Raw genomic sequence first — 404,686 nt, 5'->3', positions numbered from 1 at the left:
GTCCCACTATGTTCCCTAGGCTGGTCTTGAACTCCTGGGCTTAAGTAATTCTCCCACCTCAGCCTCTGAAAGTGTTGTGATTACAGGGATGAGCCACCTACCCTAGCCAGGAAAAGATTTTCTTAGTTTTTGGTTGTACACATGCTGACTGGTACATTGTGGGAACTCAGTCAATTTTGAATCAGAGTAGTTGTTCCTGAAAAGTGAGTTTCTTGGCTTCTTGATATCTAGCTTTCTCATAAGACATCCAGAATTGAGTTTACAGAAACTAATGTCACCTACTTACATAATTATAGCAGGCACTAAATATCAATGAATTGGGGGAAATGGCCTTTAAGTGAATGCTTATTCTTATCATTATTAGTGAATCTAAAAACTTGATCTCTTAACACTGTAATAGGAGGCTATGTATGAAGAAATAATTTGAAGTTGTGTGTCGGGGGGAAACAAGATCTTGTGACAAAATCACAGTTCACTGCAGTCCTGACCTCACAGGCCCAAGTGATCCTCCCACTGCAGCCTCCCAAGTAGCTAGGACCGCAGGTGCACACCATAATGCCTGGCTAATTTTTTATTTTTTGTAGAGACAGGGTCTCCCTATGTTGCCCAATCTGGTCTCAAACCCCTAGACTCAAGCGATCTTCCTGCCTTGGCCTCCCAAAGTGCTGGGATTACACAGGTATGACCCACCACACCCAACTGAGTTTCTTCTTAAACAATTTATGAATCAACTACACTTAAGTGCTTTAGAAGAACCTCAGAATAATTAATCCACAAAGTAACCATCTATCAAGGAAGATATATCTCTGGGAAAAATATTGCCAGTAAACAATTTATAATATAATTTGAATGTAGGAAGCAACATAAATAGTAACTATAGTGGCTGCTCATTAACTAGTAAAGAAACATTATAGTAAGAATACCTCATTTTCTTTTTTTTAAATATTTATTTATTATTTATTATTTTTATGGATGGAGTTTTGATTTTGTTGCCCAGGCTGGAGTGCAATTGGGCAAGCTCAGCTCACTGCAACCTCCACCTCCTGGGTTCAAGCGATTCTCCTGCCTCAGCCTCCCAAGTAGCTGAGATTTCAGATGCCCATCACCACCCGTGGCTAATTTTTTGTACTGTTAGTGGAGCTGGGGTTTCACCATGTTGGTCAGTCTCGAACTCCTGACCTCAGGTGATCCACCTGCCTTGGCCTCCCAAAGTGCTGGAATTACATGCATGAGCCACTGCACCCAGCCCGTCATTTTCTTTATTATCTATATCAATAGGGGATAAAAGAAGGATAATTCAATAAGTTAGCTTCTGTTACTACTAAGGTCAGGTGAAAGACTATAGTAGGATAGATGTATGTTTCATATCCCAAGATGGACCTATCTATGTAAGTTGCCAGCCCCAGTGCAAAATGAAAACGCGGGTCTGCTTGCTCAAGAAATAGGAAGAATTTCAAGACAGTGACAGCAAAGCATTAGGCCAAGCAAGGGGTCCTTCTAGGCACAGGATCATATTTCACTGCAGGGATCAACAGGCCATGAAGCCAGTCTCACCTCCAAAATGTGCTGAAATAATGATTCAATGCTGAATGTAGCTATTCAGAAACTGGGCTTTGTGGCTGGGCGCAGTGGCTCACTCCTGTAACCCCAGCACTTTGGGAGGCCGAAGCAGGCAGATCATGAAGTCAAGAGTTAGAGATCAGCCTGACCAATATGGCGAAACCCTGTCTCTACTAAAAATACAAAAATCAGCTGGGCATGGTGGCATGTGCCTGTAATCCCAGCTACTCAGGAGGCTGAAGCAGGAGAATCGCTTGAACCCAGGAGGCAGAGGTTGCAGTGAGCTGAGGCCACTGCCCTCCAGCCTGGTTGACAGAGCCAGACTCCTTCTCAAAAAAAAAAAGAAAGAAAAGAAGCTGGGAAACTGGCCCGGCGTGGTGGTTCACGCCTGTAATCCAAGCACTTTGGAGGCCAAGGCGGGTGGATCACCTGAGGTCAGGAGTTCAAGGCCTGACCAACATGGTGAAACCCTGTCTTTAAAAAAAGTAAAAAAAGAAAGAAAGAAACTGGGAAACTTTTTTTTTTTAACAAAATAGATTTCCTAATTTCTGTGCTTGGAAGGAAAAATAATGTGTTTATGTCCTGGGGAAAAACATTTAACGCTAATATATCAAAGAATTCTAAAGTTGAATCTTGCAGTACTTCCACATTCCAATGCAGCCATAACATGTCAACTCAAAATTTCTAAACTCTGACATGTGTATCAGGACATACTAAGATTATAAAAACTTCAAGTCTTCAAAAAAGCAGTGGTAGACGTTTTAATTAGTGTCTATTAAACAAAACTAATTTAAGAACCCTACTGATACTTTTATAGTTTGATGTCCTTGGAAACTGTAAAATATTAACAATATCAGTCAAATGTCACAGGAAGATTTGCCTAACTGAAAAGAGCTGTTAGTTCAAGATTAATCAGTGATTCATGTCAACCTTTATTCCAAATAAATTCAAAAAGAAAGAAATTATATACCTCACTGAAATTCATTGATTTTGAGTATATGGGTGTTCATGTATAATAAAAATATATATTAAGATTTTCTTGTTTTGGATAAAGTAAGAGCAGAAACCAATAGAAATGGTTATCCGTAAAAGAGCAAAGTGTATGATACAAGGGTGGCAGCTAGACTCTGCCAGTGCATGAATGCTTTTTTTTATATTGTTTTCAACATGTCAATGCATCATCTATCCAAAAAAAATTAATAAAATATGGGCTCTCAAAAAGTTCACAATGAAGCCAGAAATAAAAGTACAAAATCTAGATAAATATTTGTTCCAGGCTGGGGGCAGTGGCTCAGGCATGCTGTAATCCCAGCACTTTGGGAGGCCAAGTGGGGATCACGAGGTCAAGAAATCGACCGTCCTGGCCCACATGATGAAACCCCGTCTCTACTACAAATACAAAAATTAGGTGGGTGTGGTGGCAGGCGCCTGTAGTCCCAGCTACTTGGGAGGCTGAGGCAGGAGAATCCCTTGAACCTGGGAGCCGGAGGTTGCAGTGAGCTGAGATCACACCACTGTACTCCAGCCGGTGACAGAGTGAGACTGCCTCTCAAAAACAACAACAACAACAAAATTTGTTCCATGGCAGACTATGTCAGCAGAATTATTTTTAAAAACATAAAATTTTGTTTAAATTCTAGCCCTGGCGCTTACCAGCTCTGTCACTTTAGAAAGGTTCCTAGCCTCTCCAAGCTTAAATGGTCTCATTTTTAAAATGAGAATTTAAAAATGAATCACTTGAGGTCAGGAGTTTGAGACCTGCCTGGCCAACATGGTGAAATCCTAGCTCTACTAAATACAAAAATCAGCCGGGTATAGTTGCATGTGTTTGTAATTCCAGCTACCCCATAGGCTGAGAACGCAGAATTGCTTGAACCTGGGAGGGGGAGGTTGCAGTGAGTGGAGATAGTGCCACTGCACTCCAGCCTAGGCAACGGAGTGAGACTCCACCTCAAAAAATAAATAAATAAAGCCAAAAAGCCTACTTGGCAAGGTTATTGCAAAGATTAAATGAAATACCATGTATAACATCTTTCAAACAGTGTTTAGTCTTTAGTAGCTGTTATTATTATTAGACGGTGTTTTGTTCTTCTAACCCAGGCTGGGGTGCAATGCCATGTCAGCTCACCACAACCTCCGCCTCTTGGGTTCAAGTGATTCTCCTGCATCAGCCTCCTGAGTAGCTGGGATTACAAGGATGCACCACCAGCTCAGCTAATTTTTCGTACTTTTAATAGAGACGGGTTTCACCATGTTGACCAGGCTGGTCTCAAACTCTTGACCCCAAGTGATTCGCCTGCCTGGACCTTCCAAAGTGCTGGGATTACAGACGTGAGCCACCGCGCCCCACCAATACTACTGTTTTTTGCATGTCTTCTCCATCCATGGTACATAGAAACTTGCAAAAGGTATGAACTTTTGTTTTGTTCTCTAATGTATCTTAAGCCCCTAGAGTGGAATCTCGCACAAAATAAGTTCTCAGTATAATATTTGCTGAATTAATCCATGTATAAATGAATGAAAGAATTTCATGCCTGTCAATATATACGACTCCAATTATCTAGGTACGGTGTTATTAAAAATAATATTAGCGGCTGGGCGCGGTAGCTGAAGCCTGTAATCTCAGCATTTAGGGAGGCCGAGGCGGGCGGGTCACCTGAGATAGGGAGAGAAAAAATGGCTTAACTTGGTGGTGTGCGCTTGTAGTCCCAGCTACTCCGGAAGCTGAGGCAGGAGAATCGCTTGAACCCGGGAGGTGGAGGTTGCGGTGAGCTGAGATTTCGCCACTGCACTCCAGCCTGAGCGATTGAGTGGGACTGCGTCTCAAAAAAAAAAAAGACAAGAAAAAAGAAAGATTTTAACGGCATTATTATTTATATATATTTTTCTTTTTTTGCCCTGAGGGAAAGGGGGGAAGTGGCTTATCATTATTTACAACAGTAAAAATCTTGAAGCAACTTTTAGCTAATATAGGAGAGTATTTTGAAGGTGTCAACCTTCAAAATATTGTAATTAGAAACTTTTAATAATGTACAAAAAATATTCACCATAAATGTTAAAAGGAGAAAAACAGGATTTAAAATTGTATATTCAACATGATTCAAGGAAAGGCACCAAAATGTTAACAGCAGTTTTCATCGAGAGAGATTATGAGTGAATTGTATTGCTCCTTTCTACTTTTCCATATTTTTCAAACTGGCTACAATAAATATATATTGCTTCATTACTAGAAAAAGAGAAACATTTGAGAAATAAATGAATGGGATTAGCAGACCTTTATCTGTGGCCAATCTGAAGAAAAATAATCTAATTTATTCTAGATGAAATTAAAGTTTTTATCCTGAACTGAGCAGATGTCTCCCAAACTTCCTGTCTGTGAGGCAGAGATGCAAATCCTGTCCAAGGGTACAGAGAAATGCCAGTGACAAGTATAATAATAAGGCTCGGCTGTTAATAGGATCTTGAACTTAAAAGTCTGACCCTGCCCCCGCAGGCTAGCTGGTGTGATCTTCACTTCGCCAATTATCACCCTGTGTATTTGCTGATCTATGGGATCTTTAAGAACACAATCAGTTCTTGAATAATTTGTTCAATACCTTAGCCACAGTTTTTCCATCTGAAAATAGAAGCTGTCACAGGCTCTCTAAGTCTGTTTTCAAACTTTATCAGATGCATTCTAGAACATATTTGAACTATGTTATATTGAATTTATATATCCTAAATTAATGGAACTGCTTCAGAAGTATGGGTATATTTCAGTATAGGGTTGCAAGTGCCAGGAGAATGCCATTACTTCAGCACATTTTCCAGTGTTTTTTGTTTGATAGATGTTATAATTTTGCTCCGTTGATCATAAAGGAATTTTTTAGATTCCACTGATGCAAAAAGAAAACAAGAACTCTTCACAGGAAATAACTGAATAGGGCCAGGCACAGTGGCTCACGCCTATAATCCCAGCACTTTGGGAGGCCGAGGCGGGTGGATCACAAGGTCAAGAGATTGAGACCATCCTGGTCAACAAGGTGAAACCCCGTCTCTACTTAAAAAAAAAAAGTACAAAAATTAGCTGGGCATGGTGGTGCGCACCTGTAGTCTCAGCTACTCTGGAGGCTGAGGCAGGAGAATTGCTTGAACCCAGAAGGCGGAGGTTGTGGTGAGCCGAGATCGTGCCATTGCACTCCAGTCTGGGTAACAAGAGCAAAAACTCTGTGTCAAAAAAAAAAAAAGAAAAGAAAAAAAGAAATAATTGAATAGACTTAATAGGTAAGATTTTCACCAATTAGATTTTATTCTCATCCTTGATATTAACTTTGTTTTTTGTTTATTTTTGTTTTTTGAGATGGAGTCTTACTCTATTGCCCAGTCTGGAGTGCAGTGGCATGATCTCAACTCACTGTAACCTCTGCCTCCTAGGTTCAAGCAATTCTCCCTGACTCAGCCTCCGGAGTAGCTGAGATTACAGGTGCCTGCCATCATGCCTGGTTAATTTTTGTATTTTTAGTAGAGATGGGGTTTCACCATCTTGGCCAAACTGGGTTTGAACTTCTGACCTCAGTTGATCCACCCACCTCACCCTCCCTAAGAGCTGGGATTACAGGTGTGAGCCACCGTGCCCAGCTGTTTGATATTTGTTAAGTACTCCTAGTACTTACTTAGATATGGAATGTGATAATGCCTTTTACATATTACATAAATATATTTAGTAACATGGACTTTATTTTCTAATAAAGTAACCCAGAATTAGGACAATTATTCATGTGAATAAAGCAAAGGCTGACTTTTAAATATATACTAATTGTTGTTAATTCTACTGAAATAGCCAGGTTTGAAGTTTGAATATATAAACCTAAGAAAAATGATAACACTTGACAAAAAACTTATGCAAGGCTTAGCAATGTAATAATACTTTATTTATTTATTTATTTATTTTGAGACAGAGTTTTGGTCTTGTTGCCCAGGCTGGAGTGCAATAGCGCAATCTCAGCTCACTACAACCTCCGCCTCCCAGGTTCAAGCAATTCTCCTGCCTCAGCCTCATGAGTATCTGCGATTACAGGTGCCCACCACCTCAACCAGCTATTTTTTTTTTGTATTTTTAGTGGAGACAGGCATGTTGGCCAGGCTGATCTCAAACTCCTGACCTCAGGTGATCCACCCACCTCGGCCTCCCAAACTGCTGGGATTACAAGTGTAAGCCATTATGTTCAGCCTAAAATCTTTCTTTTTTTCTTTCCTCTGTAAAGAGGAGGACTCATCTTCTCACCTGGGCTCGTCTCAAACTCATGGACTCAAGAAATCCTCTCACCTGAGCTTCCCAAACCATTGGGATTACAGTCATAAGCCACTGTGCTCAGCCTGGTTTTATTTTGTTTTTGTTTTAAGGCTAGTTATGGAAAGCAGTGGGAGCAGAGGAGAAGCAAAGAAATCTGTAACTCGTGTGGTCAGTTTATTGTAAACACCACTGCATTCAGACCAACCTCATGGGCAAAGTTTTTGATTTGCAATTTGGAGACTCCAAAATGAGAAGAAGACTGTTTTCTCTCAATAAATTGAAAACTATTACTGTGAAAATATTTATATATTGCTTTTTAAAAAATATTTTTTATTCCCAATATTCTCACTAAAATGTTTATCAGATACCTATTTGTGTATTCTTTGGAAAAAAAAACCTATTTGAAAGCTACATAAATAATATTACTGACTTTAGATTTATAGTTTGTCTCTTTTTTATGGAGAATTTCAGAGTATTCTGTTGAAGTCTTTTTTCAATTTATTTATTTGAGACACAGTCTCACTCTTTTGCCCAGGCTGGAGTGCAGTAGTACAATCATGGCTCTCTGCATTCTCAACCTCTGGGGCTCAAGTGGTTTTCCTACCTCAGTCTCCCAAGTAGTTGAGGCTACATGTGCATGCCACCATGCCCAGCTAATTAAAAAATTAAAAAGAAATTTTTTTTGGTAGAGACAGAATTTCACTATGTTGCCTAGGCTGGTCTTGAACTCCTGGGCTCAGGTGATCCTCGTGCTTCAGCTGCCCAAAGTGCTGGGGTTGCAGTTATGAGCCACTGTGTCCAGCCTCTGTTGAATCTAATTATGCAGAGCTGTGTGGGCTACTGCAAATGCCTATTGGATGTGTGAGCCTTGTATAAAGCAATAGTGTCATTGTAGAAAGAGGTAAATTTAGAATTATAGATTGACACAATAGTCTTATAGCTTCCGTGTGTCACCTTCTGTTGACATTATCATGGAATGTACGAAAGTATAATATGACAGAGCTTAGGCTGGGTGCAATGGCTCATGCCTATAATCCCAGGACATTGGGAGGCTGAGGCAGGAGGATCATGAGGTCAGGTGATCAAGACCATCCTGGCCAACATGGTAAAACTCTGTTTCTACTAAAAATACAAAAATTAGCTGGGTGTGCTGGCACATGCCTGTAGTTCCAGCTACTGGGGAGGCTGAAGCAGGAAAATCACTTGCACCCAGGAGGGATGGAGGTTGCAGTGAGCCAAGATCGCTCCATGGCACTCCAGCCTGGTGACAGAGTGAGACTCCAAGTCAAAAAAAAAAAAAAAATCTCTGAAATAAGGTTGCATCTTATAATCAATGGCATTATATAATTGTTGAAAACGACATATATCATTTTCTGCATGAATAAACTTGGTCATTGAGGTATTTTTTTGTGTATGTGGTAAAAAAACACAACATGAAATTTACCATCTTAACCATTTTAAGTGTATAGTATTGTAGTGTTAACTGTATCTTTAGGACTTTTTCATCTTGTAAAACTGAATTTTATATTCATTGAACAATTATCCTTTTCTCCCTCCCACAGTCCCCAACAAACACCTGACATCACCCCTTGCTTAAAACTCTTTAAAATTGTACTGTTGTTGTCAGAATGAAGTCCTGTTTGCCTGACTTACAAAGTCCTTAATGATCCAGCCCTCCATTTTTTCCAGCTTCATTTCTCTCTTGCCATGCTCTATGAGTGCACATCTCTTTCTCTGTCTCTTCCCCTCTGCCCCCCACACTCTCTTGTATATCCTGTGTTCCTTGCACTGGGGTAACTCTTCTTTTTTTTTTGAGGTGGAGTTTCACTCTTCTTGCCCAGCCTGGAGTGCAATGACATGATCTTGGCTCACCACAACATCCGCCTCCCAGGTTCAGGTGATTCTCCTGCCTCAGCCTCCCTAGTAGCTGGGATTACAGGTGCTTGCCACCATGCCTGGCTAATTTTTGTATTTTTAGTAGAGACGAGGTTTCATCATATTGGTCAGGCTGGTCTAGAACTCTTGACCTCAGGTGATCCACCTCCTTCAGCCTCCCTAGGATTACAGGCATGCACCACCACACCGGCTAATTTTGTATTTTTAGTAGATACGGGGTTTCTCCATGTTGGTCAGCCTGGTCCTGAACTCCTGACCTCAGGTGATCTGCCTGCCTCAGCTTCCCAAAGTGCTGGGATTACAGGCATGAGCCACTGCATCCGGCACACTGGGGTAACTCTTTATCCCCTCCACTAGGCCAACTCCTCATCTTTCAGGTCACCATTTTGACTTCCTCTAACAGCGTCCTCTAGGCTGGGCTTGGTGGCTCACGCCTGTAATTCTAGCACTTTGGGAGGCCATGGTGGGTGGATCACCTGAGGTTAGGGGTTCGAGACCAGCCTGGCCAACATGGTAAAACCCCGTCTCTACTACAAATACAAAGAAAATTAGCTGGTTGTGGTGACGCATACCTGTCATCCCACCTACTTGGGAGGCTGAGGCAGGAGAATCGCTAGAACCCTGGGGGTGGAGGGTGCAGTGAGCCGAGATCGCACCATTGCACTCCAGCCCGGGTGACAGAGGGAGATTCTGTCTCAAAAAAAAAAAAAAAAAAAGGACTACATGCTTGTAGTCCCAGCTACTCGGGAGGCTGAGGTGGGAGGATTGCTTGAGCCCAGGAGTTCTGGGTTGTAGTGTGCTATGCCAATCGGGTGTACGCACTAAGTTCGGCATCAACATGGTGACCTCCCAGGAGAGGGGAACCACCAGTTGCCTAAGGAGGGGTGAACTGGCCCAGGTCAGAAACAGAGCGGGTCAAAACTCCCATGCTCATTAGTACTGGGATGGCCCTGTGAATAGTCACTGCACTCCAGCCTGGGCAACATAGCAAGACCCCATCTCTAAAAAAAAATAAAATTAAATTAAAAAAAAGTTTCTCCCAATAGACTGGGTTTGGTTTGGGTCTCTCTCCTAATTTCATGAATTATACACACCATGATGCCAGGGACTGTGTGCTTTAGAAAATAACTGTTTCATTTCCATTTTCTATATGATTTTTAAGACATTGACCACTTCTTTTTGAAGAGCAATAGTAGTCAATATAAGTACAAGGCTAAACTCATATAGTTACGTTTCAGTGGCACCTCAAATTTGTACAAACCTTCTAAGAGGTGTATTTATATATTCATGGTCAAATATAGACATGGACATTAACATGTCAGAAATTTTATAATCATATATGTAATTATGTATAAGGTTATGCATATATATATACAAAACTTTATTGAAATCTCAACTTGTACCAACTCAAAATGTCATACTATTTATTTATTTAGAGACGGAGTCTTGCTCTCTCACCAGGTTGGAGTGCAGTGGCATGATCTCAGCTCACTGCAACCTTCACCTCCTGGGTTTGAATGATTCTCCTGCCTCGGCCTCCCAAGTAGCTGGACTACTCAGGAGGTTCCACGCACCACCATGTCCAGCTAATTTTTGTATTTTTAGTATAGACGGGGTTTCACCACGTTGGCCAGGATGGTCTTGATCTCTTAACCTCATCATCCACTCACCTCAGTCTTCCAAAGTGCTAGAATTACAGGTGTGAGCCACCATGCCCAGCCCATATTGTTTATTAAGATCCTATTAAATAAATGTATCATCTTCTTCAATTCGGTCCTCATGAGATTACCTTCTGTATGTCAGCCCCGTAATGCTACTACATAAAGTTAGCATGATTCTGCTGGGCATGTTGGCTCATGCCTGTAATCCCAGCACTTTGGGAGGCCGAGGCGGGTGGATCATGAGGTCAAGAGATCGAGACCATCTTGGCCAACATGGTGAAACCCCATCTCTACTAAAAATACAAAAGTTAGCTGGACGTGGTTGTGCAGGCCGGTAGTCCCAGCTACTCGGGAGGCTTTGGCAGGAGAATCACTTGAACCGGGGAGGTACAGTAAACTTAGATCGTGTCACTGCACTCCAGCCTGAGTGACACAGTGGGACTGTCTCAAAAAAAAAGAAGTTAGCTATGATGCATACCTTATAGTGACCTTTATTACTTTAATAAAGATAAAGTTAAATTCCTACCCAGTGACAGCATCAAAGTGAATAACTAATAGATTTATCATTCACTTTACTGAGGAAATAATTTATTATCACAATCAAATAAGTTTTATCTTTCTCCAGTAAGATTACCATAAGAGTGAATCTGTGGCCGGGCACGGTGGCTCAAGCCTGTAATCCCAGCACTTTGGGAGGCCGAGGTGGGTGGATCACAAGGTCAAGAGATTGAGACCATCCTGGTTAACATGGTGAAACCCCGTCTCTACTAAAAATACAAAAAAACTTAGCTGGGCATGGTGGCACGTGCCTGTAATCCCAGCTACTCAGGAGGCTGAGGCAGGAGAATTGCCTGAACCCAGGAGGTGGAGGTTGCGGTGAGCCGAGATCGCGCCATTGCACTCCAGCCTGGGTAACAAGAGCGAAACTCCGTCTCAAAAAAAAAAAAAAAAGAGTGAATCTGCTGTAAAGTTTTGACTTCTATTAAACGCTAGTTTTGGAAGTGATGGATCAGTAGTTGAATCAGTTGTTCAATTAATAGTTTTCCTCTTGAGTATTCCTTTTTGGTTTCATACTGCTTAGTAAAGACTAATCTGAGACTGATTATTTGTTAAGTTGAATATTTGCTTAAAATACTTTAATCAGAATATAAAGATATTTGTCAATATACCTATGTTTTGCTCCATTGGGAAATACAAAGATAAAATGTAAGGAACATGAATCAGTCCATTATCTTCCTGTATCTGATTTGATATGTCAGTTCCTGGGGAAATGAGTTATTCTGGGTTCCCAGCTCCTCTCCATGGAGCAGCTCTACCATGAGCTCCAGGCCCTCCATGGGCTCTTCTGCATTCCAGCTGGACTTTGAGAAGAAGCATAGAAAGTTTCATGGTGAGGTTTCAGAAATCAGGCCTGTAGGTGGCACATATCTCTTCTGCCCATAGACGTTTGACTAGAAGCCAGTTACATGCCTCCACCTAACTACAAGGGAAGGTTTAAGTGCAGTCTCCGTGTGTGCTAAGAAGGAAAATAAAGGGTTTTCTGAGCATTCAGCATTGTTTCAACCACAGAGACATGGAGCATAAACATCTACTGTTCTCATTACTGTATTCAGGGACCCAACACGTGTTGTTCTCATTCGACACGTTTTGATGAATTAGGGGTAAATATCCTATTAGCTATATAAATAAATAAATATAGGCCAGGCATGGTGGCTCACACCTGTAATCCCAGCACTTTGGGAGGGTGAGGCAGGTGGATCACTGGAGGTCAGTGGTTTGAGATCATCCTGGCCAACATGGTGAAACCCCATCTGTACTTAAAACACAAAAATTAGCCAGGTGTGGTGGCAGGTGCCTGTAATCTCAGCTACTCGGGAGGCTGAGGCAGGAGAATTGCTTGAACCCAGGAGGCAGAGATTGCAATGAGCCAAGATTGTGCCACTGTACTCCAGCCTGGGCAACAAAGTAAGACTCTGTCTTTTAAAAAAACAAGATAAAGAAATGTTATATTAAGCCTATATGGGCTGGGCATGGTGGCTCATGCCTGTAATCCCAGCACTTTCAGAGGCCGAGGTGGGCTGATCACCTGAGGTTGGGAGTTTGAGAGCAGCCTGACCAACATGGAGAAACCCCATCTCTACTAAAAATACAAGATTAGTCGGGTGTGGTGGTGCATGCCTGTAATCCCACTTACTTGGGAGGCTGAGGCAGGAGAATTGCTTGAACCTGGGAGGCAGAGGTTGTGGTGAGCTGGGATCGTGCAATTACACTCTAGCCTGGTAGCCTGGGCAACAAAAGTGAAACTCTGTCTCAAAAAAAAAAAAAAAAGCTATCTGTCCAGAAATATATTCAATATCTTGACGTAGAATAACTTGAAAACAAATAAAGTACATTTGACCCCATTATTTCAGTGCTGCAAAACCTAGTCATAAAATGCAAGGTCCCTTAGAAATTGTTTCTATCAGAAAATAATAAGCAGCAGCAATATTGATAGAGGGGATGTCAGATGATATTTGTTACAAAATATTCCATCAGAAAATACCGACATCCACTAATGTGAACAAATATCATTAGGAAATGTAAACAAGTTGAACCAAGAAAGATAAATATATATAACATAGGCCAGGCGCAGTGGCTCACACCTGTAATCCCAGGCACTTTGGGGCGCTGAGGCAGGTGGATCACCTAAGGTTTGGAGTTTGAGACCAGCCTGACCAATATGGAGAAACTCCGTCGCTACTAAAAATACAAAATTAGCCAGGCATGGTGGCACATACCTGTAATCCCAGCTACTTGGGAGGCCGAGGCAGGAGAACTGCTTGAACCCAGGAGGTGGAGGTTGTGGTGAGCCAAGATTGCACCATTGTACTCCAGCCTGGGCAACGAGAGCAAAACTCCATCTAAAAAAAAAGTTGCTCTAAGCCAAATTGCTACCATAGTATTGTTGATTTCAACACCATCTTTTTATTGAGGCAAATAAACTAAGTTAGAAATTTGTATTTAGAGTTAATTTATGTATATAGAGGCCAAACTTTCTTCTTTAATTTATATTTGAAACTACTTGTTTAAATTAATTTTGATACTATATGGCACAGTAGATAATAGTGCAGCTACTCAGAATAAATAGGTGCAATGCATTGATATAGGAATAATAAATCCTAAGGGAGTAAAAGCTCCTTTTAATAAAGATCTGAATGGCTGCATACATTAGGGGGCTAGTTCCTTCTTTTTGGGAGTATGTATGTGTACTGGGGTAGCAGTTAGGGAGACTGAAATAGTTGAACTACCCTCTACAAAGGCTGAGAAAGATTGAATTACCCTCACACTTCAGAGGGCTGGAGATGGTACCTGGATAAAGGACCTTTTGAAGAAAGGTGAAAGTGACGGTTGGGGAACTCGGCTTGAGCTGAAGTACTTACTTAGAATGCTGCCTTTTTGCTTCCTATCTGTCTGATTTTGGGACACAGCCTCTTTGTTATTAGAGTAGTGAATTTTCAAATGTAGAGAAGCAAGTCAATTTAAAATATATTTTTTGGCAGGCACTGTGGCTCACAGCTGTAGTTCCAGCACTTTGCGAGGCCAAGGTGGGAGGAATCCTTGAGTCCAGGAGTTGGAGACCAATTTGGTCAAAATAGGAAAACCTCATCTCCACTAAAAATACATATATTAATAAATAAAACTACTACTAATAATTAGCTGAGTGTGGTGGCGTGGGCCTGTAGTTCCAGCAAGTGGTGGGGTTGAGGCAGTGGGATCCCTTGATCCCAGGAGGTCGAGGCTGCAGTTGAGTCATGATCAGGCCACTGTACTCCAGCGTGGGTCAGAGTGTGACTCCGTACCTAAAAAACAAACAAAAAAGCGTTTCTTCAAGTTAGTATTTAGCTGATGGTAAAAACGAAAACACGACTTGATAATTTAAAAGGACTCCAGGCTGGGCGCAGTGACTCCAGCCTGTATCCCAGCGCTTTGGGAGGCTAAGGCAGTAGGATTGCTTGAGCCCTGGAGTTAGAGACCAGCCTGGACAACATAGGGAGACTTCCTCTCTACAAAAACTGCAAAAATTAGGCAATGGTAGTGGTGAACGCCTGTAGTCCCAGCTACTCAGGAGGCTGAGGCAGGAGAATCGCTTGAGCCCAGGAAGTCGAGGCTGCAGTGAGCTGTGATCACACCACTGCACTCCAGCCTTGGTGACAGAGCAAGACCCTGTCTCAAAACAAACACACAAAGTAAAAGGACTGTAAAGTGCACTCCTAATTAAGTCCTGAATGATGGAGGGTCTGCTGTTCCTCTGGAAACCTGTGGATTGTTAGTTCTACCCCTCTTCTTTGTTTCTTTCTTTTTTTTTTTTAAATGAATGAGAGGTGCTTATGTTGCCCAGGCTGGCCTCGAACGCGTAGCCTTGCCTTCTCAAGCGCCAAAACGACTAGCCTGAGCCACCGCAACTCCCTTATCTTCCTCTTTTACTTCCACACTCCTTATTCCATTTTCTGTGCCGAACTCTTGGCAAGATGTTTGGTTCAGTGGAGTAAGGACACACTTCGGTGCGGAGACGCCAGCTCTGCAGTCCTATGTGACCCCACTCTAGGTTCAGCACCTTGATTTCCTTATCTGGTGCTACTTATTCGGTAGTTTTAGGACATAAGATTATTATCAACGGTTCAGCACAACGGCTTGAGACACATAAGCGACCCTCAGAATGTGGGTCTGCGAGAATGCAAGCACCCTGGACAGGGTTCAGAGTAGCTGGGCTTCTCGAATGCACTGCGTGGCCCGCAGGTGAGCGCGGCCCCGCCTCAGCACCCCAGGTGTGCGGCCGCAGGTGCGCGTCCCCGAGGCTTCCCTCGGCCGACGGGCGGGGCGGTGGTGCGGCGGGGCGGGGCCGGCCCGAGCGAACCGGCTCCGGCTCCCGGGCCTCGCCCAGGGCGATCAGCTGGGCACAGCAAGTACTTGGCGGCTTCCCCGGCCGGAGGAGGCGGCGGCGGCGGCGGCGCCGCAAACGGGCTGAACCATCTGCGCTCTCCTTCTCCCGCCCTTGGGGGCCTGCCGGCGATTGGCTCCAGAGAGGAAGGGGTGGAGGCAGTCCCGGGCCGGCCGCTGCGGTGGCGGCTTTGGGTGAGTGTGGGAGCAGCCGAGACCGAGGCGCCGCCCCGGCTGCAGCAGGAAGAGTTGCCACCGACTTGTCGCGACGCCCGCAGGGAGCGTCCCAAATCCGAGAGGGAGAGAAGGCTGAGGAGACGCCGCAGTAGAAGTCGCCCTCTGAGTCGCGCCCAACCCCGGCATGCAGGCGACGCCCCCCTGGGTCGGCTCGCGGCTGGACGGGGGCGGTAGGGGTCGCGGAGCGGCGGCGGAGCCCGGCACGATGAGCGGCGATGGCGGCTCCAACTTCAGGCGGGTGGCTATCCGGAGGAAGTCCAACCCCTCCTACCTGACGCCCGGAGTCCCCCGGCCCTGGAGCAGGTCCGTGTCGCACCCGGGACGTGCAGGGGCGGCTGCCTTCAAGGGCCAGGTGCCCGCAGGCGCCACAGGTAAGCGCCTCGGGGCTCGGGGGAAGGGTGGCCCGGCGCGAGAGTGCGGGTGAGGGAGCGCCCAGCGCCCTGCAGGTGCGCCCTCTCCGCCCGCTGCGGAACTGGTTCGGGAGACTTGTCGTGGAAGGCTGCGCTCGGCCACTCACTCCCTTATCTATGCTGTCTCTTCGCCCAGAGGACGTTGGCTGGGAACCCGCCTAGCCCTAGAGATCACTTCTCAGAGAATTCCGAAAGTAAAGGTATAATCCTTTTTTTCCTCTCTCTTTTTTTTAGGAATAGGTAAGACCAGTTTTCTAGCTACTGAAACTTAAGCTGCTTCACTAAATTCCTGCTTTGGGGAGCCGGGGCGAAGGCCTAGTACGCTGAAGGGGAGGCTGGTGTCCGCCCAGGTCTGATAGCCTAGGTGTGGTGAGCAGCCTCCTTAGTGCCCAGGTTTCCTTAAAGGGACGCTTGACTCCCAAGCTGAGTGTGAAAAGCGGCGAGTCCCTCCTAAGAAACCTGTTCCTAACATCAGAAAACGAAATCATTATTGCTGTTTTTGTGTTAATAAGTTCAGTTATCAGTGATGCGGTATGTTGATTTCTGAATTCTCATCGAATCTTGAAGAAGTTCTCAAGGTTATCTATTCAAGGCCACATAATCTCCCCTGTGTTGTAAATGTGTTCTTCCCAGGCGAGTTTGAAACTAGGGATTTCTTTTTTCTTTGATTTGCAAAACTTCTTTAAAATCCCCTCCTCTCCTTTATGCGGTAGCCAGAGATGTCTGTTATGTAGGCCAGCTTAGGAGGCAAACCCTCATTTGAGCAGCAGAAATACAAACAATTCTAATTACTTTCACGCATTTCACTATAATTAAGCAAATACTGTTAGGACCATTTAAATATGATAAACGTTAGAGCTTTCAAATGTTCTCTTTTAGTCCTGGTCCAAAAGTTGGCAGTAGGCATACAGCAGAAAAACATGAATTAAAAATATATAACTACACTAAATAAGAGCAGACGTTGTGAGGTGAGAAAATATGTAAACAAGTAACTGAATTACAGTGCTTTCGATCTTCATTTCCTCATCTTCAAAATGAGGACACTAGTGAAACAGTTTCTGAATTATCTTCCAGTCTTAAGTGTGATTCACCCAAATTAATGGGAGAGCGTTTTCTTCCTTATCAAATGAAAATGATTTGCTTTGCATTGAAGGTATTTATTTAATGATTTTTCAAGTTATTTAATATACAGACTTTGTTAATCATCAGCTGTTTTCAACAGGAGGATAGTGGGCACCAAATTCTTTTTTTTTTTTGAGACAGAGTTTCGCTCTTTACCCCGACTGGAGTGCAAGCGGCCCACTGCTACCTCTGCCTTCTGGGTTTAAGCAGTTCTCCTGCCTCAGCCTCCCGAGTAGCTGGGACTACAGGCGTGCACCACCATGCCCAGCTAATTTTTGTATTTTTAGTAGAGACGGGGTTTCACCTTGTTGACCAGGATGGTCTCGATCTTTTGACCTTGTGATCCTCCCGCCTCCTCGGCCTCCCAAAGTGCTGGGATTATAGTCGTGAGCCACCACGCCCGGCCCCAAATTCTTTATTTCATTTTTTTGAGATGGAGTCTCACTCTTGCCCAGGCTCGAGTGCATAGGCATGATCTGGGCATACTGCAACCTCTACCTCCCCGGTCCAAGCGATTCTCCTGCCTCAGCTTTTCCCGAGTAGCTGGGATTACAGGCATGCGCCACCACACCCAACTAATTTTTGTGTTTTTAGTAGAGATGGAGTTTCACCATGTTGCCCAGGCTGGCCTCGAACTCCTGACTTCAAGTGATCTGCCTGCCTTGGCCTCCCAAAGTGCTGGGATTACAGATGTGAGCCACTGCACCCGGCCTCAAATTCCTTATATTATCATTTTACTTAAAATCACCTGCCTTCGTTTCAAACTCAGTGAGTAGGTGAAAGAGGAAGTGCCCTCTTAGCAGTATGGAATTGCGGCAGTCTACAAATCATTTTTACACGGTGGCTGTGCTTATAGAAGATTTTTTTCTTTTCCATTCTCTCTCTTTTTTTTTTTTTGGAGACGTAGTTTCGCTCTTGTCCTGCAGGCTTGATCCTTAGCTCACTGCAACCTCCCCCTCCTGGGTTCAAGTGATTCTCCTGCCTCAGCCTCCTGAGTAGCTGGGGTTATAGGTGCCTGCCACCATGCCGGGCTAATTTTTGTGCTTTTACTAGAGATGGGATTTCACCATGTTGGCGTTTGCTTGGCAGTTGCTTGGCATGGTGGCTTATGCCTGTAATCTCAGCACTTTGGAAGGCTGAGGGGGAGGATCGCTTGAGCCCAGGAGTTTGAAACCAGCCTGGCAAAATTTTGAAACCCTGTCTGTACAAAAAATGACCTGGATATGGTGACACACACTGGCTGAAGTGGGAGGAACGCTTGAGCTCAGGAGGTGGAGGCTGTGGTGACCCATGATGGTTTCATTGTATTTTAGCCTGGGCAACAGAGTGAGACCCTGTCTCAAAAAGAAAAAGAGAAGAAAGATAAAAAGAGCAAGAAAGAGGAGGGGAGTCAGAGAGAGATGGGGTCTCGCTGTGTTGTCCAGGCTAAGGCTAGAGTGCTGTTCATAGGTACAGCCTCGAACTCATGGGCTCAAAGCTATCCTTCTGCCTCAGTCTCCTAAGTAGATGGGGGGACTACAGGCACACACCTTTTTTTTTTTTTCTTTTATTCAAAGCAGTTTTGAAAAATGGAGAACCTAGCAATACCTTTTCTAGGTGTGTTACATTGTCTCGATATTGTAAGCTGGCTGAAACTCAAAGTTCTTGTTGCTATTTTCAGGGTCAAAAGTAATTACCTTAATAGGTACAGCCATTTCCCTTCCCATAATAAAGTCTATAATATTTGTAGAAGGATGATCTAGTGTTTTGAGAAGTAGTCTCAAACTACTGGATGACCACACCGTGTTCAATTTTGGAAGGGTAAAAAATAATTTAGAAAGTGCTTCCTTTTTTATTTTTTTCCTCCCACCCCCATTTTTAATTTTATTTATTTATTTACATATTTATTTATTTTCAGTTCCTTTTTTTTACTCAAATCTGCCTCCCTCTTAGTTCAATAGTCTTATTGAACTATTTATCATTAGATAACTAGTTTCTTCCGCCTTCATCAAAAGGTAAACGAAATTTAAGTTACTGAAAAGTGCCAGTTCATTCTACAGCACCTAGAAAAATATTCACATATGAAAACCACAAGATTTAAACACATTGCAAAGTAGATATTACTCAATTAAAATGTTATTTTCCCTCTTAAGAAGGTACAAAAACGGAAAACTCAAGAACTTGGCAGATAATTCCATTTAGCATTGCTGTGTCATGTTCTATGGTTATAAACCCTGCTGTTTTTAGAGTTCTATACTTTTTGGCCAGAAATAATGAAAATAAAGTGTACCAACTGCACCCTTTGTATATTCCTGAATGTGAAGCTCCCCATTTAGGTGAAGCAGAGAGGTGAAGTAATTAAGACACAGACTTTGGGGTTATATAGCACTCATGTTCCAGTCCCTCTTCCATAGCTAGCTGTGTGAATTGGACTGTCTCTTAATTTATAAGTTTCCTCATCTGGACAATAGAGCTAACAGTCCTTATAATCGATGTAGTGATGGATGCCTGTAGTCTCAGCTACTTGGGAGGCTGAGGCAGAAGAATCGTTACAAGCCAGGAGGCGAGGATGTAGTATGCTAGGATTGCACCTATGAATAGCTGCTGTACTCTAGCCTGAGCAATGGAGCAAGACTCCATCTCTTAAACACCGCCCACCCCCCCCAAAAAAAACAGTACTTCGTAAGATTGCTGGCAGGATTAAGTAAAATTGTATAGGTAAATGTCTGGCACAAAGCAAGCAGTATCATAACAAGGATACTTTTACTCATCTGTGTCTCCTGAAGTCTAGCACTAGTACTGGCATATAGGAGATATTCTATAGATAGTTAAATAAATTAATGTATTAATGCTGTCCCCCTGTGATGTTCACAATAGCTACTATTTATTTAATGCATTTTCTTTTCTTTTCTTTTTTTTTTTTTTTTGAGACAGAGTTTTGTTCTTGTCGCCTAGGCTGGAGTGCAATGACACAATCTTGGCTCACTGCAACCTCCGCCTCCCAGGTTCAGGTGATTCTCCTGCCTAAGCCTCTTGAGTAGCTGGGATTACAGGCACTTGCCACCATGCCCAGCTAATTTTTGTACCTTTTTTTTTTTTGAGACAGAGTTTCGTTCTTGTTGCCCAGGCTGCAGTGCAATGGCACGATATTGGTTAACCGCAATCTCCACCTCCCAGGCTCAAGCAATTCTCCTGCCTCAGCCTCCCCAGTAGCTGGGATTACAGGTGCGTGCCACCATGCCCGGCTAATTTTTTTGTATTTTTAGTAGAGACTTGAACTCCCGACCTCAGGTGATCTGCCTGCCTCGGCCTCCCAAAGTGCTGGGATTACAGCTGTGAGCCACTGGGCCTGGCCTTTTTGCTTTTCTTCTTTTTTTTTTGAGACAAAGTCTTGCTCTGTTGCCCAGGCTGCAGTGCAGTGGCATGATATTTTTGTACTTTTAATAGAGACGGGGTTTCACTATGTTGGCCAGGCTGGTCTCAAACTTCTGACATCAGGTGATCCACCCACCTCCGCCTCCCAAAGCGCTGGGATTACAGGCTTGAGCCGCTGCGCCTGGCTATTGAATTTATTTTTTATATTGAGAACTGTATTGTGGTACACACAAATATGCGTGTGTGTGAATTTTGTTTACAGTAATCCTACTAAGTAGCTAACATTATGCTCATTTTACAACTGAAAAGTTGAGACACATGGAGTTTTACTAACTTGCTTGGCATTATTAACTGGTAATTTGTTAGCCGGGATTCAAACATGAGTGTGTCGGCATCAGAGGCAGTGCTCTTACCACATATTCATAAAGTAGCCTCTTTGGAAAATGAAGTGGCTTCTTTAGTCCTATCCTAAGCAAGTGGCTAAGAAGTGCTAAGAGAGTGAAGTGGGTAAAAGACACCAGGTTGTGTTTAGGCGTGGAGTGGGGGAAATATTTTGACTATTGTGGCTCATAAATTAAAGTTTAAAGATCCAGAAGTCGTTTGGTTACCCTCTCTCAAAATGGCCTTTTCCATTATAAAAAATTCATATATTCAAAGAATATAAATACATACACACACAAAGTAAGTATAAAAATTCTTTGTTAAATCTACTGTATCAGTTTAGTCCATTTGTAAGTACTGAAGCCCTTTGGGGTAGAGGAGAGTCTTTTTTTTTTTTTTTTTTCTTTTAAGACAGTCTCACTCTGTCACCCGGGCTGGAGTGCAGTGGCACAGTCTCGGCATCTCAACTCACTGCAACTTCTGCCTCCCGGGTTCAAGTGATTCTACTGTCTCAGCCTCCTGAGTAACTGGGATTATAGGTGTGCAACACCATGCCAAGCTAATGTTTGTATTTTTAGTAGAGATGGGGTTTCACCAGTTGATCGGGCTGGTCTCAAACTTCTGACCAAGTGATCTGCCCACCTCAGCCTCCCAAAGTGCTGGGATTACAGGCGTGAGCCACCACACCCAGCTAAATTAATTTATCTTTGAGACAGGATCTTGCTCTGTCACCCAGGCTGGAGTACAGTGGCATGATTATAGCTCATGCAGCCTCAAACTCCAGGGCTCAAGTGATCCTCCTGCTTCAGCCTCCCGAAGTGCTGGGATTATAGGTGTGAGCCACCATGCCTGGCCAGAGTCTGTCTATTGAATGTTCCTGCCGACTCATTCAAGGTGGCTTATTGCCTTATTATTCCTTAGTTTTTATGGGAATTCTTAAGGGTATGTGTTGAAGATGCCTTTCTGTAGCAAATACTTGTTTTTACTTTCAACCCAGCTTTAATTTATTAGCCAGCATTTCCCTAACTTTAGGGTAGTGTAGGCTTGCTTAGGGGATGCTTATTTTCCCACCTAGGCTTGGTGTAGGTCTACAGATTTTCGCAGTTTGCTTTGATGGAAGGCAGGGGTTTTTTTGTTTGTTTTTGAGACAGAATCTTGCTTTGTCATCAGGCTAGAGTGCAGTGGCACGACCTCAGCTCACTGTAGCCTTCATGTCCCGGGTTTAAGTGATTCTCCTGCCTCAGCCTCCCTAGAAACTGGGACTACCAGCATGTGCCACCACACCCAGTAGATTTTTGTATTTCCAGTAGAGACGGGGTTTTACCACATTGGCCAGGATGGTTTCGATCTCTTGACTTTGTGATGTACTGGCCTCGGGCTCCCAAAGTGCTAGGATTACAGGTGTTAGCTACTGCGCCCGCCGGCAGTTTTTTTTTTAATAGAAGGTGACCTGAGAAAATCTGCCTTCCAGTGCTTTGCCTTCCACCCTGGCCCCCACCCCCCACCACCACCCGGCTTTTCTTTTTTGAGACTGAGTTTTGTTCTGTCACCCAGGCTAGAGTGCAGTGGCATGATATCGACTCACTGCAACCTCCGCCTACCAGGTTCAGTCGATTCTCCTGCCTCAGCCTCCAGAGTAGCTAGGATTACAGGTGCCTGCCACCACACCTAGCTAATTTTTGCATTTTCATAGAGACAGGTTTCACCATGGTGGCCAGGCTGGTCTCAAACATCTGACCTCAAGTGATCCACCCACCCTGGCCTCCCAAAATGCTGGGATGACAGGCATGAGCCACCATGCCCGGCCCAGTCCTCCCCTTTATGGAACCTTAGTCCCAGATCTCAGGTTCAGCTTTTTCCTATTGTGAAAACCCAAGGCCAAAACTTTGGGTCCCCTGCGAGGCTCTTAGTCCCCTAGGCTTTCAGGTTCCTGGCAATGGCTTTGCCCCTTGGGCAGCATGGTCTTACAAGTTAGTTACTTGTAGTTAGATTTAGGGTTCTTTTTTTTTTTTTTTTTTGCCCTTGGGCACCTCCTTTATTTTGTTATGAGCTCAGCAATGCATTTGTTGTATCTGAGTATCTGTTGTAGTTTATTGAGCATCTGGATGCTTTGTGGTGAGGGACTTTTCACATTATTTACTTGGTAAACTTTCTATGTGAATACAGTTCCTTTTCTGGTACTCACCATGCTGGAATGCTCACATTTTCAGCATATACTCCAGTATCCTGAGAACTTCAGGATTAATTAGAGGACTAATTTTGTCTTTGTTTGAGGAAGATGGATAGAAATTTTGGTAAGAGCAATACGAAAAAGTACTATTTATTGAATTCTGGCACTGAACCATGACTATGTGTATGTTACATTCAGTTCCTATAACAACCCTACAAAAATAGGTGGTATTATTACAATTTTAGAGACAGAAAAAACAAAATCCTATTGCAGTACCCTGTACCTCGGACATTTCAGAGGCAGGATGCAGGCTTGTGTCACTGGCCTCAGTACTTTCATGCTTGTTAACACCTGTTCTTAAGGTTTTCCAGGACTTTGAATGGCCAAATGTAAAGCAATAACGATAAGTCATTTGTATTCATATGTTAGAGTTAATATTATTTGCAACATTAGCAAGTCTATATTATGTTTTTAAATAAACCTATCTTTAGTATTAGGATCATACAATGTTTTAAACAAGAAAAGATTTACAATAAAATGATGGATGGTGTATATGAATATCATTAATGCATCTTTTCTTTCTGTTTTTTGAGAGAGAATTTTGCTCTATCACCTAGGCTGGAGTGCAATGGTGTGATCTTGGCTTACTGTATCCTCCATCTCCCGAGTTTAATCAATTCCCCACCTCAGCCTCCTGAGTAGCTAGGAATACAGGTGTGTGCCAGCACATCTGGCTAAGTTTTGTATTTTTAGTAAAGATGGGATTTAGTAGAGCGAAAAGACTGGCATACTTTTTGCTCATTTCGATTTGACTTCTAATTGCACTTTTTGTATCTGTACAGGTCTTTCCTACTTTGTCCTTTTGTCTCAACTCCACTCTCTCCCTCTTGAAGTAGACCTGAATTTGTGCCCATATACAATTTTTGTCAGACTAGGGTATCTGAAGTGAGCTCAACTGATCTGTCACTTCAGACTTGGTTTCTAGTTTCCTTTGTTGCAGCTCCTCCTTTTCCTAATCTGGCAGATAAGCCCAGTCCTCAGAGACATTTCTCCTCTGTTACCGTCCATGATTTGCCTCTTTACTCTCATTTATAGGCTACTTTTACCTTCTTCTCCCCCAGTGAGGTCATCCTAGACTTCACTTATTTACTTTTTGAGACGGAGTCTCACTCTCACCCAGGCTGGAGTGCAACAGCATGATCTTGTCTCACGGCAACCTCCACCTCCTGGGTTCAAGTGATTCTCCTGGCTTAGCCTCCTGAATGGTTGGGATTACTGGTACCCATCACCGTGCCTAGCTAATTTTTGTATTTTTAGTATTTTTTAAACATATGGGCCAGGTGCTGTGGCTCATGCCTGTAATCCCAGCACTTTGGGAGGCCGAGGTGGGCCAGTCACCTGAGGTCAGGAGTTTGAGACCAGTCTGGCCAACTTGATGAAACCCCGTCTCTACTAAAAATACAAAAATTAGCTGGGTATAGTGGCACGCACCTGTAATTCCAGCTACTCAGGAGGCTGAGGCAGGAGAATCACATAAACCTGGGGGGAGGAGGTTGAAGTGAGCCAAGATTGCACCACTGCACTCCAGCCTGGGTGACAGAGTGAGACTCTATCTCAAAAAAAAAAGAAAATGCTAGGAGGTGAAAAGTCAGCATGTAGAACCATATAAATTATAAGATACCCCAAACTGAAGAATACCGAGGGATCATTGCTTATCATTTTAAGTGCAATGCAGTACAAAAATCAAGTCAAAAAGGCATACTAGCTGGGCGCAGTAGCTCACTCCTGTAATCCCAGCACTTTGGGAGGCCAACGTGGGCGGATCACCTGAGGTCAGGAGTTCTAGACTAGCCTGGCCAACATGGTGAAACTTTTAGTCTCTACTAAAAGGACAGAAATTCCCAGGGCTTGATGGTGGGTATCTGTAGTTAGTCCCAGCTACTTGGGAGGCTGAGGAATCACTTGAACTTAGGAGGTGGAGGTTGCAGTGAACTGAGATTGTGCCACTGAACTCTAGCGTGAGTGATAGAGCGAGACTCCATCTTAAAAGAAAAAAGAATAAGGCACATAGAGAAAAAAACATACAAATTTATTAACATGCACACATGAGAACCACAGAATGATTACCCAGTATCCCAGTGGGGCCCAAATACTTACATAACCTTATTTTAGAGGGGAGGAGGAGATAGGGAATATTGGTGATTCTGCTGAGTCATAATTGATTACCATGGAGAATGAGTGGATGAGGGAAGAGAGATTAACATGTAAATAATTTGCTTTGGAAATGGAATGATTCTAAGAGACAGACGGTATTTTGTAGAAAGATCTGATCAGGTCTGGTTACATTCTTGGTCATCTTTTCTTCAGTAGATAGTGAGATAAGCCAGGGAAGGAAAAGCCATTGTTTTTGTTGGGTCTATCTGGTGTTTATGTAGCTAGAGGAAAAGTCTCTTCCTAGTAGCTTTTGATTTCTAAGGGCTTTTAATTCAAAATACTCATTTCAGGAGGTCATGTTTTGGAGTGGAAAGTTCTTGTGTTCCTTCAGTTGGAAATTATTAAATTTTGTGATAACCTGTGTTCCAGCACTTTGTGAGGCCTAGGTGGAAGGATTGCTTGAGCCCAGAAGTTCAGGCCAGGCTGGGCAATAGGGAGACCCCTTTTCTAGGAAAAAAAAAAAAAATTGGCCAGCCATGGTGGTGCATGCCTGTGGTCCCAACTACTCAGGAGTCTGAGGTGGGAGGATTGCTTGAGGTTGTGAGGTCAAGGCTACGTTGGAGCCGTCATTGTGCCACTGCACTCAGGCCTGGGCGACAGAGTAAGACTCTGTGTCCAAAAAAGAATTACAGCCAAATTTGGTTAAAAATAATTACCAGGTGGTTGGTGAACTAGAGGAGGGATGGTGTTAGAGAAATACCTAATGTAGATGTTGCGTTGATGGGGGCAGCAAACCACTATGACACATGTATACCTATGTAACAAACATGTTCTGCCCATGTATCCCAGAACTTTATATATATATACAAATTACCAAAAACCCCTCTATAGAAAAATAAAGGTTTTAAACAAAATGATCTTCGTTTACTCTGCAGAAAGTTGTCCAACATGTAAATGTAACATTTACGTGCTGTGTAAATTATGCTGTCATATTAGTGACTTACCAGTATGTTAGCAGTATTGGTAATTTTTATCCCAGAAGGGGGAATATGATGCATAATTTTAATACCACTTTTGTGTCTAAGAGAAACCTTCAGAGGTAGGTACACTTGGGACTGTGCTGCATCCATCTTTGGGGAACTAAACATCTCATTTGTGCCCTCAAGGTCATCCAGGAGCTTGTGCGTGCTGGCTTATGCATCTGGTTGGAGCAACAACTTGCTGACACAATCTGGAAGTCTCCCTAAAATCTATAAAACCAAGTTATAACCCAACCAACTTGGGCATGCTTTCTCAGGACCTCTGGAGACTGTGTTTGGCTCAGAATAAACCTTAAAAATTTTACAGAATTTGGCTTTTTCTGTCAATAAGATTGAAGGCAATTGTGTTCTTCTTTGGGGGTCCATTTCTAGGTAGATAAAGGAACTACAGAGAACAGCCTCATGCTGTATTTTGGGAGAGAAAGATAACTGAGAGATAGGGGAGGGAAGGTCAGAGAGACCTTGAAGCTACTTTTTTTTTTTTTTTTTTGAGATGGAGTTTTGCTCTTGTCACCAGGCTGGAGTGCAATGGCATGATCTTGGCTCACTGCAACCTCCGCCTCCCAGTTTCAATCTGTTCTCCTCCCTCAGCCTCCCAAGTAGCTGGGATTCCAGGCACCCAACACCACACCCAGCTAATTTTTATAATTTTAGTAGAGACGGTGTTTTACCATGTTGGCCAGGCTGGTCTTGAACTCCAGACCTCAGGTGATCACCTGCCTCTGCCTCCCAGTGCTGCTGGGATTACAGGCATGAGCCACCACACCCGGCCTACTTTTTTTTTTTGAGACAGAGTCTTACTCTGTCACCAGGCAGTGACGCGATCTTAGCTCACTGCAATCTCTGCCCCCCTGGTTCAAGCAATTCTTCTTCCTCAGCCTCCTGAGTAGCTGGGACTACAGGCATGCACCACCACGCGCAGCTAATTTTTGTATTTTTTAGTAGAGACGGGGTTTCACCATGTTGGCCAGAATCGTCTTGATCTCTTGACCTCATGATCCGCTTGCCTCGGTCCCCCAAAGTGCTGGGATTACAGGTGTGAGTTGCTATGCCTGGCCTTTTTTTTTTTTTAAACCAGTCAAATTTAGTGGGGTGGAAGCGGGTGTTGTATACCAACTTTAGTGACACTAATGTTAGTAAGTTCTGATATCCCACTACCACTGGACTAGCCCCGGCCTACTTCTTTTTAAAAAATTTATTTATTGGCCGGGGACTTTGGCTTATGCCTATAATCCCAGCACTCTGGGAGGCCAAGGCGGGCATATCATGAGGTCAAGAGATCTAGACCATCCTGGCCAACATAATGAAATCTCGTCTCTACTAAAATCAAGCTGGGCATGGTGGCGCTTGCCTGTAGTCCCAGCTACTTAGGAGGCTGAGGCAGAAGAATTTCTTGAACCCAGGAGGCAGAGGTTGCAGTGAGCCGAGGTCAGGCCACTGCACTCCAGCTTGATAACAGAGTGAGACTCCATCCCCCCCAAAAACCAAAAAACAGAAACAAAAAAATTATTTTTGTGGGTATAGAGTTGGTATATATATTTATGGGGTATTGATACAGGCATGCAATAAGTAATAATTACATCATAGAAAATGGAGTGACTATTCTGTTAAGCATTCATCCTTGTGTTACAAATAATCCAGTTATACTCTTTTAGTTATAAAATGTCCAATTAAATTATTATTGACTATAGTCACCCTGTTGCACTATCAAATACTAAGTCTTATTTATTTATTTTGGAGATGGAGTCTTGCTCTTTCACCAGGCTGGAGTTCAGTGGTACGATCTCAGCTCACTGCAACCTCTGTATCCTGGGTTCAAGTGATTCTCCTGCCTCAGCCTCCTGAGTAACTGGGATTACAGGCACCTCCCACCATGCCCAGCTAATTTTTCTGTTTTTAGTAGAGACAGGGTTTCACTATGTTGGCCAGGATGGTCTCCATCTCTTGACCTGGTGATCTATCCGCCTTGGCCTCCCAAAGTGCTGGGATTACAGGTGTGAGCCATGGCACTCGGCACTTATTTATTCTTTCTATCTTTTTCTTTGTACTCATTAATCATCTCCATTTCCCCTTTTCCACCACTACACTTCCCAGCATCTGGTAACCATTCTTCTTTTCTTCTATCTCCCTGAGTTCAGTTGTTTTGATTTTTGGCACCCACAAATAAGTGAGAACATGCAAAGTTTGTCTTTCTTGACTGACCTATTTCACTTAGCATATTGGCCTCCAGTTCCATCCATGTTGCGAATAATATTTATTGATATTTTATATTTTATTCATTTCAAATGTATTTATTTCTGCTCTGATCTTTATTGTTTGTTCTAATTTTGAGTTTGGTTTGCTCTTCTAGTTCTAGATGTATTATTAGGTTATTTATTTGAAGTTTTTCTTCTTTTTTGATGTAAGCACTTAAAGGTATCAATTTCCTTCTTAGTACTACTTTCACTGTATCTCATATATTTTAGTTAGTTGTGTTTCCATTATTATTTGTTTCAAGAAATTTCTCAGTTTCCTTTGTAATGTTTTCATTGACTCATTGTTCAATCAGGAGCATATTATTTAATTGTCATGTGTTTGTATAGGTTTCAAAATTCCTCTTTTAGTGATTTGTACAGCTTTATTCCATTGCGGTCAGAGAAGATGCTTGATATAGTTTCAGTTTTTCTGAATTTTTTATTTAGTTTGTTATTTTTAGATGGAGTCTCGCTCTGTCACCCAGGCTGGAGTGCAGTGGCATGATCTCGGTTCACTGCAACCTCCACCTCCCAGGTTCAAGAGATTCTCCTGCCTCAGCCTCCTGAGTAGCTGGGATTACAGGCACCTCTCACCACGCCCAACTAATTTTTTTGTATTTTTTGTAGAGACAGGGTTTCCCTGTGTTGCCCAGGCTGGTCTTCTTTTAAAATCATTTTAAATTTTTATATATTTATTTATTTTAGTTGGTTCTAGTCCAAGCCTAGGCTGGTCTTGAACTTCTGGGCTCAAGCAGTCTGCTCACCTTGTCCTCCCAAAGTGCTGGGACTACAGGTGTGAGCCAGTGTACCTGGCCAACTGTATGTCTTTTGATTAGAGAGTTTAGCTGATTTACAATCAATGTCATTATTGGTAGGTAAGCACTACTACCATTTTATTTGTTTTCTGGTTGTGTTTTGGTTTTCTCTTCCTTCTTTCCTTCCTTCCTGTCTTTGTTTTAGTAAAGATGATTTTCTCTGATGATATGCTTTAATTTCTTTTTACTTTTTATGTATCCATTGTATGTTGGACATGCACACAGCGGACACACATAAAACAGAACAATTAGTATTTAGCTTGCAAATAGTATCTCGTAACCCATTATTTTAAATGGGTGACAACAGAAATAAGCAAAAAAGAAAATGAATAAAATGCTATACACTTTAGCTTTGTCCTCCCCTTTTTTGTTTCTTTTTATGTCTTTTTTTTTTTTTTTGAGTTGGAGTTTCACTCTGCCTCCAGGCTGGAGTGTAGTGGTGTGATCTCACCTCACTGCAGCCTCCAGCTCCCGGGTTCAAGTGATTCTTCTGCCTCTGCCACCTGAGTAGCTGGGACTACAGGCACATGCCACCTTGCCTGGCTGATTTTTTTGCATTGTCAGTAGAGATGGGGTTTCACTGTGTTAGTCAGGTTAGTCTCCATCTCCTGACCTTGTGATGTGCCGGACTAGTCTCCCAAAGTGCCGGGATTACAGGTGTGAGCCACCACACCCGGCCTCTTTTATGCCTTATTGTACTGTCTGTGTCTTGAAAAGTTGTAGTTATTATTTTTGATTAGTTCATGGTTTAGTCTTTCTACTTAAGAGTAGTTCATACACCAGAAATTGCCACATTATATTTTGTGTTTTTCTTTGTGCCATTACCAGTGAGTTTTGTACCTTCAGATGATTTCTTATTGCTAATTAACGTTTGTTTTTTTCTTTTTGGTTGAAGTACCCTTTAACATTTTTTGTAGGACAGGTCTGGTATTGATAAAATCTCTTAGCTTTTGTTTGTCTGGGAAAGTATTTCTCCTTCATGCTTAAAGGATATTTTTGCTGATACACTATTCTAGGGTAAATTTTTTTTTTCTTCAGCACTGTAAATATGTCATGCTACTCTCTCCTAGCCTGTAAGGATTCCACTGAAAAGTGCTAGATGTATTGGCGCTCCATTGTATGAGCCTATGTTATATTACCCAGATATTGCTGTTGATAATTCAGGGCCCTGGGGCTCTTTAGTCAGCAGGTAATAAATTCTGCTAGGTTTCTGCTGTGACAGGGCAGCACTGAGTTAAATGTAAAGTCCTCCAGTCACTGCGATCTCCCTCTCCTAAATGCACAGATTTCTCTCCACCACGCAGCCATTACTGGGGATGGGAGAGGCATGGCAGAAGCACTCCCTTCCTCCCCCTGGCTGGTGTCTTAGTAGGTCCTGTGCCCCCTACCCCAGTCCACTGGCTGTGGGCCCATCTCAGCACTAGGACTTGCCTAGGAATTGCAGTCCTTGTGGCCTAAATTGCCCCTCAGGTCCACTTAAGGCCCCAGAGCACTCTGACTTGCAGTGGTGAGGCTTGTGGGAACTCAAGCTCTGACTGCTGTGGTGGGTGATTTTCCTCTGGCTAAGGCCAGTCCAAATGCTCCCTTTGTGGTTAGATGTCATCTTTTTTTTTTCTTTCTTTTGAGACAGAGTCTAGCTCTATTGCCAGGCGCCAGGCTGGAGTGCAATGGTGCAATCTCGGCTCACTGCATCCTCTGCCTCCCAGGTTAAAGCGAGTCTCTGCCTCAGCCTCCCAAGTATCTGGGACTACAGGCACATACCACCATGCCCAGTTAATTTTTGTATTTTTTAGTAGAGACGGGGTTTCACCGTGTTGGCCAGGATGGTCTTGATCTCTTGACCTCGTGATCCGCCCACCTTGGCCTCCCAAAGTGCTGGGATTTACAGGCGTGAGCCACCGCTCCTGGCCAGTTAGATGTCATCTGAGTGCAGCCTGGTTCTGCTTTTCACTGACAGGGCAGCACTTTGATGGGCCCAGAGCCAGTTCAAAGCACTGAGTTCAAAGCAAAGCCTCACAACTGCTGTGCTCGCCCTCTCCCAAAAGCACAAAATCTGACCACTGCTGGGAGATGGGGGAGTGCTGGAACTGGCACTTCAAGACGTTGTTTCCTATTCTCTTCAGCGGCTCTTTCAGTAACATGAAGTTAAAACCAGCTACTGTCAACGCTCAACTGATTTTTCGTTCTTTATGATGGGTGTCTTTTGTATGTAGTTAGTTGTTAAAATTTGGTGTTCCTCCTGGGGTGGGTGACAGTATAGGCTCCTATTCCACCATCTTGCTCTGCCCCTGTGGCTGCTGCTTTAGTTCAGCGTGCCAAAGTGCCATATTTTGGTGTATTGTTTTTCATGCCCCAACAGTTCCTTGTGGCAGCTTTTGTGTATGTCTAATCTAATGTTTGTCTCATTGGTTCATGTTTGTTTACAAGGACCAAGCACCTAGTGCGAGTTGCTGCCCTGAGTGCAAGCTCTTCAGGAATGTCTTCCCATTCCCTTTCAATCCCTCTGGCTAAGCCCTCACCTCCCTAGCCCCTTCCAAAGCTGCCTTTTGTTGCTGACTTCTTTGCTCAGCCTTTCCTTCTGTTTAGAAAGTTCCCTAAAACCTGAATTTCAACACAGACCCACACAGTTTTCTGCATGAAGCCTGGCTTTCTCCCACATCCCTGATGCCCTGGTGACTCACATGACAGTTGTTCATCTTTCGTGACCCGCATATCTCCTGGTTAGGACCTGAGGTCAGCCCTGTTATAGCTTTTCCTGACTAGAAAAAATTTCTCCTGCTTTCACTCTGGTCAGTCACCTCAATTTCTTCACCAAGTTTCTCCTTGTTTTTCCTCTGTGTCTGCCCTATGGTCCCTAATTCTGTAGTCATCCATTGCTCCTCAAGGGCCTCTCAAAATCCATTCAGGAGATCAACAGATATTGAATAAACAGAAGAACCCCAAACTAGTTGGTACATTTTGGTTCAATGTAATAATTATTTTTTACTTTTTGTTTTTTAAAGAGACAGTGTCTCCACTCTGTTACCTGGACTGGAATATGGTGGCATGATCATAGTTCACTGAAACCCTGAGCTCCTGGGCTCAAGTGATCCTCCTGCAGTGGCCTCCCAAAGTGCTGGGATTACCAGCATTAGCGACCAAGCCCAACCAAACATAAGAATTTTCTACCAATACCGTCAGAAAGTGGAGTTTGGGTCCTGCAGTGATCATGAGTTTCTTAATAATGAGGATACTCAAGGAGAGGCTAGATGACTTAGTGGCTTGGTATAGAGGAGACAGAACATGAGATGTAACTCTTTCTGACCTGTAATCCCAGCTTGTGAACTAAATAACATCAGTGGTACTCAGCTTTCCTTGTGTGTCTACACAATTCATATACTCCCATCAGCAATGTGTAGCAATTTTGTGCTGGGTGTCTTAGGGAATAGTATACTTTTTATTCTCTCTGAGTATTCAGGGACTGTACTTTCTTTATGTCCCTTTTAGTTTAACAGTTCTAATTTTCTTGGCATCCTTTCTGATGTTGTAGTAGGGCCTGATTTCAGGAGCATGTTGGTCTGCAGGACCTGTCTGCTCTTCCACTGAAAGCCACTAGAATGTTTTGTTACATTGTCAAGAATTTCTGTTTATCTTGTAGCTTTCTCTATCATATCCCATTTCCACTGACCTCTCTTCTGTCTTTCCCAACCCTTTTCTTCCTCTTTCTTTGTTCATTATTTTTTCACTATTAGGACTTGGCTTTTTAGATCAAGAATTCTAATAAAAGTACTCCTTTCTTCTGCTGTTGACTTGCCAGTCACATACACGGTGCTGTCTCTAGTGGGCTTTGCTTTAGAAACAAACAAAAACAACAAAAGCAAAACAAAACCAGCTATGCATGTTTAGAAGCTAGATTTTAGTTCACAGCTTATATAGGAAAAGATGAAACTATAAAATATCTGATGCTTGGAATATTGCTGTATTCTGTTCCATCTCTTTTACTACTTCATTAAATCTGAAATGTGCATTTTTTTTCACATTTTAATATCTCTGAAATTGGGAGCTTCTTACAATTGATGGTATTTTTAAAATTATATGACGTTGAAATGTAGATTGGCCTAAATTTTAAAATGTAATTGTACAGTATTTACTGCAGCTAGATAATAGTTTATTAAATACTCTCCCAGATTATATAACTGAGAAAATACACTAACAAATTCCCTCCCCTGCTTCTAAATTAAAAACATACTGTATATGACTATCATTTTCATATGTCTTGCTATTTCTTTAGACTTCTTATTTATGAACTTGAGTCAAACAGCTATCATTTACTGACTACTTACATATATAGATGCTGTTCTAAGTGTTTCACATGTATCAACTTACTTAGTAACCACACGTGGGAACTATTACCTTCATTGTTCAGAAGAGGAAGTGGAAGCCCATACAGGTTAAATAATTTGTCCAAGCTCACATGGCTAGTAGATGGGGGAATGGAGATTTAAATCCATGCTCTTAATCTCTTTATTTCTATCTCATTTAAATTTCTTATTGCCCATTTGTAATATCATTGAACATGATGATATTGTTTATTTTAGTAATGGAAAAATCATTTCCTCCTGATACTCTTTATCGAATTTATCTAAAATCTAAAAAAAACAAGACAACTTTGATTTGTCACAGGGTGAGCCCCCAAACTGGGATTCAGCCAGAGAGGCCACATGGAGTGGCTGGTACTGGTTTTTCCTTTCCTTTTTTAGTGCTTCCTTCAGGAGCTCTTGTAAGACATGCCTGGTGGTGACAAAATCTCTCAGCATTTGCTTGTCTGTAAAGGATTATACAGACAAGGATTTTATTTTTTCTCCTTCACTTATGAAGCTTAGTTGGCTGGTTATGAAATTTTGGGTTGAAAATTCTTTTCTTTAAAAATGTTGAATGTTGGCCCCCACTCTTTTCTGACTTGTAGGGTTTCTGCAGAGAGATCTGCTGTTAGTTGATGGGCTTCCCTTTGTGGATAACCTGACCTTTCTCTCTGGCTGCCCTTAACATTTTTCATTATTTCATTTGTTAGTTTTCCTTCTAACAGGCCCCTCTGCTTCAGGTCTGCTGGAGTTTGCTGGAGGTCCACTTAAGACCCTGTTTGCCTGGGTTTCACCATTGGAGGGTGCAGAACAGCAAAGATTGCTGCCTGTTCCTTCCTCTGGAAGTTTTGTCCCAGCGAGGCACCCACCAGATGCCAGCTAGAGCTCTCCTGTATGAGGTGTCTATTGATCCCCTGTGGGAGATATTGCCCAGTCAGGCACATGGGTCAGGGACTTATTTGAGGAGGCAGTTTGTCACTTAGCAGAGCTCGAGTGCTGTGCTGGGAGATCCACTGCTCTCTTCAGAGCCAGCAGGCAGGAACGTTTAGGTCTGCTGAAGCTGCGCCCACAGCCACCCTTTCCCCTAAGTGCTCTGTCCCAGGGAGATGGGAGTTTTATCTATAACCCTTGATTGGGGCTGCTGCCTTTCTTTCAGAAGATGCCCTGCCCAGGGAGGAGGAATCTAAAGAGGCATTCTGGCTACAAGGAGTGTCTTTTAGCATGTTAATTAGTATATATAATTATCATTAGATAAAATTAGCAGTGAGGACAACCAGAGGTCTCCTGTATCGCCATCTTGGTTTTGGTGCATTTTGGCCCGCTTCTTATCCTGTTTTATCAGCAGGGTCTTTGTGACCTGCATCTTGTTGAAGCAAATCCTGCCAAATTCCTTTCTCAGGTTTACTGTAGTTAATGAGGAACAAAAAAAAAAAAAGATGTTTTCAAGGAGAAACAGAAACATTATTAGAAAAGATTCTGGGCTGGGTGCGGTGGTTTACGTTTGTAATCCCAGCACTTTGGGAGGCTGAGATGGGCAGATCACCTGAGGTCAGGAGTTTGAGACTAGTCTGGCCAACATGATGAAACTCCAACTCTACTAAAAATACAAAAATTACCCAGGTGTGGTGGCAGGTGCCTGTAATCCCAGCTACTCAGGAGGCTGAGGCAGGAGAATTGCTTGAACCTGGGAGGCAGAGGTTGCAGTGAGCTGAGATTTCATCACTGCACTCCAGCCTGGGTGACAAAGTGAGACTCTGTTCCTGCCCCCCTTGCCCCCCCACCAACAAAATAAAATATTCTGCAGGTGGAAACAAACAGTTTCCTGATCTTTCCTGGGCAGCCATACTTTTGGTAATACTTGATTAACTCAAGTCCTCTATTGCTTTCTAGGAACTTGACTAGATTATATCATATCTCATTAGCAGGATGACAGTTACCTACTAAATTTTGAAGTTAAATAATCTTTATTTCCAAGAATCCTTGATATTTTACATGTTCTGCAAAAACAGGTAAAACTTCATTCCTCTTTTACCCTATGAAAACTAATAGATGGATATATATATAATTGTGTGTGTGTAAAAGTAATATTAATATATCAATATCATGATCTTACTGGTATATGTTGGCAAACTACTTTAATTTTTCTAAGAGAATTAGGTAAGTCTTTCCCACTCTTTTAACATCTTGGTATAGTAACAATTGAGTGAGAGTATTCCATTTGGACAGAGATACTGTCCAAAGTAGAAGAATTAGCTGCAGGACTGGGAACTGACTAGGGTGCTAATTAGAGCTCCTCTGTCGTCCTTTTATAAAAAGTGGTAAACTGAGGCCATTGCCTATGAAAACATTGAAAAGAAGGGAAGAGAAGGGTTCTGGGGGAAGCAAGGAGGAAACTGCCAATGGTGGCAGTCAATGTTCTGAAGTCAGTGTGGTGCCCAGTCTAAGCTGCTTTTCAGTGAGAGCTAATGTCCAATTCCAAGTTTTGGAACTGACTGAACAGTTGGTATGTTCTTGTTAACCTGGGAAACTTGACGTAGCCACATCATGGGGATTGGGGAGGTTGAAAAAAGGAATAGGAAATTACTGGTTTTCTTGTTTCTTTTCTTTTTTTGAGACCGAGTCTCGCTCTGTCACCCAGGCTGGAGTGCAGTGGTGTGATCTCGGCTCACTGCAACCTCCACCTCCTGGGTTCAAGCAATTCTTCTGCCTCAGCCTCCTGAGTAGCTGGGAATACAGGCGTATGCCACCATGCCCAGCTAATTTTTGTATTTTTAGTAGAGACAGGGTTTCACCATATCGGCCAGGCTGATCTCAAACTCCCGACCTTGTGATCCACCCACCTTGGCCTCTCAAAGTGCTGGGATTACAGGCGTGGGCCACTGCGCCCAGCCTAGGAATAGGAAATTAAAAGTCGTGTAACCTCCACCTGCAGGGAGCAGCTCTCATTGTTTTATGTCGTGAAAGCTCTGATTAGCTGGCAGCAGGTGTGTCAGGTGCTCCTCTGCCTCTTGATTATAGCCCCTTTCTGTAAACTTCCAGGAAAATTATATTGGCAATTGCATGTATCACTGATTCATGCAAAAGCCCTTATTTCAGTGTATCCACTTTTTCAGATCTTTTGTCAGTTGTCCATTTCTGGCATAGATCCTGGGTCCCAGTGTAATTTATACTTTTTTTCATCTGGAAAACGGCTTTTTTATTCTCACTCCTCGTTTTGAGTCTCAAAGCTAGTTCCTTCCACTCAGTTCCTGCAAATGCTGTAGTGGCATATTTAGAAGATAGGCTTTATATGAACATTTGGAAAATTTTAATAGTTTATGTTTACATGTTTTTCTTTATCCAGGCTCCCCCCAACCAGTCCCCAACAAATAGATTAAGAAAATAATTTCTTAGCTGGGCACAATGGCTCACAGCTGTAATCCCAGCACTTGGGAGGCTGAGGTGGGCAGATCACTTAAGGACAGGAGTTTGAGACTAGCCTGGGCAACATGGTGAAATCCTGTCTCTACTAAAAATACAAATAATTAGCTGGATGTGGTGGCATGTGCCTGTAGTCCCAGCTACAGGGAGGCTGAGGCAGGGTAATCAATCACTTGAGCCTGGGAAGTGAAGGTTGCAGTGGGCTGAGATCGCACCACTGTACTCCAGTCTGGGTGACAGAGCGAGACTCTGTCTTAAAAAAAAAAAAAAAAAAAAAAAGAATATGATTTTCTAATATTTTCTCCTTACTCATGTGTTCATACTATTACACTAATACAGTTTTATGGTAAACCTGAAAGGCATGACTAATATGAAATTTCAGGTATTTGAAACCTTTCAATTTTAAAAAAGTATTAAGTTTATCTCCTTTGGGTCTTTACTTAAATGGACCTGGCCTTCTCTGAGCACCTTATTTAAAATTGGAAGCCCTGACTGGGCATAGTGGCTCATGCCTATAATCCTAGCAATTTGGGAGGCTGAGGAGGGTGGATCAGTTGAGGTTGGAGTTCAAGACCAGCCTGGCCAACATGGTGAAACCCTGTTTCTACTAAAAATACAAAAATTAGCCGGGTGCGGTGGTGTGCGCCTGTAATCCCAGCTACTAGGGAAGCTGAGGCACAAGAATTGCTTTACCCAATGAGCTGAGATTTTGCCATTGCACTTTAGCCTGAGCAACAGAGTGATACTTTGTCTCCAAAAAAAAAAAAAGAAGGTAATAATAGGTGTTGGCCCTTCATTTTATAAAGTTGAGAGCATTGTATACAGAGAAGGGTTCTTCAACACTTTCTTTAGTCATTTGGTGAATCCCTTTCACATGAACATGAACCATTATGTTCACATCGTAAGAGCAGTGACTACACCTGTCTTGTTCTTTACTGTCTCTGCAACACCTAGACGAGTTCCTGGCTGATGCTACTTGTTAAATTAATTGAATGAGTGAGTGAATGAAATCCTGTTAAGTGCTGATATTCAAAGTACATATTTTAATACCACCTCAATATATAAAAACCTAGTTTACATGGAAGCTTTATCACCTTCTTGCCCCTTTAATATTTTCTTTGCCTGGTTTCCTTATTTTTCTGGAATAAGATTCTTTTTTGTTTGTTTTTTTGAGACAAGGTCTCACTCTGTCACCCAGGCTGGAGTACAGTGGCACAATCTTGCCTCACTGCAAGCTCTGCCTCCCGGGTTCAAATGATTCTCATGCCTCAGACTCCCGAATAGCTGGGACTATAGGTGTGCGCCACCCCACCTGGCTAATTTTTATATTTTTAGTAAAGATGGGGTTTCCCCATGTTGGCTGAGCTGGGCTTGAACTCCTGGCCTCAAGTGACCCACCTGCCTTGGCCTCCTAAAGTGCTGGGATGGAGCCACTGTGCCCGGCCGGGAATAAGATACTTTAACATAAATTTCCTTGTGAGCTGATTCACTTTACAAGTGCATTTTTTTATGTAGCTTTCAAAAGAACACATTTTATGTAACAAAGCATGCTCTAATTCTAATTATCGAAGTTAGTCATACCACTGTTAATTGTCAATTTGAGACAAAGTTGCATCTTAAAAATTTTGTGTCATGGGATGCAATGAAACATCCTTCTGCAGAACAAAGAGATTGGCTACCTGATAATATATTTAAACCTGAATTGCACAACAAGCTGGGCCTTTCCCTTGATTTTCTAAGTTCCTCACACACCCTGTCTCTTCCTAGCTCTTTTATGATGTTCTAAAACTTTGTCGATGCTTATAAAATGGGGGAGAGCCTTAATGTGAGTTTGCATTAGATGCTTCTAATTCATAGAAAAGTTGATTATCCTGTAATCAGAGAATGAAGACTCAGATGAGCAGTAATAGTTTTAAATACACATAGTTTTTTACAGCTAGAATATTGAAAATAGTTTCTGTCCTCCTTTCCAGTTGTATAAATTTTGTACACATGAAAAGTAAGTTTAAATTTGTAGGCTAAATTCATTTAACTCCTTAGAAATATTTGACCTTTTCAAAGAAGAAAGCATTAATTACACTGTATTCTTCAGGAAGGTTATTTCCTCCAGGTAAATTAGGACTTTTGTGCTTCTGGTAGCTCTGTGATTTCTTCATGAATGTAATTAACTTAATTGCCTTCTCAGTGCTTTAGGCCAGGAAAATGGGAATGTACTTTAAACTTTTGTAGATATTGACATTGAGAACATAATTAACTTGTTAACAAGGTATACATTTATTCTGATGCAAAAATCTACAGAATGTATTGAGGCACCATATGATGTTTTGACCAGATTTTGTCAGTGTATGAGTCAGAGGATTGAAGAACAAGATGAAAAAAAATCAAATATAATGGTGAATGATACAAATTTCTGTTCTGAGAGAAGTAGCTTTATTTCTTTGAAGGGATAAAACTGGTTGAGAGCTGTAGCTCAGGAGTTAGACAGGCCTGGGTTCCATGCTGCCTCTGCTAATTCACAGAGTTGGGTGAGTCAGTTTCTCTCAGGCTGCTTATTTTGTAAAATCAGGATGATGAAAGTTCTCATTGCAGAAGGTTATGAAGAATTAAACAGAGAAATGCTTATAAAATGATATTTTACATATTCAGTACTCAGTAAATGCTAGCTGTAGTTTAAAAATGTGTGTGTGCATGTTTTTCCTTTTTTAAATTTTTTTTATTTTTTAGTTATAGATCCTGGTTGGAATGTGTGTGTGTTGTAAATGACTAAGTTGGAATTGGCCTTTTTTGTGTGTGTTTTTCATCATTTGAACTTATTTTATTGATGCTCGTTACAGAATAAAATTTTGTTGATTTTTTTGATGCATTATAATACCTTTTGGTAATGGTTATACAATGTTAATCATTTATTTATTTACTGTACTAAATACCACAAACTCCAAATTGCCAGGTTTTACGTGGTATTTCTGGCAGTGACAGGTGGCCCCTCTTTCTGAATACATAAAATGGTCCATTCAGTCCATGGTTTTCATATTCCTATGTTATTCTATCTAGTTCTTTAAAATACATTCAAATAAAAAGATATGGCTGGGCGCAGTGGCTCACGCCTATATTCTCAGCACTTTGGGAGGCCGAGGTGGGTGGATCACCTGCCTGTTCAAGACCAGCCTGACCAATATGGTGAAACCTCATGTCTACTAAAATACAAAAATTAGCCAGGCGCGGTGGTGTGCGCCTGTACTCCCAGCTACTCGGGAGGCTGAGACAGGAGAATTGCTTGAACCTGGGAGGTGGAGGTTACAGTGAGCTGAGATCATGCCACCACACTCACTCCAGACTGGGTAATAGAGCAAGACTCCCATCTCAAAAAAAAGAGATATGTTACATGCAGTGAGTGAGTGCCCACATTGCAACAGCAAGGGGAGCTGAGAACATTATTAACCAATACTCTTATGTTCAGAGAATAGTCTGAAACTGTGGGACTGAAGCTTACTCCTTAGGAACTTTCTCAAAGTATCCTTGGTGGACATAAGGTTATTCTCACTCAACAGAAGGACACATCTGCTGCAGGGGGAGGACACACAATGATGATTTCATTTACATAGGATGTTTTTCTTTCGTAAATGTCTGGAACAAGTTATCACGGGACACTGTGATGTGCAGTACAGCCCTTCTATTAGAATAAATAAGTTATGTGGTTGGACTGGAATGCTACAGACACACCATGACTGGAAGTGGAAGGAGAGAGAGTTTATTTAAAATACAGCACACATAAATAATAAATAAAAGGTTAAAACTTAATCGGCAACAGCAACAGGACCAGCCTCCTCTGTTCTATTCATGGTTCATTTCACAAGCACCTGTATTTTCCTAAGGATAAAAAGTGGCACAAGGAGACAAAAGGCTTTGGAGGGAAAGAAAATACCTTGTTGTGACCTTGTGCTGTTCTGAAACAAGAAGGCAAAACATGTCAGCATTGAATGGCTGCAATAAAAGACTGCACAGTGACTGTACACTGGCGAACCTCAGGTTTCAGAGGAAGCACTGGAACCACCAGAATACCAAAGCCTTGTTTCTCCCTGGAAATAGTTTGGTATCATGCCTGGTTGTGGTTCTCCCGCTTTACTTTTACTGTTAACAAACCTCTTTAATAAGCTTTGTCCCTATCCTTTTTTCTTTTAATCCTATTGTTAAAGATGTCTTAGGTCTGGTCTTAAATCAATTTGATTATGACAGTGGGTTCTACAAAAAAGCTGCTATGTCATTAACAGTTTGGTGTATTTGAAATTTGTATTTGAACCACACAGAGAACATACACTACCAGTACCATTACTTTCCTGCATATAAAAAACAAAAAAAGGGGCTGGGTGTGGTGGCTGACACCTGTAATCCCAGCACTCTGGGAGGCCGAGGCAGGTGGATCACAAGGTCAGGAGATCAAGACCATCCTGGCCATGGTGAAACCCTGTCTCTACTGAAAATACAAAACATTAGCTAGGCATGGTGGTGCGCGCCTATAGTCCCAGCTACTTGGGAGGCTGAGGCAGGAGAATTGCTTGAACCCAGGAGGCAGTGATTGCAGTGAGCCGAGATTGTGCCACTGCACTACAGCCTGGGTGACGGTGCGAAACTCCATCTCAAAAAAAAAAAAAGGGAGGGCAGGCATGATGGCTCACGCCTGTAATCCCAATAATTTGAGAGGTCGAGGCAGGTGGGTAGCTTGAGATCAGGAGTTTAAGACCAGCCTGGCCAACATGGTGAAATCTTGTCTCTGCTAAAATTAGCCAGGTGTGGTGGTGGGCATCTGTAGTCCCAGCTACTCAGGAGGCTAAGGCAGGAGAATCGCTTGAACCTGGGAGGTAGAGATTACAGTGAACTGAGATCACACCACTGCATTCCAGCCTGGGTGACAGAGTGAGACTCCATCTCAAAATCAAGCAAACAAAAACAAATCACACAGAACACAAAGGGGCTGCTGAACAATGCAGCAGGAGTGGAAATGCATTCTTTTTGGGGTCAGACATTTGGCCTGACAGCTGATTACAAAACTCAGGATGACTTCAAGGTGAAGGCATGAAAACAAACGGTTACACCTCAAAAAAGAAACAACTGTCCATTGAGGCAGAGTAGTGAAGGTCTTAAAGAAGCTGGGCCACCCATAAAGGAAAGAAAAGCCCTCTGCTCAGGAAAACCTTGTTAGCTACAGGTGACTAAGGATGGAGGCTCCTTATGCTCCCTACATGATGAGCAGGTGAGGTGTCCAACAATACCCAGATGTGTCATCAAACAACATGGTCCAGGCCTTTTTAAAGATGTTTGATAAAGCTCATGTAGCAACTACCAGAGCTTCACTACACAGATATCCATGATATTAGTTGAGTAAAACCAGCAGATTTCACATAAGCAGATGTTTTTATTTGTTCCTAAAATCTTAGAAAGTGATGTTATATTAACATAATATGAATTCCCTGTTACTCTTTGGATGTTTTGCATTTGACCAGTGTCTCTTCATTTTTAGTAAAAGTAAAGTTTTTTCTAGACATAATCCTGTCGATGTTGCATACTATTTCATCTCATCTACATACCACGCATACCACTGATACACTGTATATGCCACGGATAACATTCTTAGCCACTGTGAAAATTATTTTTTACACTGTTATTGGTCTCTAGGACTGTGCAGGAATGTTTTGTTTGTTTGTTTGTTTGTTTTCAAGACAGAGTCTTGCTCTGTCACCCAGGCTGGAGTGCAGTGGCGCAATCTCAGCTCACTGCAGTTTCTACTCCTGGGTTCAAGCGAGTCTCCTATCTCAGCCTCTCGAGTAGCTGGGATTACAGGCATATGCCACCAAGCCCGGCTAATTTCTATAATTTTTGTAGAGACTGGGTTTCGCTGTGTTGGCCAGGATGGTCTCAAACCCCTGACTTCAAGTAATCCATCTACCTGGGCCTCCTAAAGTGCTGGGATTACAGACATGAGCTACCACGTCTGGCCAGGAATGGTTCTTGAACCATTTCTTCCCATCTTAGAAAACACTAAATTCTCGCCTGCCTAATAGAAATGGTTTGGAGATGTATAGCATCTAACAATACCGCACTTCCATAGAGCAGACTTGGGATAACAGTAACTCCTAAGACATCAGCTGAAGTTGACAAAGGTAGAAATATCTGCTGTTGAGATAAAGTTGAAAGCTCTGTACTTCCTGTACTTTATTCAAAATATTATCCTTCTTTTAGAAAATTCTTCAATAAGCTTGCTTTTAGTTTTCAACTGCTAAAGGCAGATGAAAAACTACAAATTAGGAGGGGTATGTGAGTGTATCTGTAGGGAAGTGGACACAGGAGATGCTTTTATTTGTTTTTTTAATTGACAGATTTTATATACTAGTCACCTACAACATGTTTTAAAATATGAATACATTGTGGAATGACTCGATTGATTTGACCTGTGTCTTCATTTTTCCATCGAGCTAATTAACATACGTATTACTTCACTTATAATTTACTAGTAATTATTATAGATACCATGTTGTACGATAGATCTCTTGAACTTATTCTTCCTATCCAACTGAAATTTTGTATCCTTTGACCAAAAATCTCCCTAAACCTGCACTCCCAACTCCCAGTCCCTAGTAACTACTCATCTACTCTCAACTTCTATGACTTTAACTTTTTTAGATTCCACATGTAATTAAGATCATGCAGTATTTGTCATTCTGTGTCTGGCTTATAACATAATGCTCTCTGGATTCATCCATCTTGTTGGAAATGACACAATTTCTTCATTTTTAAAGGCTGAATAGCATTCCCTTGTGTATCTGTGCCACATTTTCTATTCGTCTGTTGCTGAACCCTTAGGTTGATTCCTATCTTGGCTATTGTGAAGAATGCTGCAGTGAACATGGGGATGCAGATAACTCTGATGTACTGATTTCATTTCCTTTGGATACATATCCAGTAGTGGGATTGCTGGATCATACGGCCATTCTATTTATAATTTTTCGAAGAATCTCCATACTGTTTTCCATAATGGTTATACTATTTACACTTCTACCAACAGTGTACAAGATTTCCTTTTTCTCTATGTCCTTGACGTTTGGGAGTTTGTTGCATGCCTTGAAGGAGTCGTATTTGGGTTGAATCTGCTTGGTGTTCCGTCACCTTCGTTTACTTAGATATTGTTATCTTTCTCCAGGTTTGACGTGTTCTTTGTTGTTATCCCTTTGAATAAACTTTCTGCTCCCATCTCTATGTCTGCTTCCTTTTTAAGGCCAACAACTCGTAGATTTGCCCTCTTGAGGCTAGTTTCTACATCCTGTAGCTGTGCTTTGTTGTGTTTCTTATTTTTTTTCTTTAGTCTCATCTGTGTCTTTTAAATAGCCTATCTTCAGGCTCACGAATTCTTTCTTCTGCTTGATCCATTTTGCTAATAAAGGACCCTGATGCCAGTTACATTTTTTAGTTCCAGAATTTCTCCATGATGCTTTTTAATTATTTCAATCTCTGTTAAATGTATCAGATAGAATTATCAATTCCTTCTCTGTGTTATCTTGAATTTCTTTGAGTTTCCTCAACACAGCTATTTTGAATTCACTCTCTGAAAGGTCATGTATCTCTGTTTTTCCAGGCTTGTTCCCTGGTGCTTTATTTAGTTCAGTTGGTGAGGTCATATTTTCCTGGATGCCGTTGATGCTCGTAGATGTTCTTCAGTGTCTGGGCATTGAAGAGTTAGGTATTTATTGTAGTCTTCACTGTCTGGGCTTGTTTGTGCCCATCCTTTTTGGGAAGGCTTTTCAAATATATGAAAGAATTTGGGTGTTGTGATCTAAGCTGTTTCTGCTTTAGGGGACACCCCAAGCTCAGTGATGCTATGATTCTTACAGACTCATAAAGGGATAATACCACCTTGATGACCTTGGACAAGATTTCATAAAATTCTCTGGATCACCACGCAGAAAATCCTGTTCTCTTCCCTTACTTTCTCCCAAACATACAGAGTCCCTGTCTCTGTCTTGGGCCACATAAAGCTGGGGGTGGAGTGACCCCTGTGGCCATGACCACTGTGACTGCACTGGGTCAGTCTTGAAGCCAGCAGAGCACTGGGTCTCACCCAAGGCTTGCTGTAACTACTTCCTGGATGTGGCCTGTGTTCACTTGAGGCCCTAGGGCTCTACAGTCTGCATGTGGCAAAACCAGCCAGGTCTGTGCCCTTCCCTTCAGGGTGCCAAGGTTCCCCACACCCTGGGCGGGGTCAGAAGTCAGGGACTAGAGTCAAAAACCTTAGAAGTCTACCTGGTAATCTATTGTATTGCAGCTGAGCTGGCGCTCAAGCCACAAGGTGCAGTTCCTTCCTACTCTTCCCTCACTTTCCAAAGGCAGAAGAGCCTTATCTCGTAGCCACTGCCACTCCTTGCCACAAAGAGTACTGCCGACTACTGCTGATGTTCCCTTAAGGCCCAAGGTCTCTTAAGTCAGCTTGTGTTGAATGCTGCCTGGCCTGGGACTCACCCTTCAGGGAAATGGGCCCAGGGCAGGTCCAGAAATGCCATTTAAGAGTCAGTGTCTGGAACCAGGGACCCCCAAGAGCTCGCTTGGTGTTCGACCTCCCTGTGGCAGTATTGGTACCTAAGGTACAGGACAAAGTCCCCTTTACTTTTCCTTCTGCTTTTCTCAAGCAGCAGTTTTGCTCTGTCGCCATCACAGCTGGTAATGTGCTGAGCCTTCCCTGAAGTCAGCAAGTCTCAGTGGCTCACCCAAGGCCCTCGATGTAGCACCTGGGTATCTGCTGGTTATTCAGGGTCTAAAGTCTCTTCACTTAGCAAGTGATAAATGCTGCCAGGACTGGTTCCTTTTCTTTAAGGCAACAGGTTCCCTTGTGGCCCAGGATGTGTCTAGAAATGTAATCTGGAAGCTAGGGCCTGGAACAGGGGCCTCTTGACTCTGACTGGTGCCCTTTCCTGCTGTGGCTTAGCTGGTATCCAGGATGTAAGATCACATCCTCCCCACTTCTTCCTCTCCTCAAGCGGAAGAAAGGGGTCTCTTTTGTAGCTGTAAGCTGTGCAATGTGGGGTTAGGGGAGGGGTGATGCTAGCACTCCCTTGGCTGCCCCAGTTTTTTATGTCTTAGTATGTTGCTTGTCCCCCTAGTCCACTGTCTCTGGGCCTAGTTCAGCCCTAGGACATACCTAGAAGTTGCAGTCCTTGTGACCTAAACTGCCTTTCAAGTTTTCTTAGAGACCAAAAGCACTTTGACCCTAGGTTCGTGAGCACTCAAGTTTGGAACACTGGTATTGGCAGTTCCCCTCTGGCTAGGGCTGGTTTAAATGCTCCCTCTGTGGGCAGGCGTCATCTGGGTTAGGTCTGGTTTTCCTTTCTGCTTTAACAGGACAGCACTGAATTCAATGCCTCACAATTACTGTGTTCTCCCCCAGTGCCCAGAGATGCTCCCCACACTATGCCACTGCTGCCAGCGTGGAGGAAGGGTGGTGCTGGCAATTCAGGACTGTTTTTTTGCTGTTATTGTTGTTGTTGAGTTTTGCAGGAGGGCAATGGCATGATCTAGGCTCACTGCAACCTCTGCCTCCCAGGTTCAAGCGATTCTCCTGCCTCAGCCTCCTTAGTAGCTGGGATTACAGGTGCGTGCCACCATGCCTGGCTAATTTTTGTATTTTTAGTAGAGATAAGGTTTCATCATATTGGTCAGGCTGGTCTCAAACTCTTGCCCTCAGGTGATCCACCCCCTTCAGCCTCCCAAAATGCTGGGATTACAGGTATGAGCCACCCTGCCTGGCCGTTTTTTTGTGTGTGGTGTTTATTTATTTATTTTTTGACAGAGTCTCATTCTGTTGCCCAGGCTGGAGTGCAGTGGCATGATGTTGGCTCACTACAACCTCTGCCACCTGGGTTTAAGTGATTCTCCTGCCTCAGCCTCCCGAGTAGCTGGGACTACAGGTATGTGTCACCGCTCTCGGCTAATTTTTTGTATTTTTAGTTGAGATGTGGTTTCACCGTGTTACCCAGGATAGTCTCGATCTCCTGACCTCATGATCCACTTGCCTCAGCCTCCTAAAGTGCTGGGATTATAGGCAAGAGGCACCGCACCTGGCCGATTTGCCAACCTTTAAGTAGATATGCTGTTCCAAATTTGTAATAAAGTAAATGCGTTCTACCAAATTGTGTAACAAATATATTTGAAATGGTGATTGATATTATTAATAGGTATGTTTGACTTACTAGAATATCATTCAGGAACACTTAGCAAATTGAGATAGAGGAGCAAGGGTCATTGATGAGTAAGTTCCATGCAGATATGTACCTACCTGTAACATTTACCAGAAGACTTTTGGGTGTGTGCCTAAAGTGATCAATTAGCTATGAAAGAATGTGAGACAGGCCGGGTGCGGTGGCTCAGGCCTGTAATCCCAGCACTTTGGAAGGCTGAGGCGGGTGGATCATGAGGTCAAGAGATCGAGACCATCCTGGTGAACATGGTGAAACGCTGTCTCTACTAAAAATACAAAAAAAAAAAAAAAAAATTAGCTGGGCATGGTGGTGCATGCTTGTAATCCCAGCTACTTCAGGAGGCTGAGACAGGAGAATTGCCTGAAACCCAGGAGGCGGATGTTGCAGTGAGCCGATCGCGCCATTGCATTCCAGCCTGGGTAACAAGAGCGAAACTCCGTCTCAAAAAAAAAAAAAAATGTGAGACAAATAAAATGTGAAGGTAGGTCAAAGGCCCTTAAAGAGACAGTAAAGCACCGGGCGCAGTGACTCACGCCTGTAATCCCAGCACTTTGGGAGGCTTAGGTGGACAGATCACCTGAGGTCGCAAGTTGGAGACCAGCCTGACCAACATAGAGAAACCCCGTCTCTACTAAATATACAAAATTAGCTGGGCATAGTTGTGCATGCCTGTAATCCCAGCTATTTGGGAGACTGAGGCAGGAAAATCGCTTGAACCCAGCAAGCAGAGGTTGCAGTGAGCTGAGATCTTGCCTTTGCATTCTAGCCTGGGCAACAGAGCGAGACTTCATCTCAAAAAAAAAGAAAAAGAAAAAAAAAAAAAAGGCAATGAAGCCTGCTCTAGCCTTCATATGATTTGCTAGAAAAAGAAGTAGGTGCCTAGTAAAGTAGGCCCCTGGTATTTAGGGAAATCCCAGTCTGGCAGTCCTTATAAGAAAGAAATCCTTTGAAAGCAAGATGATATTCATAATGTGACTGTTTTAAAGTAAATTTTTATATGTTTAATATTTGTGAAAAGTCCTTATTGAGATTTTCTTCTTTTCATCTCATTTTGCCATTTCTGTGCTATAAAATAGGTTTTTAGGAAATTCGACTTTGATTTACTCTTGGACCATTGCTTAGGAATGATTAGGTTGCAAATTTGGTATTGTCTGTAAGACAATGGCTTTTTATTTGGGTGAGGACTGAAGAACACATCTCATGATAGGATTATTGAATAAAATCTGTTGTTTCTGTGAATGCTGAAAATGGCAGTTGGAAAACATATTTATCGCATTTCATCAATGGGCCTCTGTGCATTGGCTATTTTGGAACTGAATTTACACATTTCAAATGGTCATGTAAGCAGTCATTTTGCGGAATAAAGCATTGTTCAAGACTCGCTATACTGCAAATTATGAATAAGATACACACTATTTCCAAGGGCCTAAAATTTGTTTGTTAAACACAGATTCAAAATAACTGTAAGGACCTTCTACCTATGGAAAAATTTTACAAGAAAAGTCCAAAGAATGGAATTTTATTTAAAATTCCTTTATTTGCAGCTAATTTAAAAATGTTACTTTGGATTGGGTGTTGTCACTCACACTTGTAATCCCAGTACTTTGTGACGCCAAGGTGGATGGATTTAAGTCCAGGAGTTTGAGACCAGCCTGGGCAACATGGAGAAACCCTGTCTCTACTAAAAATACAAAAAGTTGACGGGGCATGTAGTCCCAGCTACTCGGGAGGCTGAGGTGGGAGAATCACCTGAGCCCAGGAGGTCAGGGCTGCAGTGAGCCGGAGATCAGGACACGGCACTCCAGCCTGGGCAACTGCAGTGAGACCTTGTCTCAAAAAATCAAAATAAAAAGTTACGTTGTTTTGTGGCCCAAGGGAAACATGCCTGTGGGCTAGGTCGACTGTGTATTCTCTGGCCTAGATAAGATAGGGCAGCAAAGGTAATGTCTTTTTTTCCCACCTATTGCAAGGTTCATGGCTGGTGTACTGTTAGGGTCTGAATGCTTGTGTCTGCCCACCCCACCCTCGGCCCCAACATTTGTGTGTCGAAACCTGAAGCCCAATGTAATAGTACTAAGAGGTGGAAGCGTCAGTATGATGAATACAGGGGTTATGTCTAATGGTAATAAACAGGATGGGGGGTACTTAGCAAAGCCTGTTTGTTGAGATTCTTTTCTGTGTCCCTGTGTCTACAGAGATAAAGACATTCCTTTCCTCCAGGTTCCTGGAATCAGGCTATTAAGACCTACTTCAGGGAAAGGTCAGTTACGTTTTATGGCCTGCTTCAGGGGAGAAGAGGAAGGAGACAGGGAGTGAACCTGCTCTGCTGTTTCCTCAAGTTCTAACGTGCCATCTTTTGGAGTAGCATGTATTTTGTTTGAGTCTCTATATATACACAAAACCCCCACAATAAATCATATGGGTTAAAGGAGACTATGAAAATATAAAGCTGGCCGGGCACAGTGGCTCATGCCTGTAATCCCATCACTTTTGGTGGCCGAGGCTAGCGAATCAGGAGGTCAAGAGATTCAGACCATCCAGGCCAACATAGTGAAACCCCATCTGTACTAAAAAAAAAAATTAGCTGAGTGTGGTGGCACATGCCTGTAGTCCCAGCTATTTGGGAGGCTGAGGCAGAATTGCTTGAACCCAGGAGGTGGAGATTGCAGTGAGCCAAAATCACGCCACTGCACTCTAGCCTGGTGACAGAGCGAGACTCTGTCTCAAAAAAAAAAAAAAAAGAAAATATAAAGCTGCAAGGAAGCTGCTTTAAGGCGTGTCTCCTAGCTCATCCAGACAGTTGACCCCTTTGAGAAAACTTTTCTGTGTAGTGGAGCTGCCACTGTTCTGTAGGTAGTCACCCATTTTTATCTGGGGAGTCACTGGGCTGAAAATAAAGCCCTTTCTTATACCCCTTACATTAAAAAGGATATTGGCTTAGGATTGGACAAATTTAAATCTTTGGTCTGTTAAATTTTTTTTTTTCTTCACTGGACTTCTATGTTTTAGAACCACTTTTACATTTTTCAGTGAGTAGTTTATGGGGTGTGGTTGGTTGACTCAAATAGAGGCTATTAAAGTTATTCTTTTACCTTTCCAGAGTTAAAATTTACTGTCATTCTCTTTGAATGTAAGATTCCTGACTTAAGGTGACACAGTTTTAGTATTTACAGTATCATGTTGTATTAAATGAGATGGTCCATTTGTAATATATGAGATAACCGGTTACAACTTGGAATTAAATGTACAGCTGAGAGGTCTAGCATTCTAGTCCTAAGCCATTCAAATTTTCTCAGTGACACAGGGCAGATCACTTAGGCTGAATGATCTTGCTTTGTTTTTTGCCTAAATAGAGAAGTGTTAAGTTGGTTAAATACTTCAAAGGGCAAGGTTTGAAACATACAAGCAGAAATGCTGTCTCTCCCTCCGGTACACTGTCTGATTTATTCACTTGGGTCCTTACCACCCAGTGCAGTGCTTCACACATAGCAGGCACTCACATGTTTGTTGGTTGAAATCTATGCAGAAGAGAATTGCACCAGTTTTTTCTGTGGTCGTATTAGAGGTGGAAGGTGTCTATTTTCACTGTTTGTTTTTGTGTCTGTGTTGGGAAAGGAACAAACCCCCAAACCTTTACTCATCACAGAGGGAAAGAACATTGGTACAAGACAAGGAACTGTTCTGCAAAAATAGATTTGAATGTCTGCTCTGCCCCAAATCTTCAGATGCTGCACACATTAACCGTGACCTCTTGGATGCCCTCCCTTGTTCATTCATTCACTTTGATTGATTCATTCCTTCAGAACTCAAAGCCCTGGTCTAGGTCTGATAGTGGCTAAGGTGGGCTTGAGTCCGTGCCAGCAAGTAAGCCATGATCTTAAGAGGGAAAATGACTGGAAGCAGATCACAGTGCTATATGGTGTTAGTAATAGGATAGATGTATGTAGGAAGTACAGTGGCAGTACAAAGAAGGGAAGGGAGCCATCATTATTGTCTGAGCGAATGGAGCAGAGTCATATGGACTCATAGAAAAACGGGTGCGTGGCTGGGCTTGGTGGATCATGCCTGTAATCGTAGTGGGAGGCCAAGGCGGGTGATCACCTGAGGGCAGGCATTCGAGACGGGCCTAATAAGGCAAAACCCCATCTCTTCTAAAAATACAAAATCAGTTGCCTGTCATCCCAGCTACTCAGGAGGCTGAGGCAGGAGAATTGCTTCAACCCAGGAAGTGGAGATTGCAGTGACCTGAGCGTGCCACTGCACTCCAGCCTGGGCAACAAATAGTGGAACTCCATCTCAAAAAAAAAAAAATAAGAAAGAAAAACAGGTAGAGGTAGGAATGTGTGTTCAACAGGGGGAAGGAAAGAAGATAGAAAGGAAGCACTCCAGTAACAGGGAGCAGCCTCATCACTTCCTGTAGGCTGCAGTATAGAAGAGGATGTGTGGGAGGGAGTACAGGGTAAAACTGGGGAAAACCGGAAACCTAAGACAGCTCCCGAGACAGATCAGACTGCTTCTCAAGTGTGGTTAGAACATGAATACTCCGAATAATGTATTAAATAGTTCCACTAAATGAAGTAGATGTTATATTTTTATGTAACTTAATCATCTTCATAATGCTCTTGGATAGATAGTATTATCATTTGTAGACTGAGAAACTGAGAGAAATCAAAGTCACATAATTACACTAGCTGTGCTTCCTATATATTATTTTTTAATTTCAAAAACTCTCTCAAATGTACAGAAATTTTTTTCCTTACTGACTTGATAGTTACCCACTTGAAGCTTCATCATTTCTGTATATTTAGTGCCTTTTTTTTTTTTAAAACAACAAGGACATATACCTACAAAGCTGTAATGTAGCCATCAACATCAGGAAGTTAACACTGATCCATTATTACCACGTAATCCTCAGATCCCATTTAAGTTTGACTAGTTGCACTAATAATGCCCTTCATGGCAAAAGGATAAATTTCAGGATTATCCATTGCTTTTAGTTTCCTGTCTATTTAGGTTCCTACAGCCTGGGACAGATCCTAATCCTTCCTTGACTTTTATGATCTAGAGACTAAAGGCCAAATGGTTTGTAGAATGTCCTTAAACTTGGGTTTACCTGAGGTTTCCTCGTGCTCGAATTCACAGTAGACGTTTTTGATAGGACTGTCATAGAACTGATGCTGTGTTCTAATTACATCTTATCAGGTGACTTAGGATTTCTGTTTGTCCCAGTATTGATGCTGTTTACTCTGATCACTTAAGACACTGTCTGCCTTGCTTCTCCATTGCGAAATTTCTTTTTTCCTTTGTAATATTTTGTGGAGAGGGACTTCAAAACTATGATGTAACTATTTCATTTCTTTTCTTTTCTTTTGAGACAGGGTCTGGCTCTGCTGCCCAGCCTAGAGTGCAGTGGTGCAATCATGCCTTGAACACCCAGGTTCAAGGGATCCTCCCACTTTAGTTTCCCAAGTAGCTGGCTCCACAGGCGTGCACCACTATGCCCAGCTAATTTCTTTTTATTTATTTATTTACTTTTGTTTTTTTAAGGTGGAGTCTCGCTCTGCCACCCAGGCTGGAGTGCAGTGGTATGATCTCAGCCCACTGCAACCTCCGCCTCCCCGGTTCAAGCAATTCTTCTGCCTCAGCCTCCCAAGTAGCTGGGCCCACAGGCACACGCCGCCACACCCAGCTAATTTGTGTATTTTTAGTAGAGATGGGGTTTTACCACTTTGGCCAGGCTGGTTTTGAACTCCAGACCTCGTGATCTGCCCACCTTGGTCTTCCAAAGTGCTGGGATAGCAGGCATACGCCCACCGTGCTTGGCCTATTTTTATTTTTTAAGTTTTCTTAGGGACAGTGTCTTTCCATGTTGCCTATGCTGTTCTTGAATTCTTGGACTTAGGAGATCCTCCTGCCTCAGCCTTCCAAAGTGCTGGGATTACAGGCATGAGCCAGCACGCCAGGCCAACTATTTTTCTCATCACATCTTAACTTTATTCATTGATATCAGTGTGTACTCATAATTTCCTAATAAATTATCATCTTTTACTCCCCTTTCAACTGGCTTCTGTTCTCTTTTGACAAGTTCTTATAATTCTTTGAGCATGTGTAGCTGACACAAGATGCTGTAGGCTCATCTTGTTCTTCCCTACCCTGGTACTAGAATCAGCCATTTCTCCAAGAGCCCTCGTTTCTTAGTGGAAAAGGATGTATACAAACCAAGATCTGGCTGCTAAGTATGATCAAAGGGTGTTTCTCCTTTCAGGCTTTCTTGGTGAACAGAGGTAGGGATTGTATTCATCGCACGTACACATTTACATGTTGTCTATCTCTCTAAAAGTCATGAATTGTTTATACTAACATATTTACTTCTAATCTTACCATAGAATTCATTCCAATTTTCTCGCCTGCCCCATTTGTAACTTCCTTTCCTGAAAATGAGCAATCTGGTTCCTTTATCCCTAACATACTTATTTAGTCAGTCCTGCTTTATTTAACCAGTCTTCCATTGCTGCTGCTCCCTTCCCCTGTGCAGATGTCCTATAACACTTGGGCCCTGCCTGACATCCTGTGCTGCAGTGGTCCCCACATGGACACATCCTCCTCACTTGGCTTGCACTGGCTTCTCATTTTAAGAGTGACACATCTATGCAACAATCCTGCATGTTCTTCATATGTACCCCCAAACCTAAAACACAATAACACACACACACACACACACACACACACACACACACAGAGTGACACATCTACAAGGCTTAGACTTCTCCTATAATTAGGGTGAAGCTTTGCGAAGAGCCAACGTTCTCATTGAGGTCTTGCCTATCTCCTTTAAGCTTAAATTGCAGTTTTTTGGTCAGTCCTTCTATCTAATTAACTTTCTTTTTGTTTGTTGTATCCTTAACTACAATAGTGATGACTATATTTACCTGTGGGTGTTGATTCTCATATCAGTAGTTATACACATTGTTATTAGACAGCTCATGATACCTTACATGTTATATATAATACTTTTTAAAGTATAAGTAGTAAAGCCATATGTTTGTACATCACCATAAACTGCAAAGATGTTAGACCAGACCCTGCTTAGAAGTCCCATGTGTCTGCCTGTGATTCTCATGATGATGGACTGCATAGTCTATAATTATATCAGAGTATCCAGTAGAAACTAGACTGTCACAAAACTTATGATTCTCTGATTTTAAAATTATATCAAAGATATCCCCATTAGTATATTAGTTTCTTTTGTGTTTGTTATTCCTTAGAAAGATCTTTTTTTTCTTTAAAAAGTGCATGAGGTTTGAAAGTTACTAATTAAGACTGGGAGTGATGACTCATGCCTGTAATCCCAGCAGGGATTTGGAAGACTGAGGTGGGTGGATCACCTGAGGTCAGGAGTTCTAGACTAGCCTGGCCAACATGGCAAAATCCCATGTCTACTAAAAATATAAAAAATTAGCTGGATGTGGTGGCAGTGCCGAGATCACTCCATTGCACTCTAGCCTGGGCAACAAAAACAAAACTCTGTCTTGAAAAAAGGAGAAAGTTGCTACATAAGATTGTGCTATATTCTAAAGATAACAGTAAGAGTTTCTTACCGGCCCAAACTTTGTCCCATGGAGATCCTTCTTCAAAAACAAGTCAACTTGTTGGAAAATAGAACTTCCCGAATGTTTTTTCTTCTGTGTTTACCCTATTTTATAGGAAGCTATGTAAATGTGGGCACTCTGTGAACAATTGTTTAATTACTCCCAAAGTTCTGACTGATTAAAAAGCATACTGACTTCAGAGTTCTTTTTTTTCTTTACATTTCCTTTTGTTAAGTCTGTTTTACTGAAGTAACTCTTCTGGGAAGCCATCCTGTTTCACTGTTATTTGGGGAATGGTTGTATAGGAAAAAGATTTATGTCTTTGCCTGTGGTACATAGAAATTTTTGTGGAATTCTCATTGCCAGTAAGTACCAGACAGAATTCAGATATCATCTTTCATTCAGAGTGAATCTAGAGGTCAGTGTTGCAGCCATCAGTGGGCAGATAACTGTTTCTCCAAAAGCAAGTTAATGCATTCATTTGTCTATAAATGAATTATTGACAGGCAATATTTAAATATTAATAGGCAAGTAGGAAGCTGCGATAGAAGTTATTAATCTGAGTATAGGTTTATCAATTTGTAAATGCAGTTACACTAGTAATACAACTGGTTCAGTTGGTTAGATTTACGTAAAAACGAAGCTTCAGTGATCACATCGTAGGTGAATGATTTTATTTGAGCATTCTCCTTGCTTTGAATTCTAGTCTGCTATTGTCCTTTGAACCATATGATTCTTAATAGCCAAAAGTATATTATGATAAAGAATGACTCAGGCGCAGTGGTTTATGTTTGTAATCCCAGCAGTTTGGGAGTCCGAAGCAGGAGGATTTTGGGCGTGAGCCCGGGAGTTCAATACCAGCCTGGGCAACATAGGGATACCCTCTCTCTTCAAGAAATTTAAAAAAATTAGCTGGCCATGGTGATGCATGCCTGTAGTCCCAGTTACTCATCAGGCTGAGGTGAGAGGATCACTGGAGCCCAGCAAGTCGAGGCTGCAGTGAGCAGTGATCACGCCACTGCACTCTAGCCTGGGCAACAGAGTGAGAGCCTGTCTCAAAAAAATAAGACTGCACTAGATACACAATTTTATTTAACTGCGTATTATGGAAAATTTCAAACTTATACAAAGTAAAGACTAGTATGACCCCTATTTACCCATTATCCATCTTTGATAATTATTAACACATATCCAAATAATTTTATGTTATAAAGATTTATGGCCGGGTGAGGTGGCTCATGCCTGTAATCCCAGTGCTTTGGGAGGCTGAGGTGGGCGTATCATGAGGTCAGGGACCATCCTGGCTATGGTGAAACCCCGTCTCTACTAAAATATAAAAAATTAGCCGGGTGTGGTTGTGCACATCTGTAGTCCCAGCTGCTCTGGAGGCTGAGGCAGGAGAATCGCTTGAATCTGGGAGACGAAGGTTGCAGTGAGCCGAGATCATGCCGCTGCACTCCAGCCTGGTGAAAGAGCAAGACTCTGTCTCAAAAAAAGAAGATTTATAAAACTTTAAATAATTTTTTTTTAATGTAGTGTTTTACTCTGTTGTCCAGCCTGGAATACAGTGGCTTAGTCTCAGCTCACTGCAAGCTCCACCTCCCAGGTTGAAACAATTCTTGTGTCTCAGCCTCCCCAGTAGCTGGGATTACAGGCGTGCACCACCACACCTGGCTAATTTTTGTATTTTTAGTAGAAATGTGGTTTTGCCATTTTGGCCAGACTGATGTCAAACTCCTGGCCTCAAGTGATCCACCTGTCTTGGTATCCCATAGTGTTGGGATTACAGGTGTGAGCCACTGCACCTGGCCTAGGATCTCTTATTTATCATTAGTCCTGGATAAGTACTCCAGTTTGACTGATGGTTGTATGCTCATCCTACAGAGAAGCAAAATGGTGTTCAGACAGATAATCAACTTGCCCAACTTGTTTAGAAGAAGCTTAACTAGGGCTCATTGTTTCAGGCTTTCAAAAGCTTTTTTCTAAGTTGCTATCATACTTTATTTTCTAGATATTTATTTGTCTCATTCTTTAGACTGAGAAGGGCAGGCTCACACCTGTTACGAATCCACACTCAGTACCTAGCTGAACAACTGATGTATAGAGTTCAGTCAATATTTGTTGAATGAATGGATCAAGACTGTCTTTATATTAGGAGTCTGATTTGCATCTAAAAATATTTTCGGTAGCATTATTTATTTCCTTCCCATCAAGAATAATTCCATGGTTTTCTTTAAGTGGACTCTTGCCACCAGGGAAATATTGTGGACTGGATTTCTGTGATTGTTAAGCTGTTAATAAAAAGCCCAACTGAAGATAAAATATGAAATGATTAAAAAAATGGTTTATCTCCTAACCTGGTAGCCAGTTACTAAATTCCTGGCAGAATTGAGGAGACACAGGCATATTGATAATGAGACATGAGAGACAAGCTCTCTGTGTTCCGGGAGCAGAGCAGTGTTCTTTTCTCTAACGTTCACGCTGAATGAGCAATATGGGAGTGACTTGAAGAAATGAGCATTTGTATCTCATGCAAGGGTTTTTGCTTTTTCTAGTACCTTCATTAAGGCATTAGCTTTGTGTAATTTGAAATGCAAAATCTCAGTTGCCGAAAAAGCAGAGTGGAAATGAGCAGCATCCTCTCTTCCTTAAGAGAAGCTATCTTTCTTCTGTCACTTGAGACGTTTTCCTATAGTTGAGGATTTTATAGCCAAGAGAATTTTTAAAACCGCGTTACTGGTTAAAAAAATTTCTTTTGTTGGTCTTAATTTCATAGGCATGTAAGGTTAGGGTCTCATTTATCTTTGAACTTTATTGTTAAATTTAACCCAGTACCTTATATATAACACAGAATCAATGTGGTCATTAGGGTTTTTGTGGTTTATTTTCTGAATTAAATCACCAAGGATTTTTAGTCATTCAGTTTCAGAACAAAAAAGCATATTCTCAACTTAAGGTGTACAAACAAACAAAAAAGAAAACCTGATCTTTATTTTTTAATCAAGTGAATTTATCTGAGCAGTAACATTCAGCATTTCTGAAAATGTTGGAAAATGCCAAAATTCTTACACTAGTCGAGTGTAGAGTGCTGGCAAAAACAGAGTGAACTCTAAAACTATCTAACGTGGAAGTTTCCTGTCAAAGGTAGCTTTGTGATGACATTTTGAGACCTGGTCTTGGGGTGGTGGGGTTGGAGGAAGAAAAAATAAGTGTTGGGAGATCATAAAAAAAAAAAAAAAGACCCAAATAGAACTAGAAATAGAAACAGCTATCTCTGAGCTAAAAATACACTAGACTGCACTAATGGTAGATTAGACATGATAGAAGAAAAGAGTACTGAATTTGAAGTCATAATAGAAATGATCTAAAATGAAACACAGGAGGAAAAATAAAAATAGAGGATCAGTGAGCTATGGACAATTTCAAGTAGCCTGATAATAGTGTACATGGAATCTCTGAAGAACAGAAGAAAGGGATAGTCTACAGAAAAAAATATTTGAAAAAATAATAGCCAAAATTTTTCCAAATTTGATGAAAACTAAACTTACATATCCAGGAATCTCAGTAAACCACAAGCACAAGGAACATTAAGAAAGTTACACCGAAGTACATCATAATTTGATTGCTTAGGACCAGTAGTGAAGAGAAAATCTTAAAAGCAGCTGGAAGAAAAAGATTTATTATATTAGAAAAATAAAGATCAGGATCCTTGAAGGCAGATTTCACATCTGAACAGCACAAGTGAGAAAACAAAGCAACGTTTTAAAAGTACTAAAAGAAGGCCAGGTGCAGTGACTCACATCTGTAATCCCAGCACTTTGGGAGGCTGAGGCAGGGGATCACCTGAGGTCAAGAGTTCAAGATCAGCCTGGTCAACGTGGTGAAACCCCATCTCCACTAAAAATACAAAAATTAGCTAGGTGTGGTGGTGCATGCCAGTAACCCCAGCTACTCGGGAGGCTGAGGCAGGAGAATTGCTTGAACCTGGGAGGTGGAGGCTGTACCAGGAGAATCGCTTGAACCTGAGAGGTAGAGGCTGCAGCAGTGGAGATTGTACCACTGCACTCCAGCCTGGGTGACAGAGCAAGACTCCATCTTTAAAAAAAAAAGGTACTAAAAGAAAAAACCCAATAAACCTTCGATTCTAGGATTCTATGCTCACTGAAAATCTTTCAAAAGCAAAGGTGAGATAAAGATGTTTTCAATGTATATGAAAGCTGAAAGAATTCATTACCAATTGGGTGGGCACTCAGGTATCCTATTTGATATTTGTTTGGGCCTAGATGATTTAGTTATAGATGGATGTACCTTAGTGAACCAGTGAGAATCTCTGAGGAATGTGGAATTTGGACCAAGAGAATCATATTAATATGTGACATCTGGGCCTGCATAGGCCATGGGTATCGAACAGTGGAGAAGGCTGTGAGCAGAGAAAGCAGAATGAACTGAGACAGAAAGGTGAGAAATAGACACTCAAACCAATTGCCTTTGGTTTCTGTGGTCTTCCATTTGCCAGTTTTAGTTTTTCCTGAAACTAACTTGCAGCCCTGCATTTGGGCTTTGCAAGAAATCATTTCATCTTTATAATATTTTTTATTTTAATTTTAATTTAATTTTATTTTTTTATTCTTCACAACATTAATGGAAGCACTGGTTTGTATATATTTACTTCTTTTTAAGCTAACTCTAGATGCATTTGAATACTTGTCACACACAAAAAAGGGATCTGTTCCAAATTGTCTTATAGTCTTGTCTTTTTTTTTTTTTTAAGTGTAAATTATTATCCTGAGGTGGTCCTATCTAGATATAGGAACAGACAAAACAGTTAATTTTGAGAATTTAGCCTTTCTAGGCCTATCATCTTTGGTGTATCCAAAATGCTTTCTATGTGAACTTTAACGCCTTTCATTTCTGTTCATTCATGAGGCAAAAAACTGCTGTAGCTTTTAAAGTAGAGTGCTCAGGCAGCCTGAAATTGTTGAAAAAATGAGGAAAATGTAACTGCCTGAACGGTTCTTCTTGCTCGCCGCACAAATAAATACCATGGGACTGTAGTAAAAAAAGAGTGTAGGCTGGGTGAGGTGGCTTACACCTGTAATCCCAGCACTTTGGGAGGCCAAGGCAAGTGGGTCACTTTAGGCCAGGAGTTCGAGACTGCCCTGGGCAAAATGGTGAAACCCTGTCTCTTAAAAATACAAAAATTAGCTGGGCATGGTGGCATGCCACTGTAGTCCCAGCTACTTGGGAGGCTGAGGCAGAAGAATTGCTTGAACCCAGGAGGCAGAGGTTGCAGTGAGCCGAGATTATACCCCTGCACTCCACCTTGGGCAATAGAGCTAGAGACTGTCTGGAAAAGGAGAGAAAGAGAAGAAAAGAAAGGAAAAAGAGTTTAATGGACATGAGGGTTGGGCACAGAGTTAGTACTCCATGTCTCCTCCAGAACTTGGAGGTTAGGAGTTTTTCAAAGGCAATTTGGGGGAACTGGTGGGGTGTAGGCTTGTTGCTGATTGCTTGGGCTGCAGATGAAATCATAGGGAGTCAAAGGTGCCCTGCGCACTGAATAGCTTCTGGGTGGGGCCACAGGAGCAAAGTTGACATGTCCAGATGGAGCCATGGATATCAGACACGCAAAAAAAAAAAGGCCTAAAAAAGATATCTCAAAAGGCCTATCTACAGTAGTGATGTTACTTGCTGGAATGGTTGGCAAACCATGTCTAGATCTTAGCAGAATCAGGCTCCTCTCCTCCCCTGCTTGATGGCCTACCTCTCTTCCCCTCCCCTCTCCTCCCCATCCCAGGTCTCCCTTTGTCACCCAGGCTGGAGTGCAGCTACAGGGGCGTGATCTCACTGCAGCCTCCCTCCACCTTCTGGGTTCACCTGATTCTTGTTTCTCAGCCTCAGCAGGGATTACAGGTGTGTGCCACCATGCCTGCCTATTTTTTTTTTGTATTATTATTAGAGACAGGGTTTTGCCATGTTTGCCAGGCTGGTCTTGAACTCCTGGCCTCAAACAATCCCCTGCCTCAGCCTCCCAGAGTGCTGGGATTACAGATGTGAGCCACCACACCCAGCCAAGCACCCCTTTTTCTGAGTCCATGTGATTCTGCTCCAGTTGCTCAGACAAAAATGATGGCCCCCTTCCCTTCTTTGTACTCTCACTGTACTTTCTATCTGTCTATCCTAATACCTCTTAGGCCTTTCGTGACCTTTAAAAAAGCAGATGAATTTTGGACTAGGCCTATTATCATTTAAACTATAGCCTAAATGTCTTTCAAAGTTAGCTCAGCCCAGTAGCCCAGGAATAATTAAATTAAGAGGAAGGTGCAGGATGAGGGTAGGGGTGGGTTGGCATAGATCGCTTTCACTGTCATACTTTTCTCACTGATAGAATTTTTGCAAAGGCAATTTTGGAAATAGTGACAGGTATCTCCCATTCTGGTCTGAGTCCAGCTACATTAGGGGTTTATAGATGTACTAATTGCTTTTCCAGCAAGGATGTTGGTTTTGCTCTTTCATTAATCACTTTTTTTTGGGTTTTTTTTTGCGGTGGGGGGATCTTTTTTTTGAGTTCTGTCACCCAGGCTGGTGTGCTATGGTGTGGTCTTGGCTCACTGCAACCTTCACCTCCCTGGTTCAATTGATTCTCTGCCTCAGCCTCCCAAGTAGCTGGGATTACAGGCACCCACCACCACAGGCAGCTATTTTTTTTTTTTTTTTTGTATTTTTAATAGAGACCAGCCAACACTAGTCTTTTCTAAGTTTGTATTTTAAAAAATCACAAATGCTTTAAAATATTGTCAATGTAATAGATCCCAGCTGCTGATTCCTTTATGCCAAATGATTGTTTTAAGTAAATTTTGATTCCTACTTGTCTTTGGCTGTAGTAGGTTTGCTTTAATTTTAAAAATTAAATTCGACAGGATCATAAGCATGGTTTTGACCAAATATTTTGCTGGTAAATCTTAAAATGACTGCAGTATAATTTAGAGTCTCAGAAAATTTCCTTTTAAATAGTTGCCTTTCTTTATCCTCATTGTTCTTGTTCTGATAGTGTATCTTGTGATTCTAAAATTTTTCTTCCTTTCTGGGTGAAGTGACAGAATTTTAAAGTCTTTTTTGAAAGATCTGGTGATATAAATAGTTTGGGGGAGCTTTGACCTACTTAGAATGGTTCTTTGTGCCAGAGAGCGTGTTTATTCCCAAGGTAATTGTGCTACGGAATTGCCCATGTGAATGCATTGAAACTTGCAACTTTTGCCAGACCTTTTATTATACAAACACAATGAAGCAGCAGGCAGCCAAAGAGAAACGAGGAACATTGCATTGTTCTTGTACTTCCTTGAATTAATAAGTTTATTCGTCTCAGTATTTTCTACAGATTCTTTGACAATAATATTGTGAACGAGGATTTATCAGCAACAGTTGATTGCATGTGTGTTTATTGTCAGTGTGTTTGTTGTGTTAAAACACCTTTATGCATTTTGTTCAGTAGGAGATTATACTTACACATAAAATTTTTTGTTTATATTTAGTGCTTTTTTAGATGTATGACTATCATGAAGTATAGTAATATATTCCTTTTAGTTTATTTTAAAATATCAGGATAATAATATTTAAATGTATGTATTTGGAAGTATTTACATTTATTAATATTCTGTTTTTGTGATAGCAGAATATCTATGCCATTTCTTCTATCTCTTCATGGTTGAATTATTTGCAGTAGATTTTCCCTAATCAGTTCAGTATTTTAACATACGAAGGTATCTACCCAAAAACTAGAAAATAGAGTCCCTTAACATAATAAGCAGGACGTGTTCTATGCAGTTTCTATGAAGACTCAAATTTGAGGATATGTGATTTTTGTTAAAATTAGACTTTTTGTGAAATAGAGGTGTTTTTATGTACCTTTGGCCTCTAGGAGGCAGCATGGTCTAATCTAAGATTTCTGTATCCTTAATAAGGAAACTTAGTCCTCCCTCATTTTGAGAACTTCCGTTTATTATGAAAATACTTGCTTCTGAATCATAGTTATGCTGTGAATGAGTAAAATAACAGCAGATAGTCACAGAGTCCTAGACTAGATTTTGTTATCCTGTTATTATTTTTATGAATCCTTAAAAAGCAAAAGGAATTACTGTGATTGCTGTAGCAGTAGCGTAACAACAGAAAAAGTAATCATTTCAGTGGATGAGTGCATTTTCAGTTTGGAGACCACTAGTCTCCATCCAGCCTTCTCAGCTGTTGTGTAAAACCCATAAGAGGGCTGGGCGCGGTGGCTCACGCCTGTAATCCCAGCACTTTGGAAGGCTGAGGCTGGCAGATCATGAGGTCAGGAGATCAAGACCATCCTGGCCAACATGGTGAAACCCCATCTACTAAAATACAAAAAATTAGCTGGGTGTGGTGGCTCATGTCTGTAGTCCCAAATACTTGGGAGGCTGAGGCAGGGAGGGGAGTCTCTTGAACTTGGAAGGCAGGTAGTGAGTCGAGACCACGCCACTGCACTCCAGCCTGGTGACAGTGAGACTCTGTCTCAAAACAAAACAAAACAAAATACCCTGCAAGGCATCACTGTCATTAACAGCTGAGGATGTCTTTTTCTAGCTGATGTTTTTGCTTAAATGATGTGTTAAGTGTTTATTTAAATATAACTTGAATAAAATATAGCTCTCCTATAGTTATTACTAAAAGCTATCCAAATTGCTTGAAATTCAGGAGATACATTGTGCCAGTTTTTTCACTGTAATAGTGTATACTTTTGCTATTTGATCAGAATGTATTAATGTGACTATTGCCATAATTTGTGGCTTCAGGAGAACAGAGACTAGGCATGTATTGTAAGGGGACAGTGGATAAACAGTTATCCTTTAGTTGATCTATTTTTCTTTACTTCTATTTTATTTTTTTTGGAGATGGAGTCTCGCTCTGTTGCCCAGGCTGGAGTGCAGTGGCATGATCTTGGCTCACTGCAAACTCTTCCTCCCAGTTTCAAGTGATTCTCCTCTCTCAGCTTCCTGAGTAGCTGGGACTACAGGCATGTGCCACCATGCCCAGCTAATTTTTGTATTTTTAGTAGAGTTGGAGTTTCACTGTATTGGCCAGGCTGGTCTTGAACTCCTAACCTCGTGATCTGCCTGCCTCGGTCTCCCAAAGTGCTGGGATTCAGGCATGAGCCACAGAGCCCAGCCCTTTTTGTTTTCATAGCACCTGAATAACTTCCATTTAGTGGCTCACATGAGACTACTGTAGTGAAAGGATAGTGCCCCTTGGTTTTTGGAATTGCCAGCTTTGGGAAAATTTATTCTGCCCAAAACTCAAAGATAGGTTCAGAAGGCAAAGTAACTGTCAGGAGGATTTATTTGTAATCTTATTAATGAGATTGATACTGACAAGTATTATTATTAATTTAATTTTGGATCTGTTTTGATCAAAATGTTATAAAGTTCAGGTCATGTCCTCATGCCCTAGAATGTACATCATCTAGAAAGATTTGACCCCAGTAGTCAAAAGCTATACTGAAAGAATTGATAAATGTTTAGAAAAATTAGAGCTGCTGTATATTTCTAAATAATTCCAGTAGATCCTCTTCCACAAAAAGATGCAGTTCTTTTTAAAGGAAGAAATAACCTGCTGTTTTCTTGTTTGTAGTGGTCTGAGACTTCCAGCTCCCCTTTTGTATGTAAGACCTGAAGGTCTTCAGTTAGCTAATGAGCTGGAGTTCTTTTGCTTTTTCTGTAAAAGGTTTTTTGAGTGTGCATTGTTTCTGCAGTGACAGGATTATATTTGGGACAAAATGAAAATGGGAGAACAGGAACTGGTATGTCCTGTTCTGAGCTCTGTAATGAGCAGAAGTGGACTTAATGAAGGAATTGAATTATTTGTAAACCTTTAGATTTTAAAAAGCAAAATAAGGCCTCTATCCTCAATTTTTTATTTATTTCTACATTATGTCATTAGAAAGTTTCTTTTTTTTTTGAGACAGAGTTTTGCTCTTGTTACCTAGGCTGGAGTGCAATGGTGCGATCTCGGCTCACTGCAACCTCCGCCTCCTGGGTTCAGGCAATTCTCCTGCCTCAGCCTCCTGAATAGCTGGGATTACAGGCACGCGCCACTGTGCCCAACTAATTTTTTGTATTTTTAGTAAAGATAGGGTTTCACCATGTTGACCAGGATGGTCTCGATCTCTTGACCTCATGATCCACCTGCCTCAGCCTCCCAAAGTGCTGGGATTACAGGCGTGAGCCACCGCGCCCGGCAGAAAGTTTCTTATAAGTAAATATATAATTTCTGCCAAGAAAAGCAGCAAAGTTTTAAGTATTCCATTTTAACATTGTTTATAGTTATTTTTCTTTTTTAATTAGACATCAGAGATACATATGTGAGACATTTTCTATTTTAGGCGAAGTGTGCTTTGGCTTGTTTTTGTCCATTAACTTAGTTGAGGGCTGTTACTCTTGAAATAATAATTCCCTAAAGATGTCATGATTGTAAGACAAGGAACTGTAGTAACTAGATTTTTCTTACTAATTACCACTGTAACTAGCCTATTTTATGCTTGCTACAAGTATATGTCACAAATACAATACAGTGTGGAAGGAAAATTTTAATATCTAATTGCTAGGGTATTTTGCAAGAAAAGACAGTTTATGCTTGGTTTATTAAATTAGTATGAAATAATATGTACTGTTACAGTGTTTATTGAGCTTCCAGGTGTCTTCAGTGGACTGACTCAGCATACAAGGATTGCTTTTTGTGGCTATGTGTTTTATGTGTAATTGTGTACATAAATGTTTACTGGACTCTATTATTAAAATGATCAGTTTATCAGTACGGCTAAAAATGTTACATTGTTGTTTGTGCCTGGAACAGCATGTAACATATACAAATAGAATGCAAATTGCAGTGGAAACCAGAAGAGTCCCTAGGGCTGAAAGGGATCTTGGAGAGTATCTGGTGCCTTGATCTTCTAGCTCTGTTCTAAGGAGCTTGGATGTGGAGTTCCGCTACTGAAATTAAATAATGACAGGATTGTTTTCTTTTAATTAGATAATGAATATAATTTCCTCACTTACGATTTTTTCACCTACTTAAAAACATTTTTTTTAAATCATTTTCTACCATTTGTCTGCTTGGGAGTACTAACCTGAATTCAAAGTGAAATAACAGGTACAAATGAATACAGATGAAACAGCCAATTGTTTTTGTAGCCTTGTATTCACGTAGCTGTGATTTTTTTTTCTTTTTTTAATTTTTTTTATTTGAGACAGAGTCTCATTCTGTTGCCTAGGCTGGAGTACAGTACTTTGATCACTGCTCACTGCAGTCTTGACATCTGTGGGCTCAGGTAATCCTTCCACCTCAGCCTCCTGAGTAGTTAGGATACGGGTGTGTGCCACCATGCTCATTTTGTGTTTTTTGTAGAGACAGGATTTTGTCATATTGTCCAGGCTGTTCTTGAACTGGGCTGAAGCTATCCTCCTGCCTTGGCCTCCCAAAGTGCTGGGATTACAGGCCTGAGCTAACATGTCTGGCCTGATTTTTAAAATTTCTAATATATATAAAATGATTGAATTTTCCATACATAAGATATCTCCTAACACACTGAACTTAGCTGGTAAATCAATATTTTATCCCACTGGAACATGTTATGCATAGAGCATCATTAATTTTAAATGCTCCATCACCCATAATAATTATTGGAACTAGTGATTTGGTCCAGTAATCTTTTTTACCAATGAGTCCCAAAGAGATTGAATGACTTTCTTAAGGTTACTTGACAAATTAATGATAGGGTCCAGGTTGTATTCTGTGACTTAATAGTTTACGTTCATTGTTCTAGATTGAACAGCAATACTTCTCAGGTATCACTGAATTTGGAGGGAGTTTTGTTGTTTAGGAAGCATTTACCATTCTTTAGGGATACAATCCTCATTTTTACAGAAGAGGAAACAGGCTCATAGAGTTTAAAGGATTTAACTAAAGTTTTTCTAAAGTTTCTTCACTAGTTAGAGAAGAATCCAGGTCTTTTCATTGGAATTGTCAATCCTTTCCTTATGTAACTAGCTACTGGTAGAAGGAAAATTATAGCAGGAGTGATGACACCTTCAGAAATCTTTTGAGTCAACAACTTATTAGAATTAATAATACTCAAGTATTTAGGAAGTAGGAAGAATTGAGCCAGCAAAGATTATTATTTTGGTCAGTAAATTGTGTTTTTTTGGGATGCTTGACGCTGCTTTTTTTTTTTTTCTTGAGACAGAGTCTGTCGCTCTGTTGCCCAGACTGGAGTGCATTGGTACAATCTCTGCTCACTGCAACCTCCACGTTTCAGGTTCAAGTGATTCTTATGCCTCAGCTTCCCGACTAGCTGGGGTTACATACAGGTGTGTGCCACCAAGCCTGGCTAATTTTTGTATTTTTAGTAGAGATGGGGTCTCACCATATTGGCTAGGCTGGTCTCTAACTCCTGGCCTCTAGCGATCCACTACCTTCGCCTCCCAAAGTGCTGGGATTACAGGCATGAGCTACTATGCCTGGCCAGACACTGCTATTTATAAGGATCATAAAATGTAAATTTAAAGCACTTAAAGATGTTTCTGCATTTGGATTTATCTCCTTCAAAAATAAAGATTTGATTCTCTTGTGCTACTCCTGAAATAAAAAATACAAATAAAATAAAACTTAAAAAATATTTGGGCCGGGCGTGGTGGCTCACGCCTATAATCCCAGCACATTGGGAGGCCGAGGCGGGGGTATCACAAGGTCAAGAGATCGAGACCATCCTGGTCAACATGGTGAAACCCCGTCTCTACTAAAAATACAAAAATTAGCTGGGCGTGGTGGCACGCGCCTGTAGTCCCAGCTACTCGGGAGGCTGAGGCAGGAGAATTGCTTGAACCCAGGAGGCGGAGGTTGCGGTGAGCCAAGATCACGCCATTGCACTCCAGCCTGGGTAACAAGAGCGAAACTCTGTCTCAAAAAAAAAAAAAATTTTTTTTTGAGAAAGAAATGTATTTAAATATCTAAAAATTTTTATTTTATGTGTATTTTTATAGATTTTTTTTTTAACTTTTTTATTTTGAGACAGGGCCTCACTCTGTTGTCCAGTCTGGAGTGCATGTCATGATGACAGCTCACTGCAGCCTCCATTTCCTGGGTTCAAGCAATCCTCTGGCCTCAGCCTCTTCATTATCTGGGACTACAGGCACATGGCACCATGGCTACCTGTTTTTTGTTTTTGCAGAGATGTGGTCTCATGTTGCCCAGACTGATCTCTAACTGTTAGGCTCAAGTGATCCTCCCACCTTAGCCTCCCAGTGCTGGGATTACAGGTGTGAGCCACCATGCTTAGCCTACTTGCTGATTATGGTTTAGGGAGACTTGGCCTTTATAGGCACAAGTAAAATCAGAATTATCACAGAGATTCTTTGAAGTCTGAATTTGTATCCACTGTTATTATGTATGAACTTTGCCTTATATTTTATCATGCCTTGAGATGTTAACTAGTATTATGAAGCCAATAATTAAAACTACTTTTTATTTTATCTTTGCATCATCTTATTAAAAGTCCTGTTTTTGGCCAGATATGGTGGCTCACGCCTATAATTTCAGGAATTTGAGAAGCCGAAGTGGGAGGTTTGCTTGAGCCCAGGAGTTCGAGACCAGCCTGGTGAGACCTCGGTTCTACTAACAAAAATAAAATAATTAGCCACTCATGGTGGTGCATGCCTGTAGTCCCAGTGACTTGGGAGGCTAATGCTTGAGTCTGGGAGATACAAGGCTGCAGTGAGCTATGATTGCGCCACTGTATTGCAGCCTGCGTGACAGAGTGAGACCCTGTCTCCAAAAAACCCCCAAAAACCATGACACCTATTTTTGGGTGTTTTGTAATCTAATAGTAGAGTAGTACATGTGCAGAATTTATAAGTGGACATATCCTGGAGTGGAGGGTCAAAAAGTCTTAATGGATTGCATGATAAAAAAAACTTGAGACAACTTGGAGAAAGAAGCTGGAAAATAAGGCAAAGAAAGACTGGTTGTTTGAGGATCTGTTTAGATTGTAGTAGGTACCAGTGATTATATGATTTCCTTTGCATATGTTATGTGACATGATGTTGACAATAATCTTCCGAAATAAATACTGACTTTTTTTTTTTTTTGAGAGACAGTCTCCCTCTATTGCCAGGCTGGAGTATAGTGGCGTGATCTCAGCTCACTTCAACCTCCGTCCCCTGAATTCAAGCGATTCTCCTGCCTCAGCCTTCGGAGTAGCTCCCACTATAGGTGCCCGTCACCACACCTGGCTAATTTTTGTATTTTGTTTTATTTTATTTTTTAGTAGAGACGAGGTTTCACCATGTTGGCCAGGATGGTCTTTAACTCCTGACCTCATGTGATCGGCCCACTTCGGCCTCCCAAAGTGCTGGGATTACAGGTGTGAGTGACCGTGCCCGGCCAAATATTGACATTTTATAATCAGCAAGACTGAGGCTCAGAGAAATGTAATAACCCGCCTGTGAGCACAATCACTGTATTGCAGATTCTGTATTTCACCCTCATCTCCTACCTAAGCTCTTTCTACATACCGTTTCTATTAAATTAGCTGGGCATTTGAATATGCCATTAGCTGAGATAAAGAATACAAGTAACTGATATTCTCCAGATTACTATTTTTAAGGATGTATTTATACTAACCCTACTTGAGACATCTAATACATATATGATGTGTGTTAGTTGTACCTGTGGTCCATAACTTATTCATGTTGAAAGTTTATCATGTTCAACTTTATCATGTTGAAAGTTAATATTGATTCTTTTGAGTTTGTGTTTTATAACAAAATATTCAGTTATGACAAAATATTTTTCCTTTAGGAAAATAACACATTTTGAAGTAAGATGATGTACAAAAACCATAATAATTATTTAAGCAATTAAAACTGTTATAAATACAAAATTTTCTGATTTTTCTTTTTTACCCTTTTCAGATGAGGGTTTTCACGGTCCTCTGTGATTCATGATATCACCAAGCTCTGGTAACGAAGTGTTGAAATGATTTCTTCAGTCTTAGGAGCTCACAAATTAAAAAACAATGCCGTATGCTTATGAGGCTTTCACCTAAAGAGATTAGTAGTAACATTTCCATTTATTCATCTGTTTTTCTACTTATTTTGACATGTTTTTGCAAGATAGTTTATTTAATGTGAATTTAGCATAAGTGGAATTTGAATCCACATATTTGCACAGAGCACTGAAAGCTCCTATAAAGCAAACAGAAGAAGGCTTCCAGGGGAATTTCAAGAATGTTGTGCATTTTTAAAATAGAAGTCTCTGCTGTGCTCTGTTCCCACAGTTTATGCCCTTTGCCTTGTGACTATTATCCTTTCTTTTCATCTTTGTAACAGTTTTTTTTGAGATGGAGTCTTGCTCTGTCACCCAGGCTGGAGTGCAGTGGTGAGATCTCGGCTTACGGCTACCTCCACCTCCCAGGTTCAAGCAGTTCTCCTGCCTCAGCCTCCCGAGTAGCTGGAATTACAGGCATTGCCATCATACCTGGTAATTTTTGTATTTTGAGTAGAGATGGGGTTTCACCATCTTGGCCAGGCTGGTCTTGAACTCCTGACCTTGTGATCCACCCCGCTCAGCCTCATAAAGTGCTGGGATTATAGGCGTCAGCCACCTTGATTTTAACTGTGACTTTTTTTTTTTTTTTTTGAGACGGAGTTTTGCTCTTGTTGCCCAGGCTGGAGTGCAATGGCGTGATTTCGGCTTACCACAGCCTCTGCCTCCCAGGTTTTAAACGATTAGTAGAATCAGCCTCCTGAATAGCTGGGATTACAGGCATGCACTACCATGCTTGGATAATTTTTGTATTTTTAGAAGAGAAGGGATTTCTCCATGTTGGTCAGGCTAGTCTCGAACTCCTGACCTCAAGTGATCTGCCCCCCTCTTGGCTTCCCAAAGTGCTGGGATTACAGGCGTGAGCCACCACGCCTGGCCAACTGTGACCTTTTAAGTTATGGATTTAGTTTGGTTTCTGCATCTGGCAAGTAAACACTGCATATCTGTGATTGGAAAGTTGGTGGCAAGGTTACCTTTCCATTCTTGATGTTGCAGCCTGAAGTGCCTTCACAACTTGTTCTGTGGTTTGCCTTTTTTTGGTGGATGTTAGATACAATGATGCATGCAAAACATTTTTTTTTTTTTTTTTTTGCCTGAGTCTCACTCTCTTACCAAGGCTGGAGTGCAGTGGTGCAATCTCTGCTCACTGCAACCGCTGCCTCCCAGGTTCAAATGATTCTCCTGTCTCAGCATCCTGAGTAGCTGGGATTATAGGTAGCCACCACCACACATGGATAATTTTTGTGGTTTTGGTAGAGATGGGGTTTCACCATGTTGGCCAGGCTGGTCTCGAACTACTGACCTCCAGTGATCCACCTGCCTCACACTCCCAAAGGGCTGGGATTACAGGCATGAGCCACCCTGCCCAGTCTCTGCATGCAAAAATTTTAACCCAACGTCCAGTGCAGAGGTAAATGCTCAATAATTAATTGCTATTATTCCATTATCTCCTGTATTTGACTAGCTCCCTTTTCTGGTTCAAGGCAATTAGCTTGTATTATTATTCATTCATGTATTCTCTCCAGGGTTCACTTATCTTTTACATCATTGCCATTTAGACCGTGCATTTGTTTTTACTTCTTTTTTATCTGTGAGGAAGCCACTATATACTTTTATTTAAAACTAAGGTTAAATTTTGTCCAAGTAGAATTGCAAATATTTCTAAAAATAGACAAAAGACTGGAGGCAATTTACATGTGCAAAAATGCTTGGGACCCTACTCTGCTGCTCCCTTGACCCTGATTGTTGCAAGAAAGTAGAAGCAGGGTGACAGTAGAGGGAATGCAACCAACACTAGCCAGGTACAGGGCTTGGCTGTTTAAGTATACATTATGGAATGTGTTATTCGCATTTTACATTGGAGGAAACTGGGCTTCAGAGAATTTAAGTAACAGGCTCGCCAAGGTTGTACCACTAGTAACTGGCAAAATAGGGATTCCAGGCCTGATTTCTGAGTCTGGCACCGTTGCTTACATAGTAGGTTCTTTAGAACAGTGACTTTCAAATGTTTTAACCACAGCCCAATATAACATTGTGTGTACGTGTGTGAGTGTGCTTTTATGTGTGTTTGAAATAAAACTTTTTCATGCGCTTACACACTCTGATTTTCTTTTTTAAACAGAACCACAAATGGAATGAGACCATAGTTTGTAAAACCTCATGCCTTAGAAAAAAAGATAAGAAGAAGACATTTTCTCTTTAAGTTTATTATTCTGTCTTAACTGAAGACCTTCCACACTGGCAATATCCAAGGGCCAGATTCAAAGTGAGAAGGTTATATACCTCTTGAAATATGTAAGGTTGGATAATTAGACCTTGGTGCTTAAAATAGTGCTTTCAGGGCAGTGAAATTTTCATCGGCTCACCCCACATTGACTTGTGCCTTTGCTGTAATATAAAAGCAATGAGAACAGAAAGAAAATGCAGTGTAAGTGTGTGCAGCATGGCAAATATTCTTGCTAAGACTTGCACTCACCCTGTGTTTCTTTTGCAGGGAGATTTTAACCTAATTTCTTGCAACTTTTAGATCGGTGGGCTTGTGTTAACTCACATCACTTAGAGAATACAATTGAGACGACTTTAGAAATTCAAGTGAGAGCTCTTGAATGAAAACGGCTGTCTGCGAAGCTGACTGAACTGGGTAACTAGTGTTGAACAGGTGCCTCTTGTTCCCAACGTGGTGTGTATGATCTCACTTGCCTCCTCAGAGGCAGCTCTGAGACAAGATGGAATTTTCTTCTTTATTCAAAATAGCAGCCATCGCCAAAAAACAAGCAAACAAAACCCAGGAGCTGAGATAGCTTGTTCTAAGTCATATGTGACTAGTAGAAAAGACTAAGACTTCAACCCAGGTGTGGATTTCATACTGAAGATCTTAAAACAAAAACCCCTTCACTGTGTAATTAAGAATGTCAAGAGTCACCTTTGTTGTAGATGAAAATACCAACTTTTGGGGCAACAGATTAGAGTATAATGCAAGAATATCATTCAGTTTTCATTGTTTAAAGGTTAATAAACAATGAAAGGTAAATAACATATTCTTCTTGACTTTGAACTTCAGATGTCTAAAATGCCTTCATTTGGAGGAACATTGATACAGTCCCCACAAATATTTTTCCTCTGTGCAGTAAAACTAGAAGCCTGGGTCAGGGTCCCTGTTTTATGATGTGTCTTCATTGTTTTTGTTGGCAGCACTGAGGTGTGAAAGGTTGTGTGAGAGTTGAAATGAGAACTCAGGCTTTCTGACCACTCCCCACTTCTTTGCAGAAACATTAGTTCACGTGGGCAGAAATAAAATGTGTGGTTAAAGATGAGATAAAAAATGGTAGAGGAAGAGGGCCACATTATTTATTTGCTACTTGGATTTAGAATGTAGCCTTGTGAAGACTTTGTGTTCTATAAAGTGATCCCAGGAAGGAAGAATTCAGTCAAGTTCTGTACTTAAAACACACTGATTTCACAAAGCCGCTAAGTAGCCAACGCAGTAGGTAGAAATATTCTTTAAAGTTCTGATTTCCTTTAGGCCCCAAGTTTCTTTCCATTTTTGCTAAGCACTTATTTGCATATATTGTAGTGAAGCATGTTATGTATGTACATACTGGATTAGTCATGATGTGTAAGTGTTTTTGGCCCCAGCCACCTGAAGTTTGATTCTACAAGGGATTAAAGAAAAAGAACAAATATGCATACGGTATTTATACTATATGCTCATTGAAAGGCTGATTGAATAATAATAGAAGAATAAGAATGGATAAAATTTACTGAGAGCTTTATGTAATAGGTAGTATTCAAGGTGTTTTCTCTCAAAATAATCTTGTCTGAAGATAGATGCTATTAATACTCCATATTTTTACAGATGAGGAAACCAAAGCACAAAGAATATAAGTTAATATTGGCCGGGCGCGGTGACTCACGCCTATAATCCCAGCACTTTGGGAGGCTGAGGCGGGTGGATCATGAGGTCAAGAGATCGAGACCATCCTGGTCAACAAGGTGAAACCCCGTCTCTACTAAAAATACAAAAATTAGCTGGGCATGGTGGTGCGTGCCTGTAGTCCCAGCTACTCGGGAGGCTGAGGCAGGAGAATTTCTTGAACCCAGAAGGCGGAGGTTGTGGTGAGCTGAGATCATGCCATTGCACATCAGTCTGGGTAACAACAGCGAAACTCCGTCTCAAAAAAAAAAAAAAAGAAGAATATAAGTTAATATTAAGGGTCATAGTTTCATAAAATGACAGAGCAAGTGTAATGTGACTTGACATCCTGTGCTTTTTTTTTTTTTTTGTAATAGAGTCTTGCTCTGTCGCCTAGGCTGGAGAGCAGTGGCGTGATCTTTGCTCACTGCCACCTCCGCCTCCCTCGTTTAAGCAATTCTCAGCCTTGCCTCAGCCTCCCGAGTAGCTGGGATTGCAGGCGCACACCACCACACCTGGCTAATTTTTGTATTTTTGGTAGAGATGGGGTTTCACCCTCTTGGCCAGGCCGATCTTGAAGTCCTGACCTTTTGATCCACTGCTTTGGCCTCCCAAAGTGCTGGGATTACAGGTGTGAGCCACTGTGCTCGGACCCATTCTGTGCTTTTAATAACTATGTTATGCTGATCCCTGTGTAATAGATATTAAACTAAGAGTTACGAGAAAACGGGTCCTAATCATAATTTTATCAGTAAAGTTCAAGCTTGTTTGTACAACTCATTTTTGTTTGTTTCGTTGTCCTAAATTATGAATAATGTCTGTTCTACCTACAACTCTAATTTGTAATTAAATTGTTATTTAATAGGGATTAAAGCCAGAGAAGAGTAGTGACTGTGGGCTAGGGTACATTATGGAAATTAGAGGAACAAAGGAGTAAAAACAATGGGAAGTGTTAAAAAGCGCAGTTGACTTTTGAACAACTTGGGGGTAAAGGGCCGTGATCCCTCTTCAGCTAAAAATTCACGGATGACTTTTGATTCCCCCAAAACTTAATTTAGGAATAGCCTACTATTGATCAGAAGCCTTACTGATAACATAAACAGTCGACTGATACATCTTTTATATGTTATAGGTATTATATACTGTTTTCTTCCTTGTCTTAAGAAATTGCCATAGCCCCCAGCCCTCACCTTTAGCAGCCACCACCCTCATCAGTCAGCAGCCATTAACAGCAAACACTCTCCACTAGCAGAAGATTATGACTTATCAAAGGCTTAGATGATCATTAGCATTTTTTAGCAACAAAGTGTGTGTGTGTGTGTGTGTATGTGTATGTGTGTACTTATGTGTATGTGTTTGTCTTTTGAGACAGGATCTTACAGTGTTACCCAAACTGTAGTGCAGTGGTACAATCACTGGTCACTGCAGTGTTGGCCTCCTGGTCTTGAGTGATCCTTCTGCCTCAGCCTCCCAACTAGCTGGGGCCACAGTCATACACCATGGTGCCTGGCTACTTTTAAATTTTTTGTAGAGATGGTGTCTTGCTATGTTGCTTAGGCTGGTTGTGAACTCTTGGCCTCAAGCAATCCTCCCACCTTGGCCTCCCAAAGTGTTAGGATTTTAGGCATGAGCCACTGTGTCCAGCCTAAAGTATGTTTTAATTAAGGATGTCCATTGTTTATTAAAACATAATGGTAGGGCACATGTGACATACTGCAGTATATTGTAAACATAATTTTAACTTTTATATGTACTAGGAAATAAAAAAAAGTTTACAACTAGCTTTGAGTTATTCACTTTGTTGTGGTGGTCTAGAACTGAACCTGCAACATCTGCTTGTATCTGTACATATAAAGAAATGTATTGTAAGGAGTTGATTCATAAGATCATGGAGGCTGACAAGTCCAAATCTGCAGTGGAGTTGGAGGGCTCAAGACCCAGGAGAGCCAATGGTACAGAACAAATCCAAAGGCCATTTGCTGGAGAATTCACTCTTGTTTGGGAGGCTGGTCTCTGTTCTGTTCAGGCCTTTAACTGATTGGATGAGGCCCACTCACATTATGGAGGGCAGTCTGCTTTGCTCAATACTTACTGATTTAATACTATCCAAAATACCTTCCAACTTGATGTATAAAATGAGCAGTCACAGCCGAACACAGTGGCTCATGGCTGTAATCCTAGCACTTTGGGCAGCTGAGGTGAGTGTATTGCTTGAGGCCAGGAGTTCAAAACCAGCCTGGCTGATATGGCATAACCCTGTCTCTACTAAAAATATAAAAATCAGCCAGGTGTGGTGGTGTGTGCTGGTACTCAGGAGGCTGAAACAGACTTGAACCTGGGAGTGGAAGGTTGCTGTGAGCTGAGATGGCACCACTGCGCCCCAGCCTGGGCTACAGAGCCAGATTCTGTCTCAAAAAACTTAGCAATCACAGCCCCTATGGAATGTGGTACAGGCAAGGCCTTTTTAGAGGACATCAGCCCTCTCTACCCTACACCCAGAGCTTCTCTCCAAGCCAACATTTTAGCTACATTTTTATTGCAGATGTATTTTATTAGGTAGAAATATATTTTATTTGGTAGAAATCCTAAGACCTATTTGAATCAAATAAAAATAGATGGGAAAGCATTTTATTGTGAAACAGTTAACGAATGTAAGGAATTTTGGGGAGTGGTGAATTAAGAGGGTGTGGGTAGAGTTTATTATAATTGTGTGGATTGTCACCTGTCATGAGGATTACAGTTTGGCAAAAGAAAGATAAACTCTTTTCTCATTTTGAGCCTGGAATGTATGTTACTATCCACAGTGCAATAGGGGCCTTATTAGACAGATCTACAGGAAATTTCTGTCTTCATTCTAAGGGAGAGTGGCTTGTAGGACCTTAGGAACGCTGGCTCTACTACCCAGCCATTGGAGAAGTGTCACCTCTTTTGGATGCTGCTGACTCTTCAAGGGAATTCCTTGTGGTGATATACAACTTGTTGGCTGAAGAATGAATAAGTAAAACATATAAGTCTATATAGCTGCTACTGTTTAGCCGTATTATCTCATGTGAGCCTTGGAAGGAGCTAATAAAGTGGTGGGCATAGTTATATTGCTGCTTTTACAGAAACAGCAACCACAATTTAAGTCTTCTAGTCAGTGTAGGACAGTGTTTCGCACATAGGTGCTTAATAGAATTATTTGTTTTAAAACCAATCTTGTTCTGTTTTTGTAATTGTTTTCTTTTTTCTCTTCCATTGGTCTTTAATTTTAATTTTTGGCTGGGCCTGGTGGCTCACGCCTGTAATCTCAGCACTTTGGGAGGCAGGCAGATCACCTGAGGTCAGGAGTTCAAGACCAGCCTGGCCAACATGGTGAAACTGGTCTCTACTAAAAATACAAAAACAAGTTGGGCATGGTGGTGGGCACCAGTAATCCCAGCTACTTGGGGGGCTGAGGCAGAATTGCTTCAACATGGGAGATGGAGGTTGCAGTGAGCTGAGATCATGCCATTACACTACAGGCTGGGCAACAGAGTGATACTCCTCTCAAAAAAAATTTTTTTTTTTAATTTTTAGTTAATTATGACGCTTTTTCCGAGTTGGAGTCTCGCCCTGTCATGCAGGCTGGAGTGCAGTAGCACCATTTTGGCTCGCTGCAACCTCAAATTCTTGGACTCAAGCAATCCTCCCACCTCAGCCTCCCAAGTAGCTGGGATTACATGGTCCCACCATGCCCAGCCAATGCTTACCTCTAATTTTTTTCCTCAATCATTGTTTACTGTATGATGAATGCTGTATTTTTTTTTTAAGAAAAATTCAATCGAATATAGATTTGTACTTTGAGGAACTTTTAACAGATTAATTTATCCTATTATTAGAGTGGAAATAAGTACTTAATACAAAATACCATCTAACACCTTTTTAAGTAGAATACTGGCTGGCTGGGCACGGTGGTTCATGTTTGTAATCCCAGCGTTTTGGGAGGCTTGCCTGAGCCTAGCTGTGGAGATCAACATCTCTTAAAATAAATTAGCTGAGCATGGTGGCACGTGCCTGTAGTCTTAGCTACTCCTGAGGCTACTTGAGCCCAGGAGTTGGAGGCTGCAGTGACCTATGACTATGCCATTGCACTCTGCCTGGGTGGCAGAGTGAGACCCTGTCTCAAAATAAAAATGAAATCGGGTACTTTTTTGTAGCTTAGATTTTTTTTTTTTATTCTAGAGAGGAAATCTTTCTTAGTGTGATTTGCAAAAGAGGTGTTTTTCTTTCTCACTGATCTCTTACAGCAAATGTTCATTAATTAAAAATAGCTGACCAATACAGGAAACAGCTCATGTAGCAGCTTATGATGCTTGTCTAAAAACAGACTTGAGCTCTTGAGTGCTAGAGTAGCATGAGTATTGAAAACATTGCGAACAAATTCAGGTAAAATATGCTATGTTCTAAGAAGGATCCATGTGCCTTTGCCTTAATATTTTTCTGATTATAAAAGTCAAATGCTTACTGTTAAAAAGATATTACAGGGCTGGGTGCAGTGGCTCATGCCTGTAAACCCAGCATTTTGGGAGGCTGAGGCAGGCAGATGGCTTGGGTCCAGGAGGTTGAGGCTGCAGTGAGCTGTGATTGTGCCACTGCACTGCAGCCTGAGCAACGAAATTAAGACCATGTCTCAAAGGAGAAAAAGGATATTGTAGCCATATATTTTGTAGAAAGTGAAATTCTCACCCAAGTTATAGAATTTGTTTATTCTGGTGTTTTTTTTTTTTTTTTTTTAGACAGAGTCTTGGTCTGTCACCCAGGCTGAAGTGCAATGGCATGATCTCAGCTCACTGCAAGCTCTGCCTCCTGGGTTCACATGATTCTCCTGCCTTAGCCTCCTGAGTAGCTGGGATTACAGGCGCCCGCCACCATGCCCAGCTATTTATATATTTTTAGTAGAGGCAGGGTTTCACATGTTGGCCAGGCTGGTCTCAAACTCCTGACCTCAGATGATCTGCCTGCCTCAGCCTCCTGAAGTGCCTGGATTATAGGCACGAGTTACCACGGCTGGCCTATTCTGGTGGTTTCTATTAGATTTTTAAAATACATATACAAACAGTATATATTTATTCTTTAAATGGAATTATACTGTTTTTTCAACTTGTTTTTTTATTTATATATATTAGAAAGTTTCCACAGAAATCTTTTAAAATTCCCTAATTTGCCATCTTTTAATTTTAATTTAATTAAATTAATTTATTTAATTTTTGAGATGGAGTCTTGCTCTGTCACCCAGGTTGGAGTGCAGAGGTGCAATCTTGGCTCACTGCAACCTCCGCCTCCTGGGTTCAAGCAATTCTTCTGCCTGAGCCTCCTGAGTAGCTGGGACTACAGGCATGCGCCACCACATCTTGCTAATTTTTTTATACTTTTAGTAGAGTTGGGGTTTCACTGTGTTAGCCAGGCTGGTCTCGAACTCCTAACTTCAGGCAGTCCACCCGCCTCATCCTTCCAAAGTGCTGGGATTACAGGCGTGAACCACCATGCCTGACTATTTGCTGTCTTTTTAAAGACAGCATAGTATTTCACCCTATACCTAGACTACAATTTGTTTAAACCAATTTTCTATTAATAGACTTGTGGGTTGATAATATTTTATTTAAAAACTTTTTTTTCTTGAAAGTCACCATTTTTAGAGCAGATACATACTTGTCATTGAACAAATAAGTAATAATTTAATAGTGTAATATATTCACATTTTACTACATGTCTGGAAGTTTTCTAAGAATTATCCTATGTGAATTAGAATAATTCTACAACCTTTTGAGGGAGTTACTATAACTCTTCTAGAGTTGCAGAAAGCCTCCAAGTTCCCTGTATGCCATCTTGACCCTCCCTAAGATGGACCAAAAGACAGGGGTGATTGGATCAGACATGTGAGGGCTCCCTAACCCAAAGTAGCAGGTAGAAGGAAGCAGCTGCCTAAGTGCAAAAAAAGCAGAGCTTACAAGTTTTTGCTGGAGGTATTGATGCTAAAGTATTTGCTGGTTGCCATGACAGGTTTCAGAAGAACTGCTTTCTTTTTCTGGTTTTTTTTTTTTTTTTTTTTTAGACAGTCTTACGCTGTCACCCAGGCTGGAGTGCAATGGCACAATCTTGGCTAACTGCAACCTCTGCTTCCCAGGTTCAAGCTATTCTCCTGCTTCAGCCTCCCTAGTAGCTGTGACTACAGGTGTTTACCATCACACCCGGGTAATTTTTCTATTTTTGGTAGAGACATGGTTTTACCATGTTGGCCAGGATGATTTAGAACTACTGACTTCAGGTAATCCGCTCTCCTCGGCCTCCCAAAGTGCTGGGATTATAGGCATGAGCCACCGCACCCAGCCTACTTCGAAGGTTTCCTTGGCTCTTCCCACCAATTGTTTCGTGTCTGTGTAGTCCTTGCTGACTTCCACATTCTCATGTGAATTTACTTGATACACAGGGCCTTGCCTTCTATTGGTCTGTATTCCCTGTCTGCCATCAAGAGATTTCAGCTAATGTTGACATGTCCCATCCTTGGCCATTCTTCCCTGATTACCCTTGTATCTGCTTGTTGTTTTCTGTTGAAAAGGGAAACTTTAAATATTTGTTATTAGGTGCCTAGACCTGTGGTGGTTAATTTTAGATGTTTGTCCCTCTGTTTTTCCATTCTTCTCCTGCCCGTGGACATCAGAACCTGGACTCTTTGGCCTTTGGACTGATTAGAGGCCTGCCAACCTTACCCCTAACCCCCATACCAAGTTCTCAGGTCTATGGCCTCAGACTGAGAATTACATCATTGCCTTCCTTGGTTCTGAGACTTTTCGGCTTTTGCTGAGCTGTGCACTGGCATCCCTGGGCCTCCAGCTTGCAGATGGTCAGTTGTGGAACTTCTGAGCCTCCATAATCACATGAGCCAAGTTCCCTAATGAATCCCCTCTCATCTATTCATCTCTCTCTCTTTCTATCTGATCTATATCCTATTCTTTATTTCCCTCTGGAGAACTCTGACTAATATGGACTCTAGACAAGTCTCCTGAAACTTAGAAGGTATGTTTCCTTTGTTTAAATGTTGTTGAATCGATCATAGATATAATGCATTTGACTTTTCAGAAGAAAGAAAAGGTTCATTCCACATTACATCTCTTCAGAAGCCTATCCAAAGGGGATCTCTGTTTTGGCTGTTTATTGCAGTGTAATAAACCACTCTAAAGCTTAGTAGCTTCAACTAGTGATTTATTACATCTCGTGATTCAGTGGGCTGACCAAACTGTTCTTCTGGTTCACATGGTATTGGCTAGCTGCTGGAATGGCTGCGTTCCCCCAAGACTTGGGTGGGTGCTCAGCTGCGACCCAGTGGCTGCTTGGGTCACTTGTGGAGTGGTATCTGGATTCCAACAGGGAGGCAGTGGTTGCTGCCCTCGCAGGTAAGGGCTAGGCCCAGAACTGGCACATCATGATTTCTGCCTGTGTTAATGGTCAAGGCAGTAATAGGCCCAGCCCATATCAGTGTGGGAAGTGACTTAACAAAGATGAAAACACCCAGAAGTGTGGTTCACTGGGGATGATAACCAAAATAACCACTGACCAGAGTGTGCTCTCTGGCCCCTGTGTTAATGGTCAAGGTAGTAATAGGCCCAGCCCATATCAGTGTGGGAAGTGACTTAACAAAGATGAAAACACCCAGAAGTGTGGTTCACTGGGGATGATAACCAAAATAACCACTGACCAGAGTGTGCTCTCTGGCCCTTCACACGTGCACGGTAGAGCAGCCCATGCAAGTCTCACTTACTCCATTGCTATATCAGCTTGACAGGTCCAGGATCTCATCCTGTAAATCAAGTCCAGGTGCAGGTGAGGCTTCTTGGGTGCATCCCATCTCAAACTGAAGACCTATGAACTAAAGGGACATGTTATTTTCCCTTCTTCCCCTTTCCACGCCAACATATAATATAAGGCAGGGACAGGAAAATTGTATCAGATATTCCTCTTCAAAAAGATATTAGGGGTAGTGGAGAAATCAGAGCCCTGACACACTGCCGGTAGAAATGTAAAATGGTACAGTTGCTTTGGAAAACAGTCTGGGTAGTTCTTCAAAGATAGTTCTCTATGTTTAATTCTAAACATAGAGTTGCCTTATGATTCAGCAATTCTGTATCTAGGTATATACTCAAAAGCAATGAAACCATAGTTCCACAGAAAAACTTGTACATGAGTGTTTATAGTTGCAATATAATAGGCAAAATGTAGAAACACCCAAATGTCCAACTGTTGAATGGATAAATCAAAAGCGATATGCTTGTATAATGGAATTCTTTTGACCATACAAAAGAATAAAGTACTCCTACCTACAACATGGGTGAATCTTAAAAATGTGCTAAGTGAAATAATCCAGTTGCAAAAGACCGCATATTGTATGCTTCCATTTATATGAAATGTCCCAAACAGCCAAATCTATTGACAGAAAGATCAGTGTTGCTGAGGCTGGGAGGGCTGGAATGGGGAAAGGTGGCAGCTAAAGGGTATAAAGTTCTTTTTGGGATGGAAGTGGTGGCTCATGCCTGTAATCCAGGCACTTTTGGGAGGCCAAGGTGGGTGCATTGCTTGAATCCAGGAGTTTAAGAATAGCCTGGACCACATGGAAAAACCCCATTTCTACAAAAAATACAAAAATTTTCTGGGCGTCTTTGTGTGTGCCTGTAGTCCCAGCTACTTCGGAGGCTGAGGCAGGAGGATCGCTTGAGCCCAGGAGGTTGAGGCTGCAGGGAGCCATGATTGTGTCACTGTACTCTAGCCTGGGTGACAAAGCCAGACCCTATCTTAAAAAAAAAAAACTTTTTGGTATGATTAAAAGGTCTAAAATTGATGGTGGGTGTATGTATCTGTGAATATAGTAAAAACCTTGGCATTATAAACTGTTATTTAAACAGAAAAAAAGCAGCAGATGTGACTGGGAGGCACATGGCCATCTCTGGTGCATAGCAGTTCTGACATCTGGCTCAGTATATATCCTTGTTGAGGAACCAGTTCACTGCCTGGATGCTTCTCTTTGGCTCTCATCTCTATCCCCTAGGCTCTTGGCTGTCTTCTGATTCTTACTTTTCCATGAGAAATGGCCCATGTTTTGGGGCTCTTTCTGTCTGGTAAGGGTGCTAATATTTTTCATTTTTAACTGACTCTGTTAGTCCAAGCTGATGGTGCTTCCACTGGTATATTTCTCTGAAAAGAACCTTTTGCTACCATAGATCTCTTAGGGGTTTACAACTTTAGATTAAAAAATACTCCTACAAATCTTTTTAAGATAGGGCTTTCTTTACCTTAGACTGCCTTTATGTCAGACTGTGGTGTGAAAATACCTTTTATTGTCAAAAGCTCTACTGTCTGGTTTAGTTGGTACTCAAAGCACCCACTTAAGAGTCTTGAAAGCCTTTTGTTCTAGCTATGTGATTCCAAAAGCATAGGTGTCTGTACCAGCCGCATTTGTATCACCTGGGAACTTAGAGTTGAAGTCTCCATCCCAGACTTACTAGATGAAAAACTGTGATGATCCAGCCTAGCAATCTAGGTTTTAATAAGATCTCCAGCTGAGTCTGATTATACAAAGTTTTAGAACCACTGGTCTAACTGAAAGTCTATGAGCAACCACCTAAAATCTTTTTGATGAGGTCTCAAAAAAGAGTTTTATCACCAGATCGTAGAGGCTCCACTTCAGTGGTAGCACTAGATTTGATCTTTGCCCTAAGGCCATTTTTTATTTTGAGTGGTTTTAAGGTTGGCTACTGAAAAGAGGAATTGTGGTGTTGTTTTTTTTAATTTTTTAACCTATGAAGTCCAACTTACTTATATTTCCTCTAAATTTTGCTTAAGAAGGAACCAAACAGTTCCTTTTTTGATTCATCTCACTACTCCTGTATTTTATTATAGGCAGCTAAAAACAAGCCAGTTGGTGCTTTCAGCATTTTTCTTGGAATTCTCCTTCGTTGGGTCCATGAGTTCATTAAGTACCCTTTCTCTCTTCCACGTTACTGTATGAAATGTGTCTGCTGCTTTTTCTTAGGTCTCCATTTCTTCAGCTACCAGTAACATTTCTGTACTGTTTTTCAAATCTTGACTCACAGTCTTCCAGCTGTTGTCTACCACCTGGACCCCAAAACCAGTACGTATTTTGAGTTTTTGCTACAGCAGAGCCCCATTTTTGATATCAAATTTTGTTTTGGTTATCTGTGGTTGCTACAAAAAGTAACTAATAATGTCACGGTTTAATGTCCTAAAACAAGTATTTTCTTATGCGTGGCCTCGCACTTTGGCCAGAGCTCGGTAGGAATGGCTCGTCTCTGACCTGCGTGTTGTCAGTTTGAGTGGCTCGATTAGATTTATTTCCAAGATACCTCAATTACATGACTGTCAAGTTGGTCCTACCACCTAAGATTTCAGTTGGGGTTGTCAACTGTGGCCTTAATTCTCCTCCACACAGCCCTTTCTGATGCATGTTTCTGCTTGGACTTTCACACAACTTGGCAGCTACACTCCAAAAAGCAGGAAGCAGAAGTTGCCACGCCTCTAGCTAGGTGCAGGGGTATATGCCTGTAATCCCTGCTACTCAGGAGGCTGAAGTGGATGGATCACTTGAGGCCAGCCCAGGTAACATAGTGAGACCCTTCTTCTAATTAAAAAAACAAAAAAGAAATTGCCTGGTCTCTTAAAGATTAAGCTCACAATTGGCACGCAATGGAATTTCTGGTCTTTTCTGCTGCATAAAGCAGTCATATACCTAGCTCAGATTCAAGGAGGTGGAGAAAGAGACTCCATATCTTAGTGGGGGTAGTGACAGGACATGTGGCTGTCATTAATCCACTGTAATCTGTTAGCTGTTTTTCTTTAACAGTACTGAAATGACACTCTTAAGGTTATGAGTTGGTGAAAAGTAATCGTTTACTACTTGAGAAACTTGAAGATCTGGCCAGGCATAGTGGCTCACGCCTGTAATCCCAGCACTTTGGAAGGTCCAAGCAGGTGGATCACCTGAGGTGAGGAGTTCGAGACCAGGCTGGCCAACGTGACAAAACCCCATCTCTACTAAAAGTACAAAAATTAGCTGGGTGTGTTGGCGCGGGGCCTGTAATCCCAGCTACTCAGGAGGCTGAGGTAGGAGAATCACTTGAACCCAGGAGGTGAAGGTTGTGGTGAGCCAAGATCACACCACTGCACTCCAGCCTCAGCAACAAGAGCAAGACTCAGAGACTTCGACTCAAACAAAAAAAAGCAAACAAGAAAACCTTTCTATATAAAGAGGCTCTCTTGTTATCAGTTTGTTGAAATTTTATTTTAATATGGAACGCTTCACGAATTTGCATGTCATCCTTGTATTCTTCTCTATGTCATTCCAATTTTAGTATATGTGCTGCCAAATAAGCACTATTGAAAGCAATTTTAAATGGTTTATTTCACAGATGGACAGAAGTCATTTTAAGTTTTTGCCAACAGAATAACGCTCTCCAGCACCATCAGTTGTGTCAAGGTTTGTGTGTGACAGGAAAGTGTGAATGCATTTATACATCTTACTTGATCTTAATAGTGAACTGTGCAATTTTTAAAAAATAATAAAGCTTGCCTTATATACTGCTAAGTGTAGAGAAATAGTCCCCTTCCACACACTCCTCTCCTCAAAATAGCAACGAGATGCTCTTTAAGAGTTGTGAACAATGGAAGGCATAATCTGGATGCATTGTAGAAATGATTGTGGTAAACCAAAGAGTGAAAAATGGGATGACAGAAGTCCGGGGCTTTCTATCACTTGGAACTTTTGTGTGCAGCTGTTTGCAGATTGGTAGGAGATGACAAAACAGATGGTAGAAGAGGTCGCCTCTGCCTTTGCTCATTCACCCTGTCATCTGTTAGGTTTGCCCATACAGGATAGTAAATGGCTTCCTGAATTTGTTAAGCACTTAGGCTGGTAAATTTCTCTCTATCTAATATGGAGTTCTGTTTAGGGAAAAAAATATCAAATGAATGCTCTGTGACAATAGTGATTCAACAGAGTTTGTATCTATCTTTCAGCTTTAAAATTCATAGAATCTGATTAGTATTAAGTCTTTGACCTTTATTTTTTATCTTATTGTACTTTCGATTTAATGCTTTTGTTTCTGTTATACATTTTGTTGATAGCATTAGTAAGTTGTTGGTAAGTACTGACATAACTTGAATATTTTTCTTCAATGTGATTCTGTTTTTTAATGAGACAGAGTCTCACTCTGTTGCCCAGGCTGGGGAGTAGTTGCATGATCTTGGCTTTCACTGTGGCCTCCTTCTCTTAGGTTCAAGCAATTCTCATGCCTCAGCATCCTGAATAGCTGAAATTGGTATATGCCACCACGCCTGGCTAATTTTTTGTAGACATGGGGTTTCACCATGTTGGCCAAGCTAGTCTCGAACTCCTGACCTCAGATGATCTGCCCACCTTGGCCTTGCAAAGTGCTGGGCTTACAGATGTGAGCCATTGTGCCTGGCCTTTTGTTAAGTATTGAAATAACTTGAATATTTTTTCTTCAGTATGATTGTTTGTGAAAGTGTTTGGGACGGCACAAGCTTCCCTTACTTTCTTATAGTTTTACTCTCACTCATCTGAGTAGTTTGCCAGTGTAACTGTGTGCTTCCTCCTTTTTCTCTCTTCTTTGTTATTCCATTTATGTTTTAATCTTCCATCCTCCTCATACCTTACCAAGTCTGGTAAAATGACTTATTTAGGAATGATCTAATGGGTAGTGTGGTTGAAGCATGGTCCGTGACATATGAATCTGCATGAGGAATCCTTCCAGCTATTTCTTGATATTCTCCATCTCAGTGTCAAACTTACCTGGCATGATATCATTACCAACCGTTTCAACAATGATGCCCACACTCTTGGTTTCCAGAGATTATTTCCTTCAGTATCTGGCCAAATTATAATTGTTTGCTTTGGGACAGGCTAGATACTTATTAATCCATCAGGCAATTATTGTATGTGAACTAGTCAAATGTTAACTAGGAGACACAGAGGTGAACAGGAAATGTTCCCTGTAGCTGGCACCTTGGTCTTCAGATTTTTTTTCACTGTCAGATTTGAAAAGTAGATGTGGTTTTCTGAAGGCTTGGAGTGTATACTTGTGCCATTTGAGGTCTCTGAGGTTTTTTGGTGCTCTTGCCTCACAAGTATACTTTAGTCATATTTAATAGGATCTTGTTTTATTTCCTACTAAATATGACTATAGTCTTATGACTAAACTTTTGTAAAACTTACTACATTCTATTTTATTTTTAGTAAAGATAGGGTCTCTCTGTGTTGCTCACGCTGGTCTCAAACTTCCAGCCTTAAGCAGTCCTACCTCTGCCTCCCATGAGGTCTTACTATTTTAAACTCCTGTTGTTAAGAATATGTTCTTGCATATAATTTTTAAATCATCCTTTATTTCTCCTGGGTAAGTAAGTAACTTTCTGATTATATTCCTTAATTAGCTTACAGACCTCTCATTGCTGGCCTAATTAATTTTAATCCCCTAAAGATTTTTCCACACATTTCACTTTTTCCTGTAGTTTTAGTAAATTGTCCAAATAGTTATATTCGTTTACTATTTAGCAGATTTTTTTTTCCATTTGACCTTCTCTGCAGAAATCTAAGCAGAAAAATTTATAAAGCATTATTATTTTTTCTTTTCAAGACCGGGTCTCACTCTGTCGCCCAGGCTGGAGTGCAGTGGTGCAATCTCAGCTCACTGCAACCTCTGCCTTCCGAGTTTAAGTGATTCTCCTGCTTCAACCTCCCAAGTAACTGGGACCACAGATGCGTTGCTCCACAACCAGCTAATTTTTTGTATTTTTTATAAACACAGAGTCCTGCCGTGTTGCTCAGCCTGGTCTCAAACTCCCAGGCTCAAGTGATCTGCCTGCCTTGGCCTCTCAAAGTGCTGAGATTACAGGTGTGAACCACCACGCCCTGCCTGTAAAGTCTATTTTTCAGCATATTCTGCTTATTTGCCCCAAATGAATATATCTGTTTGTGTTTTTTTTTCTCCTTGAGACAGGGTCTTACTCTATTGCCCAGGCTGGAGTGTAGTGGCACCATTTTGGCTCACTACAGCCTTGATGTCCTGGCGTCAAGTGATGCCCTCACCTTACACTCCCAAGTAGTTGGGACTGTAGGTGTGCACAGCCACACCCAGCCAATTAAAAAAATTGTGTGTGTGTGTGTGTATGTGTGTGTGTGTGTGTAGATGGCATCTCCCTATGTTGCTCAGGCTGGTTTTGAACTCCTGAGCTCACGCAGTCCTCCTGCCTCAGCCTCCCAAATTGCTGGAATTACAGGTATAAGCCATGTGCCCAGCTTGTGTTTGTGTTTTTCTTGATTTTTCTTCACTTTAGTTAACCAGGATCATTTTGACTTCTAACATCTGTTTGCACTATCACTTTTTATTTTGGTAGCATTTAGAAGCTATTTCTAGTTTATCACTCAGGTTGTTTTTTAAAAAAGATATACCCATGAAAAGTATAAAATCCTGATGAAAGGTCTAAATAAACTGAGGGGAAGGAGATGGAGCAGAGTAGGACTCTCTAGAAATTTCCCCACATAGAAACTTCCATTTGAACAACTATTCACATGGAAATATATTTTCCACAAGAGCTAAGGAAATCAAATGAGTGATCGCAGTACTTGGACACATTCTTGTATTACCTGCATCACTGCTTCTCCATCCCCAGGCAGTACAGTGTGAACAGAGACATAGTTCGCTTAGGGGAAAGGGAGGAAGTGAGCATGGAATGTTACTTGGATCCCAACACTGGGCCTGCCACAGTAAAACCCACCACCAGCCAGACCCCCACAGGCCCATTATCCAGGCTGTACCTGTAGACCTGCCCTGGCAGCAGTTGAGACCACACAGCCCCAGGATTTAGGCGTATGATAAACTCAGTCCTCAGCCCACACCACTGCTAGGCTGACATCAGTGGCTCCAGGTTGCAGACAGGCCTCACTGACCCTGGTCTTCTATCCTGCCCCTAACCCTAATCCTGCTATAGCAGGCCCCAGGCTTCTGGCACTGTCTTGCTGGCCATAGCTACACTGGGGTTCTGGAATGCCTCAGTGCTGTACCAGCCACATCTTCCCTGGGCTCTGGCAGTCCTGTGCCAGCTGCAACTATCCCAGGATTTTGGTGCCCACCAGCACTGTGCCTGCTGCAGGGCTTTCCCAGACAAAGCAAGTTTGTGAAGACTATGGTAAGTGCCTATTTCTCCAAATGCACAGACATTGACCACAAGAATCAGGGAAACATGGCATCACCAAATGGACAAAATAAGGTGCCAGTGAATGACACTAAAGAAACAGAGATGTATCTATTACCTTGTAAAGAATTCAGAATGCCTGTTTTAAGGAAGCTTAGCGAACTTCCATAAAATACACAGAAACAAGTTAATGTAATGAAGAAAATAGTAGGTGACCAGACAGAAATTTAATAGAGAGATTGAAATAATAATTTTAAAGCAGCTATTCTAGAGGTAAAAAATAACAGTGAATGAAATGAAAAATATAATAGAGAGTATCAACAACAGAATCTATCAGTCAGGAGAATCTGTAAACTCAACAGCAGGTTATTTGAAAACGTGGTCAGAGGAGAAAAAAAGAATGAAAAGTAATGAAGAAAGCATATAGAATCCATGGCATTACATCAAAAGAACAAATGGTTGAGTCAGAAGTTCATGAAGGAGAAGATAAATATAAAGGAGTAGAAAGTTTATTTAAACAAATAATAGTATAAAACTTTCTAAACCTGGAGAAAGATAGAAATATTCAGGTTTAGGAAAAGTCAGAAGTCTGCAATCAGATTCAATCCAAGTAAGATTATCCCAATTTATATTATAATCAAACTGTTGAAGATCAAAGATAAAGAGAGGACACCCTGAAAGTAGCAAGGAGAAGAAGCAAATAACATATAAAGAAGTCTCAGCATCGCTAGCAGCAGGCTTCTCAGCTGAAACACGGTAAGGGTGATATATTCAAAGTGCTAAGGGGGAAAAATCATGGCAACCATAAATACTGTACCCAGCAGATCTATCCTTCACAAATGAAGAGATAGACTTTTCCAGACAAGCAGAAGCTTGGGGAGTTCACCACCACTGGACCTTTTTTTTTTAAAAACAAATACACACACACACACACGAAGTACTAAAGGGTGCTTTTCAAGCTCAAAGAAAAGTATGCTAATGAGTAACATGAAAATATCATGAAACATGAAAGTATAAAACTCACTGGTTAAAGGAAATACACAGTCAAATTTAGAATACTCAAATATTCCAGGTGTGGTGACTCTCTCCTGTAGTCTCAGCACAGCACTTTTGGAGGCCAGGCAGCCTTTGAGGTCAGGAGTTCAAGACCAACTTTGCCAACATGGTGAAACTCCGTCTCTACTAAAAATACAAAAATTAGCTGAGAGCAGTGGCACATACCTGTAATCCCAGCTACTTGGGAGGCAAAGGCATGAGAATCACTTCAACTTGGGAGGCAGAGGTTGCAGTGAGCTGAGATAGTGCCACTGTACTCCAGCCTAGGTGACAGAGTGAGACTCTGTCTCAAAAAAAAGAGAGAATACTCAAATATTGTGCTGGTATGTAAGTTATTATATCTTTAGTATGAAAGTTAAAACATAAAAGGCAAAACTCCATCTCTCAAAAAAAAATTTAAATAGGAGAGAGGGCAGTGACTGGAGTAAATAAATGAAGTGACATACTGTATTCATGATTGGAAGGCTCAATATAGTAAAGATCTGTTATTCCAAATGTATATAAAGGTTTAAGAAAATTCCTATAAAATTTCTAGCAAGATTTTTGTAGCTCTACACAAGATGATTCTAAAGGTTTACATACAAAGACAAAGTAGTAGACTAGGCATGCTGGCTCACCCTGTAATCCCAGCACTTTGGGAGGCCAAGGCAGGCAGATAGCTTGAGTCCAGGAGTTTGAGGTCAGCCTGGGGAGACTTTGTTTCTACAAAAATGCATAAGTTAGCCAGGTGTGGTGGCTGTAGTCCCAGCTGCTCAGCAGGCTGAAGTGGAAACATTGCTTGACACCAGGAGATTGAGGCTGCAGTGAGCCAAGATTGTGTCACTGTTCTTCAGCTTGGGTGGTAGAATGAGACCCGCTCTGGAGGGAGAGAAAGGCAAAGTAACTAGAATAGTTAACAGTTTTGAAAAAGAATAATGTGGCTGGGCACGGTGGCTCACGCCTGTAATCCCAGCACTTTGGAAGGCCAAGATAGGCGGATCATCTGAGGTTGGGAGTTCAAGACCAGCCTGACTGACATGGAGAAACCCCGTTTCTACTAAAAATACAAAATCAGCCTTGCATGGTGGCGCATGCCTGTAATCCCAGCTACTTGGGAGGCTGAGGCAGGAGAATCACTTGAACCTAGGAGGCGGAGGTTGTGGTGACCCAAGACCATGCCATCACACTCCAGCCTGGGCAAAAGAGCGAAATTTCATCTCAAAAAAAAATAAAAATAAAAAAAAAAATAATGTATGTGGTATCCCCCTACTCACTTTTAGAATTTATTATGTCACTACAATCTTCAAGAGTGTGATATTAGAAGAGAGACAAGAAAGCAAACAGAATATAGAACCCAGAAATAGGCATGTGCAAGTGCAGTCAGCTGATCTTTGACAAAGGTGCAAAAATATTATAGTTGAGGAAGGGTGATCTGTGTAACAAATGGTTATAGAGCAGTTGGATGCCCATGGACAAAAAAAATAAAAACCCTTACATAAAAATGAGCTGAAATAGACCATTTATTAAAATGTTAAACATAAAACTGTAGTACTTTTTAAAGAAAACATAGGAGAAAATCTGATAAAGTGTTCTTAGCCATGACATCAAAAGCATAATCCATAAAAATAATTGATCACTCGAATTTCATTGAGAGTAAAAGCTTTTGCTTTGTAAAAGTCTATGTTAAAAGGTAGAAAAGACAGCATATGAATTGGGGGAAAAAACCACTTGGAAACTCTATATTTGACAAACATTCTATCTAGAGTATATAAACAGATCTCAAAACTCAGTGGTAAAAAACTCAGTTAGAAAATGGCAAACATAATGACATGTTTCACCACTAAGGATGTACAGAAGACAAATGAGATAACCACATGTGAACGCTTATCATAGGACCTGGCAGTTATACTTCTGGGCATTTATTCCAGGGAAATGAAATGTTAGAGCCACACAAAAAGTTGTACGTGAATGCTCATACCAGTTTTATTTCTAATAGCCAAAACCTATGAACAATGAAATGTTTTTGTTTTTTGAGAAAAAGTCTCGATCTGTTACCCAGACTGGAGTGTAGTGGCACGATTTCGTCTCACTGCAACCTCTGCCTCCCAGGTTCAATTTATTCTTCTGCCTCAGCCTCCCAAGTAGCTGTGATTACAGGTGTGCACCACCACGCATGGCTAATTTTTGTATTTTCAATATTTCATCTCAAAAAAGATGACAGGGTTTCATCATATTGGCCAGGCTGGCCTCAAACTCTTGACCTCAGGTGATCCACCCGTCTTGGCCTCCCAAAGTGCTGAGATTACAGACGTGAGCCACCTTTCCCTGCCAAAATGTTCTGTAATTTATAAATAGCTAAACTACCTGTGGTACATTCACATAATGGAATTCTGTGCAGCAAGAAAAAGGAATGTGTGATTGGTACCTGCAAGAACTTGAATGACTGTCAAGGGCATTATGTGGAATGTAAAAAGGTAATCTCAGAAAGTCACATACTGTGTGATTCCATTTATATAACAAACATTCTATAAATGACAAAATGATAGAGATGGAGAACAGGTTAGTAGTTGCCAAGTGTTAAGGATACTGGGGAGAAGGGCATTGGGCGCCACTAAAGGGGTAGTCCCAGGGAACTCTTTGGGAATGATTGTCTGTCTTCTAATTGTGGTAATGAATACACAAGTTTATACAAGTAATAAAGTGATATAAAATCCAACACATTGTACCAATGCAAGTGTTCTAGTTTCGATATTGTATTATATAGTCTTACAAGATGTAATGATCAAAGGAAACTGGGTGAATGGTACACTGGACCTGTCTGTAATATTTTTGCAATTTCCTATGAGTCTATAAGTATTTCAGAATAAAAAGTTAAAAGATATACTCAGCAAAAAAAAAAAAAAAAAAAAAAAGATATATTCAGACTTTACGCTGTCTGCTAGCCACAGATTGCTTTAAAAATGAATATCAGGCCAGCTGTAGTGGCTCCTGCCTGTATTCACAGCACTTCAGGAGGCTGAGGTGGGCAGATCACTGAGGTGGGCTGAGGTCAGGAGTTCAAGACCAGCCTGACCAACACGGTGAAACCCTATCTCTCTAAAAATACAAAAATTAGCTTGGTGTGGTCACATGCACTTGTATTGCCAGCTACTTGGGAGGCTGGGGTGGGAGGGTCACTTGAACCTGGGAGGCAGAGGTTGCAGTGAGCTGAGATTGTGCACTCTAGCCTGGGTGACAGAGTGTGAGACTCTGTCTCAAAAAAAAAAAACCAACAAAAAACAGAATATCTGAAATAAAGTTAATTTCAGTTCCTTGATCACATGAACCATGTTGCAAGTGTTCATGTGACCACCTTATTATATAGCACAACTATAGAACGTTTCCATTATTGCATAAAGTTCAATTGGGCAGTGTGCTCTAGATAAACTCCTCTACTGTAGTGCCAGTTGTCATCTACAAATTTCTTAGAGAACAGACTCAAACTTATAAATCAAAACAGTAGTCTATATCAGTAAAATTAAATAGAATAAATAAATTAACATGTATTTTTTAAAAAGTGCCATGAATTTCGAGGCCACGTTCTATATTTTAACAAGAAAAGGAAATGAAATATTTGCTTCATGTTTGAAGTAGGAATAAGGTGTTTTTCCTTATCTGCCAAAGTAGTTGCTGTCTTTTTCCATAATCACAATATAGCATGTTTAGGAGACAGGCAAAATAGAGAAGGATGATTAGTGAGAAATTGCTATGAAAAGTACTTTGAATATCCCATACTTCTTGTTTTCTATTTCTTAGTGACCAGCTTACCAATGGTAGCTTACCATTGCAGAGGAAGTGTGATTTAGCAACCATATCTTAAGCCAAAATTCTATTTCTGGCTCAAAGTGAGCTTGAGGAAGTTACAAATGTATTCTTCTCATTTGTACACCAAATAAGCAAATTAAGATAAAAGCAACTATTGCTGGGTGGACTGTAGGACTGCAAGATATGTTACTCTAAAATGATCCCACTATTCCAGATTATGTATAAAATGGTTTGCTTACAAGTAGATTAAATAGAGTTTTCAGGAATTATGCAAAGAATCACATGAGGTAGAAAGAGCAACTTTGTCAGACATAAAAAATTTTAAGGCTTGAATTTGGGGAGGAAACACAAGAAAACAAAGACATAGGGTAAAATTTTTATTTCATCCCAGGTTAATTAATAATTTTGACAAACTTTGGGAGGATAAGCAGACATTCTGCACTTTAGAGACCAGATTTTGAAGTTAAATAGGTCAGGATTTGCATTCCAGACCTGCCATTTACTATCTGGAAAGTTACTTTCTCAGTTACAGGTGATGTATAGATGGTCTCAATTTTAACACCTAATAATGACTTTTTGTTGAGGTCGTTCTAAGGAGAGCACATACCAAGTTAAGTATACAGCTATAATTACTGATAACAATCTTAATTTTATCAAGATACGGAATATAATGGTAGTGTTAGGAAAATATAAATAGCTTCGTGTATTATCCTTTTATGAAGCTTTATTTTTAGACACATGATAATTTTTTTTTGTGGGTGGGACACTAATTTTAGCTTGTAACAAATTGGTTAAAATCAGAGTTCCTATAGCCATTCTGAAATTTAAGCTCGTGTGAGTAAATTGATCAAGATCACTTGATTTAAAGCCAGTAGGGACAAATCTGTATTTTGTAAAATCTAGAAGACAGAGAGAATCTGTGCAGACAGCACAATCACACATCCATGAGCGTAATTTTATTTCAGTGTAATCCCTGCAAGATTTTTCTATGGCTAGATCCATATAATCTCTGAATGAATAGTGAAAAAGTTTAGTTGATTATAAAGATATATAAAAACCTGTAATGTACAGTGTCAAATCATCAGAAAAGATTCCATATAACTTTTCTTTTTCTTTGCCTTCCAAACTGCCAAAACATTGAAAAAGAGGTCAAGAACAAAGGCCAGAATACTCATGAGTATCCTTCTGGCCCTGGTTCACAGTAACAGTGCAGGAGAGTTCCAGTTTTAGCCTATAACTCATTGGCATATGGTCAGTTTGAAGTTTTCTGTAGTACTTTTCTGAGGTAGAGAGAGGGAACCAAAAATGCTGACATCCTCATTTGACATCGTCACTCCAGCCTGTGTACATACCAGCACTTCCTGTGTAAAGCCAATCCTAACTCTAGAGGACACCCCCAGCCCTCAGCTGACCTGCATGAGGACAATGGCAGGAATTGGTGAAGTTTCGACAGCATTAGCCCTCGGATGCCACAACATGTATGAACATACCATGTCTTATTATTATACCTTTCACTTCATAAAGATCAACTTTTAAAGTTTATGAAAATTGTATTTATTCACAGCAAGTGGTTGTTGCAGGTAGGTTACTAGCTCTCAAAATCACCACTCCATTACAGTATTACACTAGATGATGGTGTGTTCAGGAAAGAGCTAATTATTTAGATTTATAATGCCTTGGAAATTACATCAAAAAAATCTATTGGAAGCTCTGAAGTATACATTTCGTGTGTTCCTCATGTAGTATGGCTTTATCTTGACTGCCTTATCAGTCTTGGCCCCAATTTTCTTATCCACACACTGGGAGGATTTCTAAATGTCTTAAGACTTTATGATGTTACTGTGTATTTCCGCAGGTAGTTTCCTCCATGCTTTCACTTGTTGGTTCATAAGCTACATCAGGTGTCTGTTTTACTATACCCATCAAAATTTTTTCACATACTTTCAAAGTGCTTTAAGGTAATACACAATTTTTAGTTTGTTATTCTTGTAGAAACATAATTTTAAGAAGTGATGTTACAAAGTTGAGCTGAATCTAAGTATTATGGTTTGATTCTGACTATAACATATAAATATCACAGGAAAAGGAACGTGTGTTATGTAAATGTTGAATTTACATGGTGATTGATGTTTAGGTATTTTAAAAAATCTGTTAATGTGATCTGTTAACTAAAATATACCTTTTTAGGCTGTGCATGGTGGCTCACTCCTGTAATCACAGCACTTTTGGAGGCTGAGGCAGGTGGATTACCTGAGGTCAGGAGTTCAAGACCGGCCTGGCTAACATGGTGAAACCCTGCCCTTACTAAAAAGACAAAAACTAGTCAGGTGTGGTGGCGGGCACCTGTAATCCCAGCTACTTGGGAGGCTGAGGCATGAGAATCACTTGAACACAGGAGGTGGAGGTTGCAGTGAGCTGAGATCATACCAGTGTAGTCCAGACTGGGTGACAGAGAGAGACTCTATCTCAAAAAAAATAAAAATCCTGTTTTATTTTTTTAGAAATGGTGCCTCACTCTGTCGCCCAGACCAAGGTACAGTGATATGATCATAGCTCACTATGTAACCTCAATCTTCTGGACTCAAGTGATCGTCCTGCCTCAGCCTCTTGAGTAGCTGGGGCTATAGGCACATGCCATAACACCCAGCTAAGTTTTTGAAATTTATTTTTGTAGAGATGGGGTCTCACCATGTTGCCTAGGTTGGTCTCAGACTTCTGGGCTCAAACATAATACATTCATTTTGATTTATAGGCATAATGAGGATGAGAAATTTACCTAATCGGTACCTTCCTTTTTAAAAACCTGATATGTTTTTGTAAAGAAATTACTCGGGATTGCTAGGTAACCTGCATATCCATTCCTGGAAAAAAAATGGAAGGCCCTTGTTTGCTTTTAGGAATATCGAGAGCTACACACAGTTTCACTATTCAGCATTGCTTGCACTATTTCTTACAATTTTTTGATGTCTGTCAAAAAGAATCCTGAGATACTTTTAAGATCTGTATTTAAAGGGAAGTTTGTTATAAGCCTAAATGCCATAAATGCAATAAAGCCATGTGCATTTGGCATCATACTTCCTAGTCCACCCAGTATTCTAGAGCTCTCTCAGTACATTTTGAAACACCTTCATGGAATTTTGAAATGCATTACTTGCGTAGTTCCTTGAGGCTGCATCACTGCTAAAAGAAGAGTTATGAAACAGATCTCTGTACTTCCCACCAGTTAGTTCTTTGTCATGTTGAACACTAGGTGCATATGTGTCTAGTGTCTAAGTACAGAATGCCTATAGTTTCTACCAGCAAATTATGGATCCACATCCTTGCTCCAGAGGCAGGAAATAGGTTAATCAGAAGATTGCTGGATGTTATGAAAGGAATCTTTTATGGGGGGCTGTGAGTATTGTTTTGCAATTGCCATTTCTGAAATATCTCAGGTTAAAACATTTGGATTTTTTCAGCATGCAACATATAAAATAGATGAAGTCACTGGTATTTCTCTTTGTTTACTATTAAATGATAATAATTTGTACCATTACAGAAAAATGATTGTGGATTTTCTTTAGAATAGTTCAGTGCTGTCGTTTTAGCACAGAGGTGTGTTTTTTTCTTGCTTTCATGATCCGGGAACAGTTGCTTGAGGGAATGGCATTTCTCCCTGTGAGTTCCTAGCACAGCAATGTTTCCTGAGAGGAGTGGAAGTGAGCTGTGCTTTAAGTGCAACCACTGTTGACCCTTGTCACCCCAGTCTTTTTTATTATAACCTCTTTCCTTCTACTTTTGTCACTTCTTTCTATTTCTAATATTTAAGATTTATGCTTTACCCAGTTTCTTAAAACTTATTTGTACACCTAATATTCTCTTGGTCATCTGTTATTTGGGGATAACATCCAGGTCAGCTGAGGGCTGGGGGTGTCCCCTACTTCTAAAACATTGGCAAAGTACATTGGTGATTCTCAGGTTTAAGGATTTCTTGAAATAACATTATCTGATTTATTGGTATCTGAAGTATAGTTGGCTTGACTAGATACTTCAATCATTGTGGCTTAAGAGATCTTGTAGTCTTTCATTTTTAACTGAAAAATCATTTTAGGTGAATGTTTTATTTCAGTAAAACATTTTAAATTTTAAACCAATATTTTTGTTGAGTAGGAAGGAGAAAAAAAATAAACATCCAGGTATAAGCTACTGTAACATTTTGAGGTGTTTTTTCCTCTTTGTATCTATTATTTTGTGCAACTGAGGCTGTACCGTATGTGAATTTGAATTATGCTTCTCCCCCTGACCTCCACTGTGTGTCATCAAATTATTTCAGGTTACTAAAAATTCTCAGGAAATTTCCATTTCAGTTGCTGTGCACTGTTCAGTTACAGGGTAGTGTCTTAAGTAACACATCTACTATTATTAGATATTTAAAATTTTGTTTTATAAATAGCCATGAGAAAAGCATGAATTGGTAAGACTATCTTACAAGGTGCCTTTGGTGTGTGTGTGGGGGGGGGTCTCATTGTAGTTGTATTCTTGATTTTAAGATATCAATAATAGTTCAACCTTAGATTTTTTTTTTTTTTTTTTTTGAGACGGAGTTTCGCTCTTGTTACCCAGGCTAGAGTGCAATGGCGCCATCTCGGCTCACCGCAACCTCCCCCTCCTGGGTTCAGGCAATTCTCCTAGCCTCCTGAGTAGCTGGGATTACAGGCACGCGCCACTGTGCCCAGCTAATTTTTTGTATTTTTAGTAGAGATGGGGTTTCACCATGTTGACCAGGATGGCCTCGATCTCTTGACCTCGTGATCCACCCGCCTCGGCCTTCCAAAGTGCTGGGATTATAGGCGTGAGCCACCTTGCCCGGCCTCAACCTTAGATTTTTAAGCACAAACATTGAATTTGGATTTTAAACACATGTGTTGGGCATATGTTTGTTTAACCTTATGAATATTACCCTTTTTAAACTTTTACTTCCATGTGACAGGTAGTGATGTGCTTGCCATTTTAAAATTTATATTATTATTGTTGTTATTATTTTTTAAGAAACAGTCTTACTCTGTTGTCCAAGCTGGAGCACAGTGGCATGATCTCAGCTCACTGCAACCTCTGCCTCCTGAGTTTAAGTGATTCTCATGCGTTAGCCTCCCAAGAATTACAGGTGCATGCTACCATGCCCAGCTAATTTTTGTGTTTTTTGTAGAGATGGGGTTTCACCTTGTTGGCCAGGCTGGTCTTGAACTCCTGACCTCAAGTGATCTGCCTGCCTTGCCCTCTCAAGGTTCTGAGATTACAGGAGTGAGCTACCATGCCTGGCCAATTTATATTATTTTTATAGAAACAAAGTTTTGTCATTAGGTTGCCCAGGCTTGACTTAAACTCCTGGGCTCAAGCAGTTCTTCCACCTCAGCCTCCTGAGAGCTGGGACTATGGGCAAATACCACCACACCTGGCTTAGCCATTTTAAAAATGTGGATTCATTGCTTTTTTCAGAGAGAGAAAGTGGAACGGAAGCCATTATTCAAATAACTGGACCATTGAGAAAACTAATAGAGGACTTCAACTAAGGCAGGCCCTTCTATGTTCCAAGTCTCATATGAATGAAAACTAGATCCATGTATAGGAGATAAATCAAGCATGGGCTGTGAAAATGTTGGTAACTGGAAAAACACTAATTCACAAAGCTTTTGGCCAGTTTTTCTTTGTTTTATCAGGTTATCAATGGCCTGAGATTTTCCCAAATAATTCAGCCACAGGAAAGAGAGAGAGAGAGAGAGAGAAAGTTTTTTGTTTTTGTGACATTGTAAAACGTTTCTGTGTCACAGACTTGGACCAAGATGGTGTACTGACCTTTCTTGTGGAATGAATATAACTGAGTTTAGAGTACTTTGAGTTACTTATAAATTCTTAAGTGTGCCTTCTATTTAAAACTTACAGTCATAAAGATAATAATAGAAGAGAAATCACTAGCGTAATACGATTGTATGGTCAGAATTTGTAAGTTTGAAGTCTTCAAGTACTTTTATATCAGAAAATTTGAGGATTTTTTTTTTTTAATTTGACTTCAAGATCTCAGGGAATTCCTTTTTTTATTTGCCCATTCTTTTTGTTCCCCTTGTTAGCGTAGATGGTGTAATATAGGCAACATGATTTTTTTGTTTAAAAATACATTATCTGATATTTATTAAATCCCAGATACATGTTAATATTAAAAAATAAGTTGGCCATGGGCAGTGGCTCATGCCTGTAATTCCAGCACTTTGGGAGGCCAAGGCAGGCAGATCACAAGGTCAGAAGTTTGAGACCAGCCTGGCAAACCTCATCTCTACTAAAGATACAAATAATTAGCTGGGTGTGGTGGTACACACCTGTAATCTCAGCTACTGGGGAGGCTGAGGCAGGAGAATTGTGCCATTGCACTCCAGCCTGGGTGACAGGGCGAGACTCCATCTCAAAAAAAAAAAAAAGTAAAAGTGGAATTTATTACAAAACCTATGTTTTATTCTCTATGATAAGCAATGAATATATTTATTTGTAAGATTAAAAGTAGACTCACAATTTGAAAACCACAGTAGTAGTAATTTTTTCCTGTTGTATTTGCTGTCATTTTCTTTATTTTAATTTTTGTATTTCTTGCATCTCAGCCTGTCATATGCTTCCCTTCAGAGTGTGCCTGTAGTGCACAGACGTGTTCTAAAGATCAACTTTGTAACTGAACCAACTGGACTCCTGTCCAGTAGTTTATACCCTTCTTGGCATCTCTCCTGGCCATTTGTTTAATCTTTCCAACTCATTTAATCCTCTGGCATTAGAGCTGACAGCTGCAGTTGCATATGGAGTTCATAGAGTAGCTGAATAAAAAAATGTCATGACCCAGTTCTTGTATTGAAACTGATAACTAAATCGGCAGCTCTTAATGTTGAAGTGGGAATGATCAAGCTGTGTAATTTTCTTTGGAAGTTCACGTATATTCAGTGAATAGTTTTACTTCCTATGTCTTTCTGTAGCAGAAATGCTACAGACTTATTTGGCAGGTCAGGTGGAGCAATTTCTTGATTTTACAAGAAGAAAGTTTATGTATAAAAGGGGTAGATGATTGATTGAGTGATATTGTGTCTGAGAACTTCTTGTCTTATTGCTTATTGAACATCTATTAGACACAGTGCTTTGTGTTATGTACACTTTATTCCTGATCCTGAGAAGAATCTTGTAAGATAGGTGATATGACCCTATTTTTCATGGAGAAAGCAAGCTCAATTAGATTATTTATATAAAAAACAATCAAAACTTTGGCCCATTAAAAACATTTTTTTTTTTGTCTTGTTGAGTTGTCTGAGTTCTTTGTATATTCTGTATTGTCAGAATTATGAGCTAAAAGTGTTTTTCTCCTCTAAGGCTTTCTTTTTTTATACTTGGTATCCTTTGAACAGTGATGTCCAGTTTCAGTCTCTTCCTGTACGGTTAGGCCTCTGTATCCTGTTTAATAAACTTTGCCTACCTGAAGGTCATAAAGGTATTTTCCTATAGTATTTCCAGAAGCTTTACTATTTTACCTTTCACATTTAGGTCTGTGATTCATCTGGAATTGATTTGAATGAATAATAAGCGACAGGAGTCAAGATTCATCTTTTCGTCCCATTTGCCCACTATATTTCAGTGGCAGCTTTGTAATCTCTACAGTTTTGACTATAAATTCTGACATTTGATATTTCTAGAATCTAAACTATCTCAGATTCTTTTTGTAGTTTTTCTTAAATTGTCTCAAGCACAGACTATGTTTTCTATTTTATCCCAGCTAGTACAGTGAGATAAAATAGAAAATATATGTTGTGGGAAAAGAAATTTTATCAGTCTTTTCTTTTTGAGATGGAGTCTCGCTCTGATGCCCAGGCTGGAGTACAGTGGCACAATCTTGGCTCACTGCAACCTTCGCCTCCTGGATTCAAGCAATTCGCCTGCCTCAGCCTCAAGTAGCTGGTACTACAGGTGCCTGCCACCACAGCCGGCTAATTTTTGTATTTTTAGTAGAAGATGGGGTTTCACAATGTTGTCCAGGCTGGTCTCGAATTCCTCACCTTGTGGTCCACCCACCTCAGCCTCCCAAAGTGCTGGGGTTACAGGCATGAGCTACCATGCCCAGCATTATCAGTCTTTTTTAATGGATGACAGCAGCTGGGTTGTATACATTCCTGCAGGAAAAGAAAATGAAATGGCTTCACATTGCTGGATGGGAACAATATGTGTGTTGTTTCTGGGTAAAATCTTCCTAGCTGCACTTTTCTCATAAATTTCTTTCTACTAAAAATCATGTTTGGATTATAGTTCCTCTCACAGGATTGAAAGCAAGTATCAGAGGAGCCATCTATTCAAAACAGAGTTCTTCAACTGCAGTAACCATTGTGTTCTGTATGTGCACTAAGGTGTCTTTTCAGTTAGTCTACATCAGTTCACCAGTGGGGACCTTTCACCCCGCCTCATTTGTTTTGTTTCACTTACTCTTTTCAATGGCCTATTTAATTTAATTTATTTATTTTGAGCCAGAGTCTTGCTCTGTCACCCAGGCTGGAAGTGCAGTAGCACGATCTCGGCTCACTGCAACCTAGGCCTCCTGGGTTTAAGCAATTCTTCTACCTCAGCCTCCCGAGTAACTGAGACTACAGGTGCACACCACCAAACCCGGCTAATTTTCGTATCTTTAGTAGAGATGGTATTTTACCATGCTGGCCAGGCTGGTCTCAAACTCCTGACCTTGTGATCCACCTGCCTTAGCCTCCCAAAGTGCTGGGATTACTAGTGTGAGCCACTGCACCGGCTAATTTTATTTTTAAGTAAGCACTGAGATAAAGAATTCCATTGAAGACTTGGTTTTGGCCATTACAAAGAGTAATAGATGTTGGAATACCTTCTGCCAGTTAAAAAGCTATGAAACCGGCTGGGTGCGGTGGCTCACACCTTTAATCCTAGCTCTTTGGGAGGCCGAGGTGAGTGGATCACAAGGTCAGGAGTTCAAGACCAGCCTCACCAACATGGTGAAACTCTGTCTCTACTAAAAATACAAAAATTAGCAGGGCATGGTGGCGTGTGCCTGTAATCCCAGCTACACAGAAGGCTGAGGCAGAAGAACTTCTTGAACAGGGACCCAGGAGGTGGAGGTTGCAGTGAGCCGAGATTGCACCACTGCACTCCAGCCTGGGCTACAGAGCAAGACTCCATCTCAAAAAAAAAATACTATAAAATGGGAAAAATATTTAAGCATTACAGGAATATATTAAAAATAAGTTATAAAGATGTAAGTCCACCTTAAGGAAAAAATTAAACTCTAAGTAGAGAGAGAAATGTCAAATAGCTCTACATGTACTAACGAAGGTGAATTTGCAATTTAAGATCTTCTAGTAAATAATGCTATGGTGCTGTCAGCCCAGGAACTACACTTTGAGAATCATTGTCATAGGCTTGGGAGGTCTACAAGCCTCTTTTAATTATCCGTGTGTGGTATAACATTCTTGGTAAATGTTTGTTGAATAGAATTGATTACGTGACATGGTACCAGGTACAGAAAGTCCCTTCCCTTGAAACACCTAATTCCTTTTAACCTTTTTTCCTTGGTAAGGAACTTTTGTCCTTCTCTCTAATGCATTTCAGAAAAATGTATATACCTGCTGATATGGGAAAGAGTTCATTTCTTGTGTTTGTGAAACTATAGCTCAATAAGAATACCTCAGGGTTTCCTTGGTACATATACATCATGTTGAGTGTAATTGTGGGCTATAATGTTCCTAGGCATGCTACTTTAACTGAAAATCATAAATCCTGTAGTCTTTTATAAGTTAAACCAAAAGTAACACTGATCCTGTTTCTAGCAATGGCGATTTATTATTTGGTCTGGGGGCAGTGGAAGGGTAGACTGGATTATTTCTGTGCATGCCTTTGCCTTTTCCCTGGCATCACAGTCCTTCAAATACTCTGTTGTCCATTTTTTAAAAGAAAAGAACCAAGTTATAGCATCCCAATTGCTTGTTAACATTCATGAGTTTTTATCCAGCATGAATCATGATTCAGCTGATGGTTGAAAATTTTTTAAAGTGAACAGCATTTTGGAGACTATTAAAAGCCTTTTTAGAAAGTCACATAGCGACTCTGGACAATGAATTAGCTTAACCTGCAGGAGGTAACTGTACATCAGCTGAGAGGTCTTCTTTGAATCAGGTGGCAAGCCTTCTTGGGCAGAGTGTTTATTTAAAGAAACTTGAAATGAATGTATTGACATTTATTGGGCTGTTACAGAAATTAAGTTAATGAATAATGCCAACCTCTATGAAATAAAAGTTGGTTAAGTGGCTTAATTACACATCAAAGTCCCCTTTAAAACCCAACTATCTGCCTTGAGAAAATAAGAAGCAGACCCTTTTTTTTTTTTTTTTTTTGAATTTTGCTATATCAAGAGATACGGTGTTAGGTATAAGAAGCAGACTCCTCTGTTGAAATCATTTCATAAAATTTGTTACAGAGCACAATATTCAGAAAAACCCTAATTGTGATATGTGTCACACAATAACTTTTAGAAATGTACCAAATGCTGGTTGTGATTATGTCTACATAGTGGTTTTGTAGTTTAATTTTCTTCTTTATATCAAAACAATTGAAGTTAGTTGGAACTCATTTTAAATATACTTACAAATATGTTCAACAGAATGTATATTTGAAATTGCTGTAGTTTATGATAAAAGTATTAGAGCAGAATGTAAAATAATATATTTGCGATATAGTCATGTGTAGAGGTATATGCATGTATACCAAAATGATAGACGGAAGAAGTTATCAACAGGGGTTATCTCTAGGTGATGGGAAAGAAACTACATCGGTTACATTTTTGCTTATTTCTCTTATAATTTTTTTTTTAATAAAATCTTAATTCCAGAGTTTTTTAAAAAAGCAATTGCAGGAAGTATGGGAATCAGTATTTCTTCTAGCTTTAGCAAAGGTGAAAAGCTGGTGCTGCCCCCATCTTTGGCAGCCTTGCTTTCCAAGAACAGACAATGAAGGTGGAACAGACTCTAAGAGAATGTAGTTAGATGTTTATGGACTTGAGAGCTATTATGGACACCCAGGCCTGCTGACTCTATTTCAGTTTCAAGGTAAAAACTCTGGTCTGAGCTCATTGCAGAGGTTTGGGATTTAGATGACTGCCAGATTTAGGTCACAAGGTAAAGTCTGGGTCACAGCCGGGAAGGTAGAAATCTAGCGTCAGAGTCACTGGGCAGTCAGTCAGTCACTGTCCGGCTACCAGGCAATATAGCAAAGAAATAGGACGATACGGAAAGAAGATTTTTATTTTGTTTTCCTTAGTTTTTTTAATGTTTCACCTGATTTCCAGTTTTGCTAAGGGTAGACTTCTCTTTCAGGTTTCCTCAGAAAGCACAGAGAAAGTTGTGACTTCTGCAGGGCCTTCAGGGTCTCCCAGGATGTCAAGCCACTTCCCTTTGAGCCCTTCTCTGTTGTCCTGGAGAAAATGTGGTAATCTGATGAGCCAGGGTCATTAGTCCTGGGACATAGGCTTCCTGCCTACCAGCTCATCAGGACTAGAAAACACTCTTGCTGCTTGACCTGCTTCAGAACTTGTCACCCACCTCCACTCCATTAGCTCAGATGTGTCCGTGACCCAGCTCCATGGGTACTTCCTGAATAACCAAGAGTGGTATAGCCCAGGCTTAATGTTATCTTCATTCACAGCCATTTTTTATTTGTCTTTTCAACAAAGATTTAATGAGCACCCCCTGCGTGCCTGACACAAGATTTCTTGGTAAACAAGACAAAGCCCCCTGTCCTTATGGATTTTCCTTCTAGGAGAGGAGCCAGAAAGTAAAGTGAGTGAAAAACATTCAGTATAATATTAGGCAGTGATAGCTTAAACAACAAACAAGGATTGGAGTAGATAGAAAATGACAGAGATAAGAGTAGTGCTCCTATTTTTAATGGGGTGGTGGGAAAGGAAACACTCACCTGAGGAAGTAGCATTCAACAGATTTGAATGAGTACATTATAGAAAGAAGAGGAAGATCTGGATGAAAATGTCTTAGGCAGAGGGAGCTGCAAATATAAAGGGTCTGAAGCAGGAATGAACTTTGGTCATCTAACTTTGTCAGGGGAGTGTTTTTTAAGAGTTGGTCTAGCTATGTTGCCCAGGCTGGAGTGCAGTGGTGTAATCAATGCAGCTTCAAATTCCTGTGCTCAAGCAATCCTCCCACCTCAACCTTGCGAGTAGCTAGGACCATAGGTGCGTGCCACCACGCCTGGCTTATTTTATTTTTGTAGAGATGAGATCTCACTATGTTGTCCAGGCTAGTCTTGAACTCCTGGGCTCACAATCCTCCCTCCTTGGCCTCCCAAAGTGCTGGGATTTCTCAAAGAAGTGTTAAAATACCTACGCAACTGTTCATCGGATCAATTTATGAGGGATGGTGAGGTCTTTTACACACTTCCAGCCATATAATCAGTAAAATATTATTTAGTTTGCTTTCTTTTTTTTTTTTTAGACAGAGTCTCGCTCTGTCACCCATACTGGAATGTAGAGGTGCAATTGTGGTTCACTGCATTCTCTACCTCCTGGGTTCAAGCAGTTTTCTGCTTCAGCCTCCCAAGTAACTGGGATTACAGGCACCCGCCACCACTCCCGGCTAATTTTTTTGTAATTTTAGTAGAGACGGGGTTTCACCATCTTGGCCAGGCTGGTCTTGAACTCCTGACCTTGTGATCCACCTGCTTCGGCCTCCTAAAGTACTGGGATTACAGGCATGAGCCACCACACTGGACTGCTTTCTTATTTACAGAGATTAAGAGCTTCTAGCCATTCAGTAGGATTCCGTGTCTGAACTGATAACTTTATATTTTTCCAATGAATTGCTGTGCAGTAATATCTAAACACATTTACTGGTGATATCTGTTTTTATGAACGTTTATTGATCTTACCCAGTTGATTGGATGTAATGGAGGAGAGAGCAGGAGAAAGAGTTGCTGATGAAAGAAGTGTTCAGAGTCCTGGAGAACCAGGAGAGTTGGTTGTGAGAAGGCCAGGGAGGAAAGGTCAGGGAAGAGGCACCCAGCGAGATTGGCACCCAGTGAGGGCTCAGGATGCAAGAACTGAACCCGACCTATGGGTTTGGAGCTGCGATGTCACTGCTGGCCTTACTGGAAGCTGTGTCAGTTGAGTGCTAGGTCAGACAGATGTGGCTGAGGAGTAACTAAGAGGTGAGAAGTGACTAGACCGCCCACCCTTTTGAGAAGCATGGAAGAGCAAGAAAGGAATGAGCTTAGACAGCTTGACAGGAATATGAATGGAGCCAAGAGGTTTTTTTGTAAGAGGCTTCTGTGTTGTTTTTTCATGACAGGAAGTCAATTGTTTGTCATTCTGTCTTTACAGAATAAGCAGTTCCCTCAGCTCCCACTTTTAAACATGCTTAATACTTCTTACAGCTGCATAGTTTTCCAGATATTCAAAGAGGTTTCACCTACATTATCTCACTGATTTTCCTGAGAGGATAGTGCCAAATATTATGCCTGTTTATTTCTTAGATGAAGGTCTCACAGCTCAGAGATGGTAGCTTAGAAATCACCCTGTTAACAAGTTGTGTTTTGCCACATACTCTACCTAGCCCAGAGTTCGTGAGCCTATATTCACAGCGTTAACTGATCATGATTTGCCCTATATTTAACTGGTTGTTCTTTGGCTATCTTCAAAAAGAACCCTCAGCAGCCGGGCGTGGTGGCTCATGCCTATAATCCTAGCACTTTGGAAGGCTGAGGCGAGCAGATCATGAGGTGAAGAGATAGAGACCATCCTGGTCAACATGGTGAAACCCTGTCACTACTAAAAAATACAAAAATTAGCTGGGCGTGGTGGCGTGCACCTATAGTTCCAGCTACTCGGGAGCCTGAGGCAGGAGAATTGCTTGAACCCGGAGGCCAAGTTTGCAGTGAGCCGAGATAGTGCCACTGCACTCCAGCCTGGCGCCTGGCAACTGAGCAAGACTCTGTCTTAAAAAAAAAAAAAAAAAAAAAAAAAGAAGAAGAAGAAAAAAGGAAAGAAAAGAACTCAGAGCATTTATGACATAAAACTTGGAGGGCAGATTGAGAAGCTTTTCAGAAGCCCCTCCACCACCTCCTCCCATATCCTCCAGCACACACACACTGGTCTCAGCCGCCTTGCATTATCAAACAGATACTATACATCTATTTGTGTACATGCATGTGCTCACATACACGCTCCACCTACCCTACACACACATCCCTGCTGCACACAAAACCTCAAATTCAGATACCATCAAATGTTCATAATTACATACACCTCAGTCCTAGTCTGAAGGGACAAACTCGGCTACCCTCTCTTTTCGATGCTTTATTCTTTCTGGGGTTTAGACTCGGGGTAGAAAAGTAAAGTTAGAATTGATTTTAAAAGATGAAATAAGAGGTCATAAATAACTTCCTGGTATCAACAATAAACATTCAACAGATGATTACATTTTTGCTGAATTTGCTTTCTCTCTTCAAAAATGCAACCCTGTAGAACTTGAGTGAAACTGATTTTAAGTTTAACCTAAAGCTGTAGTTGTTTACGTGCTTTGGTCCTTTAGGGTATTTTTGGAGCAGCAAGGAGTAACCATTCAGCATCAGGTTTTATCATCACAAAACTTGAATTGTCATAGTTTTTGTTCTGGCCTGATCTCAGCCCTAAAATACGAAAGAGAAGGTTTGTGATGTTGATAATTTGTTAGCTTTTGCAGAATGATGTGTCTTTGCTGTTTACCTGATGCTATACATCTGTTTTATCTTGTTAGCTTCTCTCCCCAACCCCCTACAAGAGGTAAACATCTTTATTTCTCAAACATATCAAAAACTCATCAGGAAAAAGGCCTAGCGTATGCTTGTTCTTTCTGTGTTTAGAACTTTGCGTATTATACAAGCCTCATTTATAGAATGTTCTTTATTATTAGACCCTTTTCTGCTTTACACTCCACACATATTTTAGATTTATTAATGTAATTAATGCATAAACATAAATATACATGTTATACATATGTCCTACATATGTCCTGGTAGAGTCTTCATTTCATATATTTTAGAAATTTTCTTAAGGAAAGAAGAATTAAAATATCTAGATTCCAATTATTTATTAATCACTTTTTGAAAAAAATATGGATACTAAGTGTGGAAGGCAAGGCCTAGGTGCTAGTGTAATTTCTTTCCACCTTTATTTTAGAATGATATTAAGGATTTGGAAGGATAGCGAATATTACTCTAATGAAGAGAGTAATAAACAATCCAATGATGTGAAGAACTAAATCTCATTATTCTTGTTTGACTAAGATACCATCTTTCCAATTTTAATTAAAAATATCCCTGGAGCATTCATAGTTCTGGGTGAGTTTTTTAATGGTTGGACTTGAATGGAAAAGGGCTAGAAATATAAGACCTCCTCACATAGACGTTCTTCGTCAGTATTTGTTGTATTTTTGGCAGTGTATACTTGGGCAAGTCCGGAAACAACAAGCACTTCTCTGAAATGCCAACCATATCAGAGGAATGGTGGGCCACTAAAAAAAAATTGCTTCCGCCGAATCAGGCTAGACTCTTAACCTTAACCCCTTGCAAACTCGGCAGGGGGTTAATAAATTGAACTTTATTAATATTTCAAGTGGTTTATCTTCCTTATAAAGTACTCTGTAGCCTGCAAATACATTTTTGCTCTAAATCACTTTTATGAAACAAATCATTAAAAAACCCATTAAATTAAAACAAAAAATTCGTAGACTATTAACCAAAAATGCAGAAATTCTTGGTAATATATAGAAAATATCTAAGGAGATACCACCTGTTTATAGATATTGTATTTTATGGTTTCGGTGTCTGTGACTCATTAGCTCTGCTGTTTAGGCTTTTTGGGTTCACTGATATGTGTGATCCCCAATTAGGATTGGTAATTTGAATCTGTTTCATAGTCACAGACAACACTAACAATGTCTGGTCAATTCATAATATAAACCATTTGTCAAGAAGGAATTTCAGCAAAAATGGAAAGAGAACATGGAAAGACAAGTGAAACCAGTAGCAGAGCTTGTGGCATTTTTACTAAAAGCACATCCTAAATTGGGGACTGTTGTGCAAGTGCAATTGCCATTTCAGCTGGCATTTGAGCAATACCTCCTGCTCAGGCCTTTCATTCCTACCACACATGAGGATAGTGTGCAGATGTATGTTATTCTAAATTTTAGTACGCTATTTCCTTCTGGAAAATAAATATTTCTTGTCTTTGTTACTTCAGCCTTTTTTCCACTTCTTGACTCAGTAAGACTCTCCTCTGATGTTTATTCTCATTATTTTAGAGCTGAGGAGAACTTTGGAGATGTGTAAGCCAGTGTCCTCCTTTTGTGACTGAAGAGCCCAGGACGACAGAATAATGACTTGCCTGTGTCTTAGAGCTTGTTAAGCAGGAACTAGAGTCTAGGTTTCTGAATTTATAATTAGGGAGCTGTATGTATAATTAGGGAGCCTATTTTGGCACATATTTTGGGAGTTATGTGTTTAAGCCCTTAGTCTCTAAGGTGCTTTGGGTATCATTGCCAACTCACAGGGTTGCTGTCTGCAGGGTATTTAAAAATTTCAACGGAAAAACAGCAACATCTATCAAATATTGTATAAACTCCTACCTCTAGACAGTTCCTTTTAAAAAATATTTGGTTGCACTGTATTTCTTTCAATAGTGGCATATTTTTGCAAAGTCGAGGGTTTGGTGGGTACTGTGATAACAAGCTGGTGAAAATCATTGTGGGAGAGGAAATGAGGTTTGTATTGTTTAATAGATTTGTAATGTTTAACCTCTGTGGTTTGAGAGGTGGGTAGGGTCCACCCACATCCCATTAGTAAATAGTAAGAGTGATTTAAGAATAGAATAAAAATATTATTTTTTCTTGAAATTATTATTTGTTATATATTGTCAGATGGTGCTAAATTGCTGAGTCAAAGGTAGTTATTAGGTTTTTTTTGTACCAAACCACTTAATCAATGGAACTCTAAGGAATTTCTCCTGCCCTGGGGCACTGTGCAGAAATTACTGAGATGCTCTGATTTGAAAAGTTTGGGAACTTTTGTGACTTCCTGGGTAAAGCCTCATACAAAAGGAAAGAGAAGGGAGGAGTAAAGGCAAATAGAATTAGGCATATTCAGCCATGAATGGAAATGGAGCAACACTCCCAAGATTATTCCATCTCTGCCTAGCTGGCATAATAGCTGCAACAGCAGATTGAGAAGTTGCCGCCTGCCCAGTATTTGAGGAAGATAAATTATCAGGCTCCTGCTTCCAACACCGTTTTATCTTAAGAACTTTTATGGGGATTGTTGGCTGTTGGTCACATGCTCTACTACTTAGGTTTCAGGCCCTATGATTAGATTCTGGGCAGTGTGGTTTGAGGGGATGGTTACTATGTGAAGACACTATCAGGGCACTCAGAGGTGAACTTGGAGCTGCAGGGGACACTACTACTCTTTACTCACCTTTCTTAGATCTGCGTTTATTTTTTCTTTCTGAGTAATTTTTTCCCATGGAATCAATTCTCTAAAAACTGTGAGCCAATTCTTTTTAGGATTTTTATTGTCTCACTAGTTTTTAGATCCTCCCAAGAACGTGGTGGCGTGAACATTAAAAAATATGTATAAGAGGAGTAAATATATTTTTGGTATGTTATAATTTGATATTAAAAATTTTAGAAACTGGAGAAGGAAAATAAGTTCAACATTTCTTCCTCACAAGTATTCTGAAAATTTTGAGGCCTAGGTAAGCCTGGCCTTTGTCCCTAAGAATCTCTTCTCTGCCAGGCAAGGTGGTGGCTCATGCCTGTAATCCCAACATTTTGGGAGACCGAGGCAGGTGGCTTGCTTGAGCTCAGGAGTTCGAAACCAGCCAGGCCAGCATGGTAAAATTCCATTTGTACTAAAAATGCAAAAAACATTAGCTGAATATGGTGGCACATGCCTTTAGTCCCAGCTACTTGAGGGGCTGAGGCAGGAGGATTGCTTGAGTCTGGAAGGTTGAGGCTGCAGTGAGCCAAGATCTTGCCGTTGTACTTGAGCATGAGTGACAAAGTGAGACCCTGTCTCAAAAAAAAGAAAATTTTTATATCATTGCAAATGCATAGTGTTTATTTGTAGTGGGTTTTCAGTTTGTATTTTGTTTTTTCTCCCACTTCTGGGAGATGGTGCAGTGTAATGACTTAGATGACTTAGATCCAAGCTTTCAGACAAATGAGGTTCTTGTTGCAACAGTGAGACCAAGGGCAAAGAGCTTAAATTCTGAATCTCAGTTCTATACCTAAAAAATAAAGATAAGAATACCTACTTCATAGGCCCAGTGAGGTTGATATAAAATATTTGTGAAGTGTTCATTGTAGTGTCTAGCACATACTAGGGACCAGTAAACAGTAGTTGTTAATATAAACATTTCCCCTTTGACACATAGTCTTTGTGACCATATTTTAATAACTGCATGATAGTGTGTCAGTTGTATATTTGCATCACCATTCTTCTAATTCTGGACTCTTAGGTACCTCTAAATTTGCACTAGAATTTAAAACAATCTTTAATGAGTCATCAGATTTACTAAATTCACACTGTGCAAGGACCTTGGCTTGCTGTTGACACAGGGTTCACAATGACACTGTCCCTGGCCCTGAGGTGCTCACAGTCTGAAGAAGAGATGTGTACAAATAACTGTCCTGTGATAAACACCATCAGTGTCTAACTTATTGAGAAAGTGCAGAGGAGAGAACAAAATTGTCAGACTCTTCCTAGTGAGCTCAGGGAAGTCGGAGGGTGTTATAGGAGATGAGTGAATTAGTGTGGGTGGGGTCAGGTTATCAAGGGCTTTTTAAGGCATCATACAGATTGGGACTTTTATTCCCATTAAAATGAGAAAGCCAATTTTATGAAGAGAATTGACCTTATCTGTGTGGCATTTCAGCCTGTAGGGTACAAGATGGAGGCAGGGAGTCTAATTAGAAAGTTAAGGCATCCAGGTGAGAGATGGCGTGGCCTACACCAAGGGGGAATGGTGAAGGTGTAAGAAGTGGTTGGATTTGAAGAAATACCCAGGGCAAGAGGAGACAGTTGGATATAAAATGTCAGAGAGGAGTCAAGGATGGCCTCCCAGGCTGAGGGATTGGAAGGATGGAGTTGCCATTTCCAAAAACAAGGAAGGATACAGGAGGACCAGATTTGAAGATTAAATGGAGAATTGGGTTTTGGAATGTTGTATCTGAGATACTTATTAAACATCCAAGTCGAGGATGTTCAATAGGTAGTCAGATGTAAGAGTGTGGAATTCATGGGGAAAGAGGTTTGTCCTGGAGTCATATATTTGGGAAGTATTAATGTATTCTTGGTATTTATATGATGTTTTACAAACATGGTACAGTTACTTCACCCATCATTATTACTATTACTCCTCATGTAGAATTTTCTTTCATCTTTTCTTTTTTTGTTAATGAGAGCTTGTGATGTTGTCTTTCATCTTTTCATCTATTTTTAAAAAATTTAAATAAACTGTAGAGTCACTTTGTTAAACTGACTTTTTTAAAGTATGTTGGAAATTTTACTAGGAGACTATTTGGTAAACTCCGATGGCTTGGCATCTATAAAATGTATCGTCTTATTCTTCAACACATTATATCTCTGTTTAGCTTTCCTTTATTTCTCTCACAGTTCATTTTCCCCCTCCAAATAGTTCACATACATTTCTATATAATATTCTATACTTTTTGTTGCCATTATAAATCCAATCTTACTGGTATTCTGATATTTTGCTCTTATAAAGGCATTACATGGCTATATTTATATATGGTTACCTCACTAAACTTTTAGTACTACAAATAATATCCTACTTGATTCTTTAAATTTTTTTTTTGAGGGTAGGGAGGCATCTATAAAATGGGTCTTTTTATTTAGGAGGAATAGAATCGTATCATCTGCTAGTAATAATTTTTGTCTTTTTTCTTTTGGTATTTGTGTCTCATTTCTGCTTTGTGCCAAGAAAAGAACTTTGAAATTAAGATACGGAGTTACTATAAAGTGAGGAGGTAATTAATACCTTAAAGTCTAGTCACAATATACACTTTTTGTTTCATTTTCTTTTTTGGCTTATCCTAATTAATTTTCTTGCCTTTTATGTTTTATTCTTTATTTTTTTTATTTTTTGGAGACAGGGTTTCTCTGTCACCAAGGCTGAAATACGGTGATGCAGTCATGGCTCACCAGAGCCTTGACCTCCTGGGCCCAAGCTATCCTCCCACTTCAGCCTTCTGAGTAGCTGGGACTAGAGGTGCACACCACCACACCTGGCTAATTAAAAAAAAATGTCTGTGGAGACAGGGTCTCACTGTGTTGCTCGGGCTGGTTCTGATGATGGACATTTTGAGAGCCTATAGTTTATATGTTCTAGATTTATAGTTTACCTCTAATAGTTGGTTTGGTGTGGTATATTTGGTTTTCAGTCATTTTGATCTACCAGTGACTTAATCTCTGATTCCTTCATGAGGACAGGCATGGGCAATTGTTCCTGCAGAATCAGTATTTAACCTTCATATGCTGAAACAGATTCAACACAGGAGATAGTATAAAACTAAGATATTTTAATCCTATAACTAGGTAAAGCTCTAGATGAAAATTTTATTTTTTTCTTTATTTTTTAGATGATAATTTTATATCCAGCACCACCTCTCCCCGCAAAGTTCAATTAACACACTAAAAATGAATGTATGTTTGCCCAGAAATTAACTTATAACACAGTTGATTTTTGAAAACTTTATTTTTAAACTAAGATTTTTTTTTCAAATTTGAATATTATATTTGTTTTAAAAAATCCCCATAAAAGCAGTTTCAGTTCTGATGTGGACTGAAAATCATAAAACAACTTGCTGATGAAGCTTAGATTTCTGGAATGCTTTATCTTTAAAGTTAACTTTGAAGTTTTATTTTCTGTTTGTCACGTCCAGCCTCTTGTGACCTTTCTCCCTGAATGAACAGAGTTAGCTATCTGAAATGTCAGGAGTTTGTAACACCAGGGATAAATTTGCTGGAAAGCTTTTGGTTGGGCTGCATTGCTTGTTTAAATAGCCGAACACCTGCTAGGCAAGCCCTGCACATGTGAGTGGCTATATATGTTCCTTCCTTTAGGATTTGCAAGGCTGGAGCACAAAGACAGCGATTGTTACCCAATAAGCAGTAGTCACACACTTCTACCAATCGCCTTAGGAGGGCTGGTTACCATGGAATCCACCATCTGTTCACTCCCCACCGGAATGTGATTATCATTGCTGGGCTTGGAACTGGGGAAAGCAGGGGAGCCTGTGCTGGGTGAGATTATCTGCAATGGACTGGGTTAATGGGAAGCTTGCTTTGGCTCGCTGGAAGAATAAATGAAGGGAGTTTTACTTCAACCATTTGCGAATTCTGGTCAAGAGGAATAAATTCAGCTTTTATAAGGTAAGTAACTGGCAATATGTATCCAGTTTGTAGTCCGTTTGTGTGGGGGCATTATCTCCATGTGGTCCAAGGAAAGGGAGCTCTAAGCTCTTTTGAAAGAAATCTCCAGCGTTACACACTTTTCTTGTCTTGATTTATGCAGTTCAATAATGCCTGTATAATTATATGTTGGTTTTGGAAAATGAAAAAACAAATTTAATCTTTTAAAGTGTTTTCTGCTTGTGAAATTGTTTTATGACTCCTGAAAGTGGCAAAGGACAGTCATTTTTAATGGTTTTTCAGAATGAATTACACTGGTATTCTTTCTGAAATACGCCCATGGCCCCAACGTGTTCAATGCCTGTTCTTTTTATTTGAAAAAAAAAAAAAAAATGCCTCTGATCAGGGACGTTTGTAGGTTATGATTTAATTAATGATTATTCTGACCTACATGATTGACCCATCATTACTAGCTGATGTTTTGAAATGTGATGTTTATGCAGTTTTATTTCGCAATGCTTAGGCACAAGTTTCAAGGGCCTGAGCATGTGGAAACAATGTGGCAGTGCTTTAAGGCATGCATGCAGACACCGTGGTAAAGGAAGGGCAAGATGAGGAAGATCAGCTTCTATTTCAAGGGCTTCCTTTGTTTTTCTATTTCCACAGCCCCTTAAAATGTGTGTTGCATATTGTGAGCAGTAGAAGGAGATTTGGGTCCTAACAAACGGATGACTGACATTTTTCTGTGTGGCTAAGAGGTTGGTAGCTCAAACAAGGGACTTCTATGTCCTTTGTAAGGCAGCATTGTATCCCCTTCCCCAAAACTGTGCCCCAAAATATAAATGCGAAAAACAAAAAGAGTGCTGTCTATACTCTGGATACTTCTTTTGTGTAAGTTTTTCTTTTTATCATTGAAACCATAGGGCCAGTGCTCTGTGAGTTTAACTGGGTCTGCCATTTTTATTTGATAGAGGAAAGGTTGCAAGGAAAGGCTTGGCTTCTGCAGGTTTAGTCCTTGTAATTGTGCTGTGCTGCTGTCATCTTGGACAGTCATGCCAGTGGCTGCCCAGAGAGTTGGAAAACATTATTGCTAATAGGCCTTAATTGTTTCATTTTCTTTTTTAAATGACAGTACAAAATTAGATAACCTCATGTTAGCCAAGGACTCATGTTCTTACTTCAAGAACAGTTTTTTAGGTCTGACTGTTAGTTATGAGTTCTTGGAATTAATTGTAGTTGACTTTAAAATTCCTACCCTCTTTTGTGCTTACTGGTCTTTATACATCATTATTATTACTTTTTAAAAGTTTTCTTCTTAATGTACAAAATTAGTTTAGCTACATACTAGTTCTAAGAAGGATCTTTTAGTAATAGTGGATACATGTCTGCCTTAAAATTTCCTCAGCATAATCTAAAAAAATTTAAGCCAATGTAGATAATTTTTTTCACTCATAAATGTCAGTCTTTCATAAGCAATATAAGGTTTGGGAGGGAAGTAGGTAATTTAAAAGCATTATGTATGATTAGGTGTTCATGTTGCTTTAATTACCATTATCTTAGAATCCAGAAAAAGGCTGTGAGTGAATGGGTGTGAAGTGTGTGGCATCCATGTGCTTGGGTTGTAGTTACTTAGAGCAATTGAGGTGGGCAAGATAAATCCGTACACTTCTTAAGTTTCTAGTGTTGGTGAATTTACTTACTCTTTTCTTTTTGTTGTTGAGGCAAAGTTTTAAGATTGTATTTTTAATTGGTTGTTAATGTTAAAATATATCCCAGCACTTGAGTGTTAGCATGCACATATGTATTTTCATGTGTAAGTATATTAGTAACCTTCTTCACCAAGTTTCTGGAGTAATAAGTAATAAAACCACAAGTTTTTCAAAATGTTTTTAAAAAGCTTTGTCAATCCCCCACTAACAAGAAACTTAGTGGTTCTTGAGGGTAACCCTTTACAGAAATAGGTGAAGAGTGGGTAGCAGGGACAGTCCCTGGAGCACCTGTGATCCCAACCAGGGTACCTGCGGGACAGGAGTACACGGTCACACAACTGTCCTGTACTTGAAGGACCTGATGAGATGTCCACCTCCACTCACAACACTGTCAGCAGTGAGCCTTGCCACCGTGCACATGGCTTCATATAGTAAGGAATTTAGAATTTAGAATGCATTAAATTCTCGGGTCTACTGTGAACCACTGTTTTCTGATTTTCTCTGTCCTTATTTGTGAGAGTGAAGAGAGTTGCTAGATTTCCGAGAAGCCTGTGTCTTCTTCCAGTTTTTCCAACTGTCTGAGGTCTTGATGCTTTTCAATTCTTTAATACGACTTAAGACTTTACTACATGAGGAGATTACATTTATGTTTATAAATATGTAAAACTAACCTTATTTGGTTATTTCATGTGAAAGCGTTATGTAGATGACAATATGAAACTTTGACCAAAGTGTTAGAGTGATTCAAATCCATGAACAGTGAGTAGACAGCACATCAGCCACGATTAGTTCAGCACAGTCAAGTCTTTCTGCCCCTTCCTTTAACACATTATGCTGGAGTGTTGCCGGACCTAACACATTGAGACATGTAGACTGTAAACCTAATTAATGGAGATAAATTTCTTAGTTTTTCTTACTATGTTTTCTGGACACATTCATTCTGCCCAGCCTAAATTGAGTCCCTCAGTTTCTTTGCTTTCGAGGTACAGATTTATAATGCATTTAAGTATGTTTGGCCCTTGTGGTCCATTTGGCCCTTGAGCTGTCTGAGATGATGGAACACTAGGGATCTGAAGTGAAGGGGCACCTGCAGATGCTGTCATTGCTAATGCTGCTATGCTCACATGTCCTTGGGGTTGAATCTGTTTGCATTTTTCATAATTTTAAGAAATAGATGTACTGAAAATTGCCCTCTTGCTTTCTTCTACAATTCCATATTACCATGGGTGCAAGAAATGCTTGCAATGAGTTAATTGTATGCATCAGCACAATTTTGCATGTTTTGCAATTTTGCTGTGTTAGATGTACATTTACAGGATGGGGAGCCTATAAAGCATGCATGTGAATGATGTGAACTTACACAAAAGCTATAGCTCAAAGCTGGTTTCATTTGGCAGGATTTTTCTCTCAATGTGTGCCAATTGATTTGCGTATCGGCAGCTGTTTCTTCTGAGTTGTCGTCATCTTCTGATTTTATAACTGCTCTTGAGCGTCTGTAAAATGAAAAGGCAAACTTCCTATAAATTGGCAATGAGTGCGTCTATGCAGGTTGATGTAGATTCTTTGAACAGCTTCGGTATGGCACTTAACCTTCTCTTGCTCAGTTGCTGGCAGTTTAACCCCAGAAATAGCTTGATGGAGTGACATGAGGGTGACTAGCATACCTTATTCTTAGAACTGAGTTCCGTGTTTTACAAATAACTGCCACTCTGTAGGGCTAATTGTTCTTTTGTAACAAACCTGTTGAATTACTGACTCCCAGTGTAAGTAGTAGTTCCTTCCTTTATTTCCTTCCTTGTCTGGCTAAATCCTCTGTTCTTTTTTTATTTTTACCAATTTATTTGTCCTGAACTCAGATAAATGAAATTATAGACACAATATGTTCCCATAAGGCAAACAGACTGAATCTCTTGGATATTTTTAGATCCCTGTTATACATCACTAGATGTTTATTTTCACATAATTTAAGGGTCCCAATCTAAACAGGATTGTCTGCTTTTTAATGCCCTCATTGTAGAGAAGAATCTGAGGCCCATAAAGATTTAAGCAACTTTTTCAAGGTAAGGAAACCTGTGAGTTACAGAAACCAGCTAATGTTGGGTATTGCATGTTGAATGCAAAGACACAGGGCAAGGTCAGCTTAACATCCTACATTGTTGTCCTTAAGAGGAGCAGAACATTGAGATGTTACCCTAAAATTCCACAGATGAAATTTTCAGTATGCCTAGATGGAATACACCTTTGAAAGATGATTTCTCTATAGTCAAAGTCATAAAAACAGTTTGTTATTATAAATACCACCCTTTTAAAAAACATAACTGCCAAGACAATTGGATACTTATGTTTTTTAGCTTACAAGCTTTCCTACCTTCTATCCCTAACTATACGTGAAGTAAAATGATCAGAGTGCTGCCTAGTCATTGCGGAGCCCAGAGCAGTCGGGGAGGGAAGAGCCTGAGGGACGACTGTGGTCCACTTTAGGACATATCTGTCACTTGGGCAGCATACAGCATTCCTGTTGTGGGTTAGTACAACTTTCTGTGGACCTTTCCGCAGGTATACAACAGGCACTTGCGTAATCTCCCTTTCCTCTGCTCCCTGCACCAACCCACAGGCACCTCCTTTCCCAGGACCACCCTGCCCCCTAAGGAGGCATTCAGTATCTTAGTGTTAACTTTTCATTCATTCATCAAATATTTCTTGCACATTTACTCTACACCACTACTGCTGCAGGTGTGGAGGATATGGCATTGAGCACCATGGACAAGGTGTTAGTGAAATTTACCTAGTAGTGGAAAGAGATAATACAAAAGTAAAGAGATAAGTAAACAACACAGTTTCAAATAGTGGCAAGTTTGTGATGACAAAATGAGCTATATTAAAGGAGGGAGTTGAGGGTGGTGAACTTTAGATTGTGTAACCAGAAGATGTTTATCTGGGGCAGTTCCGCATAAGCTGAGACATAAATGATAAGGAGCCAGCCACGGGTAATCTGATAGAGTGAAAGTGTGTTGCTGTTATCCCCAATTTTGGAAGTAGAAACAGAGGAAAGCTAATCATCAGGATCATATAAAAATCATGTTAAGTGAGTGCTACAAAGCCACACTGCATATTATCTTTACTTTTATTTCAGGCCTTAGTCCCGAAGTCAGAGTTTACTGGGAGAGCATGGGAAAGCATTTACCAGTGGTTAAGAGCAGCAGTTTCAAAGCTGAGCAGACCTGGGGCTAGTCTAGTCTCTCATACTAGCTAGCTGGATGTCTCTAGGCCAGTCACTAAACCTCACCTTCCCCATTTGTTAGAACTTGGGGCTTATCCTGGGTATGAAGGAGGTTACGTTCAAAAATTCCAGTTGTGCTAACAATGAGTATGGATGAGATGTTCTCTTATGAGCATCAGTAATAATGCCTGAATGTTCTCAAAAGCAAAAAAGAAAGAAAGAATCCCTCAATGTTGAAATATTTTACTCTTGGCAGTGAAAGCCTGGTAGAACTATTAGCTCTCAAATTCATGTATTCACCAAATTCTTTCTTGGTGTCCACTCTGCCCTTGCTAGATTCTGGGTGAAGAGCAGAACCAGGACATGCTCTGCACTCACACAGTGCTCAGCTAAGAGAGTATTAATCATTTGCATTCAGTGTGATTGACAAAGAGGAGGAGGAATGAAGGGTACAGAGCGGAGGGAATCCTTGGCTGTGTACATGAGGTGCCGCTGGGAATTGTGGTCTGAGGAGGCTAAAGCAAGGAGATACGACGGGCCAGAAGTGTAGTCTTTGGGCTAAGGCAGGGCAGGATATGTGAGTGGAGATATTGCCTCGCACAGAAGTTTTTACTGAATCCTGTAAAGAATGAGAAATGTTTGAACAGTTTTAAAACTTTTGGGAATAGATCTTCACTTTTATAGTCTGAAAAGATAACTGGCAGTTTAAATGGTAGAAACATGGGAGGGAACAATCTCCAAGGCAGCCGGAATTCTATTCTTGATCTTTTTCATCCACAGCAGGTAGACCTTTTATTTTATTATCACCACCACAATATAGTTGCCAGGTCTTATTCTTGATATTTGGATTCTAAAGTCAGCACAGAAAGCCAAACTCGCATGAAGTCAAAAAAGCTCTCGAAAAATCCCTTAGGAAGGCATAGCTTTGCAGATCAACTCTCTTCTCATTAAGTCAACACTGTATGTGTGGTTTTTTTTTTTTTAATGTTAGAAGAGATTGCTGCTTCTTGGGTTGAGCATGAAATATAATAATTGCTTTGCTTACATTTAGAGGTCATGCTGTATGAAATAGAGTCCTAGAATTCAGCTCAGTGTGGTGAGACCTCACACCTGGAGAGTCACCAAGTGACTCATGTGAACCAAGAGGAATTACAGGAGCTGCTAACAGGTTCATGATTACTCCCACTGCAGAGCACATGAGCATTGGGTCAGATTGCCCGAAGAGCTTAAACTACTGCACCTGTGTTTGTTATGTACCTCCTATCACATACAACTGTTTTCTCTATCTGAAAAGTGTATAGAGTTCAATTTGAGCAAGTTAAGATGCAACTACTCTAAGTGCAATATATACCAACTTTTGGTGTCTTCTCTATGTCAGAGGCTGCAAAGTATAGTCAACACCCATCTAATCTTTAACAAATATTTGAGATAAGTGATTTATCCTCATTGAAAAAATACAAATGTTAGGAGGTATAGTACATAGTATTTCCAAGTTTGCCAACATTAAGTGATGAACTAGGAAAAATACCTTGATCTGTTCTGGCTTCAATTCTATGTTCTTAACTTTTGTCCTTTTTTTTTTTTTTCTTTTTTTAAGTTAGCCATTGCATTAACCCAGGCAAAATAATAATAATTATTATTATTATAGGAAACGTAACTATCACAGTAGCAGTGAGGGTATAGAAATAAGGCTCTAAAGAGATGATAAGAGAATTAATGAGTTACCATCTTTAAGAAGTCCTCAGGTGGTTAGTTACTGTCAAAGAACATAAATGGTTCAAAAAGGAAGAAAACTGCATTGACTAATACATGAAAAAAAAGTATACAACTAGCAATCAAAGAAATACACAAAATATTCATGCTTATATTGGCAGAAATTTTCCAAATGCTTATATTTTGGATTGGCACCCTTGTGTACTTCAGATGACACTGTAAACTGATGAAGCTCTTTGGAAAACAGTTTGGTAAATACATTTTATCGTAATCAGAGAGCACATGGCTGCAAGAAATAGAATCCCCCTGTAATTGAAGAGAAAACAGGATGGATAAAAACAACACAGAAATGTTTCATGGGAACCAGGGACAGTAAATTTATCCAGGCCTCTCAAGAAGCTGGACCCTGGACAGCTATATCTCTGTCCCTCTGGATGTGTAACCTCTCATCCTTACTATTCTGCCTCTCTGCTTCATGCTGTTTGCAGTGGCCTCTTAGGATCCCTCTGTGAATGGCAGAAAACGTGGCCACCTCTAATCTCAGTGCCCAGCAGAAACACACAGTTCTAACTATGGATGCCCTGGAGAGACTCTGATGGGCTAAGCTTTGGTCATAGATTACCTTTGCTAGTCCGCTGTGGCCATGGAACGTAGGAGAAACTTGACTTGTAATAAGCAGATAGAATACAACTGCTACATTATTGATAACTTTAAAAATATTTTCACTCCTATAATTCCAATTTGAGAAATCTACCACTAGAAAGTTGCTGAGTGACTCGGTGAATGATTTATCACATCACATCACATCAGGTGTTTTAGTGGGAATGGAAAGAAGTGGGAAGCTAGTAACATGTTCAACAACAGAAAAATTAGCTAAATAAATTACTATACATTCATGGGATTGTAAGTTATACAACTATTAAAAACATCTTCACAAAATGTGGGGGGGAAATGCTCACAATGAAATGTTAAATGTATATAGTGTTGTGTATGCTGTATTATGCTTTTTATATAATACATAAAAATACTAGAGGGAATTACTAGAGAGATAACACTGGTTATTTCAAATTTTAGGATCACTTTGGTTTTGTTCTTTACAATTTTTTGGAGATTTTAAATAATGAACGGTGACCTTATAGGAATTTTACTATACTAAAAAGTGAACTAATAAAATACTCAAAAAAGACATTATAATCTAGTAGGGAAAATAAACCTGTTGTAAGTAATAGTAACCAATGCCGGCTAGTATCTGTTTGTGTTACAGATTATATAATGGAACTCAAGGATGAATTTCCTAGTAATTAGACTGTTTTAAATATGGAATGTCCTGTTCAAAAACTATTTTCTTATCACTCGTGGTATTCAAATAGAAATTAGATAGATACTTGTAAGAGATATTGTAGAGAAGATTCATCTATCAGGTATGTGGAACTAAATAACTTTGAAATTAATCAACCCCAATGTTCTGTTGGGAATACAGAATTTACCCTGGAAAGATTCTTTTTAAAGTGCTTTGTGTTTGGGAAGATACTGTAATAATACAAGCTGAGTACTGTTTATGAAAGAGATGTGAAATTATATAGAAGTCATCAAGAGTCTGTGAGATTAGGCAGGAGGATTAATTTGAGCCAGATCTTGAAGTGGGTGATAGGCAGAGACTACATTATAAGAGGGAAGATATATATATATATATTTGCATTTTAGGTTTTGGGGTACATGTGAAGAACATGCAAGATAGTTGCATAGGTACACACGTGGCAGTGTGAGTTGCTGCCTTTCTCCCCTCCACCTATATCTGGCATCTCCCCATGCTATCCCCAACTCCCCACCCCGCTGTCCCTCCCCTATTCCCCCCAGCAGACCCCAGTGTGTAGTGCTCCCCTCCCTGTGTCCATGTGTTCTCATTGTTCAACACTCGCCTATGAGTGAGGACATGCGGTATTTCATTTTCTGTTCTTGTGTCAGTTTGCTGAGAATGATGTTCTCCAGGTTCATCCATGTCCCTACAAAGGACACGAACTCATTGTTTTTGATTGCTGCATAATATTCCATGGTGTATATGTGCCACATTTTCCCTGTCCAGTCTATCATCGATGGGCATTTGGGTTGATTCCAGGCCTTTGCTATTGTAAACAGTGCTGCAGTGAACATTCGTGTGCATGTGTCCATCCACTAGACTTCTTAGTCTAGTACTTGTGGCCAGGCTTGGTGGCTCACCCCTATGATCCCAGCACTTTGGGATTCCAAGGCTGGCAGATCATCTGAGGTTACGAGTTTGAGACTAGCCTGGCTAACATGGTGAAACCCAGTCTCTACTAAAAATTAAAAAATCAGCTGGGCAAGGTGGTACATGCCTGTAATCTCAGCTCCTCAGGAGGCTGAGGCAGGAGAATTGCTTAAAACTGGGAAGTAGAGGTTGTAGTGAGCTGAGATCACACCATTGCACTCCAGCCTGGGGGACAAGCGAGACTCTGTCTGAAAAAAATAAAAAGTAGAGTGCTTGTTCATGACTCTGAGCTCATTTAGTTTCAGCCTTCAGCTTCTGGTGCTACAGTACTTGGGACTCGCACGCCAACTCCCTATCAGGTTTTGTCACTGCCACCTTGTCACAGAAAATTGTGGGGGTAGTGGTTTCATCTCTTGGAAGGACCCAGGTAGGCGGGCAGCCAGTAAATCTAATAGCTTGCCTGCCTGAAATGTACAGTTGATTGGAGACAGGCTGATCAGGGCCCACTTGTTTCTCTCCTAGGGAGCATATGTGTTTTAGCATTAGGAAACATTGAGTTATTTTGGCCTCATGGAAGTGAAGAGCCTGTATTCTCAGCCATCCAGAGCTTTTTCTCTTAATTACTTGAGGCATCATACCTTTCCAGAGGCTTTTATTGTTTGTAAACCTTGGCAGAAAGAGTGAAGGGCATGGTATCTGCATAAAATTTCTAGTGGAGAACAGATTAAATGGAGTCTCCTCACGTCTAGATAGATTTATTTACTTATCCAGGCAACCTGGACATTCATTTAAACATTTAAGGGTTTATGTCTAAAGCTTTGCTGGGCCAATAAAGATAGTCTTGCTTTCAATAAGCTCACTTTAGAAACTACGATGTATGATGCAAGGTCATGATATTGTGCAGAGGTACATGCAAAGTGCTGCGATTGCACAGAGAGAGGGGGGACTCATGGCCAGGCCGGAGAATCAGAAATATATCACCTTGGAGATAGCTCTGCATGGTATTTTAGGAGCAAGTGAGATCTCCTATATGATATTTCATATCACACACAAAAGCTTGAAAAGTAAAAGAATCATACTTATTTGGAATATAAGAAATTGGTTTAACTAGAGTATTGGGATTAGGTGTAGGAGTGGAATGGTTGGAATTTGTAAGATAAATGGCACCAGATTATGTTAGTCTAAGCTGTAAATTAGGTGTGGGACATGTCCAGTAAGCAGTGGAGGGAGGTCTCTGAGATTTTTAAGCTTCCAGGCAACATGATTCTTTATATATTTTGGGAAGATAACTCTGATGGAACTTTGCAGGAGGGGTGAAGGTTGCAAGGTGTGGGAACCTTGGCATTTTGATGAGTAGCAGATGAGTCCTCTGAGTTAAGACTGGCACAAGGATGTAGAAGAGAGAAGGAACTGATAAATTTATAGGAGTAAAATTGCCAGGACTTATTGATTAATTGGATGTATAGATTGGGTAAAGCAGTAGAAAGTGTCAAGAACAGCTTGGAGGTTTCCAGCTTGGATAGCTGGCTAGGTGATGCATCTTTGGCTAATATAAGGATTACTATGGGGGAAGCAGACTTGGATCCTATGTTTGACGCAGGAACTATCAAATTTCTCGGCCGGGCGCGGTGGCTCAAGCCTGTAATGCCAGCACTTTGGGAGGCTGAGGCGGGTGGATCATGAGGTCAAGAGATCAAGACCATCCTGGTCAACATGGTGAAACCCTGTCTCTACTAAAAATACAAAAAATTAGCTGGGCACGGTGGCGCGTGCCTGTAATCCCAGCTACTCAGGAGGCTGAGGCAGGAGAATTGCCTGAACCCAGGAGGTGGAGGTTGCGGTGAGCTGAGATCGCGCCATTGCACTCCAGCCTGGGTAACAAGAGAGAAACTCTGTCTCAAAAAAAATAAAAATAATTTCTCATCACCTATTGGTAATAACTGGTTTAAATGTATGTATGAAATTTATATTCTTTACAATTTTGCAAATTAATGGCATAGAAATTCAATATATTAATAGTCTGATAAACTATATTAGCTTCCCTTTTGTGGAAAAGTAAAGTGTAACAATAAAAATAAAATCAAGTATTTCAAAACAAACTTCCAGTTTCTCTTCATACATCACACTTCAAATTCTACAACTCTCTACCGCTTCAAATTAATTGTTGCCTATCAACAAGTGACTGTACCCTTGCCGTGCGGTGAAAGCAGAAGAAAAAACAGGGATCTTCTGCATTCACAATATAACTTGGAAAAACTAATGGATATATATTCACGTTACCCAGTCAGTCAATTAGTTTGTTTAGTGATAGACATTTCAGTTATAAAATACAGAAGCAGTGTGAATGCTGAGGTAAGAAATGGCCATAAGATTTTTTTTTTTTAACGGAAGAAGAAAATATTTCAGTATTAATTGGGCTTCTCAACTATAATACCACTTTTTCAATAAACCTTTTCTCCCAGCCACGTTAGTCTTCTCTTAGCTCTAGAAGCCCTCTGTGATTTTTATCTATCATTAACGTATTTTCATTTGGCTCTTGTCTCTCTCCCCAACTAGATTGAGTTCCTGAGGCCAGGAAGCTTTTTGTTTTTGTTTTGAGACAGGGTCCCACTCTGTCTCCCAGGCTGAAGTGCAGTGGTGCAATTGTGGCTCACTGTAGCCATGAACTCCTGGGCTCAAGCAATCCTCCTGCCTCAGCCTCCTGAGTAGCTGGGACTACAGGTGCACACCATCACGCCTGGCTAATTTTTTGTGGATATAGGGTTTTTGCCATGTTGCCCAGGCTGGTCTTGATATCCTGAACTTAAGCTGTCTGCTCACTTCAGCCTCCTAAAGTGTTGGGATTAAAGGCTTGAGCCACTACTCCCAGCCCCAAGGAACTATTTTACTCCCTTTATGTCCCCAGCTTTTGGCTCAGCACAGAACCCATACTAACATTTAGATTGAACAGAACTAAGGCTAAAGGAAAACTTTAAAGGGATTTACTAAAATTACCAATCCCATTTTAACAATGGAAAGATAAGGAATGGCACCACATTGTGGGATTAGAACAGGGACTACACCACCTTGCTCCAGCTCTACTGTCTCTGCTTCTGGAAAAGGCCCCACTCTGATAAGGAGAATTCCACAGCTCCTGCTTAAATCTCATATGGTACTTGCTCCATTCTTGTCCAGATTTCTCTCATTAGATTAGGTACCGTTGAAGGCCATGGGTTTTTGTCCTCGTCATCTTCATGCTCTCAGATGGTTGCACAAAGCCCAGCACATAGAATGTGCTAGATAAAGCACCTAATGGAAGAAGTAAGGAGAAGAATGAGTCTTAAGCAGACTTCTTAAAGTGTTTCAGAATCACTAGGGAATTTGAAAGGTATAATAGACAGTAGGACTGGGTTACAATCAACAATAATCTTTTGAAATGAAACTAAATTCTTATTTAAAAATACATATTTGTTTTCGTTTGAAAATCTGCTTTCCGCGTGGTGGCTCACACCTGTAATCCCAGCACTTTGGGAGGCCGAGGCGGGTGAATCACGAGGTCAAAAGATGGAGACCATCCTGATCAACATGGTGAAACCCTGTCTCTACTAAAAATATAAAAAATTAGCTAGGCATGGTGGCGCGTGCCTGTAATCCCAGCTACTCAGGAGGCTGAGGCAGGAGAATTGCCTGAACCCAGGAGGTGGAGGTTGCGGTGAGCCGAGATCACGCCATTGCACTCCAGCCTGGGTAACAAGAGTGAAACTCCGTCTCAAAAAAAAAAAAAAAAAAGAAAGAAAATCTGCTTTCCTGCCTGTCCTTCCTATTCTTTTCAGAGATTTGTACTGACATTGAGCATTGCACATGCTGTGCCTCTTCAAACAACTTCATTTCCTTGTTTCTTCTTCAATTAATTATGAACTGCCTATACCTCCTTTTAACGTAAGTGATAAAAGAGACATGGGCAGATGGAAACTGTATTTTTTCAGGTATATGTAGGTACTTGTGTCTTTTGAATATAAAAATGATCAGGAATGGATAAGAGCCGAAATCTCATGGAGGAAGATAGGATAAATTGAAAACTGTGGTTTCAAATGCAATACACCTTTTAAAAGGGCAGGCAAATAAGCTTTAAACAAATGTGGCAATCATATTAAAGAAGTTGAACACATTCTTCAACCAGTAACTTGATTTTAATAAATAACAGGCTGTCAATCCCAAATTAGTGCATGATATAATAACTAAAATTGCCAAAAGCAAAACCATTTTCAGAAACCAGGAGAAAAATGGGGTGGGGGTGATTATAATTAGGCAGCAAACTGGAACTAATTTCCCTTTTGCCTTTTAGACAGGATCTCACTGTTGTCCAGGCTGGTGTGGAGTGGTGCGATCACAGTTTACTGCAGCCTTCACCTGCTCAGCCTCCTGAGCAGCTGAGGAAGGAGGATTGCTCCAGGTTTGCAGTACCATGCCTGGCCAATGTTTTAATTTTTTTTGTAGAGAGGGAGTTTCCCCTCTTTTGGCCAGGCTGGTCTTGAACTCCTGGGCTCAAGCAATTCTCTTATCTTAGCCTCCCAAAGTTCTGGGATTATAGGCATGAGCCACCATGCCTGGCCTGATTTCCCTTTTTAAGTTGTGGTTAATATCATCAGTATTTCCTATTTACTTTTAATATCTCTGGACTTTTAGACAGCATCTCAGTTGATAGGAATAATGGTGATACTGACAGAAGTTATGTGTTATAAACATATATGCTTACACTGATGCATATGTAAGCTGTAAAACATGCAAATGATGAAGCAGTCTCTTTGCACCTTTGACATAAACTCTCACGTTTAACATAGATTAAACTTTTATTTTAATAGAATAAAAATCTCAGTCATGCATGGTGGCTTATGTAGTAAAATCTAACATAGTTTTACGTGAGTTATACGTCAATGATAAGAATAAAGGTTATTTTCTAGTGAAATGCCACTGATCTATGAAGGCACCAAAACTTTAATTCATTATTTGAATGAGGAAAAGAATGGGAAACTTGGTACTTTGATTTAAGATGGTAATTTTATCTAATAAATACATATCTAAGACATCATACTGGGAATATCCCTGCATAATACTGTAGTAGATCTGGAAATTACCTTAACTTAAATTGGGCAATTTCAGGTCTAGTGTAGTTAGTGGGTACTCAAAAAGTTCCTAGATGCTTAGCTAGGCTTCTTTATTAACACAATCAAAGCACCAAATATTTCTATAGACAAAGTATTGTGTCTTAAAGGCTATATAGGTATTTTATAATAGTTAGCATAGTGCCAAAGACCTGTTTGTTTCAACATGATTGCTAAAGTTGACAATATGTAGATGCCAGAATAGTAATTAGAAAATTCCAAGCAAGTAAATTTATAATTTATTTTGTACCCATTCAAAAGTACATGTAATCGAAATGAGCCTTTTTAAAAAATTAGTTCCCTTTTTATCTTTGACCTTCTTTCCTACCACAAATTCAGTAACTTACGAAGATATTTAAAAGCTGAGTAAATCTGGAGCTACTAATATTCTTTTTTCTTTGGAATTTTATGACTGTAATATACTTCTGAGATGATATTAAAAAGGGAACAGCATGTGTAAGATTATCATTATCTGTGGTGGGTGGGGTGGATGCATAGAGTGAATGATTTGCAAAAGACAGGAAGATCCTCGTTCTATTTAGGATATGCTTTCTTTCCACATTCTGAATTTGGCCAACACAAAAGGCCCACATTCTGTGCTTTCTTTCCACATTGTGAATATTTGGGCCAACACAAAAGGCCCAAGTCGCTGCTGTTACCCCAGCAAGCTGTGCATTAGGGTCTTGGGGGAAGAAAGACGATAATTAGAAGAAATTTGGATCAGGCAGATCATCAAAAGATAGAGAAATGAAAGCCTTCCTTCTCTCTCAAGTTAGTAGCAAGTCACTGGCTGTACTTTATCCTTTGTCTGACCTGGCAGGGGCAGAACCAACGTTTTATTTTCTTTAAGTCTCAGAGGAGCCTTTTCTGGAAGCTGCATGGTTATTTCAAAGTTGGAAAAAATAATGGGTTCCTGTGGAAATTTATGAAAACATTTTTCTTGACTTCCTTCTCAAAACCAGGGTGATTGATAGAGGGAGCATAGCTTAGGAACATATTTTGAAAACAAAGTGGCAAGAGATGAGGGGTAGAACCTTCAGGCCGTCTGTGAAATTTAGATTGCATTCTAAGTGTAGTACGAAGCCACTGAGGCTTTTGGCAAGTGCTGATGAACACTTTTATAAGCCACAGTGAAGTTTGCAAGTCTGCCACCAATTTTCTTGTTACAAAGCCTGAAATAATATCCTTTCCCTCCTTTTGATGCCTAATGAAATCCTACTTATCCTTCAAGATAAAGTTCAGTCTTCCCTTCTTCAGTGAAGGAGGTAGTTATCTAGACATTTAGGAAGGAGAGCATGAACTGAAAAGGGGACTTGGTACTGGAATCTTCTGCATAGTGGAGGAGCTGCGAACCCCCTCCTGGATCAGTTCCCCAGAGCAGGTAGTGAAGAAAGAGAATACAGAGGTATATAGTACAAGCAGTGGAGTGTCTGTCATAGAGTTGACTAAGCATGAGAATACAACTTGGGGAAAAGCAAGGAGATGCTGCTGAAGTTGGGGAGCATAAATTTATGGTAGAAAATGTTTGAGTTACAATTTTTAAAAGTGTGGTAAAATATATATGACATTTACTATTTTGAAAATTTTTAAGTATGTGGTTCTGTGGCATGAAATTCATTTGTATTGTAGTACAGACACCACCACAATTCATCTTTAGAACTTTTCATCCTTCCCAGCAGTTTGGGAGGCCAAGGCAGGTGGATCACCAGGTCGAGAGATTGAGACCATCCTGGCCAACATGGTGCAACACTATCTCTACTAAAATACAAAAATTAGCTGGGCATGGTGGTACACACCTGTAGTCCCCCCGCTACTTGGGAGGCTGAGGCAAGAGAATCACTTGAACCCAGGAAGTGGAGATTCCAGTAAGCCGAGATCATGCCACTGCACTCCAGCCTGGGCAAAAAGCAAAACTTTGTCTCAAAAAAAAAAAAAAGAAAACAAAAGAAAAATTAGCTGGTCATGGTGACATGGGCCTGTAGTCTCAGCTACATAAGAGGCTGAAGTGGGAGGATTGCTTGAGCATGGGAGGTCGAGGCTACAGTGAGCCATGGTCATACCACTGCGATCCACCTGGATCCACCCTCCTTTTGTCACCTGGGTGACAGAGTGAGACTCTGTTTCAAAAAAAAAAAAAAATGCAGAAAGATTACAGAAGTTTTTTTTTTTTTTAATGAACTTCGGCCCAACTGAAACTCTGGACTCGTTAAATTAATGTAGTAGTTTCTAGCTAGCAATACATGGCCCCAGAACTAGAACTGTGTATAGGTGGACAGTGGACTGTGTCATGGTAGGTATGAAAGAGATGGGGTTAAAGGACTTTAAAGTGCTACGCAAAGCATTTACTCTGTTTGCAGGTGGATGAAGCTGAGGCACTGATAAGGAGGGATGGAGCAGAGAAGAGAAATAAACTTTTATCTGCTTGCATTTAAGTGAATGATTTACATTCAGGAAATACATAGCTCTTCCAGTTTGAATAGCCACTTGGCACTGATCTACTGGAATCCGAAGAAATTAATAGTAAAAATTATAATGGTTATAATTAAACACCATGTTTGTGCTTAGAAGTAAATTACTTGGAATTGGTATAAAAGCAAAATTTGATAAGAGACATAACAGATTTGGAATAAATATTTGTGATACGAAGAACTCCTTCAAAGACAGCTATAATTCAATTTAAAAAAACAGTAGAAAAAAAACACATGGCCAGGCACGGTGGCTCACGCCTGCAATCCCAGCACTTTGGGAGGTGGGAGGCCAAGACAGTAGGATTGCTTGAGCCTAGGAGTTTGAGACCACCCTGGACAACATAGGGAGACTCTGTTTTCATATACCATTGAGTTGTATTTAAAAAAATGAAAAATTGGGCCAGGCACGGTGGCTCACACCTGTAATCCCAGCACTTTGGAAGGCCAAGGCACATGGATCACCAGGTCGAGAGATTGAGACCATCCTGGCCAACATGGTGCAACCCCGTCTCTACTAAAATACAAAAATTAGCTGGGCATGGTGGTGCACACCTGTAGTTCCAGCTACTCGGGAGGCTGAGGCAGGAGAATCACTTGAACCCAGGAGGCGGAGGTTCTAGTAAGCTGAGATCATGCCACTGCACTCCAGCCTGGGCAAAAAGAGCGAAACTTTGTCCCCTCTCCTCCCCCCTAAAAAAGAAAAGAAAAATTAGCTGGGCATTGTGACATGGGCCTGTAGTCTCAGCTACTTAAGAGGCTGAAGTGGGAGGATTGTTTGAGCATGGGAGGTTGAGGCTGCAGTGAGCCATGATCATACTACTGCAATCCACCTGGGTAACAGAGTGAGACTCTTTCAAATAATAATAATAATAATAAGCAGAAAGTTACTGAAGTTTTTTTTTTAATGGCTAATAAACATTTATAAACATAGAAATTGTTGATTAGGAAAATACAAAATTTATACAATAAGATGTTGTTGTTTAGTATGAACTATCTTATGCATACTAAGTTGTATGAGTATGTATATGCCTCTAAAGATTGTTTAAGGAACAAGAGCGAGCCAGACATGGTGGCTCGTGCCTGTGATCGCAGCATTTTGGGAGGACAGGCGGGTGGATCATGAGGTCAGGAGTTTGAGACAAGTCCTGCCAACACAGTGAAACCCCGTCTCTACTAAAAATACAAAAATTAGTCGGGTGTGGTGGTGGGCACCTGTAATTCCAGCTATTCGGAGGCTGAGGCAGGAGAATCACTTGAATCCAAGAGGCGGAGGTTGCAGTGAGCTGAGATCCCGCCAATCAATGCACTCCCTGTGGCAATAGAGGGAGAGTTAGTCTCAAAAAAAAAAAAAAAGAAAAAAGAAAAAAGAAAAACAGTCTTTAAGAATTAGTATGTTGTGGGGAGGGATAGCCTGGGGAGAAATGCCAAACGTGGGTGAAGGGGAAAAGGAAAGCAAAGCACACTGCCATGTGTGTACCTACGCAACTGTCTTGCATGCTCTGCTCATGTACCCCAAAACCTAAAATCCAATAAAAAATTAGTATGTTACCAATACATTTGAAGCCCCTGTGTTTGTTTGTTTTTTTCTTTTTCTACTCCCTATGCCTCCTCACCAGAGGTATCTGCCATCCTGAAATTGTTGTCCTGGTGTACTTTTGCTTTTCTCCCTCTCCAGAATGAGGGGTTTATGACCCAATTATCAGTTTAGAGTCCTGTCTTGGGCAGGTGCAAGGAGGGGAGTGAGAGATTATTTTCTGAGGTGTAAAGTACCCCAGCCTCATAACAAGGCGGTGAGAGTTATGAACCAGAACTGTGGACAGAAAACACAAATATCACACCACACATGGCTATGTGTCCGTAACATTTTGGAATGTTTTCAAACTATATACTATGTATAACTGGAATTGTACTTTATTATGTGACTTTCATTTCACATTGTTTGTGAGAATGACCTATGTTGATGTGTAGTTCATTGTTCTAACTCAGATATAGTATTACGTCATGTGAATATACTATAAATTTACTTTCCATATTCCATCAACTAAGAATAAAGATCTAAAAAATTAATAATCTAGTGTAGATTAATGGCAAAGGACAGAGAGAAAATATATTGATATCATCCCTTGGAAGGTAAACTTTTCAGTAAGTTTCTAAAATTTAAAGTTCATATACCATTGAGTTGTCAAGTTTGCATCTAGTAATCCATCAAAAAAAGTGCTTGTGCAAATATAGAGAAATTTACTAGGATGATCTTATTTTAAAAACTATAAAATTATGTTTATTAATTAAATGAATTGCAATAGAGTTAAACTGTGGAGTATTATGCAGTGTTTAATGTCAGGCTGATCTATACATAGACATGGAAGGGTGTCTAGCAGGGAGCGCAGCCCGTGAAACCCTGACAGCAGCAGTGAGCTAGGATGGTGAGCTCCCTTTGCAGTCCTGCTTCCGCTTGGCCAGGGGCATCACACACATCCAGAATCGATTATTTCTTCCCAGAGCCTGGCCAGACATCTCAAGTACAACAGAATAAAATCCTTAACATGGTATCTTCTTGGAGCATATCATCTGTGTCATGGTTATCTTAGTATTTTAATGTAGTAAGTTGACCACGATGAGGGGAAATGCTGAAAGAGGAATATCACCACCTGAAATCCATATAGATGAGATCAGGCAGATTGTAAATTGGGGTTTAGGGATCAATTTCTTAATTTAGGTTTGTATAATGTTTTTGTTTTCTAGTATTATATTTTTTTTTGTGGAAGAGAATCAAAGGAGGATGACATTGCAGATAAAATGTCTTTCTTTTTTGGGGGGTGTGAAAGTCTTGCTCTGTCACACAGGCTGGAGTGCAGTAGTGTGATCTCAGGTCACCGCAACCTCTGTCTCAGTCTCCCAAGTAGCTGGGATTTCAAGCATGTGCCACCACACCTGGCTAATTTTTGTATTTTTAGTAGAGACAAGGTTTCACCATGTTGTCCAGCCTGGTCCCAAACTCCTGGACTTAAGTGATCCTCCCATTTCAGCCTCCCAGAGTGCTGGGATTATAGGCATGATTACGAACTTGACCACACCGGGCTGGTAAAGTTTCTTCTTAACTATACTGAGTTGTCACTCAGTATGCGTGGGGTGGAAGTTTGGTTCCAGGACCACCACCCCCATATCAAAGTCTGTGCTTGCTCAAATCTTTTATATAAAATGGCATAGTGTTTGCATATAACCTGCACACATCCTCCTTTATACTTTTTTTTTGAGATGGAGGGCCTGTTGCCCAGGCTGGAGTGCAATGGCACAATCTCAGCTCACTGCAACCTCTGCCTCCCAGTTTAAAGCGATTCTCCTGCCTCAGCCTCCTAATATCCGGGAATACAGGTGCACAACACCATGCCTGGCTAACTTTTTGTATTTTTAGTAGAGACGAGGATACACCATGTTGGCCAGGCTGGTCTCAAACTCCTGACTTCAGGTGATCCACCTGCCTCAACCTCCTAAAGTGCTGAGATTACAGGTGTGTGCCACTGCACTGGCTCCTCCCTTATACTTTAAATCTTCTCTGGATTACTCATAATATTTAACTCTGTGCAACATCAACACTATGTAAATAGTTATATTTAAAAATTTTTTATTTTGTATTGCATTGCTTTACTTAAAATTGTATTTGAATATTTTTGATCCACAGTTGCTTGCACCTGCCAATGTGGAAACTTTGGATAGAGGCCAACTATACTGTGTGTGTGTGTGACCATAAGTGAACATATAACTAAAGAGGTCATAGAAAACATTTTTATGGCCGATTGTGGTGGCTTGTCCTGGTAATCCCAGCACTTTCAGAGGCTGAGGCAGGCGGATCATGAGGTCAGGGGATCGAGACCATCCTGGCCAACATGGTGAAATCCCATCTCTACTAAAAACAAAAAATTAGCTAGATGTTGTGGTGCCCACCTGTAGTCCCAGCTACTCGGGAGGCTGAGGCAGGAGAATTGCTTGAACCCAGGAGGCGAAGATTGCAGTGAGCTTGTGCCACTGCACTACAGCCTGGGCAACAGTATGAGACTGTCTCAAAAAAAAATTGTTATTAATTATTTTTAATACAGAAATAGATGTTCAAGGATAATAGGTTTGCTTTGAAGATTTGTACAAAAACAGCTTGGTACGAAAATATTCAAGCAACAGGATTTACTTGGCATACATTCAAGAATTTGTATGCCTCATTTTATGAAGCCTCAGAGACATGCAAAATGGAAATTATGCATCAATTGTTTATTGTTTTCTATAATATGTTTTTAAGCCATTGGAGGAATTGTTATTTGTTTTTATTAGGTTGTTATTAGAATACTAACAAGTGCAAAAATGCATTAAGATTCAGAATAGGCCGGGCACTGAGACTCACACCTTTAATCCCAGCACTTTGGGAGTAGGCGGGTGGATCACGAGGTCAATAGATCAAGACCATCCTGGCCAACATGGTGAAACCCCATCTCTACTAAAAATACAAAGATTAGCTGGGCATGGTGGTGCAGGCCTATAGTCCCAGCTACTTGGGAGGCTGAGGCAGAAGAATTGCTTGAACGCGGGAGGTGGAGGTTGCAGTGAGCCGAGATTGCGCCACTGCATTCCAGCCTGGCAATAGAACGAGACTCCATCTTAAAAAAAAAAAATAAGATTCAGATTAGATTTATTATATGAAAATGGGAATTGCCCTCAGTTAAATAACACTGGAGGTACAAGCTGAGAATTTTACTCCTTACTTGGTAACTGAGAATCTCAACTACTTCCATTATGTTTTATTTTCTTCGTTGTTGTTTTTTGTTTTTTGGGGTTTTTTTGGTTTGTTTTTGGGATGGAGTCTCCCTCTGTTGACCCATCTGGAGTGCAGCGGCATGATCTTGGCTCACTGCAGCCTCTGCCTCCCGGGTTCAAGCAATTCTCCTGCCTCAGCCTCCCAAGTAGCTGAAGTTACAGGTGCGCGCCACTGCGCCCAGCTAGTTTTTGTATTTTTAGTAGAAACAGGGTTTCACCATGTTGGCCAGGCTGGTCTTGAACTCCTGACCTCAGGTGATCCACTCATCCCAGCCTCCCAAAGTGCTGAGATTACAGGCATGAACCACTGCACCTGGCCTCCTTCCATTATGTTTTCCTACTCCATTTTCTATCTGAACTGTTAGTTAAATTCTAGCATTCACTAGGAATGATTTTCCTGTTACTTTTTTGCCAATATATGCTTATTTGTACATAATTTATTATTCCAAAGCTAACATTGCCATGGAAAATGGTAAACTATTGAAAGTAATATAGGTAGGCTTTCATTAAAAAGTTTAATATAATGAAAAAAACATTGTTATGAAATATCATATGAGCTGGGCACCGTGGCTCATGCCTGTAATCCCAGCTCTTTGGGAGGCTGAGGCGGGTAGATCACTTGAGGTCAGAAGTTCGAGACCAGTCTGGCCAACATGGTGAAACCCTGTCTCTCCTAAAAGTATGAAAATTACCCAGTGACACTTGTCTGTAATCCCAGCTACTGGGGAAGCTGAGGCATGAGAATTGCTTGAATCCAGGAGGCGGAGGTTGCAGTGAGCTGAGACCGTGCACGACTGCACTCCAGCCTAGGTGATTCCACATTAAAAAAAGAAATATCATGTGAATGTTTATCAGAACTTGGAAAGTTTCTTATTCAGTGGAATGTGTACAAAAATAACATCTCTGCAAAGAGGGAGAGGTGAAAAGGTTGGATGATAGCCACTAAGTCTTCAGAATATGAGGTATTTTGTGAATAACTGTGGGTTCACTGGCATGGATTTTAGGTGTCTTTCAAGACTGATATGTATGACAGCCTTAATAAATTAAGGTGACTAAACATATTTAATAGATCCCTTTTGATATGCTGTCATAAACTTCAGCTTTTACAAATGGGCAGTGTATGGGGAATTAAGTAGGTCATTTTTAATGAATTTGCCAAGTTTTTTTTTAAATCATGGAAAAGAGATACAATTAGGAATTATCTCTGCTGTTGACCATGAGTATAATGAATATACCAAAAATCATTTAGTTTTGAGTTCACACTATATATGACAACCAGCTTCCTAGCCTCTTGCTTTTCTCTCTCTTTTTTTTTTTTTTTTTTTTGAGACAGAGTCTCACTCTGTCGCCAGGCTGGAGTGCAGTGGCATGATCTCAGGTCACTGCAACCTCTGCCTCTGGGTTCAAGCGATTCTCCTGCCTCAGCCTCCCAAGCAGCTGGGACTACAGCCACATGCCACCATGCCCAGCTAATCTTTGTGTTTTTAGTAGAGACAGGTTTTCACCATGTTGGTCAGGATGGTCTCAATCTCCTGACCTCATGATCCACCCGCCTCAGCCTCCCAAAGTGTTGGGATTACAGGCGTGAGCCATTGCGCCCAGCCCACCTCTTGCTTTTTTAATGAATAAATTGCTTTTTTTGCTTCTAAATTTTTTTAAATTAAAAGATAATTTACATGCATTAAAATTCAACCTCCTTTTTTTTTTTTTTTTTTTTGAGACCGAGTCTTGCTTTGGTTGCCCAGGCTGGAGTGCAATGGTGCAATCTTGGCTCACCACAACCTGTCTCCCAGATTCAAGGGATTCTCTTGACTCTGCCTCCCAAGTAGCTGGGATTACAGGCACGTGGTACCATGCCCAGCTAATTTTGTATTTTTAGTAGAGATAGGGCTAATCCGTGTTGGTCTGGCTGTGTCAGGTGATCTTCCCACCTCCCAAAGTGCTGGGATTACAGGCATAAACCACTGTACCAAAATCCAATTGCTTTAGGGTATAATTTGAGTGCTGATAAATACATACAGTCCTATAACCACCACCACAATGAAGATACAGAACAGTCCCTTTAGCTTCCAAAATTCTGTCATGTCCTTTTATGAAAAGTCACTTCCCATACCACCAGCCCGGGCAACCTTGGATCTGTTTACTGTTCCTATAGGTTTGCCTTTTCTAGAATGTGTTATCTAATCATATATGTGTAGCTCTTTATATTAGCTTCTTTCTAATACATATGCAGGTATCTTTCATTCATTCCTTGTTATTGCTTTGTGGTATACCATTGTATGGATGTACCACAGTTTGTTTACCCATTCACTAGTGGAAGAACAAGTAGGTATGTCCAGTTTGGGGTGATTATGAATAAAGCTTCTGTAAACATTTCTGTCAGTGTAAATATTCATTTTACTTGGGTAAGTACGTAAGAGCTAGGATTGCTGGCTCATATGATAAGTGCATTCCAAAGTGATGAGAAACTGCTGTTGCCACTATTGGGTGGCCTAGAATGTAGTGTTAAGTTTGTGGTAGATGCTGCATATTACGGCAGATTGTCCACTTGTGGCCAATTGAGAGTCAATCATAATTGTTATATTTTATTTTAGTTATCACTTTCTCCTGTAAACTATATTTCAATTTCTGGCTTTCATCTATAAAGATTCAAAAGTGAATACAGTAGTGTCCCATTATCCACAGGGGATGTATTCTAAGATCATAGTGGATGCATGAAACAGCATATAGTACTGAACACTATATGTACTATGTTTTCTCCTTTACATCCATGCCTATGATAAAGTTTAATTTATAAATTAGTCACAGTAAGAGATAACAGTAAAAGCAATAGAACAATCATAACAATATACTGTAATAAAAATAATGTGAACGTGGTTATCTCTTTCAAAATAGAGTATGTAATATTTTCAGACTGAAGTTGATCACAGGTAAAGGGTGACTTCTATACCATTATATCTTAATTTGTTGTACAACAATGAATTTAATGTCTGTTTTTAAATTCAATGTCTTAATGGTTATCATTTTACTAGCATGAGTGGTCAAGATATTTAACCTCCTAAACCTAGTTTTCTCTTCTGCAAAATGGTGATAAATTATCACTATCTTACAGAGTGATATTCTTCTGTAAGACCATGATAAATTATTACCTTATAGTGAGGACTTAATGAAATTTTGCATGGAAAATGCTTAAACACAGCAGTGGGCACAAAGCAAATGTTAGTTTTTTTTTTTGTTTTTTTGTTTTTTTTTTGAGACAGAGTTTCGCTCTTGTTACCCAGCCTGGAGTGCAATGGCGCAATCTCGGCTCACCGCAACCTCTGCCTCCTGGGTTCAGGCAATTCTCCTGCCTCAGCCTCCCGAGTAGCTGGGATTACAGGCATGCGCCACCATGCCCAGCTAAATTTTTGTATTTTTAGTAGAGATGGGGTTTCACTATGTTGACCAGGATGGTGTCGATCTCTTGACCTCATGATTCACCTGCCTTGGCCTCCCAAAGTGCTGGGATTACAGCCGTGAGCCACTGCGCCCAGCTCAGCTTTTTTTTTTTTAAGTGTTTGTTTTAATACCAAACCTAAGATTATAATTTAAACATTGCTATCAAAGCTCAGGAAGTACAGACACATGTTGGGGAATTTTTGTGACAGGGAAATACTCTGGTTTTTACATTAGTGAAATTTGCCAAGGCTAAGTGGTCTTGGAATCAAACCTAAACAGTTTCCCTGCCACAGTGAAATTTAAACACATATGGGTGGAGTTTGCAAAGGAATTAAAAACAATTCAGGTTTCTTCTTCTCTTTGACTTACTTTCTCCGTGTACTATTACCCTATTCTGTATAAGATTAATTGTAAAACTTAATTTATTCATGCCTTATATACACATTTCTGTTATTAAAAAGTACCACCTTTATTAATATGATTGAGAACCCCTGTGTCCTGATGAGCAACTTGTGTTGAAGTGGGAGGACACACCACCCCCCACACCTCATCCTCGGCATTGTATTGTGCTTCTGCCTGACATCCATCAGCTCCTAGCAGGTGAATGATTTAGCAAGCCCTTTAATCCTCCCCAACACAGCAGTTCACTGCCCCAGTGGTTCTGAAGTGTGATTACTGAAGTGAAGGCCCAGGTCAGCAGTATCAGTGTCACCTCACCTGGGAGCTTATTAGAAATACAAATTCTGTGACCTCACCGTGCACCAGTTGATTCTGACTTTCATAGGGTACCCAGTGATGTATGTCTTGACAAGCCAATAGGTGTTTCACATGCACACCAGAGAGAGGGAACCACTGGTGTCTGGACACAGAAAATAACCCTGGAGAGGTTATTTTCCCCAGTGAGGGAGAATGTCTGCAGCCTGTTAACTCAGTGTAATTTTGTAAATATTTTAATTGGACATTTTTCTTTTGTTCATTTGTTTTTGAGACAGAGTCTCACTCTGTCGCCCAAGCTGGAGTGCAATGGCGCAATCTCAGCTCACTGCAACCTCTGCCTCCTGGGTTCAAGCGATTCTCCTGCCTTAGCCTCCCAAGTATCTGGGATTACTGGTGCATGTCACCATGCCCAGCTAACTGTATTTTTAGTAGGGCTGGGATTTCACCATGTTGGCCAGGATGGTTTCGAACTCCTGACCTCAGGTATCCATCCACCTTGACCTCCCAAAGTGCTGGGATTACAGTTGTGAGCCACTGCAGCTGGTTCTTAATTTGACATTTTCTGATTTTTCGAAGCTATGAGAAATTTTTAATGTACTGATTAAAGTATGTAAAATTATAAAGACAGACAAAAATGAGTAATAAATATTTTACCGATTAAACTATGTTCTGAAATATCATATACAACTTGTTTTCCTTAGGAAATTTGTATGTAGTATTTATAAATTCTATATCATTTTGTCACTGAAATCAATGAGCTGTGCTAGAAAGGAAAACATAAATGGGAAAATGGTATTTGAGGTCATTCAAAATGAGATTTTAACATCTTAAGCTTATGAATCCTGAATCTGTAACCATCCAGGGCAGTAGCCCTGTTAAAATAAAAACAAACTGTTTTCCCGTTAGCTTTTTAGAGCATTACTAATAGTTAAGGCATTAGTCCATTTAGAAATCGCCCTATTCCCAGCTGTACTTTGAATGCTTTTAAAGGTTCCATGTGCCTCAGTTGTTTACTTTTCTTTGATAAACAGAAGTCTCTCTGTGCTCATGTGCTCCGTCTCATGCATTGCACTGCTGCAGCAGTCCGCCCTCTGGGGAGGTGTGGCATGTTTTGAAGAGGTTGTCCTTGGGCAGTAAGTTTTAAGAATGCACTGAAGTCATAGTGCATTGGTCTGAGCTCCTGGCAGATTCTGTGTTATCTTCAGCCTCCCTGAGGCTTTACAGCCAGGAGTGAGATTTTATCACATGGACTTTAAAAGAGTAAAGCCAAATATCTTTTTGTTAAACCAGAGTAGATTAATTATCTATCAGTTTATGTGAAATCATGTCCACTGATCAAGGTAAGTGGTTTCATTTTCTAGTAGATGTATTTTTTTCTTCCCCAGTGTGGGTCACTTTATAACACGGCATGCTGAAGGATGTAAAAGTGGCATTTGGTTTTCTTTTAAAGTTAGTAAAGTTCACATTGGTTTTCAACTTCAACATTAAAATATGTGCTATTGATGGGTTTTGGCTCTTCCAAGAGGCTTCTTCTGGGCTAACCAGATGCAAATGTGTTTGGTAGTTATGTTTCTCTGGCTTATTTTTGTTAACATCAGTAAAGTTTGGAAATTTAGTCATTGAGTTTTAGGTTCTCTTTTTCCTGAAATAGCTTCTGTCCCTTCTAATTTCATCTTCAAACAGAGATGATTGGAGATAATCAGTATTCCCTCCTGGAAGGCAGCTCTTAATTAGGGAGAAATATCCTTCTAGAGCTAGAAGAGATACAGAGACATAAAGCAACAGTTTTCTCTTTTTCCTTCCATTTTTGGTGTGAACAAATGTTAAAAAATATTTACCACTAATTCTTCTTATAGTGCTACTGCATGGAGCATTGTTTTGTTAAAACAAACGACAGTTCCCACCATCCCAGTCTTGTTTTGGTGAAGTTCAGGAGAGTAAGTAGTGTTTGTTTTTCCATAAAAGACAACATTGTAGAGATAGGCATGCGTTTGTTTTTTAAAAATTGTTAGTGGTAGTATTATTAAGCCACTATGGTCTCCTTGAATGTTGTAGAGAGCATATTAATGAGAAATTGAGTCTTTGAAATAGAAAGGTAATTCTGTGGTGTGACAGAAATGTAAACATGTGATGGAAAATATCTGCTAAAAATATTTTTAATAGCTGAAATGGGTTCATTTTCTCCTTCTTTTTTGACTGGATATAAAAATGTCTACATTGCTGAACAAGATAAACTAAAACTTAGAACCAGCAGCCCTCAAAGTTATCAGTATTCTTTCTGATGGTGGTGTCACTCTTTCCTTCCGTAAGCCTCAGGGGCATACGCTGAGTGTGGAAGCCCGATGTTGGAGTTGGTGACAATGCTGCCTCTGGAGAGCTGAGGCGCCCCTCCTGCAGCTGCACAGCTGGCTCCGTTCCCAGGTTCTAATGGCTGCTCAAGGGTTGAGCTGCCCAGTCCATGCCTGCCCCTGCTCCCTCCACCATTCAGGCAGAAGCCTGAATTCTTTTGCAGGCATTCCACCACTCTTGCATAAAGTTTGGAGGTCTTGTGATCACTGCAGAATTTACCATGATACTCTAAATATGAACTTAAGAAAAAAAAGAAATACAGCAAAAGGAAAGTGTTTTCTCACCCCAGCAGTGAAGTTTTAGGTTTTCTGTTTCCTGAAATAGCTTCTGTCCCTTCCAATTTCATCTTCAAACATCTTTTACTAGGAGAGAATCAGTATTCCTTCCTGGAAGGCAGCTCTTAATTAGGGAGAAAAATACTTTTAGAACTGGAAGATGAAGCTTGAGAGGTCAATGTTGATAAACATAGAGAAATTGTTGTCTCTTGTTTTCTGCTTTAATGGACAACATCCTTTAGAGAGTGGCGGCTGTAACAATGTGGGCTTTATAAGTTCCTTTTTAGGTTTTTAAGCTGAAAAGACAGTAATGTAGCACTTCCTGCCCACAGTACTGGATAAGTTTATTAAATCATCTCAGAAGAATTATAAATATGCATATTCAGTGCATATGTTATTTGTAACAGTTTTATCTTTTTTTCCTTTCTTTTTTTTTTCTTTCTTATGTTCCAGGCAGTGCACAGGAAAGATAAGTTTTATCTTTTTTTATTGACCTGAAAAAAGCTTATGCTTGCAGGCAAACTCCCTTCACATGAAAGAAATGAAATATGATAGAGTATAATGAATGACTCAATAGGAAATATTATGCAGTTCTTTGGAAGGATGATAGCTTGGTGTTCGTTTAATAAACAGCCAAATGCACGTGAAACCCCAACTGCAAACTAGGATTACATTTAAATTCAATCAATTCCTCTTAGATACTAGAATAGACTTGAGTAGGTCAAGAGTAGATAGGAGGCTCCTGGAATAATCCAGGGAAAAGTTTTTATTCATTCAAAAAATAAAAAGGCATTTTCTTAGATGTTTTTAGACCATCCCTGCCCACTTCCTGATCTACCTTCTGATAACCTTTACTCTAGGCGCCTTGTTTTTCTTTATAAAATAACAAACTAATTTTTTATTGGCTGAAGTACATTTTTAAATGTCTTCACCCTGGTTTGGGTGTGTTCTCTGATTTATCTCCCACCACAGCACCTGTTAAGCTCTGGCTAGATCAGGTCCTTCCATTTTTATTCCCTGGCGAATTGACCCAAGTTAATTGGTTATATGTTGAAGTAGGCAGAAGGAAAATATTTATGAGAAGAAAAATAGTGTTAATCATAGAATTTGGTCATTTTACATGGTGGTTATAATAAAACTGGGCCTGGGAAAAATGGGTCTTTCACCCTCTTAGAGAATAAGTACACACAAATATATATTTATTTAATTAAAAAATGTAAATACTGTGGTCTTATCTTCTCCATGTCATTTTAAAGCAGTTATTATTTCTTTTTTTGAGAGGCAGTCTCGCGCTATCGCCCAGGCTGGAGTGCAGTAGCATGATCTCAGCTCACTGCAACCTCCACCTCCCGGTTCAAGCGATTCTCCTGCCTCACCCTACTGAGTAGCTGGGACTACAGGCACGCACCACCATGCCCAGCTAATTTTTGTGTTTTTAGTAGAGACGGGGTTTTACCATGTTGGTCAGGCTGGTCTCGAACTCCTGACCTTGTAATCTGCCTACCTTAGCCTCCAGTTACAGGTGGGAGCCACCACACCTGATCAGCAGTTATTATTTCTTATGCTCAGTCCTAAAACCCAGCCTTCCTTGAATCATTTTTCTCTATGTACAATCTGGCAACAAATCTTGCTTCAGGATCTGTAAAATTGACCATGTCTTATTGATTGCCTCTACTGCTACTTGCCCTGCTTTAGGTTAAACACAGCCTTCCCCTGGACTGGTTCTTCTAGCTTCCTTTCTACCTTGACCTCCTGGAGTCCGTTCTTTACCTCGCAGCCTGTTTGCACCTCTGAAAATGGAAGACAGATAATTGCCACTTCCTTTTTTTTTTTGAGACAGAGTTTCACTCTTGTTGTCTAAGCTGGAGTGCAATGGTGTGATCTCAGCTCACCACAACCTCTGCCTCCCAGGTTTAAGCCATTCTCCTGCCTCAGCCTCCCAAGTAGCTGTGATTATAGGCATGCACCACCATGCCCAGCTAATTTTTTATATTTTTAGTAGAGACAGGGTTTCTCCATGTTGGTCAGGCTGGTCTTGAACTCCCAACCTCAGGTGATCCGCCCACCTCGGCCTCCCAAAGTGCTGGGATTACAGGCATGAGCCACTGTGCCTGGCAATAATTGCCACTTCTTTGCTCACAGTCCTCCAGTGGGTTTCCATCTCTTCCAAAGGAAATTCCCTGTTCTTTCAGAGATGTGCAAGGCCCTACCTTTTCTAACCCCTATCTCTACCCCTAACTCTCTGACCTCAGCATCAAATATGTTCCCTAGTCTGTCCATGTTGTCTTCCTTATTGTCTTTGAAAATATCAACTGTGTTTCTGCCTTAGGATTTTTGTAGTTGTACACTTTACTTGGAATGCTAATCTTCAAAATATGCCTTATTCCCTTCACGTCTACGCAGCTAGCCCTGTATTAGTGAGACCTCTTTGTCCTCCCTGTATATAGGATATAATAATAGACTCTCACCCATTAGCATGCCTGCTCCTTCACCCAGCTTTACTTTCTTCATAATCCTTTTTTTTTTTTTGACAGGGTCTTTCTGTCATCCGGGCTAGAGTGCAGTGACACAGTCTTGGCTCACTGTAACCTCTGTCTCTCAGGCTCAAATGATCCTCCTGCTTCAGCCTCTACAGTAGCTGGGACTTACAGGCACGTGCCATCAGGCCTGGCTAATTTTTGTATTTTTAGTAGAGGCATGATGCCCAGGCAGGTCTTGAACTCCTGAGCTCAAGCAATTCACCCACCTTAGCTTCCTAAAGTGCTGGGATTACAGGTGTGAGCCACTGTGTCTGGCCCTTCATAGCACTTTTAGCATTTAGCATGTTGTACAGATTATTTTTTTTGTTGTGGTGTTCACTGCTATATCCCTAGGGTCTAGAATGGTTAAAAGTTACCTAGAAAGTTATCTAGGTCTAGAAAAGTAATAGATACTGGGTGCTTCGTTAATATTTGTTGATTGAATATGTTTCTACTATTCATTGTCTTTTTCTGTTGGGAAGTGTGAAATGAGCAGGAATATAAGAAGTTTAATAAATTATAAATATTTGTAGTGTTCGCCATTTCTTCCCTTCCATTCTCTTTTTTTTTTTTGAGACGGAGTTTCGCTCTTGTTACCCAGGCTGGAGTGCAATGGCGCAATCTCGGCTCACCGCAATCTTCGCCTCCTGGGTTCAGGCAATTCTCCTGCTTCAGCCTCCTGAGTAGCTAGGATTACAGGCACGCGCCACCATGCCCAGCTAATTTTTTGTATTTTTAGTAGAGACGGGGTTTCACCATGTTGACCAGGATGGTCTCGTTCTCTTGACCTCGTGATCCACCCGCCTCAGCCTCCCAAAGTGCTGGGATTACAGGCTTGAGCCACTGCGTCCGGACCGATTCTCTTTTAAGAGTAAATATCCTTGCTTGCTAACCTCTAATGTCCCTTATTGAGCAGAATGTCAATAATGAGTTCCAGCCACTGGAAGTCTCAGAGGCCAAGTTGATATAAAGAAAGTAAGGAAGGGTTAGTGAGACTGGACTCTGTGGCTGAGCCCATAAATGATTTTGGATGATGAATTAATTGGCTGTGTCGTAAGACAGAAAAGAAGCTCTGGGGTGTGAAACCGAGAAATCTGGAGCGATGCTGTCTATAGGAGAAAATTGTGGCAAAATTTTTGCTATTAAAGATGTACTTAATGTTTTATATTAAGGATGTACTTGCCCTCTTTTTATTTTTCCTCTTCCTACATTTAAGTCATTTCCTTCCTTGAAATACTCTTGTAGGAGGGTGATAGGCAAAGTAAAAAGATTGAGTAAAAAATTATCTACAAATGTTTCCTTAGTAGTTCCCATAAGGCTTGATGGGGAGTAGAAATCCGGTACATGAATTAAAGCATAAGAATTATTTATGTGTTAGGCGCAGTGGCTCACACCTGTAATCTCAGCACTTTGGGAGGCCGAGGTGGGCAGATCATGAGGTCACGAGTTTGAGACCAGCCTGGCCAACATGGTGAAACCCTGTCTCTACTAAAATTACAAAAATTAGCCATGCATAGTGTCACGTGCTTGTAGCCCTCACTATTTGGGAGGTTGAGGCAGGAGGATGGCTTCAATCTGGGAGGGGGAGGTGGCAGTGAGCTAATATTGTACCACTGCTCTGCCTGGGTGACAGAGTGAGATTCTGTCTCAAAAAAAAAAAAATTATTTGTGTGTTTACATTTCGTGTAATTTATTTCCAAATTTATCTAGATAATTGGAAATTGACCTACATTTAAAAATCTGTAGCCAACAGTTAAGATTAAAAAAAATTACCTCCCCCAAATGCACAGTTAAATCTATGAACTACTGTTTTCTATTTGATAATATGCTTGATCTGAATAGTAATTATGATACATTATTAGATGACATGATGTCTTAGAAATATTGAATCAATTTTGACTATAGCAAAAATAAATTACACAAAGCTTGAAAATGATTTTATTTATAAATGTAAGCCTCCTAACGACTATCAGTAGAGTTACTGATTTATTAGAAATACCATCTTTTTCTCTAATATTGTCCAGTAAATTTTTAAATTTATTTTGACCAGAGTTACTAATTTAGAGTATAAAATGGTGAAATAAGAAATATCAAGGAAAAAAGATATTTTGGTACCTCTTTATCTAAAATTGATCATTTTGGTATAGAATGGTAACAAGACATGCTTAGGGTCAGGAAGTGCAACTGTATTCACCGTACTCAATCCTAAAAATTTTGTAATACCTCTATCTTCCAGGAGGTTTAAGTTTACCTCCCTCGTAGACATCTAAAAGCAGTGACTGTGACAAATGTCATAGGAGAGGTACAAAATATGTGTTTGGAGAATAGAAAAGGAGGAGCAACTAACGTTTTATTGATTCGAGGAAATTTCCTCAAAAAAAGGTAACATACTGATGAATTTGTTTAAACAAAGACTTTCTGTTTTTTAAACTAAAAGAAGCAACATATGCAAAAGCAGAGAGAAACATATCAAAAGAGAACAGTGTTTTCCAGGAATGGAGAAGATGGGAATGTGGCTAGAGCATTAGAGGTGCATAGTTCTGAGTAGATGGATATCAGGCCATTTAGGAGATTGATGTTTTCTTCTTTTTTTTGAGACAGAGTTTAGCTCTTATTGTTCAGCCTGGAGTGCAGTAGCGTGATCTCTGTTCACCACAACTTCTCCCTCCCTGGTTCACGCAATTCTCCTGCCTCAGCCTTCCGGTAGCTGGGATTACAGGCATGTGTCATCAAACCCGGCTAATTTTGTATTTTTTAGTAGAGTTGGGGTTTCTCCATGTTGGGCAGGCTGGTCTCAAGCTCCCAACTTCAGGTGATCCACCCGCCTCAGCCTCCCAAAGTGCTGGGATTACAGGCGTGTGCCCCCACACCTTGCCGAGATTGATGTCTTAATGTGAAGGGTCCTTTATGCAAACTAGAGGTTTTGGAGTTTCCCCTGCCCATCGGGCCTTGCAGTTCCATTAAAGGATTTTAAGCAAGGGAGTAATAAAATTTGTTTTATCACTGAATGAATAAAATAGTCACACTTTTTATTTGTGGGAGCAAAATTGTATTAGACATGGCTAAATGTAGTTTAAGTAATGCAGTTTTAAAATTTGGAATTGGAAAAGTGGTTATCTTTGATTAACTGGCTTATTTTTTTGGTCCTAACTTCCTCCTTTTGTCAGCCAGAAAAAATATAGAAAATAATGGATAAGCTAACAGCAGTATTTGCTTTTTAAGTTTTGCATGCCTGAAACAATCCCCTACACTGTTAGAAGCTTAACACACGATGCTATTGTGCTCTGGGTCTAGAAAAATTGTGAGGCCTGCTAGTCTGATTCTGCAGCAGGGAGTAAGGAAAGTCAATACCTAACTTTGTAAGCTACTGAATATTAAATGTTTAGTAAAAGGTGGTTTATAGTAATGTTTTTTGGTTTTGAGATTTTTTTTGAGACAGAGTCTCACTTTGTTGCCAGGCTGGAGTGCAGTGGCACGATCTCAGTTCACTGCAACCTCCACCCCTCAGGTTCAAGCAATTCTCCTTCCTCAGCCTCCCAAGCAGCTGGGATTAAAGACGCCTGCCACCGTGTCCAACTAATTTTTGTAGTTTTAGTAGGTATGGGGTTTCACCATGTTGGCCAGGATGGTCTCAATCTCCTGTCCTCGTGATCTACCCACCTTGGCCTCCCAAAGTGCTGGGATTATAGGCGTGAGCCACCTCCTGGCCAGTAATGTTTTTCTTAAAGAGGAGTTTCAAAATAACGAGGAGAGTCAGGAGTAGAGGGTATCACCAAGGCTTTTTTAGAGAGCCACCTAATTTATTACATGTTTTTCTTAAAATTCCCAGCCATCAGAAAGGAGAATTTTGAGGTCTACATCTACACCTAAGAGATGTCAGGAGAGCAGTAAAACTGTTTCTATAATTTATAAGGAAGTTAGGTAACTTTCCCACAGTCATAAAATAATCATGTCAAAAATTTTGACCTTTCAACCTCTAGTTTCAGTAGTCACCCTGTTTTTTTGTCAAGTAAAAAAAATACACTTCCCAGATAAACATCACCTTGCATTTCACAGCAGGTCTGGGTGATCCTGACCTTGAAACAAGTGATAGTGTTGGTACATTTAAAGTAGCAGCTTTTGGGTGACTGGCCAGTCCTGAGGAGCTTTTCCTACTTAGTGTTCATTTTATCTATTACTGCCATGAAGCAAAATACAGGTTTGAAAAGTTGAATGAATGGTGTTGGTAACTGCAAAGCAAAGTGTTGCGACACAGTAGGCTGAGGTAGTTTTAAGCAGATAAAGTTCACAGAAAGTAGTGTACAGAAATAGTGTTAGGCTTGGATATTTTAGCTTCTGGATTTCAAATTTAGAGAAATCAAGTTTAGAAAAATAAACAGCAAAGTAGTACAGAATTCATAGCAACAATGTCAGGAAGAATTTGCTTATGAAAAGGATCCATTTTCCCTTTTGTGAAGAGAAACGTTTGTTCACCCTTGGTTACTTGTGATTGAGATAATTAAAAACAATTTTATTACTTGGTTTTAGCAGCATCCTTGTGAAAACTTATGAAATATTAGGCAGTTTGGTTTTCTTCCCCTCTCTGGACTTGCAGATAAATTTGTTGTGAATAAATGGAAAATAGTTTTATAGTGGGCAGAAGCAAGGGAAAAGCCAAGAATCTGGTCGATGTATAAACCAGACATTGTGAATAAATGAGTTGGCTGCAGCTCTTAGAAAAAGGCTAACTTTTGCCCTTTAAGTTCTTTTCTCACATCTGTTTTTATTTCTTTCACACTTTATGAAGTCAATAAAAATTTTAATTTCATTGTTATGGAGGTTCCTCCGTGTACAGGAGCTTTTCATACTCTCTGTTGGCCATAAATGATCTGCTTTTGAATGCTCAAGGCTCCTATTTGGTGACTTTTCATGTAAGGGGATATCTACGTTGTTTTTGGTAGTGATATTATCTCTTTCTACCCAGAGAACACTTCTGACACCAAACTGGGGGTTTTGCTCACAGCAATAACCAGCTCTTTAACTCCACCTGGAGTTAGCGTCGGATCCCGCAGGTGAAAGCTCAGTCCCATAGACTATCTCCACTTCAGATGCCAGTCACAAGTCCTGGGCATCCCATAATTCTGACTCATTCACCATAAATCAGAGGTTCCCATGAACTCTTCATCACGTTTAATAATTTGCTAGATTGGTTCACAGAACTCAGGAAAGCACTTTACTGACATTTACTGGTTTATTATAAAGGAATATAGATGAAGGGTTATTATAAAGGAATATATGAAGAATATAGATGAAAAGCCAGATGAAGAGCGATTAATACATTAAGGTGAGGTCAGAAGATTCCTGATTGTGGGACATTTTGTCCTATGGGGTTAGAGTAGGCCAGCCTCCCTCCACATGGATGTATTCACCAACACGGAAGCTCTCTCTGATCCTTGTCATTTAGAGGTTTCATCGTGTAGATGTGATCATTCGTTAACTCAGTCTCCAGGTCCTCTCCCTCTCCAGAAGTTGGGAGGAGTGGATCTGAAAGTTCTATGCTTCTAATCGTTACTTGATCTTTCTGGCAACCAGCTTCATCCTGAGCCTACTTAAGGTTGTGCAAAGAGTTATTTCATTAGAACAAAAGGGACTTCTACCACCCAGGAAGTGTCAAGAGTTTTAAGAACCCTCTGTTAGGAACAAAATATGCTCCTGTTATCCCCACCAATTAGGAAATGATGAGATTTAACTACTGTCCTTCGTCAGAAACCAGAGACAAAGATCAAATATATATATGTTGATTATGTCACAAATGGATCATAATCTTACTCTTACTTACCTGTGAAGAGGACTTCATACTTGGCATGTATGTATTGGCTGTGACTTAAACAAGAGTCACATGGTGCTATGAGCTTAAATAATTACTAGTAAAAGTTGGCCGGGGCCAATCTCGGGTGACTCATGCCTAGAATCTCAGTGCTTTGGGAGTCTGAGATGGGCGGATCACCTGAGGTCAGGAGTTCGAGACCATCCTGGCCAACATGATAAAAGCCTGTGTCTACAAAAAATGCAAAAATGAGCTGGGCCTGGTGGTGGTTGCCTGTAATCCCAGCTACTTGGGAGACTAAGGCAGGAGAATCACTTGTACATGGGAGGCAGAGGTTGCAGTGAGCTGAGATAGTGCTATTGCACTCCAGCCTGGGTGACAGAGCGAGACTCTGTCTCAAAAAAAAAAAAAAAAAATTGGCTGGGCGCAGTGACTCATGCCTATAATCTCAACAGTTTGGGAGGCCGAGGCAGGTTAATCACTCTGACTGAGCCCAGAAGTTGAGAACAGCCTGGCCAGTATGGCGAAATCCCATCTCTACAAAAAAATACAAAAATGAGCTGGGTGTGGTGGCTCATATCTGTGGTCCCAGCTACTCGGGAGGCTGAGGCTGGAGAATTACTTGAGCTGGGAAGTGGACATTGCAGTGAGTTGAGATCATGCCACTGCACTCCAGCCTGGTGACAGAGTGACACCCTGTCTCAAATAAATAAGTAAATACTATTAAAATTAGTCTTCATGGTGTCCCCATTTTATAATTTTGGTGAACTTTAGCTTATCAGCTCGAAATTATAGAATTCATTTCATACAGCTTCCATTGTAAATACTAATTTGATCCAAGCGTGTTATAACACCAAGCGTGGTGATTCTTGACCATGACTACACGTTGGGATTACCTAAGAAGTTTTAACATACACTGATACCTGGGTCCCACACCCCAGAGAATGACTTAAGTGGTTTAGGATGCAACCCAGGTATTGCAGTTTTCTTTCTTAAAGTTCCACAGGCAATTCTAATGCAGTCATGGTTGAGAACTATTGACCAAGAAACTTGATTTTTTTTAAAGAGGAGGCTAACCCCTTCTGGTCTTCTGGTTCACATGTAGTAGAGATAGTTGGGGAAGATGATTTTTGCTTAAAATAGGAAAGCAACTGACACAATCACATGCTAGGCATGCAGAGTTTAGAACAGTGAGAAGCTAAGATTACATCATATGGCCGGGCACAGTGGCTCATACCTGTAATCCCCGCACTTTGGGAGGATGAGGCGGGCAAATAACTAGGTCAGGAGTTCGAGACCAGCCTGACCAACATGGTGAAACCCCATCTCTACTAAAAATATAAAAATTAGGTGGGTCTGGTAGCGCAAGCCTGTAATCCCAGCTGCTCAGGAGGCTGAGGCAGGAGAATTGCCTGAAACTGGGAGGCGGACGTTGCAGTGAGCCAAGATCATGCCACTGCACTCCAGCCTGGGCGACAGAGTGAGACTTCGTCTCAAAAAATAAAAATAAAAAGGATTATATCATATAACACTGAATTCATTAAATACATCCCAGAGTGGGTTATAAGCCAAGATATGCTAGATCACTGTGTATGGTGCTGCTAATGAGTTCACAGAAACCTAGAGGTATTGTCTTGCCCAAGGTCACACAAGAGACACAACCAAAACTGGAAATTTGTGGCAGTAATTCAGAATTTATTGTGTTGATTATTTAGGTCAAGTTCTGTAAACGTTTCCTATAAAGGGCCAGATTGTAAATATTTTTGTCTTTGCTGGCCTTATGGTCTATGTTGTAACTACGCAACTCTACTAACATAGTAAAAAGTGTCATACACATTATGTAAGTGAATGAGTGTGTATTCTAGTAAAACTTCATTAACAGAAGCTGGATTTGGCCTATGACCTATAGGCTACAGATCCCTGATTGAGGGTTGTTTTAGTTTTCCCAATGGTAAGTTGACTCCTTGAGAGCAGGTTGAAGATGTTACTGATCCTATATGTCACAATGCCCTCGGTTGCAAGGTGTTAGATGAGTGCTTGTTGAATTCATATCTACGCAGCTCTTAACCTTTATTTCTGTTGCTTCTAACCCTTCCAGTAGGGGAAACAGTTGGCACATAATTCCAGCTTTGGAGAGGAAATGCTTGAAGTCTGTAGCAGGGTATAGTTGCTGAGTTCTTCAAGTTAATTAAAGATCTGAATTTGCTCTAGGGCATTGATAATTATCTTAATTTCCTTGAACAGATTCTAAAAATTCATTTTAAATCTTAAAGTTTTTCTTAAAATCTGTTTTCTGATACATTGGGGTGTCTTTAATAATTTTTGTGAATATTGTTAGTTTCTCACAGTGATGTTTAGTTCTTTTGGATCTAAGATCTTTGCTGTACTTATGTGTGGCCAGTAGACTCTTTAGCAAAATTAAATAAATGCTGATGGGTTCCCACAATCCCCAAATACTAGAAGTACAGCTCCAGATCATCAGCCTGTTTCTCTTTTACTTTTCTAATTATTATTATTATTTTTAAAGAGATGGAGTCTCACCGTGTTGCTCAGGCTGGTCTCAAACTCCTGGGCTGAAGCCATTCTCCTGCCTCAGCCTTCCAAATAGCTGGGACTACAGGCATGAGCCATCACCCCAGACATGAACCCATTTCTAATGCAAAACACATATTGACCAGACAACAGCGCCCTTGGTTGTAGCGGAAAGAGCGGTGACTTTGGAATTAAAAGCCCTGTTGTGACTCTTGGCCTTGCCACTCTTAACCAACCTTACTTTTTTTTACCCATAATGTGCAGATATCTGTCCCACTCTTAAGGGATGCTGAAGGTGAAATGAGGTGTGCTCTCTATGTGACAGTGCCTTGTGAGCACTTTCCTGACCTCTCCCTGAGGAAGTTTGGGTTCAGGCCTACCAGAAACTATAGCCATATAGCATGGAGTGAAGTAAGACTAGACTGGCATAGAGTGAGTCTATGGGAGTGACCCTACTGGTTCCCAGAGAGAAGGCTGAAGAGTCTACAATGGGGAGGCCTCATCAGCCATAGAACAAGAAGAAGGTTAGGAGTCTACAGAGCTGAAGAGGTGGTGAAAAGTGGTTCCAAGCTGGAAACAGGCAAGGTAATCTGGAACTCTGTCTTGATGTCTGTTGAGTTATCCTAAATCAAGACTCAGATTCCTCTTATCTTGTATTTCTTAAATTGGATTTTTCGATGCCCTGGGTATTTTTAAGCTTCTAGCTGCATAATCTTGGCTAAAATAAAGGCACAAAATTAGGGCAAATAGCTACAGTGACTTGTATACCTGCTTAGTGAAAACCAAAGAATCAATAGCTAGAATCTGTATCCACAAATTGCTTACAAACCACTCTTGACATTTAACATCAGGCAAAGGCTGGGCACAGTGGCTCATGCCTATAATTCTAGCACTTTGGGAGGCCAAGTCAGGGGGATCGCTAGAGCTCAGGAGTTTGAGACCAGCATGGGCAAGATGATGAGACCCAGTCTCTACAAAAATGAAAAGAAAAAAAAAAATAGCTGGGTGTGGTGACATGCACCTGTAGTCCCACCTACTTAGGAGGCTGAGTGGGAGGATTACTTGATCTCAGGAGTTCAAGGCTGCAGTGAGATATGGTTATGCCACTATATTCCAGCCTGTCTGCATTTAAAAGAAAAAATACACACACATATACACACACGCACGTGCACACACACACACACACACACACCAGCCTAACTGCTTACCATCTCGGTTTAATCATCTTTATAATGGACATAAAAATGCCTGCCATACTTTCTATCATAAGATTCTGGAGTAAATGAAATAATACATATAAGGTGCTTTGTACAATATGTGCTTGGTTCACAATAAACAGTATTATTAGCTATGATTTCTACCATTATTGCTAACAATAGTAAGAACAGTAGTAGTATTTAAAAGCAAGTGTGCATTAGTTTTGAAGCACTACGAAATCCCAAGTTTTTTAAGACCCAGTCTTTGTTGCCCAGGCTGGAGTGCAGTGGCTCGATCTCAGCTCACTGCAACCTCTGCCTCCCAGGTTCAAGTGATTCCTCTGCCTCAGCCTCCTGAATAGCTCTGATTACAGCTGCACACCACCACATCTGGCTAATTTTTTTTTAGTTTGCTTTTGGTTTTTAGTAGAGACGGGGTTTTACCATGTTGGCCTGGCTGGTCTCAAACTGCTGACCTCAAGTGATCTACCCGCCTCGGCCTCCCAAAGTGCTGGGATTACAGGGATGAGCCACCATGCCTGGCCTCAAGTTATGATTGTTAATATTTTTGTGATATTGAGGATAAAACTTTTGAGTGTTATGCTACTGAAGGACATGTCTCAGCATCGGTGTATCCCTGCCTGAAGCTATATGTTACTTTGCACTTACACAGAGTTGTCTTGGTGTCCAGAAAACAAATCAATTGATAAAAGGCCATTTTGAAAACGATGATTTTCCAGAGAGCATACCCTAGTACCCTGTTGGAACATACATGTGTGGGGGGGTGTTTGGGTTATAGGTCTTTAATGTGAAATCAAATGAAGTGTTTTGTCTGGTCTTAGAGTTTAAATCCACAAGGAGATAACAAAGCAAAGGGCTAATATATCTGTTCGCTACTTAGAATTACAGGTCAGACGTTTTCTTTTGTATTCTGAGGTCTTACGATACTTGTCTCAGTGAAATAAAGCTGTGTGCATTATTCTACATTTCCATATTACTGTTCTCTATATTGGTAATTATTATGCTTGCTTCCTGTACTTAAAGCAGCATGCAGATTTATTTTATAACCACTTCAAGGAAAGAACCAGTTCCTTTGGAGATTTTCTGTGGTTCCTAAGTTGCACGCCTCCAAGTCTGTTAGGTTGTGGGATTTTGCAGGTGAGAGAAATGTGGGAGGTGGAGGCAATGAAGAGAAAGTGGACTGGCAGACTTACAGAATGTGGTTTCATCTGAGTTTTTAAGCTGAGGGCTACTCCGCTTTTAGACTCCATGCATGGAACTCAGGCCTCATGGGTCCTGCCCCGGTGCTGCTTTGTGGTCAGAGCATCGTGGGATCGTGAAGCCTCAAGGCTGGGAACATGTGGGATCGGGTCCAAAAGCCATGAGCAGGTTGCAGTTTGGTTCATGATTTCAAAGTTGGGGTCATGAGGGCAGCCAAGATGATTACCAAGAAGTCAGGAGCACGTGCCAGTAATGGCAATGGGAAGGTCTGGGAAACAGCCAAAAGATAGCTATCAGGAATATGGGACAGAGTCCCTGGGGCAGCTTTTCCCAAAACATGTTCCAAGATACACTAGCTCAGATGGGATGTTGACTTACAATAATATGTGGTGGAGGGGTTTTCCGGACACTGACTTCAGAGTTAAGCAGGTTTTTTCTATTGCAGCACTTCTCAGAGCCTCTAATAGGCCCAGTAGTATTGTAAGAATACAAGATGAAGCTTTAAAATTGGGCAAATCATAGATATTTCATACAGAATCCTGGATGTGGCCAGGAGTGATGGGAGACGAGGGATCCTCTTGTCAGAGCAGCACTTCACAGAACACACTTAGGAAAACTTGTCCCAGGGCCTGTGGCATGTGCTGTGAATTCAGTGCTGTGGCCTTTTCACCTGACTCTTAACTCCATGGGGTTCAGAGGGAACTGGCAAACACCCAAAGAAGTTATCTAGGCTCTCATTGAGTGCTTCCCCCTCCTCCCTCCATCTGAATCACTTGGCTGATATTTGTTGATGCTATTAACAGAATTCAGGAAATCAGCCCTTCTTAGAGGAAGGACAAGTGATTAGCCTATAAGTGCTGAGACCACAGACAACAAAATACAATGAGTGGATCAGAGCCTGTGTATAAGAGGCCCTGAATTAGGAAAATAGGCTTTCCCCACTCCCTTAAAATGAAAATAAAATGGTAGTTTAAAGAAAGTACCGGCCAGGCGCGGTGGCTCATGCCTCTAATCCCAGCACTTTGGGAGGCCAAGGCAGGCGGATCACGAGGTCAAGAGATTGAACACATCCTGGCCAACATGGTGAAACCCCCTCTCTACTAAAAAATATAAAAATTAGCTGGGCGTGGTGGTGCACACCTGTGATCCCAGCTCCTCAGGAGGCTGAGGCAGGAGAATTGCTTGAACCCAGGAGGCGGAGGTTGCAGTGAGCCGAGATCGTGCCATTGCACTCTAGCGTGGTGCCTGGTGACAGATCAAGACTCTGTCTCAAAAAAAATTTTTTTAATGTACCAAAGGGAATATATCTAATCATGTAACAATAAGATTGAAAAATGAGGTCACATGGTGTGTTTAGGGATAGCTGAGGCGAATGAATGCCAAGCAGACTGCATCTTTGATAGTCTCACTGGCTCCTGAAATCATGACACACAAAACAGTATTCTTCTTGCACTCTTAAAGTGAAAGGCACTGTTTCCCTGTTGCATCAGCAAGGTTCCAAGGTATGTGTTGTGCTTTTCTCCTGCTTGGCCCTGCCTTCTACAGCTAGTGCCCCTGCCAGTTGTCTCCTCAGCGCGTCTCCAGCTTTCCTCCTCTTCTCCCCCTGCACGGCCTCACTTCCAGTCTCATCATCCTATGCCTGGGCTGGTGCCTTTGCTTCCTAGCTGCAGTCAGCTGGGGATGGATGCAGGGGTGAGACAGGCATTCCAGATACTTACAGAATTGTTCATGTCTCTTTTCCCATTAACTATGAATTACTCGAGAGTAAAGATTGTGTCTTATTTGTCTTTCTGTCTCTAGTAATTAGCTGAGTACCTGGCACTTCTAATTAAGGAGTTATCACTCAGTACATTTAAATAGGGAGAAAAAGAAAAAAAAAGAATGGAGTAAAGTAAAAGCTTGATAGGTTTTGTTACTCTTTTTGCAGTTGATCACTGGCTATTGTTAATGCTTATGGAGCAGTTAGTACTTTATTAGCATAAAGATATGATATATTAAAATCATATATTGAGGGTTTTTTTTTTTTAAACTTGAGCTTAGCATATGCATTGAGTTTTTTAAAAGTAGGTGGGCATGGTGGCTCATGCCTATAATCCCATCACTTTGGGAAGCTGAGGCAGAAGAATCACTTGAGCCCCAGAGTCTGAGACCAGCCTGGGCAACATAGTGAGACCCCATCTATACACATTTTTTTTTTTTTGAGATAGAGTCTCACTCTGTTGCCAGGCTGGAGTGCAATAGCACGATCTCAGCTTACTGCAATCTCCGCCTCTTGGTTTCAAACGATTCTCCTGCCTCAGCCTCCCCAGTAGCTGGGATAACAGTCACCCACCACCACACCTAGCTAAATTTGTGTTGTTTCACTATGTTGGTCAAACTGTTTTGAACTCCTGACCTCAGGTAATCTGCCCTCCTTGGCCTCCCAAAGTGCAAATAAAAAAAAAAATTAGCCGGGTGTGATGGTATACCTGCAGTCCTAGCAACTTGAGAGGATGAAGTGAGAGGATCACTTGAGCCTTTAAGGACAAAGCTGCAGTGAGCCGTGACACTGCACTCCAGCCTGGACAACAGAGCAAAAAAAAAAAAAAAAAAGTTCATAAGCACTTAAATGTGCTTTTCAGAAAATGACTAATTATCAATAACTAGCAATTGTGATAATAGCAAATGCAGAAATGTCAAATGGAGGAGAAATGAAAAAAGTTTGTAGAATCCAGGACACACATTTATAAGAAAGTGAAATATGGTAAAAATAATTTGGAGGAGAATTATGATAAATTATTTGGGACTAGAATTACCTGCAGTAAATTCAACTGCATGTCGATTATTAGGCATTTTTTTTTTTTTTTTTTGAGATGGAGTTTCACTCTTGTTACCCAGGCTGGAGTGCAATGGCGCGATCTTGGCTCACCGCAACCTCTGCCTCCTGGGTTCAGGCAATTCTCCTGCCTCAGCCTCCTGAGTAGCTGGGATTACAGGCACGCACCACCATGCCCAGCTAATGTTTTGTATTTTTAGTAGAGACGGGGTTTCACCTTGTTGACCAGGATGGTCTCGATCTCTTGACCTCGTGATCCACCCACCTCGGCCTCCCAAAGTGCTGGGATTGCAGGCGTGAGCCACCGCGCCCGGCCCGATTATTAGGCACTTTATCATTGCTAATGCTGTTACCATCTTTGTTGAATAAGAGATTCATACTTGATATACAAGGTCTGTACATTTATAAATAATTCATTATTATATTAGTTTGCAAGAGTCATGATTTTGCCAGAATTTGTCCAAAATGGTCTGTTGGTAATCCCAGAGAGAAACAGAGGCATTGGGCAGTGAAGCTAACAGCAGGTGCTAAAGCCAGCATGAGCAAGTGCTGGGTGGCAGGAAAACAGAACTTGGGCAGTAGTGAGGGCAAATATAAGCAGACAGCGCAGGCCCAGAAGGAGGCAGCTAGTAAGGGGCTTAGGAGGCTGGAGGGGCAGAGACTAAGGAACACTCCCTGGCGTCATGCAGCATTACTGTGTAAGTGTTAGTCATTTCAGATAGTTACACAGTGTTTACTATGTGCTAGCTACTGTTGTAGTATGCTCTCTAGACTTTAATACTTTAATCCTCACAGCAACCTAGGTGGATACTATTATGAATCCTATAAATTCTCATTTATAGATGACAAGATTAAAGTACAGGGAAGGTAAGTCATTCACTCAGCTGATCATCAGTAAATGGAAAAACCAAGATTTGACCACAGGAAAATGATAGTTATTTGGCTGACTTGAAGAATGTTTAAATTAATGTTTTGCTGTAGGACCCTATTTAGTGCTTAATGATATACAATAACTGATACAGTTGGTATCCAAACAGCTAAATGTCACACTTTTAGGGATCAGTGAAAGCTGCCTAAGTGTACATGTACCCAGCATTTGAGTTACTTTTGATGCAGACGATCATACCAGAAAAATCTGCCATCAGTTTTCAGGCCTGTTTGCACAGTACTATACTTGGAGTTCTTCATGATGTATTCACTGCTATCAAAGCTCAAAACTGTTATGAATCTTAGGCTCTGGTGAAAAAATGAGATTGTTTAAAAATTCGGCATTTATCTTACCCTGTGGATGGGCAACTTCTGAGGCCCATTTCTCACCACCAGCACAGCAGTAACACAGAGTGTTTTAATTAATCTATTGCCCAGTCTCTTCCATATGGTTTTACCTTAGCTGTAAAAGAAGGGACTGAGAAATGGGTGTTATGATGAATTGGAAACAATTTTCAGATAAAGCACAGCTGTCTGCAAACCTCCTCTAGCTTAGGATGGTGTCAGCTAGAATTGCCTTTTGCAAGCAGGCAGAGACACATGTACTTGATTGTGGTATCTCTTTACTCCCACCTTCCACTCTGGTCATTCCTGCAGACACATAGTAATTTGTATACTATAAATAGCTAGAGCTTTCTGCAATCTTTGCTTGTTTTTTGAGATGGAGTCTCACTCTGACACCCAGGCTGGAGCACAGTGTCTCAATCTCAGCTCACTGCAACCTCCACCTCCCGGGTTCAAGCGATTCTCCTGCCTCAGCCTCCTGAGTGGCTGTGATTACAGGTGCCTGCCACCATGCCCAGCTAACTTTTGTAATTTTCTTTTTAGTAGAGACGAGGTTTCACCATGTCAGCTGGGCTGGTCTTAAACTCTGACCTCAGGTGATCCACCTGCCTCAGCCTCCCAAAGTGCTGGGATTACAGGCGTGAGCCACCACTCCCGGTTTTAACCAACATTCTTAGCTGAACACAGCGGAAAGGGGAACCTCCATTAGCACATGGAACTCAGGCAAGGCAATAGTGAGGGCAAATATGAGTGGGAGAGCTGCCTTCCTGGTGCAGTGTTAAATTCAGTCTCTACCTAACAAAACAGTATGCCAAGCAAGGTACAGCAGAGCACACTGGCCAGCCCCAATGCAGGAATCATCATGGAATGTGCACTTTTAACACTTCCATGCAGGGGCACATGGCATCTAACAACAAATGGCCATCCCAAGAGTGGTGGAGCAGAGTGTTGGGCCGCCAGAGCCCACATTTTTATTGTAGCGATATGCAGTCTTCTTATAACAGGTACTATGGCCGTGGTCTCATCAGCTTCTATTCAAAATTGGAATTAGGATGAGCATAGCAGGTTGTGTTCTAACAGAATTCTAACTTTTAAGGTGACACAGACAGTAGTATTCTTTAGAAATGTTAGTGTTACCCTTTTCAGCCTTTTAGGGTACCAAACAAAAGACACTCAGTAAATAATTATGGAGTATAATTTGAGAAAAACAAAATATTTCTAGTCTGAAAATTAGCATTGTTTTAAAAATTATTTTTGTCTTTAGAGGGGGTACATTTATGTCAACTGCACAGACACATTGTTTATATGCTTAAGAAAGATAGCTGTCAAAACTGCCTATTTACCCTTTGTATTTGTGCTTATCCAACCATGAGACCTTTAAAAATACTGAATATTTGCAGTTACCTCCCTTCAAGTCTTATTTTTGAGGTTGTATTACTTTTGAACTCCAAAGACCTCAAGCCATTTGCTTTACCTGACAGTATAACATTCTTTAATTTTAGATAGCATTATATGATGAGTCTGAAATATTGGCAGCCTATAATCCATATAAGTTAGTGATCCTAGTAAATGTAAATAAAATAATAAGCAGAAACATGCTGGGCATGGTGGCTTATGCCTGTAATTCCATAACTTTGAGAGGCAGAGGCGGGAAGATTGCTTCAGGCCAAGAGTTGGAGACCAACTTGGGCAACAGAAACCCCATCTCTACAAAAAAAAATTTTTTTTTGAGATGGAGTCTTGCTCTGACACCTAGGATGGAGTGCAGTAGTGCAATCTCAGCTCACTGCAACCTCTGCCTCCCAGATTCAAGCGATTCTCCTGCCTCAGCCTCCTGAGTAGCTGGGATTATAGGCTCCTGCCACCACGCCTGGCTAATTTTTAGTGGAGACAGGGTTTCACCATGTTGGCCAGGCTGGTCTCAATCTCTTGACCTCGTGATCCACCTGCCTTGGCCTCCCAAAGTGTTGAGATTACAGGCATGTGCCACCACGCCCAGCCCCCTAATTTTTTTTTTTTGAGATGGAGTTTCACTCTTGTTACCCAGGCTGGAGTGCAATGGCGTGATCTCGGCTCACTGCAACCTCCGCCTCCTGAGTAGCTGGGATTATAGGCATGCGCCACCATGCCCACCTAATTTTTTGTATTTTTAGTAGAGACGGGGTTTCACCATGTTGACCAGGATGGTCTCGATCTCTTGACTTCGTGATCCACCCACCTCGGCCTCCCAAAGTGCTGGGATTACAGGCGTGAGCCACCGCGCCTGGCCCCCCAAAATTTTTTAAATCAGCTGGTCATGGTGGTGCATGCCTGTAGTCACAGCTACTCAGGAGGCTAAGGTGGAAGGATCACTTGAGCCCAGGAGGTTGAGGCTGCAGTGAGCCATGATTGCACCTCAGTCTAGGTGGCAGAGTGAGGTCTTGTCTCAAAAACAACGATCAATAAAAATAATACTAATAACAGTCAATAACCAGGATTTTTTTTTTTTTACTGTTGCTGTTTTTATCAAGATAAACATCTGGAGAGTTCCACCATTCCAGATGCTTAAAAATTTGCTTCTGGGTTGTGAAGAAATTATTTGGGGATGTATAGCTTTTAACTTTTTTTTTGTTTTAATTGAGTATTGAGGATTTGTGTAGAATAACCTTGAATGTTTTAGATTTTAGATTTAAATGGAAATGTCAAAAATTTTATACAGGTTGGGCTCTTAGCTACATATTTCCATATTGTCAGGATTTAGAAAACATCTTTTATGAAATAGAATCCAAGAATTTTGGCAAACAGAGAAAACTGCTCAAGGTCTCCAGAATTGATTTGTTTGACAAATATGTATTGAGCATCTACCCTGTGACAGGTGATATTCCTGGGATTTGTCAGGAGCACGATTGCTGCCTTCCTGGAGATAACATTTTAACCAGGGAAAACTGACAATAAACAATTAACAGAATAAATAATGTAGTTCGTTAGAAAGCAATAGGTGCTGCAGAAAAAAGAAAAAACTATAAAGTAGGGTCGGAGTAGCAATAAAACTAAATAGTGTGGTCAGGGTAAGTTGCAATTTGAGCCGAGATTTGAAGAAGATAAAGCAATTAGCCTCAAAATAATCTTGGGGAAGAACATTCTGGCACCAAGTTTGCTTGGCCTGTTGAAGGAATAGCAAGGAGCCAGTGTGCCTGGAATGGAATGTGCAAGGGGCAATAGGGGCCAGTAAGGTAAGAGTGGCAACGGGGCTAAGGCCAGATCCTGTAGAGCTTGCACACCATTGCAAGAACTTGAGATTTTACCCTCAGCAGAACGTAGATCTATTGGAGAATTCTAAGCACAGGATCTGACTTGGGTTTTAAAAGGGTCTCTCTGGTCCTGGTTTGAAAATATGGACTGCACTGGGAACAAGGGAAGGAGCAGGGAGACCAGGTGAAGGGTCTTGCTGCTGTAATTCAGTTAAAAATTATGGTAGTTTAGGCCAGAGTAGTAGCAACAGAGATGATGCTAGATAGTGAAATCTGGAAATATTTTGGAAGTAGAGCCACCAGAATTTCCTGGTGGATAGGATGTAGACTATGAGAAAAAAAGAGGATTTGGGGTGTTTTCAAGGTTTTTAGCCTATGCATAAATGGAGTTGTTGCTATTGAGTCAGAGAAAACCTCAAAGCAGTTAGTTTTAGGTGAGAGTTGGGTGATGAGAGGTTCAGATATGAGTCTGTTGATAGTGACATGGCTCTTAGACATACTGGGGAAGATGCTGGTAGGCAACTGAATGTGTAAATCTGCAGACAGGTGCGGTCTGCAGTGGAGATTTAAGTGGAGGATAATCTCAGCATGTGGAAGGCATGGAATTGTGGGTACAAGTGGGAGCGGAGGACCAAGCACTAATCCAAGTGCACTTCAGTATTTAACTTTAAACTTTTATTTATTATTTATTTTTGAGGCAGAGTTTCACTCTTGTTGACCATGCTGGAGTGCAGTGGCACAATCTCGGCTCATCGCAACCTCTGCCTCCTAGTTTCAAGTGATTCAGCTACCTCAGCCTCCCAAGTAGCTGGGATTACAGGCACCCACCACCACACCCAGCTAATTTTTTGTATTTTTAATAGAGATGGGGTTTCACTATATTGGTCAGGCTGGTCTTGAACTCCTGACCTCAGGCGATTCACGTGCCATGGCCTCCCAAAGTATTGGGAATTACAGGCATGAGCCACCGCACCCGGCCTTTTTTTGTTTTTTTGAGATGGAGTCTCATCCTATTGCCCAAGCTGGAGTGCAGTGGTGCGATCTCAGTTCACTGAAACCTCTGCTCCTGGGTTCAAACAGTTCTCCCACCTCAGCCTCCTGAGTAGCTGGGATTACAGTCACGCACCACCACACCCTGTTAATTTTTGTGTTTTGTTAGTAGAGATGGGGTTTCACCATGCTGGCCAGGCTAGTCTTGAACTCCTGACCTTGTGATCTGCCCGCCTTGGCCTCCCAAAATGCTGGGATTACAGGCATGAGCCACTGCGTCCAGCCTTTTTTTTTTTTTTTAAGTGACAAAGTCTTTCACTCTGTTAAGCTGGTGTACAAATAGCTAAGACTACAAGTGTGCACCACTGTGCCCAACTAATTTTTTTTACTTGTCGTAGAGATGGTGTCTTGCTGTGTTGCCCAAGCTAGTCTCAAACTCCGGTCTTAAGCAGTCCTCTCTCCAGGGCATCCCAGAGTGTTGGGATCACAGGTGTGAGCCATCACTGCTGACCAGGCACTTTAATTTTAAAGAACCTTTAATATGGTTTCTTGCCATGTCAGAGATAAGAACAGCTTAATATTTATTGATTTTTTTCTTGGTTAAACAAGGGATATGCTTTATTTTATTTTATTTTAATTGTGGTAAAAAGTACTTAACATTTGCCATCATAACCATTTCGAAATGTACATTTCACTGGCATTAAATACATTCACCACTGTCATCCACAGAACTCTTGTGCTTCCATCACCACTGTCATCCACAGAATTCTTCATCTTACAAAATTGAACTCTGCACACACTAAACAATAACTCCTTTTTCCCCCTTCTCCCAGCTCCTCACAACCACCATTCTGCTTTCTATTTCTATGATTTTGACTATTCTAGGTATAAGTGGAATTACACGGTATTTGTCTTTTTGTAACTGGCTTATTTCACTTAGCATTATGTGTGTCTTCAAGATTCATCCGTGTTGTAATGTGATAGAATTTCGTGCTGCATGCAGAGGCTCATGCCTGTAATCCCAGCACTTTGAGAGGTTGAGGCAGGTTGATCACCTGAAGTCAGGAGTTCTACACCAGCCTGGCCAACATGGTGAAACCCTGTCTCTACTAAAAAGAAAAAAATTAGTTGTGCGTAGTGTTGGGCACCTCAGCCTCCCAAAGTATTGGGATTACAGGCGTGAGCCACTGCACTGGGCCTGCTTCTACATATGTATTTATTTAATTTTTTTGAGATGGAGTCTTGCTCTGAAGCAAGGCTGAAGTGCAATGGCATAATCTCGGCTCCCTGCAACATCCACCTCCCAGGTTCAAGCAATTCTCCTGCCTCAGCTTCCTGAGTAGCTGGGACTACAGGCCTGTCCCACCACATCTGGCTAATTTTTTTTTTTTTTTTTTTTTTTTGGTAGAGATGGGGTTTCACTGTGTTAGCCAGGATGGTCTTGATTTCCTGACCTTGTGATCCACCCTGCTAGGCCTCCCAAAGTGCTGGGATTACAGGTGTGAGCCACCATGCCCGGCCTGCTTCTCATTTTTTACTATTGTGAATTAATGCTGCTGTGAACATGGATGTACAAATGTAAGGGATATGCTTGCTTCTTGAGATGGAGTCTGGCTCTGTCATGCAGTGACATGATCTTGGCTCACTGCAACCTCTGCCTCCAGGTTCAAGCAATTCTCCCACTTCAGCCTCTTGAGTAGCTGGGATTACAGACACCTGCCATCATGCCCAGCTACTTTTTGTATTTTTAGTAGAGATGGGGTTCCACCATGTTTCCCAGGCTGGTCTTGAACTCCTGACCTCAGGTGATCTGTCTTCCTCTGCCTCCCAAAGTGTTGGGATTACAGGTGTGAGCCACTGCATCCAGCAGGGATATGCTTTTTAAAAAGTCTGTGTTATGTATACTTGGTGACTTTCAGAGATTTTTTTAAAAGATAAGTAATATGTAAATACATATTTATTATAAAAGATTTAAATGATATAGCTGTTTAGAGACTAAAATATGAAACTGCTTATTCATTCTTTCACCTCACCCTCATCTGCAATTCTGTAAGTTACATTTGCTGTGTTATCTTCCCCCTCCTTTAGCACATTTCTATACATTTGTCTATATCTTATTCTTTTTAAAAAATGAGATATTATACATATTCTACAGTTTAATAACGTCTTGTAGATAGATCTCTGTTATTAATATTTTGGAAATCTTCCCAGTCTGTTGCATATGTTCTATAATGTTATATCGACCATCCATATACATACAGCTTTACATACACAGGACTATTGCTATAGATTAGAGTCCTAGAAGAACAGTTCCTAGGTCCAAGGAACTTTCTTTAACTCTTCATCACATTTTCTTTTTGAAGATCCATTGTGGCTTGATAATTATTTTTCTAGGAAATTTATTTTTCAAGTTTAGAAGTTCAGGGAGCTATTTGAAATAACACTCAAATAAATTTCCTGGCTATGGATTTGTTCCCCTTAGCAAGCGAGTTGTAAAGTATGGGTTTTATAACCTTAATGGCTTTTTTTTAAGGCAATTGATCTCTTAATCTAGGTATGGAGGCTAGCATATGCACGATGTAATCTGTAATCTATGTGACAAATGGGGGAGTTTTGGGAGTTAGGACAAGAGTCTTGAAAAATGTCTTATAATAATGTTTTACAGTGGAGAAACCTGGTAGATGCCACCTCACCAGTTGGCCAGGGTTGACATCACATGACAGCCGGGTGTGGGTGGATCACAGGTCAAGAGATCGAGACCATCCTGGTCAGCATGGTGAAACCCGTCTCTACTAAAAACACAAAAATTAGCTGGGCATGGTGGCGCGTGCCTGTAATCGCAGCTACTCAGGAGGCTGAGGCGGGAGAATTGCCTGAACCCAGGAGGCGGGGGTTACGGTGAGCCGAGATCGCGTCATTGCACTCCAGCCTGGGTAACAAGAGCGAAACTCCATCTCAAAAAAAAAACAAAAACACATGATAATTATGTTGCTACCATGCAATGATATTAATATAATAAAGTGAGATGGGTGCATTGCCTCTGTTATATTCTTCCCCCAAACCTTGTAACCACATTCTAATAATGAAAATATAACAGAGAAGCCCAATTTGAAGGACATTCTACAAAATACTTGACCGTGTTCTTTAAAAGTGCCAGAGTAATTCAAAACAAATCTAAGTAATTCTCACAGGTTGTAGTACACCAAGGAGACAGTGAAAACTAAATGCAAATAAAGTTTTTGGTTTTTTTAAAGTATGTTTATCCTTATGGACCATATGCTCCCAAAATGATGTACTCTAGAAAACTGCATCTTCCCTTTTTGATCCAAGAGATCCTTGTTCCAACGGGTGGACTCCATTGAGATCTCCTGGGCTAGAGACCCAGTGTATGGATGGCTGAGACAGTATAACCAGACTGTAAGCAGGATCGTATAAAGATGTGATCTGAGGTCACGGACACTGTAGCAAGGGGTCAGGCCCGACTAATCAGAGAACTGAGTGGACTTTGAAATGGATAGCCAAAGAGAGAATGCAAACTTAAAATGCAAGAGAATAAAATATAACATAACAGACTTGCAAATAGTAGCCAAAAGTCACCCTAACCGATCATAGGGCATATCTACCACTCAAAAGCGTGACTTAGTGCATGACCATTGAAATGCCAGAAAAGACAGATAAAGGAAAGTTAAGCCATAGGGGCAAGCTCTGCAGTTGGAACAAGGAAGCCATATGCAGTCAACAGTCAGGCCAGTTGAGAATATTTGAGGTTAGCATATGTCTAGAGATTCCTACAGGAGATGCAACCCAGCAAGCCTAGCTCAGCAACCCAAGGTCAGAGTACACAATGGGTTAGTATTAAAAAGTGGCTAAGGCTGGGCATGGTGGCTCACGCCTATAATCCCAGCACTTTGGTAGACCAAGGCAGGTGGATCACGAGGTCAAGAGATCGAGACCATCCTGGTCAAGGTGAAACCCCGTCTCCACTAAAAATACAAAAATTAGCTGGGCATGGTGGTGCGTGCCTGTAGTCCCAGCTACTTGGGAGGCTGAGGCAGGAGAATTGCTTGAACCCGGAAGGCGGAGGTTGCGGTGAGCCAAGATCGCGCCATTGCACTCCAGTCTGGGTAACAACAGCGAAACTCTGTCTCAAAAAGAAAAAAAAAAAGTGGCTAAACAGATGATCAGTCCTCAAGAGGGATAGTATTTAAATCAGATACCTCTCCTCCCCCATGCTAACTAACGTACTGTAATTCATAATAGCTGTGTCTACGATAACTGTTTATAGTTATAAATCAGCCCTACTATTTCTTCTTGTTATTGTAATTTCCAATCGATGAGCCTCTAGAGTTAATGAATGAGAGGACCATCTGATTACAATTTCCATTTCAATTCCCTGTTATGCAACTGGTACCCAAATAAGGACTGTTTGTCCAAATATAAGTAGGCTAAGTCAGTCAAAAACAAGCAGAAAGTTTCAGTTTTTGTTGCTATTATCCAAGATGTTAACAGATGAAGTGTTTAATGAAAAGTATTTCTTTTCGGCAAACTTCTTTTTACCGTGATTTGTTTAACTTATACCAGTGGTCTGCACAATTTTTCCTGTACAGGACCATATAATCATTAATAGTATTTTTAGCCTTGTAGCCACATATGATCTCTACATATTTGTCATTGCCTTTTTGTTTTTTTAAACAAACGTTTAAAAATGTAAATGTTCTCTGTGTCCTTCACCGTGTTTGCATGCTTTGTGATAGTGGCTAGAGACTTGTTTTAAACAATGTTCTGACACGTTGATCTGTTGCCTCTGGCAAAAGATGTGTAATCATGACTTTGATGAACTTATTTTAAAAGTAGATGCACAGTTGATCTCTTATTCCAGGCATTTTGGCACATTCATGGGAGATAGTCTCTATAAGCATGACAATTGTAAAACCTACTATACCCTAGAAGTTTGCTGTCTAGAAATTAAGTGTTTCGTTTTAGTATTTAGGTAAGACATGTTTTATTTCTAAATAGACTGTCAAACTTTTTAAATATTTAAAGTTTAATAGTGATGACCTTTTTAAAAGACTCAATGTAACTCGTTTCTCATTTAACCCATTAACTGCCCCCTTTTTGTGGTATTGTTGCTGCTTTCTCTGATAAATTGATGCTAGAGCTACATTCTTGATGTCTCAGGGTCTCAATTTATGATTACATTAGTTCTTTGCTCTAGTTAGTAGTTGAGCTGTGACTCTGCACTGTTTGGGCCTGTACAGCCATCCTTCACTGGACCCCAGCAGGTGGTCTTTAGTAGGCTCAAAGGTGGCCTTTAAGCCATTCTTAGTATCATTGTGAAAAAGCATCCAGTTTTTCCCCCTAAAAGGCCAAGTGGTTGTATGACATGCTGTGGATTTTAGGGATATACTTTGCCTATTTCACATACTTTTTCTAAGAAGGTAGATGAGCTTACACATTTAAAGGTTTGAACTGTATTTCTTCTGTTTATAATTTTATTTATTTGAGATGGTGTCTCGCTGCATCACTCAGTTTGAAGTGATCACGGCTCCCTGTGGCCTCAAACTCCCAGATTTAAGCCATCCTCCCTCATCAGCTTTCTAAAGTATTTGGGACTACAGATGTATGCCACCATGCCCAATTAATTTTTTTTGTAGAGACAGGATTTCACCATGGCTGCCTAGCTGTTCTCACATTGCTGGGCTTAAGTGATCTGCCTGCCTCAGCCTCCCAAAGTGTTGAGATTACAGGCGTGAGCCACTGCACCCAGCCTTTTTATAATTTTAATAATCTGTCAAATAATCTTTCATTACTTTTGCTTTCTAAATTCTTGTTATATTTTGCTCAACAATGCTTAATCTATCTGATAAACCATTTTAGTAGAAGGGTATCTGATAAGCACCATCCCTCCCACCCTGCTTTTCTTTTTCTTTTCTCAAAGTTACAAGGTCTCTGTTGCCCAGGCTGGAGTGCAGTCCTGTGATTATACCGCAGCCTCAGCCTCCTGGACTCAAGATACCCTCCTACCTCACCCTCTCTAGTAGTTGGGATCACAAGCATGCACCATGATGCCCAGCTAATTTTTATTTTTTAAGTAAAGACAAGGTCTCATTATGTTGCCCAGGTTGGTCTCAAACTCCTAGTGTCATTTAATTTCTGTTTTGGCATTGGCTCTGAAAGAACTGTTGAGGCAGTACTTGGAACTCTTGATATTTTCCAAAATCTGTTTTACCAAGATAAATTTTAAGAAGAGCAACGGAAAATAAAGTTTGAGTGTGGAGTTTTTTTGTTTGGTTTTTGGTTTTTTTTTTTTTTTTTTTTTAGACAGAGTTTTGCTCTTGTTGCCCAGGCCGGAGTGCAATGGTATGATCTTGGCTCATTGCAGTCTCCGCCTCCTGGGCTCATGTGATTCTCCTGTCTCAGCCTCCCAAGTAGCTGGGATTACAGGTGCCCACTAACACACCCAGCTAATTTTTGTATTTTTAGTAGAGATGAGGTTTTACCATCTTGGTCTGGCTGGTCTCAAATTCCTGACCTCAGGTGATCCATCCACCTTGGCCTCTCAAAGCCCTGGGATTACAGGCATGAGCCACTGTGTCCGGCCCAAATGTGTATTTTAATCAATATTATTTAATAATGAACTGAATTAAGAGAGGTTTTTTTTACTCAATAGAAAGTTGATTGGGTTTTTTAAAAATAGCTTCTCATGTTTTAAATAATTAAGGCTTAAAAGAATATCTAACAGTTCTCTTTCAGACATTTGGATTCTATAAAAATGAGACTCTTCATTCCTTAACCAAATGATAATTCCTTAAATTGCATCCTTTGATTCAATTATAGTGAATTTCCTGGTAGAAATTTTATTTTCTCTGAAGCAGAATCAGTTGTCTTCTTATCACCATGTCAACCGGAAGAGAAGGAAATCTAATATGCATAGTAAAGAGAGAACACCAACACAGGATGCCTTTAAAAGTCTGTGAAATTCAATATATGACTTTTTATACCAGGAAGTGAACAAAAATTTAATATTTTCCTCTTCATCTATGTCTCATGATGTGTTTGTGTGATTTTAAAGAACATTTTGGGGTTGTGAGTTCTATATAAATGTGACTATGTCATCTGTATAATCTTGCCATCCTTTCTTTGGAAAACATAGGTCACTGTTAGCTTATGTCACGGATGTTGATGTGGAGTCTGAGTAAGCTAGTGGGCGATAGGGTGTGTGTGGACGTGGGCGCGTGCATGTATTTGTTGATTTCTAATGGAGCCATTCTTCTAGAGTCTTCGGGTCAGCTGTCACGTTGGGCTTTCCTCCTTTGTACGTTTGAGTTGCTCTATGACTAGCAACAGACCCGAAACTAAAAAGGAAGGCTTTTAACGGATTACTTTGGTCCTTTCCTTCGCCTACATTGTAGCAGCTGTGTTCTGCCCTTTCTGTGGCCCTGCAAGGAAAGGAGGCCTGTACATAGCAATCTTCTGTCAACATCCATTATAAGATTCCTAAAGACCATGGAATGAGATATTTCCTAGGAAAACTCTTTGTCAAGGCCAGCCCACATGGGAAAAGTACTTTTCTGCTTAGTCTTGTAACTGTGACTGTTTCTGTTTTACTGGGTCAGGGGAAATTTAACCTACAAGACAGTGTTGTGCTATGCCTCTATACTTACCTGCCCTTTCTTTCTGAACTCTTGCAGGCAGCAGTACCTGTCCAAAGATCGCTTTAGTTCCACCTTGTTTCATAAGCAGCACAACCACACTGGTTGATGAGAATGTATCTAAAGAAGAGGCTCAGGGAATAAATGGGAACAGGCCAGCGAAACACTCAGCTGCAAGACCAAAGCCACAAGGTATGCTCCCTGGGGATTTGTGATCCGGGTGGGTACTTTTTTCATCAAACAAGGCTAACCAGAAAGATGATGGCCACAAAGAAAGCATTTTAAGCTAGAAGTAAGGAACTGGGTACATTATTTTTTAGAGAAGAGGCCATCTCTGCATTTTCTCAGGCAGAGGTTGCTATTTGCTCCTGAAACAACACACATTTCTCTATTACGGATCTTTTCATGTTGCTGAAATTATTTGCATGTCATCTTAATGGAACTGTGATCTCTTTATTATGCTTGACCTAGCACAGGGGCTTACTGTCTGTGTAATAAATGTGTTTAGAGCACTGCTACACAGAAATGATTTTCTAGAGGTCAGTGTTTGTGAAACAGATAATTCTAAAACAGCACTTCATGTACTTATCAAGAATGTGATTTGATAATATTAAGGAAGTGGGGCTTGAAAATACCTCATAGTAAGGTCATCTGCAGAAAGGAACAGTAACAGCCCTCCATTCAGGATTGAGTGACCAGTGAGGGGAAAAAAAAAAGCCATAATGGGAGAAAGCTTGAGTGATTTTTTCAGTGACCATTTCCTTTTACAAAGAAATTTCCAGTGAACTGAGTATTAACTTTGAGAAGCACAAAATTATAGTTTTGATGATAAAGAGCAAGGCCTTTTGAAATGGAATGCAAAAGCTAAGCTACACTATGGTTTAATGTGTAGTTTCTTCCTTATAGATTTTCACTGATAATGAATGCTAAACAGATATGAGAAACAATACTGGGCATTGTCAGAATTACTACACTTGGGAAAAATCAATATCTGTTTTTGTTCATTTCGTGTTTACTTAGGTCTCCTGTTCTTGCAAAGAAAAATTTATTCTAAAAAAATGTATTCTAGAGCAAGCATTATAAAATAAGTGGTGTTATTCCTTAAAGTTGTATGTTTTAAGGATTTCTGAAAGAAAATTTTAGAATGATTTTGAAATGAATCTTCTGGATTATGGGATATTTGTCTGCTTGTTCTCACAATTATATTTGTGGTGGTATGGAATATTGCTATCAAGCAAGGTCAGATAATTGACGATTCAGATGAGCAGACTGTTCACGAGCTTATAACCATTTCTTTTGACTACACTGCTCTCTTATAGCATTGACATGAATATAAACATAGGAAATTTTTTTTGGCCCCTATTTGAGCCTTTTTGTTTCCAAAATGTAAAATTCCATCTTTCCTATTAGACCCAAGTTGACAAAGACCCAGTGTGAGGTAAGAATATTAGTAATGAATACAATTCTAGTTTGTGAATTTTCCTGATCAAAGGAAGAATTTCATTATTTAAAAAGCCTTTATTTTTGGAAGATGCATTACATTACCTCATTGTTTTCCAGAGTCATTGTATTGAGAGAAATAGGGTGTCCTTCCTAAACTGCGCGTGCCAAAATAATCCCATTTTTAAGTAGACAACACTTAACCTTGCTTTTTTGTAGTTGTATTAAAGCTCCTATATTGTTATTTAAATACATACTGACTTCCTATCTTAAATATGGGCTAATTATGTTTACTTTTCTAACTAAAGGGACTATTTGCAGATATTAAATAAATCACAGAGTACTTTATACTTCTTTTTCAAAATACTTGTGAGCGGTGTTTGGCCCTTCCCTGATACCCATGGCTAACATTTTAACCCTACCTTTCATCCTGCCATTTTGTATTTCCCTATGTTATAATCTGTTCAGGTTGTTGAACAAAATACCATGAACCATGTAGCTTATAAACAACAGAAATTTATTTCTTACAGTTCTGTGGTCTGAAAGTTCAAGATCAGATTCAGGGTCTCATAAGGCCTGCTTTCTGGTCCGTAGATGGGTCCAAGATCAGATTCAGGATATAATGAGGGCCTGCTTTCTCATAGATGGCCATCTTTTCACTATAACCTCAGGGTGGAAAGGGCAAGGGGTCTCTCTGGGACCTTTTTTCAATGGCAATAATTTGATTAATGAGAGCTCAGCCCTCATGACCTAAACACCTCCCAAAGGCCCTACCTCTTCATAATGTCACCTTGGGAATGAGGATGTCAACATGAATTTTAGGATGCAAACAAACATTCAGATCATAGCACTCCATAGGAACTTTATTTTTTCTCATTCATTACAACTTGACCTGCTGTATATTTTACTCATCAACTCAGTTTTTTCTGCCTGTGTCCCCTCACACAGTACATAACCAGTCTTCAATAATACTGCTATATGGCTACATTTCTCCCCCTTTGTTTCTGCTATTCTTTAAAACTTAGAACATGTGCCATGCAGGGACCGATATCCCTAAAATGAGGCTACATCTTAGTATTGTCAGATGAGCTACCACGTAGATTGGTCAATAAGTCAATCAGTAATACCCAAGAATGAGTCTTCCCTATTCTTTAGTGGAGAGAAGCTAATTTTAATTTCTCCTAACATTTGGGTGACTGAGGCAGAGAAGAGACGTGGGTGCTAATAGGGACCTACTGCATGGAGCAAGGAATTATCACACTGACACCTTTGTTCCTGCCGTACTGCAAATCACTTATAAGTTGTGAATGGTGAGGTTGCTGGGGATTCAAGGTCACTATATGTGAAGTCCTGATAAGGGAAGGGGAGTCAGGCTGGCATGGCAGGAGCAGGGGAAAGAAGGAAAAAAAGTATATAAACTGTTAAGTCCGCCTTTCTTCCTGGTCTAGGGCCCATAGCAGATAACTGACAATATTCCTGCACTGACTTATCACCAGACACTGTGACTAATAGAAAAATGCAAGTTAGCTCACTGCAACTTTGGCATTATCAGTACTGCATGCAGCCCTCTCCAGCACAAGCACCATCCCGTAAAATCCCCAGGAAGCCTTTGTCTCTTTGTAGTCAGCTCCTCTCTTGCTGATCTGCCTGTTGCTTTCTTGCAATGTATTTTCATACTTTGTCTAATAAAGATGCCTTTCTGTGCCTACAACTGTCTTGGTAAATTCCTTTACTGCCCACACCACCAGCCCTGGATATTGCTACCCACAACGCTGTGTTGTTTTAGTTTAATTTAGGACTCTTATTCTAGATGAGTAGTTTTCAAGCGTGCACTTTTGCCCACATGTGCATATCCTCCCCCGCCAGTAGGACATTGGTGGTATCTGGGGACATTTCTGCTTGACACTGCTTGTGGGAGTTGCTACTTGCAGATAGTGAGTGGTGCATAGGGATGTTGCTCTACATTCTGCAATGCACAGGACAGTCCACAATGAATAATTCATACAAACTGTGGTATCAATTGCTGCATTTGCAAAACTCTAACCTAGATTAAAATAAGCACATATCTTTTTTTTCCTTATGTAGATTGCTAAGATTATAGTTACAATTTATTCTGTGTGTGTTTTTTTTCTGAGATGAGGTTTTAAAATGTCACCCAGGCTGCAATGCAGTGGTGTGAACTCGGCTCATTGCAGCCTCCCAGATTTAAGTGATTCTCTTGCCTCAGCCTCGGCAGTAGCAGGACTACAGGCATGTACCACCGTGCCCAACTACTTTTTGTATTTTTTTTGGTAGAGACAGGGTTTTACCATGTTGGCCAGATTGGTCTCAAACTCCTGATCTCAGGTGATCCACCTGCCTGGGCCTCCCAAAGTGCTGGGATTACACACACGAGCCACCACTGCCAGCCTATTGTGGTAATTTTAAAAGGGGAAAGTATTGCACATCTTTATTAGTGATGATTATGTAGTAATGTCTCTGGAACAATGTGTGGTTTATGTTTTGTGTTTATTAATCACCAGTAAGTAAATACTTTCGAAGACTTATTTATAGGGTTTTAAAAGGTGAATCAGCTAAGTTTTATTTTATTTTAAACCTGAAAAAGGAATGACCAGAATACTAGCCCTTTGCATAGTGTTTCAAAATCAGCAGAAAGAAAGATAAATTTTAGATTAGAGATTGGATAAACTTGGATTTGGGTATAAATTGGAACATGTAGATTTCAAAATGGATTTGTTTCCTAATTAGAGCTTGTTTTGCCTCAGCCTCAGAAAATACCCTCAGGCCTTGGAAAACAATGAGTTATTCACTTCATACCAATCCTAATAGTCAAACAAATTACTGAGCAACCTCCAGCATAAGTCTTTCTTCTTGTTCACCACTTTTAATACTGGGCCTGTTTCCTGCCATGCTAGTCAGTAACTCAAAATAGCTCCTTTAGTAATTAAAGCTAATAGTTTTCTCTTAACAGCTTTTATCCAGAACATTCTTCATAGTTTCTGATTATTTTGATAACATGCAAATTTTCACATAATGTCTCAATCATTAAATGCTTTAAAGAGCCACATTGTTGGTTTGAGTAACTTACATAAATATAGAGTACTTAAACCTATTCATTTGCTTCTAAAGTAAAAGTCTGTGTAATAATCCATTCTTTTCAAAGTGTAATGTCATAATGCATTTATACATAGTCAGCTTTTGTTGTTTCTGTTTTTAAAAAGAAGAGTCATTGAAGTCTGTTGACTTAAACCGGCAATTAGTTTCTCTTTTCATTCTAGATAATCACTTTGAATAATTAATTTTTTTCTATTTATATCTATAAATGTGGGTGTAATAAACTCATCTTACTTGTAGTTCAATAGCGATCTCAAACTTAGCATGTATAAAACTGAACTGCTCTTCTCCTTTCCAAAAATTGCTCTGTCTGCTGTGTCATTTGACCACGGATCCATCTTTCTGGTAGATGAGAGTCATCCTTGCCTCCCCTCTCTTTCTGTCATATGTTTCATTTAATCTCATCAGGAAATCTACTTTAAAAATATACCTAGAATCCAAGTATTTCTAACTACCTTTGCCTAAGCACCGTGGTCTCTTGCCAGAATTTCTACAATATCTGCTTAATTGTCCACCCTGCTTCTCCCCTGTTCTCCTCTACGTTCTCAACACAGCTGCCAGAGTGGTCCTGCTGCAACTTAAGTTATATCACATTTCAGCTCAGAGCCCTGTGGGGACTTCTCATTTCATGCAACCTCAAAATAAGTGGTCCAGAGTCTACTTTCTCAGGCCTCCCTCTGCCCTACTTTTACCCACATGCTCATTCTGCTCCAGTCCTTCTGGCCTCCAGACCCCAGCTGTCCCTGGCTCATTCCAACTGCTGGAAAGCCTTTCCACAAACAGAAAACAGTTCCTTCCACTTGAAGGCTTACTCAAATCCCAGCTTCTCACAGAGGCCTAACCTTGCACACCATATTTAAGATGGAAGTCTGCCCTCCCTTTGACTTCCCACACTCCGGATTGTGTTTGTCTTGTTCTTTTAGCCCTTACCACGTTTTCTCCTAGCACTTATCTCCTTCTGATAAATGATAAATGATTTACTTGCTTTTTTTTGTTTGTTTATTTTTACTTAGCTCATTGATAGGCTTAAGTGCCTAGAACCTAATAGGTATCCAAGGCCAGGTGTGGTGGCTCACACTTGTAAATCCCAGCACTTTGGGAGGCCAAGGCGGGTGGATCATGAGGCCAAGAGATCAAGACCATGCTAGCTAACATGGTGAAACCCCATCTCGACTAGAAATATGAAAAATTAGCTGGATGTGGTGGCGTATGCCTGTAGTCCTAGCTGCTCGGGAGGCTGAGGCAGGAGGATCACTTGAACCCGGGAGGCAGAGGTTGCAGTGAGCCAAGATCATGCCACTGCACTCCAGCCTGGCGACAGAGCAAGACACTATCTGAAGAAAAAGAAAAAGAAAAATTTTTTAAATAGCTATTCAATAAATATTCATTTAATTAATGAATAAATGAAAATAAACACTCTATATAGGTATAAGAATTGCTCAGTGGGCCGGTTGCGGTGGCTCACGCCTATAATCCCAGCATTTTGGGAGGCTGAGGCAGGTGGATCGTAAGGTTAAGAGATCAAGATCATCCTGGTCAACATGGTGAAACCTCGTCTCTACTAAAAATACAAAAATTAGCTGGTCATGGTGGCGCACACCTGTAGTCCCAGCTACTTGGGAGGCTGAGCAGGAGAATTGCTTGAACCTAGGAGGCGGAGGTTGTGCTGAGCCGAGATTGCGCCATTGCACTCCAGCCTGGGTAACGAGTAAAACTTTGTCTCAAAAAAAAAAAAAAAGAAAAGAAAAAGAAAAAAATTGCTCAATGATAAATATTTTTAAAATGCTAAATTCTTAGTGGTTTTGTAAATCTATGCTCTCATCAAAAATGCTTTGTTCAAGGCCGGGCGCGGTGGCTCATGCCTGTAATCCCAGCACTTTGGGAGGCTGAGGCGGGTGGATCATGAGGTCAAGAGATCGAGACCATCCTGGTCAACATGGTGAAACCCCGTCTCTACTAAAAATACAGAAAATTAGCTGGGCATGGTGGCGCGTGCCTGTAATCCTAGCTACTCAGGAAGCTGAGGGAATTGCCTGAACCCAGGAGGTGGAGGTTGCGGTGAGCCGATATTGTGCCATTGCACTCCAGCCTGGGTAACGTGAGCGAAACTCCATCTAAAAAAAAAATGTTTTGTTCACATTGCTTCATATCTTCACTGACAGTATTGTCAGATTTAAAATTCTAGTTCATTTGATCTGGCCAAAACAGTATCAGCTTATGTATTTAATTTGTATTTCCCTGAAATACTATTAAGTGAGGGTGAACACTATTTTTCCTGTCTATATCCTTTGGGTTGTTAGGTCTTTTAGTTAATAGTGCTTAGGAGTTTTTTGTTTTTATTTTGAGGCAGGCTGTCTGTTGCCCAGGCTGGAGTACAGTATCATGATCTCATCTCACCGCAACCTCCATCTCCCGGATTCAGGTGATTCTCCTGCCTCAGATTCCTGAGTAGCTGAGATTACAGGCATGTGCCACCACACCCAGCTAATTTTTGTATTTTTAGCAGAGACGGTTTTGCCATGCTGGCCAGGCTGGTCTCAAACTCCTGACCTCAGGTGATCCATCTCCCTTGGCCTCCCAAAGTGCTGGGATTACAAGTGTGAGCCACCATGCCAGAGTTTTTTTTAATTCTGATTATTATTCCTTTCTTCCGTTTATGTAATACAAAAGTCTTATCTGGGTCTGTAAGCTCCAGTTCTTCACAGGGCATTGTAGAAGAGCCAAAGACGGCTGAACAAGGAGAGGGGCAGATGAAGGGCATTCTTGTATTTTGAAACTTTATATCCTGAGAAAATTTCACATAGATGTTACATGGTTATCTTAAAAATAGATGTCTTATATGTGTTAATCTTGTGCGGTTACAAAGTGCTTCCTTTCATAGGTAGGGTTCTTTCATGTGCTTTTAAATCTTTTTCTGGTTATTTACTTCTCAAAGTAGCAGTGTGTTACTTTTTCAGTCTTTGACAGGAGCAGTAAGATTGTGTAATGAATTAGTTTTATGAAATAGTGGTCTTCCTTAAGACTTGAATGTGGCTGAGCACGGGGGCGGGTGGATCACCTGAAGTCAGGAGTTTGAGACCAACATGGCAAAACCCTGTCTCTACTAAAAATACAAAAATTAACTGAGCATGATTGCAGGTGCCTGTAATCCCAGCTACTCAGGAGGCTGAGGCACAGGAATCACTTGAACTCGGGAGTTAGAGGTTGCAGTGAGCTGAGATTGTGCCACTGCACTCCAGCCTGGGTAACGAGTAGACTCTGTCTCCACAACAACAAAAAGAGTTGAATGTTAACCTATAATCATGGAAACAAAGATGAGACTCATTTCCTGTTCTTCAAGGAACTGAGAGGTCTAGGGAAGCAACTCTGGTTATAAAATATTATAAAACAAAATGACAAATGTTAGTTGAGAAGATACTTAAAGATTTTTGATGCAGGGTGGGAGGACAAGAGGTGGAATAATCAGGTAAGCCTTCTGAAAAAGAGTTCATGGCTGAGGTGAGCTTTGTGGGAATTATAGGAGTTTGCCAAGTGGACCATTGTAGGTATGTGCAAACACCCGAAGCCTGAGAAAAACTTACCAAACTTACAATAGAAGATGCAATTCAATGTGTCTGGAATCTAGGCTGCATAGGAGTGGGGGAGTACAGATGAGGCAAGCACTAAGAAAGTTCCCAGGAAATCTATTTCAAGAGAAAATGAAGCCAGGAAGGTTGGCTCTCACCTATAATCCCAGCTACTCTGGAGACTGAGATGTAGTATCACTTAAGCCCAGGAGTTTGAAGTTACCATGAGATATGATTGCGTCAGTGCACTCCAGCCTGGGTGACAGAGCAAGACTGTGTGTGTGTGTGTGTGTGTGTGTACACACACACACACACATATAAGATAAATAGAAAAGAAAATGAACCTACCGTTGTGGCTTTCCAATAGACATGTTTTCATTTAGCTCTCGATATATAATAAGGTACCTACTAACATGATTCTGCAGTTGTTCATATTGTAGCCGAATTGTACTTAGCTAATCTTAGCTAAGTAAATGTTCTAGTAGGAGGCATTTGGATTCAGGGCATCTTTTACCTGAAAATATTACTGCTCTACAGAGCTTAACAATCAAGTAGGGAAAGATTGTATTTGCATACTACAGTGTTCTCAGAATGTGAAACCCAAATCTGGAAATGATTTTGCTTCTTTTAAATGTCACACTATTGATCTCTAGAATTAATATTGTATCTGAAGAAAGGGGGAAAAATCTAAATAAATAAATAATTGAAATATCAAGAAGAGGAGGAATCAGAGCTTTAGGGTCTACCATTCTCATCATCTGTAATGCCAACAGAGACTAATAATAAACTGCATCCTTAGAATATTGCGTACAATTTATCATCTTTTCCCTTCTTATAGAACTAATTTGGGAAAACTTTTTAAACACTGAATATTTGTTTGTTGGATAAAATGTAGTTTATTTAGCTTTAGATTTTTATTTTTATTTTAGTTTTATAATGTAGTCTTCATAATCTGGATGATGCAAAGGATTTACTGGTCCTTTGTAATTCATGATCTTGTATCTGTAAGGGAGGAAAAGTTTTCTGCTACCCTTTAGGTTTCCACCTGGACCTTTGAATTAAGCTGACGTAAAAACAGATTAGCAGAACAAAAACATACAAGAGATACAAAGGATGGCTGCAATTTGTTTGGTTGCCCAGAAACTAAGAAAGGTGGCCATGAAGAGAAATTTAATCTCAATAATTTACGTATCAATTCCTGGGTTGCACCTGCCATCTGTTATCATTTCTTTTGGGTACAGACTATTAAATTGAAACATGAGATCTTGGTTTTTAACTGGAATTGGATTTTTCGCATCGTAAGTACATAGCATACAAGATTTCTTTTTCTTTTAGTCCTGCATTAGATGTTCCTCAGTTAACTGCATAACTTCGGGAGTTGAAAGAATCATTTCCAACTCATTCATCAGTTAGGTCTTTTGAGCCACAGTATCTGTTATTTTTATTTATGTATTTTCTGAGACAGAGTCTTGTTCTTGTTGCCCAGACTGTAGTGCAATGCTGTGATCCTGGCTCACTGCAACCTCTGCCTCCCAGGTTCACGTTATTCTCCTGTCTCCGCCTACAGAGCAGCTGGGATTACAGGTGCATGCTACCGTGCCCAGCCAGTTTTTTGTATTGGTAAAGACGGTGTTTCTCCATGTTGGTCAGGCTGGTCTTGAACCCCTGACTGCAAGTGATCCGCCCGCCTCAGCTCCCAAAGTGTTGGGATTACAGGCGTGAGCCACCTTACCAAGCCCAGTATCTTTTTATTACATTATAAAAGATGAACAAGTAATTTTTTTTTGAGACAGAGTCTCACTCTGTCTCCCAGGCTGGAGTGCAGTGGTGTGATCTTGGCTCATTGCAGCCTCCACCTCCTGGGTTCAAGTGATTCTTTCTGCCTCAGCCTCCTGAATAACTGGGACTACACGTGTGTATCACCACGTCGGCTAATTTTTGTATTTTTATTAGAGATGAGGTGTCACCATATTGGCCAGGCATGTCTCAAATTCCTGACCTTGTGATCCACCTACCTCGGCCTCCCAAAGTGCTGGGATTATGGGTGTGAGCCACCATACCCAGCCTTTTTTCTTTTTCTTTTCTGGTTTTTTTTTTTTTTTTTTGAGACAGTGTCTCACTGTGTCACACCAGGCTGGAGTGCAGTGACATGATCTTGGCTCGCTGCAGCCTCTGCCTCCCAGGTTCAAGCGATTCTCTTGTCTCAGCCTCCCGAGTAGCTGGGACTACAGGTGCACACCATCATGCCCAATTGTTATTATTTTTTAAAATTATTATTATACTTTAAAGTTAGTAGAGACGAAGGTTCATCATGTTGGCCAGGATGGTTTCAATCTCTTGATCTTGTGGTCCACCCACCTTAACCTCCCAAAGTGCTGGGATTACAGGCATGAACCAACGTATCTGTCCAATAGAATTTTTTCTAAGCCAGTGTGTTTAACTCTAGCCATTCTTGTACCATCTTCAGATCTGATATATTCATGTACCATTTGTTCTTTTTAAAAATATATATATATTTACTGATTGACTGTACATTTGCATTTTCTCCCTTGCTGAATTTGATATCTCCTCTGTGCTTCTAAAACACCTATGTATCCAGTATTCACTTTTGTCAACAGCATTAAACTGCCTCTCTGCTAGTAGATGATCTCCTTAATGATACACTAATTATAATGTTCCAAACATTTGCCAAACATAATGCAAATAGTCACTATAAATATAACTGTAGGCCAGGCGTGGTGGCAGATGCCTGTAATCCCAGCACTTTGGGAGGCCGAGGTGGGTAGATCACAAGGTCAGGAGTTCAAGACCAGCCTGGCCATTATGGTAAAACCCATCTCGACCAAAAATATAAAAATTAGCCAGTGTGGTGGAGGGCGCACATAATCCCAGCTCCTCAGGAGGCTGAGGCAGGAGAATCACTTGAACCTGGTAGGCAGAGGTTGCAGTGAGCTGAGATTGTACCACTGCACTCCAGCCTGGGCAACAGCGTGAGACTATGTCTCAAAAAATAACAAATAAATAAATAAAGCTGTGATCAAAAGTGGTAAATTCCTTACCTTCATCAACTCCTGCCTTGTGGAGGAAAGACAAAAACTTTAAATCTGTAATAGATTTAGTATTTTACTGCAGCTTTCCTACTTGTTACTAATTATTTGATAATTATACCACAAATTGTGATAAGCAATTTGGAGAAAGTACACAGTGCTTATGAAACAGTTTAAGAGATGGACACAGTTTAGATTGGGAAAGTGGTTGGAGTTATCCCTGAGAAAGTGATAGGTATCATTGTATTTTAATTTTTCACCCATCTGGCACATAACAAATAGGGCATGTTTAGTGAGTAAACTCTAGGGAGATGGATGAGTTATTTCATAACAATTTTAGCACACAAAATTATATTCACTTCCTTCTTTTACTATTCTAGTTAAGAATGTTGAATTATTCATGACCTTAAGATATTTCCTTTTTTTTGGTGGGAGGTATTTCTGTTTTACTGCATTAGTTCATATTTATTACTCCTAATGTTAAAAGGTTTTTATGATAGGAGATTTTCCTGTTTTGCTACATTAGTACATATTTACTCTACACAGGACTTTTTTTCAGTAAACTTAACAAATATTCCACTTATATAAAAGCCCTTTTGTTCCAAAATGACACTGTATTAATCACCCCCACACACAAACATGTTGGAAGATATCATTTTTCACAAAAAGAAGCATGCCCTTTTTAAATTGAGATTTTCTTCTTGTTTATATTGAAGGGAATAAAGTGAATTAATTGCTCCACTTGTAGTTCATTGTGAGTTTTCTTCCTTCCCTATAATAAATTGATAACTGGCACTGAAATGATGAAATCTAGGCCAGTGAGCATGAGCCAACTGTCAGCTAACTGAGTTTATAAAAGAGATGAGATTACTAAAAACCAGGGAAACCAGCTGAGGGAAAATGGAGCATGTAATTAGGAGGCGACATGATTTCTCACCCTTCTTCCAGAAGGTATGAAAAGGATTTAAAGAAGAAAAAAGATGATTCTATTTGATCTGTCAACACCGCTTATTAAAAAATATGCACGTGTTATAATATTTTATCCTGAATGTTAATCTTAGAGAAGAATAATACTGGTTTTCAAAAGGGTAGTAATTTTTGTACTGATTGTGCACTTATGGCCTATTATATTTTTTCATCTACAGTGTGTTAGGGAAATTCTGTAGATTTTAGTATTTCATGAAGTAATCTGTTTTTATCCTATTAATTTATTGAAGGACTTAGGAAGTAGGCAGATTATTTGTGGAATATTGATGCAGGTCAACCATCTTACCCTGTTTAATGTTGCTACATGGAAATACCTGACACTGGGTAATTTATGAAGAGGCTTCTTTGGCTCACAGTTCTGCAGACTGTACTGGTAGCACAGTACCAGCATCTGCTTAACTTCTGGTGAGGGCCTCAGACTGCTTCCACTCATGGCAGAAGGTATAGGACAGTCAAGATATGTAAAGATCACATGGAGAGAGAGGAAGCAAGAAAGAGATGGGGAGGTGTCTGGCTCTTTAATAACCAGTCTTGCAGGAACTAATGGAGAGAGAACCTATTCACTAACAAGAATGGTACCAAGCCATTCATAAGGGATCTGCGCCCATGACTCAAATCCCTCCTGTAGTTCCCACGTCTAACACTGGGGACTATGGAGGGGACAAACAACCAAACCTGTAGCACCAACTCTGTAACATAGCAGACAGTGATAGTAAAACTTCTTTATCCCTTCACCCGCTTCTGTAGCAGCAGCTCTGTAACATAGCAGACAGTGATAGTAAAACTTCATCCCTTCACCCGCTTCTTTTTTGAGACAAGGTCTCACTCTGTCACCCAGGTTGGAGTGCAGTGGTGCAATCTTGGCTCACTGCAGCCTCTAACTCCAAGGTTCAAGTGATTCATGTTCCTCAGCCACCTGAGTAGTTGGGATTACAGGCATGCACCACCGCACCCGGCTAATTTTGTATGTTTTTTTTTTTTTTTTAGTAGAGATGGGGTGTCATCATGTTGGCCAGGCTTGAACTCCTGACCTTGTCATCCACCCATCTCAGCCTCCCAAAGTGCTAGGATTATAGGTGTGAGCCACCGCACCGGCTCCTTCACTGCTTTTGCTGCATTTATGATGAGGAGAAGTGCTAGTAATGGTAAGAGCAAAAGTCTGGATACCAGTCATAAAATTAGATTAGGCTTGTTACCCCAGGCCAGTCACTTAACCTCTCTAAGCTTTCGTAGACATAGGAGGACGATAGTGGTACCTACCTCAGAGACCTTATGAAGTATAAAATTTCATCAAACACCAAATGAGATAAAATGCTTTCCTTAAATGGGAAGGAGATGCTATGTTAATGCAACATTGTATTACCGTTGTTTGTTGCTTTGTTGGCTTTTATGTTGTTTAACTCATTAGCTGTGGTTTCTGGTATATCTATTATCACTCTATTAGAAAATCTGTTTTGTAGCAGACAATGTGTCTATAGGATTTGGTTTTAAATTTAGCACCACCTTTTCCCTATTTAGATGAATAACTGCTGTGTTATCTGTAATAGACCTTAGAATGCTTTAGCCTTATGTGTATTCTTAGTTGTTTAATATTGCCATATTTAAGATGCAATAAAATTAAAAGAACCAATTAAGTTAGGAGATGGGATTTCCAAAAGGCACAAAGCAAATGTCCAAGAGGAACAAAAGTCTTTTGGTTATGGTTTAGTTCAAAATTTGACAACCCCCGCCCCCCGCCCTTTACAGTAGTTCTGTAATGCTGAATATTTTTGTACCCAGGACACAAGACTTTTTATTGTTATTGAACAAAATATCAGTGAAATACTGAATTCTATTCTTTTTCTACAGTGCCTCCAAAGCCATTACACCTGCAGAATTCACCTTCGTCCAATATACAGCAAACCCCCAAGCATAAAGCTTTACCTAGTGCAAAACCAAGGATGGAGGAAATTAAACCTGCCTCTGCTTCTTGTGTCTCAAAAGAAAAACCCAGTAAAGTATCAGATCTCATCAGTCGCTTTGAAGGAGGCAGGTAAGAGCTAATTTACAATGGGAGAAGGCAGGGGAAGAAGAAAGCTGATTTTCAAAAAAATGATAGTTATAGGTTTTCTAAATAAAAAGCATAGAGGATCTTATTCCATTAGGTATGGTAGGCCTTTAGAAAGGGTGAGTTTTTAAAACCAATGACTTAATCTTGCCCTAATATGAACTGTCATTTACAATGTGTTACCTATGTGCAGCACTGTAGGCCACCAGCTTTTTCATGAAATCGTGTGCTTTTGTATCTGTGTGCTTTCTCTTGTTGCCTCTGTATCTCTGTGTGTCATTCTCTATGTGTTGCTCCTTGTGGGTCATTCTGTGGGACACTGGATATCTGGGTTGGAAAGGCTGAGCAGTGGCCTCTATCTCTTCGTTTCTCACTTGTATGTTCGTGAATGTGACCCTTGTGTGCTTGTCTCCTCCCTGGGCCCTCTCTTCTTTCTGACCCATTTTATTTAATGTGGGTCTTCTGTACCCATTCAGTCGCTGTTTCTCATCTCCACATACTCCATCATATTGTAGGTTTTTAAAGAGATATTACCAATAGCAAAATGTATGTTAAATTTCAGTTTTATGTATATTCTTTAGTCCTAGTGTTCTAAAAAACAAGATAGGTGAAATATTATATTTCTCATTTAAAGATAAACAGAAACCCACTTAAAATGCTTTTCTCCTTATAAAATTCTCATTTATTTATTTTTCTTAGTCTTTTGATAAAAAATTTTATTGCTGACTTAAATATAATTTTTAAAAAAATGTATCAATAGGATTTTATTATCTGCCGTCAAAAGTCTATGTATAATTAAACAGAATGTATATAACTTCACTTTTATCCTTGAAACCAAATATTTTCATTCCAGTGTAATATTTGGGACTTGTTTCCTATTAGAGTGATTTTATTATTTATTTGTGGGATTTACTGTTACTTATGTAATGAAATTATAACTTGGAAATAGTTTGAGTATCTTCTGGGAATTGTGACCAAGCACAAAACCTGCAGTGTCCCTCATTTTTAAAATGGGTCTAACAGATGGGGGTTCTTCCTGTCAATTTCCTGTAAACAACTCAGAGCCTCCCTCTATTTTACAAAGTTACAAGTTCTGGAGAAAATTAACTTAGAAGCCTCTTCAAATTGTGGGAACTTTGGTCATAAATATTTAAACTTCAGCATCTCCTCCTGTGAAGTAGGTTTTACAAGACCTTTGCTATCTTGGATTACAGTGATCTTTACTAGAATGGTTTAATTCCATTTAAAACATTTGTTTGCTGCTTGGGTTAAGTAACCTCTCATGTTTGCTAATTCCAGGGGCCATCCCTAGTGACTGTGTAATAGAAGGAGGGGCTGGAGCCCTGACTTAATAACAACATAAGCATGACAGAGCCTGCATCCCTAGGTTTCAGGGATAACTTTCTGGAGCCTTAAAAGCATCAGTATTCCAAAGGCTACGTCCTCTCGTCCTTGCCATTTTGGTTAACCCGCTCTGCATTGTTTCAGATTCCTCTACATGTGAAATGTTTGTACTTTTTCCACTTAATGTTTTTTAATCATTCAAGCTTCACAAATTCAGTCCCATTTTGATGCAAAGGTTGAAGTTTTAATTCATCTAAGGAAAAATGTGCTATGATTTAAGATTTTTTTTAAAGCAAGTTCTGTGTAAATTGGATATAGTGTGCTTTGACAGTCTGGTGAAGAAATATTATTGGTGGCAGAGTCCACTGCCAATATGAAAAACAGTGATATGTTCTCAGTGAGGTATTACCACTACAGACTGGCCCCAAAAGTGTGTGATGGGTTAATACTGCATTGGATCTATAGAACTTCAGTACAAGATTTGTATTTACTGTTGAGTGATGCCTTTGTCTTTGCAAGGGTCATTTTCAGTTTTAGCCCTCTTTGTGAGAGCTTAGACTAGCTTTGTAAATAGAGGGAGATTCTTAGTTGTCACAGGAAATTGATAGGAAGAACCAACACCTGTTAAGAGTGGATAGTCATCATGGTCATATCATACTGTTGTTAAGACCTTACATGGCTGGATATGGTGGCTCATGTCTGTAATCCCAGCACTTTAGGAGGCCATAGTGTTGGACTGCTTGAGCTCAGGAGTTTGAGATCAGCCTGGGCAACATGGCAAAACCCTGTCCCTACAAAAAATACAAAAAATTAGCCAGGCATGGTGGTGCACGTATGTGATCCCAGCTACTTGGTCCTTCCTGACGTGGAAGGATTGCTTGAGCCTAGGGGGTCAAGGCTGCAGTGAGCTGAGATTGTGGCACTGTACTCCAGGCTGGGTGATGGAGTGGGACCCTGCCTTAAAAAAAAAAAAAAATTCCAAGTTACACCATTTTATTAAGATGAGAGATTGGGAACAAGTAGATTTTCTTTAATTTTTACTGTGGTTTTCTTTCTTCTTTCTTTCTCTTGTTCCCCTTTATTTCTTTTTTCAGAGTAAGCGAGAGTACTCTTTTTAACCAAGGAAGGACTTTAAGATTTTAGAAATAAGATTATGTTTCTGTAGACCTGAACATTGGTTTTTACCATGGATACTCCAAGGTCAGCTATTTTCCCTTATGGTTTGGCATCCACAAAGCAGCAGGAATCCAAGTACTGGTTCAACTACTGGTTTTACTAACTCGTTACCCACCTAATCGTTCCCTGTCTCCTTCCCTCCCTCCCACTCATACTCTTGACGTTACTTATTATGGGACATTTGCAGCTCTCATTCAAAGCCATCCTTTAGACAAGATCTGAAAATGCTTAAATTTGTTTCAGAGGATCTGTTGAGGATCTTTCCACCAGGGAACCCAGAGACTGATGCGGGCAGGAGGAGGACAGTTTGATTAAAATCTCTAAAAACTACTTGGGAAATTAGCCAGGCCAAAGATGTCCTCTTCTAGGGGGCAAATCTCAATTCAAGAATGTATAACATTTAAGTATTGCCTGCCTCCGCGGATCACGAGGTCAGAATATCAAGACCATCCTGGCTAACATGGTGAAACCTCGTCTCTACTAAAAGTACAAAAAATTAGCTGGGCGTGGTATCACACACCTGTAGTCCCAGCTACTTGGGAGGCTAAGGCAGGAGAATTGCTTGAACCCGGCAGGCAGAGGTTGCAGTGAGCTGAGATCGCACCATTGCACTCTAGGCTGGGCGACAGAGCAAAACTCCATCTCAAAAAAAAAAAAAAAACAATTGCCCACCTCTAAGTTTTATATATATGACATTTTCCCCCCTACTCAGTTTATCCCTTTCTTTCCTCTGGTGTTGGACTTTACCTGTATCTTTTTTCCTCTCTCATCACTTTCTTGCTGTCTACTTTTATTCCGTTTCATGCTCCAGTCCAGATCAGCAGTGACTGGGAAGGGTGGAGTAAAAGCGAAGGGGACACATCTGAGCATTGTCCTTGGGACCGGGCTGCCTGCTGTTTCCTTCCCCACCTCCCTTTATTCCATTACCTGCACTGGGGAAGATAATCAGCTCTAGACTTTCTTCCCACATTTTGACTGCAGCCTATTCAACTGATGCTCATTCTGTCCTTCTGCTCCAGGACATCATAACTTGGGGCAAAGACCATGGGATTTAGAGTTGGATTCATGTTTGAGCTCTGGCTTTTCTGCTTGTTACCCTGTGACACTGGCCACATTAATTTTCGAAGCGTAGATTTCTCTGTGGGATCCCTGTCTTTGGAATTACTGTGAGGATGAAACAAGATAATTATTGTAAGGGGCTTCGTGTAGTTTGTGGTTCTTAGTAAACACTTTAGAAGTGTTTCCGGCTGTTATTATTGTCATAATCATCATCATTATCATGGTTATTCAAAGCTCATCAAATATTTATTGAGTACTTCCCCTGTGTCAGGCACCATGCTAAGAGGTAGGAATAAAGCAGAGAGCAAGCCCACCCTCACCGAGTTTCAGTTGCTTTACTTCTTCTCATTTAGGTCACAGGAATCTTTGAACTTGAAGCCCAGAGTTTTGTGTTCCATTCTCCACCCTACTCCCAGACTCCTAGATTAAAATCTTTACAGATATTTCTGTTGGAATATTGTTCTATATTGGAAGTAAGTTTCATTCTCCTATTAGGACTACTATTATGTCAAGCAGTAATAAGGACTTGAAAGAAAAATAAAATAAGATGTGGAGTTAGTGATGGAGAGTGCTGTTATAGATAGGTGAATCTAGGAAAGCCTCTTTGGAGAGGTGTTACCTGAGCAGAAATCTGAATGGTGAGAAGGAATACCAGTGTTTTGGGGGAGATTGTCCTAAGCAGAGAACAGCAGCTGCAAGGACCCCAAGATATACACTTGGTTATTAAAAATGAGGAGCATCGGCCGGGCACAGTGGTTCACGCCTATAATCCCAGCACTTTGGAAGGCCGAGGCGGGTGGATCACGAGGTCAAGAGATTGAGACCATCGTGGTCAACAAGGTGAAACCCTGTCTCTACTAAAAATACAAAAATTAGCTGGGCATAGTGGTGCGCGCCTGTAGTCCCAGCTACTCCAGAGACTGAGGCAGGAGAATTGCTTGAACCTAGGAGGCGGAGGTTGCAGTGAGCCGAGATCGCACCATTGCATTCCAGGCTGGGTAAGAAGAGCAAAACTCCGTCTCAAAAAAAAAAAAAAAAAAAGAATGGGGAGCATCAGGGAGTATGGCAAGAACACAGTTAGGGAAGAATGGAATCTAATGAGGCCAGGCGCTTCGGGAACTATAGTATGTAGAATCTCATAGGCTGTCTTTGGGACTTTAGTTTTCCCCTGAGTGTATGAGGAAGCCCTCAGAGTTTTGTGACTGACTTGTAGAGGTTCTATTGTAGGGGATCAGGGTAGAAACAGAGACCAGTTAAAAGGCTATGGCAGCATGAATAAAAAAGTTTTGAGAGTATGCATTATGCCTTCCAAATAAAAGTAACTTGTTGGTTCATAATTTGTTCATAAATGAAGGACTGGCTATACCTATTTAAAAATGTTAACAAAGATCAGTAAGTAAAAATGTTAGGAAGAAATTATTTTATTAAATGTAAGTACTATATCTAAGTCTTTACTAACTAGTCACGTTATTAAACAGTACAAGGATCAACAGAAGTTAAGTGTTGAATAAATAATAAATAACCCAAGGAAATGTTTGAGTCCCGATAGGTAGAGCTCAGGGTCATCTTCTTCATTTAAATATTTATTTAAATGTGGATAGCACCCAAAGAGACAGGGGGCTACACTGAGAATATTCAAATCTGTGTTTCTAAAACCTCGGCGATAGAAAAAAAATCAGCAAATGTTCCTTTTCAACTGGAATAAACTTGTCATAATTCTAGAACTTTTCCATGCCAATGTTTTCATGCTTCCTTTGTATTTTATCTTTTAGCTCATTATCAAATTATAGTGATTTGAAGAAAGATTCTGCTGTGAACCTAAATGTTCCTAGAACCCCGGGAAGGCATGGATTGACAACCACACCTCAACAAAAACTCCTGTCCCAGCACTTGCCACGGAGGCAGGGCAATGATACAGATCAGACTCAGGGTGCACAGACTTGTGTGGCCAACGGTGTAATGGCAGCACAAAACCAGATGGAATGTGAGGAGGAGAAAGCTGCCACTTTTAGCCCAGATACTTCTATTCAGGCTTCTGAACCCTTGCTTGATACGCACATAGTGAATGGAGAAAGAGATGAAACTGCCACAGCTTCTGCATCACCCACAACAAATGACTGCGATGGAAATGCTTCTGACAGTAGCTACAGGACTCCAGGCATAGGCCCAGTGCTCCCCCGAGAAGAAGAAGGGGCAGGAACTGAAGCCAAGGTACAAGAGAGGGAAAATGGGGAAAGCCCTCTGGACCTGGAGCAGCTGGACCAGCACCACGAGATGAAGGTACAGCATGAGACTAACTCATAAGCAGGGAACCCCCTGCCTACTTAATTGTTGTCTTAAAACCCTTTATTTATTGCACCCGTGCAATGTATCAGTCAGATCACCCACACTGGCAGTTAAATGATTTTCAGGCTCTGGCAGCTGATGAGTGTTTCCCCTATGCTCTAAGCAGACATTTCACTTTTTCTTTTTGTGTAGTTTCTGTTTCTGTCTCTGTTGTAATTTCAGGAGTCAGAACAGTGTGGAAATTTTAATATAGGAAATCCACAAATATGTTGTTTTTATATAGAAGAAATTCTAAAATCTTTGTTGTTCAGAAGTTTCTTCCTTTTTTTTTTTTTTTTTTTGAGGTGGAGTCTTGCTCGCTCTGTCGCCCAGGCTGGCGTGCATGGCAGGATCTCAGCTTACTGTAACCTCCACCTCCCGGGTTCAAGCAATTCTTCTGCCTCAGACTCCTGAGTAGCTGGGATTACAGGCGTGCACCACCATGCCCAGCTAATTTTTTTGTATTTTTAGTAGTGCCGTGGTTTCACCATATTGGCCAGGCTGGTCTCAAACTCCTGACCTCGTCATCCACCTGCCTCAGCCTCCCAAAGTGCTGGGATTGAAGGCGTGAGCCACTGCACCCAGCCCAGAATTTTCTCATAGAATAAATTGTAGACCTGTAAGATGAACCTGCCACTAGTAAATGTTACTTTTAAGGACATGAATATGGAAGTATTAAATTATTCAACAGATTATAACTGTTTCTAGGCTTTTAATTTTTTTAAGTTTTCTAATTAATACCCAATATTATAATCAATGGTATAGTCTTTGAGTTAGAAAGCCATTTAAAAATCATTTTAGAGCCGGGGGCAAGGCAGGAAGAGCTCCTCAGCCCAGTAGTTCAAGACCAGCCTGGACAACATGGCAAGGCTCTATATCTACAAAATTTGTAAAACTTAGCAGAGCATGGTAGTTCACACCTGTGATCCCAGCTACTTGGGAGGCTGAAGTGGGAGAATTGCTTGAGCCCAGGAGGTCGAGGCTGTAATGAGCCATGATCATGCCACTGCACTCCAGCCCGGCCGACAGAGCGAGACCCTGTCTCAAAAAAAAAAAAGAAAGAAAAGAAAAAACATCTTAGTTTTGCAATTAATTTATAGAAGAAGAAGTAGCCCAGAAAACTTGTGAGTTTTTTCAAGGTCGCACTGCTTTTTGAATATTAGCTCACAACCCTCATGCTGTGACTCCCAGGCCAGTGTTAAATCCCTGAAGCAACAAGAAATGTCCATCAGTGAAGCAGTCATGGGTAATAAATTGTGGAATTGTTGAGAACTGGGCATTTCTATCCTTTCTAAAGAGGAAAGTTATTTGATGAACTGCCTGGATGGTGTTTCTGCCCATGTGCACAATGTCTACTAAGAAAGAGTTGATTTGCGGGTGAAATATATACTGACTCTCAAGGAGAGAAAGTTTAAAGAAGGAAGTGGGTGGAAGAAAATGAGTTATGCTTGGTAACATGATCTGAAACAGTAAAGAAACAGGACATTGCAAAGTGAATTTCTATACCTCGATACAGCGATAGAGTTTAGTATGTTTGAACCGTGATGGAAGGAAAAGGTGGTTAGAACCAAGAAAACCTTTTACCACTGTTGGGATGATGGCACCAGCAAGTATAGATGAAATAGTAAGAGCTGTTCTTATAAAGGAAAATATAATTGGGGATGATGCCTGGGGTTGTTGGATGGTACTTTTTCTTGCCTGTCACATATTATTATGGATTCATTTTCATAGATGAATCTTCTGTGGGAGAGATTTTGTAGAATTTTCCTATGAAACTAATGAAACATAGACTAGTATTACTGGCATTTCTCCTGAATGGGCCTTTACACAGTAGATGACACGTGCTGTATGTGGGAAGAAAAAGCAAATTTTCTTTGCAGAGCTGTTGATGCAAACACCACATCTCTTCTGTTAAAATGGAATGTTAGGATTTAATATCTGTGCTGCTGTGGCAGTATGTTCACCTTTCCTGCTCTGATGTTTAATATGTTGCCTTTCCTTCTTCGTAAATGAAAACATAAATGTTAGTAGTGTTAAGATGGTAAATTTTATTAGGTGTATTTTACGACAGTTTTAAAAAAAATCTTAAAAATGTTAGTAGTCTATAGTGGACCAAACAATTAGAACAAATCACAATTCTACTTCTGGCTTGTTCATTAACTAGCAGTATGAGCTTGAACAAGTCAATAATTCTTTGTTTGTTTAGCAAAAGAATCTAAACTGCATATAATCTTAAGGCCCTATCTTCATGTTGTAAAAGCCCCACCCCCCACCAAAAAAAAAAAAATCTTGAGGCCCATTTCAGTGATTATATACTAATTCTCTGCTGTGATATGTAGGTATATTCCCTTGTTAGTATAGTCCACCAGATTATCAGCTGCTGCATAAACTGTCTAATGTGTTGAACTTCTAAGATATAATGGAATATTTTTAGTTTCAATCTGCAGACAACTGAAAAACTTTAATCTTCCTGGAAGTGGATATGGATATTGACCTCAGAATAGTCATGTTTCATTTAAGCTGGTGTTAGATTTAATAGGTATTTCCCAAATGCCCACAGGAATGGGAAAATGTGAAGGGATAGGGAATGAAAGTAGAGCAGCTAGGAACAGTGGCTCATGCCTTTGATCTCAGCACTTAGGAGACTAAAGTGGGTGGATTGCTTGAGTCCAGGACTTGGAGATCAACCTGAGCAGCATGGCGAAACCCCCATCTCTACTAAAAATACAAAAAATTAGCTGGGTATGGTGGTATGCACCACTAGCTACTTGGGAGACTGAGGTGAGAGGATTGCTTGAGCCTGGGAGACAGAGGTTGCAGTGAGCTGAGATCTCACCACAGCACTCCAGGATAGGTGACAGAGTGAGACCCGTTCTCAAAAATTGTATATATACACACACACACATATTTTGAAGGCAGCTTTTCTTTATTTACCTAGAACTGAATGGTGAACTCAGAAAGGTGTTTTTTTTTTTTGAGACAGAGTTTTGCTGTTGTTGCCCAAACTGGAGTGCAATGGCACGATCTTGGCTCACCGCAACCTCCACCTTCTGGGTTCAAGCAATTCTCCTGCCTCAGCCTCCCGAGTAGCTGGAACTACAGGCGCACACTACCATGCCCAGCTAATTTTTGTGTTTTTAGTAGAGACGGGGTTTCACCTTGTTGACCAGGATGGTCTTGATCTCTTGACCTTGTGATCCACCAGCCTCGGCCTCCCAAAGTTCTGGCATTATAGGCATGAGCCATCGTGCCCAGCCAGAAAGTTCTTTTTTGTGGCTACTCAGTTTTACTATGTTCTTAATATAAGAAGGAAAAATGTGAAAAAATTGAACTGTTCAATTAAAAAATTCAGTGTGCCAGGCTCACTCTCCTGGACACCAGAAACACAGAAATGAACTAGACAAGCCCTGTCAATAAAGCCTCAGTCTAGTGAGGGGTGAGAGACATACATAAATTGACATAGGATGGTGCAGTAAGTGCTTCGGAAATACAGATGACTGGGCCAGGTGCAGTGGCTCTCACTTGCTCTCCCAGAACTTTAGGAGGCTGTGGCCGAGGATCTCTTGAGCCCAGGAGTTCGAGACCAACCTGGGCGACAGGTAAAACTGTATCTCTACAAAAAATTTAAAAGTTCACCGGGTGCGGTAGCACTTGCTTGTGGTTCCCAGCTACTTGGGAGGCTGAGGTAGGAGGATTGCTTGAACCCAAAAGGTCGAGGCAGCAGTGAGCTGTGATCCCACTACTTCACTCTGGCCTGGGCCCACAGAGCTGAGGCCTTGTCTCAAAAGAAAAAAAAAAAGGGTGGGGGGGAATGCAGATGAAGAAACAGTTGTGCCCAGGAGTACTAGTTGAGGACCAGGCTGCTGAGAACCAGTTGAAGTAGGCTTGAGGCAAAGGTGGGAAATTGCTAGGTGATCAAAGATACACTGGGATGGGGATGAGTGAAAGTGTGAGCAATGAGCAGAGGCAAGAGAGTAGATGCTGCATTTGGGGAACTATTTCTAACCGTATAATCAGAGGTCAGAATGGCTAGCAAAATGAATATAGAAGTGGAAGGCTAGATTTAAAAGAGTAAGCTAAGAACAGACTGCAGTGGGCTTTTGAATACCTGTTAAGAATGTAAATATTTTTTTCCTGAAAACATTAGAGATTTTTTTTTAAAAAGTGTAAAAATCTTAAAAGGTTTTTAAAACCTTTTAAGTTGCTAAGAGTTTACAATTTTCATTGAAAAATAGGAAAATTGGCAAAGCATACACACAAAAAAAACTACACCCATAATTCTACTAGTGAGAATTGCTTAGATATTTAATATTCTGGCTTGTTTTTCTGAGCTGTTTGAAAAAACATACTTGATCGCATAATGTATGGTCACTCTGTATCCTGTTTTGTTGGATTATACATAGGTATTTCCTTCATATCAATTCAAACTTTCCATAAGCCTAGTATTATCTGGCGTCAGGAACACTTAATTAAAGCATGGAAGTGACATGATGACACATGTGTGGGTTTTTGAAAAATGAGTCAGATGAAAGGGAAAACAGATGGAGCAGGGCACGCAGTTAGGAAACAACTGCACTAGTCCAGGTATGAGATGTGAAGGGGGCCTGGAGGAGGCAGAGGGTGAGAGACAAGGAAGATTTTGAGGGCCTTGTGGCTAGATGAGGGGATTAAGGCAGGCTCAACTCTTAGGGTGGATGAACTGGCAGACGGTGTGCGATTGGATGAACTGCAAGAGAATGGAACGCAAAACCTATTTTATGGGCAAAAAAGTAAGTTATATTTTGACCTTACTGAATTGAGGGGCTTTTTGTAAGTCCCCAGGTGTAGATGTCTTACAAAAAATGGAACATTCTGGGGGTGTGGTGGCTCATGCCTGTAATCCTAGGACTTTGGGAGGCCAAGGCAGGCAGTTCAACTGAGGTCAGGAGTTTGAGACCAGCTTGGCCAATATGGTGAAGCCCTATCTTTACTAAAAACATAAAAATTAGCTGGGCATGGTGGCACCTGTAGTCCCAGCTACTCAGGAGTCTGAGGCAGGAGAATTGCTTGAACGCTGGAGATGGGAGGTTGCAGTGAGCCTAGATTGCGCCACTGCTCTCCAGCCTGGACGATAGAGTGAGACTCTGTCTCTAAAAAAAAAAAAAAGAATATTCTGGAAGCATTACAGTTTACTGGTTAAGCGTGAAGGCTTTGGAATGAAAAGACCTGAGTTTAAATCCCAGCCCCGTCACTTACTAACTAACTAGGTGGCCACAGACATTTGGAGATACTAATTAGGCAAGTGGAACTATGGATCCAGAGCCCAGGAAAGAGGGTGAGAATATAAGAGGATGTGCATGAGGGTGTGATTAATGTTGCCAAAGCAGAACGTGTAGGAACAGGAAATGGGCCAAGAGTTGAGCCATGAAGCACAAACAATAGAAAAGGAAGTTTAATAAATTGTCCAAGAGAAAAGAGAAGAGAGAACAGTGTTTTGGAACCACAGAGATGGAGGGGAATGGGGTGGGAGTACAGACATATTGATGAACTTTGAGGAAAAAAGCATAGTCAGCATTTAGAACATGAAACTAGGAGTTAGCCTAGACCTTTAGTAAGACTTAATAGCTAACTAGCTATATACTAGTATATAACTCAGTGACTTGGGTAATTGAACAAAGTTGAGCAAATGTATGTTTCTCATAGGTTATGGGCAAGGCACTGCAGTAAATACAAAGAAGAAACATAGTTGAGATGAAGAGTTAAGACAACAAATAACCATTACTCAAGATATCCTGAGGTCAAGGAAAAGGCCTCAGTGGGCTAAGGTTTACATCATCGCTCTGAGGGTGAATTTACTGTTGTTAGCAGAAATGGAGAATCTAGGAGAGACTAAGGGACCGCAGCCCTGTGGTAGCTTGCAGGCTTGGTGATAGAAGTGTTGATTTGGGCAGTGGCCTGGAGCTTGGGGAAAGTGGAGATTAGCTATTGTAGCGACCGTGACCATGATTCTGAGAGCCTTGGGCAAAGACTATGGGCCAAGCATTGCTGAGTGGCCAGGAATTCAAGAAAAAGAAAAAGCATACTCCGAGTAGGAATTAGCCGGTACCAGCAAGTTAGCAGTGCCAAGAGAACAAGGACGGGGTTTAACAGAATGTTGAATTGAACCAGGAGAATTGGGAAAGATCAGGTGCTTGGAGGTAACAGCATGCAGAAAGACCCAGTTTAGTGTGAGTGTAAGAGAAATGGAAAGCTAAAATCTTGTTTTATGTGGGTTTAAAAAAAAAATGAAAAAGCCAGATACCATAACCTGGTGGTCAGGAGCACAGGCTCAAGAGCCAGGTCCTCTAGATTTGAATCCCACTCAGCCATTTACTAGCTCTATGACCTTGAGCAGATTTCTTCAGCCTCCCTGTGCCTCAGTTACTTCACCTGTAAAATGGAGGTAGCATATCTACCTTGTAACATTATGAGGTATAGATCATTTAGTAGTTGTAAAATACTTTAGAACAGTGCCTTGGCACATATGAGCTATATATTTGTTAATGAAACATCCCATTTTCTCACTTGTGAATCAAGATGAATAGACTCAAGACCTGAGATGTTATTTAATTAGATCTAAATTTCAACACATTCTGACAGGTTAATACCAGCACCGCTCTTTCAGTTCTCCCTCTGTGGGATGCACAGAGATAAGTTTGCATACCGCCTCTTTTTTAACCTAGGGTTTCTGTATTTTGTTTCTCCTGCCTGAGGACCATTGGTTATTACCATGTGATATACTCTCATTAGTATATACAAGGTTCTAACTTAAGGGAATTAACATAAAGCATTTATAAATGACTGAGTTATGTTGATGGTCTACTGAGTCTTTAGATAAGTTAATTCAGTTATTTAATGTGTATATATATTCAGTTCTTGGTGCCTGTTATTTAATTTCTGTAAAACTCAAAGAACTCTTTAGTGTATTTTACACTATGTGAATTATAAGAAGAGTTGTTCTCTCTTCACCACCACTTCCTATCTGATCTTGTGCAAGTAACCAAACTCTTCTTCTTTCTGTAACCTCTGTTCCCCACACCCCCGACATATCACCAAAGAATGCAGTTGAAACCTTCAGATTAAAAGCTCTCACTTTTAACTCTCCTTGAACCCAGGAGACAGATGTTGCAGTGAGCTGAGATCATGCCGTTAACTAACGCATCTGTTCTCCCAACTCATTTCAAGTTTTGAACTGGATAGTGTGGAAGACCTAAGTTTGGGAAAATATTGGTAGGTTACAAGTGGGCTTGGAATTACCTCCCAAAGCTTCTTGGATCGTGCTGAGCTTACAGCCTGTTGATGATTATGACACTATATTATAAAGCAAGGAATAACATATGCATATCATACGTGGGTGTTTCTCTCTCTCCCTTTCTCCCTCCCTCCCCTCCCTCCCGCTATCTCTCCCTCTCATACCCACTCTCTCCCCCTGTCTCTCTCTCTCTCCCTCTCTCTCTCTCTTTAACAATGTGAGTGTGGTGATAAATTCCCTACTGTTAACAAATCTTTCCTGAGACCTCATGACCCTTTTGATGGCATTTATGACATGATCCTATATGAACATGAAACCTGTGTTTTATTCCTCTACCTTCTGGTTTTCTTATTCCTCCATTCCTTCTTGGTGTCTGTTATTTATTTCTATAAAACTCAAAGGACTCTTTAGTGTAATTTACACTACATGGATTATAAGAAGACCAAAATTGTTCCCTCTTCACCACCTACTTCCTTCCTATCTGATCTTGTATGTCTTTTGTATGAGGGATTTCTCCTTATGCAGCAGGCTGTAGCAGAGCAAGAAGTTGATTTTCTCAGACCGGGGTTTGAATCTCAGCTCAGTCACTTACTAGCTATATGACTTCGGGCAAGTTACTTAACCTCGTGATGACACGCTGCCTCATCTATAAAGTAAGAGTGATAATATTCCTGCTTCATAAAAGGATTAGGATTACATGAGATAACTCATGTGAAGCACATAGAATGGTGCACGTAGTAAGTACTCATTAAATAGTGGTGGCTGTCACCTTCTCTCGCTTGTGATAGCTTCCTTGATTTCCCAACTTCTTAGTTTTATAATAAAGAATCTGCAGAATTTTGGAATATCACAGAATGAAGATGTCTAATACAAGTGATAGGTTAGACTACTTATGTGACATTCACATGTCATTGTGATCTAATTTAATTTAACAGCCTGCAGCCCCATTGAAGACTTTTTTTTATTATTTTTTGAGACGGAGTCTTGCCCTGTCACCCAGGCTGGAATGCTGTAGCACGATCTCGGCTCACTGCAGCCTCTGCCTCCTGGGTTCCAGCGATTCTCCTGCCTCAGCCTCCCAAGTAGCTGAGATTACAGATGCACGCCACCATGCCTGGCTAATTTTTGTATTTTCAGTAGAGCTAGGGTTTCACCATGTTGGCCAGGCTTGTCTTGAACTCCTGATCTCAGGTGATCCACCCACCTCAGCCTCTCAAAGTGCTGGGATTATAGGCGTGAGCCATCAAGCCTGGCCTCCATTGAAGACTTTAATGTGTGGCAAGACATATAAAATGACATATCAAAATGTTGATGCATCAGATAAATTGTGGTACAAAATCAAATATTTATTCCCTAAGTTGACTCAACATTTTTTTTTACCAGAGAATGAGCTTTAGGGACCACAGAGATGTATGTACCTGCACAAAGCATACACCCTCTCTCTCCATAGAAAAATATAATTGACAGATTTGAATAGAAACTCCCCATGATTAAGAAATGTTCATTCATGTCCTGTAAAAACTTGATAATTTACTTAGGTTATTTACATACATATTGTTTGACTATAAAGTCTAATAAATAGATGGGGAAAGCTGTAAGACCTTTTAATGGTTTTGAATATATGTTTTTAGGAAAATTCTTCCTACCTAAAATGAAATCACATATGAGAACATGTGCTTAAGAGTCATAAAGCATAATATTGGCTGATTCATTTTAAAATAATTGAAGATTTTACCTCTGAAGCATCTCAGGAAACTATAATTGTTTTTACCATTTACAACATTCTTTCCAGAAGATCTGCTCCCCCTGCTTGGTAGTTTCGAGGCAGGATGGATGGCACCAATATTTAGAAGAATGAATCGCTGGCACCATCCAAGTGTTTGTGCCTGTCCAGTTAATGAACTCTGGGAGCTGCAGTGGGGGCCCTTTGTTCTGCCTCGAGCCATATGGGAGAGTCATGCCAAAAGGTCTGAAAAGAGCTGCAGGAGCTGGTGACATCTGCAAATGAGGAGGCAGGACTGATACTGCAATGCATTCATGAAGTAGTGGGGTATGGAGACTAACAACCAGGCTGAACCTAAGCCCAGAGAGGAAGGAGCAGATCTCTCCTAAAGGGTACTGGAGGTGTTAAGGCATACAGTAACAGCCTAGGAAGTGCATTACGCAGAAAGAGGAAAATTAATTGCGTACTCTATTATTGTAAGAGGAGTGTAACTTTTGATGCTGATAGTTTAGATATGCTCTTGTGTATATTTATTTTGAGGCAGTGCTTTGGGAGTCACCTTTCAATTTATAAGTATAGTATTGTGTATGTATTTGTAAGTTTAAAATCCCTTTATTTTTTTTATTTATTTTGAGACAGAGTCTTCTCGTGTCACCCACACTGGGGTTTAATGGCATGATCTCAGCTCACTGCAGCCTCCACCCCCTGGGTTCGAGTGAGTCTCCTGCCTCAGCCTCCTGAGTAGCGTGCACCACCATTCCCAGCTAAATTTTGTATTGTTAATAGAGATGGGATTTTAAAAGCATCTTACTTTGGATATCCCTACTTAAAATACAGGGATACTCAAAGTAAGATGCTTTTAAAATAGCATTTTTGAAAAATTATAAATTATGTTGAAAAGTCAGGCTTCTTTTCTTAGACTTCAATAGAAGAAAATGGGATTATATATTAAATTAATAGTGCATGACTACTACTGTTTCCCAAAGGATTGCACGAATAAGTGGCTTCCTGGTAAAGTGCCAAGCACAAGTAGTGGTTGTATAACTTTGAAGTGCTCAATGTTAAGAAGAAATATTTACCTATTTAGTTTTCCTATTTAAAAAACATTAGGTTACAGCCCCAATGAACCAGCAATTTTAAAACTACTTTAATTTATATGTAATTCTAATATAGTAATAAAGCCCCATGCATGCAAATAAATCATATATTTCTCTTTAATGTACTTATAGATGAGTTTCCTTAAATAAGTTTTTTAAGTTGGAAGCCACCATATTATCACTTCAAAATGACTGTATTTTTATATCTGATAATTACAAAAATGCTGAAAAGTCTGTCTTTAATAGAATTTATGTTGGAAGAAATAATATATAAATTAAAGTGTACAGTAGTAATACATTTCATTTTCAGGTGGATTTTGTAAGCAGATAGTTGGTGATTTTTCAGTCTGTCTATTACAGGCAGATATCACAGTCTTGGGTTTTGTTGCAAAGAAAGATGATAGTGACCAAGGTGTATCATGAATAGTAACTTAAAATCGTGTACTTGCCTGTGTGATACAGTTAGTTTCTAACTCTCTGACCTTGGGTAAGTAACCTGGCGTCTTTGAGCCTCAGGATTTTGTTTTGTTCTATGTGTGCTGTCTGTAAAATAGAAATAACAATGGTATTTATCATTGTAAGGATTCATCAGTTTATGTAAAATCATTGTCATGGTGTCTGGCACACAACAATTAGTGTGTGTTAGCTTTTATTATTATGGTGATATTATTATTGCTGTTTTGATTGACCTAAAGCAAGGCACCATTAGTCCAAGATTTCCTCACATCTTGAAATCCCTAGTAATTTTTCTGCAAATCCTGTATGTAAGAGCGTGATTAAACCATATATTGTGTGCAGGCTTACTTTTTGCTTATCTTTGTGTTGGCTTTGTCAGGGTTAGGGACCTAACGTGTAGAAGACCATCTGTGTGAAGAGAGCATAGCTTTTGCTAATAACTGCTGGCATCCCTCTTGGATTTTGCAAAATCTGACCAGGATATCCACAATTGCCAAGTTCAGCTAAAGCATGCCTTGCAGTCAGCAAAGATTGTTTCTGATAAGCTTCCTATTTAAGATTGTTTAGGACTGCGGAAGACCTTAGGGGTGACTTCGTTGCATAGCAGTAATACACAGTAAGAGCTGTCAGTTAATATATTCTCTGATTCATGAAAGATGTATTATTTTATCATGGCACAAGTTCTGCCAAGTTGCTGTCTTTAAAGATATAGTCAGAATTTGAATCAGAACACAGGGTATGAGTGAGTCAAAAGAATCACTGTCACCACTATCAGAATAAAACCAAGGGCTTGAAAAGAATAAACTACTGCCACTAATAACAACGTGCATGTATTTCAAATGAATTTTGCTGAATGACAGAAGCAAGACTCAAAAAGCACATGTATTTATATGACATTATAGAAAAGGAAACATCAGTAGGTACCAGGATCTGGTGCTAGGAGCAGAGAGAGGGTGGATTACAAAGGGGCACAGGAATAGTTGCGGCATGATGGAAATATTCCATATCTTGACTGTGGTAGTGGTTATGTCAGGGGTCCCCAGCCCATCGGCCACAGACTGGTACTGGCTGATACATAGCCTGTTTTGGATGGGGTCGCACAGCAGGAGGTGACCGGTGGGGCAGATGAGCAAGCAAGTTAAGCTTCATCTGTATTTACAGGTGCTCCCCATCAGTCACATTATCATCTGAGCTCTACCTCCTGTCAGATCAGCAGCAGCATTAGATTCTCATAGGAACTTGAACCCTATTGTGAACTGCACACGCGAGAGATCTAGGTTGCATGCTCCTTATGAGAATCTAATGCCTGATGATCTCTCACTGTCTCCCATCAACCCCAGATGGGACTGTTTAGTTGCAGGAGAACAAGCTCAGGTTTCCCGCTGATTCTGCATTATGTTGAGCTGTATAATTACTTCCTTATATATTACAATGTAATAATAATAGAAATAAAGTACACAATAAATGCAATGTGCTCAAATCATCCTAAAACCATTCCCCTCCCCCTGCCCCAACCGTCAATGGAAAAATTGTCTTCCATGAAACCAGTCCCTGGTACCAAAAAGGTTGGGGACCTATGGGTTACATTTTCACGTGCATTTATCAAAACTCCTGGAACTATACACCAAAAAGGGTGAATTTTACTGTTTAGAAATTATGCTTCAATCATCTGGCTTAGAAAAGCAAAATAAAACAAACAGCTTACAACATTGATGCAGGGGAGTATTTCTTCGGAATATGAAGGACAGCGTATTCCTGTATCTTCCTCTGAAATGTTAATAGGTTTCTTATGTATTTACTATACATTTATTTTTACTTATTACAGTTGGAAAGTCACATTTTTATCCCACAAGGTATTTAAGTTTTATCTCTTTCTCCTTATAAGCGGTAATTGCTTAAAAATTACTTAGGTTTTTAAATTTCATGGAGTATCCTGCATGTGTATCATATACCATTCCGGATGCTTCTGGTCACATGTAACACTTAGCCTGGCCTAAACAAGAATGAAGTTTATTGTCTTCATTCCTGTGGTTGTGGACTGGCTGCTCATAACACTTAAGCCTACATATACTGTCATTCTCTGGGAGCCCCAAAAAGAAATGTCTCCCGTTGGCTCTGCCTTAAGGGAAGGAAGCTTCCTATTGCCAAAGCCTTCAGTGTATATTTCCTCATACCTCATTGTCTCCGGAACCAATCACTATGTACTTGGATTCTTACATTATTCAGGGCCCCACCTTTTGATCTGGAAACAAAGTCTATTTCCCCAGAGGAATTGGCTGTATAGTAGTAATATATACACTAACCCAATCTGGATACTAATAAGAAATGAGGGGTGGGAAATATGCCAAGCTAGCAACCAGCAATGCCAGAACATTATCCTGAATTGTATTAAGTTAAGCCAAAACTTTGCCTAATTGTGGAATTAGGTGACTCCATCTTATTTCTGTATTTCTGAGACCACTAATTATTTAAACATTGTTATATTGCTTTACCTGAGGACTTCACATAAAAATACCTCATTTCAATGCCACTGTAAGAAACAACACATTAACTTTACATGTTAGAATGGATCTTGTGTGTAAAGTGTAAAGCATGAAGTAGCATGTGATGAACACAGTGAAGTAGTCATAGGATTTAATAGCATTTATACACAGTTTAAAATATAGTGTTTATACCAAAGTTAGACCCTGCCTTAAAATATGCTTTGGTCTCCTTTGCTTCTAGAGTTTTGCCTAAACTTTCATGATACTTTATAATCTCCTACAGAGAAAGGGTATTTCAGTGAAGTACTAGATAGAAAGTTTTCACTACAAATATTTATGTTTGAAAGATAAAATACCTTCCAGTATGATGAAGCCCAAGGGCTTTGAATAGTTGAAGAAGGCTCTATGGACAAGAATGGAAATTCAGCAGTCAAAACGAAAAGTGTCTTAGACACCTAGAGAGCTACAATCGCAAAAGCATATGCCAGGCAGAGAGGATGGAAAGAAGAAAGGTTTAGAGATGGCCAGAGGCGCTTTTGGATAATAATCAAACATGCATTTGAATGATGTGTTTGGAGAAATGGGCCTGTGATGATAGAATGAGAAGGAAGTTTGAGGAAGTGAGTAGAGGTTTGAATAACCCTGAATATGCATAGTATGGACTTTACCCTGTCAATGAGAGGAAGACTACTGAAGGCTTTTCTATGAAAGTAGAATTACATGTGCAATGTTTTTTTTTTACAAGTTTAGAATTTTCTTTTCACTTGAAGATAAATAGCCCTAGAGAAGTACATGGAAGGATATACACTTGCATATTTTTCTCAGAGCAGAAATTTTAGCATGTACATTAGAAAGAATTCCACAAAACAATTGACAAAAGACAAAAATAAAAACATTCATTAGACAATGGCTATCTGGAAATACTCTTTCTTTTTAGTATTCAAAGAATTAATTCATTCTTGACAATGCTTTATAAATATGAAACAAAGGAAAGTTTTAGAAAGATTCCTCATACAACAATATACAAGTTAAATTAGAGCCATAAAATATTGGAAGATTATTTGATAGCTATTGATTGGTGGGGGGTTGAGGAGAGATGAGCAAAACAGGGTGGCAGTGTTGAGAGCTTAAAGGATAAATGCTAAAGACATAGTATCATAAATAGGACTTGGCAGCAGTCAGGATCCCATAGAGAACTAAGTTTACACTAATTCAAGATTTCAAAGGCAGCTAACTGTACCATTACCAGGAAGAGAAAATTAGGAGTTAGTAGTAGGGTAGAGGTTTCTCAGAAAAGATGAATTTGGTCTTGGGTTGTCAGCATGTCAAAGTAGTCATACGTGTCCAGCAATAGTTGAATAGTTAGGTATGTGATTGCTACTCATTCATTCATTTGTTGAGCAATTTTGTATTGAGTACCAGTGTTTTTATTGAAGCATTGTAGTAAGCACAGGAGACATAGCAGCTAATAAGAAAAAAAAGTTCTGTCATCATGAAACTGGCAGGATTATATAAATATATTTAAGGATTAAATAAATACATATTGAAGAAATAAAGTGGGATTTAATTCAAAATAATATGGGCAGACAGGTGAGGGGGAGCATAAATGAAACAAGATTAACAGTGAGTTGATAGTTGTGGAATCTCATTGATGGGCATGTAGGGGTTCACTTTACTATTTTCTGTATTATTTGATTGAAGTTTTTCTTCTTCTTTTTTTGTTTTTTGGAGATAGGGTTTGCTCTGTTGCCCAGGCTAGAGTGCAGTGGTACAGTCATGTCTCACACAGCCTCAACCTCCTCCCAAAGTTTTGGAATTATAGGCATGAGCCACTGCAGCTGGCCTAATAAAATATTTTTTAATAAAAATTTAGTGTATAAAGCTGATAATTAGACAAGATGTCTGAGTGGTGAATTTCCAAAGTATAGCCTGAGAAAGATGGAAAAATGAAGAAAGGATAATGCTAGGAACCGAAAAAGATAAAAAAATTTCCGGGAAAAGGGTAGATACAATAGCGGTAACTGCTGTAGAGGTCAGAGGAGAAACTATAGCTTAAATCCAGCTGCTCGCTAATTTCTCCTTTTGTTCATTTCTTATCTGACATCTCTTGATGGCTGGAAGAACTGGGTAACTGAGAAGCTTGAGAAAACTGTTTTGATCAAATCATTTGAAGACGTGATTTTTTCTTTAGAAATATTGTCCAAAGTTTTTTTCCTAATGTGTGAATATCTGTTCAATTTTTAGGAGACTAATGAGCAAAAACTTCACAAAATAGCCAATGAACTTTTGCTTACTGAAAGAGCTTATGTCAGCCGGCTAGACCTCTTAGATCAGGTAAGATTTTGTTTCTCAGAATTATTTTATGTTTTTGCATTGTACATCGTTTTAACCTAGTAATTACAGTATTTTAGAAACTGCATGAAGGGCGGGCCTGCGTTTGGCTAGTGAAAGGTTCTTGCTCAAGTAAATCTCTAGCACTTTCAGCTTTGTCAGTGAATTCACTAGGTATAAGCATTTTCTAATTTGTGAAGAATAGAGGTGTCTCTCTATATGAATCACAAAATGTGTTTATCAGTGTCCTATAACTTAAACACTAGTCTATTTCTCGACCTTTCATTGTCATCCTGGGGACCATGTTACCATTATATTCTAAATAAGATACTGATGATTCTGGCTGGGCGCGGTGGCTCACACCCGGAATCCCAGCACTTAGGGACCAGCCTGGACAGCATGATGAAACCCTGTCTCTACTAAAGATACAAAAAAATTAGCTGGGCGTGGTGGTGCATGCCTGTAATTCCAGCTACTTGGGAGGCTGAGGCAGGAGAATCGCTTGGAATCAGGAGACAGAGGTTGCAGTGAGCTAAGATCACACCACTGCACTCCAGCCTGGGCAATAGGGCGAGACTCCATCTCCCAAAAAAAAAGATGCCTTAGTTTTCAAAAGTTATTCTTACATTCTTAGATTTTCCAAGTGTATATTTGAAATGCTACTCAAGGTTCCATGATAAAAGTACAAAACGTGATAAAGTAGATTCACACATTAAACAAATACTGGCTAGGCAACTTTATGCCAGGTACTGTATTAAATGTTTCATACAAGGTTGAACAAGTGAACTTTCAAAATCCTTCTGGCCCTATGACTACACCAGCTCAGATCATTTAGTTTCACCATGTTGGCCGGGCTGGTCTCAAACTCCTGACCTCATGATCTGCCTGCCTTGGCCTCCCAAAGTGCTGGGATTACAGACAGGCATGAGCCACTGCGCCTGGCCACGAAGGCATCTTAATCCTGTTTCAGCAATAAAGAATAGTACAAATGGTAGATTGCCCATACAGACTCCTTGTTAGAAGGGAAAGCTGCCATGTAGAATGTTACTTAGAAGAATTGTCCCACTTCTGCCACTGGAAACTGGAATTTCATGGAAACAGGCAATCCTGTGCATACCTCTTCATCGTCGGTTTCAGAAGTGAACTGCTTGCCTCTTAGGGTGAGCTGTGAGAAGCCATTTTAAGTCTTATGCTCTTTGAAGGAATGAGTTTATGGATCAGATCATTTTTGAAGAAATTTCACCATAAGCCAAAATCAAATCACGTCGTTTGTACCTTTGAAAGAACTTTCTTCCTTATGGGAATTACAGACCTGAAATTTTAGTATTCACGTAGTGGAGATATTTCTTTTCTCTTACCAAGTTGTGTGGTGTTTTTTTTTTTTAAGCCAAATAAGTTATCAGCTGCTGTTGCTGAACTTTTAGAATTCTAGAGTCCTAATTACTACAGTAACCTAACTATTGGAGCCTCTAAGTCTAAGGACATAATTTTGTGTTCTTTTTGCCTTTCAAGAAAATGCAGTGGAGGTGAATTTAGAAAATTGACAACCATCTGGACATTATGAAGGAATAGACCTCCTTCTGCCTACATGTAACAGAATGGCAATTAAGAGGTATAATAGCCCTAGTGAAGTATAGCTAAGACCGAAGGCTTGTGTGGGTTTTTTTTTTTTTTTTGTCTTTGAGGTATGTGTTGTGTGTAGAAAGAGACTTTTCTCCCTACATATCTATGTTTTAAGTTACTGTGCATTATTATTTACTAAAAGCAAGTAAATAGTCGAGAATTGATATATTCCTTTGTCCATTCACTGGCCAGATATTATGCACTTGTTCTGTTGTGGGAACTAAATCATGATATTCTTCTTTCCCAAGGAGCATACAGTTTTAATAGGATAAATGACATTTATGTCAGCAAACTACAATAAAGGGAAATATGTCATAAGTGCCATAGAAGTCTTTCAAAACATAAAGAGAAGTGAGAAATAACACAATTATTGTGTGTACATAAAGTATTTTCACATTTCTTAACTCTGGCTTATGGATAGGAAGGATAAATTCTATTAACCTCAGTTGGAAATTTTCTGGCACAGAAAGATAAGTTATTCGCCATAATATTCCTATTGATGGGAGCATAGCCTAGATTAGAATCAAAGCTTCCTAATTCTTATTCCTGAGTTTTCTAAATCAAAGCATATATTCACTCCTAAATTTCCAATGATGGATTTCTTGAACCGTAAACTTTTCCATTTGCTCAATAAAAGTTCCTACGAGCCCACTATGTGCCCAGCACAGTGCTGGGTGGTTAACTACTAAATGTGAAGTAATGCTTGCATTATTCTTTTATTCAGGTATTTTATTGCAAACTGTTGGAAGAAGCAAACCGAGGCTCATTTCCAGCAGAGATGGTGAATAAAATCTTTTCTAATATTTCATCAATAAATGCCTTCCATAGTAAATTCCTCTTGCCAGAGCTGGAGAAACGAATGCAAGAATGGTAAGAGGAGTAGATAGAAAATGGTATGTTTAAGGCAGTCATGTAAGATGCTGTATTTTTCAGCTTTTAAATTGAAATAAAAATGCCACACACAACTGTAGCTAGACATTTATGCTAAATGTTTGCATTGAAGACCACTGTTAGATGCTGTGGTACAAAGAACTTCATGTCTGCTCTCCAAACTATCATTTGACTAGTGAAGACAAAATATCGGGTAATGTGTAGCTTCAAGAATTCTAGAGCATCTCTCTTTGCTATGTCATTCCTATAGTCCCTTTAAAAAGGTGCTGAGTCGTTCTCTACCTGCCTCACAGTATGGTGAATGAGATAAAGCACAGGGTGTGATTACTTCCTCTCTAGTCCTGTCAATTTGCTCATTCCATAAGAAATCTTAATGTACCAGGCATGGTGGCTCATACCTGTAATCCCAGGACTTTAGGAGGCCAAGGCAGGTCACTTGAGCCCAGGAGTTCAAGACCAGCCTGGGTAACATGGTGAAACCCCATCTCTACAAAATATACAAAACACTAGCCAAGCGTGGTGGCATGCACCTGTAGTCCCAGCTACTAAGGGGGCTGAAGCTGGAGGATTGATTGACCCTGGGAGGTCGAGCTTGCAGTGACCTGTGATCATGCCACTGTACTATAGTCTGAATGACAGAATGAGACCCTGTCTCAAAAAGAAAAGAAAAAAAAAGAAATTTTAATGACTTGTTTTTCTATATTTGATACAGGGAAACTACCCCTAGAATTGGAGATATCCTTCAGAAATTGGCACCATTTCTTAAGATGTATGGAGAATATGTGAAAGGATTTGATAATGCAATGGAATTGGTTAAAAACATGACAGAACGTATTCCCCAGTTCAAATCATTGGTTGAAGAAATTCAGGTAATAGGACTGTTTCATTCAAAGCTATGAATTAATATTTCCATACAAATTATATAGTCTTCTAGATCTAAAATTGCGATCTAGAGATCTGTCCGAGATACCTAGCCAAAATGTATTCTACTCTGAATTATCGGAGATCATCTTTGCAAAACTGAAATGTATACCAGTCACATGCTGCATACTAAGCAATAACGTCTCCATTTGCTTTTGAGGCCAGCAGAGGATGATTTTTATTAGGGTCTACATAAATTTACAAAATGAGTTTTCTTTCAGGTCTGTGCCTCTTTTGCATTCTTTCTGAGGTTGAGTTATTGAAAGGAATATAAATGAATATAAAGAATGATTGCTGTAAACCCCAAGATTTTGGAAACTAACCATTCTTTTTTTTTGTCACTTGCTATCTATAGCCTCATTTTCTTCTGTTTCACCAAACCTAAATAATACACTTTAATAATACCATAATAATTTCCACTTGATTTTCTAGTCAAAATTATTAATATCATATTCTTTGATACAGTTTAAATATTGAAAAGGCATATTTTAGGTCATCTAAGATTCCTGGTGTGGGAATTCTTTTGTTCTTTGATTGTCTTCTTTTGTCTCATATGAATTTTTTTAATTGTACCATTTTAATTCCTCTAATTGTCAAATTATTTTTTGAGTTATTTTATAATGGTTGCATTTAGGATTATGGTATGCATCTTAATTTTTCAGATGTACTTCAGATTATACTCACTTTAATTCTTGTAAAATGTAGACACTTTGTTCCAGTATAGCTCTGTTCCCTCGTCTGTGCTCTGTGCTATTCGTGTCCTGTGTATTACGTTTTTGTATGTTGTGGGTCTATAATACAGTGCTATAATTGTTAAGGAAGGGTATGAGAAAAAAATATAAGTCTATTTTATGTTAACTTTTATATTTGCCCGTTTTGGAGTAACTTTCAGCATAAGTGATTGTTGTTTCTTATAAAGCAGGCCAACTAGCAATGAATTCTGTCAGTCTTTGTCTGGGACTATACTTATTTTTTCTTGACTTTTGAATGAATGAAGAATGAAATTCAGTTTTGCTAGATTCTGAATTCCTGGTATATGGGTTTTCCTTTTTTATTTTATATTTTGTTTTTATAATTTTTATTATTTTTTTAGAGACGAGGTCTTGCTCTTGTCACCCAAGCTAGAGTGCAGTGGCTCAGTCACAGCTCACTGCAGCCTTGAACATCTGGGCTCAAGCAATCCTCCCACCTCAGCCTCTCAAGTAAGCTGGGACTGCAGGCATGTGCCACCGCCCTTGGCTAAATTTTAGATTTTTTATAGAGACAGAGACTTGCTGTGTTGCCCAGGCTGGTCTTGAACACCTAGACTCAGCATCCCCAAGTGCTGAGATTGTAGGCATGAGCCACTGCACTCAGCCAGTATATGGGATTCTTCCCCAGGACTTTGAATATGTCATTCTCCTGCTTTCCATCCTCTGTGGTTTCAGACAAGAAACCAGCCATTGATTGTATTGATACTCCCATGCATGCGATGAGTCACTTTTTTCTTGATGCTTTCAAGATTTTCTGTTTTTGGCTTTCACCAGTTCGAATATGATGTATCTGGGTGTGGACCTTTTTGTATTTTTCCTAGTTAGGGTTGGTTGACCTTTTTTAAAAAAATCATTTTCAGAAGTTTTCAGCCATAATTTCTTCAAATATTTTCTGTCTTTTTCACTTTCTCTCTTTTTTTTTAATCTTTTGACTTCCATTACACAAATTTTGGTGGGTTCCTTCTGTTTGTTTTAGAGATGGTGTCTTGCTATGTTGCCTAGGCTGACCTTGAATTCCTAGATTCAAGTGATCCTCCCAATCTTTCTTCGGTTATTCAAATTCTTTAATTTCTACTAGTCTTTCTTCAAGTTCCCTGATTCTTCTGTCATCTCAAATCTGCTGTTGAATCTATAGTGAATTTTTCTTTTCAATTATTATATTTTTCACATCCACAACCACAACATCTAGCTAGTGGAGTTACTAGCTCTCACCGCCTACTCACTTCAGGGATCTTCACTTCTACTGATGTTGTTGGGTGTGTGTGGTGCCCACCACTCCAAATTGAATGAGCCCTTTTCAGCCTTAGCAGAAGAGCCACTCACCAGTCCTCATAGCCCATGCCACCCTGGAAGCCCCTTTGTAGTGACTGAGCTGGGAGAGGGACAGGAGCAGCCCCAGGCTAGAATGCCACAGATTCTCACCACTCTTACCCAAAGTTCAACAGTTTTTAAAGTGTAAACGCATTCCAGATTGTTGCATAGCTTTTAATCAATTTCTAAGATGCTTTTATTATTTTGTCAATTTTATCTAGCTTTATAGCGGCTTTTATTTTATTTTTTTCATTTTTTTGAAGGTAGAGTCTCGCTCTGTCACCCAAGCTGTAGTGCAGTGGCATGATCTTGACTCATTGCAACCTCTGCCTCCTGGGTTCAAGCAATTCTCAGGCATCAGCTTCCCAGATAGCTGGGATTACAGGTGTGTGCCACTACACCTAGCTAATTTTTGTACTTTTAGTAGAGACAAGGTTTTTCCATGTTGGCCGGGCTGGTCTCAAACTTCTGGCCTCAAATGATCCCCCCATCTCGGCCTTCCAAAGTGCTGATATTACAGGCATAGGTCACTGCACCCGGCCTATAACTGCTTTTAACAGGGAGGATTTGTCAGTCTCTTCATTCAGCTATAGCCAGAAGGCCTACCTCATACCCTTCATTCCTTTTTTTTTTTTTTTTAACATTCTTTTCTTTTGTAATTAAACACTCAACCTACCTTACTGAATACTGGGTTCCTCCTTTGATTTTTACCAGCTTCTTTTGCTAATACTGAAATGTGGGCAGAGCAAAAGAGCTTGCCTTCTACGATCTTCTTTCTTTTTCTACTTTTCATTCATGTCCTATTCCCACCTGCCTCTTTCTTGCCAGGCAGATTTCCTCTAGGGTCACTGTTCTAGTCTAGTTCTCTACTCCCAAACTCCAGGTACAAATGGCCAAGCATGTGAATGAACATCTTGTCATACAAATAAAGTCAACATTTTATTTTCCTATTTTTAGCTCCCAAGCATTTTTCCATCTGACTTTTTAGGTCTTGCACAGAGTAGATAATTATTCCGATATGTATTGGATTTAATAGGTGACACCATTATCCTATCATTCACCAGAGCTTGACAACTTGGCTTTGTCTTTGATTTGTTACATTTCTTCATTCTCTGTATGTGTTCATTTGCCTGTGAAATAAAGTATTCGAAGTGCTTAGCATAGTGCTTGTTGCATAGTAATTGCTCACTAAATGATGGTGATGATGGTAGTTACTGTCTTATCACATTCTGAATTCTGTCTCTGTAATGTCTATCTTCTCCATATTATGACGAAATGACATGGGTTGTGAGAAGAGTCATAGATTAGGAATCAACTAACCTAGTTTAGAATCCTGGTCTGCCACTTATAGTCACTTGACCTTAGAAAACTCTCCTAAATTATCGGAGCCACAGTTTCTTCATGTGAAATATTTGGGATCAGTAATACTTTCCTTGATGTACATAATAGATTAGGGGAAAATCAAATGAGATATTTAAATTTATAGAATGAATATCTTAAACCTAATGAAGGAAAGCCATTATTCTCTCAGTTTCTATGCCAATTTCAGGCCCTTATTACTTTCTTCCCGGTCTCTAATAACAACTTCCAAACTAGTTCCCCTGTCTCCCCAAAGCCACACTGCAGTAGGTTAATCTAATAGAGCTCAGATCTAATGATACAACTGTCATGCACAAAAATCTACATTAGATGAAAAAACTCTAAACTCACCTTGACATCATGACCTCATATTGCCTTTAGGTTACATCTTCCATTTCCTTCTACTTACCTTATTTGCCAAGAAAACCTCTCTGCTCCTTTCATTGAACATATTTCTTGCTTCATTACTGTGGGCCTGTTCTCAGGTTTCTCCTCCTGGGCTTGCTCCCTAGTCTGTCTTTCTCTCCAAAGCCTGCACTCATCAGAGGTTGTGTTAAATGTTCCCTTCTCTGTGAAGCCTTTATTTACTTGTTTGCTTCAAATACAAACACGTCTTAATATAGCTTTGATGCCCTGCAGTGCCCTGATCATGGTGTGAGTTCAGTATATATTTTAATGGGATTTCTGCTTTGTTTAACAGGAACAAGAACATTTCTTATTTTTTCCTCTCGTGTTAACAGCTTCTTGAGAGCAAGTGATACAGACTCAATTTTGCCCTAAGAAGTGGAGGTCTATTTACAAAATTTGGTTTCTAATGAAAAAGAATGCTTTGAACTAATGAAATAGTAAAATTTTCTGACAGATAAAAGATGCCCAGATCTTGTTCTTCTATATAGAGTCTTTTTTAAGTTCAAAGGAAATGACATTTATCATAGCCTTGTTATGAAATAGTTTCTGCTGAGTCCAAAGTCATTTAATACAGTTGTTCTTAGCAGACCTCATTAAATAGGCACATCTTTTAAAAAATCTCTATAGAATGGTTTAATAATGTGACTTCACAAACCCTTGTAGTGACTAATTGAAGTGGTTGTCAGCAATCTGGAATTTTCTTGCTCAAAATTCTGCTTGAATTTTTTCCCCTCCTTTCTGTGTGCTTTTTTTTTTTTTTTTTTTTTTTTTTCTGAGATGAACTCTCACTCTATCACCCAGGCTGGAGTGCAATGGCACGATCTCGGCTCACTACAACCTCTGCCTCCCAGGTTCAAGCAATTCTCCTTCCTCAGCCTTCCGAGTAGCTGGGATTACAGGTGCATATTACCATGCCTAGCTCATTTTCGCATTTTTAGTAAAGATGAGGTTTCACCATGTTAGCCAGGATGGTCTCGATCTCCTGACCTTGTGATCTACCAGTCTCAAACTTCCAAAGTGCTGGGATTACAGGTGTGAGCCACGGTGCCCAGCCCCCACCTTTCCTGTTCTTAAACCAGATAGTCCTCAACTTCAATGTTATAGAAATATCGGGTGTTTTTAAATGCATATTCTCTAGCTGAGCATAGTGTCACGTGCCTATAGTCCCAGCTACTTGGAAGGCTGAGGTGGGAGGACCACTTGGGTCAAGGAGGTCAAGGTTGCAGTGAGAGCATACCACTGTATGCCTGGGCAACCGAGTGAGACTGCATCTCAAAAAAAGAAGAAAAAAATGCATATTCTCCATCTCCTTCCCCAAATATTGTGATGTTGTAGATTGAGGTGGGGTTCAGCAATCTGCTTTTTTTTTTTTTTTTTTTTGAGACAGGGTCTTGCTCTGTCACCCAGGCTAAGTGGCAAAATCTCAGCTACTGAAACCTGTGCCTCCTGGGTTCAAGCAATTCTCCTGCCTCAGCCTCCTGTGTAGCTGGGACTTACAGGCACGTGCTACCATGCCTGGCTAATTTTTGTATTTTTGGTAGAGGTGGAGTTTTGCCATGTTGGCCAGGTTGGTCTCGAACTCCTGACCTCAAGTGATCCACCCGCTTCAGCCTCCTAAAGTGCTGGGATTACAGTTGTGAGACACTGCTCTCGGCCAAAAATCTGCATTCTAAACAGCAGCCCAGATACGTCTAATGCAGGTGATGGACAGTCACACTTTGTTGAAGAATACTGCCCTTGATGATAGTTCCGTTTTACAGTGAGTCTCTAGACTTGATAACCTAACCTAATTTTTAAATGTTTCTTAGAAAACCTTTCTCATTACAGAAACAAAAAATCTGTGGGAGCTTAACTTTGCAGCATCACATGCTAGAACCTGTTCAGCGGATTCCCCGGTATGAGATGCTCCTTAAGGACTATCTAAGGAAATTGCCTCCTGATTCCCTGGACTGGAATGATGCTAAAAGTAAATGCTATTTTTGTTTTCTCCCTATTATGGAATAATCAAGTGGCAAAGCAGCCTTATGGTTTCAAAGGGAAGTATATCTCACAGCTACTTTAGTCAAATGTTGCTATTAGAAGATAATTTCACTGGAAATTGTTATCAACACCTCAGTTAGGCAAGTCACTTTTGAGCCAAAATGACAAGTTTAGAGCAATCCAAATCACATTTCTTTTGCTGGTTTCATGTTAGTCACTGGCTCTGAAATATAAAATTACAGTCTTAAAGACATCTAGAATAGCAATACACAATTTCCTTCTCAGAGGAAGAATACAGCCATTCAGAATTACAAGTGCTGCTGTTTAATTAGACAGGTTGGTGCATGCCAAGAAAGCTAAGGTGACATTTACTATGTAAAAATAACCTAAGCAGAGTTGGCTCTACCTGCCCTAACATTCCTACCATAACAGGAAATGGTGATTTTTATTGTCCAATAACATTTTCTCCAAAAACTTTATTTCACTTCTGTTAGATTATCTTATTTTTTATTAGATTGTAATGAAAGGGTTTTGTTTTTGCTTTTGACGGAATCTTGCTCTGTTACCAGGCTGGAGTGCAATGGCATGATCTCTGCTCACTGCAACCTCCACCTCCCGGGTTTAAGGAATTCTCCTGCCTCAGCCTCCTGAATAGCTGGGTTTACAGGCGCACGCCACCACGCCCAGCTAATTTTTGTATTTTTAGTAGAGATGGGGCTTCACCGTGTTGGCCAGGATGGTCTCCATCTTTTGACCTCACGATCCACCAGCCTCGGCCTCCCAAAGTGCTGGGATTACAGGCGTGAGCCACTGTGCCCGGCTGAAAGGGCTTTTTTTTTTTTTTAAGGCTTATGAGTTTCAATAATACTTTGCTTTTTCATGCACTTTTGCAAATCAATCAACTGTAAAGTCATGAATGAAAATTTAAGAAATAAGAATGGCTTGATATTCAACAAACAGTAATGGTACTTGTGTATAACCTTAAAACATTGCTACTTTCCCTTATAATTTATTGTTTTCTGTCGTAAGTGAATCTTGATGAGAGATGAAGTACATAAAACGTTATTTTTTGTTGTGGATTGTTAGCCTTTTCTTTTTTGTTTTTACTTTGAGACTAAGTCTCTCTATGTTGTCCAGGCTGGAGTGCAGTGGCATGATCTCTGCACTCTGCAAAGATCATGCTCACTGCAACCTCCACCTCCCTGGCTCTCCCTAGTTCAAGCGATTCTCCTGCCTCAGCCTCCCGAGTAGCTGGCATTATAGGCACCTACCATCATGCCTGGCTAATTTTTTGTATTTTTAGTAGAGATGAGGTTTCACTGTGCTAGCCAGGACAGTCTCAATCTCCTGACCTCATGATCTGCCCACCTCATCCTCCCAAAGTGCTGGGATTACTGGCGTGAGCCACTGCGCCCAGCTAGCCTTCTCTTTTTTTAATTTTTACTTTTTTGAGAAAGAGTCTTACTTTATTGCTCAAGCTGGAGTGTAGTGGTGTGATCTTGGCTCACTGCAGCCTCCACCTTCTGTTTTCAAGCTATTCAGCTGATTTTTGTAATTTTAGTAGAAACGTGTTTTCACCATGTCACCTAGGCTTGTCTTGAACTCCTGACCTCAGATGATCCACCCACCTCAGCCTCACAAAGTGCTGGGATTACAGGCATGAGCCACCATGCGTGGCCCTGATCCTTAGCCTTTTCTTGAACACAAGCTGTTTCAGATAGGTCTCCCACCATTTGAGTGACTACCACAGAAACTTCTCTTCTCCATTCGCCCTTTCCATACTATAGAATGAACTTGACTTCCCATCTCAAACCAACTATTTCCTAGGAACTCTGCCCTAGCTCCATTTTCTACCTATCTTACCTGACTGTTTGATTTGAGTGGCAGATCTAGTGGTGGGGGTGGAAGTGGAAACAGCACTGCTCTTCCTCAAACTCATCTCTAGAGCCATGGCTTTATCCCATTTTATTTTGTCTTCCTGGATCCTGGATCTTGTATCAAGTGCCCAGCATTGCCCATTCAGAATAGTTCTTTAAAATGTAAATTAAAATTTGGTTTCTTCTGTGCTCAGACTTTGGTACCCCTTAGATGCCCATATCAAAAATGAGGTGGTTGGTGACATGGTATGGCATTTTATTACTTTTCTTATTTGTTTATTTTTCCATTGCTACTTTCACTAAAATTCTTTTTTTTTTGAGACGCAGTTTTCGTTCTTGTTACCCAGGCTGGAGTGCAATGGCGCGATCTCAGCTCACCGCAACCTCCGCCTCCTGGGTTCAGGCAATTCTCCTGCCTCAGCCTCCTGAGTAGCTGGGATTACAGGCACGCGCCACCATGCCCAGCTAATTTTTTGTATTTTTAGTAGAGACGGGGTTTCACCACGTTGACCAGGATGGTCTTGATCTCTTGACCTCGTGATCCACCCGCCTTGGCCTCCCAAAGTGCTGAGATTACAGGCCTGAGCCACCGCGCCTGGCCCTTACTTTCACTAAAATTCTAAGGAAATCACAGAAGAAGGGCCTTTGGTGACCTGAAAGTAGGAAGGAAAGCAACAAAAGTGCATTCTATCCAGCAGTGCAAGGAAGACAAAAAATGTCAGTGAAAAGTCTCAGGGTTGTTGTGGTAACAGAATTAGGCAGGCAAGTATTCACAAAACAGAAAAGAAAGGACGAAAACGGGGCATGATTTAGGATTGAGAGGTTTTCCCTGGGGTCAGTCCAGCAAGAGGCCTCTTCGCCAGCAGTCCCTGGAGCCCCTGTGATGTCCACACCAAAAAGTTCCCATTCCCACCTGCCCCAGCAACAAAACCCTCCAACACTGACCCCTTTCACCCAACCCAGGCTAGAACTGTGAATGTATTTTCCCAAAGAAAATAAGCTATGCTTAGTAGTTAATTTGCTCATACAATTAGTAAAATGCTTACTACTGCTAAAATATTTTAGAACTTTTGAGTCAGAAACCTGGGTTTAAGTACGGCCCTCCTATAGCATAGCTCTGTGACCTTACCCAAGTTGTATTACTTCCCCATTTCATTCACCTGCCAAATGGAGCTAAAATACTTAACAGTTTAAGGCTGTATAAGAATTGACACTGTAAAAAAAAAAAAAAAAAAAAAAGAATTGACACTGTAATAAAGTACCTAGTATGGAGTTAGTGTACACTGTAAGTTTCAAAAACTTTGAGCATAGAAGAAACTGAGTTTTTGTTTATGTTTTGGAAAACTATTCTGATTTGGGCAGTTCTGTGCCCTCAATACAGGATCCAGGATAGAGGGAGACAAAATAAGTTGGGCTGGGGTCACTGCTCAAGAGATGAACTAAGGAAGACCAGTGATGTTTCTCTCTCTCCTTATTATTTATGATGGTTCATTATCTATTAAACCTGTGAGCCTAACCTTCATATATAACTTTGTAAGGAAAGATGAAGTTTCAAGTAGTCTGCTTACAAATGGAACTTTAGAAAGTATCCAATTTATAAATGGAAAATGCTACTATTTTAGTTGTATCTTTGGTCTCAGACTTTTTAGTAAGTTATTCAGCTATGTAGAAGCACGGGAAGGACAAAGCATATTTATTTACTTTTCTTTTTTTCCCATGTAGAATCACTTGAAATTATATCTACAGCAGCAAGCCATTCTAATAGTGCAATAAGAAAAATGGTAAGTGGTGTTCAGAGGAGATAGGAACCTTCTGATTAGACAACTGTCAGTAATACTGCCCAGATCTCTGTAGATTTGGACCAAAGTGAATTGAAACAGATGAACCAAAAAGAATGTTTACAAAATGTTTAATGTTATCCGGAATAACTCTCTGAACTTGCTAATAACTGATGCAATTTATATCAAAATGTATGCTTACTCCCAATCCCGTCTGAATTACAAGCTCAGAGTATTATTAAAGCTACTCAGTTGAAACCTGCTTGTATGCGATCTTGCTGTTTTGTTTTCTCATTTCCTAGGAGAACCTAAAGAAACTCTTAGAGATTTATGAAATGTTGGGAGAAGAAGAAGACATTGTAAACCCTTCAAATGAACTAATAAAAGAAGGACAGATCCTCAAACTAGCTGCTCGGAACACATCAGCACAAGAACGCTACCTTTTCTTAGTGAGTATTATACTGTTGGCAAGTCATATAAGAATTATATATAAAAATGTGGCTGGGCATGGTGGCTCATGTCTGTAATCCCAGCATGGGAGGCCAAGGCAAGCGGATCACCTGAGATCAGGAGTTCGAGATCAGTCTGGCCAATATGGCAAAACCCTGTCTCTACTAAAAAATAGAAAAATCAGCTGAGTGTGGTGGTAGTTGCCTATAATCCCAGCTACTCAAGAGGCTGAGGCAGGAGAATTGCTTGAACCCGGGAGCTAGAGGTTGCAGTAAGCTGAGATCGTGCCACTGCACTGCAGTCTGAACAACAGAGTCAGACTCCATCTGAAAAAGAAGGAATTATATATAAAAATAGTTGTATACAGTTTGGAAAAGTAGAATGTTGCCTTATTCACCAAAGCAATTACATCTAACCTGGCTTAGTCAACAATGTCTAGATTCCATTTAGGGAAGTATTCTAAGTAACGTTTTTTTGTAATTTTTCTGTATACTTGGTATGGAAGGCAGGCAGCAGTGACCCATCTGGAGTGATTGCTGCAACAATGCTGGCTGCAGTGAGGGAGGCATGGCCAGGGCAGCTACCCAGCTGCAGCTGCCGACCCAGGTGTTCCTGTACTCTCAGGGTCCTGGGAAGCCCCCTGTACACCTGCAGGCTCAGAAGTGCCTGCTCCCATTGCCTGGCCTCTCCCCACTCCCAATACCTGTTTCAATTTCAGAGCAAAGTTGGGGCCTAGCCTAGGTGGTACTGCAAACTGGCAGGGTGGGCACACACTTGGGGCAGTGCTGATGCGCCAACCCCCTGGTGCCCCTCAGTCCCCTTCAGACTTTGAGTGCCAGCAAGCTCGGGAGGGAGGCCAAGGGGGTGCTGAGGGTGGCCCAGTGCAGGCCTACAGGCACCTTTCAGCACAAACAGCCTGGGCATTGAGGATGGCAGATTGATGGCAGCTGGAGGCAGACAGGCTCCTGGGTGGAAAGAGACAGGTCTGCAGTGCAGCCCGCCTTCAGCCCTGGGACAGCCTCAAGCCTGGGGTCCAGACTGCCAGTTCTGTGGACCAGAGTGAGAACTTACGGTGCAATTTCCAGGCCTGCCCATGGCTGCCCATAGACCAATCGGCATGCACTTCCTTTCTTGTGAAGCCAAAAAAACCCTGGACTCAGCCAGACTTGGGCAGACGTTGGGATGACCTGCCTGTGGAGAGGAGCTACCCACTGTAGGTCTCAGCTATCCACTTCAGGTCTCTGGAGAGTTGTGCTGTCGCTCAATAAACCACCTCTTCACCTTACCCCCCAGTTGTCCACATACCTCATTCTTCCTAGATGTGAGATGAGAACCCAGGACCCACTGAATGGCAGGACTGAAAGAGCCGTAACACAAACAGGGCTGAAATACTCCCCCACTCGCCATGTTGTAGGCAACAAGAAGGAGAGAAGAAACAAGGAGAGAAGAGAGAAGCAGAGCAGAGCTGCCACCCTTTGTGGAGCCCAGACCTAGGAACTCCCTGAGCCAGGGCTATATCACCCTATTTGGGGCTCTGTTTCCTGGTGTCTCCAAGCTTGCCAGGTGCCAGCAGTGGAAGCCACTTGCAATACACATGGTCCAACTACAGCTTTGCAGGGAGCTGGCACCTATGCTGGTGCCTGGAACTGCTCCCTTTAGCTGAGCATAATGTATGTACCTGTAGTCTCAGCTACTTGGGAGGCTGAGGCAGGGGAATTGCTTGAACCCAGGAGGCAGAGGTTGCAATGAGCCAAGATCACACCACTGCACTCCAGCCTGGTGATAGAGCAAGACTTTATCTAAAAATATAATAATAATAAATAAATAAATAAAGACATCAGTTTGAAAAGAGCCCCTGTCAAAGCTTAATAAACATTAGCTTTCATTCTGATTGTTATTAGAGAAGCAGACACATGGGTGAAAGGCTGCCTGGCGAATGGCACACAATACATTCTTAGGATGTTATTCATGTCTGACTTTTCTACTGTGAGGCAGTCATCTCACCCAATATAGCGTGAGTTGTCATGGGGGCCTAGAGGCTTCTGTGTCTGTTTTCAGCCTCCATTGAAAGGAAAACTTAAGAACTAATTGTTGAGCAGAGAGGGGTGTTCAGTACAAGGGGTCTTGAAAAGTTCATGGAAAATGCATATTATAAAAAACTATGTGTAGATTTGAAAGCTTTTTTGCAACAAAATAAACTCATACTAACTTGTTATAACATGTCTACAGTATCTGGTTTGAGGCACTAAGAAGAGTAAGACATCAGTTTGAGGCCTGGCACAGTGGCTCATACCTGTAATACCAGGACTTTGGAAGTCAAGATAGGAAGATGCCTTGAGCTTAGGAGTTCAAGACCAACCTGGGCAACATACAGAGACTACCCTGTCTCTACAAAACACTAAAAAATTAGCTGGGCATGGTAGCATGTACCTGTAATCCTAGCTGCTTGAGAGGCTGAGGCAGGAGAAGCTCTTGAGCCAAAGAGTTCCAAGGCTGCAGTGAGCTATGATCATACTACCCAGCCTGGGTGACAGAGCTAGACCCTGTCTCAGAAAAATAAATAAATAAATAAATAATAGGCTGGGCACAGTGGCTCATACCTGTAGTCTCAGCACTTTGGGAGGCCAAGGTGGGCGGGATCATAAGGTCAGGAGATCCAGACCATCCTGGCCAACATGGTGAAACCCCTTCTCTACTAAAATACAAAAAATTAGCCAGGTGTGGTGGTACGCACCTGTAGTCCCAGCTACTCAGGAGGCTGAGGCAGGGGAATCGTTTCAACCCAGGAGCCAGAGGTTGCAACGAGCCAAGATTGTGTCATTGTACTCCAGCCTGGTGACAGAGCAAGACTCCATCTGTAAATAAATAAATAAATAAATAAGTTTGAAGAGCCCCTGTCAAAGCAACATGAATTTGGTTAAAATTGAAGCAAGAACAAACATCAAACATATGGTGAAGCTTGGATGCAAAAATGGTGAAATAATTGATGCTTCTTGAAAAGTCTGTGGAGAAAATGCACAAAGAAATGAGCAGTTTACAAATGGGTAACTGATTTTAAGACGGGACAAGACACTGTTGAAGATGAAACCTGTAGCAGCAGACCATCCACATTCTTTCACTAAGAAAAAATTCATCTTGCTCCTGCCCTAATTGAAGAGGACTGACAGTTAACAGCAGAAGCAGTAGCCAATACCATAGACATCTCAATTGGGTTCATCTTGCACAATTCCGACTGAAAAATTAAAGTTGAGCAACTTTCCACTGGGTGCCAAAAATGTCGCACCCAGATCAGCTACAGGCAAGAGCAGAACTTTTGGTGGAAATTTCAAATAAGCGGCATCAAGCTTCTAAAGCATTTCTACAATTTCTTAATTGTAATAGGAGATGAAACATGGCTTTCCCAGTACAATCCTGAAGACAAAACACAATCAGATCAATGGTTACCAACAGGTACAAGTGATCCAGTCAAAACGAAAGAGGTCCAGTCAAGAGCAAAGGCCGTGGCAAGGGTTTTTTCGGATACTCAAGGCAATATACCTGTTGACTTTCTTGAGGATGAAAGAACAATAACATCTGCTTATTTTGAGAGTATTTTGAGAAAGCTAACCAAAGATTTTAGCAGAAAAACACCAAGGGGAACTTCTCCAAAGAGTCCTTCTAAACGATGACAATGTTCTTGCTCATTATTCTCATCAAACAAGGGCAATTTTTTTGAGAGTTTTGACACAGAATCGTTAGGCATACATCTTACTGTCCTGGTTTGGCTCCTTTTCTTTTTGTTTCGTGATCTTAAAGAATCTGTAAAGGACACCCATTTTTCTTCAGTTAATAGTGTAAAAACTGCATTACCATGGTAAAATTCTCAAAACCCAGGGCTGGGCACAGTGGCTCACACTTCTTTTTTTTTTTTTTGAGACGGAGTTTCGCTCTTGTTACCCAGACTGGAGTGCAATGGCGCGATCTTGGCTCACCGCAACCTCGGCCTCCTGGGTTCAGGCAATTCTCCTGCCTCAGCCTCCTGAGTAGCTGGGATTACAGGCACGCGCCACCGTGCCCAGCTAATTTTTTGTACTTTTAGTAGAGACGGCATTTCACCATGTTGACCAGGATGGTCTTGATCTCTTGACCTCGTGATCCACCTGCCTCGGCCTCCCAAAGTGCTGGGATTACAGGCTTGAGCCACCACGCCCGGCCGGCTCACACTTCTAATCCCAGCATATTTAGGGAGGCTGAGGCAGGCAGATCGCAAAGTCACGACCAGCCTGACCCAATATGGTGCAACCTTGTCTTTACTAAAAATACCAAAATTAGCCAGGTGTGATGGTATGCACCTGTAATCCCATCTACTCAGGAGGCTGAGGCAGGAGAATCGCTTGAACCCGGGAGGCAGAGAGGTTGCAGTGAGCTGAGATTGCACCACTGCACTCCAGCCTGGGCAACAGAGTGAGACTCCATTAAAAAAAAAAAAAAAAAATTCTCAGGACCCTCAGTTCTTTAGGATGGACTGAATGGCTGCTATCATTGATTACAGAATTGAACTTGGTAGAGCTTAGGTTGAAATAAAATATGTTTCTTTTAATTGCATTTCTCCACAAACTTTTTAAAGTTTTTTTGTATCAGTCATGTTTTTAAAATAACATTTGGTTGTTTTATGACCCAGCAGTTCTACTCCAAGTTTGTATAACTCAAGAAAATTGAAAACACATGTCTGCACAAAAACTTGCACGTTTGTCCAAAACAGCATTATTCATAATAGCCAAAAAGTTGAGACGACCTAAATGTCCATCAACTGAATAGGTAAACAAAACGTGGTATGTTCATGCAGTGAAATATTTTATGTCAAGAAAAAGGAATAAAAGCTTACATATGCTACATGGATTAACCTTAAAATGTTGTGTCAAGTGAAACGTGCCTGTTACAACAGATGGTGCTACTTATGCGAAGAGGCAAATGCAGAGACAGGATGTAATTAGTGGTTCCCTAAGACTAGTGGGGAATGGGAAATGGGTATGAGGTTTCCTTTCAGAGACATAAAATGTTCTGGAATTGGTGATAGTTGCCCAGTTTACAACTATCCTAAAAACCATGATTTGTACATTTTAAAAGAGTAAATTGGCCAGACGCGGTAATCCCAGCACTTTGGGAGGCCAAGGTGGGTGGATCACCTGAGGTCAGGAGTTCGAGACCAGCCTGTCCAATATGGTGAAACCCAATCTCTACTAAAAATATAAAAGGTTAGCCAGGCATGGTGGCTCAGGCCTATAATCCCAGCTACTCGGGAGGCTGAGGCGGGAGAATCGCTTGAATCCAGGAGGCGGAGGTTGCAGTGAGCTGAGATTGTGCCACGTGCCCCAGCCTGGGCAACAGAGCGAGACTGTCTCAAAAACAAAAAAAAGGTAAATTTTGTGGCCTATGAATATCTTCATAATTAAAAAATATGTATTTTTACCAGATTATAAAAATTCTCATTTGTGCTAAACAGAAGTACTTCTTTCAGAGGTAATACAGAAAGCTAAATAGAAAACAAAGAGGTGTCATGTTAGGGTTCAGAGTCCTCTTCAGAGGTCTATTATAAGAGATCAGATGATTGCCATCAGAAAGGCAAATCAGGGTGGGCGAGGGTATGGTATGTGAATTGAGAGGGCGGTGGGTAAGCACTAGCATCAGTCAGAAGGCAGAGGAGCATGCAGAAAACGTGGGTAAGAGCCTTTATTGTGGTTTCTGCAGGAAGGAATGGGCAAGACAGAGCACCCAGGTGAGGATTGACTAGTTCGAGTAATTTCTTAGGGCTTAGGGGCTGTTGTCCTGGCCATGAGGTGATTAGGGCAGGAGAATAGTGACCCAGAGAGTAAGTTCAATACAGGAGGTTACTGCGGGTGTGGGTCCTGAATTGGTTGGTTTCTACATGATAGGTGTGCTGCTCTCTCTAGGAATTGGCTAACCCTAACCCTGGGAGTAGTAGTCCTGTCAGGGTCAAAAAGGCCTTAAGATGCCCAAAACCAAAAATACATAATAAAAAGACATGCTTAATATACTGTTCTAGGTAACGTAACCAGGAGTCAATGTCTTTCCTCTGTCTTTGCCTTTTAGGTACTGGGATCAGTTTCCTTTCTCCTCTTCCTCATTAATGGACAGCCTCTGTAGTTAAACTTTGAGCTCTGGGTCTAACCAATTGCCTGGGCTTAATTCTCACATTTGGGAGTTATTTTGGAAAGAGGTTTATGTTGAATATGTTGATGCAGAGCTGAATTAAACAGCTCTTTGGAGGACGGGTGGCTAAGAACCTTGGGAAAAGTGGCAGTCAGTGGCTGAGGAAAAGACCCATCCTGTTTCAGTTACCTTTTTTTTCTTTTTTTTGAGACAAAGTCTCCCTCTTGTTCCCCAGGCTGGAGTGCAATGGCACAATCTCAGCCCACTACAACCTCCGCCTCCTGGGTTCAAGCCATTCTTCTGCCTCAGCCTCCCAAGGAGCTGGGATTACAGGCACCTGCCACCATGCTTGGCTAATTTTTGCATTTTTAGTAGAAACAGGTTTTCACCATGTTGGCCAGGCTGGTCTTGAACTCCTGACCTCAGGTGACCCACTCACCTCAGCCTCCCAAAGTGCTGGAATTACAGGCGTGAGCCACCTCGCTTGCCCGTTCCAGTTACTTTAGGCCATCAAACATAACATGCCATTGCCTCCCAAGAGAATGGGGTCACGTGGCAGGAATTTTAGGAAAGCCACATTTGTTCTTTGAAGACCATCTTAGAAACATTTCCAGTGTCACGTTGACTCTTTTCCTTCACCCTCTCCAGTGCTGTGCTTGTCACAGAATCCTATCTTGCCAGTGTACATTTATTCCCATGGAGCCTCTTGTTCTTTTACTTGTAGAAACTTCAGAAGCACCATTTTTCTTTTCTTTTCTCTCTGGAAGGGTAATGAGGGCTAGTTTTCTGTTTCCTACCCTTGGGATATTACATTTGTCTGGAAAACCAAACTATATTTAGAATCTGCTTTTAAATGATCTTCATGTGTTTGCATATTTGCTTGCCTCCACACCATACTTTTTCATTGTTAACGTTAAGTAGGATTCTGTTTAATGTAAGCCATTTCATGTTGCTATCATGGAACACCTGAGACTGGCTAATTTATAAAGAACAGGGATTTTATTTTCCGCAGTTCTGGAGGCTGGGAAGTTCAAGATTGAGGGGCTGGCATCTGGTGAGGGCCCTCTTACTGCGTCATGACATACAGAAGGCATCACATGGTGAGAGAGAGAGAGCAAGAAATCCAGCTCATGGCCTCAAGCCCTTTTTTCATCTGCATTAATCCATTCATAGATTAATTCATAGATTAGTGGAGCCCTCATGACCCAAACACTTACCATTAGGCCCCACCTCCCAACACTTCTGCATGAGGGATTAAGTTTCCAACACACACTTTTTATAGGACACATTCAAACTATAGCAGGTACTCTGTTGAAATAAACTATCTGACATCTGAAAGTTTAAAAAAAAAATAAAATCACCAAATTATCCCACAAAACAACCCAAGACTTTTTTATCCTTGGCCCTTTGGAGTTGTTGTGTTCCTTATTTCCTTGTAACTTGATAGATTCCGATTATTTTTCCCTTAACTTATTTAATCTTTGAACACAGAGCAGCAAGCACTAGAAATTTTCTCCACCAGTATCCCATTACCTTTGAAAGCAAACATGAATTGAAATTGTCACTGGTGAGAAAATGAAATTGAGTTATTTCAGTCAAATATATTTTTAGAGGCTTGAAATAAAAATACTTGAACAGTAGAGATCAAGAAAGAGGATCCTCCCTGTGTTTTTAATATTGAGGCCTGTGGTTTTTATCACAACCTAGGACTTCTAAATTGCTTTGCTAGTCCGAGATTGCTTCACTGATCACTATTTCTAAGCTATGGGCTTGAAATAAAAGGGAGTCTCCTACCCTCAAAAGGAAAGTCAATGTTCTTCATGCCATAGTTGCTGTAACTTCTTTTTCAATATCAAGGGAAACCCAGAGGGAAGTAATTATTTGTGGAAAAGTGGTTGGTGGCTTTTGCTACGAGCACAAGGTTCATGGAGGGAACAGGACTAGCTACTTGGTTTCTTCCTATATATGACCTCATAATCTTTGTAAGCAATGTTTATATTCTGCAAGAGCTCCCACCTTCACCTAAGCAAAAAGGAAAAGGATGTTCATTGACTAGCATTAGATTGTGATCAGAACTAATTAAGATGAACATAGAATTATTGGGCAGGGCATGGTGGCTCATGCCTGTAATCCCAGCACATTGGGAGCCCGAGGCAGGCAAATCATGAGGTCAGGAGTTCAAGGCCAGCCTGGCCAATATGGTGAAACCCCGACCCTACTAAAAATATAAAAAATTAGCCAGGCATTGTGGTGCACGCCTGTTGTTCCAGTTACTTAGGAGGCTGAGGCAGGAGAATCACTTGAACCTGGGAGGCAAAGGTTGCAGTGAGCCGAGGTCGTGCCACTGCACTCTAGCCTGGGTGACAAAGTAAGACTCCATCTCAAAAAAAAAAAACAAAGGTTAATATAGAATTATTGGCAGTTTAGAATGTGAAGTCCCATTTAGGGAGAATATAAAGGAGGGAATGTAGTCCTGAAAGCATGAACAGGAAGGAGAAGCATACACATTTATTAGATAATCTGTCATGTGAGCATAACTACAAATGGCAAATGCTAAGAACATCCATATTCATGGACTTGTTTCTGTAAAACAGCATGAGTGCTGAACTTTAGAAAGCCAGCTTGAGGACAAGTAGCAGATAACTCACAAATTTTATGCTATACCATTACATTTGTCACTCAGTTTGCAGGAACAATTTGGTTATTGTTGGTGGCTGGAATGTGTGATCTCTTTGCCTTGTGCTGGTGAGTCTGCAGCTCCTGCAACATTCACAGCTTCAACCAAATATCCTCTGAGAAAGCCTAGATAGAAGAGAGAAAAAAGTGTTAACCAGAACTTAGCGAGCAAGCTGTTGCCTTAATCAAACTAGGATATGGATGGTGATAAAAACCTTGTGGAACTTCTTTTCAGATCTCTAAAATCTATGTAAAATGCAGGTGTCATTGCCAGACTCAAACGACAGTAGACAGTTAATGATAAAGGCCTACGTCCCAAGAGGATATATTTGAGAGGCCGAGACGGAGGATCGCTTCAGCCTAGGAATTCAAGACCAACCTGGGCAGCATAGCAAGACCTCATATCTATTTAAGAAAAAAAGAAGGCTCTGTCTATTTTTTCCAGAATACAGGTTATATCTTGGGATATATCTATAATGTATTTAGTGATCATTTATTTCTACATTCTCCAGTGTGGAACTGAAATTTTTAACACTGGCCACAGGAAGTTACAAAATGCGAAAACAACTGGCAAGAAACAAACTTCCAGAGTGACTATTACATAACGTCACATAAACTTTTTGGAAGGTTTTACATACCCAGCGACCTTGTCTTCATAGCAATGTGGAGCTGAACAGAGGGCCTAGAAGGACAGATCTAGACTCAAGTCCCAAGGAGAATAAAATGAGAAGGCTTGTTGAATTTGAGCACTTAGTCTGTGCAAAGCACTGTTCTAAACATTTCACATTTGTTTCATTTAATCTCAGCAAACTGTGACTTTTACAGATAATGACCTTGAGGCATGAGGGTATGCACAGCTCATAAGGGGTAGAGTGGAGGCTTAGTGCTTCTAGTCTGGCTTCAGAGCCTCTGCTAATAATAGTACTGAGCTGAAAGTAAAATTTTAGAGAAAATTTGAAGAATTAGTAAATTGAGAAATCTTGATAAAGCAAGTAAAATAAAATCATGTTGAGTTTAGCCCACATGCTATTGGGAAAGTAAATTTTAAAACATAATTTTATTCTCTAATTGCTCTTGTCTTAAAATATATGTAACCCCAGAAAAAACTTGAGAAACACTAAATATGAAGAAAGAAGATAAGTATAGACCTTCTCTTAGGAATCTGCCCTCAAATTAACACAAATATTTAGGGCTTTATTTCTTTCCATGTTTTAAAATATTCAGAAATGAATTAAATGCTTTCATAAAGTCATCAAATGTGAATTTCTGTTGTATCAGCCTTCTAACATACCATTTTTCATGCAGTTAATAGCCCTTGCTTTTTGTGTGTGTGTGTGTGTGTGTGTGTGTGTGTGTGTGTGTGTTGCAGTCCACTCTGTTACCCAGTAGGAGTACAGTGGTGCGATCTTGGTTCAAGAAACCTCTGCCTCCCTGGCTCAAGGGATCCCGCCTTAGTCTCCTGAGTAGCTGGGACCATATGCACACACTACCACACCTGGCCAAGTTTTGTATTTTTTTGTAGAGATGGGGTTTCACCATTTCACCAGGCTGGTCTCAAACTCCTGGTCTCAAGTGATCCACTGTCTGGGCCTCCCAGAGTGCTGGGATTACAGGTGTGAGCCACCTCACCTGGCCAGCAAGGGGTGTTAATTGTTAACTAGAAATTAGGGACTGTACATAATTAGATTCAGTTTCAAAATGAGAGTCATTTTAAAAGTACATCTTGTAAAGAAGACGACTCTGTCTTTAAAGACCTCTAATAAAACTGATGGCTTTTCAGAAAATTCATATGTGGTAAATTCTTATGCAAGACTTAAGGATTCATGATACTGTTCAAGAGTACTGTGTGATCATACAGACCTTGGTCCTGTGGCTTGCTTTTTATGTAGGATTTAATGTCCAAACCCCGCATGTTCTAATGAGATTTGATCTAATAAATTGGCTATTTTTTAAAAGCTTAACATTAAACACTCTAGTAAAAAAAAAAAAATTGTTGACCAGGTGCTATGTCTCATACAATAATCCCAACATTTCAGGAGGCTGAGGTGGGATTATCATTTGAGGCCAGGAGTTAAAGACCAGTCTGGGCTATTGTAGTAAACAGTAGCCCAGGCTGGTCTTTAAAGCCCATCTATGATAGACTGGACAAGGAAAATATGGTACATATACACTGTGGAATACTATGCAGCCATAAAAAATGATGAGTTCATGTCCTTTGTAGGAACATGGATGAACCTGGAAACCATCATTCTCAGCAAAGTGACACAAGAACAGAAAGTCAAACACCACATGTTCTCACTCATAGGCAGGTGTTGAACAATGAGAACACATGGACACAGGGAGGGGAGCATCACACACTGGGGTCTGTTGGGGGAAGAGGGGAGGGACAGTGGGGGTGGGAAGGTTGGGGGAAGATAACATGGGGAGAAATGCCAGATATAGGTGACGGGGGGTGGAGGCAGCAAACCCCCCTGCCCTGTATGTATGTACCTATGCAACAATCCTGCATGATCTGCACATGTACCCCAGAACCTAAAGTAGAATTTTTTTTTAATTCATTTTCTTTAAATTAAAAAAAAAAGAAAAGACCAGCCTGAGCAACATAGCTAGACCCTATGTCTACAAAAAAAAATTTTTAATTCAGGCCAGGCGTGGTGGCTTACATCTGTAATTGCAGCATTTTGGGAGGCTGAGGCCGGGGGATTGCTTGAGTTCAGGAGTTCAAGACCAACCTGGGCAACACAGCAAGAGCTCATCTCAACTAAGAAAAACTAGCTGGGCATGGTTATGTGTTTCTAGAGTCCCACCTACTCAGAAGGCCGAGGTGGAAGGTTGACTTAAACGCAGATCATTGCACCACTGCATTGCAGCCTAGGTGATGGAGTGAAACCCTATCTCAAATATAATAATAATTGCTAAATATTACTTTCTTCTTCTAACACCTATTAGATTTTCCCTCTAAGATACATCAGTGAGAAATTCTTGTGTTTAAGAACTTACAAAGTTAAGAACTTAAGCTCCTGGTATATCAAACAAAGGTCCTTAGTAATTCGTTGTGAATTTATTGAACTAATTTACCTAGTGCAGTAGTATAAATTATTTATTACATAAATACCAATAAAATATGTCTGAGCCATGAGTGGGAAATACATTTTTCAAAATGTAAGAATATGATTTTTTATACATCATATAACCTCAATGTCTTAGTAAATAATTTTTCTCATGCAGGAAGTACTATGTTCTCTAGAAATTACTTGGAATTTTTATCTAGGGCTACTTTTAAAATTGGTCAGTTTCCCCTATTTATTTCCTTTACTGATATGTGTTCTCCTTCTTTGCAGTTCAATAACATGTTGCTGTACTGTGTGCCCAGATTCAGCTTGGTAGGCTCTAAATTCACAGTTCGAACCAGGGTTGGCATTGATGGAATGAAAATTGTGGAGACTCAAAATGAAGAATATCCACATACTTTCCAGGTATCTGGGAAAGAGAGAACACTGGAACTGCAGGCCAGGTGAGGCAACCATTTCTATCACACTGCTTTCCCAAAGCATCAGAATGAATCATTAGAATAGAATGGCTCTGAGGGGAGGGTTTTTCCCAAGTGAATGCTGCAGATCTCTGGGAATCTGGTTGGATGTAAACGCAGAGCTGTAAGTTCTTGAAAAGCAGGAGCCATGTCTCCTCTCTCTTGATTCCTTCCTTCATAGTGCCTAGGACAGTGGTTTGTAGACAGTAAGCATTGAGTACATTGATTAACTCTAATCCTTCCTCTAGCCCTCCTTTTGGTCCACAAATGTTTATTGATGTTTATTATTCCATGCTAAACTCTGAGTCTTTCAGAGTCTACATTTTAGGGGCTATGGGGCACTTGAATGGAAGGAAATGTTGGTAAGGGGCAAGGTGGTAAGGGTAAAACTTCTACCACTGTAGTTGCAGGATGCATGAAGGGAGCCATTAGGGGCTCAGGTGGTCTCTGGCAACCAGGACTTCTGGAGGATATGGCTCTTGTTGTATTTGTATTGATTTGCAGAGAAAGGGCTGGAGTTCTGGCTAACAGTCCGCTAACTCTAACCATTTTCTTTTTCTTTTTTTGAGACGGAGTTTTGCTCTTGTTGCCCAGACTGGAATGCAATGTCACCATCTTGGCTCACTGCAACCTCCGCCTCCTGGGTTCAAGCAATTCTCCTACTTCAGCCTCCTGAGTAGCTGGGATTACATTGCCTCCCACCACCCCCAGATAATTTTAGTATTTTTATTAGAGACGGGGTTTCACCATGTTGGCCAGGCTGGTCTCGAACTCCTGACCTTAGGTGATCTGCCTGCCTTAACCTCCCAAAGTGCTGGGATTACAGACATGAGCCGCCGTGCCTGGCCCATAAGCATTTTTTAAAGGATAAAAAAAACCCATGAGAGCCACTGCAGTTGATCATGGCTACCTCATGCATGAACCTCTGGAATATAGAGTGCTGTCAGGTTTTGAAATACCTGCTTTAGAAACAGTCATCCAGGCTGGGCACAGTGGTTAATGCTTGTAATCCCAGCACTTTAGGAGGCTGAAGTGGGAGGATCACTTGAGATCATCAGGAGTTCAAGACAGCCTGGCCAACATGGCAAAACCCCGTCTTTGCTAAAACTTCAAAAATTAGCCAGGCATGGTGGTGGATGCCTGTAATCCTGCTATTTGGGAGGCTGAGGCAGGAGAATCGTTTGAACCCAGGAGGCTGAGGTTGCAGTGAGCTGAGATCCCACCACTGCACTCCAGCCTGGGCAACAGAGCAAGACCTGTCTGAAAAAAATACGGTCATCTATTTATTCAAATGTCTAGCCTGGTAAAAATTTGGATGCTTTAGCAGGTCACAGAGCCGAGGGTTAAGAACCAGTCCTAGCTGTAGTGGTGTTAATACCCCAGAATCCATGAAGACTCAGAATGTTCTTCTGATCCTTTCCACCATTAGCTTATGTTTCTGGCTGCTCAGATGAATTTATTCTGGATATTTACATTTAGTAACTGCCAACGCTTAAATTTCAGATTTTAAAAAGAGAACAAATCATTTTAACAGGAATCTGTGCCCTCCAAGAATTGGTGAATTTATAGTTACGGAAGGTGGCAGGCTGGGAAAGTTTGAAGAAAGCCAGTTCTTTGATTTCCTACAGAGAATGTATACTGAACTTCCTTTTCCTTAGGGAGCAGGTAGCATTTCAGACTTGCCTTTGAATGTCATGGTTTTCCTATCTCCTCATGGTAGGATTGGGTCCCAGCCCCTTAAACCCAAGGGAAGAATATATGATGCTATGCTGAAGGCTCTTGACTGAGTCCTCACTCAGTGGTTGATTTACTAAGATACTGGTCCTGGCAACAGGGAACACTCATTAATAGTTTGCTTTTTGTATTTTTTGAGACACAGTCTTGCTCTGTTGCCCAGGCTGGAGTGCAGTGATGTGATCTTGGCTCACTGCAACCTCCACGCCACAGATTCAATGGATTCTCGTGCCTCAGCCTCCTGAGTAGCTGGCATCATAGGCGCCTGTCACCAAGCCCAGCTAACTTCTTTATTTTTGAGAAGAGACGGGGTTTCGCCATTTTGGCCAGGCTAGTCTCAAACTCCTGACCTCAGGCAGTCCACCCGCCTTGGCCTCCCATACTGCTGTGATTACAGGCGTGAGTCACTGCACCCAACCTCATCAATAGTTCTGATCATCACAGTTTTCATTGCAGAAGAATGAAGGCATTGCTGACTCTGAAATTTCAGCACACTTCTAATCTGCAAATCCAAGAGATGTGTCTAACCACAGGGAAGATACTTCTGAGGTTTCTTAGTTTGTCTAAATGGATACTTTCAGTCCTTCTTTAGCCGGTTGGGCTATTTTCTCATCAAGATGGGGCTAATTGGTGAGGAATTTTCTTAAGTACAGGCAGTCATCACTTTATAACATTCCAACACACAGTACTGGATACCTTCCAATTCGTGTTAGAAACATGGTTGTTCTGTCTTAAATTTCTTAGTTACCTAATCTCATTGCTCTAGTTGTATTTACTTTGGTATGGTGATTTTGAAGATCCGAATTAAGTTATTACTATCAGTATGATCTATCATGCTCTCTCTTTTATTTTATTTTATTTTTTTTTTTGAGACGAAGTTTTACTCTTGTAGTCCAGGCTGGAGTGCAATGGCACGATCTTGGCTCATTGCAACCTCTGCCTTCCGGATTCAAGCAATCCTCCTGCCTCAGCCTTCCAGAGTAGCAGGGATTACAGGCACGTGCCACCATACCTGGCTAATTTCTTATTTTTAGTAGAGACGGGGTTTCACCATGTTGGCCAGGCTGGTGTCAAACTCCCGAACTCCAGTGATCCACCCGCCTCGGCCTCTCAAAGTGCTGGGATTACAGGCATGAGCCACCGTGTTCAGCCTATCATGCTCTTTTCAGAATGGGACAAACACTGAAGTTCCAAGAAAGTCAGAGTGTCAGAGAAAGTATTAGAATCAAATATTGGGCATATATTTGGAGATATTTAAAGAGTATTTGATTCTGAAGCTAACTGGGGAAAAAAAATTTCACTTTTCTTGCTCAAGACTGAACTTATACATTTGTGTTTGTTCTTCTACTTTTAAAAAGTATTCTATTTTAGATACAGAATACTATTATAGTTTTCTATTGCTAAGTGGAAATAAAAGTATAGTAATAAGTAAACTAAAGAGGGAAGAAATCTACCTAAAACAAAAAGCAATAAGGAATTGTTGGGGTCTCTGCATTTGAAAGGCTAAAAGCAGCTGGCAAGTAACTGTGCTTCCAGGGCCATAGGGTTGTGGGGCAAGGCAGAGCAGTAGGGAGAAGTTTTTCATTTTTAATTTTGCAAAGCAAGATTGAAGCCCCAGCTGAACAATAAGCAGAAGCTTCCACTTGGCAGACACAGATTCCAGCAGCATTCCTGGCACATCATGGCGTTCAGTAATTTGCTGGAAAGATAGATTGTGACACAGAAACAGTCCTCCAGCCAGTCTCATGCATATTTCATACCTCTGGGAATCAGGCAGGTTACCTTCAGGCTGGAACTGAAACTGAGCCCCTCTACCAGGGACATGTAAACACACAGAGCACACTCTGATCCTCTTCAGAATTCTTCAATTTGGAGATTGTACCCAGTTTAGAGTCCACTAAAAAGGATCTTTCAAATGCGGTCTGTGACAGCAGCCAGCACTGTAAGCTACCTGCAAGAAAGAGGAAATGAAGTTCGGCTTATAGGAAAAGGGGAACCTGACTACAGTCAAGGAAATGTTTTTTCTGAACACTGGATCTATTAGTCTGTGAAACTTCCTTCCTCCAGGCATTTAAATTTTTTATATGCTTTTCTTTATCTAAAATGGGTTAGGTTTGATATTGCCTAAAGCCTCCTAAGAACTGGAAAATAAAATAAAATTCTTTATAAAGGAAATGTTAAATAGCTCCCTAAGGCTTTAAAGAGATACTTGAGATTGTCAAAGATAATTATTATCTGTTCTAAGATGGGCTGTGACTAGCAGCCTTTAGTCGCCTTCATGTGTTTTAGAAACTGGAAGATTAGCTGTTGTATATTCAGTATAATGCTATATATACAGTCACCTGATATATCTAACCAGATGATGGTTATTAAAATTTATGTCAGGACAGTATATTAATGGAAGCTAAACCTAACTAACCCCATCACATTTTATGTGTACCAAAGTCAGCAGATAGTCTGAATCCCTATTTAAGAAGAATTTCATTTGTTCAATTGCAAGAGATTAATTTTTACTGTAATTCCTTCCATAACATCCCTGAATTTTCCAGAAAGTTGGAATAACATGAAAGCATAGTTTCATTTACCAGATGTAAATAATCATTAATGTTCTTTGCATTCACTTTAATTTTGTTTTGTTTTAGTTCTGCACAAGACAAGGAAGAATGGATCAAGGTAAGTGTCATTTTTCTTTTCTTTTCTTTTTTTTTGAGACAGGATCTCATTCTCACCCAGTCTGGAGTGCAGTGGTGCAATCATGTCTCACTGCAGTCTCTGCCTGGGCTCAAGCAATCCTTGCATCTCAGCTTCCTGAGTATCTGGGACTGTAGACGTGCACCACCATGTCTAGTTAATGTTTTTGTGTATTTCATAGAGACGACGTTTTGCCATGTTGCCCAGGCTGGTGTTGAACTCCTGAGCTCAAGCAATCTGCCCGTCTCAAGTCTCCCAAAGTGCTGGAATTACAGGTGTGAGCCACTGCGCCCAGCTTATTTTCACTTTTGTTTTTTAATAACATCTCTGTGTACACCAATGTGCATATATTGTTGTGTATATTTTAATATATAGTCATCATTAAAGCAGGTTCACTTAATTTTCAAAGTGATTCCTATTATAGATATTTGTTTGATAAAGTATATTCATTGGTTTATATGAGACACTTGAATGTGTGCTTTGAATTTTACTTATAATTTAGGCCCTTCAAGAAACCATCGATGCTTTTCATCAAAGGCATGAAACCTTCAGAAATGCAATTGCAAAGGATAATGACATTCATTCAGAGGTTTCTGTGAGTTGAATTAAATTCTTAACTTCAAGCTCTTCTATATCTTTGCAGTTGCAGAATCATTTTGTTCTTCAACCTTTTCCCTTTACAATGTCAGATATGGCTGTTTAGACAGAATCTCATTCTTAGATGAACACAATAGTGAGTGCCCTTTCATTCTACTTGAACTTCTTTGAATTTTTCTTACTCTTTTTTTTTTTCTTAAGATGGAGGCTTGCTCTGTCGCCCAAGCTGAAGTGCAGTGGCACAATCTTGGCCCACTACAACCTCCACCTCCCAGGTTCAAGTGATTTTCCTGCCTTAGCCTCCCAAGTAGCTGGGATTACAGGTGCATGCCACCGTGCCTGGCTAATTTTTATATTTTTTGTAGAAAGAGGGTTTCACCATGTTGGCCAGGCTGGTCTTGAACTACTGACCTCAGGTGATCTGCCCGCCTCGGCCTCCCAAAGTGCTGGGATTACAGGTGTGAGCCACCGCACTGACCTTATTCTTGAGTTTCAGGACATGGTTTGAGCAATGCAGTTAAAGTTATTTCAAAAAATAATAACCATAAAAGGGAATTGTAGTTTTTTCCTATTAAAATTGAATCTTTCTTTCCTTTTTAGACTGCCGAGCTAGGGAAAAGAGCCCCAAGATGGATCCGAGATAATGAAGTGACAATGTGTATGAAATGTAAAGAACCTTTCAATGCACTGACGCGAAGGAGGCATCATTGTCGAGCATGTGGATATGTAAATGAGATTTCTTGATCATTAAGGTTGCTAGTAACTATACAAGTGATGTAAAGTCATCAACTTGGGACACACACACACACACACACACACAATAGCTTTCAATGTGTCACTGAATCAATACGTTTATTTTGGTGCCAGTTATGTGCAGAGCACTGTGCTGAGCTCTGGAGAAAAACTGTTAGACAAAATGTTCCCTGGCTTTACAGAGCTTACATTGTAATGGAGAAGACAGACAAATAAGAATTTCAGATTACTATAGATAGAATAAAAAAGCAATTGAAAAGTTAATGTTAAAAATGGACAGTATTAGTAATAGAGGAAGATTTGGAACCAATTTTAGTTGGGAAATAAAAGACCTGTCTAAGGGGTTGGTAGTTAAGTTGATGCTTAAAAGACTGAGAAAAAGGGGGCAGGCACAGGGGCTCACACCTGTAATCCTAGCACTTTGGGAGGCCGAGGTGGGCGGATCACCTGAGGTTAGGAGTTCAAGACCAGTCTGACCAAAATCCCGTCTCTACTAAAAATACGAAATTAGCCGAGCATGGTGGCTTGTGCTTGTAATCCCAGTTACTTGAGAGGCTAAGGCAGGAGGATTGCTTGAACCTGGGAGGTGGAGGGTACAGTGAGCCAAGATTGCAGCATTGCACTCCAGCCTGGGCAATAAGAATGAAACTCTTATTCAATACAAGAAAAAAAAAAGGTTGAGAAAGAGCTAATAATCAATAGAAATGGGAAAAAACTTCAGACAGTGGAAGTCTATATGCAGAGACCCGAGGTAGGAAGGAACTTGGTCTGTTAATGAGACTGCCAAAGGTCATGAGGCTGGAGCATGAAGGACGAGAAGTATTAGAGAAAAAGACGAGGAGTATTAGAGAAATAAATAATGGCCAACAATGACATTTTTCTATGAGAAACAAGAGTACAAGGAACCCACAGTACAAGTGGAAGTTCTGGCTTTGATGGGGAGAGGAAAACTTCCTCCATTATATCAGAAGGGAAAAAGAAAAGAATGGGTACAAATGTAGGTGAGTTGGCATTTTCGTTGTTTCTGATGATGAGAAATGAGGGAGTTTAGGTGCAACATCTATATGTTTACTGAAGAACAAAGCAGAATCATCAGTTGAAAGTGAAGTTGAAAAGAACAAAGTTGAATCATCAGTTAAAGGAAGGAGGAGGTGGGGAGATTCGAGAAAGAGGACTAAGTGTGAAAGTTTTCTCTGGGCAGAGAAAAGTGAGCCTGGCAGAGGAACAAAGATGGACTTGGTTACCTGTTAGAAGTTTATAGTTACAAATTTAAAGGGATGCTAGTCAGCTTAGTGGCAGTGATTTTTTTCTAATAAGATAAAGAAACTCAGGCCAGAGAAGGCAGATAGCAGGGTTTATCCAGAGTAAGTATAATGAGAAAAGCACTGGAAGAGCAGGGAAGCATTTGCATCCGAGAGTTAATAATGAATAAGAGGAGTCTCAATCAGATACAAAGAGCAGGAAAGCTAGGAGGCAGGGCTGATGGTTAATGTTCTCATTGTGGTGGGGTCGGTGGACAGAAGGATTTCGGTAAGTTCAGAAATGTATGGTAGCGGACATCTTGGGGTCAATGAATGAGAAATATGAGAGATGTTTGTGAAAAAAATGGGATATGTGAATCTGGCCTGCCAAATGTGGTTCACCCTCTGGTGACAAAGTCCTGGGGGTGACCATGAGATTGGATAGTAAGGTAGACTGCACAGCACTGGCCGCAGGGATATGAGGTGGTAGAGTTGGGCTTGTCACATGAATGCTGAAATCCATGGACATTGGGGTAGATCAGAGAACTATGTTCCATTAGTGAGAAATTCCTGAGTGAATGGGTGTGGGGCAGCTGATGAGGAGATGCTAACTCAGTAGGGGAGATGTGTAGAGCTGGACAATAACGGGCCTCAGAGGTGCTAGGGGTTTTGAAGCAAGAAAAGAGTCAGGGAATACAAGCCTCAGCTCTCAGCCCTGAGGTCTCAGAGGTGACAGAAGGTGAAATGGAGTGGGGGCGGTGGGGAACCTCCACTAGAGAAAAGAGCCTGAGGATATGGAAGAGGTTGATTCTAGAGTGAAAGTTCCAAAGGGCCCAATGGAAGGGCATGGAGGGGAAAGTAGGAGATGAACTAGGTTAAATTATGTACACAGGCCAGGCATGGTGGCCCACACCTGTAATCCCAGCACTTTGGGAGGCCGAGTGAGGTGGATCACAAGGGCAGGAGTTAGAGACCAGCCTGGCCAACATACTGGAACCCTGTCTCTACTTAAAAAAAATTAGCCGGACGTTGTGGTGGGCACCTGTAATACCAGCTCCTCAGGAGGCTGAGGTAGGAGAATCGCTTAGACCCAGGAGGCGGAGGTTGCAGTGAGCCGAGATCATGCCATTGCACTCCAGCTCAGGTGACAGTGCAAGACTCCGTCTCAAAAAAAAAAATTACGTACAGAGGAGTATGTTTGACGATGAGGCTGAGAAAATAGCCAGAGAGCTGGGCCTTTTCCTGGGACCTGAGAGACAGGAAAGTGGGCATGACATGGAGTGCATTCTGCTGGACTTTGAGATAAGGGTAGGCAGCCAGACCTATTGCTATGATCCCAAATGTTTCCCTTGGTGGCCTGGCAGCCTGAAGGATGGTGCTTCCTGAGAATCTTAGGAATAATGCTTCACACTGAAGATACACGTTAGGTATTGGTGGACACAAACTGCTTGGTATTAGAGTCAGCACTGCAAGACAGGGACTGGCAGAAAACGGGGGCTGGAATGGTGGGGGTAGGAATCAGGTCATTGAGAGCCAGAGATGCCATGGTAAGATGCTTAGATTTGATGATGCTTTAAAGGGAACTGGTTCAATGAAAAAAGAGTTGAGGAAGACAGGAAGTAAGTAGTCAGGAATGACTTTAATGTTAAGATTTGGGTGACTGGATAAATGGTAGTGTGCTATTAATTGACATAGAATAATGAAGTAAGGTGAAACGAAGGGGAGAGGAGCAGAAAGAAAAATAACAGCAGTTACCATTTATGATGTACAAGTGCCAGGGATTGTTTGAAGTGTGTTGTATACCGTTTATTTTTTTTATTTTTTATTTTTTTCAGATAGAGTCTTGCTCTGTCACCCAGGCTGGAGTGCAATGGCACAATCTCTGCTCACTGCAACCTCTGCCCCACGGGTTTAAGCAATTCTCCTGCCTCATCCTCCCGAGGAGCTGGGATTACAGGTGCACGCCACCATGCCCAGCTAATTTTTGTACTTTTAGTAGAGATGGGGTTTCACCATGTTGGCCAGGCTAGTGTCTAACTTCTGACTTTGTGATCCACCCCCCTCGGCCTCCCAAAGTGCTGGGATTATAGGCATGAGCCACCGTGTGCCCAGCCCTATACTGTTCTTACAGTTTCTCAATTCTCATGTGTGGAAGGTTCTATTTTCTCCATTATATGATTCAGAAATTAACTCTTAGAAAAGTTATAATATAGTCTTTCTGTTACGTATTTCTCTTTTTTCTTATTCTCTCCCTGTGGGATTCAGATGAGGTGTACATAAGATCACTTTGGCTGGGCACGGTGGCTCACGTGTATAATCCCAGCACTTTGGGAGGCCGAGGCTGGTGGATCACGAGGTCAAGAGATCGAGACCATCCTGGTCAACAAGGTGAAACACCGTCTCTACTAAAAATACAAAAATTAGCTGGTCATGGTGGCACGCGCCTGTAGTCCCAGCTACTCGGGAGGCTGAGACAGGAGAATTGCTTGAACCCAGGAGGCGGAGGTTGCGGTGAGCTGAGATGGCGCCATTGCACTCCAGCCTGTGTAACAAGAGTGAAACTCCGTCTCAAAAAAAAAAAAAGATCACTTCATTCCATCTTCCATTTCTCTTGTTTTTTCTATCTCTGTGTCTCTCTGGCATTTTATTCATCTCTGTCTCCTGTTTTGTTTATTTACTCTTCAGTTGTAGTGAATCTGCTATTTGGTTTTTTGTTTTGTTCGTTTTGTTCATTTTTTATTTTAATTATTTCCAAAAGTTATTTCCTTCCAAAATCTGCCTGATCATTTTTGATAGTTTTCGTTGTTTGCCACTTTGTTTTCAAACATTTCTAATGTAATTTTCACATTTGTATCTAATAATGCCAGTAGCTAAAGGCATTTTTTTTTTAAGACAGTATTTTTGCTCTTGTTGCCTGGGCTGAAGTGCAATGACGCAATCTCAGCTCACTGTAACCTCTACCTCCTGGGTTCAAGCGATTCTCCTGCCTCAGCCTCCTAAGTAGCTGGGATTACAGGCATGCACCACCACGCCCAGCTAATTTTGTATTTTTAGAAGAGACGAGGTTCCTCCATGTTGGTCAGGCTGGTTTTGAATTCCCAACCTCAGGTGATCTGCCCACCTCTACCTTCCAAAGTGCTGGGATCACAGGCATGAGCCACTGTGCCTGGCCTAGCTGAAGACATTTCAAGGGTTCCAAATCTGTTGTTTCTACTAAATTCTAGTTCCTGGAGGCTTGCTTTCTGCTATAATTAGTCTCTTCTCAGTGTGAGCTTGTATTTGGTTGATGCTTCATTATCTTCCCTTCTTTTTTAATTTTCTTTTTGAGACAGAGTTTCACTCCGTCACCAGGCGCCAGGCTGGAGTGCAGTGGCACAATCTCGGCTCACTGCAACCTCCGCCTCCCAGGTTTAAGCAATTCTCCTGCCTCAGCCTCCCGAGTAGCTGGGACTACAGGCATGCACCACCACGACCAGCTAATTTTTGTGTTTTTAGTAGAGATGAGGTTTCACCATGTTTGCCAGGATGGTCTCGATCTCTTGACCTCGTGATCTGCTTGCCTCGGCCTCCCAAAGTGCTGGGATTAGAGGCGTGAGCCACTGCGCCTGGCCACCATTATCTTCCTTTCATAAGTTTTGACATGACAGAGTCTCAGGGTCAGTTCTCCCATGGCCTTCAGGCCCCATGGACTGTCTCCTAATTCCAGCACTGCCCAGCCCAAGCCTCATTTGCTCTATTCATCCACCATTACAATTTCAGCTTACTGTATGTCTGTCTTTTTGTTGTTTTTTTGTTTGTTTGTTTTTGAGAAGGAGTTTCACTCTTGTTACCCAGACTGGAGTGCAATGGCACGATCTCAGCTCACCGCAACCTCCACCTCCTGGGTTCAAGCAATTCTCCTGCCTCAGCCTCCGAAGTAGCTGGGACTACAGGCGCACACCACCATGCCCAGCTAATTTTTGTATTTTTAGTAGAGACGGGGTTTCACCTTGTTGACCTGAAGGGTCTTGATCTCTTGACCTTGTGATCCACCCGCCTCGGCCTCCCAAAGTGCTGGGATTATAGGCGTGAGCCACTGCGCCCGGCCATGTCTGTTGTTTTTTTGTTCACTGGGTTTGGGGGCCTTGGTGAGTTCTCTTACTTTAGTGTGAAGATATAAAACATTACAATTACTTGCTGTATTTTGTCCAGGATCCAATTGTATTATAGCAAAATTCTTCTCAGAGTTATCTCTCATACCGACAGCAGCAGGAGTCAAAAACATATTTAATAATGGTTATATGTTTCATTATGACTGTTTGCATAGTCTTTCTATATCCTAAAGTTACATAAACGTCAGCTGAGCATGGTAGCTCACACCTATAATCCCAGCACTTTGAAGAGAGACTGAGGCAGGAGGATTGCTTGAGGCCAGGCATTTGAGACCAGCTAGGCAACATGGTGAAACTCTGTCTCTACAAAAAATACAAAAATTAGCCTGGATGGCGGCGTATGCCTGTAGTCCCAGCTACTCAGGAGGCTCAGGTGGGAGAATCGCTTGAGCTCAGGAGGTCAAGGCTGCAGTGAGCGAAGATCACACCTCTACACTCCAGGCTGGGTGACAGAGCAAGACGTCATCTCAAAAAAAAAGAAAAACAAAAAAACTATATGAACTTCTATAAAAACTTACAATTTTTCTGGTTTTTGTTTGTCTTTGATACTTTATAAATTCCCCTGCTGTTTATGAAGTTTCAAGTTCCTTATCCAAAAATATGTTTCTAAGTTAATAACAATATTTCCAATAATTAAATGTAATGATGCTACTTATTAACATGATTAGATCATGGTTTGGTCAGCTACTGAGCTGAGTTTCATACAGAAAAGTGAGGAACAAACTATGGAATGAAGCTGGAGAGAGGCAATTTTTGGAGGACTTTGTAAACCAAGTTAAAGATCATAGCCTTTCTCCTAAAAGGAATGGGAGACACAGAGAACAGTATCAAGTGATTCTCCTGCCTCAGACTCCCAGGTAGCTGGTATTACAGGCCTGTGCCACCATGCCCAGCTAATCGTTGTATTTTTAGTAGAGACGGGTTTTTTCTGTGTTGGCCAGGCTGGTCTCAAACTCTGGACCTGAGGTGATCTGAGGATTTTAAATAGAGGAGGAATAAGTTAAGAGTATGTGTATATATATGGACGGGGTTTCACCATCTTGGCCAGAATGGTCTCAATCTCTTGACCTCATGATCAGCCTGCATCAGCCTCCCAAAGTGCTGGGATAACAGGCATGAGCCACCGTACCTGGCAAGTAGCTTTTTTTGTTGTTTTTTGTTTTTTGAACCTGAGTCTGGCTCTGTCGCCCAGGCTGGGTGCAGTGGCTTGATCTTGGCTCACTGTAACCTCTACCTCCCAAGTTCTTGCAATTCTTCTGCCTCAGCCTCCTGAGTAGCTGGGACTATGGGTGCTCGCCGCCATGCCTGGCTAATTTTTTTTTTGTATTTTAGTAGAGACGGGGTTTCACTGTGTTGCCTGGGCTGGTCTCAAACTCCTGAGCTCAGGCAATCCGCCCACCTTGGCCTCCCAAAGTGCTGAGATTACAGGCATGAGCCACCGTGCCCGGCTGTAGCTTTTTTTTTTTTTTTTTTTTACAGTGTCATGAGCTAATATATAATTTGTGTGCTTAAGTGAAACAATTCTTATTGACAGTTTTTTTAAGCTTATTCCTATTTTCCTCCGACTTATTTTTGATTCAAGAAGGTAGTTTTGTGATCAAAATTAAATTGACAGCAAATAGTTTTTTTATCAGTATAAGACTTTTAAAAATCTATCATTAAGTTTGCTTGAAATGATTTCCGATATTGGCATACTTGCTTTCAGTAAACTAAATATGTGTTTGCATATGCATTGTCAAAATACTGTGCTATGATTTGAAAATAAATAAAATGGACGGTATGACTTTGCAGATACAAGTATGTCTAATTCAATCCCAGAGTAATTTCATTGTAATTATGAGCAAACAGTGGACCATTCTTATCTTGAATTTCAAATGCTATAAACCCACAACAAAAATTTAAATGATATATCTTCTTTAATACAATTTGTCTACTATAAATTGAGGGGGAAATGTACTTCTATAAAAGGAAGAAAATATTAAACTAGAAGATTTTAAACAAATCCTATAATAGAAAAAAGTGGCCGGAGGCAGTGGCTCACGCCTGTAATCCCAGCATTTTGGGAGGCCGAGGCGGGTGGCTCACAAGGTCAAGAGATCGAGACCATCCTGGTCAACATGGTGAAACCCTGTCTCTACTAAAATACAAAAAATTAGTTGGGCATGGTGGCGTGTGCCTGTAATCCCAGCTACTCAGGAGGCTGAGGCAGGAGAATTGCCTCAACCCGGGAGGCGGAGGTTGTGGTGAGCCGAGATCACGCCATTGCACTCCAGCCTGGGTACCAAGAGTGAAACTCCATCTCAAAAAAGAAAAAAGTGACCACTAAGAAATATACATTTGCGTTGTATTCATTCATTTGCAGTCTGTGAACGTTTATTATGTGTCTGTTGAGCAAAATAATCAAAGACAGTCTCTCTTGGAGCTTACAGCCCTGTAAGGGAAATAAACAATCAAATAATCATACAAGAATAAAATGAAAAACTGTAATCATTGCTATGAAAGAAAATGCAGGGAACACTGACAGGAGACATGCTGTCTTCCGGGATTTGGAGGAGTCCTCATTGAGGAGCTGGAATTTGAGCCAACATCTGAAGGGAAACCAAAAGTTAACTCAGTGAAGCAGAGAGGAGAAAGGCAGAGAGCATGGCCTTTGGGAACTATAAGAAGCCAGTGTCACTGAGGACACAGCCCAGAAAGACCAGAAAGAAGGCAAATTATGCAGGACTTTGTAGGCCATGATTAAAAATTGGTTCTTTAGCCAAGAGCAAAGGAAAGAGTGAAGGATTTTAAATAGAGGAGGAATAAATCAGAGTAGCTTTTTTTTTTGAGACTGGGTCTTACCCTGTCACCCAGGATAGAGTACAGTAGCACAAGCTCCACCTAGGCTGGTCTAGAACTCCTAGACTCAGGTAATCTGCCCTTCTTGGCCTCCCAAAGTGCTGGGATTACAGGAGCCACCACACTTGACCAGATTAGCATTCTTTTTTTTTTTTTTTTTATACAGAATCTTGTTCTGTCGCCCAGGCTGGACAGATGGGCCTACAGGCACATACCACCACACCTGGCTAAGTTTTGTACTTTTAGTAGAGATGGTGTTTCACCATGTTGGCCAGGATGGTCTCAATCTCCTGACCTTGTGATCCACCCACCTCCCAATGTGCTGGGATTACAGGTGTGAGCCATTGTGCCCAGCCCAGATTAGCATCTTTAAGAGGGGCATCACTCCACTGTTTAGAAGATATAGCTTGGAGGAGGTATAAGAGTGGAGGCCTGGAAATGGACTTGGGTGGTTATAAAGAAGTTGTGGAAAAATGGACTGAAGAAATATTTAGAAAGTAAAATCAGTGGGACATTGTAAAATAGAAAATCTATGGGTGAGATTGAAAGGTTTTGGAGATGACTCCTATGTGTCAGACACAGGACTAGTTGTATGACTGCCCCATTTCCTGCAATAGAAAGGACTGAGAGGAGACCGGGTTGGGAGGAGGGGGTTGGGTGGATTCAGAGCAGGGAAGGTCATGAGCAGTTTGGAGAGGATATTGACGAACATTCAGAAGTATGAAGAGTCAAAGTCTAGACTAAGCCTTTGAGGGTCTTCTACCTTTAGAGGCTAGGAAAAGAAGGATGAGTGAGCAGAGCTCCTTCCAAACACAGTTGAAACACCCTACGTCTATTGTTTATAGGGATGTTCCTTTTCTAACAAAAATCTGCCTTGGATGCTTAACACTTTCTCGTTCATTATTGCCTATAATTGATTATTGCTTAAATTGTGTCCTTTAAATATGATTACTGTTCGTTTTTCTCTTAAATTTAAGGTGGTTTGTTGGAAATGCTCGGACTACAAAGCTCAACTTGAATATGATGGTGGTAAATTGAACAAAGTTTGTAAAGACTGTTATCAAATCATAAGTGGATTCACAGACAGTGAAGAAAAGAAAAGGAAAGGAATTTTAGAGGTAAGAAATATCAAATATTGGATATTTTTTAGATTTTTTTTTTTTTGTGATGAAGTCTTGCTCTGTCACCCACGCTGGAGTGCAGTGACACGATCTCAGCTCACTGCAACCTCTGCCTCCGTGGTTCAAGCAATTCTCCTGCCTCAGCCTCCCAGGTAGCTGGGATTGCCAGCCTATGTCACCATGCCCAGCTAATTTTTGTATTTTTGGTACAGATGGCGTTTCACCATGTTGGCCAGGTTGGTCTCAAACTCCTGACCTCAGGTGATCTGCCCACCTCAGCCTCCCAAAGTGGTGGGATTATGGGCATGAGCCACCATACCCAGCCTAGATTTTTATAGAAGAAACAAAATCCTCTTAGCTATGTACAAATAGTATGTTTTGTTATTTCTTTGAGTATTTAACAATTTGTATAATGAGCAAGATTTATGCTTTTGTTGTAATATGCTGACTTTTAGGACTCCCACAGAAAAGAGGGACTGCTATTTAAACCAACATGCATTTAAGAATTAAATACATTGATTTTTGTGGCAGTAGCTGTAGCTAAATATTTCAGTATTAATTGGCATCTCTTCTAATACCCAGATTATTGTTGTATATTTTCTATAAAGGAAAGCTTTTACTCTCAGTTTCATCATATTGGCTTTATAAACCACTTTAGATAAAAGTACTATTACTGGACGGACTCTTCCAACTTATTATGGTAAAATATCTATTTATTATAGTCATTTAATAGCCAGTGACATATTCTGATAACTGCATTGAAATTTTATTGAAGTGTCTCCCAAGTTAATTTGACTCAGTTTCTAGAAAACATTCAGAAGCCTGGGAACTATAATGTAGCTTATCTGAATTAATAATATGGATCTACTAATAAAAATGGAATCCTTTGGGGGAAGATAACCTTTCACTTAATTAGAATCCGAAGTTAGTGTTCTCTATCATCAAATTGATTGTAAATTATTGTGTGTAAAAATGTTCCCTGGCTCATGGGCCATACAAAAACAAGTGGTGGGCTGGATTTGGCTTGTGGGCTATCATTTGCTAACAAGTGCTGCTTAGAAAACTGTAGCCAGGTGTGGTGGCTCATGCCTGTAATTGCAGCACCAAGGCCAAGGCGGGTGGATCACTTGGCGTCAGGAGTTAAAGACCAGCCTGACCAACATGGTGAAACCCCATTCTACTAAAAACACAAAAATTAGCCAGGCATGGTAGTGCCTACCTGTAATCCCAGCAACTGGGGAGACTGAGGCAGGAGAATTGCTTGAACCTGGGAGGCGGAGGTTGCAGTGGCCCAAGATTGTGCTGTAGCACTCCAGCCTGGGTGACGAGCTAAACTCCATCTCAAAAAAAAAAAAAAACACCTTTCTCTGATGAAGCATCAGGTTTTTTTTCCCCAGACTATCACAGATTAATGTTTTTGTAAAATACACAATAACGCACTTGGGTATCATCACAAATTCAAATTGTTATAAAAGTGTAATACTTTCTCCTACTTTGTGTGATTTCCTGAAACTGGTAAAAAAAAAAAACCATTTGCAGTCCTGGAGACCAGCATGGATAACACTGATCACACTACCTGAAGGGTTTCAGAGACAGAAAATAGATGCAAACCAGTTAGTTTCCATAAGGTATATAACAAAAACTATTATTTAGTTAAATGGTTTTGTTCCCTTTTTTAGCATTTTTTTTTTTTTTTTTTTTTTTTTTGACAGCTCGATCTGTCGCCCAGGCTGGAGTGCAGTGGTGCGATCTCGACTCACTTCAACCTGTGCCTCCGCAGTCCAAGCAATTCTCATGCCTCAGCCTCCTGAGAAGCTGGGATTACAGATGTATGCCACCACACCTGGCTAATCTTTTGTTTGTTCGTTTTTTTAAGTATAGATGGGGTTTCGCTCTGTTGCCTAGGCTAGTCTCGAACTCTTGACCTCAAGTGATCCACCTGCCTTTGCCTCCCAAAGTGCAGTGATTACATGTGTGAGCCACCGCACCTGGCCTTTTAACCAACAATTTTTATATTACGAGGCAAAGCAGAAAAATTAAATGGCTCTATGTATTAGTCTGTTCTCACACTGCTATAAAGACATAACCAAGACTGGGTAATTTATAAATAAAGGAGGTTTAATTGACTCACAGTTCCACATGGCTGGGGAGGCCTCAGGAAACTTAACAATCATGGCAAAAGGAGAAGAGGCACATCTTACAGGGTGGCAAATGAGAGTGAGCAAGTATATGAAGGAAGAACTGTCAGACACTTATAAAACCATCAGATCTCATGAGAACTCACGATCACGAGAACAACATGGAGGATACTGCCCCCCTTCCACCTCTCCCTTGACACATGGGGATTATGGGGATTACAATTCAAGATGAGATTTGGCTGGGGACACAAGGCCTAACCATACCACTCTACAAAAATTGATTGCACTGAAAAAGTTTTTAATTCAGTGTATTCAAAGATTGCTGGTTGCTGTTTTCCTTTTTGCTATTATATTCTTTCTTAGTTAAAGTAGGTATAGCATTGTTGTTACAAGTTCAGGCTCTGGTCTGGGCACAGTGACTCATACCTGTAATCCCGGCACTTTAGGAGGCCAAGGCAGGAGGATTGCTTGAGGCCAGGACTTCAAGACCAATGTGGGCAATATAGTAAGAGCCTGTCTCTACAAAAAAATGGAAAAATTATCTCGCAGCTACTTGGGAGGCTGAGGCAGAGGATCAGAGTTCAGGCTCTGGATCCAGACTCTCTAGGTTCAAATCCTAGCATGCCAGTGTGTGATCTTGGGAAAGCTATTTAAACTCTGAGCCTCAGAGAAAATGAAAGTACTAACTTCTTAGTGTTGATTGAGGATTAAATGAAATAATACATGTATTGAACTAAGAAAAGTGCTTACATAATAAGCAGTCAATAAATATATAACTCTTTAAATTCAAGATCTAGTTATACAAAGGTGCTAAAATTGGCTTAAATCTTTTCCATGCTAAAATGTTTTAACAATAATTGCACATGAATATTTTTTGGATAGTCCAGGGAGACATTTTATATAAACATGTACTTTGTGAATATTTCCCTTTAATTGAATGACTTCTTTATCTGGTTCGTTATGTGTTCATTCTCTCTCTTTCCATTATATTTATCTAGATTGAATCAGCAGAAGTATCTGGAAACAGTGTTGTATGCAGCTTTCTTCAGTATATGGAGAAGTCGAAACCTTGGCAGAAAGCTTGGTGTGTGATCCCCAAGCAAGACCCCCTTGTGCTGTACATGTATGGTGCCCCCCAGGTATCTAACCACATCTGTCTGCAGGGACAGATGCCCTTGAGGGCAGGGGGAAGCGAGTGGACAGTGGACTCAAAATCTGTAGAGCAAGAGCTTCACTGTTTCACTAAAATTGAAAAATAATGAGTAAAGTTTAAGTTTGTTTTTTAAGTTGATGGATTCATTTTATAGCCCATATTTTCTTCAGTCTGGATTGTCTCTCCCTTTCTTCAATGGGTTTGGGAAAAGATGAATTGAATTAGGAATGAGTATGAAGAGGAGGGAAAGCAAGATGGGGAAACAAGTCTTTTTAATGACAGGAAACATTAAGAAAAGACTCTTTGATTTTGTAGTTGTTTTTTTTTTGTTGTTGTGGTGGTGTGTGTGTGCGTGTGTGTTTGTGTGTGTGTGTGATGGATTTTCACTCATGTTGCCCAGGCTAGAGTGCAATGGCATCATCTCGGCTCAGCACCTTCCGTCTCCTGGGTTCAAGTGATTCTCCTGCCTCAGCCTTCTGAGTAGATGAAATTACAGGTGCTCGCCACCACATCTGCTAATTTTTATATTTTTAGTAGAGACGGGGTTTCGCCATGTTGATCAGGCTGCTCCCAAACTCCTGACGTCAGGTGATTCACCCACCTTGGCCTCCCAAAGTGCTGGGAATTCAGGCATCAGCCACCATGCTCAGCCAATTTTGTTTTTTTATTTTATTTGTTGCTTAATGGATAGATAGTTGAAAAGAAGTTCATCCAAGGACGGATAACTTAAAATCAATCTTGTATTATCATTCAGTAACAGCTTTTTTAAGAATCCCATGTATGTGGATCTGAGATAAATCTGTGGGGACAATGATATGCAGGTTTAGCTTCTAACAAGAGCAGCACCAGGTCCTATGATTGTGTTGTGCTTGAAGAATCAAATGTACAACACTTAAACCAGTTATGCATTTACTCTGAAAATATAAAAAATTTAAATATATCTGTCGTATTTTCTTCTATATATTAAGGGCTGGTAAAAATTATTTTATTTTGAAAATAGACTAAAAATGACAGTCTACATAGCTTATTCTTCTTTATTGCTTTTCCTATAAGCTTTCCATTTCCATAAGCTGATGAGGGAATGAACAAATCACCAGATAAAACTGCCTTTAGTAATGAGATTATCATTAATGTTTGCTGGTTTAATACAGTATGATGGTGATTGTTTTCTTCCCCTTTTCACTTAATGAAGAGTTGAACGGGCTCTTTCACAGAGAGGAGAGTTTAGTGTCTCTGAGTCTTAGTTGATTTGGGCGTCAGCTCTCATTCATTCAGCTAACATTATCAGTGGCCTCACATACAGTCTCTGTACTAAGCAATGGGATTATCCGCTGTGCCCGTGGAGAACTCTGTTTGAGTCTGTTTGGGACAGTGGTAGGAAGAAAGGTTTAGTAGCAACAAGGGACACACTTAGTAAGCAAATACATCTCCTGCTCTTAATGTCTGGTGTTTTTTTTTTAGGACGTCAGAGCCCAGGCCACCATTCCGCTTCTGGGCTATGTGGTAGATGACATGCCACGGAGTGCAGACCTGCCACACAGTTTCAAACTGACCCAGTCTAAGTCTGTGCACAGTTTTGCTGCAGACAGCGAGGAACTGAAGCATAAGTGGCTGAAAGTTATCCTTTTAGCTGTCACAGGTGAGACACCAGATGGTCCAAATGAGCATCCAGGCACCTTGGATGATCATCCTGAACCTAAGAAAAAATCAGAATGCTGAACTCATCCAGGACCAGCCACAGTGCGGAGGTCTCAAGACGTAAAGCTCAAGACATTCCCAGCTCTTCTTACTCATCTGCTAGCACTTTATGTTGAAGAATACAGGTTCATAAATGCATCATTTGAGGATTGTTTTTCTATGTTTATGTACTCCCAGTGAAAGCAGTGTACAGAGTCATTCTACCGATAAAGTTTTGAAATAATGTGAAAACTGGACCATTTTTGAGCTATTCCTTGAATACGTGCTTTTTTGTCTTGAAGAAAATGGTATCAATTGATTCTGTCACCGTCAGGTTAGAATGAGCACTTTGATTTAAGAAATCCTTTAATGTCTTCTTCTCTTTCATACGTAGGACCTGTAACAGTTTGAAAGATATACCTCCATGTTGCCAAAATAGATCCACGGTGAAAAATACAGGGACAGTTTAGGCTATTGTATTAACTTATTTAATTTAGTTTATAAATCTCTAGCTGCATAAATGATGTCTGTTCTTTTAAAACAAAAAGGACAATTGTTGGTGTTCAGATTTTCAATTTATGAAGAAAAGAACTTGTTTTATAGAAATACTTCTAAGAATATCTTAAGTATATAGTAATTATGTATATATAGTATTAAATATATATACACTATACATGCTTTTCTCTTTAGCTTTGGGTTCACATTCATTTCTAATTTATTTTTTAAATATAAAGCATGGTTTATCTTAGAATTGAGCAATGTTCTAAACTGAAGAAATGTTTTGGTGATTATGTTTAACTGATTGGCATTTGAGGGTATGGATATTTTTATAATAAGTGGTAATTTATGTGGCATGGGATACATTTGTGAATTCCAACAGTATGTTTAAAGCACCAGTTTTTGTTTCTGTGCCTATTTAAAACAGTGCCTCTCTTAGAAGGTGCTATTAATATAAGATGAGGGTTTAGTTATAAGCTTCAGTCTTGATTATTTTAAGATTAAAGTGCATTTCGGTCACTGGGACAGTCAGAGTCATATAGGTTGTTTTACCTTTTATGATCCTAAAATTGTTGCTGTAGTTAACATCAGCATGTACAGAAATTTTCATCAAAACCCGAACTTTAGGAGACACCCGGCCCTTTTACAGAACTAGGGTATGTGGAAACCACGTTCATTGTAATGTTTTTCTTTTACATAAGGTAGTCAAGCATGGTTAAATGAGGACTCTATATACACTGAACACTTAAGATCTGTGTGGGCCTATTCCTTTGTCAGAATGAAACAAAATCCACATGCGATAACCCATGTTTGGGACGGGCTGGTCACGTGATTCCTTGTCATGAAGGCTGCTCTACACTCTGTTGTACCTCTGATTAAAATCTCACACTAAGTTTACTATGTAACTTAATCCTTTTCTCAAATTAAACATGTTTTTTATGTTGTCAAACCCCAAACATTCTCACTTTTTAATGTACCAGTCTGCTAGAAATCTCTAAGAATGACCCCACTATCTTTAGTATGTAAGAATTACACCTTAGAGGTAGAATAGAATTTGAGACTGCCACACATTTATTCAGGCCTTGTTACTTTAAGATATTTCTTATTTTTTCCACCCCATAGGAGCAAGTGAACCAATTATTGCTGACGTAATTAGGTTCCCTTCCTCCATCAAAGGAATATCAGCCATGATCATTAACATTAAACCAAATACATGGAGCCAAAAAGAGATCAAAGTAGCTTCTTAGGCCCTATTAAATCAGAGAAAGGTTAAAGAAATTTTACATTGCTTCTTTTTTTTAATGGCCAATGGTGTGTGTGTTTGTGTGATATATACTCAGAGTGGTTTTTTAGAAAATTATAGCTATAAATGATGCTTAATCTCAAGAAAAGAGAAGCAATGGAAATACAGAATGATGAGCAGGGGAAGATGACTTTTGTAAGTGTGGATAGAACAATGGTAATGTGTGGGCCAGTGGGAAGATTTATTAGTCAAATTATTTTTGAAAACTATTTTTAAAAGCAAGAATACTAAACTTTCCCTACTGAAGTAATATAAACACACTTAAGTTTTGGCTCAATAAATATCAATGTTACTTAACTTAGATCATTGAAAGAATGAATATTCACGTAAAGATAATGTTTATTATCATGCTCTTAACAGTCATTATCTTTACTTTTGTTTTTCTTTTTGTTTTGTTTTGTTTGAGACAGAGTCTCACTTTGTCACCCAGGCTGGAGTGCAATGGCTCGATCTCGGCTCACTGCAACCGCTGCCTCCTGAGTTCAAGTGATTCTCCTGCCTCAGCCTCCTGAGTAGCTGGGACTACAGGCGTGTGCCCCCACGCCTGGCTAATTTTTTTATTATTATTATTTTTTTTTTTTTAGTAAAGATGGGGTTTCACTGTGTTAGCCAGGATGGTCTCGATCTCCTGACCTGATGATCCGCCCACCTTGGCCTTCCAAAGTGCTGGGATTAGAGGCGTGAGCAACCGCGCCCGGCTATCTTTAATTTTTTAAATGAGAATCGTTAGTACTAGAAGAGAATTTCTGGTTTTCCCATCACCATATTCAGTTTCCACCTCACATTCTTCAGCTAAACACAAAGAGAAGCAGTGAAACAGCCTTCCCCGCTTCTCTCTTATTAAAGCATCACTGATGTTTTTACTCAATGAAGGTTAAAGGAATACCCTTAGCCATTTATTAAACAATTCAACCAAAAGACCTCAAAATGTGATTGATGATGAGAATAATCAACACCTTTTCCTTTCCAAGATATTTGAGCAGCCATGACAAACTGAACCTAAACAAATCATTAGTTGCTTTCCCATTAAAACCAACATTCCCTGTGGGTCTTAATTCTTTATTTTCACTCATTCGGTGCTTGCCAAGTCATCTTTTCTTTAAAGTGCCCTTCCTCCAAACTTTAAAAAGTACTTCCTTGACAAAATTGCTGTTCATTACAAAACATTCCAATATTTTAAGCTTAAATTCTGCTTTTGTTGAAAGTCTACCATTTGGCATGTTAAGTGTGAAATATAGTGCAGACTTTTATCTCGGTTTTAAGTGGGGCTTGATAAGAAAAAACACCAGCCACTTTTGTAGTAATGGCATCCACAGTGTCATCATGTATGCAAGCAATAAAACTCTTCAGGGTATGGTTTTATACTGAAAATTTGATATGAAGGCCCCTTGCCACAAGGACATAGAGAATTACTAGCTTTCTAGTGTTACGGTAGTTCAAATTGTGGAATATAAAGAAGGGAAATGGGAAGGGGCATCATTCCTTGGATTTTAAGTAACTATCAAGAACATTTTTACTTTAACAAAGAACATGGATAGACAAAGCACATTTTGTTTTCCATGAAGTTTAATTTTCACATCAGGTTTGTGTACTTATCTTTACTAGGTGACTTCAATTTTTTAAAAAAATTATCAAACTTTTTACAGAAAGTCACCTTTTAAATGTACCCTTTCCCCATATATATATATACACACACATTTGGATTTTTTTTTAAGAGCACTTGTTCTAGTTATAAATGTATAAAGAAAACGATAGTTTGTGGTACTGCAGGGTTGTTAAAGATTCTTTGATGCCTTCTAAAAACTTTTATCAAAAATACTTTCATGAGTTCACAATTCTGTTTTACTTTTCCTTGTCCCTACTTTTTGGAAACAGGGTGGTTGCTTTTGTTTTCTGGTTATATTCAGAGCCTTAAGTTCTTAATCTGAGCATATTGTCTGTGATAAATTTCTGATGATCTTTCTGGACTAGATACATCCTGAGTAGCAAGCACCAACAGGAGCAAGTAAACTTCTAGGGAACAGACGTCTTAGTTTGTACAGGTATCTTTGCTCTGATGCAGAGTAGATTCATGAAGATTTCCTATATCACATGATGTTTATGTTTGTGGGTCTAAGATTAAGCACATATTTATAAGCTAAAATTAATTCAAAAGGCAAAAATGTCTTAATGCTTTCATTCTTAAATTGTGTATTCTCCAAGAATGTATTAGTATATGAACTGTGGCAAGCCAGTTCCTGTTCTTCGGACTGTGTTGACATCTGTAGTGGATCATGTTGCTTCCTCGTTCTTACCAATTTTATTAGAATCAAACTACTTGTTATTTTCATACTATTATGTACTATAGATTCTCAGCTTTAGAAAATGACTATGATACATAAAGACCACTAGGTCAACTTAAAAAACCCTTTCTGTGAATTTATACATATTTGTATATATGTAAAAACACTGTTGATTTGCAGTTCTGTCTTTCCATAGAAATGAATTTTTTCTTTCGAAATTGTTTAACTTAAATATTTTAACATAAATTATTTACATGGATCTTTATGTATAATTCATCCTTATCTATGCCCCTTAATCACATAGTCATGAGAAGATAACTTTGCTTTCATTACAGAGAGGGCAGAGAGGAATAAGATAAGAAACCGAAGGAAACAAGCAAGAATGAAGAGAGATGAGAAGAGAGACTGCTGGTCTCCAGACCACAGCAATGTATTTTAAGATAAGAGGAAATATTTTAACTGCAGAAGGGATATAAAATATAAATCTATGTAATTACATGCTGATGGGATCCATTGAGATAAGAGGAAATATTTTAACTGCAGAAGGGATATAAAATATAAATCTATGTGATTACATGCTGATGGGATCCATTGCACCCAGGTTTTTACCTTGGCCTGTAAATTATAGACTATGCTATCTCGTTACTCTTTTTGTCTTTTGGGCTTTTTTTATTTTTTTTACTCAACCAGAACTTTATTTTTTTTTTTAGTCTTTTGGACTTTTAAAAAGTAATTTCATTCTCAGATCATTTTCTGTACTGTTTACTAAGACAAAAAAAAAAAAAATCTGAAGTCAATCATGGTCTTCTTCCTGGACTGAGCATTTGGCAGAATGCAGTATCTTTTCGTGTGTTTTGAGATGAAATAGCACATGGCTTCTACAAGATAGTTTTTAACTTGTTGGGGTCACTGGGTATAATGGTCAACCCCTTTTCCTAAAATTCATTGTGGTAGTTTTAGTGGAAAAACGTAAGAAATCTCATATCGTATTTTAATAAGTGAATACCAAATACATAGTGAAATAGAGGTTTGGGAAGAAACTAGTCTGTGGGGACCATTATAAGAGAATCGCATTATGTGGATACTGGAATGTATCACTTGGGGGCGGGTTCTCTTCATGAGCAAAACAGTCATGTCTGTATATAAGACTTTTTTTTTTTTTTAAACCATACTAGCATTTCATTTTGTGAGTGACAATTGTCGTTTTAAAATAAGCATAGGCCAGGCATCGTGGCTCATGCCTATAATCCCAGCACTTGGGAGGCCAAGGGGGGGCAGATAGCTTGAGGTCAGGAGTTCGAGACCAGCCTGGCCAACATGGCGAAACCCTGTCTCTACTAAAAATAGAAAAACTAGCCCGGTGTGGTTGGTGGCACATGCCTGTAATCCTAGCTACTTGAGAGGCTGAGGCAGGAGAATCGCTTGAACCCGTGAGATGGAGGTTGCAGTGAGCTGAGATTGTGCCACTGCACTCCAGCCTGGGCAACAGAGCAAGACTTTGACTCAAAAAAATAAAATAAGCATATCTGGATTTTTCTTTTGAATTCTTGACTGCTAAGTTTGAGAATGTATGTTACTGGAATTTTACAGTTGACTAGTGTGAAAGTATACACAAATAGTTTTTCTTCTCTAGCTATATGAATGTAAAATACTTGCAGATAATGTATATATTGTGTAACATATGTATATTTGGTCATAAAAGCAGATAATTAGAAACATTGTAAAATTAAGCACTTTAATTCCTATTAAATATTAAACATTTGTATCTTGTAAATAAACACATCCTTAAAATAGTTCCAAAGCTTTACATGTTATTTCAGCTAGGATTATACATGTTTGATTCACAATGATTTCAGTTGTCTGCTCGGGAAAGTCACTGCAGGAGCGCACTGATGCTCCTACCTCCACCCTACCCTCTGCAAAAAAAACTATAAGCCCTTCAAGAATAAAGTTTAGGACAGACTCAAGGTTCTCCAAGTGTAGAAGTAGTGGCTTCTCTTTGTGATAACTCCAAGTGTAGATCTCTAAGAACCAACAATACAGTGCTACTCCATCTCTGGGAAACTATTGCTTTGCTCCATAGTTTATGGTATTTGCTACATTCTAAAGGCTTATACAGTTGGCCCACAGTGTCCACGGGAGATTGGTTCCAGGACCACAAGTCCCTGAGGAATTCTCTGGAACCAGCAGATACCGAGTCAAACCTCTGTATTTGTGGGTTTCGCATCCTGATGGAATACCGTGGGGTTTTTTTGTTGTTGTTTTTAAAGATGGGGTTTCACCATATTGGTCAGGCTGGTCTTGAACTCCCGACCTCAGGTGATCCACCCGCCTTGGCCTCCAAAGTGCTTTGATGACAGGTGTGAGCCACCACGCCCAGTGGAATACCGTGTTTTTATCCACATTTTGTTGTAAACGTGGAACCCATCAATGCAGAGGGCTGTTTATTGACAAAAACCCACAGGTAAGTGGATCCATGCTTCAATCCCTTGTTGTTCAAGGGTCAACTGTATAGTGAAACAAGCACGAAGGGAAGTCAAAAGAACTGTCGTAGTCCTGCTCTTACTGGTCATATGACTTTAGACAATTTACCTGAATCCCAATAATAAATTCTTGTGGTCATTACAGGAAATGTACTTGCTGACGATGAAACACTATGCAGGCCAGGCGTGGTGCCTCACGCCTGTAATCCCAGCACTTTGGGAGGCCGAGGCAGGCAGATCACCTGAGGTTGGGAGTTTGAAACCAGCCAGACCAATATGGAGAAACCCCATCTCTACTAAAAATACAAAAGTAGCTGGGTGTGTTGACATATACCTGTAATTGCAGCTACTTGGGAGGCTGAGGCAGGACAATCGCTTGAACCTGGGCGGCAGAGATTGCAGTGAGCCAAGTTGGCACGATTGCATTCTGGTCTGGGCAACAAGAGCAAAACTCTGTCTCAAAAACAACAACAAAAAAACACTATACAAATAGTATGTCATGGAACAGTTCTGAGTTTCATACAGTTACTGAATTGGCTTTAGATAAAGCCCTGAAAAGGAATCCCAATGACTTTCACATGATTTCATAACTAAAACATTTCCAGAGATGACCCTTTTTAGAAGCCTATGAGCTTTTTTAGGACAGAAAGCTAATTAGCATTTTTTAAATTGACACTTTAAAGCAATTGGCGTCAGCTGAAGGATTCTGTAAAGTAAGCCTTGCCCTTGGCTCACCAAGGGACCCAAATGTGGTTTGGGTCCACATTACATCAGAGTGGCATAATTCAAGGCTTCTCAAACTCTACTAATGAATCACCGGGGGATCTTGTTAAACTGCAGACTGACATAGTGGCCTGTGATGCAGTTCCTGAGTGCTGCTGCTGCTCCTCAAATCGTCACTAGAGTACCAAGCTTATGGCGGGAAGAACTTAGTGTCAGACCTCTGACTCTTTCCTTGGCTTGTAGAACCCCAAACCCTTGGCTTTTTTTTTCCTTTCTGTGTTTATTTTTGAGATGGGGAGTTCCCTCTATTTTGATCAGGCTGGTCTTGAACTCTGGGACTCAAGTGATCCTCCCATCTCTCAGCCTCCTAGAGTGCTGGGATTACAGGCATGCACCACCATGCCTGGCTATTTTTTGTATTTTTGGTAGAGATGGTATTTTAATATGTTGGTCAGGTTGGTCTCAAACGCCTGACCTCAAGTAATCCACCTTCCTTACTCTCCCAAAGTCCTGGGATTACAAGCATGAGCTACTGTACCCAGCGAGATTGGATAATTTATAATGAACAGATATTTCTTGGCCTAACAGTTTTGGAGGCTGGGAAGTCCAATATCAAGGTACCCACATCTGGCAAGGGCCTTCTTGCTGCACCATGGGAAAGCAGAAGGGCAAAAGCAGGGTGAGAGGGGGCCAAAGTCACCTTTTTTTTTTTTTGAGTCAGAGTTTTCACCCTTGTTGCCCAGGCTGGAGTGCAATGGTGCTATCTCGGCTCACTGCACCCTCCGTCTCCTGGGTTCAAGCAATTCTCCTGCCTCAGCCTCCCAAGTAGCTGGGATTATAGGCCATGCCACCATGCCCAGCTAATTTTGTATTTTTAGTAGAGACAGGGTTTCTCCATGTTGGTCAAGCTGGTCTGGAACCCCCAACCTTGGGTGATCTGCCCACCTTGGCTGATTATAGACGTGAACCACCATGCCCAGCCCAAAGTCACCTTTTTATGACAGCATCAACCTCACCCAGAAGGTTGGAGCTCTTTGGCTGATCACCTATTAAGGGCCCCCGTCTCTCAATACTGTTACAATGGCAAATTCCAACACGAGTTTTGGAGGGGACAAGAATTCAAACCACAGAATTCACCATTCTCAAATACACAGCTGGAGGAGTCTGTTAAAGCACAAGTCAGATCATGTCACTTCTGTACCCCCAATCCCTCCAGGTGCTCCCCATTTCATTCAGAATAAAAAAGGCCAGGTGTGCTGGTTCACGCCTATAATCCCAGCATTTTGGGAGGCTGAGGTGGTGGATCACCTGAGGTCAAGAGTTCGAGAACAGCCTGGCCAACATGGTGAAACCCCGTCTCTGCAAAAAATGCAAGAATTAGCTGGGGGGGACAGGTGGCAGGCACCCGTAATCTCACCTGCTCTGGAGGCTGAGGCAGAATTGCTTGAACCCAGGAAGCAGAGGTTGCAGTGAGCCGAGATCACACCATTGTACTCCAGCTTGGGCAACAAAAGCAAAACTCTGTCTCAAGGGAAAAAAAAAAAAAAGAACGGTCACAAGACCCTATATTGTCTCCCCACCACCCTTTGTTACCACAAGGTCCTTCTGAAAAAAAAAAAACAAAAAACAAAAAAAAAACAAGTCCGCATTCATTGGCTGTTTCCTCTTCCTGTAAAGCTGTTCCGCCAGATATCCACATAATTAACACCTTCACCAATTTAAAATCTTTGCTCAGATCTCACCTTCTCAAGAGACTGAACTTGATATGCTATTTTAAATTACAACTATCTCCACCACCAAAATAGTACCACCATTCCCCCAGTCTATTTTTCCCACTTCACTTAGCATCTTGTAACAAACTAAACAATTTAGCTACTTTTACATTTACTTTTTATTTCTCTGTACCTACTGGAACATAAATTCCACAAGGGTAATGCTTTTTTAACTCAGTTTTGATCACTAATGTCTCTATTAAAAGAAAAATGGGCAGGGCTCAGTGGTTCATGCCTGTAATCCCAGCACTTTGGGAGGCCGAGGCAGGCAGATCACTTGAGGTCAGGAGCTCAAGACCAGCCTGACCAACGTGGTGAAACTCTGTCTCTACTAAAAATATAAAACTAGCTGGGCATAGTGGCATGTGCCTGTAGTCCACGCTACTCAGGAGGTTGAGGCAGGAGAATCACTTGAACCTGGGAGGCGGAGGTTGCAGTGAGCCGAGATCATGCCTGCACTTCACGAGAGAGTGAGACTCTGTCTGTCTCAAAAAAAAAAAAAATTAGACAAATGTAAGCGTTTAACTGAGCAATAAATCAATTCATGAATCAGGCAGCCTCCAGAGCCAGAATAGTTTCCAAACAACTCTGGGGTTGCCACATGGCTGAATAACATTTATGGACAGAAAAAGGAAAGAGATGTACAGAAAACAGAAGTGAGGTAAGAAACAGCTGGATTGGTTCAGCTCAGTGTTCACCCTATTTGGGCACATTTTGTTTTGTTTTTGTTTTTTTTAATTGCATTTTAGGTTTTGGGGTACATGTGCAGAACATGCAAGGTAGTTGCATAGGTACACACATGGCAGTGTGTTCTGCTGCCTTCCTCCCCTTCACCCACATTTGGCATTTCTCCCCAGGCTATCCCTCCCCAGCTCCCCCACCCCGCACTGTCCCTCCCCTATTCCCCCCAATAGACTCCAGTGTGTAGTGCTCCCTTCCCTGTGTCCATGTGCTCTCACTGTTCATCACCCGCCTATGAGTGAGAACATGCGGTATTTCATTTTCTGCTCTTGTGTCAGTTTGCTGAGAATGATGTTCTCCAGATTCATCCATGTTCCTACAAAGGACACGAACTCATCGTTTTTGATTGCTGCATAATATTCCATGGTGTATATGTGCAACATTTTCCCAGTCCAGTCTATCATCGATGGGCATTTGGGTTGGTTCCTGGTCTTTGCTATTGTAAACAATGCTGCAATGAACATTCGTGTGCATGTGTCCTTATAGTAGAACGATTTATAGTCCTTTGGATATATACCCAGTAATGGGATTGCTGGGTCAAATGGAATTTCTATTTCTAAGGCCTTGAGGAATCGCCACACTGTCTTCCACAATGGTTGAACTAATTTACGCTCCCACCAGCAGTGTAAAAGTGTTCCTATTTCTCCACATCCTCTCCAGCATCTGTTGTCCCCAGATTTTTTAATGATCGCCATTCTAGCTGGCGTGAGATGGTATCTCAATGTGGTTTTGATTTGCATATCTCTAATGACCAGTGATGATGAGCATTTTTTCATATGTTTGTTGGCCTCATGTATGTCTTCTTTTGAAAAGTGTCTGTTCATATCCTTTGCCCACTTTTGAATGGGTTTGTTTGTTTTTTTTCCTGTAAATCTGTTTCAGTTCTTTGTAAATTCTGGATATCAGCCCTTTGTCAGATGGGTAAACTGCAACAATTTTTTCCCATTCTGTTGGTTGCCAATTCACTCTAGTGACTGTTTCTTTTGCCGTGCACAAGCTGTGGAGTTTCATTAGGTCCCATTTGTCTATTTTGGCTTTTGTTGCCAATGCTTTTGGTGCTTTGGTCATGAATTCCTTGCCTACTCCTATGTCCTGAATGGTTTTGCCTAGATTTTCTTCTAGGGTTTTTATGGTGCCGGGTCTTATGTTTAAGTCTTTAATCCATCTGGAGTTAATTTTAGTGTAAGGTGTCAGGAAGGGGTCCAGTTTCTGCTTTCTGCACATGGCTAGCCAGTTTTCCCAACGCCATTTATTAAACAGGGAATCCTTTCCCCATTGCTTTTTTGGGCACATTTTGAATAGCTGCCTGTGACTGGCTGAAACTCTGGTTGGTACAAGTGTAGGTTACAGTCTGTTTACATATCCAGTTAGGTGACAGCTCACAATGTGTGGAGAAACCTTGAGCTGACCTTATATGTTAGGAGGCATCTTTAGGTTAAACTTAATTGAACATCTCCAATCCCTAGTACAGTGCTTGGCACTTCGTAGGCATGCAATAAGTACTTATTAAATATCAAAGTTTATATAAAAGAAAAAATTGGTCAGGCGCTGTGGTTCATGCCTGAAATCTCAGCACTTCAGGAGCACGAGCTTGGTGGATCATGAGGTCAGAAGTTCGAGACCACCTTGGCCAACATGACAAAGCCCCGTCTCTACTAAAAACACAATAATGTGGCAGGTGTGTAATCCCAGATACTCGGGAGCCTGAGGCAGGAGAATCATTGGAACCCAGGAGGTGGAGGTTGCAGTGAGCCAAGATCATGCTATCACACTCCAGCCTGTGAGACAGAGCAAGACTCCGTCTCAAAAAGAAAAAAGAAAAAGAAAGAAATTAACAGAAACTTTTATCCAAAGTATCAGATGATTATGAGTGCAAACCCTTAAAATGGAGGTTGATAGGAAAGGAACTCTTTAATATTTTATTAAGCTACATTTTTTGGTTAATAACAGAGCTAGATTTCTGATTGTCTTAAACTTCAGGGCAGGTGTGGTGGCTCATGCCTGTAATCCCAACACTTTCAGAGGCAGATGCAGATGGATCACAAGGTCAGGAGATGGAGACCATCCTGGCCAACGTGGTGAAACCCCTTCTCTACTAAAAATACAAAAATTAGCTGAGCGTAGTGGCGCATGCCTGTAATCCCAGATACTCTGGAGGATAATTGCTTGAACCAGGGAGTCAGAGGTTGCACCACTGCACTCCAGCCAGCTACAGAGTGAAACTCTGCATAAAAAAAAAAAACTACAGTCAAGTTCTTCAAAATGGCAGGGCCTGGTGGCGCACACCTATAATCCGAGCACTTTGGGAGGCTGAGGCAGAAGGATCCCTTGAGCTCAGAAGATTGAGAGCAGCTTGGGCAACATAGGGATACCCCATTTCTACAAAAAAATTAAATTGTTTTAATTTTTAAAGTAAAAATTAATTTAATGGTGGCACACACCCGTGGTGAGTCTGGGAGGTTGAGGCTCTAGTAAGCTATAATCGTAGCACTGCACTCCAGCCTGAGTGACAGAGCAAGAACTTGTCTCAAAAAGAAAAGAATTAAAGAAAAAAAAAGAATAAGAAAAAAACAGTACTTCAAAATATAACAGTGAAAATCTTAGTCAACCTTTGCACAGTGGATTCTTGATTTTAAAATGTCAGTCTCAGAGCTAGGCATCATGCCTGTATTTCACTTGCGAGACTAAGGCTGGAAGATCACTTGAACCCAGAGTTGGAAACCAGCCTGGGCAACATAGCAAGACTTGTGTCTTAAAAAAAAAATTTTTTTTTAAATAAGGCCGTGTGGTGGCTCGCGCCTGTAATCTCAGCTCTTTGGGAGGCCAAGGTGGGCAGATCACCTGAGGTCGGGAGTTCAAGATCAGCCTGACCAACATGGAGAAACCCTGTCTCTACTAAAAACACAAAATTAGCCGGACGTGGTGGCACATTCCTGTAATCCCAGCTACTCAGGAGACTGAGGCAGGGGAATTGCTTGAACCTGGGAGGCGGAGGTTGTGGTGAGCTAAGATCGTGCCATTGGACTCCAGCCTGGGCAACAAGAGCAAAACTCCATCAATATATAAAAAAATATATATACACATATATAAATATATAAAATATGTGTATATATATGTATATAAATATATATGTATATAAAATATGTGTGTATATATATAGAGAGAGAGAGAGAGAAAGAGTCATATAGTCACAGCCCACTACCACCACCACCATTATCACAGCACCTGGACTGGGAGGAAATTAGGGGCAGCTGATCACTGTTCCAGAAGGAGCCAGAAGTGCGGAAAGACAGATGTCCTGAGGAAATGGGGATGGCTGAGTGGACCTGGCAAAGAGTTTGGGTAATGAGTGCCTAGGCTACAGTCGCTTACTTACAGAGGTAGTGATTCATGCTTTGTTTTGTCCTGCATGTAATTAAACCAGTTTGTTTACTCTTTCTTATTAAAGGAAACTCTGCTTTTATAGAATAAGATTGAGGCCTCATAGCCCACTGTGGCATTTTCACAAAAATTGCTATTTTTAGATGATCACTTAAATATGTCATTCTCGTACACTGAATAAAAATAATTACTGAACAAAAAATTAATTTAAAAAATCATTTCCACATAGAATCGTGTTATATTTAAACGTGAGAAAAACGTATGTCATCTGAAAGATCATCTTGTGGTTTTTCACTATCTGCTCAATGTATGTGTATGTCAGATATGTGCTTGAAGACTGGAGAACAGGCAGGCACAGAATGAACACAGGGTAAATGAACCAAGGTATCCAGGCCCACAGTTATTAAAAAAACAGGAGGAAAACCTTCAATAAAAAGAATTATTTGCCACTTTGGGAGGCCAAGGTAGAAGGATCACTTGAGGCCAGGAGTTAGAGACCAGATTGGGCAACATAGTGAGAGCCCCCCATCTCTAAAAAAAAAATAATTAGCTGGGCATGGTGGCATGTGCCTGTAGCCCCAGCTACTGAGAAGGGTGAGTCAGGTGGATTGCTTGAGCACAGGAGTTTGAGGCTCCAGTGAGCTATGATTGCGCCATTGTATTCCAGCCTGGGCGACAGAGTGAGATCCTGTCTAAAAAAAAAAAAAGAAAGAAAAAACTGAAAGGTTATTTGCTAAAAAAAAAGTCATTATGCTTTCCTGAGTGTACTTTTTGGGAGAGTTTTGACTTTTGAACCATCTCAGTGTTTTACAAACACACACACACACACACACACACACACACACAAAATGGTGAACACTCCCCTCCCATGGAAAACAAATATAAACAAAGGAAGATATTCACATATCAAAAGGTACCAAATGAAAAACATAACCACACTGAAGAGAAAAAAGAACTAACTCAAATTTTTGAATACAGTCTGAGGACTCAGAATGCAAACAAATATTGAACTCTAGTTCACTGGCTTGTTTTTCCCCGCCATAGAGCTTAGTGTTTCTAGCATGTGTTTGTTTCGCTGAGTTCTAGAACTCAGTAAATGTGGTAAGTTCATACTGAGTGTCCACTTGATTGGACCGAAGGATGCAAAGGATTGTTCCTGGATGTGTCTGTGAGAGTGTTGCCAAAGGAGTTCCCCTTTGAGTCAGTGGACGGGTAGAGGCAGATCCACCCTCAATCTGGGTGGGCACCATCTAATCAGCTGCAGCGCAGCTAGAATAAAGCAGGCAGGAGAAGATGGAATAGCAGACTTGCTGAGTCTCTGGCCTTCGTCTTTCTGCTGTGCTGGATGCTTCCTGCGCTTGAACATCAGACTCCAAGTTCTTCCGCTTTGGACTCTTGCACTTACACCAGTGGTTTGCTGGGGGCTCTCAGGCCTTTGGCGGCAGACTGAAGGCTGCACTGTTGGCTTCCCTACTTCTGAGGTTTTGGGACTCAGACTGGCTTCCTTGCTCCTCAGCTTGCAGATGGTCTATTGTGGGACTTCGCCTTGTGATCATGTGAGTCAATATTTCTTAATCAACTCCCCTTCATATACTCATCTATCCTGTCAGTTCTGTCTCTCTCGGGAACCATAACTAATCCAGTCAATAACTATGTTGGGGATAATGGGAGCCAAGTTTCCTACTGTCAGAGAAAGCAGATACAGAGGTGGAAAGGGGAACATAATAAATCCTGTGTTATTGGAATGGAAAATAGATATCAATGATTTAGACAGGTATAAATATAGATATAATACATACAATAACTATGTGGTGGATTATATATATGGATATATGCATATACATGTATTTTCTAGCTGTGTGCTGTGAGGATCTAGAAGAAATACCCCAATAGAAATGAGCACGCCTCGCACCTATACTGTATTTTGTTTTCTAAATACCATTTTCCACTAAAAAGAACCAACATTTCTTGAACAAATGGCTGATTTAAGGGCTTAGGCAGGAAAAATTCACAATAAGTTTGGAATATTATATTGTGCCAGAAAGTACGAAAGGGCCCAAAGAATGATGGAGACTTGTCAGAAGAACCAGGAGGCAGCTTAAAGAGTCTCCCTGGCAAAATTTGGGATAAACATAAAAATTAACATAAAAATTTAAAGTGATGGCAATGGATTATAAAATCCATTGAATAAAATAGGAACACAGGAATCCAAACATACGAATGAATGAATAAATAAATAATGATAAGAAAAACTGCTTATAGTAGGATGCCAATAAATAAGTGTAGAAGAAATGATGAAGTGAAAACATCAACCATTGACAAAACAAAGGAATCATTCAGAATCTTCAATGGACATTGATGGGTAAAAAATTCTTGACCAGAGGCCAGGCACAGTGGCTCACACCTGTAATTCCAGCAATTTGGGAGGCTGAGGCGTGTGGATCACAGGGTCAGGAGATCAAGACCATTCTGGCTAACATGGTGAAACCCCATCTCTACTAAAAAATACAAAAATTAGCTGAGTGTGGTGGCACACACCTGTAATCCCAGCTGCTTGGGAGGCTGAAGCAGGAGAATCTCTTGAACCTGGGAGGTGGAGGTTACAGTGAGCCAAGATCATGCCATTGCACTACAGCCTGGCAACAGAGTAAGATTCTGTCTCAAAAAAAAAAAATTATTGACCAGGATATCACATAATCTCAAAATACGTCTCCATAAAATTGTTTTGTTTTGTTTTGTTTTGAGATGGAGCCTTGCTCTGTCCCCAGGCTGGAGTACAATGGCATGATCTTGGCTCACTGCAACCTCCAGTTCCTGAGTTCAAGCAGTCCTCATGCCTCAGCCTCCTAACTAGCTGGGATTACAGGCATGACCCACCACACCCAGCTAATTTTTGTGTTTTTAGTAGAGATGGGGTTTCACCATACTGGCCAGGTTGGTCTCGCATTCCTAGCCTCAAGTGATCCACCTGCCTCAGCCTCCCAAAGTGCTGGGATTACACACTGAGCCACTGCACCTGGCCCATAACATTTTAATTAATTATGAAAATAAAAATAGTAACTTTGCAGTAGAAAAACTTGGTAGACAGCATCTTAACCAAGTGAATATTACCAGTAAGGACAAACTGCTCTCATGTATCTCTTGATATGAAGCACTGAGAAGACACATCACATCTGTTGTTTTCCTGCTAAAAGTGCATTCTATTTTTGTATTTGGTGCTACACAAAAAAATAAATGAAATTTTAAATGTAATCTAATCTTGAGGAAATAACAGACAAACCCAAAGTGAGGGAATTGTCTATAGAACACCTGGCCTATGTTCTTCAAAAATGTTAAGCTCGTGAAGATCAAAGACTAAAGAACTGTTCCAGATGAAAGGATAAAAAGACATGACAACTAAATGCAATGTGTACTTAAGCCACAATTTCTTCTTTGTTTTGTTTTGCTTTAAAGGATATTATTGAGACAACTGTTAAATGAATAACATCTGTAGATTAGATCATCATACTGTAGCTGCTAATTTTTCTGTTTTGATAATTGCACTGTGATTATGTAAGAAAATATCCATGTTTTTGAAAATACACACTGAAGTGTTTGAGGATAAAGATACGTTGTGTCTGTAACTTAGACTCAAATGGCTCAGAGCTGAGAGAGATGGAGAGAGAATGATAGAGTAAAAGCAATGTGATAAAAATGTTAAAGAATCTGGGTGAAGGGTAAACTAGAGTTCTTTTAATATATTTATAACTTTCCTGTAAGTCTGAATATATATTTTTTAAATCGAATTTTTTTGAAGAAATGTAAATTAAAATGAGATATTTCTACACACCTGTTAGAATGGTCAACATCAAAACACTGACAACAAGTGCTGATGAGGATGTGGAGCAACTGGAACTCTCACTCGTGGCTAGCAGGAAGGCAAAAGGGAATGACAGCTTTTCTTACAAAACTAAACTTACCATGGGATCCAGCAGCACACTCCTTGCTTTTTACCTAAATGAGTTGAAAACTTATGTCCACACAAAAACCTGCTGTAGAGCAGCTTTATTCACAATTGCCAGCATTTGGAAACAACCAGGACGTCCTTGGTAGGTGAACGGATTGACAAATATCCGTTCATCAGATGAGTGTACGCAGCACTAAAAAGAAAGTAGCTATCAAGCTATGAAAAGACATAAAGGGACCTTAAGGGCATTTACCAAATGATAGAAGCCAACTAAAAAGGCTACATATTGGCCGGGTGCAGTGGCTCATATGCCTGTAATCCAAACACTTTCAGAGGCTGAGGCAGGTGGATCACTTGAGGCCGGGAGTTTGACACCAACCTGGCCAACATGGTGAAACCCTGTCTCTACTAAAAACACAAAAATTAGCTGGGCATGGTGACGCACGCCTGTGATCCCAGCTACTCCAGAGGCTGAGGAACGAGAATCGCCTGAACTCGGAGGTGGTTGCAGTGAGCCGAGATCATGCCACTGCGCTCATGCCTGGGTGACAGAGCAAGACTCTGTCTCAAAAAAAAAAAAAAAAAGAGAAAGAAAAAGAAAAGACACTAAAGCTAAAGCAAAAACAAAACAAAACAAAAAATCCCGGCTATGAGATTAGAGCCCAAAGTCCAGAGAGGAGCAGTTTCTTGAACTCTTGCTTCAGACAGTCAAAGTAGAGATTAATGTCTATTAATTAAAAACAAAAACAAAAAAAGCCTAGCTGGGTTTTTTCTTAATTTTTCTTCTCTATGTTTTCTGTTTTTTTCTGTCTAAAAATTTAAAGTTTAAGAAGAAACACGTTTTTATTTGGGAACTGCCAATAACCACTTCATCCATCCAACAGAATGATGGCAGCAGCCCGCGAGAAGCGGTTGGCCACCTAGGCTAGTCTGCCAACAGTGGTAACCGAGGGGCAGGTCTACCTTCCTCTCGGCTTTGGTGTATTATCTGGCAGTGGAGCTGCTCCACACAGAAGAGAGAATCCCCAGCTCCCATGCTTCACATTACTGTTTGTCACCTGAGCCCCAGTTAGTTACACTGTGTGTGTTGCTTAGTTCTTTGGGCTCAACAGATTCCTCGGACAACATAACAACCAAACACGACACATAATTCCTTCAGCTTCTGCCAACAACTCACTGTTTATGGGGCGGTGAAGTGGGCCATGGGGCCAGCGTGAGATCAAGAACAGACGGGACATGCAGGCTCCCAGAGAAAGTGATAACTAGGCACCCTTTAAAATCAATATTCTTGGAATGGTTGCTCAGCATATATTTATTTTATTGGGTTGTTTGTTTTTGAGACAGGGTCTCTCTTGCCCAGTGGCACAAACAGCTCACTGCAGCCTCAACCTTCTGGGCTCAAGTGATCCTCCCACCTTGGCCTCCTAAAGTGCTAGGATTACAGACATGAGCCACTGCACCTGGCCTCAACGTGTATTTAGAGCATAGAAGGATGAATAAAACAGTCAGACTTCTGGGGGAGAGCTGGCAATCTTTCCATTGTATCTGGGCTCTTAAGTTTGGGGGAGAGAGTTGTGTATACTTACTACTCACCAAGTAAAAAGACATGGAATCAGCTGGAACTAGTTTCACTAGAAAGCTGTTTAGGGGTCATTTACAGTTGCTCAAGAGTGCCCTCTAAGGGTTTCAAACTATGATAAGTGACTAACCACAGTCTGTGCTCTACAGGTTTCTGGCAAATTTCCGTGTCACGATGGTTTCAGCAATGCGTAAGTGCTCATTGATATCTTAGCATCCCTTATACATGGCAACACTGACAGCAACCCGGTCAGCTCCTTATCCTGCTCTGCTGGAACAACAGCCTACAATGCGGCCACCCCATGGTCCAGTTGCCCTTGCTCCTTCTTGATTCTGTTAACTTATTCTCCTTTCCTTAGAAAAAGAGAAAAGCAAATTTCTCCAACCTTATCCACCATAAAAGTCACTATCAAATCCAAGGGATAGACTGTCACAGCTCAATCTTTGGCTGGGATCCCCCATCTATAGGTGTCTCTTTATAAAATAGATATCCAGGCTGGGCCTGGTAGCTCATGCCTGCAATCCCAGTACTTTAAGAGGCTGAGGTGGGTGGATCACCTGAGGTCAGGAGTTCGAGATCAGCCTGGCCAACATGGTGAAATTTGGTCTCTACTAAAACTATTAAAATTAGCCAGGCAGGGTGGTGGGTGCCTATAATCCCAGCTACTCCAGAGGCTGAGGCACAGGAATTGCTTGAACCTGGGAGGCAGAGGCCGCGGTGAGCTGAGATTATGCCACTGCACTCCAGCCTGGGTGACAGAGAGAGACTCTGTCTCAAAAAAATAATAACAAAATACAATAGAGATCCACTATTTGTAGTGTGAAGTCCTATTCATTTTATTTAACATTGCACCCTAAGCACTCCCCGGACTTCCAAAACAGTTTTCACAGTAATAGCCCAAATCTGAAGGTTTGGTATGTGCTGGACACTATTCTAGGAACTTTATAGAATACTTTCATGCATATTCCACCACAGTTTTTCAGAGTAAGCCTTGTAAATAATGTCTCGAGAAACATCTTTATTACTGAGAGTTCTGTCTGTGATTGAGGGTAGATGGCATAGAAAACCCCTTTGGCGGGCTGAGCGTGGTGGCTCACGCCTATAATCCCAGCACTTTGGGAGGCCGAGGCAGGTGGATCACAAGGTCAAGATATCAAGACCATCCTGGTCAACAAGGTGAAACCCTGTCTCTACTAAAAATACAAAAATTAGCTGGGCATGGTGGTGCGCGCCTGTAGTCCCAGCTACTAGGGAGGCTGAGGCAGGAGAATTGCTTGAACCCAGGAGGCGGAGGTTGAGGTGAGCCGAGATCGTGCCATTGCACTCCAGTCTGGGTAATAACAACAGCAAAACTCCGCCTCGAAAAAACAAAAGGAAAACCCCTTTGGCAGGTGATTCAACTCAAAGGAGAGGGTGGGAGGAAGCAACAGCTGAGAATAATGTGTGATGTTAAATACTCACACCTGTCCCACGTTCTGTTGCCCTGTGGATTGGATGTGCCTGAGGTGGCATGCGGGCAGGTGGGCAGGTGGGCATGGGTCTATAATTTTCTCCTAAAAGATGCTTATTCATTCCAGTCTTCCTCTGCCTATCCCTCATCCCTCCCCCCTTTTTTTTTTTTGAGACAAGTCTCACTGTGTCACACAGGCTGGAGTGCAGTGGCTTTTCAGCTCGGCAACCTCTGTCTCAGGGGTTCAAGCAATTCTCCTTTCTCAGCCTCCCAAGTAGCTGCCACTACAGGGCTGCACCACCACACCTGGCTAATTTTCGTATTTTTGCTAGAGACAGGGGTTCACCATGTTGGGCAGGTTGGTCTCGAACTCCTGACCTCAAGTGATCTACCCACCTCGACCTCCCAAAGTGCTGGGATTACAGGCATGAGCCACCGTGCCCGGCCTGGCTATTAGTCTTAAGGGTCGCATTCAGAGCCAGCACCACAGCCCTCTGCAGCCAAGACTTCAGCAGTTTGCCCGCTCCCTGTGACAGCACACCCTCCTGTGACCCACGCAGCTCCACAGGCTTCACTGAGCGGCTCTCCGGTAAGCCTCATCCTGTTGCGGGCTGTCTAGACTGAAAGCAGACATAGCTATCTGGCTGGAAAAGAGAAAGGAATTAAGGGATCCATAAAAAGCCTTTCTAAAACAGCAAAATGTTTATAACGGTGAAAGGAAATTGGGAGGTGGCCAGGGTGTATTCCTGTTCTTTGCCTTCTCACACTACAGAGCAGTGTGGTTCCCAACTTGGTTTCCTACCCTCCCTTTCTTCCCCATTTGGGGACACTTGGCCAAGTCTGGAGACATTTCTGGTTGCGGTGAATGGAGTGGTGGTGGGGAGGTGATGTTACTAGCATCTTGTGGGTAGAGGCCAGGGATGCTGCTGAACATCCCAGGAGACACAGGACAGCCCCTCAAACCATGATCTGGTCCAAAATGTCAGTGGCGCCGGGGTGGGAAGCCCCGCTCCAGAGCCTCTCTGGCTACCCATTCCCCCACTCCCGCAGCTCTTCAAACAGGGACGAAGGACAGCCAAGATTGTCAGCTGTGACTTCCTCTGCAACCCTCCTTCCTTTCTCCTGTCCCCCGTCCAGTGCTCCGCTTGCCTCGGGTCCAAGTGGAAAGATGATGGCATCTGACCAGAAAGTTTTATGGGCCCTGAGTAACTTCCTTAGATTCTTAGTGTGTAGTGGGTGAACCTTTAGCAATAAAGTCCCTTGAGCAAAGTGACGCCTTAGCTCTTGCATGAAATCTGGGAACTCAGGGAGAGATAAAAATAGCCTCAATGCCAGCGGACTGGGAACGTGGTCGGTGATCTGCAGTTTGAGAATCCCTGTCCTGAAGTGGCCTTGAACCATGATTGCTAAAGTTTTCCAGAGCCATCCATCTCTATTTCTCTAGCTTAATTTAACATCTTTTTTGGGAGGCAAGGTGGTGGTAGGGGGTGACTCGTTTATTATTATTAAATTTTTGAGCTGGAGTCTTGCTCTGTCACCCAGGCTGGAGTGCAGTGGTGCGATTTTGGCTCACTGCAACCTCTGACTCCCAGGTTCAAGCAATTGACTGCCCTTAGCCTCCTGAGGAGCTGGGGCTACAGGCACGAACCACCACACCCAGCTAATTTGTAATTTTAGTAGAGATGGGGTTTTGCCATGTTGGCCGGGCCGGTCTCAAACTCCTGACCTCAGGTGATCTGGCCACCTTGGCCTCCTAAAGCGCCGGGATTAGAGATGTGAGCCACTGTGCCCAGCCAAGTTTATTATTCTTAACTTGACCCTATCCTTCCACTTTTACTCCAACACTGTTCAGAGCTGCCACACCTACCCCCACAACAGTTGTGCCACTGGGAGGTGAAGGGGGCATATCATGGTCAGCTCTCTCATTGCCCAAGGTTGTTGGCAGGAAGGTCAGCAATGTTGTGAGCAGACTTCAATTTCTACAGGGTCGTGGGGCATCATCCACCATATGAAGGGGCTGCAGCAGGTCGGAGATGTGCAGTGCCTATCCAGATGAAGGTCCTGACATACTTGTCAGAACTCGGGTTCGGACAGTTTTGGCCTCGTCTTCCAAGCTCCTCTAGGAAACACTCCTGGAATACCAGGTAGAAAGTGTAACCATAAATAGCTAACACCAGGGCCCAACGCCTGGGCTGCTGTAGGAGTGACCTGTGCCACTGGGCAAGCTGCACCTGCCGCATCAATTGCAATTATGCAGAATCAGTTTGCCCTGAGTCAGTGAACTGAACAAACCGGGCCTTTCCTGTTAGCATCAGAAGGGACCAGCTCCTGACGCCATCACGTTGCTGCTCCTCCATTCGCTGTCTAACAACTTCTTAAGGTATTTCCTCAGCTTTGCCATTCCTCTGGGCCATGATTAAGAGCCTCCAGGCAGGGCTCAGTGGCTCACACCTGTAATCCCAGCACTTTGGGAGGCCGAAGTGGGCGGATCACGTGGCATCAGGAATTCGAGACCAACAACCTGACCGACATGGTGAAACCCCATCTCTACTAAAAGTACAAAAATTAGCCGGGCGCGGTGGTGGGCATCTGTAATCCCATCTACTCAGGAAGCTGAGGCAGGAGAATCGCTCGAACCCAGGAGGTGGAGGTTGCAGTGAGCCGAGATTGTGCCACTGCACTTCAGCCTGGGCGACAGAGCGAGACTCCATGTCAAAAAAAATTTATTTAAAGCCTCCAATAACCACTCCCCATCCTCACAACATGTCATTATCATTAGTGTTCTAATTAAACTTGTAAATAAAACTGATGTTAGTTGCTATTTGATAACTAAAGAAATTAATTTGATAAGAAAATGTGTGCCTTAAAGTAGTCCCCCGTGGGGTGTTTTGGTTTTGTTTGTTTAAATGGCTAAGTGATGAACATTCAAATCTGAATATATTTTATCACTATTTCATTACATCTCATTATATTCCTGTGAGCTGTTGGGTAAACCTGACATTGTAGAAAGGTCTTTAAAAGATTTAACAGGGCCGGGTGCGGTGGCTCAAGCCTGTAATCCCAGCACTTTGGGAGGCCGAGGCGGGTGGATCACAAGGTCAAGAGATCGAGACCATCCTGGTCAACATGGTGAAACCCTGTCTCTACTAAAAATACAAAACATTAGCTGGGCATGGTGGCACGTGCCTGTAATCCCAGCTACTCAGGAGGCTGAGGCAGGAGAATTGCCTGAACCCAGGAGGCAGAGGTTGCAGTGAGCCAAGATGGCGCCATTGCACTCCAGCCTGGGTAACAAGAGCGAAACTCCGTCTCAAAAAAAAAAAAAAAAAAGATTTAACAGTGACAAAAGGACACAAGTATCCTGATTTTAAAACCTCTCTTCAATACTCCTATACTGGAGTTTAAACACACCCCATCTGTGGCATGAAGGGTTGGGAAGGAAAGAGGGAAGTAGCTGATGTGTGCTCCATTCAAAGACCAGAACACAGTGCTAAGTGCTTGTATCTACCATGTTTTGGGAACTATGCTAAGGGTCTGGGTTTACTCCTCACAATCCAGTAAGGCTGGATGAGGAAATTTAGGCTCAGAAACTTAGAATTCTTCAGGGATGTATTCAGTAAGGGGTTGCAGAGGCAGATTTTAAGCCTAGGCATTCAAGGCCCACACTTGACAGTAACAGCCACTATTATTGAGCACATTTCATTATATTCACACTCTGTCGAGGCTTTTATTTATTTTTATTTTATTTTAAGATGGAGTCTTGCTGTGTCACCCAGGCTGGAGTACAGTGGCATGATCTCGGCTCACTGTGACCTCTGCTTTCCGGATTCAAGTGATTCTCATGCCTCAGCCTCCCAAGTAGCTGGGACTACAGGCATGCACCACCACGCCCAACTAATTTTTGTATTTTTAGTAGAGAGGGGGTTTCACCATGGTGGCCGGGCTGGTCTTGAACTCCTGGCATCATGTGATCCTCCTGCCTCAGCCTCTCAAAGTGCTGGGGTTACAGGTATGAGCCACTGTGCTTGGCCATGTCAAGCCTTTCATATTCATTATTTTGTTGCAAATCTCACAACCGTCCTTTCATGTGAGCATATATATATATATATATAATTATATATATATATATATAATTTTTTTTTTTTTTGAGACAGAGTCTTGCTCTGTTGGCCAGGCTGGTGTCCAGTGGCACAATCTTGTCTCACTGCAACCTCCATCCCTCCCCAGTTCAAGTGATTCTCCTGCCTTAGCCTCTTGAGTAGCTGGGAGTACAGGTGCACACCAGCGCACCAGCTAATTTTTTTGTATCTTTAGTAGAGATGTGGTTTCACGGTGTTGGCCAGGTCTCAATCTCTTGACCTCGTGATCCACCTGCCTTAGCCTCTCAAAGGGCTGGAATTGCAGGTGTGAGCCACCGTGCCTGGCCCATGTGAGTATTTTATAGAAGAGGAAACTGAGGCTCAAAGCGCTTACATGACTTATTTCAAGTTAAAACTGGTGAATAGTAGAACTTGGTTTCCAGCATAGTCCTGCCTGCCTGCAAAACCTGTGCTTTAAAGAACACACTGTGCTACCTGCCCCAAACACCATTTCCACCATACCAGGTTGTACTGTTACAACGGATAGTTAGTCAGACAGGAGCAGGGCAGGAGAGGTGCCCCCAACCAGGAATGTCAGGTGATCATCGGGTGATGGTCAGGTGCTTGTTAAGCTTTCTCTCTAGTAATTGGTTGCAGCCAGTGCCAGGGAAAGGCAGACTCCCAATAGACAGAAACACGTGAAACTGGCGATCAGCAGCTTCTTGATAAGATCTCCGGAGGTGGGTGAGCAGCCTCAAGAGTGAGCACTAAAAGGAGAAATGGTGGAGTTTAACAAACCCAAAAAACTATAAATTGTGTTCTACATATATACATTTATGGACATTTTAAAAAGTGGTGATTCTATATACTTTGATTTGGAAAGATGCCTACAAGATAGTAAGTGAAATGTGAAAAAACAAATTGTGAAACGACTCCACTGCTCATTTTCTGACACTGATTCTCTTGTCATGCATGTATGGGAAATTTCTGAAAGCATACCTACATTTCCCCCTTTTTTTTTCTTTGAGATGAAGTCGGAAAAAAAAAAGGCTGGAGTACAGTGGCGCGATCTCGGCTCACTGCAACCTCTGCCTCCCCTGCTCAAGCGACTCTCCTGCCTCAGCCTCCAGAGTAACTGGGACTACAGGTTCCAGTCATCACACCAGCTAATTTTTGTGTTTTTAGGAGAGACAGGGTTTCACCATGTTGGCCAGGCTGGTCTCAGTCTCTTGACCTTATGATCTGCCCGCCTCGGCCTCCCAGAGTACTAGACATGAGACACCTTACCTGGCCATAGCTAAGTTTCTTAATGGTAGTTACCTCTAGGGAAAAAGTTTGTTGAGGTGTCAGAAGAGTTCAGGTGACTTTTAGGGTTTAAAAAAATATATATATATGAAATAGGATTTTGCTCTGTTGCCCAGGCTGGAGTGCAGTGGTGTAATCACGGCTCACTGCAGCCTCAATCTCCTGGGCTCCGGTGATTCTCCCACCTCAGCCTCTTGAGTAGCTGGAATTACAAGCAGCCACCACACCCAGTTAATTTTTAAATTATTTATAGAGATGAGGTCTCATTATGTTTCCCAGACTGGTCTTGAACTCCTGAGCTCAAGCAATCCTCCCACCTTGGCCTCCCAAAGTGCTGAGATTACAGGTGTGAGCCACTGTGCCCAGCCAGGTGACTTTTATCTCCCCTTCATTTTATAATTTACCTTTATATGATTCATTTTGGTCTTTTGTTTGTTTGTTTGTTTTTGTGTGTGTGACAGAATCTCTCTCTGTCACAAAAGCTGGAGTGTAGCTGTGTGATCTTGGCTGGTCTTGAACTCCTGACCTCTGGTGATTCACCCACCTTGGCCTTCCAAAGTGCTGGGATTACAGGTGTGAGCCACCGTGGCATGCCCTACATGATTCATTTTAAATTTTAAATTCATTTCCACCACATCTATGAAGTGAAAAATTCTACAGTCAGGCTGCAGAGAAGCTTCCAGCTTGAGGACACATCCTCATTTGGGTGTGATCTAAAGGTAACTAAGTTGTCAACATGCTAATGTTTTATAATGAGACTTGGAGAGTGAGTTGTGAAATCTGTAACACACAGCTGGCAAGGTGTGTGGGTGTGAGGGCAAGAAAGTGGCTTTTGAAGAACCTGAATAGTTTAGCAGTGGTGTACGCTTCAGGCAGCTCTGAATTGCTGATGCTGGGAGCTGATGATCAGAGTAAAGGGAGGCCTGGGGAAGTCAGAATCCCTGGGCAAAACTCAGAGATGCTTCTAGGGTCTTTGGGCTGATGTCAGAGCTTGGGATGACCTACCAAAGAATGCAGGTGGGTCTCAGACATGACTGAAAATAATTGTGAAGTCCTAATTAGTAACTTACCAAATGTAAACAAATTCTGCTAAAAGTCACATTTTAAATGTATGAGTTGGGTGTTTTTTTTTTTTTTTTGAGACAGAGTCTTGCTGTCGCCCAGGCTGGAGTGCAGTGGCATGATCTCTGCTCACTGCAACCTCCACCTCCTGGGTTCAAGTGATTCTTATGCCTCAGCCCCTCTCATAGCTGGACGATAGGTGTGCGCCCCTGCACCTGGCTCATTTTTGGATGTTTGGTAGAGACGGGATTTTGCCATGTTGGCTAGGCTGATCTCAAATTCCTGGCCTCAAGTGATCCATCCACCTCAGCTTCTGAAAGTGCTGGGATTACAGTTGTGAGCCACTAAGCCCAATGGGGTTTTTTTTTTTTTTTTTTTGAGAGGGAGTTGTGCTCTGTTGCCCAGGCTGTAGTGCAGTAGCATGATCTTGGCTCACTGTGACCTCCGTCTCCTGGTTTCAAGAAATTCTCCCTGCCTCAGACTCCAGAGTAGCTGGGATTACAGGCACCCACCATCGCCTGTAATTTTTGTATCTTTTAGTAGAGATGGGGGTCTCACTATGTTGGCCAGGCTGATGTTGAACTCCTGACCTCAGGTCATCTGCCTGCGTTGGCCTCCCAAAGTGCTGGTATTACAGGTGTGAGCCACCACTATGCCTGGCCTGTTTTTGTTTTTGTTTTCATACAGAGATACAAGGAACTCCTAAATCAGGGAGGTTTTGTTCAAGTTGAGTATCAATAGAACTGAGTTCTGATTCTCTATGTGCTAGTAACTGGAGCTGTGAAGTTGAGCACGATGTGTAACCTCTCTGATGCCTGGTTTCCTCATTTGTAAAGTACTACAGTTGGACTAAAATTTAAGATGATGAAAATGACTAATATTCCTTTAGGCTCTAATACCATGCAATTCCTAGTGTTCTTAATTTCTTATTCATGGTTCCCCTGACTCGCTCTGCCTTTGAAAAGCCTATATTTGGTATTGTATGTGAGTATAATTCATTGTATGTACAAATGTACATAGTCACTTAGATTTTTCTAAATGTTCTTCAAGTGCTTACGGTTGTTGTGGCAGATCAAGTCTTCTCTTAATTCCTGTTCATGCAGAAGGTCCTGATGTCTCAGTTAAAGCTTCTGGGCATTCGTGGATCCCATGGGTACAAATAAGGTAGCTAGAGGATTCGGCACTAGTACTAATGTTACCGATGAAGGGTGTCCACGTTTTGGGGTTCTTGAACAAAGAATTGGACAAAACGCACAAAGGAAGGAAAGAATGAAGCAACAAAAGCAGAGATTTATTGAAAACGAAAGTACACTCCACAGAGTGGGAGACACCAGAACACAGGGGCTCAAGAGCCCCTTTAAAGAATTTTCTGGGGTTTAAATACCCTCTAGAGGTTTCCCATTGGTTACCTTGTATAAATGAAGTAGTGGGCCGGGTGCGGTGGCTCACATCTGTAATCCTAGTACTTTGGGAGGTGGGCAGATTGCCTGAGCTCAGGAGTTCGAGACCAGCCTGGGCAACGTGGTGAAACCCTGTCTCTACTAAAATAAAATTAAAAAAAACTTAGCCGGGCGTGGCAATGCGGGCCTGTGTTCTCAGCTACTGGGGGGCGGGAGGAGGGGCTGAGGCAGGATAATTGCTTGAACTCGGGAGGCAGAGGTTGCACTGAGCTGAGATCGCACCACTGCACTCCAGCTTGGGCGACTGTGCGAGACTCTGTCTCCAAAAAAATAAAAATAAAAAAGTAAATGAATTAGTGGCCCGCAATCAGTCTGATTGGTTGCCTTCCACAACCAATGAGAGGCTGAAGTGAAGTTACCAAGGTTACAGCCTATGCAAGAATCTGATGGGTTGTGGAAAGCAATCAATCAGAGGCTGAAGTGAAGTTACAAAGTTACACTCCTAATCTTCTGATTGGTTGCAGAAAGCAACCAGTTTGAAACCATGTTTTCAGCTGAAACCATACATTCAATTTTCCATCTGCCACGCAGAAAAAAGAGGAAGGGGAGTTGTAAAGGGAGGGCAGAAAAAAGTGGGAGGGGAGTTACAAAGGGAGTAGCCTCTTTTCCTTTTGTTATTTAGGTGTGGAAAGTTGGAGTTTTCCTTTTGGTTTAGTTCTAGGAAGTCAGCGTGAATTGACCTTAGGTCCCCTGCCTCCAGACCCTATTCTTCTGCCTCACTAATAAGTATATTAAAATGTCCTCTTCAAGATTCAAAGTTTTTATTCAGGCAAATAGGCCGGCTGATTTCAGATAAGGTGTTCTAAACATTGCACTTAGGCACTGAGAAGGCATTTGTAGAGTTTGTGTCTGCCCTAGTCCAATGTTCACTCTTGGAGTCTGATTTTTAACCCCAAATGCGCATGCATTTGGTCCTGTAACTTCACTTCCATACGGCTAGAAATACTATTATCAAAATTACAGGATAAAAGGTATATTGTGAGAAAATTTTTGCAACATATATAACAGCATATTTGCCACAGTAAATACAAGAGACTCATACAAATGAGTGTTTCAAAATATCAGTGTAGTGGAAAAAAAATGGGCAAAGAAAATAAATAAGCAATTCATAGAAAAATAAATACTGGGCCAGGTGTAGTGGCTAATGCCTATAATCCCAGCACTTTGGGAGGACAAGGTGGGTGTGGATCACATGAGGCCAGGAGTTCAAGACCAGGCAACATGGTGAAACACCATCTCTACAAAAAATAAAAAATTAGTTGAGCATGGTGTGCACGCCTGTAGTCCTAACTACTCAGGAGGCTGAGGTGGGAGGATCACCTGAGCCTCGGAAGTTGAGGCTGCAGTGAGCTGAGATCGTGCCACTGCACTTCAGCCAGGGCACAGTGAGACCTTGTCAAAAACAAAAACAAAACAAACAAACAAACAAAAAGCTCCCATCATGAAATACAAATAAGAACGATGATTCCTTTTTTTGGGAAAATAATTGCTTTTAAACAATTTCTTTAACTTTTAAAGCCATAAATTAGCAAAACTAAAAATAGTGATACTACTCTAAGGTGAGTGTGGGGAAACATATACTCCTGTGTACCTTTGCTATAATACAAACTAGCACAATTTTTTTGGAGGGCAAATTGGCAATACCTATTTAAAGATGCATACCTTTCGACTTAGCAATTTCACTTCTAGGAATCTACCCTGTTGAAATACTAACATAAGTATGAAAATATACATGTACAAGGATATTTTCTGCAACATTTTCCATAACAAAAGTTCAAAGCTACCTATAATCTACCAAGAGAAAAACTGTTAAATTATCATAATCCTTACAAAAGAATGCCAGGCAGCTCTTGCAAAGAATATTTTGGGATTTTTATGTACTGATATGGAAGCGATCTATAATATAGTGATAGTGTGTGGGGGAAGCCTATAGTAGTAGAAGGAACTTTTTTCACTAAAAATTAAAGCAAAGAGAACTATGTGTGTGTATGTTCTTATTTATATGTTTGTCTGAACCAGTAAAAAGTGTGAAGAACAGAAAGATGTTAACAGTGGTTCCCATCTGGTTCAGACAAACACACCCAGCCAGAAAGAGATTTAATACGGGAAATTAGACACTTACAAATCTGTTAGAGTGCCTAAGAAAAACAGATGTTAGCTAGACATCCAGTAACTACTTCCAGAACAATGTCACAAAATCAGTACCCCAGAAGTTACTGTGTATTTATCATAAGTGGTAGCGGCTCTCAGGATCTCTTTATCTTGGCTGTTATCTGAGAATCAGGAAAACATGATCAGAACCATTAAGTCCAGAACCATGTCATGCTTCCCATGATCTTTTGTCCCAGAATAGATGTCCCTTTTGTTTGTCACAATGTAGTAGGGAGCCTTTAGCTAACCAAAGGCTAAAAGTGAAATTTCTCTTCACCGTAAAATACGAGCAAATTCAGTTTGTATGGGGGAGACAAAAACCAGAAAAACAGAGAAGGGAGATGTGAAAAGCTTCTAAGAATGTCAAACAACATTTAAGATTGACAACCTGGAGTGTAGTTGTAAAGAAAACAGGCTAATGAGGAGGTTTGAGAAATGGGGCAGGTGAAATAGTTTAAATGCAGGGATGTCTAATATATAATTTTCAGTTGTCACTGCTGTGATTTGAAATCACTATTGCTGGGCGTGGTGGCTCACTTCTGTAATCCCAGCACTTTGAGAGGCTGAGATGGGCAGATCACCTGAGATCAGGAGTTTGGAAGCAGCCTGGCCAACTTGGCGAAACCCTGTCTCTACTAAAAATACAAAAATTAGCTGGTGTGGTGGCGCATGCCTGTAATCCCAGGTTGGGAGGCTGAGGTAGGAGAATCACTTGAACTCAGGAGGCAGAGGTTGCAGTGAGCCGCTATAGCACCACTACGCTCCAGCCTGGACCACAGAGTGAGACTATGCTTTAAAGCTATATATATAAATAAATGCAAATAAAAATAACTCTGTGATCTCAAATAATTACTAAAATATGCCATACGTTTTGATGGTGGGAGGATAAAAGGAAGAGCTATGTTCCATTGGGGTGTGGGTGTGAAGCAAAGGGAAGAAAACAGGACTGTATCTCAACTCCCAAGTTATTTTGTCATTTACTGCTCTTAATTGTGTTGTCACACTGCCCTCTCATGGGCCATCCCTATCTCACCAGATTCAATTTCTGGCTTCAGAACCATCTGGCCAGTTCCACCATCTGCAGATAATTTCCTGCACCTGCTAACAAAGTATGTATTAAGCTTGAGGCCTAGGGAGTAGCAAATTGATTAAAACTGTTTACTTTATCATCTTTGCAAAACATGGGCAGTTTCCAAAATATGACAAAGAGGCTTCCCCAACAGAGCTGTGTATTTTATATTAACTTTAGATCCCCATTAACCACTGTGATTTGACGGCACAGCTACTGGCAGCTTGGCTGTGATTGATGATCAAAATGTCATAAAATGATATTGGATAGATGCAGTAACAATAGTCCAAATGACCTTTTCCAAGGTAGATTAATTTCCAGTTATTAATGTAATTCAAAATAAACTTCCTCTCATTAGGATTTTTAAGTTAAAACAAAGCTACTCTTTAGCTAAGTTACTTGGCATCTATTCTGATGAGGAGTCCTATGCCAAGCCAGACTCATATGTGTTGGCTGGGTTTGATTGCCAGTCCTGGTTGCAATTACATCAATTCAGAGCTGCTTAAATCCTTGTTATTCCAGATTTTCCAAATAAGAAAGAAAAGAAACCCATATCCAGTACACTAATATTATGTAATGAGCTTTATATGAGCTAGTGGGGAAAACCAGCTAAATAAGGATTATGATTCTGCCCTTTGTGAGCTCACTCTTGGTGAAGGGAGAGAGGGCATGTTAGTGCCATGTCCACAGTTCCTCCCTGCTCTCCCGCAAAATATACTGCCTGGCTGAGATCCATATGCCTAACAAGTACTTCATCAGTATGTGCTGAATTAATGAAGAAAGGAATGAAGAAATGAGGCAGAATGTGTAGAGGTTAAGAGTTTGCCAAGGCTGAGTGTGGTGGCTCAGACCTATAATCCCACCACTTTGGGAGGTCAAGGTAGGTGGATCATGAGGTCAGGAGATTGAGACCATCCTGGCCAACATGGTGAAACCCCATCTCTACTAAAAATACAAAAATTAGCTGAGCGTGGTTGTGGGCACCTGTAATCCCAGTTACTCAGGAGGTTAAGGCAGGGGGATCGCTTGAACCAGGGAGGCAGAGGTTGCAGTGAGCTGAGATTGCGCCACTATATTGCATTCTGGCTTGCTGACAGTGAGATTCAGTCTAAAAAAGGCGGGGGGTTGCCAAATAGCCCCTTTTCTCCCATCTCTGCCACATACTACCTGTGTAAATTTGCTACTTCCCTTTAATCCCCGGAGCCTCAGTTTCTACATCTGTAAACCTACTTCATGAGGTATGATCAAATGCTTTGTATAGTGCCTCACATGCAATAAGCTCTTAAATAATAGTTCAATAATATTGTGTGAAAGAGCAACAAGGAAAAATGGAGAAATGAGTGTGGTTAACTATGGGGTGAGAATTCCTATATTATGTGCTGCACAGCACATATACATTTAAAAATGGGAAATTGCTGAATTTGGGGATGTTCTTAAAGGTGAATAAAGGAGTTTAATCTTGCAAACCAATTTATTCCAAGGGATAGGAAACATGATCTCTGGAGACAGTGACTCATGTGCTTACAGTTCTGTAACCAGAGAGAAAATATTTCTGTTCAAGTAAGGAAATTCTCAGAGAAAGGTTCTAAATGGTCCTGCAGGTCCATCCCTAGACCAGTCACCTTAACCAGGTGCAGTAGGCCCCTCCAACAGACCCGTGTCCTAATCCTTGGAGCCTTCGAACTCTATGTCTTGGGAGAGACTCTGTAGATGTGATTAAGGGTACAGACTTTGAAACGGGGAGATTATCCTGGGTGGTCCAGGCTGGCCAATCTAATGATGGGCTCTTAAACACAGAAAACCTTTCCTAGGGATCAGAGGCCTGATGACAGCAGAAGAGTTAAAGAGACGTGACATGGCTAGCTTTGAAGAAGTTGGAAGGAGGTCACCAGCAAGGACTGCGATGGGCCCCTATATTCTGGAAAGGGAAGGAGGTGGATTCCCCACTAGAAGTTCCAGGAGGGTTTGCAGCCCTGGTGGCACCTTGATTTTAGTCCAGTGAGACCTGTGTGGGACTATTGAACTGTAAAATAATACAGTTTTTGTTGTTTTAAGCCACTAAATCTGTGGTAATTTGTGAAGGCAGCAATGAGAAACTAATATACTAGAGAAGCAAAGCAGAAAGCAGGGTCACAGGTTTCAGTTCCTCCCTGGTTCTTGCTGTCCCACCTGCCCTGAGGCAGCTTGCTGAATGAGATCCTCTGCGTCCTCCACCACAATGCACTCACCTCATTAAACAGGAATAAACTGCGTGAGAGAATGAAATAGATGATGTGGTGGTAAGAGGTAGAGCTCTGATTCTACCTGAGCCCCTAGTTCCAGCCATTTTTTTTGAGATGCAGTGTTACTTTGTCACAGAGACTGCAGTGCGGTGACTTGATCTTGGCTCACTGCAACCTCTGCCTTCTGGTTCAAGCAATTCTCCTGCCTCAGCCTCCCGAGTAGCTGGGATTACAGGCACTTACCACTACGCCCAGTTAATTTTTGTGTTTTTAGTAGAGACAGGGTTTCACTGTGTTGGCCAGGCTGGTCTCGAACTCCTGATCTTAAGTGATCCACCCACCTCAGCCTCCCAAAATGCTTGGATTACAGACCACAGCCACCATGCCCGGCAGTTCCAGTCATTTTTGAGGCAAGTTAGTTCAGAGTTAATTTTCTGTCACTTGCAATTAAACTATCCTGCCTAAATCATAAATTACAGTGAGAGAGGGATGGTTGAAGGAGAAGAGTTGTTCTTAAAGGCCTTTTGAGACAATATCCATTAATAGTTTAATGTGATAACCACAGGAAGCCACTGAAGAACACATTATTCTTAGATGCATGAAGAATTTTGTTTGTGGGAAATCCATTTAGCCACTCATTTAGCTCACTGCAACCTCTGCCTCCGGGGTTCAAAAATCCTAAAGTGCTGGGATTACAGGCATGAGCCATCGTGCCCAGCCCCAAATTGGTTTTTCTTTTCCCTCTAGTGAAACTCACTGTGCATAGAGTATCCTGCCTTATGTTTTCTTTGTTTTTTTGTTACCGAATTAGAGTCACTTTCAAGTCTTTATCATTTTCATTTCCTGTTTCTTTTCCTGTGTACCAGATTAACTCAATGTTCTAGAGTCTAGACAGCTACTGGACAATCCGTTAAGCCTGACTAGTGGTGGTAGCGATAGAAAGACTTTTGGGCACTGGTCATGTGATCATTTTTCCTTTCCCTAGAAAAAGACGCATGTTAATAAAAGACTCTGGATGTTCCATCCCAAGAGGTAGTGTATAATTTCAATGGAAACACACAGTGGCATGCAACATTCATTACATTTTATTTTCTGGAATATATGTAAGCTTGCTCTTCTAATTTTGTCATTAGCAAATCGGAAAAGACTGTATCGTTTTTTGCCACATATAAAGGAAAAAATTGTAGTTCTGAGGTGCCCCAGGGCACCCCAACCCTTTAAAACAGTTACTGATTATGACCATGAAGCTTTACCATGAGCCTACTCCATATTTTTTTGTCTGTCTTTTCTTGTTGGATGGAGTAGAGACTACTCACAATTTTATCTTTTCTTTAGAAGAAAACAAAAGCTCCATCAACAGATGGATAAGAAGCAAAGTGAGCAATATCTGACTATTATGTAATATTATCTTTGGTAGAAAGTCAAGAGACTTGGAATAAAACTGTTTTTTGAAGTTCTGAAATGTTTGTTTTTAAAAATAATCAAAGAGAAGATGCTCACAAAACCTGTCAAGATGCCAAAACACCATCTTGGATCGTTAGGGCTTAGCTTATTTCATCCATTTGTTCACAAATATTTATTAAGAACCTGCTATTTGTCCTACTGAACAAATCAAGCATGTTCCCTGTGGCTACTGTGTACAGCTAAGCAGGTGAATGGCACCCACTGGATTTGCATAGTGCACAATTCCCACTACTGCCAGTGGTCCCTGTCCTCATGGAGATTAAATTTAGTCACCTCTTTTTTTTTTTTTTTTTTTTTTTGAGATGGAGTTTCACTCTTGTTGCCCAGGGCTGGAGTGCAATGGAACGATCTCGGCTCACTGCAATCTCCGCCTCCCGGGTGCTGGTTCAAGCAATTCTCCTACCTCAGCTTCCCAAGTAGCTGGGGTTACAGGCACGAGCCACCATGCCTAGCTAATTTTTGTATTTTTTAGTAGAGACATGGTTTCACCATGTTGGCCAGTCCGGTCTTGAACTCCTGACCTCGTGATCTGCCCGCCTCGGACCCCAAAGTGCTGGGATTATAGGCCTAAGCCATCTCTTTGTCTTTTTTAAGCCTTTCCAACCCAACCTTCCAGAGAAAGTGTCTTTATAAGGAAGTGAAACTGGATAAACAAGAGACACATCATTGTGCTTAACACATATTCACACCCGGCACTGTCGCATCCATTGTGTCTTGAGGACAGGCATAAATGTATTGTTTTCCTCCTACGCTCCTGGCCTGTTCCTAGCCTTTGACCTGAGCCTGCGCAGCATCCCCAGGCCAGGGCCCGCCGGTGCCGCGCAGCCTCCTGGAAGCTATGGGAGATAGAGTTCCTCCGCACCAGAACTACAGCTCCCAGCAGGCCTCGCTTCTCTCCACCTCCCTAGCAGCGCATGGCCTGCCGGGAGGGGGGCAGGTAGCCGGCGGCCCTGGTCCAATGGGTGCCGGCTCCCGAGGAGAGGGCGGAGGAGAGGAGGAAGGAGGCGAACTCTGGGCCCCAGCCCCATTCATTGCCGCGGCCAGCGGGCACGGGGGTCCGTGTTTTCAGCAATGGAGGCGCTAATTCCTGTCATTAACAAGCTCCAGGACGTCTTCAATACGGTGGGCGCCGACATCATCCAGCTGCCTCAAATCGTCGTAGTGGGAACGCAGGTGAGTGCCACGGGCGGCGTTCGCCCTGGGCAGACCCCTGCAGCAGGCCTGGTCGGTGCTGCGGCAGTGCCCACTCTCGCGCCATCATTTGTGGCCGTGGGAGGAGGGCCTTGCTGGGGGCCCCAGGGCTCTCCGGGCTCTGCCGCGCCCGCTGGCCCGGACCAGCGTTGCATCGAGGCGGAGAATCCGGGGCCCGGGCAGGGGCGGAGCCGGCGCGGCGGGCCTGGCTGGCCCGGCGTGTGCCCGGGGCAGGAGAGGGAAGGATCCGCCGGCGGGTGGAACTGGAGTCCGCTGGGACCCGGCGCGGCCTCGTCCGCGTGCAGCTGCCTCCAAGGGCACCTGGGGGACGCGCGGGGTACTCGGGGCAGCGCTGAGCTTGGTGGGCTGGCTGGGCCCATCGCGGTTGGCTTTCGTGCGGCGTGTGTTTTATTTCCCCCTTGCTTTGCCCAGGGACTGCGGAGTTAGTTTTGGAACCGCGCTGTTGAGGCTGAGAGGCGCTACCCTAGAGCGCCAGTGTTTTCCTATAGTGTAACTCCCCCAGGTTTCGAGAACGCCGAAGCAGCGTTTAAAAAAAACAAACAAAACGTGTTATCTGGAGTTCTGCTGGTGTTGGGAAGGAATATCCGATTTTTCTGCGTAGGCTGTGGTTTTTGTCTTCCACAGTTTTGTGATCGTGACCTAAATTGGGCATAAGTTTCTCTGGTCTTCTCATAGCTAACTCATATATATTTTTTTTTTTTGTATGCAGAAGTGTTGAGGAAATAAATGTTATTTCTAGCGTGATAGAGAAATAGAAGTTCCTTTTCTTTGCCTGCTGCTTTTATTGACCTAAGAATCATAGGACTTCGATTAGAGTTCAGAGATTTTAGAAATGACTTAGTATATTGATTTTAAGTACCTTCATTTCTTAATAGTATCTTTTCTATTGATAAGGTGACGGTTTCCCCATCAATTTCCAGGAGGTGCATGGTATAGGGTATAAATATTATGAAAAGCAACTTAATGTTCAAAATATTAGTGGCTATCCAAACACTGGAAAGCATACCAAACACTGGAAAGAATAGACATCCTGTGCTCGGTTTTTTTTTGCTTTTATATAGTTGAAGCAATAGAAATTGTTTTAGAAACACATTTCCTTGGTCTGCGATACAATTGGGAAAGATTCTGCTCAATCTTGCCTATGTATTAGAGTATTTGTAACACTTAATGTTTGTAATGTAATGTTCGGAGACTAAGAAGCATCAAACACAAATTATGAGAATTTTTTTAGACGGAGTCTCACTCTGTCACCCAGGCTGGAGTGTAGTGGTGCCATCTTGGCTCACTGCAACCTCTGCCTCCTGGGTTAAAGAGGTTCTCTTGCCTCAGCCTCCTGAGTAGCAGGGACGACAAGCATGTGCCACCATGTCCAGTGAATTTTGTATTTTTAGTAGAGACAGGGTTTCACCATATTGGTCAGGCTGGTCTCGAACTCCTGACCTCAGGCAATCCGCCTGCCTTGGCCTCCCAAAGTGCTGGCATTACAGGTATGAGCCGCCACGCCAAGCTGAATATTTTTATTGAATGTAATTTTGTTCAGTTTGGGGCATGTAGTAAGTGCTCTGTAAACATTTTGAATAAATAAATATTGCTCACTGTAACCACAAAATGTTTTAAAATACTGAGACTTTTATCATCAAAACTCACCTGTTTTTGGAAAAATAATTAGAGATAATATAAGTCTTTGATAGTAAGTAATTCAGAAGTGTCACCTAGCTGAGACTTTCCATATACTTTTAAAAGAGATTCTCAGTGTTTTTTAAACATGAGGAAGTAAAAGAATTAGGAATATAGTGTATCAGCATAAATAGTTTAAAATCAAATTAAAAATTTTTTTTTTACACAAAATAGTTTATTTCAGTCAGTAAACCTGTTGGCAAAATAGAGTGGCAGGAGAGAAAAGTAAAGATCCCATCCTTCTGAAAGCCATTAACATATGCAAAAACCATCCTAGTACTGACTGTAATATGCTACATTTGCATGTTGATGTTTGAAATTTATCGAGGTCAATTTTTCTACTTGATTTAATGAGGGTTATATCCAGCTAAGTCCTTATTAGCTGATAATCAGTCTTTTACTCAAGTACATAAGAAATATAGAATAGAAATTATCTGGGGTAGGCAGATCACCTGAGCCCAGGAGTTCAAGATCAGCCTGGGCAACGTGGGGAAACTCCATCTCTACAAAAAATACAAAAATGAGCTGGGCGTGGTGGCGCGAACCTCTAGTCCCAGCTACCCAGGAGGCTGAGGTGGGAGGATCACCTGAGCCTGGGAGGTTGAGGCTTCCGTGTTCGAGCAGGAGTGCTTGTCACTGCACTCCAGCAGAGAGAGAATAGAAACTGTTTTCTCCTTGCCCCTTCTCTGCCTTTTCTTGTAGTGTGTTGGGGAAACAAGAATCTCTTCTAAATTTGGTTTGAATACTCGTACACCATTACTTTGTGATGTCTGCCATTTTTACTCTTTGCTGTTGTGTAACATATATATACCTTACATTTATAATTAATGGAGTAGTTGTACAGTGAGTGAGTTCCAGACATATAAGTATTCTGTACTTAGTTCTGTCTAGTAAACCTATCGGCAGTAATCGTGTCTTCAGAATACAGGTATAAATTAGTCAGGTGCTATGGTGTGTGGTGTGTGTCAGTAGTCCCAGCTACTTGGGAAGATTGCCTGAGTCCAGGAGTTTGAGGCTGCAGTGAGCTATGATTCTATGATGGCACTCCAGCCTGGGCAATAGAGTGAGACACTGTCTCTTAAAAAAAAAAACAACAAAAAACTACAGGTGTAGTCTCTACATTATCCCTACCTTAAAAGTCTTCAGTTTCTATCTTGTTGAACTTTTTGGAACAGTGATTTGAGGACTTGAGTGTGTATTAAGAATCCCTTTGAAAATAAGTTTCCTGGATCCGATCCCCAGAGGTTTTGATTTTATAAGCCTGGGGTGGGTGAGGGACCATAGGTGATTCTGATACAGATGGTTCCTAGATCCTTTGAAAACTATATGCATGATACTGGGAACAGCAGGAATAATTCGGGGAAGTTGAATCTGTGGCATACCATCATTCAGTACCATGCTGACTTTGGTGGCATTCTTGCTCCAGTCTGTCACTTCCCAGGCAACCATTGCTGACCCCTAAATGTTTTAAACTTTAGTTTTATGAAATGCCTATATAACAATCATTTTGGGGCTAGGGACTTGGAGGAGTTGAGGTGAGGGAATCATGTTTACAGCTATCAATCATTCACCTGTTTTATGTGTTAGCTAAATGAATTGCTTTTCTTTTTCTCTGGTGGAGATCATCTGTGTCAAATGAACAGACAGTGGGGAGAGAGAAGGTTGATACTTTTAGACCATGGTATACTTTGCAGGTGGAGGAGATAAGACTTAAAACAGCTTTTGTGACTCAACTTGGGAAATGTAATCCTATTTCTTAAATTAAGAATTGGAAAGGGGAGCCCTCCAGGTTTGTAATGTAAACTACCATTCAATATAGGTATCCTAATGCAGATCACATTAACCTGTGACTCTGGCTTAGCGTTCCTAGTAATGTCCTTCACACTTTTCCTTTTATTTTGGTGATTTCAGCATTCAATCTTCAGTCATTCAGACACGTGTAAAAGGAAAAACAATTTGGATTTTTACTTTTTTTTTTTAGGGTTTGGCTCTTTCATCCAGGCTAGAGTGTAGTGGCATAATCCATAGCTCACTGCAAACTCGAATTTCTGGGCTCAAACAGCCCTCTTACCCCAACCTCCTGAGTAGCTGGGACTACAGGCACACACCATTATGCCTAGTTAATTTAAAAAAAAAAAATTATTTTTTTTTTTTTGAGACCGAGTTTCGCTTTTGTTACCCAGACTAGAGTGCAATGGCGCGATCTCGGCTCACCGCAACCTCTGCCTTCTGGGTTCAAGCAATTCTGCCTCAGCCTCCCAAGTAGCTGGGACTACAGGCACGCACCACCATGCCCAGCTAATTTTTTTGTATTTTTAGTAGAGACGGGGTTTCATCTCGTTGACCAGGATAGTCTCGATCTCTTGACCTCGTGATCCACCCGCCTCAGCCTCCCAAAGTGCTGGGATTACAGGCGTCAGCCACCGCATCTGGCCTTAAAAAATTTTTTTAAATCCTGTCTTACTATGTTGCTAAGGCTGGTCTCAAACTCCTGGGCTCAAATGATCCTCTTGCCTTGGCCTCCCGAAGTGCTGGGATTATAGGTGTGAGCTACTTCACCCAGCCTAAAAAGAATTTGGATATTATTTTTATTTTTATTTTATTTTATTTTTGAGATGGAGTTTCGCTCATCGCCCAGGCTGGAGTGCAATGACATAATCTCAGCTCACTGCAGCCTCTGCCTTCTGGGTTCAAGTGATTCTCCTGCCTCAGCCTCCTAAGTAGCTGGGATTACAGGTGCCCACCATCATGCCTGGCTAATTTTTGTATTTTTAGTAGAGACAGGGTTTCACCATGTTGACCAGACTGGTCTCAAACTCCTGACCTCAAGTGATCCACTCGTCTCAGCCTCCCAAAGTGCTGGGATTACAGGCATGAGCCGCTGTGCCTGGCTAATAATTTGGATTTTAATTACCGATTTACAGATCAACTTTTAAAAATTCAACATTAAAAATACTGAAATATTCATATAACACAAAATTCACCATTTTAAAGTGTACACAGCAGTGTTTAGTATATTCACAGAGTTGTACAACCATCACCATAGTGTAATTCCAAAATATTTTTATTACTTGAAAAATAAAACTTCTGCCCATAAGCTGTTACCCTCCTGCTTTGTCCTCCCCTAACTTCTGACAGGTTTTGATTTTATAAGCCCGATGTGGGTAAGGGACCATAGGTGATTCTGATACAGAGATGGTTTCTAGATCCTAATTTGAAAAATATTAGTGAATTATTGGATTTAAAAATGCATGATACTGGAAAAAGCAGGAGTCACTGGCAACCACTAATCCATTTTCTGTCTCTATGGATTTGCCTATTTTGGATATTTCACATTACTGGAATCCTATAATATGTGATTTCATCTTTTGAGTCTGGCATCTGTTGTTCAACCTAATTTTTTTTTTTATTTTTTTGAGAACAGAGTCTTGCTCTGTCGCCCAGGCTGGAGTGCAATGGATCTTGACTTACTGCAACCTCTACCTCCTGGGTTTAAGTGAATCTAAACCCAGCCTCAGCCTCCTGAGTAGCTGGGATTACAGTTGTGTGCCACCGTACCCAACTCATTTTTTTTTTGTAATTTTAATAGAGATGGGCTTTGCCATGTTGGCCAGGCTGGTCTTGAACTCCTGACCTCAGGTGATCCACCTGCCTCAGCCTGCCAAAATGCTGGGACTATAGGTGTGAGCACTCAACATAATGTTTTTTAGGTTCATCTATTATGTATCCTGGCAGAATAATAAATATTCTATTGATGGATTTTTGGATTGTTTCTGTTTTTTGGCTATTATGAATAATGCTGCTGTGAACATTCATTTTGTGTGAATATGGGTTTTAAATTTTCTTAGGTATATACCTAAGAGTAGACTTGCTGGGTCATATGATAATTCTTATGTTTAACTGTTAGAAAAACTGCCAAATTGTTTTAAATAGTGGCTGCACTGTTTTTTATTTTTTAATTAAAAAAAAATTTTTTTTTTTGAGACATGGTCTCACTCTCTCCTTCCAACTGGAATGAAGTTGTGCAGTCTTGGCTCACTGTAACCTCTGCCTCCCAGGCTCAAGTGATTCTCCTGCCTCAGCCTCCTGAGTAGCTGGGATTACAGGTGCATGCCACTACCGCCCATTTTTAGTAGAGATGGGGTTTCACCATGTTGGCCAGGCTGGTCTCGAACTCCTGACCTCAAATGATCAACCCACCTCCATCTCCTAAGTGCTGGGATTACAGGTGTGAGCCACCGAGCCCGGCTGTGGCTGCACTGTTTTACATCTCCTCCAGGGTTCTGGTTTCTGCACATCCTTATCAACACTTGTCACTGTTTTTTTTTTTTTTTTTTTTTTTAAGTGCAAAATCATTCTGGAATTCCTTATTTGAAGAAAAGCACTTTTTGACCCCTATGCCATTTCCTTTTCTGATGACCAAGTCTTTTCATAGTTTGATGTCTCTTTTTTCCCCCATGAGCACTGCTATCTGCATTTTAATATTTATTGACTATAGTTTAATTCCTTCTGATGCATTGTTTTCTTGTATTCTTAGATAAACTTATGTTTTTTTCCTTTTCTTTTATTGTCTAGATTATGAGCTGCTGCTTTTTTTTTCTGACTTAACAAAATTGAGGTGAAATTTATAGAACATAAAATTAACCCTTTTAAAGTGTACGATTCGGTGGCATTTAGTACATTCATAATAACATCTCTGTCTAGGTCCAAAACAACTGCAACACAAAAGAAAACTGTACTAATGAGCTGTCACTCCCTATTCTTTCCTTTCCATTTAATGGCTGGGTAATACTCTATTATATGTATAAACCACATTTTGTGTATTCAGTCATCCAAGGATGAGCCATTGGTTGTTTCTACCTTTTGGCTGTTGTGAATAGTGCTGCTATGAACATTTGTGTACAAGTATTTGAATACCTGTTACCAGTTATTTTGGTGTATACCTAGGACTGAAATTGTTGGGTTCTGTGATAATTTTTTTTAACTTTTAGAGCATCCACCAAACTGTTTTCCACAGCAGCTACACCATTTAAAAATTCCCACCAGCAACATATGAGGGGTACAGTTGTTCTATATCTTTGTTGACATTTGTTGCTATCCGTTTTTGATTATTGTCATCCTAATGGGTATGAAGTGGTATTTCATTGTAGTTTTGTTTTGCATTTCCCTAATGACTAATGGTTCTGAACATCTTTTCATGTGCTTGTTGGGGTTGTCTAATTGTTGAGTTGTAAGAGTTCTTTATATATATTGCATACTGGGCCCTTAACAGTATGTAATATACAAATATTTTGTCCCATTCTGTAGGTTTCCTTTTTTTTTCTTTTTGGAGACAGATTTTCGATCTTTTCCCCAGGCCGGAGTGCAAAAGCGATCTTGGCTCATTGCAACTTCTACCCCCCAGATTCAAGTGATTCTTCTGCCTCAGCCTCCCTAGTAGCTGGACTACTGGTGTGCACCACCACGACTAATTTTTGTATTTTTAGTAAAGATGGGGTTTCACCACATTGGCCAGGCTGGTCTTGAACTCCTGACTTCAGGTGATCTCTTGGCCTTGGCCTCCCTAAATGCTGGGATTACAGTCTTGAGCCACCACACCCTTGTCTTTTCACTTTCTTGTTAGTGTCCTTCAATACACAAAAGGTTTTAGTTTTGATTAAAGCCTATTTATGTTTTTTTCTTTTATTGCTTATGATTTTGGTGCCATATCTAAGGCATTGACAAATCCAAAGCCATGAAGATTTATTTATTTTCATCGTTATATGTTTTTTCCCTAATTTTATAGTTTTGGGTCTTATATTTAGCCTTTTGATACATTTTAAGTACATCTTTGTCTCATGTGAGGTGTAGGGCTTCATTTCATTTTTTTGCATACGCTTCTCCAGTTGACTCTCCTATTTATTGGAGAGACTGTTCTTTCCCCATTGAATAGTTGGTATTATTGTTGAAAATCGGTTGATGAAATTTTTTTTTTTTTTTTGAGAAGAATCTCACTCTGTTGCTCAGGCTGGAATGCAGTGGCACAATTGTGGCTTACTGCAACCTCTGCCAGGGTTTAGGCGATTCTCCTGCTTCAGCCTCCTAAGTAGCTAGGACTGCAGGTGCTGCTCGACAGCACACCTGGCTAATTTTTTTTTTGTATTAGAGAGATGGGGTTTTGCCGTGTTGGCCAGGCTGATCTTGAACTCCTGACCTCAGGTGATCCACCCACCTTGGCCTCCCAAAGTGCTGGGATTATAGGCGTGAGCCACCGTGCCCGGCCCACCAAAGATGTATTATTGTATGGGTTTATTTCTGGATTCTTAGTTCTTTTTTGCTTTGATTACTGTAGCTTTGGAATATATTTTAAATTTGAGAAGTATAACTTTCCCAGCATTGTTTTTCTTTTTCAGAATTGTTTTGGCCGGTTGAGGTCCCTTGCCATTCCATATGAATTTTATTTTATTTTGAGAGGTAGTCTTGCTCTGTCACCCAGGCTAGAGTGCAGTGTAGCAATTTTGGCTAATTGCAGCCTCTGCCTCCTCGGTTCAAGCGATCCAACTGCCTCAGCCCCCAATCCAATCCTCAGCAGCTGGGATTACAGGCACTCACCACCACACCTAGTTAATTTTTTTTTTTTTTTTTTTTGAGGTAAAGTCTTGCTCTGTCGCCAGGCGCTAGACTGGAGTGCAGTGGTGCAATTTCAGCTCACTGCAATATCCCCCTCCTAGGTTCAAGCAGTTCTCCTGCCTCAGCCTCCCAAGTAGCTGGGCCTACAGGCGCGCACCACCACGCCCAGTTAGTTTATATATTTTTTAGTAGAGACAGGGTTTCACCATGTTTGCCAGGATGGTCTCGATTTCTTGACCTCGTGATCCGCCCGCCTTGGCCTCCCGAAGTGCTGGGATTACAGGCGTGAGCCACTGTGTGGGCCCCATATGAATTTTAGATTTGGCTTCTCCATTTCTGTAAACAAGCCGAATGCAACAGCAAATCAAAAACTTATTCACCATGATCAAGTAGGATTCATCCCGGGGATGCAAGGCTGGTTCAACATACGCAAGTCTATAAACGTAATTCACCACATAAACAGAACCAAAAACAAAAACCACATCATTATCTCAATTGACGCAGAGAAGGCATTTGACAAAATTCAACAGCCCTTTATGCTAAAAACCCTCAATAAACTCGGTATCGATGGAACGTATCTCAAAGTAATAAAAGCTATTTATGACAAACCAACAGCCAATATCATACTGAATGGGCAAAAACTGGAAGCATTCCCTTTGAAATCTGGCACTAGACAAGGATGCCCTCTTTCACCACTCCTATTCAATATAGTTCTGGAAGTTCTAGCCAGAGCAATCAGGCAAGAAAAAGAAATAAAGGGTATTCAAATAGGAAAGGAGGAAGCCAAATTGTCTCTATTTGCAGACGACATGATAGTATACCTAGAAGACCCCATCACCTCAGCCCAAAAACTCCTGAAACTGATAAGCAACTTCAGCAAAGTCTCAGGTTATAAAATCAATGTGCAAAAATCACAAGCATTCATCTACACCAATAACAGACTTAAAGAAAGCCAAATCAAGAACGAACGGCCATTCACAATTGCTACAAAAAGAATAAAATACCTTGGAATACAACTCACAAGGAATGTAAGGGACCTCTTCAAGGAGAACTACAAACCACTGCTCAACGAAATCAGAGAGGACACAAACAGATGGAGAAACATTCCATGTTCATGGTTAGGAAGAATTAACATTGTGAAAATGGCTATACTGCCCAAAGTAATTTACAGAATCAACGCTATCCCCATCAAGCTACCATTGACTTTCTTCACAGAACTGGAAAAAACCACCATGAACTTCATATGGAACCAAAAGAGAGCCCGCATAGCCAAGTCAATTCTAAGCAAAAAGAACACAGCGGGGGGCATCACACTACCGGATTTCAAACTATACTACAAGGCTACAGTAATCAAAACAGCATGGTACTGGTACCAAAACAGAGATATAGACCAATGGAACAAAACAGAGGCACCGGAGGCAACACAACATATCTACAACTATACAATCTTTGATAAACCTGACAAAAACAAGCAAGGGGGAAAGGATTCCCTGTTTAACAAATGGTGTTGGGAAAACTGGCTAGCCATGTGCAGAAAGCAGAAACTGGACCCCTTCCTGACACCTTACACTAAAATTAACTCCAGATGGATTAAAGACTTAAACATAAGACCTGGCACGATAAAAACCCTAGAAGGAAATCTAGGCAAAACTATCCAGGACATAGGAGTAGGCAAGGACTTCATGAACAAAACACCAAAAGCATTGGCAACAAAAGCCAAAGTAGACAAATGGGACCTAATGAAACTCCACAGCTTCTGCACGGCAAAGGAAACAGTCACTAGAGTGGATCGGTAACCAACAGAATGGGAAAAAATCTTTGCAGTTTACCCATCTGACAAAGGGCTGATACCCAGAATTTACAAAGAACTCAAACGGATTTACAGGAAAAAAACAAGCCCATTCAAAAGTGGGCAAAGGATATGAACAGACACTTTACAAAAGAAGACATATATGAGGCCAACAATCATATGAAAAAATGCTCATCGTCACTGGTCATTAGAGAGAGGCAAATCAAAACCACATTGAGATACCATCTCACGCCAGTTAGAATGGCGATCATTAAAAAATCTGGAGACAACAGATGCTGGAGAGGATGTGGAGAAAAAGGAACACTTTTACACTGTTGGTGGGAGTGTAAATTAGTTCAACCATTGTGGAAGACAGTGTGGCGATTCCTCAAGGCCTTAGAAATAGAAATTCCATTTGACCCAGCAATCCCATTACTGGGTATATATCCAAAAGACTATAAATCGTTCTACTATAAGGACACATGTACACGAATGTTCATTGCAGCACTGTTTACAATAGCAAAGACCTGGAATCAACCCAAATGCCCATTGATAATAGACTGGATTGGAAAAATATGGCACATATACACCATGGAATATTATGCAGCAATCAGAAATGATGAGTTTGTGTCGTTTGTAGGGACATGGATGAATCTGGAGAACATCATCCTCAGCAAACTGACACAAGAACAGAAAATGAAACACCGCATATTCTCACTCATAGGTGGGTGATGAAAAATGAGAACACATGGACACAGAAAGGGGAGTACTAAACACTGGGGTCTATTGGGGGGAAAAAGGGAGGGCCAGTGGGAGGGGGAGGTGGGGAGGGATAGCCTGGGGAGAAATGCCAAATGTGGGTGAAGGGGAGAAGGAAAGAAAAGCACACTGCCATGTGTGTTCCTACGCAACTGTCTTGCATGCTCTGCTCATGTACCCCAAAACCTAAAATCCAATAAAAAATTAAAAAAAAAAATACATATAAACACACACACACACACACACACACACACACACACAAAAGACAGTTGGGATTTTGATGGGAATTGTGTTGCCTCTACAGGCTGTTTCAGGTTTTATTGGCATCTTAACTATTGTTAGAATTTTTGATTGACACGTTTTTTTTCTTTCAGCACTTATCTTAAGGCCTCTGGCTCTTGTGGTTTCTTTCTTCTTTCCTTTTTTAAAAGTGAGCAAGTTTATTAAAGTAAAAGGATTAAAAGGATGGCTACTCCATAAGCAGAGCAGCTGTGGCCCCTGTGGTTTCTGATGAGAAATCTGTTGTATCTGTTGTTATTCTTATTGAAGATCCCTTGATCATGATTCTTAGCTTCTCTCTTTCTACTTTTAACATTTGTCTTTGTCTTTCAACAGCTTGGTTATAATTTATCTCAATGCGTTTAACTCTTTGTGTTCATCTTGCTTTGAATTCATCGAGCTTCTTGGATGTGTAGATTCATATCACTTTTTCATGCTTTTATGGAAGAAGTGGGGATTTTCATGAATGATACTTTTGGTATTCAAGTTCATAGCCTTGTCAGATATCTGAATCTCTCACTCTTGAGTGATTCATAAAGCATTTGGCCTATAGTTTTATAACCAGGAAAAATTTCCTTCCTGAGGACTGTTAGGTCTGCAGTATTTTAGAAAGTTTGGATTTTGGATACTTGATGTGTTAATATTACTGAGTTATAAGTTCATATAAGAACATTTTAAGCTGAATGTGGTGGCCTGTGCCTGTAGTCCTGGTTACTTGGGAGACTGGGTGGCAGGATTGCTTGAACCCAGGAGGTTGAGCAATAGTTCTCTCTGATTGCTCTTGTGAGTAGCTGCTGCACTCCAACCTAGGCAACATAGTGAGACCTGGTCTCTCTCTCTCTTTTTTTTTTTTTTTTTTTTTAAGACAGAGTTTCACTCTTGTTGCCCAGGCTGGAGTGCAATGGCGTGATCTCAACTCACCACAACCTCTGCCTCCTGGGTTCAAGCAAGTTTCCTGCCTCAGCCTTCCAAGTAGCTGGGATTACAGGCATGTGCCACTATGCCCGGCTAATTTTTGTATTTTTAGTAGAGACGGGGTTTCTCCATGTTGGTCAGGTCTTGAACTCCCGACCTCAGGTGATTTGCCCTCCTTGGCCTCCCAAATTGCTGAGATTACAGGTGTGAGCCACCATGCCCAGCAATACCTGCCCTCTTAAAAACAAAAAACACCCCACATTTTAACTGGAAATTATGAAGTGGTTTAAACTTCATGTTTATATTTTGTCATTAGGTAGAGGGTTTGAGCTAAATGGTAGAAACAGTTTAGCTATTTTGTTTATTTTTTTGAGATAGTTTCCCTTTTATTGCCCTGGCTGGAGTGCAGTGGCTCAATCTTGACTCACCACAACCTCTGCCTTCTGGGTTCAGGCAATTCTCCTGTTTCAGCCTCCTTAGTAGCTGGGATTACAGGCATGTGTCACCCCACTGGGCTAATTTTGTAGCTTTAGTAGAGACAGGTTTTTTCCGTGTTGGTCAGGCCGACCCCAGGTGATCCACCCGCCTCAGCCTCCCAAAGTGCTGGGATTACAGGCATGAGCCACTGCATCTGGCTTAGTTTAGCTATTTTAAATACCATAAAATTAACATTTCTAAGGATACTCCTAGAAATATTTTATTTAAATAAGTGAAGCAAATATTAAGTAAACCTTCTGTCAATCTAAAATTATTTCAAAATGTATAATATTAAGAGAAGTATATCTTTATTAATATCAAAATAAAGAATTGAAAGGTTTGCCTTACACAATGAAAAATTAAAACTTAGGAATTAAATAAGAAATTAGCTTTGGTTAATGTGGTATGAATGAACATTAGTAATTCCTCAGCCCCAACTGATGCTGATTATTAGGGAAGAACTGAAAACACAACAAAACCTTTTCAGTGAAAGGCCACATCTCAAAATATATGTTCAAAACACTAAAACTCCCAATACAGTGCAACTCAGAAGAAACTAAAACCAAAAGATGACTCTGAGACCAGGCACACAAATTCTTAGCTCCTAAATATAATACAGGATATTGATTCAGCTTTGGGAGTTTGTGGAGGAAAAAATCTGAAGGCCTTGTAGTCCCAATGGACCCCTGTTTTCAAGGCAAACTAGCTGTGATTTTTGTCGCTTTAGAACTCTGGTAGCTTCTTGAGTTCCTGGGAAGAGCCCAAACATTGGATGTTTAAATCACCAGGTGGGGAAAAAAGCACTGATATAACCAGTGATTGAAGAAGCCAAAACGATTTATAATACTGAATCTAGGTGAGAGGTAAAAACCTCAGGAGCCCACAGATGTGTTTTATTTGGTCTGTGTGTGTTGACACGCAGTATTAAAAGTGAATTAGTTGCCAATGTTTAAAAATTGGTGGATTTAGTTGAAAGGTCCAGATTTCTGGTTTTGCCTTAAAAATCAGAAAATCTGACAATCCTGCACCCATATTCCCAGTGGATTTGAGTAATACCTGCTTTAGGTGGGTCAGTCACTGTCTAGTTAGCCACAGCTATTTCTTCTGGTTGCCTTCACTGGTTGCCAGTTATCATCATACATGTGCTGCTCTGTATAGTGCAAATAAGCAATGAAGTATTTCCTACTTCTACATCTGCATCAAAAGTGGGAAAGGTGAAGACTACCTGGGTTATAATTCATCCCTGTTGTTACCTAAGTATATCTGGGCAAGTTATATAATTTTTCTAAAAATCAGCAAACTCATCTGTAAATTGAGAATAAATAGTAACCATCTCATAGAGTTGTTAGACTTAAATCAGGTAAATCACTTGGAATAGCTATGCAGTATGTTCAATTAATGTTAGCCATTATTGTTAATTAAAATGGCTGTACATTTTAAGAAAAATGAGCATTTTGGGGCAGATGTTAGAAATATTCTTATTTTTCATGTACAGAATGTCAGGAGAATATAATATGATGGCATTTAAAAAATTAGTGAGGTATGATTGACATTCTGATGTCATTTTGACCAAAGTCTGATTGATTCATTGATTCATTGCATGTGTGGGCAGTTGAATTTCTAATTTCTGTATTAGTTTGCTAGGGCTGCCATAAAAAAGTATCGCAGACTGGGTGGCTTAAAAAGCAGAAGTTTATTTTCTCACAGTTCTAGAGGCTGGAAGTCCAAGATCAAAGTGTCAGCAGGTTTGGTTTCTTTTGAGGCCTTTTGTAAGATAGCTGTCTTCTTGCTGTGTCCATGGTGTCTCTGTGTCTAAATTTCCTCTTCTTACAAGAATAGTAGTCAGTATGGATTGTGGGCTCACGCCAATAGCCTTGTTTTAACTTAATCATATCTTTAAAGGCCCTGTCTCAAACATTCTGAGGTACTGGGGATTAGGGCTTCAACATAATTTTGGGAAGACACAATTAAGTCTGTAACAACCTGTCCTAAAAAGTCATATCATTAAAATGTGTTATGGAATTTATTAGAGATAAAAGATTGAAGGTGAGAGCTAAGAGAGCCAAAAGCCTGATCAGAGATGATTGGTTAAGAGCACTTGGAGCAGGTCATGAAAGAAACAACAATCAAACAGGTAACAGACAAAAGTTCCCCAGAGCTGAAGTAAGACATCTTCAGGTCTCAATTGCTGGACATAAATATTGAGAGAAGGGACATACCCTGGTTAAATTTCTGAAATTAAAAGAATACTACAAGCTTCTAAATAGAAATAGGAGGGGGGGAAAAAGCTTTCTTAAAAGGGAAAGAGAATCAGACTGGCATTAGACTTCCAATCTGCAACAGTAAATGTTATTACTGCATGGAGTTATATTTAAAATTTATAGTTCTTAGGGAAATTGTGATTATAAAATAATGTATTCATTCATACTGTGACCATTTTCTCTGTTTTTCCTTTTGGGTGGTGATATATATTTTATTTTTAAAAAATTTTGGTCATTCCATTCTATAGAAAAAGATTTACATTTAAGCAAAATTAAAATGTAAGCAGAGAGATCAAGTTAAGCACAGGCTCCAAGAAGTCCTGCTGGGATCTCAGGAATAGAGACAACATGTTAAAATTTTTGAATTTATTTTATTTTATTTTATATTTTTTGGTGCATTAGCTCATTTTTCTAGACTCTCCAAGAGTTAGTCACCATGAGTACATGTTAGATAGAAGACACTTATTTTAACAGCAACCTAACCTGGGGTAGGAGCTTTATTTTCCAAGAAGTGACTCAGTTCAGTTCTGAAATGACCAAAGCAGTTCATATAATTTTCACATTTGACATATAATTGTTTTCACCTTTGAACTCCACTGGAGTCAGGGATGAAATTTCATCTTCTATTACAAGAATGAAGTCTTCAGATAATGTCCAGGTGCTTCAGAACTAACTAGTCATCATAAGAACATAGAGTCCATAATTTCTCTAGTGTATAGTTTTTTTGTGGTTTCTAGAAGCATCAAATGAATCACAGTCCACACAGAACCAGTCACAGTGTCCTTCCCATCCGTCTTAACATGAGGCTCATTTTTACGTTTCAGGTATTTGTATATTTTCACAATGTAATAGGGACATATGTCAGGTGGAAGTTCCACTCACTATTAATCACAAAGTAGCTGTAATCTGTATATATTTTTTTACACAGTCATTATGTGAAATGTATTTATATACACACATATAATCCTAGTTTTTTCACTTATGCTGCTATATAATGGTCCATTATAGGAATATATCCTGTTGAACACTTGCATGTTCCCCAGTGTTTGTTATAGGAGTTTTAGTAAACAGTGGCACTGCGGATATTCATAGAAATGTTTTATGTTTGAGAACTTCTCTGACGTGTCAAGGAATAATTGCCACATCGCAGGGTATATTTATTTTTATTTTTATTGGATATTGCTATTGCTCTGCCGGATGGTTGTAATTTACATTCCCACCAACAGAGTGAAGTTTGTTTATTTGTATCTGTACTTTGTATAGTCACATATTAAATTTGTGGTACTTCATTGTGGTTTCTATTGCATCCCCCTGATTACAAGTGAGCGTGAGCATTTTATCGTGTTTCTTGGCCTTTCGTGGTTTTGTGTTGTGAGTTTTTGTTCATATCGCTGCACATTATTTTCTGTTAGGTTTTTTTAAAAAATTGATTTGTGGGCGTTATTTATACATTTTGGTTACCAATGATTTGTCAGTTATATGGATCACAAATGTTTTCCCTGAATTTTTTCCTATGGCTCTGTACATTTTGTATATTGTTTAAGAAAATCATTCTCCTTTATTTTGTTTAACAGCTTTATTGAGATATACTTTATATACCATAATATTCACCCATTTAAAATGTGTAATTGTGTGTGTGTGTGTTTTTTTTTAGGATGTTTGTAGAGTCACACAACCATCATCTTAAATTCTTTTTTCTTTTCTTTTTGAGACAGTGTCTCTCTTGCCCAGGCTGGAGTGCAGTGGCATGATGATGGCTCACTGTAACCTCAAACCTCTGGGCTAAAGTGATTCCTCTGTCTAAGCCTCCCGAGCAGTGGGGACAATCGGCATGTGCAACCTTGCTTGGCTAATTTTTAAATTTTTTTGTAAAGATGAGGTTTCACCATGTTGCCCAGGATGGTCTTGAACTCCCTGGTCTCAAGTGATCCGCCTACCTCAGCCTTCCAGAATACTGGGGTTACAGGCATGTGCCACCCCACCTGGCCTTTCCCTCATCTTAAACTAATTTTAGAATATATCATTCCAGAAAGAAACTCATATCGATTAGTCACTCCCCATTCTCCTTCACTCTATCCCTAAACAGCCATACTTTCTAGCTATAGATTGCCTATTTTGAACATTTTTTTTGAGAGGGAGTCTCTCCCTGTCACCCAGGCTGGAGTGCAGTGATGTGATCTTGGCTCACTGTAGCCTCCACCTCTTGGATTCAAGCAATTCTCCTGCTTCGGCTTCCTGAGTAGCTGGGACTACAGACACGTGCTACCGTGCCCAGCTAATTTTTGTGTTTTTAGTTGAGATGGTGTTTCACTGTGTTAGCCAGGCTGGTCTGGAACTCCTGACCTTGTGATCTGCCCACCTTGGCCTCCCAAAGTGCTGGGATTACACGTGTGCGCCACTGCAACCAGCTGTCTTTTGGACATTTCATATAACAGGATCAAATAATATGTGGTGTTTTGTGACTGACTTCTTTCCCTTAGCAGAATAATGTTTTTAGTTTCATCCATGTTATAGCATGCATCAGTACTTTATTCATTTTAATGATTGAAGTATAAAATAACTTTTATAAGATTAGACATTAGTCTTGGTATTTCTAGTGGATTAAATATCAATATTAGAGATCCTGGGAAGATGACAGCAGTGGTAGAGTAGTTTCCTAAATATCTATATGACTTTCCCCTAAAAACAGAACAAGTAGGATAGGAAAACCAAAAACACATAGAAAACGTGTACAAGAAAATTAGTTCACTATGTTTCTCAACAAACACTCAAATACCTGTAGATTGAGAACAAACCATTGTTATCCATACTGGAAGAAGCAGAAGGAAGCAGTGGAACATCTGATGAAGTGGAGAATTGTAAATAACCCAAAGGCAATCACTAGAAAGCTTTGGTACCCTTTGGTCAATTTCAGAGTACCAGCTGAAATGGGAAATTGACAAGGGTGTTGCACACATCAATAATGGTGAGTGAAAGCGATCAGTTGTAAAAGCTGAAGGAACTAGCACTCCTTCGTGGAACTTTAAAACTTAACGAAAGCTCCCTTCCAGGCCCAGTCCTTTCAACAAGAAGGAACCAGGGATACTATTGAGTATCCTCTGAAGAATACAGACCAAGGAAAGAGAAGGTCCAGGTAAAAGCAGGGCAGGTGAACAGAATCAAGATATCTCAGAAAGCAAGAAACTATATTTTTGAATACTATATGAAAACATCAAGAGGGGGATTTAGAGTTTAAAGGTAGAATAGCTATTCAGAGCGAAGCCTCTTTCAAAAGTCAACAGTATGAAATGATTGTTGTCAAATCTCAAGCAAATTTTTGAAGAAAACAAAAGGAGGCCGAGGTGGGCAGATCACAAGGTCATTATGTTGAAACCTTGTCTCTACTAAAAATACAAGAAGTTAGCTGGGCATGATGGCATGTGCCTGTAGTCCCAGCTGCTTGGGAGGCTAAGGCGGGAGAATTGCTTGAACTTGGAAGGCGGAGGTTGCAGTGAACTGACCTCACACCACTGCACTCCAGCCTGGGTGACAGAGGAAGACTCTGTCTCTAAAAAAAAAAAAAATTATTGGACTTTAAAGGAAAAGGAAAAATCCTTGAGACATACAGGCAGAAGTCACAAAGTCTCTTACCTTTGTAAGTAAAGGAAAATCAGGGCCAGGTATGGTAGCTCATGCCTGTAATCCCAGCACTTTGAGAGGACAATGTGAGCTGATTACTTGAGATCAGGAGTTTGAAACCAGCCTGGCTAACATGGTGAAACGCCATCTCTACTAAAAATACAAAGATTAGCCGGGTGTGGTGGCAGGCACCTGTAATCCTAACTACTCGGGAGGCTGAGGCAGGAGAATCACTTCAACCGGTTTGGTGGAGGCTGCAGTGAGCCACGATTGTGCCACTGTACTATACAGCCTGGGTGATAGAGTGAGATTAAAAAAATTAAAAAGTCACAAATAATATGCTAGAACCTGAAGAATACTGTCCCCATTAACCCTTCCTGAGGAATCTACTAGAGGATGAGTGTCAGAATCAGAATGACTAGAGACACATTAAAGACTGGTGGTTTGTATTACACGTAACTAACCAAATGAGGGTTTGAAAGAAAATGTGGTCTGTAAAGGGGTGGGAAGGAGAATGGAGGGATTATGTGCAAAACATTTAAAAAACTACTTTGAGTACAAATGTTGGTGATAATATTGGTGTTATTATTTTGAGAATCTGTGTGTAACATGAAATAAAAAGCAAATTGTGTTATTCTAGTTCTGTCACAAACTGTGTCATTGAGAATCACAGTTCTTGGTGTGGAAGAAAGAAGATAGAGATGACTGAATTCGGAGAATGTATGTTTGTGTTAGGGGTGGGTGAGGGTTACAAGTGTTGGTAGTTGAAATAGAGAAATAAGCTAATGATTCAACTCAAGGAGTTTTTAAAAGAGTTAAATCCTCCTTTCACCAGAAAAAAAAATCTGAGGAAGAAGAAATTAGCAATATAAAAAAAAAAATCAATTACAAAGCAAAATCAGCAAAATATTTGGCCAGTAAAATCAATTTAATAGTCATTTGGAAAGTCTCATAAAAAATAAGATAAAATACTGGCTAAGTGTGGTGGCTCACGCTTGTAATCCCAGCACTTTGGGAGGCCGAGGCAGGCAGATCACGAGGTCAAGAGATTAAGACCATCCTGGCCAAAATGGTGAAACCTCATCCTTACTAAAAATATGAAAAATAGCTAGGTGTGGTGGCGCGTGCCTGTAGTCCCAGCTATCCAGGAGCCTGAGGCAGGAGAATCGCTTGATCCCGGGAGGCAGAGTTGCAAGTGAGCCAAGATCTTGCCACTGTACTCCAGGCTGGTGACAGAGTGAGACTCTGTCTCAAAAAAAAAAAAAAAAAAAAAAGGAATAAGAAAAATGAACAAATTCTAAGACTATTATAAGTAGTTACACTTATAAATTTGAAAAGGAGAAATAGATTTTTTTTTTTATGAATACATTTTGTCAGACATAAAGAACAGGAAATATCTATATGTTAAAATTATTTCAGAGTACAGTATCAGAGTACAGGAATGAAATTATGGAAAGCACCCCATTTTATTTAATGAGAGGGATATCAAAACCGAGGTTTTGCAGACATGTATTTTTCAATTTAACTCTCCAGATCCATTCTGCATTTGTGTTCTCCATCATAGGGGACCTTTCTGGACAACATGAATGAGCCCCCTAAGCCCTGTGTTTTCTGATTGCATGTGGAAATGAGGAACTCTGGCAGGGAATTGGAGGAAAGAGGAGAAAAAAGTCCCGGTCTTGATTCCCACATCTCGTACATCCTGTATGTAGGAGTGTTGGGCCGGCTGGTGTTTCACTCTTAGTCGTGGTCCTTTCTTTTAGGCTTAGGGGTGATGAGAGCTTCTCTCTTGTTACTTAGCCTGGGTTACTGCAGTATCCCTTTCGATTCCTCTAAGCCTCACCCACAGCTTTGTAAATAAACCCTCTTTAATCTAATTTGAGTGGGCCATCTGCTTCCTGTAGGCCCTGTCTGATATAACAGAGGAAATTAGGATTTTTCTCTTTGTAGAAAATAAATGTTAAAAGTACAAGTTTTGACTAATAAAAAAATAAGAGTACAGAATATACTGTATAGAAAAATAACAGTTTATTGCAAACTGAAGAAAAATGGCAAATTTAGAAATATTTTTAAATGTGTAATAGAGGTTTATATACTATTTGATTATTTACTCCATTAGCTATTAGTATTGATATTTTTGATTAGTTATGTAGCTATTTGGCAAAAAAGAGAAAGATATTTTTGATTATTTTGTAATTGGTTATTGGTATCGTATGTTTGTTAAATTTCCTGAATGTAAGTGGTTTAATTTCCTGAATGTAAGTGGTATGGTGGCTGGCTGCTGGAATCTCAGCTACTGGGGAGGCTGAAGTGGCCTGAGGGTCTCTTGTGACCAGAAGTTAGAGGCTGCCGTGAACTATGATCATGCCACTGCACGCCAGCCTGGATGACAGAATGAGACCCCATCTCTTAAAAAAAAATTCCTGAATGTGATCATTGTATTGTGGTTGTACAGAAGAATGTCCTTGTTCTTAGGAGATGCATGCCACAATGTTTAAAGTGGAGTATCATGGTTTCTGTAACTAACTCTCAAATGGGACAGCAAAAGAAAAAATGTCTTTGTGTGTACATGTAAGGAGAGAGAGACATAAAGTTAAAAAGTGGTGAATTATGATGTTAAGATAGATGAGTATTCACTGTTACCATTCTTCAACTTTTTTTGTAGCATTGAAAATTTCAAAATAAAAAGTTGGAAAATATTTAAAATGAAAAATGAAATACTTATGGATAAAGAACTTTATTGCAAACTAATAAATATATAAAATGCTAGAATTTGAACAAGCAAATCACTAAAGGAGAAATACAGAAAACCTTAAACAGAAGGACACTTGACCTCAATAATAAAGGAATGCAAATTTAAATGAGCTGTCAGTATCCATCTATCAAAGTAGCAAAGATTCAAAAAGCAATGTTGTTTAATACTGATGGTGCCGCAGCAAATTGGATGAACTGGTAACTGTTGGAAATATAGCTTGGTGCCATCTTCTCTGCAGTCTGGCAGTATCTATGAATGCTTCAAATCTGCATACTACTTAATCATGGCAATTTAACTTAAATGAACTAAATTGAATGACGTAATAGAATAAGTGAGTAGGGTTATATGTATAAGCATGTTCACTGCAGCATTGTTAATAGCAAAAAACATCTAAATGCTCATCAGTTCAGATTTGGTTTTACACACAGTAGAATGCTGTTTAAAATTTTTTTTGTTTTGTTTTTTGTTTTTTTGTTTTTTGAGACAGAGCCTTGCTCTGTCGCCCAGGCTGGAGTGCATTGGCATGATCTTGGCTCACTACAACCTCTGCCTCCTGGGTTCAAGTGATTCTTCTATCTAAACCTCCTGAGTAGCTAGGATTACAGGTGCATGACATCATGCCTGGCTAATTATTGTATTTTTAGTAGAGACAGGGTTTCGCCATGTTGGCCAGGCTGATCTCAAACTCCTGACCTCAGGTGACTCACCCACCTTGGCCTCCCAGAGTTCTGGGATTACAGGTGTGAGCCACCATGCCCGGCCACTCTTTTAACTATTAAACACAGAAGGAGTTAATGTATTGATATGGAAAAATATCCCTGATTATTACATTAAAAATAAAAGCAGGTTAGGCCAGGAGCATTTCATGCCTATAATCCCAGTACTTTGGGAGACTGAAGTGGGAGGATTGATTGAGTCCAGGAGTTTGAGACAAACCTGGGCAACACGGCAAATCCCCATCTATACTCAAAAATTAGTCAGTCATAGTAGCGTGTGCCTGTAGTCCCAGCTACTGGGGAGGCTGAGGTAGGATGATCACCAGCCTGGGGAGGTTGAGGCTGATGATGGAGATTGAGCGATGAGCTGTGATCACACCACTGCACTCCAGCCTGGGTAATAGAGTGATACCTTGTAATAATAATTAAAATAGAAGATTAGAGAAAAAATGCATTACTGCCCCATTTATACATGACTGCATATTATATGCATGATTTTATATACAACAATATTATATAGGTGTTGAAACCTGGTTGGTGGAGTATCAAAAAAAGTGGGAAAATTATGGGAGGACAGGGCTTTTATTTTCTGGTTTTGGATTAAAAACAGATTATGCAATAGGAAATAAAAGTATCTTTCATTTAAAAAGTCTGCACCAATTTTTCCTTTAAAATAATTCTGTATGTTGCTTTGTTAATATAGTTTATTGAATTAACAAAAAATCTGTTAAGAAACTCATTTAGCTCATATATATTCTGTTTCAGAGCAGTGGAAAGAGCTCAGTGCTAGAAAGCCTGGTGGGGAGGGACTTGCTTCCCAGAGGTACTGGAATTGTCACCCGGAGACCTCTCATTCTGCAACTGGTCCATGTTTCACAAGAAGATAAACGAAAAACAACAGGAGAAGAAAATGGTAAATTTCAGATTTGAGATAAGAATTATTTTATAGCTCTTCATTTTTCAATCTATGCTTAAAAAGATATGAATTGATTAGACAGTTAGAAATTAGTGGCTGTAGCATAATCAGAAGTCCTGTGAGGGGAAATAGTATGCATCTTTCTTAACGTTAATAAAAAGAGTAGTTTTTGTATTGCTTTGTTTTTGAGATGGAGCCTCACTCTGGTCCAGGCTGGAGTGCGGTGGTGGGATCTTGGCTCACTGCAACCTCTACCTCCTGTGCTCAAGTGATTCTCCTGCTTCAGCCTGCTAAGTAGCTGGGATTATAGGCACCCACCACCATGCCCAGCTAATTTTTGTATTTTTAGTAGAGACAGACGGGTTTTCACCATGTTGGCAGGCTAGTCTCGAACTCAGGAGTTTTAATGATCTGCCTGCCTTGGCCTCCCACAGTGCTGGGATTACAGGCATGAGCCACCACGTCCAGCCATGTTTTGAAAGACCATGAGTAAAGTTGTTGGGAATAGTTCCATTTGAGTAACTCAGCTTAGTAAACTGATACTAATATTATATAATGGAGGATCCAGTGAGGCAGTAAACAGAAATTAATTCTTTTAAAGAAAAAAATGTTGCCAGGGCAGCATAGCAAAACCCTGTCTCTACAAAAATAGATAAAAATTAGCTGGACTTGGTGGCGTGTAGTTCCCAGCTACTTGGGAGGCTGAGGTGGGAGGATGGGTTTACCCTGGGAGGTTGAGATTGCAATGAGCTGTGGTTGTGCCACTGCACTCCAGCCTGGGTAACAGAGTGAGATCCTGTCTCAAAAAAAAAAAAAAAAAAAAAAAGGAAAAGAAAAAAAAATTTTTAGGTGTTTTTTGGAGTGTTTTAAATTTTTTTTTTAATCTAAATGACCGTTTTTTAGCTGAGCAATGTTATCTCACCTTCCCTTTTCTGCTGTTATCATGTACTCCTAATTCTGATCTTTTGTGTATTAAAAGAAGAAAATATGCATTGTGTATTAAAAGAAGAAAATATGCAGAACGGTCCTTTATAACCGTTCTGTTTGATTAAATTGAAAATACATTAGGGAATGCTGTCTGTGTCTATCAGCAGATTTCAAGTTGCTTATCAAATGTGTATCCTATATTATACTTATATTAGTGAGGTTTGAAATGTTGGATGAGAGTAATGTATTTAATCTTCCTATTTAGTTCAGTATTCGGCTCAGACTTTCTTATTTATAGAACTCTAACATAGCTGTAATTATTAACTTACTTTTGCAGCAGAGTACCAATATCTGTTACTTATCTGCAGAGATCTGTTTTCAATGCAGTTTTATTCTGCTTCTTATTCTGTTTAAGATGGGATGATAGTATTGACAGAAGTGAACTTATTTTAATTTCTGTGTCTGATTTTTTCATTTACTGTAGGAGCTGTTGGTGGTGGTGATTTTTTTTTAATGGGGAAAAACCTCATGAGCATCTGCTATGACTCTAGAATGTTAGTCACTGAAGCAAGTTAGTGTAGTTGTAGATGTTGCAAGGAATGTTTTTAGATAGACTACCGTGGATATGTGGGAGCCTTTTAATTACACTGGGTAGCTTGGGTGTGCTATTCGTCACTTTGCATTTCACTAATACTTATTGAAGTTCTGAACCTTGAATTTATCATTTTGGATTAATCTGTGGTTCACCTTCAAATGTATAGAATAAAATTTCATCCCTCCTTACTAACTGATTTCATCAAATTTACCAAACACCTGAAACTAAGACCTTAAGAAACTATATGATATTAGGTCTCTCTCTCTCTTTTTTTTTAACTTTTTATTTTCTTCTCTCACCTTGAGAGGGCCTATGATATTCTGTCTCTCAGAAACTATTTGAAATGTGGGCAGTGTTTCCTTAGATAAAATTTTGCTTGTTAGGAAAGAGTGTAGATTTCAGCTATTCAAGTGTCAGCTCCTTGGTATCTCTTTGTTTTTGTGTCCACTATGTTTTGTTGATGTCTCCTCTTGGTGGTTGGTCAGTAAATCGCCTTCCTATTGTTTTTTTTCCAAGCTTAGTGCTTATTTTGTATGTATACTTGCTTAAAATGACAACTCAGCTACCCCAAACACAATATAGATTATATAAATTTGAGTACTAGATTTCACGTGTTTTATTCTAGGGTAGACAGTTCCTTAGGTTTTCATCAAAGCTTCTTTATCCTTGGTATGAACAATTCTAGTATATAATAAATCATTCTAACCCAGAGAAAATTAGAAACCATGAAGCAGATAAACAGTATCGTTAGCTGGAAGAGTGTAAACTACCTGACAGCCTGATAATAAGAGAGGAGAAAGGGAGAAAAACATAAACGTTCAAAAAAAAAAAAAAGAAGAAATCAGTTACTAACATTTTGTGTGGGATTTTAGCCAATGAAGGCTTTGTTACATAACAGAAACCTGGTTACCAATAATAGTTCAGAGTCATGCATTCTGAGATGACATGGAGAAGTCTAATCCATTTTAGATGTAGCTCCATCAAAACTGGCTAAGAAAAATCATGTTTAATATGTGTAATTCAATTATCAGGAAATTCATTTAGTACAGGATTCTTCATTCTGCCAACTATGTGGGATAATTGAGGTGTCAATATGTAGATTTATGGTCATCTCAGCTTGTCCCCTATTCTGCCAATGTAAAGTAATTTTCTGTTAACTTCTTATTAAAAACAATACTAAACTATGTTTTAGAATGGAGTGGTGGTTCAGTTTGAACTGAACTCCACAGTTATCTTTCATATATTATAAGAAATAAATCAAGCTTTTCGGTTTTCCTTTGAGACAAAATTCAAAAGTAGCATGCTGACTAAAGGCCAAAATTGTGCTATATATGATACTTCGAACAGTGTCAGTGGAAATTTGAAAAATTATGAGAATTTATTTAGGGAGAGAAGTTGTTGAACTAAAGCAAAAGCTTTTTGTTCTCTTTAAAAAAAAAAATGCTAACAGGCTGGGCGCAGTGGCTCATGCCTATAAATCCCAGCACTTTGGGAGGCTGAGGCAGGTGGATCACCTGAGGTCAGGAGTTCAAGATCAGCCTGGCCAACATGGGGAAACATAGTCTCTACAAAAATACAAAAATGAGCTAGGCATTGTGGCAGGCACCTGAATCCCAGCTAATCGGGAGGCTGAGGCAGGAGATTTGTTTGAACCCAGGAGGTGGAGGTTGCAGTGAGCCAAGATTGTGCCATTGCACTCCAGCCTGGGTAACAGAGCAAAATTCTGTCTCAAAAAAACAAACAAACAAAAAAACAAACATACATGCTTCATAGAAGAATGCTTTAAAATCTGGGTGTAATTTGAATTTTCACCCCCATTTCATTAAGTAACCTATTTGTAAAAGCAATCAGTTGCTTGCCAAAAGGCAGTAAAATTATACATCAGAATTAAAGGAGAAAGATAGGATTAAGTTTTCTGCTTATGGTGTTGTGATACACATAGTAGTCTCCCTTTAGATTGAGTTCACGAAGGTGAAGAGTTAACTTTCTGCAGTGTTCTATTAAATCTAATATGTATTTCAAATAAAATACCCTTGTAAAGCTCAGTTTTAGCTAATGGGATAAATACTTACATATACTTACCAGCTTTTAAGGTCTTGAAAGATGTATTTAGTATATTTTGTAGATTTTTAAAAATCAGGCAATGTATCTTTTTCCATAGTAGCTTATCAGATATCTCAGGCAGTTTTCTTTTTTGAGGCAGAGGTGTGCTCTGTCTCCCAGACTGGAGTGCAGTGGCACAGTGATCTCGGCTCACTGCAACTTCCTGGATTCAAGTGATTCTTCTGCCTCAGCCTCCCGAGTAGCTGGGATTATAGGCGTTCGCCACCATGCCCAGCTAATTTTTGTATTTTTAGTAGAGTCAGGGTTTCACCCTGTTGGCCAGGTGAAACTCCTTACCTCAGGTTGAACTCCTTACCTCAGGTGATCAGTCTGCCTTGGCCTCCCAGAGTGCAAGGATTACAGGTGTAAGCCATTATGCTTTGCCCAAATTTTTGAATAGTGGATTAATTGTATTTCATTTGTGTCAGAAATAGAAACTATTATTAATTTAAAAAATTAATTTTTATTTTTTAGACTAGTCAAGTGCAGTAGTGAGAAGCGGGGAAAGAGTAGAACAAGGAGTTCCATCTGCAACTGACTGAACAATCAATTGAGATAACTATCTACAGACACGCCAGACAGAACTAATTGTAATGGAAAATTTGTTTCCTAAAAATGTTAAAAATAAGTTATGGCATGCAATATGCTTTGTTTCTATGACTGAAAAAATATACATCCCTCTAATTCTCATTGTAAATTTTGAATGATTGAATGCTATGTGCATTTTGAAATGTGATCAGGTTTCTGCACATTTGAATTTTTAATAAGGTTTAAAATTTTAGGGATAAGCACTTAACTTATTCTGTGCTGTTTCTCTTTAACTACAGACCCTGCTACATGGAAAAACTCAAGACACCTTTCTAAAGGTTTCCTTTATCCATTTGCTTTTGACCCTTTTTCTCTTATGCCTGCATGTGTGCTTATGTACTATTACAGGCTGTGTGCATTTTTTTCCTTCCATTTTTATTTGCCTATCCACATTGATTGCAGGTTTCAGTGGTTCTTGTTATTTTTTTGGCATTGCATCAAAATGCAAGCTTTTTTCGTGGTGAATGTAATTTATTTTTATTTTTGAAGATATGCTTGTGAAACCAGGCCTTTTTAATATAATAAGGTAAATTAGAAACACCTTTTTGGTATGTAGTACTTGCATTTTGTGAGTTCTGTTCACCTAGATTACTCCAGTTCTCCAATGAGACTTCTTGGAAGAAGGTACTAAGCTACAAGTAGGTGAGCATTTTATCTGCAAAAAGGATCTGGTTTTATTTACCTTTATTCCACCAAAGGACTGACACACTCTTATATTTATCGGAATATCTTATAATCATTTTTATTTAGACTTCACGTGGCTGATATGCATTATCCAATAAACTTATTAATTAAGGTAGTTTAACCTCTGAATTTGACAAAAGCAAACTAGCTGTGTTTGGAGGAGATAAAGTTAGATTATCTTTCCACAATTAAACAGTTCTGGTTTCTCTAGGAAAAACAATATATCTTGCTCTCCAAGTTTTAGACTACTTCACACAGTGCAACAGTGAATATATTTTCCTCCTTTCAGCAAGTACAAGAGGAACAGACCTATGACTGGAAACTAATGGAGAGTGGCAACTCTTTGCAGGGCATATACCACAGTTCTTGTTTTTTCTTTTCTTCTATTTTCTTTCTTTCCTGCCTCCAGTTCTAAGGGAAAACAACCTTGACCCTGGGGGAAAATCACCTTGAAAGTGTATATAAATCACACAGCAGCTAGCTCTATAATAATAAGAGCGCTCTTTAAAGGAACAGCAAGTTGTGACTCTACAGGTAACCAACAGGAAACCAAATTTTGGAAAAGAATGGAAGAATTAGCTGTTTCATTGACATATGGTAAAATTTTTCCTTGAGTCATACATATAAATCTGTTGTGTATGCTTTTTGCCCTACTCAGTGGGATTCTTAATTTTTCTTCTTAGCCACTCACTCTACTTTCATCAGAAAACACTTTTATATATAAGATGTTCAAAAATAATGAATATTCATTTTACTATAATATCACTATACAAAAAATATGAAGAGAAATCAACTGGTGGGAAGACCTGTGAGCGGCTCTACCTGAAGTTAGTCATGTTTTTGAAATACATGATACAATATTTAAAATATAATTTAGCAGAAAAGGTAATTTTAGAAAAATATAATTTAGCAGACCTTAAAATACTTGTTAACTTGTACTTAATGGCAAAATTAAATACAAGTTAACAAGTGTTTTATTATGTTGCTTTTTTGAATTCCTAACTAAAGATAAAAAGTAGTTTCTACAGTTTCCAATAAATGAGTTTTTCTTTTTTCCAGGGGTGGAAGCAGAAGAATGGGGTAAATTTCTTCACACCAAAAATAAGGTAATCACACATGCATATAATGAAGACATAATGTTGAAAATAATATTTTGTATGAGTACTTGACAATTTAGTTTCTAATCATTGGCAGTATATGTTATATTGAAGTAACTGTAACTATTCCTTATAAAATAAATTTTAGTAACTTTTCTAACCACAGTTGTTTATTGGAAAATACTTGAAATTGAGCCTGATTTCCTCTGATGTGGTGATCTTAATTGTTGTGGAGTCAGGGCTTTGAAAAGTTCATAATGGCCAGGCACAGTGTCATGCCAGTAATCCCAGTACTTACGGAGGCTAAGATGGGTGGGTTGCTTGAACCCAGGAGATTGAGACCAGCTTGGGCAACATAGAGAGACCATGTCTCTATAAAAACTTAAAAAATTAACCCTGCGTGGTGGCATGCACCTGTCGTCCTAGCTACTTGGAAGGCCAAGGCAGGCGGATGGCTTGAGCATGTGAGGTTGAAGCTGCAGTGAGCCATGATTGTGCCATTGCACTCCAGCCTGGGTGAAGAGTCAGACCCTGTCTTAAAAAACACACACAAAAATACATAAAAACGGAATCCTTAGCTCAGAAAATGATATGTATACATTAGATTTGTTTATATATTCTCTGAAGCAAATACATATCCTTTTGAAATACATGGACTCCCCCTCCAACTTAAGAACTTTTGATCTTAACTTTGAATTTTATGCTTTTTATTTCAAAAAATTTTAGCTTTACACGGATTTTGATGAAATTCGACAGGAAATTGAAAATGAAACAGAACGAATATCGGGAAATAATAAGGTAGGCATCTTTTTAGATCTAGAAGGCATAAACATCAGTAAATATATAATTGAGGTATTCTGTACATAATGTTTGAAGGGCATTGTAAATTCATACTCTTGATCTTAGCCAAAAGGCTAAGAAGCAATGGGCACTGTAAATTCATAATGGACTTTGAAACAAATGGAGTATTTTCACAAATACATAGAACTTTGCCTAAAATCCCTTTTCTTTCATATAAATCAAATATTTTATTTAGATGTTTATTCTTGTTCCTGTCATGTACATACCACTATATATATATATATATATATATATAGAGAGAGAGAGAGAGAGAGAGAGAGAGAGATCTTTTTCTTACCTGTGTAAGGCTAGATTTGCTTGTAAAGCAAAGAGAAAAATTAGGTATTTTTTAGTGAAAATGAAAAGTAATACTTTAGCAACTGATTATTTTCTTATTTTCTGAGCTTGTGAGAATGTAAAGTGAGTTAGGTATCTAAGATACTGTTAATCTTGACACTAGGCACTATCACTGCCTTGTCTGAATCCTGCTGTCTTCTCTCTTCTTTCTTCCTATTGTTTTTCTCTTTACATTTTTTATATACGTCTGTCTAAATTTTTATTTTCCTTCCTTTTTGTTCTTAGCTCCATCCTTTCATTATCCAGAGGCACATTTAATCCCACAAGTGGGCCCTAGCCTAGTACTAATATTCAACAAATATTGAACCCTTGTATCTGCCAGTTATGGGGCTGAAAGATTATTTCCTGACAAAAAGGAATTTTTAGAGCCATGTTACCTCTCTATTATTGTTCAGGATATTTGTTGCTGTTGCAATGACCGACTGAGCTTTGTTCATAATTGAACTCCAGGCTGGTAACCTTTGAGTTACTGCTACTGCTGCCATACTTCCCTAAATCTCTGGTAACCATGTGTGTAGAAGGGGTTGGAAATGTGACCAGAAACTAGATTAGCTTGTCGTTATTATATCAGGGATAATTTTGGCTTTTGGAATATGATTAATCATGACACCAGTCTGAATTCTCTCTCTTACAGAGAGAATTACTGAACTCAGCAATTGGTGGTAATTTTATACAGTACAAGAATTTAGAGTGTGTGAGACTGTGGTGATACTAAACTGTGTGTGATACTAAACTGAATGTTGTTAAAGATTGAGTCTATATACCTACAAGACGTTTAATTTATGTTGAGGATATAATTTACTTAGCAGCTTTTTATCCACAGTGTCTAAAAGATGAAAAGTCCCCCAACCCCAAATCTATGAAACCTCTCTTCTTTCCTAAATCATGTATGTAATTAAGTAAATGATACTTTGATCTTATGTAATTTTTATGTCAAAATATGTTAATTACTGCATATACCTAACATAGAGCTCTGAACGATGTAAAATGTCTATGAGATAGGAGTTGTAAAGGCATTGGGCACAGCTTTGTATTGGACATGATAGAGGAATGCCATGGCAATAAAGATCCTGAGAAATACACAACCTAAGTAGATAGGCCAGATATTGACATTTATTGGCTTTGGAAAACTGGAGTATTTAAAATGGAAAAGTAGCACAGAGTAATCTAAAATAGCAAATATAATTGTATAGGGAACATGGAGTAAAGGAGATTAAAAAAAAAACTTGCTGGGAAATTAGAATTTTCAGTGGGTTAATAAGGGAAAACGTAAGGTGGATAAACAGTGATGAGAGGATATAGTAAAGGATAAAGAATGGCATGTACAAAGATGAGGTATAAACATCTCATAAGTGTCTTTTTATGTGCAGCTGATTGAATCCTAAAACTTCTAGAGGGCCAGTGGTGAAGAGGAGGGAGCCTATTCAAACATCTTAGTCTACAGGATAGAAAATACATGTATCTTTCACTATCCAAATTCTTACTAGAGATTAAAGATTTAGATAAACTCCTTGAGGAATCTCTTACTGTACACATTCTTGCCACTTGATATTCAAAGATATCTGAACTTGGGAACCTCATAAATTTGGATAGTAAGGAATACATTATTATTCCACGCTAAATCTATTAAACAGATTTAAGGAATGGTATATGCCAGCCTGGGCAGCATTTTAATACCCTGTCTCTACTAAAAATAAAAAAGAAATTACCTGGGTATGGAGGTGCATGCCTTGTATTCGAGCTACTCAGGAGGCCAAGGAAACAGGATTGCTTGAGCCCAGGATTTTGAGGCTGCAGTGAGCCATGATTGTACCACTGCACTCCAGTTTGGGTGACAGAGTGAGACTCTGTCTCAAAAAAAAAAAAAGGGAAAGATATAAGTTTATAATCAAGAGAAAAGAATATGAAATAATACATGGTGTATAATAAATGATACAGGGATAGAGGTAGGATTATAACCTGTTAATATGGCTGGCTGACTTCCCATGTGTTTCATCAGGTTTTGATTGTTAAAAAAAAAGTTTTAGGGGCCGGGCGCGGTGGCTCATGCGTGTAATCCCAGCACTTTGGGAGGCTGAGGCGGGTGGATCACGAGGTCAAGAGATTGAGACCATCCTGGTCAACATGGTGAAACCCCGTCTCTACTAAAAATACAAAACATTAGCTGGGCATGATGGCGCGTGCCTGTAATTCCAGCTATTCAGGAGGCTGAGGCAGAAGAATTGCCTGAACCCAGGAGGTGGAGGTTGCGGTGAGTCGAAATGGCGCCATTGCACTCCAGCCTGGGTAACAAGAGTGAAACTCCGTCTCAAAAAAAAAAAAAAAAGTTTTAGGGATCATGATTCAATTCATTTTTCAAAGCATTAATGTCTATGTACTTGAAATAAAGTTTACTTTATTACTTCATAGTTCATTGAAATTTTAGTGTGATTTTAACATAATATTTAAAAATTTATTTCTAGGGAGTAAGCCCTGAACCAATTCATCTTAAGATTTTTTCACCCAATGTTGTCAATTTGACACTTGTGGATTTGCCAGGAATGACCAAGGTAAGGAGGGAATACTTACAGATTTGGTCAGGTTGTTTTCACTTCCTTGACATCCCATATGAGAATAATCAGTCGGCTTCTTTTTGCAATCACTTTGATCTGTTAGCAGCATTTGATAACGTTGAGCCCTCCTTTCTCCTTGAAACACTTTCTTTACTTGGCTTCCAGGATACCACACTCTACAGGTTTATCTCCAGTCTCACTGGCCACTCCTTTTCAGTCTCTTTTGCTGTTTCTTCTCATCTCCCCAATGTCTAAACAGTAAGTGCCCCAGAGCCCAGTTTGTGGACTTCATGTTTTCTCTAGGTACACTTTTCCCTTGATGATTTCATCAGATTGTATGGCTTTAACTACATAAGGCTCAGTATATTGATGGCATTCAAATATCTCCAGACTTGTATATCTAGCTGCTATTCAACGTATTCACTTAAATGTCTAATAGATATTTCAGAGTCTAATACCAAATTCCTGACCTGTTCCTCAACTAGATTTGGTCCTTCTGTAGTCTTTCCTCATCTAAATAAATGGCAACTCAGGCCAGGTGTGGTGGCTTATCCTGTAATCCCAGCACTTGGGAGATCAAGGTGGGAGGAATTCTTTGAGCCCAGGAATTTGAGACCAGCCTGGGCAACACAGGGAGACCATGTGTCAACAAAAAATACAAAAATTAGTTGGGCATGGTGTTGCACGCCTGTAGTCCCAGCAGAGGCAGGATTGCTTGAGCCCAGGAATTTGAGAGGCTACAGTGAGCTACGATTTCGTCATGGCACTCCAGCCTGGCCAACAGAGTGAGACTGTCTCTAAATAAATAAATGGCAACTCCATTTTACCAGTTGCTTAGCCAGAGTTTGTAGTCATCCTTGACACTAATTTTTCTGACATCCCACTTCCTGCCAGCAATTCCTCTTGACTCTTCCTACCTTTACGGTATACCCAGAACTCAGTCATGTTTTATAAATTCATAGCTACTGTCCTGATCTAGCCACGATCATGCCACCTGGATTATTGCACAGGAATAAATAATAGGTCTTCCTCATGATCTCCTCTTAGCAGACAGTGATACTGTTAAAGTGAAAATTCGATTGTATCATTCCTTGGCTCAAAACTTCTCCAGTTCCTTGTCATTCCTTGGCTTAAAACCTTTCCCCTTTCACTCAGAGTTAAAAGCCCAAGTTTTTACAGAGATCTAAAGTATCCACTTGATATGTCCCTGTTCTCCTAACTCCTCTTGCTTCAGCCTCCTGCCCTTGTTGTTCACTGTGTTTGGAATGTCCTTATCCCAGATGTCTGTATGTACCTCTCCCTTATTGGCTTAATTTCTGCTCATTCTCTCAAATGTCAGTTGTCTCATTGAAGTTTCCCTAATTACTCTATTTAAAAACATAATTTAATTTAAAACAACTTAAAATCATAATTCTAATTGCTAGGTGCAGTGGCTTATGCTTGTACTTCCAGTACTTTGGGAGGCTGAGGCAGGAGGATCATTTGAGCCCAGGAGTTCAAAGCTGCAGTGAGCTGTGATTGCACCACTGCACTCTAGCCTAGGTGATAGAGTGAGACCTTGTCTCAAAAAAAAAAAAAAAAAAAAAAAAGGGGGGCTGGGCACGGGTGGCTCAACGCCTGTAATCCCAGCACTTTGGGAGACCAAGGCAGGTGGGTCACGAGGTCAAGAGTTCAAGACCAGCCTGAGCAACACATGGTGAAACCGCATCTCTACTAAAAATACAAAAATTAGCAGGGCGTAGTGGCACACACCTGTAAGCCCAGTTACTTGGGAGGCTGAGGCAGGAGAATCGCTTCAACCCGGGAGGTGGAGATTGCAGTGAGCCGAGATCACTCCACTGCACTCCAACCTGGGCAACAGAGCAAGACACCATCTCAAAAAAAAAATCATAATCTTCTCTAATCATTCCCTAGCCTACTGTTCTGCCTTATTTTTCCACAGGCCAAATATCCACCATCTGGATACTATATATGTGTTTTTGTTTATTATCTGCTTGTTATCACTAAAACGTAAGTTCTATGAAGGCAGGAAGTTTGGTCTTTTTAATATTCACTACTGTAACATAATCTGACATGACCTGAAATCACATTCAGAAAAGTGCTTGAAATAGAGTAGGCTGCCAGTAAACACTTGATAATTGAATGAATGAATGAATTTGTATCTAGGCAATCAACACTGACCAATGCTTAACATGGGATTGCATTAAATCAACTTTTGATATTCACAAGAGTTATACTTTGAGACTTGATACAATACCAGATTCATAACTACCAATGTAGTATATTATTAATGTCTTTATTTTAACTATTTATAAATGGATAGACCTATATTCTGTGCATTAAATGTGCGTAAAAAAGCTGAGTTGATTTTTAATTATTAGTTCCTTGCTCATCTCTGTTTGGTTTAGGTGCCTGTAGGTGATCAACCTAAGGATATTGAGCTTCAGATCAGAGAGCTCATTCTTCGGTTCATCAGTAACCCAAATTCCATTATCCTGGCTGTCACTGCTGCTAACACAGATATGGCAACATCAGAGGCACTTAAAATTTCAAGAGAGGTAGATCCAGATGGTAAGGACAGATGTTAATATTTAATGAGATGCTTATTTTACAATGGTAAATCTACCCTTGAGAAAGGAAGTTTTCTCTTTAAAAACAGTATCTCTAGTTGTTAATACAAATTTAAAAGATAATGCTTTCCTATTTTTGTTTATAATTTTAAATAGAAATTCTGATGGAAAATAGGTTAAGTTGTTATACAGACGAGGCAAAAATATTTCACCTCTTTATTTGTAATGGTTACCTAATAATTTTAAAACAATACAATGGCTTTGCAAACAGGATTTCTTGTTTTGCGACTTAGGTATTTGAATGGCTGACCTTTACGAATAAATAACATAGCCAGGTGTAGTCACATGTGCCTGTGGTCCCAGCTACTCAGAAGCTACTCAGAAGGCTGAGATGGCGCAGTGGCTCACACCTGTAATCCCAGCACTTTGGGAGGCCGAGGCGGGTGGACCACAGGGTCAAGAGATCGAGACCATCCTGGTCAACATGGCGAAACCCCGTCTCTACTAAAAATGCAAAAATTAGCTGGGTGTGGTGGTGTGTGCCTGTAGTCCCAGCTACTCGGGAGGCTGAGGCAGGAGAATTGCTTGAACCCAGGAGGCGGAAGTTGCGGTGAGCTGAGATCCCACCATTGCACTTTAGCCTGGGTAACGAGCAAAACTCCATCTCAAAAAAAAAAAAAAGATAAACTCTATCAAAAAGTTTATTTATATTTTATTTTTATTATTTAAAATAGACTGTGGTTCATGCCCGTAATACCAGCACTTTGGGAGGCTAAGCTGGTGGATCGCTTGAGTTCAGGAATTTGAGACCAGCCTGGGCAGCAAAATGAGATCCCCATCTCAATAAAAAATACAAAAAAAAATTAGCTGGGCATGGTGGCATCAGCCTGTGGTCCTAGCTACTTCTGAGGCTGAGGTGGGAGGACGGCTTGAGCCTAGGAGGCAGAGGGCGCAGTGAGCTGAGATCATGCCATTGCACTCTTGCCTGGGCAACAGAACCAAACCATCATAAACAAACAAAACTTGTTAAGCCTTTTATATGTATTTACTTTTATATGTATTTGAAACTGACTCTCGAGCCATAAATATGGTCATATTTTTTTTGGAGGTAGGTCTCATTGTGTTGCCCAGGCCTGGAGTGCAGTGGCACAATCATGGCTCACTGCAGCTTCGAACTCCTGGGCTCAAGTGATCTTCCCACCTCAGTCTCCCAAAGTTTTGGGATTCTAGGACTGAGTCACTGCACCTGGCTTGATTACTAATCTTAATCTAGTAATACATTGTAAGGAAGTAATCTAAGCCAGTATTATTTATAGTATCAAAAATTAGGAACAATTTAATATGGCCAGCAGTTGGAAGGATTAATGACAATAATATAAAATAATTAAAAAGGATAATTTTGTAGATTTGGAGCAATACAGAAAAATGCTGATAGGCCAGGCATGGTGGTTCATGCTTGTAATCCTAGCACTTTGGGAGGCTGAGGTGGGTGGATCACTTGAGGCCAGGAGTTCCAGAGCAGCCTGGCCAACATGGTGAAACTCCATCTCTACTAAAAATACAAAAATTAGCTGGGCGTGGTGGTGTACGCCTGTAATCTCAGCTACTGGGGAGGCTGAGACATAAGAATTGCTTGAACTCAGGAGATGAAGGTTGCAGTGAGCTGAGATTGTGCCACTTCACTCCAGCCAGGGCGACAGAGTAAGACTCTCTCAAAAAAAAAAGGGGGGGAAAAAAAAAGAAAAATGCTTATCACTGAAAAATGTACACTATGCAGATAAAGTTGTACACTATGCAGATAAAGTTGTTGTACCCTATGCAGAACAGGTGGAACTCTCATATATTGCTGGTGGGAGTGGTATAGTCACTTTGGGAAACAGTCTGGCAGTTCCGTATAAAGTTAAATCAGCAGTCCCACTGCTAGGTGTTTAACCATGTTAAATGAGAACCAGTGTTCATATAAAAAACTATACGCAAATGTCTACAGCAGCTTTATTCATAATTTCTAAAAACTAGAAACAACTCATATTTCTCAGAAGGGGAGTGAAACTAAGGTATAGTAGTACATCCATATAATGGGACACTACTCTGCAATAAAAAGAAATGGACTGTTAATATGCAAGACCATGAATGAATCTCAAATGCGTTATGCTAAATGAAAGAAGCCAGACTCAAAAGATTATGTACTGTCTGATTTTGTTTATATAACATTCTAGAAAAGGCAAAACTAGGAATGGAAAATAGGTTTGATTGGCTAGCATAAGAAAATTTGGTGGTAGAGCAGCAGTGTCTTGAGTTGGTTGTAACACATCTCTTGGCATTTGTCAAAACTCTTAGAATTGTACACCAAAAAAAAGAGTAAATGTTTTTAGTTTTTGTTTTTTGAGACAGGGTCTCATTCCATTGCCCAGGCTGGAGTGCAGTGGCGCAATCACGGCTTACTGCAGCCTTGACCTCCTGGGCTCAGGTGATTCTCCCACCTCAGCCTCACCTTTAGCTAGGACTACCACACCCTGCTAAGTTTTGTATTTTTTGTAGAGACAGGGTTTAACCACTTTGCCCAGGCTGGTCTCGAACACTTGGGCTCAAGCAATCTGCCCGCCTTGGCCTTCCAAAGTGTTGGGATTACAGGCATGAGCCACATCACCTGGATGTAAATTTTAAACAAAATTTTAAAATGCTTATAATATAGCCATAAGAGCCAACAAAAATTATATGCGAAAGAAATATGTTTATGTATATGTATATATGTATTTTTTGAGATGAAGTCTCTGTCTCCCAGGCTGGAGTGCAGCGGCACAATCTTGGTGCAGTGCAACCTCAGCCTCTGGGGTTCAGGCGATTCTCCTGCCTCAGCCTCCCAAGTAGCTGGGATTACAGGTGCCGGCCACTATGCCTGGCTAATTTTTGTATTTTTAGTAGAGACAGAGTTTCACCATGTTATCAGGCTGGTCTCGAACTCCTGACCTCAGATGATCCACCTGCCTTGGCCTCCCAAAGTGCTGGGATTACAGGCATGAGCTACTGTGCCTGGCGGAAATATTTTTAAAATTGTACACAATGTTTAAAATTATTTTTAAAAAAGCACTGGTAAGAAAGGCATTATCAAAATGACGACAGAGTTCATATTAAGTGGGATTATAGATGAGGGTTTTCCTTATTAATAGTTTTATTTGATGGATCATTTTCTTTCTTTTCTTTGCCCTCTTCTCTTTTTCCATTTACCAGGTCGCAGAACCCTAGCTGTAATCACTAAACTTGATCTCATGGATGCGGGTACCGATGCCATGGATGTATTGATGGGAAGGGTTATTCCAGTCAAGCTTGGAATAATTGGAGTAGTTAACAGGTTAGCAGTTAAAAATGGAATAAGAATTAGTAGTAGTCTCACTTCAGAGCAAGTCTGAATTTCTAAAATCTGTTTGAAATGTGATGCTGTCCTATATTTTTTTCTCCCTTTTACTATGATTTGGTATTGCTAAAAGAATCCATTGCCCTAAAGGGAGAAAAGAGATTCATTCACTAAAGCCTCTCATAGAAATTTTTTTTTTTTTGGAAACGGGGTTTCTCTCTGTTGCCTAGGCTGGAATGCAATGGTGTGATTGTGGCTCATTGTTGTAGCCTCGACCTCCTGGGCTCAAGCGATCCTCCCATTTCAGCCTTTCAGGTAGCTGGGACTACAGGTATTTACCACCATACCTGGCTAATTTTTAAATTTTTTTGTAGTGACAAGGTCTTGCTATGTTGCCCAGGTTTGTCTTGACTTCCTGGGCTCAAGCAGTCCTCCCCACTTGGTTTCCCAGCTGTTGGGATTACAGGGATTAGGCACTATCCCTGGCCCAGTAGACATTTTCAATAGAAAATGTTTCTAAAGTAAGCAGTACCATAAAATGGAAGAAGTGTCGTAATGGCCAGGCTTTAAGAGTTCTTGCCTATCATGTTAAGCTGTGTATGAGGACGCACTGGGTAAGGGAAAAATTACCTAATGTGCACCCATTCGAGAAAGAATTTAAGGTGGCAGGATTTTAATAGATTGGTTTAATCCCTAGCATTAGTGATTCTTTGTAATTGCCAGGATGTAACTTGGAGAAATTTTACTAAAGGTATCCTAATTATAAATAGCTGGTATTAAAAATTGTGAAAAGGAAACTATTATTGAGTGTCTAATTACGTTTTAGACACTCTACTGTGAGCAGTTTGCAAATGGTATCTCTTGGAATCCTCACAGCATCCCCTGAGGTAGGTGGGTAGGTGTTGATGTCTATTTTATAATCAGAAACCTCAGGTTACACATTTAACCCAAAGTCACATGGGTAGTTAAAGAGCTGGATCTGGATGAATATCTCTTTTAGTCCAAAGCCTTCATATGGTAGGAAACACAGAAATTATCGTGAAATCTGAGTTCTAGTCTTCCATAAACTAGATACAATGTAGGTTTAAATGACACCTAATGTCTTTGGGTCTTAAGTCTTTATAAAATGATTATGTTGGCTGGGCGCGGTGGTTCACGCCTGTAATCTCAGCACTTTGGGAGGCCAAGGCGGGTGGATCACACCTGAGGTCAGGAGTTCAAGACCAGCCTGGCCAACATGGTGAAACCCCATCTCTACTAAAAACAAAAAATTAGCTGGGCATGGTGGCATGTGCCTGTAGTCCCAGCTACTTGGGAAGCTGAGGCAAGAGAATCACTTGAACCCAGGAGGCAGAGGTTGCAGTGAGCTGATTGTTCCAACTGCACTCCAGCCTGGGTGACAGAGTGAGACCTGTCTTAAAAAAAAAAAAAGAAAATGGAAATGTTTTTACTACCTGATATATAAGATCCATTCCAGTGTCCGCTTCTGTTTTATTGTGCATCCCACCCCTACTCTGATTCCTTCATCCCCACTCACATTTCCCACTGTCTCCTTTTTCAGGTAAGCAAGTGGTGTTAACACTGTTCCTTGTTTGTTGATGACTGTTCTTCAAATTAACTTAATTTTTGGTAGAAATTAGTTCCCTGTCCATGGATAAAATATACAGGTCACTGAGATATTCTTTACATTTTTATACCTGTCTGTACGTGTTACTTATTGTTTTTGTCTATAGTTAATGGTAATAATGAGGCCTACACTATTTAGTCACTAGTTATAATTCAAATAGTTCAAGTTTTGACTATGCCAGTTAGCGTATGACCTTGGATAAGTTAGTCTCTGTGAGCCTCAGTTCCTTACTAAACAATGGGATAATAATACCTGTCACATAAAATTATGAGAATTAAATAAACCAGTCCATGTCAGGTATTAAAGAACAATGCCTGGCCCTGTCATCATCTAAGGTAGGAAGAGGACAACTGTGAAGTTGAACCATTTTGTTACTGTTTCAACCTCAGGAGCCAGCTAGATATTAACAACAAGAAGAGTGTAACTGATTCAATCCGTGATGAGTATGCTTTTCTTCAAAAGAAATATCCATCTCTGGCCAATAGAAATGGAACAAAATATCTTGCTAGGACTCTAAACAGGTAATTTTTTTTACCTTTTGGAAATGAGATTTGTTTGTTTGACCAGTCGATGTCTGAGAGGGTTCCTTTTCAGTTCCTTACATTTTGATACTGTTGTCTAACAGCTTCCCTTATGGTTTCTTATATAGTAGGTTCCTGAAGAATAGATGTCTCTATTTTTATTGGGGTGGTTGACATTATGTCATCATGTAGTTTAGAATGAATGTTCAAGTGATTTTGAAATGATTTAATTATGAAAATTTGAGAGTCAGTTGAGTTTTGAGGACAGAACTGGAGATGACTTCACTTCCACTTTGCATTGCAGGAACTGCATTAAAATTTATAATTTTCATGTTATCTGTTCTTAATTTAGAATATCTTCTATTTACCAGAAAAGGGAGATGGAAAAACAAAGAAAGAAATAGAGTATCTTTTTTTCCTACTTATTGTAGAAATAAATTAAGTTGTATACATTGGATTCTGAATACCCACTCATGGTGGGGGGACTAGAAGACCTTTCTAGATGATTTATAAATGACTGAAGTAGAAGCCATTTTCTCTTACTTTTATCTTCCCTGAAGACTGATAGACCTGGATCTTAATAAGATTAATTTTCACTTTGCTGGGTACCAATTGTAAATGACAAGTCAGTGAAACCAAAATTATATAGGAAGAATTGATTGAGTGATTTACTTTCTCTATGGTAATTGCAGTAATATGAAAATAATTTGCATTTTTTTCCTTGCTTTTATGATTTAGGATAAACCAAAGTGCTTTTTTCCCATTCATATACACTTAATCAGTATGGCACAGAATGCTTCTAACATCAGATACATGGGGAGTTTTCCCCATACAGCAAGCAAGGAATTCTCTAGGGGATTCTAATGGGATGTCCTTTAATTCAGTGCTAACACTTATTTACCTGGAGATAGCATCAGCTCCCACAGGTTGAGGGGTCAGTCCCACAAGACTGCCCCGAAGTTAGATGGCAGTTTTAAGCCAGGTTTTAGCCTGTTTTTGACTGATGGGCTGTAAGTCAGGGTACCCATGACCCCCTTTTCATGTTTGATTAATTTGTTGAGTAGCTTACATAAGTCAAGGAAACAACTACTTAACGTTTACCCACTTATTATAAAGCATATTACAAAAGATATAGATAAACAGCCAGATGAAGAGATGCACAGGGTTGGGCATGTAGGAAGAAATGTGGAGGTTTCTGTGCCCTCCACATTCCAGGAATCTTCATGTGTTCAACTCTCTGAAGACTGCATGAACTGTGTCGTTTTGAGTTTTTATGGAAGCATCATTGTCCATTGGTGATCGGCTCAATCTGTGGCCTCTCTCCCCTCTTCTGAGGCTGGAGAATGGGGCCAAAAGCCCCAGCCCTCTAATCATGCCTTAGCCTTTCTGGTGACTAGGCCCTCATCCTGAAGCTGTCAAGGGACCCCCAGCCAACAGTCATCTTATTATCATGCAAAGACACTTTAAACATGCTTAGGCTCTTGGAGACTCCAAAGATTTTAGGATCCAACTGCCAGGAAATGGAGACAAAGACCAAATACATATTTCACAGTATCATACTTGCCAGTACAAATTATGTGACAGTTTTTCCCCATTACTTCCTTTTTAAAAATTTGACTTATTTGGAGCTTCAGAATATACAGTTTTACTTTTAAATCCTTCCTTTCTGACCTTTTTTAGGTTACTGATGCATCACATCAGAGATTGCTTACCAGAGTTGAAAACAAGAATAAATGTTCTAGCTGCTCAGTATCAGTCTCTTCTAAATAGCTACGGTGAACCTGTGGATGATAAAAGTGCTACTTTACTCCAGCTTATTACCAAATTTGCCACAGAATATTGTAACACTATTGAAGGAACTGCAAAATATATTGAAACTTCGGAGCTGTAAGTATGACATTTTTCTGTAGATTTGGTTACCCAGATTGCTAGGCCACTTTTCTTTTTGTTAAGATGACTTTAACTCAGATTATCTGATTGAGATTTGTTATCTATAAAACAGAAATGTAATTTTGTAGAGGTAATAGGATGATGTCTCATTGTGTGAACATGTTTTGCAAACAATGTAAAGCTAAGTAAAAATTTTCAGGTATTTTAAAAATTATTTTAATAAGTATTTAAAAATATTTCTTAATTTAGCTCTTAAAGTGTTTGTTTCTTTAATACAGTATAATTGTTTTTAAGAAATCATAAAATGCAGATAAGTAAAGATAAAACATAAAAACAAAATTATGTGGTGGTGTGCCCCTGTAGTCCCAGTTACCCAGGAGGCTGAGGTAGGAGAATCCTTTGAGCCCAGTAGTAGTTCGAATGGGACCAGCCTGGGCAACATATTGAGACACTATCTCTCTCTCTCTCTCTCCTCCCTCTCTCCCCTCCCTTTCTCTCTCTCTCCCCCCTCCCTTTCTCTCTCTCTCTCTCCCCTCCCTTTCTCTCTCTCCTCCCTCTCTCTCCTCCCTTTCTCTCTCTCTCTCTCTCTCCCCCCTCCCTTTCTCTCTCTCCCTCTCTCCCCCCCTTTCTCTCCCTCTCTCTCTCACATTGAAGATTTTAAGTTACATACTTCAAATTTCTAGAATGGAATGGAATCATTTTGGAACTGGAAAAATGGCATAAACACTGATATCCCTTGAAACTTCAATTTTATAAAGAAAATTCTTCTGCAAACCACATCCCCATTATATAACAAGACTAGGTATTATCTACACCTTCACTTTGGCAATAGCTATTTCCTAAAATAATAAAAAAAGATGGGCTGGGCTCAGTGGCTTACACCTGTAATCCCAGCACTTTGGGAGGCCCGGGTGGGCGGATCACGAGGTCAAGAGATTGAGACCATCCTGGCCAACATAGAGAAACCCTGTCTCTACTAAAATACAAAAATTAGCTGGTCATGGTGGCATGTGCCTGTAATCCGAGCTGCTTGGGAGGCTGAGGTAGGAGAATTGCTTGAACCTGGGAGGTGGAGGTTGCAGTGAGCCAAGATCACGCCACTGCACTCCAGCCTGGCAACAAAGTGAGACAGTCTCAAAAAAAAAAAAAAAGACTGTGATACTAAAAATAGGATTCTTTAAAGTTCAGAAAAAGCTGCATTAAATAAACTTTGGTTACAAAAAAAGATAAAAAGCACAAAGTGTCTAATCACAGCAAAGGAAATCATTTTAAAAATAAAGAGAAAAAAGCTGTTATAATTGGTTAAGGATTTTCAGTAGTAAGTTGAAATCTCAGGAGAGGAATGGATAGCACTACAATGTGCTCGCATTCTAAGACTTTAACACTAACTTCTCAAATAGGAAGTTTTCATCACCTCTAAAAACGAATTCAGTGTAATTTTATTAAGAGTAAGAAATCTAGACCTTTCTCTAATAACAATCCAATATCCACCCTCGTTGTCAAAAAAAAAGTTCAATCCCCAAATTAACAGTAATTAGCCTGAGGTATTGTAACTGTGGCTGTACAGTCTGAAATTTAATGGCATCTTTTGTCAGAAAGTCTTACTTCCACTTTAGTCTCATGACTACAATACTGTAGTGCAATCCCTGTAGTATTTACTACAATACAACCATCGAAAATACCTGAAAAAAATTCTTGGACCTTGTGAAATAGTGCATCCATTCCCTTCCATAAAAATAGGAGCCACACGAAGATCTGAAAGAGTGCTGCCTGCCCAGATCCAGAGCTGAGGTGCTTAATCTTTGTTTTTCAGTTTAGTTATCAAAGTGTGCTGGGAACAAAATGCTGAGTGTCACACTGCAATTAGGCCCCAAATCTTGAACTTTTAGTGAGAGTGAGAAACGTTTTATGAGATTTAACTCAATATGCCTTAACTCATCCATGAGGTAGTTAAGTAAACAGTACTACCCATTTTAATACATAGTAAACAGAAGCATGGGTAAGTGACATACTCATAATTTAAGCAATAAGAATTAGAAGAAAGGCCGGGCGCGGTGGCTCACGTCTGTAATCCCAGCACTTTGGGAGGCTGAGGTGGGCGGATCACGAGGTCAAGAGATTGAGACCATCCTGGCCATGGTGAAACCCCGTCACTACTAAAAATACAAAAAATAGCCGGGCGTGGTAGCACGCGCCTGTAGTCCCATTTACTCGGAAAGCTGAGGCGGAAGAATCTATTGAACCCAGGTGGAGGTTGCAGTGAGCCAAGATTGCGCCACTGCACTCCAGCCTGGCGACAGAGTAAGACTCCGTCTCAAAAAAAAAAAAAAAAAAAAGAATTAGAAGAAACCACAGAAGTTTGGAGCCTTCTCTCTAGCTCTAACCCAAAGAAAATGAACTTAATTTTTTTTTTTTTAAAGAATCACTTAAGATTTTCTTTTTTTTTTTTTTACACTTGCTTATTAGTATATACTTATTAGTATAGTATCTCTTTCCAAAGCTTTTTTTTTTTTTTTTTCTTCAATAATATGGTAAAAACTGAGTATGATTCTTAATTCAAGCTAGGTCTCTGCTTCTACCTGAATTGGTACAAAATTAAGACACTATATCTTGTAAGAACTAAAATTGTATTTGAAATTTTTATTTTAGGCTGCAAAACCAAAAACAAGCAAACAATGAATAACTTGAAAATAGGCTTGTCAGATGATATAAATTCTTCCTTTCCGGGAAAGCAGAAGGTAGACATTGCCACAAAGAAAAGATGCTTAGTTAATGGAGGTGAAATTTAAAAGTACAGTTTAATTCAGGCTAACTTCTGAAAATCCTGTTTCATTCACCTCACTGTGGTACCAGTAACTATACTGAGTCAGGTTACTTTACAGTTAACTATGTCACTTATAACACAGTAATCCATTAACAATCTAATACAGTTACTGGGTGTGTTCATACTGGAAATTCTTAACCATATAGTTATCTTACCAGTTCTTTTAAAACGATGAATTGTCTTATATAAGTCACTGTGTTTCTGTAACAGAGTAATGAAAGGCACAGCTAATCCAAGTGGATTTAATCGTATTCAACAACCAGCTGAAAAAATACTTTGGTTCTTCAGGGAAAAAATTATGAAGAAAAAAAAAAAAAAGGTTTCCTTTAACACTTGACATTTTCATAGCTGTACTCTAAGAGCTACATAAAAATATTCCAGAAGAACCAAATTATGCAGGGATGAATGAACATGTGTTACAGAATTTGTGCATTCAACATATTTGGCAGAAAAACTAGTTAAAATGCTAATTAGAACAAATTGGTCTTTAAAATATCAGTTTCCTGTCTTTAAAATAAAATTACCTCATCTACCAAGAAAATACAAAAGGCTGTAAGTAAATAAGAGTTGTGTTTTGGCTAGTACAGTGCAGGTTATCCTCAAGGCCGCACACTTCTTGCTTCACTGCTGTTTGCACTCTGCTGCATTTTGATCCTTCTTCGGGTCAGAGTCTGGATCATTTTCTTCATCTCCTTCTTCCCCTTTCTCATCTGCTTTTTCACCTTCATCGTCGTCGTCATCATCATCATCATCATCTTCAGTAGCTTCTCTAGTAAAGTATAACACTGATCTTGGGATTATACGCTCATGTAAAAAGTGACCAATTTCAAAGACTGCAGCAAGGATAGCTTCAGCATCATCATCCAGATCTCCACTCTCACGAACTTCAGGAGGGGCAAAAAAAAAAAAAAAATTAAAGAGTCATTGGAAACTTTAATCACAGTATGAACTGTCCCATGTCCCTTGTGTTTCTGTTGCTTCTTAATAGTTTTCAAAGTGACATTCTTTCCTTTTTTCCAATCTATCTGGAACCCTGCACAGCCCATAATTTCTGGCCCATCAAAAGAAAAGGGATCAGAATCATCTGCTCTGACCTCATACTATATGTCTTTGTCAGTACTCCATTTGTAAAATACTCATTGGGCTCAAAATGAAATTCTAAGACAAAACTCATAGGCTGGCCAGCTTCGGAGACCTTCACTTTACTATCTTTCAAGTGCTTCAGAATAGGTTTGTCATGTTCCTGAACCATATCACTGAGCAAGTCAACATTCTTAAAAACAGTTAACCAAAATTCAGGAATTCCTTTGGGATCTTCTTTTTCTTTTCTTTTCTTTTTTTTTTTTGAGGGAAAAAGAGAAAAAGAGAAAAAGAAGGGGAAAAAAAGAAAAAGAGGGAGAAAGGAATATTACTTCATTCCTAAAATGGGTTTCAATAATGGCCGATCAATATTTTGAGTGTTTAAAGGGGTTAATGCATATTTTATGTGTTTAAAATGGAGACCTCTATTGTGTTTATTTGTTCCGGCTCTGAGTTCAAGTCCTGGATATCGTTATCAATTTGTTGTCTCGTTGAATCTAAATCTCATTATGTGTCTTATGTATCTGGGTGTTAAGATCTCTTATTGTTGCATTAATCCTATTACCCTTGCATCCTTGTAGCTTTGAAATCTATTAAGTGTGAGAATTGCAACTCCTGCTTTTTATTTATTTATTTTTGCTCTCCATTTCGTTGGTACGTTTTTTTCCATCCCCTTGTTTTGAGTCTTTGTATATCTTTAGATATATCGTTAGATTTTGTGGATAATGTATATTTTGTGTGTTTAAAATGGAGAGCTCTATTGAGTTTATTTGTTCTGGATCTTAGTTCCAGTCCCGGATATCGTTATTAATTTTCTGTCTCGTTGAATCTAAATCTCATTATGGGTCTTATGTATCTGGGTGTTAAGATCTCTTATTATTACATTAATCCTTTTACCCTTGTATCCTTGTAGCTTTGAAATCTATTTTGTCAAATGTGAAAATTGCAACTCCTGCTTTTTATTTATTTATTTTTGCTCTCCATTTGGTTGGTACTTTTTTTTTTTCCAACCCTTTATTTTGAGTCTATGTATATCTTTAGATATACCGTTAGATTTTGTCTGTATCTTTTGATTGGGAGATTTGGTCGATTTAAATTTAGGGTTGCTGCCGTTTGATATTAACTGGCTATTTTGTCCTTTCGTTGATAAAAATTCTTCTTTATGTTAATGCTCTTTACTTTTTGGTGTATTTTTAGAAAGGGTCATACTGGTTGTTCCTTTCTGTGTATAATGCTTCTTTTAGAAGTTCTTGTAAAGCAGGCCTGGTGGTAATAAAATCTCTGAGTACTTGCTTGTTCCTAAAAGATTTTATTTTTCCTTCAAATGTAAAGCTTCAATTGGCAGGATATGAAATTCTGGGCTGAAAGTTCTGTTGATTAAGTATATTGAATATTGGCCCCCACTCTCTTCTAGCTTGTAGGGTTTCCGTTGAGAGATCTGCTGTAAGCCTAATAGGCTTACCTTTATGGGTAACTTGATCTTTCTCTCTGGCTGCCCTTAATATTTTCTCCTTCGTTTCGATCTTGGTGAATCTAACGATTATGTGCCTTGGGGTTGGTCTTCTTGAGGAATATCTTTGTGGTGTTCTCTGTATTGCCTAGGGTTGAATAGTGTCCTGCTTTGCTAAATTAGGAAAATTTTCCTGGATAATGTCCTGGAGAGTATTTTCCAGCTTGAATTCATTCTCTCCGTCACATTCAGGTACACCAATCAAGTGTATATTAGGTCTTTTCACATAGTCCCATATTTCTTGAAGACTTGGCTCATTCCTTTTTATCCTTTTTTCTCTATTCTTGTCTTGTCGTTTTGTTTCATTAAGTTGATCTTCTACCTCTGATACCCTTTCTTCTGCTTGATCCATTCGGCTGTTTAAGCTTGTACATATTTCACTAAGTTCTCGTGTTGTATTTTTCAACTCCATAAGTTCATTTGTATTCCTCTCTATATTGTCTATTCTTTTCAATATTTCATCTAACCTTTTTTCCAAGTTCTTAGTTTCTTTACATTGGGTTAGAACAAGTTCTTTTAACTCCCAGAAGTTTCTTATCATCCACCTTTTAAAGCCTACTTCAGATAATGGAACACAGTCCTTTACCATCAGGGCTTGTTCCGTTACTGATGAGTCCTTTTCCATCAGGGCTTGTTCGGTTGCTGATGAGTCCTTTTCCATCAGGGCTTGTTCGGTTGCTGATGAGTCCTTTTCCATCAGGGCTTGTTCTGTTGCTGATGAGTCCTTTTCCAACAGGGCTTGTTCCGTTGCTGATGGGTTCTGATTTTGAGTATACTCGGCCTTCTTAGGCTGTTTTTTTCCCTTCATTGTAGATGAACCGCTTTTCTAATTAGGTTTCTGAGTCGACGTCTGACTTACTGATTCCCAGTGCTGGGATCCGAGCAACCCACTGTGGCAGCCTAAATAGCAGCGATCAAACTGATGGTGCTCTTCTTCCCGGGAATCTCTGGTCTGGCTTCCCTCTTGAGTCCGCAACAAGCGGCTCTGACTTCCCGGAGCTCCAAACTCCAGTCAGTAGGGGTAGCAGTCCTGTTTGCTCTGCATGAAGAGCTGCTGTGCCGAGGCGCCGGCAAAACCGCTGTGGCGGCCACAAGAGTCGCACTGGCGACCTGTGGGGCTCCTCCACTTGGGAATCGGCTGATCGGTGAGTGACGAAAATTCGTCTAAAAGTGTGGCGTCGTCTCGTTCTCTGGGCTTTCACTGGGAGCTATAATCCTGAGCTGTTAGTGGTCGGCCATCTTGGATCGATCTCTGGGATCTTCTTTTTCTTCATCGTTTTTCTCATCTTTAATTTTGGCCTTTTCTTTCATCTCCTCCAAAATCTCATCATCTGATTTCTGTTCACATTCTTCCTCCATAGGTTCATAAATTGCATTAATAATCTCAAATTGCTTATTAAATAGAGGCTGATAGAGAACAGCATACTTCCTTTCAAGATCTTGAACTTCCTCCTAGAATTTGGCTTCTGTCTGTGCACATTTAACTTGCAGGTTGTTGAGAGCATTCACTTGTCTTTTAACTACCATAGGCAGGTTGTCAGTGTCTGCCATGTTGTAAGAACTCCAAATATTGGTGGCTAGTATGGGGAGCCAGGTGGCCAGAGCTGCACAGGCAGTGACTCAGGGTGGCAGTGGCGGTGGGAGGAGCAGGAGGTGGCACCACAAGCAGATGGCACTAAAAAAGGAGACTCCATCTCTTAAAACGAAAACAAACCCTTAATTTCACCAACCCGAGATACTTCCTAAAATTTGGCATTGACCTAGGCATTTCTCTGTGCATCTATAACACAGAAATGCCTGTACTATACATCTTTAAAAATCAGATGCTATACTTATTTTGAAATCATTTTTTTTTTTTGAGATGGAGTTTCCCTGTTGTTACCCAGACTGGAGTGCAATGGCACGATCTCAGCTCACCGCAACCTCCACCTCCTGGGTTCAGGCAATTCTTCTCCCTCAGCCTCCCAAGTAGCTGGGACTACAGGCGTGCACCATCATGCCCAGCTAATTTTTGTATTTTTTTTTTTTTTGGAAGAAGGCAGGAAGGGAGGGAAGGAGGAAGGGAGGGAGGAAGGAAGGGATGAAGGAAGCAAAGAAGGGAGGAAAGGGGGGGAGGGAGGGAGGGAAGGGAAGGAAGGAAATCAAGCAATGAGAGAGACATTGCCGACCTAGAGGTTTACAAGTTGATTTATTTTTTTGAGAGAAGGAAAGAAAAAAAAAATGAGTAAAGGAGAGGAAGAAAGAGGAAGAGAAAGAGGGAGGATGAACGGAACTATTGCTTTATTCTGAAAAAAATATGGGTATTAATAATGGCCAATGAATGTTTCATTTAAACCTATGAGTACGTGTGATGTGGTATTGACAAGAATGTATATTTTGTGTATTTAAAGTGGAGAGCTCTATAAATATTTATTCAGTTTACTTGTTCCGGATCTGAGTTCGAGTCCTTGATATCCTTATTAATTTTCTGTCTCATTGAATCTAAGTCTCTATGTATCTGGGTGTTAGGATCGTTAGCTCTTGTTGTTGCATTGATCCTTTTACCACTATATCTTTGTTGCTTTAAAATCTATTTTATCCGATACGAGAATTGCAACTCCTGCTTTTTATTTATTTATTTTTGCTCTCCATTTGATTGGTGAATCTTTCTCCATCCCTTTGTTTTGAGTCTTTGTGTATCCTTGCCTGTGAAACAGGTCTGGATGTAACCTGCCATTGGGTTTTGGCTGTGTCTTTTGATTGGGGGATTTAGTCGCTTTAAATTTAGGGTTACTGCCATTGGATGTTAACTGGCTGTTTTATCCTTTCGTTGATGTAAATTCTTCTTTATGTTGGTGCTCTTTACTTTTTGGTATATTTTTAGAAAGGCTAATACTGGTTGTTTCTTTCTGTGTGTAATGCTTCTTTCAGAAGCACTTGTAAAGCAGGCCTGGTGGTAATAAAATCTCTGAGTACTTGCTTGTTCATAAAAGATTTTATTTTTCCTTCAGTTGTGAAGCTTAGTTTGGCTGGATATGAAATTCTGGGCTGAAGGTTCTGTTCTTTGAGGATGTTGAATATTGGCCCCCACTCTCTTCTGGCTTGTAGGGTTTCTGCTGAGAGATCTGCTGTAAGTCTGATAGGCTTGCCTTTGTGGGTAACCTGACCTTTCTCTCTGGCTGCCCTTAGTATTTTCTCCTTTGTTTCAACCCTGGTGAATCTAACAATTATGTGCCTTGGGGTTGCTCTTCTTGAGGAATATCTTTGTGGTGTTCTCTGTATCACCTGGGGTTGAATAGTGTCCTGCTTTGCTAGTTTAGGAAAATTTTCCTGAATAATATCCTGAAGGGTATTTTCCAGCTTGGATTCATTCTCTCCATCGCATTCAGGTACACCTATCAAACGTAAATTTGGTCTTTTTACATAGTCCCACATTTCTTGGAGACTTTGCTCATTCCTTTTTATCCTTTTTTCTCTAATCTCGTCTTCTCATTTTATTTCATTGAGTTGGACTTTGACCTCTGATATCCTTTCTTCTACTTGAACAATTCGAGTGTTTAAACCTGTTCATACTTCTCGGAGTTCCTGTATTGTATTCTTCAGTTCCATTAATTCACTTATATTCCTCTCTAAGTTGTCTATTCTCAATACGATTTCGTCAAACCTTTTTTCAAAGTTCTTAGTTTCTTTACGTTGGGCTACAACGTGTTCTTTTAACTCAGAAGTTTCTTATTATCTATTCCCTGAAGCGTGATTCTGTTATTGGGATGCGCTCGTTCTCCATCAAGCCTTGTTCCATTGTTGATGTGGAACTGTGATCATCTTTAGAGGGAAAGGCGTTCTGATTTTGAGTATTCTCAGCCTTTTTACGCTGGTTTCTTCCCATTATTGTACATTTATCCTCCTGTTGTCTTTGAAATTACCTACTTTCAGATTAGGTCTCTTGAGTGGATGTCCAAGTTGTTAGTTCCCAGGGCCAGAACAGCGGCGTTAAGATTGATGGTGCTTTTCTGCCCAGGATTCTCCTGTCGGGCTTCCTTCTTGTGTCCGTAATAGGCGACTCTGCCTTCCCGGGGCTCCAAAGCTCGGTCAGAAGGGGAACCAGTCTCGTTTACTCTGCTCCGAGAGCTGCCGTGCTGAGGTGCCGACCACAGGAGTCACACTGGCGACCCCTGTGGCTCCTCCACTGGGAATCTTCTGCTCCGTGAGCGACCAGAATTTGTCTGAAAGTGTGGCGTCCTCTAGTTCTCTGCGCTTTTACTGAGAGCTGCAATCCCGAGGTGTTAGCCATTGGCCATCTTGGATCGTTCTCCTGTATTTTTTTTTAGTAGAGACAGGGTTTTACCTTGTTGACCAGGATGGTCTCAATCCATTGACCTCGTGATACACCCGCCTCGGCCTCCCAATGTGCTGGGATTATAGGTGTGAGCCACCGCGCCCGGCCTTGAAATCATTCTTAAACCTCCTAACAACTTTCTCATATATTATCAGTTGGAAGATTTGCATAGTATTTTACTTTTTAGATACAGCCTCATTTATTGGGCCACTCTCCTACTACTGGAGAGTTTGTTTTCTGTTATATACACATATAAACAGTGCCGTGATGGACTACCTGCACCTATCTTTGGGACACTTGTGTCCAGGTAGACACTGAGGATAAATTCATAGAAGCAGGTTTATTAGATTAAACGATATAACATCCTTAGAATCTTTCATGACATACTGCATACTGTTAGTATATTGTACTGTTTTACTACTAGCAAGTACATCCATTTCTCTACATTTTCATTAGAAAACCTTTTTATTTTGAAATAATTATAGACTCACAGGAAGTTGCAAGGTGATGTACAGGGGGGTCCCAGCCCTCTCCACTGTGTACACTTCCCCCACCTCCCCCACTGTTGGACATCTTGCATAACTATAGTACAATAATCGTGAGAAAATGGAGATGGGTACAATCCACAGAGCCTGTTCTGAGTTCACCAATTATACATGAAGTCATTTGTGTGTATGTTGTTCTGTATACTTTAGTGTGACCAAGATGGTCTTCATACAAGTCAACTCCATAATGAGAGTATTTATCAGAGTAATTATTCAATGCTTATATGTATGGCATATTGAGGTAAGTAAAGATTACCACAATGGGCCTTTAAAGAGTTTACTGGGTAAAGTAGGTCAGGGTAATATGGGGCTTGAATAGGCTGCAAAGTATAACTATTTTATTTAAATACTTCTTATTGTTAGATATAATTCATATTTTGAAAAGTATATACAGCTTATATGTACACTTTGTAAATAGTTAATAAATCAATTATCTGTGTCCACCTAATCAAGCATTTGAGACATTGAAGAGACACCATTTACATTTATTTCAGGGTTTGGGAAAACTCCACATTTGATAAAGCATTTGAATTGTGCTCCGAATAGAATTTAAGAAGGCAGTAATGAGAGGGCATTTTAAGCTTGGGAACAGCAAAGAATAATGCCAGAATAATGTATGTAGAGGACAGCATGTATAATGATGGGACATAATAAGAGATAAGGCAGGAAAGGTATCTAGGAACAAGACTCTAGAAAGTCTTTAATATTTTGTTCAGAATTTGGAGAATGTCTTATAGAAAAAAATTGGTCAGAGGAATAATTTATTTTATTTGATTTATTTTTATGAGCCAGAGTCTCACTCTGTCGCCCAGGCTGGTGTGCAGTGGTATGATCTTAGCTCACTGTACCTTCCACCTCCCAAGTTTAAGCAATTCTCCTGTCTCAGCCTCCCAAGTAGCTGGGATTGCAGGAAACTGCCACCATGCCCGGCTAATTTTTTTGTGTTTTTAGTTTTCACCATATCGACGAGTCTGGTTTTGAATTACTGACCTCAATTGATCTACCATCCTCAGCCTCCCAAAGTGCTAGGATTACGAGGGTGTGAGCTACTGTGCCTGGCCGAATAATTTATTTTATAAGGATCATTCTAGTCACTATGAAAAATTATTTGGCAAAGGGAAGGGTTGGAGGCAGAGAGACCAATTTAAACCACTTTAAATGCACAATTGAGTAGCATGATTTACATTTACAGTGTTGAACAACTATTGGTAACATCTATTTCTAAAGTTTCATTGCAGCAATAGAAATTCTTATCTATTAAGTAGTTACTCCTCATTCCCCTCTCCTCCAGCCCTGATAACCTCTAATTTACCTTTTTAATTTTTTTGAGGCAGAGCCTCACTCTATCATGGAGGCTGGAGTGCAGTGGCGCAGTCTGGGCTCACTGCAACCTCTGCCTCCCAGGTTCAAACGATCATCCTGCCTCAGCCTCCTGAGTAGCTGGGACTACAGGTGCCTGCCACCATACCCAGCTAATTTTTGTATTTTCTTTGTATTTTTAGTAGAGACGAGGTTTCACCATGTTGACCAGGCTGGTCTTGAATTCCTGACCTTAGGTGATCTGCCCATCTCAGCCTCCCAAAATGCTGGGATTACAAAGGTGTGAGCCACTGCACTCGGCCTAGTCTCTTTGAATTTGCCTATTTTAGATATTTCATATAAACGGAATCATTCAGTATTTGTCCTTTTGTGCTTGGCTTATTTCTGTTAGCATAATGTTAGACCAGTATCTTTTGCCTGAGTTACTATAAAAATGTACTCAATAGTGGTTGTAAAAATAGAGAGGAAGGGATGATTTGGGGAAACATTATAAAAGGTATTTGTAGAATTCAATTGGACTTGAATTTTAAAAAAAGATAATTCTAGGGTTTCTAGTTATTAAACACGATAGGAGAAACATAAGGTGCTTAGTACCTAGATAAAGAGATTTAATTTGTCTAAAGCAAGAATAAGAATAAGGCTAGGTGCGGTAGCTCACGCTTACGATCCCAGCATTTTGGGAGGTCGAGGTAGGTGGATCACTTGAGGTCACGAGTTCGAGAGAAGCCTGGCTAACATGCTATGCTTACTTGTTTACATATTGTCTATGACTGCTTATGTGCTTAATGGTAGAGTTGAGTAGTTGCAGCAGAGACTGTAGAGCCTAGAAAGCCTAAAATATTAACTCTGTGACCCTTTATGGAAAAAGTTTGCCAACCTCTACTCTTGATTGTGAATCAATGGAAATAAATATAAGGCACTATTTCCTGTCCTTAAGGAGCTTATATTCTAGTTGAGGAAAACTAGGGCAGAGAAAAGGTGCTTAGCAATTCTTAGTTAACTGATGTTTTATGTCAGAACAATTATTATATTTACAAGTATATGTTTTATATATATATTACACACACACGCACACACACACACACACACACCCCATCATGAAATGATTCCTTTTCCCATAAAAAAAATTTAGAGAAACTAGTTCAAACTAGTTCATAATGACTTGAGTTAGAACACATGGAAATAGGAATGAATGAAATTGTTTATCTGAGGCTTTCTCAGAAAATAAGATGAGCTTAAAGCTTCCAGAAAGACTTATAACTTGTAACTTCTTTCCCTTTTCACAATGCCAGAAACCATATACTTCATTGCCTTTCAGATGCGGTGGTGCTAGAATTTGTTATATTTTCCATGAGACTTTTGGGCGAACCTTAGAATCTGTTGATCCACTTGGTGGCCTTAACACTATTGACATTTTGACTGCCATTAGAAATGCTACTGTGAGTATGCGTAGCTTTTAGACTTTAAAAAAAGTGAGGCTAAAGTTTTCTTACCCACATACTATGTCTCTTTAAATTTAATTATAGTTTGTTATTTTGCTCTCATATTTGAAATTAAAAAGCATTTTTCATGAAAAATACCAAAAATGTGACTTATTTTCTTAACTTTTGGGAAGAACTGAAATTACATATAGCTATAATAAGAGTTCTAAGTTTTATTTTTTCAGGGTCCTCGTCCTGCTTTGTTTGTGCCTGAGGTTTCATTTGAGTTACTGGTCAAGCGGCAAATCAAACGTTTAGAAGAGCCCAGCCTCCGCTGTGTAGAACTGGTTCATGAGGAAATGCAAAGGATCATTCAGCACTGTAGCAATTACAGTACACAGGTAACTGAGAGAAATGTAACAGGTTTCACATAAACCAGAAAAAGACATGAAGTGGACATGAAGTGGTGGTTTCACTGGGTGGAAGGAAATGAGTAAGATGGAATATAAGGTAAAAACTCTGTAGTTCCCTTACCTGAAAGTGATTTGAAATAGTTTTTTTTTTATTTATTTATTGTCGGGTGGTCGGTTAGCTCACCAACTGAGCTAACTGGCTGCCTGACTGAAATGGTATTCTTAAATACAGTCTCCAAATCTAATTCAGTATTTCTGTGATCATTAAGTGAAAGAAAATTACTGTGAGCCTGGCATGGTGGCTTATACATGTAGTCTCAGCTACTTGGGAGGCTAAGGTGGGAGGATGGCTTAGTGAGAATATGTCTTTAAAAAAAAATTATGTTTTTCTTTCATCTACCATTTATAGGAATTGTTACGATTTCCTAAACTTCACGATGCCATAGTTGAAGTGGTGACTTGTCTTCTTCGTAAAAGATTGCCCGTTACAAATGAAATGGTGAGCTACTATATCATAGATCCTTGTAATTATTATTAGTAAATATTTATATTTTTGCTTGGATGCTTTTTAATAAGCATTATATGGTTACTTTAGAGTTTAGGCATAATGTTTTCCAGTGTACTGAGAGGAAAAAGAAGTTGAGTTTCCACCTCATTTCAAAGGAAAATTTTAAATAATTTTGGTATAAAGTGCATTTTTACTTTATAATCATTGTTAGCCTGCAAGCATGGGTTTTCTTGAGAATAGATTTATGATTGAGGGTTATGAGTAGCTTTGCTGTATTACATAGTACCACTGATCTTATGAGAAAATTAGTTCCATCTTTAGCCTCAGTAAACTGAGCCTTTATATACACTCTGACTTTAACTTTGAGATACATCAGAGTAATCTGGCCACTTGTGCAGTTTGCTTGTTATGACCTTATAACTATAATATCATAGTTGCTTGCTACTGTTCTGCTGCTACACACACACACACACACACACACACACACACACACACACACACACAAAATGCTGAAATTGACAGAAATATGGGATAAGCATTTAAAATTGCCCTTATGCCTCTAATTGTTGGCTGGGTTTTTTTTTTTTTTTTTTTTTTCCTTTCCTTTCCTTTCCTTTCTGATCACTGAAAGTGCATTTGGGTCCTTGGCTCAGGATGGTGAGCCCCGTGGAGGTTTACTAAGAGTACAAAACCATCCTTGGAATGTAAGTGCTGCTGTTTGGTTGTTTCCTTAGTGAGGATAGCCCTCAGATTCTGATGTCTAAGACTGCCTTTAGCACAGAATCATTGGCACTTCATTTTCATAGATCCTTTTCACCTTGTTCTGGGCTGATAAATGCTGTTCTGATACCTGAGATTTGTTAGGACAGGACATAGTAAAGGGCTTAAGTTTATCCTCTCTGAAAGACTTAGTGGCACGGTGGCTTATGCCTGCAATTCCAGCACTTTGGGAGGCCAAGGCAGGTGGATCACCTGAAGGTTGGGAGTTCGAGACCAGCCTGACCAACATGGAGAAACCCCATCTACTAAAAATACCAAATTAGCTGGGTGTGGTGGTATGTGCCTTTAGTCCCAGCTACTCAGGAGGCTGAGGCAGGAGAATCGTCTGAATCCAAATGGCAGAGGTTGTGGTGAGCTGAGATCGTGCCACTGCACTCCAACCTGGGCAACAAGAGCGAAACTCTTTCTCAAAAAAAAAAAAAAAAAAAAAAAAAAAAGATTCAGCAGTTCCGTAGAGGTCTGGATAAATTAATTCCAACTTTCCTTTTTTATTGTCCTCTTAGGATTTTGAACTACATATATTTTAAACTAGGTGCTTTATAGTTAAGGCTAGTCACTACCTCAGGTCTTTAGATGTATCCTTTACCCAAATAAAGTTCAAATAAAGTTAGCATCTTTAACTGATGCCTGGTTATGAACTTATGTTGTTAAAAATGAACTAAAAAAGTGATGTGGAATCGTGGATGATTTGAAGTTTTCATAGCAAAGTTGCATAAAGCCTTGGAATTTAGACTTAGACTTGCATCCGGAAGATAACTATTTTTCCCTACCAGTAAAATACTTGTAGTTACTTTAATGTTATTTTTCCCTCTTAGAAATGCAATTTTAGATGCCAAAATGTAAATAATTTTAAAGCTAGAGTAAATCATTATTTCGCATAAGTTTTATCAGTTGGAATATAATTATCAAGTAGTTATTTAGGCATATGTTTCCTGTACTTTTTCAGTATTGTCTGTTTCATAAGTTTTATATATAAATTTCTCAAAGTAAAATATGGTTGATGTATTTTTGTATATAGCGTAACTTACTTTTTTTCTAGGTCCATAACTTAGTGGCAATTGAACTGGCTTATATCAACACAAAACATCCGGACTTTGCTGATGCTTGTGGGCTAATGAATAATAATATAGAGGTAAATATAATTGTTATGTTTTTCACAGATGGAAAAATCTGTTGTAACTCAGTTATATCAAACTTATTGAGCATGGCATTACTATAAAATAGACATGTGCCACATTAGTGCCTGCTGTATGCCAGGAAGTAGGCTGAGAGGATTACATTGTTTTCTTAATTCTTTTTTTTTTTGAGACAGAGTTTCCCTCTCGTTACCCAGGCTGGAGTGCAATGGCGCAATCTCGGCTCACTGCTACCTCCGCCTCCTGGGTTCAGGCAATTCGCCTGCCTCAGCCTCCCGAGTAGCTGAGATTACAGGCACGTGCCACAACACCCAGCTAATTTTTTGTATTTTTAGTAGAGACGGGGTTTCACCATGTTGACCAGGATGGTCTCGATCTCTTGACCTCATGATCCACCCGCCTCGGCCTCCCAAAGTGCTGGGATTACAGGCTTGAGCCACCGTGCCCGGCCTGTTTTCTTAATTCTTAAAACCACCTGAAGGCATTATTACTTTCTGCTTATGAAATTGAAATTCAGAAAGAATCTGAGAATTCATTCATTTAGTGTGACTGGCTCTGTTTTGGTAACTTGTAGTTTATACAGGGGAAGTGTGTACAACAAAGTGAGTGTTTAAAATTGTTTTCATTTGTCTCTGAAAGCTGTGAAGGAAACACTCAAGAATTACCCAACTTAGCATACATTTGGAAAAAGCAGAGTGCTTTTTTCACCACTACTGGGGTTGCTGCATTTCATGGCTCTTTTCTTTCCTTTTGATGTTAATGTAGCAAATTGAGTAAAAGCTCAGATGGAGCCAAGGCTGGTGGATACAGCAATTTATCCAGAAGCCATTATTTTCTCTGCCACTTTTCTCCAAAAATAGTACATTTTTCTGCTACTCCCTAATTCAGTAAGACCTCAGAGTCCCCTTCTATACCAGATTGCCTCTTCTGCATATGCATGGTGAGAAAATTGTAAACATGGAATTTGGAAACTGGAAGGGATCCTAGGTTACTGACTTCAACTCTGGTTAAAACATGGGGTAACCAGGCTCGGTGGCTCACGCCTGTAATCCTAGCACTTTGGGAGGTCAAGGCAGGTGGATCACCTGATGTCAGGAGTTCAAGACCAGCCTGGCCAACATGGTGAAACTCCATCTCTACCAAAAATACAAAAAAGTAGCTGGGTGTGGTGCAAGTGCCTGTAATCCCAGCTACTTGTGGGGCTGAGGCAAGAGAATCACTTGAACCTGGGAGTGGGGGTTGCAGTGAGCTGAGATCGCGCCATTGCACTCCAGCCTGGGCAACAAGAGTAACTCTCCAAAACAGATGGGGAGCTTGAGGCTTACAGACAGTAGTTATTCCTTTGGTGCTTATTTTGGAGGGCACTATCATAGGAAATTGGCACCTTCTTCTCAACACTGATCTAGGAAACTAATTTTTGGTTACATAGCTGGGGTGATTCCTGTTACCAGAAAAAATCCAAGACATATACTTGAGTAGGCACTTCAAAACACTCAGAAAGTAAGCTAGATAACAGTTATGTTAAAAATTAGCATGCAGACACTTAAAGGATTTCGTTCTTTTTACATTGACATTAACATCATGGGCCAGGCACCGTGGCCTGTAATCCCAGCACTTTGGGAGGCCAAGGCGGGCGGATCACGAGGTCGGGAGATCAAGACTATCCTGGCCAATATGGTAAGACCCAGTCTCTACTAAAAATACAAAAATTAGCTGGGTTTGGTGGCACGTGCTTCTAATCCCAGCTACTTAGAAGGCTGAGGCAGGAGAAACACTTGAACCAGGGAGTCGGAGGTTGTAGTGAGCCAAGATTGTGCCACTGCACTCCAGCCTGGTGACAGAGCAAGATGGTCTCAAAAAAAAAAAAAAAGGAAACTAACATCATGAAAAATTTGTGTCTGCCGTAGTTTTGTTATAAGGTCTTATGTGATATGATTTCAGATTAGTATTTTTCTACAAATGAATAGGCTTCTAGTTTTAATGACTGTGCCAAAGAACCTTATATGGATATTTTCATTTAAGTCATTTAATCTCTACCGTAACCCTGAGGGCAGATAATGTCATTAACAGATTAGGACACTAGGGCTTCAGAAGAGTTGGTAAACTGTCCAGTTAGCAAAGCAGGTACACCAGGTCTGCTGGGGCCCAGCTCAGGTCATAACTGGTTAGTAACAGACCAGGGTGAGAATTCTAGATAGTGTGCCTTTCACTTTGTATCCCTGTTCAAAACATGTATTTTAACATGCTAATTTTTTATTTTGAAGATTTTTTTTTTTTTTTTAGATGGAGTCTCACTCTGTCACCCAGGCTGGAGTGCAGTGGCATGATCTCGGCTCACTGCAGCCTCCACCTCGCGGGTTCAAGCAATTCTCCTGCCTCAGCCTCCCAAGTAGCTAGGACTACAGGTGTGTGCTGCCATGCCTGGTTAATTTTTGTATTTTTTAGTAGAGACAGTGTTTCACCATCTTAGCTAGGATGGTCTTGATCTCCTGACCTAGTGATCCACCTGCCTTGGCCTCCCAAAGTGCTGGGATTACAGGCATGAGTCACTGCACCCGGCCGAAGACTGCTGACATCTATATTTTTATGTTATGTTTTTTATTATTGAATACCATGAAAAAATAAAATTGGGTGAAATTTCTGTCAAAAAAAAAAAATGTTACATGTAAAACATTCACTGAGGGCTGGACGCAGTAGCGCATGGCTGTAATCCCAGCACTTTGGAAGCCAGAGGCAGGCGGATCACCTGAGGTCAGGAGTTCGAGACTAGCCTGGCCAATATGGCAAAACCCTGTCTCTACTAAACATACAAAAATTAGCCAGGTGTGGTGGTGGATGCCTGTAATCCCAGCTACTCCGGAGACTGAGGCAGGGAGAATTGATCTAACCTGGGAGGCGGAGGTTGCAGTGAGCTGAGATCTTGCCACTGCAGTCTAACCTGGGTGACAAAGTGAAACTCCATCTCAACAAAAACAAAACAAAACCGTAACAAAGGTTTTACAAAAACAAAACTATAATGTAGAAAGTATTACATGAACACAATCAAACTTGCAAAAAAGTTTAACTGTTAACTTACACTTTTTTGCAAGTTTGATTGTGTTCATGTAATAGTTTATTAAAGTATTACTTAAAAAAAGTGTAAGTTAACAAGCTTTGTAATACTTTATACTTAGGAGCAATTTTGACTTTAACCGAAATACTTTTTACTGTATTTGATGCGGACTGTGAGAGATCCACCATTAACACCTTTCATTATCAGCTTTCTATATCTTCATAATCTTTTTTCTTTAGAGAGTCTTATTCTGTTGCCCAGGCTGGAATGCAGCCATAAACTCTGCCTCCTGGATTCAAGCGATTCTCCTGTCTCAGCCTCCTGAGTAGCTGGGATTATAGGTGTGCACCACCACACCCAGCTAATTTTTGTATTTTTAGTAGAGACAGCGCTTCACCATTTTGGCTAGGCTGGTCTCGAACTCCTGACCTCAAGTGATCTGTCCACCTTGGCCTCCCAAAGTGCTAGGGTTACAAGTGTGAGCCACCGGGCCCAGCCAGTATCTTCATGATCTTGTGCCTATCTTGGTACTTGGATATAGCAGATGCTTGGGACTATCTAATTTGAATTTAACAGTTTCTTTAGCTTTGTACAAGTTACTTTGATAATATTAGCAAATTAGAATTGTGGGCAATTGATCAATCTGGTAAATTAGCCATGTTATAGAAAGGACTATCCGTTGTCAACACTTTATTTTCTGGAGGTAGTTTAGGAACATTTTATAAGGATAGCTTCAACCACAGATACTTCTTCAAGGTATGATTTATGTAGGGGAGTTGTTTGAATTTAACACAAAGATGTTCAGGTAAGAGTGACTTTAAAAGGCTTTATGGAGTTTTCTGTGACTCTCTGCACTTCAAACTCCTCGTATGTTGAAGGCTTATGTTCCAGATTTATGTGAGGACAGTTTATATCACTCTTTCTTAGTGGGAAAGGGGGAGAAAATGTCAGTCTGTTGCCCCTCATTTGAGAATCCCTAGTACAGGGAGCCACTGTTACTGACACTGTATTGTATCCTTCAGGTGTGTGGGCAGAAAAAAAAAGATTGAGAAGCATTGGGTTAAATGATTTCTTATTTATTTTAAAATATAATTATGGCATGAGTCCCAACAATGAGAGGATGTATCTGTAAGTTGCTCCACACTTTTCAATTAACATGAACATTTTTTAGTAGGCATATATCTTAGTACTCAAATAATCACTTTTGTTTTGCTCGATTTGTGTTTCTTAGGAACAAAGGAGAAACAGGCTAGCCAGAGAATTACCTTCAGCTGTATCACGAGACAAGGTAAAAAAAAAAGTTTTTAAATGTATATTCCCAATACCTAAAGATGGATTGATGAGCTCAGAATATTAATCAGTTCTAGGAGTAATTTTTTCTTCTTTTCCTCCCTTTAACACTCCATTGGAGCTCTTGAGTAAAGGCATACAAGTTTAAAATAGGCTTTGAGTGATTTAAAGATAATAGTATTTTGAATTCACTGACACAAATGCTTACAAGTTTAAGTGGACGGTCTTGGTGGATCACGCCTATAATCCCAGCACTTTGGGAGGCCCAGGTGGGCAGATCACCTGAGGTTGGGAGTTGGAGACCAGACTGACCAACATGGTGAAACCCTGCCTCTACTAAAAATACAAAATTAGCTGGGTGTGGTGTTACATTCCTGTAATCCCAGCTTCTCGGGAGGCTGAGGCAGGAGAATTGCTTGAATTCAGGAGGCAGAGGTTGTGGTGAGCTGAGATCACACCACTGCACAACAGCCTGGGCAACAGGAGCAAAACTCCATCTCAAAAATTAATTAAAAAAAAAAAGTAGGTTTAAGCATTTATTTAAGCATGAAGCTTTAAACAAAAATTCAGTTAGTGATTTTATCAACTTTGTAAATAGTTGAAATGACTTATGATAAGAGGGTTTCTTGGAAAAAATATGCACAGAACAGAGGTTTTAATTACTAGTAATACTTACAATAGTTGTAATCCTAACGTGTATATAAAAATCTGTTACCTTGAATTCTCCAGAAAATAATCTTATCAAATACGAAAAATAAAAGTGAAGCTTTTGGATTTGGATTTTTCTTTTTTTTTTTGAGACGGAGTTTTGCTCTTGTTACCCAGGCTGGAGTGCAATGGCATGATCTCGGCTCACCACAACCTCCGCCTCCTGGGTTCAGGCAGTTCTCCTGCCTCAGCATCCTGAGTAGCTGGGATTACAGGCATGCGCCACCATGCCCAGCTAATTTTTTTCTATTTTTAGTAGAGATGGGGTTTCACCATGTTGACCAGGATGGTCTCGATCTCTTGACCTCGTGATCCACCCACCTCGGCCTCCCAAAGTGCTGGGATTACAGGCTTGAGCCACCGCTCCTGGCCTTGGATTTTTCTTATGTATTCATCTGAAGGAAACTTTTTACAATGGTGAAGGAAATAAGGCAGAAAAAACAATTTTATCTCCCATGATTATTTTCATTTTTCATGTTATTTTACAATTTTGTTACAGAAGGGAAAAATTCACATTTATAGAATGTTTCTGAATGCATTTTTGCATCCTTTCCCCCCCTGCATTTTTTTGCCTTTAGTCTTCTAAAGTTCCAAGTGCTTTGGCACCTGCCTCCCAGGAGCCCTCCCCTGCTGCTTCTGCTGAGGCTGATGGCAAGGTCTGTTCTGATTCTTAATCTAAGCCTGCATGCCTAGTTCTTTGGTGCAACATAATCTTCTGGAAACAATACACTGAATAGAAGAATATTAATATGGGATACTGTGCTAAGGTCAGATCACTTCAGTGTAATATATATTTTAAAACTGTAACAATGCAATGCCTACTTTATATTGTTGACATCCTTTTGCTTGCGATATAGAAGATGCACACAGAAAAAGAAGTAATTTAAAGAGGAAATTATCCTGTACTTTTTGAATTTCAACCCATTGGTATTTAAATTTTGCTTGTTAAATTGCATGTTTTAACATATCTTTTAACAGTTAATTCAGGACAGCAGAAGAGAAACTAAAACTGTGAGTCTCTTGCTTCAGAATGGAAATGTTGGTACCTTTGGTTCTCACTGAAACACTGTCTATAACACCATTAAAAAACCTGTTTGTGTAGTGCTCTCTATCTCATCTGTGTTATGTTCTTAATGTTCCTTTTATCTAACCTGTGGAAGATGGCATTAGTTTTGACACTGTGTTAATAGTTACAATAAGAGGCTTTCTGTTTTCTGTTACCTTCAATAATAGGTTTAAATTTAGTATTTGGTAAGAAATAAAGATTGCAGAGATGGAATTGTATTTTTGGACATTTCCTCTTTAAAGATCTTGATCTGTTCAGTACTAATAGATAATCCTCTAATACATTGCTTCTTTCTTATGCTTCCAATTAGTTTGCACTTGTTATGACATATATCGCTTCACATATGCTTCAGAAGCTTAAGCAAATCAAAAACAAACGAGGACTGTGAGAGTTTGAGACTGTTTCCAATTCTTGACAATCATTTTAGATGAAAATTAAATAATGTATAAGTTATTCAGAGTCATGTCTATTTCAAGATTTTCTGCCATTTAGCTCCTTTCCTTTCTTAAATGTCCATATTTAAATGTCTTATCTTCTCTCAGCCCACTGTGCTCACATATGAAGAGAACCATCTAAATCACTGCACAAGTTTTGTTTCATTCACGACATCACACTGAATGTGCTCCCTCTCTTTAAAATTTCATTTGGTATACCATTCGTGTATAGTTAACAAACATTTAAAATTCTAATTACTCATTTTTAAGTTAATGTGTAATATAAATATACTACTTATATTTAAATATAGTTCACCTTAACTGACACGCTGAACACAGATTTTAGCAAATATTTTGATTCAGAATGATACCCCAAACTACCATTTTTCTAACAATGGTGAAGGAAATAATGCCATAATGCTCTATTAAATTTATGTAATCCATTTTTAGATTGTAAGATCTTAAAGAATACCTAAAAAAAACCTCTCAAATGTTGATGAATTATGTTTTTCCATTATAAGCAGTCATTTTTGTGTTTTAGAAGTCAAGACTAGTTTTACAGAAAACAAGGTGCAAAAGCCCTTGTGACTGAAAATGTTGATGAATTATGTTTTTCCATTATAAGCAGTCATTTTTGTGTTTTAGAAGTCAAGACTAGTTTTACAGAAAACAAGGTGCAAAAGCCCTTGTGACTGATTAATGGTAGCACTAGATTTCTTGCAGCAAATCCTTAAGAGTACAGATGTTGAAGGGACTTCTGTTGTGTTTATGTCACATTCTACCTTTGAAACAACTTATAGTGACTGTCAGCCTAGGAATAACAAATGTCTTGCTATTTGTTAAAGACTTCTTACTTATACCTTATGGCATTTTTGTTGACTATGAGGAATGTAAATTGACTTGAGAAATATATAAACTCTTAAGTTCAGAGACATAATAAGTTCATAGAATTTTAGGGAGAGAGTTTAACAGTGTTTATGATTACTTAAGAAATTAAACGGAATGGCAGTTCTTTGTGCTTTTAATGGGTAGTTTTGTTTTTAAGGGTAGCTTATACTTCTTTTTACAATTTAGTGTTTGAAGGGTGGGAGAAGAGGAACAATTTTGAAAAGTTAGTGAATGATAAAGAAAAAGGGAATTAAATAGAACATAAATTGGCTGATGCCTTGCAAACAACTTACTTAGATAGCTCAGGGTTCCAGTCATACATGCCACCTACGGTCTCCTTCTGACCTCATTATCTGTCTGCATAGTAAAAGTTGGTATAGGTTTTGGAACATGTTTTTTCAGGTTGCATCTGGAGGTGGTGGGGTTGGAGATGGCGTTCAAGAACCAACAACAGGCAACTGGAGAGGAATGTTGAAGACTTCAAAAGCTGAAGAGTTATTAGCAGAAGAAAAATCAAAACCCATTCCAATTATGCCAGCCAGTCCACAGAAAGGTCATGCTGTGAATCTGCTGGATGTGGTAAGCCGTGACAGTTTGGTTTAGGTCTAATAAGATGACCACGTTAGTAGGAAAACAATTAGACAAAAAGAACTAAAAGTCTCAAAAACTTACGTAACTTTCAGATGTTAAATGCTGGCATTTCAAAGTGTCATAAAAGTAATATTCTTCCCCCTCACCCCCACTTAGCCAGTTCCTGTTGCACGAAAACTATCTGCTCGGGAACAGCGAGACTGTGAGGTTATTGAACGACTCATCAAATCATATTTTCTCATTGTCAGAAAGAATATTCAAGACAGGTTAGTATTAATATAAATCACAGGCTTTAATACTGCTGGATGATTCTGTGATCTGTTTTGAAAAATACATGTATTTAAAAAAAATTTAGGTTAGTTTTTATTCTAAATCAAGTAGATTCTCTGATAGTCCTTGGGTAACTTGTAGTAAGACTTGAGTTTGTTAACATAGAATGACTAGGACCTCATCTATCAGCTAGAAAAAGCTATTAAAAAGGAGAGATTCTTTTGTTCTGTCTGGCTGCCACATTTTGAGTCATTTAAGAATTTTTTTTTTCCAAATTTTAATTTAGTAGTTTCATTATTTTGGCTAGTAATACTGACTTGCCTTTTTTTTTTTGAGACGCAGTCTTGCTCTGTCACCATGGAGTGCAGTGGCATGATCTCAGTTCACGGCAACCTCTGCCTCACAGGTTCAAGTGATTCTTTTCCATCAGCTCCTGAGTAGCTGGGATTAGAGGTGTGCACCACCCCCCCCAGCTAATTTCTTCTATTTTTAGTAGAGATGGGGTTTCACCATGTTGGCCAGAATGGTCTCGAACTCCTGACCTTAGGTGATCTGTCTGCCTCGGCCTCCCAAAGTGCTGGGATCACAGGCGTGAGCCATTGTACCCGGCCTTGTTTTTGTTTTTTAAAGATATAATTCATACGCCACAAAGCCCACCCTCTTTTAAGTGTAGTTTGCAGTGATTTTTAGTATGTATCACAAAGCTGTGCAATGCTCACGACTATGTGGTCCTAACCACTGTGTGGTATTTGTAATATTTGCATTACTTCATAAAGAAGCCCTGTACTCAACTGCAGGGGCTTCCCATTTTGCCCCCCTCCTATATCTGGCAACCAACAACCTATGGTCTCTCTGGATTTGCCTTTTCTGGACATTTCATATACTAGTATGTCTAATACTCGTATAAGACTAATATTTATATAGTTTTTGTACCTGGCATCTTTCACTTAATATGTGTGTTTTGGAAATGGAGTCTCACTTTGTCGCCCAGGCTGGAGTGATCTTGGCTCACTGCAACCTCTGCCTCCTGGGTTCAAGCGATTCTCCTGCCTCAGCCTCCCACCACCACGCCTGGCTAATTTTTGTATTTTTAGTAGAGATGGGGTTTCACCATATTGTCCAGGCTGGTCTCAAACTCCTGACTTTGTGATCTGTCTGCCTCCCAAAGTGCTTGGATTACAGCTGTGAGCCACCGCACTTGGCTCACTTAATGTTTTTACTCCTCATCCATATTGTAGCATTGAATCAGTACAGTCATGTGCCACATAATGTTTTAGTCAACAGACCACATATTTGAATGTGTTCCCTTTAGATTATGATACCATATTTTTTCTGTACATTTCCTATGTGTAGATACATACTTACCATTATGTTACAGTTCCCTACAGTATTCAATACAGTAACATACTGTACATGTTTGTAGCCTAGGAGCAATAGGCTATCCTGTCTACCTTAGGTGTGTTGTAGGCTATACCATCTGTAATTGTGTAAGCACACTTTGATGTTGACAAAATGAAATCACCTAATAATGCATTTCTCAGAATATATCCCTGTTATTAAGTGATGTATCTTTTTATGTCTGAATAATATTAGATTATATGGATATGTCATACTGTATTTATCCATTCATTAGCTGATAGATGTTTAGGTTTTTCTCACTTGTTGGCTATTATGAATAATGCTTTTTTTTTTTTTTTTTTTTTTTGAGACGGAGTCTTACTCTGTTGCCCAGGCTGGAGTGCAGTGGCGCTATCTCGGCTCACTGCAACTTCCACCTCCCAGGTTCATGCAGTTCTCTATCTCAGCCTCCCAAGTAGCTGGGATTACAGGCATCCACCATCATGCCCGGGTATTTTTTTTTTTTTTTGCATTTTCAGTAGAGGCAAGGTTTTACCATGTTGGCTAGGCTGGTCTTGAACTCCTAAGCTCATGATCCACCCATCTGGGCCTCCCAAAGTGCTGGGATTACAGGCATGAGCCACCATGCCCAACCTGAATAAAGCTTATCGAAGAGTTTTGAAATAAGGATGATGAAAAGAAGGTAAAATATTGACAACTATTGCTTTTCCTTTTGAGACAGCCTTACTCTGTCACCAAGGGTGGAGAGCAGTTCTTGGCTCACTGTAATCTCTGCCTCCTGGGTTCAAGTGATTCTCGTATCTCAGTCTCCTGAGTAGCTGTGATCACAGGCATGTGTCACCATGCCCAGCTAATTTTTGTATTTTTAGTGCAGATGGGGTTTCACCATGTTGGCCAGGCTGGTCTCAAACTAAACTCCTAGCCTCAAGCAGTCCACCTACCTTGGCCTCCCAAAGTGCTGGGATTACAGGCATTAGCCACTGAACTGTTGCTTTTCTTAAATTATAATTAAGCAAAAATCTAAAGGGCAATTATGCCATTAATGAAATATCCAAAGTAGTACAGTGTTCTTATTTCATGAGGTCAGCATCTAAGCCCAAATTATTAAAAGTAGAATTTTGGCTAAAATTCCATAATTTGGCTTTGTTTTGCAGTGTGCCAAAGGCAGTAATGCATTTTTTGGTTAATCATGTGAAAGACACTCTTCAGAGTGAGCTAGTAGGCCAGCTGTATAAATCATCCTTATTGGATGATCTTCTGACTGAATCTGAGGACATGGCACAGCGCAGGAAAGAAGCAGCTGATATGCTAAAGGTACTGTGAAACTTTTGAGTTTTTATACTTTGGCAGTAGACAGAAATGCAGTTTGGATTCTTGGATATATATATGTGTGTGTGTGTGTGTATGTGTGTATATATATATGTATATATAGTCTTTATATTCTAGCTTGGTTTGTTTCTTGTTGGTACTTGATTAGATTCTAATTAGATTCTAATATTGGTTAATATAAACCTACCACATATACACTGGAAAAATTACCCTGCACAATTCTGATTAATTTCATAACTTTATAATAAGCATTTAAAATTTTTATTTCCTTTAATGCAGGCATTACAAGGAGCCAGTCAAATTATTGCTGAAATCCGAGAGACTCATCTTTGGTGAAGAGAACTATATACTACTCAGACTTTGTTGACTCAAAAACTTGCTAGTTACTGCCTGAGTAGAATTTTATTTATGAACTCCTGTGTACTGCAATGGCATGAATCTGCTCATGTGAAGACTGGCTATAAACTGAAAAGTGTATTCCATATTGCAGAACAAATCACACATTTAATCCAAATAATAAATGGCTGTTTCTAAAGTTTCCCAACATACATAAAATACATCAAGTCTGTCTTGTGACAGTTTCATCTAAACTTAAGAAGAACTGTTAATGTTCTAGTTGTACAAAGCAGTTTGCCTGTGGATAAGATGACCTGTGTAATCTTTGTTAGTAGTCTTAAAGCTGCTGCCATAGTCCTCCAAGAAGAAAGCACCAAGACAACATTTCATTTGACTATAATGCATGTACTGTATAAACTGAACTGGCTTTGAAAGATGTGGGTTGGCAAGTTCCTCACATACAGTCATTGTATTCCACCTGTCCTTCAATTTACTTTTTCTGAGCTACTCTGCAGCCTTTGATGTGTTTTTAAGAAAGCTGAATGCATAAGAGGATCTGTGACACGGACATGGATGTGGCGTGCATACTGTGTAGTTACATAGCCCTTCCAATTCTGGGTCCATTTGCCCTAGCATATTAAAATATGCTTTGATTCATACTTAAACCTGTAAGCATGAATGCCTACATTAATTCCTACATTAAAAACAACAGCCATCTACCCTTGATTATCTAGTAAGAGTTGGTAATGATGGCCGGTTCCTTTTAGTTTTAGAAGATCCAGTGATGACCTAAATTTCCCTTAACTTGCAAATACAGTAGTAGTAACAACGAAGGTACATCTTTAAAATGGAGCACTTACACCAGCCTCTAAGATTCACTTTGAGATGGGACTTAAAACCAATATACTGTATGTGTATGCTGGTAATAGCTACTTTTGCTTTAGCGCATACAAACAAAATATATTCCAACAAAATATATTAGAATAGTATGAAAGTACCGGAGGAGCTTTGTTATTGAAAGAAAAACACCCAGACAGACAAACTCCTTAAGACTTACAGACTTAAACTGCCATTTATGGGGTAGTGATGAGGTTTAGAACATATAAATCCCCAGGTGATTCTTGGTATAAACTACATTATAAATTTTAAGATATACCTGACATCCAGCCCCATCACTAACAGACAACATATTTATATTATAGATATTAAATTTTTTTCAGTTTATGATCAGATATTTATGAAGGACTATTGGCAGGGAAAATATGAATGTTAACTTTAGCTTACTGTACCAATTTACTAAGGAACAACAGGCTCGCCAACTGATCTCAAACATTAAAAATCCCATATAAGTCTGATATGATATGGCACTACCTTGAATCTGTTACTAGTACCATCTTGACGGGATACATGCTCCCAAAACTTTTGTTACCACATTTAAAAATCACTCTGCTGTCATTAAGCATCAGTTTCAAAATTATAGCCATCCACGATTTACTTTTTCCAGATAGTCTTCTGAATTCGTAAGGGGAAAAAACCCAAAAAACTTACGATGCACTTTTCTCTAGCACATCAGATTTCAAACTGAAAATTAAAGACATGCTATGGTAATGCACTTGCTAGTACTACACATTTTGTACAACGAAAAACAGAGGCAAGAAACTTAATGGAAAGAGAAAAAACGTTCTTTTGTTGGCCCTTAAACTGAGTCAAGTTCTGAAATGTAGAGATGATCTCTGACATTTACAATGGATACCTGTATATTCTTGCTGTGTAAATAAAATTGCTGGTATGAAATGACATTAAAGTTTGTCAAAAAAATTCTTAGGTTTTCTCCCACAGAAAGGAAGAAAAGGAGCTTTTTAATATCTAAATCTACTTTGAAACAATCGTATAGAGTACTAAACGTTCTATGATTTTTTTCCTACCAGATTCTGACAGTTCACCAAGGTATTATTATATTGCCATTTTTGTGTATGAACACAGTGACTTGCTCCAAGTAATCCAGGTAGTAAATGGCTAGAATTTGAACACTAAAGCCATGCTCTGCAGCCTGTAAGATTTTCAAAAGAAATCTGATTAATCATTTCATATGTGATTCACTTGATCCTCAGGGCAACAGGGAGGCCCGGCCACTGCCTTTTTTTTCAGATATGGAAATAGTTCTGGAGAATTAATTTGCCTCATGTTTGCAGAGCTGAACTCAGTCTTGATTCCAAATCCTTTAGGTTTGACCTAAAAACTTTCCTTGCCTGGATACTTTTTAATATTCTCACGAGTGCATATTTTATTTTGGGGGGGTTATTTTTAAATTTACCTCTAGTTGTAATCTGTGTGGGGGCAGAAGTGGAAACTTAAAAATAATTTAAGTTCCTAAATTTGTAAAACGTTGCTATCTTAGGAATCCACTGACAAAAGGCTTAATGAGAATGGAGTGATACTGGAGCACAGGCAAGGAACTAGAAAGCTGAATTAGAAACTTCCTGAAAAGTCATGTACTGATTTTTGTACTATCCTTGTAAAGAAACAACTGCTTCTTACTGTAATTTCTCAAAGCAACCATGTCCTCATCTACCTTTTCTCCTTTTCAAAAAGAACTACAGTTGCTCCCTAAACTACAAAAAAAAACCAAAAAACAAAAAAAAAAAACAAATTTCTAATCAGCTTCTAATACTAGTTTTCCCATTTCTAATGTGGACACTAGAGGCACTGTTGATTTTATAAACAACTATATAACATTAGTGACATTGGTATGCCACACCTGATACAAAAACAGACACAATTTCCTTTTTTTTTTTTTTTGAGAGTCCCACTACTCACTCTGTCTCCTAGGCTGGAGTGCAGTGGCGCGATCTCGATGCACTGCAACCTCCATGTCCCAGGTTTGAGTGATTCTCATGCCTCAGCCTCTCTAGTAGCTGGGGGTTACAGGCACTTGCCACCAGGCCTAGCTAATTTTCATATTTTCAGTAGATAGGGTTCTTCCCTGTTGGTCAAACCAGTCTCAAACTCCTAGCCTCAAGTGATTTGCCCACCTTGGCCCCCTGAAGTGCTGGGTGTGAGCACCGAGCCCAGCCTCAGTTCCTTACACTACCTCTTTTCATTGTTCATCACTATAAAAAGGAGAATGGGAAGGGTAGGATAGGAAAGCCAGCATTTCTTTCTCTTCTGAAGTATAATTTTAAAAGGAGATTAACCCTGAAAATCATGGTTTTCTATGGTAATCAAGATTTGTACATCAGAAAATAAAACATCCCATTGCTAAATAAACACCTTATTTATTAACCAGCCCATAAAAATCAAATGAAGTTACTCACACTGAGTCCTAGTGTATACTCCATTCAGTTTTTCTGATTTCCACAAGCAAACATCTAAGTTCTGGAGCCAGCCCTTCAGAGGTCTTGAGAATAAATGATGGGTAAGTATTTGAATAACCAGAAGGATTTTTCATCATAACTGAAGCCATTTTATAATGTAGAAATTTCTTTTTCCTATTTTAAGTAAGGAAAGTCCATTCTTGAGAATATGTTGTCCAACAATTAAAACGCTCTCAGGATTTGTTACTTGTTGGTGATTTATGCTGACTCCGCCTTCTGTTATCATTCGATACCTAAAAAATAGAAACGTTTAGTAAGTAGAGAGATCCAATCACTGTTGATCTGTCCCCCAAAAAAGACTGTTTCACTTACATTTCAGAGGCTCTTCAATTGAGAACATTTGGCAGTGGACTGTTACTTCATGTTCACTCTATTATTAATAGATTCTGCCTCCCTTTAATGCTCTTTGGGTTTTTTGTTTTTTAACACAGTCTTGCTCTATAGCCCAGGCTGGTGTGATCTTGGCTCACTACAATCTCCACCTCCCGGGTTCTAAGTGATTCTCCTGTCTCAGCCTCCAGAGTAGCTGGGATTATAGGCGCATGCCACCACACCTGGCTAATTTTATATTTTTAGCAGAGACGGGGTTTTGCCATGTTGGCTGCACTGGTCTCAAACTCCCAACCTCAGGTGATCCACCCACCTCCCCCTCCCAAAGTGCTAGGATTACAGGCATGAGCCACCATGCCCGTGCCCGGCTTCCTTTATGCCTTGCATCTGCTATTTCAAAGGCATAGTTAGCTTTTGCTATTCAATTAGTAGTGGTTTTAAAAATGAAGTGAAAAGGAATAATGGAGAATCCCCCCCCCCAACTTGGGGGGGAAAAAAGAAAATCACAGAAAAGAAACTTCCAAAAGTAAAAGAGAACAATGCTGCTTTCAGTAAACTATCCACATAAGCCACAACTATAGTGCTATCTACAGAAATCCTTAGGAGACTTGCTTATGAAACTGGAAAATCCTTGCAAATTATATTGAGACTATGCAATTAATAGCAAATTGTTAAAATAAAAAAATTTCTTAAAATGAGATTGGCTGGTTTCAGAAATTGAAGATCCGTAGCTGATCTAATAAATTCGGGATTAGTAACCAAAATTTTTGATAGCATATATAAGGTTAAATAAGTTTCACTGGAGTTATTTATCCAATTCATTCACTAAACATTTACAGAGCTCTTTCTACATGCTAAATATAATTGGTATTGCAATCTAGCAGAGAGATAAAGACAAATGAACAATGAAACACACTGTGATTAATGCTATAAAGACCAAGGAGAAGTTGTTCTAGGAGCACACTGGGTAGGTGAGGGCTGAACATTTCTCTGAAAAAAAGATACTTTAATTGGGAGTGAAGCTACCTTGACAATCAGGACTCAGAAACACGGGAACAGCTAGAAAGCGGAGATTTGAGAAGAGCGCTAGAGCATGACTAGATTTGTGAGAAATCCTGAAGAAAGATAAATGGTGATTTTCTCTCATCTGAATGTGTTACCAAATAAAATTAAGAAACTACTGTACATGGTTTTAAAAATATTTTCATAACTTTTTGGGTAGAGACAGACTCTCACTATGTTCTTGCCCACAAAGATCTCGAACTCCTGGCCCCAAGCAATCCTCCTGCCCCTGCCTCCCAAAGTGTTGGGATTACAGGTGTGAGCCACCACACCTGGCCATGGACATGGTTTTATAAAATTCAACAGTAAAAGATTTTCTGGGGCATGGATCCAAGATGGCCGATTAGGAGCAGCTCAGGATTGCAGCTCCCAGTGAAAGCATGGACGGTGAGTGGATGCCGCATTTGCAGACAGATTTTTATTGCCCACAGACCAGGAGATTCCCAGGCAGAGGAGTCACACGGATCACCAGCGTGGCTGTTTTGGCCAGCACAGCTATTTTGGCCAGTGTGTTGGTTCTCTGCACAAAATAACACAGGTCCAGGCACCGTTTTAGCTGGCGATTGGAGCTCCTGGGAGACAGAGTCGCCCATTCAACTGATATAAAAGGGAACTGAAACAGGGAGCCAGGCCAGGAGATTCCTGGGCAAAAAAGTGCCATGAATCTCAGCGCAGCTGTTTCAGCTGGCGCAGTGGGTTGCCACACGGGAAATCACACAGATCTTGGCGCCTTTTCAACAGGCGACTGGAACACGTGGGAGACAGTCGCTTGTTCAACTAAAAAACAAAAAAAAAGGGCTCTGAAGCAGGGAACCCAGTGATCAGGCTCAGCTGGTCCCACCCCCACAAAAAAGCAATCTGAAATGCCTGGATTGAGAGTTTCAGAGCAAGCACAGCTGAACCCGGGATGGTCCAGCTCTGTGGGGGAGGGGCATCTGCCATTACCTAGGCAGTCGACCACTATGGAGGTAGTCCGTCGTTGCTCAGGCAGCCCACCATTACAAAGAGGGTCTGCCATTATAGAGGTGGGCTGCCATTGCTGAGGCAGGTCTAACTATACCTGTATAAACAGGACTGCAGGGAAGTTCACATGGCAGCTGGGCGGAGCCCAGAGCAGCTCAGCAAAGCCTCTGCAGGCAGAGTGACTAGGCTGCCTCCCGCTGGGCAGGGAAGCCTTGAAAAAAGGTAGCAGCACAATAAAAACTCATAAATAAAGCCTTAACTCCCCAGGACAGCACCTGGGGAAAAAAAAGAGGGTTTATGAGTTCTGCTGCAACAGACTTAAATGTATCTGCCCAGCAGCTCTGAATGAACGATGGAGCTCACAGCTCAGCACTTGAACTCCTATGAAGGACAGACTGTCTCCTCAAGCAGCTCCCTGACCCCCATATATCCAAAGAGTCACCTCATAAAGAAGAGTTCAGACTGACATCTGGCAGGTAACTTTCTGGAACAAAGATAGCAGAAGAAGAAACTGGCAGGAACCCTTACTGCTCTGCAGCTGCTGCAGGTGATCCCCAGGCAAGCAGGGCCTGGAGTGGACCTCAGCAGTTCTACAGCAGAGGAGCCTGACTCTTAGAAGGAAAACTAAGAAACAGAAAGAAGTAACTTCATGATCAACAAACTGGACGTCCACTCAGAGACCCAATCTGAAAGTCAACAACTGTGAAGACGACAGGTGGATAAATAAAGTACCAGCCACTCCAAAAACATACCAAATGGTAAAGAGCATCAACAAAATGAAGAATCTGCATCAACTAATGGGCAAAACAGCCAGCTAGCATCAAAATGGCAGCATCAAGTTCACACATAACAATATTAACCCTAAATGTAAACGGGCTAAATGCACCAATCAAAAGACACACACTGGCAAATTGGATAAAAAGGCAAACCCATCAGTGTGCTGTATCTAGGAAACCCATCTCACATGCAAGGATACACAAAGGCTCAAAATCAAGGGATGGAGGAAGATTTACCAAGCAAATGGAGAGCAAAAAAAAGCAGGAGTTGCAATTCTCATCTCTGATAAAATAGACTTTAAACCAACAAAGATCAAAAGAGACAAGGAAGGACATTACATAATGGTAAAAGGATCAATGCAACAAGAAGAGCTAACGATCCTAAATATATATGCACCCATAGAGAAGCACCCAGATACATACATAAAGCAAGTTCTTAATGACTTACAAAGAGACAGACTCCCACACAATAATAGTGGGAGACTTTAACACCCCATTGTCAATATTATATCAACAAGACAGAAAATTAACAAGGATATCCAGGACTTGAACTCAGACCTGGACCAAGCAAACCTAATAGACATTTACAGAACTCTCCACCCCAAATCCACAGAATATACATTCTTCTCAGCAACACATCACACCTACTCTAAAACTGACCACATAATTGGAAGTAAATCACTCCTCAGCAAATGCAAAAGAACGGAAATCATAACAAACAGTCTCTCAGTCCACAGTGCAATCAAGTTAGAACTCAGAATTCAGAAACTAACTCAGAACCACACAGCGTCATGGAAACTGAACAACTGGCTCTTGAATGTTGACTGGATCAAAAATGAAATGAAGGCAGAAATAAAGATGTTCTTTGAAACCAACAAGAATGAAGGAAGACACAACTTACCAGAATCTCTGGGACACCTTTAAAGCAGTGTCTAGAGGAAAATATATAGTAATAAATGCCCACATGAGAAGCAAGGAGATCTAAAATGGACACTCTATCATCAAAATTGAAAGTGCTAGAGGAGCAAGATCAAAAAAACTCAAAAGCTAGCAGAAGACAAGAAATAACTAAGATCAGAGCAGAACTGAAGGAGATAGAGACACAAAAAACCCGTCAAACAATCAATAAATCCAGGAGCTGGTTTTTCGAAAAGATCAACAAAATAGACGGACCACTAGCCAGATTAATAAAAAGAAAAGAGAATAATCAAATATATGCAATCAAAAACGATAAAGGGGATATCACCACATATTCTACAGAAATACAAACCATCATTAGAGATTATTACAAACAACTCTATGCACATAAACTATTAAACCTGAAGAAATGGATAAATTCCTGGACACTTGTATCCTCCCAAGCCTAAACCAGGAAGAAGTCTAAACCCTGAATAGACTAATAACAAGGTCTGATGTTGAGGCAGCAATTAAGATCCTACCACCCAAAAAAAGCCTGGGTACAGATGGGTTCACAGCTGAATTCTACCAGACATACAAAGAGGAGCTGGTACCATTCCTTCTGAAACTATTCCAAATAATCCAAAAAGAGGGAATCCTTCCTAATTCATTTTATGAGAACAACATCATCCTGATACCAAAACCTGGCAGAGACTCAGCAAGAAAATAAAACTTCAGGCCAATATCCATGATGAACACAGATGCAAAAATCTTGAATAAAATACTGGCAAACCGATTGCAACAGCACATCAAAAAGCTTATCCACCATCATCAAGTAGGATTCATCCCGGGGATGCAAGGCTGGTTCAACATACGCAAGTCTATAAACATAATTCACCACATAAACAGAACCAAAGACAAAAACCACGTGATTATCTCAATAGATGCAGAGAAGGCCTTTGACAAAATTCAACAGCCTTTATGCGAAAAACCCTCAATAAACTAGGTATTGATGGAATGTATCTCAAAATACTAAAAGCTATTTATGACAAACCAACAGCCAATATCATACTTAATGGGCAAATACTGGAAGCATTCCCTTTGAAATCTGGCACTAGACAAGGATGCCCTCTTTCACCACTCCTATTCAATACAGTACTGGAAGTTCTAGCCAGAGCAATCAGGCAAGAAAAAGAAATAAAGGGTATTCAAATAGGAAAGATGGAAGCCAAATTGTCTCTACTTGCAGACAACATGATTGTATATCTAGAAGATCCCATCGTCTCAGCCCAAAATCTCCTGAAACTGATAAGCAACTTCAGCAAAGTCTCAGGATACAAAATCAATGTGCAAAAATCACAAGCATTCCTATACACCAATAATAGACTTAACGAGAGCCAAATCAAGAATGAACTGCCATTCACAATTGCTACAGAGAGAATAAAATACCTAGAAATACAACCACAAGGAATGTAAAGGACCTCTTCAAGGAAAACTACAAATCACTGCTCAACGAAATGAGAGAGGACACAAACAGATGGAGAAACATTCCATGTTCATGGTTAGGAAGAATCAATATCATGAAAATGGCCATACTGCCCAAAGTAATTTATAGATTCAACACTATCGCCATTCAAGCTACCAATGACCTTCTTCACAGAAGTGGAAAAAAACCACCCTAAACTTCATATGGAGCCAAAAGAGAGCCCACATGGCCAAGTCAATTCTAAGCAAAAAGAACACAGCAGGAGGCATCACACTACCGGACTTGCCTACAGTAATCAAAACACTATGGTACTGGTACTACAAGGCTACAGTAATCAAAACACTATGGTACTGGTACCAAAACAGAGATACAGACCAATGGAACAGAACAGAGGCCTCGGAGGCAACATAACATATCTATAACCATCCGATCTTTGACAGGCCTGAAAAAAACAAGCAATGGGGAAAGGATTCCCTGTTTAATACATGGTGTTGGGGAAACTGGCTAGCTATGTGCAGAAAGCAGAAACTGGACCCCTTCCTGACACCTTACACTAAAATTAACTCCAGATGGATTAAAGACTTGAATGTAAGACCTAACACCATAAAAACCATAGAAGAAAATCTAGGCAAAACCATTCAGGACATAGGCATAGGCAAGGAATTCATGACCAAAACACCAAAAGCACTGGCAACAAAAGCCAAAATAGACAAATGGGACCTAATCAAATTCCACAGCTTCTGCATGGCAAAAGAAACAGTCATCAGAGTGAATCAGCAACCAACAGAATGGGAAAAAATTTTTGCAGTTTACCCATCTGACAAAGGGCTGATATCCAGAATTATAAAGAACTAAAACAGATTTACAAGAAAAAAACAAGCCCATTAAAAAGTGGGCAAAGGATATGAACAGACACTTTATAAAAGAAGACATACACGAGGCCAACAAACATATGAAAAAATGCTCATCATCACTGGTCATTAGAGAAATGCTAATCAAAACTACATTGAGATACCATCTCACGCCAGTTAGAATGGTGATCATTAAAACTGGAGACAACAGATGCTGGAGAGGATGTGGAGAAATAGGAACACTTTTACACTGCTGGTGGGAGTGTAAATTAGTTCAACCATTGTGGAAGACAGTGTGGCAATTCCTCAAGGACCTAGAAATAGAAATTCCATTTGACCCAGCAATCCCATACTGGGTATATATTCAAAGGATTATAAATCATTCCACTATAAGGACACATGCACACGAATGTTCACTGTAGCACTATTTACAATAGCAAAGACCTGGAACCAATCCAAATGCCCATTGATGATAGACTGGACAGGGAAAACGTGGCACATATACACCATGGAATATGTGCCATCAGAAACGATGATTTTGTGTCCTTTGTAGGGACATGGATGAACCTGGAAACCATCATTCTCAGCAAACTGACACAAGAACAGAAAATCAAACACTGCATGTTCTCACTCATAGGTGGGTGTTGAACAATGAGAACACACGGATACAGGGAGTGGAGCATCACACACTGGGGTCTGTCGGAGGGAAATAGGGGAGGGACAGCAGGGGGTGGGGTGTTGGGGAGAGAGAGCATTGGGAGAAATGCCAGATACAGGTGAAGGGGAGGAAGGCAGCAAATCACACTGCCATGTGTGTACCTATGCAACAATCTTGCATGTTCTTCACATGTACCCCAAAACCTAAAATGCAATTAAAAAAATAAAAATTCTAAAAAAAAGGCCAGGCGCGGTGGCTTACGCCTATAATCCTAGCACATTGGGAGGCCGAGGCGGGTGGATAATGAGGTCAAGAGATCGAGACCATCCTGGTCAACAAGGTGAAACCCTGTCTCTACTAAAAATACAAAAATTAGCTGGGCATGGTGGTGCACGCCTGTAGCTCCAGCTACTCGGGAGGCTGAGACAAGAGAATCGCTTGAACCCAGGAGGCGGAGGTTGCGGTGAGCCGAGATCATGCCATTGCACTTCAGCCTGGGTAACAACAGCGAAACTACGTCTCAAAAAAAAAAAAAGGAAAGAAAAAAGAAAAAAAAGATTTTCCACTTAAGGACAGATTCCTTTTTTAGAATGTATTATTTTAGACTGTTTGCTAGTTTCCAGATCATGTTCTATGTTTTGTTTAAATGCACCAACCCTAATTTAGCTTATATAATATAAAAATATATAATCAGTATTACTTAAAACGCTGGCTAAATTAGATGTAGTGTCTAGTAGTGGTAAAGCTTCCAGTACTAGCGAACACACTGTAGTAAAGTTCAGAAGAAAATGAAATCTACCTCCAGAGTGAGGGAAATTCTTTGTCTCAGTGGCTTATATTAGGGAAGTATATGACACCATCCTCAAATTCACTGTGTATTAAACCAGCAGATGAGGGAATCACTAAGGTGGAGTGGCAGGTGATGCAAAGGGAGATAATGGGTGTTTTTTTTTTTTTTTTTTTTTGAGATGGAGTCTTGCTCTGTCACCAGGCTGGAGTACAGTGGCACAATCTTGGCTCACTGCAGCCTCCACCTCTTGGGTTCAAGTGACTCCTGTGCCTCAGCCTCCTGAGTAGCTCGGAATACAGCCCCTTGTCACCACACCTAATTTTTTTTTTTTGTATTTTAGTATAGACAGGGTTTCACACTGTTGGCCAGGATAGTCTCCATCTCCTGACCTCATGATCTGCCCACCTAGTGCTGGGATACAGGCGTGAGCCACTGTGCCCAGCCGATAACAGGTACTTTCTTCAGGCAGAAGAGTCTAGGACTCTTTAGGACAGAGGCAAATAATCCATGAAAACTGAAAGAGAACAGCAACCATAATATAACAAATGTCATTCGTAATCATTGCCACGGGCTGGGGCTGATAACCATTTGACTTATGGGTGAACTCCTGTAAAAGAGGCACCTGGGGTCTTCTGGCTACCCAACACTTTTCCTTCCACCTTGCTGTTCATTTAAAAATGGGTAAGCATCAATTACAGTCTGAACGGCTTTTTGTGGAACTATTTATTCCTTAATACCTCATAACTGAGGAATTAAAATATTCCACTCAATTCCTGAATAGAAAAATGAAATTCTCAAGGGGATTATTATATAGTTTATAATAGTCTTACGAAGTTACTAGGTTGGTACAAAAGTACTTGAGGTTTTAGCCATTATATGCTCATTTCATTTTCAGAAATTCAACTACTACTATAGATAGTTTAGGTAACCTTTTCCATTCCTGAAAATAAAGAGGATACAGACTGAGTATGAGAGGGGCTGTGTTAATCTGCTTACATACGGCCTCTGTTTCTGTGACCCTCTACAATTGTGACCATATCCCTAAGCCATATGCTGATGCCAGTGTATTTACTAAACATGTCCCTCAAATGCACTTTTGCAGTGTTGGAGGAAAGACTGACTGGGTTATACTTAATAAGAAACAGTATAGAAGTATTGTAGTTTTATAGAAAATGTAAGGTATTTTCAACAATAAGTACTCTCAGGTTATACTTTATTCTTGGACTAATCTAATCTCTTTATGGAGGAGACGCCACTAAAGCATGATCAGGAAAACACCCTCTCTGGGAACACATGCTGTGAACTGCAACATTTAATGGTGAATGAAGCGTAAATCTAAAAGTTAAATAATCTTACCCTCGGGGACCATCTGGAATGGCATTTGCTTTGCGGCAGGTATCTAGAACACTTGTTCCAGGATCCAGAACTAATTCAGAAAATGGAGCTTCTTTAAACAGCTCTTTTAACTCTTGATCAGACATGTCCTCCAGTGCATCTATGCTACTGTGATAAAGGGCTTGTGTACACCTGAAAAACACATTTTAAGAGCCATATCAGGTAACTGCTTATTCAAATACAGGTTCTAATACCCATTAACCAATTACAGAGTGTCCAAGTTCTAGACTAGAAGCTTTTAAAACATCTATCTGGTATAATTCATAAACTTAGTTAAAGGTAATCCTTCTTTCCAATAAACAGGCTATCCTAAATCACTAAGTCAAATACTGACAATGCTTGTCAGTGATAAATGACAAGACAACCCTAAAACAGCACACCTCCTACTTTCCTCATGTCCATCCATTAAATAACCATCAAGTGTTATATAATTACTCTAAATGAGTACCTTTTAGCAGAGTCCAGTCCTTCTCGTCCATGAACAAGCTTTGTTACTTCTGCTGCCAGTCGTTTCTGAGGACCCCGCCGTTCTGGCTCTTTGACATGCAGGTGCATGATATGATCAATTTCTGGAAGGGGCAGAAAAGTGAACAGCTTCAGGTACCTTCGGGGAAAAAAGAATAAAGTGTAACACTTACATCACACACCTAATTTTTATCTCCAGCTCCCTTTCAGGTTATGCTTATTTTTAAATTTTTTATTTTTAAATATGAAACACACATGCAGAAATATACTGAACATAGCAGGCCCAGAACACACTTCACCCAGATTTAAGATGTTACTATTCTGGCATCTTTGTTTTCAATTTCTTAATTTTTTTTTGAGATAGGGTCTTGCTGTTGCCTAGGCTGGAGTGCAGTGGCATGATTATGGCACACTGCAACCTCAAACTCCTGGGCTCAAGCAATTCTACCACCTCAGCCAAGTCTTGAGTAGCCGGGACCACAGGCTTGTGCCACCATGCCTGGCCAATTCTGTAATTTTTTTGTAAAGACAGGGTCTCCCGTGTTGCCCAGGCTCATCTCAAACTCCTGGGCTCAAGCGATCCTCTTGTCTCAGCTTCCCAAAATGTTGGGGTTACAGGCGTGAGCCACCACGCCCAGCCTCGACTTTCCTTTTTAAAAGGAATAAAACAGGCATAGATGAAGGCCCCAGTCCAATTACATTCCCTTGCTTGCCACCAGAGATAACCATAAATCCAAGTTTATGTGCTGCCATCCTTCTCATGCATGTTTTTATACTTTTATGTCCATGTGGCCATAAAAAAAGTACTGTGTAATTTAAAAACTGATATAAATCATCATGCTTTGCATAATGGTTTCTGTCAATGACAAACTGCATATACCAGCGGTCCCCAACCTTTTAGGCACCAGGGGATGATGGGGAGGGGAGGTGGTTTCAGAATGAAACTGTCTGCCCTCAGATCATCAGGCATTAGTTAGATCCTCATAAGGAGTGCGCAACCTAGATCTCTTGCATGCACAGTTCACAATAGGGTTGGTGCTCCTATGAGAATCTGATGCTGCTGCTGATCTGACTGGGGATGACCCAGATGGTAATGCTCTCTCGCCTGCCACTAGGCTCCTGCTGTGCAGCCCTGTTCCTAACAGGCCACGAACTGGTACAGTCCAACAGTGGTCCAGGAGATTATAACACCTTAATTTATTGTACCTTTTCTATGTTTACATATACAAATACCCTTGCATTAACACTGCCTCCAGTATTTACTACAGTAATGTGCTGTACACATTTGTACCCTAGGAGCAATAGGGTACACTGTATAGCTTAGGTGTGTAGTAGGCTATGCCATCTATGTTTGGGTAGGGACAATCTATGATATTTGCAATGATCAAATCACCTAACAATGTATTTCTGAGAATGTATCCCTATTGTTAAGTGGTACATGACTATAATATTATCCTATATGTATTCTCTTTTTTAACCTTTTCTTTGGTGAAATATATATAACACATGGAAAAAATTACATTATTCACAAAGATACCGCTTAATGAATCATAAAACTTCTATGTCACAATCACCATGGTTAAGAAATACAGTATTGGCTGGGTGTGGTGGCTCATGCCTGTAATCCCAACATTTTAGGAAGCCGAGGTGAGCATATTACGAGGTCAGAAGTTCAAGGCCAGACTGACCAAAATGGTGAAGCCCCGTCTCTACTAAAAATACAAAAATTAGCTGGGCATGGTGGCGTGCACCTGTAATCCCAGCTACTTGGGAGGGCTGAGGCAGGAGAATCGCTTGAATCTGGAAGGTAGAGGTTGTAGTGAGCCGAGATTGCACCGCTGAACTCCAACCTGGGTGACAGAGTGAGACTCTGTCTCAAAAAAAAAAAAAGAAATACAGTATTGCCCCTACCCAAGAACAAGCAAACGTATCACACAACCCTCCAAGTAAATCACTATTTTGCCTTTCACAGTAATCACTTCCTCGTTTTTCTTGATACTTTTAACATCTCAGTATGCCTCCCTTAAGAGCATCACTTAATTTTGCCTGTCCTTAAGACTTTATATAAAAGGAATCATACAGAATTTATTTCCTGGCACAGCAGTATGTTTAGGATATTCATCCATAATGCTGCATGGACAGCATTCCATGCTATGAATATCCTACAATGTGTTTACTTATTTTTGTACTGTGGACTGCTGTGCTATTTCTACTTTTAGACAATTGCTATTAATGCTGCTCTGAATAGCCTCATATACCTCTTGGTGCACATGTGCATTAATTTCTGTTGGGTACATGCCCAGAAGAAGACTGCTGGATCACAGGGTATGTGCATATTTAGCTTTAGTAGGTACTGCCAAATGTTTTTCCAAAGTGGTTCTATGTGTTTATTTTCCCACCACCTTGGAACATTCTTGTCAGCACTTGGTTCCAACAACTCTTTTGTTTAGCCATTATGGAGGGTGCATATTGGTATCTCATTGTGCCTTTATCTTGTGTTTTTCTTCTCGGTGAGAAGGTTAAGCACCTTTTTCTGTTTTTGGCCTTTGGATAGGATTTTTGTGAAGTACCTCTTCAAGTCTCTTTTCATTGTACTGCTGGGCTGTCTTTTTCTCACTGGCTTAGAGAAATTTTTAGTATTAAAATAAATATATTTAATACAGTATTTACATAGTTTTCCATTTTTTAATTTTTAAAATTATTTAAAATTTTTTTGTGAGTATATAGGTGTATGTATTTATGGGATACATGAGATGTTTTGACACAGGCGTGCAATGTGAAATAAGAAATCCTTTATATTAATTTGAATACAAGCCCTTTATCATTTAGATACACGTATTGAAAATATCTTCTCCCACTCTTAAGTGACATATAATGAACAAATCTTATTTTTAATTTAGCAATCCTTTCCTTTTGTGTCCTGTTTAAGAATCATTCCCTATCTTAAAGTCATTTTCCTATTTCTCTAAAAGCTTTATTGTTTTGTCTTTTATTTTAGATTTAGGTCTATAACCTACCGTGGACTGACTTTTGTGTACTGTGTAAGGTTAAGTTTCATTTTTTTCACCCACAACAACATCTAACTAATGGAGCAATAGTCACTGAAGACTGTCTTCCCTAACTGCAGTGCCACCTTTGTTAGAGGTAAGGAGACCAGATATGCTAGAATGTGTCTAGATTCTCTAATCTGTGCCATTGGTCTCTTAACTTTACATTTAAACATGTACCTTTAAACCTAAAGGTCATTATTAGAATTAATGAGTTTGTCAGAGTTGCTAGATTTAAAGGTAATATATATAAAGCAATTGTCTTTCTGTACACCAGAACCAGAGAGAAAATGCAATTTTCAAAAAGCTTATCAATTCTCTAGGCCAGGGGCGGAAACTCAAGTTGATAATTCTAGCACTTTGGGAGGCTGAGGCAGGTGGCTCACTTGAGGTCAGGAGTTTGAGACCAGTCTGGCAAACATGGTGAAACCCTGTCTCTACAAAAATACAAAAATTAGCCAGATGTGGTGGTGCATTCTTGTAGTCCCAGCTACACAAGAGAATTGCTTGAACCCAGGAGGTGGAGGTTGAAAGGAACCAAGATCATGCCACTGCACTTTAGCCTGGGGGCTAAACACTGTCTCAAAAAAAAAAAGAAAAAAACAAACAGATGATCAATTCTCAATACACCAAAACCCTAGAACTATATCATCAAACATTCTAAGAATAAATCTAAAGAGGAAAAAAAATATATAATTACTGACATTTTGTAATAAGGCATGATCATCTTCCACTCTGTTCTTCAAAAACATCTTGGCCAATCTTAGCCCTTTTTATTTCTATGTAAATCTTAGAATGAGCTTGTTAATTCCACAAAAAGCCGGTTTAGTTATGGTTGCTGCTATACTAAATGTAGACCAAATCCAGAACCGGTATCTTGGTTGGGTGTGGTGGTTCCTGCCTGTAATTTGAGGACTTTGGGAGTTTGAGGCAGGTTGATCACTTGAGTCCAGGAGTTTGAGACCAGCCTGGGCAACATGGTGAAACTTCAACTCTACTAAACAAACATATAAAAAATTAGCTGGGCATAGTGGTATGCACCTGAGCCTGGGAATTCCAGGCTACCGTGAGCTGAGATTGTGTCACTTCACTCCAGCCTGGGCAATGGGAGTCAGATTCTGTTTCAAAAGAAAAACTAAAAACTGATACCTTTTTGCATTACAAATATGGTCTAACTCTCCGTTTACATAGGTCTTTATTTTACTCAGTAGTGTCTCTTAATTTTTTGCAGGAAAATCATGTATTTTTTTAAGTCTTAGAGAATTATTCCTACATGATACAGAGTATCAAAATAATTTTTTCACTATCTTTTTGTTGCAGGTGTATTTATTTCTCATTCCTATTATTCTAAGAGTTTAAGGCAATTTGAATTAAGGAGAAAGTAATTTCTTAAGAGGGTCTTTAAAGTCGTATTTGTGAGAGAATAGAGACAAAGGAAAAATAAGGGTAGTCAAGTTTAAGATGAAAGGAGTGAAAAAACTAGAAATATGCAAGTGATAAAATCCTAAGAACTTGCTAGCTATAGATCAAAAAGTTGGCTCTACATTTTCTAGTCACCCGCTGCGGTTTTTCTGCTTTAACCGACAAAGTGTTTAACTTTAGAACAGAGTAAACATTAGTCTTCTATGACATAATGGTTTATGTGCAGACAGAAACTATGTTAAAAACAAACGAACAAAAAACTATAAAATGTACACAGATTCAATGGCTAAAATTACATCATGAGTTTATAGTGTCAATTTTTCTCAGCCCACTACTCAGAACTCACCTTTCCACTGAATCGTCTGGCTGTCTGACAAAGAATTGATACAATTCAAATGGAGATGTCTTATCTCTGTTTAGCCAAACAGCGTTGCCAGCAGACTTTCCCAGCTTTGCTCCAGTTGTACTTGTAATTAGAGGAACAGTGATTCCAAATACATCTTCTCCAGTCAACCTATGCAAAAAGAACAACTTCATTATGTGCCTAAAGCACAAGTGGTGGTAGGTTCCACTGTTTACCCTCCAAATTTCTTTTTGGTTACTTGCTCCAGGAAAACTTCCTTGACCTCCTAAATCTGAATTCTTGTCCCTCTCATGTGCTATTACAGTACTCACCGTATTCATTCCGAACGCAGCGAGTGGTACCAGGCAGGTTCTAGGCAGGCCAAAGGGAAGTGCTACATAACAATGGACTAGAGATTTTGCAAGGCTGAGTGGGAAGGGGAGAGTTTGGTGAAGAGGTGTCAGGAAGAGACACTAAAGGAAATGTTCTAAACGGCTTTAAACATGTGTTTTACTCTGTAGCACAGGAGCTAGCCTTATGTCATCTCTCTCAAGACAATGCTATTAGACCCACATTACTTGTCAAATATTTGCAGTTGAAAAAACTTTTTGAGATACCAACCAAGGGCTGACACTAGTTTCATGGAGGGTGCAGACCTAAAGCAGAGGCTGGCTACTCAAGGAGGTCCAGTCACGTTCTGGTGTAAACATACAAAAGCAGTTTCTCTAATAAGGGAGGACGACTTACAGGAAGCAAAACAAACCGATCCTGACCAAATAAATCTTGACTAGTGGTCTGTTTCCTGCAGGGCTTTAGAATACACTGTTTTTTTTTTTTTTTTTTTGAGAGGGAGTCTCCCTCTGTTGCCCAGGCTGGAGTGCAGTAGCGCGATCTCGGCTCACTGCAAGCTCCACCTCCCAGTTTCAAGCGATTCTCCTACCTCAGCCTCCCAAGTAGCTGGTATTACAGGGGTGCGCCACCACACCCAGATAATTTTTGGCATACACCGTTTACTCTTAATATCCTTAATTCAGCCCTTTAGTTTGTATCAGCCAGTGTTATTAATGCCATTATAGAGCCTTAATGGGGATAAAACCAAGAGCTGGAACGAAGGGCAGCAACCTACAATCCTAAGAGTGAAACACAGGCTACTCGTGTGTAAATTATTTAGTCCCAAGATTCCCCCCGGTTCTAAAGGCACTTACTTGTGGATGAACTCATATCCAGACATGATGTTGCCCAGCTGATCAGATCCGCCCAGCTGGACCCTGCATCCATAACGCTGGAAGAGGTAATAGAAGTCATAGGCCTGGAGCACCTGGTAAAAGAACTCGGCCAAGCTCATGCCCTCGGGGCTCTTGAGCCGCATCTGCACGCTCTGCCGGCTCAGCAGCGTCCCCATGCGGAAGTGACCCCCCACTGCCGCCAGGAAGTCCACCAGGTGCTGCTTCTGGTACCAGGCCGAGTTGTCCAGCACGGTGAAGCTGCCCCAGGGGCGCCCATCAGAGAAAAGCTGCTGGTGATTTGCCGCTAGGGCCTCAAGCTCTAAGCGCAGGGCGCGCGCGTTGGCTTGCACGCTCTCTTTCTCCAGCGCTTCGCGCTCCTTGGTCCGGCCGCTCGGGTCTCCCAGGCGCGCCGTGGCGCCTCCCACCAGCGCGATCACGTTGTGGCCCGCTCGCTGTAAATGAAACAGGCCCAGCAGCGCTAGCAGATGACCCACATGAAGCGAGTCGGCCGTGGGGTCGAAACCACAGTAAATGGTTTGGGGAAAACTCGCCGTGCCACGGTTGAAGAGCTCTGGGAGCTCTATTTTCGTCCCCCTCTCTGGGAAGAAGTCCTTGAACAGACCCCGAGCCTTCTGCGCTGCCAGTAACCCATCAGCGCCCGAGTGGGCCTTACGTAGCCCCAGGGGCAAGAATCCTGAGAGATTTAGGGTACCAGACCACCGGAACCAGGAAAAGCACCGAAAGATGGGCGCCGCCATCTTGGTGGCGGCACGAAAGGAATGCTGGGATTGTAGAGGCCCCCGTCACACCCACATGCTAACAGCTCCCAGGGAAGGCGTTTCAATGTTTTTCTGCGCATGCCCGAGGCGGTTACGTAGTTACCGAGCTTGCGCTCTCAGCAACAGAGTTCGGGCTCCAGGTGGCGATTCCATCTCAGGTCCGTCGCGCTAAGTTCCTTAAAGCTTAATTTCTTCATCCGCAGTGAGGATCTGCTTATAATAGTTCCTACCTCATAAGGCTGTTGTGAGACTTAAGAATTAAAGCCTTTGGCACCTAACGTTCCGCCAATGTTAACTTGTATTTGAATTTTCACTTAAAAAGATTGTGGTGCGCAAGTTGTTTGAAATCCTGGTTTCATGCAAAAAGCTGCTCACAGATGTTGAGAAAGGTTACGAATTGGTTTAACTTCAGGACAGTTAAGGAGTTGCTGCTGAGACGCAAGCAATTTCATAGTACTGATTCTCTAATTGCACCTCAGTCTTCAATATTCATTAGCTTTTCCAGGAGGTGGCAGTCTTGTACAAGCTATAGCAAGAAAAAGTCCAATAAAGTACATGCATCAAGTCCTGTGATTTGTTTATTTTAAATACAGGTAACTAGGTTGGGACACAGCTTAGCATGAGTGGATTCAAATTACTAATCACATCTCAATTAGTAATCACATCGTGCAACGGGACAGGTGTTCTGAATACTGACCAGGGATGAGGTTCTTATTGGCAGCTGGCTGACAGGTGATCTAGCTTCAAAATCCCATGTCGGAGCCTGATTTGTAGGACCGCTTTCAAAACCATCTTAGTTAGAATTCCCTGGACTCTGAGTTGGAGGGAGGACTGGTTTGCAGGAGGATTATTGGAGTGTGCTTATGAACAACACCTATAATGGAGTGAGGGAAGCCGGGTTGGGTAGAGGGAGAAAGTTGTTGAACTGTAAACAATTTGTAATAGAGGCCTCAGGCAATCCCATAAAGGCTTTGGAGTCATCCTGGGATTTCCTTTCTGAGTCATCCTGAATTGAGACCAGAGGGCAGACTTTAGACTCTCAAACTGACAGATCATTAAATGTGGACGTTTCCAGGGAGGAAGCAAAAGGCTGGGTAAGGCTTTTGGAGAGGGAGAGGTGCACAAAAGGACTCCACTAACACTCCCAGCAGCTGGGGCATTGAGTGCCTTGGTCCTGGGGCCAAGATCTGAGCCATGTTCCAAAGCATTTCCTACAAGACTTTTCCATTTTTTAACGTTACAAAGTCATCTAATGAAAATGAAAACTTATTTTAATAATTAGTTCCTTTGCATGTATAATTATCAGTGAATTAGTTTCTCATTGCCAAATAATGACTTCAATAGGATTTTGAGATACTCATTCAATAGACTATTATACTCCCTACTGCTTAAGAAAATAGTGTGTTCTTTCACGTTATTATTCAAAATATCTTAAAATTTGCAATCATAACCTGTTGATCTGCAGTGTTTTTTAAAAAAGTGTCACTCTAGGCTGGGCACTGTGTAATCCCAGCACTTTGGGAGGCCAAGGCGGGTAGATCACGAGGTCAGGAGATCGAGACCGTCCTGGCATGAGCCACTTCAGAAGAACAATTTGCAGTCATATGGTCCACCACTTTGATCAGGCCAGATTTCAGTAGGCATGGCAGGAAATTCTCCTGAGTACACGTAAGGAAACTCATGTCTGGGCCACTTGTCACGTGAAAGCCAAAAACTCAAGAGAAAAGCTTTAGTGAAAGGAAAGTAGCTTTATTCAAGAGGTCATCAACCCCAGGGGAGGCAGTGAACTGGCATTCAAAGGCCACCTCTGGTTTCTAAGGGAAATTAGGAGAAACGATGATCAAAACATTTTTGTGAAACGTGTGCAGTCTCAGGTCGGCAGTAAATCACTGTTTTCTTGGTCAACATTTTTGGCTTTCTGCAGATACCATCAGTCTATTCTTATCAGATTAGTCAGCCCTTTCCCAGAGATGCTGGTGAGGGTATTTTCTTTTATCTCTGTTCAAGGTTCCTGAGGCTGATTTTAGTGAATCATCTACAAATCCAAGCAAAGTAATAATTATATTCAAGTAAGAAAGCTTTCCTCTAACGTGGAATCAATACTGTCACATACACAGCAAATAGTGCCTTCTATTCAGTAACTAATAAATAGGAAAATTTGAACCTCTTTAGAGGAGAATCTGTCTTACGTGAGGTTTCTGGTAACATACAGCTCTCTGGCTTTTAAAGGTGTGTTAGTAATTTTATACCAGAAAATATGACTTCACTTGGTGGTTTAATTACTTATTCACTTCAGAAAACCCTGCTTGTTACAACAGTATGTGCCCATGTCAGGGTTACTTGATGACCTGAGCTTAATGGAGAAGAATTTTGTGGATGATGAAAAATAGAAAATTTCGACCTGGGATTAAAATTGATGATAAGTCGTTAAAAAATGGATTTGAGCTCCGCATTGTCTCTTCTAAGTTTAGTTCCATCTCATGAAGAGGTAGCAAAGTCTGATATAGAAGGTGGTGTCAGAGCAGGTGCTAGATGAGACTTGATAGTAGTCCAATGACAGAACAATTTTGGAAAATACAGTCAGATCAATTACTCTTTTTTTTTTTTTTTTTTTGAGACAGTTTCACTTTTGTTGCCCAGTCTGGTGTACAATGGTGTGATCTTGGCTCACTGCAACCTGTGCCTCCCCTGTTCAAGCAATTCTCCTGCCTCAGCCTCCCAAGTAGCTGGGATTACAGGCATGTGCCACCACGCCAGGCTAATTTTTTGTATTTTTAGTAGAGATGGGGGTTTCTCCATGTTGGTCAGGCTGGTCTTGAACTCCCGACCTCAGGTGATCCACCCACCTCGGCCTCCCAAAGTGCTGGGATTACTGGCGTGAGCCACTGAGCCCAGCCAATTACTGTCTTTTTATAATTTGTGTTGGTATAGTAGGGAAACCTAGTCTATGTCCCTTGATTGAGGTGGCTTTAATGCTTTTTGAGCTGATGGTCATCTTAACATCCAAAAATTTTTTATAAGAGATTATAAAAAATGTTAAGATGCTGATTGGAGGAGGATAATAAGACAGAGAAAAATGCTACTAGATGTGCATTTCCTGTGTATATTAGAGTTTAGAGAAGGATACCCTTCTTTCTTTCTTTCATTTCTCCCTCCCTCCCTCCCTCCCTCCCTCCCTCCCTCCTTCCCTCCCTCCCTCTTTCCTTCCTTGCTGCTGTTGTAGCCAGTGGAATAACCTGGAGGTCTCAGCATTGCCTTACCTTTATGCACCTGGTCCCATATCATATGGCTGGACAATATTTTGAGATGTTTATGGGTTTAAAAATCTTTCCTTTTCCACTTTTCATTCTAACTATCCATTTGTAGCAAGTTCTGTGTGCCAGTGCCTTGGGGAAGGATATGTCAGGGAGGAATACAGAGTCATCCTGGAACTCTTTGTATGTTTGTTTGCAAAAGTCAAAAGCCTAAGATAGGATAAAGTTTAAGGAATTAAGCTTAGAGAAGAGAAAGAGGTAGGATTCTTCAGCCTCAAGAGAGTGCCCTTACCCCAAACCTGGGCAAGAGAGCCCTGGCTATGACCCTGATTTGCCAGAGGAGCTGTGCATTGCTCCCTGGCCTCAAAGGGACAACCTCCTGCTACCCTTCAGGCCTGGAGCTCCTGGCTTCACCTAAGGTTCCTCTGCTTCATCTGAGGCAGGGGAACCCCTGAATGCCAGCTGGAGGTCTCGGACAACGACTGAAGGCTTGATTGACAAGGATGGCTAGAATGACCAGAACTGATTGGAAATTAGAGATATTATTTCCTGGGGCACATTGATCAATTTTTGGTAAAACCCTAGAAGGGGGAAGGAGGCTAATAATGATGGAGAAACAATTTCTTACCATTCTAGTGAGTTAAGGACATAGATGTTTGCTTATTCATTTAACAGATATTTATCAGAATTATTTGATCAGTCAGGCACTGTTCTAATGGCTTAGGACATATTCACGGACTAAAGAAAGATTCCTGTCCTCATGGAGATAATATTATTCTATGAAGTTATTTTTCTCTGAGCAGTTTTATTCTTCACTTCCTCTTTCTTCATTTCCTCTTTCTGATTGGGCTCCTTTTCCACCCCCAATTTTTGGAGCAGAAAGAGAGTGACTCCTAGGTGGTTGATGAAGAACATGCAGATTAGGAGAGGGCTGTGGGAGAGAAACATTTGTTTCAGAGTATGACCAAGAGAAAGATATCCCTTGTTAGAGGGTGGGGATATCCCTTGTTAGAGGGCGGGGATATCCCTAGTCAGAGGGCAGGGATTGGGACGTAGAGTAGAATTCAAACATCTCTTCGCTTTTCAATGTGCAATTGTGTCTCCCTTCACTACTGCTGCAGTGAATTTTTCTCATCTCAGAACCCTTTCCTCAACACCTACCCCTTCTGCTCTGAGATTGGTGACAGCTGCCGCAGTCCCCCACCAGCATTTTCTTTCCCAGGCTAGGTTGTCAGGACCATCCTTCCGCCATGATTGGCAAGCAACGTAATCTGCCTGGCTGTTTGCTAATGTGATGAGAAAAGCAATCTTCCCTCTTAGAAGCAGGATCTCAGTGACACTGTTGTGATTGCATTCTGAAAGCTTAGGTCAAATGGACCATGCCTTCAGTGAAGATAATTCTGGAATTTTTCTACTTATCAAGTTACCTTAGTAATTTTCTGGTCCCTCTGACAGAGAGTACAAGTGAATCAATCAACCCATCATCGTCCCTCCATCCAGGCCAAGTGAATTTACATCTCCACTGGAGAAGAAACAAAACAATAAGCAATCGGTCTATGTTTTGTAGAGCAATTCCATTTTGATTAATCTATTTTTTGTCTTTTTTTTCCAGTGTCTTCAATATGGACTTTATGTGCGTCTATTGTAAGCACTGACTGGTGATCAAAATGAGAAACACCACACTCATTAATGTTCTGTAACATCAAAAGGGGAACAAATACCTTGTATTTATGTAGTGTAGGCAGAAAAGCCAAACATTACTTCCTTCATCCTCACAGCAATAACAAAATGTGGTTCATCCAAAGACCACTGGATGAGGAGTCACAGACTTGAGCAGTTGTCTCAGCTTAACCATCACTGGCTGTACAGTTAGTGAACACACTAGCCTTAGATAAGTCAGTTAACACACTAGCCTTGGTGTTCTCATTTTAGAAGTAAATGGGCTGAGCTGAGTGTGGTGGCTCACGCCTGTAATCCCAGCAGTCCGGGAGGCCGAGGCAGGCAGATCATGAGGTCATGAGATTGAGACCATCCTCGCTAACACAGTGAAACCCTGTCTCTACTAAAAATAAGAAAAATTAGCCAGGTGTGGTGGTGTATGCCTGTAGTCCCAGCTACTTGGGAGGTTGAGGCAGAATCACTTGAGCCTCGGAGGCAGAGGTTGCAGTAAGCCAAGTTCGTGCCACTGCACTCCAGCCTGGGCGACAGAGCAAGACTCTGTATTAAAAAAAAAGAAAAAGAAAAGAAGCAGCAAATGGGCTGGATTAGATTAATTCTAAAATCTCATTCAGCTCCAAAATTCTGAGATGCCAAAACACTAATGTGTTTGCTATCACATTAGTCAGAGGTCCCATTTATTGTTTCTTAGCTTTACCTTTATTATTTAAGCCACCATATCAGGGAGGAGGCTAAAAATGTATTCATCAGCCAGGCACAGTGGCTCACACCTGTAATCCCAACACTTTGGGAGGCCAAGATGGGTGGATCACGAGATCAGGAGTTTGAGACCAGCCTGGCCAACATGGTGAAACCCCGTTTCTACTAAAAATACAAAAATTAGCTGGGCATGGTGGTGGGTGCCTGTAATCCCAGCTACTCTCAAGGCTGAGGCAGGAGAATCGCTTGAACCTGGGAGGCGGAAGTTGCAGTGAGCCAGGATCATGCCTCTGCACTCCAGCCTGGGCGACAGGGCGAGACTTTCTCTCAAAATAAAAAAACCATCTATCTCCTCTTCTACTGAGGTTTGCTTAAGTAATAGAAGCCAGTTTAAGTCCATGCTTACATGGCTGTTATTAGAAGCAAACTGTATTATGATAAGTTTTGAAAAATGCAGATTGAAGATTTAGAAGGTAATAGTTAACCAGTGAAACATGTATCATATCTGCAGAAAGATCCAGTGAATATCCGAGCAGCTCTGCCCATATCCAAACAGTTTTGGTCACCACTGATTTCATTCAAAGCTGCCCATGGGTGGGAGACCAACCTGGAGGGGTGTCGCTAAGGGAAACAGCAAATGAAAACAACTCCTCTGTATACTCACAGCTATTTTTTTCTAAAACCAAAGGAAATCGTAGATACCCGTGCCCCTCTTCCCATTATATGTCTCATATAACTCTTCTCTAAGCACAGTTTAAGGAGGTTCAGGGGAGTGGCAATCAGGGACACGGTGGTGTCAGATGGTGACCAGATATCTAGCACATAGCACCAATTGAGACACCTTTCCAAGGGACTTGTAACATTATTTCACACTGTATATTTGAGAAAGCTTCCAGTAAGTAGGTGACCGTAGTCCTGGTTTATATCCCTCTTGTTGCAGCATAATTATTTATATGACCCCTTTTATTCTCAAAAATGTCCTGTTTTGGCAATGAAGTTTTTTTTTTTTTCTTTGAGAGTCTCAGCCTGTCACCCAGACTGGAGTGCAATGGTGTGATCTTGGCTCGCTGCAACCTCTGCTTCCTGGGTTCAAGCAATTCTCCTGCCTCAGCCTCCCAAGTAGCTGTGATTACAGGCTCATGCCACTGTGTCCAGCTAATTTTTTGTATTTTTAGTGGAGACGAGGTTTCATCATGTTGGCCGGGCTGATCTCAAACTCCTGACCTTGTCAGCCTCCCAAAGTGCTGGGAATTCAGGCTTGAGCCACTGCACCCAGCCTTCGCAACAATTATATAGACATTCTATCTAGCATTTCTACACTGGTAAACAAGTTAACTTTAAAAATGGGTATTTTTGAAACAGGGTCTTGCAACGTCCAGGCTGGAGTGCTGAGGCATGATCACGTCTCACTGCAGCCTCAACCTCCCAAGCTCAAGTGCTCCTCCCACCTCAGCCTCCTGAGTAGCTGAGACCACAGGCACGTACCGCCATGCCTGGCTAACAACAACAGCAAAAAGTATATGTATATTTGTAGAAACAGGGTCTCTCTCACTACATTGCCCAGGCTGGTCTCAAACTCCTGGCCTTAAATAATCTTCCCACTTTGGCCTCCTAAAGTGCTGGGATTACAGGCATGAGCCACTGTGCTTGGCCTAAAAAAATTTTTGAGTTAAAGGTTTTTAGTGCTTTGCGGAAGATTTTTTTTTTATTTTACTTTATTTTAGAGTCAAGGGGTACCGGTGCATGTCTGTTACATGGATATGTTGTGTAATGGAAGGGACTGGGCTTCCAATGTGCCTGTTACTCAAGCAGTCAACACTGTACCTGATGGGTAATTTTTCAACAATTGCCCCCTCCCACCCTTGCCCCCTTTTGCAGTCCCCAGTGTCCATTATTTCCCTCTGTATGTCCACGTGTATCCCTTGTTTAGCTCCCATTTATAAGTGGAAACATGCAGTATTTAATTTTATGTTTCTGAGTTAGTTTACGTAGAAAAATGTCCCCCAACTCCATCCCTGTTGCTGCAAAGGGCATGATTTCATTATTTCTTATGGCCGCATAGTATTCCACGGTGCCTATATACCACATTAAAAAAATTTAGTCAACCATTGATGGACACTTAAGTGAGTTCCCTGACTTTGCTATTGGGAATAGTGCGGCAATGAACATATGAGTGCCGAGTTTTTCTTATGGAATGGTTTCTTTTCCTTTGGGTAGATACCCAGTAATAGCATTGCTAGGTCAAATGGCAGTTATTTTTTAGTTCTTTGAGAAATCTCTACACTGTTTTCTATAGAGGGTGAACTCATTCATATTTCTTCTAACAGTGTATAAGCATTCTCTCTTCTTTTCTTTTCTTCTTTTTCTTTTTTTGTGGTGGAGTTTTGCTCTTGTTGCCCAGGCTGGAGTGCAATGGCACAATCTCGGCTCACCACAACCTCCTCCTCCTGGGTCCAAGTGGTTCTCCTGCCTCAGCCTCCCAAGTAGCTTGGATTACAGGCATGCACCACCATGCCCAGCCAATTATGTATTTTTAGTAGAGAGGGGGTTTCACTGTGTTGATCAGGCTGGTCTCGAAATCCTGACCTCAAGTGGTCCACCCACGTTGGTCTCCCAAAGTGCTGGAATTACAAGCCTGAGCCACCACGTGTGGTGAAGCAGTCCTTTTTCTTCACATGCACACCAACATCTACTGTTTTTGACTTTTAATAACAGCCATTTTGACTAGTGTAAGATGATATCTCATTGTGGTTTTAATTTGGCTGCCTGCATTTCTCTGATGACTAGTGATGTTGAACATTTTTTAATGTGTTTTTTGGCTGCCTGTATTTCTTCTTTTGAGAAATGTCTGTTCATGTCTTTTGCCCAGTTTTTAGTGTTTTTTCTTATTGAATTGTTCCTTGCAGACACGATCTGGATATTACTTCGTGGTCAGCAACATAATTTGCAAGTATTTTCTCCCATTCTACAGGTTGTCTATTTATTCTGTTGATTATTTCTTTTGCTGTGTGAAGTTTAGTTGAATGAAGTGCAGTTTGTCTATTTTTCTTTTTGTTGCATTTGCTGTTGGGGTCTTCATCATAAATTCTTTGTCTAGGCCAATATCCAGAAGATTTTTTCCTAGGTAAATGAATAAGCAAATCGCACATGCGCAAAAATCCCAGTGGCCAATATAATACAGAAAATATTCAGGCTCCTAAGTATTTAAAGAATTGTGGTTTGAAGGCACATTTCCCTCATATAAAATGTTTTGGTGTTTGAAGTGACACCAAAGTTTGGTAATGACAGTTAATAATAGCAACAAACACTAGTGAATTCTATGTGCTCTGAGCACTGCAGTAAGTGCTTTACATGCATTATTTTATTGAATTCTCACAAAAATTCAGAGAGCAACTATTTTTATCTAGTTTGCAGATGAAGAGACTTACCAGCAGTTGAATCCTTACATATGTATTTTTTTCAGATGGAGTTTCATCTAGCTCAGGCTGGAGTACAGTGGTGTGATCTCAGCTCACTGCAACCACCTCCCAGATCCTGGTTCAAGCATTTCTCTGGCCTCAGCCTCCTGAGTAGCTGGGATTACAGGCACACACCACCATGCCCACCTAATTTCTGTATTTTAATAGAGAATGAATTTCACCATGTTGGACAGGCTGGTCTTGAACTCTTGATCTCATGACCTGCCCGCCTTAGCAATCCCAAAGAGCTGGGATTACAGATGTGAGCTGCCGTGTCGGGCAGAATCCAGATATTTCTGACAGCAAAAGACATCATCTTAGCCACTCTGTACAAGACCTTTCTGTAGTTTTTCACTCAAGAGACATTTATTATGTGTTGGATCTATATTAGGCTCTGGGAATTTCACTGATAAGAAGACAAATGATTCTTGTCCTTGTAGGGCTTATAACTTAGCAGGAGCTTACAGATGGTACTCGTACTGCTGCTCAGGTTTGCTGTGAGATGAGCACAGGCTGTCTTAGTCTGATGCTAGTTGTATTGGATTGACATTTATTCCTAACTCCTTCTCTATGATTTTCTGTGCTGGAGGTTCTAGAATGCTGAAAGCCGTATTTCCCAGATTCCCTTGCAGGTAGGGTTCTAAACATGAGTGAGTTCCTTGAATTAGATATACTCGTGAGAAACTGGTGAGGTGGAGGCCATCCTTCTGACATTGTTTATCCTGGGAAGCAAGTTGTGGGAATGTATCAGGAAGTGAAAGCGATAACTCAGTGTTCTTGCATCTAGTTTCCAGCTTCATGGGTTTTGAGAGGCAGCTATGGAAGTAGGAGCAGCAGCTACCACTTCCTATCCCAGCTTTATGATCTCCTAGTCTCTGGGACATGGTTGGTCCAGTGGCAGCCCCTTGACCCCTGCTCCTTTGGCCCTTCCAACAATCATGGTTCCTTCTTGATTGTTCCTTAAACACCGGGGGTTGTTTCTTCCAATGCTGTATTTTAACTGATCCACCAACTCTCATTTGATTCATCTCACTCTCCTGGTTCTGATTCCACATTCCCCAAACAGCCATCTGATTATGATTTGAAAGACAATATTGTATAAGGGCTAAGTATATAAGCTTTGGAATCAGATTTGGGATCCAATTCTCTACAATAATCATGGGCAAGTCATTTAGCCTTTAAGAACCTCAATTTCTTCACTGCAAACTATGAATAGTGATTCTAATACATTTCACAGCGTTCTCGTGAAGATTAATTGCCACCTTATATAATAAGTACTCAGTATGTAATGAAATTGATGAATCACAGCTGCGTTATTCCTATTGTTATTAATAACGTGTGTCTGACTTCAACACACTCTTTGGAGTTAAAGCAGAGGGCACATCCCTATGACTTAATCAAAGAATTCACTGTTGCTATGTATCCACAAGATAACTTATTGTAATTAAAAATCATCTAAATTTTGGAACACCTTTTTCACAACACATATAATGACATTTACATGTATGACAAACACATGAATAAGGGTATAATCGTTTTATCTCATATAGACATATGCTCATTTCAGAAAGCATATGTCTCAGTCCGTTTTTTTTTGATATGGAGTCTCACTCTGTCACCAGGCTGGAGTGCAGTGGTTCAATCTCAGCTCACTGCAACCTCTGCCTCCTGGGTTCAAGCAATTCTCTTGCCTCAGCCTCCTGAGTAGCTGGAACTACAGGCACATGCCACCACACCTAGCTACTTTTTGTATTTTTAGTAGAGACAGGGTTTCACCATGTTGGCCAGGATGGTCTCAATCTCTTGACCTCGTGATCTGCCCGCCTCGGCCTCCCAAAGTGCTGGGATTACAGGCGTGAGCCACAGTGCCTGGCTGTCTTAGACTTTTTCTGTTGCTTATAACAGAATACTTGAAACTCAGTAAATTATAAAGAAACAAAATGTATTTCTTACAGTTGCAGAGACTGAGACGTCTAAGGGCAAGGGGCCACATCTAGTGAAGGTCTTCTTGCTGGTGGGGATTCTCTACAGAGTCCGAGGCAGCACAGGGCATCGCATGGCATGGGAACTGAGTGTGCTAATGTGCTAGCCAGATCTTTCTTCCTCTGCTTATAAAGCCACCAGTTCCCTTCCCACGAGAACCCATTAATCTATGATTAATCCATCCATGAAGGCTGAGCCCTCATGATCCAATCACCTGTTAAAGGCCACACCTCTCAGTTTTGGGGATTAAGTTGCAACATGAATTTTGGAGGTGATGTTCAAGCCATAGCAGCATGTTAGAATTCACATGAGTAAGAATGAAATTGTTACTGCAATACATTCAGGTATGTGTATGTATTTATATATATTTTTTGTTTGTTATTTATGCTGTTATTTGTCAAAGCAAGTAATTCACACATTTTTATATATTATCATTTTACAGGTGCCTCGACCAATGAGAACATTTCCTCAACGTTCCTGAATGCTGCTGTCTGTTTCTTTAGGTCATGACAGCTGCTCTTCTCTGGTTTGATCCCCTCCGTAGATGCTGTGGGCTGGAAAGCTCAGATGATGAGCAAACCTTATTTTATTCTCTTCTAGCTGTGATCAAAGTCCCAAAAAGCCTGTTATCAAACGTCTAAAACCCATTGTTTTGTATATCTTATTTTTTCAGTTGTTTATAGTGGAAAGACAAGTCTAGTAAACCAGTGACTCCATCCTGCTAGAAATAAATGTGTCTCCATAAGAATTTTTGGTTGAATGAATGATAAAATGCCAAAGAAGCCTTGGAACTTTATCCCTGTTTTCTGCCAAACTTCATTTGTGGTCTTTTAGAGATTAAAGATCCTTTTCCTTTAGGGCTAAAATTTCAATTATAGCTCCTGTCCCTTTGATCTTTTCTCTGCAGTGCCTAAATCCCAAGTTACCACCGGGGTGGTATTCGGCTGCTTAGTGTAGAAAAAAAGCTACTGTTACATGGATTTTTTTAAGGACATAAATATATGTAGTTTACTAAATTACAATAAAACCATAGAATTGTATCTGGCTTAGAGTCTGTCCTGGGCTTCCTAAAATGTCTAGTGTCTTATTCTCATACAGTCCTCCGCCTTCATTCCACTAATCCTGGACACCAAAGAAGCAAATGTCTTCCCATCTGTTTTCTCTAATTCTTAGCCTGGAGCACTGGTTCAGTGATCTCCAAACCTCTTTTCATCATGCACACCTATCAATAAAGAAAGTTTGAGCAGCCAATATTTCAACGTATTGAACATACCCTACCAAAAGAATAGATTATATACCATAATAAAACATCCACAAAGTGAACTGAAAACATACAATTAAAAATGATAATTTTTCATCTTGTATCCCAGTGGATAAATTTGCACCCTCTATGGGATGTTCGCACCCCGTTTTATGATGAATGCCTTGCAATGCCGAACAAAGTAAGAGCCAACCCCCCGCAGTGGCAAATCTCCCTGGCTCCACTCTCGGTAAGATTTTAAAACTAGATTTTAATGGTGTTTTGAGTTTCTTAATGCCCACACATAATCCTTCTTACTCCGGCTAAGTTAACCCTTGATTTTTCTTGTTCTCTTTGGACTTCCACCATCTTTCTTTCCTTTTGCTCTCCCTTAGTTGCTGTCTTATTTTCTCCCAGGCAGTCTATTTCCCATCATTATTTAATGTGTAAGAACAGATGTATTCATGCTGACTTTCAAGATACTGTTCTTGGCAATATTTAAATGATACACAAAAAAACAACGGAGTGATTTCTTTCAGAGTCTACTTGGATTCTGCCCAAGATGGAAAAGACCTGGAAGCTATTCAAAGACTGGATAAGTTGCCAATTGGGTGGAAAACTGGAAGGTAAATTGGGAAATCCCACATGCAAAATTACATAAAAGAGATGTGAATAGACATAAAACCTGTACTACTTTTCATTATAAAAATGACTCTTTAATACATAATAAGAGCTGTGATTTTAGCCATGTGACCATCATATCCTGGGATTAATATCAAAAGCCTATGAGCCAAATATAAGGCATTTAAAGACAGGTCCAGTTTTCTTCTGGAAGACAACCATTGTTATCAGCTTCTTTTGCATCTTTTAAAATATACATAAGACTAATAACAACATCCCATATAGCTGCTTCTGCATCTTTCTTTTTTCCATTTAACATTATATCTTGGCAAAGTTTCCAACCAGTACAGGCAGAACACCTGCATTCTTTTAAATAATCTCATAAAAAGCTGTAACTTCATTTATTTAACCAATACTATCAATAGCAGTAGTCTTCAGCTGTTACAAAGACTGCTGTTTGAATACTTTTGTGTAATGCATCTGCAGTATCAGTTCCTGAAAATTCCACTACTGATCAAGGATATGTGATTCTTTTACTTTTAATAGGTATTAGCAATTATGTCAGCAATAAATGAGACTGAGTAATGCGTCCTTTACAATGTTAGGCATAATGCTTTATTGGTAGAAAGAGCTCACATATTCATTTATTGACCTGATTGTTGTAATAGTCAAATATAGGAAGAAAAGTGAAAGACATGGTTAGTATGTAATCTTTAACACAAAACATTATGATTATTCTTGATAATACATTCAAAAGCTCACGTTAGGTAAGTGAGTTTCTGGGACACTCACTTCCTTGTCCTGAGTTGGGCACAGAGATAACTCAAAGGTAAGCTCTGCCTCTAAACTCCACCCTGAGCCTATAAACTCTGCATCATACATCTGCAGGGGCTCTGGCTTCAAAAAACGTTTGCTTTAAGAAAGAAGGGTGGGTTCAAAAAAAAGAAAAAGAAAGAAAGAAAGAAAGAAGGGTGGAGACTGAGTGTGGTGGCTCATGCCTGTAATCCAAGCACTTTGGAAGGCTGAGGTGGGTGGATCACGAGGTCAGGAGTTCAAGACCAGCCTGGCCAAGATGGTGAAACCCTGTCTCTACTAAAAATATAAAAATTAGCCAGTCATGGTGGCAAGTGCCTGTAATACCAGCTACTCAGAGGGCTGAGGCAGAGAACTGTTGAACCCGGAAGGCGGAGGTTGCAGTGAGCTGAGATCGTGCCACTGCACTCTAGCCTGGGAGACAGAGCAAGACTCTGTCTCAAAAAAAAAAAAAAAAAAAAAAAAAAGAAAAGAAAAAGAAAACAAAAGAAAAAGAAAAAAAGAAAGAAGGGTAGCTGGGCGTGGTGGCTTATGCCTATAATCCCAGCACTTTGGGAGGCTGAGGCAGCCGGATCACTTGAAGTCCAGAGTTCAAGAGTAGCCTGGCCAACATGGTGAAACCCCATCTCTACCAAAACTGCAGAAAAATTAGCTGAGCGTGGTGGTGTCCCCTATGGTCCCAGCTATTCAGGAGGCTGAGGCAGGAGAATTGTTTGAACCCGGAGGCTTGAGGTTGCAGTGAGGCAAGATTGCACCACCGCATGACAGCTAGGTGACAGAGTGAGACTCCATCTCTAAAAAACCCAAAAAACCGGGGGTCCAAAGTGGCTCCCGCCGGAGGTCATGGCGCTCGCGAAGGTGAGGTCATCAGTTCAAGGCTAACCTGAGCAACCTCATAAAGCTCAAACTGATTGGCAAAAAAAAAAACCCAAAAAACCAAAAAAACCCCTAAATAATTAAGTGTAATGTTTTTGTTTTTTCTTTTTTTCATTCTGGGAGGTCAAGTTGGGCCAATTGCTTGAGCTGAGGAGTTTGAGACCAGCCCGGAGAACATGGCAAGATCCTATCTCTATTAGGGGAGTGTGGTGGTATATGCCTATTTCCAGCTACTCTATAGAGTCTGAGGCAGAAGGATTGCTTGAGCCCAGGAGGTTGAGGCTGCAGTGAACTATGATTGTGTCACTGCACTCCAGCCTGGTGATAGAGCAAGACCCTGTCAGAAAAAGGAAAAAAGGAAGGAAGGAAGGAAGGAAGGAAGGAAGGAAGGAAGGAAGGAAGGAAGGAGAGAAATAAGGAAGGGGGAAGGAAGGAGGGAGGAAGGAAGAAGGAGGGAAGTAGGGAGAGAAGGAGAGAGGGAAGGAAGGAAAGAAAGAGAAAGGAAGGGAAAGAGAAGGGAAAGAAAGAAACAGGATGGAATAGAAAGGAAGGAAGAAAGAAAGAGAGGGAGATAAAGAAATCAAGAATGGTAATGTTACGTTTTATAAACCAAAAAGCAAGAATAAATTATTTTCACACAAACTGTTCGGATGAGGAACCATCAGGTATGGTGTTTGAAAAAGCAAATTTTATTCCTCATTTGAACACACAGTTCCTGGAAAATAATACCCAGCACTTTGGAAAGACAAGGTGGGTGGATCATTTGAGGCCAAGAGTTTGAGACCACCCTGGTCAACATGGCGAAACTCCTTCTCTACAATAAATATAAACATTAGCTGGGTGTGGTGGTGCATGCCTGTAATCCCAGCTACTTGGGAGGCTGAGGCACAAGAATGGCTTGAACTTGGGAGGCGAAGTTTGCAGAAGCAAACAGAAAAACCCACTACCAACAACAAAAAACTTGCTTTGTTCTTCCAGGTGTGCGTCTTTGGATAAAAAGATACTATTGGTAACGTATCTTTTTGAGGCTAATCTACTGAGTAGAGGATATTGTTCAGCATTATCGCTGGTGGAAAGCATTCAGGGTATAAATAAAATCCTGTTGGCAGGAAAAGATGATATGGAGAAGCCTGGAGTTTGAATGGAAAACATAGGAAGGCTAAGGAATGGACAGTGGAGGCAACTGCTGGTCAAGACCACTGGTGCCTGGAATTGGGATTTGCATAAATACACCCAAATGCCAGCACATCAATGGGGAACCATTTGGGGAAAGGCACAGGTCATTATTCATATCATCTCTCTTTCCAGTTATATCATTTCTGTCAGAACTTTGAAGTCTCTGCAGAGGACCACATCTGAGCCTTGTAACACAACACAGAGCCTTGCCTTGCTTTGAGAGCTAAACACACTGCCCTGATGGGATTCATCCACATTTCAAATGCAATTTAAGGCAAGAACAGAGGGCAGCACTGCCCTGTCCTGGGATAATGAGCCAGTTCTGTGTTCCTGCTCTGTGGACATCCTTCTCTTTTAAAGATTCAGTGATGCTGATCCCAATCCACACTGGTCTACACTCAGTTTTACTCTTGTTTTTCATAGTTGGTGTAAGCCTTGAATCCAGCCTGGATCTTGTACTGCCTGATGATGCTTCTCCTCCGTTGAAGCCATTGCATGCAGACTCTTATCCAGGATCTTGTAGCTAGGGGCTTTAACTCTTCACTTCGACCTCTTACCCAGGGTTTCAGTTTTATGGGGATTCTCAGGTGACTGTGAGCTCAATACTTGCATTTTTTTTTTTTGAAATGGAGTCTGGCTCTGTTGTCCAGGCTGGAGTGCAATGGCGCAATCTCGGCTCACCGCAATCTTTACCTTCCCAGTTCAAAAGATTCTCCTGCCTCAGCCTCCTGAGTAGCTGGGACAACAGGTTCATGCCACCATGTCTGGCTAATTTTCTTTTTGTCTTATTAGTAGAGACAGCATTTCACCATGTTAGCCACGAGGTCTCCTGACCTCGTGATCTGCCCACCTTGTCCTCCCAAAGTGCTGGGATTGCAGGCATGAGCCACTGCACCTGGCCAACACTTGCATTTTGATCTCTGTGCTGCTGGTGAAAGTCCTGCTAACCACATGTCTCCATCTGTCTTTCTCTGAGAGCTGGTCCATGCCAACCCTTGCGGCCCTTGTCCTGTTCTGCAGCTTGACTGGCCTGAGAGGGTTCAGATGAGAGTCCCTCTGAATTGGGGGAGCTGTATAGTGTGGGTAAGAAATGGGCTTTGGAGTAAAATAAAAGTGGTCTTGAATCTCAGCTCATTTTTCTCTGGCTGTGACTTTCAGCAAATTATTTAGCCATTTTGAGTTCCAGCTTCATCATCTAAAATATGGTGACAATAACGACTACTTTATGTGGTTGTCGACAAGAAACATATAATGCATAATGTTATTGGCTAAGGCGGACACACTTTCTGTCCTTTTTTATTTATTGTAGCTCTGTCCTGCTGCCACTTTTGACCTGAGCTGCTTTTCTCCTCCAATCGAGGAGGACTGTAGTGGGCTTGATGACTTGCATGTTCTCAAAGAGACGAAGGAGAAACGTTCCTTTAGCTTCTCTTTCCATATGAGAGGCGTGTGGGCTCTTCCTCTTCATGATGCTGAGTAAAAGATGGACGTGTTCACCATGTTGGCCAGGCTGGTCTTGAACTCCTGACCTCAGGTGGTCCACCTGCCTTGGCCTCCCAAAGTGCTGGGATTACAGCTGTGAGCCACTGCACCCAGCTGATCCTAGTTTTAAAAAACTTTTTAAATGGTCTTTTTCCCCCCGTAACTGTTTGATTCTATTTTGAGTTATCTTAAGCTCCCAGTTAGGGCATGGCCTAGTCCATCCTCTCAGTAGACAAGAGGGAAGGTCTCCTATGGGATGTTTTGGTCCCAGCTCTCTCCTTTTGTTTTTTTTTGAGACGGAGTTTTGTTCTTGTTACCCAGGCTGGAGTGCAATGGTGCAATCTCGACTCACCGCAGCCTCTGCCTCCTGGGTTCAGGCAATTCTCCTGCCTCAGCCTCCTGAGCAGCTGGGATTACAGGTGCGTGCCACCATGCCCAGGTAATTTTTGGTATTTTTAATAGAGACGGGGTTTCACCATGTTGACCAGGATGGTCTCGATCTCTTGACCTTGTGATCCATCTGCCTCGGCCTTTCAAAGTGCTGGGATTACAGGCATGAGCCACCGTGCCCAGAGGTCCCAGCTCTCCTCCTAACAATAACCTTTAACTTAGGGCCCAGCTGGCTGTGAAAATGCAGACTTTTGACAGAGAGCCCAGCAAAAAAGCTCACACACCCATATTTCTTATCATTCGCTTTGGATTTTATAGCAGTGTAAGAGGGAGCAGATTAGAAACTGCTCTTTCATAATGAATATACCTACATTAAAAAGGCCAATAAATGTTAGTTATACATCAAGAAAACTAGACACAAGGAAATGAGACTATTTTGTGCAAACAGCCATAAGGAAAAGTAACAAGTGCATTTACAATCAGTGCCAAGCAATCACAAAAGGAATTTTCTTGTTCTGTACCTGAGAGAGATTCAAAACTGTTTGTTATTCTTCTGCAAAAAGCTTTTAGGTCTGAAGTCCATTGTTTTGCTTTCTGCCACTTCTTCTTACTAAGCTTAATAATTCTAATTTTTGTTTTTGTTTTTGAGATGGAGTTTTGCTCTTGTCCCTCGGGCTGGAGTGTAGTGGCGCAATCTCGGCTCACTGCAACCCCTGTCTCTGGGCACAAGCGATTCTCCTGCTTCAGTCTCCGGAGTAGCTGGGACTACAGGCATGTGCCACCAGACCTAGCTAATTTTTGTATTTTTAGTAGAGATGGGGTTTCACCATGTTGGACGGTCTGGTCTTGAACTCCTAACCTCAGGTAATCCACCTGTCTTGGCCTCCCAAAGTGCTGGGATTACAAGCATGAGCCACTGAACCTGGCCGATCTTAGTTTTTAAAAAGTTTTTAGATGGTCTTTTTTCCCCCCCTGTTTGATTCTATTTTGAGTTATCTTAAAAAATATCCACATTTTTAAGGGGAATAACCTGGAAGTAATCACAGTTTGCTTGTGGGGTTTAAACCATTGCTGAAGATAGTCACCATTCTCTTGTCTGATGCTTTCTCACCTGGAAGACTAGAAACCAGTGTTTCTGAAATACTGAAAACAATATGCAACCTACTCTTTGGTCTAGGAGTACCTCTATCCAAAAGAAAGCAGTTTGGCAGCTTTGAGAGCTGCTGTTGGGCTATCACTAGTGCTTGTTTATGTGCCCATGAGAATCTAGTGCTTAGGGAAAGGGAACTGTCAATCAGTGGCAAATCTAAAAGACAGGTCATAAACAGTGATAGTCAATTCCCTTTCTTTTGTAAATCTAAGGAGGGAATGAAGAGGAGAAACAGATGAATATTTAAGGTAGCAAAATCACAGGATAATTTAGAGCTGGAAGAAACAAGCTGATAGTCTGGCCCAAATGTTTCATTTAATTGGTGATGACCTAAGGCCATGAAGTGAGAAATTGGCAGGTATAATGTATTTGCGACATGGGTATAATTTTAGTGCCATTTTGCAGATGATGACATTGAGGCAACTCAGATGTTACGTGGGAGGGCTGAGATTTGAACCTAGATTTGGTTGGCTTCAAAGTCTAAGTTCTTAGCCTCTGTACTATCTCATATATGTATATCTCTAAGGCCCTTTCTTGCATTGATTCAGCTGTGTTTGTTTAAAATGGGTGACTACATTTACCTCATTGCTTTGCCCATATTTCCTAAAAGATTTAGATGGTTTTAGTGAAAGAGACATACACATGTGTGGGAAGTAAAAACGTTCCTTTTTAAAGTTTTCTTGTTAAGGAATAAGTGTACTAATAATTTTGTTAAGCCCTGTCTTACGTAGCCGTTAGACATGCCATGCCTACAGGCACATAGTACATTCTATGTCCTTGTACTTTAACCAAGATATCTGTGCTGGACATGCTCACAGGCATGTCCCAGCTCTCCACTGCTTTGAACTGTTCAGAAAAGTTTTAAGTTGTTAGCCAATCGGGTTTTAGTTTACATTGTGAGGTCTGGCTTCAGCCAATGGAGATCAGACACAGCAGTAAGGATGACCCCAAATGCATAAATTTGTGTGTTTTCCTTTATTCTTTGCACTCTTGTAGCAAGACGGCCAGTGAGAGTACCCTTCCTGCAGCCCAGGAAGTAAAAATCGCGTTGCCGAAAGATTCTTTGTCTCAGTGCTAATTTTTCTTTTCAGCACCGAGCATCTATTTCCAACAACGCACATTTAAGAGACTTGGTTTAATGCTTGTGCTTTTCCCCTGTGTGGAATTTCACAATGTGCCATGACACCCTAGCATAGGAGAAAGGGCCTGGGAGTCAGAGAAAGGCATAGTAAGGACAACCTAAGGGTCCTTACCAAAAAAAAAAAAAAAAAAAAAAGTGGGCTGGGGAGGAATGGCCAAATTCTAGTAAATTAAGACATTAAAAATAACAGTACCCCACTTTACAATGGGCAGAAGTAATACTGTCATACCTTAAAGTGTGGAAACAATGAGAAATCACATTGGTAAAGAAGGCAAGTTGAATGGAGTAGCCGACTCAAGGCATGCTGCTAGGAGAGTAAAGGACTCACTGGTTTCCAAGGCCTGGCTTGAGGCTTTCAACATTCCATGTGTCTTTAAGTGATAACTAGGCAGGAAGAGAAGGAGGAAAGCAGGAGGCCCTGTACAGCACACATTGTAGAGGAATATTTATTTCAAAGTACAAGGATTGTATCTTCATTGATTCACCTATTCAACGATTAACATTTATAGAGCTCCTGTTCTGTGCCCAGCTTTGCTGGAGGAGCTGAGTATCCACACGTGACCAAGACACCAATACTAACTTCAATCCACTTGCTGCCCAGCAGGGGAAACAGACAGTGAATGGTTAAGTAGCTAGAACTTAGAACTTTAAAACAATTTGAACAACCAGCTCTGCTTGGGGTATCTGACACATCACAAAAATTTCTTTTGATTTACATCTTGAGGGATGAAAGGATGTTTGCCAGGTGAAGAAATGGGGGGAAATATATTTCAAGTAACAGTTCTGCATGAGCAGAGACATAGAATCACGACAGGACTTGCATAAAAGGTCTGGAGAACTGTGACAAGTTCATGTGGCTCTCGTTAGTGGGCTGAGGGTGGTGGCATTATATTAGCTAGTTATGATGCAGTTTTCATAGTTACTGTGGCGATTTAGTTCCATTTACACTCATGCCAGACTGGAATATAGGTTGAGAAAAGCTGGCTCTAAGAGGGATAGAGGCAATTTCTGTATATGATACAGGTTATTACAGATGAAGAGAAGCTTCACAACAACGGTGCACAATATAACCACGCTTATTATTTCCCAAACTTAAGGAAGCCTCTGTAACAAAGAGGTAGCTGAGCAGACCATTTAACGCTGAGAGAGTCATGGTAAGTGCTTTCTTAAACACCAGATGAGACATGGAGAGGCGTGACAAAACATCATAGAATAAACAAAATCAATAAACAGAAAAGCCTGTGCAATTCTCTTGGATTTTGTTTCAAAGAACAAATTTAGGGGAAAAAACATGGCATTTGGAGTCTGAAAGTTGGTTTGAATTCTGGCTCTGCCACTTCCTATCCATGTGGCCTTGGACAACTTCACCCTCAGGAGCCTCAATTACCTAGGCTGGAAATTGAGACAGTAAGAGGTGCCCTGCAGAGATGAGGTGGTGACAGGCTGGGTACAATGTTTGGCACACAGCGTGCACCCCACAAATGAGTTATCCCTGCTGTGATCTCAGGGATATTGCCTCAAACGTATAACTAAAGTTGTTGCCTTCTTCAGAACAACTCTAGAGTAAGCTCCTTAGAATAAGTTGTGCTCACCACAAACCGTTTGAGTGGGAGGGTTGTGTTTGGTGGGTGTATGTCTAAGGACAGGTGAGAATCTGTGAATGGGGTGAATGTATCTGCTGAAAATCAGGGTTTAGTGTTGGTTCATGCTTTGACCTGAGCCCTTTATAAGTATTTGCTTGTAATTCCCTTTTGCGGGTGATGTGCCAGCCACCTGAAACCATCACTGTCAGTCCAAATCCTTCTTTCAAGGTAAAGCCTGAAAGTAGGCTTTTCCTATTTTAATTTTTGTAGCACCCTAGGCCAAATAGTGAGTTAATGGCTTAGTGTCTTTCTTGGGCTGGTGCATATGTATACACTCTGTCATTCCAGCTATGGTGCCAGCTTTTGTGGTAGAAACTAATAACAGTGCTGGGATCATTTTAAAGGTTTGATAGATGGTGTTTCATTAAAATAGTCTTAAACCAAATAAAAGGAAAGTCAACTTCGTAGTGAGTGAATAATACATAAATAAAACAGGCTGGGTAAAGTGGCTGTGCCTGTAATCTCAGCACTTTGGGAGGCTGAGGCAGGAGGATCACATGAGGCCAAGAGTTTGAGACCAGTCTGGCCAACATGGTGAAACCCCGTCTCTACTAAAAATACAAAAATTAGCTGAGCATGGTGGTGTACACCTGTAATCCCAGCTATTGGGAGAGGCTGGGCAGTAGAATTGCTGCCTGTGAGGCTGAGGCAGGAGAATGGCTTGGACCCAGGAGGCAGAGGTTGCAATGAGCCAAGATCACACCATTACACTCCAGCCTGGTGACAGAGCCAGACTCCATCTCAACAAACAAACAAACAAAACAAATGTTTATTCCATGTTACATAAAGACTGCCAGTTTTCACATCACCTGAGGTCAGGAGTTCGAGACCAGCCTGACGAACATGGAGAAACTCTGTCTCTACTAAAAATACAAAATTAACCAGGCGTGGTGGTACATGCCTGTAATCCCAGCTACTTGGGAGGCTGAGGCAGGAGAATTACTTGAACCTGGGAAGGTTGCAGTGAGCTGAGATCACCCCATTGCCTTCCAGCCTGGGCAACAAAAGCAAAGGTTTGTTTCAAAAAAAAAAAAAAAAAAAAAAAAAAAGAAAGAAAAAAGGCTGCCACAGACTATATAAAACGTAAGCTCCACAAGGGCAGGAATAGTGTATCTTGTTCATTGTATCCCTAATGTCAAGCATGGTATCTGACACACAGCAGGGACCAAATAAGTATTTGTCCACTGAATGAAGGAATGCATAGAAATGAAAAGGTCTAGGAATGTTCGAAGATGGCAGATCCTTAACATAACCTGAGGGAAGATTGAAAAGGCTTCTTTATGCTGACACTGAGGTGACAACAGTCATACTGTCTACTATCTCAACTAATGTTCCTTACGCCTTTTTTTTTTTTTTGAGACAGAGTTTTGCTCCGTTGCCCAGGCTGGAGAGCAGTGGTGCAATCACAGCTCACTGCAACCTCTGCCTCCTAGGTTTCAAGCATTCTCCTTCCTCAGCCTCCCGAGTGGCTGGGACGACAGGCGGGTGCCACCACGCCTGGCTAATTTTTGTATTTTTGGTAGAGATGGTGTTTCATCATGTTGGCCAGGCAGGTCTTGAACTCCTGACCTCAGGTGATCTGCTTGCCTTGGCCTCCCAAAGTGCTAGGATTACAGGGGTAAGCCACCATGCCTGGCCCTTTAGGGTTATTTTTAGAGAGGGAAAATTTCACCAGATAAATTCCCAAACCGATGGAGTTTCTAGAAATTCTGGCTGGATAGGTTTCCAGAGTTGGTCTCTGAATGAACATTGTTTTCATAAAGGTTGAAGGAAGGAGACAAAACAATAGTGAGGGGTTACAATTTGAAACCCTGCAGCCTTCAGATAATTTCTGTACTCTTTTCTACATTCAGCCAAAACAGAGGCTCTCCACCTCGCTCAAAATTCCCTGATCGTTGCATAAGTTAAGAGTCCCCCTGACCTCATCTTGCTAAGCAGTACTGACCAAAGGGTGGTATCTTCTGTTTAACACAGTTTGGCAGGTCCCACATGATTTTCAAAGAAGACTGAAAGATAAATGCTGGTATCACACTCCAGATGTCCTGTTCCTTTGACTTTTTAATTCCTTGCCTCTAAATATCAGCTGTTAACCAGCAGCCTGGTCATAACAAACTGGGGTTGTATCATTTGCATTGGTAATCTTTCTTTTTTTTTTAAATTTTTTATTGGATTTTAGGTTTTGGGGTACATGAGCAGAGCATGCAAGACAGTTGCATAGGAACACACATGGCAGTGTGCTTTTCTTTCCTTCTCCCCTTCACCCACATTTGGCATTTCTCCCCAGGCTATCCCTCCCCACCTCCCCCTCCCACTGGCCCTCCCCTTCTCCCCCCAATAGACCCCAGTGTTTAGCACTCCCCTTTCTGTGTCCATGTGTTCTCATTTTTCATCACCCACCTATGAGTGAGAATATGCGGTGTTTCATTTTCTGTTCTTGTGTCAGTTTGCTGAGGATGACATTCTCCAGATTCATCCATGTCCCTACAAACGACACAAACTCATCATTTCTGATTGCTGCATAATATTCCATGGTGTATATGTGCCACATTTTTCCAATCCAGTTTATTATCAATGGGCATTTGGGTTGATTCCAGGTCTTTGCTATTGTAAACAGTGCTGCAATGAACATTCGTGTACATGTGTCCTTAAAGTAGAACGATTTATAGTCTTTTGGATATATACCCAGTAATGGGATTGCTGGGTCAAATGGAATTTCTATTTCTAAGGCCTTGAGGAATCGCCACACTGTCTTCCACAATGGTTGAACTCCCACCAACAGTGTAAATTTACACTCCCACCAACAGTGTAAAAGTGTTCCTTTTTCTCCACATCCTCTCCAGCATCTGTTGTCTCCAGATTTTTTAATGATCGCCATTCTAACTGGCGTGAGATGGTATCTCAATGTGGTTTTGATTTGCATCTCTCTGATGACCAGTGACGATGAGCATTTTTTCATATGATTGTTGGCCTCATATATGTCTTCTTTCGTAAAGTGTCTGTTCATATCCTTTGCCCACTTTTGAATGGGCTTGTTTGTTTTTTTCCTGTAAATCCGTGAGTTTTTTGTAAATTCTGGATATCAGCCCTTTGTCAGATGGGTAAACTGCAAAGATTTTTTCCCATTCTGTTGGTTGCCGATCCACTCTAGTGACTGTTTCTTTTGCCGTGCAGAAGCTGTGGAGTTTCATTAGGTCCCATTTGTCTATTTTGGCTTTTGTTGCCAATGCTTTTGGTGTTTTGTTCATAAAGTCCTTGCCTACTCCTATGTCCTGGATAGTTTTGCCTAGATTTCCTTCTAGCGTTTTTATCGTGCCAGGTCTTATGTTTAAGTCTTTAATCCATCTGGAGTTAATTTTAGTGTGAGGTGTCAGGAAGGGGTCCAGTTTCTGCTTTCTGCACATGGCTAGCCAGTTTTCCCAACACCATTTGTTA

The 404,686-nt window shown here is 40.5% G+C and overlaps 4 protein-coding genes and 1 pseudogene across 22 annotated transcripts; 2 read left to right on the top strand and 3 right to left on the bottom strand.

Annotated features, from left to right (window-relative positions):
• The first annotated feature begins 15,503 nt into the window (after positions 1-15,503).
• On the top strand, positions 15,504-258,298 carry FGD4 (FYVE, RhoGEF and PH domain containing 4). 8 transcript variants are annotated; one of them, XM_035255846.3, is made up of 18 exons: positions 115,251-115,423; positions 116,069-116,160; positions 172,732-172,884; positions 186,695-186,878; positions 192,245-192,752; positions 208,071-208,160; positions 210,505-210,650; positions 211,384-211,540; positions 217,250-217,388; positions 221,002-221,060; positions 221,360-221,506; positions 233,675-233,847; positions 238,239-238,269; positions 238,790-238,882; positions 239,485-239,610; positions 248,845-248,985; positions 252,125-252,265; positions 253,741-258,298. In XM_035255846.3, the coding sequence occupies exons 4-18, from the start codon at positions 186,787-186,789 to the stop codon at positions 253,996-253,998; spliced, it is 2,301 nt and encodes a 766-aa protein (XP_035111737.1). In that variant the 5' UTR covers positions 115,251-115,423; positions 116,069-116,160; positions 172,732-172,884; positions 186,695-186,786; the 3' UTR covers positions 253,999-258,298. The 8 variants fall into 8 exon arrangements, with proteins under 8 accessions (XP_035111733.2, XP_035111738.1, XP_078195058.1 ...); XM_035255842.3 differs by lacking the exons at positions 115,251-115,423; positions 116,069-116,160 and adding an exon at positions 15,504-15,914; XM_035255847.3 differs by lacking the exons at positions 115,251-115,423; positions 116,069-116,160 and adding an exon at positions 15,504-16,153.
• Positions 85,150-85,241, bottom strand: LOC118144647 (U6 spliceosomal RNA; annotated as a pseudogene).
• Positions 258,299-289,952: 31,654 nt separating the features above from the next.
• Positions 289,953-361,586, top strand: DNM1L (dynamin 1 like). Of its 11 annotated transcripts, XM_003733729.5 has the most exons (21): positions 289,953-290,099; positions 312,759-312,906; positions 317,362-317,400; positions 318,866-318,912; positions 319,630-319,701; positions 322,563-322,649; positions 325,061-325,223; positions 328,451-328,571; positions 330,591-330,722; positions 332,403-332,609; positions 345,525-345,645; positions 345,873-346,028; positions 346,450-346,539; positions 348,368-348,460; positions 352,748-352,804; positions 354,093-354,170; positions 354,493-354,525; positions 356,305-356,481; positions 356,650-356,759; positions 359,277-359,436; positions 359,731-361,586. In XM_003733729.5, the coding sequence occupies exons 1-21, from the start codon at positions 289,998-290,000 to the stop codon at positions 359,785-359,787; spliced, it is 2,250 nt and encodes a 749-aa protein (XP_003733777.1). In that variant the 5' UTR covers positions 289,953-289,997; the 3' UTR covers positions 359,788-361,586. The 11 variants fall into 11 exon arrangements, with proteins under 11 accessions (XP_003733777.1, XP_009001897.1, XP_035111729.1 ...); XM_009003649.5 differs by lacking the exon at positions 317,362-317,400; XM_035255838.3 differs by lacking the exon at positions 354,093-354,170.
• On the bottom strand, positions 335,223-338,835 carry LOC103795206 (nucleosome assembly protein 1-like 1). The gene is given in 3 exon segments (XM_035255841.3): positions 335,223-336,351; positions 336,354-336,523; positions 336,526-338,835. Coding segments are annotated over 3 exon segments (627 nt in total). The 5' UTR covers positions 336,689-338,835; the 3' UTR covers positions 335,223-336,057.
• YARS2 (tyrosyl-tRNA synthetase 2) lies at positions 335,223-379,653 on the bottom strand. Of its 2 annotated transcripts, XR_004728704.3 has the most exons (6): positions 378,852-379,653; positions 377,650-377,817; positions 372,818-372,973; positions 372,331-372,501; positions 363,102-363,394; positions 335,223-336,320 (listed from the first exon to the last, which is right to left on the bottom strand). XR_004728704.3 is itself a non-coding variant. In XM_002752379.6 (5 exons), exons 1-5 carry the CDS (start codon positions 379,628-379,630, stop codon positions 363,235-363,237), a joined length of 1,434 nt encoding a protein of 477 aa, XP_002752425.1. In that variant the 5' UTR covers positions 379,631-379,653; the 3' UTR covers positions 363,043-363,234. The 2 variants fall into 2 exon arrangements, 1 of the variants encoding a protein (XP_002752425.1); XM_002752379.6 differs by lacking the exon at positions 335,223-336,320 and having other exon boundaries at positions 363,043-363,394.
• Positions 379,654-404,686: the final 25,033 nt, after the last annotated feature.

The sequence above is a fragment of the Callithrix jacchus genome, chromosome 9, assembly GCF_049354715.1.
Source record: "Callithrix jacchus isolate 240 chromosome 9, calJac240_pri, whole genome shotgun sequence".
Lineage (NCBI taxonomy): Eukaryota > Metazoa > Chordata > Mammalia > Primates > Cebidae > Callithrix > Callithrix jacchus.
This window is presented reverse-complemented; position numbering and strand designations above follow the sequence as displayed.

Excerpts from the sequence above, each read along its gene's own strand:
- FGD4 (XM_035255842.3), top strand. The coding sequence starts at position 15,668 with ATGCAGGCGACGCCCCCCTGGGTCGGCTCGCGGCTGGACGGGGGCGGT. Across the intron at positions 172,885-186,694 it reads TGCAAGACCAAAGCCACAAG|TGCCTCCAAAGCCATTACAC; the intron begins GTATGCTCCCTG and ends CTTTTTCTACAG. Across the intron at positions 238,270-238,789 it reads ACAAGGAAGAATGGATCAAG|GCCCTTCAAGAAACCATCGA; the intron begins GTAAGTGTCATT and ends CTTATAATTTAG.
- DNM1L (XM_003733729.5), top strand. The coding sequence starts at position 289,998 with ATGGAGGCGCTAATTCCTGTCATTAACAAGCTCCAGGACGTCTTCAAT. Across the intron at positions 312,907-317,361 it reads AACAACAGGAGAAGAAAATG|ACCCTGCTACATGGAAAAAC; the intron begins GTAAATTTCAGA and ends CTTTAACTACAG. Across the intron at positions 356,760-359,276 it reads AGAAAGAATATTCAAGACAG|TGTGCCAAAGGCAGTAATGC; the intron begins GTTAGTATTAAT and ends TTTGTTTTGCAG.
- YARS2 (XM_002752379.6), bottom strand. The coding sequence starts at position 379,630 with ATGGCGGCGCCCATCTTTCGGTGCTTTTCCTGGTTCCGGTGGTCTGGT. Across the intron at positions 377,818-378,851 it reads GGATATGAGTTCATCCACAA|GTTGACTGGAGAAGATGTAT; the intron begins GTAAGTGCCTTT and ends CTTTTTGCATAG. Across the intron at positions 363,395-372,330 it reads ATTCCAGATGGTCCCCGAGG|GTATCGAATGATAACAGAAG; the intron begins GTAAGATTATTT and ends TCTATTTTTTAG.